Source organism: Chrysemys picta, chromosome 3 (assembly GCF_011386835.1).
Source record: "Chrysemys picta bellii isolate R12L10 chromosome 3, ASM1138683v2, whole genome shotgun sequence".
Taxonomy (NCBI): Eukaryota; Metazoa; Chordata; order Testudines; family Emydidae; genus Chrysemys; species Chrysemys picta.
The window spans coordinates 103,846,422-104,341,502 of NC_088793.1; the positions used below are offsets into that span (position 1 = coordinate 103,846,422).

Below are 495,081 nucleotides of genomic sequence, written 5' to 3' on the forward strand. Positions count from 1 at the left end.
ACTTTTCATTCTTTTTCAGAAGCTTTACAACTTCCCATCCCCTTCTCCTCTATGTACAGCTTCAAGGCTCTACCCTTGGCAGGCTTCCCCATATATCCTGGCCCTCCGTAACATCTTTATCACTAGTATCTATGGTGCACATCATTTGTGTGCAGATATTGCTCAATTCCATAACTCTTTCAGCATTTTCTATTACCCACTCGTGTCTGCCTTGATTGTCATCTCCTGAATGCAACCATAATTTCTTATTATTTAATCCTTCATAGAATTAAATCTTTCATGGCAAAAAAGAAAAATCTTCTCTTTTCCAGTCTCTGATTTCACTGTTCCCTGTGCTAACTCAGACTGCTTCTAAAGCCAGAAATCTAGGAGGCATCCTTGATCCTCCCACCTCTCTTTATCTTCTACATTCCATTTGTCTGTAAAACTCTCTCTAACCTCTTTTGGAAGACTATCTAAATTTGTCCTTGCCCCTTCTGAAATTCTTGGCCTTGCCATTACCACTTTCCTTCTTGACTAATATAGCTCCTTTTTTATGATTTTCCTAAATCTCCACTTTGTAAACATCAGAGAATCTAATAGGAGCAAGAGAATAGTGAGTGAAGTGAGAATAGTGTTGGACTTCTCACTGCAGGAAGTTGAATCTTATTACCATTGTCATCTGTCACTGTTTCCATGTCAATACAAAGCCGGGGGAAAACAAAAACAAAAACAGTGTGGGACAAAGATACAGCAACCAAACCACAAAGACAAAAGTATAGGATGCAAAAACATTGTGACCAAAACCCTATATATGCAAAAACAATGCAAGTGGAAAATTTAGTTTGCAAAAGCATCACCAACCATAGTATTGCAAAAGAGAAAATAGCAAAATTCATTGACTTATTACTGAGTTAATCTATTATATGTTATTTTACTAGTTTATCTACTAGAAGTTTCTATTGGCAACGTTTTTGCAAAGTATATATGATTTTTATGTGCTTTGTGTCTTTGCTATGTTTTGGTTCCTATACTCTTTTTTGGCAAATGTTTTTTTTTTCTCCTTGCTTTCTACTTAGTTCTTGTGACCCAAGAACTCCTTAATGCCAACTGGCAAGAGGGTTACAGGAATTTCCTTATTTTATGCACATTCTGGTTCAAAGAATGTCATGTGAGGTCTTAAATGAAAGCTGGAGTCACTCTGGTCATTAATGTTGTTGTGAAATGTATGTGCAGATACTATGTAAGGAGTTTTGAATATACACTGAAAATACATTCTCAGAGTCTATATCAAGGTCTGAGTCACTAGCAGAGGTGACAAAACAGGTTTTCTGTGAGACAAATGTTTATTCACCTATCTCTTGGTCAAGATGTAAATTAAGCATTATAAGCTTACACAATGGATGTTCTTTTGCATACAAGGTCAACAAAGAAGTGAAGTCAGCAGGAAAGCAGCACAGAGGAAAAACAGCCACAGGTGGTTATCCTGTCTCTGAGTAAAGACTATGAACTTTGGGGGTATAAGTAGAAGGCAAAGAAGACAGTCCCCTCATCCTGCACCTAGAAAATAGGGAGGTCATGTGTTTACATCCATGAAAACAGTATCTCAGCCAACATTGGTTGAAAAGCTGCAAAAGGTTTTGGATGAGCAACTTCTTTAGGCTAGAGGGTAACCTAATGTTTAGTCCAGGGATCGGTAACCTTTGGCATGCGGCTCCCCAGGGTAAGCACCCTGGTGGGCCGGGTGTGTTTGTTTACTTGCCGCATCCGCAGGTTCGGCCGATCGCGGCTCCCACTGGCTGCGGTTCGCCACTCCAGGCCAATGGGGGCTGCGAGAAGCCGCGACCAGCACATCCCTTGGCCCGCGCCGCTTCCCGCAGCCCCCATTGGCCTGGAACAGCGAACCACGGCCAACAGGAGGTGCGATTGGCCGAACCTGCGGACGCGGCAGGTAAACAAACCGGCCCGGCCCGCCAGGGTACTTACCCTGGCGAGCCGCATGCCAAAGGTTGACGATCCCTGGTTTAGTCTATAGAAATAATGTTATGATTTAGTTTTATATCTAACATTTGTTCCAATAGCCTCCCTCACTATCACTATCACTTGAACCTTAAATCTTTGATAATAAACTTATTCTTTTTTTCCACTATAAATATAGTGAAGGGCTGTGATATTCAGGAAAGTGCTGGTCCTGAGTTGAATCTTGCAAGCTGGTGAGTTCTCTGGTCCTTGGGGACAGCTGTCCTGGTATTTCTGTGAGTAGCCAGTGATATAGGCTGGATATCACAGGAGAACTCTCCAAAGGGATTCAAGAAGTGGGGTACACCTATTGTTAATTTGCAAGGCAAAGTAAGGGCTGGTTTAGCCCAGAGGAGAATGCTTGAGTATCTAAAAGGCTGGTGGTGTTAGGGAACTGACTCCAGCTAAGCACAAGCTAGACTTGCTCATGTTGAAGACAATGGATAACAGTCCTGGATACTCTGAGAACCATCACAGTTCTACCTGGTTTCAATAGCTTTCTGTCCCTCTCCATCTCCATTTCAAAATTGCCCTGTTGGTTTTAACTGTCTGTTCACTCACTCTAGTCTTCCAATCTTGGTCTCCTGTCCATCTCTCTCCTAGAACTTTCCACAGTTAGAGGAATTCTTTTGTATTGCCCCTTTCCTGAGTCTCTCTTCCACTTTCTGCTGAGTCACCTCCTCTGTATCTCTTTTAAAGCCTTTCTTTCCCTCTTTAGTCTACAGATGACTTTCTCTGTGGCACATGTGTGTACTACAGTTTGGCTACTGTAAGGTGTACCAAATAAGCCATTTGCCAGTATTTGAGTTGGCAAACAACACTCATCTACAAGGTGACTCATCTTTGATATTCCAGTATACTGATACATAGAGTCCCTTTGGCCACCTCTCACTTTCCCCAATTTTTTTAAGTCTGGATTCTCTTGCCAACTTGCTCTCACTTTCTCTTTTTCAGTCCATGTTGTCTTCCCTGCTAAATGATGTATTTGTGAATTTTTGGGTGATTCTAAAGAATATCTGAATCCTCACTCACATGTAACTCTTTGGAATTCCTGTTATAAATGATGGCTATGATATGACTTATTTTTCACTCTTCAGTGTACATTGCCATGAATGGTATCAGTGATTTTACATGGCTTTTGCCATTTGCTTGTATTGCTCGAACTTAGCTCTCTGTGACATGGAAGAGCCTGACTAGCATCTCCCAACCACTAATCAAGAGAGTTATAGAACAAAAAGACTATTGCTATATATATCACATCAGGCAACCACTTCTACTGTTGTCTGAAATCATATTCTCCTTGTTATCAAACACAAGACAAAATGATACTTGGGACCCAATTCTCCACTGCATTGCACCTTGTGTAGTCGAATGACACCAGTGTAAAATGCTATTGGATCAGAAGAGTAGCATTTGTACCCACTTTGCACAGGTGTAAATTACTATACAAGGTGCATTGTAGTGGAGAATCAAGCTCTTTAGTTTCCGGATAAATTAGATTATTCTAGATGTTTCCTCAAATTGTACCATGAAACAATTCTTCAGATTTTCTGTTTTCTTGGTTTTTCAGCATACATAAAAGTGTGCTTCCTCTGATAATCTTAGTCCAAGTTAAGATTGTTAATGTAAACTTCATACAGTAACAACAACAAACACTTAACTGTAGCCTCCAAAATTGAGGTCGAATAATGATCTTGTGTACAAGCATTGCTGATTTGGAAATTCCTTCCATAGCTTCCTACAACCCACCATGTTATAGGCAGAGAAGAATTCAGATTGACTTCTGCTGCTCCACAGTCAATTGGGGGACATGTCAGTTGATCTTCCTAAAATATCTACAAAAAGAACAGGAGTACTTGTGGCACCTTAGAGACTAACAAATTTATTTGAGCATAAGCTTTCATGGGCTACAGCCCACTGCATCAGAAATATCTAAAATATCTATTTAGCCCAGATGTTTTTCATTTAAAAAAAAAGTACAATAGAATCACTGAGTGACATAATAAAATATAATTGGACTAGTTGTAAAATTACATGCCTGCAGATACACACACACACACACACACACACACACACTAATAATAAAGGTTCCTAGGCAGTCTAAGTGCAGTAGTACCTTCAATGTAGATGAAAGCTATTCCATTTGTTTCTATCTGCTAGACTATGTTTGATCAGATTTGCCGACCAAAGCCTCTCAAAGGCATTCACTTCCATCTAGTAATGACTGCATTGCAGTTGTGAACTTCAAAACCCTGTTTGGAGAGGAAGAGAGATGGTCTGGTCTCCTTTTAGAGTCACCCTGTGAAGGAAGACTTGTGCCAAAAGCACTTTATGATATATGAGAATAAAGCAGTCAATCCACTAATCAGGGCAGACATTTCAGACAAGAAAATCACTATCACCTATAACTTTTAAAGATAGGATACTTCAATTTTATATATTATCAAGGGTCAGAGTTCTGATTTCTGTTTTTAAAAATACCAGTACGTATTTACAATGTCACCATGCCCCTTAGCCAGAAAGGAGGAAAAAGCTCTTTGCCACCATATACCTGTTGTTCTTAGGGTCCATCTGTAAGATGTTGTGCAGTCATCGCTGGAATCTATGGAAGCTGAGAATGCTCAATATTTATCTCTCTATGGGAAAATATCAGTCTCTTCTTTTGAATGGAAGCATTGCTGGACAATTCAAAAGGAAAGTTTAACTAACAAAGAATGGTAAAGATCTACTAGGAAAATATATTTTGTTATAGCATAAAACACTTTTACACTTCATCATGCTTCTTGGCTTACTGTTTTTAATGAGTATCTGTATATTTGAAGGTCATGTCTCTCACTTTACTCACACGGCCGGTCCATTGACATCTGTAAAGCTACTTGAATGACAGACATGGAAGATTTGGCCCTTTATGTCAGTTTGGTTACACTGGTAAGGTTCTCACATTTGACCCAGAATTTCATAGCATGTACAAACCCTGCCCTGGACCAGGGCTGGAAGGGTTCATGATCTGACCTGCAGTCATCTCTATGCAATGTCACCTGCCCAAAATGCTCCGTCTGGAAGGAATGAACAGGAGGGAAACAGCAAATATAAGGGAGGAAGTAGGCTTTAGTGGGCTGGCTGCTTTGGCAGAGAGAGGAACTTTAGTTTGTGTGCCTGAGCAGAGTTGCGCCTGAGGAGCAAAGAGAAGTGGAAAGGAACCATGGTTATTTGTCCATTTCGTAAGTAGGAAGATTGGTCAGGTTTCCTTGGGGCAAGGAAAAGCCTAGTGATTGACTGCATGTGGGTTTTTCCCCCTCTGCTGTGTACAAAATGTTTATAAAAACCCGAGGGATATGAAGGGCTTAAGAATGAACTAGAGAGGGAAGGATTTCTCCTCCGTGCCTCCTGCTGAAATATGTTTGTTTGTGGCTCCTATGATGGCTTGTTGCTCCCCTACAGATAGGGTGCAATGCAGCTTCTTAACTCTTGCCGCTTCAGTTAATGGATTTGTGCAAGGCTTTTCCTCCAGTTTTGGCTCGTGTGATTTTTATCCCCTGTGTTTTGATTTGAACTCCCTGTTCACATAAATTGCAAAGTTAAAATTACCTGAAGATACAGAGTCTTTGCCTCGGAGTCAGTTATACAAACAAAGCCAATGAGTTTCATGTGGCTTTTACCCCAACTGACCATTAAGAATCTTGCTTGAGTTCTGGGCTTGCAAGACTGTGTTTTCATTTACACTAAGGTTCCTTTACATCACTCTGGCAGTGTTAATTACATTTGTTCCCAACGCTGCCAGAGTGGTGTAAAGGAACCTTAGTGTAAATGAAAACACAGCCTTGTAAAGTTCAGAGTTTTAGGGTAGCTTTGTATAGCTCCACCCACAAACCAGTATTAATGGTGATCCTGTACAGGACTAAAGGGAATGCTGCATTATTAAAGGTGTTTTCCTTCAGGATAGAGTGTCTAAAGTCTCTGATGGCTGTGTTGTAGACGGATGTTAAAGGTCCAAAGGCACTCTTTGAAAGGAGTAGGCAATGGTCTGGGATATGGCTCTCAATTGTTCTCTCAGATTTTTTTCTCATGTCCAGAACTGTGCTGACCATGTTTAAAAATAGTCTGTTTTTCAAAAGGTTTATGTCCAGAAATGCATCTGTGTAGCTAACATGTGCACACACATGACCAGTTATTACATATGCAAATGCCTGCACAAATTGAGCATGAGTGCATATGTATATAGCATGTGCGTGAGCACTTATAACATTGAATGGATGTTAGATGACTTTTAGAAATCAAACATTTTAAGACTAGAACTTCTGAATCATCTCTGCCTGCAGTCACTTCACTATCGATTTCTAACTCACTACCATTTAGAACACTATAAAATGTATTTAAGTATGACAGGCTTTACAGAAATCAAAGTAGTAGTCTGTTTTTATTTAAAAATGTCACTTTACTGCTTTCTTCCTACATCATTAGAAATACCATATTGTGGAACAAACAAGCTCTTTTTCTTTCCTGGTTTAGGACACTTGATATAAGTTAAACTAACAAAATGCCAGACTTATTTATTTATTTACTTATTTATTTATGCACGCTGTGCATGGAACATGTATATTTTCAATTTAAGAATATCACTGTAATTTTTCTCCACCTTTCCAAATCGCAATTGGGATTGCGTCTCTGTTATCCTAGACTAGGGAGCACTGGTGCTGTGAATCAATCTGACTGTATCCTTCCTGTAAGTTACTCACTAGATTTGTCATATCAGCTGTGTCACTTTATTTCAGAGGTCACACGATTTTGGCTTGCACGAAACTGCTGAGGGTTTTTATTCTGAAATGAAATATCTATTTATACAAAAGAGAAAGCATTTGGCTTTAAATGACTAACATTTAAAAGCTGCAGTACCTCTTGAAGTAGATATTGAGTACAGTTTTGTATGAATGGGGATTATATAAATGGTGTGGTGAATTTTATTTTCACCTTGAAAGGAGAAAAACTTAATTTTTGATGCAAGAATCAAATTGTTGCACATTACAATAAATGTACTTTTTCGATATCCTCAGTGTTTAACCAGACATACAAAATAGATACTCTTGAATCAGAAAAGAGAATAACATGTTGCATGTACAACAGGGTTTGGATTTTTTTTTCCCTAATGTTATCTCAGACTTGTCAAATTAGACTTCCTCACTTGTCAAGTTTAAATTTTGAAAACAAAGTCATTTGTGACCTAGACACATACAAAAAAAATTTCTGAACTTCCTTTTAAATTTTGAAGACCACTTCCACCCTCTGCCCCCATGCTCAGATAACTATAATATGGCCAAACTAAATGTCCATGTTAAATATTAACAAAACCTTTTGGCCAAGAATCAATAGGAAGATTTCCTTCTCTATGGGACTCTTGGACACTTATAAGAACTTGAAAAGAGTCTGTTGCAAAGGTGTCCAGTTGCTTACAGTTCTCTCTCTATATATAATTCTACATGTTAAACAGTGAGCCAAACTAGAAAACTTCAATACTGTTTGCACTTTCAATGAGATTTACAAATACTAGTTCCCACCCCAGTTTAGTGCACTGGGAATTTGTCTAACTCACACGGCCTTCAAAGGTCAGATGAGCTGTCAATACTTTGACTACAGGGAACAAACCAAATATTGAGACCAAGACTCAAATAAAACAGAGGACTGCTGCTGGCACAAGGCTTGCACACTCTATAGTAACTGAAATCCTCCCCCCCTTTTTTTTTCCCTCTGCAGAAGTGAGTATTTTTATGCTCCGATCTCATGGTGAAACATATTGTATAAATACACACCCTCTGAAACACCCTGGTCCAATGAACCCACCCTGCAGTCACACTGAACTCTTGCTAAAATGTATGGGAAATGTAAAAGTGGGTAAGGAACAGCTGTAATATTTAGCTATATCCATACAGCCCAAATTCTTTTTTCAAATTGGGTGATGTCTAGATATTACAGTAACCGGAACATTATAAATGGATGGATGTGTTTGTAACTGGGCCTACCTATTAGGGATATGATACAACCCACATACAGGTAACATTTAACCCTCCACTCTGCCTCCTGGAGCTCCTTAGCATACAACCAGTGGGCCAGCTACTATATTTCTTTGTGAATGGTTAGTTTACTACTCATGCAACCAGCTCGCTCCATTGGCTGGTGCATAAGGAGTGAGGCTGAAGGAGTAAAGATGGAGCACAAGGACAGTGATTTTGGCTGGCTCTTACGGGGCGCACAGGAGGGTGGGATGAAGGCTCTTTACAATTTGCCTGCATACACTGCATGCCTATGTAAGGGCAATGCAGAATCTGGCCCATAACCATTATCCATCCTGCCTGAAGGCTGTCTTCTGTTATGTTGCCAGTCATCTTACTGACAACATAATGGATTTGCAAAAATGCGTAGCCTATTTAAAATGATAGTAAAGTTCTCACTGACTCTCATGGAAAAGAGTTAGGCCAAGGGTGAGTGCACAGCCAATGTGTGTAATTTCTCATTTAAAACATTAATAAAACAATAAAATTACTTCGTATGACCACTGTTTAGCAATAGTATAATTCTTGTTAACTAAACTGAAGAACGCTGGCTGTTCAGAACCACCTACGGAGATAGTAGGCATATGCTATGATTATCTCCTCTATGTTCAATTACTGATTACAGTTTGTCTGCAAAACTTTGTTTCTCAAGTTTGACGACAAGGACAAATTTTCAGCTGTTGTATTTTGTGAAAGCAGATATTTGCATATGGAAACTGAGTAGTTGGGTTAGTTGGGTACCCTGCTTCTCAATTTGTTCATAAGAAAAGTAATTGTGGCACAGATGAAAAATGGAAGGCCATGACTAAGACTGACTAAAAATATGGACCACCACAAAACGTAGGGCACGTCTATGCTGCAGGAGGGGGAATGCTTCCCAGTGTGGGTAGACAGACACATCCTAGCTCTGCTCTAGCTAGTGCACTAAAGATAGCATAGGCCAGGGATCGGCAAACTTTGGCATGCCGCCCACCAGGGTAAGCCCCCTGGCGGGCCGGACCGGTTTGTTTACTTGCCGCGTCCGCAGGTTCGGCTGATTGCAGCTCCCACTGGCCGCAGTTCGCCGCTCCAGGCCAATGGGGGCTGTGGGAAGCGGTGGCCAGCACATCCCTCGGCCCGTGCCGCTTCCCGCATCCCCCATTGGCCTGGAGCGGTCGAAAAAGGACCCTGGTGGCTCCGGTCAGCTGGTGACTGGGCCACTAAAAGTCTAGTCAGTGGGGCTAAGGCAGGCTCCCTGGCTCCGCGTGGCTCCTGGAAGTGGACGGCATGTCTGGCTCCTAGGCACAGGGGCATCCATGGGGGCTCTGCATGCTGCCCTCTCCCCGAGCACCAGCTCTTCAGCTCCCATTGGCTGGGAACCGTGGCCAATGGGTGCTGCAGGGGTGGCTCCATGGATGTGGGCAGCATGCAGAGTCCTCAGCCCCTCTGGCTAGGAGCCGGACGGGCCGGCTGCTTCTAGAAGCCATCTGAGGTAAGCACCACCCGGCCAGAGCCTGCACCCCAACCCTCTACCCCAGGTCGGAACCTCCTGCTGCACCCTAACTCCCTCCCAGAGCCTGCACCCCTCACCGCCTCCCACACTCCAACCCCCTGCCTCATTCCTGAGCCCCCTCCTGCACCTTGAACCCCTCATTTCTAGCCCACCCTGGAGCCCGCACTCCCAGCCAAGGGTCTCAGAGAAGGGGCACAGGGCAGGGCAAGCGTGTTTGGTTTTGTGCAATTAGAAAGTTGGCAATCCTAACCAGAAAGTCAGTCCTCATTCCAGACCCCAGAAAGATATAACTGTCTTTCTAGAATAAAAACAAAATAGATCTGCAGAACACTACTTTGCTTATGTTTCCTATATATATATATATATATATGAAATATTTGTGGAAGTTGACCAGACAAAATCTTTTGGCTTAATTTCTGTAACATGGATCCCAGCATTTAATCTGCTATACTTTCAGGATCTCTTGGTTCCATCAAACCACCTGAAAACCAATTATACATTCTCAAATAACTTCAAAAATAAAAGTTATCATCTTGTATCTAAGTCATTATAAGGCATTTATACTATAACATGTTTCATTAGACAGCAAATGCTGGTCATGAAGGTTTTATACTATAGCTTTGATTACTGAACCCATTAAATAGTATTGACTGAGCTCCTTTGGTACTAACTTTAAAATGCTGATTTATTGAAATCTGAAAAGGAAAGAAGCCTTGCAGATCACTGATGTCATCAGGATAGGCAAAATTAGACAAGTTGCACTGAGGCTGCATGATACGATGGATTTGGTTTCTGTCTCTGTTTATACAGAGACTTTTATGGGGAAAATATTGCATATTATCACAAATAGAAGATAGCCCTTGGGGAAACTATTCCCAAAGTCAGATAGAATGACTGTATTTGCTATCTTTAAGGTGAATTGTTTCAAGTTAATTATAGTTAATAAATGGGTATAATGGCAACATATGCTTTTAAATCACTAAGTACTTACTAATTCACTCATTACAGGGCAGAAAAGGTATAAATGCATATGAAGCAATCATTGTCAGTTTGCTGCATTTTAACTAATACATCTCAGGAAATCATGGACAGTTGGATGTTGCTTAACTTATTTCCTTTGGTAAATACAAGTCAAAATGCAAGCTGGGACTTAGACTGAATTCTGAAGGACTTAATGCAAACAAAGTTTTTAAGGACCCTTAGAGTCAGTGAAAGGGAGTGTAACCCATAGTAGGGGGGAAGATATAGATAGATAGCTATATTTAGACTGTTTACCAGTTTGCAACTCCGGATCGTGTCTTTTGCTTTGCAGGATTTTTCTCTCAATTTTAGAATATATTATTCCCCTAATCCTCTGAACCCCAAATAAAGTTGCACATTACTGATAAACCAGCCTCTGCAAGGTAGACTGTAATAGGCAAAGTTGTGTAACTGCTGTGTGCTGACAGGCTAACATTACCCAAAAGAGCTGAGACAGCGGAGTGCAGAAAGTTTCCAGGAGGAGTATTGCTCAAAGAATCTCTCACAAGTCAGTATGTTCCCTAGCACTAATAGGAAGTATGGGTTTTGTTTTCTCTTCTCCCCTCCCCCCGCCTACCTACTCATTACATGCCTTAGGGTAAGGGCTTCCACTCTGCAAGGCAGTGGTTTTCATCCAATTGTACTGGGCATTAGGAGATGTCACAGACTTGGTCAAGCTCCCTTTGCAGGACAATGACTGGGCTCCTGAGTTAGGCTCCTTCTTTCCCAGCCCACTTAGTCTGAGCAGCATCGAGGCTTTGGCTTCCCAGGGCACAGACTCGGTTGGGTAACCCTTGTAAGTGGGACCCCATGGCCCAGCTGCCCTGGGACCCAAACTACTGGTTAATTCTTTCGGGATGTCTGAGATTTACAACAAGAAACCTAGAGGCTTTACAAAGTAACTTCTTAAACACACGCACTTTATTCATAAAACTTGCAGATCTTGCAAAACAAAATGTTCATGCAAAACCTCTTCCTCAAGTGTTCTCACCACTCCAGGAGACCTTTGAGCTTTTAACCACTCCTTTCAGGGTCCCCACACCATCCTCTCCTCTTGCTCAACCTTCAGGTTTGCTCTCTCTGCCCCTGCAACAAGCTCTCCTTCTCTCATTCAGATCTGGCTGTCAGAAGGTTCCTGGTAGCTCACAAAATATATCTCTGTGTTTTCTGAACTTCCCAGAGTCTGAGGGTTTTAAGAGGTTAGTTCTATCACTTTCTGACAGCAGAAAGTCCACCTTTCTTTATTGAGATTCACCCATCTCATCGCAAACTTTCTGGTTTTGGACCAATTAATTGTGCATAATCCAGGGTTTGTTTACTTTGCAAACACTTGTCATTGTGTGTTTTGTACACCTTGTATGGACACTTTTTTGACATAATTATCTATAGTCTTGATACCCTTCATGTACAACTAATATGAAACAAATAAAATATCACAGTGCTAACCAAGGTATCGGTTTTGGCAAAACCAAGTTCCCATTCTGTTTTGGCTCTGTCTCCTCTACTTCCTGGACTTTCATCTATATATTTTTTCTATTTACTTGTGTATTTTAGTGCTGATGAAGTGTGGGGCTACTGTTTCTATCTGGAGCCAAGAAAGCATCTCTACCCAACTCGTATTGTGCAGGCCCTAGATTCAGATGGCATATGCTCAAGTGTTCAGAAGAATTTAAGAATAAAGTAGCTAAGCTGCTGACAAAACTATGCAATCTCATTAAAATCAGCTGCTATATTAGATGACTGGAAAGTAACAAATATTGTACCTATCCCCAATAAAAAAAAGGGGGGGGCGGAAGGTGCCAGAGCATGACTTTCTGGGAATGAAAGAACAGTAAGCCTTACTCCAGTAGCAGAGAAACTGGTTGAAATAACTAAATGTAAACTATAAAACAACTAAGTGGTTGTGACAGAGGAAGGGCAAACTCACGCAGCTTCTGTACAGGAAGAAGAACAGGAGTACTTGTGGCACCTTAGAGACTAACAAATTTATTAGAGCATAAACTTTCGTGGACTACAGCCCACTTCTTCGGATGCATATGCATCCGAAGAAGTGGGCTGTAGTCCACGAAAGCTTATGCTCTAATAAATTTGTTAGTCTCTAAGGTGCCACAAGTACTCCTGTTCTTCTTTTTGCGGATACAGACTAACACGGCTGTTACTCTGAAACTTGTACAGGAAGAGGATGCCTCTCCAAAGTACTTGCATTCTTCAGGCATGTCAACAGAATAGTTGGGTAAAGGAGACTCCATAACAACATCATCCAACTATTCAAAAACGGATACAGACCAATTGCAAGGGCCTGTTGAGCAGCCTATGGCTATGTCTCCAGGTCAACTGCAGTGTAATCAAAGGTATGATAGCAGCTCAGTTAGACATACCGCCTTACTGACTTCTTTACATTTCCCCAGCAGGCTAGTGAATTCCAGCTGGCAATCGTTGCATACAATGATATTCTGGACAAACAGCCATTTAAAAAAAAATCTAGCTCTGGGGCAGATTACATAATAAAACAATATTTAATTTTCTAGTTATTTCTTTCCTATATCTCTACCATGGCAACTATTTAAAATTAAGTGGCAATACTCAAAATACTCGTTTGACTTTTTTATACACACCTGGTTATTTTAGAAGTATCCTAGTTATCAAATGTAAAATAATTAAGTACATGTGCATATTTTAAACTGTATCTTAAATTAAAATTTAAAAAGTCAATGGCTGAAGAAACAAAATTAATACTACATAGTAAATATTTTTGTAATCTCTCCTTTCTGCGGTTGTCATGCTGACATGCAAAGAGGTGTGGAAATGCATAAACTAGATGTTATACTAAATGAAAAACCCTTTCCTCTTGTTTTAACTGGCAGCTTTTAACCAGCAATGAAAATTGTGTCCAAGGTTTGAGAGTTCTTTGTTATGTTGTTGGAAAAGTAAAGCATAACAACCACATTGGATTATTACTCCAGAATGCAATCCAAACAGAATACAATCCAAATAAACCATTTCTAGATTCCAGGTAATCTGTTCTCCTCTCATGCAACATCTTCCAACACTTCTTTCTTTCAGATCTATAAATTGTTCTACTATGTCCCTACTATGCCCAAGGGCATTCTTTTCTTGAGTGCCTCTTGCTCTTTGTCATTTTAAATAAACCCACATTGATTAAAAATATCAGTTGAGGCTAGCTTAGTGGATGCAAATTTGGATTTCAAGTTGAGCATCTGCCCCCCCAGAAGCCCTGTCCTGTGCTCATTCTTATTGACTATGTGACAGCTGGAATAGAAGCTGCAAGAAGACTCTCCATTTAAAAGCCCTTGCATGTGTAAAAAATGCTCAAAGAGGCATTTCATTAAGCATATAAACAGCAGCCATGTTAAACAAGGGCATATAGCTTAAAAGTTAATCATAGCATCTGTTGTGTGTGCATCCTGGTGTATTGTGAATATTTCACAAAGTTTGTGTCTTACAACTGAACTGCCTATAGTATGTGGTAGTCCTGGACAACAAACAAGCCAAATTTTCCAGCTGAAATATTCAGTGACTTTTTTGGACTGAAGTTAATTATAGTGATTGCTCCAAATCTAAAAATCATAAACCTCATTGCACATAAAAGAATGCAGCACTAGGACATTTGTAGTGGGAACTCGGTGAGGGTGGAGGAATGTTTAATATTTGGTGTACTAATTCTTAAAAATCACTACATATTTTTTAAAGTCAGTGCAATTTTTCTGTTGAGGGGCAGGAGGAGGGTGCACAAGGGAGTCCTCTTTATCTAAAGAACAGGAGTACTTGTGGCACCTTAGAGACTAACACATTTATTTGAGCATAAGCTTTCGTGGGCTACATCTTGATTATCACTTCAAAAGTTTTTTTTTTCTCCTGCTGATAGCTCATCTCAATTGATTGGCCTCTTACAGTTGGTATGGCTACTCCCACCTTTTCATGTTCTCTGTATGTATAAATAACTTCTTGCTGTATGTTCCAGTCTATGCATCCGATGAAGTAGGCTGTAGCCCAGGAAAGCTTATGCTCAAATAAATTTGTTAGTCTCTAAGGTGCCACAAGGACTCCTGTTCTTTTTGCGGACACAGACTAACATGGCTGCTACTCTGAAACCTCTCTTTATCTAAAAGAATCCAGACTGGTCAGCATCATGCAGATATCTACTTCCCTTAGGTGTCTTCAGGAACTTGCTAGGGTTGTGTGTGTGTGTGTGTGTGTGTGTGTGAGAGAGAGAGAGAGAGAGAGAGAGAGAGAGAGAGAGAGCAACATTAGGTTATGCTAGCTGATCTCAATATGCTGAACTGTTGTGGTGACTTTCTTCATGCACCAGGGTGTCCACTGGGCCACAGACATAACCACAAAGCCAATCCAATGACGCAAATCAGCAGCTGATATAAACAAGTTGACACAAACCAGAAACTAAGCTAGCAATAAACCTCAAGGGACTATAAGAAAAAATAAAGAAAGAAAGGAAAACATCTTATTTTATAACTGTAAAAATGCAATTGAAAGTCCGTGCATCCAATTTCATAAACAACTTAAACACATGCCCTGTAATATGTGTGTTTAAGAGTGAAATGGTCCTGTTTGTACAAAGGGTGTGTCCAAAGCCTAGCACGTGGGTTGACTTACTATTTAAAAGTACCTGAGGCTGTGGTAGGGGAGAATTGCTCCTTTGTTTATTGTTCTGTCTTTCATTTAGATAGGCCATGAAGATGCATGGCAGTAGGTATCCCCAGTGAACTAGAGGGGTAACTATCTCTCCATCTCTTTATTGTTAACCAAAGTCCATCCTTCTGTAAAGATGGGCTCACTTGCTTTTGTTACTGAATTACATCCCTCTGTATGTTCTCTTCTCTTCCAAACTCCATCCTTCTGTCAGGACATGTTACTTTATTGTTACGGTTCAGTCCTATACCTTTCTAAGCACAAGCACATTCTCTCCTAGGCCAGAGCCCCTGCCCTCCCCCTGCAAGTGAAGTAAACTAAAGCGAAGTTTTACCAGTATAGCTGCATCTGCACTATGGCTTTTGCTGGTACAGTTATCTTGGTCAGAGATCATACCCCTGACCAAAGTTTGTAGTGTAGATCTGGCCCTAGTTAATGAACCCTATCCTTCTGCTAGGATGAGTTAGTCCCTAATTGCTAGATCAGTTTCATTTTCTGCCTTGATACTATTGCTTTATTAATGAATCCTAACCAGTCACAATATTAGCTATACTTGTCTCATTACCATAAAACCACTACAGAAAATATAAATGGGAAACATTTTAAATTATTTTCCTCCTATGAGTCCTATAGATTCTAGTTCACTATGTCACACTTTGTCTTGTTTGTTTATTTGTTTGGCCCTACTCATTATGGATAGCAATGAAGAGTGCAAGCATTGCATTAGAACACTATTAGGATGCCAAATGATACTGCTATCATGGGAGCTTATACAAGGATTATAAAAAGTGGTCACAATCTTATTTTTGGTCAGTGCTTGATTTCATAATAAAGTGACAGCAGAAAAATACATTTAAAATCTGGATATGTACTTTGCAAAATGTAAATAATGTCAAAAGGTTGAACTATCAAACACGTGGGAAAGGGTTGAAAAACAAAAAGAACCAAGGATATCTGAGAGAGGAGAAAGAAAAGGAAAAAGTCTTGAACGGTGACAGGGAGGGAGTCTTAGAGCTTCTATTCTGATAGGCAGCCAGTATTTCCAGTGCCTCTTTGAACGTGACCAAATTATCTGAAACTTTTGGGTCTGGAAACTTGAGCTAGAGGTCTCATGAGAACAAGCTTTCTTGTAATTTTCTGTAATTCTTGTTTCTGTAATTCTTGTAATTCAAAGATTTTATGGGAACAGTCTTTTTTCCGTATTGACACATGCATCTGACCAGACCTAAAAAGTGGAGATATGGATGAAAATGAAAATCATTTGGTGAAACAAAACCACTAATGCAGTCTTTCAAACTTTATAAGGCTTGGTTCAAGTTTTGGATGAAAACTTCTTAGATTACAAACAAGTTTAGGTAAATGGCAAATCAAGTGCTCCTATAGGCCATCTTTCATAATACAAGAACACGGGCACTTTAAAATGGTATTTTAAGGTAGTAAACTTAAAACTAACAAAGGAAATGTTTCATAGTTAATAGTTTACGTGTGAAACTCACTGCCAGAAGATATCAGAGGCTAAGAGCTTAGGAGGATTCCCAAAAGGCCAGACACTTCTAGAGCATAGTTATACTAGATAGGACTTCTAGCAGTTTGAAATAGATGTAAATCCTCATACTAACTGTGTCACATTACCTCCCCCCCATATTTCTTCATAGAGATATGGTTATGATATGATTATGGCATAACTAAGATGTGTTTTATGCAAGATGGGCCATGTGAGATATCATTGGAAAGGTTATGATTTATTGAATATGATTATCCTATTTGTATGAATATCACTTGTGTATCTGAAGTTAGGAATATTGTCTATTCATCTATTACGAATGTGTTTACACCTGGGGAATGCCCACTAGACAGAATGCTATCAGTCTGGATGGCCAGTTGGGAAGGACCATTAGGGAAAACAATAGGTCTTTGAAGATGTTAATCTCCCACCGGGAAGGCTTCCTGGGGATGCTGCAAACAGACTCTGAATTATGGCTGCAGGGATATGTGACCAAGTCACCTGATACTGGACTCGATGATAATACTAGTATTTTTCCACTGACCGGAGGTGGGAATCACACTGGGAGACAAAGTATTCTTGCCATATGCAAAAGCTATTTAAGGCATGGGAATGACATCATTGAGGTTGGTTCTTCATTGACTCCCCGCCCAAGAAAGAGGAGGACTGCTGGAAACACCTGAGAACAAAAGGATTGGACTAGGGGAGAAGGGCTGAGCCCAGGCTGGAGGGTTGTCTGGCCTGTGAAAGAAATAGCTGGAGCACGGTTGCCAACTTTCATGCAGTAAATAAGCTCTCTGAGTTTTACAATAAGCCCAAAATCAAGCTAATTCCATTTCAAAACAAGCCAATCCCTAAAAACCCCACCACTCTATGTGACTAGATCCCCCCGGCGTGCAGTCTGGTGGGCCACTGTGCACCCCTGACTCTCTTTCCCCCCTTGCCCTGCTTGCCCACACTTGCCCTGCTTGCTGGGAGCTGATTTACCAAAAAAAAAAAAAAAAGCAACAAGCTACAAGCAAAAACTTTCCAACAAGCAACTCACAATCCAATTAAGCCAAAAATAAGCCCAATTTCGGGGTTTCCCCTCCCCCGGGTTTGGCATGTCTGATCTGGAGTTTTAAGCAGCAAGCAAGTGCAGCTTCCCTTCAAGACTCTCCGCAAATAGCCTAGAACATTTAGGGTGAGAATTTGCTGCTCATATCCAATTTCATTAGTATATTAAGCTTAGACTGTGTGTTTGTTTTATTTGCTAGGTAATCTGCTTTAATCTGTTTGCTATCCCTTATAATCACTTAAAATCTGTCTAATAAACTTATTTTTGTTTTGTCTAAAACCTGTGTGTGTGGAAATCATAACTTGGGGCAGAAAGCTGTGTATATTCCTCTCCATATTGAGGGTGGGGGCTAATTTCATGAGCTTATGCTGTACAGTTCTCTGTGCAGCGCAAGGCGGTATAATTTTGGGTTTACCCTCTCGAGGTGTGTGTGCACTGGAGTACTGGGCAATTCCTTAGCTGAGCCTTCCCAAGCAGAGCTGATATCAGCATCAGTGTGTGTATAGCTGCAGCTGGGTGGGTCCCTACCTGTATGTGTGCTGGTTAAGTGCAGTCTGAAGCCTGACAGAGGGCTTGGCTGGCTTGCCTCAGCAATACAGGGTAAAGGGAACCCAGGCTGGTTGGTCAGGCAGGCTCAGTAGTACCCCAGTTCCAAGTGGCACCCCAGGGTTGGGGGGAACCCATCACACTAACCTATAGATAAGGAGGCTAGGAAGAAATTTCCCTATGGCTAGTTTATTTTATAGTTGTTTATTACAACAACTCTTGCTCCTTCCTTGGAAAAATCTGGTACTGGCTATTTGTCAGACAGGATACTAGATGTAGCACTGGTCTGATCTGGTATGGCAAATTCTATGTTCCTATTCCAAAACTTGAGATTAGGGCTGGCCAAACTGGTATTTACAAGGGCCAGTTTGAACCTTAGCCCAATTCCAAACTAAAGATGACGGTCCCAAGGTTTGGGATAGTTTCAGTTAAGGAGCAACCCTTTTGTGATGTGTGAACATATAGAGTTACCATTCAGGTGGCCACTTGGGGGCACAAAGCCAGAAGCAGGGCTGGCTCCAGGGTTTTGGCCACCCCAAGCAGCCAAAAAAAAAAAAAAGCCGCAATCACGATCTGCGGCGGCAATTCGGCGGGAGGTCCTTTGCTCCCAGGGGGAGTGAGGGACCGTCCGCCGAATTGCCGCCGAATACCTGGACGTGACGCCCCTCTCCGGAGCGGCTGCCCCAAGCACCTGCTTGCCAGACTGGTGCCTGGAGCCAGCCCTGGCCAGAAGACAAGATAGTGAGAACAAGCAATAAAGGCAATCTTGCATTTACCCTGACCACTGTGTCCTGGGTCTCTTATCTCTACTTCCCCAACTAAGGTCTTGGTTCTTCCTCACAACCTTACACCCATCCCACACTGCTTTTATCTACTTCTCATACTGGCATGTCTACAACCAACCACTTCTGGGCTTCTCCACATGTCTAACACTATGCCATTCCTCCAGGGCTCTCCACTCCCTGTGTCATCTCTCTGTCCATGGCACCAGGTCCTCTTATTCCATTAAGTTATCTCTTAGATCTGCAACTCTCCTTTCTAAGAGCCAGTCTAGCAGCCTTTCTGCTATACTTGCTCTCCTTCATATTATACAACTTTAGCACCCCCTCCTGCTGTGCTGCCTATGAGGAACCTAGTTGACTAGTCTTATATCTAGATCATAGTGTGGCCATGCACCGCCTTGATTGCTCTGCTTACTGTATATTTTGAAGCCCTTTCCCCTAACCTTTGTCCCTCTAGCTTGTAAAATCGCTTCTCATCTGCCACCAGAAATGGATAATGACAATAGTAATATATGCAAAAGAGGACAGAGTTAAGGCTGCACACATAACCTTAGCTGTTTCCTGACATTGAGTGCTTTACTTTGCAAACTTAACATTTTGCATGTAATCTGTTTTTGGGAAACAATATACATATAGTGCTGAATATTTCAGAGCAATAAAGTGATATTGTTGTGGGCTTCACTTGGGGCCAGCAGGCCTAGAAGGCAGGGTGCACCTGAGTCTTGGGATGGGCTTTCCGGGCAACCTGAGGGCCTAGTAGTTGAATTTCAGTCCACCATCCCCAGCCAAAAGAGGGGGAAAAGGGTAGGGGGATCCAAGCCCTCCCTTTCCACTGGGTCCTGGCCCAGAGTCGAACGGGGAAGGAGAGTGTCACGGAGTATTGGGGGACTCAGGGCCCTGCACCCCCGGCTTCCTGCGATTCACTGCGACTCTCAGCCAGCCAGTAAAGCAGAAGGTTTATTTGGATGACAGGAATACAGTCCAAGACAGGTCTTGCAGGCACAGACAACAGGGACCCCCTCAGTTAGGTCCATCTTGGGGTCCCAGGGCATCCCAGCCCAGCCCCCCTTGGGAGGTCAGAGCCATCTCTCCTCCCAGCCATCTCTCCAGCCTGCTTCCAACCCTCTCCTTCAGCGACCCCTCCCACAGCCTTTGTTCAGTTTCCCGGGCTCAGGAGTCACCTGGCCTTCAACCCCTTCCTGGGTTCTCATGTTACACACTCAGGTATGCGCCCTCGGGCAGACTTCCATCCCCCAATGCAGACTATCCCAGCCACACTCCCCTGTCAGCATTCACAGACCACAGTGAGAACAGGCCCAGTTCGTCACATCTCCCCCCTTCGAGACCGAACTGAGCAGGGTCACTTTAGCCAGTGACCCGGATAAGTTCGAACCTACCCCCGTTCCCATGGATGCCCCCGCATCCCTCCCATTCCTTGGTGAGAATTACACCAGGCCCCTTCAGTTTCACGCCCCCCCTTAGGTCGGGGGTGCTTGATGGCACTCGCAGTTCGCATGTGGGAAGGTTTATGCGGCCTGTGCCCTTTCCCCACCCCCATACCTCTGGGGCTCCAACTGGGCTGTGGTCTTCTCCCAGCGCTCCAGTCTGGAGGTCTGTGCTTTGGTCTCTCTTGGTTTAGAGCCGCCCTTTTAACCTTGGCCACCCTCCGGAAAGGCTCCTCTATGCTGGGCAAGGGTCCTAAAGCTGTTTTCCCCTTGTCCCAGGCCTTCCTCCCCCTCTGACAGGGGTCACAGGATCCGCAGTACTGTCGGACAGTAACAAAGACCCCAGGCCAGTAAAAGCTCCGTAGCAGCCTCTGCTGGGTACGCCAGGTTCTCTGGTGCCCTGAGAGGGGAATGTCATGGGCCCGGCACAGCAGCTGGCGGCGATACTTCTGGGGTACCACCAGCTGCCTCCTGATCCCCCCTGACTCCATTTTCCCTGGGGGAGCCCATTCTTGGTACAGGAACCCCTTCTCCCACAGGAACCTTTTCCGGCCACCTCGTCCCATGGTCTGTACCGCATTGAGGTCGGCCAGGTCCCTTATCTTCCGCAAGGAGGGATCTCTCTGTAACTCGGACTGGAACTCAGCAGCTGGGACAGGGATGGCCACCTGCTCTTTCTCGCCCGCTGGGTCTGAAGCTGCAGCCTCCCTGAGCCGTGTCCCTGGGCGTTCCCTCCCCACCAGGTTAGGGTCCTGCGCCTCAGGCAAGGCACCCCCCCCAAGGCCAGGGCGCAGTGCCCCTCGCCGGCTCTGACTGCGGGTCACAACCAGTGCCCTTTGGGGGTTGCTTGGCCAGTTCTCCAGGTCCCCCCCCCATCAATACCTCAGTGGGCAAATACGGGTGTACCCCCACATCCTTGGGGCCCTCCTTGGCCCCCCACTTCAGGTGTACCCTTGCCACGGGCACTTTGACTGGTGTTCCGCCCACCCCCGTTAGGGTCAGGTAGGTGTTGGGCACCACCTGATCTGGGGCCACCACCTCGGGCCGGGCCAGCGTCACCTCTGCGCCCGTATCCCAGTATCCACTGACCTTCCTCCCATCCACCTCCAGGGGAACAAGGTACTCTCTCCGGAGGGACAGCCCTGCGCCTACCGTATAAACCAAAAACCCTGAATCTGGAGCATCCAGCCCCCTAGAGGAGCTGGCCTGGAGCTCTCCTCCCTCCTTAGCAGGTGGTACTCTGCCAGCCCCCCTTCCCTGGGAATGCTGCCTCTCGCCGGGCTGGGTCTCTACCCAGTCAACCCTCTGTGGGTTCGGTCCGCTCAGCCTGTCCCTGAGCCTGGGGCACTGGGCCCGTATGTGGCCTTTTTGGCCACAGTGGTAGCAGCCCATGTCCCATGGGTCCCTCCAGGTGGGTTGGATGGTCCTGATGCCGGATGTTCCCCTCTGATGGGGTTTTTCTGTATTTTCCCACGGGGAGGTCCCATGGTGACTCTCTCTCTGCGTTGTGGTGGGACTGTTCCTTTGGGACTCCTCCCTTCTATCTCCTGACCGGCTCTTTACGAACTCATCGGCCAGCCGGCCTGCATGTCGCGGGTTCTCTGGCTTTCTGTCCACCAACCACAGCCTCAGGTCGGATGGGCACCGCTCATACAGTTGCTCCAGTACCAGCAGTTTGACCAGGTCCTCCTTCGTCTGGGCCCCATCAGCCCACTTGCTGGCGTATCCTTCCATGCGGACGGCTAGTTGCAGATATGAGATCTCAGGGGTTTTATCCTGACTCCGGAACCTTTCCCGGTACATCTCAGGAGTCAGCCCAAACTCACGTAGCAGGGCCTTTTTGAATAGTTCGTAGTCCCCTTTCTCTGCCTCTTCCAGTTGGCGGTACAATGCCACGGCTTTGGGGTCCAGTAAGGGGGTAAGGACCCGGAGTCTGTCCGCGGGATCAACCCGGTGCAGCTCGCAGGCCGTCTCAAAGGCCTCCAGGAAGTCATCCATGTCCTCCCCCTCCTTGCGTGGGGCCAGGATGCACTTATCAAAGCTCCGTGCAGTCCTGGGTCCCCCCTCACTCACCGCAGCCGGGGGTTCGCTGCCCTTCAATCTCGCCAGTTCCAGGTCATGCTGACGCTGTCTCTCATTCTCCTCCCATTCATGCTGTCTCTGTCTCTCTTTCTCCTCCCGTTCATGCTGTCTCTGTTGTTCACGATCCTCCAGCTCTCTCAGTTTTAGCTCTTTCTCCCATTCCAGCCAATTCCGCTCCACGGATGCCGAACGTCGCCGGGAGGATCCTCTGCTGGCCGGCGAGCTTCGCCGGGAGGGTCCCCTGTTGGCCGGGAGGGTCACGGCGCCTTCGGTATTTGCTGGGCTCCTCCCCACCCTTCCCCTAGGCATAGGAAGGAGGGGTCTCGGGAAGCCCTCAGCAGCCGGCTGACCACTCCCAGCTGGGACAGACACTGGTGCCTGCGCTGCATTTGCCAGGCTGCTTCCCTGAGACACAGGGATCAGTTCATTCGCGCGATCTTCCGCCTCCAGCCGGGCAATGAGCTGTTCTTTGGTGAGCCTCCCAATGCACAGCCCCCTCTGCTTGCACAGCTCCACCAGGTCGCTCTTAAGCCGCTTGGCATACATCTTCCTGCTGGCCACTCACCGGCCTGTGTGTTCACAGCTCCCCACAGTTCCCAGGGGGCCCCCTAGTGTGCCAGCCCTTCTCGAGGTCACCACCTCTCTGCCAGGGTCGAGCTGCAGACTCCTCCGCCCCTGGGACCACTCGCTGCGATCCCCCCGGGGGACCCTGTTACTGCAAAAGTCCTTCTCGCTGGTCACACACTCCCAGGGGTAATAACCGTCTCTTTCTCACTCTTCAGCACGCCTGGTCCCCGTCAATCCCCCTTCGTTTTACTGCTCCCCAGTCACTTACTGCAGGAAGCGCCGTCCACGGGGTGCAGTAGATCCCGCCGCTGCCACCAGTTGTCACGGAGTATTGGGGGACTCAGGGCCCTGCACCCCCGGCTTCCTGCGATTCACTGCGACTCTCAGCCAGCCAGTAAAGCAGAAGGTTTATTTGGATGACAGGAATACAGTCCAAGACAGGTCTTGCAGGCACAGACAACAGAGACCCCCTCAGTTAGGTCCATCTTGGGGTCCCAGGGCATCCCAGCCCAGCCCCCCTTGGGAGGTCAGAGCCATCTCTCCTCCCAGCCATCTCTCCAGCCTGCTTCCAACCCTCTCCTTCAGCGACCCCTCCCACAGCCTTTGTTCAGTTTCCCGGGCTCAGGAGTCACCTGGCCTTCAACCCCTTCCTGGGTTCTCATGTTACACACTCAGGTATGCGCCCTCGGGCAGACTTCCATCCCCCAATGCAGACTATCCCAGCCACACTCCCCTGTCAGCATTCACAGACCACAGTGAGAACAGGCCCAGTTCGTCACAGAGAGTGTCAGGCCCCTCTAGCTGGAACAACAGACCAGCCTCCCCTGGGCCACTTCCTACCTCCTCTGTTCTTGGTTCAGTTTGGGACATGGTCCCAGTACTCTGTTTCCCTCTCAGTGGATAGTTGTTCATAGTCTCAATAATGCAGACAGTCATTTGGGGCATCCCAGTTTATTTGGGTTATATGTAAGTCCTCTGCTTCTGAGGGCCTGCAAGACCAATGTGACATGCTTTAGGTGTTGGCTTCAGGACTTGCTATAGATAACAATGTCACTGACATATGCAGCTGCATATTGATGGTGAGGCCAAAGCACCTTATCCACCAGCTTTTGAAGGTGGCTCCTGTGCCATTTAGGCCAAAGGGCCTGTTTCAGGTCCTGCCAGACTTGCCCTCACCAGAGTTTGGCAACAGCCATTAACTCTTACGGGCATTAGTAGTTTCTGTGGCTCCTTCTTGCAGACCCTGGAGTCGGGCCACCCATACTTGGTCATAAAGACAGTCCATCTACACTCTATATCTGGCCTAATTGTCCTCATCCTCAAAGGAAACCTGCACAATACTTTCAAAAGATGAGCCTGGGAGCTTAAATTCATAACTTTGCTAAGCACTAAAAATCATGGACTGAATAGAGACACTGGATTTATGTTTTATTACAACAATCTATAGCTCACTAAACATCTCTTGCCAGCTGCTCCTCCCTCCCCTTCACTTTCCTCCCTATGACTGGAGGCGCGTTAACAGACCACTTCACCTCAAATGGTCCCCTGAAATATGTTTTTACTTATGCTAAACTATCTGTTCCCCCTTGTATTCAGCTGTGACATCCCAGACCTGAAGAATTCTGTGTAAGCTCAAAAGCTTGGCCTGGTCTACACTATAGAGTTACGTCAACGTAAGGCAGCGTACATCAACCTAACTATGTAAGCATCTACACTACAATGTTCCTCCTGCTGATTTAACTCGCCCACTATGTCAGCCTAATAACTCCACCTCCACGAGAGGCATAGTGCTTAGGTCAATGTAGTTAGGTTGACACATTGTCTTTGTAGACACTGCATTGCTTACATCACTTGTTGCTGCTGCTGACAGCGAGAATCCCGCCGCCCGGGGCGGGGCTGACAGCTCAGGCTGTCAATGCCCCATAATGCCCCACTTAAGCTTGTGGAAATGCTCTTGGGGAGGATGCACAGCAGTGGCTGTAGGTCAACCTAACTTAAGTCAACTTAATTCTGTAGTGTAGACATGCCCCTTGTCTCTCACCAACAGAAGTTGGTCCAATAAAAGATTACGTCACCCATCTTGTCCCTCTGCTTGATTGTCATCATAGGTGGCACATGACTCTTGTGTTTGGGGAGGCTGGGTGCAAGCACTGGAAGCTCCTTAGAAGTGGGGGGGGCCACCGGCTCCCGGACTGTGGCCTCACTTGCACTTGGCGGCTTCCCTGGGGAAATGTTGAGCGGGAGCAGGGCCTTGGGCCGGACCTCGAGCAGGACCACAGTCTGGGCACCAATGTACCCCCTCTTCTCAGGAGCTTCCGGCGACGGCACTCCAAAGGTGGCGGGCTGGCGCACCTCCAGAGGATGGTGCCCCATATCCGGCATTTCATGCCCCATTTGGAGAGGCTTTTATACCGGCCGTCCATGATTGTCATTGTCCCCTTTTAAGCAGGTCCTCCATGTGGAGCATGTTCTGCAGCTGCTGAGGTAGGAGTTCTTTTCCCGGTATTGCTCCACAGCTCCCTTTGCTTTAGAGTGGGGTCTGTAAACCCCATCACAGATGGGGGAAGGGGAGAAGTACAAGATACACAAATTTTATCTTATGCATTTGGGAACGTAAATAGTTTTAAAATGAAAGCAGTCAAGATAAGGGGAATAATGTGCCTGATCTTGAGGGGTGCTGAGCAGCTCTCGTTGAGGAACGTAAGATGCAGATGTGGCTTAATTAAAAAATATAAGATATAGTGATATGTGAATTGGGATTTTTTAACCATGTAAGTAATAAAGCTTCAAAATGTATGAGAACTAGGTTATAATTCTATTCTGTGGTATTTAGTGACCGGGACTTCACTATGACTTGATATTATCCAAACCCCTGGTTGAAATTTCAGCCTTATGTCTAGTTTAGGGTACGCCGTTCCTTTATGTTGATACAAATCACAGATCACTGCAATGGATGAAAGCATTAGCGAGTTGTAGCTCCGGTAGTTAAGAGTCAGCTAATTATACAGGTAATTTTTATTCAGATTAAAATTATTTCTTCATCAAAGCCTTAGAACCTACACTTGAGCTAACTAAAACTTTCAATATTAATTTTGACTTGGTCCTCTGAATCCATAACAATAAGCTTCATATACATCAAAGCTAATATGCCTCTGTCAACTTTACCAGCCATTTGCTACCCTGAAGAATTCATCTGCACTTTCCTTTCACTGTAACTTTGCTGTTGGCATGCCCTCCTGGCAGGAGCAGCGCCAGGGTTTTTGCCACCCTAGGCGGAAGCGCTCCTCCTCTGAGCATTCGGCGGCAGGGGTCCTTCCGCTTTGCGTCTTCGGGGCACTTCGGCGGCAGGTCCCGGAGCGAGTGAAGACCTGGAGCGGAAGGACCCCCCGCCGCTGAATTTCCACCGAGGGCGGCAAAATGCCGCCCCCCAAATCCTGCCACCCTAGGCGACTGCCTAGGGTCGCCTAGTGGAAGCGCCGGCCCTGCCTCCTGGTCTAGCAGACCTAAAGGCCTAATCCACAGAAACTTGGAGAGTATGAAAGTGCCTGCATACATTCCTCTCTAAAAATATACAGATTAGTCTGGTTTACCTCTTTAATTTCATTTCATGAAGCTTTTTTAAATCTGTAGTTGAAACCCTTGTTCTTTCACACAGCTCTAAGTGACAAAAAGAGTGACTGAGAGAATCTGTCTCCATTGACAATGCATCTCTAACTCATGCTGCTGGATAAGGCAAACCTGCTAACCCAGCTAATGAAGTCTATGTGCAATCTAGATGCGGACTATTCTTTCCACATCACAATGCACACAGGACCATGAACGCAGGGATTCTAGAAAAAATCTTCCCCACACCTCCAGCTCAGTTCTCTCTGGCAACAGAACTGAAATTATAGTTTTCTTTATAATCCTTTTCTTTATAATCCTTATTACCTTTTGAAAATTTCTAGTTTAACAACTTCAGCAAGAAAATAGCTTAAATGACATTTCATTTCACAGGGATGTTTTTTAATGCATATTCATAAACAAAAAGTAGTGTCTCTTAAGCAAGGAGATCTAGGGCCTGATCCAGCTTCTGTTGTAGTCTATGGGAGCAGGATTCAGCCCTAGGTTATGTTAGCTAATCATAAGGGATTGATCACTTATTCTGCTTTCCATAACTTGGTTCCTCATCAAAACCCCACTGAACATAGTGGCTTTGGATCTAGGGTCCTTTATGCCCTCAGGCTTTCTCTGATACAACCTCTATGCCTGGGACTGCCTTCCTGATCCCATCCGTCACCTTTTCCCCCATTAAGCTTTTTTAGAAAACACTTCTTCAAGGAGTCTTGTATATGTACATATGACAGTAAAAGATGCAGTTGCTTGGGAGAGTATTACATGTGTATTGAGGATTACATAGGGTATCTTCAGAAAAAATATATATCCGTGGCTTTGTTTTAATTCTTCCCATACCAATCCCTCCTTGCGTTATCTTCTCTGGTTGTTCTTGACTTAATGTAAATGGTAAACTCCGGAGGTGTGGGGAAGGGGGGAGAGGATTCTGACCAAAATTTTCAAAAGTAGTGACGCCGGGTGTCTGAAGTTTTATGTGCCCAATTTGAGAGTCTCTAAAGGTGACTGATTTTTTTCAGAGTGCTGAGCACCTGCCCTATGAAAATCTGGCCCCTTTAAAGTATCTCAGATTGGGCACCCAAAATTGTTAGTCACTTCTGAAAATCTGCACCTTGAGCTTTGTTTTGTAAAGGGCCAGGTACATTTGTGGCCTTTTTATAAGAGTCACCAACCATTGTCATTCAGCATTTGTCAAGTGTGTCCTTGCTGCAGGGAGCTCTGTCAAGCAATAGTGCTTATGACCATAACTGAATCACGTTACATTTTTAATGATCAAGCTACTGAATTCCTGCAATGATTTTCATCTTCCCATTAGCAATGGGCAAACCTCAAAAGGTTCTGCCGTTCCGATGGGTTCCTATAATCATCCAAAACTGGGCTGGAGATCTTCTGAGAACAGAAACTCTCATGAGACTCCTGGTATTTCCTGTTGCTCATCAGGCCAGAAATACAGTACCAGAGGAACAGCCTTTCTCTTCGTACTGTATTATGATATTTCTGCTTATGGCTGAAACCAGGAAGTGCCACAGTGCATAAAAATGAAAACAAACAAACAAAGTTAATGGAACCTTTTCAAACCTCAGAAAAGGTTCATATTTGGTTTGAGTTGTGGGCGAAGGCTTGGGTCAAGTACCTCTTGATTTATTTAAACCACTTCACCCCTCCCTAGTCCTGTGGTGTATTTTTGTGCACAATTAAAGACTAACGTGCCATTTTTTGAAGTCAAGCCCATGTTTTTTATAAAGCTCTCCCTTATAAAACTCTGACATATACTTTGTTATATTGGTTCTCAACAAAATAATCATAATCCAACACCTCTTTGCAGGACTAAAAATACTTGCATCCCCTTGAAAGTGGTAAAAAAATGAAGTGTCCTGTAGATTAAATTGGGGCCTACGACTTTCTCTTGCAAACTATTTTAGTGATTTTTATTAAAAACCGTTTCCAACTCCATAAGCTGGGTAAATGTAAGGAATTTAATAGAACAAATGACAAAAGTCAAAGATCCCAATCTCAAGCCTACCAAAAAATACTTTTAGACATACAGTAGCACTATACATACGTGTGTGTGTGTATACATATAATACACGTTTATAAACTACATAGAAATGTATTTAAAAATGCCTACCAAAAAGTGCTTCTAGGGGTGTCTTTTTTTTTTTTTTTTAAGGGAGCAGAGTTTCTCTGGCTATTTATATCACAAGTATATTCCAGCTGTATCAGTCTGTTATTTCCACCTTGCTGCTCACGTGGTTTTGCTGTGGCGAATATGTGCGTAAATGAGGTTTCTCTTGTGGCTTTCCTGCAGATACTGGTAAGTTACAGATTATGCAAAGGTAGCAAGACAGTTTGCATTCCGGATGTAGAGAGAACTAGATGACCTCTGAAATGCACTGTTAAAATCTTTCTTTCCCTGTTGCAGAAGATCAGAATCATAGAGAAAACCTAGTGTGAGTTCCAAGAACCTTGCCCCCAAAGAATTTTGTCCATGAGTGTATGTTTTGCTACACAGTATAAAGCTTTCCTGTCAGAAAGATCATCAAACAGAGTAATAGCCGTAGCCTAATCTGCTGCTGCTAACTTGAAATTGCAAATTTAAAAGAAGCGCATTCAACCCTATCCCCAAATAAAACCTAAATGATATTTACCAGTCATGTCTCCGACTTCTAGCGTTCTTCACTAGTTTTGTGAGCTTGGATCCTTTCCCATTCTGAGTCTACTGCTGTTGGTGGGAAAGCTTTAATGTCTGTGTGAGAGTTACATTTGTCAGAAAGCAAAAGAAGGGGCCTACCATACCTAATAAGCCTGCTCCTGCTCAGACCATTGAAGTCACTGGCAACACTTGCTCTGGCCCAAGAAGACAAATGCAATGAGGAAAGGAAGTTTAGGGGAGAACCTTGATAAATCTAGTAAACAAAATATACTTTGGGGGTAAGATTCTGGCCTGCATTAAGGCAGATTTGTCCCACTCCCCTGGTGCAAAATTGCTCTTTTCTACAGTGTAGCATCTTCAGTGGTGTAAAGCCACTTTGATTAGCTTCTACTTGGTTTTCTTTGCAATCTGCTTCTGTTCTAACAACTTTTTTTTCTTTTAGGCCCCAATCTCACAAGGACTTATGAACGTGCTTATCTTTAAGCACACAACTAGTCCCATTCTAAGTCAACGGGGACTACTTACTTTGCTTAAAGTTGTGTGTGTGAATAAGTCTTTGCAGGATTGGGCCCTTAGATTGTATCAGTCATCTCCTCATCACCTAGGCCCAGATCCACAAAGGTATGTAGATGTTACAACTCTAAAAGTTAGGTGACTAGAAAAATCACAGGAACAATACCGCAATCCCCAAAGCCTGAGTTCGGTGCCTAGGCTCCCAATACAATGAATGGGGAGAAGTAGGCACCTTAGAATGTGATCTACAAAGCCAGGACACTGCATGGGAAGTCACCTAAGCTAGCCAATGCGAGATGCTGACAACAGGATGTGTACTGAGCCCTGCCCCCTCACCAAGATAGGCATCTCCCTATAGCAGGACTTAGGCGCTTATCTCTGCTAGCAATCCACAAACAGAAACCCCTCTCACAAAATCAGGTGGCTTATCTGCCTAAGCAGTTTCTTGTAGGAATGAGTTAGGCGCCTGCCTCTCACCACACAAAACCTCCAGAGGAGGTGGTGCTGGTGGTGGTGCTCACTTTATAACTTTTAGCGCAGAGGTTAAAGAATTCACCTGGGATGAGAGAGACCTGGGCTCCCACAATCTTCCTGTTGAAGCTGTTCCACTGTGGATAAATAGACAGGAGAGACTGAAGGACCACCACATCTGAATATCCCATAGCTCAGTAGATAGAGAGCTCTCCTGCAAGGTGGAAGATTCATGTTCAAATCCTTTTCTTCCCTTCCCTGCAGCTAAGGATGGAACCAAACCTGGGTCTATCATGTCCCATGCTCTAACCACTAGTCTACAAGTCATAAGGCAGGGTAGTGGCACTACCTCCTCCAGCCAGATTTTGATTGAGAACTGATCCAGTTGGCAGCCTCTGAGCACACTTACTGAATTGGGCCCGGCATGTAACTTAGGTGGACGAATGCCTATTGACCCTTTGTTTGTTAACTGCTCTGAGACTTAGGCATCCAGATGCCTAGAGTGAGGCAGCAGTGTTCATGTCTAGAGGCAGAATTAGGTGCTGAGTGAGTTTAGGCACCTACAAGATTCAGTGTAGGGTGACCAGATGTCCCGTTTTTAAGCCCTTCTGCAGGTGTCCTGACTTTTTCTTAAAAACAGGCAAATTGTCCCGTATTTTCTATCTTCTTCCCCCCTCCCCCCTCAATACTTGCAGGTCCTGCTGCTGGCTAGATCCCTCCTTGCCAGCCGCTCTCCCACCAGCGGTGAGTGTAGGGGTCCAGTGGCTGATGATAGTGGTGGATGTGCAAGGCTGGTGGCAGGGCAAAGCTGCAGCGTGTGGGGCTGGCTGCTCTCCCTGCTGGTCCATCAGCACAATCCCTGCTGCATGCTGGCTCTCAGCCAGCAGCTGGCACTGGGTGCACGCTGCAAAGCAGTGGTGGTTGGTGAGTGCAGTAGGCGTGAGGCGGTGCCAATTATGTGTTGCCTCTGCTGCCCACCCATCAGTCCTTTTATGTGCTCCCCCTCTTGCTGTCCTCTCCCTGCTTTGTCCCTTCACACCCCCCCCCAGCCCCGCTGCTCCTCCATAATCCCCCCCCGCCCCCAGCGGGGTGTGTTCTGCTCCCAGCGCTGTGCAGAGAACCAGCCCCTGGTCGGAGCACTCAGCTCACCAACAACCTGGCCAGCAGGCTCTTTCCTTCCCCCACTGCCTCTGGCTGGGCTGGCGCCCCAGGAAAGCCCAAGACCCTTTGTATCTGGAGTGGTGGGGGGACGGGGAAGGAAGCAATTTCCAGCCTGTTCATGCCTAGGGTGACCAGACAGCAAGTGTGAAAAATCGGGACAGGTGGTGTGTGTGTGTGTGTGGGGGGGTAATAGAAACCTATATAAGAAAAAGACCCAAAAATCGGGACTGTCCCTATAAAATCGGGACATCTGGTCACCCTATTTATGCCCCAACCCTGCAGGTTCCACAGCAGCCTCCCAGCCAGGGGCTTAGCACCCTCTTTGCCCCCCTCATCGCACTGGGTCATGCCCCCAGGTTGCACGGGGCTGCTCTGTCCCCTAGGCACCCTCCTCTGCTGAGCCACCTCTCTGGGTGAGTTTCTGGGTGGGTTCGCTGAAGCCCCTGCAGTCAGGTTCCCTGCACCCTGGTGTACAATGCATCCTTAGGGCTTAACCCCTCCCTGACCTCGCTGTAGCCAGGGGACAGGAGGTAGCTGGGTTATGTTCAGTGGCCAGCAGCAGCCTGGAGGTGTTAGCTGCCTTTGTGTGGGCAGGAAGGTACAAGCTGTTTCCAGCCACGGGGGAGCAGGGGCAGGAGCGGGGAAGAGATGAGCTCTGCAAAGACTTGGGCCAGGTCATCCTCCCACCCCTCCCCTTGAGGCTGGAAGCAGCTCCCATCCCTTCTCTCCTGCATAGTGCTGAAAAGCTGATGCTGGCAACATTCTGCTATGAACTCTGGCAGAAATCTGGGGCGGGGGGGTCTATGTGACTTTGCTTGCCTTCCCCAGGTGTTGCCTTGAGAAGATGCGGTGCTAGATACTAGGAGAGGCATCCTGTGGGCCCAGCCAGGCATAGAGGGCTGAGAGCACCAGGCAGGGAAGGTCGGGTCAGTCAATCACCCCCCTGTGTGAGAGAGGTGTACGGGTGTGTCACCTCTCCCCATGTGAACCCCAAAGCCTTAAGGATAAGAAGGTAAATAAAAAGAATCCAGCTATGCAGTATTTCTTTTTAATAGGGTCTCAGTCAACTTGATGTTAATTTGCACGTTTGTACTGCATAGTTCTGATTGATTGCAGTTGAACTCGCTTGAATATGAGTAATTTTACCAGGTGTCCCGTATTCAGCATGGGGGAATATGGTCATCCTAATTCAGTGGGAGTTTTGTGGATCACAGTGGAGCCAAAACTGGGACTAAGGTGCCTAAGTCTGAGATTTAGGTACATAAGTACCTTTGTGGAGCTGGGCCCTAGAGACTATGAATTAATTAAAAAAACTCTGTAAGATATATTGCTTGCATGTTATGTGAGCATATTTTAATGCACCAGCAGATTTAGGCAGATGCCTGAATACTTCATTTGATTCTTTGGTGAGGGCCCTGGTAATTTTCATAGGACATTTTTAGACTGTAGCTTTAAGGGAGTGAGAGGTTTCAGGACTGGAGTCCTGAACAAACATGAGAGGCTACCAGCCACAATCATCTGAAAAATATCAAATAATAAATGTTTATGTAATTGAAAAAAAATATTTTTAAAATAATTAAATTACAATTCACAATTAGACATCTCTTGTGAATCTTGCCACTCTGACATGGATAATTGCTGATTACCTGATAAGCAGCGGTAGATTTTTGGCTCTAACTTCAGTGACTCTACATTTGGCATCCCATGTAAATTGCATATTGGTGGAATGAGGTGACTTTCTATTACGGAAAAATCATTTCGAAATTGGGTGGTATCCAAATGGCTATCACTTTAGTCAGCATTTCCTAGGACGGATGGATAAAGTGCTAATCCATAACATTCATTTGTTTGCTGGGGCTCTGTGTGTGTGTGTGTGTGTGAGGTGGGGAAAATATACAATCATTCCCTTTAAAGCGGCAATAAGAAATTGATTAGTATAACTTGTTTTTCCATGTTGTGTCTCCATAGATGTTAAGAAAGATACTGTAGCTAGGCAGTGAAGTGCAATGGTGACTTTTTTAATAGTAGAGCAAAACATAGCTTCTTTTTACTGAACTTTTGAAATCCCCTTCACTGTATTTTAAGTTTGTCACAGACATTAAATAAAGTTAGTTTTCCAACTTTACATTTGGAAAACTTGGTCTTCTGTTACTGTTTGGGTTTTTTTGTTCTGTTTTGGTGTGTTTGTTTTGTTTTTAAGACCTATCTGTTAAAATCCTGTTAAAATGCTAAATCTTTCTCATTCCTTCCTGGTCATCATTTTCTGTCTCCAATAGCAGAGCAGCATATGTCCTAGTTATAAGGTATACTTTGCCTTTTTTAAGCTGAGAAAATCAATCTGTCCCAACAATTATCTGTGTTTTGTTGTATGCTGCCAGTTCAAATTCATCCAGATTGATACTAACGAAAAGTTATTACAGTCCACAGCTTCTATGCAAGGCAGGAAGGGGTTAATGAGCTACTGAAGTCCCAGTCAGCCCAAATCAAGAGGCCTGGAGTAGGAGGTAGGCTTTCCCGGGAGGGGCTTAAACGGAAGAACTGTTTAGTTGTGGGCAATGTCTGCTTGCTGACATAGGGCAAGACTGTAGCAGGGCTCCTGGAGGAAAGGGAAGAGGTTGTTTGTGTTGCTTCATGTCCGAGACCAATGCAGGTTCGAATGAGTATTTGAGTGAAGGAGGAAAATTGAAGCAAAGACAGATTGCAATTCAAAACAGGTGGTTGTTTATTAATGGGGAATGAATTACAACTTGCACTGGGGAGGAATACCTTTACCACTAGCAATACTATCAGAGCAAAAATATTCACACAACTCTAATTAAAAGAAAAACAAGTCATCAATCAAAAGTATCACCAGAACAGTAATATATGTAACTTGAAACAGTCTATTTACATCCAACAATGAAGAACCGAATGATCTATAATCAACTGCTCACTAAAAGCCAGAACAGACATACAAAACTGAGTAAACCGTACATACATTAATCGAATCCTATACCACAACAGCAATTAATACAACAATTCGTCCCCTATATACTATACACGAGATTTGGTAACAAGTAAGGGAGGAGAAAGAAGGAAGAGGCCAAGCAGGCAAAATGTTTACAAAAATTGAAATGTACATACCACACTCCAGGCGCAGCTGACCAGCAATACAGACACCAGGGGCATGATGGGATGTAATCCGAAACGACACGACATGAGCCGGCTAAATCCAGAGGAGACCCTGGCTGAAAGAGTGATCAGGCCTTTCAGCTAACACGCGGACACTCCCACAGATTTTGGCGCGGGACGTAGTTTTATTTGAAGACCCTTACTCGTGCCAGCATTCGATTGGTCCCCCGCTCCTACACCAACCGGGTTCCGAGCTGGTGCCCTCTACGTCAACAGATACTCCACCCGGCACACTAAGTTTATGCACACGACACGCCGGTATTGTAGCACATGGTACCAATGTGACCTAGAATTGACCAAGCAGAAGGTTCGAGAATAGGCACACGGCACCAATGTGTTGCACACGACACCAATGTGTTGTACACGACACCAATGTGACCTTTTGACCGACAATTGGCCATACAGACATCATGTCTGAGCATAGGGTTGCGACACTTCATACTTGTTTTGGACTTTGAGTGCCCTTGGAAGGGGTAGAACTGTAAGTAAGCCAGTTGGAGGGCTTATCCTCTGCTACCCAGAAGTCATTGGAGGCTGGGTGGAGCAGTGGAAGACCAGCTAGGAAACTGAGGCTGAGTAGCTGCTGCCCTGCACAACAGTGCAAGGAGGTGCTCCAGTAAGGATGTACTCCAATATTATGGCTCTTGGGGTACTTGGCTATAGCTCCCAGTGGGTAAGCAGCAAGCTGAAGGTAAGGGGCCTTTTCAGGAAAGATATGTGAGGGGTTCTGCTGAAGGCTAAGAACATAACAAAGGCTGTACCGGGTCAGACCAAAGGTCCATCTAGTCCAGTATCCTGTCTACCGACAGTGGCCAATGCCAGGTGCCCCAGAGGGAGTGAACCTAACAGGCAATGATCAAGTGATCTCTCTCCTGCCATCCATCTCCACCCTTTGACAGACAGAGGCTAGGGACACCATTCCTTACCCGTCCTGGCTAATAGCCATTAATGGACTTAACCACCATGAATTTATCCAGTTCTCTTTTAAACTCTGTTATAGTCCTAGCCTTCACAACCTTCTCAGGTAAGGAGTTCCACAAGTTGACTGTGCGCTGCGTGAAGAAGAACTTCCTTTTATTTGTTTTAAACCTGCTGCCTATTAATTTCATTTGATGACCCCTAGTTCTTGTATTATGGGAATAAGTAAATAACTTTTCCTTATCCACTTTCTCCACATCACTCATGATTTTATATACCTCTATCATATCCCCCCTTAGTCTCTTCTTTTCCAAGCTGAAGAGTCCTAGCTTCTTTAATCTCTCCTCATATGGGACCCGTTCCAAACCCTTAATCATTTTTGTTGCCCTTTTCTGAACCTTTTCTAGTGCCAGTATATCTTTTTTGAGATGAGGAGACCACATCTGTATGCAGTATTCGAGATGAGGGCGTACCATCGATTTATATAAGGGCAATAATATATTCTCAGTCTTATTCTCTATCCCCTTTTTAATGATTCCTAACATCCTGTTTGCTTTTTTGACCGCCTCTGCACACTGCGTGGACATTTTCAGAGAACTATCCACGATGACTCCAAGATCTTTTTCCTGACTTGTTGTAGCTAAATTAGCCCCCATCATATTGTATGTATAGTTGGGGTTATTTTTTCCAGTGTGCATTACTTTACATTTATCCACATTAAATTTCATTTGCCATTTTGTTGCCCAATCACTTAGTTTTGTGAGATCTTTTTGAAGTTCTGCACAGTCTGCTTTGGTCTTAACTATCTTTAGCAATTTAGTATCATCTGCAAACTTTGCCACCTCACTGTTTACCTCTTTCTCCAGATCATTGATGAATAAGTTGAATAGGATCGGTCCGAGGACTGACCCTTGGGGAACACCACTAGTTACCCCTCTCCATTCTGAGAATTTACCATTAATTCCTACCCTTTGTTCCCTGTTTTTTAACCAGTTCTCAATCCATGAAAGGACCTTCCCTTTTATCCCATGGCAGCTTAATTTACATAAGAGCCTTTGGTTAGGGACCTTGTCAAAGGCTTTCTGGAAATCTAAGTATACTATGTCCACTGGATCCCCCTTGTCCACATGTTTGTTGACCCCTTCAAAGAATTTTAATAGATTAGTAAGACACGATTTCCCTTTACAGAAACCATGTTGACTATTGCTCAACAGTTTATGTTTTTCTATGTGTCGGACAATTTTATTCTTAACTATTGTTTCGACTAATTTGCCCGGTACAGACGTTAGACTTACCGGTCTGTAATTGCCGGGATCACCTCTAGAGCCCTTTTTAAATATTGGCGTTACATTAGCTAACTTCCAGTCATTGGGTACAGAAGCTGATTTAAAGGACAGGTTACAAACCTTAGTTAACAGTTCCGCAACTTCACATTTGAGTTCTTTCAGAACTCTTAGGTGAATGCCATCTGGTCCCGGTGACTTGTTACTGTTAAGTTTATCAATTAATTCCAAAACCTCCTCTCGTGACACTTCAATCTGTGACAGTTCCTCAGATTTGTCACCTACAAAAGCCAGCTCACGTTTGGGAATCTCCCTAACATCCTCAGCCGTGAAGACTGAAGCAAAGAATCCATTTAGTTTCTCCGCAATGACTTTATCGTCTTTAAGCGCTCCTTTTGTATCTCGATCATCAAGGGGCCCCACTGGTTGTTTAGCAGGCTTCCTGCTTCTGATGTACTTAAAAATATTTTGTTATTACCTTTGGAGGGTTTGGAAGGCAGAATGTTTCCCACTCCACACACCCCATACTCTCCCTGCTGGAAGAAACTTCCTTCACCCAAAGGAAGAATTCCAAAAACACTATCCTTGTGGCATCTGAACTACTTTCCTGTATCTCACTGTCTTGTTGAATCTCCTACCTCCTTCAAAAATGTACAGTAACTCCTCACTTAACCTAGTTATGTTCCTGAAAAATGCAACTTTAAGTGAAACAATTTTCCAATAAGATTTAATGTAAATGCGGGGGGTTAGGTTCCAAGGAAATTTTTTGGGGGCAGACAAAAGGCATTATATACTATACAGTACTGTACTGTGGTGGGGAGGTGCCCCTGGCTTACCCCTGGGGCTCAGGGTTGGGGGTTCAGAGTCTGGGAGGGAGTTAGGGTGCAGGAGGGCACTTAGGGTGGGGTGCAGGGTCTGGGAGGGAGTTAGCCCCTAAAGCCCCAGTGTTCTGGGTGGCCCTGCCTGCTGGGGGGAGGGCAGCTTCCCTGCTCCCTCCCTTCCTCCCTCCCTCCCTCCCAGAAAGTCCTAAGCGCCGCCAAACAGCTGTTTGGTGGTGGGGGAAGCGCTGGGAGGGAGGGAGGAAAGGAGGGGGAGGAGGCGGAGAAGAGGAACTTCTGCAATGCTCCCTTGTAAAGTCCGCCAAACGACGTTATAAGGAAGCATTGGACAACTTTAAACGAGTATGTTCCCTAATGGAGCAGTGACGTAACTTTGAAACAATGATAAGCGGGAGGACGGTAAGTGAGGAGTTACTGTAGTTGAAAGCATATTTTTCACCTTCTGTTATACCTCTTAATTGCTCTCACCCTCTGTTGTTGTTGTGGTGTGTCAAGTGTCTTGAGATACACTACAGCCTTATGTTGCATAGACTGTGTGAAAAGATAGAAAGGACTGAGCAGAAAGTCGAAGGGCCATAAATTGGAGTCACACTTTTGAGAATGAAACTGCTGTTGAAATTTCTTGTCAGCATGTAGTTCTGATGACATCCCAATGAGTGAGTCTCTGCTCTCAGCCTGCTTGTAGACTAACAAGTGTGTTTTTAACAATGAATCAAAGTGTGGGGGGGGGGGGAAGAGAGAGAGAGAGAGAGAACATGGATAAAGTTCAGTGACAAAACATTACTGCAACAACATTAACCAAGAGTGACTATTTCACTGTAACAAATACCAGAACAGCATCCACAGCAATTAGAGAAAACTTCTGCTGGCTTATTTGTGTACCTTCCTATCTTCCTGCCTCATCAGTGCTTTACCTCTTTATATGTTTCATCTTTCTTTATCCTTCCTTCTATATCCTGAAGTGTGCTTCTGGTCTGAAAAGAAACTAAAAAAGTGGCTTCTTAATCAGCAGATCTTTGCCCTCTGTGTATTCAGAGTCATACATACTCATTTTAGTGACAAAAATGTGGTTATTATAACCAGTCTCTCAAATTCCTTTAATAGTATAGAACCAACACTGCTATAAGAGTGTGAACTGAATTCTATTCTGCTTGATTCAATATCAGCAGTGGATGCAGCTTTATCTGGTATGGCAAGGAATTCCTGGGAGTATAGAGTAGCTGTCCATGCAGGATGGCATCTCTAGGGCATTAAAATACTAGTCCTACAACATACAAAGGTTAGATTGTCATTAGTCCTGTGCAAGTGAGTCAGGGGGAAAGGTCATTAAAAAAACATCTTTCCTTCCTCCTTGCACTTCTAAGCAGGATCTAGTAGCTATTCTAGTCCTGGTGCTCAAAGGATTACTCTTGGCTAACACCAAAGAGGGAGAAGGTGATAAGGCCATGTTTATGATGTGCAGGTCTGCACCCGCCACAGGTTGTTCCACCATAGCTCTGGTGTAAATTGGGTGGCACTTCACTAAAACTGGTGGCGTTACACTGGCATGAACGAGTGAAGAATTAGGTCTATTGAGCCTATATATGAGATGCTGCTTCCTGAAGCACCTACTGACTTATTGGGCCTGTACATTATCCTGTACTGAAAGCTGTGACTTAAAGCCACAGGCTCAAGTCTCACCTGCATCTGAACTCAGTTTGCTGTAGGGGAGTGGAAGGCTCATCAGAGAGCCAATTACATCTGTCTGATTCTGCACCAACCCAGCCTCCAGAATTAGAGTAGCCCTTGAACTATTATAACTAATTCTTACTACTAGAATAAGGTCCCTAAGGAAGAAAACAAAATAATTAGTGAAAGTTTGCAGATGACCCAAAGATTGGGGGAGTGATAGACAAGACGAGCAGAAGTCACTGATACCAAGCGATTGGGACCACTTGGTAACCTGAGCACAAGCAAACACTATGTGTTTTAATAAGGGTGTCATGACCCACGGGTATTGCATTCGTAAGGAACTACATCTGTGTTTCCCCTGGATCTGCAAGAGTGGGGGGTTCTTCAGTTGTGCCATGACTCTACCCTGGCAGGCCATGTGGGGTGATATAAAACCCAATGATTAACATCCAGATTCATCTGGTGGCCCCATATGTGCCCCACAATAGAGACTTTTGTTGCTTCCTGCCAGGGGTGTGCCTGCACCAAGATCCCATGCCAGAAACCCTGTGATCTACTCCAACCTCTGGACACCCTATCTCAGCCTTGGGAGACCATTTCCTTGGCTTTTATGGTAAAACTACCAGAATCCAGTGGTTTCACAACCATCCTGACAGCGGTGGATTGCTTTTCAAAAATGACCCATTCCATTCCCTGCATGGATTTACCTTCCTCAGGAGAAACTGCCTGGCTCTGGATAAACAATATAGTCTGTCTTCATGGCCCCCAGGATCATGTCTGACCAGGAGCCCCAGTTCAGTGCCTGCTTCTGGCAAAAGGCCCTATGTCTATTACGGGTCTACGAGCACCTGTTCTGCCTACCATCCTCAGTCAAATGGCCAAATGGAAAGAATCAACCAGATCCTAGAGCAATACCTACAATGCTACACCGACTACCATCAGAATGACTGGTTTACACTATTACCATATACTGAATTCTGATATAATAATTCAGCCCACGCATGCACAGGCCAAATCTCCTTCTTTTTCAACTATGAGTACCACCTCTGATTTCACCCACAACTGCAGACATCCTCTCCCAACCCATCAGCCTTGGACCTAATACAAAACATCCATTACATCCAAAAAGAGGTGAAGGGACAGCTTGAGAAGATAAAGGAGGACTACAAAAATTATGCAGATGAGCATAGGCAACAAGACCCCACCTATTTTATAGGACAAAAAGTAAAGTTTTCTACAGAACATCTCCATATAGACAGACCTTGGAAACTAGACCACCAGTTCCTTGGCCTGCTCTGGATTTGGCAACAAATCAACTTTGTCCCTTTGAGCTCCAGCTCCCTTGGAGTCCACCCCATATTCCATGTCAGACTCCTAAAACTCTACACTGAGAACACATTTCCCAATACAGCCCAATCACCACCCCCACCAGGGTCAAGTAAAAGGTCAGGAGGAATACACTCTCTACAAAGTCCTTGATTGCAAAGTCAAGTGATGTAAATTTGGTACCTGACTGAGCCGTAAACTTCCCAGTCAGAGGAACACACTTCAGAGCTAGCTGAGAATGTTCACACTCCTGCCCTGGTGTGGGCCTTCTATAGGAGCCACCCTGGACCTATGTTGCCTAGAGGGTGCTCCTAGGGAAGGAGGTTATATCATGACCCATGGGCCTCAAACCCGGGTCTGCAGGAGCAGCCATGCACCAACTCTCCACTTGGCAGCCTGCTGACAACTGCTTACCCAGGATCCATGAATCCCAAACCCAGTTTGAGGCTCTGCCCTTGAGGTCCTATTGGAGGAGTCCCAGAGCAGCCGATTGGACCTCTGGCCCTATTTAAGCCAGGAACAGGAAGTTGTCTGAACAACTGGGCTGTGTACCTTGTGCTTCCTGCTTCTCCCGGTTGACTTCCTGGCATCCCAACCCGGCTTGACTCCTGCTGTCTGACTTGCGGTTCTGATCTCCAGTTTGTTTCCAGCTTCTGATTTCTTGACCCCCAGCTGACTCTTGACTCCTGTCTCATGACTGTGAACTCTAGCTTTGACCACTAGGTCTGGCTGCCAGGGACCCAGCCATGACAAAGGGCAAATGTTAAGTTATACATCGAGAAATAAAGAATGTTGGCCATACTTACAGGATGGGGGACTCTGAAAGACTTAAGGGTCATAAGGGAAAAAGGGCTGAACATGAGTGTCCAGCGTGGCATTGTGTCCAAAAGAGCTAATATGATCCTTGGATGTATAAATGAGGAAATATCCAGTAGGAATAAAGGTTGTTTCCTCTTTATTTGGCATTGGTGTGACCACTACTGGAATACTGTGTCCAGTTCTGATATCAACAGTTCACGAAGGATGTTAATAAACTGGACACGGTTCAGAGAAGAGGATTAGAAAATTTGCCTTTCTAGTGAAAGACTCAGAGCTTAATCTACTTACCTTACCAAAAAGAAGGTTAAGGAGTGTCTGAATGGTGAACAGAAATTTAATAATAAAGGGCTCTTCAATCTAGCAGACCAAGGTATAACAGGATCCAATGGCTAGAAGCTGAAGAGAGACACTTTCAGATTAGAAATAAGGTACAAAATTTTAACAAGGGTAATTAACCATTGGAACAATTTAACAAGGATTGTGATGGATTCTCCATCATCTGAAATCTTTAAATCTTGATTGATCTTTATCCAAAAGATATGCTTCAAACAAGAATAAATTCAGGGAAGTCCTATGGCCAGTGTTAAGCAGGAGCTCAGACTAGAAGATCTGACCTTCTTAATTTATGAATTTACAGTAGTGAAGAATGAGTGTGACATCTGTGTCCTGCCCTACCCCAGCCTACCCCCGACATTCGCTGGAGTGTGGTGGCTGGCACAAGAAGGTAGGTCTGCTGTCTCCACCAGCTTTATACCAGTTGGGAGTTCTCCTCTGTAAGAGGATCTCTCCACAGACCATTTGCAGCTTGTATGTATCTACTTTGCACTACAAATGAATGGATAACAATGCAGACTCTGAGTCACCATATTTCCCATAGGATTGTTAATGACTGCTTAACTTCAAAACGCTAGTCACAAAATATTAAAGCTCACTTAAACTTTATATTTTGAAAATGTTCAATGACAAGGGACATTTTTCTAATTAGTAAAACTTTCACCCACAATTTAACCCCTTTTCAACCATCTCTAAACATTACACATATAAAATATCCTTTTTGGGTAGATCTAAGCCACTGTAAAACTGCATAGTATGATGCAAAAAACATGTATCTGAGCAGAGCGATGCCTACTCATTACAGGAAAGCCTTATGGTTTACCTTCTCTCTGTAATGGAAATTTGTCTTAGAGCAGGCTTTCTTCCTGCTGCAAACTGAAATTCAGAAAAGGTAGTCTGTTTTAATGCAAGCAGAATTCTCATACACTCCACATTCTCTCTAATCCTGTAAAGCATAGTTGTATTTTGTTGGTGACATCCTTGGGAATGGGGGTGCAGGGAAATGGGGATTCCCCGTGATACAAAATATACCAGGAGCTGAAGAGAAAGAGCATCCAATTTTGTTTTGTCCTATCCCCGTACTTTCTTTCTATTCCTGGCTAGAACCTGGAAGTGCAGATGTGTGAGGAGATGAAAACAACTGAACAATCTTACTACACTTCCGTTTGGAATCTCTAAAAGGTTGGGCTCACTTTCAGTCCAGGCTGAAGGTTTAGGCCAGTTTTTATATGTACAAGTTCATTCCCCACTAATAAAAAGCTTTGCTCTGTGTGTGTGGATATATTTATAAATATTTTTGTGAAGTAGCATTTTTTACCCACAAAAGCTTATGCCCAAATAAATCTGTTAGTCTTTAAGGTGCCACCGGACTCCTCGTTGTTTTTGTGGCTACAGACTAACACGGCTACCCCTCTGATACAAGAATATAGGGTCAGCTTGACCCTGCATGCAGTAGAGCTCCCTTCAATGGAATTTGTGAGAGGAAATCTCTCTCAGGAGACTCCTGTGTAGATTTCACAATATTGTCCAAGTGGGGTGGTGGAAAAAGGGTGCAACACCTTATCCTCAAACCTGGCATTGAGCACAGGGAGTGGCTCTTTCAGCCTGCGAGGTCCCCCACCTCATCCCTGTGCAGCTCCCCCGACAAGCAGAGAGAGGTCTCTGTGTGGCAGGGGTGTGATGCTGAAGAGGTGACTGAAACCTCCTGTCATGCAGGATGGGGAGATCTATGCACAGAGGTCTCCCCCATTATGGCTATGAGCACCACACTTCCTCACACTATTCTTTTAGAAGTGGTCTAACTGTGAAGACTAAAATATAAGGGTGGGGTATGTGAGAGAGAAGTGAGGGAAACCTAGTGGAGTGAGTATGTTCAGTCTCCTGTGTGTGTGTGTGTGAGAGAGAGAAGTTACTGGTGAAGCTAAAGACACAGGATAAGAGTGATATTTTTAGCATTCCTAGAAGAGTTTTTTTCAGCAGGAGCATCAGTCTGCAGAGTACACAACTTTCCTGAGATCAGTTAACTGTACCCACACCCAGCTCATCCACCTCTGGAGATTGTAAGTGAATAGAAGGATTTCCTGGAATAAATTTACTGAATGAGCATTGACTAAAATGTTAATAAATGACTACAGGGCAGTTATTGAACATATATCAGCCATTAAAGTCCTCATCAGCCCTGTTCATTGTGCAGTAGGTCAATTATAAAGGTTAGTATACATTTGTGTTCTTTCTATGGAGGGGAGGGTACAGAGGTACAGTAAAGAGGAAGTTTCAGAGAGAGGTCTAGAGTTCAAACAACATATGCTAGATTAGGATGTTAGCTGCAGCTAGTATTCCATCACTACTGAAAGAAAAGTTTGTGGCTCTCCATATACCATAATATGAAAAACATAGAAGAGCAGAATGGGTCTAGTGGACAGAGCACTAGACTGGGACCCTCAGACCAAAGTTCTATTCCCAGCTCTCCCACCAGCCTGTTGGGTGACATTAAGCTCGGAGATAAAGCGACTTGCTGTTTTTTCCCCTCCATCCTTTGTTTTTCTTGTCTATCTAGACTATAAGATCTTTGGGGAGGAATTGTCACTTATTCTGTGTCAGTTAGCACCCAGCAGTGTGCTGTGCTAGTTCTGGTTGTAGTCTCTCAGCACTAGTGCAATAAACCCCCTAAATAATAATACACCGCAGCAGGGAGACTTGTTAACATTACTTCTTTTCCTTCAAAGAAAGGAGAGGCCCCAATAAACTCTACCTCCTATAGGGTAATATTTATTTTTAAAATGTGAACAAAATCCTATCTAAAAAAGTAATAACATTTGGGGAAGTGGTCACTTCAGTAATACATAATGATCTAACTAGTTTTATACCTGAATGTTGTTCCATGGCAAATATATTGCATTTGCTATATGTCATTGCAGCTTGGCTCATTTTTCCCCAGAATAACTTCACAAGATGCTAAAAAGGCTTTTGATCAGCCAGAGTGGATCTATCTACCTGAAACATTGCAGCAATACAAACAATTTGCATTGTGACATGGTTTATTAACAAAAATTACTTTTTCCTTAAGAAAAACTGTAGATGCTTTCAGAGGGCTCAGAAAATGCCTTAAAATACAAGTTCACTTTTAAACTTCAAACTATCATGGAATGCATCCTCTCTGAGAACAAGTACCATTGCTGTGTTTGGGGTGGGGGTGGGGAAATGATTTACAGAATACCTGAAGTATGGAATTGGTAAGAAACATATTAAAGTGCAATTGAATTGTCAGGGAAGACTACAAAACTCTTCTCTTGAATACTTACTTTTGTGTAGTATCTTTCTAATAGCAGATTTGAGGGTGCTTTTCAATTTTCCCCCCAAGTGAGTTAGGAATCTAAAGCCTAATCTACATGGGAATTTTTGGTATAACCTAAGGTGTGAATTTAAACTAATATAGTTATCAATCTCTCTGGTGGGGAAATTCCTATTCTGGTTTTTAACTTATTTCTCTTAGGAAGGGGGGAAAAAGCCACTCTTACACTGGAATAAGAGTGCTTATGCAGGGGGGGATTATATCCGTAATGATATCATTATACCTGGAAAACTTTTCCCATGTAAACAAGAGCCTCGTCTCATTGAAAGTCAATGAGACTTAGGGTAAAACTTTCAAAAGCACTGAAGTGATTTAGGAGCCTAAGTCTTAGTAGGTCACATTTACCCATATTCTGAATATATGGTACAAAAAAAGTTGTTTCCCATATATGTGGTGTGCACAATAATAGACTGCCCCAAGAAAGTAACAAAAGCAACCCAAAACCTACTGTTGTCAATAACTTAGCACTAAGGATAAGATACTCCTTTGTGCAGAGGGAAATCACAAGGCCCATACACTACTTAAGTAGGATTTAAGTTTGATGTCAAAAGTTATACTGGTATGATTTAGTAATTGCATAGAATGGTCCAAATTCTGCTTTGTTACACTTGCACTATCCCCACTGATTTCAGTGGAGTTGCATAATTCCTATTGATATCAATGGTTCAGGATGTCACACCATGAGTTAAATTCTTATCTATACATTTTGAAATTCTTATTGTCTCAGTGGTGGGCACTGGTACTACTATGTGGGGAGCATCACTTCTTCTCCCTGCATACCTCCAAAGCAAAATTTGGTCATTATGCCTCCTATCTGACATTAATAACCCAGGCATCTGGGGTTAAGTTTAGGTGGGACATAAGTCAATGGAAAGGGCCTTGCAAAACCTAGGGTCAATTCTGGTGAGGCAAAAAAATTTGTGACTAAAGATCTGAATGGCTCAGATTGGTGAATATCAAAAATATGTCTGACAAGATTGGGGAATGGTAGTACGGGCCAAAACACCATAATTGATCTACAATAGGATAAACAGATACCCACCCAGGATATACATTGCTTAGAGTCTTGGCTACTGGATATATACCTGGAGCAGTATTTGAGTACCTTTTTAATCCTGGTAGCCTCAATGCAGATTGGTGTTGCCATTCTGAATCCATCCTGAGTGTGGTGTGATGGTGTATATTAGTATGTCCAGCTCGGCTCCTTGAAATAATTGAAGCCAGCCTCCAAAAACATGCGATCAGTAGAATAGGAAGCTACCTTAAAGCACATCTAAGTGCAACTATCACTTAATGCATACATAATTAGAAATACTATAAATAAGATATAGGACTTACTTAGTCTCCCATAACTTCAGTTACAGCAGAAACCTTTACAGGTAGAATAAAATATTCCTGCACAACCCTATTATGGGAGGGGGGAATTTTAGATAGTAATTTACATAACGAGCATTTGAAAACCTTTGAAGAAGAAGTTCCAAGGAGCTGGCTCACTGGCCTTTGGAAATTTGAGGTTGGGTCCTGAACTTGTTTTTCACTCCCTGGCTAGCAGCACCTGCCATTTTTGATAGGATGTGGAAAGGAATGGGAGGTGCAGGCTTTAGAAGGCGAATAAAAGACTAGAAAAGAAGATAGGAAGAGAGACCTGGAGGTTACCTATTCTTTCTTCCCCTCCCCTCCAAAAAAACAACCAAACCACCACCCGCCCCCGCCAAACAAAGCCGTTCCCAAGGTCTGCAGGATTCATGATAAATCAGGATTCTTTAGAGTTTAATCCTTTCTGGATTTCAATAGTCCATTCCTAGCCACACAATAGTGATTTATATTTCCATGAAGAATAGTAAAAATGATCTGTTAAATGCATTACCTGCTTCTGGGAGAAACCCATCAGATAGACTTCTCTTCTGTTTCATTACACTAGGGTTTTGTCCACCCTCTTATTTTGTCTTCACTTCTTTAAGAATAGACATCATTCATATATGTAAAGCAGAATTAAAATTGTATTGCTAACTACTTTCACTTGCCTTAGCATAGTCACATACTAAGTCAGATTACCATCTTCAAACGGAGATGTTAAAACCTGACACTGTCTAATAACTTCCTTTCTGTCAAATATCATATTCCCAGTGATCACTAATTGAACATAGCATGGGTACAGCATCAAGCATCCGAATAACAGACGGGGTTGCAAACCAGCTGACTGAGTTACACAATAACACTATCACAGCTGTCCCCAGGCACACCAGCTTTGAAACAGCAAATATCAAATTTACAACTGTGGACTTGGATACATTTTTAAGCTCAGGGTGTGAAAGAAAGCACAGTTAATGAAAATGTTAGATGTATTTTAGAAAGGAAGCAGACTCTTCATAGTCATGATAGCAACTAACTTCCATTAAAACTCTGTTTAGCAATCCTATAACTTCGGCTTGGAAAAATGTGTTTATCCTGAAAACTACCAGACTTCTTCTGAAGGTAAAGAAGAATGTTTCTGCAAAGTCTGATGAAAATGTATCAAGGTCTTTGAGTTGGGTCACTATAAAAAAAATTACCTCCATTCTGACTTCTAACATTTCTTTGTGTGCTCCCCACCCACCTCAAAAAACCCTAAACACACAAAAATCCAACTTGTGTGAATTTCCCCTTGGTTCTAAGGATATGAGAGTGGATATCTCTTCTAAAGGAAGATATTTCTCAGCTCACCTGTGATGCAGCTGATTCTGTGCCCCAGGTGAAGAGAATGCATTACATCATATGACAGATGATCATGTGATTAAACCCAACCTCTGCCAGTGGAAAAACAGAAGTGTGTGGACAGCCAGAAGGGGACTGGATATGAGAGAGTCTCCTGCAGTAGTCCCTGAGGAAGGGAGGTGTAGCTGGGTAGAAAGTCCTGGCTCAGGCTAGAGGTTTTGTTTTGTCTTTTGGGAAGTGGCAAAGAAGGCAGGCCAGACTGTGTCTTCTCCAGTGACTCAGAACAGGAAGAGACTGTATCTCAGGAAGGAGGGTGTTTGTTTGAATTTTATGCTGATGAAAGCAGACCTCAAGAAGGACTATTATTGGAGTTGTGTAAGGGTGGTTTTTTTTTTTTTTAGTAATTGAGGAACCAAGAAGGGAAACTGAGGTAGGATACTTCTGATCCATTTTGGGGGACACAGGCGGTGGCCAACCCTGTTATAGTGTGGAATACTGAAGGTTGGAGGAGGTCAGTGATGGACATTCTCTGTAACCATGTGTCTGCCTTAATTGGCCTAACTGATAGAGAATTGGATCTTGTTTTCAGATAATAGTAAACTTATAAACACTTTTCTATTCTTGCACTTGAAAACTGACTGTTGCATGAGCCACTGTCCATAGCTAGCTAAGTTTCAAATATTGAGGAGGGTGATAGGGACTCAAATACTCACTCTGCAAACATTTTAGACAGGAAGAAGAACAGGAGTACTTGTGGCACCTTAGAGACTAACAAATTTATTAGAGCATAAGCTTTCGTGGACTACAGCCCACTTGATATGCATCCGAAGAAGTGGGCTGTAGTCCACGAAAGCTTATGCTCTAATAAATTTGTTAGTCTCTAAGGTGCCACAAGTACTCCTGTTCTTTTTGCGGATACAGACTAACACGGCTGCTACTCTGAAACCTGTCATTTTAGACAGGGACATTTTAATCTGTTAACCTCAAAGAGTACTGTTTTCCTTAAATGACATTTTTTAATTTTATCTTTTTCTCCCCCTTCCCCCAAAAGTGCAGTCCAATGAATGATGTCCAGGGTTTTTATTCCCCTCTTTCATTTTTTTCCTCTTGACACTCTAATTTTTCCACAGGCGAGAAAGCTTTGAAAAGTTACAAAGTAGCAAAAAGAGCAGGGGTGGGGTGGGGGAGAAAACATATTTATTCTGTTTATATTCATGAGAAAAAAGGGGGGAGAAGAAAAAACAGATATTCAAAATATGAAATTACAAAATTTTTGGATTTATTTTTATTTTCAATTAAGAGCTTTTTGTGAAAATTCTAAGTTTGAGACCAGCCATTTTTCAGTAGGAGGGGAAAAAACTTGAGGCAAAGGATTTTTGACTAGTTCTACAATGAAGCTTAACCCTGAAGCATTGAAAACATGAGTATTTTAAAGCTAAAAGGGAGATCAAAATCACTCTTACAATGAGACTGGTGTTGTAGCCTTCATGGAGGGGTGGTACCTCTCCATAATTATGTCTCACAAACCTAGATAACCTGGAGTATTACCCAGGGCTTACATTTCCAAAAACACATGCTTCTACTACCGTTGATAAAGCAAGAGTGCTATTAGCTGTCAACTACAAAAGAACCTGTATGTTTTAGAGCTGTAACCAACCTATAGTGAGTATCAGACTCAAACAGATACCTTACAGTGATCTATCCAGCTCCCATTGAAGTCAAAGCCAAAAATGTTGTCCATTGATATCAACAGTATCAGAATTGGGCCCAAAACTACTCACAAAGGAGAGGGGGAAATGTTGCATATCTGTTGTCTCTAAATATAGTCAGCACATGAGTTTTCAAGGAGATTTTTCTATAAGGAAAGTTACTAAACTGAGTTTCAGTGACTTACCAAAGGTTACGTAGGAAGTCTAGACTAGAGGAAGGAAAGAACCTGGGGCCTCTGAAACAACAGACCCACATCTCATCCAATAGACGTCTGTGCCTTCATGCAAATTGTTTCAAAATATCTGTGCTTAGGCCAATTATGTTGATTTCCTACCTCTGAAAGTGACTTTAAATCATTTAAAAGAAAAAGCATTATATATGTGCAATGCACGGTTTTCTCTCCTCCCCCATCCCATCTAAAAAAATCTCTTTTCAATAGCGGCCATTACCATAATACATAATAAGCACCTAACTAAGACTTCATTTCACTGATTTGCCTCAGCAGGAGAGTAGGATTAATGTTGCTTTAATGATTCAATGCCTTGCTTTTAAATGATGTGACAGATAAGTGCACTGTTATCATTTAGTAACCTCCACTGTTTTCTTTTAAATGAAGCTTTTTGGCTTTGGAATAATACTGTGAAGATAATGCTGGTTCCTTCTGGCCTTAAAGTCTATGAGATACTGTACTGAGCATGGTAAATTCATACAGATTTTTAACAAACAATACAAGTGTTTGTTACTGTAGTGGTGGGTATGAGGCTTTGCACATCTGGGGCAGAAAAGAGGAATAATGGTTGTTGGAACAGCTACACTGCCTGGATTCAAGGGTGGTAGTTACAATTTGCAGGAGGGTGGAAGGGGAATGTCTGATACGTACTTCAGCTACTGCCATTGCATCTTGCCATACTGGACACTAAATCCAGCTTCCAGTAATATAATGCAACGCTGTATCCCTTGAGTGAGGTGTCAGAGGAGTTTCTTTGCATGTCTGCTTCAGTTGTCTAATGCAAAAGGTTTTTAACATACATACAATCTGTTCCCCCCTCCCCAAGGTACTTTAAAATTACCACAAGATGTCAGTGTGTCAGAACATTGCTATGTTTGCACTGCAGATAATTGTTAGCTAATGATTCGTTTTACATTGTCAGAACTTCAGCAATGTAATATGGTTGATCTGCAAGGTTGAAGATCAGCAGTGATGCTATTGTGTAAAGGCACAATGCTACCGAAACAATGAGCTATACAAGGGAATACAAGAACCTGCAGTGATTAAAGACAGGACTGGCCCTTCAGAAAGGATTTTTAAAACTGATAGTTGCCCATTAAAGAACTCTGGACAGTTGCTCTAGTAACACCAAATTTTGTGATGCATGATGAAAATGATTAGAAGGTCAAATTTCCCATTCCTAATACAATAAATTAGGTTCCTACAGGACATGGACCCAATTCAGCTAAAATGCAGCTTCAAGTCAGTACATTTAAAAAAAAAAATCTTTGGCCAAATTCACCAGTAATGTAAGCTGCACATCTTGTGTAAATGAAGTTTGCAATGTTTTGGTATTCAGTGGGTGTGCTAAATGAACACACCTTAACTAGTGAGAGGGTAGAAGTAGGGGAAGTAACACAGGAGGGTACAAGATAAAACAAGTCTCTTTAATTTATGCCCCCATCATCTTCAATGCTTTCCGGGCCAAAGTGAGCCCTAGACTAAGGTGGTACTAATTCCAATGAGCCAAATTCATACCTAGTGTAACTTTGTTGAAATTGCTAAATCTTCTTGATCCTAATAAAATTCAGTTTTAGGCCTGGTTATGATAGTGGAGAGAGGTAGTACTTGCAAGCTATAAGAAGTAACCAGAAGATGTGGAACCATATCTGCTCCTCTGATGTAGTTTGCAACATGGGTGTCCTCTTGGATTCTCTCTTCTCTTTCAGTTGCCCAGATAGCAGTGATCAAGAATAGTGGTGGGGCTTTTTTGGGGGGTGGTGCAGGGGTGAGGGGGAAGAGGGGAATTGTTTTGTTTGTTTGTTTTTTAATTAATTGTTCATGGTTAGGAGGTTGCAATCCATTCTTTCACACTTGGGCCTGACTACAGCTATCCATGCTTGTACTGCTTTGAGATGGGACTGCTGCAACACTCTGTACACAGGGCTATGCCTGAAAATGAGTCAAACTTCAGCTGGTGCAGAATGTGGATGCTTGTTAAGTCAGACTTCTCACAGAGAGCATATTGTACCTGTGCTTCAGTCAGCGTTGTCTGCCAACGTTTTTCTATGCCATGTATAAGCTGTTGTGCCCTAAATGGCTTGGGTCCTGGCAATTTCAGAGTCCATCTCTTTTCCCTCTGATGCTGTAGTAAGTGTGATTAACTGAGGCATGTGAATTCCCATTTAAACAGGAGGGAGGCAAACAGCAGTGCATTTTCAATGTAAATGTCCATTACCTCTGCCTACTGTAGCTCTTTGCAGTGTACCTATCATTGTTGTATCTAAGGCCTGGTCCACACTAGGAAATTAGGTTGGTATAATTTCATCATTGAGGGGTATGAAAAATCCACACACCTGAGTGACTCAGTTAAACCAACCTAATCCCTGGTGTAGACAGCGCCAGGTCAATAGGAAACTTCTTCTGTTGATCTAGTGCTGTCTACGCTGGTGGCTAGGTTGGCATAACTACATCTCTCAGATGTGTGGATTTTTTCCCCACACCCCTGAGAGAGGTAGCTATGCCAATTTTCAGTATAGACTTTTCAGTATAGACCAGCCCTTAGTATCCATCCAACCCTGATTTGACAGAGCCTAGATCTATTAACTTCCAGGAGTAGCCACAAGGCTTATCTCTTTTCCCTGAGGGGTGGGTTTATGCAGAGTTCAGATCTTTTGGTGAATCTTGATTTGTTTGGTGTATGAGCTATTGTATTTTTATAAATGAAGTCACCTAGAGTACCAGATAAGGGCCTTTAATAAACAAATGCTAGGGATGAATGATCCCACTGACTGCAAAAGGAGTTGGACACATTTAGTCCAGAGATCAATTCCATCCCCGTGGAATATCAAGTTGGGGTAGGCTACCCCTGCTTTGGACCTCGCTGAATACTAAGGTCTTGATTCCCGTTTATACTGAGGTCTCCTGACACTGTTCGGCACATCAGTGTAAATGAGAGCTGGGCTCTAACTTAGTAAGTTGCACTTGTTCCTGACATGCAGCTTACATCTCCATTCCTAGAGTCACTGACCTGGAACCAGATTGTCTTGTGTTAGAGCAACAGTAACTGTGTTAGGCTACTGCAGAAATTGTTTTATTTTAATTGATTCTAAATGGATTTCATTATATTTGGATTTACTCTTCAATTAAAAGAAGAAAAATATCAAGGAGAAATACCCCATAATCAGAATGGCTCGTTCAGCCTCAAGCATTTGGCATTGCTTAGTGGTAATCTCAGTAACTGTTCACCTGCTTTACCACACACTAGTTTAAAACCTTCACTGCCTATTACATGCCCTCCCTGCTGGAAATTGTGTCATGATTATTATGTGATGCCAACCCCTAGAAACCAGCAGGAAAGGCAGGTTTGTTATATGCACATAGAATATCAGGGTTAGCAGGGACCTCAGGAGGTCATCTAGTCCAACCCCCTGCTCAAAGCAGGACCAATCCCCAACTAAATCATCCCAGCCAGGGCTTTGTCAAGCCTAACCTTAAAAACCTCTAAGGAAGGAGATTCCACCACCTCCCTAGGTAACCCATTCCAGTGCTTCACCACCCTCCTAGTGAAAAAGTTTTTCCTAATATCCAACCTAAACCTCCCCGCCCCCTCCCCCCACAACTTGAGACCATTACTCCTTGTTCTGTCATATAGCCATTAAATCTGAACAACCAAGCATCTGTTGGGCCTGTTACCAATTGATTAATCTGATCAGCAGCTGATGGGCTTCTATTTTAAGATCACTTTGTGTGGTGAACTTTTCAGAAAAGTCCTCCTGGTGTGGTTGTTTATCAGGAAAGTTGAATAAAGAGATTTGCAGGATAGTGATGAAACGAGCTGGGTAGTCATTTACAAGTGGCCCAGGGCAGCAGGATAATCAATTTTCTGAATCCTGAGCATCATCTGAGCATCACAAGCCTTTAGGGGCAATCCTGGGATTTCTTGAATGACTCTCTCTGTGGATGTATTTTTTTTCCCACTCCAGAAGGAAGAAACAAGGAAACAAAATAACTGATTTTTGCATTATAAGTCTGAGAGATAGCTTGCTACAAAGCCTAGAAACAGCAGAAGCTGACTGTGCAAAGGCTCCCCAAAACCCTTCACCCTTTCTGGCTCACAGTCCTCTGTCCAGAGTCTATATGGCCTTTGCCTAGTTGCTGTCGGGGCTAGGTATGGGTAAGGGAGCCCATATCCTCTCTCTATCATGAGGTCTAGGCCTGATGCTCTAAACCAGTGTTCCTTAATGTTTTCAGGTTGATGATCCCCTTCTTTTGAAGTCAACCATTTTTGATACTGCCAATGTTTTGTTTTATAGTAAATGTATCCTTCTAGATGATGTCATGGTATCATCCTCTTGCACTTAGGATACCCTCTGGGGCAGGGGACTCCAGGTATTAAGAAGAGATAGTTAATATTAATGGGGGACTTGATCATTAGATATCTAGATAGTTGGGATTGTGATGAACAAGAGAACTAGATGGTGAATTGCCTGCTGGGCACAAAGGTTTGGGAACCTTTCAAAACATCTAGATAGATTCATATGCAGTGCTGAGGAGAAGCTGGCACTTTTGATACATGTAGTTACCAGTGACATAAGCAAAGGTAGGAGACAGGTCCTGGAGGCCAAATTTAGGCTGCTAGGTAAGACATTAAAGTCCAGGACCTCCAAAGAAGCATTCTCGGAAATGCTTCCAGTTTCATGCTCAGGACCAGTTAGACAGGCAGAACTGCGGGTCCCAATCATGAATGAGACAATGGTTTTGGGGGGAGGGATTTAGGTTTATTAGGAACAGAGGAACCTTTTGGGAAAGGAGGAGTCTATACAGGAAGGATGGGCTTAACCTAAAGCAAAACAGAACCAGATTGTTGGCATGTACAATTTAAAAAAATCATGGAGTTTTTAAACTAAGGGCTGAGAGAAAGCTGACAGGTGCAGAGGAGCACATAGTTTGGACAGATGCATCCCTTTGGGGAGGATTTATTCAAGGGGATATCTATATCCTAGTAAAGAGGAGATGATAGAAGTTTATAAAGTACAGGTAGGAGCTGAAGAGAAACAGTCAAACAAAGAATCCCATTAAATTACATCACATGAAGGCAGACAACTAAATATTGACACATTTTATGAGTGCTTGTATACAAACGCTAGAAATCTAAATACGAAGATGCGTGAACTTCAGTGTGTGGTATTAAATGAGGATATTCCTATAACAAGGACTCCAAACTTGGTGGAATTATGATAATCAGTGGAACATGGTAATACCAAGATACAAAATATAGGAATGACAGAGGAGGTCGGGGAGTGGCACTATCGGACAGAAAGCAGAGTCAAATATAGTAAAAAATCTTAAATGAATCAAACTGTACCATAGAATGTGTATGGATAGAAATTCCATGCTTTAATAAGAATATATCAGTAAGAATATACTACCAATCACCTGACGAGGATGGTGACAGTAATTGTGAAACGTTTAAAGATTTGAGAGCTACAAAAATAGAAACCCCAATAATAATGTGAGATTTCAACTATCCCCATATTGATTGGGAACATGTCACCTCAGAATGGGAAGCAGAAAGAATTAGATATGTGCATGGAGGATAGTCCATCAATGGATCTTAGCCATGATGGCCAGGGATGCAACGCCATGCTCTGGGTGTCCCTAGGACTCTGACTGCCAGATGCTGGGAGTGGAAGTAAAGGGACAGCTTATTTGATAATTGCCCTGTTCTGTTCATTCCCGCTAAAGCATCTGGCACCTGCCACTGTTGGTAGACAGGATACTGGGCTAGATGGAGTACTGGTCTGACCCAGTATGGCTGTTCTTAAGTTCTTAATACTTGTCCTTGAATGGTAAGAGTGTGTGGGAAGTGAGATTTTTCTCTAACTTGAAATTGTATAAGATTTTTCAATACCTTATGAGTCTCCTGGTTGCCTTTCATCCCTCCAGGTTGATGTCCTATGAGTCTAAAATAGTGCTTCTCAGTTATAAAGCTTATGCCCCCTCTGCCCTCAGACATCCCACGTCACTCTTCCCTCAGGTCAAGTTCCTAGGCTTGCTTGTCTCTTGGACCTCCAACCCAGCCTTTCCCCAGGCTTCTTCAGCACAGTCCCCCTGGGCTACTCCCTTTGTTAGCTCCCTTATTAGTTGAGAAACTCTCATGGGTCTTGATCGGATTCCTAGCAGCTGCTGTTCTCTGTAGGGGGTCTCTTTCAATATGCAGTGAGAGCCATATCAGGGTGTGGCCTCTTTCCTAGTCCCTTCCAAAGCCACTCCAGGGCACTTTGCTTCTTGAGACCCAATGACACCACCATTTCATTTCAGGCCTGTCTAGTCTGAGGAAAGACTGATTTTTACACTTCCCTGGCAACTTTCCCAGCATGCCTTGCTGTACCTAGAGGTTCAATTATCCTTGGACTAAAAGTCCCAGGATTTTTTTCCCATTTGGGAGGAAACCAGGCACAGGTCAGGACTTGAAGTCCTTTTGAAAGCTCAGCTCACCCTGTAAAGTTTAGTCACTTGTGTTCAGCTCATTGTAATGGGACTCCAGTAGATTAAAAATGGTCTGAAATATTATCCTAACTCAGACGTCGGAGGCTAGTGGGAAAAAAGTTTAGTTTAATATTTCATTTTTGTGCACCTTTTCATTTGCTTTTTTGGCCAAAACTGAAATGCCACAAGAAAAATAAAATTCTTAATTCCTTACCTTGCAACTAACAAGAATTGCCAGAATCTAATGAAATAACATGTTCTTGCAGCCATTTCAGCTTAGTTACAGGACCAAAAAGATTTGCATCAGCTGCATAGCCTAACCTGGATTTTTCCTTTGGACCCATCAAATGCCATTGATTTAATCAGGAGTCACTGGTTGCCTTACAAGCCAAGTAGTGAAGATAGTGAATAACTCAACTGCACAAAGACTTGTTGTAGCTGCAACAACGGGATTCATGTCCTGATGTAAGATGAGTCTATCCTCACTCATACTAAAGTGCAGACTGTCAAAACACAGCCTGGAGCCAAAGCAACGTGTTTTGAAGAAAAATATGAATAATTTCATAAGGTGTTAGATGAGAGGCACTGATAAATTTATACAGTGTGTGTGTGGGCAGAATAACTATCTCAAGCTCCATTATTTCAAAAGTTATGGAATAAACTGACAATGGATGATGCTAAACTCCATCCAGAGCAATCTCAGCTTGTTTTAATAGTAACTAAAAGACTTAAAATGGAAAAAGCATAAACACTTAAAATCCCAATAAAACCTTAGCAAAACCCGTGTCTTAAACAAAAAGCTTAGTGGTATGGTGTGTTTATAAGACTTGTGAAGCAGGAGGCAGTGTGGTTTAGGAGACTAGGCATGGGACTGAAAAACAGGAGTTCCTGTTCTTCTAACCCAGCTTCTGCCACAATTCACCCTGGGTCTCATCCAACTCCTGTTGAAACCAGTGGAAATTTTCCTATAGACTTCAATAGGAGCCTGTTCTGACCCTTAGGAAAGTTACATGCAGCTGAACTTTTGAAAGTGGCCACTGATTTTTGGGTCCCATCTTTTTGGCCTAATTGTTTTTTTCCAGAGGCTCTGGCAGAGAATCATGCTGTAGATGCTTCTGGTCTGAAAAATTTAGATACCCCCCCAAATCGGTGGTAATTTCTGAAAATATTGGTCTTAACCTCACTGAGACAGATTCAGCCCTGCTCAGGTTAACTCTGTCACTGCTTACACTAGGAATAAATTTGGCTCTCTGTTTTCCTAGCTGTAAAATGGGAACATTTAAACTTGCAACTTATTTCATTGGGATTGGGTGAGCATTAATACTTGTATAGTGGTCTGAAAATGATATATTTGGGTAGATTTCAGATGATCTGAGCTATTTGGATGATAAATATGTGAAGATAATCCAGTGTCTGACTAGATGGGGGTCAGTAGAGATACTGGCAAGCTGTTGGAAAGGAAAGTTCAGAGAGTGGGTGTCATGTTGTCTAGAGTGGCTCATGACCATGAGTGTCAACCTCAGGGCAGGCTGTCAAGAAGCAGGGCAGAGAGCCCAAACTAGTTGTGTGTTCTATAATTAGATTTCATCAGTTCAGTAACAAGAATTCCTAAAGCACTATAACAGTCTGACCATGGAGTCTCAGATATTGGGCATTCCAGTCTATCTTGCCACCCAGGCAAGCTGGACTTTGATAGATGCATAGGTGCCAACTTCCACTGTTCCAAGTGGGTGCTCGACCCTGCACCCGCCCCTGCTCTGCCCTCGCCCTGCCCCATTCCATCCCTTCCCCAAAATCCCCGCCCCCATTCCACCTCCTTCCCCCACGTCTCTGCCTCCTCCCCTGAGCGCACCATGTCCCCGCTCCTCCCTCCCGGAAAATACTAAGCGCTGCCAAACAGCTGTTTGGCGGTGGGAAGCGCTGGAGGTAGGCAGAGGAGCGGGGACGCAGCGCGCTCAGGGGGGAGGAGGAGGTGGGGCGGGGGGGGGAGGAGAGCTTGGCTGCCGGTGGGTGCAGAGCACCCACTAATTTTTCCCTGTGGGTGCTCCAGCCCCGGAGCACCCACAGAGTTGGCGCCTATGGATAGATTTCAGAGTAGCAGCCGTGTTAGTCTGTATCCGCAAAAAGAACAGGAGTACTTGTGGCACCTTAGAGACCAACAAATTTATTAGCGCATAAGCTTTCGTGGACTACAGCCCACTACTGAAGTGGGCTGTAGTCCACGAAAGCTTATGCTCTAATAAATTTGTTAGTCTCTAAGGTGCCACAAGTACTCCTGTTCTTTTTATGGATAGATGGTTGCTATACACCAAAGATCACAAAATATTCAAATTGCTCCCAGTCCAAAGAGACCAGTCACTTACCCCAGGTCAACTGGTACCTTAAATCTCTCACCAAAGACAATGCTTGTAGCCAATCCTATATTAAACTAATTAAGGACTTATTAACTAAGAAAATAAACGAGTTATCATAAGGTTAATGCATGCAAACACATACACAAATGAGTTAGTCTATGGTTTTAAAAGGTGACAGAGTTATAGTAATCTGTCAGCTCTGAATGTCTTTTAAGGCCAACCCAGGTTGACCCTGGGGATCACTGTTTCTGTTTCATAGCTCCAGCCCTGTGAGAGTCCAAGCAGTAAGAAATGAAAAATTTTCTTGTCAGCTATTTTTATTTCCTTCTTCCAGAATTCAAGCTAATGGGATTTGCCCTTTTGCATGTTGCCTCATCATGGGTGTGAGGGGACAATTAACAAAGTCTTTGTGATGTGATGTCCCATAATGGCCCATTTAGTTTTGATAGGCCTTCTTGATGGGCTGGAGATGATCCCTCCTGACTGGGTTCACAGTTTCAGAGAAAACATTTTTTACAGTTATAAAGCAAAAACTTAACTATTACTTATATCTTTATTAGATGCTATAAGGTGAGATTAAAGTATGCAGCAACTTACAAGTATTTTATAAAGTCTAAACACATTGTTATAAATCCAATACCCATCTTAATCATGCTAACACACAGGTGAAACAAGAAGAACAGGTGTACTTGTGGCACCTTAGAGACTAACAAATTTATTAGAGCATTTATTAGTCTCTAAGGTGCCACAAGTACTCCTGTTCTTCTTTTTGCGGATACAGATTAACACGGCTGCTACTCTGAAACAGACTGGTTTCCAGCAATGAATTTCAGTGCTTGGCTGAGGCCTAAAACCTTGACAAGAGCTGGCACCTGCTCTGCCAGCATCACATGGGCATTTGAACAATTATCAGAGGAGTAGCCATGTAGTCTGTATCCACAAAAACAACGAGGCATCTGGTGGCACCTTAAAGACTAACAGATCCCAAATAAATCTGTTAGTCTCTAAGGTGCCATCAGACTCCTTGTTTTTATTTGAACAATTGAATCTTTGCTATTTTATTGCCAGCTGTTTAGAAAGACCTTTTAAGTAACTCATGCTTTGTTTATGCCACTCATGAATAATGTGGTCAGGGCAAAGTTATGGCAATAAAACATGTAATGCACAGCCCATAAAAATCTTCTCCACCCCAATACAGTTTTATAAGTTATATGCTTTGTTTGAACTGTCTGAATCTTAAAAAATGTCTCTTGACATAGTGTTTCATACTCCCAGGAAGGAAATGTTATTGTCTCATCAATAGGTAGAGTGAATAAAGACTGAGTTTAATATCTGAGAATCAGCATTTCATAATTGGCTATAAAGGTTTTCATTTCTAGGTCAGGATTCAAATTCAGCCAAGGGCAGTAGTGGCAAACATCCAATGACTTGTTCAGTGGTCAACATGAAATTAGTAAAGTGGTCACTGCCCAATAACTAGTGCCTGGGAGCAGGGTCATCCCTCGGAGGGTGCGGGGCCTGGGGCAGAAGTGATGAATCCGTCACTTCCGGGACTGATCGTGCTGGCCAATCGCGCCGGTCCACGGGGGACCCCAAAGCGCGGGGCCGGGAGCAGTTGCCCCAATTCGCCATACCCTAGGGACGGCTCTGCCTGGGAGTGAAATCCTGTCCCCAGTGATGTCAATGAGAGTTTTGCTACTGATTGAAATGGGGATGGGATTTCACCCCAGATGTTCACCTCACAAAAACAGAAATGACGCTCTTGAAGGCAGTTGTAATGCCCTGGAAATAGCCTTTTGATATTCCTCAGCATGACTTTAGAACAGCCGCCTGAGAGAAACTGTTTCAGAGGATCCATCTTGGGTTATACTAAGCCCGATACATGTTGAAACCAGACTTTTAGGAATTGAGTCAGTACAATGTGGCTGTTCATACATTGCAGCTGTGACAAAATATATAGCTCAATGAAAAGTCTCAGGTCTATGATTCAAACAAAGTCTTAGTAACCTGGGATACAACAGCATTACTGGCATAAGATGTCAAGGAATTACTTCTCATGGGCACTGAACTAACTCATCACCTTGTACAGTAAGTAGTCGATCTGAGGTTGGGGTTGAGACACATTTCAGGGGCCACTGCTCTGTTGTGTGTGTGATGGAGTGCCCGAGCGCAAGTTTAAAGCATGACTGCACTGGCTTGAGCTCAGGAAGTCATTTGTTCTGCAAATGAAGAGGGAGAGAATGGGGGAGACAAAGTGAAATGGAATGAGGGACGGATAAGAGTAAGGGAAAAACCCTAGAACTTCCTCCCACCACGTTGAAAGCAGCAGCCGGGCAAAAAGAGAGCATCAGAGCTGTGAATACAGCTTCTTCCTTAGAGATACCAAATCAAAATAGCTTCTGCTAACCCTCCTGGCCATACAGTGTAGTCTCAGTTAGTCATGAAAAGAACTGATACTGTATACAAACCCTGTGACAGTAGCAACTAATCCATCTAAAAACTCAAAATGCACCAGGAAAAAATAGCCTCAACATTTTCACAACTATCCAGTTAGTAGCAACAATTCCACACTGAACTTGACAATGGTGGTGACACCAGCCAGTTCTGTGCAAAACACTGCATTTTTAGTAAAGCATCATGAATTTGAATGGGGCTCCATTTTTAGCACTTTTATTTTTTGCTATGACTATCTTGTGCATCTCTGGTCTGAAACATTTGAAGTCTGGAGCTGGCAAGAAATGAAGAAGTAGCTCTAGGACTGCAAAGTTCAGAAACTAGGAGGAATTGGAGAATTGAAAGATTCTAAATAAAGACAGACTGTAAAGGGAATTGAAGAAATGTTTAAGAAGCTGAGTTCTCAAAAATAAAGAGAGAACCAAGACAGTGCAACCCTTAAGGCTTTATTATTTCCTCTACATCTACAGTCCTCTCTCATTAAGCACTTCTTGAAAACAGAGTTCTCTACATCAGTAGTTCTCAAACTTTTGTACTGGTGACCCCTTTCACATAGCAAGCCTCTGAGTGAGACCCCCCTTTTAAATTAAAAACACTTTTAAATATATTTAACACCATTATAAATGCTGGAGGCAAAGTGGTGTTTGGGATGGAGGCTGACAGCTTGTGACCCCCCCATGTAATAACCTTGCGACCCCCTGAGGGTCCCGACCTGCAGTTTGAGAACCCCTGCTCTACATTCTTAGACACTACCTTTTATATAAGCATATTTTCATACTATGGCATTCATTATTGTGGATCTATCTATCATAACATCCCTCTTGCCACATTTGAGATAGCAAAATTAAACATGAATACCATAACCTGCTTTACATATTTGGCCCTCTGTTATACTCCCTTAAAAATCTATTTCAATATATATATTAAATGGCAAAAAATAGTTAATGCAGAGTTAACGGTGCTTGATGTTATGTCATCCCCCTGCAGAATGCTGAGTTGAGGAAAACTCAAATGTCTGAAAACCAAGAAATGCAGTTAACCAAGAAATGCCCATGCAACCTTAACTCTTCCCTTTTCCAGCAATGCCCCAATATGTCTTGTTAACACACATACCTTTATTCTGCCAACCCCACAGCTGCTAAAATATACAAGCCCTTCACCTCTTTTTACAGCCCACTAACTCTCAGCCACAGGATTCCAGCTAAAAGAGCGAGAAGAAGGGGTAAAAAGTGTATTCCTTGATCTCCTGCAAACTTTTGCAACCTTGTGATCAGGGAATGGCCCCAAAGCTACATGTTAGCAATCCTGCACCACATTTCTTTTTCCTCAGCGGTCAAGGTACCTGCTCTGTCAGTTCCAAACCTCCACATTGTCTGTTGACACAGCACATTAATCTACCTCAAGATCAGGAAGTAGCCGCCTGTTTCCCCCACCCCTGCTTTCAAGGGCTAGTAAAATATAGATTTTTCTCACACAAACAATCCCAGGCTTGCCTACTACCTCTCCGCATTGCCCAACCCCTCTGCAGCCACAATTCCGTTCCCTCTCCTCTTGTCCTGCCCCACCACACACATCCCCAAGTCCCACAAAGCCCTTGTCTCCGGCTCCTCCTTCCCCGATACAACAAAAATGTTAATTAGACTGACTGCTGACTCTTGCTGTGTTCACAGTAAACATCCCCATAAAATAAAAACATTATATTATAGCAGAAAATGTAGAGAAACCAAAATGAAGTATTAAATCTTTATTGCACAGGTGTACAAAAGTTTGGACTAGAAACATCAGAGGTAGAGTATTCACTAGGGGCAATGGCATCAGCACATTCCCTCAACCTACCCAGGCAAGCCAAAGTGGTTGCACAGAAACCCTCTCATGGTTTTTTTTTCTCTTACTGGTGCATGTGCACCATAATCCTTCCAGACCGCACATCTATACAAGTGAAGAAGTGAACAAGTTCTTAAATACCATTGTGATGGGGTGTATTTGGTAGATCCCTGCTGGGAGCCCCACACTCCTACTACACCCCTCCCCACTTTTCCAATCTTGCCTACCGAGAGGGCTCTCTAGAGTGGCCATTTTGGAAACTATAGACCTTCTCCTCCAAGGGCTAGAGGGGCCAGCAACAGCCAATCATAACTCCGTTGGCCCATTTAAAAGGACCTGCAGGTCATTTCCTGGTTGGGGCTAGAAGGGGGAGAAAGAAGGCTCCTTTCTAGCTAAAGAAGCTTGAGGGCTAGTTAGAGTTTGTCTTCTGGCTACATTTTGCATAACTGGGTTTGCAGGAGAGAGAAGATGTAAGAACCTTAACCCTGAGGTAAGTGTGAAGTGAGGGGAGGGGAAGGGGATCACCAAAGAAGCAAACAATGAATTGAATCCAGCAGTATGTGGCTGCTGTTTGTAGGGTCCCTGGTTTGGATCCTGGAGTAATGGATGGGCCTGGGTTCCCCTAACAGCCATAGGTAAAGTAATATAAACCCCAAGAAGAGGATGGAGCTTATTTGGGAACCTGAGCAATGGGCTGAACTTAAAGGGCCCAGAGCTGGGGCTGAAAGTCCTAGCAAGGGTAAATAGACTGTTTATTTATTGGACTCTTTTAATATCCTGGAAGGGGTTCATTTTGACTTTGTGATTCGGCCACAGAGCCAACCCACTTAAGACCCACCAAGGTCAGGGGGCAGCCTACGGGGAGCACCAGCAGCAAGAAAAGGACTGTGTTACTGCACTGAACCACTTGGAGGTGCTCAAGAGGTGAGTGCCCTTTTACAACTGTGTACTAGAAGTGGGAGCTGAATGGCCCCTGGAACCAGGGCCAGCTCTAGGTTTTTTGCTGCCCCAAGCAAAAAAAATTTTGGCTGCCCCCCGTCCCAGCCCTGGGCTCCTCGCTGCATTCCCCGCCGCCCCAGCCCTGGGCTCTCCCCTACCACCTGCACCCCCTGCTGCTCCAGCCCTGGGCTCTCACCCCCCCACACACACACACCCTGCCGCCCCAGCCCTGGGCTCTCCCTGCCCCCCACCTGCACCCTCCTTCTGCCGCAGCCCTGGGTCACTGGTAACTCGCTCCCGGGGCAGGTCATTCAGCAGGAATTTTAGGTGTGCACAGAACACAGATAGGATTGGTTCCCCTATGGTTACAGAACTGCAGTAAAGTGGAACAATTTTCAGCTTGTGTGATTGGAGGATATCTGGATGCCTATTATAAGACTGTCCTACATAAATGAGGAAAAGTTGAGGTGCCTTTATTATTCTTTTGTTCCACTCTTTCTTTCTATGGGGAATTTGCCAATGCAATATCACTGTCTTCCTTTTAAGCAAACAAACAAAAAAGGCAATGGCTGTTGAAAATAGCAATTCCAGTCCTAATAACCACTGGGAAGCATTTCTTGCTCAATTTTATCCTACTTTTTCTACAGCAAGTTACAGTGGATCAGTATATTTGATTTGGGAGAAATGAAGTAACAGCTGCCCAAACTGAGCTTGAGCACTCCTGAATTTTGAGGTGTTCAAATCTGGAAGGCAGGTGCTGGGGGGGGTGGGGGGTGGGAGGGGCTGTGGCTCTGCTGCAGGGAAGCACGGCAGCATGTATGCAGCAGCGTGTCTGGTGCTGCGCGAAGCCAGACACGATGGTCTGAGTGGCACGGTAAGGGGGCTGGGGGGGTTGCAGAAGGGGTAGGGAGTTCTGTGGGGGCAGACAAGGGACAGGGAGCAGGGGGGGTTGGATGGGGTGGAGGTTTGGGGGGGCAGTCAGGGGCAGGGAGAAGGGGGGTTAGATGAGTCAGGGGTTCAGGGGGGCAGTCAGGGAACAGGCAGCAGTTGGATAGGCATGGGGGTCCCAGGGATTTGTCAGGGGACAGGTAGGGGGTGGGGTCCTAGGGGGGAATTTGGGGGGGTCTCATGAGGGGGCAGTTGGGGACAAGGAGAAGGGAGGCTTAGATAGGGGGTGGGGTCCCAGGAGGGGGCAATCGGGGACAAGGACCAGTGGGGCTTAGATAGGGGCAGGGGTGATCAGGGGACAGGGAGCAGGGGGGTTGGATGGGTTGGGGTTTCTGTGGGGGGCAGTTGGAGGGAGTGGATGGTGGCAGGATGGGGCTACCCTCCCTCCCCGTGGAGTGTCCTATTTTTTGAATGATAAAATATGGTATCCCTGCCCTTCCCAGTGCAGCTCTCCATTCACAGCAGGCTGCAGCATGAGGTCTCAGCTTCCTCCCTCCCTCCCCCTCTTTCCTGTTGGTAGTGGCCAAGGGAATGCTGGGAAATGTAGTTCTTTCCCTGCTCCAGGGCTGGCTCTATAGGCAGGGAGCTAACCAAGGAACTACAGCTCCGAGGGCCCCTGTTGGTTCTCAGCTCCCATGCTGGATCCCTGCCACCCCCGCAAATGGGCTGCCTCAAGCGCGTGCTTGCTTTGCTGGTGCCTATAGCCGCCCCTGCCTGGAACAAGAGGAAAAAGGGATGGACCCCAAAGGAAAAAGAGAGAGCTGGAACCAGAATATAAGGAGGCCTTTTTTTGTTGAGGCTGCCCTTCCTCCCTGGTGTGTACAGGGACAGACATGGAAACTGAATTTCATGTGCCCATTTCTGGGGAGGACTGGATCTGTGAAACAGATTTGGGTATTGCTTCAGCAGGTTGGTGAGAGTGGCAGGAGGTGCAGTTGGAACCACAACAGTGGCTAGCCAGGGTAGAAGTTTAGCAGCAGTACCTGTTATGGATCCTGTGGGAAAGAAGCAGCAATGGCTACAGGCATTAGGTAGACAAGAGGGATCCAGCATCCGGTGGCCCGGCCAAAGAGATGTTACAGTTATGGCCAGATGGGATATCTAAGAAGGGCTTGTCTTTGGGTGAACCAGGGTGGGGAGACTGAGTTGCTGGGGTGAACTGCGGGAAAAGCCATAAACTCTGGCAGTGGCTGAGAGATGGACAAGGCTTAATTTTTTTTATTGTGGAGAAGTGGTCCCCATAAGAAGATTTAGCCCTTTGAAGAGGTAGACTCACAGCAGGAAGAAATGCAGGAGCCCCAAGAATGGGAAAGAGAAGAGGATGTCTGATGGGGCAAATGCCTATGAGATGGGTGCACCGGAGCTGGCACTGGAGATAGTGAATGATATAACTGCTCAGCAAACCCACCTGGGGGAAGGTGAAGAAATTTGGAACAAACTAACTGTTGTCAGTAACACATCTCACTGAGTTGTCAATGCACATGGTCGTGCCCAATGCAGGCCAAGAGCTGACAATGAAGAGCCTGCAAGGGAAACCAGTCCTTAGAGAACAGGAGTTGTTGGTGGATGCCTTTGTGAAGTTTTGAGAAGAAAGACCACCACATTGACTGAGCGACCATCGGGAGGGGGCGTCATACAGGCAGAGAGTTGCTATGCCATGCCTGGCCACAAGGCGGTGCTTCTGCTGCAAAAGAACCCCTTGACAACCATTGATACTTTGGGTCCCCCAAAGACTTATTGGGTGCCATACACAACCTTGGGTAAAAGTTGAGTGATTGAGATCATTTTGACCCATATCACTGCATTAGATTGATCTCTAGCTCTGTGTGCAAAAAAAAAAAACAAAAAAAAAAAGGCTGATATGTCCTGAGGAAATAGTCTGAGCCTGATGGCATCTCTCAGGTGTAGTACTGAGAGTTCTTTAGCTTGTCAGTCTTAGTAGGCTTTGGCCTTTGTCTGTCTTCGTCTTTTTGTCTGTTGCTTCTACCATTGCCAGTTGTAGTAATGCTGGGGCTGTAGACACCAAAATATGCATATGTCTTGATATCAGGCATTGAAGTGGGCTGCTGTTAAGGCCTTCTGTGGAAGTGTTTATCCATTCATTAATGGCTTTCCATATATAGTATATTTCCTCTTGCTTCTTGCAGCTTTCTTTAATAGCTTTCGCAATTTTAACTGTTGAGTTTGCTTTGTCATTTGACTGGCAGTGGTATGATGAGGATGTGATGTGACTGAATTCCCATTCCTGGGTAAATTGACCGAACTCACTGAGAGTAAACTGGGGTCTGAAAGTGCACTGGTTGGGATACCATTCCTGTTGAAATGCTTCGTTGCTCTGTGATGTTTACTGTGTTAGTATTTGACAGTTCATTTAGTTTCCAGAAGTCTGAATAGAAGTCTACAGTAACAAAGTAGTCTTTGTGTGATTTGTGATGAAAAAGTCCAAGTTCTGTAGAGGACGCAGTGTAATTTCATCGTCTCTTTTTGCTGCTTGGCTTGCATTTCCCCACATGTACCACAACTGCTCACCAGGTCTCGGATATTCTTTGTCATGTTTGGCTAGTGTATATAGCATCTCTAGCTTTCTGGATACAGGCTTCCATTCCAGAATGGCTCTCATGTATTCTCGGGAGAGTTTCTGTTCTCAATTATCTGGGTATTCTGATTTGATTGCCTCAACTGTTGTATGTTCAACTCATCTGGTTAGTTCCAGTATTCTTGAGAGACAGGTGGAGTTTCTTCCCTTGTGTCTGTCCATCCTGACAGAATGATGGATGTGAGCACTTCATACATCTTTGTCTTATATAGTTTGCTCTCAGATTCCTTCCAGCTCCTGCCTTGAATCTGGCACATAACTGGCTCGGGTGATGCTTTCTATCAGACTGAGGATCTCACATTCTTGTTTAGTTGCCAGCTCTTCGTGCTGCAGGGCTGCTCTGGATAAAAAGTCAGCTATGTACACCTCATCCCCTTTCTTGTAGTATACTCATAAATTGAAACATTGCAATTTCAGTAGCGTGCTCTGAAGGTGTTTTGGGGCTGCTAGCACTGGCTTTTTAAAATGCTTTCCCAAGTAGAAACTGGTAAACCACTAATGGTTTCCTGTCCTTGAACATACTGGTTGAACTTTGCACATGAGAACACTATTACGAGACTTTCCTTTTCTACTTGGGCATATCTTTGTTCTGTTGGTGATAGTGACCTTGACATGAAAGCTACTGGCTGTCCCTTTTCTTGTAGGAGTGATGCCCTGAGCTTCCTCTCACTTTCATCACATTGTATGGTTGTCCCTTCGTTCACACTGTAGTATTTCAGAATGGGATAGTTGGTCAGCAGCTCCTTGATATGTGTGAGGACTGCATCACATTGAAGTAACCATGTCCTTAGTGCATCTTGGTTTGGTAGCTGCCTCAGGGGTTCACACACATCTGAGAGGCTTGTCATTCTTACAAATCCTATTGGCTTCTAAACTAATTTAATCTTTTAGACGTAGGCACCTACAGTATTGGCTGTACCTTTTTGGGGTCAGGTGTTATCAGTTGAGGTCAGCAAGTGTCTCATGTATAGTACTACACATAACTGCAATTTCTTGGTTTTATTCAATTATAGATTTATTCCTTGGCTTTTTCTAGCAGACAGATGAAGTTGTGTCTGTGTATCTAGATACCAGAATGTCATCAGCTAATTCTGATTCCTGTGAATACTGTTAATACCCATTGCTGAGAGGGCACTGATATTTTTCCATTGCAGGTTTGATTCCAACCAGCATTCTCAACCATCTAGAGGTCTACCTGCGGGTGTCAAAAATGTGGTGAGATAGCTGCCTTCCTTGACCAGTAGCCCTTGCAAATATTTGTCTTTTGGTATCCTATACCGAGAATATTTTTGATTTTGCAGAGTCAAGTAAAACTTCCTCAGTTGTAGGCATTTTGATGTGAGCTCTTTTTAGTGGTTTTGTTTAAATTGCTTGGTGCAAGTGCTGGAGGAACCAAGTAGGGGCAGAGCTCTTCTTGACCTGCTGCTCACAAACAGGGAAGAATTAATAGGGGAAGCAAAAGTGGATGGGAACCTGGGAGGCAGTGACCATGATGTTGCCAGCCTAGAGAAGGCCCAAGGGGGCAACAGGGTCCGTTGCCCGGTGTGCTTTGCACCAATGAAGACACCGAGGTGGAGAAACAAAGCAAATTTATTCGAGATCTCTGAATAGGCACTAGGAGACCAGCATGTCTCAAATCAAACGCAGAACATATAAACAAATTTCCCTTTTTATACTCCAAGCTGTTTCTGTGTAAGCCTTTGTCTATTTCACCCCTACCTCTCCCTTCCAAACAACAGTTACAGCAGGTACACATTGTGCATGTTAGAAACTTTCCCTTTGCCTGCTTATCTTTTGGCCTTGTAGATTCATGCGCATGCAGTCTTTCCCCCTCCTACTTTCCCCCGCATTTATCACTACAGCGTTTGTGAGCAAGCAAAACAGCAGCTGTCTGCTAGAAAAGCTGACCATTACATATTCTGTTTTTTAGGCTGTCAGCACTCTAAGCTGGGTAATGTTCACAAGATGGAGTCACTGTGGCTCACTTAGACCCAGAGCAGAAGAGCTTCATCGGCACTTCTGGCCTTCCATTCTCCTGAGTTACCTGGTAGCTATGTCTAGTGACACCAACAATGAGATGGTCGAGTTCAGGATCCTGACACAAGGAAGAAAGGAGAGCATCAGAATATGGACCCTGGACTTCAGAAAAGCAGATGTTTACTCCCTCAGGGAACTGATGGGCAGAATCCCCTGGGAGAATAACATGAGGGGGAAAGGAGTCCAGGAGAGCTGGCTGTATTTTAAAGAATCCTTATTGCGGTTGCAGGAACAAACCATCCCAAAGTGTAAAAAGAATAGTAAATATGGCAGGCGACCAGCTTGGCTTAAGAGTGAAATCCTTGCTGATCGTAAACACAAAAAAGAAGCCTACAAGAAGTGGAAGCAGGGGCAGCTCTAAGCACCAGCAAAGCAAGCATCTGCTTGGGGCAGCCCATTTGCAGAGGCAGCAGTGGGCAGGGATCCATCCTGGGAGCTGAGAACCAACAGAGGGCCCTGGGAGCTGTAGTTCCTTGGTTAGCTCCCTGCCTATAGAGCCAGCCCTGGAGCAGGGAAAGAACTACATTTCCCAACATTCCATTGGCCACAATTAACAGGAAAGGGAGGGGGAGGGAGTATGGTAGCTGAAATCTCATGCTGCAGCTTGTTGTGAAGGGACAGCTCATTGCTAGAACGGGGTGGCACTGTGAATGGGGAACAAGTGTGCCCAAGGAGTAAAAGGCTTTGGCCCAAATATCCCCTTCAGAAGACTTCCCCAGACTGGATTAGGGATACTGGTGTGACCTCACCTTGCAGCCCCCAAAGAAGGAATTGGGTGGACTAAATGGACAGTGCCCCTCTCTATCTGAAACCTAGCAAGGGAGGTATGTGGATCCCACTAGAATTTAAAGTGAAAAGTAAGGGAGGGGAGGCTCTGCTAGAGGACCTGGGCAGCTTTAGACACAGTATCAGGCACTTAGGAGGATTTCTACTTCTGAGCCATGGAAGCAGAAATTGACTTTTCCAGGTTTAGCTAATATTCAGAAAGGGAATCTAGCACCTGCCTTCCAGATTTGAACACCTCAAAATTCAGGAGTGCTCAAGCTCAATGTGGGCAGCTGTTACTTCATTTCTCCCAAATCAAATATACTGATCCACTGTAATTTGCTGTAGAAAAAGTAGGATAAAATTGAGCAAGAAATGCTTCCCAGTGGTTATTAGGACTGGAATTGCTATTTTCAACAGCCATTGCCTTGTTTGTTTGTTTGTTTTATTTGTTTGAAAGGAAGACAGTGATATCGCATCGGCAAATTCCCCATAGAAACAAAGAGTGGAACAAAAAAATAATAAAGGCACCTCAACTTTTCCTCATTGATGGAGGACAGGCTTATAATATGCATCCAGATATCCTCCAATCACACAAGCAGAAAATGGTTCCACTTTACTGCAGTTCTGTAACCATATGGGAACCAATCCTGTCTGTGTTCTGTGCACATCCAAAATTCCTGCTGAATGACCCACCCTGGGAGCAAGTTACCAGTGACCCAGGGCTGGGGCGGAAGGAGGGTGCAGGTGGAGTGGGTGGAGAGCCCAGGGCTGGGGCGGCAGGGGGTGCGGGTTGGGGAAGGCCAAGAGCTGGGGCGGCACAGGGAGCAGGTGGGGGGGGGAGAGCCCAGGCCTGGGGCAGCAGGAGGGTGCGGGGGGGACGGGGACGCAGGGCTCTGGGGTGGGGGCAGCCACACTTTTTTTTTTTGCTTGGGGCGGCAAAAAACCTAGAGCCGGCCCTGAGTGGAAGATTGGACAAATGAACAGGGAGGAGTATAAAAATATTATTCAGGCATGCAGGAGTGAAATCAGGAAGGCCAAATCACACTTTGTTTCTCAGATCTCATTGGCTCTCTGTATCAATTCACTTGGCCAATCAGGTCTTAGAGGGGCCATAGTTTGGAACCCTAACCCCATCCTTCTCCCTCACTGCATTCCCAGTCAGGCCTCTGTCCTCACACACATACAGTTGGGGAGAGAGGGGCTCTGACATGTCCAGAGGCTGTCTACTCCCCCTTTGTGTGGGCTGGGGCTGTCCCCCCACTCTGAGGATCCTTGGGATTTCTAGGAGCCCAGACTGCCCTCACATTCCCAGAGGAGGCGGTCTCTGGGGATGCTAGCAGCTGGGGTTGCCCCCCCTCCATTTGGAGGGGTCTCCAGACATGTTAGGGGCTGGGGCTGCAATCACACAATACAATAACAGTGAGCATTCGAGAAAATGGACTTTTTATTTTATTGTAACTAGTGGCTTTCTACATAAGTATGCTTTGAGTTTGAGTATGCACAGAATTATTGTTTAGTTTCATGATAATAAGTTCCAGGCTCTTTGCATGCTTATACCTATTTTTTTTTTAATAACAGTGTTCAATAAAAAATTTGTCCCTCATTTCAGGGGCTGGGGGTTGAGAGGTAAGCTCATCAAGCACTTTCTGAAAGTAAAGCACTCTAACAGAGTTCCTAGGTGTTCCTTAAACCTACTGTCATGCTGTAATGCATCCTATTGGGAAGCTATTGGAAAACTCTGAAACGGAACATTTAATAATATCATTGGTTGTATCAGGTCCTGATTAGGCTTCAGGGAATTGATGGTTGATCCCTTCTTGAGACTTAAACTGGAATAATTTGAACTATACTCATGTTATCAGGATGGCTATAATATCAGCACGGCTATAATATCAGCACAAAGACCCTATGTATTCCAATGTAAACTAATTCCGCATCAAATCTTGAATTGATATCTATATTTTCATCTCTTCTCCCAAACTTCTAGTTCCAAGAAACTTGATTAAATTCCAAGTTTCAGGTGTAGCATTTCTTGACGAAAATTGCTTTTTATTAACAAGGGTTATGTATGTGCTACTGTAAAATCCTAAACCTCAGAGCAATGGGCTAATAGTGGATGGCAGTAGGCTACTGAACATTTCCTGTGTTTTTTGTTTTGTTTTTTTAACACTAAATCGACCGGCTCTGTTATCCTTGCAGACTTTTTAGGACCATACACTATCAAATCATGGGATAAGCCCATGCTTAAATCCGCTGGATAGATGTTCCAAAATATGGTATTTGTTAAGGGATACTGCAGCATCTAGGGTATGAAAAAACCTCTCGTGACTTATGGTTTTACTATTATTTCAGTGCTGGTCACAACACAATGAAAAGGGAAAAGAATTCTTAAGAGTATAGGAGTACTTTGGATGCTGTCAGGTATAATATGGCAGCATCAAATTAATATGCGGTATTAGAAGGTCACATGATTCTGTTTCAGCTAACTAGAATGCCACAGCATTTAATACACTTACATGGATATTGTATAGGAAACTACAGCCAGGGTCGCCTTATTCTCCCACTGTAGGATATGGAACTGATGAAGTTATTCACCTGTACCCCAACTTTAGGAAGATCTCCTTATTCAAGTTAGCTTATGCTCAATAGGAACAGATTTCAGCATGTGCTGTCCTGAATCAGGGGTGCTATGTGATGGGATAATCCAATCCAAAGGCTCTTGCACATTCTGAAAGCAGGGACGCAGTTAAACTATTTACAAGGAAAGTCCCTATTCTTTTCTGTAGTGAAGATTATCAGGATTGTATTGTTGCCTCTGATCTCATTGATTAAACCCCAAGTTTTGCAAATGTGCAGCTTGGCAGTTTCATTAACAGCCTCGGTATGTGAAAGGTGTTTGCTTATTTTGCATATCCATTTTCCTGAAGATTGGTTCCATGCTTTCAATTTTTTTTTATATGTTTTGATAAGGAATGAGAACAAGAAGATGAAACCTCTCAAAGAGAGAGGTTGGCGTGCTGCTTAATGTTGTCATATGATGCAAATATATGGCTTCCTTTATCAGGACAGCTGTGTTTTTATACAAATAATCTTGAATGGGCTCTCCATTTTGGCTTGCAAAAAAGATTAGCCTGACGCTAGAATGTACTATCCTAAAAGGTCACCTTGACGCCCACTGTGAGTTCATTCGAAGGCATTCAGGATGTCAGCCCTCCAACATAGAGCTTCTCAGACCAAGACATATGTGCTTGTTTGTCACTCAGGAAAATAATACTGTTAATGAAAAAGGCACCTGCCTAAAAAAGAAGGTTATGGTCACTCACAAAGTAACTTTTGAAATAAAAATGTGTTGATTTGGAGGCAGGAGTGGACTGTTTTGTCTTACCATTCACATTTAGTATGGGAGATGGGGGCCAGTTAAACTATATTAAGTTAGGCCCCAGTCAAGGAAATCTTTGAAATAGCCCCACAGAAGTCAATGGGAATACTTTGAGGAGTAAGGCAGGGTTCGGCCCTTAATGATTCACAGCAGTTAAACATGCAACTGTCTGCAGTTTGTGTGAATTAAAGAAATAGCTGTCTTGTCTGGTTTATTAACTGGGAGGGGTCAATAATGACTGATTACTTACTCAGTGCCCAAGAGCTCATTGCAAGGAACTTTGGAGACTAGAGACACTCATATACTTCATTCCAAAGGCAGTTTTATGAAAAATTAAAGTGCAGGTTGTGATGCTTATTTTATACTTTCACATAGTAGCTTTGTGTTAATCATAGAATATGGTGGGTATGGGTGGAGAACTTTTTAGAAGGAGTTGGACAAGATGAGTTGGCATATTGCAAACCTACACCTTTTGCAAATTTAGTATGATTTTTTTGTCTCTGTTAACCAGCATGTGGAAATCTCCTATTGCCATGCAAATTCTGCAGGTGTTTGCAAGGCCCAGGCTCTGGAAACTAAGTCAGTTCAAGGTATTGATGAGTGGTTGCCATCTGCATGGAAAAGTCATGTACATAGTTTCCTATGGCCCTATGTTCACAGACTGTTGTACCCTACAGAATGGCTGTGCAATGTGCATGAAGATCAGACATTTTGGTGATGGGATTTTCAGAAGTACCTAAACAGGTCAATCATTTTTGGAACTTGGGCTTGGATGAAATCAGAAGGCTGCCTGAGGCTCTGGCTTGAATTCCACAGTGATTCAGAGTGCCAAAACATGAAGCGAGAAATGGATTTAATGAAGTGACATCATGCAGAGTGGAAAGCCTCACAGCAACTGATTCAAACTTTCCATTCAAGAGTTCAAGTTGGATACGGGTGAATTAGGCAAACATCAATCATGTCCCAGTTCAACTGAAATATTTTTTTGGTGGTTTGACTTGTTTTCTGACATTGTCCAAATGCGAACATAAAAAGAAATCTCTGTGGTAATAGGACACTAAAGCAGTAGCTCTGAACTCTTTTAGTCTAGTTTGGCTTTCTTCCTGTATGAACTGTATCTCTTCATCCATGTCTGAGACAAGAACCCACTTTCTTGTCATTCAGATCCCTTCTTAACAGTTACTATTTGAGCCCAAATTGTAGGAGCTGGATTTTATAATGTATTATGAGAATTAATGTATGATTTAATTTCATCTTGTCAGCCACCCTTTTTTGAATAGCAGAAAGGAATGACAGACCAAAACAATCTTTATGACTAATTATGGTCACCCTTTTGTTTTAGAATAAGTTATAAAGCTACTATGGTTTCCTATATGTATTACAAATTAGGAAGTAAGAGACAGGATTCTCTATTGTGTCTATGTTAAGTAGATTAGAGGAACATTGAAGGCCTGGGTCTCAATGTAAATTGTCTTGGTTATTGATTGTAAAATTTAGCAAGGTTTAATTTGCAATGCCCTGTTGCTCAATATAAAATACTACTGTTTGTATTTTCAGTCTGTTTGTGTGAATGAGGAATGCATGCATTAGAAAAAGATAAGGTGTGAAGGCCATTGTTATAGCCAGAGTCAAGGAAGAAGGAGTGAAGAAACTTAAAGGACATCAAAGAATCATCAACACGCATCCATAATGAAGGGCAGATTGACGACCCTGAGGTAAAGGCTGGCACCCCTAAAAACAATTGATTAAATCGGAACAAAGGACAGGATGACCCTCTTGGAGGTGTATTGAAATGTTTACACCAATTAAGAAGTAACCGGTCACAAAGTGACACAGCAGAATCCATAGGCTTCAACAAAGAAGAAAACCTATAAGAACAGGGTGCTTTGCCATAGGACTTTGGGTTCGTCTTGCCACAGTCCAGGAGCATCGGATCGCGACCGATAGAACCCTGCTCCCCTCTGCGACCAATCTGGCTGGCCACTAGATTGATCCAGACTCTGGACTGGTAACTACAAACATCACTGCAGGAGTGTGTGTGTGTTTGTGTGTGTGTGTCTAAAAAGCATATGCTAACTGTGGTATTCTCAATAAACACTATGTGTATTTACCTTCCTCTATAAAGATCCTGTTTGCTTTGTATGAGCATAACATAATACTACCCCACATTATGAAAGACTCTCATGCAACCTTATCTGCACTCATACTTATTTAGGTCATCTTGTTTTTTGTGGGATTTTTTTTTTTTTTTTTGCTATATCATTTGTAATCTTCTCAAGATCTTGTCTTCCTTTTGTGTCCAGGACTAAACACGCACAGAAAACTCTTCAAAAAACACTAAGAATGTATGGTTAAGGTACTCCAAAGTTCTGAAATGCCAAAGTTGAGGTTGTCCAGTCAATCAGTATTTCATACAATATTTTCCACAACCTTAAGTACACATGGAGTTCTGCTTAACAACAAGAAATGAAATCAATGAGGTGTAGGAGCTGTTGCAGAACCTTGCTGTATTAACTGTGCACTGTACAAGACTATAGGAAAGAAATTGTACAACATTATATAGTAGTCTTTAGTTAAACAATCAGAGTCTTTTACAAATATCATGATTTAGTCATGTAAGGGGACAGAGCTAATGCTGCACATGCAGCCTTAAATAGTAATTCCCTATTTTTCACACCTTTTGAAATCCAGAAGAGGGAGTGTTCTTCTATATCTACACTGCAATCCAGAGGTATGACTGCAACATGTGTAGACATACATACTCAGGCTTGGATATGTCTACATCTGCTGCAATCACACATCCCGATTGCAGTGTAGCTTTTGAAGCTTCACAGAATTTAACTTAGAGTCAAGGGCCCTTCAGTGAGGCAGTGGAGTTCTGCTTATACTGTATGTTGTACTAGGGATTGCTGTAAAACAGAAAGGATGTGGTCTGAATGAATCTGGGCTCCTGTGGAACCCTACCTCATTTACTAGTAAACTTCAATACATTTTTGACTATATCGCTAACATGCATGTGCACGTTTTCTTTTTTTAAAACATTACTCCATGTTTGTTTAAAAAATACTGCTATTCCTTTAATGCTTACTGTGCAAACTCAAAAAGTAGTTGGCAAAGGCTCATGACTTGGCCAAAATAAAAATCTATGTTCACAGGAACACTCCAAGGCATATCTCCACATTCTCTGCCAAATCTCATCTTTCCGCCTTCAGTTACTTTGGGCATAGAGCTGTTTTTTCGCTTAAGTGAAAGAATTATTTTATAATGTGAAATGTGTATCTATTCACTCTCCTCTGGCTAGAAAATAGCTGAACCATTTTCCATCAAGCTCAAGCCTTCCAAAAAAGTGCTCTACTTTAGGTAAAGAGCAAGTGTGGAGAACTTCAACTTGAGAGGTAAAAGTTTCAGAAAATTATGAGCAACTGGATACATAGGCTTAAAATGGAAATGCGTAGGTCTCCTTAACTGTGTGTCACTAGCACTTCAGCTATCTAAATTTTTTTTTCTATAGCACCTATTACCGCAGTATCTAAGCATTATGGTAATATGTAAAGTACACTGACTTGGTGGTATGAAAGTATACTCAATGTAGAGCAGTAATGTAGCAGTTTCTTGTTTTATAACTATTCCCTTTTATTTGCGGTGATGCCAACTATGTAATGGGTGTTTTTCAAACATTCACGATAGTCCTTAGGCTTAGACAGACAAATAAAGGATAGGGAAAGGAGACCAAAAAAAAACCAAAATGGGTTCGTTTTACACAAATGCATCAGATTCATCACAGTTAGCATATTCATTCCAGTCACCTTTAAATACTGGTTTATACTGGATGTGACATTGGATGGTGAATAAGGAGACAGTAGCTAACGTAATTACTCAAGAGGCTCTACTTTTTGACAGTTAAATGCTTGATCACATGGAGCTTGTGGAACGGGTAGTACAAGATTCAATTCCAGACTGTTTAATGGTTCTGTAATATGAACTGGGGGTAACTGTAGGATAATGAATGAAATGGAAAATGCTTTGCACACAGATTAACAGAATGGGGAGTCTAATTTAACTTAGTTTGTGAGTCCATGTATAAAAAATTCATATAAAATACCGTCAGTAAAGAGACAGGATTGTACTTCAATTGGCACACAGAACAAACATACCACATGGCAACTCTTCAGTATTCTGGACAAGTTCTCGCAAAACCAAATCTTCAGCATACTGATGAGGGAGAGTTAAGTCAACTAGCGAATATTCTTTGCAGATGCAATTCTATCAGGGTACAATATGTTGTTAATAAACAACAATACAAGCTGAGCTAGTTGCCCATGAAAATGGGCATAATCCTCACCAGCACAACTAAAATATTTAAGGGGGGGAACTGGAAATCTCAGGGGGCTGGTGATGATAGAATCTTTCAGCTTTAAGACACCTGTACAAACGTTGCCCAAAGTTGGTAATGCCTACTGTCCTCTTAATGGCTGTTCAGGAGCCTATGTGAAATGAATCAGTGATATCAGCCCAGTTCCTAGTAGACAGTTGGCTACATCGCAAAACCACCATCACAGCTAGAGCTGGTCAAATGCTGCAAAACCTTGAGCTCTCAACTCCCATTCTGTGGGACCACGTTAATACCTTTCATTCGCTCTCTGACTATTTGCATGGACAGTTTGTGTTCACAGTGTTTGGAGTATATCTGTTCTTCAGATAACTACCTGTGTTCAACTATGAACAAGGATACTGGTGCATCAACGAGAGCATTTAATACTCAATATTCACTCTTCAATATTCTACTTATGAAACCATCCATTTCACTAGGAAGTGGAAGGAATAACATGACATTAGTGACCAATTGCATAACATAAATAGTTGCATTAGACAGTTCACTAGCACCCTGGAGGTGGAAATATGACATTACAAATATGCGCAAATAACAAATAGAGTAATTGCAGAAACATAGGATAAGCTCATGAACAATTCTCACCCAAAAGATGTAATGGGATGACTTATGTAATGATGCATCTAGAAACAAAGAATGCAGGCCATACTTTACAAGATGGCAAACTCTATCTCGGAAATCAGTGACTCTGAAAAAGATTAAGGGGTCATAGTGGGCAATCAGCTGAACATGTGCTCCCAGTGTGATGCTGTAACCAAAAGAATTAATGTGATTCTTTCATAAACAGGGGAATCTTCAGTAGAAGACACGTTATTTTACCTCTATATTTGGCACTGGTGTGACTGCTGCTGGAATACTGTAGCCAGGTCTAGAGCCCACAGTTCAAGAAGGATGTTGATAAACTGGAGAGGATTCAGAGAAGAGCCATGAGAATGATTACATGATTAGAAAACATGCCTTATAGTGATAAGCTAAATAGATTGAGCTCCGTGAGTTGAACAAAGAGAAGTATAAGGGGTGACTTGATTACAGTCCGTAAGTATTTACATGGGGAACAAATATTAAATAATGGCTTTTCAATCTAGCAGAGAAAGGTATAACATGATCCAGTGGCTGGAAGTTGAAGCAAGGGTGGAAGCAAGGTGTAAATTTTTAATGGTGAGAGCAATTAAACACTGGAACAATTTGTCAAGGCTTGTGGTGGATTCGCCATCATTAACCATTTTTAAATTCAAAATTAGATCTTTTTCTAAAGCCACATTCTAGGAATTATTCTGGGGAAGTTCTATGGCCTGTGTTATAGAGGAGGTCAGACTAGATGATCACAATTGTCCCTTTTGGCCTTGGAATCAGGGCCGCTCCGAGGGGTCCCCACGTGAATATAGTATTCTATAGTATTGCAACTTTTTTTTATGGAAGGGGCCCCCAAAATTGCTTTGCCCCAGGCCCCCTGAATCCTCTGGGCAGCCCTGCTTGGAATCCATGAATCTAACCAGCTGCAGACAAAGTTGCCATTAATTGACATAGTTGTTACCAGTTTCCAAAAACTGAATTGGCACTGAGACTTAACTGGCTTTTCATTCCTAGAGTTAGTTCTGCAGGACTAGTATTTGAGGCATCTTGGTGCTCAACAGGGAGAGGCCTAACTACCTATATGGTTGATGGAAGACATTTGTCTCCAGGACTGTCACTCCAGTGCTTTCCAGGGTACTAAATTCATTTAGGTTCACTTTTCTTTTCCTTTAAATTGCCCTGAACAGTTTTTTGCCTTCGTAATCTTCTAGTACTTATCTTAGACTGATGGGTCTGTTCAGTTAATTATTGCTGTTGGGAATACATTTTCATATGGGAAATTGCCACCTTCCTTTTTAGAATCTCTATTCTCCATGATTAAGCTACCATAAACTTGATGTAATTAAAGGGAATGTGTATGGAGATAAATGCAGGGGTGAGGGGGAGGAGAGATGGTGTGGCAAAACTGGTAAAATGTGACAGGAGCTGTTTTAAAATAATAACTAAAAAACCTTGACCCTGAGACCAATATGTCAATTTTAGTTGGGTATCACTATTTATACAGGAGCTGAAAATTTGCTAGATCAGAAAACAAGCCCAATGGCCTGAACAGCACGCAGCCTAAATAGACAACATATCAGGGAGTGTGGGATGCAAGATTTATATTTTACCTTTTTTGCCCTTTCAAGAGTAAATGCCCTTCTTGTAAGATCTGCATTAGTCAAACATACGTTAGTGGGCTCAATAGAGGAGTAACTGGATGAAATTTTATGTACTATGTTATGCAGGAGGTCAGACTAGATCAGTGGCTCTCAACCTTTCCAGACAACTGTACCCCTTTCAGGAGTCTGATTTGTCCTGCATACCCCCAAGTTACACCTCACTTAAAACCTACTTGCTTACAAAATCAGACATAAAAATACAAGTGTCCCAGCACACTATTACTGAAAAATTGCTGACTTTCTCATTTTTACCATATAATTTACCAATAAATCAATTGGAATATAAATATTGTTCTTACATTTCAGTGTGATGTTTTTTCACTTGTGAGGCTTGTCTGAAGCCCAAGCTCCAGGCAGCGGGGCTGAAGCATGTAACTTAGTGTCATAGGGCCCCCTGTGGCATGGAGCCCCGGACAGTTGCCCTGCTTGCCACCAATAATGCCAGCCCTGCCCTTGCAATCTCCTTAAATCTGTCTCATGACGACCCCCCCCCCCAGATGCTGCAACTCCCAGGTTGAGAAATGCTGATCTAGATGAGTTGAGTACCCCCTGAAAGAACTCTGCATACCCCCAAGGAGTACATGTCTATGTTGAGAACCACTGAACTCGATGATCTAATAGTCCTTTTGGCCTTAAAAATCTATTAATCTTTCCTATTTTCTCTATTTATTTCATTAGCTGAAGCTAAAGTCATGTCTGTCTGTTTGCTTTTTGATTGCCAGTATGTTTGCAGTCTTACCTAGTGTTTATCCTTTTACCCTTTGTTATTTTTAATTTTATTGCTAGATATGCCCTGCTTTCACATCTTCCATTTCACCACTTCAGAAAGATGTGATGTTAGTGACTTAACTCAGACATTTCCATGAAGGTGTCGGTTACATTATTATTGCTGGAGATTTCAAAATAGCTTGCAGGTGTTAAGCGAGTTTGTCTATAGAAATATTCATGTCATGTTTTCTAAAAGTGAATGAGATGTACTTTATAAGAGTTTTTATTACATATACATCACTCTCTCTCTCTGCTCTTCTTGCATATGCAATGGCTTGTATCCACCTGACTTGTAACTGTGCAGTTTTTTCATTATAATTAAAATATATTGCAAACAAAGTGGAGCAGAGGGTTGGTTAAACAAAATCACACTGTAGCCATGAAAAGTTTGGTAGCCTCATTTTGGTAAGCTTGTGTTCTATTGTCCCTCTAAATATTGAATGCTGGGATAAGCATGTGTGTGTGCATATATAAAACCAGATATTTGTGTGTTTATGCACACATTCACACTGGTATGGAGTTTTAATATCTGCTTGTTAAAATTAATAATGGAAAAAGCTGAAAAATCAGGGTAATAGAGTTTTGTCAGACCCCAGAAATATTTCATACAGTTGAGTTTACAGTATATTTTTCTGAGCTGAAATGTCTTGCCAACAAACAGGCTACAATATACACTGATGGCTTGATGAGAAGGATCCATCCCATCCTATTTTATACACACTCTGGTACATTTAGCGAGGCTTATGTCCTTGTGTAGTATTGATGAAACAATACAGCAAAACCAAGTTTCTATATCAGCGAATCAGCTAAATTTACTGCCTCTCTAGATATTGAATATGTTGTGCACATGCATATCACAAAAATACTGACGATCAAGAGGGACGGGAAGCTCACAGTCTGGAACAAGCATGGCTTTGGCACAGCTGGTGTGCGTGCAACATGGATGAGTGGTTTTCTCAAGCCTATTTCCAGACTAATTAGTCCAGTTTCCAGTATTTGTGCATGAGGTCAACATACTAATTTTTCAAAATTGCCTCAGTTTGGGGGATGATGGGAGAAGGCACATGAAATTTTGATGGCCTGCCAGTTGGAAGCAATGTTTGAGGGTGCGTCAATTCCTTTACTGCTTGTCCACCAAACTTTCCAGCTAGCATATTCCTGGCTGTCCAAGATTCTAACGTTTCCTGTTCAGTAGCCGGATGGAGAGGAAGCTCCATGTGCTTCCTGGTTTTAGAGGTGGCACAGTGAGAAGGGCAGGGCAGCCAGTAAAAGCAAATGTTCAAAGCATAAGAGGATTTGGTGACCCTGCAGAAGTGGAACTCTGTGTCATCCTGCTTGAAAGCAATCACTGTTCCCCTATTTAATTAACTATATGACTTGATGATAAAGCTCTTCCACCCCCTTCCTCCCCCCACCCAAAAGCATTTAGAGGGTACAGACAGACTTTTTCGCTCAAAGTCTACCGTATGATTCATTTATGGACTTGGCTCAATCAAGATAGCTCCATTCACTTATCATCTCACTCAGACAACAAGGCATCTTGCTGGTTGTGGCTATTATTAGAGCTGGCCAAAACTTGGGTGTTTCGGTTTGCGAGAAGGATTGATAATTTGGAATTTGCTTTCATTCTGATTTGGAATGAAACCAATTTTACTGAAATTTCCCTGGAAACTTTGTTTTGGAAACACTGACAGGTGGTGTTCCTGAAACAAAAAATGTGGAATTGACTTTCTTGTCACTTTCACTGCTTCTATTCCCTGGATGGGAGCCCAGCTGTGGCCAGAGCCAGGGCAACCAGGGCTTTCAGGCTTGTGACCACCAACCAGTGTGCATGGGCTGGAGCCTGGGCTATCCGAGCCCTTGGCTCTCCACTTCCTCTCACGGATCTTGGTAGAGCTGCTGCAGACCAGGTACCTTAGCAGCCCTAAGGGTCCTGGCTCCAGTCATGGCTCCAGAACCTTCCAGGCCCAAGAGAGCTGATGCCAGGGGCTGCTGCAGTGCCATGGGCCCTGGAACACGGGCTCCCAGCAGGTTTCCAATGGAAACCCACCTGTAACTTGAACTAAAATGTTGTCAAATCTGTAATAGATTTGACTAAACATTTTGCTCTAGCGAATTAGCATTTTCTGATGAAACTAAGGTTTGTTAGAAAATTTACTACTAGTTCTAATAATAATAATAATTAATAAAAGTTATTTTAAAGCTCAAGAAAAGCTCCAGAGAGGATGATAGCCTCGAAGACTAAAGTTCTCCAGAATGATTCTCCTTCATGCCATGTGCTGTGCCTCTAGCACTGCTGAAATCTCACTTTCTGCCCTTAATGCTTTGGTTGCCATTTTATTTTCCAACTTCCTCTGCATCTAGCAGACCAGATCCCAGCTGAGGTAAATCAGTGTAGCTCCATTACTCGTTTGAGCTATTCTGACTTATACCAGCTGAGGGTCTTGCCCAGAGAGTCTAGGGATGTGGAATATCGTTTTTTAGTGACTTGAATATTCTAAGTACAACAGGTGGAACAGATGAGCCAGAAGAGCAAAAGCCAGACATGCCTTTAACTCAGATGCCCATCTATTCCTAGCTCTGCTATTGTCTTGCTGTGTGCCGTTGGGCAAGTTGAATACTCTCTCCGCTTCATTTTTTCCCCCTCATCTGTTAAATGGGATTATACTTGTATGGCTTAATTTATAAGCATTAGTTACATGTTTTAGGTTCTCTGGTATAAGGTGCTCTGTAAAATGCAAAGTATTTATCATATAAATCTGGAGTCAATTATTAGTTGTCTGCACTGATGAAAAATCTGTGGTAGCTTGATTTTTAACAGACTTTGGTTGGGCCAGCAGTTTCACTTCTTGAGTTTTCCCATTGACTTCAGCTTGTTCCCACTGACTGTTCAATTTATTGGCAACCTTATCACTTTTCATGGCAGCTGAGTGTATCACCATTATCTGTGGCTTCACTTTATCTGAAGCATGCATATGGGTTCTCATAGAAAAGGTCCCCAGATTTTTTTTTAACATGGGCAAAACACATTTTTCCTTAGCTTCATTCTTGGAAATGGTTTAACCATTTTCACTGTAACTTAAATAAATCAGCCTAAGGCAAACCCCCAGCATGGAAAACTTCAGCACAAAGCTATTAACAACTGAAGACATTTTTTCCAGATACACCTTAACATATTTGGGTGCATACAGCCAAAGAGAAATGTCTTTAGAGAAGTCCCCTACATCAGTGGTTCTCAACCAGGGGTACACATACCCCTGGGGGTACACAGTGGTCTTCCAGTGGTACATCAACTCATCTAGATAGTGGCCTAGTTTTACAACAGCTACATAAAAAGCACTAGTGAAGTCAGTACAAACTAAAATATCATACAGACAATGACTTGTTTATACTGCTCTATATACTATACACTGAAATGTAAGTACAACATTTATATTCCAATTGATTTATTGGTAAATTATATGGTAAAAATGAGAAAGTGAGCAATTTTTCAGTAATAGTGTGCTGTGACACTTGTATATTTATGTCTGATTTTGTAAGCAAGTAGTTTTTGCTGAGGTGAAACTTTGGGGTATGCAAGACAAATCAGACTTCTGAAGGGGTACAGTAGTCTGGAGAGGGTTGAGAGCCACTGCCTTACATGTTCAGGTGGCTTGCTGAATTGGGTGGGTGATGGGCAATAAAAAGGGTAGAGGGAGCAGCAAATCCCTTTTTCCCCTAAAATGTCTATACTTTTTGCTGAAGTCTACTATTAAGAGTGACTTTGGTGACAGATAGCTTGTGTATCACTGACCATGATCTTTGAAAGATTCATTTAAACAGTTTGGCAGTGTGAACAGTTGATCTAATGCTCTCTCGAGGGGGTTCAAGGGTTAAATTCAGCCAAGGTGTAAGTAGGCACAACTCCCCTGACTTCAGTGGAACTGTATCCATTTACATCAGGGCTGAGTTTAGACAATTTTTAACTTAATATTGCAGATGTTAAGCGCTAAAGTTCATGCAACTAAATGTCTGAGCTCACGTCTCTCAGTGCTTTGAACCCCTTTCAAGTGGCTCTCTCCAAAGCAAAAATTCTGAAAGCATCATTTTCATCCCAAAGTTAAAAAAGAAAAAAAAAAAGAAACCCCATTATTTCCTGGAACAGAAACATAACTGGTCAGACTCTGTACCGGGAACTGAGAGCAGAAACTGACCTATCCTTTATAATGCAATTATAACTCTTCTATTGTGCAAAAATGCTTATTTGTTTTTATTTGAAAAAGTCATGAACATGAGATTATATCCTTTGCTTTTGGGAGCCCAGCTTGGACTATTCCAATTAAACCAGAGTATCCAGATGTGAATGAACTGTTCATTCAGAGTTCAAGGATGTTCATATTGGCTCAGATCCTTCAAGACAGGGTTCATAGCAGATTTTTATTTTCTATCGATTTATTTATTGCATTAGTTAGCACAGTTGATATCTTGAAAGGGATACATTGATCACAAGACTCTCTCTACCCCTGCGGACTGGTTGGTTTATATGTGTCAAGAGTGAGTTACTTTTTTGAGAAGAAGTGGAACAGGAGATGTTGAATTTTGAACACTATTACATTTCACTGTTAAAACAAGAAACAGAAGCAGCTCCAGTCATGTGGCTTTTTAAATTCCTCATGACCATTGGTTCCTCCTCATCACACCCCTAATTCTCATTTTCTCTCTCTCTCTCCCCCTTCCCAGGTCTTAGACAGAAATTTGTTGTCACCCCTTCCTCCCCATCCCCCAGGTCCCGTGTTAGAGGTCTAAAGGGTGCTGGCCATCTGCAGAGAAGTGATTTGCACCCCAATGGAACTTGCCAGGTACTGCAAAAAAAATTCTACATTTTTTTTTTTTTTACATTTTAAAATTTAATTTGATTGAACAAAAAGCCCTTGTCTAAGGCTCCAGCTTCAATGGGTTTGGGATCAGGCTCCGTTTGACTATATTTGTGCCATTTGGTTGGTTTTTTTAGCTTTCTGTCAATATTCTATCACAGAGGTTCTCAAAACTTTCTCATAGCTTAAACCCCATCTCAGTATAGAGAGTACTCTCGTGGGCTGCCGTTCATGATCACTCTGACCACTGCACACAACTTACAATCAAATTCATACATCATCCCTCTGGCAACTGCAGCAATTGTTTACATGGAAGAGCATCAAATGTGTATTTAGTTGTTTTTTTAAAAATGTGACTTGCCAGATGGTAACAAGGAGGACAGTCAGCTCCGTGTAACTAGCCAATTCTCCATGGACCACTAGCAAGTGATCCGCAGACCACAGTTTGGGAACTGCAGTTCTAGTGAATAAGCTTTACTAGCATAGATGCTATGCTGATTTTAAGCCTCAGTGATCAAATAATCACCAAAACCAAATTTCAGATTGCATGAACAGTGAAAACTTTGATTTTATACACCAGATAAAATATGCATGCTATTGTTGGTTAGTTGCATAAATCAACCAGTCGTGGAGCAAAAAACAAAAGAAAAGAAAAAATACCACCCCAATGTGACTTAGGTCACTAACCAACACTGAACATTTTGAATTTCAAACATTAGACATTCACAATGAGCTGTTCACACACCATCTGCTGACCAAAGACTAGGCCCTGAACAAATTCTGATATTGAGAATTCCACAAATTGTCTGTGGACAATTTACACATAGGAAAGAGGGGACTTTGTCAAGTTATTCAATATGAATGATTTTCCCAGATCTAGTTCTTAGCCAAAAAAAAAAAAAAAAAAAAAAGGCATTTTAAAATGTTTTTGGGGGGGCATTCAAAATCCAGATCTGAATTTTTCAAAGAGGAACCTAGGAATCAGCATACAGGATCAAAACTGAAATCTATCTATTCCAGTATCTGGTCTGTTTCAGCAACCAGCACCAGCTGCTTCAAAAGCAGTAATGGAATAATCTGGCCACAGAGAATATTTCTTCCTAAATCATATTAGTTAGATATTGGCATATGCCTTGAAGCTTGAGGGTTTATATCCTTCCACAACCTCCTGTGGACTTTCTTTAAAAGTTTGCTTTGGATGTTCTTATTATCCATATAAATGTCCACACTTTTTTGAATCTCTGCTAGACTGCAGAATCTCTGGGACTTAAGATAAATGGTGATCTATGGTGAGGCTATGCATGCTTCCTATAAAACGGAAGCAAATGGTCTTCCCATGATGCCTGTAGATGGCAATGACATTGAATGGGAGAATAGTTTTATCTCTCTGGCTAGTTGGTTGACAGCAGGATGTTCTATAGCTGAAGAAGTCACATGTTGGATCCGTCTTGCATCATTGGCATTTCAGTGTCTTCATAGGCCTCTGTCTGTGCAGCAGGATGTCTGTGTGGCAACTAAGATATGAGTGCTCAAGGCAGCAGAGATGACAGCCACTAAAAACTGCACAGGGAAAGAAATGTAACAGTTTTCAGTATCAAAAATTGCAGCATCTTCTTAACATCATTGGTTTGATTTTTGTCACAAATGAGGCGACGCTTCAACAAGCCTAGCAAGTTGCGGTCTTGCACCAGTTGAGAACAAGATGACTGCAAAGGTGGGGTCATGTCCAACATACAGGTAGGTACACTTCTACAGACGGTTTATAGAACTGATGTTGAAGGAAGTAGAGCTCAAGGCCGACCATAAATGAGGTTGGCAGATGCAATTTTGAGGGATTTAAGAAACCTGAAATCCTCCCCATTCACTCTTGCCAAAGGAAAAAGGCTTGCAAGAGATCTTTCAAGATGAATGTACATTCTACTACGCACTGCCACAGCTACATTATAGCTATATGACTCTGCTGCCGCTCATAGAGTCCTGACTCTTGAGATATTGTGACAATCAGTCCCATATGTGAACTGTGTTTTTAACTCTCCCATTCATACTATCCCCCAACGCCAGCAGTTTGGAATCAAGGTGTGGGTGGAGCAGAGTCAGCTCTATCTGCTTGTCACAACAGAGGAATTTTTTTGTCCTGTAAACAGGGGAATTGCCAAACTCAACAGTGCAAAGGGGACTCACTGAATGTAAAGCAGGTTTAGGCCCAGAAGTATATAAGCGCAAGAACTGTTCTTTTTTAATGCAAGCATGCCTTGGAAGGCATTCCAGTATTAAGATTGGAGGCAGAAGAAAGGCCAAAGACAGATGGTGATGAGTACTGAATATGGCTGCCAGATGGAGAGCAAAATATTAAAACTGATTCTTTGTGATTTATTTTCTATTGCATTTCTGTAGTATATACGCATAATATACAGCATTTGTTATAGCATGTAGCTCAGAGTCAAAAGACCATTGCCTGACTTCGGTGTACAAATTCCCTTGACCTTTTTGAAAGGAGAATCTGCAATGTTTCCAAAGCATATTGTACATGTACAGTACTTCAGCCTCATATCCTAGGAACTTAGGTATTGTACCAAACCTTAAATGAAATCAGTGTATATGCTCCATAGAGTAAAGCTGACCAGTAGAACAATAAAATCTAGTTTGTGTCTTTTACACCAAAGCTCGTCACAAATGTTGGGTCTGATTCTTGCATGTTATATAGTCACCGCACAGTGGGCATCAATTGCTACCCAAAAGAATGGTAGTGTTTTACCGCTACTTAGCACTCTCTGGTGTAAATAACAGCACCAGGGGCATGGCGATGTAATGGGCTTAGTTCTTCATTCATAGTCTAGGCAGCTGCTGCTGGAATACTGTGTCCAGTTCTGCTGTCAACAGTTTGAGAAGAATGTTGATCTATTAGAGAGGGTTTAGAGCCACAAGAATGATGAAAGGATTAGAAAACATGCCTTACAGTGAGAGACTCAAGTTGCTCAATGTATTTAGCTTAACAAAGAGAAGGTTAAGGAGTAACTTGATCAGTTCATGAGTATCTACATGTGCAACAAATATTTGATAATGGGCCCTTCAATCTAGCAGACAAAGATATAACATCTGATGGCTGAAAGTTGAAGCGAGACAAATTCATATGGAAATAAGCTATAAATTTGAGGCTATTAATCACTGGAACAATTGTAATTATTGGGGCTACTCAGTGATGGAGTACACCAAACCCCTAGTGTGCAAGTAGTGTGCCAGGTGTATTGCGACTCAGAGACCAGAACTGTAGATGGTTCAGCAGCTAGGCCATGTAGGTTCTAGCCCTGGTTAGGGTGACCAGGTGTCCGGTGTTTGACTGGAACACCCGGTTGCAAAGTGACCCTGATGGCTCTGGTCAGCACCGGCGACCGGGCCGTTAAAAGTCTGGTCAGCGGTGCTGCGGAGCTAAGGCAGACTAGTCCCTACCTTGCAAGGGCAGAAACAGATCAAACTTCCTTACTGTGGTGTATTGAAAATTATAAAAATTACAACCTGACTGATACTGACCCTGCTTGCAGGTGAGGGGGCTCTGTAGGGAAGTCTGTGACCTAGGCCTAGCAGGTGCAGCGTCAGTTTGCAACCAGCCCTCTTACAGTAAAGTGGGGTGAGTTCTTCCTCTCTGTTTTAGGCAGCAGCCTGCTTTGTCCCTCTGTCTTTTTTTAGGTTCTTGTGGTGTTAAGGTTCCGGATTTTATGCTATAAAATAGTGCTGCGTTGCAACCTTCCAGCAAGAGTATTTTTCATTTATTTCTTTGTGTGTATGGTGTGAACATCACACTTACAGTCCCCTATCAGTGCATCTGAAACTTGATTTAGAGCAGAATTCTGCTACCCTTCCTTCAGCGAGTGCTATACTCTCCATATAGTCCTGTTGAAGACCGACTACTCACAGTGCCAGGAATTCATTATGAATAAGGCAGGCAGAGTCTGACCACAGAGGGACCACTTTTAAAGAGTGAGAACAAATTTCACTCTTCATTCAGTCCCTGGCATTTCTGCTGAGACACCCCACAAAAGTGCGATCTGAGGTGGCTGGTGTCTTGTGAGATAGAAATTGTTGACTGAGACAGCCAAACTCAATCAGCGTAGTTCTGGACTGAGCTCTTTGGGGGGCATGTTAAGGTTTTTTTTATTCACTGCACTAAATATTGTTTTCAAAAATAAGAATAGGAGAGTCCAGATGTAAAGGCAAATAAAAGAAGATGAATTGGAGAATGAAGGTTTTGGGCTAACAGGTAGGTATTTTAAATGTATAACTTTTAGAACCACTTAACATGACAGTGCCCCTTTAAGGAAGGCTTAATATAACTTGGCACACACAAATGAGTCTAGTCGGCCCTTGGTGTAAATACACGACTCTTACTAACATCAATGGGAATTACACATATACATCAAAGGGGGAGTAGACACCTAAGTTTAAATTTACTAGGAAAATATTGGTTTATATGGTACATGTCAAGTCTCTTTCCTGCCTTTTCTCTGAATAGGCAACATTTGTAGGCCCACGTCTCTCTGTGGTCAGCCACATTGGGCCCAAGGTTCACACAGCTCTAAGGATTGCATAATTTAACAAAGCTCCGTCCTCTGTGCCTTTACGCACACTGCTGGCACATGTGTGCAAATGACCTAGCATGCTGAACTAATGGGAGAGTGGCTTTCATTCTCATTTTATGAACCGCACCTCGATTGTTACTGGGTCTGTGTGCATATGGTGGTGGCAGGAGAGGGCTTCTCCCTCCTATCTTTCTGCTTCTGCACAGGGCCAGTCACAATTGGGCTTCACTAGTTTAGTGCAGGTGGGAGAAAGGAGGGGTGAAGGCAGCAACATTGTTCCCTCTTTTCCTTTTGCACCAGCCAGTAAAACTGAGCTGGTACATGGGGAATGCATACTCCCTTTCAAAGGGTGTGCTCCATGGGATCCCCCTTCAAGTTAGCCAGGATTCCTCCAGGGGCTTCCACTCACGCATAACTGCTAAATATCTATAGCTGTTTTCACATATATATATCTCCTTCCAGAAAAGTATCCTTGGCAGTGACCAGTGACTTTTGAGTTTAAAAATTGGCAGACTGGCTACTAATTCCAGCCTGATTTCCCCATTCTGCTTGGAAACTGATGACAGGATACAATAAGAACATAAGAATGGCCATACTGGGTCATACCAATGGTTCATCTAGCCTAGTATCTTGTCTTCCCACAATGGACAATGCCAGATGCTTCAGAGGGAATGAACAGAATGTGGCAATTATTGAGTAATCTGTCCCATCATAAAGTCCAAGCTTTTGGCAGTCGGAGGTTTAGGGACACCCGGAGCATGGTGTTGCGTCCATGACCATCTTGGCTAATAGCCATTGATGGACCTATCCTCTATGAACGTATCTTATTATCTTTTGAACACAGTTATACTTCTGGCCTTTACAACATCCCTGGCAACGAGTTTCACAGGTTGGTTGACTGCGTTGTGTGAAGAAATACTTCCTCACATTTGTTTTAAACCTGCTGCCTATTAATTTCATAGATTGATTTCTGCTTCTTGTGTTCTGTGAAGGGGTAAATAACACATCCTTATTCACTTTCTCCACACCAGTCATGATTTTATAGACCTCTATCATGTCACCCCTTAGTCATCTCTTTTCTAAGCTGAACAGTCCCAGTATTTAATCTTTCCTCATATGGAAGCTGTTCCACCCCCTAATAATTTTTGTTGCCCTTCTCCGTACTTTTTCCAATTCTAATATATCTTTTTTGAGATGAGATGACCAGAACTATATGCAGTATGGAAGATGTGGGTGTACCATGGATTTATATAGCGGCATCACAATATTTTCTGTCTTATTATCTATCCCTTTCCTAATGGTTCCCAACATTCTGATAGCTATTTTGACTGGCACTGCAGATTGAGCAGAGGTTTTCAGAGAACTATCAAACATGACCCCAAGATCTCTTTCTTGAGTGATAACAGCTAATTTAGACCCCATCATATTGTGTGTATAGTTGGGATTATGATTTCCATTGTCCATTACTTTGGACTTATCAAAACTGATTTTTATTTGCCATTTTGTTGCCCCAGTCACTTAGTTTGGTGAGATCCAAACAGTTTGGTGAGTTTGGTCAGCTTTGGACTCAACTATCTTGAACAATTTTGTATCACCTGCAAATTTTGCTACTCACTGTTTACCCCCTTTTCCAGATCATTTATGAATATGTTGAACGGCACTTGTCCCAGTATAGATTGTTGGAGGAATCTGCTATTTACCTCTCTCTACTGTGAAAGCTGACCATTTATTCCTACCCTTTGCTTCCTGTCTATTAACCAGTTATTGATCCATGAGAGGATCTTCCCTCTTATCCCATGACTGCTTACTTTGCTTAAGAGCCTTTGGTGTTGGACCTTGTCAAAAGGCTTTCTGAAAGCTCTAGCACACTAGATCAGCTAGATCACCCTTGTCCATGTGCTTATTGACATTCTCAAAGAATTCTAATGTATTGGTGAGGCATGATTCCCTTTACAAAAGCTGTGTTGACTCTTCTGCCACATATTGTGTTCATCTATATATCTGATAATTCTATAGTTTTACCCAATTTACCTAGTACTGAAGTTAGACTTACGGGACTGTAATTGCCAGGATCACCTCTGGAGCCTTTTTTTTAAAAATCGGCATTACATTAGCTATCCTCCAGTCATCTGGTACAGAGGCTGATTTAAACAGTAGGTTATTTACCATAGTTAGTATTTCTCCAATTTCATATTTGAGTTCCTTCAGAACTCTTGAGTGAACACCATCTGGTCCCGAGGACTTATTACTGTTTAATGTAATTTAACAATCCCTCTTATAAGTGTTTCATCATAGTTTTGAACAAACATATATAGGAATACAGAAAATACTTTGCATAATGACTCACCGCCACATCATCAGTGGTAAACTGAGAAACTTCAGCACTGCAATACAGACACCTACCACTTCTGTTAGCTGGGAACAGTAGTAAGATGTTATCTTCTAGTAGACAGTAGGAAGGTAGTGTGATTTAGTGGCCAGAGCACTGGCCTGGGACCCAGGAGACCTGGATTCTATCCTTGGCTCTGCCACTAACCTGCTGAATGACCTTTGGCAAGTCACTTTCCCTTTCCATGCCTCGTTCACTATCTGTAAAATGGGGATAATATTATTGACTTCCTTTGTAAATCACTTTGAGATCTATGGATGAAAAGTGCTATATAAGAACAAGGATGGTATTATTATTATTATTTATTTTATTTATTTTCTTTTCTTTACCATTAGTGGATTAGCCACTAGAGGGGATGTAATAGCATTTGCAGTTTCCACAGTGGGCAGAGTTTTCTATTTGCTTCAAGCTTTTGTTTCCACAAGTAAACCTTGTGGAAAGCTGCTGTGCAAAGAATGATTCTGTGCAAACCTGTTTAAACTGATTTGCATATGTAAATTGTAAGAGTCAAAAAGGTATTTTAAATGTATAGTTGTAATATAATTGCTCAGGCTATCTGAGTTGGGATTAAAGTGAGTAATTCAGAATGAATAACTTGTTTAAATTTTGCTTCTCTTTCAACTTGTGGAATAAGCAGATATATTTGTTTCTCAAAATTATTCTAATGTTTTGCAATGTATTTTAACTCCACAGATTGGTCAAAAACAGTTCTCTGCAAGTACTGAACAAGTATTCAGGATTTGTTATTTTAGTGTTGCTTCATTGCGATTGGTCAGATATATCATATGGAGTTGTTTCCATTCCAAAACTGAATGAGAGTAAAAGAAAATTCTGGCACAAAATATTCTTCTTGGAATGTAAAATTCATCAAAATCTATCAACTCTGGTGCCTTCAGGTTAGATATTTGCTTTGCATGGACTTCCATTCCGTCAAACATGATGACTTTGATGTTCATGGAAAGCAAGCACAAGAGGCATGAACATGAAGAAATTAATTGATTGAAAATTTCAACTGAACACTTGTAGAATTTCATAGTGTTCGTGCTGCACTAACTGGGCTGTATACTATGCTATCTTCTCTGCATTTTAGCAAAGATTTTGACTATAGCCTGTCCTCTGTATCAAAGTGTGTGCATCATTTGTTGGAATAGTAAATTTCTACCACATACACCTTCTTGGTCAACCTACTCTCACTCCCACATGCTGCCTCATTGGAGCTGCAATAGAAAACACTACTTTCCCCTCCTACATCCTGAGCTTGATAGATTTCCCACTGTTAAAGGTGTCTCTTATATGCGTTCTGCTGGCTACTTGTTAGCCCCAAACATTTTTCATCTTAACCCTTTGGAATATCAATTTATTCTTTAAGGTTTCCTGAAACTATTTTGCATGCAATGAGTCAAATTCTTTCACCATTTACACACATGCAATCCGTTACCAACCAAATGCAAGCGGAAGTTATTTGCAAACCCTATACACCTAGCATAGCCTGTACACAGGCAGAATGAGGGTAGGAGGAGTGAGGCACACAGGAATTGTTCCCTATTTCCTTGATGTAAGCGGGGGAATGGTCCCGCTATTGTGGGGAACTTTCCTGGCTTCTGCACTACCCCGGTGAAGTGGACTAGCGAAAGGATCTGAGTCCCCGCTCCCACTTCCTTTACCCAGAGGCCTCCCTGCCCTTGAGGGCTCCCCTTCCACTCTCTTGTCTGGCTAAGTCCTCGTAACCCCAACAAGGCTGGGCCCAGGATTCCTGGGGGGCTCGACCCCCAACCCTGCTGTGGTCACCTAGGACAGGGGCTAGGGTGTCCCCACTCCGGGGTACTCTCTTTGCACTGGGCACCTCCCTGACCCACTGATTATTCCATACAATTTAAAGCAAATACAAGTTGTTTAATTAACAATTAATTTTAAAAAAGAATAAGGAAAAAATGGGAAAGGTTAAAGGAAAACACATCACCCTGCTCTGTGGCAGGGAACATTACAAACAGTGTCTCTGGAACGTCAGGGCAGTTCAGTCTGTTCCTTGTAGGTCCCAGGCCTGCTTCTCAGGCCCTGTCTGTGCTGCAGGGACGCTGCGGGTTGGACACTTGCTCTGGTGGTGGCCACACGCTCTCAGGCTCTAGGTGGCAGGACCCTTCTTCCCAGCGTCGCCCCCGCCCGGTCGGGGTTATGATCCCCCTGCAAGTTTGGCCTGCAAGGCCTCTTGGCTGAGGCGTCTCCCTGTGCTGGGCCCACTGCCCAGGGTTCCCCTCACTCTCCCCAGCTGCTCACCACACTCGGACTGCACACGGCTCCGGACTGCCCCAGCCCCAGCTCCGGACTGCTCCAGCCCCGGCTCCAGCTCCACTCTGCCTCAGCACGGCTGCTGCTGCTGCTCTGCCTTCAGCTCCCTGGGCTGCTTGTCTGGCCTCTCTGGCTCTGGTTGCTGCAACTTTGCCCCCAGCACAGCTCTGCTCTGCAGGCTGCTTCTGTGACTCTGCTCCCAGCTCTGACCTGCTTCCTGGCTGCTTGTCTGGCCCCTCTGGCTCTGGTTGCTACAGCTCTGCTCTCTCTGGGCTGTGCTCTGGCTTTGGGGCTGCAGCTCTGCTCCCAGCAGCTCGGCTCGGGCCCCTGCTCTCTCCTTAGCTCGGCCCCACTCTGTCTGTCTCAGGCCATTCCAGTTCACACGGAGGACGGGACCCCCCCGGCCTCCTGACTCTCTGATTAGCCTGCCCGCCCTGTCAATCAGGCTGATCTGGAGCATTGGCCTCTCCCCATTGTTCCCGGGGACAGTCAGTCTCAGGCTCCTGATTTGCCATCGACCCTTCCCCTTTTAGTGCTGGGAGCTAGCAACCCAAACACCCCCACTGAATGTTAGTAAGGGGGCAACAGTCCCCTTACATTGAGGGAGTGAGGGGGGCATATGGGGAGTATGCTGCAGCATGTAGCAACCTACATGCTTTCTCTGCACAGCAGGGAGCTCCAGCAGGCATTCTGACAATGTGAGGCAGAACACCATCCCTCCAGAGCTTTCTGTGGGGTGGGGTGGCACAGCACCACCTCCAGGGCAAAGCTCTGCTTCTATGGCACTATTTAGCACTTATGTCTAGTGTACCTAAAACACAACTCAGTGATACATTGGGCAGGAGGGAGTTGCGTGGACTAAATTTTGACCTCGGTTACACTCATACAATTCCTGAGGTGTAACTGAGGAGAGCACAGATTTCCTAGGCCCCCCAGGAGTTACAGCCTGTGTTTAGTGCTCAGTCAAAGGAGGAATTTGCTGCACAATTAGCCTTATGTACTTGGGCAAAAGAGTAGTGTACATATATCTAATTTTCTGTGAGGAAAAGTTAATATTAGTATATTCAGTTGTGGAACAAAACTATTGTGCAGTGCTTAATTACAGGCCATACATGAAGGTAATTTAACAGACACTGGGGCTTTTGCTGACTAAACGTGGGGGGTGTGGCTTGATAGCTCCACCAGGATATAAGGATGGTGAAAGCCTCTCTGGAAAGAGGACGTTAGTACCTGGGATGGGGAGGTCTCTCTGGGGAAAACTATAATCACAGCCAAGTTTAGGGGAAGAGCTTCGACTGAGGTATGTTAGTTATTGTGTTTACTGCCACTATAGCCAAATAAGTTTAGGTTCTACACTGAGGGCACGATTCCCCACCCCAAAAAAATATTGGTGTTATGGAGTGGAGAATGTATGCTCTGGTCTATGTATGCTCTGTTTAGAGCATGGTGGGAACTCCACCAGCTCAAAATACTTGACCTTGAAGTCTAGGGGAATTCTGTGAGTGAAGGACTTGCAGTATCAGACTCTGGGTGTCATAGAAGCCCCATAATGGTTAACAATCACTCTTAAAACAAAGCTGCAAAATGTGAATGGATGCTTTCCCCTTCCTTTTTCTTTGAAATCCAATTCAGGTTATAAAAGGTATTGATTTAGGAAAGTATTTTATCAATATGCTTTCACTGATTCATATCATCGGATTGGACTGAACTGCATAGAACATTCCATACTTCCCCAAGGGCAGACAGCTGAATGAGCCAACAACATCAAAATCTTGTGGGCAACGTGAGTCAGGCTTGCAAATGCTGTTCAGACTTTATATGTTTAGTCAGTAAATGGTGTAAATCACGTATCAAAAAATAGCACATACATAAAGCTGTTCCTGTTATATTTTTATGTAGATGCTTGACCTCATGAACTTATTACGTATCCAAATTAAATTACCAAAAAAAAAAAAAAAAAATCAAGTTCTACTGTTAAAAGAATTCTAAAGTTGCAAAAATTAGAAAATTCCAGAAGGTTTCCTGTGCAATCTTAATTTGTTCCCTTTGTGAGTATGTATTATAATTGCATGGTCACATGGTTTTTTTTCCACAGGACCCCTGTCTCATTCAGCAAACAGTACACAGGTGCTCTCTGAATCGGTAGCTATTAATATAATTTTATCCTGCTCATTCAGTGTGTGACATCAGGCCTTATTTATTGCACACCATAAACACACCCTGCACTCAGTCAGAATTATTTTATGGGCTTCTCTATGGCATCCATCACTCTAGTATCAGAGTGCTTCACAAATGATCTTCACAACACCTGTATGAGGTAAGATGGTATTATCCCTATTTCACAGTTGGAGGAATTGAGTCCAAAATTGTCAAATCTGAATCCTTCCCACACTGTCAGATGTCTGTTAGGGCACAAACCATTCTCTGAAGTCCCTATCAATTCTGCGATGGATTTTGCATGTCCTTTATGTTAAATCTTCCCTTTTGAGTAATATTTGAAGTACAGCACACTTAGCTAGAATGAGACTCCAGTGAGTATGTGTAATAATAACTGGTACCTGTATTAGCCATCAAGGGCTGAAGGGTCCTGGATCCTGAATTACCCGCTCACCCTTAGAGTTGCTTCTTCCAGATCAGTGTACGACGCATGATTCCAATAACATTACACAGTGTAACGTGAGAGTGGTGAATCAGGCCCAAGGAGTCAGAGCAATTTTGAGCGTTAGGTTACTGGGACGTTTTTCTCTGTTTTAGACAACCCTGCTTAATTTTTCAATTCTGCAAGAATCCAGATGGAGCCATCGCCTGCATCAAGATGAACAAATAGGTCCTTGGCCTGCTAAAATTGATATGCCAGAAGCACGGCTCTCTTACTGCCTGAGTCCTGAAACGTTTTGAATTAAATAAATGCAATATTAAAAAAAGAAAAGAAAAAAGCAGCAAGCCTGGCACCGGAGCCAGGTTTAGTAAATTATTTCTATCTAAAAGGATTAGACGCACTTAAGTTCCACTCTGCATCTGTTTAAAAATGCACAACGCTTTGTTCATGGGGGAGCCATTTAGTGGACAATGAGATGTGGAACTGATAAAACACGTTCACAGTGAGGACGGGAGGTGGCAAAGGACAGAATAACATGCAGTAGGATGCACAGAATATTGTAAATTATACCGGGGAAGGCGCTAAATGGCAACAAATCAAACTTTTATGTGCAGCATGTTCCAAGAGGGATATAACTTATGAAGAAATAGATGAAACATGTAATAGAGTTGACATAATATGCAGAATAAATTTGCAGAATGGATATCCTATGCACTGGAATGAAGAAAGCATAACATAATGGGTGCCAAGCATAGTGAACAGAGTAAAATGCTTCATGAAATTGATATATAGCTCACTGAACTGATCAAAGCCAATGAGTGGATAAAGCAAACAGAGTTGAATGAAGCCTATAACAAGCATGTGAAACATACTGAACCAAAGGGACCACAGAAACAGACTAACTGCAGCGCATATACATTTTGCTTGGCTAAGTGTTCATTTCTTTTTCACAGTGTTTTGATTTCAGCAGGAAGTGATATGTTAGTTTTCAAACTTAGCTGTGCCTGTAGATCAGTTGGGTAATTTTTCATTTTCCTACATAGCGTTAAGATAACTTCAGCCACAGAAAAATTGTTCTGTTTGCCTAGATCACAATTATGAACATAGCATATAGGTTGCCTGTAAGAAACAACCTGGAGCCCTAAACAAGTCTGACAATGTAGGTCCCATATTATCATCTAAACTTTCCTGGAGGCAGAGAGCATAATCTCATTCCGATGCACAGGAATTTACAAGTATAACTTCCAATAAATGAAAACATGAATATAATTAATCCTTTTGCCATATGAATATGCAAGATGGGAAGCTATAACAGTAAAATGATATATAGCAGGTACACATTTAAGTTTATTTAATCACTAAATATTTTTGCAGCATTTCTTATGTATAGATTTGCATTTCAAATCAATATCCTCTAACTACTGTGTAGCTGCTGTAAATAAGATGTCAGTAGGTGGGGTGCAGACTGCTGATTTAGATTCTGAATTTGAAATAATTATTATATTTCTTCATGGGGGACAGGGAACAGATTCTGATACCTTTACTCACATTGAATATAATCTTTCTCCATGCGTTAGGATATCAGAATCCTGTCCTCTTTGAGAGCTCGTAAGTGTGCTAGGTGCCATACCACACACACACAGACAGGGCCCCCTACCTCCCAAAGCTTACATTTTAACCAGAACCCAGGAGAGGAGACTAGGGGGCAACACAATTCAAAAACAAAAACAACCACCTAACTTTTAATGAGTTAATCTTAACTTTTATTCACTGCATTTAACATTTCTATGACCTTCCATCATTGCTGCAAAGAAGTTCTTTCCCCCAGAAGCTTTCCTACAGTCTTCATCCCCATGCCCTGTATGGGATTTCTCCTTTCCTGCAGTAACTGCCGCTTGCTGATGTCAAAGTATGGGATCAGTGTCCTGGGGAAGTGAAAATATTGCCTATGCTCCTATCCTATTATTGCTGCTGCTGTTCTAAGCCATTTTCTTTTAGCCTATTTTCCTATAGGCCAGCCCACTGGAGCTGTTGAAGGGGGCACCTGCCCCACAATACCCTGCCATGAGGAAGTGTCAAAGGAATGATGCCCCACGGTTCAGATGTCTTGAAAGTGGCCCTGAATGGCCTTCTTTCTGTCCACCTAGCTGCTGCTGCTGATTAATCTGCAGGAAGCGTTCTCCTCCTTCCATCCCCTCAGTGTCAGTCTCTTTGATGATGTGTTGAAACTATTACATTTGTAACAAGGGTGCCTGACTCTAGGACTGGCCAGAAAACAAGAATTCCATTTCATGAAACATTTCTAGGTTTCCACACTTGTTTCCATTTTGCATCGGAATGAAAGCAAGAGCTTTCAATTTTTTATGTGAAAATAGGATAGGCAATAGATCAGCGGTTTGGGTACTCACCTGGGAGACCCAGGTTCCAATCCCTTTCTGTTTGATTCAGAGCAGGGACTGCAACGTGGGTCTCTCACAACTCAGTGGGAATGCCCTAACCATGCGGCTATTGATTATTCTGAGGACTCTCTCACACCCCACTCCAGTCTCTCTGGTTTTGACCAGAAATTCCATCTTGAACTTGAGAAACCTTCCTGACTGAATTTGTTGTCAAAATTGATACATTTTTGTGAAAAGCTTGAATTTCAATTAATCTGAATTTTCTGGCCAAAAAAGTTTCATTGAAAAATTCCCAACCAACTCTGCATGAGACACAAGAATGCTGTTAAGACACTTCTCTTTATTTCCTGGTCCCAGTCGTGATATGGTTCAGCATTACAAAAGGATATACCCCTAGCACCGGGTGGGAGTCCATGTCTATTGACTCCAGTGGCTACTGATGCATCATTCAGTATCCATCTAGTGTTTAATGTGCCTAGTTCTTTCCTGGAACCTGTGAACAAAGCATACCAACTTGCAACTGTTGCTAAAGAGTCTGTGATGCAGTGAACAGAAAATGGCATGGGAAGCTAGGTTCTATTTCCAGATTTGTCACTGACATATTATGTGACCTTGGCAAGTCAGTTCATTGTTCTGTGTCTCGGTTTCCCCATCTGTAAAGTGGGGATAATAACTACTTACTTTTGTCATGAGCTTTGAGATATATGTTTTAAAAGAGCTAAATATGCAAATGTAGCTGTTCAAGTCAGACTCAATATTATAATTCAAGTGATGTTTAGGATCTGGTTCTTAGGACATTCACTTGAATTATTAAACCCTCTGAACATTCTTCCCCAGTAAAATGTTATGCTGCATAATATTTGGAAAAAGCATATTAAGATTACATTGCATTTTCTCTGCTTTGTAATCATTTCTGCACCTTAATTTACTGTCCGTACAGCATATCCCATTTGATTTGAAGACTGAATTTTCATCTCATACACTATGTTTAGACTGGCATACATTTACTTGAAGAAAAAGCATTTAAAACACAAAAGGAAAGCTCTTGCCAGGTTTAGTTGCTTGTTCATGCCTCTGTGTACAACTTAACAAGGCTCAGTGATGCAGGACTTCTAGAAACTGGCAAAACAGAGAAGATTTTCCTGAGGACATCATGCCAGGCCATGGATTCCTGAAGCAGATCTAGAAGTTGCTAAAGAAAGTGGTTCAGAGTTCTGCTTAAATCTGTAAGTGAAAAGTCAATGCTGGAAGCAGAGAACTATTTCAGATCAGTGAGAAGCAACTATTTGGTGCAATACTTGAGGTGTAGGTTAAAGATTGGAGCGAGTTGACTGAATAAATAGGAAGGTCTCCTGCCCCAGTGATACTTTAAAATTTTAGGTCATAGGAGACCCAAGTCTAGTATCTCTGTCTGGATGCAAGATTCTAACAAAGTGCTAAAAGTTTAAAACCTTGAACCATGCCTAGGTGACAGGATCTTATCTTAAGAAGACATGTTTATTTTAACATTTCTATAATATTATCAATGGAATATGATATTAGAGGTGACACTTTGAATTTTTTACTTTTCAGTACCCTCTTGGCACAAAAATGCTTCAGGATGGTTATTTATGGATCACATCTTAACACAATGGATGGAATAATCCACCTGCATATTTATGCAATTTTTTGATCTAGAGGGGAATATCAGATTTTCAGGATATGTTGCAAAGCCTGTTTTCCCAGGCTTTCTCAGAGCAGTTCACTAATTGGGATCAAGGCAGATTATTTGTTTTGTGATGGACTAGGAGACTTTTTGATATTAACAGAGCTGTTGCTCTAAGAAGTACATGTAGCTCCAACAGTGTGCAAAGCGCTGTACGTACATGAAGAAAGACAAAATCTTTGCCTTGATGAATTTATAGTCAAAGGCCTTGTATTGATTCTGCTATGAGTCCTGCATGAGCACAGGAGCCTATATACCTGACACCCAAACAACCAGGTTGGAGGGGGAAGGAATACATTAGTCGCACTTTATAAATGTTTTTACAAAGTTGAAAGTCCATACCACTAGAGAGAGTAAGCTGTACAACAGGGAATCTAATGCAACTAGTGAAACCTTCAAACCAGTAGAATCTTTTCAAGTGCATTCAACAATACACATCCAAGAACTTTGTCCCTGGTTTTAGTAGATGCTTTTATGTTTTGAATTTGGATTTTGTAAGCAACCAGTTTGGCCCTTTTTAAAAAAAAAATTTTTTTTTTAAGCTTTTGTTTTGCCTCTTTGATTGTCACTTTATTTGTGGTCCTTGCCTGTTTTTTATTTTAACGTTTTTGTATTTTAACCCTTGCCCAGCATCTCTCTCTTTCTCCCCCCCCCCCCCCGGCTTTATTTTCAATGGTATCCTTTGTTCTAGAGTGTTTTTAACCCTTTCCTATTTTTCTGTCTTTGTTATGGCTTGCACGTTAGAAGTCATTGCTGTGTGAACACCCAGACCCTTACTAAGAAGATTGTCTGGCTTAAAGCTCTCTTTCTCCTTTTTCTGGTGGTTAAACCTCTGGGGTATGTATTGCAAAGCAGATGAACAAAAGGAGGGCTGATGCTTAGGCTTAATTTTTGAGGCCATATGATCCCAAAGAAGGAGCTTTGGGTTAAGGGTGTTTCCCAGATGTAAAAGCTCAGTGTCTGGGGCAGGAAGAGGGGAACTGTGTATTAATCAGTTAGAATGGAAAGTGAGAACAAGAGGGACAGGGACAAAGAGAGCTGCTTCTTGGTGGAAGAATAGCTGAAGTCTCTTTAGCTGAAGTTTTTTTTTAGCTGACAAAGGAGTTATCTATGTGCAGTTTGTGACTACATGTGCTCCAGGAAACTGGACTTCTGTTCATTTTGTAAGTAAACAAATCATACTAAGAAAATACCTGACTCTACATCACCGATTTCTCCTCCAAGTGGAAAATTGGCCTGCAATACCTTGAAATCTGCAAACTTGTCACACTGTTATTGCTAGTTTTCCTGGCTTTTTATTGAGCCCCTAGCTACTACTCACTTCCCCACCCTATTACAGCAATACCCTCTCCTTTGACACCCCCTTAGCCTGCATTTTAACTCCTTCCCTTGAACCACAAAAAGATACATCCTCTCCTTTCTACCCACCCATGTAGCCCTTGATCATGTGGTAATTAGTCCCATTGTGGGGAGGAGGAAAAGAGAGAAAAATAGATATCTTAACCTCTGGACGTGGTATATGGCAAAAGGCAGAGGTTAGTTTCTGAGCTAGCTCAGGGGTGTACATATTTCAGGGGCATGGTAGATACAACAAACTACAATTAATGGGTGAAATCCTGGCCCCATTGAAGTCAGTGCCAAAACTCCCATTGACTTCAAGGGGAGCAGGACTTCACCAAATATCTTTGAAGAATTAAAGTGAATTTGGAGGAAAAAAATTTAAGCATTTGTAGTTAAATAAAAGATTGATCTCAGAATAAGTCAAAGGTAAGATTTCATTTGTTACAAATTTTCTTCTTGGTGACACAGGCCATTGTTTGTTTCCATGGTGGAAATAGAAGAGGACATACATTAGGACAGGGGTGTCAAACTCAATTGCACAGGGGGCCAAAACTCAAAACTCGCGGGCCGAACAGTATAACCATTTATTTAACAGACTAAATATTTATGTTTTTTAACCATTAATATGAACCAAAATACAGGATATCATTCCAAAATAAATACATTTCAACTTAAAATATTTTGCTCTTCATAAAAAAATATCCTGTCAATACAATACATTCAAAATCTGTACATGCTGGAATATTAAAAAATCTGAAAATATAAATAAAAATTTGAATTTAAAGCAAAAGTATAATCATAACAAATCATAACATTCCATTTTCTTGTCCTATTTAGTCAGAGCCTGATACTTGGAGTCTTTTCTTTGCAACAAGTTCGTTTATGTTTGGGGTTAGGTTCTGTGTTGTGAAGATTCTCAGGATCGATTGCAGGTGTTCATCAGTGAGGCGACTCCTGTGTGACGTTTTGTTAATTTTCATCACAGAGAACAGCTGCTCGCACAGATATGTGCTGCCAAACATGGACAGGATTCGAGCCGCATGTTGGCGGAGCTGCGGCATCGCTTCAGGAATGAAGCGAGTGAACTGTGCTGGCCCCGCAGTGTCGTACTTTGCCTTCAGTGTCCCGTTACATTGCAGTTCTATCAGCTCCATCTGCATTTCTACAGGTGCGGTTTCCACATCGACTGCAAATGGGTTGCGAAGCAGCTCGAAGTTACTTTTCTGTGCCTCAAAGTCACTGAAGCGCCGTGCGAACTCAGTGCGCAGCGCGCTGAGTTTTTCAGCAAAGGTGGCATTTGGGAAAACTGTGGCACTTTCTTGGTTCCGTATTACTTGGCAACAGGGAAAGTGAGACAAGTTGCATTGGTGCATTTGTGTCTCCCATAAGCGCAGCTTCACTTGAAATGCCTTCACTGCATCATGCATATCGGTTATTATGTGCTCCCGTCCCTGGAGTTGAAGGTTTAAAGCGCTAAGATGCGACGTTATGTCAGCCAGGAACGCCAACTCACATTTCCACTTTTCATCCCGCAGAACTGTGCAGTCTTTCCCCTTACTGTCCATGAACTGGCAGATTTCCTCTCGCAGCTCAAAGTGTCTTTTGAGAACTTTTCCCCGACTTAGCCACCGGACCTCCGTATGATATGGCATATCGCCAAACTCGCTATCTATTTCCCGCAGAAAAGACTGGAATTGGCGGTGATTTAAACCGTGGGCTCTGATAAAGTTGACGGTTTGTGTTACAGTGTTCATCACATGATCCATTTTTAGGACTTTAGCACTCAGCGATTCCTGGTGTATGATGCAGTGATACACTGTCAACTCACCGGCACAGTTCTCCTCCCGCATCTTTGAGCGCATCCTTCCCACCAGTCCATTTTTTTCACCACACATAGCAGGTGCGCCATCTGTTGTAAGTCCAACGAGTTTTTCCCACGGCAGTTTCATGTCGGTTACACTTTGAAATACATTTCCAAAGATGTCTTCTCCTTTCGTTGTCCCGTGCATCGATTTAATGTCCAGTATTTCCTCTGTTACGCACAAATTGGAATCCACACCACGGATAAATATCGCCAGCTGTGCAGTGTCAGTCGCGTCAGTAGTTTCATCCACGGCAAGGGAGTATGCAACAAAATCTTTTGCTCTTTCAGTCAACTGTGTTTTCAAATCAGTCGCCATCTCACAAACCCGATTAGCAACAGTGTTTCTGCTGAGGCTTACATTTGCAAACGCTCGCGTTTTATCTGGACAAAGGACATCGCACACTTTCATCATACAATTCTTTACGAATTCCCCCTCGGTAAACGGCCGTCCTGATTTGGCGATCTCTTCGGCCACAATGAAACTTGCTTTCACAGCAGCTTCACTTTGTGATTTTGCTTTGGTGAAAAACGTCTGCTGGGATGTCAAATTCTTCTTCAACTCCTCTACCTTTTGTAGCTTCTGTCCTGCGCTCAGGTTTTTGAATTTGTTCTCATGTTTCGTCTCGTAGTGCCGTCTTAGGTTATACTCCTTCATTACAGCGATATTACTCCCGCAAAGGAGACACACTGGTTTACCTGCAATTTCAGTAAACATATACTCATTCTCCCACCGGCTTTGAAAGCCTCGGTTTTCAGAATCAATTTTTCTCTTGGCCATTGTTGGGGTCTAGCTTTGATTTGATATTAGCGTTGTATACATCAACAGACCGCGAACTTGAACCGCGGCTTGCCGTTGGCGGCAATTGCACTGCATCATGGGATTTGTAGTGTGTGTTATTGGGGCGTCATATCACAGGGCCATTAAAAACAGATATATAAAACGATTTCGCGGGCCGGATATAATTGTATGGCGGGCCGGATGTGGCCCGCGGGCCTTGAGTTTGACACATGTGCATTAGGAACTAATTCTGTTCACACTGAAGTCATTGATAAAATCCTCATTGACTTCATAGGTGTGGGACTTGGCAACTAAGTCTCCATCCAGCCCTCAGTGGAGGGAATGTGAATCTATCCATTGACTTCAGTGGACATTGGATGGGATCCTTACAGAAAGGTGGTATTGATCAGTGTGCTATTGCAAACTTTTCCCTAAATGTCTTGAAATTCTGGGGATGGGGTGTGCATGTAACTGGGAGCATTGTGTCCAGTGCTCTCTGGGCAGAACAAATCCCTTCTTTTCAGCTTCATTACTGAAAATAATTCTATTTCTTGGCATGTGCACTTTGGCGAACCACTTCTTTTATTTGGTGGAAAATGAACTTTTTGGAAAATCTAGCCATAAAGTTCTAACTTGGATTGTGTTCAAGATTAGAGTTAGTGAGGTTCTCAGGAAACCCAGGTGTTTCAGGAGAGCTTGCAAAGATCTGTACCTGTAAGTCAACCTGTTATAAGAACAAATAAAACATTTAATGCATATGGCATCTTGTGCTCAAAGTCCTCTAGAACCCTAGAGGTATGTCTATATTGCAAACCTGGGTCTGTGGGATCCAAGCTTGTGGACTTAGTGTTTCCAAGCCCACACTTGAACATCCACACTGCATTGTAAACCTGGGCTTACAGGAGCTTGACCTGTGTCTCTCAGCAGTGCTAACATGTATACTGTTCTATGCAGACCTTCTGACTTGGCTCTGCAGCTTGAGCTGCATCCACATTGCCAAATAACAAGGCTTAGACTTAAGTCACAGCAGGACTTGGCCTCTGACCCACCCTCCTGGCTGGGTCCCAGCACCTGCTGCCTAAGAGCTTGCTGACCTGAGTCAGACTGATTTGTGTGTAGGGGTAGAGAGACTTAGGCTCAAACCTGAGTCAGATCCCAGGCTTAGTGTGCAGTGTAGACATACTCTGACATACTTTAACTGAAAACAGATTTTTAAAATGCCAAAGGCAATGTGGTCTGATAAATAAACACCAAAGCAGGCCCAGAGTCAAAAAATAAATATAATATCAAATATACATAAATTACATCCCTCATTCACCCTACTCAACCTAACCTCAAGCACAAAAAATGAAATACCCATAACAATAAAACAAACAAAAAAAGAAAACAAAAATGTCTTGTGTTCCATTTGGAATGATCCCACAGATGTGCTCTGACATACATCAAGAGGGAGAATATTCCAGAATCATGAATTCTATACCTCTGAGATTATGCCACAGAATAAGCAGCAGTTCCAGCGCTGCCACTCTTAATCATCACGACGACACATAGGGCAACAGATGGTCTTTTATATAGACTGTTCCTGTATTATTTAAGGATTTATAAATGAGGTGGGAAGACCTTGAAGGGCTCTTCATTAAAAGTCAGCCAGTGTAGTTTGTATTAAGCAGTGCAGGCATCACCCACTTTCATGGTTGAAGGCTGTGAGCAGTAGTTCTACAGTAGCTAATATTAAAGTTTAAAAATCATAACATGCGAAATAACTCTGCCTTCTCCAATGTATAATTACTGGAATTGATCCCCCTAGATCAGTGGTTCTCAAACTGGGGTATGCATGCTTTCATCAGGGGGTACAGGAGAAGAATCTTGTAATGGCAGGCAATGTATTTTATTTAGTAAGACTTGGCAATCTAATCAACATTTAATCTCCTTTCAGTTAAAACTGCAGCTGCACTGGTGTACGTTTCCTTTCTGCTGTGCGACTCAGAATCAGAGGTTTTCAAACTGTGGGGTCCGCCACCCTAAAAAGTTTGAAAACCACTGCCCTTGATGATATACTGCATAAGAATACTGGATCAGTTCCTCAGCTGTGGTAAGTTGGCATCGCTCTATTGAATTCATCCATGGAGGATCTGGCTCACTGTTTTCTTTCAATCAAATCAAGCGTTAATTTTGAACCAAACAATTCCTAATAAACGTTCATGGTCCAGTAGCATGTAAGAATAAAAGCATCTAAACCTCCCAGGCAGGAGCAGTTTGAATAGAAATTGTTCAGTGGAGCATAGTGTCATTGGACATCTTGCAGCAAATCCTAATCAATCAATGCCAGTTACTTTAATGCCAATAAATAAATCAGTCATCCATTCCATAAATCCTATTGTCACTCATTTAGAGTCTCATTCAAAGCAACTGAGGTCAGTAGGAGTATGACTTTTATAGGTTCTGGATCAGGCCTGTAAGCTGGGGGGGAAAGGTAGTAGCTTCTACCCTAATGAAATAGAAAACTAGAACAATCAGACAAAAACAACCAAACAAAAACCAAACCACCAAGCTTCAACTTCATGAGAGATATTCTTTTTCCACCATGCAATTGTTCAAACGGTAGGGTATGAGGGCTAGATATATGGACTGAGGAAACAGATGATTTTAAATTTTAATCATAGCTCTGACATTGTCATTCTTTGTGCCCTGGACAAGACACCTAATTTTCCTGCATCGGTGTCTCTTTCTGTAAATGAGGATGGTAATATTTCCCAAGTGTCTTCTGATGATTAATTAGTTAATGTTTGTAAAGTGCTTTGAAGAGGAAAGTTTATTATTTTATGTTTGAATGACATTGCTGTCCTCAACCAGCACCCAGCTAGTTTTGCTTGACCCTGTAATGAAATCATAATTCTCTGTTTTATGGTACTACCTTTTGCTGCCATGGCAAAAACTGTGATGTCACAAACTTAGCATGTGGTGGTGAAGCACTGGAATGGGTTACCTAGGGAGGTGGTGGAATCTCCTTCTTTAGAAGTTTTTAAGGCCCGGCTTGACAAAGCCCTGGCTGGGATGATTTAGTTGGGGTTGGTCCTGCTTTGAGCAGGGGATTGGGCTAGATGACCTCCTGACGTCTCTTCCAACCCTAATCTTCAATGATTCTATGATTACAAAAATGGATTAGAGAGAAACAGAAATATTTTTGATCTGCTAGCAAAAGGGGAAAGGGAAATAGTGAAAAACTCAAGCAATGTAAATGGAATATAAGTTTGAAGTGTGATATATCTTAAGATGGTTTGCTTTGGGACAAATTGAGTGTGAGGGGTGCTAAATTAACATCCACTTGAATGATGAATCCTTAGAATGGGTTTAGGGTTTCGAGACTATCATGAAACTATCCAGATGGATATTGGTTCCTCTATTGCAGTGGGATACCTCAGAGAAGATTCAGATAAATACCAGAATTTGGGAATGTTTATCTGAACTGAATTGGTGAAACTTTTAAAGGTACACTCAGACGTAGCACAAAACGAACTGGAGAGTCAGATGACCACCACGATGGACAGCGTCTCAACTGAACTGGCACTGTAACCTCTCCCCCACTTGACTTCCCTTCTGTTACAGTTTGTGATTTGTAGGAGCAGTATCTTTATCTGTCAGAAGGTTTATTATTTTTAATCTCTTTTTTCATGTGTCAGAAATGTTTGAAGGATCAGACCGGTTGATTTGAACTGGTAATGCATTTTTTAATCACAATTATTCACTTCTGTTCATTTTAGAAAGATTGTGATTTGGGATGGCGGGACGGTGGGCGATTACGTTGGAAACAGTGCCTGAAGAACGAACACATGAAAGAGGAACTTTTGGCTAGGGGGAAGGACTACACATACAGAGGAGACAAATGGACATATATGTGACTGTTCTGAGTCAAATTCCAGTAACACGAAGACTCTTCCTTCTGGCTGCTATTGATGTTTCTTCTCTAATTCCAAAAAGTGAGTTTCAGCTGGAGTACAAAAAGGATAAGAAACTCCATCTGGAGATGAAAGTGAAAGGGTTATGTAGTTTGGCACGCAGTGAAAGGCATGTGTGTGTGTTGAGTAGTGTGTGTGTGTGTGTGTGTGTGTGTGTGTTTCCTTCACCACATTGTGAAAGTAGAGGGTACTGCCTACGCTCCCCTCCCAACTGCTTGACCCTGGGGTGACTGCCTCACATTCCGCAGCTGAGTGATGTGTCTGTTTCCTTGAAGTGAACAAGATGAAAGCAGCAGCACCAGCCTCTTGCTTTTGCCTGAGGCCTTTGCTTCTGAAGGAACCCACAGCACTGTTTCACTTTGAAACGTCCTCTGCGTTTGAGTAGGTTGGCCTGGAGAAAAACTTCCACTTCTCATTGCCTTTTAGTGGAGTAGGGACAGAAGAACATGAATCTTTCAGTTTGCATATTCATTTGTTTTCATGGTTCAGTTTGTGATTAACCATGGTTTTCAGGGGGTAACATTTAATACACACACACACACACACACACACACACACACACTAAATGTTACCCCCTGAAAACCATGGTTAATCACAAACTGAACCATGAAAACAAATGAGGACAGCTTTCTGAAATACCTTATCTCAGTTCCACTGCCAAACACAAAAAGGCACTTCTCCCTTTAACACCAGCAGTTCAGTGGCTATGGGACAGGATGGGGACTCAGAAGTTTTATTTGAATCTTTGTGCTACTAAATTGCTGTGTGACCTTGGACAAGTCTCTTCAGTTCCCTTTTTCACTTCCCACACTTGGCCTGTCTTGTCTATTACACTGTAGGCTCCTTGGTACTGTCTCTTACTACATGTTTGCACAATGTCTAGCACAATTGCGGTTGGGACCTCTGGGCATTACCATAATGTAATAATAATAGCAGTACTCTGAAGAGATTTACAATTTGTGCATATTAAGATATTACAACTCTGAGCTGTTGTGGTCTCCCTCTCCCTCCTCACTAAAGCTCATCTTTCCTTCTATATCTAGTACAACACGTACATGCAATTCGGGGTGGAAGAAAAACAGTATTTTTCTTAAATCAAGAGCTTTCCTTTAGGATTTTTTTTTATTATTATTTTGTCTCCTGAGAAAGTAAAAAAGAAGAAGGAAAAAAAAAGACCAAAGTAAAGTTTCATTTAGTCCCCAGTTCACTTCTCAGCTCATTCTAAAGTATATTCTGTCTTCTTCAGAACCCAGCTGGAAATCTTTTATTCATTACAAAGGTCCAAGTCTGAGTCAAAATGGTTTCAGTGGTTTTTGTTCTTTGCTGGTGCTGTCTGGGAGCAATTTTCTCAAGCTTTATAATTTATTTGTCATCTCTTGCTTCAAAATCTTGATATGCACAGGGAGAGAAGGGTGATCTTTGCTTTTAAACTGAAAACAAATAAAAGACGCCTTGGAATCTGAAAACAAAACGTGACTCTTCTGGTTTCTAAAGTGTTGTACTTGAATTTTAAAGAACGTTTTAATGTTGAGACATGAGCAAAGGAGTAACCACTGAAGCTGTGTCTTGCAGGAAACAGAAGAGGTGATAATGGGAGCCTCCAGGGACTCTGCCATGCGTTAGTTGATCAAATAAAGACAGAAAAAAGTTATATATTAGGATTTATCATAATATTTAGGGAAAATGCACCTGTCCTAGGTGCCTTTGCCAAAATTTTAAAAACACAATCAATTAAAAGTGAAGCCAGTTCCCATAGTCCCAAACTAATAGTTCAAACTCCATATCCCCGAGTCAATAGACTCCACAATAAAAATCAAACTGTATTCTTTCCATCTACACAAATGTCATTTCCTATTGTCCTTTCCTCCCCCAAAATCTGGGTAAATAGATGAACTTTGCAGCATGTTCTAAAGGTCATCAAATTCAGGCTATTTCAGACCAAGTGAGGGAAGTAGGTTCCAAAGTTGAGGGCCTCTCACAGACAAAACCCTCCATTAGCACGACTTGTTCTCTCTCTCTCTCTCTCTCTCTCTCTCTCCCCTACAGTGCGTGGCTCCAGCTCACATGATTCTGCTGACCAGAGCTGTCACAGCATGAGGTAGGGAAAGAGGTGGTCTCTCAAGTCATTCATGGCTTTCTATGTAAAAATACACACTTGAAACTACACCTGAAAACAAACAGGCAGTCAGTGAAGATCCTGGACTACTATGCTTCTACCAAAATCCACTGTTCCAGCAATTGTGTCCCACATTCTGCATCAGCTTCAGTTTCTTGGCTGTCTTAAGGTGTAGCTTCATAGGGTATGTCTATACTGCAATTAGACACCCACGGCTAGCCCACACCAGCTGACTCGGGTTCGTAGGGCTCGGGCGAAGGGACTGTTTAACTGCGGTGTAGACGTTTGGGCTTGGGCTATAGCCCAAGCTCTGGGACCCTCCCATTTTTCAGGGTCCTAGACCCCAGGCTCCGGCCCAACATCTGCACCACAATTAAACAACCCCTTAGCCTGAGCCCCACAAGCCCAAGTCAGCTGGCACAGGCCAGCTCTGGGTTTTTAATTGCAGTGTACACATACCCATAAAGCACAGAAACCATCTAATCTTGAGATGGAAAAGGCATGGATCACAGCAACCTGGTCTGCATCCAAAAGAATCAGATGTAATCTGCAAGACAGACAAAGATGAGGAAAAAACTTTCCTCGACACTGCTGCTGTGTGATCATTTAACTGCAGCCGGGAATCCAACAAACACCTCAAAGTGCAAACTCAATTAACTAGCAACCGACTAGGGTGACTAGACAGCAAGTGTGAAAAATTGGGACAGGGGGTGGTGGGTAATAGGAGCCAATATAAGAAAAAGCCCCAAAAATCATGACTGTCCCTATAAAATCGGGACATCTGGTCACCCTACAACCGACAAACACCTGCAATAAGAGGAGCAGATATAATCCTTGCCATATCTTCTGGTTGCTTCCCACAACCTACCAATGTCACATCAATCTTACCTGGACTGAACTTCCAGCCAGCTAGCTAACATCCAAGCCCCTAGTCTTTAAAGGCAGAAACTATCAAAAGAGGTCCCTCTTGCTAACACAGTAGGTGCACCCAATCCTTAAAAATCAGGAGCTAATGGTTGGTCCATGACATTGGCCTAAATTTCCCACTGCATAGCATTCAGTTCCAGCCCATATACTTGATCAAGAGTGCTACCAACTCTGTGAGTTAAGCACTTTATGATCAGGAATTCTGGAGGCTATAGCCTGGAGGAACTGGTGGAGAAAGTAGTCCTGGACTCATACAGCTGATCACATGAACAAGACAGGAAGTAACTGGCAAGGCCTATTGCTCCATCTGGCAGATGGGGCTCTACTGACTGCTACTGCTTGTGGGGCTTTTCCTGGAAGTAATCTGACCCTATGACACCTTCCCATTCCCCAAACCAAACAGATGTGCCTGTCTAATCTTTTTATGCCCTGCTGCTATCCAGTGAGAATGCTGCTGCAAAGATCGTTTTCTGACCCTATCACTTTGACTATGTCACCCCTCTCTTTATGACCCTTCACTGGTTTCTCTATCATATCAAACATAAGCTATTTGTCTTCACTTTCAAGGCCTTTATGACCTATTCACACGCTACCTATCGTCTCTTAGGATCGTAAACTCGATACCCGCCTCCGATCGGCCCATGCCACCAGCCTCCATTACCCACATGTCAAATTCTCAAACAAGGACCTTTGTGCTTTCTGCCATGATGCCCCTCACAGTTGGGATGAGCTCCCTATAACATCTGCAAAGTTACCCCATTATCCTCCTTCAAACCCTCCTCAAAAGTCTCCTTTGCTGGGACACCTACAAAAAGCCTGACAACTGTTTAGGTTGTTGGTGTGTTGAGACCACAGCCTATCATTTTGACAAATATTGTCTCATTGTTTCCTTGTAACCCCCCCCCCCCCCCCACACACACACACACCTCTCTCTCTGCACTTGCTGTCTCTTGTCTTATACTTAGATTGTAAGCTCTTTGGGGTAGGTACTGTCTTTTTGTTCTGTTGGATCCTGGTCTGTGACTGAGGCCTGGTCTACACTACGAGTTTAGGTCGAATTTAGCAGCGTTAAATCGAATTAAGCCTGGACACGTTCACACGGCTAAGTCCCTTTTTTCGACTTAAAGGGCCCTTTAAATCACTTTCTTTACTCCACCTTCGACGAGGGGATTAGCGATAAAATCGGCCTTAGCGGGTCGGAATTGTGGTAGTGTGAATGGAATTCGACGTTATTGGCCTCCGGGAGCCATCCCACAGTGCTTCATTGTGACCGCTCTGGACAGCACTCTCAACTCAGATGCACTGACCAGGTAGACAAGAAAAGCCCCGCGAACGTTTGAATTTCATTTCCTGTTTGCCCAGCGTGGAGAGCACAGGTGACCACGCAGCGCTCATCAGCACAGGTAACCGTGATGGAGTCCCAGGATCGCAAAAGAGCTCCAGCATGGACAGAACGGGAGGTATGGGATCTGCTCGCCTTATGGGGAGATGAATCAGTGCTAGCTGAACTCCGTAGCAGTAAATGAAATGGCAAAATATTAGAAAAGGTCTCAAAGGCCATGAAGGACAGGGGCCATAACAGGGACGCACAGCAGTGCCACGTGAAAATTAAGGAGCTAAGGCAAGCCTACCACAAAGCCAGAGAGGCAAACAGAAGGTCCGGGGCAGAGCCGCAAACATGCCGCTTCTACGCGGAGCTGCATGCCATGCTAGGGGGTGCAGCCACCACTACCCCAACCGTGTGCTTTGACTCCTTCAGTGGAGAAACACACAGGGAAGAGGGTTTGGGGTATGAGGAAGATGAGAATGAAGATAATGTAGATAGCTCACAGCAGCAAGGAAGCGGAGAAACCGGTTTCCCCAACAGCCAGGATATGTTTATCACCCTGGACCTGGAACCAGTAACCCCCGAATTCACCCAAGGCGTGCTCCCAGACCCTCAGGGCACACAGGGGACCTCTGGTGAGTGTACCTTTGTAAATATTACACATGGTTTAAAAGCAAGCTTGTTTAATGATTAATGATTAATTTGCCCTGGCAATCGCAGCCAGTACAGCTACTGGAAAAGTCTGTTAACGTGTATGGGGATGGAGCAGAAATCCTCCAGAGACATCTCCAGAAAGCTCTCCTACATGTACTCCCAAAGCCTTTGCAAAAGGTTTCTGGGGAGGGCTGCCTTATCCTGTCCGCCATGGTAGGACACTTTACCACGCCAGGCCAGTAGCACATAGTCTGGAATCATTGCATAACAAAGCATGGCAGCGTATGGTCCCGGTGTTTGCTGGCATGCAGACAACATCCATTCCTTATCGCTCTTTGTTATCCTCAGGAGAGTGATATCATTCACGGTCACCTGGTTGAAATGGGGTGATTTTATTAAGGGGACATTCAGAGGTGCCCGTTCCTGCTCTGCTGAACAGAAATGTTCCCCGCTGTTAGCCACGCGGTGAGGGGGGAGGGGTGAAGTGATTATCCCCGAGAATTGGGTGTGGGGTGGGAGGGGGGTTAGTTGGGTTTGTGCTGGATGTTAATCCGGAAACTGCAGTCCCTCCTTTTACATTGCAAACCCATTTTAAATGGCCAACCCAACGGGTGCTCGGTATGGGAGATGAGGGCGCTACTGTTTGAAACCATTCCCACATGTTAAGAAGGTTAAAAAAGCCAAAAGACTGTGGCTTACCATGGCTGCTGCAAGCCGAAATCTGTTGCCTGGCACTGCATGAGTGATCTCTCACACCAAACCGGCAGGCCCTCAATATAAGAGGAAAAATGCGGCCTTGTAACGAAAGCACATGTGCTCTGTAATGTGAACAGCAAAATTTAACATGAAAGAGTGTACCCATTGTTCTCTAAAATGTGTCTTTTTTAACCACCTCTCCCTTCTCCTCCACCAGCTGCAAATGTTTCTCCTTCACAGAGGCTAGTGAACATTAGAAAGAGAAAACAGAGGACGCAGGACGATATGTTCACGGAGCTCCAGATGTCCTCCCACGCTGATAGAGCACAGCAGAATGCGTGGAGGCAGTCAATGTCAGACATGAGAAAAGCACAGTATGAACGAGAGGAGAGGTGGCGGGCTGAATCGCGGGATGAACAGAGCAAGTTGCGGGCTGAAGATGATAGGTGGCGTCAGCTTGCAGACAGAAAGCAAGAGTCGATGCTCCGTCTGCTGGAGCATCAAACTGATATGCTCCAGCGTATGGTTGAGCTGCAGGAAAGGCAGCAGGAGCAGAGACCGCCGCTACAGCCCCTGTGTAACCAACAGCCCTCCTCCCCAAGTTCCATAGCCTCCTCACCCAGACGCCCAAGAACACGGTGGGGGGGCCTCCGGCCACCCAGTCACTCCACCCCAGATGATTGCCCAAGCATCAGAAGGCTGGCCTTCAATAAGAGTTAAAGTTTTAAAATGCAGTGTGTCCTTTTCCTTCCCTCCTCCCCCACCCATCCCAGGCTACCTTGGCAATTATCCCCCTACTTGTGTGAGGAATTAATAAAGAATGCATGAATGTGAAATAACAATGACTTTATTGCCTCTGCAAGCGGTGCTCGAAGTGGGGAGGGGAGGGTGGGGTGGTTGGCTTACAGGGAAGTAGAGTGAACCGGGTGGGGGGGGCGGAGGGTTCATCAAGGAGAAACAAACAGAAGTTTCACACCGTAGCCTGGCCAGTCACAAAACTCGTTTTCAAAGCTTCTCTGATGTGCACCGCGCCCTGCTGTGCTCCTCTAACCGCCCTGGGGTCTGGCTGCGCGTAATCAGCGGCCAGGCGATTTGCCTCAACCTCCCACCCTGCCATAAATGTCTCCCCCTTACTCTCACAGATATAGTGGAGCGCACAGCAAGCAGCAATAACAATGGGGATATTCTTTTCGCTGAGGTCTGAGCGAGTCAGTAAGCTGCGCCAGCACGCTTTTAAACGTCCAAATGCACATTCCACCACCATTCGGCAATTGCTCAGCCTGTAGTTGAACAGGTCCTGACTCCTGTCCAGGCTGCCTGTGTACGGCTTCATGAGCCATGGCATTAAGGGGTTGGCTGGGTCCCCAAGGATCACGATAGGCATTTCAACATCCCCAATGGTTACTTTCTGGTCCGGGAAGAAAGTCCCTTCCTCCAGCTTTCGAAACAGAGCAGAGTGCCTGAAGATGCGAGCATCATGTACCTTTCCTGGCCATCCCACGTCGATGTTGGTGAAACGTCCCTTGTGATCCACCAGGGCTTGCAGCAGCATTGAAAAGTACCCCTTGCAGTTTATGTACTCGGTGGCTTGGTGCTCCGGTGCCAAGATAGGGATATGGGTTCCATCTATGGCCCCACCACAGTTTGGGAATCCCATTTCAGCAAAACCATCCACTATTGCCTGCACGTTGCCCAGAGTCACTACCCTTGATATCACCAGGTCTTTCATTGCCCTGGCAACTTGGATCACAGCAGCCCCCACAGTAGATTTGCCCACTCCAAATTGATTCCCGACTGACCGGTAGCTGTCTGGCGTTGCAAGCTTCCACAGGGCTATCGCCACTCACTTCTCAACTGTGAGGGCTGCTCTCATCCTGGTATTCTGGCACTTCAGGGCAAGGGAAAGCAAGTCACAAAGTTCCATGAAAGTGCCCTTACGCATGCGAAAGTTTCGCAGCCACTGGGAATCGTCCCACACCTGCAGCACGATGTGGTCCCACCAGTCTGTGCTTGTTTCCCGTGCCCAGAATCGGCGTTCCACGGCATGAACCTGTCCCAGTAACACCATGATTTCCACATTGCTGGGGCCTGTGCCTTGTGAGAGGTCTATGTCCATGTCAATTTCCTCATCACTCTCTTCGCTGCGCTGCAATCGCCTCCTCGTCTGGTCCGGGTTTCGCCTTGGCATGTCCTGGCTCTGCATATACTCCAGGACAATGCGCGTGGTGTTCATAGTGCTCATAATTGCCGCGGTGATCTGAGCGGGCTCCATGATCCCAGTGCTAGCTATGGCGCCTGGTCTGAAAAAAGGCGCGAAACTAGTATCTGACAGACCAGGGGAAGGAGGGAGGGCGGGAGGGAGGGAGGGCCGAGTGACGACATGGCGTACAGGTACAGGGAATTAAAATCAAGAAAGGTGGCTGTGCATCAGGGAGAAACACAAACAACTGTCACACAGAATGGTCCCCCCCAAAGATTAAACTGAAAACCCTGGGTTTAGCAGGCCGTTGATTTCACGGAGGGAGGGGAAGCAAATGAATACAGAACAAATCTATTTTTTACATCTTAAGCTGGCAGCCGACGGTGCAGCATGACTGATAGCCTCTGCAGTACGATGACGATGGATACCAGTCGTAATATACCATCTTCTACCAAAAGGCAAGGGGCTGCTGCTGTGTAGCAATGCAGCCCCACATCTGCCAGCCCCACGTCTGCCAGCACCCAGATCGCCCTCGGCCTCTTCTGGGTGCTTAGCAGACAATACTGGGCGATTGGCAGAAAATAGCATACTACGACTGATAGCCATCATCATCGAGACAGTAGCATGTCTGCCCAGGTGCCCATGATTGACAGCCACTGCAGTACGACGACGGTTACCAGTTGTAATATACCATCTTCTACCAAAAGGCAAGGGGCTGGTGCAATGCAGCCCTATGGCTGCCAGCCCCACGGCTACCAGTCATGCTACACCGTCTACCACCAAAAGGCAGTTAGCTGCTGCTGCTGTGTAGCAATGCAGTACCACGTCTGCCGGCACCCAGATGACATATGGTGACGGTGAGCTGAGCTGAGCGGGCTCCATGCTTGTCGTGGTATGTTGTCTGCACAGGTAACCCAGGTAAAAAGGCGCGAATCTATTGTCTGCTGGTGCTCTGACGGAGGGGGAGGGGCCTGACGACATGTACCCAGAACCCCCCGCGACACTGTTTTGCATCATTCAGGCACTGGGATTTCAACCCAGAATTCCAATGGGCGGCAGAGACTGCGGGAACTGTGGGATAGCTACCCATAGTGCAATGCTCCGGAAGTCGACGCTAGCCTTGGTACTGTGGACGCGGTCCGCCGACTAGAGCACTTAGAGCATTTTATGTGGGGACACACACAATCGGCTGTATACAACCAATTTCTATAAAACCGGCTTCTATAAATTCGACCTAATTTCGTAGTGTAGACATACCCTTAGTGATATTGTAGGGAAGCTGGGGAGCAGACTGTTCTGAAAGCCTTTTTACGGTGCTTTGGTCAAGTGCACTGTTCAAAACCTATATGCTCTAAGGCTGCACCAGGCCAGAGTCATCCCAGAATGCAATGCTCTTTCCCCCCCTCTCCACAGGAACTCCCTAGATTTGAAGTATGTGACCAACCTAGCAGAGATTTTGAGAATTAATGGGACCCCAGGAATGATAACACAGGAAAGCCTGCAGGGGAAATGGAGAAGGGGTAGCTAACTGGAACTTTTAATTACATTATAAACAGTTTCAGTTCATCTTAGCGGAGATTATTTTTGGTTCTTAATTTTCCACACTGATTCAGTAATGTGTGTAATGTTATACATCATGCCAGAGTTTCCCCTCCAAAGCTCGAAATATTATTGGGCTAAATGTATCCACGGTATGTGACTTTAGCCCTGTTATTATGGCAACAGCTCTTCATCTAAAATGTTGTTTTTACTATCTCCTTATTTCAGTAGCTACCCTGCTTTCTCTAAGAGGAACCACTGAAATCATTTGTGCTTTCATATTAGCACCTTTTCTGCAACAAATTTTATTCCTGATGTAAGAGGAGAAATATAAATAACTTGTTCTCAGAAGAGTATGCATTTTGTATGTGCTACTGTACCTTACTTTTCCTGGTCCCTGTGATATTTGTATAACAATGGTTGTTTCTAGTATAGTTCATAATGTGCCTTATAATCAAATGATGACAATAGCTGCAGATAATGATAGATTCCCAACTGAACTTGATCATATATAGTTTCATTCTGAGATCATGCTTTCTCATACAGCCACAAACTGGGATCATTTTCAGTTTAGAGAGTCTTAGAAATCCAGATTTGCCTGTGACCATTCTATGTGAATAATAGGGTGACTGTAATATGTAAATAGTGTTTGATACCGCATGACCAGATGCAGTATAACCACAGTCGCGCACACCCCTCACCCTCAATAACTTGATTTATGTCACTGGCAGCAGAAAATTATGCATTTTGGAAGAGCTCATAAGAATATAAGAATGGCCATACTGGTCAATTCTAGCAATGGTCTGTCTAGCTAAGTATCCTGTCTTCCCACAGTGACTAGTGCCAGATTTTTCACTCCTAGCTTTTGGCAGTTAGAGGTTTAGGGACACCCAGAGCATGGGGTTGCATCCATGACCATCTTGGCTAATAGCCATTGATGGACTGATCCTCCATGAACTTATCTAATTCTTTTTTAACACAGTTATACTTTTGGCCTTCACAACATCCTCTGGAACAAGTTCCACAGGTTGACTGTGCATTGTGTGAAGAAGTACTTCCTTATGTTTGTTTTAAACCTGCTGCCTATTAATTTCATTGGGTGACTCCTCATTCTTATGTTCTGTGAAGGGGTAAATAACACTTCCTTATTCATTTTCGCCATACCGTTCATGATTTTATAGACCGCTATCATATCACCCCTTAGTCATCTCTTTTCTAAGATGAACAGTCCCAGTCTTTTTAATCTCTTCTCATATAGAGCCTTTTAAATACCTGTAATCATTTCATGGTCATTCTCTGCACTTTTTCCAATTCTGATATATCTTTTTTGAGAACTGCACACAATATTCAAGATGTGGGCGTGCATGGATTTATATACTGGCATTATGATATTTTCTGTGTTATTATCTATCCCTGTCCTAATGGTTCCTTACATTCGGTTAGCTTTTTTGACTGCCGCTACACATTGAACAGATGTTTTCAGAGAACTGTCCACAATGACTCCAAGATCTCTTTCTTGAGTGGTAGCAGCTAATTTAGACACTGTCATTTTGTTGGTATAGTGGAGGAGAGAGCAGTTCACTAGGGGCTCGAAGGGTGGTTTCCTTAAGCTGTTTAAAAAAAGACTGCGGTCCCAAAGCAGTGTAGGTTTTCTGACATGAAGAAAGAGGTTGGCCAAGCCCTTGATGAACTTGGATGTTGCTGGTGGTGCAAATATGGAAACGGCATCCACAGGTGAGTGAAAAGCTATAACAAATTGGAAGGTGATGAAACTCAGTGATAAACCTGAAGTTTTTAAGCTCAAGATGTAGTTGAGTATGTGAGTGAGACAGAACTCGACGGAGACAATCCTCTTTGGATGCATCTGGAATGGAATTGACTCAATTTTTGCATATAAGTCTTTCTTGTCAGTAGTTTCCCACTCTTCAGTAGTATGCTGTGTACTCTGGATGACCAATTCATCTCTAGGCCCAAGCCATCCAGGAGCCAGACCTTGAGATGTAGGGTGAGGTTGGGGTGCTTTAGTTTCCCTGATTTTTGTGTCTGCTGATCTGGTGTCAGAGGCTGGTGAAGAGGTGGCTGTAGGGATAGATGAATCAGGTCTGGGAACCATATCTCCCTTGGCCAAACTGGTGTTATGAGAATGATTTTGGCTTTCTCTTGTTTTACTCTGTTCAGGCATTTGAGAAGTAGCAGTGTCAGTGGGAAAGCATAGGGCAGTGCTCGTCACCAAGGGATCATGGGAACATCATCTGTGACTTCCCCTTAAGCAAAATTTTGCAGTATTTTGTGTTGGATGGGATTGGGGAAAAGTCTACCTCTGGGAAGTCCCAGGTGAGGAAAATTTCCCATAGGATTAGGTTGCTATGTTCCCATTCATAGTCACCAGTGTGTCATCTATGGTGTTGTGCAAACCGGATAGGTATGTTGCTGAGATCTGTGTGGTGAGCAATGCACCAGTTCCAAAGCTTTATTGCCTCTGCGCCCTAGGACAGGGATTTTGAGGTTTATATAGTATATGGTTACTCAGTTGTCCCTCAAGAGCCTGACTGATTGTCCCTCTATAAAGGGCAGAAAATGGTTGCATGCACAGGAACACTCAGAGTTTGAGTATGTTGATATGGAGGTTGATTTCCAGGAAGTCCATCTGCCTTGTGCAGTAAGGCCCTAAAAGTGTGCTCTCCAACCCAGCAATGAGGAGTCTGTGGTAACAGTCCTTGGGGGGGAAGGATGTGAGAATGGGGCCCCTATACAGACCTTGCAGGGATCCTTCCACCAACTGAGGGAATCAAGAACCTTCTGCAGAATGGATACCCTCTTTGTCAAGCTGTAGTTGTTGGGTGTGTAGACCATCCTGAGCCAGGCTTGGAGACACCTTGAATGCAGTCTGAAATGGGATGTAAGGAATGTGCAGGCTTCCATGTGGCCTAGCAGGTGCAGGAAGGCCTGTGCCATGGTTCAAGGCACCTCTGAAAGGAGAGAAGAGGTAGGTCATAGTGTTGAATCTTTTCCACAGGCAAGAAGGGTTGGGTAACTGTGTAATCCAGGGTGACCCCTATGAAATCAGTGCATTGGACAGGTGCCAAATTGACTTTTCTATGCTGAGTCTCAGTCCCAGGGAGCAGAAGAGGGCCAGGCCCTTGCAGGTCACAGACTGCATCTCAGGAAGGGACTGGTCCTTGAGGAGTCAGTCATCAAAATAACAAAAGACCATTATCCCCAATTGTGGTAGCTGGACTGCAACAACCAAAAGTACTTTGATAAAGACTCCCAGAGTGGTTGAGAGTTCAAAGGGGAGCACTCAGTTTTGGTAGTAATTGTTGCTAACCATGAATCATAGAAAGCATCTGTCAGGATTCCCTCCCACTCTGAAGTCTGGGGTACAGATGTGGGGACCCGCATGAAAGACCCCCTAAGCTTATATTTCACCAGTTTAGGTTAAAAACTTCCCCAAGGCACACATTCTTTTCCTTGTTCTTGGATGGTATTGCTGCCACCACCGAGTGATTTAAACAAACATTCAGGGAGGGGCCACTTGGACCCCTATCCCCCCCAAAATATTCCCCTAAGCCCCTTCACCCCCTTTCCTGGGGAGGCTTGAGAATAATATACCAACCAAATAGGTTAACAAGGTGAGCACAGACCAGACCCGTGGGTTTTTAGGACACTAAAAACCAATCAAGTTCTTAAAAGAAGAATTTTATTAAAAAAAAAAAGTAAAAGAATTACACCTGCAAAATCAGGATGGAAGATAACTTTACAGGGTAAATAAAAAGATTTAAAACCCAGAGGATTCCCCTCTGATTCTGCTTCCCAGTTACAAAACAGGAATAAAATTATCTCTTAGCATAGGGAAAATTCACAAGCTGAAACAAAAGATAATCTAACTCATTTCCTTGCTACAACTTACAATTTCTGTAATTTTAGATATATCATTTCAGGATCTTTTTAGGAGATGTTTTTTCCTGCCTCTGTCCCAAGAGCCAACACACACACAAGAGAACAAACAAAGCCTCCCCCCACCCCCAGATTTGAAAGTATCTTCTTTCCCCATTGGTCCTTCTGGTCAGGTGCCAACAAGGTTAATTGAACTGATTAACCCCTTACAGGTAAGTGATTCTGTACCTCTGGCCAGGAGGGATTTATGTTACTGCATACATAAAGGTTGTTACCCTTCCCTTTATATTTATGACAGCATTAGTGAGTGGGATGCATAGCCGAGGGCCACAAACCCATCCCCTGGAGCTAGAGATGATATTATTGCTGCTAAAGTTACCATCCAGAAGCTCTGTGTCCAGATGAAGGTGTTCACACTTCTGAGACCTAAGATTGGTCTCCATCCTCCTTTCTTCTTGGATACCTGAAAGTAACTGGAGTGAAAGGAGGGTGAACTGATTCAGTCACCTCCAGAAGCAGAAGAGTCCCGAAAAGGGGATTGAGGGGGGTAGAAGAGGGGCAGGGGAATGGAGCTGAAGCAAATGGTGTAACCTGATGCAATGACTTCTAGCATCCATCCGTTCAATGTGATTTGCTCTCATGATGGTCTGAAAAGGGAAAGATAATCCTCATAGGATGTGAAGGGAAAGAGTGGTGCAGCTGTCAGTTCAGGGAGAGTGAATCGTGGCTCTTGATCAAAGGATCAAGGAGGAAGCTGATGGCTGCTCGGTAGTAGTGGATGAGGAATTTTTCCTCTGGTACCTAGGCATCTTCCATAGTGGTTCTGCAGTTCTCTGATATATATGGCATTGTGCTGGAGGAGATCTCTGGACTGGCTGTGATTTGCTAAATTTCCTTTTGGTTGCAGGAATATAAATGCCCAAGGAACAAAGATCTACTCTCAAATCCTTTAATGAATGGCAGGACTGTCCATGGCATTGCTGAAGACCTTGGGGCCTTTGAAAGGGAGATTGTCAGCTCTGTTATGGACCTCTCTGGGAAGCCTGGAAGATTGTAGCCATGAAGCACAGCACATTACTATGATGGTTTCAATAGCGCGAGAAGCCATGTCAGCTGCATCCAACAAGGCCTGCAAGGAGGCTTTGGCAACTATCTGGCCTTTGGAGATGAGGGCTTGGAATTGATCTTTCTGATCTTGTGGCAGATAATCAATAAAATGAGAGAATTTGCTATAGTTCATAGAGTTATATTTAGCCATTAGACATGGTAATTACCTATGGTAAGCTGAAGTGCAGCTGTTGAGTAGCTTTTGCAATCAAGGAATTCCAGAAATTTGAACTCCTTGTGATGTGGTCTTGGAGCGATGTTGTCTGTACCTTTCATTTATTGTATCCACCACAAGAGAATTTGATGTGGGATGGTAGAAGAGATACTCTAAGACCTTTGGATGGACCTAATACTTTTTGGATGCCCTTCTGCAGGTGGGAGGGAGAGTGGCAGGTTCCTGCCATATCATTTTTGATTGGTGTTAGTAATGCGTCATTTATTGACAAGGAGAGCCACCAAGCTGTGTTGCAGTTCTTGCATTTCCTCCAAGGGTATTTGTAAGGACCTCACTATCCTCTTCAGAAAGTGCTGGAAGACCTTGACGTCATTTGTGTAGGACGGGGAGAGGAAGAGGACTTATTAGTTGTTGGCACCCCTTCCTTAACTCCCAGGTTCCTTAAAGTGGGACCTCCTTTGGGAGGGTGTCCTATAGTATGGGTCTCTGTATGGGGCCCCAGGATTCCAGAAGGCCCACTGTGATGGAGCATAGAGTGATGGTGCTGGACCCCCCCAGGGTGCTCCTGCCAAGGTGGTTGGCGGATCATCACTGACAGGTTCCTGGGAGTTCCTCTTCCAAGTAGATTACAGAGAAGGGAGGTCTAAATGGGAGGATCATGGAACCTTGGATGGAGACTCCAGAATCCAGGGAAGTATCGTACCCTGTTTCTAGTGGAGGGGCCAGCCATTTGGGCACCAATGGTAATATCAGAAATGGTGGAAATGTGTGCACTGAAGGGTGTGATGGCATTGCCTCAACTAGGTGCTATCAGATGATCTCTTTTGGCACCTACCAGGAGACGGGAGTCAGGTTCCTCAAGGACTAGGAGATTCTATGAGAGCAGTAATTGCTCAGTACTGATGAGATAACCAGCTGCAATATAGTTATCAGTACCAGGAACAGTGTAGCTGGGTAATCTGCATGTCCCTAATGTGCCTGGCCTGCTAGTGGGGCTGGTACCAGAGGAGCCAGAACCAGTGCTTGTTTCTTCAAGGACTCTTTGTATCTAGCAGGCTCTGTATCTAATGGGTACTGATGCCAGTGCCAAATGGGCTTCTCGGTGTGGGAGGAACCAGAAGCCTTTTCTGAAGATATGTGAGATTCTGGGGGGCTTGGAGCCTGAGGGGACCTGCACTGGGACACAAGGTCTCCTTACTAACTGACCTTTGGGGTGACTTCCCCTTCCTCTTCGACTCCCTATCAGGGGACTTGTGCCTTCTCTTTTTAAAGTGCTTCAGGGATTTTGAAGCTGTCCCCTGGGACTTGCTCGCTGGAGCTGTGGGAGTCAACAGGACACTCAGATCTTCCAGAGCCAATATACGGTGGGAGGAGTTGGGTCCCGAATTGGTAGCAGGCCTCAAGGAATGCTTAGAGTAAATTAAGCCTGTCTCCCCTTAGCTTCCTAGATCTGTTGTTGAAGCCAGTGCAGACCTTACACCCTAAGGCAGCTGGAGTGTCCATCAGTGTAGGCAGGGGGATGGAGGGAGGGTGAAAGAAACTTTTGCAGGTCTGGCAAGTCTTAAACCTTGCGGTTCTGGGTATATTCTGAGCAGAAAAAAAGGCTCCAAACAAAGGAACTGAGCCCCAGCAGGGGAGCCCCTAGCCAGTGAGGGTGGGGAATGGGGTGGTCCCTCTCAAAATGCATGGAAGTGCAAGAAAAACAATAACAAAGCTGAAGTAAAATAAAAAGAAAGAGAAAGAACGAAAGAAAGAAAGAAAGAAGGGAAAGGCAAAGGATTAGCAAAGCTAACCAACAGACACCACAATGTTCCATCTCAGGCTGCAGGCAGTTGAGAAGGAACTGGAGCGGTGGTAGGTCTGCCCTTCCCTATATGCCCTTGGATCGGAGCACAAGGAAGTGCAGGGTGCAAGCATGGACCCATCAACACTGCTACCTAAAATTTCCCATCAAAGGTGCATGGGCATGCATGCACCCTTGAAATGGAGCGCCACAGGGACAACTTAAAATTCTGAATTTTCGCCATCTCTAACTTTCCATATCTTTGTTTTATACTTTTAATCAAGATTCACAGATTTTTTTAAGACCAAAAGGGATTATTAGACTATCTAATCTGACCTGCTGTATAACCCAAGCTCTAGAATTTCATCCCATTACTCTGCTACTGTGCCCAATAACTTGTTTGACTAAAGCATATCTTCCAGCGAGGCATCCAGTCTTGATTTGAAGAGTTCCAGATATGGAGAATCCACCACTTCCCTTGGTAATTTGTTCCAAGATTGTTTAGTGGTTGTGATGCACTGTGACATATATATTGTTAACATGACATAGAAGCCTTTTACAAGATGCACCCGAGAGCCTTCTCTTTTAGTATATAGTTCTTGTACCTGCATTTATTTACACCTCCTTGTCCTGTGATTCCATTCAACCTAATAGGTACAACAGGTTTGGGTTGGGTCGCTATTGAATTAGAGATCTTTTGGAACATCTGGGTACGATGAGAAGTGGTGTTGATGATTTAGTAGGTAATATACTTTCCTCTGACTCAACACTGTACATAATGTTGTGGAACTGGTCGTGGATACTATGCTTCTGGTGCTGCTGTCCTTTGGATGAGAAGTAAAACCAGGGTCCCTATCTCATGTGATCATTAAAACAAGTGGTCTAACCCCTGTGTCTTGGCCAAATTCCAACACAAATAGCTACATTCCGCTCACTTAACTCCCTCCTAGATTTTCTGATTGATACAGTATACTTACTACCATCCCCAAACCATTGTGTAGCATGTGATAGCTTACTTCGGTGGTGAATGCAGAGCTCCCTATGTATTGTGGATTATCTTTGTAAGGTGCTGCCGAGTTAAAGGTGCTGTATAAATATAAGATCATTATTTGCAATGCCTCTGGCTAGATATTAGTGGGAACTTGTGTGTGTTTACAATAGCTGACAAGTTTCCCATTTATTTTCAAAGAATTCCTTTTTCTATTTCTTCCTTCCATTGTTCTTCAATTTCTCTCTTTAATATTTTTCTCTTCCTAGTTTTCATTCATTTCTTCCCTCGGTCACATTCAAACTTATCCTGACTACCCTCCTATACTCTGTGTTCTCTCACTCTCTCTGTCTCTCCCTGGCTATTGCTTTTAGTGGATTTGGTAATGGTGAACAAGGGGGAAATCTCTATATAGTTAACTGTAAAATCTGAAAACTGTCCTGTTCCTGATCTTCTGATGTGTGTGAAATTTGGAGTCTGCAGAGGCTGTGGATCTTGGTTTGTAGATTCCAAAAAACTGTGAGGTGAAAATTTAAAATAGGATTCATTTTTTCCTCTGATGCAGTTAGCAAATTTTTGAACCCCTCCCCCCAGACGAAAATGTATTAGTCCTTGAAAGAGTTAATATGGTAACTATTGAGACTAAATACAATCATTAAAGTGTGAAATAGTGATGTATATGTCATAGGGCAGGTGAAAAATATGATGTCTCTAGTAAAGCTGGCAGGAACTCCATTTTTTCATTTTGTGGGGAATTCCACAAGTTTGAATTTCTTTCGAGCAGAAAGAAAACGGACCGAAAACAAACAAGCAAAAACAATTCTAAAATTCCTGCAAAAAGTAATTCTGGAAAAAAAGGGTTTCAGGTAGCTTGAAACATTTTGTTCAGACTTTGACTTTATTTTATATAAATACAAAATTCTTTAAATTAAAACAAAAAAGTAATTTTGAAATTGAAAATCAAAATGTCCCATTCTGAAAAGGTTGAAATATTGTGTTCCAGCCTTATTGAAATGATATTTTAAAATTTTCTTTCAAAACTAACTTTAGTTGAAAGATCACGTTTCTGCCAAACGTTTTGCTTTTGACACATCAGCATTTTCTGGCAGAAAGGCCTTCTGTCAAAACATTTCCAACCAGTTCTAGACTCTAGCAGCTTATGTTTGAATCAAGGCCTGTAAAAACACTACATTTTGAGAGGGTTTTAACTTCTAGTTCAGTTGCACCTAAGACATGAAGGGCAAACTCCAATGACAGATACACAACAAATTAATTAAATAAGCCACGTCAACTAGCCCTGACCCAAGCATAACAATAATGTTTTGAACCCCCCCAATCTTTTGGTGGCTAAGGGCGGGAGCAGTTTGGAGGTTAGGACTGTCAGCATGACAGGAAACATTTTTGTTGTGCTGTTTGTATTGAATGACACTTCGTACTGCATAAACCTCACTCTGAAATGACATGGCGGCATGCATCTGCCAAAAAACACATGGCAGGAACCAGTTCCTTCTCCAGATGCTTTCCTGAAGACGCAATGACATTTTTTTGGTTAGACACCTTGAAGTATCCAAGCTTCCAAGCTACAGTTAAGCACACTTAAGACCAGCGCTAGTGGTAGTAGCTAATCATGGCTGGATTCTTGCAAATGGTTCAAAGCAGAGTTTCTTGCCAACATTACCTTTATGCCCCATGCATAAACATTCAAAGGAAATGACATTTTGAATACATTGGGATGGCCATTACTGCAGAAAAGATATATATATATACACACACACACATATACTAAGCTTTTCCACACAATAGCTTTTCCATTCAAAGAAGGTACTGCAGAACCCATTAACTAAAAGTGTTCAGCATCCAGAACTGTTTTCTTAGTTTTGAATTTACTTACATGTCATGTTTTTTGAATATGTTTGATTTAAACATATCAAGACTCTGTGTCTGAAGGGATTTTATTTTGAAAGAAGACTTTTGCCTGATGCTGCTTATCTTCTCATTCAGTTGCTTTATTGTCCAGGTATTTAAATCAGTCTATGCTGATTGCCCTAGTCTGCGTCCAACTCTCATACCTCTTCTTTGCTGTTTAGCTATGTGGTAATGTCTAGTGGCAGAGAGTAATGTACTTGGATCCGCTTTTATATTTAGGAAAGGGGAGCAATTACTGCTTTAAATCTAATTGATACAGCTGAGAATCCTATTGCAGCAAGACTATAGCAGTCAGTGTTTGCATGAGAAAATAGTTAACAAGAATAAAGTTTTCAGAAGCACCTAAGTCCCATTTTCAAAAGCGACTTAAGCACTTAGGAGCTTAATTCTCATTGAAAGTCGGTGGGACTTAGGCTAAGTCACTTGGGTGCGTTTGAAATTTTTACCCCAAATCCTTACCTGCTCAGAGAAGTCTCTTCTGTCAGCAGTCAGGCTTTTTGAGTTCAGTCCATGAAATTTGGAAGCTGATTAGGCTGCTAACTTTTCAAATAGATTAAGCAGCCCTACTCCCTGCCTGCCCGCCAAATTTACTAATAGCTAGTTCAGAGCATTCTCTTTGTTGTTGAAGACATGAGAGAAATCCATTAATTCAATGTTGAGGTCATCACGACTTTTTTTTTGAACAGTTGCAATGATCATCAACATGAATCAATTAAATTACAGTGTCTTTTCTTCTCATAGGTGTTGATCAAGCAAAGCACTTAGGCATGCACATAGCTTTAAGCATATGAGTATTCTTATTGGAACCCAAATGTTTTGCTGGATTGAGGCCATAGATGTGGGCCTCCATCCTACTCCCATTGAATTCAATGGTAAAACTCCCACTGTGCTCAGTAGCACAGGATCAAGCCTATCTCCCTCGCATTCATTGCTGCAGTAACCTGTGAAAATGTTGCATGTGATAGTTAGGACCTGTTCGAGGTGAGCCTCAAATATCAACTGAATGAAGACTAAATATTGACGGGAATGTTTAGGTCTACTGTAAAATTTGGACCGAGTAATTCCTAGTGATGGGAGAACCTTAGAAGGTCCTGAAGCTCAGTCTCAGTAAGCATCTAAAACTTTGGCTACTCACTTGAAATACCTGGGTGGGTTTAGAGCCTGCAAAATTGGCCTGAAAAATCTTAGAAGAGTCTGTATTCTGGTGTGTCTGCTTCCAGTCCTGGCTGGAACCAGGAAGTTCAGAAGTTAGTAAAAAATGAAAAGACACAATTAAATAGTTAATCAACCTTTCCCCGACCCCAACCAAAAAGAGGAATGTACATTTGGCATCCAGCTTGAATTCTGTGCTAAATTCTGTAGTACAGTAGTTGGAATTTTATTCTATTCCTACCATTTTAGCCATCTATGAATACTAAGGCACTGGACAGCCTAGAAAGCCTGAAGATAGATATTATTTACACTCATCTACTTGTCTAAGTCACCTTGAGAATTTAAAACCTAGGGAATTACAAGTCTATCTTCCTGCCAAATATCCTATCGGGTCTTAGGAAAGTCACTTCACATGTCTGTGCCTATGTTTCTTCTTCCACCCCATGTCTGGCATGTCTGTTTAGACTAAGCTCTTTGGGGCTGCCTCTTTTACAGGGTCTAGCACAATGGCACTTCTGTCTTGATTGAGGCTTCTAAGCACAAATGTAATACAACTGATTAAAATAAGAACATTCTGAGGCAACCCATTTTGTAACTGCAGCATTGTGCCACAATACTGATGACTTGCATTTCTTCTCTTTACAAAATTTGGATTTGGGGGGCAGAAGTGAGATATGTTTGTGTTGATGGTGGGAAACAAGGAGGAGGAGGAAGAGTATGACCAGATAGCTATTGTCACTACAAATTGTAACATCAATCTCCTGTCTTGGGAACTTACTATCTCCTGTTCTAGGCAGATCCCAGCTCGTGTGTCTCTACTTTGGAGAGGTAAAGAAGCTGAGCTATTGTTGCCTATCATGTAACATTGAGCATATGGCTGCATATATTTGTTGACTAATAACTAGAAGTAAAGGGACATTACTAGCTACATTACTATTAGACAGAGGGGGTTTGGGGATTTCCTCCAATACTCCCCACTCCCATTGTCCATCCATTGTATTGTAGTTTAAATAAATTACCAAAATAATTGAAACCAGTGTGATTATATTCTGTTATTTTAACAAATAAAACATGCAGATTTTTAAAATATTGTGGGCAGAATTTTTAATTTTTTGGCACAGAATTTCCCCAGGAATACGAGATATAGTGTTGGCAGTAGCTGTGCAAACTTTCCTAGTCCACCAGTGTCTTAACCATTTCTGGAGAAATCTTCTCTAAGAAGGAGAGACTAGTTCAGTTTCCATGCTCATTCAGTCTTTAGCTTCTCTGCTGAGATTGCCAAATAGAGGTGCTAATTGTGAATGTGTTTGGGTTTTTTATTAATTATGCGAATACCTGTGCACTAGGAAGTGAATTTACATAATCTTCACAACTCTCCATCTTTTTCAAGGCACAGCTTTTTCAGTGCCTCACTGAAATCTGTATGAGGACTAGGAACAGCTAGCTAAAGTTGAACTGAGGTAAGACTAAGATAATACTTTAGGAAGAGGAAAGCACTTTGAAAAAATTGCTTCCTCTAGAGGAAACCCCACTATCCAGAACATCTGCCCTCAGACTGGTAAATCAGTCTGTTGCCCTGGAAACCCTTTTACCTCCTCAATGCTATTGGTTACCCACATAGCCATGACAACAAAACAACTCTCACTTCTCTAGGCAATTGGACAGAAAAGTTGTGCCCTATCTATCAAACATAGAACTTGTCACAGTGATCTGTGCATTTGCCCCATCCATGGCTTGCTTATCACAAGTCATTTCACATAGAAATAAAGACACAGTCTGTAAAGTGCTCTCTAAAATGGAGAAATCAGTCGTCTTAGCAACACAGACTGGTTTGGGCACATCACTGGTGCTCTGCGCTCTGTGCTGGCTTCCCACTGAATATAAGGCATCCCAGTGCAAGATATTTGGTTTGGTATTTAAAACCTTCCAGGGGTTTGGCCCTAGCTCTCTAAAAGGAAGCCTCTACCTTTGCAACAATGACCTCACATTACTGGTACATCCCACTGGAACAATAAAACCGTTAACCCAAAGGGGATGCTTTGGAGTAAAAAAAAAAAAAAAAAAAAAAGAACTTTCACAGTTACTTCACCTAAACTAAGGGCTTGTCTATGTGGCACCAGCAAACCACACCAGGCGAAGGGGTTTGTTAAGCACCATAACATGCTGTGCTATAAGTCTCACATGTAGACCCTGCTGGCACAATCTAAAACAGTGGTGGGTAACCTGCGGCCCGCAGGCCACACGCGGCCCTTCAGGGTAATCCATTAGTGCTCCCATTGGTCAGGACCAGCGAACCGCAGCCACTGGGAGCTGTGGGCAGCCATGCCTGCAGATGGTCAATTTAAATGAACTGTCTCACAGCCCACCAGCGGATTACCCTGACGGGCCGTGTGCGGCCCACAGGCCACAGGTTGCCCACCACTGCTCTAAAAGGTACCTGCTTCACGTTAACATAGTTCAGTTTCAAACAAAATTATGTTAACGCGAAGTAGGAACTTTTTAGAACATGATAGCAGGGTCTACATGGGGCAGTTATAGTGCATCACTTTCATATGCTTTACAAATCACACCCCGCTGGCATGCTCTGCCACGCTGTATAGACAAACCCTAAGGGACTCCGGACTGACCTACCCTGGAAACTTACATTGGCATAGCTACATTGCTCAAAGGTGTGAAAAATCCACATCCATGAGAGATGTAGCCATACCAACCTAACTCACTTTGTAGACAGCGCTAGGTGGATAGAATTCTTGCGTCGAACTAGCTGCTGCCACTTAGGGAGATGGATTACCTAGAGTGATGGGAGAACTCCTCCTGTCCATGTAGTAAGAATCCGCACTGAAGCACTACAGCTATGCCACTGTAGCATTTTAAGTGTAGATTTCATCCTTACATCTCTTGGGAGTGAGGCTATCACAGAACCACTTTCAGAACTAAATGCAAAACTAATTTCTTCAACTTCATTTTCCCTCAATAATTTTTCCACGTACACTTCAGGTGTGTTGACATTGTAATCAGAAGTGTGATTGCAGCTCGGGTAGGCACACCTGCACTAGTTTTAATCTAGCTATCATGGCTAAAAATAGCAGTAAAGAGTGGTGCATGGACCCTGGCATAGGCAATTGATGTATATACTGAGGGTTCCTGGCATGCTTGTAACAACCTATGCCACTGCATCTTCACTGCTATCTTTAGCTGTGTTAGAAAAGAAACAAGAGATTGAAAAATAGACATAAATCAGTACTTTGGTGGTGCTTATGTACTAGGAATGATGGCCACATACATACCTTGACCTGGATAGAATGATTTTTGGTCACTATAGATTTGGGCTGGATTTCAATTGGTTTTAGAGGTGAAATTGCCCCTATTATGTGTTGTTAATTTTTTAAAATGAACTTTCTGAAGAATAGCAACAGGAAATTCACGATGATTTTTCAGAATTAAGAAGTGAAAAAAGGTGTAGGGGCAGTGAGACATCTAGACTTTTAAAGATCTGATGATTTCAGTTTTGTTCAAAATGCCTGGACATAAAAGTAGGTTTCACAGTAACACTGACGACAACGTTAGAAAAGTTGACAGGTAGCAGCACCTACCTTTGATTCTTTGGAAAGAATGCCATTGTTTCTCAAATACACACACACACACACACACACACACACTTTTCACTTAATTTAGAATTAAGGTTGTTCCACTGCATTTTCTATCAATACCATCACTAATCCTTCCAGGAAATTACTAATTAAGGCTACATCCCAGGCCTCAACACTGAAATGTTACACCAAATGCACTCTCAAAACCTTCTTGATTCCTCTGCACTGTGCTGAGAGCCAAGAGAGGGAATGCAAGGACAATCAGTCTCTCAGGTTGAGTGGCTTTGAGTTGTAAGCCCCGGGATCTTGTCTTTGATTCCAAAATGGGCTTGTGGGAAAAGTGATACAGCAATGAGATCACTGTGTACTTCTAGATGGTTTCCTGTTTCCTATGTATTTAAATACACAGGGAATAATCCCTCTTTTGAAATGAGGCCCTCTATGTGAAGATGGGCAGAGGTTCAACTGAAAGGGAAGAAAAATATGTTTGCATAACACCAGATGCAGAAAGCATAAATCCAGCCTGAACAAGTGGGGAAAAGCTTTGCGGCTGGCTCACTGGAATGCTAATCAACCTGGGAGGACGGATAGGTGCATGTCAAACAGACCCACTCAAATCATGAGACTCCTGCAGAAAAATAAAAGTCAGGAGAGTTTAGTTTTGTTCTGTGGTTTGAAATTATAGGAACAAACCTTAAAGGCACTTGAGTGAAGCCTTTCAAACAGACAAGTTACACTGGCCAATTCAGTTGGTAACGCTAGGCTACACACATCTCTGAGTCTGAGGTCTCTGAATATGTTCTGTTTGTACTTTCTGTACTCTGACTCCTCAGTAGCAAAACATAGGCTAGTTCTATCACTACTTTATTAGTGTTTCTGCTCTAGAGCAGAGCAAAACCACCAGCCCCAGAAAAAAATCCATTGAATTATATTTCCCCATTGCACCCACTGAGATTCGAGGGAATTGCTGAGCATTGTGCTGTCTCCTGGACATGGGAAAGAAGAACCTATTCAGTGTGTAACAAGCCCCAGCTAGGAAGAACTTACTGGTGTCACTTCAATGCTTTGCGACATAAAACTCAGACTAACAAAAAGCAGCTAATAGTGAGCTACAACTTTGGTTGCTGATGAACGTTGAATAACTGGAGTACATGCAGCTTATGATTATTAGCAAAAAAAAGTGCTTCCTAGATGTAGCTCATGCCTAATTTTAGTGGTGGTCTGATGGTACTGGAGATGATGTATACGCCTAAAGTCAGGTGTAGCTACACAATAAGCTGTCCTTGTCAGGGGTAGAATACTTGCTACCCTGACCATTGCAATTCAACATTGTTTTTGCCAGTATGGCTTTTTGGCGTTAATCTGAAAATAAATCTTCCATCTTCCTTAGTTGGTGGGAATATCTCTCTGTTCTGCTTAGAATAAGTAAGCCCTCAAATCATTTTTCTTCTTAATTCCTTAGGAAGCATTCAATATGGCTAGGGCCCTACCAAATTCACCGTCCGTTTTGGTCAATTTCACAATCATAGGATTTTAAAAATCATAAATTTCATGATTTCAGCTAGTTAAACCTGAAATGTCACAGTGTTGTAATTGTAGGGGTTCTGACCCAAAAAGGCGGGCAGGTTGCAAGGTTATTGTAGGGGGGGAGGGGTTGCAGCACTGCTACCCTTACTTCTGCGCTGCTGCTGGTGGCAGTGCTGCCTTCAGTGCTGGGCAGCCAGAGAGTGGCAGCTGCTGGCCAGGAGCCCATCTCTGAAGGCAGAGCCAGCAGAAGCATAGAAGTAAGGATGGTATGGTATGGTATTGCCACCCTTACTTCTGCGCTGCTGCCTGCAGAGTTGCGACATTCTCTGGCCACCCATGCAGCGCAGAAGTAAGGGAGGCATGGTATAGTATTACCACCATTACTTCTGTGCTGCTGCCTTCAATACTGGGTGCCTGACCAGTTGCCACTGCTTTCCAGCCACCCAGCTCTGAAGGCAGTGCAGAAGTAAGGGTGGCAATACAGCGACGTTCCTGCAAATCCCTTTTGGGTCAGGATCCCCAGTTTGAGAAACTCTGATCTTCCCTGTGAAATCTGTATAGTATAGGATAAAAGTACACAAAAGACCAGATTTCATGGTCTGTGATGTGTTTTTCATGGCCGTGAATTTAGTAGGGCTCTAAATATGGGGAAGGAAGTTTCCAGTTCTATCATGGGTAGTTGGGTTAAATCATGTAACAAGGAAACATGCAAGGTAGAAATGGTTTATTTCCCTACTTCACACACTTTCCGCAACTCACATTGTGAAGGCTCACTCTACTGAGACAAAATCACTTCCTGGCTTCCACTGCCTGGATTGAGAATGAGTTAACCTTCACCAAGAAGATCTGTAAGTTAAAAACATGGAGAAATCTTCTCAAAGCATGGCAAGATGGATGTGCCAGTTTCCTTTGCTGCTATGGTGGGTAGGCATTGAGTGCAGTGGTGAATTAGAGAGACCTTGCTCGCTTTGTGCATTATTGATTTGTACATGATGCTGCTTCCAGCCCATCCTCCATTCATCTTCAATATTGTAAAATGCCTAAGGGATGAGACAAGTCCTCCTGTGGTACAGGTAAATGATTTTCAGAGTCTGTGTCTCTAGCATATGCAGAGTCATACATGGTGGTAGAGGGTACCCACATCATTATGATTGCAGGAAAAGGATGAGAATATATTGCATTGAGAAAAATAGTGTGTGTCTGTCTGTAATTAAAAACAGCAGTGTGAAAGCATATGCACAAAGGGGCAGAGGCAAGTTTGTAGCTTCACCTTAGCACTGTTGTTCCCTGACGTTTGTGTGCTTAACCATTCAGGCTTAGCATTTTCTTAATTCAGTGTTACTGCTTTTTGATGGAATATATATTTGTGTTGAAGAGAGATGAGTGTCATATATCTCTGTACTAGATATGGACTGGCTACAGAGCTTGCTTATATACACCCAATGTATTCATCATAAGATCCTTTAATGCTCTGCCAGATGGCAGAACAGTATAATACAGTTTAGCATTTCCATTACATCTCCCCTGTTTTACATTCCTACCATTTACAAAATGTACACTATCATGCTATCTTTAAAGTTCAGTCCAGATCAGTTTGTTAAGTGCCTCTGAATCATGCTGGTTTTCTAATTACACTATCTGAATGTGTAACAACTTGGTCATTTTGGACCTCCATTAGTTGCAACGATTGGCTGTGATTGGTTTGGAATCCTTGAGTCTTCTTCTTGTGCTGCATCTGCCATCTGTAGAGTTTGCTCTATCGATTGCTCTTTCTGAGGAACAAACTATAGATGGTGATGGTTGTTGTGTTGAATTCTCTACTGTCAGTCTCGATCACATATGATCTGGGCACTGAATTCTTTCTTTTATGACTGATGGAGTTGTCCATCCTTTTTCTCCATCCAATTTGACAGAAACCAGGTCATCAAGTTCTAGACTTGACATTTTTCCCTGATTCTTGAATTCTCTGGTGAAAACATGCTCTTTCGTAAACCACATTTCTCTGGGGTATAAAGTATGCATCAAACAGAGCCAGAACTTTTTCATAGTCATCTTTGTGACTCTCTTCAGGAAATTCAAAGGATTTAAAGATATACTCTGCATTCTTCCCCATAGCATAAATTTAAGAAGATACCTGTATAGCTCCAGTTTCTTTGTGGAGTTTGTTTACAAGGCAAAATCTTGCAAAATATCATTTCTGTCTGTCCATTGTGAAGGTTTGTCAAAGCTGAAATTCTCTGAGGCATTGAAGAGTGGCATATTGATGAGATCCTGCAACCTTTGTTGCTTTGTATCTTCTGTCTGAAACCTTTCTTGCCATTTTCCTTCTGTTTCTGTTCTTAGCTTACTCCTGACACCATGTCACATACTTCAGTACCAGATATGGACTGGCTCCAGAGCTTGCTTATACACACCAGATGTGTTCATCATAAGATCCTTTAATGCCCTGCCAGACCGGGCTGCGATTTGTTTAAATACAGTATTTTATATGTAGCGCCAGCTAGTGACTGAACAGTATAATAAAGTTTAGCATTTTGTTACAATGATCAGACACCTGCTTTCAGACATCAATCAATTGCATGTAGGCTGCATCAGAGTCAGAACTTCCCAATTTTATGCTTCAAGAACACTAGCCACTACTCACTGAGCTAACTTCCATGCCTTCATAAGTAGGGCTGACGTATTCCCTCCAGCTAGGGTTGGCAATTTGGGTTGGATGTATTCCTGGAGGTTTCATCGCATGACATAATCTTTAATTAAAGATTAATCTTTAATTCATGAAGACTCCAGGACAATCCTGGAGGATTGGCAACGCTACCTCCAGCAGGGGGCAGCAGAGTGGTACACACATGCAAGCGCACAAATACATACACTCTAAAGATCTTAGGATGCAGTGTAAGCAGTCATTGGGGGAAAAAATAGCTGAAACAAACTAGGCTAATAAACAAAAAATGGGGTTTCCATGCCCTTGAGGCCAAACGAGGACCTCTGTGGTTCTAAATCCAAAGGTACATGTTGATTGATTAGCAATGATTTGTGATGAGTAAACATCCCTGTTTTTAATCTTGGATTGGCAGAATATGAGTTTAAACAAGAGTACCCTTGTCATGGTGCCTAGTGAGAGGTATTGGTGCTAGTAAAGAGGTCACTTGTTTGGAGGCAAAGACCAAATGGGGATGGGTGGGGAGGATCAGGAAGACAGAATTGGTGGAAAACCATTTGATTTACAGTTCAACATCATTCTCATTTTGATCAAAAGAATAAGAGTTAGTAAGATTTTGGCTTACATTACTGTTCTTATTAATATTGTCCATACATAAGCCTACAAGAATCATGTTTCTTGGTAATTAGGACAAGATGATATGGCGCATTGCAGGATCTCTGCCCTCTTATACCCCTGGCCATGCTCCCAGCATTGCAAGAACCTAGGACAGGTTGTAAATCATATAATTTTGGGTCTGCGGTTTAGTGATTCTGATGAATGAACAATACGTATTTCCCTCTATTGACAGCTGCTGATTGGCTCATTTTTCCTCACCAAGTAATGCCTGTGGTTTTTGGTGCAGGATATCTTAAATTCAGAATCTGATGCTGTGTAATGTGTCCTGCTGGCCAGCAGCCATAGTATCTGAATATGCAGAGCCATATGCCACTACAAAGTGAAACTGGTGGCCTGACCTTCTGGACTCCTTGGGCTGCTCCTAGAAATCTGTCAAGTGACATTGGCCATATCCCTGGAGCTACCATCACATCTAGCAAAAGAATGACAAGATGTTCATTGCAAGGGGCAGCCTGGAGCCCTGGGGAGCAGGGCGAGAGGGGGAAGCAGCTTCAAAGTCAAGGGGGACAACAACTAATATGAACACTTGATGGGAATGTTTGGCAGGACTAGAAATCTGACTAGAAATTCTTTCCCAGCCCATTTTGTGAATTATGGATGCATAATTTACCAAGTATCCATTGAACATGACTCTTAAAAAAGGGCACTGCTCATCTTAAATATTATTTGCTGACTAACTTCATCTGACTCATACAGCATGTGCAGTAAAATCTTCCCGATAATATAATCGAGAGAGAGAAGATGGAGGAGGAGTGACCCAAGACTAAGAATTTTTAGGCTAAAGTAAAAGGATAGATTTCCATGATATTGAACTGTGCTCTTTTTCCTAAGGTCAGGGTTGAGGCAGAGTGTTAAAGCAATATGGGGAAAGTTTGAACTGCCACTGCCATCCTTTGCCTATTCAGTGTAAAAATAAAGGATTTTAGTGTCTAGTGTTCTCAGCCTGGTACCTTTGAGAAACATAGTGTGCCAGATCTTCAGCAGGTATAATTCTGCTTAGCTCCATTGAGTTAATTAAACCTGCTGACCACCTGCCTCCAAATTAGCACCACTTCTTTGTTTGTTTTGTTTTTTAGTGTTAGACAAATTCAGATGCTCTTCTCAGATAAAAATTCAAAGTATTTTTAGGTAGAAACCACTCATATGGCTGCTGACATTTCATGGGAAACTGAAAAACAGTCTCCAAATGGGTTTTAATTTATTTTCTGTGCTACTCTTCCACCTTTTCCTATCTGTAAGAAAGTTTGCGTGCCAACACAATCTTTTCCAATCCCCGAACTCACGCACCCAATCCTCAATTTCTCTAGTCCCTTTATTTATTTCCAGTATGGCATTTTGTGTGCTGCATCAGATTTAAGAGTGAAACCAGGTGCAGGTTTGTCCTGGAATGACACCACTCTGAGGAGGAATTCCTAAGCATGGCACGATGTCACCTTTCAATGTACTGTAACCCCTAGAATTCCCACAAGGCAGGATTAAACTGTAGGAACCTGATTTTTCATTGTTTTATACTTCATGTTGGCATTGGTACCACCACAAAGTGATTTGGTAGCATTTTATATCCTCTTTGTATTTCTTTTGCACAGGTGTAAATGACTAATTGGGGTGTAAGGCAGTGGAGAATTAGGTAATAGACTGAATTAAACTGTAGATGTAAATGCAAAGTCTCAACTATGTATAAACCAAATTCTGGGCTTAACTCATGAAATGCTTTTATGAAGATTAGCAATATTACTGGTAACCAAAGAATCAAGTTCCAACTCCCAACTATTTACTTTATATAAACATCCTGACTGCAAATTAACCGCAAAAATGTTGGATCAAATCACGTTCTTAGTCTCAGTTGACAGTGGGTATTTGGTCAAAAGAAGCACGTTGTTCTTTACCTGTACATTTCAAAGCTCTCGATGAGATTGTTTGTTTTGCTTGCCCTATGTTTTCAGCCATTCGTGAACATCAACACTTGATGTAGAGTGCTTCCTCTGGAGGTAGTTCTGGAGCTATAGATTGAGCCTCATACTAAGTAAATAGAAGCCACTCAACTTTCGGCATTATAAATAACATTAGGAATGTCAAGACAACCTTGGGGTATGAGCCAAGTCTTTGTACAGCTGCTGCAACCTTGCGTGTCAGCAGTTTAACCATTATCAGTATTTGGTTTGTGTACAAAGTAAAATTTTGCTACTACTTTCATGGGTTTTCTTAGATTTTATTTGATCTCTTAGCTTTGTGCTCTATAGTATTTATATAATAAGAAAACAAATATTTAAGAGAGATTTTCAGGCTACATGACGCCTACTGGGAAATCCACTCCTCTCTGCCTGCTCTGTTGATGGTCAACACTGGTGTGATAAAGGATTATACTGATTTGCTATAATGTGGGGGGTAAGCATCTGTGACCACATTGTAACTTGGTGTGAGTTGGATCCTCTGTGGTAACTGTAAGTGTGGAGTTTGCCTTCTACAGCAGTTTTTCACACACTTGGACATCGCCACTCAGGTCACAGGCAAAAAAGGTTTTATTGAACTCAATTGCAAATCTCCTAGGCCCCAATTTAGTAGTGTACTTAAGCACATGCCTAATTTTAAACACATGAATAGCTGCACTGGAGACAGTGAGACTGCATGTACACTTAAAATGAGGCACATGCTTAAGTTCCTTGTTGAATCAGGGCTCTGTTGAATTCAGTGGGAGCTCAAGCAGGAGCAGGTTCAAACACCACCATGGATCAGAGAAGAGCTAACTCAAATGTTCATCCAAAGACTGAACTGCCTTGAATTCAACCTTTCTTTTGTGATTCAATAAGGCTTTGTTCACTCTATGCATTTTGACATAGCGTTCAGCTTTGGGGCCTCCGTACTTCCTCAGAAGCCAGGCCAGATGCAGCAAAATGTTGACTCATCTCACAGCATTTTCTACTCTAATAGGCCCAACCATTTCAAGCAGTAGAAATCTTACAAGAAAGCCTGGTGAGATTTCCAGCTGAATTTTGTACACATTAGGTGTGGATAGATCAGACAAGCATATAGGCTTTTGGAAACTGATCTGAACCAAATCTCTGAACTTTTTGAAACCCATCCATTATTTATTACTCTGGGAAAACACATAACTTCATTTTATTCTTACCCTTCTGACATATTATGGTTACATTCAGATACTGGGCATAGTCATTTTTATCTTGTCTGCCTAATTGTAGATTTCAGAGTAGCAGCTGTGTTAGTCTGTATCTGCAAAAAGAACAGGAGTACTTGTGGCACCTTAGAGACTAACACATTTATTTGAGCATAAGCTTTTGTGGGTACAGCCCACTTCTTCAGATGCATAGAATGGAACATATATTGAGGAGATATATATACACATACAGAGACCACGAAAAGGTGGGAGTTCTCTTACTTAATTGGCTTCTCAGAGTTGGTAAGACAACTCCCACCTTTTCATGCTCTCTGTATGTGTATATGTATCTCCTCAATATATGTTCCATTCTATGCATCCGAAGAAGTGGGCTGTAGCCCACGAAAGCTTATGCTCTAATAAATTTGTTAGTCTCTAAGGTGCCACAAGTACTCCTGTTCTTTTTGCCTAATTGTGTGTGTCTGTTTATGTATGGTTCTTACATAGATTCTACCACTTGTGTCTATGATGTAGGCACATAAGCTACCTAGGTAACAGGTAACACATACAACTAGCAATTTCCTCTGCATCAACAAAAATGAAAAGTTCAAAACAAAATCCGCAGATCAATTTGTTTTCTCCCTTCAAAAACTTGTTTTCTGCCAAAGGAGAGATTTTTCCAGATAACTTAACTAGAAAACCCACTTCAGATATTAATGAACTTTAGTGGGAACTTCGATCATATCATATTTGGTCAAAATGTCCACATGTAGGTGCCTAAAGTTAGGCTTTTAAATCACTTAAAATACACATCCACATTTTCAAAATTGCTGAGCCATCTCAGCTCCCTCTGAAGTAAATGGGAGCTGTGGATACTCAGACTTTTGAACCTCAGGCCACATATTTAGGTACCTATATAAGGATTTAGGAACATAACTTCAGGAACCCATTCAAAAAAAAAATCTTGGCCCTGATGACCGCTGACCCACTGATTAATAAAAAAAGAAGGCAAATAGGAGCCCAGTTTCTAAACCATGTGGCAGATGAGGAAAGGGTTTGGATTCAGCTGGTGTATGGTGGAGCACATAGGGTAAACTGGCGCCTTTTTCATCTTGCTGCCTTATTCTCCAGAATCAAATTTAAAATCTATTTTTTCTTTTATAAACATTAAAGTCTCCTGCTGCAACTGTTATGGAAATACACTTGACTGACACTTTTGAGCCAGTGATTCCTGCCTGCATTTGCAGAGTCTGAAACAGCAGCTGAAATTCTGGCCCCCTTGAAGTCAATGAGAAGTTTGCCATTGATATCAAGGAGGTCAGGATTTCACCCAGTGACTGAAAACTGTGCCCTGTCCTTTCCATCTCTCATTCAAATATCCAATGATAACAGTGTTGGCAAGTAAAGTGTTATCTATTTCACTGCTCATCCATGCACGGGGGAAAGGAGAGAAAAGATCATATTATGAACATCTGTACAATCTGCTCTGAGTGGGGCTGGGTGAAATTTTTCAGATTAAACTTCTTTCACCAAAGAACGCAGGTTTGAATCTACTGAAACATTTTGCAAATTTGTGTTGAATTCACCAAATTCCTTTGGTCAGGGGAAAGAAAATTCCAAAAAACCCTGAAACTTTATTTTGACTTTTTTTCAATTTGAAACTCCTTTTTGTTTCAAATTTTACTTGATTTTATTTTTAAAATGAAACAAAATGTTTCACGTCAACCCCAAATTAATTTTGTTTTCAGTTTGCCAAATTTTTTTTTTTTTTTAAATTCTGGTTATCCCCAAACAATATATGTGTATTTTAATCTTTCAGTTCAGACAGTGAACCAAAAAATCAGTTGTTCACACAGCTCTGACTCTGAGCAACAGCTCATTTTTGCACAACCAGAGATGGGAGAGAAACACTGCTTTTGGGAGAGAAACACTGCTTTTCCCCGTGCCCTAGTCAAAAAGGAACCAAACCCAAAGAGCCGGGCAGAGAATGGTGAGTCATCTGAGCCCCTCTACCAAGGAAGAGGCAAGCCCAAAAAGCCCAGTGGGTAGAGCTGGTCAAAAATGGATTTTCTGGGGGGCGGGGGGAGAGAATTGAGATATCAAAAAAAAAAATTCTCCTAAATCTAGAAAAGCTAAACTTTTTCATGAAATGAAAACTCCCCAAACATTTTTGTTTCAAGTCAATGGAAACATTTCATTTCAATTTTGATCCCCTTTAAAATATATATATATATACTTAAAATAAAGTAATTTTTTAAATGAAAAAGCATTATGCGATGAAAAATCAAAATGTTGTTCTGAAAATGGCAAAACAGGACATTTCAACATTTTCTAAATGGTTCTCCATTTTTTTTCCAAAATGAGATTTAACCAATTCATTACAACTTCACAAAAAAAAATCTGGTTTTGTTGAAATGGCATTTTCAGATGGAAACTGTTTGGGTGAAAATTATCCAACCAGCTCTATCAGGGCATACGAAGCCCAGGAGCAGGACCTCCGCAGCACCCATGGATGTATGTGGTCCCAATAAGGTAAAGATGAACCCAAGGAGCTGAGAGCACATATGTGATCATATTTTGAGTATTGTCAGAACTGAGCAATGTCTCGTGGGTGGAGTTTATTTAGTAGGTGGATCTTGGAAGAGTAACACCCTCTTTTTATTTTTTTCCCCAATGTAAGTATAACCCCTACAGAGAGACCTTCGAGATGTAAGAGCAGGTTACTGAAATATGTGCAGGTGCAAGGTGGGAATCTCAAAAGTTTTAGAAACAGGCATGTTGGGAGAAAGCCACATTTTTCTTATTTTCTTTGAAATGTACATTTTTCTAATGATCCAGAAGTTTCTCGGTACTCATTCTCTCTCTCTCTCTCTCTCTCTCTCTCTCTTCTTTGATATTTCAAAACAGGCGCCCAATTCTTGCATGAGAATATCAAGGGGATAGAGATAGAGCTGATGATAAACCAAGAATGTATTCATTCTGCAACTTGTTTCAGTAAAACAGCAGCATCTCAGGTAGTGCTGAGCATATCGTATCTGTTAATCATCAGGATGAGTTAGATCAGAGTGTTAATGTTTCTTGACTACTCTTTCGTCTCTTCTATATCAACGAAGAGATGCAATGACAATCATATAAGTACTTTATGCAGGCCTATGATGGAGTGTTTATCCCACACCAGCCTTGAAAGGGTTAATAAGGCTGAGAAGGGGGCCCATTAACTTGATGGGAGGGGAATTACAGTGGATAAGCAACCCCTGATTGGGAGTAGAGCTCAGCTAAGAAAGAACAAGTGGGTCTATGATAAAGCCAGGAAGTTGGCAGCAGAAGGGTGCTGCAGTATGGACGTCTGTGGTCACTTTCTAGTCTTAGCAGGGGCAAAGGAAAAACCCAAGCAGAATATAGAAGCCCTGGGGTCCTGGCTATGAGGAAGGGCATACCCAGAGGAGAGTGGAGAAAGACCCTGACAGAGTCAAAGTAGGAGCGGCCTAGGAAACAGTAGCAAAGTTTGGGACAGCGCAGACCTTGGCTGCTGGTTGTAGTATCCCTGGGCTGGAACCTGGGGTAGGGCGTGGGCCCCAGTTCGCCTATCAGCCACTGTGGGAGTGGCACAGACAAGCAGTGGAGAAGAAGATTGCCTAGAACAGTTGTCCAGTGGGACTTTGGTACTCTGGAAGGGGAGGACTATAGTGACTTGGCCAGAGGGTGAAGTCATGAAGAGAGAGCACCCCGAGTTGCAGAGAGAGGGAGAGAAATGGCAAGGTCCATGAACGAACAACAGAAGGGGGTGTTGGATGTGAGTGGAGCTAATCCCCAGATCAGCCAGGAGGAGGTGCCTGTAGTGACAAGGCCATACACTTTTTTCCCCATTACTCTAAGTGATCTCCTGTTAACTAGTGACTTGATATGAGATAATTTAACAAGCAAGGAAGTATCTCTTTCTTTTATTTTTTGCAGTGAATCAATACAAATATACCAGGTTTTATTATCTTTTAAGATCTCTGGTGCATTGCATGTTTGGTCACCGCAAGTTTGATTAGATTAATTAAAATAGTTGTGTTTTGTTTATGATCAGGGCCCCGTGAATTTTGCAACACCATGTAGCACAATTTGCCATGGAATTCATTCCTACCCACAGCATAGTTGCTCCAGAATCTCTGTCATCATTTTTAAAAGTTGTATATAAATATGTCTAGTGCCCGTAGTTCTGCAGGAAACACTGAAAATGTGATCCAAGTTCAAACAAGGCAATGATGCCCGCTGGTCTGGAAACTGCTTGAAACAGTAGCTGCGAGAGGCTTGAATTGCCCCATTTGTCTCAACCAGTTCTGTGGAATTTGGCATTTTTCCAAGATGCCCCAGCATTCAGCATTATTGTTGTGGAATTCACCATTGTGAGGCAGCCAGGCATTTGCATCTTGTTTTCTGTCTTCATGGTCTGCTAGGCCCTGCCTGCAGTTGCTTCTTATTCTCTAGCTTTCTCCACCAGGTGGATTTAAATGGATTACAGTGGATGCTGAACTGGTCCTTGATGTTAGGCAGGTATGAGGTGCCAGAAGTATAGGGAGGTGAGCTATGATAACTGCAACACTGTACATAAACTGAGGCTCAGGAAGCAGAGGACATGAGTCACTGGGGCTGACTACAATTTCCCCCACGTTCCCAGGACATAGGGCTGGTCTATACTGGGGGGCGGGTGTCGATGTAAGATACGCAACTTCAGATACGGGAATAGCGTAGCTGAAGTCGACGTATCTTATTTTGACTTACCTCCCGTCCTCATGGCGTGGGATCAATGGCCGTGGCTCCCCCGTCAACTCCGCTTCCGCCTCTCACCCTGGTGGAGTGCTGGAGTCGACGGGAGTGTGTTCGGGGATCGATATACCGCGTCTAGATGAGACGCGATATATCAATCCCCGATAGATCGATCACTACACGCCGATCCGGCGGGTAGTCTGGACGTACCCTTATAGGGGGAAGGAAGTTCTGAAGGGGCCATCAGAACAACATCACAGGGTTCAAGTGCTGGGGAATAGAACTTGCTGCCTAAGATAGTATCCCTGAATATAACCACTATCAAAAATAATCCGGCAAATTTACACCAATGATGTGTGTGGAATGAGGGGATAGGAATGAAGGATTATTTCATGAGAGAATAAATCAATGTTTCAGCAGAATGTAGGGGTTGCTGACATGAAATTTGATCCTATTGTGCATGGAGCCCCATCTATAATGCATCTAGGGTTTTCCAGTGAATTACAGATACTTTCTCCCTAGACCAGGAGTGGACAAACTTTTTGGCCCAAGGACCACATCAGGGTTGTGAAACTGTATGGAGGGCTGGGTAGGGAAGGCTGAACAGCCTGGCCCCTGCCCCCTATCTGCCCCCTCCCACTTCCCACACCCTGACTGCCCCCCTCTGAACCCCCGACCCATCCAACCCCCCTGCTCCTTGTCCCCTGACCGCCCCCTCCCAGGACCCCATGCTCACCCCCATCCAACCCCCCCTGCTCCCTGTCCCGACTGCCCAGACCCCTATTCACACCCCCATCCCCTGACAGGCCCCCCGGGACTCCCACGCCTATCCAACCCCCCCTGTTCCCCGTCCACTAACCGCCCCCCTGAGCCTCTGCCCCATCCAACTGCCCCCTGCTCCCTGTCCCCTGACTGGCCCTCTGGGACCCCCTGCCCCTTATCCAACCCTCCTGCTCCCCGCCCTCTTACCGTGCCACTCAGAGCAGCAGGAGCTCGCAGCCACACTGCCGTGCTGCCCGGCAGGAGAGACGGGCCAGAGCGCTGGCAGTACAGCGAGCTGAGGCTGCGGGGGACGGAAGGGGAGACAGCAGAGGAGGGGCCAAAAGCTAGCCTCCCCAGCCGGGAGCTCAAGGGCCAGGTAGGACGGTCCCGCGGGCCGGATGTGGCCCCCGGGCCGTAGTTTGCCCACCACTGCCCTAGACACTATAATCCACTACTGAGCTTTGGTAATTTCTTCCGAATTACTCCAGTTTTAGAGACTCCCCTCAAACTCAACATGACTGAAGTGTCTCAGTCCAGATACAGCCTAATGTGAGACTGTGAGAGATAATCCAACAAACTCTTCTGTAAAGTTATAATAGAGATGAGCAGGCAAATGAAAATTTGAGCCATGATCAAGCTGAGTGATTGGTTCTGTTCTGGAGAATAAGGAAGAGCCAAGCCAAGGAGTATTCTGGCATTCTTTGCAGAATGCACAGCAACGTTATTTACCACAATATTTTTTGGTCCTATGTGTTGTCTAATAACTCTGCTTGTGGCTTGTCTTTCAGAGCTAAGCTAGACCATTGGTTTAGCTCTACCTTTGATTTTTCTGGTTGACATAGGTCTGTTTAAAGAGTAAAAAATGCAGCTCCTATTCCATTTAACAAGGTATGCTTTCTACATCGATAGCTCAGCCTAGGGCCAAATGTTGAGTTCCATTCTGTAGCCTTTTTATTATAGTGGTGGCTGCTAGTGGCCTTTACAGTTGAGTTTGTAAAACAGCCGCCATTATAATACTCTGTTCTAACACTCAGAACTTTCCAAAACATTCACTCCTGAGACTGAAATTTTCCATGCTTGATCTCTGCCTAAAGGTGAATTTTTGTGGAAAGCCTGAAGAGAATATATTCAGCTAGCTGTTTTGGAGTTATACGAATATGAGAAGAACCACATTATTTTTCCCATAGGAGGAAAACGGTTCTTGCTCTCTCCCTCCCCCTTGGGAATAACTTGAAAATGACTGAACTTTTAAACTTTTACTCATGCATAGTCTCAATGAGTAGTATGTACTTTGAAAGGGGGGTGTGGAGTTGAGGCTGCGAAATTGGAAAGCTATGAACATTTGAAAACATGCCATAGTGCATAAGCATAGAAAAGAGCCTTAGCTTGTCAACAGTGATCTTAAGCATGGATGAAGCACGTAGGCATGTGCAAGTAGTTAAGCGGATAAGTGTAGCCATCTGAAGTTGTCTAAATATGCAAGAGCTTTAGTAAAATCTGCCTCACTTCCTCAGCCTTTTTTCTGTCCCACAGAGTCTTTGTGTCTTAGAAGAACGAGGACAGGGCCAGGAGCAGGGAACTCCTGGCTTCTACTGTCTCTTCTGCCACTGATTGGCTTTGACAATGCTTTGCACCAAGGTTTTGCACCTGGTCCCCAAAACACATCTGGCTGCACTGCTTACTACTCTGAGTAGTCTCACTGGAAACCTGGAATCCTGCATCCTGTGCATTAACCCTGGATGATTTGTGAGTTTCACTTTCCCCATCTGTAAAAAGGGGACAATGACATTTAAGTACTTCCTATGGTGGTTATTAGGCCCAGCTAAATAACATCTGGAAAGAGCTATGTCATTGCCTGATCCCGAACTGGGGGGAGGGGGGGAACTACCTACCAAGGATAGCACTACAGCCAAAAGTACATATACTCATGTGCAGAGTGGGAAAGAAACTAGCTTTCTATGGACACTTGTGCTAGTAAAACACAACCATACAAATGTGTGAGACAAGCCTATACAAAAGGGGGGCAACAACGGTTGAAGCAAACACATGGAATTTTTTAAGCTGCTACTCCTGGAATTTTTTTTAAATTATTCATGCCCGACTAGGACAGAGTGCCCCCCGTGCAAGACATTTAGGGTACATCACACAGTGAGCGGCAGCCCACAGCAGCAAGTCTCCTAGCCTGGAGTCAACAGTCCACAGACTTGGGCTCACGCTATGGTGCTTGCAGCGCAGATGTTGCAGCTTCAGCTGGAGCTCTTGCTCTACAACCCACCCTCCTCCCTAAGTGTCAGAGCCAGAGCTCCTGCACAAGCCACAATGTCTACACAGCTATTTTTAGTGCCATAGCGCAAGCCGGAGTCTGTCGACCCAGGCTCTGAGAATCGTTGCCTCTTGCTGTGTCGATGTACTCTTAGGCCCCGATTCTCAGTCCACAATGGCTCCTTTATGCTTCCTCTGGCACCATATAGCACCAGTAAACTAGATGGAACTGGCCTCTGAAGAATGATCCCAACATAGTGGGCTTCTCTGGGCAGTGCAGGGCTTTCACAGTCACCGGGAAGAGGTGTGCTGAGGAAGGAGTACACTGCACTCTGGCTATCCTGGGCTGCTCTAGAAACCTATGGGGGGTGCGGGAGAGTCATTATAAGCAACCATAAATTAAAAGTAGCCTCCAGAATCCAAGGGGGGATGCAAGGTGGTATAAAGCCTCCTTTGTCCCCATCCTGAGCTACACTGAGCTTAGCTGCTCAGTGCAGCTCGGAATTGGGGCCTTACCTTTCTGAGCATGTCTCCTCCTCTATGATAATAGTACGTGGTCTCCAAAGGCCTTATTAAGTCATGAAAAACTGGCACTCAGTAAGTGGAATGCAGGCTTGGGGAGGTGTGAAGGTACTGCACTGTAGCACGAAAACTGTGGATTGTAGCCTTGCTTATCTTAGTGAGGGAGGGAGGAAGGTCATAAGCAGTCAGGTATCCATTCTATGTCAAGAGGATATTTATTTAAAGACCTCTAACATAATGTTTTGACTCTCCTTAAAAAGTCCAGACCACACAAATTCAGATAGTCATTCCTTCCAAAGGCCCAGTTTGGTTTGAGAGCTGCGGTCTTGCCTGAACTACCTTGCTTAGGCCAGGGATCTGGTTCTCTGCAGCCTAATGGCTTGTGAAGTCAACTTTTTGCTAACCAGTCTTTTCCCCACTCTTCACCTTTTCATGCTGTATCTTTCCCGCTCCTCCATTTTTTCCATACATGACTTTGATTTGGTCACCTTCCCCTCCAGCAAGAACGGAGGGGTCACCAATACCATCCGCCCATACAAAGCCACAAATGACACACAAGTGAACAAACCGATAAAGTATGATTCTGCAGGGTCTCCATTCACCTAAATGGGAAGCTCCAATGCTACATTTGTCATTATGTGGGGCTGTTTGAGGCTATAACCCAGCAGTACTCCCATGCCCAGTCACATGATTCAAAGATGGCAACTACTAGCAAATACTGCTTGGCTTCTGTAGGAGCCAGATGAAACCTACGTTAATAAAATTCTAGTACCCCAAGGTAAGAGTGCTCAGCTCTCTCTTTTTAATATAGCAGTGATGCAAGAACTCAGTAATGAGAATCTGCTTGGACTACAATCCTGAATGGCAGATTGCTCTGTCGCACCAGGAAAGAAAATTCCCCTCACCATATACAGGCAAACTCACTATCATGCCACTGACGCTGTGTCCCTGTTTTCAGAGGTGCTGGGCATCCACATTTACAGTGAAAGTTAATAGGAACCGCAAAGCAGACACTACAGGCCAGAATCTCTGTGGCTGTAAATTGGCATAGCTTCACTGCCTTGAACAGAGCTCTGCTGATGTACTCCTGCTGTGAATCTGGTCCTACAGGTGAACACATGTATTGGGTAAGCTGTGGTGGAGGAAACTTGGACAAGGTGAAGTGGGAAGGAGGGGGTCAGCAATAGCTGACAGGACATCAACATGTGTAGATTCCAAAAATGGCAATACTCTGTGTAATCTGTTGCCAAAACTGAAGGAGATGTTACTTTTCTCTCCTTGGGTGTGTGGTTTCAGACAATGGGGGATCTAATATGGTATATGCAGATCATAGATGTCACTGGAAAACTGAGAGAGAGGTGGGTAAGTAGCATCCCTGAGGGCATTGTGGTCTAGTGGATTACTCATGGGACAAACTGGGCCTAGCTAGCCACTCAGTGAGCTACTTTAACCTCCTGATGATCTGTTTGGCCATCTGTTAAATGGGGATACTAATTAATTATTCACGGGCTGTTCAAAAAAAATGAGTTAGTTTGTACGGCGCATTGAAAATATAAATCAGAACACACTAAGTATTATGAGGTGTCACCTGCAGCTTCATTCAACAGAGAGCAGCATTCCACAGGGAGAACAAACATCTCTCCCTGCATTCTCAGTGCTGCCTTCCACAGAGTCGGATGGCTTGGGAGATCCTCTTGCCGAGAAATAGGAGAGACAGTGAAAGGGGGATAGTTCTGTATCTTCTGTGAGCAGAGGACTAAGCAAAAAATGAAATGAAACAAGAGAAAGGGCCATATGGTAGTCAGGGAGCACTTTGGCTCAATTGTCTAGAAATCAGGCCTGACAAATATAACCTCTTTGCTGTCATTGGTTCAACTCTGGGCAGGGTTCACAAATTCCTTTATTTCGAAGGTAGATAGAGGAAACTCAGTTTCATGCAGTTTGTGTAGATTTTTCAGACAAGCCTAAAAAAACTGAATTTCTGTCTGTAGGGTTTTTTCCTAGAATTTCTTCTAAAAATGGCATGTTGGTATTTGGGTTTTGTTAGTTAGTTTTTGTTTGTTTGTTTTGGTTCTTACTGAGATTTAAAAATTCAAGGCTGAAGACTGGGACAGATTTGTTCCTCTGCAGGTGCCAGCCCACGGATAGAGGGGAAACAATTCTTGCCTCCATTTTCCTGGTGCTAGTTCAGCACGGGCTATAGCAGTCTTCAGGATTCCTCTAAGTTGGACTCCTATTGCATTGGCCTCTGTGGGTATGTCTCAATGGCACTGTCGGTCTTTACAGAGCATGGTGTATGTGCCAATGAGTTCTTTGATGGCTGCTGAGTCCGATGCATGAATGCCAGTTCTGTCCACAGGTAGAGAACCCCCACGCACTAGCAATGCTCCGAATGCGAGCACCCGATTCTTTCCTCCTCTGATGCCCGTCATCACAAAGCTTAATCCAGTCCGCCTTCCAATGTCTCGCTCCATCTACAAGCTGACTCTGCCAACCACAGCGGCATTTTGCACTCGTTTTCCAATCATCCACAGAGATTCCAAAGGATACTAAGTCATCTTTACAAGCACCCCGAAATCTGCGCAGCAGTCTGCCTCCCTTTCTAGACCCTTTGCGAGCTTCAGAGCACAGTACACTCTTTGGGATCCTGTAATCTGGCATTTGCTTGACATGTCCAAGTTACCCGAGTCTTTTCTTACTAATCAACGTCCCCATGAATGACATATCAGCACGATTTAATACTTTCACATTTGTCTTGCCATCTTATTAAAGAATTTTATGCAAGCATTTGCTATGAAAGCTATTTAGTCTTTTGGTATGTTTGGCATAAGTTGTCCATGTTTCTGAGCCATATAAAAGAGTGGATAAAACGTATGTCTCATAAATATGGATTTTCATTTTAGTTGACAATTTGTTATTGTTCTACGCTCTAGACCAAAGTTCCTGGATGCTTTACTGATTCTACTAGCAAGCTCAGCATCCAGATCTACATTACTGGTAACAGTTAGAGCCAAGGTAGCAAAATTGGTCAACAACATCCAGAAGAACCCCATCTAAGGTGATATCTGGAACTGGTTCTGAAGAGCCTTGGTGCACGATAACAGTCTTCTTCAAAAATTTTGCATGAAGCAGAGAACTTGGTAATAAGATATATATATAAAATCATGAGTGATGTGGAGAAAGTGAATAAGGAAAAGTTATTTACTTGTTCCCATAATAAAAGAACTAGGGGCCACCGGCAGCAGGTTTAAAACAAATAAAAGGAAGTTCTTCACACAGCGCACAGTCAACTCCTTGCCTGTGGAACTCCTTGCCTGGGGAGGTTGTGAAGGCTAGGACTATAACAGGGTTTAAAAGAGAACTAGATAAATTCATGGAGGTTAAGTCCATTAATGGCTATTAGCCAGGACGGGTAAGGAATGGTGTCCCTAGCCTCTGTTTGTCAGAGGGTGGAGATGGATGGCAGGAGAGAGATCACTTGATCATTAACTGTTAGGTTCACGCCCTCTGGGACACCTGGCATTGGTCACTGTCGGTAGACAGGATACTGGGCTGGATGGATACTTTAGTCTGACCCACTACGGCCATTCTTATGTTCTTATGTTCTAAGATGTTGCAGGGCATCAACACTGTGAGCCACAGGTGCTGCATCATCTGCAAACAACGGGTCCCTTAGGATGATCTCCTTCACCTTCATCTTAGCTCTGAACCTTGCAATGTCAAACAAACCTCCATCATGTGTAGTGCTAAGATAGACACCTTCTTCAACATCACGGAACACATGTTGAAGCAAGAATGAGAAATAAATATTAAACAAAGTAGGAGCCAGCACGCAACCCTGCTTCACTCCATTGTTGATGTTAAATGAGTCGGACTCTTCGTTTTCATACACTACAGTTGCCGTCATGCCATTATGTAAGGATTTCACAAGGTTTAGCAATATAGGTGGACATCCAAGCTTCTTCAGAATTGTGTAAAGCCCTGATCAACTAACCATGTCAAAGCATTTTTGTTAAATCTATGAAAGCCATGTACAGTGCAATATGCTTCTCTATGCACTTTTCCTGCAGTTGTCTTACAGAGAAGACCATGTCTATGGTGGACCTTCCTGAGTGGAACCCACACTGGATAGATTCAGGATAGATTCTTTCAGCTAAAGTTTGAAGTCTATGTAAAAAAATATGTCTTAAGATTTTTCCCGCGATATTAAGAAGAGATATACATCTGCGATTATTACCATCACTCAGTCTCCTTTGTTTTTATAGAGTTGGATGAAACGAGCATCCTTAAAATCTTGTGGAACAGTTTCTTCCATCCAAAAGAGTAGCAATACCTTGTGCAATCTTTGCAGCAAGTCTTTGTTTGCACATTTGTAGATTTCAGCAGGTGAACAGTCAGATCCTAAAGCTTTGTTGTTGGGAATCTTTTTGATGCTTTGTTCAAGGTCCTGTAGTGTAGGTTTGGCATCCAGAGAAGTTATAACTCCAAACCCAGGCAATTCGTCTAACACATGGTCTACTACAGGCTCCCTTGAATATATCATTCCATAGGGCTCAATCCACCTTTCCAGTTGCTTCCCTTTATCAGTTATCATATTGCCAGCTAAATCTTTCAGCAGAGCTGTCTTATTCTTTATCAGCCCAATGGCCTTTCTAATGCCCTCATACAACCGTATACTGTCACCTGCATCAGCCTCCTGTTGGATGCTGTCACAGAGACCCAGCCAAAATTCTTTAGCATACCTCCTGGAAGCTATTTGAACAACCTTATGAGCTCTTCTTAAGCTGTTGACTGAATCAGCAGTAGGCATAAACTTGTAGGTGATCAGAGCAGCTCTTTTCCTCTCAATGAGTGACAACAGTATCAGCAAATGGTCTATGAACCAGTCAATATTTTCTTAGTACTGTTTTGAAAACTCTTGACTGCCACATTGTACATACTTGTCTTCAGGATTTCCCATGCATCTGAAGCAGTTTCATTCGTTCTGGCTGTCTTTGCTGCTACTTCATAAAAAAGCAGTTTCTTGACAGGATCATTGATTTGGCACAAGTCAATATGAGGTTGTACTGCAGCTTTAAATTTCACTTTGCAGCAGACAAGAGAGTGGTCTGTGTCACAGTCAGTGCTTGGGAAGGATCGTGTATGCAAGATATCTTTCAAATATGTAAGTCTTGTGAGTCTTGTCCTGGGCGTGACTTTAAACTGCATCCTCCATCGCCTTGGGATACTTCTTGGTTGAAGAAAGGCTAAGGGAATCTCACCCCGATAGAAAAGGCATTAACGCTGAAGTGATAGGCAGTTAGCAGCTCTATTTAGGTTGCTGTCTGGTAGAAGCTACAACCTCTGTCACTCAATGTCCAGACTAGGGTGACCAGAGGGCAAGTATGAAAAACGGGATGGAGGTGGGGGGTAATAGGTGCCTATATAAGAAAAAGCCTCCCAAATCGGGACTGTCCTTATAAAATCCGGATATCTGGTCACCCTAGTCCAGACCACTCTCTGACTCAGTGGTCTAAAGGTGCGGACGACAGGTCTATGGCAGCCTCCACTCCTCCATAACTTTACCTAGGAGTATGTGCTGAAGGTCTTGGAAAAATGATCACAGGGGTCTGAAAGATGCATAAGGGAACTGGGGCAGCTACCAAGATTTCCGGGCAGCCCTGTTTAGGGATGGCCTGCTTACCTCATGTGAGGGTGGCTCTAGAAAAGGTGGATCAAACAAGCCCTGCCCCACTGTTTACATTTGGCTCAACAATTTTTACAAACAGAATTGCTTGCTGGAATATTTGGACTTTGACCCCTGAATATGACTTTGATCTGAATTTAGATTTGAGGGAAAACAGCTGCTGAGTAATGAACTTGCATATTTCAGGACTGATATTGCAGCTCTTTCAGAAACTCGATTCTCAGAAACAGGTTTCATAAGGGAGAAGTACTACACCATCTGCTGAAGGAGTAAGGAAAGAGTTTGATGTAGATTTTGCTATCAGAAATGAACTTGTGTCATTGTGTGATGCTTCAATTGCAGTGTTCATATATATCATGACACTTTGAGTTAGTCTACAGAAGGGATTCATTAATCTCATCAGTGTCTATGCTCCAACTCCGCAGGCTAGTGATGAGGAGAAAGAGCTTTTACCAATAGCTGGAAGAATTCACTGGCAGGATTCCATGGAAGGAACCAAGCCTAGTGCTTGGAAACTTCAATAGAGTTGGATCCAATGCTGAGAACTGGCCTGGGATTCTGGGTAGGCATGGCATTGGATATATGAATGACAATGACCAGAGAGCTCTCAATCTCTGTGCCAGTCAAGGCTTATTAGTGACTAACACCTTCTTTGCTGGGTAACATCAGAAAATGATCGTGGAAACACCCAAGGTCCAAGCACTGGCATCAGCTGGACTTGGGTACATCTATACTGCAATTAAACCGCTCCTTAGCCTGAGCCCTGTGAGTCGCCAGCCGTGGGTCTTTAATTGCAGTGTAGATATACCCTCTGGGGCTTTGCAGGGACACAGACTTGCTGGGGCAGAGGTCTATACATCCCAGTCACACCGCCTCACACTCATTCTATCCTCTGGTTTCCTCCACCTTAGAAGTGCCCTGTGTCTAGAGCTGCCCTGTAAGAAGTGGAGAAGTAGTGGATCCAGCTGTGCACCTGGTATAGGAGCCTTCTGTTCAGGGGGATACTCATGTCTGCCCTATGGCTCCTTTGCACCAGCCTAGCTGGAAGAAAGGGCCTGCAGCGCAATGATAATGTAGGCCCCAGTGAACTGCCCTTCTCCTTATTGTGAATAAGGTTGTAAAGGAAATGCCTGTTTATATCATGATTTGTCAATTAATTAAGTAGGCCCATACTTTAATACATAAGCACAAGAAGGCAGAGTTAGGTTTGAGCTTTCAGCCTTAACTCTGCCTTTCTTGTTCTGACTAATTGGTTTCTCAGCCTTAAAATTGCAGACTAGCTTTCTGTTCAGGACACACAACAATCCAAGGCTATATCTTTACTGTACAGTTAAGGTAAGTGATTAGCACCCCAGTCGGAGCAACCGCATTAGCTTAGGTCAGGTGTGAATGTCCCCATTGCAAAACCCTACCCACAATACTGAGTCCTCACTGTTTCTGCACTCACCCATATATGTCTGGGGCATGTCCTATGGTATTATGTGCTAATATTTGCTGGGATTCTTTCCCAGGCAGCTGTGTCAATTTGAGTGGAATTGTGGGAAGGACATTGGAGGACTATTACCACTCGAGTGATTTTTTTTTTTTTTTTGCCTGCATCCTCATTGCAAACTGGGTGGGTTCTATTTAGTTAAATTTCTAACATCTACCCACAACTGAGTAAGCTAGCTTAAAGCACCTCCAAACCCTGCTCACAGGTTGCTTGGGAGGGTTATGCTAAAACCTGGGTAAGAGCTTGGGTTAACTATGCAATAAAGACATACCCCAAGAGCTGAACTGGTTGCAGCACAGAGTAATGGAAATAATTTTCCTTTTTACAGTCCACATCACATAAAAATTGCCTTCTTTTTTCTGAGTGGGTTGGAATCACGTATGCACTTTATTTAATAAAATTCACCTTGCTATTCTCTCCCACCCCCGCTCCCTTGAACTACACAGGAAAATTGTAACAATACTTTGCCCACAGAGGAAAGGAAGGTAAGTTTTTCCATGTAGCAAATATTAGCCATTTCACCTGCAATAACTCCTTGTGAGTACAATGGTACAGTTTTATTTAGAGTGCATCGCCTCCATTTCACTATGTGACCTACACCAAGCAGACACCAGTAATCTTTGCAGCATAATGGAAGGAGATGGGGAAGTTGGTCATGCAGCAGCAGCTGCTTGTTTTCAGCAGCATCACTGGAGAGTTTCTCACATTCTCCTTCTCCGCCTCTTCCCAAATGTTCAGCCTGCTGTGTGCAAGCTGGGTGTTTACAGTTCAGGGCTATGGAGGAGGAGGAAATATTTTGCCTATTGTTCAGTGACGTCAATGGCTTAGCGCCCAGTCACTTGAGGGACTGGGGTGCTTAGTAAATGTCAGCACAATGCTGCTAGTGCATGTGCCTTATGAATCTGCTTTCAATGCATTTAAGGTCTCCCCTGCAGGTTAGATCCAATTGGCATGACAGGCTGGGACAAAGGGGCATGCATAGCTGAAGAACAATACCAGTGAGAGTGATTATGCCTCTGTTTGCATGGGGAATGGGTTACATATGGATTTGTATTAGGTATTAAAGCCATCTCTTCTCTCTCTAATTTTATTATGATACAAATAAAGCTCTGAAAAGAAATTGACAGTGTCTGGGAATTTCACAATAAATCAACAGCAATGAGTCATCATGAGATACTACCCGTACATAAATGTTTCCCAGCTCTGCTCTGCTGTTACCAGGTATTGCTCACGGACCTGGAAACTGACTTGTTTCTCTGTGTAGTTTTTTGTCAAAATCAAAGTTAGTTCTTGAATGGGAGAGGGGAGTTAGATTTGTGAGGGCACAAAAGAAATTGTTACTGTCGTTGGTGTTTCTGACTGGGGTATCAGGAGGCTAAAATTTGAAAGCCAAGCTCTAACCATTTGTTTTGTATCAAAGACAGGCATTTTTGCAAAACTGGCTACCTGAATTGTGAGTGAAGAACTTGTAGCTACACTTTTTATGCACACAAACAGGAAACTTCACTTGCAGACAAGCAGTTAGGAGAAGAGTTACATCCACAGAGAACAGGTATGTCCATTTGCTTAAAAAAAAAAAAAAGTGTGCACACAGGTTATGATGTGAAATTCAGGCACTCAGTTTTGTGAAGCACTTTGAGCTCCACAGATGAAAAGCACTATATAGGAAATGCGCATCATTATATTCTCCTGATGTGCCAAACCATGTCCCATTCCACAAAAAATACAGCTTCAGTTACACAAAGTGGTGTGTGCAAGTTTAAAATTTGTTTTTCTATGGGAGTAACCCCCATATTTGCTTGCTTGGATTACCAACATAGATGATTTACCACCATCATAACCACTTTGGCCTTCTGTGATTGTTTGTATTCTGACTGGCAGTCCATTTCATGTTTGTTTTCCTCTTATGCATACTGTGGATGAAAGCAGTGGGCAGCTAAAAAATATGGCCAAATCATTCCAGAATGCAGATCAGAATCTGACATCAAGTGATCAAATACAATTTTTTTTTTTAATTTCCTTTGAAGGTGCAGTCAAAATGTTAAGACCTGGCAAGATTTCCAAGTATTCCAGAGCATCTATTTAAAATGAGGATTGGTTCCATCTTTCTGGAATACTCAGCAAGGAAAGACTGTTGTAGTTTCATTACTAATATCCTAGTTGCTGTGTATGGTGTCTTTAAGGGAATATGCTGTGAGAGGCAGATTTGTCACCATCTGTAGCCCTTTTAAGGTGAAATCTGTCATGTTGGGTGGGTGGATTAACCCTTGTTGGGAGAGTCCAGTACATCTTCAGCAAAGAATTGCCAGTTTATGTATAAATGTTTTATCAATTTCTGTACTAAATGCAACAGGCTAGATACTACTTTTGTCTGTTAATAACTTATAGAACTCAGTTCCTCAGGTAAAAAGTCCTTTTTTGTAATACCGACTTTATCCAAATCATCCTTTCAAAACTGAAGTGCCTGCTTGGAATTTTTTCATACAGTGGTCCTGATTCATAGCTAGTTCTCAGTTTTGGAAAGAATTAGTACATTAAATGGCTTTTCCAGTTTCTATTTGCCTGACTTGACCTGCTCGGCCCTGATTGGCTGCTTCCCACACAGCCGCTCTAGACAGCTTGGAGGACCTCTCTACTGCCCTTTTCTGGGGTGGGGTGTGGCACTACCACAAGGTCTCCAGCAAGCAGCCTCAGGGCCTAGTTCACCCCATCACACTAAAGTAGTGAGGTTATTCATTTACTGTGTGAACAGAAAGGGGTGACACAAGTTATTTGCTGTTAATCAGAGGTAATATTCCGATTCAAGTTACTAACTTTCCTGCTCCTCATGTGTAGCATGACCTCTGGGCTAGTGGCATGTGGTGTGAGAAACTGACTAGTGTGTATACGGTCAAAATATTTAAAAATCAGGATTCACAATAGAATAACAAAAATACATGAAGCAGTCTGGAGGTCTTGGATGTATGGATCACAATGCCCACTGTCTGGGAAGATAGGGTGGAATTTCCTAGAAAGTTACAGGTGTGGGAACCTTTTTATTGCCAGTGATTCTGCCTGATTGTCTAGGCTTAGAAATGAGGTGAACAGGAACTGCGGCTTTACTCTGAACGCAGGGACTAACAGAGTCCTGGCTAATCTTTTCAAAACACTTCCAAATAGCATTGCCTAGGTCTTGCCTAGGTCCAGTTTCAGGCAGCTGTTCTTCATCTAGAGGTGGATCATAGGCATTTTGAGATCCTTGTGATACCATGTTATTGTAACCAGGAACCACAATTTGAGAATCTCTTATCTACAGTGTCTAGGGTAAAATTATACCACCCTGGGCTGCCTTGTTAGCTTTACAGGAAAAAGAACTTCTCAGTCCTCACAAACATTTATTTTAACCCTGAGAGACTAACTTCCCAGATAGATTTCAGGGACAGTTCCCTGGCTGGTGTGAAGCAGTGTAGTTCCATTGACTTCAGTGGAGCAACATCAATTCACACTGGCTTAGGATCTAGACCTTGTTTTTTGATATCATAAGTGTATAAAACATAACAATACTGTACCTAACACTGTGCATACCTCTAGTACCTTGAATATGAGGCTGTCAAAGGCTTTACAAACATGTAGTTAGTAGAGCTGGGAAATACTGGTGCATAGGTGCTGGCTTTTATTTTTCCCCAAGGGTGCTCCACCCCTTTTCTGCCCTGAGGCCCTGCCCCCACTCAGCCTCTTCCTCTGAGGCCCTGCTGTTGCTCTGCCTCTTCTCACCTCCACTCTGCCCCCTCCCCTGATGCCCCTGCCCACCCATCCACTGCTTGCTGCTCTCTGCCCCCCACCAGCACCTTTCCCTGCCCAACAGCTGATCAGTGGCACCACCAAACAGCTGTGGCTGATGGGTGTTGAACACCCAATATATTTTTCCGTGGGTGCTTGAGCCCCGGAGCACCCATGGAGTCGGCCCCTATAGCTAGGTGTCGAAATATCCTGCTCTTACCACTGCTCCACTCTGTCTACTAACCCACAGACAGATATCTTCCTGCCTTTCACTTTCTAAGGGGACTTTGAATAAAGCCTTTATTTCCTCTACTTGGCTATCCGATGTGATCAAGAAAAAAAATGTAAGACATTAGTCTGATATGAAATGTAAGAGAGAAAGAAAACCTATCACCACCCATAGGAAACAATGAATTTTTGTCTAGCCAAGAGATAAAGTGAATCCTTTCTTCACATAATATAACCAGGCCCTTGGCAGAGCCAGTTTCCCCAATATATGATACAGATACAGGGATGTGTTGTGAAGTCTGTCATGATGATCATGACACACTCCACAAAAAGCTCAATGCATGAATTTGCTGACGAAAATTCTGCTACAGTTCTTTGGAAAAAGAAATTGTATCATGTCACTTGCTGCCTGAACAGAGAGGAGGATGTAGGATAAAGATAGAGAATTAAAATAAGGAAGAGAGAGAACCAACTTTTTTTTCCTTTCTCTCCTCTTTCTTTTCCTTCTCTGTATTCATTGTTGCTTCTCTTGCCTTTGCTTCTTGTCTTTATTTCTCTTCCCCACCATTTTTATTTTTAGCAACTTTCTTTGGTTTGTTCCACTCTTCCTGTCTCTCGGGATCTCCCTTCTCCACAGTTGGCTGCTCCTGTATCTATTCTGCCTCCCCAACTTCAAGCTGCTGAGTCAGCATCCCTGGAGGAAGTTCTTCCTTGTACTGACAGACAAGAGACTCTGCTGCCCATGGTACCAAGTTGAGCAGTACATCGAGGTACAGGCTGGCTGGGAAAAAACAGAAGAGCCAAATTCTTTTTTTTTTTTTAACGTCAAGAACGCCAATTAAATATGCAGTTACTGGCAAATACAGACCCTACTGCCAGAACACATACCATTCAGAAACAGTTAAGTCAGTATATTTTAAGATACCATATGCTGGAGTGATCAGTCAGTTTCCAGTAGCTAATTAGAGAATATACGTGGTAACACTTATGATATATGATAATGAGAAATGTGCAAATTTGGATGGCAAAGAATGTCTATATTGGCCATTTTAGCAGATTCCTCACGGGAAAAGACTGATAGCATGACATCTTTAACAATAACGTTTTCCCTGAGCTCCATCACACCAACTGCAATGACAGACCCCAGGGTGAAATTTGCAAAGGGGAAAAGCAGAAGAGCATTCTCAGTGGAAATCTCTTGGCTGTGGATATTTCTATCACCTGAAATCAGACTGCACTCTAGCCGTGCCATTTTTACAGCACAATGCAAGACCCATATTTCTGCCAAAGCCTTCCCTCGGGAGAATGGTGGTAGAAGAATAAGCAGGCAACCTTTCTCATGAAAATGGTAAATAAAACTAAAATACCATTAAGCATCTAAAATGAAGGAGGAGATTACAATCTTTGTAGGCGGAAAATAGCCATGTTTCATTCCATATATGGTGCCTAAATAACTATTGTGGAGGGCACATTACAATGTAGAGATAAGTTTGTAGTAGCAACTCTGATCTTGAGGAAGTCCCAAAGTACTCGAGATTATTTCTCAACCACCACTGATGAGAGGAAACACTGCAGCCGTTCTGGATCAGAAACAGTGCACAGGTGCTTTTAGAAGGGAAGTGAAGGAGTGACTTGCATAGAGAAGTTAGGTAGCCAAGTTAATGTAATTACCCAAATTAGAATTTGTCTAGGAAAATATACTGGGGGAAAACGTACTGTTAGATTTTTGTTAATGATCAAGAGCGATCAAGACTTCAGTGTTACATCTCACCTGAAAGTCAACACCACCACTGCACGGTGTCCCTAATTACATACCGGCCTGTTCCTCTCCTCCCACCTCACCATTTTTCCATGTTTCTGAAAAATATCCAACCCAGTCTGCATGTTGGTTGGATCAAATTTCTGCATCAACCTCTCTGTATTAGGGCCTAAGCTCCATTTAGAAACAGCCTTAATATGGATTAAGGAGAGAGAGAGATGCTGTAAAGTGACAATTACTGCAATAGTTATTGTTTGTGAAATCCCAAACTGTTCCATATAATGTACATACTCTTCTGTAAAAATAAATAAGATTAAAATGTGGATCTTCTCCAGTGTTCTGTGTATTTAAATGTTTGTGTTGCTATTATTGTTAGTAGTAAAGATTTATATTATGGTCGTGTTCAAATGCTACAATTGGGATTGGGGTCCCATTGTGCTAGACACTTCATAAATAGAGAGAAGACACAATGTCTGCCCTGAAGAAGTTACAGACTAAAGAATTCTAAGTGCAGCAGGATTCCGTGGCATATGCCTCCTCTGTTCTACTGAATCTAAATGCTTTAACAGTGAGTGGAGGAGGCATACTTTAATTGCAACAGGATTCACATGCTACCATTGTCTAGATCAGCTGACTTTTCTCACAGACACACATTGCCTATTCTCAAACTGAATTGTGTTTTCACTCAATCATAGGGACAGGTGGGGATATCTTGCCACTAGTAATCAAGTCAGCCCACAATCAGGAGTTTTTGCTGGCTGCAGGTGCTCCTCTTTGAGAGGCAATTGTGATAATTTGTGATGCACAACCATTTAAATGCCATTTCAAATTCCTCTCTTGCACATACAGTGCACTATTGTAATGTGATAGCCAAAAGCTCTGGGAATTGGGGAAGAGATACTTGGTTCTTTTTAAAGCTTCTCTTTACACAGCCTTTAGCAAGTCATTCAGATGTCCTGCACCTTCCTGTGTGATCTCATTCTCATAATCTAAGAAGGGCTGGCCCTTAAGGTCCCACTCACATGACCTATTACTGTGTGTGTAGCCATACTGCAACATGGCTGTTTTCCCACATGGTTCCTATGCATTTTCACTATGTTACAATATTTCTGGCAAATCGGGCTGTAGTGTATGATTGTCAGGCTGTAACAGAGGCTTAGCATGGTTGTTTTGCTGAGTTGAAAGGGCTGATTAACTGTGTCCATGTGACCAGGATGCCAGGCCTCTTGCCTCCTATACTGTCACATTTTCCCAGCACTCTCTTCCTTTTCCAGTTTTCCCACAAGGCAGCACTGCCTACATAACCAGAAAAGGACAAGCTGGGCTAAGTTGCCTGTTGCTTCCTTTTGGTAGCGGTAGCAAGCACTCAGTGTTCACTTTGGCTAGAGGAATGAACTCTTGTGCTATGGTAGCTACCAGCTGATGCCGCTTGTCCAGAATAGAGAACCTGTGAATGAGCACTTGGCCCAGGTTTCCCCTGCTGCTCTTGGTTGGAGAGCCAGGAGAAGCAGGATGAAGCAGGGAAGAGATGAAGCTGCAGAGACCTTCAGTGAGTAGAGGAGCATCAGTGGATCGAGAGAGACTGAAAAAATCACTGCCCTCTCAACTCACTCCTGCTGCCACTCTGAAGGTGGGCAGGGAGGGTGACGCTGGTGGCAAGGCACCCAACACAATGCCTCCATCTGTGGGTGGTGCTGTCACCTAGAGACATGTTAAATGGGAGACTGGGATAGTGAGCAAAGAGGAACTGAAGGAAGGAAAGGGAGCAGCAAGCATAGGGAGGGGAAGCCATCCGAGAGCAAGGATGGCCTGGTGTGGCTGCTCGTTAATAATTTATGAATACTGTATGTTGACCTGGTTATTGGAATGTTTACTGTATGAATATATTGGCTTGGTTTAATAGCAGGCTGTAAAGAAAACAAATAGGAAGGAAGAATAGCTCAAGATAAGCCACCCCTCTGCAAACACTTCAGGGTTATCACAGGACAGGGGCAAAGACGCAGGGATCATTTCTGGGTCCGGTTCTGTTCAATATCTTCATCAAGGATTTAGATAATGGCATAGAGAGTACACTTACAGAGTTTTCAGACTATATCGAGCTGGGAGGGGTTACAAGTGCTTTGGAGGATAGGATTAAAATTCAAAATGATCTGGACAAACTGGAGAAATGGTCTGAAGTAAATAGGATGAAATTCAATAAGGACAAATGAAAAGTACTCGATTTAGGAAGGAACAATCAGTTGCACACATACAAAATGGTAAATGACTGCCTAGGAAGGAGAACTGCAGAAAAGGATTGGGAGGGGGGGGGTCATAGTGGATCACAAGCTAAATATGAGTCAACAGTGTTGCAAAAAAAATGCAAACATCATTCTGGGATGTATTAGCAGAAGTGTTGTAAGTAATACACGAGACGTACTCTGTGCTGATTAGGCTTCAATTGGAGTAGTGTATCCAGTTCTGGGCACCAAATTTCAGGAAAGATGTGGACAAATTGGAGAAAGTCCAGAGAAGAGCAACAAAAATGATTAAAGATCTAGAAAACATGACCTATGAAAGAAGATTGAAAAAATTGGGTTTGTTTAGTCTGGAGAAGAGAAGATAGAGAGGGGACATGATAGCAATTTTCAAGTAGATAAAAGGTTGTTATAAGGGGAGGGGAGTTCTCCTTAACCTCTGAGGATAGGACAAGCAATGGGCTTAAATTGCAGCAAGGGCAGTTTAGGTTGGACATTAAAGAAAATTTCATAACTGTCAGGGTAGTTAAGCACTGGAATAAATTGCCCAGGGAGGTTGTGGAATCTCCATCACTGGAGGTTTTTAAGAGTAGGTTAGACAAACATCTGTCAGGAATGGTCTAGATAATACTTGATCCTGCCATGAGTGCAGGGGACTGGACTAGATGACCTGTCTTGAGGTTCCTTCCAGTGCTATGATTCTATGATTGGCTCTGAGAAGTCTGGCTTGACCACCAGCTGAGTCTACTGAACTGGTTTTGACAAGCAGGGTCAAAGCCTAGGAACTGACAAGAACAGAGGAACTCTGGCTAGATAAAAAGATTCCTTATTTCCAAAGAGGAAGTAGTTGTTGGGGAGCTGTTCAGGGTGAGCAGACTGATGCTCAGGACATGCCAAGTGTCTGAAGAAGTTAGGCTTGGCTTACCATCATCTGATGTAGCGTAGGCATTAGGTAAGACCAATGTGCGTAGGCTTTGTTTCTGTTAAAATTAAATAATACTTGGTTTTATGAAGGGTGTCTCATCACTTTATTCACCACTGGTGAATAGACCCCTAAAAGGAAGAACTGCAGGTGCTGAATCCATTTAGAATTGCACAGTTTATATTCAAGATATTGTAGCACAAGGCCCAGCCTAGGAATGTGAGAATCAAGTGATTCCATCACAGGAGAGGTAAAGGTACGAGGCCTGACACCTGAGGGGGGCACATTCAGCGCAACCAGAGAGGTGCAGTTAGCCAGGTAAGCATAACATTCTGTGTGAGCATGTTATAAAGGGACATTTTCGCAGCCGACATATTTCAAAGGTTAACTTTTACTTGGAGGATCATCCAAATATCTAGGGTTACCATACGTCCAGATTTTCCCGGACATGTCCGGCTTTTTGGTCCTCAAATCCCTGTCTGGGAGGAAAATCCAAAAAGCCGGACATGTCTGGGAAAATAGGGAGGGGTTGTGGGGCTTGGGTCCGGGCTGGATCCGCTGGGGCCGGAGCCGGAGCCACTGGGGCTAGGGTGCTTGGCCGCCGGCCGGTGCCACTCGGCCAGGGCTGGGGCCGGAGCTGCTCGGCCGGAACCGGGGCCTGAGCTGAGCTGGGCTGGAGCCGCTGGGACCAGGGCTGGGGGTGCTCAGCCGCCGGCCGGCATCGCTTGGCCGGGGCCGGTGCCCTGGGGCCCGAGCCGAAGTCGCTAGGGCCGGGGCTGGGACCACTCGGCCGGGGCCGGCGCACTCAGCCGGAACCAGGGCCGACGCCCCAGGGCCCGAGCCGAGCCGGGCCGGAGATGTTGGGGCCAGAGCCCCTTGGCCGGGGCCAAAGGCCGGAGGGAACTGCTCGGCCGGGGGGGCCGGACTGGGCCGCGCCTCTTCATGCCCCCCCCCGCCACCGCCCCAGCTTACCTGCTGCCTGCCTACCTGTTTCAGGCTTCCCGCGAACATTTGATTCGCGGGAAGCAGGGGAGGGGGAGGAGCAGGGGGCAGAGCACTCAGGGGAGAGGGCAGAGTTGGAGTGGGGACTTTGGAGAAGGGGCGGAGGTTGGGGCGGGGCCGGGGAAGGGACGGGGCCTGGGCCCTGTGGAGTGTCCTCCTTTTGTTTTATTAAAATATGGTAACCCTAAAATATCACTATGTCCCTGAGCAGCATCCTGAAGTACCTAGCAGATCACCATGTCTGAGAATATGCATAATACCCAGTGCAGTTGATTAATTTTGAGTTTGATGTGAACAGTCCTGGCAGCCTGAGGAAAACTTTGGGTATTAAGCATTTCCTTAACTAAAATTTTCCACATAGTTTCAACTGGATAAGTTATTCTTCTCTTCCAGTCCTTCTGTCCTATAGCTGTTGGGCAGACTTGCTGGCACCATTAACTGATGTCTGGCTCTAATCCTGCAGGTGGTTACATTTCCAAAGCAAGTGAAGTATTCATCGCGTGTAGGCCATAAAGTGATTGTAGATCTTTCTCTTTGACAGCTGGCATATTACTGGTATATAAAATCAGTGTCCTCCTCATGAACCTTTCTTAACACATCTCAAAGGAAGAGTCTGAGGAAATCATGGATGGGGCTGTACATAAACAGGCTTGTTTTGTTGCTATGACCAGCAAGGCCAGTGGTGATGATGGGCTTTTGGTGATGGGGGTGGGGGAATAAAATGGAGGTGTTTATAGATCTGCAATGGCTTTCCAAACCAGCCTAACCTGACCTGTTTATTCAATCTTCTAAGATTTCTTCATCTGATCACTGTTGAACGAACTGGAAAATGTTTAGCACTCCATATAGTATGAGCCAATATAAATTAGTTAGTGCATAAAACCAGGCAGGCTGTGCTCTCCTTCCCTACAACCCACCACTAACTACTTCATTTTTTCAATAGTTCTGGCGCCAGAATACTTTCTGTGGTCATAAGACTGGTTTGGGTTCAGTCCCCCCTCAGTACTAAGTTTATCCTTTCTAATAATGAACTCAACTACCTTGTACAGATCCTTAACCATTTTTCTAATGCTCCAGGAGTTTAAAAAAGAGACAGAAGTCCAACTTGTTTAGATCCACACACTCAATACACATATTCTGGGCTGTATAAGTAGGGGCATTGCCAGCAGATCGAGGGACGTGATCGTTCCCCTCTATTCGACATTGGTGAGGCCTCATCTGGAGTACTGTGTCCAGTTTTGGGCCCCACACTACAAGAAGGATGTGGAAAAATTGGAAAGAGTCCAGCGGAGGGCAACAAAAATGATTAGGGGGCTGGAGCACATGAGTTATGAGGAGAGGCTGAGGGAACTGGGATTGTTTAGTCTGCAGAAGAGAAGAATGAGGGGGGATTTGATAGCTGCTTTCAACTACCTGAAAGGGGGTTCCAAAGAGGATGGAGCTCGGCTGTTCTCAGTGGTACCTGATGACAGAACAAGGAGTAATGGTCTCAAGTTGCAGTTGGGGAGGTTTAGGTTGGATATTAGGAAAAACTTTTTCACTAGGAGGGTGGTGAAGCACTGGAATGGGTTACCTAGGGAGGTGGTGGAATCTCCTTCCTTAGAGGTTTTTAAGGTCAGGCTTGACAAAGCCCTGGCTGGGGTGATTTAGTTGGGAATTGGTTTTGCTCTGAGCAGGGGGTTGGACTAGATGACCTCCTGAGGTCCCTTCCAACCCTGATATTCTGTGATTCTAGAGTCTTAAAGCTGTTTTACTGCATAATTCAGCACATCAAAATACATAATAAATAGCACATTTTATCTCTGAAGCAGACGACTTCTCAAAAATTGTAGACCAGTGTAATCTGAACCTCACAGCATCCCTTTTAAAACGAGAGAGAACACATGTTTAGGTATAAAAAAATACAGTTTTAGACCTTTGTGAAAACAAAGAATGTCTGAACAAATCGTTTTAATTAAGGGACTCTGTCACCTTAAACTGACAACAAGAGCCACTGCTGGCTTGAGACATGCTTAGTTAGGCCTCTAAGGGTAGGTCTACAACAAAGCTAGAAGCATGCCTCCCAGCCCAGGTAGACTAAAGACACTAAAGACAGCAGTGTGGACGTGGTGATATGGGCTAGTTGTTTGAGTAAAAATACTCTTGACCCCTGCCGCCAGTGCTGCAACATCCCCCTTGCTATTTTTAGCGTGAGTTTGCAAGCACTTTGGAGGACAGGATAAGAATTCAAAACAACCTTGACAAATTGGAGAATTGGTCTGAATTCAACAAGATGAAATTCAGTAAAGACAAGTGCCAAGAACTTCACTTAGGACAGAAAAATCAAATGCACAGCTACAAAATGGGAGATAATGACTAGATGGCAGTACTGCTGAAAAGAATCTGGGGCTTACAGCAGATCACAAATGGAATGAGTCAACAGTGTGGTGCAGCTGTGAAAAAGGCTAATATTCTGGGGTGTATTAACAGGAGTGGCATATGTAAGACATGGGAGGTAATTCTCCCACTCTACTCGGCTCTGGTGAGATCTCAGCTGGAGTGCTGTGTCCAGTTTTGGGTACCACACTTGAGGAAAGCTGTGTACAATTTGGAGAGAGTCCAGAGGAGAGCAACAAAAATGATAAAAAATTTAGAAAACCTGACCTACGAGGAAAGGTTAAAAAGACTGGGCATGTTCAGTCTTGAGAATAGAAGACTGAGGTGGTGGATCCGATAAGTCTTCAAATATGTTAAGAGCTGTTGTAAAGGTGATGGTGATCAATTGTTCTCCATGTCCACTGAAGGCAGGACAAGAAATAATGGGCCAAATCTGCAGTAAAGGAGATGTAGATTAGATATTAGATATAACCGAAGGTTTCCAAGGGTGGTTGTGGAATCCCCATCATTGGAGATTTTTAAGAACAGATTGGATAGACACCTATGAGGAATGGTCTACATTTATTAGGTCCTGCCACAGCCCAAAGAGCTGAACTTGACATCTTGAGGTCCCTCTAGCCCTACATTTCTATGATTCTGTGATAAGGTAAGGTGTCACTAGAGAGAAAGAGGTTAATAGGTTAGTATCTGGTCTTTATGCTACCATGTAAGAAAATGTAGCTTGCAGAATTTTAGCTCTCTCTTTCTCTCTCTACTTACAATATTTCTGGAAATTGATATAAGGTGTTATGTTTTGGTCAGTATGTGTTTCTATTAGGCATTTTTCTTCGTCGCACATGGCAAGAGCTCTCTTTCGCCACACTTTTTTTCCCTTCTAGATGAATTTTGGTCAGAAACAGCACAGTTTATTTCTGAAAATTTGGGACAGGTCTGAATATTTAATCTGTATTTGGATTTGTTAAGTTTGTTTTCTATGACTAGAGCAGTCATTCCATGTGGAAATACCAGCAGGAGACAACATTACTGAGAATTTTGGTATTTCCCTCTGATTCCACTTGCTACCATGAGGGGACCTCACCAGAATAAGAAATGGACAGCACAAGAATTGCTAGCATCATATATTGGTGAAAAAAATCAAACTGAAAATGCACTTTCTTGCTTTGCCCGGTTTGGCCAATGTACATGGCAGAGGGGCATTGCTGGCATATGATGGCATATATCACATTGGTAGATGTGCAGGTGAATGAGCACTACAAACAGACTAGCTTGCAAATTTAACTCTCTTTTCTTGTTTGCTGGTCATTTGCAAACTAATCCTGATTTTTTTCCATGTATTTGTTACTTATAAGTGTTCACAAAATAAGTTTATGCAAGTGTCAGCCTGTGGATTGCTTGCTACCTGCTCATTTATTTGAGGTGTGTGATTGAACACTAAGTCACATGTATTGTTTTTGTTCCGTGAGTAGATGACTGAAGCTTTTAAAATGAGGAATGATGAATAGCAAATAATCTCCTCTCCCCGTCCCCAATCAATAATGAATTTGTGGCATAATGTTTTGGAATAATAGGGATTCCCAAACACGTTCATGAATAAGGCAGTGATTATCTGAATAATACGCCCCCACAAATAACTGCATAAAGAATTTTCTGGGTGAAATATGGCTGCAGTGAAGTCAATGGCGAAACCCCCATTGCCTTCAGTGGGGTCAGAATTTCACCCATACGGTCTAATCACAAAAATAGTCACTAATCACTTTTGGTATTAAGCCAGATATATTGACATGATACCTAAAATTGACAAGGGGTTTTATGGCCTCACTGTATGGTGCTATGATGGTGCACACCATAATGATTTTGAGAATAATCGAGTAAAACCCCAAATACTTACTCTGCCAAAAACTCCCAATGTAATCAATGGGAGTCTTGACTGAGCAATGATTTGTAGGATTTGTAGCCTGAGACTCCGTGGACCTGTGGCTTTACAGGCTTGCTTGACCTTTTAATCACAAAATAAAAACCTTGAGGAAAAGGAAGTTCTTACCTGTGATTATTTCTTTAAAATCCCAGCAAAGGCTCCTGAGGAATGCTCAGTTGTTTTGTGACATGCTACTGGGCATATAGGATTAATACAACTAAAGAGCATTAGTTATCAGATCCAGAAAAGCTCCCATCTCTTACACATTTTAAAAGCTTCCCAGTAGAGCTATAAACCCAAAGTGAAAACCTGTCTTTTATATTAACACAAGACAAACTAGCAAGGCATTGCCTACCCCTAAAGTGAAATCAAACTGAAGGGATTTCCTATCAGCAGCCCAGACCAACCTCTCCTGCATGGGGGAAAAAAGTGGAGGAAGCTGAATAGGGAGAGGGGAAAGGTCAGCAGGGCTTTGGGGGGCTGTGGTCGTGTCCCTCCTACCCATGCTGGTTGTTGTGTATGTGTGTGTGTGTCTGTGTGTGTGGGAGGTATTACCTCTCTTTCTGCAGAGACAGGAATCTTTGCACAGAGACAGGTGTGATCTGCTAGTGCCCCTTCTTCCTGGCAGCGTGACTCAGTCAAGAGCCGTGTTGTCATTGGCTGTGTCCCCTATCTCCTCAGTAGTAGAGACAGAGGGGTCCCAGAGATTTGATCTGTAATACCGCCTGTGACAGGATCTCCCCGGAGGACCATGGGACTCTCTCCAGTCTCTCACAATGCCTTGCTAGTGACCAGTAGCACACCCCTCCAGGCGCTGTTAGCACTCAGCACAACTGCATGTGGAGCTCCACACCCAGCTAGATTGCATGAATGCTCCCAGAGCCATTCATGAATCACACAGAGAAAGGCACCAGAGCCAATTCCCCCCAGCTCCCAGCACTGTACCTCAGGAATATACCATCTTGCGTGGCTCAAGACGAGCAATGCAGATTTATTAATTGGTTCACCAATGGAAAGTGCGTGATGAGCACAAAATTATGGTTCAGAGGAAATCCTTTAGAAGTTTGTCAGTAGCCAAATGGAGGGCAGATTTTCTGCAGGCAGCAGATATGGAATGCAGACTCCATGCCATTAAAGAAAAATATGTGGCAGATAACACTGTATGAACAAATATCCAAACCACCTTCTTAAGAGGACTTCACTGACTTTCCTATCTGGTTATTGGAACAACTGACACAAATCTGATCCTAAGAGACTCATTTCTAGTATTGTTTCCAGTGCCTTTGCTCATTACATGGTGGGACACTTGCAACGTGTGGACCATAGTCTGTTTTTTAGTTAGGCGAGTGTAAACCCAGAGTACTTTTAGAGTTACTTTGGATTTACATTGGTCTGAGACTCAGACCTGGGATGACTAGTGTGTTTGCACCTAGCACAACTAGTGGGGCGGGAGGGAGGGAGCCTAATATTACTTAGAGTCATAAGCCTGTGACACTTTTTCTTGCAATAATGAATGCTTTAGGGTGTTTGCCAAGTGAGTAACACCAAGTTTAAAAATAATCCCAAATTAACCTATCACTGATGAAAAAGTTTATAAACATCTTTAACTCTTTGGGCTTTGAGATCAATAGCCATACAACAGTGCTTCCCTGTGCCTGGGGGTTAATAGGCATAAACTGACAGTGCATCACAATGCTCACTTTCTATGGGACAGAGAAAAAATACTGTTGTTACATAGTCTCAATATTTATTTTGATGGAGACAAAGCAAAGTATAGTTTCAGGATAAACTGTGGGTTATAGCTGGAAAGGCAAGAGACATTAACAGATAAATAAGACAGTTTTTTAATGTTCAGCCCATGAATGGTCTGAAACAAACAGCACACTTGGAATAAGTGTTAGAGACTTTCCTTAAATCTCCTAATATTACGAGTCAACATATTAGTAATTATGGATCTTCTTGCTGCAGTAAACCAAAATAGATGGAAATACTTAAATTTTAAAAAGTAATTTTTTAAAAGAAGTTAGGAACAGAAAATAAGGCTGGAGATCACATTTCAACATAAGGCCTCATTCAGTGGATGGAAAAAATACAGGAGAACTTAGTTACTGGCTTAAAGTCAGTGAGACATGAGTGAACTGAGACTTAACTGAAATTAAAACCCATTTAGCTAACTTCAGGCAGATATATCTCTGCTCTGCATTCTGTCTGTCTGAGACCGCCAGTGACTGTAACACTGGTGGGTGAACCTTCTTCATTTTGGGGAAAATGTGTCAGTAGCAAATCATTTTAAGGTGAGGATGTAGACAAAAATATTAGTTTTGAGGGCTATAGCCCTCTTCCCCTCATTCAGTCACCCATTCGTGTAACACAAGTTAAGTGTTGAGACATTTTTGTGAATAAATGTGGCAAATACAATGGTCTGTTTGTGAAGTCACATTACTTTAATGATCATTGGTGATCATTGGTGATGGTCCAGGCCATCCCCCTGCTATTATGGGATAGTCTCTTATCTAGTGCTTTGTCCAATCTGCTCCTGAATGTCTCAAGTGACATCATACAACACTGGTGCAGAGACTATTCCAAAATAAAACAGGTTTTACCACAAAGAAATTTCTCAAGATATTCAACCTACATTTACCACATCTTAAAATTTAATTGTAATTCTTTCATATGTCTAAACAAGTCCTCTCCCTTCTGGTGTTTAACCTTCAACTGCTTGTATCCAGTTATACCGACAAAGAATTGGTACTTCGCCAAATTATTTATACTGTGTCAAATTCTATTATCTCTTTGATTTTTGTATGGCACCTATCCCCATAATATGTTAAGTAAGTTAGATCTGCAAAGCACTGTCCATAATGGGCTTCATAGTACATTGTGCTCTTTGCCTTTCCTAAATTCTAGGAAGCTCTTCATAAATTCTAGGAAGGTCACAGCAGCATAAATCCACAGTAACTCCATTGACTTCATGTGGAATCTTGTTAATCTGCTGTTGTGCCAGAATTTAACTTGAAGTGTGGAGCTGATTGGAAGGGATACAGAAAATGAAGGAAAACGTCAGATTCTGCACAGCTGTCTCTTTCATCCTGTTGTACGAGCTGTGAGATTTCCATTCTCTTTGGCATCTGAGTTCTTCCCCTTTGTGTAAAATCTGGATAATTTTTTTTCCCGAAGGGTGGAGAAGGGATGTACACATATGTTGTTGTGTTTGGAAATTCACTGGGTGACTCTAGTAGGATGTTCATACCGGAGAAAAGTTGAAAGAAGAGAAGTTTGCTACTAAAACCAAAACATGCAATCATTTTGGACAGTAATCTGTGTTCCCAAGCATCCAGTATCTCAATGCCAGAGGCAAGAAACTCCCTGGTATCTAGCAATGAGTTTCAGCTGGCCTGACTAGTGTACCCCAACATGTTGGTGTCATGATGTGTTTCTAAAAGGTATCATGTAATATATCACTGGAAAACTAATGATACAGTGGTGACTAATATCATAATGAAATGTATGTATCAATGCTACATGTGGCATTATGGATGTTCTCTGCTATTATGTTTAAAGTCCATATTTGAACAAAGTAGAAAACAGGTCTGCCCAGGTCTTGAATACAAATGAAGCAGAATCGACCAGTGGCAATGGGATTGCAATTTACAAATGTGGTAAACAGAAGCATTAAAGCTCACACAATAGTTGGGGAGTCAGAATGTCCAAAGCACCAAATACTGTATTTGCTTGTCTGACTAGCCTCAGTGTCAGGCAGAGAGAATTGCAAGGTAAACAAAGCCATCCTGACAGCAACTGGGGAAAGGTGACCACTTAACAATTGCCACAGGGAATGGAGATGGTCCCCCCAGGAAGCCTGCCTGACTCTTGGAGCAAGGTCCGTGAACTTGGAAAGATCCGCTTTTCAAAGACTTACTGGGCTATAAAGGAGGGGCAGAGAACCACCTACATTATCCATCACTTCAGGGGTCTAAACAGCCCGGGCTTTTCAGACTGCAGAAAGAAGGGTCCTTCAACCCAGGGGCACTGGAATGGGGGGGAGAGGGGCCAGGGGCCTATGGCCCCAATACTTTTTATCAGCCGTAAGGGCAAGCAACTGGGAATCGGGATGGAGAGGAGCAAGCAGGGGGTGAGTCTTGGGGGGGACACTCAGCAGACTGAATACTTGTCTGTTGGCTGGGCTGTAAGCCGCAGCAACAGAGCATTTAAGGCACCTAGGATTGTAGGGCAGGCAGACACACAACCCTTTACTGGTCTGGATTGCACCTCAAAATGCAATTTGCTTTTCTCTCTCTCTCTTGCATCCCAAAGCTAATTGATATTGGTGGGATTATTCTGGATTTGCACTAGAGTAACTGAGCACCCAGTTTGGCCCATTCAAAGAACTCAATGCAATCTTTCTTCATAATGTAATCCCTGTAGCTCATTCATATTTTTTGTTGTTCTTTAAATCCTCTTTCATTTATCTATGCTGTTCTGGTATTGAAGTGCCCAGAACTGAACTCAAGCTAAAGTCAATGGGATCACACATTCCTAACTAACACATGAGTAATCCAATCAATCAGTGGGATCACTCTAAAGTTAGGCATGTGTTTAAGTAGGTTGCTGAATCGGGATCTTAACTAAATTACTTGATTTTTCAGAGGTGTTGAGCATCTGCAAATCTCACTGAAATTAATAGAAGCGGTGGGTGCTCAGAACCTCTAAAAATTGGGCTACTTACTTAGGAACCTAAATGTAGATTTAGGTTCAGTCAGTAGTAGTCAAGAATTTGACCCCACTATTTTAGGTGTGGTCAGACCACATAAAATCTAGCCAATACATTTATAATGTGCCCATCTTCAAGTTATCTAGGTGCTAATCTAGATAATCCACTTCATCACTGAGAACAACATAGAAGCCCAAAATCACATTGGCTTTTTTCACTGCCATACTGCATTTCTAATTTGCTGTTCACTTTCAGGCTTCTCCCTTCCTATCTGTGCATCAAGTTGTTTTCCCTTCTCCCGCTCTTCCCACAAATGATGAGCTCACTTTATTTCATGCCTGTATTTCTATTCTCTCTGTGTTCCTTTATATTATTTCTCAGTTTTGATGATGTTCGCAACACCTCTCTGTTTAGTACCATCTGCGAATTCCATGAATAGCTTTTTTGCCTCTCTCCCACCAATCAGAATTGCTTTTCACTTTTTAAAGTGCTCTGTGCCTTATTAGTTAAATATTAAATCTACTTGTGTTCCACCAATTATCTATCATTAAATAAATCTTCTCTACCGACTTAACCCTGTAGGGTCACCTTGCTAATAGGCGAAAACCCTTTGCTTTCAGAGGGACCCCAATGAGTAACACTAGCTGGATTTCATCCATACAGATGAAGTTGACCCTGACGTGAATCATTACCATGACAACAAATAGTGATATCACACACGCCAAGTATGATTTCACTGTAGAATAAACAGAAAGACAAGCTGGACTGTGAGATGGGAGAGCGCTTATTTGAACACACAGTTCTGAAATAATACCATAGGGAACACAGAAAGTGACCAGCCAAAATATATAGTTAATAGCACTCTTCTCTTCTTTCAAGTTTGCTCTAGTACAAAAGTGTCAGTTAATCAGATGGTCACCCAGTGAATTTTTTAAATAATCCAACATGCGTATCCTTTCTCCACCCTTAAAAAAAAAAGATCCACCTCTTACACTCATGGAGAATTCAAGGGCAAAGAGAATTGAAACCTCACAGCTTGTTGAATAGGATGAAGGTGACAGCTGTGTAGATTTCTGATGTTTCACTTCATTTCTGTATCCAGCTCCCAGTCCAGCCCCCAGGATCAGGCATTCATTTAATCCAGTGTTGGGCCAGAGTTTACCAAGATTCCACGTTTGGCAACAGAACTGTATATAAACCTTTCACCTCCAAACATTTCACTAGTGGGACTTTATTCATAAGCCCAGTGTTTATAGTGTATAAACCAGTTTTGTAGTCATCTCTGCTACTCCATGTTCATTGCTAATTAATAATGTTACACTTTGTATGTTGTGTTAGTTGTTTGTTTTTCTCTCTTTTACAAAAAGTAGCCCAGCAGCATCACAGTACATGTATAACCTCTTGCCATTTCCATTGCAAAATGACATTTGTGTTGGTTTTTCATCCTATCCTTTTAACAATTGTTTGTGAAGTTTTGTAAAATGTGTCATGATAGTTTGCAAATACAATGAAGATATAAGTTTGGGGTGTTTGGCCACCCAATTCAGAAAGACCAAAGTGATACACTAGATAATAAGTCAAACTCAGGATATCTGAAAATCAGTGAAGTTCAGGAACCAGGTGGGATGCAAAGGTGTGTACAGGATGAAAAGAGGGCAGCGGTTTCAAGCATAGGGTGTGGCATGAAATCAAATGTAAAATTGAATGTGGAAAATTCTATACTTTTCCACATTTGCTCTTCTCCAGCCATGATAAATTGCTGCTGCAAACATGATGAGCTTCAGTTCCTTTCTCAAATATTTCACTTCATGTCATCCCTTCATTCCTGTTTCTTATAGTCTTCCCTTCATTGTGTGTTCTTCTTCCAGCTAGTGCTTATGATCTCTCCTCAAAGCAAGCAGGAGCTTCCAGGCTTGAGTGCCAGAAAAATTTCCAAAAGAGCTCTTGGGTGCTTAGCACCAATAAAATTGTCAGTCAGCATAGTGTAACTTCAATAAAAGAATAAAGAAGCCAGAGTTTGACCAGGGTTTTCCATAGATCTAGTTAAACTTTGGAGACAATAGACAACAGGCAATGAACACTGTGTAAAGTGTCACTGGATTATAAAGAAAATGGTATTTTAAAATGAATCACAATTAGTCAAAAGTTTTATTACGTTCTCAGAATATTATTACTCAATAACTCTGGCTTCCCTAGCACTCAACTTTGCTTGCCCCTAAACTATCTATAGGGATGCTGCAAAGCTATGTTATCTTGCCCACTTCTTTTTATGTCCAGTCCCATTTTATATCTTTTCAGTGGCTTCCATCCACATTCCACATCAAATTCAAATTCCTGTCCTTCCTTTAAAGACCCTGCATGATTTAGCTCAGCCACTCTCTGTGCTCAGCTGTTTTTCATTCCATGTCCTGCCCCAGTTCACTCTACCCAATCCAGGCTACTAACTGCATCATTCATCTTCTTTCTCCACTCTTTTATCTCCTGGCGGCCTCCTGTTTAGTTCCCTACACCTGGGATCCCTTTCCTGACCCTTGTCTATTATGCTTCTACCTTCTCCTCCATTGTGTCCCCTTTTAAAACATACTTCTCCCAGGACACCAATAAGCTTAATCTCTTCCTCAGAGTAACTGTGTGCAAGGGTAGAAGAGTGTAAACCTCACACCTCTTTCCCCACATGTAACTCTCCAGATGTAAGTACCTCTAGCCTAAACAACCATTCCCCTTCCATCCCCTTTATCATATATTTATTGATAATTGTTCATGTCTAGAAGTGTTGTGGGCTCTGTAAAGAAACATGTGGAAAGACTAGATCCCTGTCTTGAAGAGTTTGCAGTCTAATTTTAGATGTGATGCAATAAGAGGGAGACAGTAGTGGGGGAGAAGAGGTGGGAAGGACACAAGCTGCAGTAATAAGATCAAGCACAGACTTAGTCTGAAATAATCACTTAGCATTTTTTTAACTTAACTGCCCCCTCATTTGTCACCAACCCTAATTACCTGCTGTCTGAGGAACACAAAATGTTGCAGATTTTTTTTTTTTGAAAAATCTTCTAGATTTCATAAAGCTTTTTATCCTGTCCAACTTTCCTTGTTGCATTATCTTAGATCAGTGGTTTTCTGCTGGGGTCTGCTGACTATGTCTAAGATTTCCAAAGGGGTCCTCACCTCCATTTGACATTTTTAGGAGTCTACAAATGGAAAAAGGTTGAAAACCACTGGCTTAGATCCCATTCTGCGAGCTGCTTCATGCAGGTAGACCACTCTGCCTGTGCAGAGCCCCTTTGAATTCCTGAGCTGATTGTGTGAATGGGGCTTTGACTGTAATCTTTTTTTCTTTGTAAAGTTCCATACCCATAATGGCACTGTAACAGTAACCAGTCATCTGAAGACACATACAATAAATAGCAACCCTCTCCTCTCCATATTCTTCTGCTCTATCCAATTTGAACTGAAGTAAAAAAAAGTTTATAAGTATATATTCCAAGAAAATTGATAAACTAGCACCCCTGATCCCTAAGAGTGGCACAATCTGTTTGTTCCTCTCTCTTAAGTTCCTCTCCTCTGTGGCCTGCATTCAGGCCAGTGGGTCCTTGGTTCATTGTGCTCGATTTCTTTGTCTGTCCTTAGCGTACTGGTTTTCCTGAAAAGTTACTGGGTTCTCAATACAGACTACTTCTGAGTAGCTGGGTGAATAAATTAATATGCAGCCCCTATGAGGTCCAGAAGCGTTTCAGTTCTTACAGTCAGAATTAATGGAGGAGGGGGTAGGGAGGTGACAATTAGCAGGCTTTTTAGAGTTACTTTTCTGGAGAGCATGATGATGAGAGACTAGAGAAAGAAGAGAGAAGGGTAGGGAGGGAAAGAGTACCCTCATCCTGGCCTGACAGAGGGGAACTAGGGCCTCCTACATCATCCACCATTTATATAAATCAGAACCAGAGTACTTGGTGATGGGGTGGAGACTTTTAACTCCCTCCCCCTTAATCTGGTCCTGGGTCCACATGGTTTAGGGAGTAGAGGGAGAGGAACTAGCATGTGCTTCCCACAACAGCGGGACCCTACCAACACCAAAACTGTTTACATGAAGGATATTCCAGCAAGTTAGACATTATCCTTTCAGCCTGAGCATTTTGGCTTTGAGTTACTTTTATCAGAATCCAGATGATTCCTGACTCTGGACCCCTGAGAACTTGATCCTTCATATACAAGGGCTGCACTTAGTTTTACAATATATGTTGGGCTAAGTGTCCATGTAGCTGAAGGTAGGATTAAAGCATAAAATCATACTGTGCTGTAGAAATTAGAGCTAAGAAAGATCTAGTAAAGCAATTCTGTCTCTTCTCTTGTCAAGGCAGGATTGTGTTTTACAGTATAGTCAAGTGCTTTGTCTGGTTTCATTTTAAATCATTACAGTTACTAAATTGCAGCATTAATGAATAAAGTTAACCAGGGTTAATACAGGAAGAGGAAGAAGAAATTTCTGATTGCTTATGGGAAGTGACGGAGGTAACCAGACAAGACCAGATATTATCTTGTGCTTAAATAACTTGTGCAAGGTGCTCAGACATTACAATGGTGAGCTCAGTATGAAAACATACAGTTCCATCACTGAGTACTCCCTCTTCCAACATTAATCTCCACTGCTTTGAAATATTCTTTTTCACCCCTTTTATATGTTTATGAGCTACAGAAGATCACTGATCAATAGATCACACAATACCTCTTGTGAATATACACACCCAGATTCACAACAGGTATGAACAGGCAGGTCACTATTGCTCAATGGAGCTGCACCATTTCTATCAGCTGAGGATTGGGCCCAAATTATATTTCATAATATGCCCTGGAGAGCAATAGAAATTCTTAAATCATATGGCTGCCAGGAGCTTCTGAAAGAGTATAGTATACAGGAAAGTTATCTAGCTTGATAGGATACTAGGTTTAAAACATTTCTGGCAGTAGTTTTTTTGTTTTTTTGTTTTTAATACCACTGTACAAACAACACAAAACAACCTCCCCCCACTATAAACTTAAGTAGGGCTGTAATTATCTTTTGAAAATCAACTCAGTTCTTTTCTACTAAATTTCTATAAGTCAAAAGCTGTGGCTTATCTCAAAAAGAAAAAAAGACCTCATGTTACCATCCCCATAGATATGTGGGCCAGAGTTCCCACTGTTGATTATATGTCTGTAACAGCACATTAGGCAGCTTTCCAATCAGATGTCTCTGTCATATCCAAAACACACATTATCTAAAAACATGCAGCTCTGTATTAAAGGATGTAAAAACTGACCATATTGTAGTTAATGCTCTCCAGGAGTTGCTGCAAAATAGTTTGGCCCAGCCCTTAAGCTGCTTATCCCAGGTTTTTACTGCATCAGAAAATGGAGCCAACATATTATGTGCTATGAAAGATGGTAGCAAAATACATATGTTTCATCTGAAATGTGCTGCACCCCTTAGTCATTATGAGCTTCCCTACAAGATTACTACAATATGCTGAAAATATAAGAGTGCTTTCAAGGACTTAGTGGATTGGTTAAAGGGGTGGAGTGAAGTAGGAAACCCTCATCAAAATGGTCCTCTAATGCAAGGCTTTCAGCTCATTGAAATGCTTTTCCTTGCTCAAACCACAACACGAAAAGCAGAAACTCCCCAGGACAATTGAGAGAGAAACCAGTAAGACAGGCTAGATCGTGTTTTGGAAAGTGGGCTTCCAGTTCACTTATCATCCTTTACCCAGAGGAGAACAGAGGGCTAAGCTGCCTCTTTTAATATCACCATAGGTTACAACAGTGGCAAACACAAATGTAAAATAAATGTTAAGACTCGTGTGGGATAGCGTATCACTGATGTGGACAGCTAATCTCTCTGTACATTCCAGAATAAGGTTTAATACCCTACATTGCCTTATACCGTGTGGTATTCAAAGCGACATGCACACCCAGTATACAGCCACAGGATGTAGCAGACACTATCAGTAGCCAATGGTGGTGGTGCAGCCAAAGGAGGCTTATGCCAGGCTTGAGCCGAGTGCCTGGCTCTCATTCGGCTCTGTGTCTATGAAGCAGGCAGAGCCAAGCCAGTGAGACTATTCTTTCTGGCATTACGTCCTGGCAGCTGGAGCAGCTCTATCTATCACGTTATGTATTTTCTGTTTCATCTGTGTGTATTTGGTTCCAGTGGCTGGGTTTGTGTTTTGGGCCCGTACAGCACAGCCAAGCCAGACCCTTCGCTTGGCTCTGACTTGGATTTATTTTGGCTACCTCAGATCACCATTGCCCTGCTCAGGCAGCTGACTAGTATTATCTCAGGGAATGATGATTTCTAAAATAACAGTCTGTACCAATTCCTGGGAGAGGGGGAAAAACCATCCAAACCATTTCAGATTACCGTGGAAGGGGGCAGCTCTGATGACAGCAAGAATAGCATGAAAAACCATCCTGTGAAACATTTTGAGAAGCGCTATTTTTTTCCCTATAAAGCAATCAGAATTTCCATTGAGGGTCCTTCCCACCCAGCCTTGCAATAGATGTGTGCGCTAATAGGTTTACTGTTTTTTTCTTAACCACACATGACTTGTGGTTCCTAGTGCCTGTGAAATTTAAGCCAATGGAAGAGAAAACCCCCCCCATGTGATTTAACTGCATTGCCATTGCTTAGAAAACATGGAATACACAGAAAGTAATAGTTTCTGCAAAAATGCAAACCCAGGCAGAAACAGCCAGGGAGCCTGAAGGCTTGTATAGTTCTGTAATGTGTTATGGTCAACAGTGCGCTATTTGACTGTTAAGACCATAAAGGAATAAAATATGAACATTTATGTGGTTAGAATCATTTTCATCCTGTATGTAGTCTGAACGGTGGGTTAGATTCTAAAATTCCTGGCTCAGTTTTTATTCAGTCCTTTCTCAGGCAAAATTCCCACAAAAGCCAGTAAAGAAATAATGATGCAGAAATGTACACACCCAAAAGAATAGGTGTGGTGGATGAGTAGCCACCATGCACCACAAATAAGTTTTATTGAAATAATCACCCGTGGATGAGCAGATGATGACGGAACCTCAGCTAGAGCAGTCCAACCAGAGCACGTGTTCACTCAAGTTACCCAGGATGAGAAATGTTGCCAGGTTATATTGCCATTGGATATTGGTGCACAAGTCAATGAAGTATGCACAAAAGCACTTGGATAGTTGCCAGTGCTCGGAAATTGTTCTGTTGTGGAAGTGAGCCACTGAATGGGCAAGGTATGTACAGTGTAATCTGTAAGAACAATGGATACAAAGTGGTTACAGTTTTATACTCTGAACATGTGCACCACCAGTGCTTGGTCCCAGATTATGCCTGGGTCTTAACTGGGCAACCTGGTAATGCCATTGAGAATCATCACCATTCCAGTGCCACTAACAACTGCTAATTCAGAGGATTGGGTAAAATAATATACACAGATATATTTCATGGATTAGGGCGGCCCCCAAGGGAATACAAGATTAAAGGGATACCACTATCAGATTCTGTAATGCATACATATTATGAAAAGTTAGTTGCATTAAAGAGTATTTGAGGATGGAAAACGTAGGGGTAATTTTCAAGGTAGATAATCCTAGAGAGAGGATGAATTCCATGTTGGTAATGGAGAAGCCACACACAGGAAAGCTGTCATTTTGCTTAGAACCCTGGGACCTGAAGAAGGCAATCAAGCAAGAACATTACTAGATGCCTGTTTTTGATGAGATTACAAGTAAATTGGCTGCTGGATGAACTAACTGTCCTGGATGCCAACACTGGGTACTGGAAGACACTAAATTGAGCAAAAGAAAATTCAATACTAACCATATTTAATACCCTTCCCAGGAGAAAGATTCAGCTGCTTGTCGTTCTGTATTCTTTCAGCCTAGAGAAAGGGCATGGCTATGCTTCACTTCAGCGGTAACAGATGATATGTTGCTGTTTGGAGGGACCGTGGAAGAACACGATGCCAGTCTGTGCCGTACTTCAGAGATCTACGGAGCAAGAGATTAAGTTAAATCTATTGTGATCACATTCTTTCAATTAAGGCTACCGAGCCTGATTCTGCAAAAGAGGCAGCAAACTCCAAGTTGAGGCCACTGTAGAATCAGGTGGTGCTAGAAGAGATATTGGGGATGGTGATTTAACTGGCCAGCTTTATACCGTGCCTTACAGAAGACTTGGTATCACTTTTAAACCAAGACTTAGTTTCAAGGAGAAGCCCATAATGATTCTGCCTTCACCATAATGAAGCAGTCAATGATCACTGTGGCCATTGTGGCATACTATGATATCAAAGAAGAAGGTAACAGTTCAAGGGGATGTGCCCAATAGAGTCGGGACTCTCAATCTGCAGATCATAACCATTGCACTCCCCCATATTGTTATGGGGGGGAGGAGGTAGGGTGGTCTCGTGGCTAGACGAGAGGAGAGTTCTGAGGGATGTGGATGTCCTGGTATGGAAAAGGTTGAGAAGGACTCTAAGGGTATGTCTACACTGGGTGTGGAAGGTGTAAATTCCCACTTGAGGTTACATACCCGCATTAGTGCTAATCAAGCCATGGGAGTGGCAGGAAGGGCTAGCCAACCGGAGTATGTACCTAAGTCTCAGCTGGCATCATACTAGGGCAGTGGTTCTCAAACTTTTGTACTGGTGACCCCTTTCACATAGCAAGCCTCTGAGTGCGACCCCCCCTTATAAATTAAAAACACTTTTTAATATATTTAACCCCATTATAAATGCTGGAGGCAAAGCAGGGTTTGGGGTGGAGGCTGACAGCTTGCGACCCCCCCATATAATAACCTCCTGACCCACTGAGGGTCCCGACCCACAGTTTGAGAACCCCTGTACTAGGGGCCGTTAGCCCCTCCTGCCACTCCCACTGCCCTAGCTACCCTTTTTTATTTTAAGCACACTATCTCGACCAGAGCCCAGGGATGCCGCCTCAAGATGGAATTTACACCTTCCAGATCTAGTGTAGACATACCCTGAGAGGGGACTCAGCGCTGTGCTATTGCAAGAAGGGAAGTCAGTGCTCTAGGCATCCAAGTCTTTCTCTCCCTTACAGAAATCAACTATGCATACATTTACAAAATAAGAGGTATGTGCTATTTGTGAATGCTCCATCAATATGTGCAGGGGAGGAAAGTTACTGTTGAGTCTGGCCCTGCTCCTTCTTGGGCACTCATGGGACGGTGTGGGGAAACTTGCATTAACATCATCACCAGCCCCAGCCTTAGAAAGGTTAATATTATTCCTGCAGAAGTACACAATTGGGCTGAACTTATAAAAGGACATACCAGTGACACATACCTTAAGCATATTGTTCCTTGCAGAGTGACAATGTAGAGGGCTCACTTAAAATACATTCATTTAGTTATAGCTATTGACTTGTGTTAGAGAAGAACAAAGGATTTCAGTAAAGTAAGATGATGAGAGTGAGTAGCCACTGGAGCAAATTGGCAAGTGTAGCAGAAGAAGAAGTGAGGTTTTTTACCCAGGAAAGCTTATGCCCAAATAAAACTGTTAGTCTTTAAGATGCCACCGAACCCCTCGTTGTTTTTAAGGGTAGCAGAGGATTCTCCATACCTGATGTCTCAAGTCAAGATGGGACTGTGCTCAATAGAGGGGTAACTGGGTGAAATTTTATGGCCTGATCCAGAGGATGTCAGACAGATGATCTAATGTTCCCTTCTAGCCTTTAAATCTATGATCTATAATCAGTTACCCACATTGTGGTAAACGATTATTGTTGCTTAACTAAGAGAAAAATGTTTGTGTCAGCCACACATGAATGGGTTCTGGGTGTTCTGTGAGGAGCAGTTAAAGATGACCTGAATTTTTGAAAGACATGTGGTTCCACAACCACTGAGATCTAAAATGATAAAGATCATATGAGGCGCATGGGAGCAGAGAAATACAAGCACAGGGCCAAAGATGTGCTGGTTTATCCTCTTATGAATTGCTCAAATTGAAGAAGCTGTGGAATGTCCAATTTGCCTTCAGCATTGCATGTCAGACTCTAAGGAACCCATATTTCTCCTTGACGTGCCACCTAGCCCATGGCAAAAGGGGGCATCAGACCTTTCCCCACTAGATTGCAAATACTGTGTGCTTGTAATAGACTCTAGGGGCTAGATTCTCTCCTGCATCAAAGATTCACTTGACTCAGAAGAGTATTAATTGTGGGAGGAAACAAAGATAGGATTTGTCAGGGACCCAATTATGACTCTTCAATTCTCTGGCCTAGCTGCATCAGCTGTAGTCCTGGCATGAGTTAGAGCAACCTCATAGCTGCTCTAACTTACTCCAACAGCATATAGTCCCATATGATTACCCTGCAACATCCTGTTCATCCACCATCATGCCCCATGCAGTAGGATAAGGAGTTGGAACAATCAGTGCAGGAATTCTTAGTTGGTCAGATATGGCCAAAATCTGGTTACATGTGCTGCCTGAATACAGCAAAGGAACTGGATTGGATCTGAGAGTGACTCATCACCTTTTTCATTTAAACTGAACACACCCGGTCCCGCAGTGACTAGTAAGCCTCATTGCCTGGCTCTGAATTTGGTCCAATAAAAGATATTACTTCACCCACTTGTCTCAACGAATTCCTGAGAAGGTGGTATTGGGCATGGTACTTAGTCCACTTTCACAATAATTTCAATACCTTGTACATAGCTATGACAGTCACACAATATCTGGCCTCCACTATGGCAGTCAAATGGACAAACAGAAGAAAAGCGCAGCATTGTGTCCTGAACTTTGGAAAGCTGAGTCCTGCCTCTTCAGAAAAATGAAACGAATCATGCCCCTTTTCAGCCCTATTGCGTGTTGCTAAAAGCCAGGGCAAAATGAGCAGTTTCTCAGTGAAAATTGTGTAAATCTTCATATTATACTTCCTCTCCTTTCTTACATGCTTTGATGAGCTGCAAAATAGTTAGCAGTGTAGATACTTAAAGTACCATTTGTATATGAGTTAATACATTGCAATGAATAGGGCAGTTCATGCCACAGAGCATTTTTCATGCTCTCTGTAAACTCAAGACACTGCTGCATTGGTTATAGTTGGGTCACATTTTAAATATTTCCTTTCCAATCATAACAACTAAGGACTTACGTTTCTAAAAAATTAAACAAAACTGTAGAGAACAATTGAGAGACTGGGCTGTGCCATTGCTCTATCTCCCCCACCAGGTAGTCCTTCATACACCTCACGCTTTGGAAAACACAGGTTGTGAAAAGTCTACCAGTGAAAAACAAAACAAAAAGACAAGCAGAATGGAGGAGACCCATTCTTGTTATAGGAATATACCTACTGATGCCATGGGAACATCAGCACACATGCTGACCAGTCATGATTTGCATTTGATTTTTGCCTTTCTCACTTAAAGCCAAAAGACCTTCAGTCTAGCTACAACTCAGGAAAAGCTGAAGAGTATCAGATCTGCCAGTTCAAGATATCACAACAGAAGCACTAAGGCCTTCCCTCTCTGTCAGGAAGCAGAGACAGTGTACATGCAGAATTCTGATGCTCCATCAAATGACACATAACAAGATTCTATCTGATAGAGACAGACAATGGAGGAATGTTCAGATGTAATGCTCCAATCACTGTAAATTAATCTTACTCCCGCTAGTTCTGATTTTTACTTATGAAGTTCAATTCCCAAACCAAAAGACAGGGGTTTTACACCTCACAACAAGGACTTTACAGCATCTTTGACGACACATGAATTAACAGCGAAGCCAAAACATACAGTCCTTATGGTACTCATGCTGGCTAGTTTGTAAAACTATCTACGAAATTGATCTATACACATTTATTATGAAGTTCATATTTAAGGAATGTAGTTTGTAGTTAAATAGCAATGTGCTGAAATATTTGGTTAAAATAAATCTCAAGTTTATGTTAATAAGTAAGATTGGTAGATTCTTTCCCTTTAAGAATGCGGTGTCTCTAAACAAAATGTCTCTAAACATTCTGTTTAACTATTTGCATAGGCAGTCAAATCTTGGAGAAATGCTCATTGTTAATTGTGGAGCAAATCTTTTTATATGATATGGATTTAGACAGCAAAGACTATTTACAGCCTTAATATCTGACTGGAATAAAAACATAACACAGTGTGACCCTAAGAGCACTCCAATGTCAATTGACACAGTATTGTGATATTTACCCAAAGGTGGCACATAATGTATCAATAGAAAACTCATAACTCACTGATCATTAATATTATTGGGTAACATATATGGAAAATTACAAACGTGCTGAAATTATAGACTTAAAATGTGTGCTAGGCAGGACATAAGGTATGCCAACAAGACAAAGAAATGTGGTTCTGCCTACTTGAAAGGGGAAGTGTATCCAAGGTAAATCAAGAGACATTAGAAGTGTATTTACATAAAAGGTAAACAAAGCTAACAAAGGGAAAAGGTAACCACTCAGCTATCACCAGCATGGGAGAAAACAGCATAGAGGGCCGTATCTGAGAATACATTTCAAAGGTATAGGGTTCTATAAAGAGAGAGGAAGTTCACCCCTAAGTTATCCTTCAACTGAAGGAACAAAGGAACCTAGCGCTTTGAGATCTGTGAAGGGTCCTGGCCAGACAATCAGGTCAGCCATTGCTGAAAAAGAGACTTGGTGAGAAACACCTCTTTGAGCAAAAAAGAGTCTGGTTTGTTAAATCAGGTTTTAGGGTTAGAAGCTTATTTTTACTTTTGTTTGCTTGTAACCCATCCTATCTTTATTCTTTATACTTGGTATCACTTAATCTATGACGTCTTGTTTAATGAACTTGTTTTACTTTTACTGTAAACCAGTTCAGTGCACTGTGTTTCCTGATCTATCGATTATGTATCAATTATATTGATTACTTAAGAATCCCCATGTATGTCAATTAGTTACCATGGCATTCTTGTGGTCACACATCTGGTGATGTTCCTAACTTTAAAATATCTAAAGCTGATATCAACTAGCATCTTGTGGTTACCAGTCAGCAGTTTAGTCATTACAGCATTCTATCCTGTGATATCGTACGATCTAGAGTTACTCCTGGTTAACTGCTTTGGCCTGGATTACTTTAACTAGGCTATTATCTTACAGGCTTGGAGGTTGATAGGCTCATTGCATTACTGCTTTAATGTATACCTGTGCCTTACCTAGAAAATATCTATACCTATATACTACAACTGATTGAAGGGAAGGGTGTGTTAGCTCCAGTTAAGCTAACATGCTGCAGTGTATTGTCTTTTTAAAAGTGCAATGAATTTAATTCCTGTGAGTATTCTGGGAGAGGGCTGGACACTACAGGGCAGACATTTGCAGGGAAATTTGAGCCTGGGGCCACCTAGCAAGGAGTGACCAAGGCTGAGGGAAGCCAGGGTGAGGTCTGTATGCTGTAAGCTGGCTGATGGTATCAGGGCCTGAACAAGGCTGCACAGCACAGAGACACTCAGGATTACAAAGCAGGTGGTGACAACCCCTTACTGGTCTATGTAGGTTGACCAGATAGTGAATGTGAAAAATCGGGACAGGGGGTGGGGAGTAATAGGAGCCTATATAAGAAAAAGACCCAAATATCGGGACTGTCCCTATAAACTCAGGACATCTGGTAACCCTAAGTCTAGGTTAACCCTAAAGCATCACACACCGCTTGTTACACTTAATATTCAAATGACAAATTTAAGTGAAAATAACATGATTTTCTAAAAATTAAATATACAACTCCTAACCCATGAAATATATGCATCTTTATGTGATCTTTGAGACAGGGAAGTTACTTCGCCTGGAGCTATTTTAGGCATTTGTGGAACTATTATATAGGCATCGTACTTAAATAAATTCTGTGGGTTCTAGTTGCTCTCACTCCAGCATGCACACACACATGATCACTATTGGCTATGTAGGAAATAAAATCCATTTATTCATGTCTTAATATTGGTGACATCATAGCAGAATTTTCAGAAGCCTTCTGAATCCATCGCTAACTTTGATCACTCAGCAGCTGACCTCCCACTGATCTGCCGCACACCATCTATCCATCTCCTCACTGGCTGTCTTCTACTATGATGACCCACCATCATTCCTTCCATGATAACTTTCTCAGTGTTATTTCCATCTCTATGCATGATGTGACTGAAATACGTACATTTGTTGATTTCAGACAACATTAAGACAGGGTTTGCTTCTCTCCAACAATACAACTAACATAAGCATTCGTCTTATTTTCTGTTCAGAAGATACACAGGAGTCTTTGCAATCACCACATCTCAAAGGCTTCAATTTTGTTCTTGTCAGCATCATTAATTTCCCACTATTCACACTCATAAGTTGCTATGGGAAAAAAAATAAGCTTTTTCACCAGTTGAACCCTTAAGTTGGAGTTAAAAACAGGTGCAAAAAATGCTAGGGTGGAGGCATCCTTCTACTAATAAAAATTGGAAAAGTAAACAAAACCAAAAAGGTTGATATGTACACTACACCAGTGGTTTCTTTCAGCTTCAGGAAGCTAACACTTAGCTGAAAAGATTATCTGGTAGTTTTCTCGGCTCCAACATTTTAATGTTGATGGACTTGCTAGCTGGCTAGCGGTTACTCGCTTGTAGATTCTTGAGTCTTGCATGTTCTGTGTTGCTGGACTCCTACCCCTCTATAGCCAGCCAGAAGGGTGGAATAAGCATTAGCCTCCTTGTCAGGCCTGGTGGCATAGCATGGTCAGAGGCTAGTAGCCAACAGTTGCAGCAGCAGCTGCCATTACAGGGAACCAAGCCAAACAAACCAATACAGAGAAAAGTCTTCTTCCTTTCCTTCAGTTTTTGAAGATGGCGGTCTGGCTGGTCCCTCCCTCTTGGAACTTCGTCTCAAGAGCTTCTTGGCTAATCAGAATGTGGCACTCCCCTTCTGATGTCACTTGAATCACCCAGTTGAGTATCATTTGGTCATCTTCATGAAAGCAAAGTCTCCCTATTTCAGTAATTTCAGGCTCAGAAAGTCCATAGATCCAAAAATATATCCAGCCAGTCAGCAGGTACATGGGTGTTTGAGACATTTAAAGTGGTAGGCCAGTCAACAGGCATTATCTCAACCATCATAAAGTCCCAACTCAAAAATAATTTTGAAAATGCAAGACTAGCAAAATGTTGGACCTGAAATCATAGGCAAACACCAATCATACATTCACTCAACCAGGCACAGAAGGACACTTCCTTATTCTTCATATCTTCCTATTGCACAGACATATGTTTATACCTTCCCCTTTATATTTGTGGCTCCCCTTTGAACAACATTTTTAATGTTCAAGTTTTATATGCCGGCAGATATGTCTCACACGCATAATCAAATGTCAGCTTGACTGTCAAAGAGAGCCTATTCCAGTGACACCAGTAAGGGATATACTTCTCTTGTTTGGCCTGGTCTACACTAGGGGTGGGGATCGATCTAAGATACGCAACTTCAGCTACGAGAATAGCGTAGCTGAAGTCAACGTATCTTAGATCAATTTACCTCACGTCCTCACAAAGCGGGATTGACGGCCGCGGCTCCCCCGTCGACTCCACTTCCGCCTCTTGCTCTGGTGGAGTTCCAGAGTCGACAGAGAGCACGTTCGGGGATCGATTTATTGCATCTAGACGAGATGTGATAAATTGATCCCCATTAGATCGATTACTACCCGCCGATCCGGCGGATAGTGAAGACGTACCCTTGGCCAACTTTTGGTCACTTTTTTTGTTTTTTAAAAAACTCTGGAACATGCTCAGACACCATGATTAATTACTATCACTGCTAATAATTTGTACCTTATTTCTAGTCTGAATTTGTCTAGTTTGAACTTTCAATAATTAAATCTTGCAATGCTTTTTTCTGGCATTTTCAGGCATTATTATCAGAAATCTCTTCCTTGTGATCAAGTTACTTTGTAACTTTCTCTTGGATAAACTAGATTGAGCTTCTTAAATCTCTCACTACAAAGCAGGTTTTCCAGACCTCAAATAATTCTTGTAGCTCTCTTTTGAACCCTTTCCAATTTTGCAACAATTTGCTTCAGGTAAGTAGCTCATAAAAACAAAACAGCCCCACCGCATTTCAGACATATAATGAGTCCAAATACCTGAATACTGTAGACTAGTTTGAGTGACAATGATGAAAAGTTAATGTTCCATTTAAATAATGACAAATAATTCACTAAGTTATGGGCTCAACTCCTGGTCTCATTGCTAAAAATAGAAGTTTTGCCTTTCACAACAACAAGACCGGCTTTTGTCCCCTAGGCTACAATTCAGCAAAGTACTTAGGGCAATGTTTAAGTATGTGTTAAAATGTTGGGTTTTTTCTGCAACTGGACTTTAATCCGTTTCTTGAATGATTAGTATGTTTTCTTTGGTTCCTCATTGCTTGCATATATTTGCTCTCTTTTTGTTACTTCTGTCTTTTAAACATATACTGTTTGGTTTCTGTTTACTTGCCTAGTAGCATGGCCTACTGGATAGAACATTGGACTTGGACTCAGGAGACCTGGATTCCATTCTCTGCTCTGCTCCTGGCATGCTGGGTGAGCTTGTGCAAGTCACTTCACTTCTCTGTGCCTCACTTCTCTGTGCCCCACTTCCCCCATCTGTAAAATGGGATAATGATACCCACTTCCTTTGTAAAGTACTTTGAGATCTACTGATGAAAAGAGCTGTATAAATAAAGGACCACTGAATTCAGCATACCATAGATGGCTTCAAAGCCATCTATAAGTTCCTAGCTAGGCAATTGCAGCATAAAGAGTCCTTTTTTTCTTGTAACTATTTTTTTTTCATATGCTATTTGTGGTTCATTAAGAGTCTTGTAGATTCAATAGAAATGGATTAACTAGTTACTTTTCCCTGTGTAGCTCAGTCCAGTTCAACCTATGATAATGCTAATATGCATATGAGGATGTACAACCTGACAGTGTTGCAGACCGACCAAATTGCCTGGGCCTTTAAAGGAGGCGGAATTTCCCTCAATTGCTGGGAATGATGGGAACAGAGACAGGAGGAAGGACAGGGCTTGCAGGTGCATGAAAGGAGCAATGTTTAGAGCAACTAATTCAAAGGAAGGACTCCTCTGGTGCTGTGAGGATATATCCATAACGGCAGCTCTAAATAAAAGACACTTTCTTGTAGCAAGCACACCAGACTGGGCTGTGGAGATCCAGGAGCAATTGCTGTATTTGGGCAGCCAACCCATTATTGGCTATAAATGGAAGGATCTGTTGGCTTTGTACTGAATTAAGTTTCGTTTGAGGTTTACTGAACTTTCAGCTCAGTCATGCCTGTTAGGCACTGGCCAGTATGGCCCTGCCCCACCCCAGTGAATATTGTGTGAGGAGCAACCTAGTATGCACAGGGAGCGAGAGCGCTGCTACACCCACCCCTTGAGAGTGTACGTTTTGTGCTCCCTGCCATGGCCTCCCTTCCTGTCTACCCCTTCTTGCAGGGCCGGCTCCAGGGTTTTGGCTGCCCCAAGCAGCCAAAAAAAAAAAAAAAAAAAGCTGCGATCGCGATCTGCGGCAGCAATTCGGCAGGAGGTCCTTCGCTCCGAGCCAAATTGCCACCGAATACCTGGACCTGCCACCCCTCTCCGGAGTGGCTGCCCCAAGCACCTGCTTGCCAGACTGGTGCCTGGAGCCGGCCCTGCCTTCTTGCCAACTTTGATATGGCTAGCACCCTTCCAGATGCCCACAGAAAGCAGTCCTTATGCTTCATTATGCTGTTATGGCTGACTCCTGCATATGGTTTGCTGGAGACATGGGGAAGGCTCCTTGTGCTGTTTATTGCTTGTGCATGTGTACAGAAGAGGGACCCAGTCTGGCCATATATGATTATCAGAGATATCTAGCCAGGGGCCTGAGTGGAGAGCAAACAAGAAGAAAGCCTCATGACAACCCCAAACTGTGGCATTACCCAGAGCTTTTGTTTGCATTCCTGATGTGTGGCATATGCTTGTGTTGAGAAAGGAACCTCAAACTGGGTTTGGGTGCAAAATGCAGGAATTATATTGAAAATGGGTCAGTGTTTAGTTACTTTGAAATATATCCTCCTTATTGAGTCATATGCTAATAAATGGAATCCAAGGTCATGGTGTTCATAATACGTACACCTCAAAGGTTAGACGGTGTTTCTTTGAGAAAAATAATTGGGTCTAATCAGATTGTGTTGGAGAATCGAGACAGGAACGAAGGTTGGTTGGCTGTATTCTTCCTCCTGGTCTTTCTGGAGACTGTTAGCTATAGAGTCACTGCAAATGCAAAAGTAAATAAATTGACAAGTGAAAAGTGAGCTGCTCACAGGCAGATCCATGCATGAGTTGGGTGGGCACAAACTTAGTACCACATAACTACTCACACAGCTGATTCAAAACCAGTCTCTCAACACATTACAATAAATAAGAGGCACAACAGCCCCTGCCAGGAGTTCTGAAAACAAACTGTATTTCCACATGAAAAAAAGATAGAGTGCCTTCCCGACATCAGTTTTTCTTGCCTTATAAACCATGCTTGCAATCTACATCTTGCAGTTTCCCCTGGCAACCCTCTAATATCACAGAATAGAATGTGATATGCTCCTTTACACTGTACCATTTTTCTCTTGCTCGGCAGACTTTAATGAGGCCCATCAAATTTTCACAAGTGTCCTATTTACTGTATAGAGATTACGTCAAAAGGAACGATGTTGGCTAGCTTTTAAAGCCAGATGATTGGCAAATGATAGTGAAAGTCAATTGCTGTTCAGATTGCAAAGTGGTGGCATGCGTTGCAGCCTTGCCTAATTAGCCTTGCTGATCAGATGTTTCCTGTTGTGGAAAACAAATACTAACAGATTACTGCCTCTTTGTGTTTGAAAAGAACCAGTATATAGTGGAACCATTTGGATGAGAGCATCAGAGGTATACTGTTAGAGTGGAGAATTTCTGCAGGCATGTTATAGCATCGAATTGTTTTCACTGCATAAACCTGTAAAGGAAAAACAGAAGTAGGATGTGCAAAACATTTGAACAGACGTCTGTGAAACTACAAGGCAGCTTATGAAGTTTTCAGTGTTTTGAATATTCAGCACTAATCCACTCCACAGTACTAAATATTTTTCAATTGAAGTGAATGTCAAGCAATTTGAGAACTGAATTTGGACATTGCTTGTCTGGTAAGGCTTTTTTCCAGGAATGGTCAATTGGTGAGTTATAGGAGGTAAGAATATGTAATAAGAACTGCAATAAGCACTCATATGCAGTACAGCAGAGTACAATTTACAATTAATTTGTGGGGGGGGAGGGAGAAGGGATCGACTCTGCCACAGAAAAATCCACAGGAATGTACCCTTGTGGGAGGAGAGCTCCATAGGCCAAATCCTGGTCCTACTGAAGTCAGTAGGAGTTTAGTCATTTATTTCAGTAGGGCCAGCCTTTGGTTCTGTGAATTTTCTCTTATGGTCCAAGAACCAATAATTCTCACACAATCCGTGCATATGCCAGGGGATCTACAGCAGGCCAGGACCATCCAGGCCTCCTTATGCCTCACTTCAGTGCTGAGAGGCCTGCTGACTCTACCTCTGCCTCCTAGCAAAGACATGACGTCTTTTTCCACTGGCAACTGCCCAAGATGACTCCAAATGGGGGAATGTATTTGGCAGCATAGAGCAGGGGGCCATGGAAAGGCAATGCAGGAGAAAACTGGGTGAGGTGAAAGACAAAGGGTTGGGATGGGAGACGGCTGGGACTACACACACACACACACACACAATTTCGCTGATGATTTGTGTGTGTATTTTCACTGAAAAATCAAAATATATTGGTTTTGAAATAAATAAAATTTCACAGAAGTTCACATTTCGGTGAGAAGCCATTTTCCATTTCTGATGAGGTCTGGGCAGGAAGTGAGGTAGCTCAAATAAAATGTATAGTTCCTTAAGAAATTCTATGGATTTGTTGACTACTATTCCGATTGTTGTACACAACTAGACAAATTGCCATTTATAATGAACTGAGCATCTTCTAAAATCAGGAGACTAAATTCTGCTCTCCATTACATCGTCACTTTGAACTTACTGTAGATTGAAAAACCAAGGAAAAAATGTAAGCAAAGCTGGAGAAATGAAATAAATAATATTAAATACCACGTGCTGCAATCTTTTAGCACTTTCCATCACAAGCCATCCAGACACCTCACAACTTTTAATGAATTAAGCATTCCAACACCCTTGTGAGGTAAGTAAACAAATGAGGAAGCTGAATCATGGGGAGGTTAAATGACTTGGCCAAGTCCTTGCATCCAGCCAGCGGTTGAGCCAGGAATAGACCCCAGAATTTTCCAACTTCCATTCCCCTGCTCTGGCCATTCAGCCACGCTTCTTCCAGCTTTAAAGAGAATTTAGCCAAATGTTTATAGATTAGTTTAGCTGTTTATTTTTGAAGTGTTATGTCTCATGTGGGAAGACATATTTGATTAAAATTGTTTTGGTAGTTCCTGCTTGCTGCTCCTGCCAGCCAGTTTCAAAGAAAACTGTAAGCTGAAAGGAACTGGGAACAAATGCAAGAAGACATGGCCATTTAACTTTCGGTTTGACTGCTAATGATTTAAAATATACTCTTTACTTTTTTTTCTTTGCTTTTTGTGGTTTTTAAACCAGTCTCCCAGGTCATTCCTGCCACCAAACAAGCACAAACGTCTTTCACTAAAATTATTCTGCTGCCCTTCTGGGGAGAGCAAAAGGCAAGAGATCTCCATTTATTCTGCCACTAAGATGGTACAGTCATAAATAGAACCTATTTCTGGAGCTATTTGTGAATAGCCATTTCTCTTAGGGTGACCAGACAGCAAATGTGAAAAATCAGGATGGGGTGGCGGGTAATAGGAGCCTATATAAGAAAAAGACCCCAAAATCGGGACTGTCCCTATAAAATGGGGACATCTGGTCACCCTAATTTCTTTGCTTGTCCATCACTTGTGCTCACATGTTGTCTGTTTGGGATTTGGGGACGAATAGTAATAACCAGGACAGATTTTTGTCTTTATTGGATTAGTTGATTTTCTCTTCTCTCTTCCTCCTCTTTCTGCTTTTCTAGACTCTTTAATATAGTTCCATCCTTAATATGATATTGGTCTATGTGTCTGATGTAATTTCTCCATGCCCAATTCTCTATGCAATACATAATGTATTTATTTGTTATGAAAATACAACAGAATTTTACTAGGCAAATGAATCTTTCTGAATCGTATTGTGCATTAGAATTATGCTCATTCAGCCAGATTCTAGCCCTACTGAAGTCAGGAAGTTCTACTGGGAACTTGCCTAATGGCACCAGGGTTTGGCCATTTGTTTCTCCATTCCCCTATCGCCTGCTTTCTGTTCCTTCTTGATTTCAGTCTCCTTTTCTTCCCCTTGCTCTCCCTCACTTTGTCTCCCCTGCCCGTTTCTCTCCGTCTTTCACTCCCTTCACCTGAGAGGAGAATGACAGTCTCCTATTCTCTCCTGCAGGTGACGTTCATTTGTAGAACCTTTAACTCTTGATTTTTACAATGAATGAGTGCCACCAGTGATTATCATCAATCTGTTTTTTTTCCAGAGCAATACCCACTTAGATGAGTGCCAGGCTTCTACAACATAGTAGACTAGCAAAAATGGAAGTACTTCCTCTGTCCACAGCAGTACTTTCTATGAGTCTCTCTAATAAACAAATCACTTTTTAAAAAAAAATTTCCTAAAGGTTTTGAATGAAGTTACAATTGACCTGATCGAAATGACTCAGCTGAAGCACTCAGATTCAAGAAATGAGGTGTGCCTCTCAGTGTAAAAGTGATGTGTAAAGTGCTAGCTAGGTTGATGCATGGGGATTGCTCTTTACATTACTGTCATTTTACAGCTTGAATGCTGCCTAATGCATTAAATATGTGCAGCAAAAAGGTTAATCAAGTACTGATCATGCATGTTTATTTCATTTTCATATGTAACAACGAGTAAGCTATGGATGATTGCTTATCCTTTTAATAAAGACATGACAAGAGAAATGGAATAGGGGTTTGTTGTTGTTGTTGTTATTATTTATTTGTATTGTGATAGCACCTAGGAGCCCAAGTCATGAACTAGAGTCCGGACCCCATTGTGCTGAGTGCCAGACACACATGGAATGAGAAAATGGGCTTCCCAAAAGAGCTTTGTGATGGGGTGTATAAAACCCACACTGCTTAGCCACAGGTGAATAGGAGCCTCAGCCCAGTTAGGCCACTGGGTGGCACCTGGAGGGGTGTTAGGCATAAATGGTGATCAAATCCAGCTGGAGAGGAGCTGGGTCTTCATAGAGGGAGGAGGATAAGGGATTGGGAAAAGGTAGGTAGGAGATAAAGGTGAGAGATAAGTGGGAGAGAAAACTCTCCTGAGTTAAAGAGTGGGAGAAGCCTGGAAGGCTTTAATTTAAGCTTGAAGCCAGAACTAGAGGGTCTGAATCATGAGGAAGCCTGGGCTTTGAAATAAGAGTGAGAAAGAACTTTGCAGGCATGAGGCTGAGCTGAGCCCCCCAGCAAGAAGCCCAGAAGGAGGGTGTGGGATCTGGAAAGGAAGCCTGGGAAGCTGAGGGTGTCAGGGAAGGCTATTGGAGGCGGGGAAATCCTTGGATATAGACAGTTAAAAGGCCAAGGCTACAGGAGATGGTGATTTTCACTGCAGTGGGTTTAATATGGAGCTGAGACTTAGGGAGTACCAAGATAGTGGGAGATGAGAGGTTCTCACTGTGGAGATCCCGAGACAGGGTTCTGTAAACTACTGAGAGTTGAGTGGGACTAAAGTACTTGAAATTTTGTTGAGTGGTCCACACTAAAGAGCCTGGGTGAGGACCACCTGTAGGTCTTAGTAACCCCCTGGAGGAGGGGTAAAGAGATGAGCTTTGGGTATTGTTTTATGTGAATTAGTGAGTGGAATACCCTGAAAGGGGTGTGATGCTAAAATGTGACCTGTCCGAGTCACTAGAAAAGAGATCACCACAGGGCCAGGGTAGCTATCAGCAGGGAGCGCTAGACAGCGAAAGAACTGCTATGCCACATCTAGTCACGATTAGCAGGTGACCAACAGTGAGTTCACTCTTCTGCAAGCTTATCAGCTAAGTTTGTTGACAGGGCAATGACTGTTGTTGTTTCCTAAGCCTCTGGTACATATTTTGGGGGTTAAAATTTTCCAAATGTTTACAGTAGTTTGTAGGCAGAGGTAAATAAAGAATAGTGGTTTGATGCTTTTTACAATGGTAGTAATCACAGGTGGAATAAGTATGTGCCTATTAAATGCCTGGCATAAATCATGATTCCCAGGGGGCCAGGAAGTATTGTGGAGACTCAGGGAAGCCACTGAGAAAGCTAGAAATATTCCTTCTTGAGTGAGGTATTCAGTCTTTGAAAGAACCAGTAGTCGTAAGTGTGAAACTGTGACATTTTGAACACAGGTCACAGTTTTGGCAGGGAGTTCTTTTCTTGGATAGGTCAGACACTTTTCTCCATTGGCACAGAAAAGCAGGATAGCAATATGGGTAGGAAAGCTAAACAATAGCTAGAATAATATGTGATTTTGGGAATACCAGGGACAGCACTTGAGCCACTGGGAATGTAACATTTTTGGAGAGTGATGAAGATAGAATAGCACTAACAGAATCACCAGGGCCCCAGGCTCCTGCTTATCTAAATTGAGGTTAGTTCAGTGACTGCACAACAATGCTGGTTTCCTTCCAAATGTGTAATTGGAATAAGGGTTTAGATTTGATTCTGGACCATTGTTTGGTTCACAAAGCCCAGCATTTGTGGGGGCTTTAATGTCAGTGAGAAAACTAGAATCATTAAATTATCATTAATGAACATTGATGTTCTGAGCTAGAAAGTCCCACACTGGGATTTGGTCTTGTCACTAGAACAGACCTATTCCACATTCTATTTGGAAGAAGGATGATCTTGTTAAGGCACTGGACTAGGATTCAGGAGATCTGGGCTTAGTTTCCAACTCTATTATGCATTTCTTGTGTGCCAACTGGCTAAGTCACTTTCTTCTACCCTTTGTTGGTTGCATCTACTTAGACTCTGCCCTGCAAAAACTATAATCTATTTCCTGCTATGTCTATGTACAGTATCTAGCACAATAAGACTCTGATATTGGTTGAGGCTTCTAGATGCCACTAGATGAAACAAGCTTCTTGGTCTTTGTTGTCTGACTAGGTGGAAGAGGAAGATTTGAAAGCACTTTTTTTGGAGGGGGAGGAAGGGGGGACCCTTGGATATGAGCCTTGTGTCCTGGCTACAATTTCCTCATAATTCAGAACAGTATTTAATACCCTCATATCAATGTTCAGTCATTGCCATATCTGTCTGCACATAGTGTTACCAATATTTAACTGGGTACTAGATAAGGTGTTTTGGAGAACCTTTGATAGGAAAAGACCAGTTCTCAAACAAATTCTATTAACAGAGCATTTTCTAACAAGCTCAACAGAAAAATTAATGTAGGTCTCTTAGCACCTAAGATTTAGTCTTACAATCTTTTGCTCCTCCTCTTGATTCTTTTGTGTTTTTTCTTTCTAGTTAGAGGATCAGATGTAATAGGGTATATCTCCTCAGCAAAAAGGCCCACAGAAGCGAGTCTCAGAGCCAAGGTTAACTGCCTTGGGTTCACAGGGCTTGCACTGAGAGCTAAAAATAGCAGTGTAGGCAATTGGGCTTGGGCTCTGAGACCCTCCCCACTCATCAGATTTCAGAGCCTGGGCTCCAGCTGAACCCAAATGTCTACATTGCTATTTTTAGCCCCGCAGTGGGAACCTTGCAAGCCTGAGTCAGTTGACCCAGGCTCTGAGACTCTCTTCTGTGGGCTTTTTTTTCTGTGTAGAAATACATGGTGACCCGTGTTGTATTGTCTAGAACTAAAAAGTTCAGGTGAGTTAAGCAAGAATTCTTTCTGGATTCAGGGTGGATTATAGAACTTGGAAAAGGTTCTCTTTCTAGAGATGAGTAGCATTGAGCAGTCTCAGTTAGTTCAGAGTTATTATTCAGATAAATATTTAATAGCCACAACTCTGTTTCAAAGATCATCAATACAAGCCCCTGAGTTTGAGTCAAAAATGTTCTGAGAAAGGGCTTTCTCGTGAGACTTCCAGTACTACCTGCCTTTAGTTACCTTTCTTATGATATTTTAGTCCCACTTTTACTTTTAGTCCCAGACCGAAAAGGGCAAAAATGACAAAATAATAAAAAGCTAAATGTTTTTGAATCTTTGGTTTGAGTTTTGGGTAAAACTTCAGTGTTGGGGGCTGGTTTCCTATTTTGGCTTCAACCTGATAAATTTATCCCTGTCTTCTTTAATGCCAGTGATTCTCCCAGCTCTGCTTTTCCAGAACAATAGCTGAGTTATCACCCTATTTTACATCCCACAGAATATTTATCTGGTACTTACAAGTGAGTCTAACCAAGTCAGGAGTAAACAGAGGGTGTGGGTATAAAGACACATTCTTATGCAGAGTGCTTACAATATCAGGGCTTTAGTCATTCTTTAATTTTTTAAAAAAGGAAATTAGTTTTGAGCTTAATTTTAACTAGCCATATACTAAAAATGTTATTTTAAAAAGCTACCCCACTCTCCTTTGAACTTGAACTTCCAGAGATTAGCTGGTTCAGGTAACTAGAAATGGGGTATGGAGCCTTCCACTTTTACATCACCAATTACAATCACTTTAAAAGTGTAAAACCATGTATTTTGACCTCTCATGAAGAGAAGGCTATAACTTTTGGTGTCACTATCATTCTGTGGGTGATTTGACCATCCAATGATCAAATAGCAGCAAGTTCAGAATTTCCACGTCTGGTCAATCCATTTATACTTCAGAACTCTGATCGGGTTCTCTCTCTCTCCATGAGACAGTAATGCTGACTGCCACTTTCACAAGGGATGGTTTTTCCAATCTCTCTTGATTCTCATTGTGTAGCTGAGTTAATCTCTGAACATCGTGGCGCTCATCCCCTTCTATCTGTCAGCACAGGCCATGTGTTTGCCCTTAATCGGAATCACATTTAGTCTGATTATGTATCTCAGTGGTGGAACAGTTAGTCTTTAGGATTATAGGTCAGAAACATCAGAAGGATTTAAATTTGTGTAAATATATATATTTAGAAATGCACTGAATTTGCTTGGTGGATCCCCACTCCCAATTGGCTTTCCTTTTTGTCAGTTTTGCTATTATTTCAATTTGGTTTGTTTCACTCTACAAAGTGATGTTAGTGTTAGAAACTTATTGGTTTCTTAGGTAAACAGTAACTGCCTTTTAATTCAAGCTATGGGGTTTGTATAAGTAATTTGACTTCAGTCCCTAGCATTAGGTACAGTGTAATTACTTTTATTTTAGTTAATCAACCATTGCAGTGCTACAGATATGGACCACTCTGCCTGATTAGGATATGAAGCCCTGACAATGATATGAGCTTGGAATTATTTTAAATTTCGTTTAGTTGTCTTTTTTTTATGTGTATTTGTCAACAGGTAGGAGAAGGATCCATTCTCCCCTACTGTGCCTTGTTCCCTATACACACACCTTGGGCAATGCCCAGTGACAATGGGTCTGTGCTTGGGGAGCATAGGACTACTCCAGTCATGTGCCTTCTAGGGTGGAATTCAGCCCAAAGAGAGCAGGGAAGGGAGAAGGCATGGAAAGATGCAACGTAAACTATGCACAAGGAATTGCGGGGACGGACGGACGAGAGACTGTGTTCTGAAGAGCTGTGCAGCTCAGTGCTGCCCCTGGCTTTAATTTACTGTTGTTTTAGTTAAGAAATGCATTTAGTGTTGGTCAGTTAAGATAAGGGGATTATTTATTAACTATGATTTTTGTTGTTTATAATTAATGTGTCAATTTGGGAGCCCATTTGTATCCTTGGGCATAGGCACTGATTCCATGGGTGCTCCGGAGCTTTTCCCCCCGGCTCCCAGTGCTTGCGCCATGAAACAGCTGATTTGCACGGCAAGCGCTGGGAGGAGGGGGAATACCATGCGCTCGGGGAAGAGGCAGGACCGGGGTGGGGACTTTGGGGAAGGGGTTGGAATGGGGGCAGGGCAGGGGCAGGGAAAGGGTGGAATTGGGGCAGGGAGCAGGGGGGATGCGAGCACCCACCAGTGCCGAGGAAAGTTGGCGCCTATGTCCTTGGGTCACATGCAAAACTCACTGACATCAACCGGAACAGCATACATGGATCAAAAATGCACAACACAGACCTTAGCATTATCAAGTGTGTTCAGCTTCATAGTCTATCTGTTATAACATATCGGATAATACTGTACGTAGGTTACTTTACTTGCTTTCCAACAGTCCTGCCAGAATTATCAGTTGGCCATTGGTAACAACACTTCTATATTAAACATTCCAAAGGCCCAAGTCCTAAGATTTATAGCTTCCTATATGGAAAATCTGACTTTTTTCCTATCACCTTTTAAACTTATGCATGCAATCCTGACCCATATTTCTGCACAAATAAGATGGTTAGGCATGAAATAAACATTCAGTTACAGATTAGCTTATTTGTACATGAAAATGAACATTTTGTACACTGCGACAAAGTCCTGTGGCACTTATAGACTAACAGACATTGGAACACAAGCTTTCGTGGGTGAATACTCACTTCGTCAGATGCCATGGCTTATGCTCCAATACGTCTGTTAGTTTATAAGGCGCCACAGGACTCTGTCGCTTTTTACAGATCCAGACTAACATGGCTACCCCTCTGATACTTTGTACACTCAATTTTGTATGAGTATGCACAATTTTAGAGCTAGTTTCAAAATTTGTTCTATACTTTTTTAAAGTAAGGGTTTTAAAGCTTGTTACACAAGTTATAACCTGGTCATACATGGCAGTCCCTCCGTGTTTACCTCTGAAGGAGGCCACACCTCCTCGCAGTTCGGTCTGCTAGAATACTCCCAAAGAAAAGGCGGGAATTAGTGGTAGTCAGTGGGCCCTGGCCATCAAGCAGGATGGGGCATCAAACAGTCAGGGCTTTGGCCTGCAGTCAGGCAGAGCTGTAGCAGTTTATTTGCCCAGCCATCAAGCAGGTTTGGGTGCTCACCCCTGCTGGAGCCCCCTAGGTGCGAGCTCCCAAACACAGTCTAGGGGGCTCCAGCAGGGGTGAGCACCCAAACACATTCTGTCATCCTGGCTCTGGAGGGAGACAGGCAAACTTCCTTGGCCTAAGGAAGGGGAGTACTGCCAGGGCCGGCTCTGGCTTTTTGGCTGCCCCAAGCAACCAAAAAAAAAACCAAAAACCTGCGGCGCGGCCGGAGCGTGGGTGCAGGGGGACCAGCTGGGGGAGGGAGCGGGTGGGAGAGAGAGAGAAGGGGGTGGCCAGGGCTACAGCAGGGGCGCTGCCATGCGGCCCCTCCCACTGCGCTGCCTCCTGCCGCGAGGACTCCGCTCTGGTCGGCGGGGAGGGAAGGAAGAGGACTGCCCTGCAGGGCGCTCTGGTTCTCCGTGCCGCCACCCCCTACAGGGCGGCCGGAGCGGAACAAAAAAAAAAAAAAAGGCGGCCGTGCCGCCCTAGGATTGGGCAGAATGCCGCCTCCAACAATCTGCCGCCCCAAGCACCATCTTGCTCAGCTGGTGCCTGGAGCCGGCCCTGAGTACTGCCACCCCAGGGGTGGATTGGCAGGGGTAGAGGGACACGGGCATGCCCAACTCCACTGCATCCCAGCCAAAGGGAATCCACCCTGTCTGTGTTTCCAGTGGTACCACAGCCAGATGGTAGTCTGGTAGGGTGACCAGACAGCAACTGTGAAAAATTGGGATGGGGGTGGGGGGTAATAAGAGCCTGTATAAGAAAAAGACTCAAAAATCAGGACATCTGGTCACCCTATATTCTGGTTCCCCTGGGCTCCTTCCTATTCTCCCCCTCGGGTGTACATGCATCCAGGGGTCATTTTCAGTCTCTCCAGGACACACCACCAAGGGTAATGGTAGCAGCTCCTCAGTGCTGGGAATGGCAGGGCTCCCTGGAAGCTCAGGCAGGTCCTGTGGGTAGCTGCAGTTCTCCTCAGCATCCTGCTCTAGCAGCAGAGAAGAAGCATCTGTCTCCCTCAGCAGCTCCTCCTCAACTGACTTGCTGGACTGGCCTTTTATATTTCCCCTTCCTTTCCTGGCCCTCTGCTTCCAGCAGGAAGGGCATGGCCCTCCTGGTTCCACCCAGCAGGGGGATCAGTGTTCCCTCTGTATCTGCCTCCGAAGGAGGCCATGCCCCTTCACTACAGTTTCCAAGCCACGCTAAAAATATTTCACAGATATGACAAAAATTCTTTCACATAGAGTCTGTGATTAGGTTCTAAAGGGCTTTTCAGGCCTCATGAGTGCACCCTCATGGCCATGGCATTCCTCACAACAGTTTTTCCAGTCGGAAGTCCTACTGATCTGGTGGAGGCACAGGGACAGATGGACACCAGTGGTGGTCTGAGGAACCAGCGGGGCTAATTCCAGTAAAAATGGGATTCAATTTCTAAATCTTGATTTCTGGTCAGGTCTAGTGAGTCATTGGGAGTGGAGCTACTGCCCATTCAAAAGTTCCTTCTTCGGTTGTGTGAAGCTGAGAGAAATTAGCTGAGTTCCTTGTTGAATTGTAATTAATGTAAGCAGGTGGGAACTATATCTCCTAGTCAGGAGCTTGTAAAATGGGTTGGCATCTTCTCATGAGATGAGGAAAAACCTGCAAAGAGGAAAACCCTCAACAGCTTAAAAGGCAACACTGGCCTTCCCAAATGGTGAGGGATTCGAGGGCAATACGTGCCCCCTGTGTTGCCCTGTTGCAACAGCCAGCCAATGAGGCTCTCGTTAGGTAATCCTGGCCCCTGCAACAGGCTCTTGGGTAGGCTGGCGGGGCAATTAATAACAATTGATATGTCTGCCGCCACACATTCCACTTGGGGTAGTGTAGGCTCTAACAGGGTTTTAGTTCTAAACAAGCTGTTAAGCTCCTGAAGGCCTTGGAGTAATGCAGGCTCTGATAAGGCCTTGGTTAAGTGGCTGTTAAGCCCTGAAACTGCAATGCTTGGGATTTGTGGATTGAAAAGGGGGAAGGCAGATGACAGAGGGAGCACAGATGAACTACCTCCTTTTCATTGCTGCCAGGGCAGGTTCCTCAAAAAGTTATCCTGTTATGAAACTAAAAAAAAGTTGCGGACACTTGGCCAAAAATGTCTTTATCATCCTCATTGGCCTCTGCAATCCACAAAGGGAACTTGCTGTGTACTTGGTTTGTTGCTGTCAAGCCTAATTCCCCACTCTGGCACTTCGAGTGCAGAAGGTGGGGGCCCGCACGGATTTTTAAAAATACTGGCTACTCCAGGCTTGTATTAAACTCCCAATGTTACAGCTTTTCTCTGACCTTGGATTGGTAGATGCTGACACCAGCCAAGTGCAGAAACCCTTTGAGAGCCCAGGAAGGTGCACTTGGGAATTCCTTCCTGTGGGGTACCCTCAAGCCCTTTCACCCCCCCCCCCCCCCGGAGAAGAGCTGAGAAAGTAAAAAAAAGGAAATCAGCTGTTGCCACCAGCTAATTAAACAACATATGCACAAACCTCTTAAGACACAAAAATCCAATTCTGTTCTTAAAAAAGGTACATTTTATTTTTTTTAAAAGGAAGAAAATACATCTGGGAACTCGGGCTATTGCTAGATTTAAAAAAAATTACAAGGATTAAGCATCAAGAATAGCTTTCTTGAGGTCCAGCTTAAAGGTTACAAGCAAAACAAAAGCACTTGGGGTTAGCACAGAGGAATCCACAAGGCATAAAGAAATAAAAGGAATAAACCTAATTGTGTCTTCCTAGACATTTCCTGATCTACTTGCATATCTGGGGTTTTAAATTAATAGTTTCTAGGTATGATACTGATGATTTTTCATACCTGGCCCAAGCTTCTTACAGCATAGCTCTGCCTTGTCCACCTCTCCCCGGGAAAACAACCACAGATAGACAAACGGGGAATCATTTTTCAATTTTAAAAAGTTCTAGCCTTCCAATTGGCTCTTTTGGCCAGGTGCCCACTCCTTTCCTTTTACCTATACATAGCAGTGAGACTTTAGAGAACAATTACTAAGAGGGATTGTATAGCTACTGACTGGCTGGGAGTTCATAAAAGCAGGGACGGCTCCAGGCACCAGCGCTCCAAGTGCGTACCTGGGGTGGCAAGCCACGGGGGGGCGGTCCGCCGGTCCCTGTGAGGGCGGCAGTCAGGCTGCCTTTGGTGGCTTCTGCAGGAGGTCCGCCGGTCCCGCAGATTCAGCAGCAATTTGGTGGTGGCTACTCCAAAGCCGCGGGACCAGCGGACCTCCCGCAGGCATACCGCTGAAGGCAGCCTGATTGCCATGCTTGGGGCGGCAAAAAAGCTAGAGCCGCCCCTGCATAAAAGGGAGCCCCCCCCTTCATTTATAGGCAAAGTAATCCTATATTTTCTGGAGTTTGAACTTAGTTTTTTTTTATGACCACACAAAGTTTGAGCATGACCAAGATAGCTCTAGTATCTGTTATCATTTAATACATAAACTCTATAAGGTGAAATCTTGGTACTATTTAAGCTATTGGAAAACACCCATTAACTTCAGTGTGGCAGTATTTCACCCATTATATCTATAGTATATTGTTGCCAGAGTGTTGATCTTAAGGTAATTGATGGGCCTGTTTCAGTTTTCAGTATGTTTATTCTATTATAGAGTTTTGTTCTGGCTTTCATCACAGTAGTATCCGAGTGGCTTCATAACAGTTTCAGATACTTATTTTCTAAAATCCAACAAATGAGGGCTCCAGGGAAAAAGGCATTTATGTCCTCTTTGAATTCCAGTGAAATTAGAAATGCGTAAAATGGGGGGTAGCTTTGGTTTTACAAAACTTAACTGGCTAGGTTTTTTAAACCAGAGGTTGGTTCGATCTGGATTCCTTATCCAAAATCTCTGCCCCTCACCCATCCATGAACTTAAGGAAGTCTAGGTTAATATAGACTGTTTAGGCTTCTGTGACTGGGTGAAGACTCAAATAGTTTTCATAGCACCATAAAACATCACCATAACTTTCTTTGAAAGTAACCAACCGATTTTATAAATTTTTTAATCCTGAGTATTATTTCATGCATATGTGATGGAAAAGAGCTGAGTGATGCATTCTGTGTGAGGTACTACCGAAACAGAATTTTATGAACCTGACAGTGTCCCCTTCAGTGGACAGAAATTAGATTTTTTTTGGCCTAATTTTGGGGGCTGCATAGCACTGAGATGGTGGTTTTGATCAAGCTGGAAGACATGCTGTCTGCAGAATTCCAGATCCACTCTAACATTGCCGTTTGAAAGAGACAAACGTTGAGGTTTGAGATCTGTTAGGAATGTATCATTCTTTCAAGTTTGTCTATGATGGAGAGAGTTTGTCCCCGTTTCTTGGATCAGGAGGGTTTTTCTCTTTTCGAGGACATTGGCACTGCTGCTTTGGTACTTTCTTAGGGAGCCATTTTTAGCTAATGAATCAAAGTACTGAACTTGCTTGAAGAATTGGAGGATCTGGACACCTGTGAGTAGCTGAAACAGAGAGTTGTGGTGGCCTGACCATAGTACTGGCTGTTGATACTTATCTCTTCTTTCACCTTTTCCCTTGATGCTCATGGTAAGCATTTAAAGCATTTAGAAGGGTGGTGAGTGTTGAATCTTGGTACACCAGGACCCTAATAGTTTGTGGAACCAGTGCAGTTCTTCTGGGCTAGGCTGTGCAGAATGTTAGAACCTACATGGCATAAGGACCACTTTAATGATGCAGAGCTGTCCTCTGTGGGGACTCTTTTCTCCCCACCAAACAGGTGGTTTTGGGCTGTAGAACATGGCTGGTAAATCTGAAACTAAACAATCTACTGGCCAGATCCTCATGTGTATGGTGGGAGACTGGAAGTAGTAGCTGCTGGGAGAAAGCAACACAAAAATTAATTTTCATTTGCATGGCTTAATGATTTTTTTGCCTTTGAAGAAATATGCCGAACCAAATCACCCTACTACTCTTGAATCCAACAGGAGGAAAGGGAGGGTTATGATAGAGAGGGACAAATTATTTTGTAGCAGATAAGTGCAGAAATTGGTCCTCATTGATAGGAAAGGAAATATAGAAGACTTGTAGAACTTTAGCGAAACTTTTGTACAACATTGCCCTCAGTTTCCATTCAAGGCAAGGCCATTTTGGTAAAAATAAAACAAAATTCTGCAATGGTCCCAAGGTAGCTTCTCTGAAAATTACTGAAAAATTCATAAATAATCACAAATAGGAAAATAGACCAAACTGTGCAAAATTTCACATTTTATAATCTTTTCCCCCCCATTGGTTGCCCCTAAGATTTTGTTAAACAGTAGTCAAATTTGAATCAGCTCTTCCTGCAGTCAAAAAGGTAGTAACAGTGTTGATGTAATATACTCAGACTTATGTACAGCATTTGACTTGGTGCCATATGACCTTTTGATTAAAAAACTAGAAAGATAACATGGCACACAAGAAATAGATTGAAAGCTGGTTAATTGATAGATGTCAAAATGTAATTGAAAATGGGGAATCCTCATAGAATAGTTGTTTCTAGTGATGTCCCCCAGGGATAAATTCATGGCCGTATGCTAATTAAAATTTTAATGACTTAGAAGAAAACATAAAATCATCACTGAAAGTTTGTAGATGACACAAAAATGGGGGACAAGTAAATAATGAAAAGGTCGAGTCACTGATACTGAGCGATTTGGATCAGCTAGGTGCAAGAAAACAATACACGTTTAAATATAGCTAAATGTAAATGTAAATGTATGCATCTAGGAAGATATAATGTAGGCCATACTTACTTGATGGAGGACTTACTCTGAAAAGGATTTGGGGGGTCATGGTGGATAATCAGCTGAACGTGAGCTCCCCATTTGACACTGTGGCCAAAGGGGCTAATGCGATCCTTGGATGCATAAACAGAGGAATCTCAAGTAGGAGAGGTCATTTTACCTCTGTATTTGACAAGGGTGTGACCAGTGCTGGAATACTGTGTGCAGTTCTGGTGTCCACAGTTCAAAAAGAAGGTTGATAAATTGGGGGAGGATTCAGAGAAGAGCCATGAGAATGATTAAAGGATTAGAAAACATGCCTTGTAGCAATCGACTCAAGGAGCTCAAACTATTTAGCTTACCACAGAGAAGGGGAAGGGGTGGCTTGATTACAGTCTATACGTATCTACATGAAGAACAAATATTTGACAATGGGCTCTTCAATGTAGCAGAGAAAGGTATAATATGCTCCAATGACTGAAGTTGAAGCTAAACATGGAAATAAGGTGCACTCTTTTTAACTGTGAGAGTAATTAACCATAGGAACAACTTACCAAAGGTTGTGGTGGATTCTCAGTCACTGACAATTTTTAACTCAAAAATGGATATTTTTCTAATGATCTGCTCTAGGAATTATTTTGGGGAAGTTCTATGGCCTGTGTTCTACAGGAGGTCAGACTAGATGATCACAATGGTCCCTTCTAGCCTTGGAATCTATGAATAACTCATAAGACTGTATCCAAAAAACCGTTACAAAGACTGCAAAAAGAAAGTGAGAAAACAAGGGAGGAAAATATTTTAGTTTATTTATGTTGAAAATGAAAAACATTTTCATAGAAGGTTTTCTTTTCAACCCAGTAATGGCATATGCCTCTTACGATAATATTGTATACAACTTCTCAAGTATTTTTCCAAAACATTTACATGTGGGTTGGTTTGTGCAAAACAATATTTTGAATCATACAGCTCTATACCTCAGACATTAAAAAAGAAGGCTGTTGGATGGAGAATGTTGGTGTCTTTATGCTTCCTACCTTTCCTTATTGGATAGGAGACTCTTGGCTGAACAATCAAGTTAATACTTTTCCTGCAGTGGCATCTGACTTCTTGTATGATTCCACATGTGTTATGTTGAAAGCTGCTTTGAAGTTTGTCCTGCAGGATCATGTCTGTTTTGTTCTTCTGTTGTTACAACTTTCTTCTGGCACAGAGGAACTTTTTTTTTTAACTGACCTAAACTCCAGGAGCCAGTTAAAAGAATCCATTGATTGAAAATGAGCAGACAAACAAAATATGACCAGTGCAAATTAGGGATGCATGAACTTGGAGACATATCAAAGGTTGTGAAACAAGTGGAAGTATTTTAAAAAGTAAGCAAAGGAGATGTTCTTGGAATTCTGAAAAACAATTTTTTTAACTTGAGAACTTTCTTTGAAAATTGTCTTCTTTTTACAGGAAAGTTGCTTCCCCAAGGGACAATTCAAAGAAAGGAACAGATCAGAGTTAAGCAAAAAAATTCTCACCACCAGCCAAACCAAATGAAAGTTTTTCATTTTGCAGGTAGGCCAAACACAGCAGCAGCTCCAGGAACCAGCGCAGCAAGCGCGTGCCTGGGGCGACAAGCCGCGGGGGGTGGCCTGCCGGTCCCTGCGAGGGCAGCAATCAGGCAGCCTTCGGCAGCTTGCCTGCGGGAGGTCCGCCGGTCCCGTGGATTTGGCAGCAATTTGGCAGCGGGTACGCCGAAGCCGCGGGACCGGCGGACCTCCTGCAGGCAGGCCGAAGGCAGCCTGCCTGCTGTGCTTGGGGCGGCAAAAAAGCTAGAGCTGCCCCTGGCCAAACAGCAGACCTTTCACTTTTTGCCTTGAATTTTCGTGGGGTGAAGCAAAAGGCCACCTTTGGTAGCAGCTAAATGTTTTTGCGTGCAGTACGCTCATGAAGCAAAAATGACTCATTTCACAAAGCTCACTCTTTAAAAAAATGCCTTTGAATTGTGTGCTGGCTTGTTGAGACTGTCCGCAACAGTGCAGACTACTCAACACTGCTTTGCCAATGTATCTCCATCCTGGCCATCGGAGATTTGCCTCTACCTGCGTTAGGGGAGATCAGGCTCCATCCCCACCAGATCTGGGAAGCCTGACATTAAGACTGCAGATCAGTGACAATTGTGACTTTTTTGTGTGTTCCCCCTGGAATTGAACAGTGACCCCCTCCCATTCACCCCACAGAGGCAATTGGACAAGGATTCTTCAAAAAAAAAAAAGCATATATATAAAATAATTTTTCTATGTACAAATCAAATTGCTTTACAGATCTGGGCAATACCATTATCCCTATTTCATAGTGGGGAAAAACTAAGAAAGAGAGATGTTAGATGACTTGCCCTTTCAGTTACTCATAATTTTCTCAAACTAATACCATAAGATTTTAAATGTCCCAGTTCTGGTCTCTACTCAATCATTAATTTCGCTGGTAATTTGGAGCAACATCAGAGGAGTAGAGTAGCAGCTGTGTTAGTTTGTATCCGCAAAAAGAACAGGAGTACTTGTGGGACACCTTTAAATGGTGAGAAGCTTAAAAAAAAAAATTAAAATTATCCCAAGTGCCAGCACTTCAGGGAGAAACCTCCTTCTTGTCTCCCTTCAGCATGGTCATAGCACTTCAGAAGGGACTTTAAAAGTTCATCTTTACTTTAAAAAGTTGAATTGGGAGATCCTTCAATGCTCCCAAACTAGTTGAAGTAAAAATACAGTGTGTTGGTAATTCAGTGGACAGAGGGCATGATTTTGTCCCCCTCTATGTGCTGTGAGTTCTCTGCTCCTCTTTACTGGCCCTACTTGAGCTGTGGACTTAGCACCAACTCTCTAGTGCCTATGGCAAGTCCTCCTCATGACAAAGGGGGTCTGCAAATCAGTTCCGTGCCACTGAAAAGACCTGAGGCATTAGTACATCTCAGACTCTCCTATTTGCCTGTGGCACACAGCAGTTTAGTCTCTGGAGGGCTGTAATACTCAAGTCTAACCCAGGTTATTGCGCTCAGTGCAAGGGTAATTGGGTGGGATTTAGTGGCTTGTGATGTCGGTTAGACTAAACGACTTGCAAACAGTAGTGGGTATGTCCCCCCATAACCTACTGCACCCCAGACTGGCTATGATCAAAGGGAACCCCCACCTCAATTTATTATTATTGTGCATAATTTGCTCTCAGCTAGGTATAACAGAAAAAGGAGTAATGGTCTCAAGTTGCAGTTGGGGAGGTTTAGGTCGGATATTAGGAAAAACCTTTTCATTAGGAGGGTGGTGAAGCACTGGAATGGGTTACCTAGGGAGGTGGTAGAATCTCCTTCCTTAGAGGTTTTTAAGGTCAGGCTTGACAAAGCCCTGGCTGGGATGATTTAGTTGGGGATTGGTCCTGCTTTGAGCAGGGGGTTGGACTAGATGACCTCCTGAGGTCCCTTCCAACCCTGATATTCTATGATTCTATGATAACTTCTTGATGTTCTGTGCAGTATTTCACTAACTTCCCTCCCCAGCCCATAGTTCTAGTTTTAGAGTTGCTTGTTACCTACACAAGCAACAGGATTTCCCCCCTTGCCCCTCAATTCCTCCCCTCCACAGCTGGCTCTGCACAAAAGACACACAGAACCTCTGTTCCCTAAAACAGCTCCCCTCCTCAGATTGTCTCTGCTCAGAAGAAAGATGCATCCCAATCCTCCTAAATTGGCTGTGCTGAAGTAAGACAACACTCAGACCCTCAGTATCAGTGCTCTGAAATCAGGGGGGGGGAATTAAAATAAATTAAAAAAAATTTATTGATTGTGGAAATTAAACTCCAGAGTCGCTAAGAGAAAGCACCTACTGGCTGCTGGTGTTGGAGACTGTGTCATCCTGGGGAGCTTGTTGCGGTAGTATTTTACACAGGGTGTAGCATCTGTTGTTCCCCAAAATGAAAATCTATAAAAGAAAAATCAAAAGTCTATTGCTCATGAAGAACTTCTGAAGCAAGACTTTACTAGTGAGAAGGGAAGGGCAGGACTGATTCCCATAAAATAAGCAATATAAAAGAATGCATGTTCTAGCTGCAGAAGGGCTCAAGGTGAAACCCTTATCCAAAGGAATTATATGCTATAATCTCAGTCACCTAATGGGAGCAAGCCTGGCAAAGAATTCAAAATATTATGCAGGAAAGAATAACATGTCCTGTGAAAAACTCCTGACTAGAAACAAACCCACAAAGCCTGTGTTCAATTGATAGCTACAGCTTTACACTTGACAGATTCGGTTAGCTCCTGTGATGTTCTCCTTTCTAATGTAACAATATTGTTGGTGAGAAGACGCACACAGGAATATTGTTTCAATCATTCATTCAAAGAAAGGGTTTGTTAGCCTTAAATCCTGAATTACAATGAACAATCTAAGCAATTGTGCCTTGTGAATGTAGTGCCATAGGCTTTCAGTGAAGCCACTCCTGATTTAAATCAGCATGAGGGCATAACAACCTGTTGTATGGAGGAGCTAGATCAGTGGTTCTCAAACTTTTGTATTGGTGACCCCTTTCACATAGCAAGCTTCTGAATGCGACCCCCCTTATAAATTAAAAACACATCTTTATATATTTAACACCATTATAAATGCTGGAGGCAAAGCGGGGTTTGGGGTGGAGGCTGACAGCTGACCCTCCATGTAATAACCTCGCGACCCCCTGAGGGGTCCCGGCCCCCGTTTGAGAACCTTGAGCTAGATAGTTCACAGGATTATTAGTGGGCTACAGAGCTTTCCATCTCTACTTACTGCACTGAATTCAGTCCACCTGTGGAGTGAGTAAGAACTGTAACCATCAGTAATGTGCGGATGGGCATTAATCCCCTTCCACTTGAAATGTCTAGGTCACCAAAAAAAGATCAGACCCTCACAAACACAAAGGACAGTCTAATTAACATTTTTAGCAGAGGGACAAAAAATGTTTAGAGGTTGAACTATCTTCTCATTTCTTTAGGGCAGGGACCGCATGTCTTCCTTTGATTGTGTGTAATGCTTAGTGCAGTGGGACTCCTGATTTTGACTGGGGACCTCTGAGTGCTACTGTCATATTAATAGCATGTTTGAAAGCCATCAGTGGGATGCTGTAAAGAAGCTTGTGCTACTGATACCCCTGCTATGCCTGTTCTGTGGATCATTGATTGATTCATTCTCCAGGGCTATCAGTCCAACATCTTTCACCAGCACTACATTTACTTTAGAACTCAATGTAAAAACAAGCGTGCTTGGAGTGTGTGTGAGGGGGTGGGGGATTGGTGGGTTAATATGGCTATGCCATACACAGAAAAGCAAGCTTTCCTATTTGAAAAAATAAGCAAAAATAAAAAGATGAAAATGACTAAATTTTTGTTTTGAATGGGTTCTGTTTCTAATGCTGTGTTGCCCCTGTTAATTGGTCTTGATGACTGTTATCTGCCCTTGCCTTCTGCCTGAGTTGCACAATTCACATTTTGATTTATTATCTGGTCACAGAGGCTGCAGTAATAGGGAGCAGGGCTTCAGCGCAGCCCTCTGCTTTATAGCACTGGCCTTTGGTATGAAATAAAATAAGATGCCATGTAATGAATGTTCTGAAGCAGTGTTGTAATGTGGCTTAATGTGGCTGTGAATAGATGTGTTGGTGTACAGCCGCCCTCATATGAGAGAGCTGGCTGGGCTCTAATTTACTGGTAGAGCAGACGGTTGCCTAGAGCAGCAATACTTTATGATTATGATTCTGTTCTCTCTCTCTCTCTCTCCAGTTTTACACTGGTTTAATGCCATTGATTTTAGTGAAGTTCCACTCCCGATTTAAATCAGTGTGAGGGCAGAATTGGGCCCAATGCTCCATCTGAGACCCTGGTAGGACCATCTTCCACTGTGAAATGTCTTAAGTTCATTTAAGGGCACATAAATATATACATATGTACATTGCTCTTTCCCTGTTTTGCTTGGATATTTTGGATCTTTCTGGTACATCTGACTGCAAGTAATTTCCAAGTGAGACCCAGAACTGATAAAGTGTGGCTCTGGTGACTTTTGAGTGGGGTAGCCTGCCTAAATCACTGCCACATTCTTCCCATAGTAGTCCTTTAAAATTAATAGCACATGCAGAGGAAAAACTAAACCCTTTGACGTCACTCTTGAAATGAGGAAACATAAACAGAAAAGGCTCCACTCCAGTGAGCTGACAGTGCTGAAGCCGATTGGTCTGCTTTTCCTTGCTTGTGGCAGTTGACAGCACCTCCCAGCCGTGCACGGCCTTCTGCTTGCTAACACAGTCAGTCAGACTGCAGCAAGCTCAGCTCTATCCCAGCACTTGCCTGGGAGAAAAGTGCCCTCTCTAGTAGAGAGTCGCTGATCCTTTTGGCTTGTTGGGTTTATTTGGGTTTTCCCCCCCACCTTTAGTTGCTGTTGTTACTTAATTATATCCCTAATCCTGGATGCAGTTGCTGGATTCTTCAGTACAAGTCTTCATGAACAAGCTGCACCGCTTAGAGATTTCACGGCATTCAAAGGTCACAGAACTGCCACTATGGTTAAATGTCTTGTTTAATGGTTGAGGTATGTACAGCAAATCTAAAAGAGGCAGCATGATTTTTTTTATTATTATTTTTTTTAAGGAGGAACTATAATTGCAAAGTGGGGGAGGGAGATAATACTTTTATTTAGAGAAAATGATTTTTTTTATTAGTGATTGTTACTACAGCAACCGGCTTTTGAATTTCCTCCCTTTTTCTTCAAACCAGCGGGACGTTTTAACTTGTGTTAATTTAACCCTTTGAGGGCAAGAGAAAATGAAAGAGAGGTTCTGTCATTGTGGCACTTTATGACCCTCACTGAGGAAAGTGAGATTGTTTTTCCTGTCTGCTGTCCTCAGTCCTACATTTCAATGGCATGAGCAAGACCTTGCAGTTGGTTCACTTTAGTTGGATGAGGGGGCTGAAAAGGAGGACTCAGTCTGTCCCTTGAGGGTGTTTTTGAGTTGGCTTGAGACGAGAGTGGGGGGGGTTGGGGACAAATAAATGGAGCAGTGAAATATATATTCTTTGGGAGTACATGTTCCACTTCATTTTATTTCTACATGCTTAGGATGCTTTACTTGCTCTGGGTTTAAAAGTCACAAGTGGAAATGAAGCTCCTGCTTTAACTTATATGCAGAAATGGGGGCAGGGGAAATTGCTTGTGTTCTGTCATCGCCACTTTTCAGATCGCTGTTGCCAGCTAGCTAGAGAAGTGGAAATTTAATTAGAAACTGAACTAACGCAACCTGATGGCTATTTAATGACTTATAGGTTCAATTAATCTTTGGGCAGCCTGTGGTCAAACTTGAATGACTATTGCAGCATTACAGTGAACGGTATGTGCTGCAGGAAACGAGAGCAACAGCTAACATAAAACTAACATTGTTTTCAGGAGTGTGATTCTAGCATGCAAGAGGAGGAGTCACTTAACCAAGGAGCTCTTGTGTGTTTAAAAAAAAAAAAAATCCTGTCCAAACAGTCAATCTCTGTTGCTAGTTAAATTAAAATGCAGAGTAAATCTATATTCTTTTGTCAGGTCATTGGTAGTAATCTTCAGGTTTTCTCAAGTTATGGAATGGAAGATCATATCAGCCTCTTTGACAATGTTACTGTGTATACAAAAGCTTTTTCTTAATTTCACTAAAAGTACATCTTTTACAATCCGGTCATATAACCAGAAACATCAGTTGAGAACTAGTAGCTCATATAGTGCACTTCAAAGGACTAAGAAAAAAATTAACTGTGCTAGTCTCAAATGCACCAGCTTAAGGACTGCAAAAATATTAGCTCTGAAATGCAGAGGATGTGCTATGTGCTGTGAATGGACAATTGCTATTCTGCAGTGCCTAGTGGGAAAACAAGGACTTTGTGTATTGCAAATGCATAACTGCAGCTCCTCCATTTCCTTTGCTGTATCTTCACTGATGGCTGCAGGAACAAAGAAGGCTGTCATTAATAAACTCTTTAATGCCACATCTCTTTTGAGATGCTGAAGCATCCTTTTTTCCATATCAACCAGCCACCAAAAGTCAAGTGTTACTAGATGAACTGTTACTCTTCCACCACCCCAAAGCTTCAGAAAGCCAAAGCACTATTTCTCCAGGCTAATATTGGGGGAGAGGGAGGCTAGCAAAGTGTAAAATGTGTAGTATAGAATTAAACTGGTTGGTTGAGAGAGAGAGGGTGTGTGGGTGGAAGGGGAGAGTCTGAGAATTCTATAAGAAATAGAAAAGTCTCACCTGTCTAAACTACATGAAGAACCCTGGGTCCCCAGGAAGCCATATGCAATGCATCAGTTTGTAATAATTTTATAAATAGGGTAAATTACTTGCTGCTTTTTATAAGACTTTTCCAGCAGGTCTTAATTTTAGTTTATGAAGAAGTGTTAACTACCACCGCATTTTGTGGCACTGTACACGCAGTAGGGCTAATGACAAAGCAGGTAAAGTGCATTTCACGCAAACAGATGAGTCTGTCACTGAATCTTGTCAATCAAGGCCTAGTTTGGTTAAGGTGCTTCCTCTGAGCATTCTGAATATAGCAGCAAAAACAAGATGAAGACTCAAAACTAAACTTTCGCGTGACGTATAAAGCTGGCTGCCACGTGCAGGCACGTTGCCCAGTGAACAAGTTCCAAGAAGAGAGTGAGCGCTAAAAAGTTTTAAGTCACGGGAAAGGCAATTAATTATTATGAGGTTGATTGAATAGGTTGGGCGAGATTAGCACTGGTGTGACTGCAGTGATTTCAGTAGAGTTGGGGCTGAGTACACCAGGACTGAATTTGATCCAATGTGTCAAAGATCAGTGCTACAATGTGAAATTTTGAATCCTGTAAACCTGGCATATAAAATATACTGCATGATGGCAGCTGCTTCCTCCCCTAACACCCCCCAAACTTAGATGCCTTTCCCTTGTGAAGCACAGCCCTTGATTTGCCCTTACCATAGCTTTGGCTAGGTTATTGAAGCAGACTGACTTTCCAGTATTGTCATCTCAGTTATGAAATATAAAGGAGACATTTAATAGTGTGTGGTTCCCTTTCTCCACCCCTAGGTTCTTCTACTAATGTTTAAAAAATACTGTAAGAATAAACAATCTGAAAATTTCCTTTCCTGATATTTGAGTATAGTTATACTGTCATTTCGACTCTAACTTGGAAAACTCTTTCTGGACTTATAATTTCCTATACAGCTAGAATTGTAGAACAGATGTACCAGTTATTAACCACATCATTACTGTCAATGGGTCAAAACCTGAGACCTGTTTATAAGACTCATAAGATTGCCTTGTAAATGGGCTATGCACCTGGCCAGTAGATCCTGAGCATGGTTGTGCTCAGGGAAAAATGAGGGCTTGATGCTGAGCCACTTGGGGTTGATAGTCAGGGACCTCATGTCAATGAGGCCTCTGAGTAACTCACTGTGTATCCTGGTTCCTCTTTCTTCCCTTGTTGTTTCCATGGAAGTTTCTGCAGCCCTCCATATGATTGCCATATGAGATGGGGGAGTTGGGGTCCTTAATGTGTTTTAGAACAAAATGAGTTATTTTATGTGGGCATGATAAGATCTTTCTTTCCACTTTCCAATCCCTGGGGGGTGGAGTGAGGGATCACTGTCCCCCACTCCCCAAGGCCCAGAGGGGTCTACCATAGTAGACTATGGTCAAGCCAACTAGCTTCAGCCAACTCTCTGCTAGAGAACAGAACAGTAACCAAATCCTAGTGAGCCTAATCCTACCTATCACACCAGGAGACATACTAGAAAACTTTAGGTTCATAAGGGCAATGATAAGCAACAAGGCTCATCCGTCTAGTGCTAAAGCTTTTGTTTTCCCTTTTTAATTCAGAGGTGACAAAGAATTTGATATGAAATATTTTAACCTATCAAAGGAGTGGCAGTTCTCCTCTGAGCATGCAAAAAGTGGATTCTGAAATACTATGTGTGTAGTTTTACTCTGCAAACTGTGCTTATAGGCTATCACTTCATTCTCCAGATTGGTGTCATAGGATCATAGAACCGTGTGATTCTGAAGGGACCACAAGCGTCATCTAGTCTAATGCCCTGCCAAGATGCAGGATTCATTGTGTCTAAACCATCCAAGACAGATGGCTATCCAGCCTCCTTTTGAAAACATCCAGTGAAGGAGCTTTCATGACCTCCCTAAGCAGTTTGTACTCCTATGAGGGAGTAAATGTTGAGCGTTATGCTCAGGGAATTAGATTAATTTGGTTCAGGGGTTGAATTTGGTCCACACTGTTGAAAATATGTCTGTTAGCATAATAATACTTAGCTCAAATAACATGACTTTATTTGATAGTTAATAGTGTAGAATCATCATGAGGACAAGCAATGTTACAGATTTGTCAACCCTATGCAAGCTTAAAGCTTCAGCATTCTGTAAAATTGCTTCTTAGCTTTAGAAATTTTATTCAGCTGATTCAAAGAAAAGTAAATTGGTAATTTAGCTAGGATGTGATATTAATGATACTGAGCAGGGATGCAGTGCTTTTTTATCCATAGATATTTCAAAGTGTTTCATGGAGTTGAGTAAGCATTTTACCCCCCATTTTATACATGGTGGAACTGAGAAATTGAGGCTCAGATTTTCAAAAGTGGCCTCAAACTTTTAGTGCCTGGTTGTTTGTATGTTTTTTTCTGTGCCTACCTTGAGATACTTTGTATCTAAGCATCTAAGGATGGACAGCCAAAAACTGAGGCATCAAAAGCTAGAGGCCATTTTTATAAGTTTGGCACTGAATATTTTGCCCCTTGTTCCACAGTGCATCAGTGGGAGATTAAAAAATAAAATTCAGGTCTCCTGACACAGTGCCCTAATTTATTATATGATATTTATGAACTTTTGATTCTATCTGAATTGTAAACAAGGCCAGTTTCCTTTGAACTGTTTTGTTCGGAAGTCCTTTTTTTATGTCATGCTGTAAATTGTTTGGAACATTGTTCAGTTTTATTTTGTCTTACGCTTTGTATTCCAGTAGCACCCAAAAGCCCAAATCAAAAAACATATTAAACTCCCCAAACCTATATTTTGTCTATCTCTTTCATGAAACTGGGATTCAGCACGTGGATTGCTGGGGTTCAGAGTTCAGGGCCCGCAAGTGAGCAGCTGTTCTGTATCCTGAACAACGTATAGCTCATATACTGACATTGTGAAGTAAACACGCAGAGCCAAATACAGACCTAGTGTAAGGGAGTGAATTCCATTGAAGTCAGGCTCATGTTGCAAAATAGTAGCTTGAAAAAACAGTGACAGTCCTCAAAACCCAGTGACCAAATGATCTGGTGGTGCTATTTCATGTACTATATAACATGAGAGATGCTGTCCTTAGACACTGAGGTTGAGAAACCCCTATGAACAGAATATTTTTTCTCAGGATATGAATAATCTGTTCATGTCATGTTTTATTACATAGTCTTGAACTGATTATAATAAACTCGTCAAAGGAGTCAGCGCTCTGAGTCAGGTCTTATTCCATCCTTCCTCCCAGTGGGAGTTTTGCCCGAGTAAGGGTTGATGAGGATGCAGGGCTTAGCTTGTTTACGTACAAAACAAGAGTGTACTTAGCACTACTGCAATATGGCATTCTGAACAGATAGGCTTGCAGGTGGGTGACATCCACTCAGATTAGACAACCAGGTTGCCTGGGCAGATAAACAAAGTGGATAGTCTCTCCTAATTAAGGGGGTGCTGGGGGCTCTGTTGCTTGCACAGAGGTAAGTAAATTCACATTTCATGTACAGAAGAATCGTCTATTTCTTATCTGGCAAAAACTAGCAGATTATTTTCCCTTTCTTTAAGTAGGTTCTTATGTTAGGAATAGGAAACCAATATTTAAAAGGAGAGAGCTAAGGTGCTATTGTCTATTTATTAGTAGATTTATATTAGTCACAAAAATATTCCTGGACATATAATATCCAAAATAACTTGGGCTGTCAATTAATTGCAGTTAACTCATGCAATTAACTCAAAAAATTAATTGTGATTAATCACAGTTTTAATCGCACTGTTAAACAATAGAATACCAATTGAAATTTATTAAATATTTTGGGATTTTTTTCTACATTTTCATATATATTGTATTCTGTGTTGTAATTGAAATCAAAGTGTATATTATTTTTATTACAAATATTTGCACTGTAAAAATGATAAACAAAAGAAATAGTATTTTTCAATTTGCCTCATACAAGTACTGTAGGGCAAGCTTTGGCATGAAAGTGTAACTTACAAATGTATATATTTTTTTTGGTTACATAACTGCACTCAAAAACAAAGCAGTGTAAAACTTCAGAGCCTACAAGTCCATTCAGTCCTACTTCTTGTTCAGCCAATCGCTAAGACAATAAGTTTGTTTACATTTACAGGAGGTAATGCCCACTTCTTTTTTACAATGTCACCAGAAAATGAGTACAGGCGTTCGCATGGGACTTTTGCAGCCTGCATTGCAAGGTATTTACATACCAGATATGTTAAACATTCGTATGCCCCTTCATGCTTTGGCCACCATTCCAGAGGACATGCTTCCATGCTGATGACGCTCATTTAAAAAAAATGCGTTAATTAAATTTGTGACTGAACTCCTTGGGGGAGAATTGTATGTCGCCTGCTCTGTTTTACCCGCATTCTGCCATATATTTCATGTTATAGCAGTCTCAGATGATGACTCAGCACATCATTCATTTTAAGAACACTTTCACTGCAGATTTGACAAAACTCAGAGAAGTTGCCAATGTGAGATTTCTAAAGATAGCTACAGCACTCGCCCCAAGGTTTAAGAATCTGAAGTGTCTTCCAAAATCTGAGAGGGACAAGGTGTGGAACATGCTTTCAGAAGTCTTAAAAGAGCAATACTCTGATGCAGAAACTACGTAACCCGAACCACCAAAAAGAAAATCAACCTTCTGCTGGTGGCATCTGACTCAGATTATGAAAATGAACATGCATTGGTCCGCACTGCTTTGGATCGTTATCAAGCAGAATCTGTCATCATCACGGACGCATGTCCTCTGGAATGGTGGATGAAGCATGAAGGGACATATGAATCTTTAGCGCATGTGGCTTACAAATATCTTGCAACGTCGGCTGCAACAGTGCCATGCGAACACCTGTTCTCACTTTCAGGTGACATTGTAAATGAGAAGCAGACAACATTATCTCCTGCAAAATGTAAACAAACTTGTTTGTCTGTGCAAATGGCTGAACAAGAAGTAGGACTGAGTGGACTTGCAGGCTCTAAAGTTTCACATTGTTTCATTTTTGAATGTGGTTATTTTTTTGTACATAATTCTACATTTGTAAGTTCAACTTTCATGATAAGAGATTGCACTACAGTACTTGTGTTAGGTGAATTGTAAAATACTTTTTCTTTTGTTTTTTACAGTGCAAATATTTGTAATCAAAAATAAAGTGAGCACTGTACACTTTGTATTCTGTGTTGTAATTGAAATCAATATATTTGAAAATGTAGAAAACATCTGAATATATTTAAATAAATGGTATTCTATTATTGTTTAACAGTGTGATTAATTGTGATTAATTTTTTAATGGCTTAACAGCCCTATTAATAACCAATTAATCAAACCTCACTCTGGTGTCTGTTAACCGTATTAGGTGAGACCAAGCAGAGAGTCTCCAGTAAAACTCAATGGGTCAAAGCCAGTCCTTGAAGTCTCCATAGTGGTGTTCCTCTTGGAAGCATAAACACACTTTGAGGGAGGAGCCTCCCGCGGGGCATCTGTTAAGCATTTATACATCTGTCCAAGTTCTTGCCACTGCTCAGGGCTGAGTCTGTGATTCCACCTGCCCCTAGATTTCAGGGAGGAGATATTGCTGATAGCCATTGCCTTCCTAAGGGGGGAGTGTAAGGCAGATTCCCTCTGGCTGAATGGCCAGCATCCCAGAGTACCTCATAGGAATGTACTCCTTTAAAGTATAATAAAGATGCTTTGGCTGCAGGACAGTTTGGGGACAACACTGGACTGCCGTATAATCACCATTGTTCCTTATACCCCAACCCCAGGAATCACTCCCTTTTCTAAAAGAGGGGGGCTCTACTCTAGTATTTGTTACTTTCTTCATTCCACACCCCCCCGCATGCAGCACATGTATAGGGGTTATTGAAAATGTAGGGTTTTCATTTTTTTAAATTTTCAAATAAGAGATGGCAAGGGCTTCATTAGTCTCTGCGGGCCTAACCCATTGAAAGAGGGATGGGATCCCAGAAGGTTGTTTCTTTGATGCTGTTGGAAGCATATTTGCATGAGATCCCTACCCTCCCAAACACCTTGCTCCCATGCAGAGGGTTTAGGTCTCCTGGCTTCATCCCAGAGCTAGATCCCAGGGAACAGGGTCCCCTCTCTATTTTCCACAGAGGAAGAGCTTCAGGATCTAGCAGAGAATCAGGAAGGAGCCACAGGTGCCTCTGCATCTAGGACCCCGGCCACTGCCATTGAATATCGGCACCATCTGATTGTCTGTTTTATGTTTTTCTTTTAATCTCCATAGTACAAAGCCAGCTCTTGCACTCCACTCTAAATCTATGAGCTGGCCAGGCTGGAATGAAAGCATATTTAGTATGGGGGCAGCTCTGGGAGATGGGGGATTCTAAGGGTCCTGGACTGGTAGGGAGATGAGAAAGGGATCCATACCATCACCTTGGAGAGCAGAGCCAGTGCTAAGCTTAAGCAGACTAAGCAATTGTTAGGGTCCTGAGCAACTCAAGGGGGTTCTTATTTGCTTATTATAAGAACTTGCCTGTTTTAGTTCTTAGGGGAGCAAAAATATTCCTGCATAGGGCCCCCAATGAGCTAACACTGGCTCTCTTGGAGAGGGCCTATGTCTGCTCTGTGTTCCGTGAGTCACCTGGCCTGCTCTTGGGTTTGTGATAATTGGTAAATAATAGGTGTTGAAAAGAGACTCTCATGCCCCATCCTGCTTCATACCATGGCTCAAGCCTTGACTCAGTATAATTCATTCATAGTCATTTCTGTTTCACTCATTGCTATAATATCAGAGCTTCTATTAATAGTAGTGGTCAAGTGGTGACAGAACCTCTACCATACATTTAAATAATCTGATAGCTTCTAGTTCTTGCTATATGGTAATCTGATGTCTATATGAAAGCCAATGAAACTTCCCCTCAAACAGTGACTGAAGCGGATTGAATAAGGTGAGAGAGCTGGCAAGGCATCAGCCAAAGAGAAGTGGGGAGCTATGGTGAGGGAGCATTGTTTACCCAAGCCATGGAGGGGGAGCGGTGATTAAAATTTTTCTCATCCCTCATTATCTTCGTCTGAGTAATCATAGTGCTTTTAAAATGGTCATTTAAAACTGGATTAGACAAAGTAGATGAAAATATACTGTAGTTGTGTACTGAAAGAGGGACTTAATGTCTTTTTCCATTGCTGAATTCTAAGATTCCATGATTTAAAAAAAAAAATTCTAACTGTCCATAATAAATGCTTGGAAACATGAAACTGAAATGTATTTCTTTAACAAACATTTTCCTTGTGTGCACAGTTGCTTTGTTACTATAGAGCTGCTGATCTGTTTTGTAAAGAAGAGACCTGAAGCATTTAAAAGAATAATTAAACATTAAGAATCACATTGGTCCAGATTCTCCGAAGGTGTAAATGAGTATGGTTCTGTGACATTTTTGGGTGCAACCCAGACCAGTAAGGGGTTGGGTCACAACCTGCCCTGCAACTCTGGGTACCTTGAATGCTCTGCTGCTGTGACTCACAGCCCTGACACAAACAGCCAGCTGACAAGCATGCAGGTCACATGCTGGCTTCCACCGTCCAGCTACTTTTTACAGGGTGACCCTAATACCCTCCAGTCCCAATTTTTCCCCAGACTGTCTCCCTGCAATGACCAGGCCTCTCACTGAGCACTTACAGAAGTCACTAAGTTTGTTGCTCCTTTAAAGAGACATTACACTGCACTCATTAATAGAACTAGGCTTTGACAAACACTCTTATTTCAATCCGTGCATTGAACTGGTTTATAGTAAAAGTAAAACCAGTTTATTTAACAAAAGGACATAGGAGTAAGTGATACCAAGTATAAGGAATAAAGATAGAAAAGGTTACAAGCAAACAAAAGTAAAAATACACTTCTAAGACTAAAACTTAATTTCAGCCAGGTACAATCTTTGCCTATGCAGATTTCTCATCTAAACACAGTTTCCAGAGACTTCAAGTTAGCAGGCTGATAATAGCCCACCTTAACTAATTACCCTCGTTATAGTCAGTATGGCAACACCTATTTTTTCATTTCCTCTGTGTATATATATCTTCCTACTATATTTTCCACTGCATGCATCCGATGAAATGGGTTTTAGCCCAGGAAAGCTTATGCTCAAATAAACTTTTTAGTCTCTAAGGTGCCACAAGTACTTCTCGTTCTTCTTGCTGATACAGACTAACACAGCTACCACTCTGAAACCTGTAACCTTTAACAGTGTCTGTTTCATACAATGTTTTCAACAACTTCATCAGTGTTGCTGTACCATCTGGCTTCTTGATGGCTCCACGGAATCTGTGGCACACTCCTATCTCTTCCCCCACTCTATAAACATCCCCTTCACTCCCCCGCAAAGAAAACGGTTGTCACCAGAATATGTTATTTCATATGGTATTTATTGTGAAGCTGTGATTTTCAGTAATATAGCCCCAGATGTGCTAGCTTCTGCAAAAACGTTCTGTGCACTTTTGGTAAAGGTAGGGTGACCAGATGTCCCGATTTTATAGGGACAGTCCCGATTTTTGGGTCTTTTTCTTATATAGGCTCCTATTACCCCCCACCCCTGTCCCGATTTTTCACATTTGCTGTCTGGTCACCCTAGGTAAAGGAAGCTGATTCTTTTCCATAATGTTAACAGTTCTACCCATGTAGCTGTTTTATGTTTAAAAAGCTAATGGATGAAAGGAAAATGGTCACCTTGTTTAGGCCCTGTAATAAATGAAAGGGGGGGGAGCCCCCGTTTATGAACACCCAGCCAGCCAGTTAGCTCCCTTGGTGTCTGTTCTCTGCTGGGCTACCCCTCTCCCCCGCTTCATTTATTACAGGCCCAAAAATGTTCTGGACCCTAAAGGAGAATCCTGTTAATAGAATATGACTATAGCATTCTATCTCAGATATCTACCTTCTTTAATGGGAAAATACAGGAAATCCAGTGCATCAGACAATTACACATAAAGGTGTGACATAGTGTATATATATAGTACATTACGTGTTAACTGTATATTGCTCAGGATTTAATCTATATATTAATATCAGAGCTGATAGCACTGCCTATAGTTTAGGCATTTCCTAACTTTCGACTGATTGACTTAGCAGCCTTAACGTTCTTTTAACATTTTCTTGGATGTAATATGTAGCATATATATACACACACACACAGACATGGTACATTATTGCATGTTGCATTTGACTTACTGTACGTCCTTTTAAAGAACGTATATTTTGAAGTTTTCATAGGTTAACAGTTATCAGTCTAAACCTTTTAAAGGTGTGATACTAATCTATTAACTGTGAAATTAGGACAGTCAACCAGATTTTGCTATCATTTACACTAGTGTAATCTAGAGTAAATCCACTGAAGATTTTAAATCAAGTTATTCTGGATTTTTATTGATGTGATTCACAAGAGAATCTGGCCCATTGTATAGCTTAGCTCCATCTTTTTTTGTTTTTAAACTTTCATGGACAGATTTTTTAAAAAGCTCAGCAGCACCTTACAGCTCCCTGGTAGGCACCTGAATTCGTGACCAGGCTTTCAAAAGAGATGAACTGTACTGTAGGCACTTGTATGGAGAGACTGATTTTCAAAACGGCTCAGCCCCCAACAGATCTCATTGTGCTCATGGGAGCTGCTGGGTGCAGAACACTTTTGACAATCTGGCCACTTCATCTGTGTGCCTAAAGAGGGAGCTGAGCTCTTTTGAAAATCTGGCCCCAATTGTGAATGCTGAAAATCTGGCCTTGAAAGTTTCATTTGAAAATTTAGTATAGATCTTTGCTTCTGCAGAGCCTGAACTGGAGGATTATGTAGGTTTCATTGGTCTCTTATGCCACTATACACTGTGGTTTAGAAGAGAGCTCCCAACTCCTCTCTTACTGAACAGTACTTTGTTTTTTTTCTTGAAAATAAATGAAAATATAAATAAAGGTCAACGTTTTATTTTTAATAACTTACAGTTCTACAATGGATTTCTTTTTTTACGCATATATATTCCTTTTGAGAAATTCTGACTCTAGCTTGCTTTACCAGCTTGTTTCTTTGAGTTCAGATTTCTTTGCAGTGGTTGCAGTTTTGTCATCTCTGAGAGAAACCACTGTTTTAAAAAAGGCTTTACCACCAACCAAAGGTGGACTCTTTCTCCTCTCACCCTTTCCCCCAAAACCTAGCCTTTAAAGGCTTGTCCACACCAGGAAATAGGCAGGATAGGGGAGCTCTTCCTTTTTTAAAGCATGATAGTTAGGATATTTTAAAATTCTAGCATAGATGGGGCAAGTTGTAGTTTTAACACATCAGCTGGTCGAGGTGAGCTCTAGTGAGGAACCTATAATTCACCTTGACCAGTTAGTGTGCTAAAACTACAACTTGCCTTGTCTATACTGGGATTTTAAAATATACTATCACTTGTTATCTAACATATATTTTTAAAGAAAATCTTTTCTCATAATAATAATAATAATTAGCAAAGCTATCAAATTTCCTAACACAGTGGAGCATAAATGATCAATTTAGTGTCACTCCTCTGTGAGCATTATGATTACATTGTGATAAATGATGAAAAATAATTCACAACAAAACAAAACAAGCCAACCCAAAATAACAACTTATTGTACTTTTAACATATAAGAAACAGCTAGCAGAGAAACCAATGAAAAACCCCAAATTACTACCTCACTATTCTGTAATTGTCATCTCTTGATAGTGCTTTGACAATTGACTCTCTTCACCTCAGGCTCTGTGGGAAACCTTCAGAAGTGTTTGAGCTACTGAAATCTTGCAGACATCTTTTAAACGATTGTATTTAAACATGAATTTCTCCTTTCTGACTCTACCTTTCCCCTGCCCACCTTTTTTTTCTGGCTAGAACACTTGTCTAAAAATTACCTTTTCACCACACTGATTTATAGGTTTTGGCATGGGAGCTAATGCTGTTTCTCATAGCAGTAGACAGAAAATTAGTTGCAATGTGATGTTAACAACTTTCTTCATTACCTAAATTGTTTTACACTTTATTAAGTTCAAAACAAGCAGGTCTAATGCCTTTGAACAAAACATGCAGCTCTTGTTTGTGTTGCACACATACCAAGTGGCAGTTAATTTCAAAAACACCATTATGACCAAGGCTCTGTGGCAAACTGGACCTGACTTCTGTGGAGAAGTTTCTGATTCTGTGTTACTCTGATAGAGCAGACTGAAAATTCTGTGACAGCTTCATTGAAATTTTTTAAATGGAGGCTCTTAATAAATCAAATGTGACTGTCACAATCAGCACAGTCTTTCTTGTGGTGTTTATTTTGACATTAAAAATCAATATATTTTATGCTGTCCCCCTGCCCCCAGTGTGCCCCAGATTTTTGTACTGACAACAAGTGACTGGATTGTTGACATTGATGAAGGAAGCTGGCACTTTTGATAGTTGGGTAGGAGATAGTTTGGGTTTTTGACAACAGAGGAGTTCTGGGAAACAGTTTGAGAATGTGGCAGGATCCCATTCACTAGTTGTTTCTGCTAAAATCATCAGCAGTGATATAGTTAACAATATTGCCATTTAAAATGTCTCCATTAGGTTTCAGAGTAAACAACTCAGTGAGTGTGCAAGTGGCTTGTTAGAGTGGAGCTCTTCCTCATTTTTCTGCTTCTTCTTATAAATTCCTCCCAATTACCCATTAGCCCTTCTGGATTAGAAACTGGAGTTTTATCCTATTAGAAAGTCAGTCATTTAAAAGGGGCACAACATTTATTTCTAGCCCAGCTAGATATATGAAGTCATAGCTCTTTAATATTGTGACATTAATAACTATGATTAAGGAATTATAGGACATTTTTGGAGCTTTCTAAAATGTAAGAGTTATTTCCTTTGTCTCAGAATCCTGGGCAGTGGAAATCATTGTTCTAAGGGAGTCTGGCTTCAAAGGTGGAGGGATATGAAAAAGATGTTTAGAATTTAAAAATAAGAACACTTTCCAAAACAGTCTTTCTGTAAAATATATGTCACATGAATAGACTTTAGGGTAGTGTAATATGGTTTTATTAGTACTTGTGAAAGATGGCCTGCATAATGCAGCCGTGACCTTTTAAAACCCTTACACACTTTTTAAAAATCCAAACCATCATAGTTTTTAATCCACAATCATGTGTTTTATGTGTATATACACACAATACAATATACAGTATGTATTTCTATACAACAGTTCTCTACAGAGGAGCAGCCATCTCTGGTATGGAACACAGCAGCTACTTAACAACATACACCACCACCACACAATTCAGATCAGGAAGTGACTACTGTGTCCAGAAGAATATTTTAAAAGGCTATAAAATATCTAGTTGGTCTGAAATTCAGTCAATGGGGAGAAGGTCAGGGCTGCCCAGAGGATTCAGGGGACCTGGGGAAAGCAATTTCGGGGGCCCCTTCCATACAAAAAAGTTGCAATACTATAGAATACTATATTCTCGTGGGGGCCTGGGGAAAATTGCCCCAGTTGTCTCCACCTCTGGGCAGCCCTGGAGAAGGTTGATTTAAAAACAAACAAACTTAACAATAATTATTTTTTGGTGATAGGTGTATAGAAATAGAAATGTCTGGCTCCCAGTGTTGAATTGTACTACTTCAGCTCCTATTTTTCTTCATATGATATTTTGAAGGCTTTTGGTTCTTTCAAGGACGAAGACCAACATTTTCAAAAGGGTCCACTCATTTTGGGTTCCTCTGTTTTTTGGAGCTCAATCTGAGACAATTTAGGCTTGACTTTTCAGAGTACCAGCATCTCCCACTGTTTTCCACTGGAGTTGTGGGATACTCACAATTTTTTGAAAATCAGATCTTGAATGTATGGCCAACAAAGAACAGAGGCACCCAAAATTCTTGACTTTTTTTTTTAAATTGCCTTAAATTGTTGTTGTTCTTTAATAGAAAAAGACAAATTGTTACATTTTATATGATAACAAAATCTAGTAGCTATTTCCCACTGCACTAGGAGATGTAGTCTTCTGCCAATCTTCTGCTCAGCTTTGGAAGGACTGGCAGAAACATCAAGAGGTAACCACTCTGCATGCACCATTGTTATGTACCATAAAACCGTCTGCTAAAGGCCAGGATCCTATTAATTTTTCTCAGGTTATCAGGCTCATCTCAAAACCATGTTTTCTCTCCTCCTCTTCAGGCTGCCAGATTGTGTTCAGAGAAGCTGCTGGGCTTTTCTAACAACTGCCAGTTTTTCGTATTGGCTTTGTTTGTTTGTTTCTTCCTCCTCCAAATCAGAATGCCTACATAAAATATAAGTTGGTATACTTCATAGTTAAGCCTCAGACTTCCGAGCAGCTGTCCTAGACAGCACATGCATATATGACTCACTGCAAAAGCCAACTGCTCTTTTGCCAGCCTGACACAGTACTAGCTGTACTACAGGAGATTAATGATAGACACCAGTATTGATCAAAAATGTGATCAACTGACTTGCAAGGTATTTACCCTAGAAACTGACAATGTGAATTCTAAAAGATGTGGGGAGAAAACAAAATTTAAGAAGAATGGACTGGAACAACATTAAGGGCCTATTTTAATGGCTAACACATACATGAGACAATAAATTGCTGCATAATAATAATCAGCATTTTGCACTTGATGTACTCAGAGTACTTTACAAACATATTGAATCACACTTTAGAGATGGGGAAATAAGTACAAAAAGGGTAAGTAGCTTCCCCAAGGTATCAGTGCCAGGGCTGGGATCCAGAACCATGTCTCAGTCCATTGGACCAGTCTGCCCCCTGAAGATGGTGAAAAATTGAGTAAAGAGTCAGGAGCTTCAGGCTTCTGGAGAGAGATAGAGGGGACAGAGCCAACTCTGATACTTTCTTTGACAAGCGTATACCAGAACTATTGACACTAAATGGGAACGATTAACACAGTTTATGTGGAGAGCACAATGGCAAGTAGAAACCATAATGAAAGGCATTTAAAGGGAACTATACTGTAAGAATTTCTGTCATCAGAGATAAAGAAAAAATTGTACTGGTAACTAATTAGGAAAAATGGAGACGTATTCTTCAAAGGAAAAAAAATATAATCTTCTAAACCTGGGACACTTCAACTACACCAGTCTTCCTAATCATTTAAAAGAGCATTACAGGAGGCAGCTTTACTATCCTCAGACACAGAATAGGTCAGACATGAGAAGAAAGTTTGTTTGCTCTGGCATCATGAATCAGCAAGAACATTTTTGGAGGGGTTTGACAACCCAATGGAAGAGCAAGAAGTGCAAGCAGAGGTGGTCTCAGAGATTTTGGGAACGAAATCAGACTCAGGCTCATATCAAGTGAAACTATAAATGGGGGCGGGGGGAATTGTATTGAGTTAAAAGATTGTTTGAGGCTATTGCTCCATTGACTTCATAGCAGGGGTTGTGAGCGGGGCCGGCTCTAGGTTTTTTGCCGCCCCAAGCAATCAAAACAAAACAAAACAAAACAAAAAACCCACCGAGAGCGCAACTGCCAAAGCAAAAAAAAAAAAAAAAAACCACCGAGAGCGCCTGGAATGTTGCCCCTGAAATTGTTCCGCCCCAGGCACGTGCTTGGTTTGCTGGTGCCTAGAGCCGGTCCTGGTTGTGAGAGCTTTAAACTACTGTAACCTCCCTCAGGGGATTTTTTTCCACCACTCAAGGCCCTGTGCTGTGATATGTGTTGTCAGAAGCAAGGACTGAATCAAGCCCTGAACCAACATTACCTATAAAAATGATTTTACGTAATATATGTATATGAGAGAGAGAGAGAGAGGTGATATCGAATTTGTGTCAAATTACTGAAGATCTAAACATGCTTAATTAGCAATTCAAACTATCACAAGTACATCAAACTTGTCCTCTGCTCTCTACATTGTGCTCTCTATATTGTGTCAGGTGCAATGTCTCAAGTAGCTCAATGGCCTGGGAGCAGCATATCTAAAAGACCATCTAAAACTTTCAGATTAAGACTGTGACTGACAACTTCTCTACTTACACACAATGCAACTCTCTACAGTAAGAGTAAAGCTCATCTGTGTAGGAGACAGAGCTTTCTCTGGAGCCAGTCCCAGACTGTGGCATGAACTCCCGCAGGAACTAGGGATGTTTACACACCTCACCAGCTTCTGCTGTAGGTGCAGGATGCACTTCTTCAACGCTACTTTCTCTAATATAAACCCATAGGAGAGTATACATTTAAAATTAAAATATCAAAAAAACAAAACGCTACACTGCACACTCAATTCTCCCCGCCGGTGAATAAAAGAAAAAACGAACCCCACACAACAGATGTTACAGCCATGTTGTTTGGTGCGCTACTGGAAGCATCTCAGATACCATGGCAGTGAGGGTGGTGGAATAGAATAAATGGAGGCAGGTGGCAACTGAAACTGAACTGGTAAAACTGGGTCCTCAAAATGTGCCCAGAGTCAGTTTAGAGAAGTGAGTAAAGACCATATTATATCTATCTCAAATCAGTATAGGTGAGGTCTACCCATAGAAGCCCCAACTACACTTCAGTGTCTGGATCATTGACATATATTCCAGTTTTGTGAATTATTGATGCAACTTTTCTTGCTACATGAAATAAAAAATCACTGTAATGAGAAGTACAAATAATCTATTGTGCTGTAGCAGTAATACTTCCATACATTTTCACCAAATATTTCCTGTGGATAATAGATGTTATAAATACTTTGCACAATAGATATAGAAATTTAGCTACATACTTACTTATGTGTCCAGAACCTTATACATAGGAACAGTTCAATGATGAGCAAGTTCAGATGTCTCTGTAGTCCTCGAAGATAACAACTTATAAGAAATCAATAACTGTGACTGAGTACAAAAAGATCATCCATGTAGCTAGCATCTCTGTAACTTCTATGGATGATAAAATTCTGGGAACTAACTCATTTCACTACTGAATTTCCAATTTCAAGAACCAAGCTATCCTACAGATTGACTTTTTGGGGGGCCTATCTTTTTCTTGCTCTCTTCTACTGGTATCTTGCGTTTTGATATGCCCCCACAGATCAGTCTAGCATAGCAGTCATGCAACGTTTAAAACATAGTCCGCTCCCCTTGCAAGAGCAAGTCTTGGCAAAAGTATGCCACCTTCAGGAATTAAGCATCACTGAGACAGTTCAGGCCTCTGTCTAGAGCATCAACATCATAATGATGCTGAAGTAATCAGGGGAAATTTTAAGTATGCATTTGTCTATCAGCAGCTGAAGCGTTTGTACCAAATAAATAGCTTGTATCTACTGCTAGAGAATTTCCTTTGCAATTGTCAGGGTAGGTGGAAGCTGGATCTCACCTAGGAATACAAATACCCCTAACTAAACCTAGCTGCAGTCTTCCTACATTCATGCTAAATCTTCAGATGGCGGCTTTCACTTTAAGTGTTTGCCCTTTTGCCTCATCTCTGCTCCGAGTTATTTTCAGCAAGTTCTATTCACTGTGTTGGCTAGCATCCCAGGAAAGTTGGTCTGTCTCAGTGACATTTGGTCCATGGAAATGTCAGAGTAAGTAATGAGAAATGATTGCTTCAGGTCTTATATCACATTCGGCAGCACCAAACTACCTTGAAAGTATCCAAATATCAAGGTGGGGTCAGCAAAATCAAATTTGTGGGCTTAGACTAGAGGGTCTGCTTTGGATCTCCAGCCCCTGCAATGTCCATCCCATCCTTCATTTTCCTCACATCTCAATTCATCCTGACACCTCATGGGCATATGAAATACTACCTTTGTGTTATACCAGCATATGCCACCATTACTTGCATGCTGAGGGCACTCTTGAAGAAAGATGCAGCTTCAAATTGGATACCTCAATGCCAAGAAGTGATCCACTCCCTCATATTGGTTCTTGCATGCGTGCTGGTCTACATTTTCCATGTTCTCCCCATCCTGAGTGTTTTGATGAACCTGTAATCACCCTGGAAGATATTCTCTATGTCTATACTGGCTGCGGAAAAAACAGTAGCCTTTGCATAATGAGGTTTGACATCCTTGGAGCAGAAGTATTTTGTCAGGAAGCAAGAGGCATCTATTCACACATCTGTGGGCTGCTGAAACATGTCTGCCACTATGCTAACTTATTTACTTTCCACACTTTTATACTGGTAGCTAAGCTCTAATCACAGCCATCTGAGCCACTATCAGTTTCATATAGTGTTTACACTGTGTAGAATAACAGAGTGTCTGCCCTCTGATCCAAACAAACTTGCTGATAGATTTTTCTAATGGTTATCTTCTAGGGACCCTTGCAGTTGAATATTTCCAAAGACCTATATCAGGCATCCTTTATGATTCCTGGGAACCCATGTCTTTACTGTCTATGTCATTGGTCCTCCTTTTATACCAGGTTGTACCATTATTGGGAAGGGCCCTTTTTTTAACTTCACTGACTGAGTTTTGCCAAACTACAGAGCTTGGGGTTGGGTCTGTATTAGTAAATTAGAGTGGACAGTTGCAGCCCTTGTCTGCTGCGTATTTGGAAGATTAGCATTTGCTAAAAATGAGGAAGCAGGAAGGAGCTAATAAATCAAGTACCAGTGGCAACTATTGAAAAAGTTAAAAAGTGAAGATGTGAGGCCAGATTTTGATCTCATGTAATCTTGGTGTAAACATGGAAGAATTTGGCTAGTTAATCTCAGTGTCTGTCTAATTAACCATAATACCACACACTACTCTGTACTTGGTTCAACACAGTCTTCCTCCTCTTTGTTTTAAATTAAAAAGTTTTCTTACTTAATTTTAATAGATGGATATACAGGAATAGATTATGAAAATGTGTACCAACTACAGAATGGAAAACATGACTGATCAGAATTTTTTTTAAAGCAACCTGTTTGAGCCTCCAAAGACATTGTAGTATCTCTCTATCATGTCTCCAGAAACCAGATCTGTCCCCTAAAGAAGGGAGCTTTACAAGGTTTTTAAAAACATCTGGAAAAAGAGGAGTGATTTACTGCAAAGTGGTAAAAATACTATAATTTTGAAGAATCACATTCATGTCAAGACTCCATGATTAGGTGGCCTAGCCATTCATAACGTCTCAAAAAATCTTTTTATTAACTTTCTAAAAGGGTTTATTACCTACTGTAGAGAAGTAATTTAGAATACAAATGGGAATTATTCATGTGAATGAAATCAGCAGAATCCTTGTAATAGCTAGTATCACTAGACAGCAATTCAATAATACAATAAAAAAATCACTGCTGTATTACAGCACTTTCCAGTGCAGCTTTTAGGAAGCTGAAAGGTAACGACTTTCAAGTTTAATGAACAGAATATGAAAATTTTAGCAAATCAACTGCTTTCCCATTGTCTTGGTGCATTTGGATTTTACTTATACATTATGATCATGTCAGATTAGCATCTCCCACTTTAAATTAGTGAATTTTCTTTCTGCTAATTCAATACAAATGTCAGGTGGGCAAATGTCACCTTTGTAAGCAGCTTGCTAACAGAGTGTGACTGTTTTTTAATCCCATGCTGCTTCTCTCTGTGGTATTTGAGTTCTGTTTAGAGCACTTTGATCTGCCCTTCCTTCATGATCTTGTAACGTCAGGAAAATGTGTCCATCCTTCTGTGAATTAACTATTAGAATTAATTCTGTGGTCCTGTGGCTGAAGCATGGTCCTAACAACTCACACTGAAGGATATAAATTCTGAGTATTATTATTTCTCAGGTATTAAAATACATTCTTGATTTGTATTGGTTTAGGGGCTGGGTGGGTAGTACATTTGCAATATGTGCAGAAGGTAAGAGTACTAAATCATATTTAAGGGTGTAAGTTGGTTTTCTATAAGGTCAAGAAGAAATTCCCCAGCACTGGCACTAACACCCCCATGTATGGCACAAATAGGTAAGTACATACGTGGGGGCTTTTCACCTGCATGTGAATCATCCAGTATTATCCATTGTAGGCACTAAGACTTGATGGATCTCTAATTTGGTTTGGCTTTTCTTGTAAGCTAAAGTTTCTTCTTTTTAACACTGCTTACATCAATCTATTCCTGGGGCAATATTTGTCAAATAAACCAGTTCTACTCCTATTTTATTTGGTAAAAATCAAATGGCATAAGTCATGTAGTCAGCTAGTTTGTAGACCAATGGTCTGATCTGTTGTGACAAATAATATTTTCCTATGGTATACTGAACGATCTTTGTAATCAACTCGAAACTGTTTTAGGGTTTCATAACAAGTGCTAGCTTTCCTTAATAAAACAAAATTAAAAGTGGTCCTGTATAAAAGACAAGGAACATTTCATGCAGCTAAAAATAATTGTTTATTTTCCTGTGGTCTTACTCTTCTTATAACTACACCTCTACCCTGATATAACACGAACCGATATAACACGAATTTGGATATAACACAGTAAAGCAGCGCTCCAGGGGGGTGGGGCTGTGTGCTCCAGCGGATCAAAGCAAGTTCGATATAATGCGTTTCACCTATAACGCAGTAAGATTTTTTGGCTCCCGAGGACAGCATTATATCGGGGTATATATTTATATAGTTGTGGTGTATATATATAGGTATATTTATCTAGTTGTGTTTCCACCGCACCTACCTGTCCCACCCTGGCGCAGGGCCCATTATGCTAGGTGCTGTACAAACATAGAGGAAGATATGGTTCCTGGTCATTCAGTTTGAAACAACAAGTTAGTGTGGCAAACAAAAGTGTGTGTGTGTGTGTGTGTGCGCACGCGCACACACGAAGGGAGACAAGGGTGATGAAAACAAGATCACAGGGTCAAGATCACACTGGTTAGCCATTGCACAAGTTGGTGGTTCCACATTATCTTAAGTTAAGCATAATCAGTTAATTTGGAAAGAACTTATTTAATTACACAGTGTCACGCAGCCTACCCATGAGTGGTTTAAAAATGTTCCTTGTGCTCACTTCAAAGAAAAAAGAAGGCTGAAAAACATCACTTCTTTTTGAGGCGATGACATTCTGCCCTGTCCCTCCATTAAGAGTAGCTCTTTGCAGCACTCACTCACACTCTGTGGTAGGTTGTGTGGTGAAGCCATCTTTGAGTCTTCCTTTGGTTTAATTTCATACAGTGTGCACAGACCTTTTTAATGGGGAATTTGTTAAGGCTAATTCTTAATGACAACAGTTTCACTGAGAACATTAAAGACTAGTAGTTTATTTGCAATCCAAACTCTGAATTGTAGTTACTGTACATGTAGTGTTGGTGGACTACCAAGCCTTGCAGAAAGGATATGGCTGCCAGCAGGCATCAGTTTTAACAGTAAGAGCCAATAGCATCATGTAGGGAGGGAATATGAAGAATTTTTCCTTATTAAAATCTTTGCTATAGGAGAGAATGACCAAATTGATTACTGACCAATGGTGCCACGTAGATGCAGAAATTCATAGCCCTGGTGCTCAGGAAAGCAAGGCAGATCATTTAAGGCTTGCTCACGTTGTTTAAAGATATGTGGTGTGTAATTGCCTTTGCTAGTTGGATCAAATTCTGCACCAGTGGAAAAGGCTTGTTATGTGTCTTATCTACTAATTTTGTTAGGGCCGAAGGGAACTAGCACATTAAATGCTACAATTCTGGAGCATGAAATGTTGCAAACCTAGCAGTGTAGAACAAGGCCGCCCAGGTGGGGGGGCAAGTGGGGCAATTTGCCCCATGAGAATATAGTATTCTATAGTATTGCAACTTTTTTGTTTGGAAGGGGCCCCCGAAATTGCTTTGCCCCAGGCCCCCTGACTCCTCTGGGCTGCCCTGGTGTAGAAGCTCCTTTCATTATAAAGTTCTAAACCTTTCTATTTACGGTAAATTTTAGACCTGGATATTGTGTGTGTGTGTACACGTACGTACACATGCATGTGCCCAAAGGTTGCTAGCTTGTCCGTCTTCCAAAGACAGTGAAATCCACAGGGAGGCCCCACAGTGAGCTACATATCATTTACTTTTATTACTTTAATTTTTGGAACATGTATGCTGCCTTCATTTGCTGGATCTAGTCACATCAGAGCATATCTTTGAACCTTTTGATTAATAGCCTGTATTAGAGGCAAGGAGTTGTATAAAAGAGAGATGGAGGGACATCAACTGCGTGGGCTCTGCTCTAATGCCATTGTGCTGCAATTTGTTTTTATAACTAATAACTTTTAATTCAGAGAGTCCCAGCCCAGAAGACCTCCAGGAGCCTTAACCAAAACAAACTAAAAACAAGGTTTACCATAAATGAGGCAAAAGGCCCAAATAAATCTCAGTTTGTGAAGGAAGCCTGGAAAAAGCCAATATCCCATTTCCTCTCAGTAAATAAAATGGGAAGCTCATTTGTTTGCTATAATGTTCTAATTTTCTATCAACATTCTACATGAATGATATGAACATGAGGATCAGCTAAAAGAAACTAGCTTGAGACATGTCAAGTTGTGGGGCACTAACACATGACTTTCCTATTTATAAGCGGGGAGGGAAGAGACATTTCAGCCATAAAGACTTGCCATGTGTTTCTGTGAATGTTAAGAACTCAATACTTTGCAACACATGCTGGGTCCAAGGTTACTGGGAGTCTTTAATTTAGAGAATTTTTCACTTGACCAGCACCCAGGGTGAAACCCTGGACCCACTGAAGTCAATTGGCAAAACTCCCATTGACTTCAGTAGAGCCGGGATTTTATCCTAAAGCTCAGGAGCTAGTGAAATTGTTGAACACAGCCAATTTCGCTGGTGGTCTACACTGGACTACAAGTGTCCTGGCGAAGCATGCACTGGCTGTCATGTGAAACCTTTCATGAAAAAGTCTCAATCTGCAAAAAGGAAGGGACCTTTAAAGGAGATTATTGTGCACATCCCGGCATACTTCGTAACATGCAGTTCTATTTGGTACATATTGAAATGTGGGGCTCCATAATGATTTTCTCAATGTCTCCATTTGTCTAGTTCAAAATTAAAAAGATTTTCTAACTGACAGCTCTGCAATAAGTATATAGCTTTTCTCCTCTCCAGGCTAAGGACTAGGTTGACAACCCTTACTCACCTTGGTGAGCACTACTCACCTGAGTAGATGCAATGACTTCAGTAAGACTACTCAGGTAGGAACCTCTCACCATTGTGAATAAGCAGTTCAACAATCTGGGTCTGTATTGGGCACAATATTCCAAAAAACCTTGCACCAATGATCAGGATGTCTCATTTTGGCCTATTCTATTATGGTAGACTCTATATTGGTAGTACAGTAAGCTAAAAATACAACTTCATGGAAGCATCTCAGAGAAACCACATATCCATGTCATAAATTGACTGCTTAACTCACATCCACTTCATAGTTCTCATGGAAGGATGTGACCACTGGGCTTTGAATTACATTTGTCACTTCTTTGCCACCTGCTGGCAGTGGGCAATTTACTAAAAATAGAAAAAATATTGTTATTTGTGACACTGGCAGTAGATGGAACCAGTGTGAGACTTTCCTTTCTTTTTGTAGTACTTGTTTAGCCATTAGAGGAAAAAAAACAGACTTAATATTTTAATTGACAGTATATTTTTTTCCTACTGAATTTTTAATCCACCACAGATACACTTTGGGAGCTAATAACACAATGTGTGTTTACAATCAAAGTTGCGTTACAGAGCACTGTTACATGACTCATGCTATTCTATTCAGCTTTGTATATTGCACACGTCACTATTGTATCTAGTACTACAGTTTGGGAGCTGGTGCCAATTTATTTTTTGTTATATCTGTCAACATGACAATTTATCAGTAAAGCTCAGTATTTCTGCAATTATGGACACTCCCACAATACATGTACAACAGTGCCCATGTATTTGATAGCTGGTGTGTTACTGGGATTAGTCTAATTTGGTGTTACATACATTTGGTGCATGATTTTCTAATACATCTGGGATATATCTTGCATTTATAGGAAGATTTCTAGACTAGAACCCTGCTCCACACTATATGGGTACTAGAGCAGTTCTAACAAAAGGTCTCAAGAATTTTTCACGGAGGGCAAAAAAATATATTTTTCACTAGCTTTGTTCTCTGAAAAAGTTGAACTGTTTTGGCTGAAATTTTCCAAAAACATTCAACCTGAGCAGACCCCTGGCATGGAAAACGACAACCCAAATTTCATACTAGACCTATAATAACAATTCCAGATTCTTCTGTTCATGTTGTGGGTTCACCCATTGCTGCTGCCCTGGCTGCTGCTAGAAGGGGAAATTCCGTTTTTTGCATTCCACGCCAGTGCCATTAGGAAAACATTGAGAAAGACACATGCAATGCGCACATATCAGATGTACTTTTCCCTTTAATCTGTGGGGAAAAGTAAGAGTCTAAGAACTCACTGTGAAGTATGGAGTCTACACTTTAAAGCAGTAACGTTGAGAGGAGCCAAAAGTTGCACAGACACATTACAGATTTGGGCCCCATTTGTGCAGAGAGAACCACACAAGCAGACACTCACATCTGGATGGAACCATGTTGAAATCACTGGGGGTCTATATGTTTTCATTGTAGAATCATGGCCTTATTGTATAGACCAGGATGGTTAAACACTGGAATAAATTGCCTAGGGAGGTTGTGGAATCTCCATCGCTGGAGATATTTAAGAGTAGGTTAGATAAATGTCTATCAGGGATGGTCTAGACAATATTTGGTCCTGCCATGAGGGCAGGGGACTGGACTCGATGACCTCTCGAGGTCCCTTCCAGTCCTAGAATCTATGAATCTATGAAAAACCAGTGGCACGCACTAATTGGAGCAGGAATTTGATAACACAATTGGTACTCTGTATATGTGTGTGCATGAGAGAGAGAGAGAACGAGCCGTAGCCATACATTAGTCTATTGGCATAAACAAATTGTGTATTAGAGAGCGGTGAAATGTTTGGAGATGGAGTTTTGTCAAGAATCCAAAAGTCTGGGTCCTTATTTGCACTTCCCACTTCTATCTGGAGCTCCTGGGATCTGAAAAATTAGTCTAGAAATTTCTCAGCGGCATAGAATTTTAATGATATTTATAGTGCTTCCTGTTTTGTCATAGAATCATAGAAATGTAGGGCTGGAAGGGACCTCAAGAAGTTAGTCCAGCCCCCTGCACTATGGCAGAACTAAATCAACCTAGACCATCCCTTACAGGTATTTGTCCAACCTTTTTTTAAAAACCGCCAGTGTTGGAGATTCCACAGCCTCCCTTGGAAGCCTGTTCCAGAACTTAACTACACTTAGGGCTTGTCTTCACTACCCGCCTGGATCAGTGGGTAGAAATTGATCTCTCGGGGATCGATTTATCACGTCTCATCAGGACGCGATAATCGATCCCCGAATCGATATGCGTACTCCACCAGCCCAGGTAGGAGTAAGCACCGTCGACGGGGGAGCCGCGGCGGTCGATTTGCCGCCATCCTCACAGCGGGGTAAGTCGGATCAGATACGTCGAATTCAGCTACGCTATTCCCGTAGCTGAATTTGTGTATCTGAAATCGATCACACACACACCCCCGTAATGTAGACATAGCCTTAGAGTTAGAAAGTTTTTCCTAATATCTCAGCTAAATCTCCTTTGCTATAGATTGAGCCCATTCCTTCTTGTCCTCCCTTTTGTGGACATGGAGAAAATTGATCACTGTCCTCTTTGTAACAGCCCTTAGCATATTTGAAGATTTTTATCAGATCCTCCCTCAGTCTTCATTAGTCAAGTCTAAACATGCCAGGTTTTTTTAACATCTCCTCACAGGTTAGGTTTTCTAAACCTTTTATCATTTCATAGATTCATAGATTCTAGGACTGGAAGGGACCTCGAGAGGTCATCGAGTCCAGTCCCCTGCCCGCATGGCAGGACCAAATACTGTCTAGACCATCCCTGATGGACATTTATCTAACCTACTCTTAAATATCTCCAGAGACGGAGATTCCACAACCTCCCTAGGCAATTTGTTCCAATGTTTAACCACCCTGACAGTTAGGAACTTTTTCCTAATGTCCAACCTAGACCTCCCTTGCTGCAGTTTAAACCCATTGTTTCTGGTTCTATCCTTAGAGGCTAAGGTGAACAAGTTCTCTCCCTCCTCCTTATGACACCCTTTTAGATACCTGAAAACTGCTATCATGTCCCCTCTCAGTCTTCTCTTTTCCAAACTAAACAAACCCAATTCTTTCAGCCTTCCTTCATAGGTCATGTTCTCAAGACCTTTAATCATTCTTGTTGCTCTTCTTTGGACCCTTTCCAATTTCTCCACATCTTTTTTAAAATGCGGCGCCCAGAACTGGACACAATACTCCAGCTGAGGCCTAACTAGAGCAGAGTAGAGCGGAAGAATGACTTCTCGTGTCTTGCTCACAACACACCTGTTAATACATCCCAGAATCATGTTTGCTTTTTTTGCAACAGCATCACACTGTTGACTCATATTTAGCTTGTGGTCCACTATAACCCCTAGATCCCTTTCTGCTGTACTCCTTCCTAGACAGTCTTTTCCCATTCTGTATGTGTGAAATTGATTTTTCCTTCCTAAGTGGAGCACTTTGCATTTGTCTTTGTTAAACTTCATCCTGTTTAACTCAGACCATTTCTCCAATTTGTCCAGATCATTTTGAATTATGACCCTGTCCTCCAAAGCAGTTGCAATCCCTCCCAGTTTGGTATCATCCGCAAACTTCATAAGCGTACTTTCTATGCCAATATCTAAGTCGTTGATGAAGATATTGAACAGAGCCGGTCCCAAAACAGACCCCTGCAGTACCCCACTCGTTACGCCTTTCCAGCAGGATTGGGAACCATTAATAACAACTCTTTGAGTACGGTTATCCAGCCAGTTATGCACCCACCTTATAGTAGCCCCATCTAAATTGTATTTGCCTAGTTTATCGATAAGAATATCATGCGAGACCGTATCAAATGCCTTACTAAAGTCTAGGTATACCACATCCATTTGTGATACTGTCCTCTAGACTCTCTCCACTTTGTCCACATCTTTCCTCAAGTGTGTGCCCAGAACTGGGCACAGTACTCCAGCTGAGATCTCACCAGAGCCGAGTAGAGTGGGAGAATTACCTCCCATGTCTTACTTATGGCACTCCTGTTAATACACCCCAGAATATTAGACTTTTTCACAGCAGCATCACATTGTATTCAGTTTGTGATCCACTATAAACTCCAGATCCTTTTCTGCAGTACTACTGCCTAGCCAGATATTTTCCATTTTGTAGTTGTGTGTTTGATTTTCACTTTGAGCTTGTCTTTATTGAATTTCATCTTGATTAATTCAGACTAATTCTCCAATTTGTCAGTCATTTTGAATTCTAATCCTGTCCTCCAAAGGGCTTGCAACCTCTCCCAGCTTGGTGTCATCTGCAGATTTTATACACATACTCTCCACTCCATTATCCAGGTATCAGAGGAGTAGCCGTGTTAGTCTGAATCTGTAAAAAGCAACAGAGGGTCCTGTGGCACCTTTAAGACTAACAGAAGTATTGGAGGAAGTGGGCATTCACCCACGAAAGCTTATGCTCCAATACTTCTGTTAGTCATAAAGGTGCCACAGAACCCTCTGTTGCTTTTTCCATTATCCAAGTCATTACTGAAAATAGTGAGAAGATATCTGGACACTTCCCCATCCAAATCAGCCCAAACACTGCAAAGGCACGCAAAAAGGAAATATAGTTAGAGAACAAGAGTTAGCCAAGCTTTTTAAATTTCAGAAATGGTTCTTGTCTGATTCAATGTGAGTTTAGGGAGATGTTATTTTATTTGAAATGATTCATCCATCCCTGGTGTCTAAATATGTAATGATTCCAAAGAATGGTTTGACTGTTGGTTGTGTGTAGGTATGGTACTCATTACTGGTAGTGTGCTAACACATCCAATGCACGATCATTTGTCTCATGGGATACCGGGATTTTGTTTTGGCTAGAAAACATAAGATTGTTCCCTTGGAATGTGAAAGGCTTTTGCTGTTGCAGAGGGGGGAAAGTGAACACAACCTGCAATATTTGTTAGCAGACTCTGCTCCTAACATTTTGTATAAACAGCTTCAGTGATAGGAGAATATTCGCCAAAGAGAGTTCTTAGTGTGAAATTTCTGAATAAATAATGAAACTCCATAGAATGTTTGAGCGGCAGGCAATGCTCCTGGGGGCACCAGAGAAAACATTTAATTCTTAGACTGTTCTGATTTTACATATGCTGTGCGGCAGCCTCTAAACAATGTCCATTGTGGATTCAGACTGTGGATGGCTTTATGAACTCAGCCAGTTCAAAGTGGCAGATCTGATATTGTTGCTAATGATTTGCAGTATTCTGGTGAATGTAAATGATTCATGGGCAGTGCTACTTGTCCCGCTGTAGATAAAACAGACAGAATGAAATGTACGCAGCTTCAAAGATGCATCTCAGCTCGGCTGACAGCCCACCATGTCAATCAATGTGACTGGCACTTTTAAATATACATTATAGGTACTTTGCTCTTGTCTGCCCAAGGAAATAGTGCCATCTTCAGTGTGTGTGACAGACTGAAGAGACAGGGCTCTTGAAGACAGGAATGCAAAGTTAGCTAGTGCAGCTTCACTACCTAGCTAAATGAGAGCTGGAAACTTGCTAATAAGGTATATCTAGGTCTGTGGTAATTTTTGTTTGTCTGGGAAGAGAAATACCAAAGGAGATGCTAGATATGTAGAATGGGCTGCAAGGAAATATGAAATTAATTCTGCCACATACAATAAGTCTATCATTCACTTTTGAAACCATCCAGAGAATTAGAACAAAATTCTTCTGCAAAAGGATCAGTATCTCATTTCACTACAGTCAGGAGCATATTTTATTGGAACAAGTGTAGGAGGGTTGTTGTTTTTTGGTTTGTTTGTTTTTAATAACTTTTAGCAGCTACTGGAATTGAGGCAATTCTGTTCCCTTACCCCACTCACAGCCCCATTGAAACAGAACTGTCATTTGCTGTGTGACTGTTTCCATCAAGCTAGGACATCCTCACTCCCTCGCATTAGCCTATTTTGTTTGCCTGTAGCCGATACCCTTTCTTTATAATGTATTGGGGGGTAGCCGTGTTAGTCTGTATCCACAAAAACAACAAGGAGTCCAGTGGCACCTTAAAGACTTACAGGTACTCACCACTTTTGGCCAAAAGCCTGGAGAGCTTGACAAGTACCTCTCAGAACTGTATGCTGCTCCTCTCCACACAAGGCCAACAGCTGTGAGTGGTGCTACCACTCTGCTCCCCTCCCCATTACTAGTCATGAGCCAGTAGCATTATTTCAGGAAAGGAGCCTGACCCTGCTCCTTAGACAAGATTGCATCCGAGACACCACTGCATCAACTCAAATAGGCTCTCTGTTAAAAAGAATTCTAGTTGTGGCGCAATCTTTTCTTACTTCAATACTCTTCCAGTATCCTCCCCTGAAGAGTATGTTGGCATGAAGGCCAGAAAGATCCTCTTTGCTGGTTTCATCCTTGCAGCTCACTGTGGTTTACAGATGGCCCGTGACTAATGAAGCAGGAGGGAATACAACTAATGCGCCAGAGGCAGAAGTCTTGAGCCAAATCTGATGGGATGCAGAATTTTTGCACTCATATTTGGCACTGAAACTGCACTTGGTTGCATTGATAGACATCTCCTCTTAGCAATATGTGAAGATCAGGTTTCTGTTCTGATACTGTTAGATTTGTCAGCATTCTTTGATAACTTTTGATCATGAGGTGTTGCTGAAATATCTGTTGAGGTGCGAGGCTTCCGAGATAGGGGAAAATCAGATTTTTTGATAAATCAGACACTTAGGTTAAAGGGGAGTTTGATTTTCTGTGGGCATTTACATTTAATTTTGTAACTTGGATCAATGTCTTAATTTTTTGTATAAATCTAAATAAATATAATTTAATCAGTTTTAAGGTTGGTCCAAATTTGGAACGGTTTTCTGTTGAGCATTGAAATACTAATAAAACTAAGCAGAAATTTAGAGATTTAAAGGATTAGCATGAGTTAGGTTGGTGTGAAGAAGAGCTGATCAAAGTATATGAAACAACAGATGATGAGACTTTATCAGTATAGAATTTTCAGATATGAATTATGATTTACTTCCATCTAAATTTGTTACATTTCCTGCCTACAGAATGCAAATATGAAACAGTTATAATTTGCTGTTAAAAGTTCTTTCAATGTTAGTGTTTAAAGCATAAACTTTCTCTTTGGAATCCCTGGAAACCACTCATTTTTCCTCTGCAGTGGTTGAGCTGTGGCAAACATTGTTCTGAAATTGTAGACTTTAACAATCGCTATTGATTTCTTCACCAGGGACCAGTAGTCCATCCCATACAGAATACATTTTCACAGGTTATGCACTCATTTTAATAGGTTATGCAAGGAGGTATTGATTAAAATTGGTATTCTGAACTATTTTCCTACATTTTCAGATGTAGGATCAGATCAAGAATGCTAAATCACAGATGATCGTTTACAATATAAAAAAAATCATCATTTCAGTGAACTGTTGTAATTTGAGAGCGATGTATTTACACAGTGCAGGGATTTCCTGTGTGGATTTCTTGGGGCTACAAAAGATTCACTTGAATTGTGGAGGCTGGCTGGCCAGCAAAATTTGTTGCCTTTTCAGGGTGAAGAACAGCAGAGGGGCTGTAATTAGCACTTGCAGTCTCACGAGAAAGGCAAAATGCTTTTAGAATGATTCCCAGCATACATCATGTGTCTCATGTTGTGCTGGTTAACTTCTGATGTTTCTTATTTAGTCTTTTTTAATCCAGTTCTGGTGGATACTCATTTCATTGCTTTGCAATCTGAAAGTGCCAAAGATTACCTTTTAATAGAATTCAAACATTAGTGGTTTAACAAAACATTTGTCTAGGTTAGATATAGTTCTCTTAAAGTACATAAATTCCTGAGATTGGAATGAAGTATTCTGAATGTGCATGAACATTTCCTATTTCTTTGATTCCTCATTAAAGCTCTCTTGCTGAGTGACATTTCACATGTTTTCTTGAAAAAGAAAAAATGTAATCACAGTTTGCATCTTAGCATTAAGTATTAGAACCACCCCCTGCAATTCTGTTACGGAGTCTGAGTAGCCACCCAGGAAAATAAGGTGGTACCGTGTGGCTACTTGACATGGCTCTCTAGCTACAGCCTGGACCAGTCATCCTTTTTGACTAGTTGGATCCAAACTTCTCCTTGCAATAAAGGAGGATGAGAGAAAGGAATTTCATATATAGCAAGCGGTTATACAGAGGCACACAGGCAGCAGTTCTCAATTAAACCTTCTGTACTATAGGAAAAGATATTGATTAGGGAATGGAAAGCAGGAGATCTGTGAATAAAGTGGGGAGGGGAAAACCTTTCATAATGCAAAGGAATAAAGGAAGCTGGAAATGATTGGTACCTAAAGACTGATAATTTTAAATTACTTTTACCCTCAAGAAATTAACATTGTTCTTCTCTCCAGTACCAAGTTAGTTGCTGTATTATTAAAACGGCAAACTCTTAAAAACTGAACTTCTCTTTTACATACTCTGCATTTACAACTTAGGTGAAAACTGGAACAAAGCCAAGTCCAAATTTACACGGGGCTGGGCAAGCGACAGCAACTCCATTTCACTTTAGTTTCTTATTTAGGTTACATTGCAGGTGTACCTAGATACCCCAAGCAGTATTTGGCTCCCACTCTGCTAGGTGCTGGACAAACAGTAAAAAAATACAAAAGAAAAGAAAGAATGTACAGTATAATTGACACCAGGTCGTCATTTAGTCCAAAATATTCTTTGTAATCACTGTGGCTGGCATGTATTAGATAACCATAAAATGCCCACTTGTGTGTCTCTAATAACATCATTAACTTCGATTTAATACAAAAAGAAATGTTATAGGAGTCTCACAAGTTTGACACTTGGTGCTTGCTAGCAACTGCCAGCTAGGGCTGGTCAGAAATTTCCAGTCAACTCATTTCAATGGAAAATTATTTTTGTTGGATTTTTTTTTTTACATAACTATTTTAATGGAAAGTGTGTTTTCCTCTAAAAATCTGATTTTTCATCAAAAAATTGACTACCAAAACATTTGAGCAGAATTTTTTTTGTTTTTAAACAAATAGCCCACATTTTCTGCTGAAAAATAAACCCATTTTCCAACCAGCTCTGCTTTCAGCTCCGCCGCTTTGAAGCGGCTCACAACACTGCTCTGAGCTATTTGTCCAGATACAAAACTCGAGTAAAATTGTCACCGTTACTTGAAATCAGATTATTCTAGCCAATAGGAGCACTTATTATGCTGTTAAATTTAGACCTGGTGTAAATGGGTGCAACTCCAAGGAACTTATGAACGATCTCAATATGGCTGGTAGAGTCCACCGTTGCCTATGTCCATATACTCCAATAACTAAATAACTCTTTCACTGCAGGATTTAAAAACATTGTGATAAGGGCATATCAGAGAACTACGCTAGAAATAAAGTATAACTATTATTTCCAAATGAGAAAAAGGAGAACACACACAAGTCCGCTATAAAGGGATATTACTAGGGCTGGTCAAAGTTTTTTCAGTAAAGTTTTTCATCAAAAAAATGGGGTTTTGGCAAATGAATTTTATTTTTTTACAAAAATGTGACAATTTTTCTTTTGAAACTTGAAGTGGGAATAATTTGACTTACTTAAAAAAATTATTTCTCCCCCCACCTCTTTTTTCCCTTCTGGAAATGGGTAGATTTTTTTTTTTTTAAAGTTAGGTTTTTTTCTGCACTCTCTCTGACTAAAACAACTGTCTTATTTATTTTTCCCCCTCTGCAAAATGTTGGGGAAAAGTGTTTTAAAAATGAGTGAAAGTAACACTTTCTTGAAACTATTTTTTTTAACTGAAAAAGGGTAAAGTATATACAGTATTTTAAAAAGTGAAGATTGTGCCAAAATGCCAAAAACATGTTTTTCAAAATGAAATTCATTTTGAACTTCTTGGAAAAGAAAGTGAAAAATTTTGAATGAGATGAAACCTGTTTGTTTTCTCTATCATTTTTATGTGGGGAACAAAACCTCAACACTTCGACAACCACTAGAAGTTACTAAGATAGGCCAAAAATCAGGCTGTGTAAAAACTGTTTTTGTTATACAGATATTACCTTGAAATATTTGCATTACATTTTCTAAAATCATTTCATTTAAAAAAAATTCACTTTGTTGCAGTGTTTGAAATGCAAACAACATTGTGCTACTGCAGCAGAACTAGAAAGTAAAATTGACCCAAAATAGAAACGTAAAACTAACTAGTTTACAGATGTTTCACTGTCTGAGAGTGGTGCACAAAGTTAATTGTTTTAACAATAAATTATATTTGTAAAATGCATTTGGTTTTAATAATCAGAATTATTGAAGTAATAACATAAAATTTTACTTGATTTTTTTTTAATCTTGATTATGTTCCTTTAAGAGAGTTCCTAGTTTATTTATTTACTTATTATGTTTGCCTTCTGATACACTGTAGATGTGCAAAATGTCAGCGTACCTTCACTGACTACAGTAGTGCAAGCTGCTCAGGGCAGTTCTATGGAAATGTGGCACGTATGTGTAAGAGCATGGAATATAGGGATGGGGAATAGGCAAGTATGTAATGTTATGCAAATGTGGTCATGAAAATTTGCCCTCTTTTTTTACAGAATGGCTTGATTGTGTGATCAGCAGATGCAATGTGTATCCGTCATTTTCCGGTGTGATGTTAACTAGGGTCATTTTGCTGTTTTCCAGATTTACAATGGAATAGAAGAATCCTGCTGTTTTGCATGAGTGCTCCAATTGTTTCATTTCTCTTCCTGCCCCTGCCACATTATATTTTACAAGAGAAGAAATACAGTCCCCTAATGGTGATTTGTAGAATCTATTTTATATCATTATTGGCTCAGAAATTCCTTGTTTTGCCTAGCTAGGATTTAAGCCGTAGTGATAGCACAACATGTGTTCCCAGATTCATATATACTTACAGTGAGTAGTAAAGCCTAGACAAGACTACTTGGGTCATTCACCCTTTAGTAGGCCAACCATGTGTCATTCCTTAATTGTTAACTAATTTGTCCTTAGATATCTACAGTGATGGTGCTGTCAATCAGCATCATCTGTTCCATTGCACAGTTCTTTTGACTGCAAATAACTTTTTCCCCACTGTCTGTCTTACTTTTCTTAACTTAGCTTTTGTGAACAAGGGTTTCTTGCTCTCAGCCTGTTTCTCCTGCTATTGGGTATTCAGCGCAGATGCAGCTTCTCATAGTGTTTCACTTGCAGTGATGCCATTACATAAAATAAATGTTTGTTGGGGAGTGAGGATAGAAAAAGCACCATTTTATGCCTCTTACGAGTAGTTATACCTAATAACATAAGGTAAGTATCTTCAAGTAACCTTTCACAAAGTGTACTGTGTGCAGATGCAGGCAGATCTTTTAATACTACCTCCCTGTGAGAAATGTTCCATGCAAACTTGCTTCCACCCAACCCATCTATTGTTGGCTCTCTCATTTTACTGAAAAAAATACTGACATCAGCAATGCTGAGATTACACAAATTCTTGTTAGTGCCAGCTCTATTTTAGAATACTTCATAGGGAAGTGAGGGAAACCCCATCGCTGGAGACATTTAAAGCTGGACTGTACAATTCACTGGAATGTATATTTTAGTGAATAGTCCAGCATTAATGGGAAGATGAACTTAGTGACATAACAGGTCCTTTCCATCTCTCCATTTTAGACAATTTATTGTTCTACTAATTTTATTGCGTGCCTCAAGTCTGATCTTTGCCCTATATTTGGACTTGGGCATGTTGAGAGGTCTAAGAAATCTTAGATTTTAAGAAAAAAGTCATTCATTTTTGTGAAGGTTTCATGCTTATTTAACATGTTCTGCGCAGATAATATCCTCTTTGCAGGCATCATTACAAGCTCTGATCTATTCTGAATGTGCATGAGTTAATCAGAGGATATGCATCAATATTTTCTTTTTTCAAAGAGGTTACACTTTACTGTAAACAATCAGTTCCCATGTATAAAATGTGAGTACTGTACACTTGCCACACCCCCACTGTGTTGTTTGTTTAAGGTGGAAACAGGAGATCACTGGCATACTAGTGTGTCCTGTTTCTGTTATAGCAAGAAGAAAATAGTCTAGTACTATATTTCAAGGTTTGTTGCCAAGGAAAATGAATATATCAGATTTGAAATCTTATACTGTAATAAATTCTACTTGACACTGGATAGTCTATGCTGAAACTACATTACTTTTATGTATTGGCCTAGTATGTTTAAATATGGAGTTTTTTATTGGCAGATTTTACATTTTCTTTTGCAAACACTTAAGACGGATGCATTTTATGGCTGAAAGAGCAATGTCTGTCAGTTCTCAACACACCAAAGATTAGATCTCTGTCAGACTCCAATAATAAAACATTGGAACTATAGAAAACTCAAAGGTCAACTGGATATGGGAGTAATTCTTATAGAGCAAGTTTGGTAACAGTGTTTGTTGTAAGGGTGTCAGAAATAGCTTCCTAGCAGAATTCTTCTGCCAACATTCTGAGGATAAAATCTCCTCCTCTAGAAAACCTTCCTGCCTGTGTTACATTTCAGCTATGGAAGATTCTCATGCCAGCTTAAACTGACAATTTTGCTTGGGGGTGGGGGGGGAGGGAGTGAGACTAAAAGCTTTGTTTGTGCCTTCACTTAGAAAGAAACTACCAAACTCTTTCTCAGTCTCATTAGTCCTTCTAGATTCTGTTATATTCATTAGGGAAATAATAGGGGAGATATACTGCAGGTGGGTCCCAAACAAAATCCCAGGTTTGAAATTTAGAGCTTGACCCTTTCTGTAATGGGCCAGATATGAACACCCCATCATTTGATAACTTTTACACTAGAGACTGGATTTCAAACAAACAACCATGTTCAGTAGAGTTGGAATCCACGATCTTAGGTAGATGTATTATAGAGGAAAGAAGTCTGGATCCAGATCCAATGTTCGGATTTGGAGCATTGGCTCCAGCACTAGAAATAAGAGATCAGTACATGGCTGCAACCACAAACCAAAGTGTAACAGAAAAAAACAGCTCAGTATTCGATTATCATCCAAGAATGATCTTAGGACTCTGAGTAGCCTAGGAAGTGAATCTGGGATTCCTTAAAATTTCTGCTGTTTGGGAAGTATGTGGGGGGAGAATTTGGATTCCCTTCATAGAGAACTCTGCTGAATAGTCCAAGGAATGCCAAAGGTATCCAGGGAATGCCAAGGGCAAGTAGTAGCTTAGAGAGTAGGACATTCTGGGGTGTGATACAGACCAGTGAGAGTCTGGGTCACCACTTGCCCTGCGATCTGGGATGCCTCACAGCATTTTGTTGCTGTAGGTCCCAACCTGGGTTCCTCACAAACAGCCTGCAGGCCACAGCCTGAGTGACTGTATATAGCCACAGCCATGGCTCAGCAGCTCTGACCCCAGCAGCCTGTCAAACACCAGCCACACCCTGGCTTCCAGCAGCCTTGGTTATTATTTGGAGGGTGGCCCTACCACACTCGCTGTCCTGGAGACATGTTCTGCACTGTCCAGCCCTCTCCTGGGCAGTTTAAGTATATAGGTCCTTTGCCTCTCTAAAGGGATCAACATGCAACAATGGAGATGGAGATACCTAAACAATTCACAATACTGGATTAATTGTAAGAAAAGAATAAAATAAGTTTATTTAACTATAAAGAGAGATTTTAAATGAATACAAGTATTGAGACATCAAAGTCAGAAATGGTTACAAGAAAAATAAAGATACAAATACTTTCTAAACTTCACCTTGAAGCACAGGTTTAAGTCCCTTATCTCTTTTTTAAGTAACAATGCTGACCAAACTCTCAGGCCAGGCTCTGCTCCCAACAGCTGTCCTTTTGTCATCTTAAATGAAGAGAGATGGATAGAGAGATAATTTGGGGTGGCTTTGCCCCTCACTTTTATAGTCCAGTTCCCCTTTGAGATCCATTTTCATGAAGGTCACCCCTCAAAGCAAAGTTCATTCTCATAGTAGAGAAGGAGACATGGTTCTTATAGAATAGAAGTCCCATGCTGTTTCTTCTCACCCCTATTTGCATGTTTTCCTTGGCTCCTGTCTTCCCCTCTCTTGCTGTATGAGGATCTGTTTACAGTTATATGTAAATTGAGGTAAACACACATTCCTTTGTTTAAGACCTGCTTAACCAGTTTTGCCTAATCAGGGCTACATGGGTTTGAGCACATGCCACCAATATCATAGAATCATAGGACTGGAAGGGACCTTGAGAGGTCATCTAGTCCAGTCCCCTACAGGGAGATCTCACTTAAGGGGAATTCATAACTTCACACATAATGTTGCTATGTACACTTCACCATGATGTTATTGACCAAAGAGTTATTAGTTTTCAAATGATGTCTCATAAGGCATATTTTGTACAAAGATTATTACAGTAGTGTGTAGGGTGTTAATATAGGGGGTGTGCCAAAATACATACATGTGATACAGAGGATCTAGTAATTCCTTTCATATCATATGATGCATATTGTCTTTCTAGTTGGGTCCAGTATGGCATGCAGTTCCTCTGTGCAATATTTCATTGGTTTGTAGTAACTGGAATCCCTTGCTCTTAGTCAAACTAATAATATACTTTGCACTTATACATCGTATCATTCATCTAAGGATCTCAGTGTTTCCATATAATTAAGTCTCACTGTGAGGAAGAGAGGTTTATTGTCCTGTAAGAGGGTCCAGACTCACTGCTGCAGCACCTCCTGCTGGTCATCCAGGGAATTAGGCACTCCAGAGGCTGGAGAGCCCTCTGCAGGCCAGTGATCCACCTGTCTTCTTCTGGGCTCCTGTGTCCCTCCCAGGACCCTGGTGCCCCTTGCTCTGGGTGCTGCCCCCTGGCAGTACTCACACACTAGGTCTCCCCTCCCAGGGGAACCCCCACCCACTAGCCCCATCTTGCCTCAGCACTAGGTCACTACCAGTCACCAACTAGCCCCCCACTCCCTGGGGCAGACTGCAGTATAGGCCACTCATCACTGGCAAGGAGGGTTTGGACCTGCTGCCTTGGCTTGACCTAGCCCTGGGTTGCCCTCTGCAACCCCCAGTACCCCTTGGCCTTCCACTAGGCCAAAGCCTGGGGCTTTCCAGGCTGGAGCTCTCCAGCCTATGCCCAGCCCTGGTCCACTCAGATAGCCTGTCTCTAACTTGCTGCAGCCAGGCCCTTCTCTCTCTGAAGGCAGAGAGAGACTGCTGTGCTTCTGGCTGCCCTGGCCTTTATAGGGCCAGCTGAGTCTGTTTGGGGCATGGCCCCAGCTGCAGCCACCTCCCCCAATCAGCTCAGCCTAAAAGCTGCTTTCTCCAGCCACAGCCCCCTCTGGACTGGAGCAGGGTTACCACCCCACTACAGTCCCCATTTGACAACTGGGTAATATCAGACACAGAGGAGTGAAGTGATTTGCCCACAGTCACAAAATCAGTACAGAGCCGGAAGTAAAACCCCACAGCCCTGACTCCAAGAGAAGCCTCCTGCCCTCATCGTTATAGTCATCATCATCATCCTGTTCTCATCACGCCTCTGGTGTTTAGGGCAGCGACAAAGCTCCTCCACTCCTGTATGTTTCTGGCAAGGCTTTCAATACAGCACCGCCTTAACTCTTATATAGTTAATTTCATACTATGGCCTTATTGCAACTCTGCTTCATGTTGTGATTGCCTTTCTGAATAAAGTAGTGATATATATCTCTGTTTTGATATTTTTCTTGCTCACTGAATTTTGTATCCTGTATATATAATAGATTTTTTAAAAAATAGTTAGAAGAACATTAAAGATACAAAGTCAACAAATCAAAAATTAGGAAATAACAGAATTGGATTGCCTGTGAAAGTTTAATCTGCCTCCTAGTGCTTGTGCATTATGCTAGTCTTTAATTACATGATCACATGGTATGTTATGAACATTTTTAGTGTAGTTTTTTTAATGTATTTTTATTTTTAAAAAAGCCAGCTAAAAAAACCAAACTTCATTGTATGGAATCATATTGACACCCACATGGGTCATCAGCAGTTAGAACCTTTGGATTCAAAGCACAGACCTCTGCCATTTGATCTAATAGGGTAACTGATAGCAGTAGTAGGCTGTTATCCTCTATACATAGTAGCCACTAGAAGGGCATGAGACACACTTTGCCAGTGGGTTTCGCAGCTATTTGATGACAACAGAGGAATAGTAAGACCTGGGGATCCTGGGTTCTGTTCAGGGCTTTGGAAGGGAGTGTGCTTTAGTGATTAGAGACCTGCCTGTCCCCATCTCACTTTGCTCCTATTGCCCTCAGGTCTGCACACCCTAAGGGTACATCTCACTACACACCACTTTTGGTTATGTGTAGCTACATGCCTCAGTGAAAAGCAAGCCGCAAAGTTTGGGAGTGGGGGAGGCATCAGGGAAGGGCTGAACCTTTTCTCATTTGCTCCCCAGTTCAGAGCCTTTCCTTGCTGGGGGGGAAAGGCTCCAGCAGCGAGGAGGCAGCTTGACATTAAATGGCTAAAGAGAGCAGTGTAGACAGGAAGGCATGGCTGGGGCAAGTAGAGAGCTATGTAGGATTTGTACTTGGGTACATACCCAGGCCCTTCAGGCATGTCTGTACTCTATTTGCCTCAGCCATTTAAGTCTTTCCCTATGGCAGAGAAGGGTTCTAGCAAAGAGGAGCAGCCGAAGTCATTTCCTCCTGTGCTGTGGGGAGGGGTGTCAGGAGACTGGGTTGTAAGCGGTCCAACCTAATGGTCAGAGACAGAGTCTGGCCTAGTGGTCAGAGACAGGGCCAGAAGCAGGAACCAAGGGTTGGAACCGGATTGTCAGAAGTCAGGAGCAAGGCTGGGACAGGATGAGAACAAGGCTGGGTGCAGGGCAAGAGCTGAACTGGAGCTGTGGAGGAGCAGAGCAGGATCAGGGCTTGGTGAGAGACGAGCCCAGGGTCAGGCAGACTCCAGGGGTGTGGGCATTGAAGAACCAGCCTGCTAGCTTCCTCAACCAATCAGGCAGGGTGGTCCATCAGGCAGCCCAGCTGGCTCATTGGGGTGTCAGGAATACTGAGCAGGCACAGTGCAGGGCCTTACAGCAAACAGGGACTACCCTAGAACCCAGGACCGATGAGTGGGGGGGAAGCCGGTACAAATTACCGGGGTCCGGAAGGGGGCCCGGGAGCCCGGCTTCTCCTCCCCCCTCCCCCTCCCCATCGGCCCTGTTTAGCCGGTCCACCCTTGCTGGGGGGCCCAAAACATTTTTTTCACTGGGGCCCGAACCCGCTCTTGGCGGCCCTGCTAGTACCTACTCTACAAGCTGCCAAAAGGAGACTGAGGTGTAGACATAGCCTAAATCTGCGCTGTCCGTAGGTACTGCAGCATCCCCTGACTGGGAGTGGTTTCCATAATATAAGGGGTTTACAGTTTGGTTCAATGGCTCTCAGCACCCCCACTATACACATTGTTTCAGCACCTCTGGTGCTGTCCGTCCCAGCCTTCCTCTGGCCTCACATCCCCCTTCTTAACTCTTCTACATTGAAGCAAATTAAGCTACTCCTTTCCCCTTTCCCAGTGAAATACACTCATATCTACTTGTATTGTCACCATAGAAGAGATTAGAAGAAAACCTTATGCTGTAGGCAGTTGAGGTTCCTTTGTGACAACTTGCCTCCTATGGAATGAATAGTTTAGTCTTAGATTCTAAGGCCAGAAGGGACCATTGTGATCATCTAGTCCAACCTCCTGTGCAACACAGGCCATGGAACTTCCCCCAAATAATTCCTAGAGCAGATCTTTTAGAAAAATATCCAATCCTGATTTAAAAATGGCCAGTGATGGCAAATCAAATTGTTCCAGTGGTTAATTACCCCAACTGTTAAACATGTATACTTTATTTCCAGTCTGAATTTATCTGTCTTCAATTTCCAGCCCTTGAAATGTGTTATACCAGGGGTTCTCAAACTGGGGGTCAGGACCCCTCAGGGGGTCGCCAGGTTATTATATGGGGGGTCGTGAGCTGTCAACCTGCACTCCAAACCCGCTTTGCCTCCAGCATTTATAATTGTGTTAAATATATAAAAAAGTGTTTTTAATTTATAAGGGGGGTCGCACTCAGAGACTTACTATGTGAAAGGGGTCACCGGTAAAAAAGTTTGAGAGCCACTGTGTTATACCTTTATCTACTAGATGGAAGAGCCCATTGTTAAATTTTTGTTCCCCATATAGGTACTTATAGGCTCCCTTCTTTCTCTTTGTTACCTAACTAGATTGAGCTCCTTGAGTCTATCACTGTAAAGGCTTATTTTCAAGTCCTTTAAAAAATGCTCACCTGCTCAAGAATGCAGTATGTCCTTGAAATGAGCGTCCCTCTCATTGTTTCCTCTTAAGGAAACCATCCACAATGGCCTGAATGCATCCCAGAAAGCCGCAATAAGAGCCTTTCAGCAGCAAGTGCCTGATGGCATGACGTCGCTGTGGGATTTCTATTGAACTTTATGTTCTGATAAACAATGCTGTGGTGCCAGTGACCACAAGACAGAGGTTTTCAAAAATAAAACATTATTATAAGTGGCCAGTGTGACTACTTTATCTATTATTAAGCTCTATTGTAAGAGTGGCTGAGTGGATCACAGGAAGAGCATGGGAGTGGTTGGGGAATCGTAAAGAAAAGCTCAGAGGAACTGTCTTAAATAAATTGAGTTCAGAGCAGGAAGCAGTGGCTCTAGCTACATCTTGCTTCTCATCAAACTTGAATAATAAAAAAAAACCCTACAATCCTATGACTCATTTAAAAATAAGTTACTTTCAGCTAGCTCCTGCTTGTCTACGGTGTCAGTCTTTAGCCAAGGCATGAGCACCGCAGAATGACGCCATGTTCTGGAACACAGCTGGGTAAAGTGGTCTTGTTTTTATTTTCTTTAGACCAACAAATCACTTCAGTTGCTTATAATGCGATGCCATGGGACAACAGTAGGGCCATAACCAGGGTGGGGCAAGCTGGGCAGCCGCCCAGGGTGCAAAGCTGCAGGGGCAGAAAATGGGGCGGCATGTGGGGGGTGGGACAGTCATGTGGGGTCATGTGTCCTTTCCCCTCTACCCATCCCCCTGATTTCTGCCTTCCATTTAGGACAGAGCTTTTCAAACTGCCCCACAGTTTGAAAACTGTCATCTCCTGCCAGAAGCCGGCAGATTGGGAGCTAAGGCACTGGCTAGCTGCCTAGCAACCTTCCCTGCCCTACTCCCCAAGCCAGGCTGCCACCTCTACATGAGATGCTCCCCAAAGCGCTTGCTTGCCGTTGCCCTGGTGCTTCTGTTTCTGAAGTTTTTTTGTTCAAGAATAGTTACTTTTAAATCTGTTATAGAATGTCCAGGGAGATTGAAGTGTTTTGTTACCATACAAAAGCCAGTAGGTGAACACTTCAATCTCCCTGGTCATTCTATAACAGATTTAAAAGTAACTATTCTTGAACAAAAAAACTCAGAAACAGACTTCAAAGAGAAACAGCAGAACTAAAATTAATTTGCAAATTTAACACCATTAATTTGGGCTTGAATAGGGACTGAGAATGGCTGGCTCACTACAAAAGCAGCTTTTCCTCTCCTGGAATTGACACCTCCTCATCTATTATTGGGAGTGGACTACATCCACCCTGATTGAATTGGCCCTGTCAACACTGGTTCTCCACTTGTGAGGTACTCCCTTCTCCTCATGTGTCATTATATAATGCCTGCATCTGTAACTTTCACTTCATGCATCTGAAGAAGTGAGGTTTCTGTTAGTCTTTAAGGTGCCATTGGACTCCTTGTTGTTTTTGTGGATACAGACTAACACGGCTACCTCCTGATACTTGACAGTTAAATTGCACACTGAGAATTAAACAACAGCAAAGGGAAAGAGCAAATAAGGAGGCATATAAAAAACAAGTGTTTTTCGCTCAGTTTTGGAGAAATGAGTCAATGAAGCAGAAGGTTACTGGAAGACAGAATGGTGCAGTAATACTATTGTAATGAACTGGCAAGTATGTTTGTTTACCACTGCTCTCCACCTGATACAACCAGAATGGCTGAATTTTGTCATAGGCTCAAAACAGAGAGGAAGGATGGCCCAACGATTGGAGTGCCAGCCTGCAACTGGGGAGACCTGAATTCAATTCTCTGCTCTTTCAAAGTTTCCTGTGTTTCCTTGGGCAAGTACCTCTGTGCTTCAGTTCCCAGCCTGTAGAATGGGGTGATAATTCTGTACCTCACAGTAGTGTTGTGAGTGTAAATATATTACAAAACAAGTGTGAGGTGCTCAGATACCACAATGATGGGGGCTGCATATGTATCTTATCTAGAAGGCTCCTAGCACAGATTCTCCTTTAGTAAGAGGAGCTTTAGCTTTCAGAACAGGATTGGAATTCTATCCCACTGGTACTGTGAAGTGCATTATTGTCATTGCATGCAACAACGTGACAAGTGTGACGTCCTCTGTGTCTGTTTGCTGCAATAGGCTTTGCAAAAATTGATGCTTTATTGCAGAAGGTCTATATATCATAGGTTAGGAAAATGCATGTGAAACAATGCTTTGGCAAGAACATTTTATTGAAGAAAGTGTCACAAGTCCTTAGAGCATCTTTTCAAAGAACAACAGAAATAGGCTTAATGGTCACCACTGTTGTCAGTTATTTATTTTTGTAAAAATATGGTCCCAAAGAAATTCTGCTGCTTACAGGAACTGCATGTCCATGAGTTGCAAAAGTGTAATCACACATGATTAATAAGCAAGTGTGTAGGGTCTTTAAATACCCATGACCCTTGCCTACTGTCCCTAAACTACCTATCAGTTTGCCACACTGAATCATCACCTGAAGCATTTCCCACAAACGGTTCAGCAACAGAGCTGCTAACTGGCTGTCTTTATGCACATATTATTCATGAGAACTGCTAATTCCCCAAACATTTCAGTGAAGTTGGTGAAGAGCATGGTGAAAAGACATACACTCCAATATTCCCAAATCTTTGAAGGTCTAAGCGCAACCATTGTTACTTAGTTGAGGAAGAAAAGACGTGAGGCTAAATACTTGAATGGGTACTGAGACTGAGTGAGAGCCACATACGAACAGTAAAAAGAAGAACAGGAGTACTTGTGGCACCTTAGAGACTAACAAATTTATTAGAGCATAAGCTTTCGTGGACCACAGCCCACTTCTATATATAGTCTATATGCAGCCGAAGAAGTGGGCTGTGGTCCACGAAAGCTTATGCTCTAATAAATTTGTTAGTCTCTAAGGTGCCACAAGTACTCCTGTTCTTCTTTTTGCGGATACAGGCTAACACGGCTGCTACTCTGATACGAACTGTAGGATCTAGCAGTTGGATAATGAAAACTCAGCTCAAAGTTATGCAGTGAATAGCCAGCACAAATCCTTTGTGTGTGTGTGTGTGGTAAAAATCTTTTTTTTTTAAGATAAATATTTAAAATAGCTTTTCCCCCCTCCAGAAGGTGTTTATTTCGTTTTCTCCACAACACACCATATATTTTACATTCCCTGGGTGATGCACTGTTTACATTGTAATGCTTTTTGCTCTGCTGGCGCACAAACCATTTGTTTCTTTCCACATCACCTGGGAATGGTGCAAAGAAACAAATGGTTTGATTTCTTTCTGGAAAGTATTCTTTAAAAATAACTATACTTTAAGAGTTTTTTTTTTTTAAATTAGCTCCTTTTGCCAGGTGAATGATTTGGTCAGTTCAGGGCCAAAGTTTGCAATCTAAACCCTCGTGGACAGAATTTCACATGAAAAGAGCATTATTTTCTATTACTCCTAGGTATCATCAGAACAGGTAACACCAGGCAATAAAGGTCTGGCAAGTTTCATGGTTTGAGAACGCTAAAGAGGGCCATCCAAGCCAAAAACACCCTCCATCCCCAATCACTTAGTGAAAATAAAAAACACTTTTGACACAACTTGGATCAAGTAAAGTAAGGTATGTTTATTTTTGACCTTCTGTGGTGTGCATACGAATCCATTAAGATGTGAATTACTAAGCAGCCAGCTTTGCATGGGAACACTAGCTTCCATTTCCCCATTTGAACCTTCCCAGAAGAAATCATTATTACAGGAAAATATTTCTAAATATTTCAATATGCTAGAAAGAAAGCTCCAATTATTTTGTCAGATAGATATCTACAGGGATGTGCACTGAATAATTATATTAGTCAAGATCAAGAATTTCAAAATGGGTGCCTCACGGTGGGCTACTAAGTCTATATTTGGGCACCTAAATAAGTGACCTGATTTTCAAAATTTACTGAACACTATATCAGTGCTGATAGTTACAAACATAGCTATCAATATGTGACTGAATGGGCTCAGTTGGGGGGAGGGTATAAAAGATTATCCCTGTGCCCTGGTTCCAGCCATGTCCACAGCATTCACATCACACGCCCTGTCAGTACCCGGCCCAAGCCGGGGAAGCTAATGATCCAAGCAGCAGATCAAATTCGGTGATGAATCCTGGTCTTGCACGTGCTCTAAGATGATACATCCCACTCCCCAGCATGCATCTCTACTTCCCTATACACTGAGATTTTAAATATTTATATTAGAGCTGGCCGAAAAATTTCCAACAGAATGTGTTTGTGTTGAAAAATGCTATTTTGTTTAAATCAAAACTTTCTGAGGGAATGTCTCCATTTTGACAAAATTTTGTGTTGAAAAAGCAAATCAAAATGAAGCAATTCAGTAAGATAAAAAAAATTCCATTCAGAATGTTTTGATTTTTTTCTCTCATTTCAAAATTTTGTTTCAAATTTTATTTTTAAATTATAAATAATGTAATATAACATTTTAAAAGGCAAAATCAGAACAAAACATTTTGATTGTATATAACTATACTACTACTATATATAACTAACTATACTATAACTATTACTACTTATTTAAAAGTCTAGGAAATTCCCACACAAGAAACTTCATTAGCTTAGAGTTAAGGGACTTGATTCTCTTCTGCTATAAATCAGGTTTATATAAGTGCAACTCCATTAAAGTCATAAAACTAGTACGGTATAAAGTAGTAATCAATTGTGCCCAAGTTTGATAGATTGTACATCCTACCATAACAAAGACTAAAAAAACCTGTTTATTTTCTTGTTTAACTCATTCAACACCCCATTTACACGCCATCTACCAGTTCCTCTTTTCAAGGTTAACTACTTTCCTTCCCCCATCCCACATATCTATACCCTTGTTATGAACAATCAATGGGCACCCTGGAATTCTGACCATAGATAGAAAACACAAATATACATTGTTCAAATCTTTCTCTGTGTGTAACTCCTATATAAGAATTACTGCAAGATTTAGAATAATAATTAACAAAGATCACCCAGGCACATAACTTTTTCTAAACATTACAGAAAAACTTCTTGCTACCACTATTTGCAGTGTGACCCAATCTTTCACTTTAATGTACAATATGAAACTATGTACAGAACTACATAATGTCTAGTTTTTGAATGCCACACCAACCTTATATTATCAAAAACTATTAACTCTAACTAGTAAACATGCTCCCCGTTCAAGGGTCCCTGAAGGGTGTTCAGGAAAATGGTGGGATATGGACAATGGAGCAGAGGTAATTAAACTGAAAAAGGAGAACTGATACAGGGAAATGTACATAATTGCTTATTTTCTTGCATTTTAGAGTTTGCACTGGTGGGCTGTGCAATCTAACAGCCTTTAACTCTAAGTTAACCAAGTGTTATATACATATACCGAGTCTGTGTCCATGTCTAAAATCAAAGTCAAATTCAGCCCTGGTGCAACGCTGTTGATTTCAGAGGAATTACACCCAGGATGAATCTGGCCTCTCTTTCTTGCAGTGTTTCTATAATCTGCAATTGGAGCAATCCTAAACTCTCCAGGTAATCCTACATCCTTCTCGTTTGCAGCATTTGACAATGCAGGGAGGTTTCCCGATCAGCCCATAATATATCATGCAGTATAATTTTGCACTTAATTCCCTCTCAGAACTTGGCTGTAAACTACCTCTCTCTCTGACCTACCAGTTCAAACCACTTCAGGCTGCTTGGATCTGTGCCAATGAACATGGTACAAAGACTTCATATAATAGGATTCAACCATCTCCTAGAGAATCGTCTTGCCATGCTTACTGGTTTCAGAGTATATAAATCCTGTTTTATTAGCATGTATAACAAGAAATTACACAGCCCAATGGTGTGACTCGAGTATTAATGAATCTGTTTTTTTCTCCCTTACTGGATCATATGTATTTAAACAGGATTTTGTCCCATGTCCTGTTTCTAGAGCAGTAAAGGAGGTGGAGCCCCTTAGCTGCTGGAGATTTCAGCCTCCCCCTAGCCTCACTGATTCTGAAGTTGGAACAAATGTGTATGCAAAGGAAAGGTATGCAGAGAGTAATTGTACAGCTTCTATACACTTAGGAGCCAAGGAACTACAAGTGAGCTGTCTGCATTACTTTTCCCAAGCCACTCTCCAAGGATCCTGCCCTTGTATCTCCCTTGAACATTGACTGTGGAGGGAGGGAGGCTGGGATGGAGTCCTAAACTGGAAGAGATATTTCAGTTAGTTTTTGGAGGGCATGGTTAAGGTTACTGGACGGGAAGAGGGGTAGTCCTTCCTGCTTCCCACCCCTGCTACTCCCATGGGAGGAACATGGTGTTCTTTGCCTCATAGGCATCGATTCCTCTCCTTAGCCTCTCTTAGGGTTGTCGGACAGAAGTATTTGGTCAGCGGACTATAATGCTTCCTGAAGGCTTTACACAGCTGTCTATCAATCATGTACTATTAAACCATTACCATGCATTTTTATACTAAAGGTGACTGCCTTTTATACTAGAGTTGGATAAAGGGAATACTTGCACACCTGTGTAAATACCATTCTAATGCTTATCAGGCGAGACTGCTTTAACTAAGGTTTAAATAATTTCCCATTATAAACAATGTTTCACAAAACTTACATTTCCAAACAGTCTTCTTTGGGGCTGAAGTTGTTCACAGTTAATCTCTTCCTGAAGGTGAAAATTCAATCCCCTGTTTTTTAGTAGAAACCTACTAGCCAAACACCATGACTTATATGCAGTAGAAAACATTAACTTGTAAGTGGTGATCATAAAGCAGATGGGCTAAGTGCGCTTTAAGTGGTTCTGGATGCAGTGTGCATTCAAAAGACAGCAATTTGAATGCATCATGAATAGCTAGACAACTGAGCAGATCTAAACATGTAGAGACACTTAAATCCTCCTCCTGAACCTCCTCCCAGAGACCACATGAAGCACCAACACAGAGTTGATAACAGGACCTGTCCATTCTATTCACACCTCTGCCTTTGTCTGGCCTTAATATTTTGCACTTGCTATATAGTGTCTTACAAACATTATTAAGTTGGACTTCATAACACTCCTTTGAAGTAAATAAATAATTCCTACCCCTCCCCTTTTACAAATGTGGGAAATGAGGCTCAGAGACATTAATTGGCTGGCTAAACTCAAAGACAGTTTCAGATTTGAGATTAAAACCTAGTTGTCCTGATTGTGAAACAAGTTCTGTACTGTGTGGGCGCAGGTGCCCTCATTCACATATATCCTTTAAAGTCTGCAAAACATTTTGGTATCTTTTAGGATGACTTGCTGTATTGAAGTGTATGATAATATGGTAGCCCTTTCTAGCTTGGAAGAAAGTCAAAGTAACTGAGAATGCAAGTGTCCTGGAAACATAGCCCATTGGTATGGAATGATCTATGTGGGGTATTCCTTCCTGGGTACACGGACTATTTCTTTTCTGTTTGGGAAGGAAGTTTTTGTTGTGTTTTATGAGATAAAGTTTTTCAGACAGTTTCCAAAAGTTCCAGTGCTTTGGCTGGGAAGGTTATGCGGCTCTTTGTTTGTTTTCTCTGTGGGGGGTGAGGTAGGACGGTTAGCTTCATTTTGCTGAGTGACAGCTTTTTGTTCTCCTCTGAATTTCTTTGAAAGGCAGGCCCCTAAGGTGTCAGACTTGAGACACAGATTGCTGCAGTTCGAGGCAGTTGTTTGACAACATTCCAAAGACGGATGCGAGCAGCCTTGACCATGTACCCTGGCGACTACAATTCTGTGCCTGGTCCTGCCATGGATGGTTGAGAACTTTTTAATAATTAATCTTCATTATGAAAGGAGCCTTGAGTTTTCTCTGTGTTTAGTGTCTTTGGCACAAATTGCTGGCAGCCTTGGATTCCAAATGACATACAGCATGTTATCCAGGCTCTCGTGCTTGTAAGGGTTTTTTCCCTAAAGTAGTCTTTGCTCACCATTGTCTTCCCCTTTAAATATGCTAGAGATATACGTCATATAGTAGGGTCATAGGTGGGGACACTTACGTCTTCTGTAGGTAAATTCCTGGACACTTGCAGAGAATGTCGATAGCTAGACAAGGTTGTGGTATTTTGTATTTATCTTGTATGAAGCACTCAGGAACAAGTTTTAACATTTTTTATGTATTGTTTCAATTATTATTTAAAACCAATCAAAAAGTAGAAACAAAACAGCAAGCTTCTGATTTTATATATCAAAAGACAGGAAATTCTCCATCCTTTACTTCTCTTTGAGATTATAGCCCGTTACTGTTTTGAAATTCCCTGCACTAGCTGAGCACAATGGTTGAAGGAGAAGCAGAAGGACATTTAATTCTGGCTCTGTTTGAAAGTCAGCCCTTTAACACGTCAGAGTCCTATGATGGTGGCATTAATGGGCTTGCAAAGACACCACAGGATTAAACAAGTCTTCTGACGATGGTTTGGACTATCCAGGATCCATTATTTCAACCAGAAAATAAACAGTCTGTAGTCAGCTCCAAGGTTTCCTGATTCCCTCATGGTCTGCAGACAGAAACAAAGTTGTGGGCCAGACATTGTGGGATTGAAGCATGGGGAGAGGAAGTGGCCTCAAAAGGATCTTTCTCTTATGAAGTAGGCCACAAAGTGAAACTGTTGGAAAACCACTGTCTCATGATGATAACATGTAAGCTAGCACATGCCATATTTACAGGTGCAAGAAATATGTATGGTGAATGTTTACCTGCATGAGCTGGATGCAAAGGGTCTCTGTGGTGGCTGAAGGCCCTCAAGTCCCCACCAGACCACAGTTTGGGCTGCTAACAGAGTCCTTCCCCTGCTTCTAGTAGACAAGGGATTCTCCAAACAAACCAAATGAAAAAGGTCCCTTTCCCTCTTCCTTGCCTGGGAGAGGGAGAATCTGAGTAAAAGAAAAAGACAAAGCTAGTCAGTCCCTTAAACAGTCTTGTGGTCACCCCTTTGGGGGTTCAGCTTATCTGCAGGCTTGGTGTCCTTGATCAAGCTTAGGGTCTGCCTCAAGCCCCTCCTTTTGATAACCCCCACTTTATAACTGATCCATACAGTGTTGTGTCAGGGGCAGTAGGGTCTACAGCTGTCTTTCTCTGTGCTGATCTATCCTAGTAGCCAGGCACAGCAGTCTTCCCCTAGTCACCATCCATTCCAGCAGCAGCCTTTCTGTTTTTAAGCTTCCTCCCTCCAGGCAGAGCAAGCCTTACAGGTGTGTCTGGTTAGTGCTGGCTGAGCCCATAAAAGCTCATTAGCCTCCTCTCCAGTAGAGTGTGGGTGTGCCCCCTCACAGGCTAGTAAGGGATAGCGTGGTATTTCAAGAACCACCCCACCCAAATGTCTGAATGTGTGTCTATTGTAGGGGGGTTTGGAAGGGTAGGTTGGGGACATATAATATTAATGAATGGAGACCTGGGTTTTAACTACATTTGGCAGAAACTATATGAAATCCTATTTTCCCCTATCTGTGGTTGCTTCTGTAAATGCCTGAGATCCAAGCTACCCAGAGAGGCAAGTTCCTATGGTGCAGGAGTTAGATTCTGAGCAAGCTGTTTTCTCATGTAGTGAATTTAATACTGCAGTTGATGTTTCCTAATATACTAAAAAAAAAAAAAAAAAAAAAAGGAGGCCCCAATGGGTTGTGAAATACCACATAAAACACTAAAAAACACATTATAAACCCAAACCATAACCTTGTTATCCTGTCACTGGATTGCATTACATCCAGATGGGAAGGATAGTCTTACTTAGAGGTTTCTTAACTTTTAGTGGTTTTTGTTCGGCCATTGATTTTTAAACGTAGAGTCCTTTTTTTTTTTTTTTTTTTTGGATGTCTCACTCTAAAGTGGACTTACGTATCAGGGAATACATTTATATGCAACATTTTAAAGGAGTCTTCAAAAAGAGGTTTTGAAGTGTAGTTCCCATTAGCTTCAAATCAGACATGTGACTATATTAGAGGAAGAACGGGCCATGTACTGTGCAAGATTGGACACAGGAAAACCTGTAGCATACTCATGAGCGGGTTGCATATGCATATATGAAGGCAGATCTGGGCCCTTAGGTTAGGATTTTCAACAGTCCTTAAGTGCCTGAGGAGCACAAGTTTTTCAGTGGGACCTTTATCATGATCTCTTGTTAAACATAGTGTGTGACCTCTTAAAAATGCATCACCTACTCAAAATTTGTGTCTGGCTTGGGTTTTGTGTAGTTTACATTGTAAACTCCTTTGGGCAGAGAACCATACTGCCCTCAACGGGCTTGATCTTGGGTATCCTCTAGTCTCATTGCTTTTAATGAGAGTTGAGGGCGCTCAGCAGCTTTCAGGATGAGCGCCTATATTTGCTCAGCAAGGAGCACATTGTGAGTACCAAGGTAAATAAATAAGTCATGCTAATAATAAAGTATAGTTAAGGATAAGATTTTGTCATAGAGGTCACAGAACTCATGGATTCTGTGACTTTCAGAGACCTGCGTGACATTTTCTGCTTCAGCCGCAAGCCCTGGGGTGGCAGAGCCGGAGCTGTCAGCCGATGAAGGCCCTAGAGTCCCTCTAAGTTGCTGCAGACAATGAAGGCCCCGGAGCTGCCCTGAGCTGCCGCAGAGCTCGGGCTTCAGTCGTCCACCCATCAGCTCCCCGCCCCCCATTATTTTTAGTAAAAGTCACAGAAGGGTTGCAGGCATCCATGAATTTTTGTTTATTGCGCGTGACCTGTCTGTGACGTTTACTAAAAATAACTGCGACAAAATCTTAGCCTTAGGTATAGTAGACAGTGCACAGGACTGGAGGTGAGGACTCAGGGGTTTTATTGCCAGTTCTGCAACTGAGTTGTGTGATCTTGTGCAGATTCATGTAAACTGTCTGGGCCTCCATTTTCCCTCTTCTAGTGTGCAATAATAATTCTTATTGTATTTCTAAAGGTATTGTTGGATCATATTTGTAAAAATCTTTAAAATAGATAAATCAAAAGGTGCTAACAGCAAATTATTATTACTGACACACTCAGCCTCTTCAACAACACAAGCAGATTGACTTGGGAGTCGCCTTGTAACATTGTTTTTATTAGCTGTCCTTTTACAACATTAAAGTTCTGTTCTAGGTACCTCAATCAGTAAGTTAGCATAGCAATGCATGTATTGGCAAATGAGCAATGTCATAGCATGAAGGATAAAAATGTGTTGAATGTAGAGTTGGGCCTGAGCCACAAAAGCTTAGATCCAGATCTAACTTTCAGAGCTATTTATGTAACAGGTTATGATTTACATTCCTTCCAGTTGGAACTAAGCTCATTTTCATTGAAAAATTTTGTTGAATACAATTTTCAGCTAGACTATGAATTAGAAACATGTAACAAGTGAATGAGCCCCTTCTGGACTGTATAATTGAAGATATACTCTTCCCATTCTGTAAAGCTCAACTCATTTGATTTTGGAATTTGGTCATTTTCACATCTTATAAGTTTTGGCTGAGAAAAAGTTTAGTGGATTGGCAGGAAAGTTGTTTAGGCAAAGTTTTAAATTATTGTTGTAAAGCTCTTAATTGTGCATACTCCACACATGCAAAAAATATGGAAATACAAGACAATATGTCCATCTTACCACCTGGCTCATGTGTATCTTAAGGTGTGGGATAGAAAGCCAACAGCTTTTAAAGTGGGATTCATCTGTGAAAAGTAACTATAAAATTTGCAGTTTGTCATTATTTAATGAATGGATTAAAAAAGAACTGCTGGAGCTGCGTTCAGTTCCTGACATGTAACTTAACAGTGGTTCTGCTCTTCTCTCCTGGTCACTGCAATACAAACAATCTATATCCGAACACTTTAGACCCCCCCCCCCAATCCTGCTCCTGGAGAAGCAGACTTAAATAGGTAGGAGCAGAAGTAGTCTCATTACTCTGCTACAGGTTCTGAACCACTATGTACATGTTTTTATATAACACAATTAATTAACCAAATAAAAGATTAGTAATTGAGGAATTGGCCATTCTTATTTTCCCTATTGTTTTTTAGTTCTTTAAACAGATGAGGAAATCTTAGGAAGTCATTCAAACCTTTTCCTTTTTGAGTTTAAAGCCTAATCATGTGTAATACTAACTTATAGCATTACAGATGCTATAAGAAAGTGCAAGAAAGTGCACTTAGTACTCTTCCCAGTGGCCTGAAAGCCCTAAGAACTAGGTCATAGCTAAAGCAAAAACTTAGGGGGGGTTTCCCCTTATAAAAATGTAATGAATGTCGTGCTGTTAAAAGGGGCCACACTGATATGATATGTCATCAGAAGCAGTAGTACAAATCTTCCCATGCTACCATACCAATATGACCTAACTTGTTCTGGATGGACTATTTCTAGAGATGAGAGAGCTGTCAGTTTCCTTCCTCAGTCCTATTGAGGTTGCTAGCAAGGCTGACAATTAGTGCCAACTGCAGTGATGGGTTTTGTGTTGTGCACATCTATCCACTGGATTGAGACCACCAAACTCAGTTTTACATTGGCTACCAAACATCTAACTGATGCTAATTATTCTTAGTTGTTATCAACCTGGGCAAGATTCAAACCATTGTCTGAGAGGTCATATGCCCCATAGTTTCATGCCTGAGCCATCCAGTTCCTCCCTCCAGCTCACCCCAAACACTCTTTAAAGCTTTGTTGCTTTCCTCTGCTGTAGCAGTGAGTGGTCACATTTGAAATGCCAAATTTCCATTAGAGTGTCAATACTTTGTAGGCAAAATTACATTACATTGAATATGGAATACCCCTGGAATGTGTGTTGGTCCCACAAACTATTAAAGTTTATCTGTATAGAGACAGAGCTTTTTCAGGGGCAGGTCCAAGACTGTGGAATGAGCTCCCACAGGAACTAAGGTCCAGCAGAAACCTCATAATCTCATGCTCCAAATGCAAGATGCACTTCTTCAGCCTTACCTTCTCCAATATAAACACATAGCAGAGTGTACATTTGACCAACCGAACAAACAAACCAACCCCAAAATAAAACCCAATCAAAACAAATACAACATTGCACACACAATTCTCCCCTTGAGAAAGGATAAGAGAGAGAATGAATCATACATGATAGTTGTTAGTCATGTTATTTAATGCTCTACTGGAAGACTTTCAGAAACTAAACTGATGAGTGTGGTATAAGAACCTGGAAAGAACAGAATAGAATACCAAGGATATTAGGGAGTACAAAACTGGTTAATATGAAAAATCTAAGACATTGTCTGGTTTTGTACAGGCTGGCATGGGGGTGTATGAAAGAAATTGCATCATAAAAATGTTGAACATGTTGACTTTGGCAACTATGAATGAAAGGTATGAGCAGCAAAGGGCCAAAAGGCAATTTAAGATTATTCCCATGACAACAACAACTGTTTAACATTTTTATTTTCTATAAATGAGGTACAGTTCTGATATTTGTTTCCTGGAATGACAATAACAAGTTGAACAGGGAGTAGCTGGGATCGTTGCCTCTTTTGGAAAATACTTTACTTGGTCTTTACAATGCCGTATATGAGACATATCTCTTCAAGGGGATTTGTCCTGAAGACAGATCCAGCCCAAGAGAGGGAACTATATCCATTTAAGTCTTTCAGTGACCTCCATTTTCATCCTCAAGAATATCATGTGTGTTCCTTTGACCTGGTAATGCTGGAAGCACAGTGTTTCCTTTTTTATATATTTAACACCTATTATTGCAAGGGACCTTGGTTTGGTGGAGAAAGACTCTCTGAAATGAACATATTTTCTGCTTGTCACAAAAATTTACCTCTCTGGAATGCTGTAAGTGAATGTATCTAAGCAGCTATTGAAAGTATGAGTTATGTGATCCTCTTTTATTCTCTTGCAAGAAATACAAGTCTTGTTATTCAGAGCTAAAATGCCTAGCCACTGCTTTGTGGTGAAAACTTCCTTAGGAGGGTGTGTATTGGCATGGGGAGGAGTGCACTAGTTTAATACAGTAGACTTTACCTCTTGACAGGTTCAAACGCTTATCTGGGTTTCAAGGGGAAAGGAGTTTCCTGATTTTCTTATAGACCTGTGTGTATCTCTGTCCACCTCACAACACTGAGGGCTGTGGATGCTGTGAAATTGTGACATGTGAAGTGGTCACTTAAATTTCCAAGACATCATCTGTGTGCAGAGTCAGGAGCCATTTTGTTCCCATGGAGCCTTTACTTTTGTTCATTCTTGTTGTTTGCCTTAATCGAAAAAAAGCCATGAAGTGATATGCTTGCTCTTTGTGTATGGAATCACAGCAGTCATCACTTAGGAAGGCCATATGCCACCATGAGAACAGGAACAGGAAGCTGCTTGAAAAAATTCATTCTCTGAGTCAACTAGAAATGAATTTCACCCAGAGTGTTTCACCACAGAGAAGAGAATCATTTGCACCAGCTTTCTTCTGCCATTTTCCTATTACAATGTCCACCTCAGAGCTGGGCACAATTGATCTCGACTAAACTCCAGAATAGCAGAGGTGATTTTAGGTCAGTATGGAGAAGAGCTAGCAAGAGAAGCTTTGTGCAATGATTGCCAATGATATGCCTGTTTCAAACCAGCACTTTCACACATGCAAAAATATTGCTAAAAGGAAAAGAAAACAAAGACTCCAGAAGAGATTCTGTACTCTGGGAATTAATTTCAGTGTGAAAAAATTCACATTTCTAGCACTGCATCGATAAGCAGTAACCTTGGAAACCACAACTAGCACAGCAAAAGACATGAACTTCTATTTTAAATATTTATGTAGTGCCAAGCGCTATGGCATCTGGTCCTTGTGGTAAATAACAAAACATCAGCCATGTTTGTGGGTCAAAGGGGTAAGAAATTCTGAAGACGTTTCAGGGTTGCCCTGCACAACTTTACTCTTCCATGCAGAGAAAGTTATTTTCATAGACCCTATTGTCCTTGTGATCTGCATGTAAAGCTGATGTCAGTGGGACTTACATGCACTGACTGGGGTAGGATGTAACGATAATAGTTGGAATAGTTTTGATAGTTGGAATACACTCAACTGTTTGACATCACATCTGGTGAAAAAGCAGCTCTTTTTCCTGTAAAACAGTGCTTGCTGTTTTGTGGGTTCAGCAGCTTTGCTTGTAGGAACTAGTTATGTGCATGTTACACTGACGTTTTGGAAGTTATTTTCGCTTGCACTGAGGTTACTTAGTTCCATGGCTTGAGTTACATTTAAAAAAAAAACCTGTACAAATATCAATTGACATTTAATTAATAGTTTTGTGTACAGGAGCATCTCTGTGTCAAGGTGCTAGAAGTCCATTATAAATCCTCCTTTGTACTGTGTAAACACCCACTTGCTGGATAGGTGCCCACAAAAAACTTTGAATCATCATGTTTGTACAGAAGATTTGTAGATACTGTGGACGCCACTGTATACAGTATGTTGAGCTTTTGCTGGTTATGGGCCCTAGCACAGTAGCTTTAAAATTAGAGCATAAAGCAAATGACTCAAAGATGTCTGAGAGGTACAACCAGAATCACATCCATGGGAAAAAAATACAAGGGAGCATGGACTTAAGTGAGATTATCATGTTAATGAGGCATTTAGTTATGTAGTGTTGTTTTAGTCCTTTTCTGCTACTAGATAGGAATCGCTTGATGGCCATGAAGCAGTGCTTTCATTAATGCTGGATCAGGTTTCCCTGCATTCTGTCTTCTGCTCTTCATTTGTAAAAATGTGCTTCCTATATGCTGCACTCCATGCCTGTGCTCTTCAATAGGTGCAACAGAGCAAAATTAATATAATGCTACAGGTTACCCCATAGTGCCTTGTTCCTGCATTTTGAAAATACCACCCAAAGTGTCTTATGTCAGTGTTGCAGCTTCAGAACTGCTTGTTCGAGTCACTAGTGGGTGGAATACAAGTATCGATCACACAGTATTGATCTGACATAGTTCAGAGCTAGCTGCTTCTCTGTCACTTTGTCTGGTCTTGTATGTTCATCTTTCCTGGCGTGGAATCCCATGATACTCCCATACGGAGACTGGGCCCCTTGTGTACCAACTGTGGTTACTCAGTAGGCCCGTCTAGGTTTGGGTCCTGCAAGTCTTCCTTTTGGAAGCTGTGACCCAGAACAGCCCTTTCAAAACAAACTATTGTTTAATCATAACAGCTGGAACAAAGCATAACCCAGAGTAGAGGGTTTTTAAACTCAAAAGGTCTACATGCATATCTATCTTACCTATAGTTCTAGGTAGACCTATCTTATCCCAGACACCTCAGCTTCTGGAATCTGGACGTCAGACTGCTCCCCGGCAATCTCCTGCTTCAGCTTCCCCTTAACCGTCTGCCCTCCTCAAGAGAGTGTTTTTATCTTTTAAACTTTATGAGGCTTTGATCTCCCTCCTTATTCAAAGGGCTGAGACATTTCTTGAGAAACCTGTTTAGCAAATGCGGGCGGCGAGAGGAGCACATCACAGCAAAGGGCTCCAGCCTTGTCCATCGAGTATTTCCAATGTGTGTCCATCAAGTGTTTCCATATCAGGTCATTGTCTCCCTTCCAGCATACATGCAGCTAACCCCTTCATGAATTAACCCCTTGTATTCATACAGTAAACACCACAATAACAATCAGATACACTGATGGGACAAGTCATAGTATAAAATATTGGAGGCTGCTCTCACATGCATCCCAATATGTATCTGACATTAAATAAGTATTGTGACAAAATCAGACCTGACAGTTCTGAAAGGGTGGTTAAAGCTCTTTTCCCTATGAACTGTGAAAAAAGGTTACCACAAGTTAATTATGGACACCCATTATGTGACCTTTAAAAACCTCTTCCAGTGGGAGAGAAGGGATAGAAAGCAGGCTGCAGAAGGGTTGTGTACAGTAAAGGGAAAAGGCTTCTCCTAGGTAAAGAGCTATTTTCTCTATGAGGGAAATCTTGTGTTTATTTTGGTTTGGGGAGCAGCACCATTCTTCGCAGTGTATTTGGGCCCAGAGTGTGTTAGAGAGGACGGCAGGTGATTTATAGGCAGCATAAGAAAAGACAATAGTGCACTGGGAGTTAGAAAATGTATTTTTTTCTTTGTTTAAAGAAACCTCTTGAGCCAACCCTAGGCCTACCCTGTAAATATTGTAAGTAAACAAGTGTAAGAATTAAAACTCCAGATAAGGCCTGATTTACTCCAGACCTCCCTAATGCCAGAGGGGAAAAAATTGAGCCTTGACATAAGAGGTGTGTTGTCACAGTATATTTGAGTAGATCGTGCAGACCACTTTCCAAAGGTTTGCTAATATTGATGGGCTCTAGTCTGATCAAGTTGAACTGAAGATTTATATTTCAAAGTATTTCTCTATATTTTCCCCAATATTTAGTTCTTTTCAATAGAAAATGAGAGTTGTGATTAGCCACTTTCCTCAAAATATACCTAAAAGGGACAGATGTACTTGTAGGACTTAGAAGGAGGGAAAGTAGCCATGTGATTCTCCAGGCTAGTGTTTAAATCCAAGTAGCCTTTAAAAAGTTATAAACAAATAGTAGAGAAAAGGTGTTTGCAATTTTTCCCCACTGTTTTCTATTTTTCCATCTACTAGAAATTAATTTTTGTGGAGGAAGGATACATTGCATAAAACACAGAAATTTTACATTTTTTTAAATTTAAAGTTGAAACATACTTTAATATCAGTGCACCACTGCTGGGGTGTGCACTTCTAGGCGGTATGGTTCACACAGTTGCCATTAGCGTGTCCCCTTGTGTCAGGGCAAGATGTTGCAGGAATCTGTGACTCTAGTGCTGCCTGGAGGTCATCTGTCTCTGTATGCAGTTCAGCCCTCCCTCTGAGAAGCATCTAAACCCAACCCCTTTCAGGGGAACAAAAACTCAAACTAGTAATCAGAGCCTCTCAACAAATCTACTCTCTCTGCGCTCCATTTTAAGTCTCCTCCTTCAGCTACTACAGAGCTTCTCCCCCTGCTCCAGCGTTGAGCATGCGCGGCCCAGAAAGAGTCTCTCTAGCACTCAGATTCCCTCACAGAAGTCCCTCTATTCCCTGTGGTTCCGCCTCTTGCTGGGGCTCAGATATTCATTAAGTTATCACCTGATACCTCCCAGTCACGCCCCTCTGGTTGAAAAGTAACTAGTTAACTACATCTATTGCACCGGTGCCATAATTGACAATTAATCCCTTTCCAGCCTGTGTTGGGGTTTCATGCCAGCACACTAGGCTATTGGTGTGCTTCTTGGAAGACTGCAGGCAATCACGACATACCTAAAAGGTGTGCCCTAATAGCCTGCTAATGTACAGCCCACTGTGACTGATTACTTTATTAAAAATAAAAATGGCTGAGACTTTTGTAGTCCAAGTTTCACCTCACAGCGCCTGACCTATAAACATCTAAAAATAGGCAATTTATACTGAAATGCTGACAGATCCTCAATGGTGTCAATCCTGCTGGCACCTGTATAATGAAGTCATACACACTCTTAAGCTAATATTTTTTCCTTGACTGAAGAAGAAAACAAAGCTGTTAAGCTGCTATGTCCATTTTCCAACAACATTAATCCATTTCAAACAACTCCTAACCATAGTAAATCACAGGTTTGTGAGGGAATGAACTGCCTTAAGGTTCACCTCAGGATAGTTAGCCCACAGAGTAGTTGCTGACTTCTGGCAACAATGGTTTCTTGGGAATTTTTGGTCAATTTAGTGTAATTACTCATTTGGTCGTGTCTCCTATTTTGACTGGCTGAGGGTCTGCAGCACGGTAAATACCAGAACCAACTGCAGAGCCAGGTTTTTGCTGGAGATTGACAGAATGCTGAACTGTTGTTAGACTAATGCATTTAACGGCCTGGATCAGAGTGAAACCTGCCCTTTCACAAGGGAAGCTTGGAAAAGGAAACATAATCTCAAACAAAATTTGCCCAGGCACAGCCCTGCTGCTCTATAGCAACTGAGCTCCAGAAGATGCTATATCTTTAAAGAATTAGATGCTAATGTGCCACCTGATGTTTGATTGAATAACTATGCATCATGCTGATGTCAAATAGGGAAAATAGAAAGCCCATACACTAAAATTTGGTATGATTGTAATTTTCTTGATTCTGCAATATTTGCCTTAGTAATAGCAAATAGTACACTTGGGGGCTTTGCTGATCGGGATGGTTTGCTGAATCTGGTCCTCAATTTCCAGTAATGTCTAAGATTTGACCTATGACCTTTGTCATGAGGCATTAGTGATTCCCATGTGCGTAATGTGTAGGGCTGTAGGTTTGTCTTTGTGGCGAAAATATCATGGATACCATGACTTGTCTGTTTGTCTGTGACTTCTCTGTCTGTGACTTCTGTATGGGAAGGCTGTAGGTGGCTTGCCTACGTAGGTGGTGCAGAGGCATGGCCTGGGAGGTGTCAGAAAGTGAGGTCACCCCACAAGAGTGTTTCCTGGTGTGACATTGCACTCCATATGTTTTATGGAAATATGCTTATGAGTGTAAATATGATGTAACTGGAATATGCTTTATGGAAAAGGTCTCTTGTAAGGTATCATAACAAAGGTTACAACCTACTGAATATATTCCTCCTATTTGTATGTATGTATCATTCTTTGTATCTGAAGCTAGAAATATAAAGTATAACTCTGGGGTCCTATTGTAATTATGCAAAGTGTGGGCCATTGATGGTGGATTAGAATCTTGATGGCTCCCATTGACTAGGACAGTTGGTTGTAAATGGCTCTGTTTACTTGCAAGCCTTCCTGTGTTTGTGTAAGCCAGCCCAGGCCGAATGGAGTTTGGGGGTCTCACAGGACATGTGACCATGTCACATGATGCTGAAATCCATCTTAAATCTGGTACTTTTCCATTTAGAAGGAGGGGTGGGGACCCAGAGAGACAAAAGGTTCCCGCCTTGGGCCAAAGCTATAAAAGGCGGTGGAACAGAACAAAGGGGGCAGCCAGTCATGAGAAATCCCTTGGTTACCACCTGAGCTGGAACTAACAAGGACTGTACCAGGGGAAAGGATTGGGCCCAGATTAGGGAGGAGTCTAGTCTGTGAAAGAAGCTTATTGGAACATCTCTGAGGGTGAGATTTTACCTGTAAACAGTTTCTTAATGTATTAGGCTTAGACTTGCGTGGTTTTGCTTTATTTTGCTTGGTAACTTACTTTGTTCTGTCTGTTATTACTTGAAACCACTTAAATCCTACTTTTTACACTTAATAAAATCACTTTTGTTTATTAATAAACCCAGAGTAAGTGATTAATACCTGGGGGAGCAAACAGCTGTGCATATCTCTCTATCAGTATTATAGAAGGCAGACAATTTATGAGTTTACCCTGTATAAACTTTATACAGAGTAAAACGGATTTATTTGGGGTTTGGATCCCATTGGGAGCTGGGTGTCTTGGTGCTGGAGAGAGGTGACCTGCTGAGCAGTTTTGGGTTAAAGTCTGCAGCTTTGGGGGCATGGATCAGACCTGGGTCTGTGTTGCAGCAGGCTAGCATGTCTGGCTCAACAAGGCAGGATTCTGGAGTCCTAAACTGGCAGGGAAGATGGGCTCAGAGGTAATTCCAGCATGTCAGGTGACAGTCCCAAGGGAGTCTCTGACCGAACCCGTCACACCTGTTTCCTGGGGGCTGGGCCTTGTTCCCTTCTCTGGGCATTGCAATCTGAAGCTGAAAGGTGTCAAATTCAAAACTGATAAAAGGAAATACTTTGTCACACAATGCATAATTAGACTGCATGATTCACTGCCACTGGATGTCATTGAGGCTAAGAATTTAGCAAAATTCAGAAAGGGTTTGTTGATATTTATATAGATAAGAACAGAAAGAGTTAAAATAATCACTGCTTGTTGTATTAAAAGGGATATAAAACCTTGTGCTTCAGGCCTTAAACCAATCTCTTATTTGTTAGGGATTAGGATTAGATTTTCACAGGGGGAAGATTACCCTATAACTTCTGGGTTTCTTGCATCATCCTCAGAACCATCTGGCCACTGGCAGAAACAGAATACAGGCCTAGCTGGACCAAAGGGTTGACAAGTACTGCAATTCCTATGTTCCTATATTTTCTCAGCATTGACGTTGACTCACGTCTTGCTTGCTTTTTTGCTCATCATTTAAACCTAAGAATATCATGCAACCTCCTATTTCCAGTTTTAGGAACATAACTGAAGAGAGCCCATGCCAGAGGACCACTAACTCTGATCCTTACTGAAATTGCTATAACGTTTATGTTAATATATTTATACAAAATACCAGCTGTTTTTAAAGCAAATGAAAAGTTCCAACCTCCTTTTATGCAAGTAGCTGTTTTACCACATTGACAGAGCCTCACAGATGGCTGAATTGCAAGTGCCTATATAAGTGTTTATATATAAATAAAGTAGAGCATTTCTATAATGGAGAGGATTAGGGTTGTACATTTTAAAAGAGGGAAATCTTTGGTTTTCCCCTTTTTTTATTGCTTGCAAAATGCCAGGAAAGTTTAAATGAGAAACAACCACTGTAAAAGAGAAAAAGAAATAAAAGAAGCATTTATTGCTACAGAGAAGGTCCCATTCCCCCCATAGTTTTCCATAGGAGCACAGAAGCTTTCTGTCTACTTTGGCATCAAAATGCATTAAATTCTGCATTTTTATCCATAAATCTGTCAGAATGAGAAAGCATATGCAGTACGGTGAAATGGGGAAATGAATAAAAAAGTTAAGCTTTTTAACCAAATAATGTTGTTCTGCATTATCCATTTCCCTCTGCTCTTGCAAGGAGCAGAATGTATTACCTCAGTAAAGTGTCAAGAAAAATCAAATGAATTCTTGGAAAATATTGAGTAAGCTTAGCTTACAGAAGATACACCTCCTAAATATATATATATTGTGCTTATGTCAATATGTATGGAACATAACAGTAGTGTCTGAAAGGCTTTGAAAAGAAATAAACAAAAATTCTCAAAGACAATACAATTTTCACTGGGTTATGGCTTGATCTTCAACTTGTGTAAATTGATGTAATTCCATCTTTAATGGAACTACACCAGTTTACAGCAGCCAAGGATATTGTCCAGTACTTTACGAGTCCCCATGTGGTTGCCTGACTGAGGTGCTGTCCAAAACTCATCCCTTTCCTGTGATTTGCATATAGTCTTTTTGTGAAATCCTGGCTGCAGTGTAGTTAATGGCAATACTCTCAGGCTATGTCTACACTACGGTCTAAGTCAGTATAATTTATGTTGCTCAGGGGTATGAATAAACCACCCCTCTGAGCGACATAAGTGCTCATGTGCACAACACGATGTCGGCGGGAGAGCTTCTCCAGCTGACAGCTTCTGCTGATTGCGGAGGTGATTTTACTATGCCAAGGAGAGAGCTCTCCTCTGTCTTCACCAGATGCGTTGCAGCAATGCAGCTGCACAGCTCCAGCGCTGTACGTGTAGACATGCCCTCACTGAGTTAAATGGGGTCAAGATTTCACCCTCTGTCTCCAGAAACATAACTTAAATAACAATGTCCCAAGGGGGTCAGTGCAGGTCAGGAAATTGTGTCAAAATGTTTTTGGATGGAAAATATCAGTTTCCCCCCAAAATCAAAATTTTCAATTTTGCTGACTTTTTTTCAATTTTCCATAAGGAAATTCAAAACAAAATACTTCATTTCAGGTCAAGTTCACCCAAATGACATTTTAGGTTGTTGAACTGAATCCAAATGTTTAATTTTGGCTCAGTTCAACATTAATTTGTGTCCACTTGCGCTACTGTGGTGCCTCATGAGCATTGTAGTGGGGTGCCACATGCCCCTATTCCCCTCTAGATGAACGGCTGTGGTGCAACATAAGTCACATGACCATAGTGCATCATCATGGGAGTTGTAGTCTGGCTGTGCAGCCCAATCCATGGATGGAAATTCCAATTTTTGATCAGTTCTACTTGAGTAGGTCAGTACTTTTAAACAGTTCATCATAGACCATTGTCCAAACTTTCTCCCAGACTGGCTTATTTTCAAGGCTTCTCCTGCATGACATCCTGTCTATTCTCCTACTTCTCTGCTTGAATTAGTTCAAATAAGACTCACCCAGTCTGTTAGAGTGAGTCAGCAGAATAACTATACATTTCCATACAAAATCCTATTGTGGGACACCCTGTAACAATAGTATTGTATATTGTGTATACTAGTAGTCTTTCCCAACCCCAAAGCAAACTCCATCTAATTATGATATTACTTATGTTGAGAAAGTTTTGAGGAGAGAGATTTTTATTTAATCCTCTCACTATGTTTTTAATTGCTGCTTATGCTTTTAACTTCAGTAATGAACCTAAAAAAAATGATGTGCAGAGCAAATCTGAATAAATATATATGATCTATTTCATGCATAACAGACAAGGTGAACTACAAGTCAACACGAAAGGATTTCAGAGAGAAAGTTTCTCATTCCATTGAAGATACAGAACATGCTACTTTTTCACTAGCAGTAGAAAAAAAGAAGTATATCCATTAGGTTAGTAAACAACTTTTGGTAACCCCATGGCAAAAATAGATGAGAAAATAATTAATTACTTTTGGCAGTTTTCCCAAGGGATATGAGACATGTAGTACTAATGTCCCTTATTGGTTGGAAGAGAGAGTTTGATTTATAATGATTATCGAATGATGTGAGGAAGTTCAAGCTAGAAAGGTTAACCCAAGGTAAAATGCTAATGAATTTAGCAACATTATTGCCTCAGCAACTTAAAATTTTGTAAATAAAGGATTTAGTTGACTTTTTCAAACAAAATTGGCCTCTGGATTTGTCTACATGGGAAAATTGACCAGAATAACTAATGCGGAATAAACTATTCCAGAATAGTGTTCCATGTCGACAGTAGACACTCTCTTTTAAAATAAAATAATCTTTATTTGGGAATAACGAGTGCACTTTCAAAGTAGAGTAATTATTTTGGAATATAATCACATTTGTTCCAGAACAGAATATACACACAAGGAGCTATTCCAGAATAACCATTACAGAAGAGGTTATTCCAGGATAGCTATTCTAATCACTTTCCCCATGTAGCCAAGCCCTAAATCAGCCCTGTTGTGATTCCATTGACTATGGTAAAGCAGGTACAGCTCTACATTAGGCCTAATTTGGACATGTCTTCCTGTAGGTCATAAGTGGAAAAAGTAAATGAGATATGGGAGATGACAGGAGCTTGAATATTTTAGGGGATGTGGATATGTTCCTGTGACAGGGTGGCCTAGGCCTTGAGCCTCCCCTGCTGGAGGCCTTGTGGCCCTGCCACACCCCGCCCCAGAAAAGGGCATTAGAGAGGTCCTCCAAGCTACCCAGAGCTGCTGTATGGGAAGCAGCCAATCAGGACCCAGCAAGCTAGTATAAGAAGAGCTGCAGGATCATAGTTGGATCAGTTCCTTGCTAGAGCTGGAGGAGAGTGGATAGTGCTCTGGGCTGGGATTCCACCAGTACAAGGCCCTGAGTTAAGGGTGAAGAATGTGCTGGAACCATGGGGAAGTGGCCCAGGGAATCGTAGCAGCAACATAATGTATTTAAAGGGATGTGATGGATGACTGCTATCTATAGGGTCCCTAGGATGGGATCTGAAGTAGAGCATGAGCCCAGGTCCCTCCTCCCCACCAGCCACTGGGAAAGTGGCCTGTACTTTTTACCCCAGAAGGGGAGCTGAACTTCTTTAGAGGCCTAGCTGAAGAGCTGGGGCCAGAAAGGCTCAGAGATGTGAAATATTCAGGGAGGGAGCCCTGGAGGTTGTGGCCCTACATCAGTCAGGGCTAATTTGAGGGAACCCAGAAGAGGCTGAGAGACAATTTGGACCTGGGTACTGTGATAGGCCATGCTGAACTGATTGACGAATGAGCCCCAGGATAGGGCTGCAGATTGAAAGACTTTACAGAGGGTGCTGAAATAGGCCCCCTGTTGGATTTATACCCCAGAAGGGGTTTGCTTTGCTTTATCACATAGACAGACTATAGGTGACTTGGCCGGAGGGCTGAGTCACCAAAGACCCATCACAAACTGAGAGAGAGAGAGAGCAGGCACAAGCACTGAGACAGGGGATGCTCGCAAGAGGTGAGTGCACCCCATTACAGTTCCATTTAGCTCTGCTGCACCTTGTTAAATTACCTGCATACAGTGATGCTGCAACTAGGGCCACTGGGGGTGCAGTAGCATCCCCTGGCTTGAAGTGGTTTCCATCATATACCGTTTACAGTTTTGTTCAATGGCTTTCAGTACCCCACTATAAAAATTATTCCAATGCCACTGCCTGCAGGGCAGCCGAGTGTGGGTTCGGGCCCCGGTGAAAAATTTTTTTCGGGACCCCCAGTAAGGGCAGTGCAGCTAAACAGGGCCGACGAGAGGGTAAGCGAAGCCAGGGAAGCCTGGCCCTGGGCCCCCTTCCGGACCGCCGGGCCCTGATAATTTGTACCGGCTTTCCCCCCCCCGCCCCCCCTCTATCCCCCCCATCGGCCCTGCCTGCCTGCATATGAATGAACATTCTGATCCTGGAGTGAAAAGAAGGAATTGGAAGATTATTTTTTTCCATAAAGACCAGAAAGAAAATTTCTGAGTCTGCTGTGGATGAGCTGGTGGGGGAGCTTTCTGATATTTTACTCTGAAATACTGGTGCTGTCTTTTGAAATCTTTCGGGAAAACAGGGCTGGCTGCTAGGGAGGGTTAATATAGGGCATTAGATTGCTCTCTTTAGATGCACTGATATATGAAGTGATATGGGAGTGGGGCTTTTGTTTGCTTGTTTGTTTTTTTATTTATTTTGGTGTGGGGGAAGTGAAGGATAGTGTAAAAACGGCAGGTCCCAAATGTTTAGTCTAATTATGATGCTGTTGTTCTGTATCATCTTAAGCCTTGTTTACTTTTTACCTGATGTTTTGGATTCTTGCTATAACTGTCACTGACTATGAAACAATAAAATGTACTTTAAAGAGAAGGTACTAATCACTTCACTTTACATAAGGCTACATCTACACTACAGGGGGGAGTCGATTTAAGATACGCAAATTCAGCTACGTGAATAGCGTAGCTGAATTCGACGTATCGCAGCCGACTTACCCCGCTGTGAGGACGGCGGCAAAATCGACCTCTGCGGCTTCCTGTCGACGGCGCTTACTCCCACCTCCGCTGGTGGAGTAAGAGCGTCGATTCGGGGATCGATTGTCGCGTCCCGATGGGATGCGATAAATCGATCCCCGAGAGGTCGATTTCTACCCGCCAATTCAGGTGGGTAGTGTAGACCTAGCCTAAGAGAAAATGGTACAGGTACTGAAAAGGTTAAAGGAAATTAAACTGAAAAGAAAGCAGAAGGAGGAGATACTTTGAGAGGCTGGCCAAAACTGCTCAGTAATGTGGACTTTTGCTTTTCTATATACTCTGTGCTCTGCTCCCAGGAGCACTGACACTACAGAGTATTAAATATTTAGAATAACAAAATATGGTGAATGGGGTTACATTGTGCACTATTGCCTCTATGGTATTTGACACTGACTTATGGTTTAATTCTTAATTTTGCTCATAGTTAAGACTATGGCCACAGACTTGGAGTTGAGTGACATGGAATGAGACCTATTTATTTATAAGGGCCCAGTCCAATCACCATTGACATTGAAGGGCCCAGTCCAATCACCATTGATTTGAATCAAACCCATAAGATGCACCATGTATTCGCAGCACTATAAACTTTTACCAGTTTAAATTTAAAATGACATGGTTATCCATGCAAGGGACCAGAGAGCATATTGCAATTGTCTCTGAACAAGACCAGGCATTCCTGATTCTGACACTCATTTCCTCTATGACCTTTTGTAAATTGCACACATCTTATAATTTGGTTTTCTGATATGAAAAATAGGGGTAATAATCCTCCTTTTAGCAGAGTTGTTATGAGGATTAATTATTTTTTTAACTCTCTTTATTATTGATACATTGTTATAAACTTTGTAAGGCATATTATAGTTAATATATAACTATTAGGGCAAGGGAGGACAAACTATGTAAGAAAATGTACTTTGCTTTAAATCACTACTTGAAAATTTAGAGAGTCAAGGTGGATGAAGTAATATCTTTTATTGGACCAACTTCTGGTGGTGAGAGAGACAAGCTTTTGAGCTACAGTGCTCTTCTTCACATCTGGGAAAGGTATTCAGGACAGATCTACAATTAAAACGCTGCAGCTGCACTGCTGTAGTGCTCAGTGAAGACCCTACTATGCAGAGCTTCTCCGGTCAGAATAGTTAATCCACCTCCACGAGAGGTATACTTGCTTGGGGTGTGGATTTTTCACACCCCTGAGCAACACACCCCCCCTCGGGGGGAGGGATAGCTCAGTGGTTTGAGCATTGGCCTGTTAAACCCAGGGTTGTGAGTTCAATCCTTGAGGGGGCCACTTGGGGATCTGGGGCAAAATCAGTACTTGGTCCTGCTAGTGAAGGCAGGGGGCTGGACTCAATGACCTTCAAGGTCCCTTCCAGTTCTAGGAGATGGGATATCTCCATTATAATAAAAACATAGTTATGCTGATGTACATTGATAGTGTAGGCATAAGTAGTTGGCACATATCCTAACAGACCCTTCAAGGTAAAGTGGCCCATTAACAGCCCTGTAGTCATAGGACAAAAATTCATCTCTTTTCACATTATCTTCTGTAAATTATGCTCTCATGAATATGAAAACCAATTTCCTCCTAAATAAGAGTGAGTGAAATATGAAAGTCTGAACAGAATCCTTAAAAATATAAACCATATTACATGCAACATGTGATATGAAAACTATGTATCTATGTAGATTATTCACTAATAATAAAATTCACATACATAGTTCTATAATTTACTTGCGCTTTACAAACATATTCTTTACCCATAGATGTTACAGTCTTAGAGATATAAAAGTATTCTTGGTTTCTCAGAACATAAACAAATTAATGTATGGTAACAAACTATTTATTATAGATGTTCCTTTGTTTAGAGCTTATGTTCAACACAACTAAAAAAACTACTGTATTTTTTGCTAGCAGGTTCAGAGCCTGTGGTCTCTTTAGAAACTGTTTCTACCTCTTGTTTAAAATTATCCATCTTATGTTCGATCCCCCAGTGTATTCCTTTTAAAGAGGCTTTGACAAGGTCTGACAAATTCTTTTATAGATAGAGTTCCCCTGTCCATTAATCAATTTTAAGTACACTATACAATGGGTTAAAATCGGAGATGCAGGAAAACATCAATATTTATCCAAGGCAGTTGAAGTTTCCTCACCTGACTCATGCCTTCCCAAGAAATGAGGTTCTAAGTCATTTTCTCTTATCTCTTTGTGCACATCAGGGAAGGCATTGCTTTTTGACACTGTTTTTTTGCGCCATCCCATAGCCATATCCTTCTGGCTTAGTGACAGTGTTAGTGGGTGGGAGTGGACCTGCAAAGTCTTATACTTTGTGCATTTTAGGTTGAGACTCCAGGCAGGAGCTCCATGAGTGCCATTTCACCAAGTGTCCCATCTATATTTCATACCACAACTTGAAATTAAAATACCTTGAACTAACTAAGAAGTCACAGATTCATTTTCTACCCAGTTCCACTCTCGGTCCTCCCTGCAAATAGGCAGTTAATACTGTGCTCACAGCAAGAGAATGAGGTGTATGAATTACCCATCCTTATTCCATATAAGCAGATTGTTGTTTTCTCATCCTAAAATTTGGGCTACCAGAAAGCCTTCTGACCATGCCATCTGCCCTTGAATTATGGATCTCTGTATCTTACCAGTGCAGAGGGGAAGAAAGGCAGCAGAGAACACAGATATACAAGTTTTAGAAACACTGCCACAGGGTCTCACATTAAATATGTCCCTCTTTTTCTTTCAGAGGTGTGGAGAAATCTCATTTGATAGTCCTGATCAGAATGCCAAATGTGTTTGCATGCTAGGTAAGAGTCCTTCCTCTTTTGATATGAGCTTTGGTGTATGGAAGTATATGCTGTTTCATTTGGTGCTTCTTTTCTAAATTAGGCTGAACTCAGCCTATAAAGTATAATTAGCTGGGGCAAAACTGGTATGAATTACAACAGGATGCTCTTGTATACCAAATTCATTATAATCAGCTGGTTTACACATGTTTCTTCTGTTTCATTTGTATTGTATTGTTGACTAAGTGATTTCTGACAACTGGTTATGAAAATTATTTGCAGATCCTTTCAAATTCCTGTTTTACTGGAGGGACATTTTTGACTGGTTTGTAACTAAGCAGGCTAGAGTACTTCTGTGAAAAATGTTAACACACTTTGGGCTAAACTGTGCTTTGTTATACTGCCATAAATCCAGAGTAACTCCTTTGAAGTCAATGGAATTATTCTGGATTTATATTGGTTTAACTGAGAGCAGAAGCTGGATCTTCAATTTAATAAACCACATATCAGAGGAGACATAATTAAGCTCATTGTAATATTGACTGAAAAGCCCTTGCTTATCAAAGCATCCTCAGGATTTCCAAATCTGCCAGAAGTGTATAGAATACACAGTTCATGTTATAATTTTGATGCATGGCATTGACATTCAAACGTTAATATTATAGGGTCAGATTCTAATACCCTTATGATGAGTAGAAAACCTTTCTCCTGTAGTAGTACCATTGACTTACTCATCATAAGAGTACTAACATCTGACCTATAATTATGTGCTCATATTTCAAGAAAACTTGAATAGTTTGTTGGAGGGGAGGAAAATGTTATTTCAAGAGTTTCTCTTAATTTTTCCTTTTAAAAAAAATCTAAAATAGGTGGGAGTTGATTTTAAACCTCCTGAGAACTTTCACTACTGTAGCAACCATTCCAGTATGGCAGCAAATGTTCCACAATATAGACAGGAGGAAATAATTTATTTTACATGTAGCCTGTATAGTCTCAATTGTGAACTTTTTACTTACTAAAAAAGAGTATAATTCTAGTGGTGCCCATCAAGACAACTGAAATTATGGCTGTGTAGATTCATGAATTATAAGGCCAGAAGGGACCACTCTGATCATCTATCTGCTCTCCTGCATAACAGAGCATAGAACTTTCCCAAAATAATGCCTGTTTGACTAGAACATAACTGCATTTCAGTTATGAACTATGATATATATGATATATAACACAAGTTCAGAATTCCTCCTGTAAAAATGAAACCTGTTGTACAAGGTCTGAACCTATAATCAAATTTGCTTTTTAACAGCATTGATTGAAAATGTGTAGTATAAAGTGGCACTTCTATATGTTTAGAATTTTTTTATAAAATGCATTCATACATTTAAAAATTATACAGTGCATACACAAGTACCTAAATATGGGACCAGATGTTTAGCTGAAATTATGTTGATTTACTGAGGATCTTGCCTATTATTTGTAAAATGCTGAAATTGCAAAACTATATTCTCTGGAAACAAAACAGGAATATACTGCTATGTGTCATTCTGTAGTTGTTCGTTATATTAGCTTTTTTGATTTGCAATGCTATATCTGAAAAATAAATAGCATTATTATTACAAGGGAAAATCATACAATAATATTTACATAAGGGGAAAAAATACCTAAAAACAGTCTTTCCTCAGAGAAAATATGAAATAAATGGGTCATTTCCTTGAGTAAGGACTTCAGGATTGAGCTCTAAATTCTTATGACTATCTTGCCAGGGCTGAAATAAAGTGAGCCTTACCCTCCTATTCCTTTAACACGATGGGAAACAAATGAAGAGCATGCACACGAAGCAGTTTTTAAAGGAAAACTGCAATACAGCATGAAAGCTATTCTAATTGTTACATCTAGTTACAAATATGGAAGCATAAATCATGATCGCGGATTTTTTAAAGGCCCTTAAATTTTATAAAAAGAAGAATGAATAATACACTTCCATTTTTTGGTAGTAGGATAATATAGGTTAGTTCACAGGGAATGCAGCTACAGTTTGAAAGCATTTAGGAGAAGGAGGCTGGAAGAGTTTGGAGTTAAGTCTATTTGCTACACAAGTGTTTTAACTAACATACTTGTGATATCTTTTTAGAAATATTTTGGAAGTCTCCTGCTTTCCCATACAACTGAAGGGCAGCTACCTTCCCTGTGACCTAATTGACACCATCAGACTGTGTCTACTGGTATAAAGTACAGTATCAGTAAAAATGCCATCTCCATTCAGTTATTGTATAAAAATGGGAAGTGTGGGATATTTTTTTTTAATTAGTTCTGAACATTCTGCTAAGACCTGGATAAAGAGAAAATATGTGTGCGCATATGCACAAGAGAGAAAGAAAGAGCAAGTTCATACTAGTGCTGTCTGGTAGATGCAATCAAAATCGTGCTTTTGGAGTAGATGGATACAGGTCCTAACTGATTATCTAACTCTGTGAAGTCCTGAGTAATCATAGTGTGCAGTACTGTGGCAACCATGAAGTCCTAGGTAGCCATGGAGGGTTTTGTTTGTTTTTTGTTTTTAAAACACAGTAAAGCCAAATCTTGCAAAGACTTATGCACACTGTGTATAGTTGGACTGCTCATGGGGCATAAAGTTAAGTTCATGTGTAAGCCTTTGCAAGATCAGAGTCTAAATGGACTATACGGTTAGCTATTCAAGGCCTTATCCCATATTCCTTCTGCACGCCCATTGGCTTCAGTGGGAATTTTGGGTACACAAGAAATACAGGATCAGGCCCCTAAGGCTTTAAAGAAAAATACCAATAAGGCCTGTAGGATGCTCTGCAACTTTTGACCAGTGTAGAAGTATTTGATTAGCTGCATGTTTCTACTTTCCACCCCACTTCAAAGCAAAGTGGACATATTTGCTTAACTATTTTTAATGTTTGTTTTTCCTTTAAGGATGGAAAAATTATTTACATGGACCCAAAGGAATCAAACATCTCAATAATTCATAAATTTTAAAGGGGGGAAAATCCGTGTGTGTGTGTGATGCTTATGTAAGTAAAAGCCTATCATATGCAGCTCTGCCAATACCCCAGTCTTGGCTTGTGAAACACTTTCTATTTCAATAATGGGCTGAAACTGCCAACTGTGTTCAAACGTGTGGTGGCTTTTCTGCTGTGGGCAAAGAGCCACTGAGGACATAGCGGAATCCATGAAATTCATTTCATATAGGGCCAAATACTGATTTTTTGAACGTGGGTATCCACAGGTAATAAATAGGAGAAGCATGCCACTGAAACAACACCCTTCCTTTGAGGAGCCAGGCACCCCTCTGTGGTGGAATGAAGGGAGGGAGTGTGTGGCCCTAAAGCAACAATTTTATGTTTAGTAGTTTGCTAGGGAAAGTTTTCTTCCTTTTGGGGCTGCTCTTTTCTTGGATGAATTCTAAGTGGCTATTTGTGAGGAAACTGCTGTTATTACAAGTAAGTATTCCTCAGACTATGTCTGCAAGGACCAAGTCTACAGAAAATGAGGAAAAACTCATTATTCCAGCTTGGGCTGAATTTATAACACTGGGGGGAAAAAGCACATAAGCACTTTTCATGGGCTAGCCATTAGGCTTGTGTTTGACTCTAACTTTAACTCCAGCACCAGACTATTTTAGCAAGAGGAATTCACCTCTTCTGGAAAAATCTCTAGCTGACCTTCCCCAGCCTGTAAGTGACAGACAGTTAACAAGCAGAAGGCAGAATAAAGTCTGCCCAGTGCTTCAGTAATAGGACACAGCTCCTGGCAGCAGCAACTGTCAACACTAGCAACTTATGTTAGAAAAATCTGCCCTCAGTTATGCCCCTGTTAACCGACTAATATCAACAGGGTTACATAGATATAATGGATGGAATAATTTAGCCCTGCTTACATTATGGTGGAAGTTCCTGGAGAACAGGAACAGGGGCAAATTGCTCCCTCCTTCTAAAGCTGAAGAAATATTTCAGTGTGAAAAAAGCAGGTTAAAATTTATTTGTACACTGAGGATTCACTTAAAAAAAACGCAAAACACATCAATAAACAAACCATATCTTGCTGGTATATTATCACCTTTTTAGCAAAAATGTCAGTGTCGGCATTTGAAAAATAGATAAGACTAGAGTAGAATTCCCATACACCTGCAGACACACTGTGTCCCAGCAACCTCTCAGAGTTACAGATCTGCATACGCAACACAACCCAGCAAGCCCAAGAGTATTTCTTTTTGAACAGGTGTATTAAAATAAAATTCAATTGAATTAAAGTGGAAAATAGATATTATTCTTGAAAATGTCATGTCTACCTGTCTTTGGTATTTATATTACCCTTATTACCATAGTATCTAGTGATTCACAAACTTTACTGATGCCCTTTCCAGGACATACGGTCCTTGTCCCAATCCTCCTTACCACAATAAGAAGGTTAAAGTCATTTCATAACAAAGACTCAACTAAAGACAAAATACAAAAAAGATCTTCAAAAGGCAAGTTTTTCTGTTTTTTAAAAAGTACAGATTTCTGCATATTCCTTTCCTTTCTGACCTTTTCCATAGCCTGCTTAGGTATTTCAGTCCTTTTAGTGTCAGACATGTGCAAAAGGAATTAGCCACTGATACCATAATTGAAAATAGCAGCAGACTCTCTATAGTGAGGGTTAAATTTCCTCCATCGGTATTCATATTTGAACTAAAAGCCATAAATCTGTATGTGCAATTCCCGTTGATGGCAGTCGCTGGTGCGAATGGAGAGCAGTATCTTCGTGTAAAGGGTATGAGAGGCCAATAGTCCTAATTCCTGTACATAATATACAGTCTAGCAGTATATTGACACTTAAGTCTGCATGGCTCGCCAAATCACAATATACCACATTTTTCATGGTGGAGCTCCCTGTTCACTTGATAACAGTTCCAATTTAGCTAGAACAGTACAGATTTTCCACATTGTGTCATAAATCCTGTTTAGTTGCCTGTAGGCTCTGAGGACTCTTGCCTGTCTAAGGTACTTATATGGCCCCCATTACTGTAGTAACTGGACCCCTTAATTTTTAAGCACTTATCCTAAGAACACCCCTGTGAAGTAGGGAAGTGCTGTTGTCCCCACCTTACAGATAGGGAACTGAGCCACAGTGGGTGGCATTCACAAGGAGAACTCAAATCCCCCTGTTAGCTGCCATCTAAACCTATAGGCATCTAAGGGTACGTCTACACTGCCCGCCGGATCGGCAGGTAGCGATCTATCGGGGATCGATTTATCGTGTGTAGTGTAGACGTGATAAATCGATCCCTGATCACTCTCCCGTTGACTGCTGAACTCCAGCAGTACGAGGCGTGGAAGCAAAGTCGACGGGGGAGCCACGACCGTCGATCCTGCGCCGCGAGGACGTGAAGTAATTTTAATTCGATCTAAGATATGTCGACTTCAGTTATGCTATTCTCGTAGCTGAAGTTGCGTATCTTAGATTGATTTCCCTCCTCCCCCCCCCCCCCCCCAGTGTAGACCAGGCCTAAGTTTCCACTCTTAAAGTCCCCTGGCCTCCTAAATTTCTGCCAGTGGGCATGTGCACAGCCACATCAGTCCTGACACCACTGAGCAGCTCGATGCCTTACTCACACTTAAGTCCCAGCAGGATTCACAAAATAGATGTTCCCCTGCCTATCTTAACTGTGAGGCCTGAACCAGTAGTTGCACTCAGAGGCCACTTTAGAGCACATCTACTGCATCAGTGCCTGGGCAAACCACAGTGGGATGAGGAGGTTGGGGTAGTACCTACTTTTCCCACTGCTGTAACTAGTGGTTAGCACACTAACCCAGAATGTTTAAGACCTAAGTTCAAATCCCCCCTATGCCTAATGTGGAGCAGGGGTTTGAATCCTGGTCTCTCACCTTCCATGTGGGCTATAGGGTATCCTGGAGTGGGTATCTCTCCTGATGAAGCTGTTCCACATTGTATAAAACACTTACATGGTCTTTGGGTGAGAAAAAGATTTACTCTATAGCCCAGCAGTAAGGGCACTCACCCAGGAGGTGAGAGACCCAACTTTAAGACCTTGCTCCATTGACTATTAAGAAGCCTTGCCCCCACAATACCCCTTAGCCTAGTGGTTAAGATACTTACCAACAGTTTGGAGGCATGGGTTTAAATCCTTTCTTGAGATCAGGCAGTATGAGGATTTGAACTTGGGTCTCTCACATCCTGCATGAGTGCTCTGACCACTGGGCTATAGAGTATAAGAGAGTTGCCATCGTCGTGGTTTCTCTTGAAAAAGGACTGACCTGGCTTAGGTTCCTAACTCCAGGTAAGAGTTGACAGCTGTGAATCCCATGTAGAGCAAGGTACTTAACTCCCTTTGTGGGGCAGGGATTTGACCACACCCTTCTCTTCAGCATTTCCTACTAGTGAGCTTAGGCAACTACCTGCTAAGTGTTCTGGCTGCAATTAATCCCCTTTTTAGGTGCCAGATTCTGCCTGTGCATTGTACAAGGAGCCTGGGCACCTAACTCGGGGTTGTGAATGTCACTTGGTGGCAGGGCACCTAAAAATTAGGCACTGCAATGCTCAGTTTAAATCCCACTTGTGAATCCTACCGGAAGAGACAGGCTCAGACTTTTAAAGGTATTTAAACTCCAGTGGGAGTTATATACCAAAATATCTTTGAAAATCTGGCCCTGAGTGACTTGCCCAAAGTCAAACAAGACATTTGTGGCAGAGCAGGGGATTGAATTGTTTTCTTGAGTCTCAGGGTAGTGCCCTAACCATTGGACCATCCTTCCTTTCGTAGGGGTCATCTCACACTGCTGTCCAGGCCACTTCTCAGCACTACCTTGCAGTTCTCATAGACTCCCTGCTCTGTATGTCTTAATGCAGCATATAGAGAACAGTAGGGGAAACAAACTATTGATCCACACCGTAAGTATCAGACCACTTCAAATGGGGAGGGGTCTCAAGGAGGAAAGAGCAGAGATTACATGGCGGAGAGGTTGTAGGGAGAAGCAGGGGAAGGAAAAAGAGTGCACATGTTGGGGTGAAAAAAAGGGGTGGATAAGGGGATTTTGCAGGCCCGAGGTGGAACTTCAGGGATGGAAAAAGGAGAAGAGTGGAAAAGTCAGGGAGACAGAAAATGAGTATCATTAGACTGGCGGAGGGAGAGATGAGGGGATTCAGGGGCTGGAGGTTGGAGAAGTGGTGATTTTCCGGACTTTGGGATGGAGAGGAAAAGGGGTCAAATGCAGTTTGAAATCCTCACAGAGGAGCCTGTCATTTACCCCCAATAGATACTGCAGAGACAGTAGGCCCCTGAAAAAACTAATGGGGTTAGCAACCAGCCAGACCTCCCTACAAGAAGATGACAGGCAGGGAGCTAGAGTCTATTGACAGAAGGGAGTGGATGGGGACTACTAAATGGTTGCTGTGATGGTGGGCAAACCTGTTGCTGTGGCTACCAGCACAACCACATTTCTCTGCAAGATTGCTCTCAGAATCAGGCTCAAGTAAGATGGGGGGGGGGCAGTTACAGTATTGAACTCACCAACACACATGGTGAGTAATACCAACAATTTCATTGTAATATTTTATAACATTCATTTAATTTTCCAAGTATATTTTAAAACAAGGTGGTTATTTTTAACCCTTTTTTAAAAAAAATTTGGTGTGTGGTTTTAAGGTCTAATCCAAAGCCCAGTGAGAGTGTTTCAATTTACTTCAGTGGCTTTAGATGAGGCCCATAACACTCAGGAGAGTTGCCACATTACCAGCCCTAAACACTGATCTCCTCTGTCCATAAGGAGCCTGGCTTGTTCAGTTGGTAGAGCATCAGACTTTTAATCTGAGGGTCCCTGGTCAGGTGATGAACTATTCAACAATATCTTGATTTAGTTGGGGATTGGTCCTGCTTTGAGCAACAGGTTGGACTAGATGACCTCCTGAGGTTCCTTCCATCCCTGATATTCTATGAGACACAGCATGGCAAGAGCAATACATACTTCCCCCATGCTAATCCCATGTATCTCTACCCTGAACTGGAAGGACCAAATGTAGGGGTGAAAAGGTGAGTTCATTTTTTCAGTCTTTTCCAATCATTGGTCTATTTGCTTAAGCGACTGATAAGGTTGACAACAGTGGTTTAGGCCTGTTCCAAAACCCTTTGAAGTCAGTGGTAGTTTTTCCATTGGCTTCAATAGGTATTGGATCAGGACCTGTGTAATGTGAATACCAGTCCACAGAAAATGTACTGAGAACCCCAAAATCATTTCACATAGGCTTACAAACAGCCATTGGCTAACTCACAAGTATATATTAAATTATAATATTATTGATTTCAAAATAGTGTGTGTGAGAAAAAACAGTGGAGAGGAAATTATTTATGCCAAATATGTCAGTGTACAGAATGGATAGGTAATGATGGAATCTGGAAGTGCGCACAAATAAAATTGATTAATGTAAAATATACTATAAAATAATAAAGGTAACTCAATTTTTAAAAAGCTCATAAAAGCTAGTTTTAAATTTGTTTCTTGCTTTGAGTTAATTAGGTTTTGAGTCAAGAGGTCTCTTGAATAAGGACTGCTGGATTGGACAAGAGGTTTTCTTGAATAAGCACTGCTATATATCTAACTGTAATAAGTAAAAAACAGTTCTTAAAAGTTCAGACTTACAGCTCAAAAATAAAAAATCTTTTAGGAAAATTATAAAGGATCTGAAACTTACAAAAATCTATCCAAGAAATCCCATCCTCTAAATTTCTTTGTCTAATACTTGACATATGGTTTGTAACTTAAATAAATTCTTTATACAATACAATGTACAGCATGCAACTCCCTGTACTCTGATTGGCTAATAGCCGTCAGCCAATCAGAACACAGGACTTTTCTTAACTATGGTGATTATACAAATCTTGCACTCTGGCTATAGTGAACTCCACGTACAGAGTTGCTTAACAAATATAGCCACCTTTGCTTCTGACCCCTCCTCACTCCATATTTAATATCTGTGGTTAGGTGGAATGACAGTTTAAATAAACTTTGCATGTAAGAGGAAAATATGCCTTCCTTAAAGAACAAGGGGATCTACTGAGAGGGCTGAACTTAAATGAGGTAATGGGGAAGGGGATGGTCAAATATTAAAGCAATCATGTTTGTTTTGGACATATGAATCAGGCCAGATCCTCACCTGGCATAAACTGTCATAGCTTCACTGATTTTAGTGGAACCAATATACACCAGCTGAGAATCTGGCCTCAGGAGTTTTAAGGGCAGTATTCAAAGTAGAGGGACTTATAGAAGCCAAATGAAATGTAAGGTTACCAGAAAGAGAACACATTTTTCTGTAACAACTTGAGGGTGCACATTGTTCAGTGGATAATAACCATATCCTGGATCCGTATGTACTTATAACTTACAGTCAGGAAGCACCGTTGGATCACCATTAAATTTAATTATTTTGTTTAATAGTTATTTTTGTTACACACATCTAGGAAATTAGTATCCAGCATTAAGGCCTGATCCTGCACCTCTGAAGCCATTGTGTAAGTTTTGTTATCCTCTTCAGTGATGGCAGAATCAAGCCCTTAGACTGAAAAGCCTTACTGTCACTGCTATAAATACCTTTGCATTCCTCTACTCAGCTGCTGTTTTTTAAATTCCAGTATAATTATTCGTCCTATAGCATCAATGTATTGGGAGCCCCTTTTTCTTATTACTAATGGCAGTGGAACACCCCTACCATACAGGTGGTGCTACGTCAGGGCACTTGCCCTTTCTTCACTTATACCAGTAAGTCTTACGTTACCCAAAAGACCTGAACATTTGAAACAAAATCAGGCCCAACAATGTAATTCAGATATACCATTTTTCAGACATAAAATAATTGTTGTTATTCTAAAATACTATCTGATATTATGCAATTCAGTGTGTGAACAGTTTTGGAGATAATGAGGATCCCTAGGAATAAATAATTAATGCTCAAAACACTCTTGTTTACTTTCATACTAAATAATTATCCTCTTGACACTGTGGGGAGTTCCCACAAGACTTCTTTCAGCACAGAATCACTGTTACAGTGCATGATACAATGAATGTTTCAGTAACTTTCAAAGAATGCATAGGCTATAAAGTCATTGATCTCTTTGTTGAAGCAATATTGTTGGCCTAAGGGCATACTGCACTCCATGCCTGAGCTATATACACAAATATTATAAAGCCAGCTTTAGGCTGATCCATCAACATACCCTCCTCTTCTTCGCTCACAGTTTTCTGTGGGCCTGACGTCCCAAAATAGAGCAACATTCGACAAGAAGGGTCTCAAAGTCTTATACTAAGATTTTGCACTTCACTGTAAATTATGCATTTTATAGACTGTACTCTTCCCGGCAAAGGTGATGTGAAAGGAGGAAGAGAGACACTAGAAATTCTCTTTCAGTTCCATAACACTGAGGTTTGGAACTATGGACTCCTTCCTCTGCTTTCAAGGAACTCAAAGGAGCAATGGGAGGCTAGTTTTCTGTACCCGCCCCCTTCTGACACATTAGGGTCTGGGTGTTTTGCAGCATTGCTTTGTTAGTTTCATGATATTGGAATTCATCTGGAGTATTCACACTCAGGGTATCAATATATAATCTAGTACCAATGTTTTCTCCAAATGGTATCCAGGGTTGGGTGCAGAGATGCTGGACAGTGAAGCTATATCCACCTACATTTGCAGTGAACTTGGCCCAATGTGTCTTTTTTTGGCATCCTTTCGGATAAAAGGTGCTATATAAAACATTAATATTTGTAATTAACATGTTAATCCTGATGAATTGAACCATATATAGGATGACCATATGTCCCATTTTGGCCGGGACAGTCCCTTTTTTAAGCCCTGTCCTGACTTTTTTGGCGAAACTGGGCATTTGTCCCATTTGATCTTACCAACTGATGATCGGTTGGTAAGAGCAGATGGGACAAATGCCCAGTTTAACAAAAAAAAGTGGGATGCGACCCCTAGCGGGGCACAAAGGAACATGGGGGAGGAGGGTCTTGGGTGAGTGGCATGGGCTAGGCCAGCCCCGCACTGGCAGTGTGGGGATGATCCGAGCAGCTCGAGCTGGCCCCACGCAGGCCCAGAGGGGTGAGCAGTGTGGGCTGGCCCCATGCAGGTGGGGGGTGAGTGGATCAGGCCAGCCCCACCTGGAGGGAGTATTCGGTCCAGGGGCTGACGCCACCCTGTGTGGGGAGGTAGAGGCGCCTCGGGCTAGCCCCAGGCAGTGTCCAGTTTTCCCTGTTAGGAAATATGGTCACCCTAACCATATAAGAGTACAGCATATCCTCATTTTTTACACACTTAAATCCTGGTACATAGAGATAAGAATATATTTCATGGAAAGAAGACCTCACCTTGTTCATTAACCCATTCAGTGCCTTCATACAATCATTTGCGTTAAGGATGATAAGAAATCATAAATTTTGAATGTTTTGGTATCTGGGATAAATTCAAATCCTCATCATTATTTCAATGCAGATTTTAGTGCTCAATCTATTTTATTTTAACTATTTTTTAAACTGGTATTGGATGATAATGGCATTTACATTGAAATAACTTCCTTGGAACTACAGTATTGTGATCTCAATGGTGCTTAATCCATGACTATTATTTGCATGACAGAGCATTACAGCTCTATCTTTTCTGTCATTTTTTATGCTGTCTGGGACCTCTAATCCATGGATCTTTGATATGATAGACCATTAAGGTCTATAATGTCAATTCATACTTAAGGATCTATGCAATATAAACATGACAGATTTCCTCTGTAACTCTTATAGTTGATTGTGACAATGGGATTTTATGTATTTAAACAACAAACCACTTTTAATTGATTAAAGAGATTTAGGTTAGAGATTAGGAAATACTTTCTAACTATAAGGATAGTTACGTTCTGGAATGGGCTTTCAAGAGAGGTTGTGAAATCCCCATCATTGGATGTTTTAAGAACAGGTTGAACAAACACCTGTCAGGGATGCTCTAGGTTTTCTTTGTCCTGCCTCAGCACCTGCAGCTGGACTTGATGACATCTCGAGGTCCCTTCCAGCCTTACATTTCTATGATGCTATTATCTGTTAGTACAGACCACATGCAGATAATAGGCTTCAATCTGAATGGGAATTTAGACCGGGGACATGTTCAGTAGTAACTCTTTAATTGTGAATATTTCAGCCTTTATCATTTCTGTTACATTTGGGGAAAAGCGCAAAACACTTTTTCATAGGTCTTCCCCAAAATGCTAAGGTTGGCGTATATATTTATATAGATATATGCATATTTTGGCATTCTGTATTTTAGACATTTCACCCATTCAAAGTCTTCTAAAAGATCAGCATAAGAGGAAAGCAGGAGATTTTTTGCCTTATCTGATATACGGGTCCAAATAGTCAGAATAAAGAAGTTGTTGTCTTTGGACACATTCTGCCAGGCTATAATATCTAATATAACATTTGATGAATGCTTATTTAAATTAGTAATTAGCAGAGATCAGTACAGTAAATAGAATCCCGTAGGGGAGAGGGAGGGTTTTAAAATGCAAATAGAGGTATCAGAGTTTTTAGTTCATTTTTTTCTTTTTTTAGTGTTTCCTTTGTCTAGAGACGATTAAACACATCCTGTTGGAGAAGCTGTTTGATGTTTATCTTCTCTCTGTGGGTTTGGACACAAGCCTCATGTTACTAAAGACAAAAGAGGTCCTGTTTTGATTGGCATAATGGTGGGATGTGTACTCTGTTAAACCCCTTGACAAAGAACGTTCTATTGAGTTCCCATGCCCACCAGTTTGTCACTTTTAGTTTCAATGCCATGCTCAGAGTGTAGGCAGCTTGGAATCACGGGGTATCCCAATACGGTATTGGACCAGCATATTGTTTATAAAGGGCAAGATTGTTTCCTGCATCAGAACTCACTGCAAGAGAGAAATGGGTGTGTCAGGGAGGCTAGAGCACAAGTAATGGGGAACACACACGAAGACTGCACATTCAATGCAACGCAGAGATCTCTATGGTGATTCTTTGCAACTGACTGACTAGAGGGGGGTATATGCTGATAACATAGTGAGTAAGTCCATGAACTGTGCAGATCCACATCACCATAGTCATATAAGAGGTAAGCAGGAGGACACTTCTGCTACTCTCCCATGCCAAACAGTAGGTGCACATTGCTTGAACCTTGATTTGAGTCTAGGGATGCAGAACCCACCCACACATTCCCTCTTAATTTCCATGAGCATTGTCCCTGGAGCTTTGTTTTCAGGATCAGGATTGAATCATTTATTATTTGCAGTGGTTTAATTGTGAAATTCCGAGGCAGGGGAGGTAACATGGGGAAGCCACACAAAGGTGTGGAAACTGCAGACAGACATCAACAGTGTCTTATTATATTTTACAAATGATAATGCAGACCACAAAAAATATGTACAGAAAGGAAAAATTCATTCCTTGACTGGGAACATTATGAATGTTCAGAGCCAAGGACCAGATAGTTTAGAGGAAGAGAAATTCCATTGCTTCTGCCTACCAATAAATCATGGCTACTACAAATAGCTACCCAGTAATCTGCAGGAAATTGCACAGACTATAAAGTTATTAGGTATCACCAAGCAATTACCTACGAAACAAAGACTAATTGTTAGATGTGAGCTCACATCACAAACTATGAATTTTGAACCTATCCTCACAACAAAGTTTGGAAGTGTTTGAATTTGGGGGGTTTGTTTAGCCCATGGTACCATAAAGAGAAGGAGCAGTTCCAAAAATGTAGATCAGTTTTCCTTCAGATTCTGTGGGTCTTTGGTTGTGAGGTTTGGGTAGATGGAAGGCTTGGTCCAGAGGCTTGATCACTAGCCTACAAATTGGGAGACCTGGATTTGATTCCTTGCTTCCCCCACCAGATTCCTCTGTGACTGTGGACAAATTGTTTTGTCTGTTTGCACTTCAGCTCCCCAGCTGTAAAGTGGAGCTAATAGCCCTTCCCTCTCTCATAGTGTTGTGGGGATAAACACATTAAAGATTGTAAGATGCTCAGATACTACAGTGATGGAGGCCATATAAGAACCTAAGAGAAAGACTTCTCTTCCATCTCTATTAACTGCAGGACACTTCTGCTGTGTAGAAAGGTTTTATCACATTGCCAGAAGGGCCTTGCAAAACAGGTGTTTTTGTGTGAAGTGTTGAGGGATTTTGGTGTTGTAAAAGAGTACAGAGGAGATACAAATTAGTGTGCCTGCCTTCCAGTTGCTACTGCCTGGAGAAGTGGCATAAGCTCTTATTGGAGAAGAAAGCAGAAAAGCAAGAGCTGTTCTTGAAAGTTTGAAGTTAGTTTGAGCTCCCAAGGCAGCAAGCACTTCAATATATGGCCAAATCCAATCTTCAAATAGTAAATACCGCCACCCCCCCTTTTGTGTGTGCATGTGAGAAAGTATCTCTACATCGTGTGTAGTTAACCACAGCAATTTTCTGTACAGGGAGTGGTACTGATAAAAAAATATCTCATACTGATACACATCTAATTGTAGAAGAAGGGGAAAAAAGTGAATTCAGGCTAGGGTTGGGCATGAGGTTCTATGGGACAGTAGAAATTTTAGTTATCTGATGGAGTGGACACCTTTTGGAGTTATGATGAGCTGGAGATCAGCAACACCCTCCTGTGATAGATGACACAAAACTGAATAAAATCCAATTCAATCCATCAGAAGAACAACACATATTTAATAAGGTACTATTTGCTTCCTTTGACCCACCAACCACTCACAAGGTGAGAGCAGCAAATGTTTCATAGATTCATAGAGTTTAAGGCAAAAAGGGGCAATCTACTCTGATCTCTTGTATATCACAGGCCATTAAATTTCACAGTTACCTCTGTATTGAGCACAATAACTTGAGTTTGGCTAAAGCATTTTTTTCAGAAAGACATCCTATCATGATGTATAGACATCAAGAGATGGAGAATCCACCCCTTTCCTTGGTAATTTGTTCCAATGGTTAATCACCCTCATTGTTCAATTTTTTTGCCTAATGTCTCATTTGAATTTGTCTGGCTTGATTTCCCCCCATCCATTGTTTCTTGTTATGCCTTTTTCTGCTAAACTAAAAAGCCCTTTAGTACCTGGTATTTTTTCCCTGTGAAGGTACATATACAATGTAATCAAGTCACCTCTCAATCTTTTTTCTTGTAAACTAAACAGATTGAGCTTCTTCAGTCTCTTGCTGTAAGGCATTTTCTCCAGCCCTTGAATCATTTTTGTGGTGCTCTTCTGTATCCTTTTGTTTTTCAATATCCTTTTTTAAAATGGACACCAGAATTGTACGCAGATTTCTAGTATCTTCTCAAGTGCCATATACTGAGGTAAAATCACCTCATTACTCCCCTGCTTATACATCAAAGGATCACATTAGCCCTTTTTGTCACAGCATCATACTGGGAGTTCATGTTTAATTGTCTGTCCACTATGACCCCGTCACGGATACACTGGATCTGCTCTATGCCCCAGCTTTTAAACAGTCATAGGGAGATAATCCTTCAGTATGTCAGAATCCCAAGGAGTCCCACTTTTCCACAAGAGAAGGCCCCATGGCCTCAACACTTCTAAGACTAAGCCTCCAGTTCCAGCACTCCTGTTTCACTCTGTGAGGTGCACCCAGCAACCCAACTTAGCTACACCCCTGCTCATAAACTCTTCTTCTCTTCAGGGATCAGTGCATCCAGCAAGTATCTCCCTTATCAGTCCTTGAAGCATGGTCATGCAGAAGGTAAGTCTCCTGCTTGGAACCCTGCAGGAGTGGGCTTGAGACACACGGTGCCTGACACCCACCACCCCCTCTCCCTGGGTGCTGTGGGGCCAGGCTTCTCAGGATGATTCCTGTGGAAGCCCGTACTTTTGCAGGGGTATACACATGATGAGCTGGCTCCCAAGAGTGTTCTTGGGCCTATAACCCTCCCAATTGATCAGATAGTACAGGGTCCTTCTATGCATTTGGGAGATGGCATATGCCAGCTTGGGAACTGATTGTCAAGGAAAGGTTTCAGGAGGGAGATCTGGGTGGATCTTCCAGGACTGAGGGAGCTATCATTCAAATGCAACCGAACTGATCTGCTGAGTAATAGTGAAATTCCTCTGAAATGTTACAATACAGAAACTAAATTCAGACATTAACATGCAAAATAAATGGATTTTCATTCTGTTTTAAGTGCAAATCTCAGCATAGCCTTTACCGTGGAGCTTCGAGAGGGCCTCCACAATCATCTCTCCTGGCAAAGGAGGTGGTAGAGAAATTACAAAATGGTGGCCCCATCCTATGAGCTGCTTTACTATTCAACTGCCTCCACACTACTCCCACCCAGTCAGCAGATTTGGGATCCTCTCCTGTCCCAGGGGTAGTGGATGGATCCTGGCCCACTCCAGTTTGAATCAGGGAGATTCCCAGGATGCATTTTTTATAGGCACTGTTTGCTGCCTGGATGCATGGCATCAACACCTACAAGTTATCAGGGCAGTAGCCCCAGTTCTGTTTTGTATCCAGAAATGAAGGCAGATTCTGGAAAAAGATACATAATGTTTAAACCCCAAGGATGAAATCCTGGCCCTTATGGAGTTAATGGCAAAATTCCCATTGTCTACAGGGCCAGGATTTTATCCCAAGCATGCATTTTCAATATTATAGTAAGATATGTAGTTTTTCATTTAATCCAAATGAACTAATAGTATTCAATAGGTGTGCTGAGAGGTAAAAAAAAAAAATGCCTACTTTGTATTTTTGCATGTACAGCACATGGTTAATCTAATATTGTAGTTTCCGTGGAGCTTATGAAAAGTACTTAGAAATGCTGGTATCAAATTCACTTCATTAATAGATATGTTAAAAAGAAGAGAGGTCTGATGGCCTGGGATTGATTTGTTGTTTTGAGAACAGAGCGTGTTTGTTTTGTTTCTATCGTCAAAATTGTACAACATTATTGTAACAAAACATATTACTATGGGAACAGAAATGGAGATTTTAGGTGTAAGTAACTTTTGCAGTGCATGTAAGTTTTAGCAATGGCATTCGGTTAAAAAAAATCTTGTCTGCTTTTCACCCTTATCCTCCATAAGAACAAAACCCAGATTTGACTGTTGCTATCATTGTGTGTAAAATCCCATATGAAATTATTACTGACACTTTTTAAAAAGTAGCATATAAATCTTCCCACCCCCACTATATCCCAAGTTTTTGCAAAGGAGGAAATTTGACCTTGTAGTTAAGCCACATTCTGTTCTAAGTCATGCCATAGACCTGTGTTATCTTGCTCTCTGGACTTCATTTATGATTTCAGGAAAGAAGTCACATAAACCCACGGGACAGGGTATCACAGACCAAAATGTGGTGCTTCATCCTGGGGTAATCCCAATAAATCCCAATATACTAGTACTTATATAGCATTTTTCATCCTTAGCTCTCGCAGGATTTTACAAAGTGGGTAAGTATCATTATCCTGACATGGGGAATCATAGTAAATAGTGTGTCCACTCATACCCAAAATACAGTCACACATGCACACAAGTGCCATCAATCTGGCATTTATCTAACTTCCTGCATTTCTGTCTAAATCCACATTTGCATTAAAGGAAGGTTTGTTGATGTATTAAAACTCTTAAGAGCTGTGTAGAATAAAGTGGACATTCTAAACACACAGAGAGAAGATTAAAAATGAACCAACACTTCTTTTCTAGATTTAAATACTCACCCTGAATGTCAATTTCAGTCATAGGTAGCTGGGAAGTGAAAATCTGTGTGCTCTATGACTCACAAGGAAGTATTAACTTTTGAAGATTTGGCAAGAATGTTGTTGCTCTTGATGTAATTCCTTGTGTAGGCCACACAGCAAACTCCATATTTAAATTCATGTTGAAGAAACTATTTCTAAGTGCAAAAAAACAAAACACACACACAAACTACGCCACCAATAACAAAACACCCTTTTATTTTAAACTTCTTTCCCCCCTCCCAGACACTCACAAATCTTTCAAAAGCAGCGCCTTTGTAATAAAGAGCTAATCAAAGTTCATTGGCATCTAATCCGGTTTCAGAATCTACTCTGGCTCATTAATCATCCGAAGAGCCCTGTGGATCAAGAGATAGGTCACTGTGTTTGTAAGCACAGCCTGAAATGTTACCCCCATCTGTGCTGACTCCTCTGCCAAGATTCTCTAGTGACTTTTTCCCCCCCTTTGATTTCCAGAGCGTCAAGTACAGAGTCTCCAGTCAGTACCGGCTATAGAATAAAACCATTATTATGCTGGCATTATTTCATATTTGAAAAGCTCCAGTAGAGTTGCCAACTCTTAACACTTCCAACCATTCTGGACTTGCAGTTAAAGAGACCACATGGCTGTTCTAGAGAAAGAGGGAAAAGAAGTAGAAGAAGGAGGTGGGGGGACTTGGAGGAAACCAGAAATGGGGAAATAATTAGTCCAGTGTTCAGTTAGCACATGCTGCAGTATCAGTGGCAGGCACTGTCAGAGCTCTGGTGGAGAGACAAAGAGAAAATGAGTGAGAGATGCTCAGCTGTTGAAGCCTTGCCTCTATCAGGGAGTGGTATGGTGGCTGTGGCTCCATTGGTTTAATTGGGGTAATAAAGAAAAGTAGCACGTATGACCACTTACGAGATGCAGGGCGCTTACTGTCATGGCACATTTCCCCCAGAGGATTTTTTAGACAAGCACACTATTCAATTATCCATTTTATTATTTTAGGAACCAGAAGAATCCATGCTCATCAGATTTTAATTGTTAACATATTTTCATTTTCTTTCAAAAAAAAAAAAGGAATTGCGGCAGCATAAATCAACATGTCTAATCTCATTTACTGTTGATTGTATGAAAACAAACTCCAATGCCTTTGAAGTCTGTGTATTGTTTATTAGGTGGGAGGAAATCATCATATAATAATTCTCAGAACAGTTTGGAGAGAGAATGTTGCTGTTGTTGGAAATTTTTATTTTAATTCAATCCAATTTCTTTGGGATCTGTGTTTGGTCTAAGCCATCTTAACTACCACAGTTGCTTCAAATTGTTCAGCTCATTGAAACAAAACAAGAGGTCTCCTGATAATTGGTGACTGAATAAACAGAGAGGAAACCAAAGGCAGATGTGAGTTGGAAAGATTCTTGGCACACTGTAGAGGGATGGGAAAGGCTGGGGGGTTGTTTTTGAAACAGAAACACCACACATCTTTCCCCCCTCTTAATATTTCCTAGTTGTGGTTTTTTTATTTTATTGTTGTTTATTTTTTAATTTAAGTGAATTTCCAATAATAAATTTAGAAAAGTGTTGGACTGACAGCTCTGGAGACCCAAGTCCTCCATCCACAGAACAGTCACAGGATAGGCATTAGCAACGCAACCGTCTATGCTGTGTGGCCATTGTGCTTCTTCCTGGACATAAAAAGATTCCCCTCTAGGAATAATTAAGCAGCTCAATCTCTGTGCCCATCTGCTTTTTGGTCTTCCTTCTGAAGCTGTCCACAAGAGTGACAAGTTGTGCTGGGGGCTATGTGGTGTGGATGCTTGACTAGTGCAGTAAGAACAACTCTTAGATTACAGATTCATCTCACATAGGCCTTTTAATTTCATTCACTACCATCCAGGGCCAGAGATGAAGAGCAGCAAACCTCTGTGGGAGAAAGGCTCTGCATCCCATTGAGACATCCAACCCCCCTGATTAAACTTTGTTGCGTGGAAAGGAACTGAAGGATTAGTCTCCTCTGCACACCCAACCCTTATTATTGTTATGGAATGATAGATAGGAACATACAGTGCGCACTCACTCTGTAGGGAGGGTATCTTCAATAGGTTATTTTAAAAGGACTCGGTTGGAGAAAAACGTCCTTCAGGGATTATATGAATTCTTGAGGCACTCATATTGCAGTTGTAGAAAACAATAAAGTATTTAAGTGGCTTTTTAGCTGTGAATGGGGCTAAGTCAGACAATGGGCCAAAAATATAAAATACTCAATCCATTTGAATAGTATTTTGGATAAAGACTCAAGGGCAATAGCTTCTTGTTTTGAGCTATAATTGTTACTAGGTAACCAAGTAGAGTCAGTTTAAGCCCAGACCCAACCTGGGAAAAGAGTGTAGAGCTGCCCTACTCCAGCAGGAGGCACAAGGAAGGCACAATGTCTCTAGAGCTGCTGTGGCGCACATCTGCAGACATGCCCCCTCCCGGCAAGGAGTTCTGGAGGGAGTGGGGGCCATAGCTACACTCTATCGCCACCCCTCTGTATTAGCTGTGACACTCTCATTAAGTTTCCCAGGCCTGAGGAAGAGCTCTATGTAAGCTCAAAAGATTGTCTCACTTACCAGCAGAAGCTGGATTGGACCAATAAAAAAATATTCTCTCACCTATCTTGTCTCTTTAATATCCTGTGATCGACACAGCTACAACACTGCATGAAACAAATAATAGCCATTTTATAATTACTTTAATTTTTTTAAAGGTGTATTCTTGGGATAAACTCTATTTCAGACAATATTAATCCTTACCTGTGCTTTTTATGATGCCTTAGATTATCAAAATGAAAAGAATTTTGAAAAAGTGAATTTACTTGATATTCCTTTTCCTGCTAGATTACTATCTGCATTTCTCTCAGTGTGTGCAATGCACGCAGTGAATTTCTCTTTTGTTTATAGTCAGTTTCTGTTCAGTTTTGCCTTTAAGTTCTCATGCATTAGCAAAATACTGCAGTGTTAGAAATCTGGGTTTAAAGATCTGTAGGGGAATGTTTATTTGTTAAAATAACATGTTTCTATTGGATTTTTTTAAAGGAAACATTTCTATTGACTTTGGGTTTTGCAGAAGTTTGCTTTTACAAAACTTAAATATTGTGCCAAATTTGATCTGACAGTGTTCCTTTTAACCCCTGTTACTCTGCAATTTTCTACACTGACCCACAGGTGAATGCTTGTGGGAATGTGTATATTTCTGTTCATACCCCCCAGATGGCTACAAATGAACAGGATCAATTATGATTCATTTGGAGGGAAGTTTTAATATATGCCTGTCTGGTTTTTGTAACTGGTGAGCATTAGAGCTTGTTGAGGGAAGTGGGGGAGGTGAAATTTCCTTCATAAAAGGTTGACCACAAAAATTGTTTTCATCAAAATTTTGTATTCAAATAATTTTTCAGGGAAAAAAACAAAAAATGAAAACTTTTGGCTCAAACCTAGAAATTGCTGCCTGAAAATGTTTTGGCTGGAAACCAAAAGTTTCAATCTGGAAATTCTGCTGACGTGCCTCATGAGATGTGTAGTTCTGGTTCTGCCTGTCCTCATTCTGCTCTGTGGGCTGGACTCCTTGGATGGACTCCATCTCCCATGATGTACCACGATCTCCCCTCTTGCTGAGCCACTGCAATGCATCATGGGAGTTCCTGGCCTACGCGCATCCTGAGAGATGTAACTCAGTTGGCGAACTTAGCCTAGAAAATGGGGTCATGAGGTAGCCAAACTAAAACTCCCATGAAATACCATGGCAGCATTTTTTAATCAAATTTTTCAGTGTTCAGATGATTTTTTTTTTCATTTTTGAGTGTTTGTGGTCTTTGGGCAAAATCTAAATTTTCTGCAGAAAACAGCTCTTTTTTGTTTTTAAAAAAAGAATGTTTAGTTGAAAACCCAATTTTCCATCATAAAACAGATTAGAGGGGAAATTTTTGACCAGCCCTAGTGAGTAAGACATTTACCCAGAGTGCCACAATACTCCCTTGTGCTGTGATCCTATTAGATCTTATAGGTGAAGTAGGACAGAGCTTTCACAAGGATGTAAGACCTCTATGTAGGTGGTATTAAAGGAGCGCTGTAGATGCTTCAATAAGTGGCTCTCGTTTCCCGGACTCAATACTAAACTAATACTGTAGCATGGTATGAGGGAGCAATATGCTGTCAGAGGAGCCAGGTGTCATACAAGACATCAAACTCCTTGTGCTCATGGATGATTCTGTGGAACATCTTCTGGAAGAACAGTTAGTACCATACTGCAACAAAGGCTTCTGTTTTTCAGTTCTGGAAGGGAAAACATTGAACTTTGATCCACCTGTCATGATGGCGACTGTGTGGCCAAATGCTAGCACATCCACCTGTCAGTCACACCGCTATCACAGTCAGGGATTTGATGCTGTGTGGGTACTTATTTAGCTTTCTATTCACCCTTAGCTAGTCTAGATTATAAGGGAAGGTTCCTTTGTTTTGATAAAACAGCCTCTGGTCTGCATTTCGCTCTGCCTTTGTAACGGCTGTCCTACGGTGTATGGCACACTGTGTATGTAATGGAAGTCTCTGTGAAAAGAGGTTTAAAATCTCCCAAAAAGGAAATGTCATAGTCATGTCAGTTGAAATTGTCTCTGGCTGCCTGAGAAGTGTAACAGCCAATATTATGGAACAACTAAAAAGTGCATCTACTAAAGAAACAAACATCATTAGAATATGTAATTATCTGTCTCTGTTTTCTTTAGTCACTATGTACTGATGCAGTCAGTGTAATTCCACTGAGGTTTTGAAGGCACTTGGGCTATATTTCAGCCTATTAAAAAAAAAAAGTATGCACAAACTAATAACAAACAATCTTTGTTCAGTGGAGATCCCTCTAATTCCTGCATTACATTCAGTTCAGACAGTTGAGCAACTGCCAGGAAAAGGCAAAGAAGCCAATTATATCACAGTGTTTTACCCAAAGCCTGTTTAAAACTGAAAATAGCTGGCTTTGAAGATAGTTTAAAAAAAACCCAAAGTGTAAAATTAAAGTAAACAAAAAAATTTACAGCACCATGTATCTTCACTTGAAATTCCATATTATTCAAAGAGCATTTCCACACTGCATTTCTTGCTTCCTCTGCCAGAAGGGTGTGTGTGGGGGGAATTGGGACCGTCCGTTCTCAACTTCTGTAGTGATCTCTGAGTAGGAGTAACCTGGAGTCTGGACGGGAGTGCCAACCAGCTATTTTAAAAGGAGGACTGTTGGGATGAAATGAGGCCTAGTAGAAGGCGAGGTAGGAGTAAGAAGGGCAGGGGAATACAGGACTTCGTGAAGGGGTGTAGGCTGTCTTTGGTCATTTCATTGCCTAACTGGTGGGTAGGCAGATGGAGATCTGCTCTCAGCATAGACCGAGTTCTAATCCTGCCTTTTTTATTATTATTCTTATTGGTGTGTTTCAGGACCTTAGTCTGTGTCTTGGTTTCCCCATCTGGGAAACAGAGATAACCCAGAGTGCTGGAATGATTGATTAATGTTTGTGTGCAATGTTTTGAAAAGTATAAAGAATTGTGTACAGGCTAAATACATACGAGGCAGTCCATTTGCAAGGGCCCTGATGTGTGGGTGTGGGGAGGCTTCAATGAATGAGAGAAGAGGGATCTAAAAAGTGTTTAAAAATTTTTAAGAGTAAAAATCAAAATAAAACATTAAATGACCCCATCAAATACTGTGTTGTATCCTGGAGGAGAATCCTCTTGGTATGTGTTTTGCTGTTCACATGAGTGGTCGGCAGCAGTGAGATCTCACTGGCACCAGGACGTTCTATGCCATGAACACAGACTCAATAAAGAAGAGGATTATATATCTCATCTATAATATCAATGCATAGCAATGGTATAGTGCTTATAATCATCAAAGCACTTTATAATCATTAATTAAAGTTTAGTAATCAGTAGCCCCAAAACTTCTCTTTGCTTTGGCAAAAGGCTAAGAAAATCATTGTTCTTTCTAACAGGAGTTGTATTTTAAGAAATAACCCAAAACTTAAACCAGATTTAGATATAATTTTAAATGCAAATCACCAAATAACTACTCCTGTTTTATAAATAAATATATAATAAATTAATTAAATACCTACTTCTGTTTGGGGAATGCTCCAGAATCACTACCTTTTGTGATGAGATCATGCCTTTTTTTTTTAACATTTCTGCCTGATAAATTAACAAACTCCATTCTGACTGTAGCAAAGTATATATTTTAACTAAGTTTAATTAGTATTACTTTCTAATCTATTATTAAAGAGCATTTTTATGGTAAAACATGATTCCATTACAGTTTTCTCTTTCTTGTCCATGGGACTCAGGGCTAACTAACTAATGCGAAGGAGTTATTGATTCCAACGTGTACAACACAGGATCCATTTCGATGTGCCGGGTTTTTATCTTAGCACCTTGTAATTATTGGGCTGAACAGCAGTCTGGAACAAAATCAGTAACTTACTCTTTGAGCTTCTGTTTCCAATATATAGCATTGATGATTTCATCTATCTACATTTGCTGCTTTAGTTAATGACTTCTTGCAGAAGAAACTTCCTCTCACCATCCTGCTCTGTTATCAGACATTCTAAACTCAGTAGGAAGTGGAATGAATGGAGTTGGCCTGTTCCTCCCAAGAGTTCCCTCTAGTACAGTATATTGAAACAGTCCCTACAGCCTGTCTGTCAGGTCTGCTCTGGTGTTTTGGAAGACAGCGTGCTCTGAATGAGTATGTAACAATAGCAGGCTGAATTTTCAACAGCCAGCACTGATAACTCTGATAGTCATCTTGAGGTAAGAAGTGATGCATATCAGAGGTTCCCGCCTCAGACGCCAACGTTGTTCATCACACAACTGGATGTTGTTGGAGAAAATCATAATCATGCAGATTTAAAGGCATAATGTCATCTAGTTGATAGCACATGGTCAGCAATAAGCATTTTCTACAGAATCTGGCTTAACTTTTTCCTACCACCCATTCTGTTAATCATTCACGATGTCCTATTACATTTTTTTAAGACACGAAGCCTACTCAGCTTTTAATTTTACAAATCTGTGATCACTTAACGGCTATGCTGCAGATCTTGGATGCTTAGAACTTCATGGCAATGGTGGAGATAAAATTCAAATCCTCCTACTCTAACAGCATAAGACTCTTACCATTTGAGCGAAGGGGAAATCCCTGAGAGCAGTGTAGATCCAATGGCATGGAGTTGTGCAGTTCTAACTCTGCCCAGTAGAGGGCAGCGGTAGCCAGTGCCATCCTTTACACTATTTATCGTTTACTTCAGCTCTGATACTCAATCACTGGCAATTCTTTTAACTTGAGGGCAGGAGCGTAATTCTGTATGATATAAAATCTTTGTCCTGAATGGACTGAGCTCTGGCCTGTAGTTCAACAGAAGTTGAAGTAGGCTGAAGGAAAAGGGGAAATAATCCATATATAATATTTTCTCTGTCAGTGACCAGGATATGGGTGGTCATGCCCAGTGGCTAGAGCAGGAGTCAAGCCTCATGGTTAGGGTAGAAGTCAGTAGCCAGGAGGTGGCAGTGTTCTTTGAAAGCTGCCTTGATAGGCATTGCTCATTGTCCCAAAGTATTGTCATTTTTTTTTCTACCAGTCATTTTCTAAGAATAGAAGGCATAGGTTGAGTTGGATGCAGGGGTCCACATGTTGAGAAAATAATGCACCTATAGAAAATTTGAGGTGTCAGCCTCAATCGTAAATGGCTTAATGGGATCTGGGTGAATCAGGGTGGGTGCTGAGGTGAATCCTCTCAAGTGAACATCCCTGGTGCAGAGGAACTGGGCTGCTGATGGAGGTGCTGCTTTCAGAGCTGGGCAGCTGGAGAACACAGGTAACACAGGTGTGAGGGTCAGATGGTATGGGGGAGGTTATCACTTTGAGGGGGGGCAGGGCTGGCCTTACGGGTGGGTGACTGCCCAGGGCCCCATGGTCAGGGGGCGCTGTGGTCCTCCCCCACACACATACAGCCAGCCCAAGGCCCCTTTAGCCCTCAAGTGCTGGGCCCAGAGCCCGAGGTGGCAGAGCTGGAGTGAGGGCGCGAGAACCTTTATAGAAGTGGAGGGCAGTGGTGCCAGAACCGGGGAAGCTGGGAGCCATGCCCCCCCACTTTTTAACATGGGCATAGTTTGGGGGTGCTGCCCCTCCAAACTGCAAGCCTTGGGTAGGCACAGAGTAGTGCTGGCAGGGGCTGCGCTTCACAGCGTGGGACCTGATAACAGTAATAAGCTCTCCTGCCACGAAGTGCAGCCCCTGCGGAGCCACTGCACGCCTCCCCACGGCTTGCAGTTTGGGGGGGCAACACCGACTCCTTCCCCCCCCATCCGCCCCGCCCAAACTACGCTCATACCGTGCGTTGGGCTCCTCCTATTAGTCTGGGCCAGGTTGGGGAGGGATGGGACTTTCTCTTCTCCTGCAGGGGCTGCTCCCTTGGCCGGATCAGACCCACCTCTGGCAACCTCCCCCAGCTGCAGGAAAGTCCATGACTACTCCCTGAATGGTGATGCCTCCCCCTGTGGCTGGGGAGCAATGGGGACAGAGCAGGGTGGGGGTGTACAGGTCTGTAGGGCTCCCACTATCTGTCACAGAGATATTGGCCTTTGTGGGATTTGTGCTCACTGTAGCAACTCTACTTTTCTGATTGTTTGTTTGTGGTTGGGACTGCTCAAACTGTCAGTGAGTGGGACGTGGGCAGTCGGGTTTAGTGGTCAGAGCAGGAGGCAGTAGCCAGGAATCAGAGCCAAGGGTCAGAGCCAGAGTCAGAAATCAGAACTGAGGGTCAGGACCAGGTTTCCTGGAGTGAGGCAAGGCAGGAGCAGGCCTGGGTCCAAGGTGAGACCAAGGCTGGGAACAGACATGCACAGGAGCTATTGCAGCCATGGGCGAATGCTTTGAGCAGCCAGTAAACTGCTGCTACCCATGGGCTTAAGAGTCGGTCTGGTGGTTTCCAACCAATCAAGCAGTGTAGCCAATCAGGCAGCCTATTACAGGCCAGCTATACAGTTCACATTAGGTTGCTTGGAGATTGGATCTACTGCAGGCCTTCATTCCTGACACATTCAGCACCTTACCCATTACACTACTACTCATCATGCTTTAGAGCATTAGCAAGTCAGTGACTGGTGATGTCAGATTAGGATAGAGGGTGGGATTTTCAAAAGCACCTAAGAAATGTAAGTGCTCCTCTACCACTTTGGGTGAAATTTTCCAAAATAACGGAAAAAGAACAGGAGTACTTGTGGCACCTTAGAGACTAACAAATTTATTAGAGCATAAGCTTTCGTGGACTACAGCCCACTTCTTCGGATGCGCATCCGAAGAAGTGGAATGTAGTCCACGAAAGCTTATGCTCTAATAAATTTGTTAGTCTCTAAGGTGCCACAAGTACTCCTGTTCTTTCTGCGGATACAGACTAACACGGCTGCTACTCTGTAACCTGTCAAAATAACGGAGTTTGTGAAGCACCAAAATCTGGGACCTAAATTGATAGGGCGTCTCCCAATTTGGGAATGTAGAATCCTCTTTCAAGAGTCTGCCACCCAGTGTGTGTGTGTGTGTGCACACGCGCGCCTCAGTGTTGAGTAAACTGGTCAACACTCAGGTCCTCCTTCCTGAAATCAGGCATGGGGAGCTGAGCAGAGATCTCTCATCTCAAACACTCAGTGGCATTTTAGAACCTTTGTGAGAGATCACAAGCAGACATTTCCAACTCTCTGTTCACCCTCAAACAAGCAGGGGTGTGGAGAAGGAGCTACCTAGATACCCTACCACAGTGTGGGTAGCTCTGGGAAACCCACAGGAGTCAATCACAGGAAGTAGATATTCAGGAAAGTGTGTCTGGTGTGTGGGGTTAAGGAAGAAAGTTTGTCATTGTGGAGGGGAAAATAAGGTTATTTTAACACCTCTGAAATTTTGATGGAGCTGGGCCCCATTTAGTTTAATCTATCCCTGTTAACTGGACTCGAAAAAAGTTTTTGTTCACACACATTAATAAGTATTGCACAAATAGAAGTTTCATAGAGGCTTTCCAGGCATTAGCTTCAGTCAGTTACAGGAGACTCCACAAAGTGGATCATTTGTCTATTCTTCTATGGCAATGCATTTAGATAGGTAGGTAGCCCACCATCTTACTATTTCCATCTATATCATCACAACTCCAGGAAAAAAACAATGCCATGCCCAAGTCTATTTCAGGCCTATGCCTCAGAGCACAATTTATTATTCAAATACAAAAACTCTTGAGTAAACAAAACAAAGTGATTCCCCTGACTAAAGCAGGCTGCAGTGCCCAGAGGCCTTTCCCCTGGTCTCTCTCTGCCCCAGAAAAAGGATACTTGACATCCCTTCCTTCAGTCCACTGCTGAGTTATGTGACAGACAGGCGGACCTGATTCATAGATTCTAGGACTGGAAGGGACTTTGAGAGGTCATCGAGTCCAGTCCCTTGCCCTCATAGCAGGACCAAATACTGTCTAGACCATCCCTGATAGACATTTATCTAACCTACTCTTAAATATCTCCAGAGATGGAGATTCCACAACCTCCCTAGGCAATTTATTCCAGTGTTTAACCACCCTGACAGTTAGGAACTTTTTCCTAATGTCCAACCTAAACCTCCCTTGCTGCAGTTTAAGCCCGTTGCTTCTTGTTCTATCCTTAGAGGCTAAGGTGAACAAGTTTTCTCCCTCCTCCTTATACATCCTTTTAGATACCTGAAAACTGCTATCATGTCCCCTCTCAGTCTTCTCTTTTCCAAACTAAACAAACCCAATTCTTTCAGCCATAGGTCTTGTTCTCAAGACCTTTAAACATTCTTGTTGCTCTTCTCTGAACCCTCTCCAATTTCTCCACATCTTTCTTGAAATGCGGTGCCCAGAACTGGACACAATACTCCAGCTGAGGCCTAACCAGCACAGAGTAGAGTGGAAGAATGACATCTCGTGTCTTGCTCACAACACACCTGTTAATGCATCCCAGAATCATGTTTGCTTTTTTTGCAACAGCATCACTGTTAACTCATATTTAGCTTGTGGTCCACTATAACCCCTAGATCCCTTTCTGCCGTAATCCTTCCCAGACAGTCTCTTCCCATTCTGTATGTGTGAAACTGATTGTTCCTTCCTAAGTGGAGCACTTTGCATTTGTCTTTGTTAAATTTCATCCTGTTTACCTCAGACCATTTCTCCAATTTGTCCAGATCATTTTGAATTATGACCCTATCCTCCAAAGCAGTTGCAATCCTTCCCAGTTTGGTATCATCTGCAAATGTAATAAGTGTACTTTCTATGCCAATATCTAAGTCGTTGATGAAGATATTGAACAGAGCCGGTCCCAAAACAGACCCCTGCAGAACCCCACTTGTTGTACCTTTCCAGCAGGATTGGGAGCCATTAATAACTACTCTCTGAGTACGGTTATCCAGCCAGTGAAGCACCCACCTTATAGTAGCCCCATCTAAGTTGTATTTGCCTAGTTTATTGATAAGAATATCATCCTTACTAAAGTCTAGGTATACTACATCCACTGTTTCTTCCTTATCCACCTTAACCTTTTCCTGGGTGTTTTACCCTGTCAGATATATAAAAACTTTTTATTTTGTGATTATTATTATACACAAACTTTCCATACAAGTCTTAACAAATCTTATTCATAACCCGCATTTGTTACCTTTAAGAGATCCAGATGAGTTTAGTCAACCTCTTACCAGTATCTGTGCCATTATTTTATTCAAAGTCCAAAAATGCTAACCATACATTATAAAATCTACTTCATCATTAGTGGCTACACAAACAGATGAGGCTTTGGCCTTCCTCCCGATATTTTCCTATTGTCCCAAAGTGATTGAGACCCTTTCCCCATTTTTCGATAAAGGCAGTCTTATCTTCTAGATCCATCAAAAATAATTTGTTATACCGTGCAGAGATCAGGCCCTTTCGGGTGACCTTTCCTGTAATTCGTGTTTGTTTCTTTATTAAAGGTGTCCTGAAACTTGGCCTTTGTACTTGGGATTTGATGTAATACTTTACTTGCATGTAAACCAGAATTGCTATATTAATATTTCCCATTAATTCTTTGATGTTATTAATATCCATAATTGTATCATCACAGAATAGCTGGCTGATGGTTGCGCCCCCTTTTCCCTCTCATGCACTATATATTAGATTAGAAAACCCTAGTAGAAATTTTGGATTATTTCTGATGTCTGTAAAGAGGAAGGGGAAGGGGCTACCTCTGATCTGTATCAAATTCCAGATCTGAGATGTCATTTTTGACACATGGTTGTGTCCCTTTTGTGTTAGTGTTAGATTAAAAAAAATCCATGCACTAAATATATGTTTAAAATCCTGTTGTTTGTTTCCACGCAGTGTTTACCATTTTTTTAATAGCCCAGTGCTTAGGGCACTATTCTAGGATTTAGAAAGCACAGGTTCAATTCCGTGCTCTGCCACCGACTTTCTGTGTGAACTTGAGTAAGTTATTTAGCCTCTCTGTGCTTCAGTTCAACATCTCTAAAATGGGGATAATAATTCTCCACAATCTCAGAGTATCATGAAGATAAATACATTAAAGTCTGTGTGAAGTGCTTTGAGATTTACTGAGGAAAAGTGCCATATAAGGGCTAGATGAGTATTATTATTGTAACACCTAGGAATATTGGTTATGGACCAGGACCTCATTGTGCTGCGCACTGTACAAACGCATGCCAGGGGTTCAGTAAAGATGGCAAACAACAAGGGGGGCAGACAGGGCCGGCTCTGGCTTTTTTGCCACCGTAGGCAAAAAAGCCACCCGCCGCGCCCCCCCCCCCAGCGCGGCAGGGGAGGGCGCCGAGCAATCCCCCACCGGCCGGAGCGCCGGGGGGAGGGCGGAGAGCCTGCCGCGGCTCTGCTCTCCCCAGCGGCCAGAGCGCCGGGAGCAGGGCGGAGAGCCCCCGGTGGCAGGAGCGCTGCGGGGAGGGTGGCAAGCCCAGTAGTGGCCCCGCTCTCGGGCTGGAGCGCCCCGCCACGCCGCCCCACTCCAGGCGCCGCCCCAAGCACATGCTTGGTGGGCTGGTGCCTGGAGCCGGCCCTGGGGGCAGAGGACAACATGGTCTGGGTCCTCTTTCTATTCTAATTTCTTTGGAGTGTACCCCATTAACTTTTATCCTAGAGAGGGAATACTATAATATATATCCAACTCTTTATATTGCCTCCAAAACCCATCTCCATGCCACTATACCTTATCAAATCCCTTCTCAATGCCTAAGGATAACAGTAGGTCTTGATTTATTTGTATTGTGCATATTATGAATTATTTTTATGTTCATCTAATGTTATCAGTTGTCCATTTTATATCTGAAACCTGTTTGATCTATGTGTATTAACCAAAGAAAGCCTGCTTTTATTCTTCTGGCCACAGTTTTTGAAAATATTTTCATATCTATATTAAGAAGCAAGATTGACCTGCATGAGCCACACACCAGCTTGTGTGTTGGTGGCTGTGGTATTACTACTATATCTGCCTTTTTTGTTTGTTTTGGAAACCTCCCTGCTCTCTAAAAATCATTTAATGGAGTGTTAGTTTACCTGAAGATATATCTGATGTCATCATCGATACTGAGAACCCATTTGCTTCTAGGGATTCTCTTGTTGGCATTAATTTAATCATGTCTATGACCTCCCCCTTCCTCTATATGTATTTTTAAGTCTATCAACTCATCCTGGACATGTTAACCTCATTAATATAGTCCATTATTTTCTTCATTAGCTTGTTATAAATTGGAGGCGTAAATATTTGTATAATACCTCTTGAGTTCCTCAACAATCTCTCTGATCTTAAATTTTAGGGGTGTTTTCCCCTCCATATTTATTGCCTGCATATAACCTTTTTTTCCTTCTCTTTTTTTAATTTATTGGTAAGAGGTTTATTAGCCTTAACCTCTCTTCCTCCCCAAAAATATCATAAGACTGCTTTTGACTTGTTATGCAGACTGAGGACACTCAATTTTGTTACTAGATTTTTCTCACCCAGAGGGTGCTCTGTGTGCCCTGGAATCCACCGCCTTTCATAAGCTTTTCAAAGCTGTCTCCGGTGATGGCTATTTATACTTAGGTGTTAGTTCTGTGAATTAGAGCTGAGTTGGTCCTCTATCTTCTTTATTTCTCCTCCCATGCACTTTTGCAGAAAGCAAGATAAAGCCACCATTTTGTTTGTTTCTTAGCCATGCCTACATTTTAAAGAATTGGCTTCGGGGTAGGAAATGCTGTGGTCGGAAAATCTTGCACATTCCTATAGTAGTTATTGCAGTAAATTCTAGATAATTCTTCAAGGTACCAGGAAGTTTAGAGCCCCTACCATCTTGTAATTGGAATCTAAATGCAGAAGCCATTTATTTATAAAGATAAAGCAGATTGCAGTTCTTAGCAAAGTTGTCTGACAGGAGAAGATAGGGGGATGAAAGCATAAATTGCAACATAAGGTGCATATAAAAGAACTTGAAAGAGAGGGTTTGCCTTACTGGATCAGATCATTGGTTCATCAGATCAGGTTGCCTGCCTTTGGCAGTAGCCAATGCTAAATGTTCCTGATGAAGGTAATTTCTTCTCCCCCACAATACACACAGCCAGTTATAGAATGCTCCAGAGAAGAGAAAAAAATTCTCCGTAATCTCTGTGGGAGACCAGTCTAAGCCCGAAAGCATGGGTTTGTTTACTCTTCTTTCAGCATGAGTAACGACAAATGCCACTCATGGCCATAAAACTATCCATCTATTTTATTAAATAAATAAATAAATGTTCATTTGAATCTAATGCTGGATTGACAGCTCTGGAAATTGAAGTTTTCTGTCCACTATAAAGGCAAATCATAGGCAGGAGTAGAAATACAGTACAGCCTTCCTCATACTGCCTCAGCTGAGTGCCACACAGGGAATGCCAGGAAGGGTGCGAGCTGCTACCAGTAGGGCCATTCTGTGATGTGGACACCTGATCGCTAAGAACGCAGCCGTGGTTTACTGTGGATAAAATATACACAACAACATCTTATTCAACGTTTTGCTTAGTAGCTTACAGCTGTCACAGGATGCTTCATCTCAGAGGGCACAAATCTACAGATACACCAACCTGTGTGGTTTAGCTTTGAACTATGACTGGATGAGAAAATTGAAGGCCAAAAATTATGTAACATTCAACTACTACTGGCTGAGCAAAAATCTCCCCTTTCCTGCCCTCTGTTACACAGGCGTTACCAGGATAATTTTCTTGGTGAGTCTCAGTGACAAAAGGGATTTTGGGAAAAGAAAATAAACACAGATGAAAGACAGGGCCACCCCGGGGGGGAGCAAGTGGTGCAATTTCCCCCAGGCCTGGGGCCCCGCGAGCCCTGCCCCGGTGGCAGTCCGAGTCTTCGGCAGCATTTCGGCAGCTGGGGGCCCTTCGGTCACTCCGGGTCTTCGGTGGCATTTCGGCGGCAGGTCCTTCAGTGCTGCTGAAGCGCCACAGCTCCCCCGCTTTGCCCCAGGCCTCCTGAATCCTCTGGGCGGCTCTGATGAAAGATGGATTTGTTTTAGAGTGTAATAGAAGAGTTGGCCAGAGGAGTCAAGCACAATGTGACTGTGACATTCCCCAGGGTACAATCTGGACTGTTGAACTGCTGTGTCCCCTTAATTCTCTAGCCTGGGATACCTCTGACACTGCTTTGCTGTCTGAACATCCACCCCTGACTTGTTCACACAGCCTTCAGCATGTAAATTTGCTCATGTATTTAGCTGGGAGTGCTCTGAGCAGTCACTCATGAATTACATACAGGGTGACACCCGCAAATTCCTGGTCCCAGCCTTGTCTCCTAGACATGAGCATCTAGACTGCTCAGTACCCTTCTGAACAGTACAAGATCATAGAAAGTCCATCATTTCATCAAAGGAAAATGATGCACCAGCCTTGCTATCCCAATTAGAGATGCCTACACACCTCAGTCCAAACACGCTAATTAAGATAAAACAATAAGATGGGTTTATTAACTACAGAAAGATAGATTTTAAGTGATTACAAGCGATGAGGCATAAAAGGATTAGTTACAAAAAGAAAAACACAAGCTAGTATTTAACTAGCTAAAGGAACTTAAAAGCAAAAGCTTTTATCTCACCATATGCTACTGCAGTCTATACTAGCTGAAAAGCCTTCCAGCTAGGACCACCCCTTCCTGAGTTCAATGGTGGTTTCTTTGTTTTTTGAGCATTGTAGAGCAGAGATGGGGGGGAGAGAGAGATGAATTGGAGGCCACTGTCTCTCATTCTTGTACCACTCTCCCATCTTCGAGGATTACTCCCAGTTGGGGTGCATGGACTCCCATGGCCGTGAGGTTTGAGCAGTCCCCATGATGAAATGTAAATTTCTTGTTTACTCTTTTTCCCATGCTGCAGAATGGCTGCTTAAGCAAGTGATAGCTCAGGGTGTTGGCTGTCCTTTGTTCCTGAGAAACTGGTTTGGGCCTGCTTTTCCTAAACTTGGAGCATGTTACAGTATGTTATACAGTAGGAACTTATAACTTTACATTCCATGTTGGTAAACATATTTTACTATGACAATAACGTTCAGCAGGTTGAGTTTTCAAATGATACCTCACAAGGCATACTTTGTACAAAATTTATCATAGTCTTGTAAAAGTGGCGACCATAATAGTATACACACACAGTGACACAGTTGCCATGCCATTTATTCCTTTTTACAGAGACCTCCTTTGCACATGAGCAGTACACAGCAGGGCTGTGATGTCTGTCTGGAGGAGATTTTTGTACAACTTTTTTCCTGTTTTGGCAGTATGATACATAAACTAACTCTTCCCTTTCTGCTGCACTGCACCAAAGATGAAACATTAGGGCCTGAGATGTTAAGGATATGAAAGATGCAGCAGAGGTAAGGCACCCATTAGATATTGAAGCGGTTAATTCTTTCAGTAAATGAAGTGTTTGTAAAAGAAATTCGAGACTTGAGGAGGAGGTATGTGTGTGAATAGGAAGTGGAGTCGTCGTAAACCAAGGCTTTCTTTCCTTTATTACCAGTTAGATATCAGTAGTTTACCAGACTCATGGAACAGAAACTCTACTTGTTACTGTGGATGCATGTGAATTCTGAGGACAATACATGCTTATATCTTTCCAGATAAAATATTCCCATGTCTGTAGAAAAGTTTTTTGATTTTTAACCCTTTTGTTTTAAAAAGAAGAAAAATAATCCTGGCACAAAGCTGTGAGCTCATTTAAGTTCAAAAACTTTGCTTCCCTGTTTCACTTTATTGTTATGAGAAGAGAGAGACTAGAAGCCGCTGTATGTAACAACAGACACTGACCTTCTGCTTCCCAAATGATTTTTTAAAATGCAATACTTCTTCCCTTCTGTTTCATGCAGTGTCCACAGTATTTCCTCCAAAATAGTTTTTTTTTTTTTTTGCTTTCTCAGTTATAAAATCCTTGAAAGTTGCTCTAACTCAGACTGAAAACTATTTGTTTGAGACTCAAACTCACCTGACAATCTCAATCCTAGGTCAGCAGGTGGAGTTTTGAAAGTAATGGGTCATAGAATTGTCTATTCATCTGTCAGCGTGAAAAGATTTTCACAGAATGAGGGTGTCATTCAGGTGTTATATAATTTGGAGCATTGCCATCTGGCAACTCAGCTGTAACATCCTATCAGTTCAATCTTTGAAGTTCAGTCCTCTCAGTTCAATCTTCCTAGCAGAGCATCTGAGGTCTTTTCACATCACATGAGTGTGGTACATCTTACTTGTCACCACAGTTTTGTCTCATCTGTTTTGGTTGCTCATCACTTTCCTTCTTCACTAAAAGATGCTTCAAAATCTGGGCTAAAATAGGCTTTTTTCCTCAAGGAAGATTGCTGGTGACTTATACATGAAACCAGTGAATGGGGAGAGGGAAACAAGTTTTTGAAAGGCTGTTATATTAAGCTGAAAATCATTCTAGTGCACAAAGCGACTAGGTTGCTTCATTAATGTTTTGTTATGAGTTTTGCAAGCAGAACTCATGGCACTGCAGTGATTTGAGACAAGAACTGATATAATCGTATGGAAGAACTAAAGACTCTCTGTATTCTGAGGCCTTGACTGTAACCTCCTATTGGGGTTGCAGGCAGGAGACCCATAGTGAGGGACAGACAAGAAAAGAAAGGGAAGGAGAAAGAGGCAGAGGCTTTTGAGAGCAGGAAGAAGTCATAGTCAGGGGTAGGGTAGTTGGAGGACAGTGGACAGTTGCGGGGGGGACCCAACTCCACGCAAAATGGAATGGCTGGGACCAAAGTGGAATGGCTGGGACACTGCATGACACTGAGAACAGTAAGTTCTCATTGTTCATGGACAGCACATGGTCGAGCAAGGGGGGCTACCTGACTTAGGCTGATGGTCTCTTAGGGTATGACTACACAGGAAGCACTGCAGCAGTGAGTCTCAAAGCCCAGGTCTACAGACTTGGGCTCATGCTGCAGTGTTGAAAACAGCTGTGTAGACATTTGGGCACAGACTCTGAAGCCCACCCCCTCTCCTAGATTTCACAGCCCGAGCCCAAACATCTACACAGCTATGTCTAGCACCATAGTGCAAGCCCAAGTGTGTCAACCTGGCTCTGAGACTCACTGCCACAGGCTCCTGCTTGCTGTGTAGATATACCCATTGTGGTTGGGGAAGAAATACTGACAGGGACTTGAATGGATCATGTGTACTTGTGGGATCTGGTGCCTCATGGCATTTTTCACTCATCCTCTGAAAATCTTTAGGATTAGCTCTGCCGATGGGCCACAATAACGGTGATGAAAGCAACAGCTAAAGAGCATTGAATGATTAGGGAATTTTTGAAACACCACATTATAACTACTTCCTCCCAACGTTCAAGTTATAGAAGGAGATTCAGTTCTGGGGGGGAAGGAAGGAATGCTTATCCAGAGCATTGCCCCACAATTTCAGCCTGAATTCTGAAAGTCTTGGCTTTTATGTATATATAATATGTATGTGAGCATTAAATACACTTAAATGGAGGTCTGTAATGTAATAATGTAATGCATATTAAGCAGCAATAAGTGGGTGGAACACGACTGTATTATATAACAGGAGTTATGTATAGTACAGCAGAGACAAAGAACAAAACTTATATAAATCTTGCTAAAATGAATGTACCCAACCAAATGTGAAAAAAAAAATCCATGACATGGTGTGAATGATCCCAGCTAAGAAACATGAATCTCTTTTACTTAGCTCTTAGATCTTTTTCCACAAAAGTTAAAACCTCAGGCTGTGATTATGGGTGACCAGCAGGAGACATCTTAAAGGGAACATTCTCTATTTTCAGAACACCCTTCATTTTCAGCTGTTCATCGCATCCTGAAAATAAGATCCCTCTAAATTGTCTCACGTTGGGTTCCCAAAAGCGGAGGCAGCCAAAATCAGCAGTCATTTTTGAAAATTTAGGCTTGTGTTCTAACATCTATTGATTCACAGAAGGAGGAGGACTTAATATCCATATTTTAAAAACGGTATATTTTGATTTTTTCTTATGTAAACAACCAGTTTTTAAAAATGGGAATAAATGTCTGCTGCAGGGTGGAAAAAGACACATTGGAAAGTACTCTATGGGAAAACGCATAGACTTTATAGTTACATGCTTAGGACAACTCTTTGGGACTGTATTAACTGCAACTGTCCAAGCAAGCCAACTGCTCTTGCTCTGAAATGGGAAGAAAGCCCTATCTTTTGTCTTTTCCTCACCCCGTACTGGACACACACATATCTGGAATGAATTAGTAAAATGACTGCATTTGTGTCCTGTTTTATTTTTTTTTCAGTTTCTCAGCTCAGTTCACGTGAAAAAATGTTTTCGTCGTAATTGCTCCCAGAAGTACTATACATCTTATCATATAGCAAACCACATAACCTGGGCAGCATCAATGTGAACAGCACCTGTTTTGTAGCCTGCGGGACAGAAAATGATTTGCTTGCAGATCATTTCAATGCCAAGTACCTGTTGCAAATAATGAGAGGAAAGATAAAGCAGTTTCTGGTGTAGTATATCCATTTATTTTCTTGCAAGGTGGCACATGTGTGTCATCTTGATACCATGCCCCAGTCTCCAAGCAGCCCCAGAACCTTGGAATCTGTGAAGCAGATACTGAACTGCTCAGAAATGCACGACTTTTGTCTTCTGCAATAGCAGGTCCACCACTAACAGCAGGGTTAAAGTTAAAGATGAAGACAACATACCCTGTGTTAAATGAAGGGAAAGGATTTCTTAAATGAAATAGGTGAGAGGAAAAACTGACGCCCTGACCGCTTGTGATCATTAAAGAGCCCACAACACTTTTGTTAAGGATTGGGTTCTTAGCGCCAGTGTCCTGGCCAAATTTTAGTTTGGGCCACTACATTCAGTCTACTATAAATTTTCCTTTGGTATTTAATTGCGTATGCTGCTGCTATATACACATCTTGCCCAAACCATACTGTAGTCATGCTGCATGCTTTTAAATGGCTACGTTCCATCTCAGTGCTGGTCACTTTTCAGTAATGGGTGACGGGCATGGTTCCTGTATACCAGATGTAAAAATCTGTGAAGAACTTTGTCAGAATAAAAGGAACTACATATGTGCATGCAAGATATTATTTATTATTGTTAAATAAAAGGAGCCAAATCCAGGGGCATACTTAGTGCCTGTTGAAAACTTGCAACTTCCACTGACTTCCGTGGCATTTACAGGGACTCAGTACCTGTCTGGATTTGGCTCACAGAGAGGACTATTTGATTCCTGCAGACTTGAGGTAGCTTGAGGTCACCAAGCTTTGATGGAGGTAATGCATGGCTGCCAATGATAGTTAACTTGTCTTGCAACCAGTGAAAAATGTGAAGTGATTGAATGTATTTTCCCTCCTGCCCTCCTGAAAAACTTCATATATTTTAAACATTTGTGATTTATTTGTACTATCCTGCCAATGACACCCGAGCCATTTGAGGCAAGAGAGTAGTTCTAAATCATAATAGCCAGGGATAATCACTGGGTCCATCCTTTTGAAAATACAGACTAAAGCATCTATCTAAGATAGTTGGGTGGCTTCCATTACTATACTATCTGGGCACCACACAATCTTCAGTGCATCTATCCTCCCAACACCCTTGTGAGATAGGGAAGTGCTTTTATCCTCATTTTACCTAGGGGGAACTGAGACAGAAAGAATCTAAGTGATTTGCTTAAGGTCACACACAAAGTATGAGGTGGAGAAGGGAACTGCACTCTGGTCTCTGTCTAATGCCAGAACTACGAGACCATTCTTCCTCTCTGAGGCAGTTAGTAATCTTGATCATCAAACTTCATTCCTACTCAGTCATTGGCCTCCCTGCTTAGTCTGCCAGCAAGCACTCTAATTGTTATGATGGTGTTCCTGTTGTGGACCCCGGTTCATGTGGAACAGGACTGAGACCACCAACTCTAGTCACATAAGCTACCAAGTAGCCATCATTTATATGGTAGTGACCTTGGGTGACTATCACTGGGGCTTGGATTACTTTACTACTAATAATCCATAATAATAATTTGTATTATAATACATTTGCTTTGATCAAACTTCATAGGCTTTTCCAAATCAAACAAACCAAGTCCTGCCAGCATCAACACCACATAAAAAATAATAGGAATTATATGTAAAAACAAAGCACTACTTTTCAGCACATTCGGGGTCATCCTGTGCTAAAGACTCCATAGCAGTAAGAGCCTAATCTAATGCATAATTCACTGTCCTTTGTAATATCTCTATGAGAATCATAAAGGAGAGGAGAGGGAAATGAACACAATGAATAAAGTGAACACCCATCCTGGAAAGCATGGATATTATGAGAGGTGGTAAAACACATACGACTTTGAAATTTACTAAGTTCTATGCGTTAGAACAGCTACTACAAAAGATTATTTTGCAGAGGTTTAATGTTTGACTTAAAGTATCACATACATACTTTTAGTATTGTTGATGCATTAAATTTGGGGATGGGCAAACCTCAGAAGCTTTGGTGATTCAGTTCCATTCACGTAAGCATCTAGAATTCTGAATGCTTATTTCAATTTATCCAACACCTTTGGCTTGGAAATCAGACTGGAAACCTCAGGCCAGAATCTTTCTCATGAGATTTCCTGGCTTCTGCCTAACTGGAAATAGCACAATGGCAGCTTTTTCCTCAGTATTTTGGTCCTTCCACTTCTGGTCCCAGTAGAAACTGAGGAGCACAGCAGTCTACAGTTTATTTATTATAAAAAGTAGTGGAACATTTTTGAACATCAAAATAAATAAATAATTTAGTTAAGTTTGAATTTTGGCCAACAATATGATCAGTTCCACCTAGGCAGTGGCTGAACAGTTTACTGCTGCTTAGTGCAAGTTTGTCTGTGCAAAACATGCTTATGTTGTTACCACCTAGTTTTCCCTCCCATGCCTCCCTTTTTGTTTTACACCCATCTAGTGAATCTTCTATTTAAAATGGAAAACGTTTTGCTGCAGGAACTATCTGCACAATAGCTAGTACAATCCAGGTCTGACCTAGCTGAGATCTTCAAGCACTACTCTAATAATAATAATTTTATCCAAATTGATTTGCCCCTCCCTAATTGAAATATATTTGCATTTGTCAGACAATTTTTTTTGAAAATAGGCAAGTAAGAAAACTGCATTGTGTTTGGTGCTGCGTACAAAACGGTAACCTTAATGTGATGTGTATGCTGAATAAAATCTTTATTTGTCTATAAGGCTTCAAAATCTCAGGTACAAAATTAGTCACTCTTTTTCAGCTTATGAAGAAACAATGTGACAGAGTCTTCTCTAGACCCATGTCAAATTGCAATTTTTGTTAGCCACCACTGCTAAGTTATGCTAAAGTAAACTATGTATGTGGCATAATTAAATACAGGTCTTGACGTTCAATTAATACCTGTCTAGTAAGTGGCTGACTCTTTTATTATCTCTTTTATTTAAAAAAAAAAGTAACTGTGGCAAATACTAGTGATCACTGACTGTATTTAGTGCTCTTTCATCTTTCAATCTCTCTCTTTGGTCTCTCTAATTTACTATTGGCTGAAGAAGGAACTCCCTGTCAGTTCCTCTTACCACAGTCCATCACATTCCTTTGGTCTTCTGCCTCAGTAAAGAGGAATTAATTGCAGAGCTACTAAGGCTGTCTCTCACTAGGGTTGGTGGAAAGTTATTTGAGACCGTTATGGGAATTGCCCTACTGCTCTCTGATCTATGCCATGTACAACACACATGCAAGCACACAAACTTACAATCTATGCATGCATATATGTAAGCACATGCACACACCCAGATTGCCCAGTGGTGGTTTCTGCTGCTTCATAATGTCAAAAGCAAAATGTTTGAAAAATGTAAATGTTAGACCTGGTTAAAAAACATTTAGATAGAAAAAAATTCCATCAGTTTTGTCAAAATTGAAACATTTTGATGAAGTTTTTGATGGGAAAAAGTCTAAATGAATCATGTTGACTTTTTCACTTTGTTTCACTAATGTTGAAACATTTCATTTCAATGGGGTAAAACATTTCATTTTGACTTTACCATTTCAATTTGTTTCTACTTTTATTTTATATTAAGCTATTAATCAATACTTAAGGTGCCACAAGTACTCCTGTTCTTCTTTTTGCGGATACAGACTAACACAGCTGCTACTCTGAAACCTGTCATTATATTTAATATTATTCAAACTATATTTAATATTTTATATTATATTATAAATTATAACATTGTAACATTAGACATGTTTACCTTAGCCAAATAAACATTGTGACAATATCAAAATGAATTGATTCAACACTATTGAGACAAAATGATTCAATCATTCTGAATATAAAATGTTTAGAATTTTCATTCTATGGAAATTTTGGCTTTTTGTTCTATTCTGAACACAAACAATTTTTGAAATATTGGCATTTCCAGGGGAATAGAAATTATGGGGTTTGTTTGTTTTTACCTGCTCTAGTTAATATTTTTCTTATGTCAGCAACTATATTTATGTCAGCCGTTGAACTTAGGAATTATGTTTATTAAAAGAGACTAGTCAATTCACAATAGAGAAGTGGAACTCACAGGCAGTCATAGATTGGCATACATTACTGTTTAAGCTGTAACTAGAAAAGCAAAACGTATATTCATGCCAAAATGAGACTAACCAGTAAGTACACACCCAGGGTCACATTCTGTCCTCTGAGACATTCATGCAGCTCCCACTGGAGTTACACATGCACAGCTGCAGGTTCAATTAAAAACCTGGGATGTCGTTTTTTAAAAAATGAACTGATGTAAAGACAAATGTCAGCAAAGGGGGTGCAATTAATTTTCCAATTCATTGGCATAGGAAGCTAGTAGCATAGCAGGGTGAAGCTCTTCTAATATTTGATGTTTTCTCACTAGTCACACAATCTGGTAAAAGTTATATCACTCCTTGCATGCTAACCCTACTAAATTGTTTCCTGTGCCAATGTTCCAATTGAATTTGGCAATATTTGGAAGATTTCTTTCTCATTCTGAAAAAACAAAGTTAACTGTGGTTGAAACCAGTCTCATCTGGTATTACTTGACAACTGATATGCTTTTTTAAAATGACAAAAAAAATCTGTGTTAAAATAATATCATGACAATGGGTTTAACTGAAGCCTGTATAGAGAGATCTATTAGAGTTCAGAATCAGTTCCCAATAGAAGTTGTGGAAACTCCATCACTTGAGTCATTTGAATTTGCACTGGAGAATACACATAGGAATATTCTATAAGAAACAAACTAGCATTGGCAAGAGGATGGGATAGAGGACCTTCTTCTCTCTCTGATTTCTGTGATTCTAGAAAACAGTAATGTGCACTTCTATAGCACCTTCCATTGGCAGATCTCAACACACTAGACAAATATTAATGAATTAGTCTTCACAACACAGTGCCATGCACATGGTGAATATTAAAGTTTCATGAGATTTTTGTCCCCTGAAGTTCCATCCTTTGAGCACTGAAGTTTCCTTGCCTTGCCCCTTGGCAAGCAAGAATGACCTCCATTTCCCTGAGCATGATCAGTGCTTGTTAGGCATCAAAAGTGGTGTCCTCTTGGTCAGTACCTATCTACACAGAGGCAGCACAATGCGCTATCATGCTGGGAATCTGAATTGGGTTCCTGAGCTGAGTCCTTCACTACTTAGCTATGGCTGGCAGAGGCTAGGAGTGATTTTCCCCTGACCACTTAGCCCTCAGGAAGGGAGTGCCTCTTATTGCTAACAAGCAACCCCCTCTGGCTGATCATCAGCCTAGCAAAGATGAATAGGGGAAGAATCATATCTTAGCCAACCTTAACTGAAATGGCAAATTGAATTTTTATAAAGACAGTAAAAAGAGGATCCTAGAGGACAAACCCCTAAAAGGCTTTGCAGCCTCTGGTGCATCCACATGACAAGCAGGTATCCTCTCACACTATGTTTTGACACCATTCCCCTGCCCATTGTATTATGCAGAGGTCATGTCTGTGCCTCTGATGATAAATGACAATATATAAGGTAGTCACTGAGTATTAAGACTTGGCCAAGTCAAAAGAAGAAGAATCCTGATGTCTGGGTTTGAAATCATTCTTACTTATGAAATCATTCACCTCTGCTTCCCACATCCAAGGTAAGATAAAGTCTTGTGAGGCAGAACAATTTATTTGTGAAGTTACTAGAGGGTCTTTATATGTCGAAGGAGTTACCCAAAGGTCTTAAAACTGTGGAATGTCATAAATACTGATGTGTTGTAATAAGTTTAGTAAATTATAATGCAAGCCACAGAAAAATGTATAGAGAGGAAAATATATTCCCTGGGACTGTGGAGTTATTGAACAGATAATTTAAGGGGGCAGAGAAACTTCCCTGGATTTTCCTTTTAAAAGCTTCTGAGGTCCTGGGACAACTTGGATACTGATGGAGGAAGGCACTTTTTGAATGTCTTGTGTGTAGGTTGGGAAGGATTAGATTTGTACTGGTAAATGTCCATAAATGCTTTAAAATAATCAATATTACCCATCAAAATTATTTTAAAAATTTGAATTCTGCCAAGCCTAGCTCTGTGTAAACAACATGCATATTTTGCCTTGTGGATACGGTAAGGAAAGAAATGTCTGTGTACATCCAGTACAGTATTTACAAACCCCAATAACAAAAATAATTAAAGCTGTGTGGGGGGAGGGATGGCTTAGCAGTTTGAGCAGTGGCCTCTGAAACCCAGGGTTGTGAGTTCAGTCCTTGAGGGGGCCATTTTAGGATCTGGGGCAAAAATCAGTACTTGGTCCTGTTAGTGAAGGCAGGGGCCTGGACTCAATGACCTTTTGGGGCCCTTCCAGCTCTATGAGATAGGTATATCTCCATATATTATTATAATTTACACTGCAAGCTAGGGGTACAATTCCCATGTTGCATAGACATACTTCTGCTAGCTGTCATCTGAGCTAGCATGCTAAAAATAGTATTATAGCTGCAGTAGTATGAACGGGGCAGTGACAGCACATGCTAGCAGCCCTGAGTTCATACCCACAGGGTTCGGGTGGGTTTGTACTCAGGGTGGCTAGCACTGTGCTGCCTCTGGTACTGCAGCTACTCTACTATTTTTAGCATGCTAGCTCATATGAGAGCTAGCATGAGTGTGTCTACACAAGCTGGGCATCACACCCATACCTCATAGGATAGACATAGCCTTTATGATATGTCTTTTAGTAAAGCTTTTGATATTGCTATTTGTTCAGTTGGGGAAGATTTAAATATTATGTGTATTTTATAACAGAAATATATTTTTATCATGCACTCTGCAGTGTTCTGAACGATGATGTGTAATTGTGTGGAGTGAACCATTGAGAATTGAGAACTTGGAAAACATATTTATTGTTTTACATATTGTCAGGGTGTCTTGGAAAGCACACCACAGCTGGAACTCAATTACTGAGAGCAGTCTGTCCAAATAACTCTGAGAGAAACATTTTTCCAGAAGCCCTCTTTCCATCTGCAAACGTAGAGGATGCCATTAACCAGTTGTAGATCAGTGTTCGTCAAGTACCTTTCTATACTGTCCCTGAGCTTTTTCTTAGCATTTCTCTCTGTAGCATTGCCATCAGTACTACTCCCCCAGTGCTAGCAAAGGTGGGAGCTCTACTATAGACAAGGCACTAGCATCTGCTTGCATTATCACTGCATTGTTTACAGTTGCTTTCAGCAGGGTAACTTGCCTACACCAGTGTTGTCATTGTTGCTAACACCAGAAGAACTGCACCGGAACCAAAGCAATGGTGAGAAATGCTAAGAAAATGCTCATTGTAGATACAGCCCAGTTCTTCCGTCCTGAGAATCTAGCTCAGGGTGAGTTTAGTTTAACCACAAGTATGTTTGTGCATCGTTGTTAGCACTTTCCCACGGTTTCCTAGATGCAGCTCTGGTCCATCCCAGCAGCAAATTATGCATATTACTGTCATGCACAGAGGAAACTGGGGTAAGCAGCCATATGTGCCTTGTGTGAGACAGCAAACAACCTCTGTTATGGGACCTCTCACTGACATGGTGACATTACAGTATCAGTGAGCATATGTGCAGATGGAATGGAGACACATCAAGTGTGGTTGTAGACTGAAAATGACTAATATTGGTACTACAAAGTACCATAGATAATTATATTGTTCATTTTCATTGTGTTCAGTGTACAAATCTAACTGCCAACCATGGAAACTCAATCTGGGATCTGAAATTAAAGCTGGGTTCTCCCTGCTTTTTACTTCAACACCAATACTAAAGATTCAGAAATCAGAATCTGTCTGACAATTTTACCGATGATGCAAGAGGCAGAATAGAATCCAGTTCAGTCTACTATAGCTGTATTGGCTCCTGCATTGCAAACAGAAATTCATTTTTTTCTCTTTGGGAGAAAACTGTCCTTGTGCAGAGGGCCAGCATGAGGCCTGTCTGTCACTAAAGACCCATCTAAACTCTCAAATTTGGCATAAATGGGCTCTGTATGGGGTTGAATTTCACCCTAAATTGGTAAAGTCAGCAAATATAAATTCAAGACAGTGAGCAGATACTCTGCAGATTTAGGAAGTGCCGCATTCTAAATATTTAAAAACTTATGGAAAATGTTTAGCTGTAATGTCAAAGAAAGGCATTTCATTTTAAACAATGCTTCTATTCAAGGGACAGGATTATTTTGTCTTGTTTTCAATGGTGAAAAGAAAGATTAAGTAATCAGCTCTTTGTAACATCTGAAGTTATCTCATTTCCAAGTGAATGAGCTTCCCTACAGTTATTACAGTATTCATGCCCCATTTACTGTTGCTGTACTTTGCTTTCTAGGAAAGAATGTTAAGCCAGAGATCACCTAATCTGCCAACATTCTAGATACACACTGTTTATCGTCCTGAAGGAAATAAGTAAAAGATCTTTCTGAGTTTACAGCCAATCTCCACACTGTCTTCTACAGAAGATATGTAATCCTAAGGGCATCTTCGGCCCATTTTTTTGTCAACGGCATTACTTAGACTTACTACTGCCAATGGCAGGAGTGACACCAAATATGTTCTAGTCACCCAAAGTTCTAGAAGATGATATAAACAATTTTAGATTCTTCCCATTATTTTTCTAGTTTTAAAAATGTGGAAAAGATAAATTAACATTTGCAGACTCCTTTCCATGTGCCAGGAGTGCCAGGGATGGAGCTAGCACCAGACACTTGCTCTAGGCAAATCAGCCACTACCACCTACTGATCAGGGTAAGTAGCAGCTGAAACAGGAAACACATTTGGAGTGCAGCAAATCATGTCTGTCAGTTTTGCCTCCATAATTGTTAGACATTTCGGCCCTCATTCAGCAAGGTATTTAACCACATGCCTAATTTTAAGCACATTAGTAATCATATTCACTTCAATGAGATTATTCATATGCTTATATAACCAGGATGGGGGATGCTGAGGCAAAATGCTGTATAACTATACATTATCTGGCTATACTGAAAAAAAGACAGGGGACACTGGATATCGTTTAACCAGGATGCAACTTTATTATTAGATGTCTGGGATTACCTGGCAGATAAAAGGTGTACAGAACAGGTAACTCCATGATCATTTCAATATCTAGCCAGGGGCTTCTGCCAGCCCCTCCTTTTTCCATCCTAGTCCCCAGCCAACCAATTGCTGGAACCTTATCATCCCTCTCCTCAAATGAGGGTGTCGGAGAAAAATATAAAGTATCTGACTTTGCTGCGCCCAACCAAAAGAGTGAGAACTTTGTTTTTCTCCGACAAGGGTTAAGGTGAGCTATAAAGGAAGGGGATTGGCTCCCTGACATGCCAGTCATAGGAGCCCTAGACTCCCTCCCCACCCCGTTTTACTCATTTAATAAACACCTCCTTTAATTCCATTACCAAGCCATTTATCCGGTAACTGTCTCCCTTTCCTACGGCATACCTGCACTGGACATCCGCCCCATACTGGCATAATGAGTTGAGACATCATTGCTTAACTTGCTTCCCTACCCATCATAACACAACCCCTCCTGAACCTGCTGTGGGGAAGGCAAAACATTCCCACTCCAACTTGGCCAATCTGGTGGTGAGGGAAAAATTCCTTCCCAGCTCCCCTAGAAAAGAGCAGCTAGCGCAATGCCCACAGATGGTCCCAATCAAACCTGTCACTTCCAAGAGGTGGGAAGATAGGTGCTGCCCCATCTGGTCTGGGGAAAAGGTGTTGGGCTTGCCCTTGGAATTGCTCTTTATTAATTCCCCAGCCCTTCCGGTCCCTGAAAGAGGGTCATCATCGCCATGCAGCATCTGTGTCTCTCTCTCACCCCTACCCTTACAGCAATATACTCAGGGGTGAAAGTAAAATTGAGCTCTTACCATCTTACTAGCTGGTATGGGGCCAGTTCTGCCCACTCCCCTCCCCCCCCCGAAGGGGCGGGGCTGGGGTCAGCGGTATGGGCCGGTACTGGTGGCTACTTTTTACCAGCACACCGTACCGGCCCGTACCACCTTACTTTCACCCTGGATAGACTCCTTCCTCCAGCAAGCCAGACAATGCCCCCACTCCCCCTGCTTAAGGTGCAGTGCAATCACTCCCCTTCTTCCTGCGCCTCAGCTTAACTCTTTGCTAAAGCGCAGGTCGGGTTCTGGCTCTTCAGAAAGCCTTGCACAGAGTTAAACCTCGGGGTTCTGGTTTGTAGAACCCTGAAAAATAGATGTTAATAGTCCCCAGTCCACAGGGCCGGCTTTAGCCACTGCGGGGCCCAATTCAAAGGAGCTGCCGCCGAAGTCCCGCCGCTGTCTTCGGCGGCAGCTCAATCACTGCCGCGGAGGAAGGACCCTCCACCGAAATGCCGCCGAAGACAGCGGCAACGATTGAGCTGCCGACAATGACAGTGCCAGGACTTCGGCGGCAGCTCAATTTGCTGCCAGTGCCTTCGGCGGCACTTCGGTGGAGGGTCCTTCCTCCGTGGCAGCGATTGAGCTGCCACCAAAGACAGCGGCGAGACTTCGGCAGCAGCTCCTTTGGAACGTTGCAGGGCCCTCTTAGGGGCACGGGTCCCGATTCCGGGGAATCAGTTGGATCACCCTAAAGCCAGCCCTGCCAGTCCATTTCAAAGAAACTATTGTGCACTTTCTTAGTAAAACAAACATTTAATTCACACAAAACACATTACGAATAGTATAAAATAATGTAAATAGTATTTGGAATACTCTGTATAACTTTAAAAAAAAAGCTATTAGACATTAGAACTACCGGTGTTCCTTATACAGACTTCCCCCTTTTGTTTTTATTAAAAACATTCAAATCTAAGGTTTCAATATAACATTTTCTATATGTTAGCACACACATCAGAACACACTCCCTTCTGATCTTCTCTCAGAAATGATTTCTTAGTCTTTATAGTGTGGCCACAGGGTGCGTCACCCGGGCTGCTTAGAGCTTGAGAAGAATGGCAGCATCTAAATTTTTTTCCACATGCTTCGGAACCTGGTCAGCAAACAAACAGTCCGGGGCTCCACAGCCAGGAGCATTCCAGCCCTCGGATTAACAGCTTGCTCATCCTCTCAGTTGCTGGTGAAACAGAAATCTGCAGCTTGTATCCAAAGTGGCACAGTGATTGGGATCAGCATATAAAGTATCAGCTTCCTGGATCTCTGTAAGTATGTCTACACTGCAATAAAAGATCTGTGGCACAGCCATGGCTGGCCTGGGTCAGCTAATTCAGGCTTGCAGGGCTTGGGCTGTGGGGCTAAAAAATGCAGCGTAAACGTTCAGGATGGGCCTCAAAGTCTGAACATCTACACTGCTATTTTTATCCCCGCAGCCTGAACCCCCTCGAGCCGGAGGCTCGACCAAGGCTCTGAGACTCAGCTCCATGGCTTTTTTATTGCAGAGTAGACTTACCCTATAAGCTCTCACTTTATAGGCACCATCTTCTCGCCTTCAGCCCAGCTAAGTCAGGCAAGAATTCACAAACCTCCATATCCCTAAATGCTACCCCATTCTTTCTCTGTAGCTGAGGCAGAATCTCCATTTACAGCAATTAACTGGTAGCTAAATGTAATTTCCACAGACTCTGTAGCCACTAGAAGTGACAAATGCTCCTCCCAGGTTTCCTTCTAGGTCCATAAAACACACTGCAGTGGGCCAAACACTATCCTAGTGGGATGCTTCCATAGTAAATAAAGCTACAATAGCACTGACCTCTGTCCAGCGTGGCACAGGGATCGGGACCCAGCGCTCGCAACAGACACATCTCTTACTACTGCGTTACTCATTGAGGGGGGACAAACAATAACAGAAAATGTGGAAATTGCAAAAGTTCTAAATGACATTTTTATTTCTGTTTTCACCAAAAAGGTTAATAGCAATAGGATGTCTAACAGAGTGAACGCCAGTGAAAGTGAGGTAGGATCAGAGAATAAAATAGGGAAAGAACAAGTTAAAAATGACTTAAACAAGTTAAATGTCTTCAAGTTACCAGGGCCTGACAAAATACATCCTAGAATACTCAAGGAGCTGAATGAAGAGATATCTGAGCCACTAGCAATTAACTTGGAAAAGTCATGGAAAATGGGAGAGATTCCAGAGGACGGGAAAAGGGCAAATATAGTGCCAATCTATAAAAGAAAAAGAAGGTCAACCCGGTGAATTATAGATCAGTCAGCTTAACTTCAGTGCCTGGAAAAATAATGGTGCAAATAATTAAGCAATCAATTTGCAAACACCTAGAAGCTAATAAGGTGATAAGTAACAGTCAGCATGGATTTGTCAAGAACAAACTGTGTCAAACCAACCTAATAGCTTTTGTGACAGGGTCAGGCCAGATGGCGACAAGAGAGTGGTCGAAGGTAGATACATTAGTTCCAGGTTAAGCAGGTCCCTTTTCCCTGAGTAAGATAACAGGAACTATTCCAGAACACTCAGGAACTTTCTAGGACTAATTAAAGCAGACAGGCTAATTAGGACACCTGTAGCATTTTGGGAAGCTGCGAGAATTAATTAAGGCTAATCAGGACACATGGTTTAAAAAGGCTCTCACTCCAGTTAGTGAGGTGTGCATAAGGAGCTGGGAGTGAGAGGATGTGCTGCTGAAGGACTGAGGAGTACAAGCATTAACAGACATCAGGAGGAAGGTCCTCTGGTGAGGACAAAGAAGGTGTCGGGAGGAGGCCGTGGGGAAGTAGGCCAGGGAATTGTAGCTGTTGCACAGCTGTTCCAGAAGGCACTCTAGACAGCTGCAGTCCACAGGGCCCTGGGCTGGAACCCGGGGTAGAGGGCGGGCCCAGGTTCCCCCCAAACCTCCCAACCCCTGATCCAACATTGGAGATTCCACCCAAGGAGAAGGTCTCTGGGCTGTTCCCTGACCCACATGGTGGATCAGCAGAAACTGCAGGGATTGTTCGTACTCTTTTTTTCCACCATACTGGCCAGTGATGAGGCTATCTGAGTGAGCAGCAGATTTCAGCCAGGAAAGTTGCCAAACTGAGGGCTACTGTGAATCTCTGAGGCGAGCAAAATCCACCAATAAGTGCAGGACCCACCAAGGTAGAGGAGGAACTTCATCACACTTTCTTTGATGGGTAACAAGCCTTAAGGATGGGGGGAAGTGGTAGACAGGGTATATCTTGAGTTTACTAAGGCTTTTTGATAGTGTCACACATGACCTTCTCATAAACAAACTAGGGAATTCCAGCCAAAATGAAGCTACTATAAGGTGAGTGCATAACTGGTTGGAAAACTGTTCCTAGAGAGTAGTTATCAGTGCTTCACAGTCAAGCTGGAAGGGCATATCAAGTGGGGTCATATAGGGATCGGTTCTGGGTCCGCTTCTGTTCAGTATCTTCATCACTGATTTAGATAATGGCATAGAGAGTACACTTATAAAGTTTGCAGATGATACCAAGCTGGGAGGGGTTGCAAGTGCTTTGGAGAATAGGATTAAAATTCAAAATGATCTGGACAAGCTGGAGAAATGGTCTGAAGTAAATAGGATGAAATTCAATGAGGACAAATGAAAAGTACTCCACTTAGGAAGGAACAATCAGTTACACACATACAAAATGGGAAATGACTGCCTAGAAAGGAGTACTGCAGAAAGGGATCTGTGGGTCATAGTGGATCACAAGCTAAATATGAGTCAATAGTGTTTCAAAAAAAGCAAACATCATTCTGGGATGTATTCCACTCTACTGTGCGCTGATTAGGCCTCAACTGGAGTATTCTGTCCAGTTCTGGGTGCCTCATTTCAGGAAAGATGTGGACAAACTGGAGAAAGTCCAGAGAAGAGCAACAAAAATGATTAAAGGTCTAGAAAACATGACCTATAAGGGAAGATTGAAAAAATTGGGTTTGTTTAGTCTGGAGAAGAGAAGATTGAGAGGGGACATGACAACGGTTTTCAAGTACATGAAAGGTTGTTACAAGGAGGCAGGAGAAAAATTGTTCTCATTAACCTCTGAGGGTAGAATAGGGCTTAAATTGCAGCAAGGGCGATTTAGGTTGGACATTAAGAAAAACATCCTAATTGTCAGGGTGGTTAAACATTGGAATAACTTACCTAGGAAGGTTGTGGAATCTCCGCCATTGGAGGTTTTTAAGAGCAGATTTGACAAACACCTGTCAGGAATGGTCTAGATAATGCTTAGTCCTGTCTTGAGTGCAGGGGACTGGGCTAGAAGACCTCCAAAGGTCCCTTCCACTCCTAAGATTCTATGACTCTATAATTAGCTACTGAGTCCAAAGGGCTGTTTTAACTCCTGTATCTGTACCCTTCACCTCTCTCCCCCCCCCCCCCTTGCTTTCTGATTGGCTCAGCAGTCAGAAGCTAACTAGGCTATGACTTGCCATGTGGGTTGCCCACAATGAAAACTTACTGTACAGCCTCAGAACAGTTACTGAACAAGTTCTAGAAGTTTCTGATTCTGCGTTACCCTGCCCTGCTCTCTACATGTGTGCAAAGTCACAGAGTATCCAACTATGTCATACCCAGGGTACAATCTAGACTCGTAAGTAGCTGTGTCACCCCTGCCCTCTAACCTGGGGGTGCCCTTTACATTGCTTTGCTGTTGTTGCTTCCACTCCTGGACTGTCACAATCAGCCTCTTGCATGTAAATCCCAATTATGTCTGTGTGCACTTGCAACCTGCCACTCACATCCAGGCTTTTACCAGCCTGAATTATATTGCAGGGTGATCTCAGCACACTCCCAATCCCAGATTTTTCTCCAGAAATGTATGTCTTGTACTGTCCAGCACTCTCCTGGACAATAAAAGCACATATCATTTCTGTCATTTTACTAATAGAAATTATATATACAAATCCTGTTATCCTAAATAGAGTTTCCCAAACACTTCCATTCAAACACACTGGTTTAGATAAAACAATAAAACAAGTTTCTTAACTACAAAGAGAGATTTTAGGTGAATAAAAGTAATGAGGCATAAAAGTCAGAAATGATTACAAGAAAAATAAAGATAAACCACAACTAGTGCCTAATTTAACAATCTATGTTAAATTCAGTGCAAAGCTTTTCTCAGCACATGTTCTCAGTAGTTTTACTGGCTAAATTTCTTAGGCCAGGACCCCTTCTTCTGTGTAATGGTTGCTTCCTTTGTTCCTTCTGGTGCCATGAATTGATGGACAGAGCCAGAGCAAGGAGGAGGGGTGTCTTGTAAAAGATTATGACAGTAGTGTGCAAGGGGTGAATACAGGGGTACGGTATGTCACCAGCTTAGATCTATGTCTCATTCCCATTGCTTCTCATCTCTTTCCCTGGCGAAATAAGTCAAATACTGCAGTGTAAGCTTGTGGTTTACACTTAAAATTAAGTGTGTGTTTATGTGCCTTGATGAATTCGGAGTTGAGGGAGCTCTGCCTTTCAGCTGTTTTCTCTCTCGCTCTCTGTTACACACCCACTAAAGGGCAATGCACACTGTAAGACACTGCAGGTATGGGGGTTCAAACCATACTTTAGTATGGGTAGTCATGTTCTGCCTACCTGAATTCTCCCTGTGTTTTCAGTTAGATACAGTGTACTTCACTTCCTACCCTAAACCACAGAGCTTTATAAAACATTTGCTGCAGATCTGCTCCAGCAATGACTGATTGCAACATTTCATTGGGATAAGGAAGTGTTTCTCTGGAGTCTTTCAAGATAAATGACACTAGGTAAATCTCTTACATTATTTTTATTTTGTACTAAGTTCACAGTCTTTAGTATTATATGTAGGGAATCAAGGACCCTGAAGGAAGTAAGGAGCCAATCTAATGGAGTCCCTACTGGGTAATGAGTATACACTGTGTGATTGAATTACATATACTGAAGGCAGCTCCTTCTCATCTCTTCTTCAGCAAAAATCAGCATATGTGAAGGTGTGTAGTAGCAGATTGCTTCTGCATGGGTCTTTTTTTTAAACCTAAGACTTTCTTACCTGTTGTCCCTGCCATTTCCTTTCCATGTGCATATAGTTTCCCCACCTACTGTGGGAGAATCTAAGCACCAAAGTCACGGTGCTGAACTTTTCTTAATTTTCCAAAGCAGGCAATGGAAAAATTACATAACCTCACTGTTTCCAATTTGTTCTGAAGTTCTGTTTATTCCTTTACCACAGGCATTTTTGTTTTGCTAGTAGTACAAATTGTTAATCATCAATTGTGCAATCTCTGGGGGTAGTGAAGCAAGAGACTCAGCTCCTCACCCTCTTGAACTCAAATAATCTTCTCGCCTCCATTCCAAAAAACCTTCTCCCCAGGAACATAGTCCAGTGCCCATTGAAGTCAGTAGAAAGGTCCCCGTTCATGTGGAGTTGCACCCTGGACCCAGAGAATAATCTGTCTCCTCTGGCTAGATTTTGGACATCCCGCAGTATAGTGCTCACCTTAGATGAGTCCCTCTATTAAGTGGTGCTGCACCCAGAAAAAGGTAACAACAGACAGTGAATCCCATTATTCTTAATAGAGGTTCATCTCACTAGTCTTGACTGCGGCAGTTACAAGATGTTGCACCAGCTGAACATGCATTCAAAGACTGCTTAAAGCATAACCCTGTGCCCCAGATATGGATAGATGGTTGTTTCTGGAGGTCCTCTGTCCAAGTACTGACCAAACCTAACTCTATTTAGATTGTGAAATCTGGCTCAGTTGCAGCACAAGGTGAGGTGGCTGAATTTGGGTATATACATAATGCACGTTGGGAAGAAAATGTATTTAAAAACTGATTTGTTTGCCTCTGTTTCCCTTGTGGATATGTGTGTGTCTGTGTGTATATATCGATCTACAGATAGATAGATAGATGTATTAGGGCTGTCAATTAATTGCAGTTAACTCGGCGATTGACTCAAAACAAATTAATTACAATTAATTGCAGTTTTGATTGCAGTTAGGACTAATTGTTGCTACCTTTTCTTGAATATTCTGTTCTTTCACAACATCCAAGAAATGCTCTACATGTATTTCAGCGTAATATCTCTCTTCAGTATGCATTACTGTTAAAGCAGATGACTGCAGTGTCCATGCAGCATCAATCAGGTGTGCAGTGACTCCAAGATTGCTGTCATTGCTCAAGGATGTCCAGTGATCACTAGTCAAAGCAACAGCTAGCGCATTTTTTTTCAGAAGCTCCAACTTTGTAGTCGTCTTGTTGTGATATAGGTCATGTATTTGTGATGCAATGGTTCCTCGGGAGGGCAAGATGTATGACTAATTGGAAGATGCACTTTGAATAACATCTCTCAGCCCTCCGTTTACAATGTTGAGTTCTGTGCAGTCCATAGCTATCCACTTTGCAATAGCACTGGTTAAGCTGTTGCGTTTTGTTTGATCCATGGGCTTGTAGCGATCATGAAACTCTGTAAACATACTCTGTCACGGCTGGTGCGATTCATTTGCTGTTGATGGGTTATCTGTACCACAAGAACTGGAGGTGAAAGCATGTTTAGCATGTAGGTGGTACTGCAGACTTAAAGTACTTCAATGGTATGGAACTTGGCCTTGCAATCGCTATATATAACTGTCTTTTTATCTAGTATGATCAAAACTGTGATTAATCTTGACTAACTTTTTTTTAATAGCTTGACAGCCCTACTTATCAAGCTCAGTCTTGAAACAAGTTAGGTTTTTTGGGTTTTTTGCCCCCACTACTCCCATTGGAAGGCTGTTCCAGAACCTCACTTTTCTGATGGTTAGAAACTTTCATCTAACTTCAAGCCTAAACTTGTTGATGGCCAGTTTATATCCATTTGTTCTTGTACTACCACTGGCCCTTAACTTAAATAGCAGCTCTCTCTCCCTGATGTTTATCCCTCTACTGTATTTATAGAGAGCAATCATACTTCCCCTAAGCCTTCGTTTTGTTAGGCTAAACAAGCCAAGATCCTGAAGTCTCCCTTTTAAGGCAGTTTCTCCATTACTCTGATCATCCTAGCAGCCCTTCTCTGAACCTGTTCCAGTTTGAAATCATCTTTGTTAAACACGGAGGACCAGAATTGCACCTAGTATTACAGATGAGGTCTCAGCTGTGTCTTGTACAATAGTAATAACACTTCCCTATCTCTACTGAAATACCTCGCCTGATGCATCCTAGGATTGAATTAGCCTTTCTCACAGCTGCATCACATTGGCAGCTCATAGTCATCAACACCCAGGTCTTAATCCTCCTCTGTCACTTCCGACTGATATGTCACCATGACCTTTCACTTTGCACTAAGACTGTCAATTATGGATTAATTCACAGCACGATTAACACATTAATTTTTAACACATTAATCCCACTCCAGAGGCAGCAGGGAGGCTGAAGCCCTGAGCCCCAGAGCTCCGAGGGCGGCAGGGGAGCTGAAGCCTGGAGACCTGAGGGGGGCTGAAGCCTGGAGCCCCACACCCTAAGGGTGGGCTGAAGCCTGGAGACCCGAGGGAGGCTGAAGCCTGGAGCCCCACACCCTAAGGGTGGGATGAAGCTTGGAGACCTCAGGGGGGCTGAAAGCTGGAGCCCCACACTTTTGAGGAGGGCTGAAGGCTGGAGACCTGAGGGGGGGCTGAAGCCTGGAGCTCCGGAGGCAGTGGGGAAGCTGAAGGCCAGAGTCCCATGGGGGGGCTGAAGTCTGGAACACCCCGCCCCAAGGGGGGGCTGAAGTCCCAAACCCTATGGGGCTGAAGGTAGGGTATCAGTTTTTTCTAGTGGGAGGGGGGTCCCAATTTTTTTAAGTCCAAAATGGGGTCACCAGCACAAAGTTTGAGAAACACTGCTCTAAAGTCTGATGTTGGGTTTTATTTTTGAGTGCAGTTATATAAAAATAAATCTACATTTGTAAGTTGCACTTTCACAAAAAAGGAGTTGCACAATAGTAGTTGTATGAGGTGAACTGAAATATTTTCTTTTATTTATCGTTACGGTGCAAATATTTGTAATAAAAATAATATAAAGTGAGCACTGTACACTTGGTATTGTGTTGTAATTGTAATCAATATATTTGAAAATGTAGAAAACATCCAAAATACTTAAATAAATGGCATTCTATTGTTTAACAGTGCAATTAAAACTGCAGTTAATCACAATTTTTTTTAATCATTTGACAGCCCTAATATTTATATACATTAAATCTTATTGAATTATTTTTAAGTATTTTAGGAGCTCATATATATAATTTTCTCTATCTGGTTTTATTCTTGCTTACATTTATAATTAGGAAAGGGGGATTTCTTTAAGTGTGTCTGAAGTCAAGATTTCATTTTAATAGCTGAAGTTTTCTTTCCTATAACTTCCTCTGGAGCTTCCAAGATAGCCTGGTTTAATTCATAGAGAGACAAGATGGGTGAGGTAATAGCTTTCATTGGACCAACTTCTGTTGAAGAGCCAAGCTTTCACATTTACACAGAGCTCTTCTTCAGGTCTTCAGCTCTGTACGAGCTCAAATGCTGATCTCTCTCACCAACAGAAGTTGGCTCGATAAAAAATATTCCCTCACCCACCTTATCTCTCTGATATCCTGGGACCAACACAGCTACAACACTGCAAACAACAATGGTTTAATTCATGTCAGTGGCATGGAGCACAAAATCATAACTGTTGAGAGTAGGCACAACCTCCAGATTCCAGTTTGGCCTCACTTGGAAAACTGAGTTCAGTTCTGAGCCCCAAGTGACAGGTATGGCAATTTCCTGCAACATCATGGTCAAACCTCACTGAATTAAGTTAAATTGTATTGAATTAAGTTTAAGAATCTTAGGAACTCATTGTATTAAAAATGCAAATGTTTAAGTGTTATTGTGGGATTAAGTATCAGAGGAGTAGCCGTGTTAGTCTGGATCTGTAAAAGCAGCAAAGAGTCCTGTGGCACCTTATAGACTAACAGACGTATAGGAGCATGAGCTCTCATGGGTGAATACCTACTTCTTCGGATACAATCCCAATTGTGGGATTGTATATAACTAGAAGACTTGCCCTAATGTGAACCTTGAAGTGCTATGATTTTCAAAGGACTTTTTTTAAACAATGGGCTAAGACAAGAATGTTCAGTTAGTTGAACAAGTTTTCTAGGAAATATTTGGGAGGAGGAGAATGCAAATGCCCACCTCAACAACTGGTCTTTTGAAGCTTCAGCCTGGGGAGAGGATTTTTGTCTACAAATTGCCTTTTCCCAGGATCAAAAGGTCCAAAGGACTAACTCACACATTCATGAGTGTTCTTGTTCTGAACCTAAGGAGTTATTAATTTGTAGCCGTAGGGGGTTGTGAGATTTGAAGGTCTGTTCACCTGCCAGAGCTCTTGTTGGAGTTGGGCTGATCTCTGGTGAGCTTACTAGTAGAGCCGCTGAGGAAGGGAAGGGAAGCAAAGCAAGCCTGCTGAGGCAGTCTGCATTGCTGGGGAATTCAGTGTAGACAGGGAATTATGCAGCCTGAAAATACCCGGGTCCAGGAGGGAGAGAGATGTGGGTCTCTGCCCAAGAGAGGTGATGGCTGAGGACCCAGGAGCCTAGAGTGGGTGCCCATGCTGGACCATGAGAGGGAAATACAAGTGCAGTTGCCACAAATGGTGACATCCCACATCTCAGGGAAAAATTGGACAGACAAATTGGATGGGGAAAGCAATAAAAACAACAGAATGTTGGGAAAAAATGGGATGCTATAAGGTAAAGTTAACAGAGATGGGCATGTTCAGTCTAGAACAGACACATAATAGCTGTCCACAAATAAGTGGCACCTCAGTCTCTCCTATTCCATGTCTGTAGCACACAATAGTTTAGTCTCCTGAGGACTGAACTGCTTTAGTCTAACTCAAGTTATTGGGCTTAATATAGGTATCTGGATGAAATTTAATGGCCTGTGAAATACAGATCAGACTAGATAATCCAATGGTCCGTTCTGACTTTAAACTCTGTGAACCTATAAGTAAAGAGGTGTTTATAAATAAACAAGAAATAACAATACAGAGGACTGGGAGCAATTATTCTTATTAGTCAGTAAGGAAGATAAGAAGTAATGTAAGTTAAATACTAGGAAAAGCAGCTAAGTTGTTAAGTCAATGGAACAAACTGTCAAGGGTGATTGTGGAACCTCACCTTCAAGCCTGTGCGCAAGTCTGCCTGCCTACCTTTCTTCTTTGATCCTCCACACATCATCTATATGTCACTCTTCTCTCCTATGTGCATCCTTCACCCGCTCCCGTTTTTGGTTTCTTTTCTTGTCTTTTCAAGCCACTGCATACACTCGGAACTTTCTCTCATCACATATGCTAAGTGCCTTCCTCCACCTGCAGATCCCTCCTCTTCCCTTAACACCAAGTTCCATGTAGCTTTCTACAGTCAGTGCCACACACACATGCTGTCTCCACTCATTCTTGATGTTCAACAATTATCCCATTTATGGCACCTTCATGAATTAAGGACCCTCAAGGCAGAGACCAGGGCAAGATTTTCAAAAGTGACTAGTGATTTGGAGTGACTCCATTTTGGGGGCCCAACTTGAGATACTTTCATGGGGCCTGATTTTCAGAGGATGGGCACTAAGTAATTTCTAAAAATCAGGCTCCTTTTAAGGTGTCAAGCTGGACCTCCAAAAATTGGGGCACCTGAAATCACTAGTCACTTTTGAAAACCTTGGCTGTTTTTTTAACATGTTTAAAATATCATGTAAAAAGATAATAAAAATCATTAGCTGTGTCAAGACATCTGTTTGGGAATGTTTAATAATAACTAAATCTGCCAAAGTGTAGTGACATGGATTGGATCAGTGGGCCTCTACCTTTCCAGACTACTGTACCCGTTTCAGAAGTCTGATTTTTCTTGTGTACCCCCAAGTTTCACCTCAATTAAAAACTACTTGCTTACAAAATCAGACATAAAAATACAAAAGCACAAGATTACTGAAATATTGCTCACATTCTCATTTTTACCATATAATTATAAAATAAATAAATTGCAATATAAATACTATACTTACTTTTCAGTGTATAGCATATAGAGCAGTATAAACAAGTTGTTGTCTATATGGCATTTTAGTTTGTACTGACTTCGCTAGTGCTGTTTATATAGCCTGTTGTAAAACTAGGCAAATATCTAGATGAGTTGAAGTACCCCCAGAAGACCTCTGTGTGCCCCAGGAGTACACATACCAGGAGAACCATTGGATTAGATGACCCACTGGAGGTCACTTCCAATCCTAATCAGTCTGGGTTTTGTTTTTGTTTACATGTATACACCAAGGAAGGAGTCCCCCTTTCCAAGCAACAATCGCTGGAAAGAAAGAACAGGAATAAGGTTATTGGACTTCTCCTTTTGCTCTGTTGACACAAATGGCCAAAGACAGCTGAACGTTAAGGAAGCCTTCAGTCAAGCTGCAGATTAGAGGTTCCACTATCGCTTACAGTACTGGGGAGCAGGAGGAGGTCATTTCTGGGGAACGAGGCTTGCGGGGGAGGGGAATCAAGAATCATTATTCAACATTACTTTACAGCTTTTGTGTGCCTGGACTGATTTGTTGTGGGAGAGCTGTTGGAGACAGTAGATTTGGCACTGGCCATGGCAGCTGAGAGCCAAGAAAGAAGTTCTATGCCAGCTTAAACCCTGGCTTCATTCTCTCTCTCTCTCTCCCCTCCCCCCCCCCCACATCCCTCCCCTTCCCCGCCTCTCCCACCCTACCCCACTTTGAAGGAGAGAAGAGAAAGAAGGGGAGAGAGAAACCTGCAATGAAAACCAGAGCACTGGGTTAATGAAGCCCATGCAGGCTGCAATAGACTGGAAAGCTACACACGAGGCACTTTCTCTACCATCTGGCATGCAGTTCTGCTGCTGCCCTTACTACATAGCTTAAAAGGAATAAGCAAACAAGTAAAACTTTTTAAGAGATACCAATTGCGAAACACAAGCCATGAATCTGTCAGCTTATTCTCTTCCCTTTTACCCCACCTCCCTCTTCTTTTCCTCAAGCCTTTTTCAATTCTCATGCCTATCTGTGAAAATGTACACTGCCTTGTCAGGCTTTCAGAACTGACTCATTTCACCTCTTTGCTGCTAAAGAGGAGTTGGGGCCAAAGCTATTATATTTATATTGTAATTGCTTAACCTTCTTTTACTCAGAGCCATAAAGTAGTACATTTAGTAGCAACAGCAAATGACCCATCTTTAGTCTGTGGTTTGTTTAAAATCTGGCCCGCACTGATATGGAAGCAGGGAAGTTTTAGGTTAGGTGAGCTGAGCTCGTTCAGTGATTTTTTTTTTTTTTTTTTTTACAAAAATTCAGTAACAAATAGTTGGGCACGTTTCTCTGTGTTTTGCATTCATTGTGCATTGTGATGCTCATTTTTCCAGAGTGGGGTGAAAAATACTGTCTTGGGGTCAGCCCCCCCCAACTTGTGAAAATCATCACATCTCAATTGAAATCAATGGATCTATGACAATTGACACTAGTTGAAGATGTGACCCCCTGACATAAAACCTCTCAAACTAGTGCTGAAGGAAATTTTGTGATGGTTCACAGGTTTGGAAGAACATTATCTCATTATAAACATTCCCCTTCAGCAGCTCTGATCAAGTTGGCCCCTTTCTTATGATGCAGAAGCCAAAAGAAATGTCAGCCAGCCACAACCAAAATCTTTTGTCAAATTAATTTTGAGGCACCTGTTCAGTGAAAACCTACACCTATCATTCTGTAAAATGTATGTTCTCAAGGTGCAGTTCAGAAACAGGATACAATAAGTTTCCCATGAAACACACTTGTGTTCCAGGAAATTTCTAAATGAAAAGTAATTTCAAATAGAAACATTTCCTTTCATAACTAACAAAATGAAACATTTAAATTTATTTTTTTTACAATGTGTTTAGGGTTTTTTGACCAAAACAAATCAGCAAAATTGACACAAATTCACAAAGTGTTTGTGTCACCAAATCTGCATTTTTTTTGCCAAAAAGAGTTTCAGTCAAAGATTTTTGCCAGCTCTTATCAGGACAACCGGGGAGATGCAGCTTGTCCAGTAGCTTTGTCAGTGTTAGCTATTGAACCACTGATTTTGACCTGACTTGCCAGTATTAATTCCCAGCTATCTTAATTCAGGCAGAGCAAAAACCTTCAAAAAGTGCATTCTTTTTATGAGTCCAAATGGTGACCCTCAAACTGACCAGTGGCACCTAGAAAGAACTACATTCTGTCATGAGCGGCAGATTTTACATGCCCTAGTTTCCCTAGGAGAAGTATGTCTTGTGTGTGTTAGAGCTATTATATATACGGTACTTTTAAAATAAAATAGTTGGCATGACAAGAGGTCAGATTTTCAACCTGGTTTTCACTAGGCCTCCTCTGTCCCCCCCACCCCCATCTGAAAAATTGCAGGTGCAAATAACTACAAAAACAGTGAAGGTCATTTGAATTCTATCTACTTGATTTCATTCACAAATTAGGTACACAACTGCCCAAATAACCCTACCTGCAATGCAGACACAAATTTGCAACCCCTAATTTTGAGGATGCAAAAAGCAAGACCAGCTTTTGAAAAACTAGAAGAAAGGTATTAGTAACAAAGAGCTGAAAGAAAGCAGTGGTAGGCAGACCACAGAAAGTTTGGTGGCTCAGTTTGGATGTGTGGTTTGTTTAAGCATCTAAATGTTCACATGCTTATCTAAAGCTATCCAGACTTCTTTGGTCTACAGATATTGGGCTGGACATCTGAGAACCAGCTTTCTTGATTTCTGGCACTTTCTGTTTCCCACCAAGCTGGAAATATCACAAGGACAGTCTTTCTTTCACAGTATTTTGGCACTTCTGCTTCTTGTTCCAGCTAGGACCAGGAAGTGAAAAGGTGAACAAAAAAGAAAAATAATTGGGAAAAAGTTAACTGAACATTTTTGTATCTCAGAATTTAAAAAAAAAAATCAGCCTGGGTTTAATTTGCAAATTAGGCAACAGTCTGGGTCATTTCTTACTTTAGTTAAACCAGTTCACCCCTCCTTAACAGAAACATTGTTCCTTTAAGAAGCTTCAATGACTTGCTCCAATAATAGAAAAACAACATGAAACAATCAAAATAAAGCTATTGAAATTATATCGGACAAAATAATAACACTCGTCCTTGTCATGGAAGTGTAGCCCTGTGTTCTATGAATGTGTCAGTGCTTGTGGTGTATTACATCTATTTGTTTTCTTTGTCCTTAACCCCTTTGTTCCACGGGTCAGGATATCCTGATGCTAAGCACGCCTGCAAAATAACATTACAACAACAATAGTATAACACTTAGGGAGCACTTCACTTTTTTCAAACCAGGGGTACCTGAAAGCACTGACTAGTTAGATCAAATTCAACAAACATGCTTATAATACAGCACCACGACCCACATTAAAAATAACCATATTTTTGAAGAACATTGCTGTCTTAGTCTGAAGTGGGAACAGTAAGGTAAACATGGCAAAGGATGCTAGAACAGTGGAAATATCATGCTGCTCCTGTTGATGTTGGCATAACAAGGAAAAACTTGTGCATTCTGTTTTTTATACTTAAGGATGTTAACTTTCAATCCATTCACTTGAATCTTCCCCCCTCCTTCCCCTCCCCCCCCCAAAAAAGAAGGAAGAACCTGTTTGTTTGCCAGTTTATTTTTCCATCTGGAAAAGAAACAGGACACTGAATGTAACCAGGAAAGAGTAAGTCTATTATCTATGGATAAGAGGAAAAATTAAAATGCATGTTAAAATTCCTGTTTAGTGAACTTTCTGTGGTTTTATTCAAAATAAAAAGTAGATGGTACAGTAAGCTGCCCCCACACCATCAGTTCCTTCCTGCACCCCTAAACAAGCACCAAGGCTGAATGATAACCCAGCACAAAAAGGAATATAGATTAAGAATGCAGACTGTGTCAGAACAATGAAAATGCCAGACAAAATAAAGGGTCCTGGTACTTGGGGGTGTGAAGCAAAAGGGAGAAGAAGGGATTGTTCTAACATCTGTCTAACAAACAATGCTCAGACATGTTTAAAAATGTCCCAGTAACACCATTTGCTAGTGAAAGTGCCACTGCTACAATACCCGACCTCATTTCTGTGTGTGACAGAGCTGTTCAGAGCAGACACCAGGCATCTTTTGTTTTGTCTTTAAAGGTTGGCGATAATAATTGTCTTCTGCGTACAATCAGTGAGTGATCACTAGCCACCAGTTAATGTCCTCACATGAACTTATTCCTTCAGTCAGGTGGAGCCTTGCACCTAGCAGCCAAAATAATAAGGCCACAGTGGGACCTCCCATGGAAAAGTGGAATGTCAACAACTTAATTTCCATGCCAGTCAAGCCCTGACATTTCTTTCTTTCTTTTGTTTTTATGATTATTTTTCTTCAAAAATGAAATTTAAAACCAGAGCTGTTTGTTAAGATTACACAACAGCACCAGACTTGTGAATGCAGATCTTACCGCTTTCCTGATTCACTTCTTTCACAGTTAGCTTTGGAATGTGAATCAATGTTATTTCCCTTGCAGCTGAAGGGCAGCTAAGGTTACAAAGGGATTTGACTAATAGGCCAAAACTCCCTTTGGGTTTGCTGAGAACCAAATGACAGAAAAGAGGAAGAAGACGGAGGTGGGTGGGCAGGAAGCCTGTTTAATTCCATTACCGTGTAGATAAATTCAAACAGCCTTCTTAATATCTTCATCATAATGCAGTCATTAGTGGAAGGGAGTGATGGCCTTCTGCCAGTCTAGCCAGCGAAAGGCAGCTGTGAACTGGTTCTGCTGGGCTGCTCAAGCTTCTCTCTGTTTACTGAGGGCTGCTTTAGACTGCACGGCATGATTTGGTGAAGCTCTTTTTAATAAACCAGCAGCTGTTTACCTGATAGCTCCCGATAACAAACCTGTAGATGAAAATGTTCCTTCGCTGCAAATTCCAGCATCTTGCAGTAGGGTGACAATTCCTGAAAACAAACAAACAAACAAAAGAATAAGAAGAGAAAAAGGGAGGAAAAGAAAATACCTCACTGGCTTCTCTCCCCCACACATTCTTTTTTTTTTTTTTTTTGGCTGATGTTCCAGCTGTAGCCTGGGATTAATTAAGTGTTGTAACTTGGAGCCTGAGACAGAGGGTGAGTGAAAAAAAATGCATCTATCTCTTAATCTCTGAGGAGGAAGAAGTACAGTAACTGCTTCAGCTCACTTACCAGTGGGAACCCTTGGAAAGCACATCTCTCCACGGTGTTTGTCAAGAGGCAGTGAGGCTGCAGAAGCCTTTTCCTTAGTTGCGGGGGCCCATTTTTATTGTTTTCATTTGTGTCTGGCTAAGAAGTGTGTCCCTAGTCCAATAGCAGGAGCAGCCCTTTCTGGAGAGCACAGGACAGGATGCCTGTGCTAGACAGGTTTATTAATTCAACAGAGCTGGGCAGGCTGTGGAGGACAGGGGAAGAGCCGATGCCCTTTCCCATGGGCAGCCTGCCCAGCTGTCAGCCGGGGACCCTAGCCTGCGAGTTGCCTGAGATGATCAGGATGGTAAAGCTCATTTGGAAATCCAAAAGTGAACTGCGAGGGACCAAGCAAAGAGGGATTTTGGAAAATGAAGATGCTCTGGGCAGTTTATCAGGTACATTTAATATGTTCTATAAAAGGTGTAGTCTCATCTAATCGTGCAAGCTGCTGGTTTCATAAAGTGGGACTCAAGCACTTAAACTGTGTGTGTGCATGTGTACAGGGGAAGGCAGTGGCTGAGAGGAGAAGTGTGGAGCTTTGGGACTTAGGGGTTGTGACTGACATACTAATGTATTGAAATCCTGTACAGCAGTCTGCACCCACTCGCTCAGGGGAGTACCTGTTTCATGACAGGCAAGTGAAATAACAGGGTTATTTTCATTATCCACCGTGATGGTAAACAGCAGGCGAGTAGGATTTGTGCCTGGCTGATCCATTTGTATGACAGCTTTGCAAGGCTGCTCTAAATATATACTTGTGTTTAACACAGGTTTTGAGCACAGCCACCTTATTGAAAAATGTAACACTGCCAGCACTAATTCTAAAATCCCAGTTTATGATTGTTTGTAGAGGGTCTAGGAACCAGGTCCACTTTTTGAGAATGCCACAGTATTTCTTTTGTGTGGTCACAAAAATTAAAATCCAGCAAGGAAGGCTGTGGTGAGGGTTTTGATCTGTGCCTCAGGAGAGCTGGGTCCCATGGCCAGCTCTGCCACAGACTGCCTGGATGATCTTGGACATGTCAGTGGGGGCCAGATTTTTAAAGGTATTTAGGCACCTGTAGATTCAGGTAGGCACCTAATGGAATTTTCAAAAGCACAGAGGTGCCCAACCCTCATTGAAATCAGTTCAGCGAGGTTTTTAAGCAGGTGCACAATGTTAAGCACATGAATTGCCTTACTTACTTCAAAGTCAAGGGGAAGACTCGCATTGGCTTCAGTAGACTTCAGATGAGGCCCTCTGTGCCTTGGTTTCTCATCTGCAAAATGGGATTAATAACACTTCCTTTCTCCCGTCTTGTGTTACAATCTATTTAAATTATGAGCTCTTTGGGGTAGGGACATGTAAATATAGTGCCTAGGACAATAATGGCACCCTGGTTGCAATCAGAAGCCTGTAGGTGCTACCATAATGCAAATAATAAGCATAAATATTAGCACTTTGTGTGAAACCCTCCTGTATGTGGAGTAAGTATGCTGTGAATATTCTGGAATCCATTATAAAGAGTTTATCACACAATATGGATTACTTGAGTAGTAGGGGGCAGGGTATGTGACATGCTAATGAGCTGGGGAATGACTGGGAAAGGCAGATGTAGCCAATCATCTGTGTCTCATCCTTAACTATTCCTGTTAAAAAAACTGTATCATAAAAAAGTGCTTACCTCATTTTTATTTTGGAAGTGGCGAGGGAGAGGAAAGTCTGTCAACTCCAGAGAAAATGTAAAACCTTCCACCTCCCCTGAGTGGGAACCACCAGTGACCGGTAAATTAGAAGAAGCCTTTCTACAAAGGTTGTCCTGGGTAAAGGAAGAGGCTTGACCGCTGTATTAAGTGTGTAATAAATGAGATGGGAATGCAAAGGAGCAAACTGATGGGATTGTGAGGTTTGTGTGGCAAGTGGGAACTGAATGCTCAGAAGGATGGATTTTGGTCAAAGAGAAATGAACCGATGATTCATCCACCACATTTTTCATGTGAGTAGTGCTGGAAATATTCAAAAAAGCCACCTAGGGAGAAAGTATAATCACATCATGTTCAGTGCAGCACCATTTATTTAATGAGCAAGGTTCACCTCCAGACTTCTGGAGGCATCTGTGAGTGTACATTTAAGAGCAGGTGGAGAATAGTGGGTTGGAGGGGGAACAGTAAGAGAAATGTAACAAAATGTTAAAAAAAAAAAAGAAGAAGAAGAATAGATTATAATCTTCATGGACCCTGATTCTTCCACCAGCAGGATGTGAGTAATCCCCATTGACTCAAATAGATATTACTAATATCCTGTGAAATCTGGCCTTATGGTGCCAATTCTACTGTGTTACCCCAGTGTAAATCCAGTCTAATTCCTGAGCTCAGTTGATTTACACCACTGAGAGAACAATATGACTCCATAACTTTCAACAGTTTACAAATCAATCCCCTATGTGATGAAGTTGACTTGGGAGGTTGGTTCTCCCCCCCCCTCCCCCCCACGGCAATTGTCATTGTGGTTTCCCATTTTGTTCAACAGCGGGTTCCTCCTATATGTGGGGAAGCCAGTAAAAATCTGTCCAGTCAGAGAGGATCTAAACACTAACTCAGAAAGCATCTGCTTCTCTTCCCTTCTCTGCTTCCCCATCCTTCCCCACAGTCATTTGGAATCATCAGTGGTATGAAGCACTAGCACAACTTAGTCTTGAAAAAGCTACCAGTGCCAGAACGGATGGTGAGGCACCATGGTCCATGCATGGCTTGCTTTTTGCCTCACATAGAGAGCCATTATTTCTGGGGGTTGTGTGATGGCTCGTTAGACGCAGCAAGATGTGTTAGCTGTTGGATACTCAGCTTCATAGCACTTGCCAACGTAAGGGTGTTTTCATTTAAATTCTGACTTGTCCTCATGGTAACTCATCCTACATTATATCATGTTATCTGAGGTTATATTTTCTTACCATAGCTTATGAGGGGAACTAAGGGAAACTGAACAAAAATAAGAGAAAACGTTGGGATGTTTTGGAGAGAAAGGGAAGTTGTCAGGATTTCTGCTGTATTTTAAAGATTGTATTGTGGAGGTTCCTCACTTAACGTGGGCTGAACACAACCTCCCACAACTAAGCCTGAGTGATCAGACTAGACTCCTAGACCTTAAATCCTGGGCCCCCTAACAAGAGACACTCCTCTGAGACCTACAGCTCTTGGGGCCCTCCATAGCAATCAAGGAATATGCAGGATCTGGATCCTCTTCCCCTCTTCCCCCCCCCCCCCCCCCCCAATTACAGTGTTTGCTACACATTACATAATTGTATGGGAAGATTAATCGGCAAAATCTCTGAGATTTTCCTTCACAAATTTAGAAAATCAGATCATTAGCATCCTCTTGCCAGCTTTAAGAAGCACTGCTATGATATCTGCTATGTCTGCAGACCTTGCTTTCCCTCCCTGCCCCTTGCCAGTTGTTGCTTAGTAACTTTTTCATCCAAATCCCTGTCCACACTAGCACAAACCTAAACCCCGTATGATTTTTGGAGATGAGTGTCTCACTAACTGTGGCAAAAGCAGGTTAGCACATCTACATTATTATCTCTCTACCAATATGCTAAACAAAATGAAGAACTAGAGATGGTGGAATAATGAAATGCAATTAATTTGAGGATGGGGAGGAGGGGAAATGGTAGAATTAATCATTATGCAAAATGTTTGCAGCGGATCAAATAATAAGAATATTTATTTGCAAATAATTTTTGGAAGAAAAATGTCAGAATGTGATGGGTTCATTATTTGGACTGAATAACTCAAGCAGCTCTAACTGGCACCATGATTGAGACAGACCCTTCCCTACCCAGCACAGTTTGAACATAGTTTAAATTTTTTTAGTCTATAGAAGAAGGCTGCATTACCCAGTTTTGAACTGTTCTCATTTTCTCCCACCCTTGCTTAATGTTCTGCGTAACTATCCTTTCTTCTCTTGGGTTTTTCTCTCTCTCTCTGGGCTTGTTTATATGGTTGAGTAATGAGCACTTTGGGGGTGTGGTTTCTAAAGTACACTAATGTGTTGCACATTAATTGGCCTGTGGAGATCCAGTTTGTGTGCACTAAAGGTTCCCTAGTGCGGTTTAACATAGTTTCAAACAACACTGTGTTAAAGCACATTAGGAAATATTCAGTGTGCACCAACCTGGTCTACACAGACCACATTAACATGCTGCACTTCAATTGATTTATAAATCACACCCCTGTACAGCACATTACCCCACTCTGTAGACAAGCTCTATCACTCACACTGACACACTCACACACACATGACATCTCCTGAGAAGAGACTGCTACAATACTTAAATTCTTCAGGGCCTTCCAAACACCAGTGTTTGTGCATTTCTGAAATGACTTTAGAACAGGGGTGGGCAAACTTTTTGGGTTGAGGGCCACATCTGGGTGGGGAAATTACATGCAGGGCTGGGGCAGGGGGTTGGGGTGCAGGAGGAGTGCGCGGTGCAGGCAGGGGGCTTAAGGCAGGGAGTTGGGGGGTGGGGTGTAGGAGGGGTTTGGGCTCCGGGGTGGCAGTGGCATGCACAGGGGCCAGGGCAGGCCCCGCGCCGCTCCAAGAAATGCTGCGGTGCCTGGGGGAGGGGGGGCGGAGGGCCACATGCACTGCCCTTGCCGTGCTTCCAGGTACCTTCCCCGAAGCTCCCATTGGCCCTAGTTCCCCGTTCCCGGCCAATGGGAGCTGCTGGGGGTGGTGCCTGGAGACGAGGACCCAGGGACCGCTGCTGAGAGTGGCGCAGGGCCCGTGGCACCACGGGGGGCAATCCCGCAGGCCAGATCCAAAGCCCTAAGGGGCCGGATCCGGCCCGCGGGCTGTAGTTTGCCCACCCCTGCTTTAGAAAGTTTTCCCACCTCCCTTCCTATTTCTCCTTCTCACTGCAACTGTCCGCTCAGAAATATAGGTCCTGAGTCACACATGCATAATGCTTATCATTAACAGAGGAGTCTGCCTCATTTAGAGAGGGAGTACAGTAACTAGAGACACCCACAATGCCTGCTTCCGGTCCATGCTGAATCTTGCAACTAAGGTAATTTCCACTTCTCATTAGTTTGCCCATGACTCCTCCCTCTTTGAATCCACTGTCTCCTCTTCCTCCTGCACTGAATCACTTTCAGATTTCATGTAATTGCCTTTAGGGCCCCAAATAACTCTTCCCCTGCTTATCCGACCTTTTCTCTTATCACATTCCTCCCACCCCCAACTGTCTCTGCTCTGCCAATGATGCCAGCCTCAGCAAACCACTTGCCCACTTTCCCCACAGATGTGTCAGTTCTTCCTTCTACGCTCACCTCTCTGCATGGAAGGTCCTTCCTGAGCTAGTCCACAAAGCCACTAGCCCCTCCTCTTTTAAATCCCGCTTGGTGACCAACTTCTTCCTTGAAGCCAAAGAAACATGTTAACTAGCATTCTGTTTATTACTTTTGTCCATTTATTTCATCAGAACCAAACACTTTTGTCCCACCATGCTGTGCAATATTGCCCTGTCCATCCTTCCAGCCTCACCATGTTGTTACATTTTGGACATGATTAAACAAGGAAGTATTTGTAATCTCACAAGGTCAGGGATCTCGATACACCCTTCGAGTGCCATTACAATCATTAGTCATTGAGAGGGGATCCTCCCTACACTTTGGGGGCGTGGCTATGCTAATTTTGCAATTTGAACCAGTCAGCTGCTGAGCACCCCTATTGAAGTCCACAGGAATTGAGGGGGCTCAGCACCTTACTAGATCAGACCCTTTAATCCCCCCTTACACGTACCTACAACACTGTAGAGCGTTCCAGTGTTTTGTCTCAGCATTTGTCAAGTTCCTTACACTTTTCCTTGGACTGAAAACAGCTTTATTTGTGCAACACTGAGATATGCACCACAAGCAGGAAGGCTGTTTACTACATCTATTTCTGAACCAAACAGGGAACGTTGAAACTTGCCCAATGTGTTCCATTTATTGGGGAGAAAGAAAATGAGTTTGCTTGAATCAAGGCTAGCTAAGGGCATTTTACTCAAGTTCTGGCCATGGAAGTGCATTCAGTTAATATGATCATTTACTGTGATGGAATTACCAACTCTTTGGAGGCATGGAATATTTCTTTCTACATACTTGTGAAGTTAGAGCACTGTATAAAAGTTTATTAAAAACAATGAGGAAGGTTTACATGCAATGTGCTTTTTTACAGTATATAGATGATTTAAAGCTACAGGCCAAATCCAAAAGCCTCTATTCACTTCTTACTCAGTCCTCAGATTCAGTCCTTACTTAGGCAAAACTTCTGTTGATTTTGAAGAGAGATTAGGAAAGTAAGAACTAGAACTGAGCAAATAGTGGAGGAAAATTATATGCAAATATTTTCACAAATTCTGAATGGCTTTTCAGTTTAGTCATGCTGGCACCCGATTTTTGTTTGCATTCCCATGAACATTTGTGCAAACTGAATTTTGTTTGCTGGAGTGTTTGGAAAAGCTCTTTGGGCAGCTGTTTAACAGTGCACACGCACAATAGAGGAAAGGAAGAGAAGATGAATATAGTATACAGTTGAAACTCCAGGATGTATTTAGATAGACAGAATGTAATTATCCAAGCTGGATTTTGGACAAGGCCTGGGAGTTAATACCAAAGTGACAGTGAATTTAATATGTCAATTCAGATCACCTGTTTAAAGAATAATATGCATCCGAAGAAGTGGGCTGTAGTCCACGAAAGCTTATGCTCTAATAAATTTGTTAGCCTCTAAGGTGCCACAAGTACTCCTGTTCTTTTTGCGGATACAGACTAACACGGCTGCTGCTCTGAAACCTGTTTAAAGAATTAAACATTAATAGGCTGGATCCTTGTATGATGTAACTTTGTGGAGCTCCATTGTCTGCCTATGCTGGAAGAAGCACAGGAGACACTGGATGTGGTTTAATTAGGCCACAACTTTATTCTTAAATGTCTGGGAGTACCCAGCAGATAAAATTGTATAGTGCAGGTAATTCCATAATCATTTCAATATATACCTGGGTCCGACAAAACACTCTTTTACCCATCCTGGTTCCCAGCCAACCCACTGCTGGGACCTCACCATCTTCCACTTGAATGAGGGTTAAGGGGGGACTGTAAAGGGGAGGGGGCGCTGGTTCCCTGCCGTACCAGTTGTAGGAGCCCTGAGACCCCTTGTTTTTGCTCCTTTAGAGAATACCTCCTTTAAACCTTTACCAATCCATTTTATCTGATCACTGTACCCCTTCCCTATGGGGTACCTGCACCGGACATCTGCTCCATGTTTGCATAACGAGTTGTGACATCATAGCTAACGCCTGGTTCATGTTCTCCCCAGCAAAGCCTGCCTGAACTGCTATGGGGAAGCTGGGATAAAAAACAACAACCTTTCACCTTGGCCAATCTGGCAGTGAGGGAAAAATTCCTTCTCAGCCCCCTGAGAAAGGAGCAACTAGCACAGTGCCCACAGCAGACCCTGACAAAACCCGGTATTTCACCACTTCCATGGGTGGTAGGGTGGGTGCTGCTCTGCCTGGTCCAAGTAAAAGAGAGCTTTTCCTGCTCTGGAACGGACCTATATAGTCCCCCCTCTCTTCTGGTCACCTGGATGGGTATGCCTAGGGTGACCAGACAGCAAATGTGAAAAATCGGGATGGTGGGGGAGGGGGGGTAATAGGAGCCTATATAAGAAAAAGACCCCAAAATCGGGACATCTGGTAACCCTAGGTATGCCACTGACCTGGTCCACAGCTGCAACAGAAAGTCACTCTGACTCTCTAGCTCTTAAAGAGGCAGATGCCTTTTCCAACAAGCCAGACAATGGCCCCTGCTCCTTAATGTGTGGTGAGCTATGTAGCTATGCTGATCTGACCCATTGTTTCTTATTCGTTTTCAAAGGGAAAAGCTACTTCATTTCATTATAAGCCAGCTGTTCTTCCTAGCTTTGTTTCCAAACTGCTGACAAAGTTGGATTGTTTATACCCAAAATTTACCCCTTTTCCTTCACCTTTCCTTAAAATTTTAATTTATTTACCGATACGAATTCTGTGAAGATTTAGGTTACCAGCAGGATGAGTGATTGCTGTGCTATAGATGTGTCCATTCTCTGAGCCATCATTTATTTGGTGGGAGAGCTACAAAAGCGAAGCGTATTGCTTGGGATGGACTTGTTGATGTGCCATTTCGCTTCTTGATTTTTCATTTGTAAGTGCGGCATACAGAGTGCATTGCAACATGTGCTTTAAAAGGTATGTGGCAAAAGTGCCGAACATAAGCTCCTGGTTTAAGAGCCGGCAAAACATGCTTTTGAAGCTTCCTGCACGAGGGGCTATACGCTGCAGAATCTGCTGTTGCTGACATTTTGGAAAGTGTGTACTTTACTTTCAAGATGCCACAAGGAAATTATATCCCTGAATATTAACTTTTCCTCTTTAGTGTAGTTCATTCCCCTCACTCTTTCCATCTCCTGAAGTCTTTCAAACTAGGTCACCCATGATAACCACATCAGCGCACCCAAACTATTGACTTTGTACAAGATGACACAACAGTTCAGAGAATAAGTTTAAGGAGGAATTTTTATGTATGGGTAAACAGGCTCAAATAAGAACGTCTCATGCTTTCATCCCTAATTCAAATCTCTTTGGGATTTTTGAAAAACTTCCGTTGACTTCAAGTTCATTTGCTTTCATTATTTACTATATTCATGCACCTAGGCATTTCCTGGTTCTGGCCAGAACCAGAAGTGAAAGCATCATAATATGGGAGCAACTTTGTTCCTGCAGTCTGGCCAGAAAGCCACAAATCTCTAAAACCCAACAAGAAAGTCTCTTGTGAGCTTTCCAGCCTAAGGCCCCACTTCAGCAAAGCCTTTACGCATGTGTTTAACTTTAAGCACGTGAGTGATCCCATCTCCTTTCAGCAAAGAATTCAAGCCTGCTTAGGTTAACCTAAGGTTAAGCACATGTTTAAATACTTTGCTGAATCCAGGCCTCAATTTTCAGACACAATATGTTTGGGTAACTCATCTCAGCTTTTAAGATATCCTCGTCACTGTCCCCATCACATACCAGCTTGCAAAGCACATTTCCATCTACCCCTGCTATTGTTACAAGTACTCCATAAGATTACTGTATTTAAAAGAGAACCAAGGAGGGAAATCTCTCTCTCCGTTTACCTCCTGGTTGTGACACCACCTTGTGTTGAGACACTTCCACTGTTTTGTAGATGGCCAATTGCACTTTATGGCATTTTGTGAAAACATGAGACAGAACTCCCCTGGCCCTATCCTGTCCTGGACACAAATGCATGCTGTACTACAGGATGTTTGCCAGTAACAGCAGCAACAAGGTGTGTGAACAGAGGGAAAAGGGAGGGAGGACAAGGGCATGTTTAGTGGTGTTGCTGCTGGGCCTGGCCAAAAGATACTTCTAGGCATCGGCAAAGGAGCAGAAGAACCCTTAGCAATTTCTAAAGATTATTTTAGTGTAATTTCGGGCCATGCCATTTAAAGAGTGTTCTGTCAGAAAATGAAATTTTTGAAATTAGTTATTTAAGCTCCGTTGTACAGAAACAATTCACAAAACAGGACATTACAAGCCTGATCCAAATCCCCCTGAAGTCCGTGATAGTCTTACCATTAACTTCAATGGGCTTTGGTTCAGGCCCAAAGTGCTCATTTGTGCTGTTGCCACCCACTCTGCAGCGCTGTGCCTATGAAGCCATTCCTCCTGTCCTGGGGAGCTTCTGAAGAGGCTGGCATGATGCCTCCCAGAGACCTCAGACATGCAGAGCTTTGGACCTTTCCCTTAGGAGGGTGCAGAATGTTTCTTTCTCTGCTCCTAAGAGTGAGAGAGCAGTCTCTGAATTCTGCAGTCTCTGCTGTCAAGCTGTCCCTGGCCCTTGCATGGGGCGGGGCACATGTCGTGGTGAGGGAAGACTTGTATCCCAGCTGCCCTTTGCTCGCATCTGTGTGAGAGCTGGAAACAAACAGGTACAGTTCAAAATAGAGAGAGGTGGTCTGGAGAACTCTGCCAGTATGCTGTGAACATGGAATGTATACCTTCATTCTGAGCTGATTAAGTGTTCTTTAGAGACTTTGGATGCCTTTGTGAGTCTGGCTAGCTCAGGGAGCTGAGAAACAAAATATGCCAAATAACTCAGATTGAGAAGATACTTCACAGTGTTATTTGACCCTTACTCTTGTGTGAACCTTTCTAGTCTGCAGGAACTTATTGTATATGACTCAAAAAAGCTCAAAAGTTGTTGGTTTTTTTTCACTCAAAAAGGCATATGTTACAGACAGGAGCACCGCCAGCTTTTTCGCCACCCTAGGCGGAGGAAGGTCCCGCCCTGAAATGCTGCCCCTCCACAGAGGCGGCAGAAGGTCCCGCAGAAATACCGCCGCGGTCGCTGCCCCCCCAAATCGCAGTGCCTTGGGCGACTGCCTAGGTCACCTAATGGGTTGCGCTGGCCCTGGTTACAGAGATATACCAGATAGGAAGTGTTCTGTAGTAGCTAGGATAAATACCTGAAAACCTCAGGTATTTAGTGGAGTAGAGGGCATTACTTGGAGCCCTTTGAATTTTTGACAGGGAAAAAAAGGCCTGAAGTGTCAAATCATTTAGTCCATCTGGAATATATATGGACCAAATTCTGCAATCCCTAATCAATAATAACTCCCACTGACTTCAATGGTGTGTTTGTTCAATTAACAACTGCAGAATTTGGCCCTTTGGGGGTTGTTTGGACCTTCATGTTTTGGAGATTCAGTGCAGAGAAGCCCCCAGGTGCTTATCCAAACAGCTTGTGTGTTCACAACTTTGCTTATCCAAACCTTTCCCAAATAGCCTGTGTGTTCAAAACTTAAGCTGGAAATCTTATAATTATAGGTTTTCGTGTAACATTTTTTGTATTTCCTGCTTTCAGTCAGGCTAGAAATACTGCAGGAACAGTGTTATAATTTCACAATATTCCATTTCTGGTCCCAGATGGGACGGAGACTTGAAAAGGGGATAAGAGAGTTAAGCGAACATTTATTAACTTCAGAAAAGGCTCAGATCTGATCCAATTGGAGGCGTGAATGGAGGTTTGGATCAGAGATTTCCCCCCCCCCCCCCCCCAAACTGCTTCACTCAGCTTTCCTTACAAAATTGTTCAGGATAAAATTAAAGCTCATTGACAGTGACTCAAGTGTATCAAGCCAGGGAAGGAGGGAATTGCGAGAGAGATTGCCAGGTTTTATGTACTCTACTGCTTGACTGTTTTGCTCCATTCTTTCTCTTCTTTCTACAGGCAGTGGGGAAACGTATGTTACTTACTGTTCTCACTTGGGGACTAATGCTGCCCTTGAATAAAGCAACTAGGATGGTCAGATGCAATAATGTCAGTAACTAGGGAGCCTTCCAAAAGTGCCAGTTTAGTTTCATGTGGGAGAGGCATGCTGCATTTGTAATTAGTGTGCTGGTAAACTATGGAAGAAAAGACTGTGGGGAGAGGGAAGAAGTCAGTAAGTGGGGAGACTATCACAAAGGTAGTCTCAAGCCCAATATGACTACAGGTCCTGGGCTACCTGTTGAGACCGTGTCAGGCTCTAGCTCCTGCTTTAGGAGCACCCAAAAGAAGGTGTAGCACAGACACCCAGGCTCTGGGAGAGTGCAGGCCAGCAGTAGGAGATGGATAAATTAGACATTGGAGCACACGGCAGCACCAGAAGCAACTGTATCTGGTCTAAAAGAAACCCAACTTCTCTGAGAAATGGCCAGCCAGCTCCAAAGAGGACCCAAACGCCCCTGAGTGCAGGACAGTTAGACAATAAGAGGATCCTGGGGAGCAGAGGAGAAGGAAAGGGAGACTTAGGATGGAAAATAGGTGAAAAATCCGTAATGCGCTTTGACATATTGCTGTTGACAAGCTAGCATGCTGTAGATTCACACCCTGGCTTGCCACACGCAAACTTGCTATGTAGACAAGCCATCAGGGAAAAGAGCAAAGAAGAGGATTCAGGCGGGGGGGGGGGGAATAAGAAATAGGAAGGTCAGCAGTGGAGGGAAGAGAAAGAGTGACTTAAGAGCAGGAAAGAGAAATATGGTACTAGGCAGGTAATATGAGAGAGAGTAACTCAGGAGGAAAGAGAAGAAAATGAACTTGTGGCAGATCAAAGGAGAGAGAGATGGGGAAGTCTGGGAGAGAAAGGAAAGAAATAGATTGGAGGAAACTGGGATGGAAAGAGTGGGGGACTTGAAAGAATTAGAAGGGAAGAAGAGGTAGGAAAGTGTGTGTGGAGTTCCCAGGGAAAGTGATGTGGAAAGATAGGGGGAGGAGAAACTGGGGAAGAGGAGAGAGAACCACAGACAGAATGCATAGGGAAGTAGAAGAATTCTGGTGCTTTGGGGAGGGAGCCCAATGACCTGAAAAGCTTGGGGAGCTGGTTTTAAGTTGGGTGAGAATCAGGAGCTGTCCGGGCCTTAACTGTGTTTCAGGCAGGGGATGCTTGGAATAAAATGTGAGTGTGTTTGGCTTTTGGTGAGTTTCTTTTTTGCCATGTTGATACATGGTTTTAAATTGAAGATAGTCTCTTATCCACCCTACCTTGACAAAAAAGGGTTGTTCCAGTCTCTGGTGGCAAGCCCTCACTGGTCTGCCTTTAATCCTATCAGCATGGAGCATGGGAAAATGTTGCTTCTGTGTTGTCATCCCAGGACCTGTAAATCAAGGCTGGGGCCCTGAAGAGGAGGTGACAGAGGGGAAAGAAGCAGAAAGTATAGTAGCAAAGAAGAGAGGGGAGTGGTAAGGAGACCAGCAAAGACAACGAGGAGGAGAAGGAGAGTTTCTTTGGCATTGTGCATTCTGCTTACATGCCACATCGTTCAGTTTCTTACGTTGCTCTCATTCCCCCTTGCTTGCCAATGTCAGAATGAGGCAGCAGTAACTGTGCTCGTACATTTACATTGTTGCGACCTTTCCCACTCCACTCATGTCTAATAACTTTGGCCATTTATTGGGAACCGAAATTACAGCCTTGAGTCAAGGGCATGGTGACACAGATAGGCAGAGCACCATGCAATTGTGAATTGGCAGGCCATCACGCTATAAAACTTGAAAGATTCCCTCCAAAGGGTTTCACTTGACTGCTGTTCTTTCCAGTTTTGTGCCTTACTGCCAAGTAGGGAGGAAAGGGAACTAGTTAGTCTGGGTGTCTGGGGGGGAACCACAGGTTGGGTGTGCTTTCAATAAGCAATCAAAATAACATGTGGAAAATCCGGGTGTCATAATTGTGTGTTCTACAGTAGCATCTAAAGGTCCCAGCCAAGATCAGGGCCTCCATTTTCAAACACAAAACTGGAGAGAGTCTCTGCCTTGAAGCATTTACTAATTTAAGACAAGATACAACCAATGGGAGAAAAAATCATGGGATAGGGGGATTAGTGACGGGAGCACGCAGTCACATAGACAAGTGTTTACAATTAGCAGGCTTCAAGTAGAGATTTTTTTAAAAAAATAGATAAATAGGAATATCAATGATACCAGTAATCCCTGTTGTCTGTCAGCCTATCCAATGTCAGTCGGCAATTTACTCTACGTTCGTGGTAGATGTGAGTCTTGAGAAGGAATTTGACAGGTAGACTTTATGAATTAGTTCCAAGGCATTCCATGAATAAGGGGTGGAACAGAAGAAAGTCTGAAGTTGCTTGTGGAAGGTGTGATCCTTTAGATTATCTAAACCCCACCTATGCTAGAATTTTTGTCATTTAATTTTTCTTGTCCATTTTCTCCTAATTCTTATTTGTAATAAGGAGGATAGTTCTCCGGTTAAAGCATGGGATTGGGAGGTTTAAGATCAAGGTTCTCTACCAAGCTGTGTCATAGAACAGTGCCCTGACCTTGGGCAATTCATTTAGACCCTGATTTAGCAAGGTCCATGGCTAACTTTAAGCAGATGAGTCTCTAATTGATTTCAGTCTAGCTACTCATGTGCTTAAAGTCAGGTATGTGCTTAAGTACCTTGCTGAATTGGCTGAGTCTTAATCTTGCAGTGTCAGTTTTCTGATCATAAAATGGGAATTAAAATACTTATCCATCGTTGTGAACTGCTTTGAGATCTTCTGATAAAATGTGCATAGTTATGAAGCATTATTTTTTTTAATTATTTGAAATAATCAACTGAGTGGAATGTAAAGTTATGACTAGTAATTAGACTTTGTACACTCCCCTAAACTTTCTGAGTAGAAGTTGAATGAGTTACTTGTTGTTTTTTACAAAGTGCATTACTCGTAGGTACATGCCCGGTGACTGGCAAAGCAGCAGGTTAAAAGCTGAATAGGTTTTGCTTATTATGTGTGGCAATTGTGATAACAAAAATGCAAACTTTTAATTTCCTAATTAAATGTTCATGCCCATTAACTGAGGCTGTGACACAGACCTCATGAGACAGTTACAACATTTCTGACATTCTCTGTAGCCAAAAATGTGCTGATGTTTGGCTTTGCTTAGAGCAGAGGGCTGGGAGATCATGTGCTTCAGGTTGGGGCTAAATACTGTAACACTGAAAAATAAAATAAAGCACACCTTACTTAGTTATCCTGCCATACATACAGAAAATTGTTTGCATATGACCTCATTAACAACACGAGTTAAGGACAACATCGCAAATAAATGAGCTACTTCTGAATCCAGATCCAGACTTTCTGAAACTAAAGATTCTGCTGGTCAAATGCCCTGTCTCAACTCATCTTCTCCTCACAAGTTCCCACATTCTTCATGACTTCAATTTCCATGCTGATGATCCATTTGACACCGTCCCACACCTGTATATTTCCTCACCATCCCTCTTCACTTGACCTGCAGCCCTGGTTCAACTCTCCCACTTACCAAAAGTGCCATACACTTGACTTAGTCTTTACCATGCACTGCTCTCTCTCTGATCTCTGTTGCTGTGTTATCCCTCTCTGACCATCACCTGGTCTCTTTCAGCATCACCCATCAGCCTCCACACACCTAATGCCCTGTTTCAGAGTAGCAGCCGTGTTAGTCTGTATCCGCAAAATGAAGAACAGGAGTACTTGTGGCACCTTAGAGACTAACAAATTTATTAGAGCATAAGCTTTCGTGGACTACAGCCCACTTCTTCGGATGCATATATCTAATATATGCATATACACCTAATGCCCTGTCGCTTAATCTTTCCATGGCTTCTAGATATCAGCATTGATGACTTCTCATCTGCTCTTAGCCCACTCCGACTCCTCCCTGCCCTCTCTTCCCCTTCTTCCATTGATATGTTGTTGATTCTCTCTATGCATCACTCTCCTCCGCCCTTGACTCTTTTTCCCCTCTCTCCCACAGCAAGGTCTTCTCTGACAACTCCCAGCCCTGACTCACCCCCAACATCCACTTCCTCTGTTCCTGCTCTCACACTGTGGAGCATCTCTGGAAATCCATTACTTTTTCCATTAAAAATTCATTCTGTCCTCTTTCAGTTCTGCCGTCTTCTGAGCTAGACAACTCTCATTCTTCAACTTAATTGAATCCCACACCTGCAATCCCCGCTGATTTTTTTTTTGCCACTTTTGACTCACTCCTCAAATCTTCCTCTACTCCTGCCTCCACTTCTCTCTCTGCCCAAGAATGCACCAATTACTTCCAGGTTAATTAAATACAAGGTGACCTTTCCTCTCCCCTTGGCTTACCATCCCTTCTCCTCCTGCAAATCTCTCCTCCTCCTTTCTAGTCACAGGTACAGACGTTTTTCAATTGCTGCCCTCCTCTCCCCCTCCACCTTCTTTAGTGACCCCATTGGAGGTCCATCACCTGATCTCCCTCTCCCACATTCTCATTCCCTCCCTTTCTCTTCTCCTTAGCCTCTCACTATGTTCTGCCTCTTCCCTAGCAGTGCAAGCATGTTTTGGTCTCTCCCATCTTAAAAAGCCCTCTCTTGACCTCTCCAACTACTGCCCTATCTGCCGTCTCCTTTTCATCTCTAAACTCTTGATCATGCATACACTGACTGGAGGTCTTCTCCTCTAACTCCATCCTAGACCCACTCCAATCCATCTTTTGCCCCTTGCACTCCACTTAAACCACTCTCTAATGGTTTAAGTCTCTAATGACCTCTTCCTAACCACAGCTCAGGACCAGTACTCCATCTTCATCCTCCTTGACCTTTCGGCCACCTTGACACCATCAACTGTGCTCTTCTTCTTGGAGTCTTGTCTTCCTTGGGCTTCTGTGACTCTGTCCTCTCCTAGTTCTTCTCTTACCACCCTAATCATTCCTTCAGCATGTCCTTTGGAGGATATTCCTTATCTGCCCTCCAACTTTCTATGGGGATTCTATAGGGCTCTGTCCTGGGTCCCCTTCTCTTTTCATTTCTACACTTCATCTCTAGGTAATCTCATCTTCAAACATAAATTCAACTACCATCTCTGTGCTGACAATTCACAGATCTACCTCTCTACTCCAGACCTATCTGCTTCCGTCCGAACTACAATATTGGCCTGTCTCTCCGATATCATCTCATCAATGTCTACCCATCAATTCAAGTTCAACATGGCTAAAACAGAGCTCCTAATCTGCTCCCTCTCCCACAAAACCCCCTGCCCACTGCCTCCTTTCTCGATCACTGCGGACACCACCAACATTCTGCCTGTCGCTCAGGCCATAACCTGGGTGCCATCTTTGTCTCAGACTTCTCTCCAGGTCCTCATGTCCAGGCTATGTCTGAGTCTCGCAGATTTTTACTGCAGAACATTTTTAAGATATGGCCTTTCCTATCAATCCATGCAGCTAAAACACTCATCCAGGCTTTCATCATCTCGATTACTGCAACATCCTTCTATCTGGCTCAACATGTCCACCCCTGGGCTGCTCAGAATTCTCCTGCAAAGATCATTTTCCTAGCCTGCCACTTTGATCACATCACCCCTCTCTTTGTATCCCTCCACAGGCTCCCCCTTTTCTATTGCATGAAACACATAAGCTACTTGTCTTCTCTTTCAAGGCCCTTCACAGACAATCCTCAACCTGCTTATCATCTCTCTTTCATTATCAAGGTGTTGATTCATGCCTCCGTTCGGCCCATGATGCCAGCCTCTATCACCTGCTTGTTAAATTTTCAAACAAGAACCATTGTGCTTTTTCCTATGCTGCCCCTCATACTTGGGAGGAGCTCCTCATAAACATCTGCAAAGCAACCTCATTGTCCTTAAAACTCTCCTTTCCCAAAATGCCTAAAAACATTTGACAATGGCGAGGCAGCTGATGTGTTGAGACCACTGCTTATCAAGCTGACCACTTTTGTTTCATTGTACTCCTCCACCTCTGTGTCTGTACCCATCTGTTGTCTCTTGTCTTATACTGAGAGCTGGTCTATACTAACAAGGTAAGTGGATCTAAGTTACTCTAGTTCAGTTATGTAAGATATGTAACTTAAGTCGACATAGCTTAGATAATTTACAGTGGTGTCTACACCACGCTATGTCGATGGGAGACACTCTCCTGTCTACTTACCTTCTGCCTCTCAGGGAGGTGGAGTACTGAAATTGACAGGAGAGCGCTCTCCTATCGACTTATCCGTGTCTTCATCAGACACACTAAATCTATGCCCGCTGCATCAATCGCTGCAGCCCAGTTTAGCTAGTAGTGAACACAAGCCCTTAGATTATAAGCTCCTTGGGATAAGGACCTCTTTTTTATTCTATGTTTCTACACTGCCTAGCACAGTGGGGTTCTTGCCCATGATTAGGGCTCCCAGGAGCTACAGTAATATAAATAATTAATAACAGTAATAGTAGTAACTATCTGTACCAATGGTAAATGGCAGCCTATTGATAGGTAAGTCTTGCAGTGGACTTCTGTACAGGCTATGATCAACGTTGATAAATAGACTAATATAACAAGAAAATAAACAGCTTTATGTTTTGGAACATAAAACACACCCTGCATGAGACTCTTGTTTGTCCAATAGGCTCTGTACCCAATTTCACTGCCTGAGAGAGTTCATAGGACACTCTGTGGTAAAGAAACTAAATTCCTTGGCTTTCCTGGGAGCGCTGGTATGAACCTTGTTTGATCTGCCAACTGATGCTACAACACTAGAGTGGATCTAACTAGCTGGACACAATGAGTGTGCATCTTGCACATTACTGGAGCCAATGCTTAAGCCAGCATCCTCCTGGCCTATAGGCAACAGGCCCCCCCAGGTGACCCAAAAGGGAGTCTTCCTCTGGCAGAGCTAGTGGGAGCAGTTTCCCAGCTCTTTGAATGTGTTACAACCTCCTCTACCCTAATACAACTGCTGAAAAGCCATGTCAAACTTCCCATGGAAACAATTTTTCAGAACAAGGCCCTCAGCCTCTTCTGAGTAAGCAGAGAGGGAAAATTCTTTGTATGTGCCCTAAGCTTCTTTTACTTAGTCTGTGTCTAATAAGGATGAAAAACAACACAGGAGTGTTTGAGCCACACACACAGAGGCAGAAGTTGAAGGAACAGAGATCAACTAATAGGAAGCAGTAAGAAAGTAAAAAGACAGAAGTACAAGAAAATCTGAATGCCAGACAGATGTGTTTGCAAAGAAAAAACTGTGTAGAGGAGAAATCAAAACGAATCCATGGGAAATTATAGCAACAATGGAAAGACAGCTTCAAATTAGTTAAAGATGGCCAACAGCAAGTTACCCAAACAGAAGAGAGAAGAGGAGCCAGGGAACGTAAACAAGACTGAAATGACAAAGGGAAGGATTTTTAATCACTATTATTTATGTAGTGCCATAGGTGTGTACAGGACTTTGCAGGCAAATCTCATTAACATGCTGGGCTTGAGTCCAATAAAAATCAGGAGGAATTCTACTGAAGCCAGTCGAATTACACCATAATTGCTCATAGGTACTGGAAGTAGGAGTGCTGGGGGTCCTGCTGCACCCCCTGGCTTACAATGGGGTTTCCATTATGTACAGGGTTTACAGTTTGGTTAAACGGCTCTCAGCACCCCCAACTATACCAATTGTTCCAGCACGCCGGAGGTTCTCAATCTCAGAGTTGCAGTGGCCTTCTTTTCTTTATGGCTAGATGGAAGGAGGCAGTCTCAAAGCTTTTTTTTTTTTCCCCCCTGTATTTGGGTCACTGTATGGAAAAAATTGCTAACCACTGAGTTAGGCCAATGTAAAACTAATGAGTGAGGAGAATCAGGGCCAACGTCCCTGCCCTCAGGAATATAAAACAAAAGTAAGATCAAGAGACTGGAGGGTGATGGGTATGCAGAAGACATCAGTATACAAAAGAATGGGGTTTCTGGCCTTTAGGGAGCAGGCTTTTTTTTTTTTAATCAAGAATGTGAGGTAAAAGCTGTTTTCTTTGCAGATTTCATGTTTGATAATAATGAAGGGTGGAAAGCAGCCAAGGCAGAAGTTACACTGGAATCGGGGGGAGATATCACTTTCTTTGGTTACAGATGTTTCTATAAACTGAGAAATTATGAGCAAAGGTTCCCACTAGGTTCCATTTAGAAATCAGACCAGTGACATCTTCCTGCACTCGTGTTAATTCAGTGTAGAGTGCCACACCTGGAAACATGGCCAGCTGAGAAAGGCAAAAAGTAATGCTGGCTGAGCCACAGTCTGTGATTATCCTAAATCATCAATGGCAGTTTCTAAAAGCGTAACCTACTAGCTCTCGCCAAAAGGCCTTACTTTCAACGGGCAGCCTCCATTTCTGGAAAACATATCCAGGAACGGCGAGGCGGGAGGAGGAAACCTGTGCAGTGTGCTTTCTTTGCTGGTTTGTTAAAGAAGACGGGGGGGATGAGGGGCGGGGGAAACTATCCCTCATCCATTTGCTTATTAGCTAGTGCCAGTCTGAATGAATTTCCAAAAGCAGGGGTGAAAGAAATTCAAAGACTTTTTCAATGCAATTTAGGGACTGATACAGGAGGTAGTTGGCTAGGGTTTAAAGCTGCTAGACAATGATGTGCAGCAGATCAGAAACGAGCTTGTAGAGTCAGCCATCGACATATAATAAACCACTTTAAGGTAGCATGAATTATGCATGAGCCACTCTGTGAAGATGTTTGGAGCTCACAGTGTTGACGTGTCACAGGTGATCTGTGCATCGGATCAGCGGTGGTCCGCTACAGCCTTCTCGCTGTGTGGTACAGTGTTTGGTTTCCTGGGCTGGGGGAAGATGCACAGATTGAAAGCAGACCTATGCTCCTGGCTCAAGCTCCTGAATAGATCTAATATAATTATACAGACTTAGTCAGGTCAGCGAAGATGGAATCAAAAGGCACATTCTTACTTTCTCTGCAGATGTAGACCTTCTCTGTGTGCAGCAGAATTCAGCCAGCTTTAGGCAGCAGAGATTTGTGCTACAGTGGCACCTTTCCAAGAGCCAACAGGAATTTGAAATGGAGCCCAGGCCTAAATACACTTTATTTAGACTCCGAGTGGCAGCTTCTCCCACTGCGTTATAATTCGACAGGAAAGAGGGTAAAATCTTATCTGTCAATTTCTAATTTAAAACTGTGTAGATTTAGAGAGCATTCTGATTGGTTGGAATGTAATCTGAAGGCATACAGCCAGATTCTGCTGTCAGTTATGATAGTGGAAATCCAGAGTCACTGACCTCAGTGGAGAGACTCCCAGTGTACGCTGGTGTAAGTGAGAGCAGAATTTGCCAAGTAGTCTCTTATGACCCATCCCACTCAGCTGACACAACTAATATTGTAGAATGCCAGCCTCTCTTTCTGGCAGCACAAATACGTATCTTCCCCTACCCTAAAAAGACTGTTTTGTAATGGAAGTTAAGTGGCAGCTTGGAAGGATCTATAAGACATTGAAAATAATGGTGAGTTAGCAGCACTAGCCTATAGTACAGCCAAGACAAGAAACTGTGTGAGGCCCCATAGCCATTTACTGAGTCAGCAACCCACAGACCTGCCCAATCTCCCACTCTGCTAATTGAACCAGAAGGGAAAAAACTCACCATCTAACCCAAATTTGGCAGCATGGGGCCCTACAAATCATAAAGCCAACCTTGTGGTTCAGAGGCGCTCAGCTGTAGCAATGACTCCTCCTCCAGAATTTCTTCATTACTCTTTTATAGCAGCAAACCAAAGAGGTGGTTTTATTTTCTGTGTTAGTTTTAATTCCCTTTTGCAAATATTACAGCAAAGCCAAGAATGAAATGACAATGTTACCAGAAAAGATTAAGACTATTTACCTCACACACACACACACACACACACACACCCCCCTAATCATGTTGCTGAAGAAACAATACTTAACTTATGGTTGTTCCCTGTTTTGAGGTAGTTTCAATATCCTGCTCTACATAAACTCTGACGCTAATGTGTTTCTGTGACCTCTGAGATTCTTGACCTAGAATATGAGTATTACTAAACTGAAAAAGAACACCGCCAAGTTGTTGTTGTTATTATTATGGTGAAGAAATGTATCCTCCCCTTCTCATTCCTAAACTCTTCTTGATTAGTATAAATCTCTGTGCTGACTGGCTCCTGCCCTCAAAACTCCTATCCATATACCCACTCACATGACTGATTCAACTAATCAGGTACTAATTAAGAGCAAATCTGGATTATTGATCTACAGTTCAGCAATGCAGAGTTAAGAGAAGGAAGCTACGCTAACACTGAAGAACTGGGTTCAGAAAAAATAAGCAGCCTGGAGTCCCTGGTCCCTTCATCAATTCTCTGACACAAATCAGAGCCTCTGAAGTTCGGATTAGGTAAAGTCACCTTCCACCCTTTTGTCACTCTACTCTTGCCAGCAAGGTGGTGTCTTCTTCCCTTTTCAACACCCTTCAGTAAATCCAACTCTGTTCCACTTCCTGTTAGCAAGATTGAGAGGGAGAGAAGTGGGTCAGACAGATTAAATGAGCCAGCAAGGCCTAATGGAGTGTCATGGGGAGCTGAGGAACTATTAGAGATTAGTGGGGGGAAAGGAAGAAAGACCTAAGGAGGTTTAAAATATATCAGAGAGAGAATAGGACCCTCAGAAAGTTTGAGCCTCCAGGTCAGATTATACGGCCATGCCTGCAACCTCAAAGGACCCCAGTAACTGGCTTCGCAGAGATCTCCCTATTTGTTGAGTCAACTTTGCCGAGCCCTCTAAGGGCAGGTCTTCACTATGGGGGGGGGGCGATTTAAGATACGTCGAATTTGCGTATCGCAGCCGACTTACCCTGCTGTAGGGACGGCGGCAAAATCGACCTCTGTGGCTTCCCGTCGACGGCGCTTACGCCTACCTCCGCTGGTGGAGTAAGAGCGTCGATTCGGGGATCGATTGTCGCGTCCCGACGAGACGCGATAAATCGATCCCCGAGAGGTTGATTTCTACCCGCCGATTCAGGCGGGTAGTGTAGACCTAGCCTTAAGGGTCACTCTTTTTTTACTGGAAACAGGAGTGCCCTAGTAGGAAAAGGGTTCACACTCTGAAGGTCCAGCAAGCATTTTCCTGATGCCCTTGTCTGAGTCAAGAACTTATTCTGCAATGAAATGTATTTCTCTAACTACTGGCTGGAGACAGTGACTAGAGTTAGCTATGATGTCATTAGCAATAAAGTAAAAATAATAGATGGTGTTGTTGTTTTTTTTCTTTGGAGGGAGGATCTTTTTTTAGGAGTATGAAATATAAAAGTAAATATATGTACTACTACTACTGCCATGTCATAATACAACATTATATAATAGTTGAAATATTTCATTTTAAACTTCAGTAAGGGCAGCTGCTATTTAGTACTGACTGAAACATCATACAGTATCTTCTTTTTTAGATTAAAGCACGTCCTATTTGTAATGTAAAGAAACAGTTTGGCTCTACTACTACTTACATGTTATGAAAGAGTGTAAAAATAATAAAATATAACAATTTTAAAAATACCTAATGAAATAAAGTTCAAAACAAAATTTCAGAATTCCCCAAAACTAAGGTTTTGCTAAATGAAAATGTTTTCACTTTGAAAATATTTCCCCTCAACACACACAGGAAGGTGTGTCAAAATCAATATGTTTTATTGAATGTTTCAATTTAGACAAAACAGCATTTTTTGTTGAAAAAAAGGAAAAGTTTTGACAAAAATATTCCAACTACTTCTATCTACCAATAATCTCACCATTGTCATTTGTGTACATAGACATGGTTATTTCAAATGTTTTTAGACCTCCAGAAACATTTTTTGCCCTTTTAATGAGTTGTTTGAGATGGGAGGGTTGGCAAATAGTATGGCTAAAGTTTAGGAGTGTCATTTTAAAATTATTATTTATGACTTATTTGTATTTTAGTAGCACCTAGGAAACCCAGTCATGGACCAAGATCATGACTATGCTAGGTGCTGTACAAACGGAACAAAAATATGGTCCCTGTCCCAATGAGTTTTCTGTATAAATCCAAATAAATAAATAAATGTAGTCAGTGACATATTTTGGAATGGTTTTCTAGTCAGTGAGACTATTTCTGGTAGTAAGCACTTCACTCACCATTAAGTGTATATATAAGATTTAGTCTTAAGAAAAGACTAAAAGAAACAAGACCTATTCAGCTGCCATATGTATGTGTAAGAGAACGTAACCCAACATCTAATAGAAGTAAAAAAAATTTTAACTGTTGGAGGAATTATTTCTATGAGCATTTCCCAGTAAAATTGAAGTGACTTAATTCCCAAACTTTCTTTCAAGACAGGCATTTTTTCAGGCTGCTGGAAGTCAGCCACCAACCGTCTGTAACACATTAGGCACTGTTTTCCAAAACACCTTGTGGATCGCTAATTGGGGTTTGCATAATACCACAAAATTGCAAACATTCCTTTGAAATAAGCAGGAATGTAAATTGCCCTTCAGGAGTAAAAGAAAAGGGAAGATCTTTTTTAAAAAAAATCTGGTAACAATCATCTTTTAATTAGATGAGTAAAAAATGTTACTTGTTTTTTTTCCCTGAAGAAATGGGAATCTGTTGGAGAAACTTGCTAAGAACTTTGAGAAGAACAACGGTTCTAGTGGATCTTGTATATACAGTACTAACTTTTCACTCCACGACGTAAACAGTTACAAAATGCCTTTGAAATGCAGACTTTGTGAGGTTCTCAAGGTTATATATTTTGCCACAGTGCACAAAAATAAATTGTGTGTGGGAGCTGAGAGATATCTATTCCAATGCAAGCGTGCAGTCAGAGAATCAGTGCTGGCTGGAAAAGTTATGAAATGGAAAGTCTGAGGACTAAATTCTTCTGCCCTGGTGTGAATTTGAATTATCCTATACTCAATAGAATTGGATCAAATTTTACACCAGTGTAACGGAGAACAGAAATTGGCCTGACTGACTGGCAAGAGGGCGAAGAACGTGCTTGGTGAAAATCCAACCTCAGCAGCTAGATACCACAATAAGTTAATTTATGTCTCAAGTCTGTCACTTCTGTTGACCTAGCAACAGACTGTGTCTGGGCCTGCATCAGTTTGCAAGGAGGAGAAGTTGAAAGACGCCTCCCCTACCCTGTATCCTTCTGCACAGGCAGCCACAACCCCAGCATGATGAGCAAAGATTGCACACATCTAGGATTACTGCTAATACCTGCTATGCTGCACACCAGGCGAGAGAGCCGAGCTGGTACAGTGGGAAAGAAGGGAGCGGGGGAAGTGCATGCTGTACCCTAGCGTGCATTCCCCCGCAGCATGCTGAGGGCATTCTCTCTGCAGGGACTCCTGCTGTGCTCTTTTTGTGCTGTTTCTCTCTCTCCTGCCTCGCCCCCACCTCCTACCCAAACATGCACTTTAGCTCTTGAATTTTTGTTAATGGTTTTGATGGGCTGAGTCTCTTCCTCAGTGAATATTTGTCAATTGTCTCAAAAACAGCACAAGTCAGCATGATTTGGCACAGATGACAGTTCCTGCCGAGGATGAGTCTAAAGCCCCAACCCTAAAATAGGGTTACCATATTTTGAGCCTCCAAAAGGAGGACACTCCACGGGGCCCCAGCCCCGCCCATGCCCCCCCCCCGTCCCAACTCCGCCCCTTCCCCAAAGTCCCCGCCCCAACTCCGCCCCCTCCCCTGCTTCCCGCGAACATTTGATTCGCGGGAAGCCTGAAGCAGGTAAGGGGGGTGTGGGGGGAGGAGGCGCGGCCCAGTCTGGCCCCCCTGGCGTCTCCAGCCTGGGTTGGCTCGGGCCCTGGGGTGCCGGCCCCGGGCCCGGCCCCCGGCCGAGCACCCCCGGCCCGCCCAGCACTGCCGGCCCCCGGGCACCCGGCCGAGCACCCCCGACCCGCTCAGCACCCCCTAGCCCTCCCGCCGCTCGGCACCGCCGGCACCCCCGGCGCTCGGCCTCCCCAGCCCCCGGTGCTCGGCACCGCCGGCCCCCGGCGCTCGGCACTGCCGGCCCCCGGCCCAGCACCGCCGGCCCCACATGTCCCAATTTTCCCAGACATGTCCAGCTTTTTGGGATTTTCCCCCAGACGGGGATTTGGAGCCCAAAAAGCCGGACATGTCCGGGAAAATCCAGACGTATGGTAACCCTACCTAAAAGAGCAGTGGAGCTGCAGAACAGGATAGAGCTAAACTTGAACCATCCCTGCCATTGCATTGCCCCCAAAAAAGCCACCTCCTCTCTCTGTTGGAGCTCTGATTTGGGGCATTGCCAAACAAGCCAGATGCCTAAAATGTTAAAAACAACATTTTCAACCATTTATTCAGGGCTATTCTTCACCTTCTTCTCTTCAGCCTGGTAGGACCTACAGTCCCCGGCACCTCTAATCTATTTCATTCCTGAGTAGGATGGTTATTCATAGCTCACATCAATAATGTCTCTTGTTGACTGCATGGGATTCAATTAACTCTAAATTTCAGAAAGGAAGTAAAGAGTGCAAATTGTGAAGTCTCATCAGACCCTACATAATGTATAAAGCCTGGAAGTGGTCAGATTTGGGAGACACAATCTGTTTGACCTCATTATATGATTCTCTATACAGTGAAACGCTTCAAACAAAAAGCTCTCTAAAGAACAGATATGCTGGGTACCAACCTATTTGTTTAGAAGTCTGAAATTCATTCACTATCAAGAGTGGCCTTTCACCCAAGCAGAAACTCAGTGTGGTGAATGCTGCTTTGGTTGGGAGAATCAGTCGTTTTATATATGTGTGTGCCATGATTTCCAGTGTTTTTGTTATATCTAATAACAGGCTATTCTTGACACAAATAAGGAATCCCATAAGTGAAAAGTTCACATCAGTCACACGAATCATTTGTACAGAAATGGGGAAAGAAAATTGCCTTGTGCTTCTTATCTGACACAAAGATGAGGGTGGTAGGGGCAGATTAGCAAGGTTATGTTCAGCAATGCATGTATCTGAAATAAACAACTTTTGACAAGAAGATTACAAAAAATGAAAGCTTCAAGAGAATGAGAAAATCTGATGCTATTTGTAATCACAAATCTAGTATACTTATCCAGCATCTCCCGTCTGCTTCAACAGAGGCAGAGTGTAGGCTCTGAGAGCTTTTAATCATCCATTCTTTGTTCTTTTGAAGAACTTTACCATCCACACAGCAAACCCGCATTCGATCTAGCCTGAAAGACAGAGGGAAAAGAGCAGTGATGATTAATCTGATTAAGAACCTGAGTTATTAGCTGGGAACAGTCCTTCTGATTATCGTCCCTCTCACTGCATACCACCATTTCTATTGCAGTCCTTCCACTGGGACTTACCATTTGTACGCCAGAATAGGAAGGCATTACTAAATAAACAGCACAAAATAGCAGCAAGGTGTCCAGCACCTTGTACACACACACCAAGGGCAGATGATGAACAGAAGAGAGACTGGAGGCTGTGATGGTTCTGGGGTTACCAAGAACCTTGAGTAACCTTGTTCCTCCTGCCTCCAGCATGAGGGAGTGTTACTTGTGCCTAGTTGGGTGTCAGCTCCCTAACACCACCAGTCTTCTAGCCACTCAAGCACACCCCTCTAGGGTATACCTGCCCTTACTTTGCCTTGCAGGTTTACAATAGGTGCGCCCCAGTCCCCGAGTCTCTTTGAAGCAGTCCCCTGTGATACCCAGCCCCTGTCACTGGCTACTCACAGAATTACCAGGTCTGCTGTCCCCAAAGGAACAGAGTACACACCAACTTGCAAGATTCAGCTCAGGACCAGCACTTTGCTTAATATCACAGCCCTTCACTATATATATAGTGAAAACAAGAATAAGTTTATTGTTAAAGATTCAAGGTTCAAATGATAGTGAGGAAGGATGTTGGAAACAAATAGTTACATATAAAACTAAATCATAACAAGCTTTTCTAGAGACTAAACTAACAAACTAATCTGTCTAAAGACGTTTTTTGTCACCCAGAATCAACATTTTAAACCAATGCTGCTTGTGATCCTGTTTCCATGAATGCCCATGTGCTATCCATTTACTTCTATGTTATGTCAAGATAAGGGGTGTCTTCTTTGCCTTCCAGATATACCCCCAAAGTTCACTGCGCTTGCTCACAGTCAGGACAACCACCTGTGGCTTGTTTTTCCTGGGTGCTGCTTCCCTGTTGACTTCAGATCTCTTTGTTAAACTTTGACTTTGTATGGAAATGGGCATCCATTGCATTAGCTTACAGCACTTAATTTACCTCCCGCTAGAGGGGGAGGGATGAATAAACATCTCTTGTCTGACAGAAAACCTGTTTATTTTTTTACCTCTGCTGGTGACTTATATCTTGATATAGACTCTAAGAACACATTTTCAGTGTATGCCCATAACTCCTACCATAGTATCTGGACATATCTGATAATGATATCAATAACTAGTATGACACCAGCTTTCATTTGAAACATCACATGACCTTCGTTGGTGAACCAGAATGTACATAGGGGAATCCGACTCTTCCTGTACCCTTCTGTTACTCCTTGTCAGTTGGCACTGGGAGGTTCTTGGGTCACAAAGTCAAGTAATTAAAGAACGTTCAATTGGCAGGAGATAAAAGAGCTTTCCTTTCAATCACACATTAGGGTATATCCACAGCTAGAGCCCTTTCCTTTCAACTGTAACTAGACTTCTTGCCATTTAGCCTCAAAGGTTTAGAAGAATGTCATAGGCACTTGTGGCTACATTTTGATTTCCAGCACTGTTATGTTTCCACTCACAAAAAGCAAATGACGTATTTTAGATGAAGGTAAATAACAAGAAAGAACAAAAATAAAGTCTCTGGGAGGGAGAGAACACAGCATATTAATCTCTACAGGCCACAGCCATGCTGAGAATAAAATGGCTGCTGTTTCCACAGAGAGGCGGAAGTCTTAGAAACATAAAGATGCAATTCACAAAAAGCAAAGGCATAACAATTTCAAGCTATCTTCATCACAACTCCTACTGATCAGCCTTTGAAATAAATCTTGCCTCTTTCTTTAATCAATTGTACTGATCTTTGATTCCAGGGGAGAAGGGAGCAATCACAGTATAAAAATATCCATGAGTTGAAATAATGTCGTGAATTCACTTAAGTACATTTCAAGGAATATTTTTTTGCAGAAACTATCAATATCATTGAAGGCACAATCTAATGCAAAATAAAGATGCTAGTGATAACAGGTGATAAGAGTAGTACAGTGATGATATTTTAGAACTGTGCTATTTTGGCAACTAACCTTGTTCAGGGTTTCAAAATGTCTGGGTGAGTTCAGATCCAGGAATTTGATTTAGCCCATTTTAATGATAGGAGGTCATTTGCAAAATTCAGATCTAAATGCACGTTTGCATTTCAAGCACTCCCACAGTCTAGAAGTGTTCAGAGATAGTGTTTTAGTTCTAACCCATCTCTAGAAAAATCATGTCTTCATTTTTTTTAAAATCACATATATGAACAGTATACTTTTTAGTAAGGGATGGTTGGGGATTCCAGAGAAATCTGCTGCTTGCTGGGACTAGACTTCATAAAGGAAAATCTGAGTTTTAGATATAAAGAATTAAAATTACAAATAGGTGAACTGGTTTAAATAAAATTAAGAACAAGCCCAAGCCTTAGACCAATATACCAGACTGAACTCAAGGTTATTTTTTGTTTTGTTTTTGAGGTTTGAAAAAAAGTTAACTATTAACATTTCCTCGCAACTCCTGGTTTTGACCAAGTCTCCTGTGCATTTGTTGGGTTGAAATTTAACCCCTGTGCAGAATGACTGCACAAAATCCCATGCACAAGAACTAATTCAACACTATCTTGAGTTCTTAAGTAGGTCTTAAGTGGTATGTAGCCTATCCTTTGTGTGGTCCCTTTCTACAAGAGTGAATTTCAATCAAAATGAATGGTCGCCTTAAGTCTGCCTTAAATATTATAGAATGACAGCAATGACTTTAAGCCTGTGGACTCTGTAGAAAAGTGTCTTAATAAAAAAGTAGTTTTCTTTCTGACCTAAAGATAGTGAGTTTGTTTAATTATGTGAGAATCTATTTAAGTTCCAGACTTAAGAGCCAGGAGCAAAAGAACTAAAATGTCACAAGACAGCCCATTCTCACAGGATTCCTGATCCAGCCAGCAGTGGATTAATTCTTCCTCTTGCCCTTCACGGAGACTCAACTTTTGCCTTCCCTTTAGCCTACTCCAGGGCAGGAAATTAAAAACAAAAGGAAAACCATACTTCCACCTATGAAAGCAAGGTTCTGGCACTACATGAACCAAACAAGCAGAACTTCAAATATATATGAAAATTCATTGAAGGGCAACTGATTACAGATCTCTCTAGTTAGCCATTGCAAAACACATCAACTCAAAACAAAAATGGAAAAACATCTAAAACATCAGCCATGGTCTTTTTCTCTCTCTTGCTGCTGCTGATTGCTGCTTGTTTATCATTGAAATGAGCCTTGGCTGTCACTGGACTGACCCAGAAACTGGAAGGACTAGAAATCTCACATAGAATCGTAGGACTGGTCATCTAATCCAGTCCCCTGCACTCATGGCAGGACTGAGTATTATCTAGACCATCTCTGACAGATGTTTGTCTAACCTGCTCTTAAAAGCCTCCAATGGCATAACCTCCCTAGGCAATTTATTCCAATGCTTAACTACCCTGACAGGAAGTTTTTTCTAATGTCCAACCTAACCACCCTTGCTGCAATTTAAGCCCATTGCTTCTTGTCCTATCCTCAGAAGTTAAGGAGAACAATTTTTCTCCCTCCTCCTTGTAACAACCTTTTGTGTAATTGAAAACTGTTGTCATGTCCCCCCTCAGTCTTCTCTTTTCCAGACCAAACAAACCCAATTTTTTCAATCTTCCCTCAGAGGTCATGTTTTCTAGATCTTTAATCATTATTGTTGCTCTCCTCTGGACTTTCTCCAATTTTTCCTGAAATGTGGCATCCAAAACTCAACACAATAGACCAGTTGAGGCCTTATCAGCGTGGAGTAGAGCGGAAGAATTACTTCTTGTGTCTTGCTTACAACACTCATGCTAATACATCCCAGCATGATGTTTGCTTTTTTTGCAACAGTGTTACACCGTTGACTCATATTTAGCTTGTGATCCCTTATGACCACCAGATCCCTCTCTGCAGTACTCCTTCCTAGGCAGTCATTGTCCATTTTGTATGTGTGCAACTGATTGTTCCTTCCTAAATGGAGTATTTTGCATTTATCCTTATTGAATTTCATCCTATTTACTTCAGACCATTTCTCCAGTTTGTCCAGATCATTTTGGATTTTAATCCTATCCTCCAAAGCACTTGCAACCCCTCCCGCTTGGTATTGTCTGCAAACTTTATAAATGTACTCTCTATGCCATTATCTAAATCACTGATGAAGATATTGAGCAGAAGCGGGCACAGAACTGATCCCTATGGGACCCTTCCAGCTTAACTGTTTACCACTGATAACTACTTTCTGGGAACAGTTTTCCAACCAGTTATGCAACCACCTTGTAGTAGCTCCATCTAGGTTGTATTTCCCTAGTTTGTTTATGAGAAAGTCCTGTGAGACAGTATCAAAAGCCTTACTAAAGTCAAGATATACTACATCTACAATTTCCCCCCCATCCACAAGACTTGTTACCCTGTGAAAGAAAGCTATTAGGTTGGTTGACACAATTTGTTCTTGACAAATCCATGCTGTTACTTACCACCTTATTATCTTCTAGGTGTTTGCAAACTGGTTGCTTAATTATTTGCTCCATTATCTTTCCAGGTACTGATGTTAAGTTGCCTGGTCTGTAATTCCCCACATTGTCCTTATTCCCCTTTTATAGATTGGCCCTATACTTGCCCTTTTCCAGTATTCTGCAATCTCTCTCGTTGTCCATGATTTTTCGAAGATAATCGCTAGTGGCTCAGATATGTTCTCATTCAGCTCTTTGAGTATTTTAGGATGTATTTCATCAGGCCTTGGTGACTTTAAACATCTATCTCGTTTTCACTGGCATTCACTACGTTAGACATCCTTTCGCTACTAAACTTTTTGGTGAAAATTGAAACAAAAAAGTCATTTAGCATTTCTGCCATTTCCACAATTTCTGTTATTGTTTTCCACCTCCAACCCCCCCATTGAGTAATGGGCTTACCCTGTCCTTGGTCTTCCTCTTGCTTCTAATGTATTTGTAGAATGTTTTCTTGTTACCTTTTATGTCTCTAGCTAATTTAATCTTGTTTTGTGCCTTGGCCTTTCTAATTTTATCCATACATGCTTGTGTTATTTGTTTATATTTATCCTTTATAATTTGACCTAGTTTCCAGTTTTCGTTGGCGTCTTTTTTTGAGTTTCAGATCATTGAGGATCTCCTGGTTAAGCCAGGGTGGTTTCTTGCATACTTCCTGTCTTTCCTATACAGTGGGATAGTTTGATCTTGTGCCCTTAATAATGTGTCCTTGAAAAACTAACAACTCTTTTGAACTGTTTTTCCCCTTAAGAGCCCATGAGAAGTAAGTCTATCTCCCTGAGTTTGCTAAAGTCTGCCTTCTTGAAATCCATTATCTTTACTATGCTCTTCTCTCTCCTATCATTCCTTAGAATCATGAACTCAATCATTTCCACCCAAGCTGCCTTCCACTTTTGAATTCTCAAGCAGCTCCTCCCTATTTGTCAAAATCAAATCTAGAACAGCATCTCCCCAGTAGCTTTCTCCACCTTCTGAAATAAAAAATTGTCTCCAATAAATTCCAAGAACTTGTTGGATAATCTGTGTCCCGCTGTATTATTTTCCCAACAGAAGTCTGGATTTTTGAAGCCCCCATCACCACCAAGTCCTCTGCTTGAGACTGATTTCACACCACCGTGATTTGGCTGAGTTTGGAGAAGCATTCAAACTTTCTGAAATTCATCTATCAGTTTTCACTCATTCATATATTTTAAGGATACAAGGGATCATAATGATCATCTAGTCTGACCTCCTATATAACATAGGCCATAAAATTTCACAAAGTGAAATTCCTCTTCACTTTTTGGTTTCACATATGTGTGATAGTCTGGCATTCCGTAGTCTCTCATAATTTGGGCTAAATATAGCTACTGATTTACAGTAAAACTACAGGTTAGTAAATATGCAGATACTGACATCAGACAACGTAACTCAGTGAATTAGACCACAGTATTGTATGGTTCCTGTGGTTACAACCAATTTCCTAGTTTTTACTTCACAAAGTGTAGTTGTGTGGTGTTAGTATTTGTTTGGTTGCTATGACTTTAGTTTAATTACTGAAGTTTATACATAGTTTTGCAATGAAAAAACACTTTTATAATATTATGGTTTTCCTGAGTTAAGAATGGAAGAGTCCAGATATACGCAGTGTGGTGGCATGGAACAAGCAGTCAGAGAACTCTGGCTCTTGGATACCATGTAAAAAATAAATTTCTGTTAAAATTTAAATAGTTTAGCTACTCCAGACATTTATTATCAGTTTTAGGGCCAAATCCTAATTAGTCAAAAATTCCATTGACCTCAATGGGAAAGACTGAGCAAGGACTTCAGGATTTAGCCCTTAAAGATTAAGGTAATGGTGATGTTTAAAGGGATGTCATACCATTGGATTCTTATGGTATATTTTGCAGTTGTTTGTAAATTTGTTATGTAAGTTGGTTGAGGGACATATTACTTGAATAAAATATGAAATATATTCAAATGCTCTTCCCTTCGATTTTGAAATACAAGAATAGGGAAAATACACTAGAAAACATCAGAGGAGACTTCTCACTGATTTCTGTTATTCCTGTCTATTTCTTAATCCCTTATGCAACAGCTATTGACAGTCATCCCTCAGTAAATGTCACACCATGATTTTGGACTTCTCCCGGAGTCTGGATAAAGCATGTCCTCCTTCCATGATAAAGCACTGAGAAACATTACATCAGCTACAGATTTTACAAAGACAGTTTGAGAAGAACTACAACATAAAACATTTCCATACCTCCACTTTTCTCTCTGACTGCTTCCCTTGCACAGAACAGTATTAGAACACTTTCCCCCGCACATTGGTTGTTAGGGGACACAGTGAATGCAGTGCGATTGACGCAGTTTGAAGCCTCCATACCAACTGTCATTTTAATTTCACTTGTGCTATCTTTACTATTTAAAAAAAAACTTTTTAAAAGCTAGGTGATTTAGTGGTTGCAGAAGGTACTGGAGAGTCATAGCCTTGAGAGTGAAGTCCACTTTTAGCCACAGAATAGGTACAGCGGGGCCAGTGGCATCGCAGTTATCCTCATACTGTCCAACAGTGTACCTCCACCTGATCTAAAGGCGCAGTCCCTAGAAAAGAAAGAGTTGTTCATTCTCCAGGCTCATTCAGACCTCGAACTCCCTGCCAACAAGGTTGCCAAGAAATGTCAATGGTAGTGGAGTTTGTTTGTTTTTTATTTGTTGTGTTGTGACCAGTTAGCCACTGGGAATTAGACTCAAACCAGCAAATTTATTCTTAACTACTTTTTTAGGCAAAACAGATTAGCACTAGAGTGATAATTGCTGGGACTTGTAGTTTGACTTTTGAATAATCCATCTTGCTTGCAAACATAATTGGCTTGGGCAAAGGCTAGAGATCTCAGTGCTTTGTTGGTTCTTTTGTCCTTTCAATAATGAGTCCCTGAATAAACTTTAGTAAGTGTAAATTAAGAACCCATCTATACAAAAAGCCTGGCCATAATCTAAAACTGTTTATATGAAGCAGCCTTAAAAACAGTGGCCTGATTGCACTGCAGTGGCTAGTATGATCTCTTTACCTGAAACTCTTTTAAAGATTAGCCAATTTCCCAATGGAAGCAGGGCCAAAAAGTGCTCTTATTCTGTGATGGTTCTAGAATTTTGGACAGCAGTGAACCTTTCTGATTGGAAGTCAGTGCTGATCTCTCCTGTACTTATTAATAATATTCAATAAATGCACAGCTCTGTTTTTTACCCTTTATAGATTCTGTTTCATGGTAGGATATGAACATTCCAGGAAGTGCATTTCTAGGAAATCAGTGCATGTTATAAGTGGCTGAAATCACTTGAGCCTCTTTCATTACTGTACACAGTGGAGGATTAGCCACTGGTCAATGGGGCCCATGCCCAGTGGCCCCCGGAAAAATGGACGCCCCCGTTCCCCGACCCGCTCTGCCCGGCTGGAGCACCGGGTGGGCAGGGGAAGTCCCCACGCCCCGACCCTGTTCCCTGGCAGGAGCGTCGGCGGGAACTGCATGTGGAAGGGGTGATGAGGGGCTCCCACTTGCTCTCGCCTAGGGCCCCACAAACCCCTAATCCACCTCTGACTGTACACTGATCACCCAGAGATGCATTGCCTAATTTGTCTTGACACTTAAGTAAGTGGGCATTCCTTGCTTTCAGGTCTTGTTATAAGGGTTGTAACAAATGTATGTGCTATAAGCAGCCAACACCATTACTGCATAAATCGCACATACCTCTGAGAAGCTGGGACTAGAATCCTGAGTACTGTAGTTTCCAAAACATAACCTTCTGCTCCTTAAGCTAAAAGAGAGTTCCTTTAACTAGCAATGTATTCGGTACAATATCATCTTTTTGGGCCAGCCACGAAAGGGCAGCATCACATACACAAAACTAGTCCCATGCTGCTATGCCAACTCACTGTTTCAGGGGGTAGATTAATTTGCTCCTCTGACAGAAGGCCTGGTGAGGGAGGCAATTTGCAATTCCAACCTATTTCCTCCTCTGGGCTTGGGCCTGGAAGTTGGAGGCAGCTCGTGGCCCTTTCCACTTTTGGCAGCTTGAGGCCCTGCAAACTTTAAGGCTGGCAATCTAGAGAGAAGAACAGGAGTACTTGTGGCACCTTAGAGACTAACAAATTTATTAGAGCATAAGCTTTCGTGGACTACATATATGCATCCGAAGAAGTGGGCTGTAGTCCACGAAAGCTTATGCTCTAATAAATTTGTTAGTCTCTAAGGTGCCACAAGTACTCCTGTTCTTCTTTTTGCGGATACAGACTAACACGGCTGTTACTCTGAAATCTAGAGAGGTGCATTGGATGAAAATAAAGGTGAATGCTTTAAAAAGAGGCACAGAAACTGCATGAATAAAGCATTGCATTACTAATTTTCTACATGGAGTGCCCTCCTGCCCCACCGTGTCCTCTGCCATTATCAAAACAAAGAATGGACTTCTTTGCTCTTCACAATCTTTTTTTCTTAGCACGAAGGCAAAGACAAAACTCAAAAGCCAACGTCTTCAAAGCTAGGTCTGATTAATATCAATTCTGTAGTGATGAGATGCTTTCAAATTACTGACTCCTGTCCTTTGTATTTTTCTCTCCTCAGCAATCTCTCTAGCAAGAACACCCTTACAGTAGATGCTGCTTTAAACTGGAATTGTTCAAAATATTAAAAGAAAAAGGGAGGAGGGATAGGGAAATTATCCTGACATTCAGTGACAGCTGTAATGTCATGTAAATTATTACTAATGGAGAACATTTATGAAGTGTTCGCCACAGCCCCTGTAACAGAGTTTCACACAAAGGAGGGAGGATGTTGGACCTACTGTATAGCTGTGCAACAGTGATTACATCTCATCTTTTGTACATAACAAATGAGATGTTTTAAAGATGTCACATTAGCTGTGACACATTCAAGAACATCATGTTCCCGGCAAAGGTGTGATTTTTGGTTTTGTTTTTCTTTTGGGTCTTTTTTTTTCTCTTTTATAACAATGATCTGCACTGCAGCTTTTATAACGCAGCTACGTGTGTGTGTGTGTGTGTGTGTGTGAGGATTTTCAGTCACATTGCCTTCTAAACTGGAAACCTGCTATCTGGGTCTGTTGCAATTTTAAGAGGCCATGTTGGGCCCATACTGTACATGTTGCTTTCTGCTTGTCTTCTTTTCGTAGTCCTGTAAGAATAGCCCAAATGCAAATGTTTTTGTCATTGTGATCACTATTATCTTCTCTTTCTGTTACATAATGCAATATACCAGTTCCTGGAGGAACACCCACTGTAAAGAAGAGACAGTGGAAGCGCCTATAATACATAATACTTTCCAGTTCTGAAACAAAATTCATACAAAGATCTTAAAGCTTTTTACACCAATCCAAGGTATCAGTGCCATAGTTGCCAACTTTCATGCGGTAAATAAGCACCCTGATTTTCACAATAAGCCAAAAATCAAGCTAATCCCATTTCAAAACAAGCCAATCCCTAAGAACCTCAACACTCTATGTGACTAGATCCCCCTGGCGTGCAGTTTGGGACTGTAGTGGGCCTGCTCTGCACCCCTGACTCTCTCCCCCCTCCTTGCCCCTGCTTGCCCCCCTTGCCGGGAGCCAGTCCAAAAAAAAGAAGCAACAAGCTACAACAAGCAACTCGCAAGCCAATTAAGCCAAAAACAAGCCCAATTTCTACATTTTTTTTCATGGGTTTGGCATGTATGATCAGTGCCCATAATTGAGAGATGGGGAAACAAACAAGTCACTTAAATATTCTCTTGTTTTCAAATTTTCCTAACCCGCAATAGAACCCTCATCTGAGTGTCAGTTTTGTGCATTAACCACTTGCCAGTTCTTCCTCTAGAGTGGTTCTCAAACTTTTTTACTGGTGACCCCTTTCACCTAGCAAGCCTCTGAGTGCGACCCCCCCTTATAAATTAAAAACATGTTTTTATATATTTAACACCATTCTAAATGCTGGAGGCAAAGCAAGGTTTGGGGTGGAGGCTGATAACTCATGACCCCCGATTTAATAATCTCGCGACCCCCTGAGGGGTCCCGACCCCCAGTTTGAGAACCCCTGTGCTAGACCATAGTGAAATACAATGGAGAGCCACTGAGCTATGTTGCGGTATAATCCAGTGGTCTAAGTATACATTGAGGTCTAATCCCATTCTCACATTGACGCCCCTAAAACAAGTCCTCTTTACTTTCTTGCATCCGTTTCCCCATTTGTAAAATAGGTATAATTATTTTACAATTACATGGGGATATTGTGAGAAATAGTGAAGAGCAGATTGTGCTCATCATTCTATGCAGTGAGCAGATAGATAGAGGATCTGATAAATAGAGAAATGTGTTGGAGAGAGATGGACTCAACATAAGCAGAGGAAAAACAGGGTATAAGGTATTTGGTTTCAATAATGTGAACACTGAAGAATTATCCTTGAAACTTGACTGGCAGACAATACTGAAAAGTCAAAGTATCTGGGTTCCAGAATTTGCGGAAATGGAGGATGAAATTAGAGCTAGGATCGTAAATGTCTGGCAGAAATGCACAGAGATAAGTGGTGTAGTATGTGACAGGAACACACCAATAAGATTAAAAGGGAAAGCCTGTAAAACAGTGGTCCATCTAGTTTTAATGTATGGCTCTGAGTATTGGGCAAGAAAGAGGAAACAAGAGCAAATGATCTTTTCCCAGACATGTAAATGTTGAGATCAATGAGTGGCGTAAGCAAGAAAGACCACATAAGGAATGTGTATAGTAAAGACATGCTCAGTGTAACATAAATGAAAAAATGAGGGAATGCAGACTCAGATGTGTTGGTCATTTAAAGGGCAATCCTGACAACTTTCTGGGTAAGAGAATCCAACAGATGAAGACTGAAGGAAAAAAGACAGAGAGGCTGACCTAAGAAGAAGTGGGATGTCCTAAAGAAAGACATGTTAGCATTTGGTATGACAGAGGATATGGCATGGAACAGAACACTTTCCAGGGAGAGGACTCATAGGCCATGTCTACACTACCCTTTATGTCGGCAAAACTTATGTCGCTCTGGAGTTGAAAAAAAACACACATCCCAAGCGACATAAGTTTCGCCGACATAAGCGCTCATGTACATAGCACTATGGCAGCAGGTGACGCTCTCCCGCCGACACAGCTATCACCACTCAGTTAGGTGGTTTCATTATGTCAACAGGAGAGCTCTCTCCCGTTGGCATAGAGCAAGGACACGAGCGATCTTGCTGCTGTAAGATTGCTAGTATAGACATGGGCATAGAGTGGACCCCATTTGATGAGATTAACATCAGAAGGAAGATTGTGTTCAGCCCTTCCCTGAGTTAACTGGGAGAGAGTGACATTTCATTCCAGTTCCTGCCCCATATGCAACTGTGAAGGTTCCAGCCACAATCTAGCCTATTCTATTTGAAAAGGGCTTTGAAGGAGAGCAACACTATTTAAAATAGCTGGTTGACATTACTTATTTATTATTAAATACATATATTATTAATGTTTACTAGTATTAAGCTTTATATATTAAAACAAGATTTTCATTTTTGTTCAAATTTCACATGAAAATTTTCAGTTTTTGGCAAAATATGTTTCAATTGTTTTTGTTTAGTTTTGATCCTACACAATCCCACTCAGTGAAATCAGTAGAACTACTACTCACTGTAGTAAAGCTGAGCACATGTAGAAGTCTTAGCAGGATTGTATCTTATGTATTTTCACTTTCTCAAAAAAAAATCCATCTTTTTCCAGTGAATAAAGAGAGAGAGTTTTAATTCACTTTTCCTTACTTAAATTTCAAACCATTTTGTCAACATTTTTCATTTTAGAATCTCACTGAAAAACAAAAAGTTTGACAAAAAGCAATTTTTCCACAGGAAAATTCAGTGTCATCAAATCCACATTTTTCATGAAAAAACTCTTACTCATTTTTCATGAAAAAACTCAGAAAACATTTTGACCAGCTTATTGCTTAGAAAATATCAACTAATAATCTAGGGTATTTTAGACCTTTAGATTGCTTTGAAAATCTCACCCTGCTACTATTTAGTAAGGTTAATTTATCTCATCAAGTGCTGAGTTTTCTTTTCCTTTTGGCATTCTTCAGAACACTCTTCATTCTGATGAGTGCTGAGGAAATCTAGTGATGAGTGAACCTCAAGTGGTTTGGTGACTGGGATTTGGATAAACATCACAAGGGTTCAGATGATTATCTGAAGCTGGCCCAAACTTGGCAAATCTCCTAGGTCTGAAAAACTGAGGTGGAAATCTTGCAAGTACAAGCTTTTCTTTTTTCATCCCTACCTCCCCCGCATACTGAGGTTCAGTTCAAGCTACTTGGTGGGGGAAATGAGTTAGCAGTTTGGAATAATTAAATGTGTATATAATTTTTTTTAACATTAGCTCCGTTGAGTTGGAGCTACATGGATTTACATCAGCAGGAGATCTGGCCCATAGATATTAATTGAATTTAAAAAAAACCTATGAAGCAAGAAAGATTATTTTTTGTCATCATCCTATCTGAACACTTTAAATTCTTATATAAAGTCTTAAGCCCCTGCACACATTATGTGCTCAGCAGCCCACTGCATGCTAATCATTTCAAAACCCATGGAGAAGTACTCGGAGGGACAAAGTATGGCATAGTGCCATACAGTGGTACCTTACCTGAAAGATGCCATAGACACAAAAGGCACTGAAAGAACCTGGGATTTATTTTTCAAGCATGATTACTAGCACAAATCTGCCAAGCAAAGTTACTCCAGTAACAAAGTATGATTCAGGGTCAGGTAATTTGAATGGGGGAGGTGAAGAAAGAGCCTTTCCTACAAGATTTGGATTTTTTCTGCAACAGTGTATAGTGGATCTTGGCTGTTGTGCTGATCAGAGAAACTGTTTCTCAAGACTTTGTCTCTTTGGTAACATTTCAGTTACTTTTTGACATGGGAAGCATGTGGGAGACAAGATGTACATCTCATATCGTAGGTTAGGACTTGTTTGTGTCCAGCAGCGTAATGAGGTGCATACAGCAGGACTGTGGGAAAGACACTACAAAATCAAAATATACATAAAATGAGGACAATTACAGAGCAACAGGGGCTGGGATCTGGAACACAACCAGCCACCTACCTGCGGTTTGTTTAAGGCCTAGAACATCATGCAGCCAGGAAAAAATGTTTATTGACTCAGAGAACGTAGCCAAATTTCAGTGTGAAACATGTTCCAGTAACTACTAAAGACAGAACCTGCAAAGCAGTCTGGACAGATAAGCATATAAGATTTAGAGAAGTATCCAGACTCTTGAGATGAACTTTTTTAATCTAGTGGTTCAGCAAACTGGAAAACAGGTTCTCTCGTGAGATTTCTGGCCCATCCTATCTCTAATATAGCTGGACATATAATGAGTGGCTTTGCTCAGGGAATTTCATTTCTGGGCCCTGACCGCACCAGGAAGCGCCAAGAGATGTTAAAAAATGAGCAACAGAGGAAGTGAAAAGGTGCCTGGATTTTCTCAGACCTCAAAAAGGCAAATTTTAGATCAATTCGTAATGTATCTTCGACTGGCTCCCTGATAAATGTTGTGTTCTGTCAAAATGTCCTTGCTGCCTGGCATGACTGCCATATGTTGTTTGCAGTGTTGTTGTAGCTGAGGATATTAGAGAGACAAGGTGGGTCTTTTGTTGAACCAAATTCTGTTGGTGAAAGAGATCAGATTTTGAGCTTACAAAGAGCTCTTCTTGAGGTCTAGGAAAGATACTCAGAGTTAGGGTTACCATCCGTCCGGGTTTCCCCAGACATGTCCGGCTTTTTCAGTGTTAAATGGCCGTCTGGGGAGGATTTCTAATCAAGTAGAAATGTCCGGGATTTCCCCCTTCCCCTCATGTGGAGTGCGGCACGGCTGATTGGACACCTGGCCTGATTGAAAGCCGCTCGCAGCCACTAGGGCCTCTAGCAGCCAGAGTCCCTCCCCCTCCCCCGCTCCCTCCTCCTCCACAGAGCAGCGCGGCTGTGTTTGATTCCACGTGGAGCCTGCATTTCTCCCTCTGCCGGGTGAGCGGGGGGAGCAGGTCAGGCGGCGGGGGAGGGGGTGTGTGTGTAGAGGCTGCAGGGGCAGGGGGCGCAGAGGCTGCAGGGCAAGTGGGGAGCAGGGGGCACAGAGGCTGCAGGGGCGGGGGGGTGCAGAGGCTGCAGGGCGAGTGGGGAGCAGGGGGCACAGAGGCTGCAGGGGCGGGGGGTGCAGAGGCTGCAGGGCGAGTGGGGAGCAGGGGGCACAGAGGCTGCAGGGGCGGGGGGGTGCAGAGGCTGCAGGGTGAGTGGGGAGCAGGTGGCACAGAGGCTGCAGGGGCGGGGGGGTGCAGAGGCTGCAGGGCCAGTGGAGAGCAGGGGGCACAGAGGCTGCAGGGGCGGGGGGGTGCAGAGGCTGCAGGGCGAGTGGGGAGCAGGGGGGCACAGAGGCTGCAGGGGCAGGGGGTGCAGGGGGCACAGAGGCTGCAGGGGCGGGGGGTGCAGAGGCTGCAGGGCGAGTGGGGAGCAGGGGGCACAGAGGCTGCAGGGGCGGGGGGGTGCAGAGGCTGCAGGGTGAGTGGGGAGCAGGGGGCACAAAGGCTGCAGGGGCAGGGGGGGTGCAGAGGCTGCAGGGGGAGGAGGAGCAGGGCAGGCAAGGGCATAGGGGCTGCGGGGCGAGTGGGGAGCGGGGAAGCACTTAGCAACCCCCAACCAAGATCAGAGCGGGAGGGAGGAGGGGGAATGTGGGGTGCTCAGAGGAGGGGGCAGAGTTGGGGCAGGGACTTTGGGGAAGGGGTTGGAATGGGGGCGGAGAAGGGGTGGGGTTGGGGCGGGGTGGGGGTGGGGAAGGGGCGGAGTCGGGGCGGGGCCGGGGGTGGGACCGGGGCCCCGTGGAGTGTCCTCTTTTTTAAATGTTTGAATATGGTAACCCTACTCAGAGTGTCTCAGCTAAATACAAAGTGAAACAGGCTGTTTAGCATAAGTAGTTAACACACATTATAAGGGACCGTTTAAGGTGAGTGAAGTCAGTCATAGGACAAAAAAAGGGGGGTTAGTGAGTTACAGATTTGTTGTAATAAGCCATAAATCCAGTGTTTGCATGAAGTCCATGATTTTTAGAGTCTAGCAAAGTTATGAATTTAAGTTCCCAGTCTCATCCTTTGAAAGTGTTGTGCAGGTGTCCTTTGAGGATGAGGACTGAGAGGTCAGATATGGAGTGATCCACGGGTTATGGAGTTTTTGTCTTTTATCATTTTTTCTGTGTGAGTTCATTTGAGAGTGTAGTGATTGTCTTGTTTTACCCATATAGTTGTTTACGGGGGCATTTAGTGCACTGCATGAGGTACACCAGATAAATCTTGAAAAGTGTGTTGTGGCGGGTATTGATCATCATAGTAGTGGAGATTATATCTGTAGGTTTTGCATCTTTTGTTCTGGCAGGGTCTAGTGCCGATTGAGTTGGTGTGTCCTGATCGGGAGCGGGGGAGGGGCTTTCTTCTGATGATGAGGTTGGGGGTTGTTTGAAGGCCGGAAGAGGGAGTTCAGGAAAGACTTCTTTCATGATATGGTCCCCATCAAGTATGGGTTGTAAATATTTGATGATACCCCACATGGGTTCCAGTGTGAGGTGGTAGGTGACAATCTTCAGTAAAAAGAACATCACAAAACGAATTCACTGGCACTTTCTGCTCCCATGATTGATGATTAAGTAGCACTTCCTCCTAATCAGGAACTAAATATGCTCTATGCTTATTAGTTATCATACACATATACTTTCGCAGTGAGTGTGTCTATATCTGCTATCAATTCCATACTGTCCTTTAACCTTGTAATGATAACATTGAGCTCCAAGAAATAGTGAAGGGGAATGATGAATAGCAGAAAGGGAAAACGATATAAAAAAATTGAGAAAAAATGGATGTTAGTAAGCTTGTGCTGTTGTACCTAGGCCCACTAAATTGTCTCCTGTGTTTAATTATTTGATTTATGGGAAGTTTTCACAGATATCTTGATGAATTGACTAAGTTTCATTAAATCAATATATTGCTCCTTATAAGGTGCTATCTCCCACATACAAAGAAACCCATCTTTAATTGTGGGTGGCTATAGAGTTCACCACCAGCACAGCAATATATTCTCCATGCATAGCATTGCTAAAGCAAGCCAATTCTTGGCTGAGTGTGACAGATTGTTTAAATCCTTAAAATCATGTAACAGTGTTCAGCTGTCAAATGTATGTGTTATTCTTCCCACTAGCCTTTAAAATTACTTCTAGAATTAAAGTATAGAATGAATTAGTAACACTGGGCCAAATTCTCTTTTGGTGTAAACAGGCTTGGCTCCAATAAAGCTGCACCAGATTACACCAGTAGAGTGTATGACCATGTATTTCAGGACATTAGAACATAGAGAGGAGCAAATATCAGAAATGACTATAATTTATGTCTGAAGATCAAACTCAAGAAAAACAAAACTACAGAAAACATCTAGAAAATTGACAGTAAAAGACTAATAGACACGACATTACAGCAGCAATTTCAAATTGAACTGAAGATTTTTTTGTCTGCTCAAAGCGATGTCTGATGGTGTGGGAAGGATTCAGATTGAGTTCTGAAATAATAGTAATTTGACTGGATATGTCTACTGAAAAGTAGTTTGTTCTTACTGGAATAAAAAAGGAATCGGTGGGTGGATCTTTTGGTTCTTTGCTAAAATATTTTTAAGGATCTTGGGGGTGGGGACCTTGTTTATTTTGTATTTCTGCAAAATAAATCAGACAAACACCCATAGAAAAGTTATTAGTTACTTTATTTCAGAGTCAGATTGAAGGGGCAGTATGGAGATTATTAGTATCCACATTTGAATATTCTCCTCTACAACAGAACTCTAAAGATTTGGAGAAGTCATTTCAAATAGCTCAGGTCATACAGTGTAAACAAACAGTACTAATTAGTATGGAGGGTATCAGATTAAGGAAACCAGATAGATATTTTGGTTTGTTTGCAACAGATCTGGATTTTTTTAGACAGCAACAACTTTGTTCCATGCAATGTTCAGAAAGTCCAGTTGGTGAGAAGCACTTCTACTCCTTGCATAAATTGTGAATAATTTTGGAAATAAAACAAAGTTTTGTTCAAATCAGCATCCCTAAACCTCTAGCTTGCTAATATGTGATATCCTATAAATAATTGTGAACCAAAGCTTGCCAAAATAGAAAAAATGACTTCAGTGGAGTCATCAATTTATGTTAATAGCGAATGTGATCCACTATCTTTTTTCCTCCTAAATTTGAAGCACCCCAACTTAACCCCAGATGAGGAAGGATGGAAAGAAGGAGTGCATCTGTGACTTCTGTAGCAGATTTCCTCCTTTCAAGTTGCTGCATGACATCTGAGGTCTATGTAAAAGAAAAGAATCTGGATTTCACTAACCTTATTTTGCAAGGAGCGAGAATATAAAAGAGAGAGAATATAAAATTATGCTAAAGTAACAGATGCCAAGTATAAGTTAAGTATAATGGAAGTGCCATTCAAGTGACCTGACTTCAGTCCCTGTGCTGGGAGGCGTTCCTTGTGTCAAACTGAAACAACTCCTTTGTTCGAGAGAGGAGTGGCCCTGACAGACCAAAGAGAGAACCATCCAGACCTCCCCAGCCAAGGGAGATTGCTGATAAGCCTTGGAAGGAGAGAGGACAGGAAGTTTTTGATGAGAGTATGGAAATCCTCCATTGAGGATATTATGCATTAAAGTAGAATTTTAATTGATATTTTCCCCATGTGCTTGAGATAACATCAACATTTGAATTTCAATTACATGGTGCGCTATGTTCTGGTATTTTGCTACACTTGTCCTCAAAGATTTCAACGTGAGCAGGATCATGACTATGCACAATAGAGATTGTCTCAGTTATGAGGTAATGTGCATCTTTGATTAGAATCTGGGTCCAAAATGTCAGTCTCTTTCAAAACTGAAGATGATTTTCCATGGGGTTCCACAGTGGTATGAGAAAGTTAAAATACTGATGGAGTAAAAGGGAGGATGACTTGGTTCTCAGAAATCTCCTGGATTTCCACCCACTTTTAGAACCAAATTCAAATTAAACTTTTTTTGAGATTCTGAAGTGTTTGGATAAGTTATTCCCTGTCTCAGTTAGAACTGGCCAAATAGCATGAAAGAGAGGCTGATCACACAAGATTTCCAGGCCAGTTTTTCAGAATCAGGAAGTTTTGGATAGGTTTTAGAAAAGCAACCTAACTTATAGCTGTCTGAACCTTCTTTAAGCTGAGGATTCTAAACTCAAAATTAGAGCTAGTCAGGAATTTTTTGGATTAAATATTTTCTCATCAGAAAAGAAACTTGTCGCTTTTTGACAAATTTCTTGACTTGAAACGTTTTTGAAAAAAGTTTCAAAATTATCAAATTTCTAGTTTTCTAGTGCAAAGTCACTTTTCATTTCAAAAGTTAAGTTAATAATAGATTTCATTTTTTTTTAAATGATCAAAATGGAAATAAAATATTTCTATTGACCGAATGGAAAACTCCTTTGGATTTTCAGTTAATGAACATTTTTGAGATTTTTAACCTTTTGTCCTGATTCGGGCTGGGAAAACTTTTCTAAATCTTGCAAATTTTCACAGACCAGGAAAACCATTCCCCACCCAACTCTATTCAGACCCTCTTCAGTTTCACACATCTCTATTTAAGAATTATAAATGCAAGTAGGTTGACCTAACCAAAGTTCATCCCAGACTACCATATGTAAGTATTTGGAGTCCCACCATTACAGCTCATTTTTAGCATGCTCATAGAAATAGATATATTAGAGGAGGGTTAAGGAAGTCTAGAAAAACAGCAACTGCTGTTGTTGATTATTACTTTAAGCTTTACCGAGGATTTATTCTAGCTCACTTGTCTTTTTTCTTCAAGACAATAACCCCACAGCTTTTCCTTATTATGACTTGCAATTCTCAAAGAAAAAAAGTTTAAAAAAAAATTTCTCTGCTTGGTATGGATTGCACAAGGGTATGATGACTCAGGAAATGCTTTTTTTATGTGCTGTCTTCACACATACATGCAGAAAGGCCTGTCCTGGAGCTATTCTCTTTTGGAATTTACAGAGGTTTGTGAAAAACAAAGATTGAAATCCAGTCTTGCTCTTTTTGCTTCAAAATATTATTTGAAGAGGAAGCTGGGGAGTTGGATCACACAGATAAGGGTCTATTTAATGAATATCTAAATCAGAGCTCTTTGGCTGCTGTAGGGAGCTATAATAAAGGTAAATTGTAGAGGCAAAACAAAATTTAAAAATGTCCTTTATTGTTCCTCTAGGATGTCTAAAAATGCAAGTTTCAGGGTGGAGTTTTTTGTTTGTTTGTTTTTTCCCTGCTCCTCCCTTCCCCCCCTATTTTTAATGCTTGTTTGTTATATTAGAAATATCAGATGCTAACTTGCCTCTTTTTCCTAGAAGACTTTAGCAATTGCTGGAGGTCTGGGAACATCAGCCCCCAGTTACAGAGGGAGGTGAAGTTCAGGCTTCAACTGCCAATGATAACTGTGCTTTCCCTTTAAAGCTTTCTTGCTCTGCTCCTCAGGGCTAGGGGGTGTTTGTCTCTCTCTCTCTCTCTCTCTCCAATAGCATTCTTGACAACGACACAGCATATGAGTATTGACAAAGTTAATACCAGAAATGGGCCTAAATTGCAGAATTCTGATCTGGGTTTGAACTCCCAGTCAGTGGGGTTTGGTTCTAGAGTGCTAGTTCACATCTATCTGCAATTGTTAGGTCAAATATCACAGTAGCAATGTGTTTTGTTTCATACTACTGTCCATTTACAGTTCTGTAGCAAGCGGACACCCATTATTTCTGCACGCTTTCTCTCTCTCATACGTCTTAGTGCTCCAAAGGCACCAACCCTCCTTCCTCTATTCCAAGGAACCTCTGACTCTGTCCTTCTCCAGCTTCTCTCGTCCTACTCCTGCCTTTCTCTCCTTTAAGCACTTCTCTCTGCTTCTGTCAATGTCAACCTTCTTTTGTTCCATAGTGCACAGGGCGCTTTCTGATATTGTCGCCCACATTACATTCTCTAGAGGCAGCACTCAGTATATGTATGGTACCTGGGGGAAAGACACTTTCTAGCAAGTTCATTGTGATTACAGCTGTGTGAATGATGAATTTTTTGGTTTCTTGACCATATCAGGGTAAAAAAAGCTTTTTTGGTTGAACAGAAAATGAATTTTTTCAAAATTTTCAGCAAATTGTAAGGTTGAAAAACATTTCATTTTGTGTCAAACAAAATTTCCCTTTCATTCAACTCAAAATGAAACATTTTGTCTTCATTTTGAGTAGTTTAGTGTTTTTTCATTGTTTAAAAATATATGTGAAGGAAGTTCCAAAACAAAGTCATTTTGAACCAAAAAATCAAAACGTTACATTTCGAAAATATCAGAACAAAATACTTCGTATTTTTTCTTTATGGTTCTTCCCCTACCCCTCCAGCCAAAAGAATTCTGCAAAACAAAGAAAAATTCACAAAAATGTCAACAAATCTGCATTTTTCTCTGGAAAAACGTTTCAGCTGAAAAAATTCACATAGCGCTAATTGTGATACCACAGTAATTTACAGTAGAGCAGCTGAGCAGATGAAATCAATGAGAGTTGTGGGTGTTGAGCACACTGGGGGAAAAATAAGGCTACTTTAGTTTAGGTGCCTAAGGATTATGAGACCTAACTTTAGGCCCCTGGGTTGAATTTTTGGCTATTATTTATGTAGTTCCCTAGGCATGCATGACACTTAACAGACATGTAAACATGAGCATATCCTGCCCAGAGGAGTTTGCAATCTGAAGGCCAGGCTGCCCCTGGTTCTCGTGCAAGGTTATGGGGTTGATGAGACAGGACAAGGAGCCTTTGCCCTCCCCCAGCTCATCCCTTTGTGTACCTCATGCCAGGGATAAGAATAATCACAGCCCCTGTTCTCAGGGGGTCACAGAGGTTATTCCCTTCATGTACACTAGGGGCTGAATATTCACCCACAGAGGAGGGAACAGAAGAGCAGCTTGCTCACTTCCCTTGGGATGCTATGGCCCCACACTTTCTCCCTATTCATAACTGTGTTGATGGTGCAAACAAGATCTAAATTAGACGTACCATGATAAAGGATGATAGTAAAGAAAGTGTGGCGAGAAGGACATGGGTTTCAACTGGGAGAGATCGTGACCTATGCTTAACACTTCGTGCACACCTTGTTCGTTCCTTTGCTTTTAAATATCAATTTTGAGCAGTTTCTGGAATATGAGGCTGAGAAAGAAATTGATATTCAGGAGAACAAGCCAATCAGAGACCGCCTGGCAGCCGCTTAAGCACTTGATGGACTCACTGTTGCCAAGACATCTGCTTGGGAAGTCTGTCCAGAAGGCAGCTGTTCCTGCTGCTACTTGGTATATGAGTGTTCTGAATGCCATCTCAGCCGAAAGGAAATGCAGGACAAAGTTCTAGGGAAATGGGACTCTTTGCCAACTGCAAGTACCTCATTATATTTGTTTATCAACATTATTCTAATTAGTGAAATGTGTAACTAATGATTTCCCTTTGAGTCAGCTCATGTTCATCTCTCAAGTATGAGCAAATCATAAAAAGAGAAGCTAAGCTATAATTTCGCTGCACTTTGAGACAGCAAATATTTCCAGAGTATCAGTCATGAGTATATCTAGTAACATATCTAGCAACGGCTATTGTGGCACAGGCAATAGGGCTGGACTAACTCTTTGGATAAAACTAGACACAATAAGAACTTTCACTCATGCTGGCAAAAGAACCTTTTTCTGATACTCTAAACACGTTTGGACATAGGAATTGCCCGGCCTCGGTCAAGACAAGCGATCGATCTAGTCTAGTGTCCTCTGTACAACCGTGGCCAGTACCAGCTGCTTCAGAAACTCTACACAAGACCTTTACGGAATAGCCTGGCCACAAAGAAAGTTTCTTCCTTACCTTCATTAGCGAAAGCGTGGTTAATGTTAGAGCTGGTCAGAATATTTGGAACGTAACATTTTTTTTTTTTGGTCAAAAAAAGGTCTTGTTAAAAAAATATGAAAAACTGCTGACTTGTTCTAAATATTATTCACAAAAATCTGAGACATCTCATCAAAATGTTTATTGAAAATGTCACTGAAATGGTTATAGAGATTTTTCATTTACCCCAAAATCCAGTTTTCAGTAAACAAATAAAATTCAGTAACTTTCAATGTATTTTTAATATTTTTGATCAGCTCTAGCTACTATAGATATCTATCTAAGTGTGTAGATTTAGCTTATATATAAAGGAGGTAAGTCGACATGCTTTGATTTTGTCTGTGAGAAACAGAAGGACCAAAACGCTGTGAAAGAGGTAGCAATGGCTTAGCCAAAACCAGGAAATATGGAAGTGTCACAAAAGAACATCATTTCATCATCAAGTAGAGCTACAAATAACTGTCGGAAGCCTATCCAAATTTGCATTTCCTTAGCAAGAATATCAGCATTAGGGACTGAGATTGTTATAACAGGAGGTGGAGCATTTGCCAGGTTCTACCAAGTTAGCTCTCCTCCTTTTGAATCCCTTGCCTATGGATTCTACATGTTACTTGAGAAAAGTGGTAAAGAAGAAAAGCACTTTTCAAGCTGTTGAGCATTTAAACGCTGCTTCCACCTCCTGCTTTTTTTCATTCATGAAGCACCATAAAAGAATGTGCTTCAGGTCCCTAGTGCCAGGAATCTCTGCTCTGGAGGCCAATCTTTTACGTGTGTGTTCTATACAGTGCCAAGAAAAAGAGCAGTGGGAGTTGAAGAAACATGATTATATTTTTATGGAGATTTTATCATTTTAATTAAAACAAAATCCCCAGTACCATAGACAACGGACATTTATATGTCCATAATGAACAACCAGATTTTCTTTTAAGTGGACATAAAGATAGCTAAATACATATTGCTAAATCTGACACCATATACAGTAGATGGTAATTTGGTGGGGGGGTGAGGGAATCTATATTTAAGGCCAAATTTTCAGAGGGTCTCCCTCAAATGTACCCACAGTACTTGGAATTGTATCCATTTGATCATGGAAGTACCAATATATCTAGGCACAAATCAAGTAGTTTTGCTCTTAACTTCCCACTTTTACTTTTAAATTAATTAATTTTGCCTACAGTTCCCTGCTTTGCAATGGATTTTTGCATATGTAAACAGATGTTCTCGAAAATATTACAGAGTATTAGTAAAAAAGGTCCTTTGAAAAATTGGTCCTTGTTCTTCTTTAGTGATCAATTTTGTGGTGGGGTTTTCTGTGTGGGTTTTTGTGTTGTATGGGTTTTTTTGCTCTTATTCTTCTTTTACGGTCTTTTTTTTTTTTAATTTTGCTGTAACTATGATGCTGTAAATGATAAAGCTTTACGCTTAAAAGGCCCAATCCTGCTAAATCCTAGCAGTAAATAGGAAATAATTAGAGCTGTGCAAGAACACGAATTTCTGTTTTGCAAGACATTTGTGATGGAAACATTTGTTTTCTTTCCAAATCTGAACAAAAATAAAGAATTTTGTCATGGGGGGGGGGGGGGAATTCTTTTGCATCAACTAATTTTTTTTTCAATTTTGACTTATTTTATTTCATATCTATTATAATTGAATATCCACAAATATCAAAACAAAAAGTATTTTGGAATAAAAAATTGAAATGTTCCAATCCAATAATGGCAAAAACAGAATGCTTTGACATCATCAAAATGCTTTTTTGATTTCCCCCCCCCCCATGAAATTTCATCAAAATTGACATGTTCCAACAGAAAGTTTCAATTTTGACAAAATGGCATTTTCCAATGGAAAACTAGTCTCTCCGAAAATTTTCAGCCAGATCTAGAATGATGCATTCTTAAAAACATTTAGGGTTAAGATTACCCACTTAATAACAGATGATTTTGGAAACTATTCTCTGGGTTCATTGTTCAGTAATTACTGAGTTGTGACAGTTTTTTTGTATGTTCCATAAAGAAACTGAAACAGATTCAGTCAAGAAAGGGGAAAGTTCCCAAACCATGTCCCTAAGAGACAACTTCCAAATAGAAAAGAGAATTTATTACAGCAAATGATGAGCAAATAAGGTCCGGATAAAATAAGAAACCTCTCAATCTCAAACCTGTCAAGTGTCACTCATCTGGAATGAGTCACACATTTGCCTCAGTTCTCATTTGTATTAGCTGAAGTGGCACTCATAAGCAGAGCTGCAGGCAATAAGCTTTCCAGTTCAGCTCCTCCAAGCTATTAGAAACAACTCATGGGGACTTCTGAGCAAGCAGCCAATATTTCCTCCTCCTCCCCTTCACTTTCCCCATCAGAGGAGTGAGACTCCAACAGGTGCCTTCCAACAGGTGTAGTGGGGCAAACAACATAACTAGTTTTAAGATGGCTCTTGCTAAGTCTGTGAACAGGGTTGCCTGTGACAGCAGGGGACTGGACTTGTTAACCCAAAAGGTTCTTTCCAGTCCTGTGTTCCCAGTGCTGGTTCCTTTTACACACTGTGACTCCTAGCACAGCAGTGGGGAGGAATCTGTGGCCAGCACTACTGGTCCTGAACAACACTGTATTCCACTCCCAGGAAATGTCATCCCCAGGAGGCAGCCATGGTGTGTGTGAGAGAGGACCAGTAGGTTACAAAGAAATTCAGGGAAAGGACTGAAGGAATACAAGTGGGGAAGGAGAGACTGAGATTGAGCCAAGAGCCAGTGGAATTGGGGAGAGGAAAGGCAAAGAGTGAGACAATAGGGAAGATGGGGGAAAAGAAAGGGAAAGGGAGAAAAGGAAACACCGTTGAGACAAAGAGGGAAAGGATGCTCTTGTGGCTAATGTACAAAACTGGGAGTCAGGTCTCCTGACTTCCATTCCCATCTCTGTCCCTGACACACCGTGCAACCTTGGGAAAGTCCCATCACTCACCTGTGCTTCCATTCCCTATCCATAAATTGGGGTGAATACTCACCCACCTTGTGGGCATATGAAAGCACTTGTAGAGCTCTGGCTAGAAGCCTTAGCATTATTAGATAAGGGGGAGAAAAGCTGAGTCAGAAAAAGCTTCACACGTTCACAGCCACAGAAATCTCACTCAAGGAGCTATTTAGAATTTGGCAACTCTGCAACCTTGGTACAAAACTCAAGCGCCCAAACCAAGAAGGTCTTTACTCATCTTTACTCAGTCCTTCCTCAGGCAAAACTCCCATTGTGTAAAAGATGTTAAAAAGACCTGAGGATTTGGTGCAAACGAAATGTTATTGATGCAGGGAGGACTGTTCACAAACTCTTGACTACTATGTTTATTACTTATGATTTTGTGCACCTCTGTTCCTTGTCGTTCCAGCCGGTGGGGGAAGAACTGGGAATCCCACACACAGAGCTCAGGGAAAAGTGGGAAATTATCTCCATGAATGCGCCTACATCTCCAAAAGCAAATTTGGTTTGGTAGTGTGTTCAAACTCTGCAAATATCAGAGCACTTGAGCTTTACTGGCATGAAAAGCAAATATTATTAGTATTTGTATTAGGTTAATGATAGAAAAGCCAACCAAGATTATGGCCTTATAGTGCTAGGTGCTGTACAAACACATAGTCCCTGTACCAAAGAGTTTACAGTCTAAATAGATAAGACAGACAAAGAATGGAAGTGTGGTTACCCTTTTTTACAGATAGTCCACAGGTCCCACAGGAAGCCAGGAATTGAACTCACATTTCTTGAGTCCCATCCAGTGCCTTCACTCCAAGACCATCCTTCCTGTTAAAAAAAAAAATCCTGAATGATCAAAAACAGTTCTCAAAAGCATATTTCAATGTGTATATTCAACTGTAAAATTCTCAACTCAGTGAAATGAACTGTCTAATCAGAAAACAGAAACAGTGCCCACACGTATATTATCCACAGAACAAATCACATATTCTTAAACCAAACTGTTCAAGAAGGAACTGCAGGCCAAGAATTATTCACTGAAGAAATCTGTTAATAATTTCAGATAACTGAATATTGCAAACAGGTGGTAAGTTGGGAAGCGCAAATTTGGTTGAAAAATGATCTTAGGAATTGTTCTCTGACCTCCACTCTAAAGGAAATCTATACTCTGAGACTTTCCAACCCTGATTGGCAGATTCCAGGGTCCCCGTTCTTTTCTCAATTACAGTAGTAACTCTGTTGAATTCAATGTTGTTACACCAGGGTAAATCCCATGTGAGAGTAGAATCAGGCCCTAGAGTTTTGGGTGGTTTACATAAAGGTTCAGATGCTCAGATTCTAAATTGAACTGAAGCTCTACAGGTTGACCCATTTAGTAGAATGAGTGACAATTGCCAGTTAAGATAAGACGTTATAGTTCTGATCATTTTGAGTCCTAATATAAATATGGGTGATGGTTTTAACCACTAGAACAATTTGCCAATGGTCATGGTAGATTCTCCATCACTGACTATTTTTAAATCAAGATTGGATGTTTCTCTAAAAGAAATGCTCTAGGAATCATTTTGGGGAAGTTCCATTCTCTGTGTTATACAAGAGGTCAGACTAGAATTCAGCGTTTCTCAAAGTGGGGGTCCCATCCCAAAAGGGGGTAACAAGACTATTGTGAAAGGGGCAGCATGAGAGTGGCAGCTGCTTGCTGGCGCCCAGCTCTGAAGACAGCACCGACACCAGCAGCAGCACAGAAGTAAGAGTGGCATAGCATGGGGGTGTCATCACTTTTTGAGGCGGGTTGTCACAGCCTGAAATATTTTCAAAGGAGTTCCCAGCAAAAAAAGTATGAGAACCCCTGGACTAGATGATCACAGTGGTCCCATATGATCTTGGAATCTATGACTCTTTTAGACACTTTTAAGAGAAGCTGTGAAGCCAAATGCACTGAGAATAAGGTCAGAATCCAGAACTCCTAAATTCTACTCCCTGGTTCTGCTACTGATACACCATGTGGTCTTGGACAAATCACATACTTCCCCATATGCAAAATGGGGGTTCCACAGGCCTGGTATAGCTCTCCCTTGTTGGATGTTCATCGGGCTGCTGTATTTGGACCCACATGCTGGATCAATGTGCTTTTAAGCTCCTCTGGGTCTGAGTGGGTTCCAGACACTGTCTCTTTCTTTGGATTCAGGCATACTTCCTGAGCATAGACTGTCATCTGGTACAACTCCTAGGGAATGGGACCCTGCAGCTCAGCTGCCCTAAATCCCATAAAGCTCCTAAGTAGGTTAAGCACATCCTCCCTAGAGCTCCAAGATTATGGGTACTCTGGTTTATAGTTTAACCGTTCAGAGATGCATGATAGCTGAAACAAGTAAGACACAGACCTTGCAGAGGGATTGCCAAACCCATCACTCTTTAGACAGTGCAAGAGATATACAGCTCCATGCAAAATATGTAATGTCTGTATGTAATTCCCTCTCTCAGTTTCACCACCACTCGAGTATTCTTTTGGGATTTGGTCAGTGTTCTGTCAGGATTCCAGGTCCCTTCTCCAGGACCTCACTCCTCCAGCTCATGTGTCTCTTCCAGCTCATGGAGTCTCTTCTCACTCCTGCCCCAAACTTCCTTTTTTTTAAACCCTCCTCATCTCTGTGGTTTTTTAAAAGCCACCACAAACAACCTGTTTTTTTTGTGCCATTGTCTACACCTCTGCAGAGAACTGACTTTACCTTCGTTGCAGCCAGGGGTGAAAGTAACTTAAAGGACTCACCAGTATGCCGGAGTCCTGAGCAGGGGGCGTGGCCTCAACCGGAAGAGGCGGGGCCTTTAAATACCCAGGCCATTTAAATCAAAATTTAAAGGCCCCGGGTCTCCGGCTGCAGTAGCCGGTGACTGGGAACCCCGGGCCCTTTAAATCACCCCCAGAGCTACTAGCTGCAGAGGCGGCTGGGAGCCCTGAGGCTCAGGGGTGATTTAAAGGGCCCGGGGCTCCAGCTGCCACTACGGCAGAGGCGCCCCGGCGGCTCCTGGCTGCCGCTGCTACCCCGGGGCTCAGGCGGAGATTTAAAGGGCCCGGGGCTTCACTGAATTAGTGGCGGCTGGGAGCCTTGGCCCTTTAAATCACCACCAGAGGCCTGAGGTTGCTACCCCAGGGCTCCAGCAGCGGGGCTCGGGCGGTGATTTAAATGGTCCGGGGCTCCCCACAGCGGCCGGAGCCCTGGGCCCTTTAAATCGCTGCCAAAGCCCCGCTGATGGAGCCCCCAGGATAACGGCAGAGGCCCGGAGCTCCGGCGGTGATTTAAAGGGCCCAGGGCTCCGCTGTAGTAGCAGCGGCTAGGAGCCCCGGGCTCTTTAAATCACAGCCAGAGCCCTGCCATTGCTACCCCATTGCTCTGGCAGCAGGGCTCGGGTGGCAATTTAAAGGGCCCAGGGCTCCCTGCAGCAGCCGGAGCCGTGGGCCCTTTAAATCGTAGGCCTGGGGAAGCCGGTCTGGTCCGGTACGCTGTACCGTACTGGCTTACTTTCACCTCTGGTTGCAGCCACTCCATTGTTCTGTGGTTTTCAAACTTCATTGCACCAGGATCCCCTTCTGACAACAAAAATTACTACATGGCCCCGGGCAGAAGGGTGCAGGAGCCCAAGCCTCACAGCCCTGGTCAAGGGGAGGGGAAGCAAAGGCCTGCTGCCCCAGGCTCAAGCATTTGGACTTCAGCTTCAGCCCCAGGCAGTGGGGCTCAGGCTTCGGCTTCAGCCCCGGGCCCCAGCGAGTGTAACACTGGCCCTGGCGACCTAATTAAAATGGGGTCGTGAGCCACTTTGGGGTCACAACCCACAGTCGAGAACCACTGTGGGGTAAGGCTTATTCAGTTGCTGCTGATCCTTAATGATGACTAGGGTTACCATACCTAATAAATAAAAAAAGAGGACCCTCCATGGGGTCCTGGCCCCGCCCATTTCCCACCCCAACCCCTCCCCTTCCCCGCCCCAACCCCGCCCTAACTCCGCCCCCTCCTCCCTCCCACTCCCAGCCACACGGAAAGGGCTGCCCGAGCGCTACCGGCTTCATGGTTTGCCGGGCAGCCCCCAGACCCTGCGCCCCCGGCCGGCGCTTCCCCAGCGCAGCTGGAGCCCGGGAGCGGAAGCGCCCAGCCGGGGGCGCAGGGTCTGGAGGCTGCCCGGCAAACCGTGAAGCCGGTAGCGCTTGGGCTTCGGGCAGCCCCCTTGCCTCCGGACCCTGCGCCCCCAGCCGGGCACTTCCCCTCCCGGGCTCCGGCGGCGCAGGGTCCGGAGGCATGGGGGCTGCCTGAAGCCGGTAGCGCTCAGGCAGCTCGGCTCTTAAACAGAGCCGAAGAGTCAGGGGAGGAGCAGAGCCGCCATTTTCCCGGACATGTTCGGCTTTTTGGCAATTCCCCCCGGACGGGGGTTTGAGTGCTGAAAAGCCGGACATGTCCGGGAAAAAGAGGACGTATGGTAACCCTAATGATGACCCCATTCAGAAGCAGACACTTAGGCACCAGTCCCCCACTCCTTAACACAAGTATGATGTAATAATACAGGAAAGACCACCATAAGGATATAAAGATATAGAGTTCATAATATCAAACAGAATTCAAAAATTGTACATAGGTCTGCCAAATCATCACAAGGACAATTATATTTAACCACCTAAACTGAATGGTTTTGGGAACTGTTTGTGCGTCACTTTGAAAAATGTACAGTGCTATGTAAGTGCTATGTGTTTTTATTAACGATGCACATTATTTGTTTCATCAGTGGGCTTTATAAAGGTAAGTGAGTAGATGTCAAGAAGAAGCATTTAACTAATTAATAATGGGCTTCTCTTAATGGTGCAATTTAGAATTGTTTTGCGATGGCAGGAAGACATTATCTGCAAAGTTACCATGGTAACACAACCCACTACACATTGCTAAGAGCACAGTGTAACTATTCTTATTACTATTATTACAGCTTTTGACATTTAGACTTTTTTTAGGCCTGAACATTTTTGCTAGATTTAAATTCGAGTGTGAGAAAGTTTTGCATCCTCCCATCAGGCTCCACTGGATTACAACAGCAGTGACGCTAGTGATACCACATTACTCTGGTGGCAGAATGCCTATCTTCTAAGGCTAAATAACTTCTACATTTTTAGGAACACAAGAATTACCATACTGAGCCAGGTTACCTAGTTTAGTATCCTGCCTCCAAGTGGTCAGGGTTGGTACTTTGAGGCAGGCATAAAACCCACAGAATGCATGTGATTGCATATTACTTCCCCCCGGTTGTAAGTTCCTAGCTCTTGTTGTTGCAATGAAAACCTTCAGAACGTGAACAGAATGTAAACCACTGCAAAGGTGTGTGAGGTCTGCAGAGTTCTAGAGCCTCTTTTACTGTGCATAACTTTGCTGCATGGCAGCAGAATGATAAGGCTCAGGCCAGTCATGCTGTTGCTGTTCAGAACTCTGAAAGCAGCAGTGAAATATGCAAGATCGTGTCAATTTCACAATGCTGCTGGTTGGGCAGACTCTGAGACACAGCAGAGGCGCTAGAACTGGAATTATAAAATACCAAGGACCACCCAAAAGAGAGGCAGAAGTAAGGGTAGAGTAATAGACACACACACACACCCCCTCTCCACTCATACGATATGTAAGATTTTCTGCAGGGGGGAAGGGGAAGAGACAGACAAGCTCCTTGCAGCAGCTGGAGAAAGGTGAAGCTTCAAATTTCCCAGACAGAGGATGATATAAAAGGTGGAGATTCTAAGCCGGGTGTAGGGGAAGTAGCGTAGTACACCTCCCACCACTATCCCTCTTCTTACCGGCTAAGGAAGCTGAGGAAGGGAGAGCACTGAAGTTCTCACCAGAGCATTGCCTCTGGACCTCATTGTCGCTCCTCTTCCTCCCAATCGTTCATATTCATCTCTAGCTAGTGGGCCTACTTAGCTCTCCGGCTAGCAAGTCCCTGGTAAATTTTTCAAGCCCTGGTTGTGCCATAACGGAAGCAGGTTATTTGGTGGAGTTGCATCTGCTACTTCCTTTAGAGACAAAGATTCCCAAGGATGATTTCTTGTCTGCTGTTTGCTAACATTGGTAATAATATTTTTATACAAGCCCCTGTGTTGTCCTTGGAACTATTTTCCCAAGGCTCTTCTGCTGCTTTTGTTCAATATTTTTCTGTTAGACTCCTGGGATGCCAATGATTGAGGTTTCCAGCTCTTTCATTGTACCCACAAACTATTGACTGAAACATGTTGATGGCTCTTGCTGACAGTCGCCTAAGTCAGAACCCTCCATTTCTCCATATGAAAAAGGGGCCTGGACAAGCCTTACAGCTCAGTTACCCCTGTTGTCATTCACTCCTTTCCTCTCTCCATGCTTTTGTATATTATAGTCATGCATACATGAGTTTATATTCTCTCAGAGAAAGTGCTCACCATTTACCATACAACAGTATCTAGACTACCTTAGATTTCCAGCTTAAAGTATAGAGCAAAACGGGTGCTTAAACAGCACGGTGTGGTAAATGTTGACTTTAACACTATGAGTTGAGTGAGAATAATAGAAACATATACTGTATGAACATACATCATGTACATTCTGTGTGTGTGTATATAGTGACCATCCTCAGGGACAACAGCAGTAAAATGTTTCTTACAAAAGAAAATAGTTGCCAGTACTGTGATACACTCCAGCCTCAAGTAGCTGAATAAGCTGGTGAACAATTTCTAGCCCATTATTCAGGTTTGGGACAGCTGTGGGAATTTTCAGGGTAAAGCATCAGTATATGAGATGGGACTATGTTTTGGGTAACTGGGGTTCAGATAACTGAGTTTGTACTGAGAAGCAGAGCTAGTTGAACATTTTTCTTCAAACTTTGTTTTTTTACAAAAAGGAGCTTTTTCTTAACACTGAATTTTCCCCAGGAAGGTTCAGTTTTTAAATTTGAAAGTCCAAAAAGCCAAAAACGGAATATTTTTTGTTAAAAAGACAAAGACTGAAAATTGGTTATCGTTACTGCTAATGGCCCTGGAGACAGACTTTTTTTTTTTTTTTTTTTTTATAAACACTATCCTCTTGGAGACAGCATGGTCCACTGGACAGCCCACTGAAATGGGATCTGGTTTCCGAGCTCTGTATAAGCGAGCGCAGACTCACCCGGCGGCACCTCCTGCTGGTCATCTCCGGGAATTAGCTCTCCAGCCGTTGGAGTGCCCTCTGCAGGCCGGTGTCCCGCTAGTGCTTGGCCCCCATGTCCTCCCAGACCCAGTGCCCTGTTGTCTGGGGTGCTGCCCCCTGGCAGTAACCCCTCACAGATCTGGGTCTCCCCCTCCCAGGGGAACCCCCACCCACTATCCCCACTTCGTCTCAGTCTTGGCTACTGCCCAGTCTCTATCTAGCCCCCATTCCCTAGGGCAGACTGCAGTATAAACCACTCACCACAGGCAAAGGGGTTTGGACCTGCTGCCTCTGGCTACCCGTAGGCTGCCCCCTGCAAACCAGTACCTAATAGGCCTTACCAGGCCTGCAGCCTGGGGCTCTCCTAGGCCACAGCTCCCCATCTCCCTTGGCCTCAAGCACCCACAGAAAAAAAATAGGGGGTGCTCAGCACCCACCAGCCACAGCTGTTTGGCAGCTGGCAGGAGGCGCTCGGGGGAGCACGGAGAACAGAGTGCAGCGGGAGGTAGGGCCTCGGGGGAGTGGGCAGAGCAGGGGCGGGAAGAGGCAGAGCGAGGGTGGGGCCTTGGAGGAAGGGGTGGAGTGAGGGTGGAGCACCCCCGGGGAAAAATAAAAGTCAGCGCCTGTGATACAAACCCCAGCAAAGAAGTAACACACCTAAAAATAACAGTATAACAAAGGTGAATTTTGTGGGCAGCAGTAAAATAGGATCTGGGGAAGGAAAGAGTTAGTGTTAACTAATATGTACTCAATAATAATTCAATCAATTTCCCACCACTCACAACCCTGCCAAGGCTCCAGCTCCCTCCCAGGCAGCTGATCCACTAGAAATGAACCTGGAGACAAATGTTGTAGTGCTGTGAACATTGGCTGCCTTAAACAAAAAGGGTCCCTTTACAGTGTCTTTGCTCCTGGGTGGGCTTTTCATGGAAGCTGCCATGCTACAGTAATGGGCTGCAGTACAAAACCTGAAGTTTTAGTAAAGTAGTATTTTAAAAAGTGGAGGTCCTTAGATGACCATTGTAGAAATGCTGCATCGGGTGCACACTTTTAGCATTCTGTGAATTGTCGTCTGTGAAGTATCACATGGAGCCGTGTATTAAATAGACTAAATAATGCAGTGGCACATCCCAGCTGCTGTTGCACGGAGCAGCCTTCTCATTGTGTGATAGCTACAATCTGTTCTCCGGCCTTGCTAACACGAGTTGCCTACGTGGGGAAATTCAGTCCCGCAGCATTTCAAACAGCGGCTTTTGGAAAAGGAATGTTTCTCCTGCTTATTTACTGCATTCGCAACAGCAGCAGCTCAGTAACGGCTGCTTAATTCTTCTCTTGTCCCGTCTCCCCACTTTGAAAGGACCTTGACACCATGATTGCAGCCAGATTCTGGTTCTTGTCATGCAGCTGATGTTTCAGCAGCAGCTGTAAGTTGTCAGCACTGCCAACATCTCCACCCTTACTGGCAGTATTGTAATAAGCCACACACTCCTGTTACCTAGCACAGGCTGGGTTTTTATTATTAATTAATTAATTATTATTATTAAAAAGAGACAATGTAAGATGCCAAGCGGGCAGAAGATTCATTCAGGAAATGTCTCCCCTGGAGAGCCCAAAGCTGCCTCCAGACTTTGGGTCTGACAAAGATGCAGCTTTTTCTGTGTTTGTAACATTGAACATTCCAGTGTGCTATCTTATGTTTTCAGCCTGAAAAAATAAAAGAGAAACAACCCTTTTTATTTCCCCTCATCTTGTTTGTTTCACTTTGAAACACAATGAAGATGGAACAGTGATCTGACTCTCAGCTGTCAAAATTTCCTGTCCTGTTTTCACAGAATCCTTCCTTTCGCTACAAAAAGGTGATTTGAAATGAAACACAACTAATTGTATTAACTGAAGAACAACTGCTTAGCTTTATTTTAAGCCTGAAGGCAAATAGCTGGAAGCTTACACAAGAGAGCTAGCAAATGTATTTTGCAGCATCACTGCTCTTCCTGTGCGTGGAAATCAAGTCTGCTAGCACTCCTGATTAGAGAACTGTAGGGGCCTAGGCAGCAATATGAAATTTGTACACACAGACCACTCCATTCCCCTCCAACTGCTGTATGCTCAAAATCTCCAGCAGGTAGACACATCACTACACACAATTTGATCACTAACTCAGCAGGTGCTGTTAGATGTAGAGGTGCAGTGAATTGGTGATAGGCCTGACAAAGATTTAAAAACAAACCACCACCACCACAACCTGGCAGTTTGCAATAAACAATGCTTACCCCCAGGGAATTAAACATTTTGGCTGGGATGTATGTCTGCTGCCTACACCTGGCTTATTGATAGACTTCTCGCCATTCCTCAGCACTTCCACTGAATGCACTTCTACTTAATTAACAGGTATCAACAAGACCATAAGTGTTTTCACAATCAGAGATTTTTTTTAAATGTTATGTGTTGGTACAGTTACATTAGGAGCAGGTAGACCAATTCTTTTTAGAGTTACCTGATAGCCCTCAGTAGTCTTCACAGAAAAATAAAAACTCAGAGGGAGACTGCTCTGAATTTAGTTATGTCCTCAACACGACTGCCTATTCCGGGACAGATGTGGCCACTCCTACGCAACCTTAACAGTACTTTACTTTTCAAGTAGTCTAATTAATTTCAGTGGTGCAGCTTGAGGCAATAATAAGGTACTTGTCAATGTGAGTAAAGCAGTCTTGCCTAGTCTCACTATCTTATTCCAAACCTGGTGGTATTTAGTTTTTTTCTTAAAGCCTCAGTTCCTGGAGTCATGCTATTTTTTTGAGAATAGCAGCTTACTTTTTTTAATGAACATTTCTAACTTTCTTTGTTGCAGAGAAAAGCTTGAAAACATCACCTGAGTGCACCCTAAAGGCTCAAAAACACAAAGGGAAAGGAAAAGAATCATTTTTTTAATATCATGATTTTTAAACCAGTTTCATTAGATTTGGGGGCTGATTAATGATTTTTGAACATAGGGGGTTGGTAATACTGGTAAAGGGGGCAGGATCTGTCTCCCTATGTCTGTGTGGTTCAGATTGTAACGTCTTTAAGGCAGGACACTCTCTGCTGTGCGTCATGTACAACACGGAGCACCCTGTCAGCAGTGAAATAACAATTTTAAGCCTTATTGGTATAGCTGGGATCAGAAACTAGATTTCTGCAATGCTCCTGAAGTGATATGAGTCTATTCACTGGATGAGCAGCTGTTCAATAGGATGGCTACATCATTTTTGCTATATTCCGATCATATCAGAGGATTGAGCTGTACTGCAGTACCTAGTTCTACGGGGAAGCCATGTGAAATGGTATTTGAAGCATGGCTTTCCGGGCAGAGGATTGTGATGCTATCAATTTGGTTGGTTAATATTACACAAGAAGAAAGGGTGAACACCCCTTCTAACATCTGTGGGGGGTTGTGTTTTGCAGGAGATGCACGGGTGAGAGGTCAGACTGGGGTTCTCTCTGAACGCCGTGGTTCCTACCCGTTCATAGACTTCCGTCTTCTCAACAGTAAGTGCAATCCCTCCCCCAACTAAATTCCTACTAGGAATGGATTTGTAAAGGAAATTTAAAAACCAAAATGGTTATTAAAAGTCTATGACCCCAGAATCATTGTGCCACATTTCAATGACCTGCTTACCTCTTTCACTCAACGGGGAATGTGCCATAATACTGTTGTTCCCACCCAGTGTTTGAGCATGAAATGTTTTGACTAAATGACCACTGTCCATACTGCTTACAGTTGGTCAGATAAATACCTACGTCAGTAGTGGTGTGATAGCTGCCATCATGGCCAACCCCAGGGATTGAACTGGGGACTTCCACAGTTAAAAGCACCTAAAGATCCAGACTCACCATCTGAAAGCTTTAACCGCCTCTCATCCTCTGTGGTTTGGGCACAGAGGGGGAAACATAACATACACTGAGCAGTGGATTACAGTGACATTAATTTTGCCAACAGTCAGAGCCCAATGCAAAACCCAATGGAGTCTACCCCTTGACTTGGATTTTGCATCAGGCCTATAGTGAGCAGCATCTGTCAAAAAAAAACAGCTATAACCTCATTTTTATTAAAGTTATTAATCTAGCATTGTTGTGAATAATGAAGGATACAGCTAAAAAAAAAGTCCCAGTTCTTTTTCACCTGACCTCTCTCCATTTATCCAAACTATGAGAGGGATTTTTCTGTCTTCTCTCCTTTAGAGAGATTCCTGGGAAATGCCCAGTTATTGTGCCCCAGTTACCCAGTGTGCAAAGATGATTAAAGATAAAAATGTCACTCACAATTCTTTGGTCTTTGTATTCAAACAGAATACAACACAACTCTGACATTCAGACACAAGTAGGGCTTGGCATAAATTTCATGTATAGCACAGGTCATTTGAATTTTACCTTTGAAACAACACTTACTAACAGCCTTCATCAGAATAGACTGGATCTCCAACAGTTGCTTAGTGATTAAAGTTTTAATCCTCTGGTGATTATGTTTTTCATTAAAAAGCACTTATCAAAACTAAACATTAAACTTTGTTTGCTTAACTGCTTTCCAGAACTCTGAGGATCTGGGGAATGGGAGGGCTGAAAATAGGTGGGACTGGAGCAAGTGCAGGAAGAGAAGAAGGGAACTAGAAAGAGGGGAAAAACTCAGAGCTCTGATGTGCTGACACTTATGGAAGCTGGCAATGCTGCTACAGTCTGGTAAAGATTTTAGTTTTGGAATCATCATTATCTATTTTCTGCTTCCTCCACTGTTGGCCCAGACCAACTGCTGCCAAATCTTGTACACTAGAGGTAGTGCTGAAATCAGAAGTCCATCAGAATGTTGGGTATGATGCTGAGTTAAGGAGACATAGGTGATGAGACAAATCCAGAAAGTTGCCCAGACCAACCAGAGGATATCAGACCTGCTGAGACCCTTGCAATATCATTAAAGATATGGGCTCTGTAGCGGAAGAGAACTTGAATCAGGTCTGGGTAGTAGCAAAGTATTGGGAAAGAACAGACAGAGTTAGAAATCCAGCAGTAGGAATGAGTTAGAAACTTAGCTGTACTCACAAGGCAAAGAAGAGCAAAGAATAGGGGTACAAAAGGGCACTTGGGAGGGAGGGAGAGGTACTTACATTTTTTTGAAAAGTATGTTCAAGAGCTCAAAACTTACTTCTCAAAATTCTAAACTGAAACTTTTTTAATCAAACCCAGTTCACCTCTCCTTGGTTATAAATCGATTGACATGAACACCAGCTGCTGAGCAAATGCCATTGTCCCAGCTTTCATTCATGCAGTGACAGAAGTGAATAAATGTTCACATTTGACTCTGCCGGAAGTATTTCATTTTTGTTTTCAATTTTATTTATTTAGTAGACCCATTAAACTCTCCTTCCTCACCCCCCCCCCAACAAAAAAAAAGTAACCTTTTCAAATTGTATTTGTGAACTTTTCTGTTGATGGTAGGTTTTCTGGGGGAAGTGGGAGGTTTCCTTCCACGGAATCCTGCCGATTCATTCTTCCAATTCAGGAAGGCACCAATTCAGGAAGGCACCAATGGAGGGGGTCACCACAGACAGCAGTACTGTTGTGATGGCTCAAGGAGTAAGGAACTCAGCTTGACCTTTCTAACACATGTGGCTACCCTACGTAATTTAAAAGAGGTGTCTTTCTGTATGTTGCATCTTCAAATTCAAAGGAGCTGCACTGCTAGTTTATACAGCAGCCGTCATTTTTGTTTCATTTCAGATGCTGAATGTTACAGAGTAAGTCAATGTGTCCTCTCTCAGGGGGACTTTAAGACTTGTTCTTTCTTTGTTGTTTCTCTTTAATCTAAAATTAACTATTTAGGGTATGTCTACACTACAAAGGTGTGGGCTTAACTCAGATTAGCTAACTGCATTAGCTGGCTTGGGTTAAAATAGCAGTGAAGACATGGCAACTCGGTTTTTAACTCAGGTTTGCAGCTTGAGTTCATCGCCATGCTCCCATATGGACCCTAACTTGAGCTGCTATGGGCCTGAATTGCCATGTCTTCACTGCTATTTTAACCTGAGTTAGCTAATGCAGGTTAGTTAACCTGAGTTAAGCACACACCTTTTTTTTTTTTTGTAGTGTAGATATATTTTAGACTGAAAAAAACTCTGTTTGACCTCTGTGAATGGGGAATGGTAGCAGTCTTGAAAATATGGAGGGAACCAAAATCAGATTTTTGTGTTTTCATTGTTGTATTCTAAGAGACTGATGAGAATTTGTTAATGTTTAAATCCAAAATAAGGTGAAATCTCAACACTAGACCACTACGGTTGCAAATGAAGAGAGCACTGGGCCTGTCTCGCTCACTGTGCACATGTCTGTGCCTGGGATGTACACAAGCTTTTATTTTGGCCTCACCCATGCTCACTAAATGGGGCCTGTCTATTTAACATATTCTATAAGTACAGCGGGAACATTGATTAAAAGAACTTCCTCTTAAAAGGGAACAAGCAGCGTAAACAGAATAATCTTGTGATACAACTATATAAAGTGCCAGGACTAATACTACTAAAATTATTTGGCACCATGAAATGTTTGCTTATGTAGCTATAACTAAGTGAGAGATTAAGGCAGAACAGACTTTACTAGAAATATATTCAATATCCATAAAGACACATCACAATCATTTCTCCATGATCTAACTCCTACAAATTCAGATAAACAGAACTTAAACTCAAGCTACACAGCACCATCTAGCAACTCCAAATAATATTACACCCCCCCATCTCACAAAAGAAGAGAGAGAAAAATTAAAGTTTATTATTAAAGAAAGACATGTACCTTCTTAAAACAAATATTTCAGGACACTGCTATTTAACATAAAACAATATTACTCAAATATAGTCTTTATAGGTTATAGATTAGTTTATAGATTAGTCACTTGGGTGGATTTTCTTTCCAACATGGCCAGCATGGGTTAGCATGAAGCTTGTCTATATCTTTTGGCTTCTTTGGATTCTGGCACCAAATTTAATGTGTGGTTAAAAGGTGTAGTAAAGTCCTTCTGGAGAAGGAAATTGCATTGATTCTGAAAACAGATCTTACAGGGTAGGACTCAAAACCAACTGGATTACAATTAGCTTCCTGCTGTTTGAGCTAATGTCTATGATGATGTCTGAACATTCCTCCAGTGTCCAGCTATATCAGAGAGAAGTTTGGTGTGTGTAACTTGGCTTTGACAGGGCCAGATTGCCAAGCACCATCAGGATTGTCCAGGCACATTTTCTCTCTCACGCCCAGCTGGCGGAGAGGTAAGGCTTTAGTGTTCCTGTGACTGGAGTCCCAGGAGAGCCAACTGAGGTCACTCAACTAGAGTGAACTGCAAAGAATGGGGCAGACACTCCCCAACGCTGGTGGATATTCCAATACTTAGATTTACTAAGCCAGCACAAAACATACTCTATAATACCACACTGGTTACCCAGAAGCCAACAACACAGTTCCTTTAAAATAACCCAGCCTCAGGCTTCCACCCAGACATCCAAGTCAAATATGATGAGGATCACTGAAAATCTTATTCATCATATAAAAAAGTTCTACCAATCCCAAAGGATCGGACACATTACCTCCCAGGTTAATGATATTCCAGATCTTACCCAAATACCCGCTTACAGCCAATTCTTATTAACTAAACTAAAATTTATTAAAAAAGAAAAGATAGAGAGCATTGGTTAAAAGATCAGTACACATACGGACATGAGTACAGTCTTGAGATTCAGATTCATAGCAGAGATGGTGAGCTTTGTAGTTGCAAAGAGTTCTTTCAGAAATAGTTCATAGGTTATAGTCCAATGTTTATATTTCAGGGTGGTCCAGTCAGAACTGGGATCTCAGTCCTTATGGCTTAAATTTCCCCTGCATGAAACCTCAGGCAGATCTGAGATAAAAAAAGGATCAGGACCTAAGGGTCTTTTATACAGTTTTCTAGCAGCTACTTGACCATACAGTCCTGGGTGAACAATAAGCTTTTGATAGGTTTCAGAGTAGCAGCCGTGTTAGTCTGTATCCGCAAAAAGAAGAACAGGAGGACTTGTGGCACCTTAGAGACTAACAAATTTATTAGAGCATAAGCTTTCGTGGACTACAGCCCACTTCTAAGAAGTGGGCTGTAGTCCACGAAAGCTTATGCTCTAATAAATTTGTTAGTCTCTAAGGTGCCACAAGTCCTCCTGTTCTTCTAATAAGCTTTTGATGTAATCTTCTGTTTACTAAACCTCACCAATAATTAACTACATGAATTAACATAAGATAATTTATCCATTAAGCAGTTTATCACAGACTTTAAAGAGACACATAGACAATGACATTATTGCACCCAAGATTCATCTAAATGTTAATATTCCCTTTTGATCTCTGAATCAACATCTATGGTGACAGAGAGGAACTGTCTGTTTACATGGCCAACATTTAACCAGCTATAATTAAACACATACAATTAGTATCACCTTTAATTCTTTTTGCATTTCAAAGTTCTAGCCAATCTAGCATCAAATGGCCCTAATTATCATTTGCATACTTTCTAACATGTCTTTAAAGGTTGGCTTTGGGTTAGTTAGCCTGCAAGCTGTTTAACCCTTTCTGGCCATGCATTACACTTTGTATAAGATTCGTTGCAATTATATAACAGTGGTAGCAATAGCGATTTGCAGGTTATATTTTAATTAGACAATGCCACAGTTCCTCTTGTAATTTCTGCCCTCACAAATGTGTATAGCCTTATGTTTTCTTGAACTGTAGCTGGGCCGGTGACCTTTAGCTTTAAAAGTTGATTTGTGGAGGACAAAATTTAACCGAAATGATGACCTAGTAGTTGATCAGGTGATCCCATGCCATCATCTAGTGTGTTCCTGTGCTCTAGCATAGCAATATATATGTCCTTGTCTTAAACTACTGGGTCCCAACAACTTGCAAGGGCTTATGGCACCACCTGAAGCTATATGCATTAGTTTAGGCAACAAAGATTTTCGACCCAAGACTTTCATGAGGCATTGAGTAGCAACTTTCTCTCATATCATCACTGTTGGGGGTGAGGAGGGTCTGGTGGCTTTGCAGTCCCCACATTCATTTCAGGGTTCCTATGAGGCAAAGCAGGCCATCCACTTTCCCATCCTGCAGTAGTGAGACAGGAAGGCTGCTTGCTCCTGCTGGCTAACTGGACTAAGGGATGCTCCAGAACACCTTGCATCTGGGCAACCTGAATATTATTCTGGGGGCCTGTGATCAAAACCCAGATATTTGGTTTGCTAAAGTCATGTAAACTGAAGGCAGTGAGTTCTGCACAGCTCTGTTTAAGGGAGGTTCATAAGAGAATTGGGGAAGGAGTTTCCCCTTGAAATAAATTACGATCAAGGCATACCCTAAAATGGGAATGGTGAGTGTGAGAGAGAATGTCAGGGCTGTTTTCTTGTTTCATGCTAGATGAGTAAGTGACCTAAAAAAGGCAGGGGTTGAAAGTAAAAGTTTAGAAACGTAACTTTCCCAAAAACTCCACGGAAGTAAAAGAATAGACAGGAGTACTGTTGAAATACTGTAGAACAGCAAAATCAAATGTGTAAATGGGCTAGAGTTAGGTCCCAACCAAAACCCCACAGATTTTAAGAAAGTTTCTCTCTGAACTTTGCAGATCAAGCCCATATCTGAAACTAACTCAGGCTAATTTTATGAAGGTAGTCAGGGGCCATTTTGCTTTTTACAAGCTACTGTATTACCTCCAAGCAGCCACAGAAGAGTAGATAAGCTGAATATTGTGTCTTGTAAGCATTCGGAGCTTTACGCACTTCCGCAGTGAAAATTAACATAATCTGATTTTCCTTTTAGAGGAGCCTAGTTTGGGTTTCAGAAATAAAGGACTTTAGTAATAAGGCAGCAATTATTTAATTTTCTGATTGATTAAATTGCTCAGTAAGTCACTGAACCAGATCCTTCCAGTGACTCTCATGTGGTGATTAAAGTAGGTTTTCATTATCCCATGATGTGCTGTGTCGGTGCCTGATATGGTACATTTCTTGATGGCATTAATTAAAAACAAGAGGAAATTCCTGGCATCACTGATATAGCCAGATTAGAAAGAAAGCATCTGCAAGGTTTAAACAGCACTTGTTCAGAGGTGCTTCAGATATGAGAGCGCCTGCTTTGTGCTGTGCGTTCACCAACCTGAGATCTTGATATTAATGTGCAAACAAAGGAAGTTTAATTTAACTTACCTTAATCAGTGAACAGAACTAACTTGGATCACCTATTATCTTCAAAAGATACTCAGGGCTGTTGGGTTCTTTCTCTGGCTCGGATGCTGATGTGCTGCGTGACATTAGGCATCTAATAACCTTTCTGTAGCTCAGGTTTGCCCATATGTAAAATGATGCCTAAGAGGCATTTGATGAGGTTTACTTTACCTACCTTGCAGTCAATATTTAAGGCTTAATGAATATTTCCAAAGTACTTTTAGATTTACTTTTAGATTCTCGGATGAAAGGTGATCTAGAAATGCAAAGTATCAGGTTTGGTAAACTAAGATATGGATTCCTATGGACAAAGTCTGGATCTAGATCTGACACACACAATGTTTGGGGATGTTTGGATCTGTGATTTTAGTTTGTCCCACAATAAAAAGAAGTTGCAAAATTCAGATACAGCCCCAGGTTTGGATTTTGAACAATTCCAAGGCTTTTGGTTAGGGCCCATCTCCAGATAAAATAAAATCCAACCACAACCTTCACCCAAACCTCTACGTGATCTGAACCCAAAATTTTTGAGGTTTAAAAAAGTTTGGTTAACTTTTTATTTTATTGTCTTTGGCTGGGACAAGAAATGGAAGTGCTGAAATACCATAAGAGAGGCCTGGGTCATGGTATTTCTGTCCCAGATGAAACTAGGAAGTGCTAAAAGTCTTGTGAGGAAGTTTCAAGGACTTATTGGACTACCCAGATTAAAGAGGTTCAGTTAAGCATCCAAATCTTTGAATGCTTATTAAAACTAAAGGGCCAAACTTTTGAGGTTTACCGCATCACTACAAAATACTTGCCTTCTGCCCCAGCACAGAGATACCTCCTGGAAAGGAAAGGACACTTAGCTTCCTAAATTGGTTTGGCCCCTCTCTGCTGTGGATGGCAAGAATAACCCCAAAACCTAAAATTCACCTATGGACTTGCTATGAGCCTCCTATTCATGAAAGGGGAATTAGGATTCTGTAATATTGTCTCAGCACAGACAGTTCTGTTTTCTACTAAAGCTCCACTCTACGCACAGAGTTCTCCCTCTCTATCTCACTGCACATCTGTGTGTTTCTCTCTCCACTCTCTTTAAAGGAACAGACAAGTTTTAAAAACAATCCTATTAAAAATGTTCTTCCCTACATTAGTAATGACAAGGTGGATTGAAAAGTAAATTCCGCTTACTGTCATTTATACTGTTTGTTTAGTTTTTGCACTTCCTTAAGCTTAGAAAATGAAAGCCAGAAAGTGTTTATATATTTTCATGCACTGGTAAAAAGCTACAATTTGTTTTATGAACATTGCAGGGGAATGTTTAAAACTAAACACAGACTGTTTTCGCTGCAATTTTTAAAAAATTCCATGCAAATGTTTATACCACTATATAGGGTTGTAATTATTTTTTTTTAACATAAATCCTGGGCTTAAGTCACCGGATAGTGTCCTTTTAATACAGGAGTTTCCAAATGATGAATTGTTTGTTTTGTCACCTGACCTTCTGTTACTTGATAAAGAAGGGAAAGGGTATTTTGATGATAACATTGAGGACACTTTCCGAATTACTTAAAGAACAGGGAGAAGGGATCATTAAGATGATAAATGAAAGCTGCGTTTGCTGTTATTACAGGGTATGTGGATTTTTCCTCAAAGGGGGAAGGGGAAAACCATTTCCTGTCACACAAGTTGTAATCAACTGTAGACCATATTAACTTGCAGCTTTAAAATAAAGATCCTGAGTATCCTACCCTACAGACAAGACTGAAGCAGTGAAGTGAAGATTTCATATGAAAAAAATACAACACTTGTTGAAAATGCATGTTACAGCACGCATAACACCCTCTCCAAATAACATATAGGCAACTGAATCAAAGACCTCACACCTACTGTTTGCCTGAAGATGGCTTTAATAACTAACCAAGTCAAGTTCCCCATTACGGCTGAGAAGTATTAAGAGAAACAAACCTAGTTTTGCCTTAAATTTGGATTTAATCTACTCCCTCTTCTCCTTGGATTTCTGTGACTTCATAACTTTCTTTGCTTCAACATGCATTTGCAACACACTCTTCTGAAGGATTTGGGATTCTTTTCAAACCTCCATAGCTATTTTTCAGTTCTGTGGTCCCATTTCACATATACCAGAGAAAATATATTTTGGGGTGGGGAAGTCCAGTATAGCTAGTGTTTTTCAGTAGTGTCAAGGATTGTATGGGAACTTTATGAGTTGGAAGTTGAGCTGTTTCAAGCCACATGTGAGGTTTTATCTGGAAGAAGATACCACTTGGCACAATAAGGGGACAGCATTCCAAAACTTGTCACAAAAACATTGGCAGAGTAGCAATTAAAATAGCCAGACAAGGAGATGAGCATCTCCTTTGCAGGTAGGACCCTACATTCACAAGCAGTTGCTTTGTGTGCTTGTGATTAAAAAAATATGAGCTAAACTCTGCATCCAACCAATAAAGGTGCAGTCCCCTAATTTTTCAAAGACTGACATCATGGGCATCTTGTCCTGTATGGCCCAAAAGGAAAATATTTCAGATTTTCTAAAATTCAGCAAATCTGCTCATCAGCTACCTCTTTCTGACAGGTTCAGAGCCCTGATTTCTTCATGTCCTCCTCTAGATTGTAGGAGTTATGCTCATCGAATCAAAGAACAGAAAAAAACCCATGTGACTTACATGTCAACCACAACTAATAAGCACACCCCTCAAACTTTGAGCTTAGATCAGGGTGAGCAAACTTTTTGGCCCGAGGGCCACATCTGGGAATAGAAATTGTATGGCAGGCCATGAATGCTCAGAAAATTGGGGTTGGGGTGCAGGAGGGGCTGTGGGCTCTGGTTGGGGGTGTGGGCTCCAGGATGGGACCAGAAATGAGGAGTTCAGGATGTAGGAGGGAGCTCTGGGGTGCGGGGGGTGGTGAGGGCTCTGGCTAGGGGTGCGGGCTCTGGGGTGGGGCTGGGGATGAGGGGTTTGGGGTGCAGGAGGGTGCTCCGGGCTGGGATCGAGGGGTTTGGAGGGCAGGAGAGGGATCCGGGCAGGGGGTTGGGGCACCGGGAGAGGCTCAGCGGTGCAGGCTCTGGGTGGCGCTTACCTCAACTGGCTCCTGGAAGTAGTAGCATGTCCCTTCTCCAGCTCCTACACGGAGACATGGCCAGGCGATTCTGCCCAGTGCCCCGTCCACAGGCACCACCCCAGCAGCTCCCATTGGAGCGCCGGAGGGGGCCATAGGAGCACGTAGGAGCCATAGCGGGGCCATGTCGTGGCTTCCAGGAGCTGCGTGGAGCGGCCCTTGACCCTGCTTCCTGGCTGGAGTGCTGGAGCAGGGCAAACCCCAGACCCCACTCACCAGCGGGAGCTTGAGGGCCAGCTTAAAATGGCTGGTGGGCCAGATCCAGCCTGCAGGCCGTAGTTTGCCCACCTCTGGCATGGACAGTGATCTGTTCACAATCAATCGAGAGAAAAAAAACAAAAACATTTATTCAAATTTACTCAACAAGTGAGTTTCAGGACATTGTGACCTGTGCATGAACATTCAACAAGCCAAAGATATGGCCAAATGCATTGTCTAAATTATTTGCTGGTAATTATTTCATCAGTTGTAACTCAGCTATGGTGATATAATATTTTGAATGTTGTTATTATTTAACATATTGGCGTAGTCACAACCAGGTAGGCCCCATTTTGCTAGGCAAACTACAAAACATGTCACAAATGAGAGTCTCTGCCCCAAAGACTGTTATGCTATTCCACAGTTTTAGAGAATCTCCAGAAAGACAGTACATAGTTAACATGTCAAGCATTTCAAAAAGGATCTGGGGATGTGCTCCCCCAGAAGACTTTTGTAATTGTTAATGAAAAATGTTTTGGTATAGTATATAGTTGAAAGCAAAAAATTTATTACTGGATTCTGAATTAAATACAAAAGGCAGGAAAGTCTCATGTGGATTTCCAAAGATTCTGAAATCTACAAGATACCAATACAGCACTTATTTAATGTGTTGTGTTGCAGTGTGTAATGTTCTCCTGTCTAATATTTAATTTTTATGTTCATAGTATATTCATGGCAGGTAATATCAGCAATTTTCTTAACTTACAAAATATCACTCTGATCAAAATGGTAAAAGTGTTATCAGCACCAGGGCACAAGGTTTCAACCACATTTAGAATGAAACCAGCACAAGATTTCAACCAAATTTAGAATTAAAATCAATCTGATTATTTTTAAAGCAAATCTCAATTATGTGTTTTCCAAAATAGCAACAGACAGACCTTAAAAAGGTCAGAGGTCCAACTGGGATGTTTATCTAAATATTCTGAGGTCTGCCAAGCTGGAGTGGAAACTTTGCAGTAACAAGTTGTCTTAAAATGTTTTCTGAAGCTTCCTGCTTTCTGTCACGCCAGAAATTCCAGGAGAGCAGTCTTTCTTCAGAACTTTGATAATTCTACTCTGATCTTGAACCAGGAAGTGCAGAAGTGCAAGAAAAAGACAGACAATGCAGAGAGAAAATGAACACTTTTTCAAAAGTTTGCAATAGGTTTAAAATCAAGTTTTGGATTAGTTTTTATTTTAACTGAGCCTGTTCACTTATCCTTAAAAAACTACAGCTGTCTTTTAGTTAGTGTGAAAAAATCCATGATATGCCATTGGACACAGGGTAATAAGAATACACAGTAATTTATCTACTGTTAGCACTTTCAGGTATGCTCCTGTTTATACTATAGGAGAACTTTGGAAGGTGAGAATTTTGGCACAGTACACTAAACAAAGACAAGACTATATTAAGGGGGATGTAAATCTAAGCTAAAAGTCTGGTATGAATTGACAGAGGCTTTATCTATGTTGGAGAAATTAACTGGAGTAAATACTGATTGTTCCCGCTTAGCCAATTCAACGCACCTTGCGTCCACGCACAAAAGCACTTCAATCAATTGTCACAGAGGCCACCATTCAGGATGTTACTTCCAGAATCTGTAGAGATAAAGTGTCTCCTTAGCTCACCAGCTATCACCTCTCTCCCTCCTGCCATACCTCCAGAAATGCCTCCTGCAGCCATTTTCTCCACTCCACCAACAACTCCTCTTTCCCTGCTTTTGCAGGCCCTGATTTGCATAGCAGAGGATAAGCATAACATGTCCACATGGCCAAGGGCGTGCTGCAAGAAAACAGGGATAAAAGCTGTATATGAGTCAAAGGTGTGTTTAACAGACCTGATTTATAGATGTTAGGCACCTTCCTAGAGCGTCCTTGAGGAAAATGAATGGAACATTGTTTCTGAGTCAATTAGTTATTTGAAAATTAACCAACCCACTTTCCCTCCAGGAAAGGGGGGCAAATAATGTCTCCTCATTATACACTCAAGTGCTGTGCAAGCCAGAAAGAAGATATCACCGAAGAAAACTCACAGAGCTGGTTTGAATGCATAAACAAAATCTCTTCATTTAAAAAAATGGTACTAATACTGTAGAAAAGTCAATGTCTTGGGTGGAGGTTAAATTGTCTCTGTGTAATGTTGATTTACACAATCATTTGTTGTTGTTAACTTGCACTGCCTTTTCCCTTTGTTCATATCATCTCCATATTGCCTTATACGCTTAGTACACATGCCCATATGCTACCTCAGCAATACAAACAGAGAAAGATGGTAGGTAGGGACTCGGGGAGCTACCAATTCAGGAAATCTCATTTAATTGAAATAACAGTGTGTGGAGGGAGTGATAGGCCATGTACAGGGAGAGCTGATGTGTGTTACTCCCTTCTCTTCTGTGCTGCCGGTGGCACTTTGTTTTGAGAGAGAAGGATACATGGCTGATTAACCTCTTGAGGGGCACAGGCAGTATTCAAGTGTCAACCAGTATCCTACAGTCACGTATTGGCTTTGTATGTACTGTATTTATGTATGATGTTGCCCTCTAACAGCTGCCAAACAGAATGGATAAAAGACTTACTAGCACTGCCAACTAACGGAAGTATAAGTAGCCTGTGTTTTTGAAGCTGAAGAACCAGGGCAAATATATCAGCTTCACAGGGAGCGAATGTGTGTGTTTACACAATAATTGTGCTCCATCTGCAGCAAAAGGATTCCTCACCTAATGTGCCGGGCAAAACTTCAATACAATGGGGATGTGCACCCCTTATAGTCATACATGTGCTGCTTTTGTGGATAAGCACAAAAATATCCATAAGGTGCTAGAATTATTAAATAATTAAATTATTAATTATAAATAGCATAACAAAATCCCAGATGACGTTTTATGAGTATAAAAAGATATCCCTGCCCATATTTCAGTTTCATTTAAAAAGTGCACATACATGCCAAATCCCCTCCTACATGTCCCTTTGCAGCCACATAATGTCAGTATTTTTTTTTCAAATCAGCTGCTCATTCTACAAACTAATGTCCATAGTCCTATGGTTGCAGAGTAAAGAAACATGCGTAGATACCTTATGAACTGAGTTCTTTGTGTATCATAACTCATTTTATTCTAAGTACAAACATCAGAGGGGTAGCCGTGTTAGTCTGGATCTGTAAAAAGCAACAGAGAGTCCTGTGGCACCTTTAAGACTAACAGATGTATTGGAGCATAAGTTTTCGTGGGTGAATACCCATTTCGTCAGACGCATGTACAAACAGGTATCAATAGTACAAACGGTTATCAATAGCCCGTTGTGTTTCAAAATCCTTATGTGATCTATTCCAAGGCCTTGCACCCAAATGAAAACAAAAAAAATGTATATTCAGTATCACCTTCATTAACTAATGTAAAACCATCATCCTTAACTCAGTCTGGTTATTGAGGCACATAAGACAGGTCATAGTTATTTGCACTACTGGTGAGTTGAAGACAAAATATTAGCCTTAAATCTGAATTCCTTCACTTTTTCTGTTTTAAAATCAAGCTCTTCGTGTTGTTTAAGCATCATTTTGTCCCTCAGTTTCATTAGATTTCTTTTTTGGCTTAGAAGTGAAGAGGGGAGAAAGAGAAAATGCCACTGACAGTACAGATAAACCAAGGAGCCCAAAATGTAACCCCTTGACGAGAATGTTCAAATCTTGGATACTCAGATCATGCTTATATGTGAGCATCCAAATGTAGGTCTTGGACTTCATGTTAAAGAACCCACTTTTGAAAATTCAGCTCATAGCATGCATTAAGAATATTATAGATTCTCTCTTATGAGAACGAAAATACGTTCAGATGGGATTTATGGGTTATTGTGGATAAATTTTCCCAAAATTCACTGTGATAGAATATAGTCCTGGAGCAGAAAGGCATGCTCTGTCTAAGGGATGCAAACTGCCCACAGTGTTCTCTTGAAACTCCTATTGAAAGCCATGAATGTTCTATACATGCCACAATATGGCTCACAAGTGACAATGAATTTGAATGAAATTGTCATGGGGATTAAGAAACCATTTCATGATTCACACTGCTCCAGTCTAGTGTGTTTTGGGTACTATAAGTACCTATGTTGTAGACATAGCCTCAGTTTCTGCTACTGCTAATCCAAGGGATAATGTATTCCCTCAAATCAAATCCATTGCTGCTGTAATACCGCAACACTCACACTCTCCATAGCTATTTCTCTCCACTGGAATTCCAGGACTGAAAAGACGTAGGGGCTTGTTTTCACTATGGAGCTAAATTGGTGCTGCTGCAATCGATGCAGTGGCATCGATTTAGAGGGTCTAGTGAAGATACTCTCCATCGATGAGAGAGCACTCTCCCATCGATTTGTGTACTCCACCTCAACGAGAGGCAGAAGCAATGTTGGCAGGAGAGCGTCTTCCGGCAACATAGCATGGTATGGACCCCGCAGTAAGTAGATCTAAGCTATGTTGATTTGAGTTACGCTACTAACATAACTCAAATTGCATAGCTTAGATCAACCAGCAGCGGTAGGGTAGACCAGGCCACAAAGTTGACTTCTGAAGCAAAAGTAAAAGGAAGGAAGGAAGGAAGGAAGGAAGGTGACAATTTCACAATCACTTGCATTCAGTGTAAAGGCCAGATGGAGATCTGGTTAGGAGGAGTTCTGGCAACTGCTAGCTTTAATGGACAAAGCAGAATGTTTCCATGCCTGTAAAATTTAAACATGTGAGCTGAGATTGTGACAGTAACATAATCTAGGCAAAGAAGGGAATAGGAAAATTGGAGGTGGAGCGGAAAAGAGACTGATGAAGGATTAACTTTGGAATTAAGCCTAAAAGACTTTTGGTCTCCAGGAACTGAGCTGGATTCCAGCAACTTATCAAAAATCACGATATAAAAGAAAGAAATTCACAACTAGTCTTCGGGCTCCTCCCACACACTGTTCTCTCCCAATAACTGGTGTGGCTTTTGATAGCCATTCCCCCAATAGGCAGGGTTTAAAAAAAGAAAGACAAGAAAAGTGAAATGACTCTAATTTTTAAAAGGGTGATAGAATTTGGGCAGATACCAGTGAATCAACTCAGAAGCTTTAGCTATCATGCTGCTACAATAATGCTGTTCCTTTTTTGGTCTTTCGACAACACGAGGCTTCCAGTTGTCCTTCAAGCTACAGCCACTTTGCAATTACACATTATTAAAGGTCTTTGGGATATTTGGAACAATCTCCTGTACAATGGAATGGTATGACTTAGGGATTCAATAACTCATACTCAGTGTCCTCAGCAAAATATATATTATCTTTGTTTGCTCATTTTGTGCCCTTCAGTAGCCCTGAGGTTTGGTGACTATTGGATCACATGAGGAGGAAATTCCACCCAGAAAACACTCAAAACTGTAAATTTTTAACAACATTCCTGACCTTTAAGCCAACACAAACCTGTGAAATTTGTCTGTTCCTTTGCAGCGCCAATACAGACTTTATAAGGTTCTAAAATTAGTATCTAAAGACCACTCTAAAAAGTGCCAGAAAAGTGTTTTAGATACATATTTTTAATATTCATAAGCATGGAAAAGGTCAAATTTGAATTTCACAGAAGAACCAATGCTCAGCACAAATAGCAAAAAATGGAAACAGATGCCCTCACCACATGCATGTTTTGTAAAATCTTCTCTGCATAACAAATTCAGTGATGTACAATGCAGTTGCTCATCTCAAATAATGATAGGCTTGCCCTGAAAAGAACTCTCAATTTCCAGCCAATCCCTTGTAAACAACTTTAATTTCTCTAATAGTAAACTTAGCTGTTACTCCTAACAATAATAGAGTAAAATAAATGCCAAACTAACTTCTCTTCCTTATGAAAACAATTTAATTTTCCTTGTCAAATTCATCCATATATGAAATTCCTTGTCAAATTCATCCACATATGAAATTCTAGGGAAGCAAAATCATTCTGGAATTCAGTAAAGAGAGCATATGGCTACTGTACAACTTGAATAAGGTATATTCCCTTTTATATGTTCCCTGGCATCAGTTAAATTTTTTTTTTCTAAATTTAACTTCTTAGCATCACTGCACATGGATTGGTTATGGGGAAACACCAAACAATATGACAGAGGAGGCAGCCAATTTTACCTTTTTTTTCCAAAATGGGTCATGCACTAGATTTTATGCACTGAAAATGCATCCTTAAGTGGGTTTAGGTCGCTAATGAAGTTTTGCTTCTTCTGGTAATTTATCATTATAGTGATCTCCAGCAGATTGTATTGCAAAGGCTGCACACACAAAAATCACCATCACAACTTGGAAACTCATTAAGAAGCAGTGCTGAACTTTTATAAGCGCCAGCGTCCGGGTGCATATAACGAAGAGCATGCAATCTTGTTACAGGCCATGAGAACTGAATTCTACTGATGATTCACTATGGACACTCCAAGGCCACTCATCTTACCATGGGGATGACATGGAGTCTAATGGTTCTGGTTCACATACTATTTACCATCTGAGAGCACTATACACATTCATTCACTGCCCACATGGGAAAGAGAAGAATTTAATTTTTTAAAAACCACACACAACATCACATAAAAGGAAGATGTCATTAAAGAGGACAGTGTCATTGTAACAGTGTTGGTCGCAGGATATGAGAGAGACAAGGTGGGTGAGTTAATATCTTTTATTGGACCAATTTCTGTTGATGAAAAAGACAAGCTCTTGAGCTCCACAGAGCTCTTCATTAGCTCAAAACCCTGGCTCTTTCACCAATAGAAGTTGGTCCAATAAAAGATATTATCTCACCCATTTTGTCTCTCTCATTGAAGAGGACAGTGTCAGTCAGTATTAGACTGATCCAACATTAGATCCCAAATTGGGTGCACAAAGTTTCCCAGCAAATGTGGGAATGTGGGGGAAAGAGAACTACAAACAGATGCTACAGCCAAAAAAGTTCATTCAGAAACTTAATATCTAGATCTTTTAACTTCTGAGTTCAACATGTACTGGCTTCAGTTCTGTTTGGAAAGAGATCGAGTAGACCAGAGTGCCTGATTGTCACATTTCCACATTCAGAATGCAAAGTGTATTTTCATTGTAATCCAAAGGGATTTAGAAGCATGAATGATTAACAAAAGCTGGGAGTTTCATTCTGTCTGATTTCCTGAAGTTTACCTTGCAGCATCAAAAAAGTTGGTCACTTTTTTGTTGATTGTGTGCCTTATCTGTTTTGGAACTATCCATCTATCTAAAGAGCATGGCACTAACAGTGCTGGTACAAATTACTCCAGGAAAATACAACTCGTATCGTGAAAAGATTTAACCTACCCAAAGATGACAATTCTACATCAAATTCTACATCAAACCCTGGACCTAACCCAGCTTTTTGTGGGTCTTTCAGTGTATAATAATATTGTCCCAATATAACTGTTAAGTAATATGAGCAAAGAATACTTGGAACTGGAATAACCAACTATTTTATCTCTTGGATGTGTACAGCCTTTTACTAGCAAACAGGAATCCCAAAGTGACTCCTGGACCTGTCACTTGTTGTACATCAGTGAAGTATATCAGCAGGTGGAAAAAAAGTCCTTATTTTAAAAGAGCTTGTTGTTATATTTATGTATTCATTGTGTATTTGTATTATCATCACACCTGGGAGCCCCAGTCACGGACTAGGACCCGCTGTGCTAGGCTCTATACAAACACAGAACAAAAAGTCAGTCCCTGCCCTGAAGAGCTTACAGTCTAAATCCCCTCTGACCTAAATTGGTAAAACAAAGTGCATGTCAGCCTCTCCATTAAACACCATAAGGCAACATTCAGAAAATTGAAACCTCAGAAGATCTTTACTGAGGATTATTACAACTTCAGCACAGCAAATCCCTCTCCTATGTACTTAGTTTTGACTTATTCACCTTCCAAAAGAGCAGCGAAAGTCAAATTTAAGTATTTCTCTTAATCCTTACACAAGTTTTGCTAATAGAACACATTACTATTCACATGGGGTATTTATGTGGGTCCCATTACTGTAGTCTCTGAGCACCTCATACTCTTTAATGTGCTTATTCTCACAACACCCCTGTGGCGTAGGGAACTGAGGCACGGAGAGACTAAGTGACTTGCCCAAGGTCATACAGGAAGCCTATGATAGAGCATGGACTTGAACGCAGGTCTTCTAAGCTAGTATCTTAACCACTGCACCATAATTCATCTCTGTAATACAACTATGCACCATTACTTCTAAAGCTAATGTATAACTTGTGCACGCACACTTCTAAGACAGAGATTTTATTCCTGAATCCGAACAGCAAAGAATGCGGCATTAAGAGTATTGTGGTTTCTTGCGAGTTTGAGAGAAGACATACAAAATTATGAAATGTTCAATGTTTTCTTTTTAAAGAATGGAGAAAGTTGTCCTTGAGCTCCAGCATGATGGTTTTTGTACTAATTACTTTTCACAGATACAACACACTCAGGGGAAATTGGCACCAAGAAAAAGGTGAAAAGACTGTTAAGCTTTCAGAGATATTTCCATGCATCCAGGCTGTTGCGTGGAATTGTACCACAAGCCTCTCTGTACTTACTGGATGAAGACTACCTTGGACAAGCAAGGGTAAGAGACTTCTCCAAATCCCCAATCCTTGGAAATATCTTGCTGAAGAATGTCATTTTATAACTTGCTTTTCTGAAAAACAAATGGGTGGATGAACTGGCTAAAATTACCCACTCTAATTTCACCCCCCAACAAATGTACTAGACTTTGCCATGGGTTTTATGCTCATAGCATTAAGGAACGAGCATCAGAGTGACAAGGAAATGTCTAGACCTGATGCCCAAGTTCAAACTCAGCCAGCCCAAATTACAATCTGGAATTATTAAGTGAGGAACATACATTTGTATGCCTGAAGGATCCCTAAGTGAGTTACAAATGTAAGCTGATATAAAACTATACATAGGATTAATTTCATCCACCAAGAAAATGCTGCCACCTCTGCAGCAGTTATTTAACAGTCCATAGTAACACTACACAACAGTTTAGGCTAGAAAGTGAAGAATGCTAATTGAAAAGAGAAGTCATAGTAGGCAAAATATAATTACCTGATTCTTCAACCCTTACTCACTCTGAGTAGCATTTACCCACATGATTAGTACTGTTGATGTCATTAGGATTACTCACATGAGTAAGCATTGCTCAGTGCAAGAAAGGGTCACAAATCGTGGCCCCCACTTGGGAATCTGGACTGTGTCAGGTGCTGGGGGAATAGTATGACAATGTAGAATTTGCCATATTAGGTCATGCAGCTGATCCAGGTTCAAAATCCTGAATGCACCTAGTCAATTGTAGAATGCTGTACATGGGGGGTGGTACTGTTGGACTCCTCTCTGAGCATACAGCATGAGATTATAGGTTATTCCTGTGTTTGCTTGTCTGGATAGTACAGCTACATTTTTAAGAGGGCACATCTCTTCACAGGAACTAAGACAAAATGCAGGAATCAAGCCCTCAGGAGAACTCACATTGTAAGAGTCATTTTGAAAAATTCAGAGCTAATTTGAGGCAATAAGGGAAGGCTGCAAAAAGTTGCACAGCGATGGACCGTTTGGCAAATTGTTTTCTTTGATTTTTCACATGTTCTTCTTGCTTCAGTTGGAAAATATTTTCGGCAGGGTTTCATTTACTGTACTTCTGTCAAGTAAAACGTCAAGAGGATTTCTCACCCAGTGGAATAAAACTTGGCTCTTGAAGGCAGACATTGCTATTTTGATCCAATTTCAAATGCATCTGTATAGCTCTCATGAGGAAAATTTTGAAGCTGCAGCAACTACACCTATGATTACTTAATGTACAGTAATAATTATTTAAATCTGCTTCACAGTCTGACATAACAGTCATTTTGCTTTTCATGTTTGCATTTTCAGCACATGCTATCCAAAGTGGGAATGTGGGATTTTGACATTTTCTTGTTTGACCGTTTGACAAATGGTAAGTCATAAAAAAGTAACAACAAAAAACCCCAAATCTTTTTTGTCATATGATCCCCCTCAGACAGTTATTCTAGGAATTCCTAATTATTTTGCTAGACTTTTCCTGTTCAGACATTTAAATGGGAATTGTAGGGTGCTCGGCTCCTTACAAGATCACACCATTAAACATTTACAGAACATTCACAATTGTTTGTTATATTTAAATGTATCCCATATCTATAAATTTAATTTCTTTATATTTGTCAGGGCCACTTTTATTTATGTATTGTAAATTGATAATTACTTATATTTAAATGGCACGTTCCACTGGGAAAAATCCACAAGTGCTTTAAAAAATGTGTTCATTTCAGATCAATAATATGCACTGGCCCTATACCACCCACCTACACTGCGATGATCCTCCCATGATCAGCTACACAGACTTCAGGGCCAGACTCCATCAGCCATGATTTTTTATTAATATAAAATGGTTTTGGTCTGAATTATGCTTTACTTATATTATTTGTCAGGATAGGATATTAATTCTCCTCTCATTCAATAATGCCATAATTATGAATTGCCACGTGTGTATTCAAGTCTATATTTGATTCTGCACACACAAATCTAGACAATGAAGTAGCACGGATCAGTTAAGAGTAGAGGAAGGATTCAGAGCCAGGGGCGGGGAGTGGGGTCATGACCACCCTATCCCTTCTACACTGCTAAATGGGAGGGGCTTCCCTATTAGATCCCAAGTAGATTGGCAGTAGAGGCAGAGCTGAAGTATGGAAAAGGTTGGGATTCACTGGTTTAGAGGATTACTTATTAGCCCTCTGATTGGCAGTAGAAATTATGAGGAAAGGTGTGTAAATGACAAAGAAAGCAAAAATGTAATCCTGCTGACTTGCTGAAATTACATTGAATATACTGCATTATCTTTCTGTGCTACCATCTTATAGCACTATAGCTGAAGAATCAAGGAAATGCCTTTCTATCCTTTTACCTAAAATCTGTTTCCTCTTCAGACATTCATTATCCTTCAATCCTGAATCACCCTTTCCTTATATCATTGTACTTTTGTATAATTTAAATTTTCTTTCAGTTCCATGAACACTGCCAATGGATTATTATAGAATTACACATACTCTTCCTAAATAGCTTGTCAATATGAATACCAATGTAGGACTCAATTTTACCATTATTACCTGTACTGAACTCTTACTGAAGTTAGTGTGAATTTATGGGGGGATTGAGTCTTTGCTAAGCTGAAACTCATTTTCTGCTGCATATGACTGCATTGTTACTGTCAGATTCAATTACAGCCATGTGCTGAACTGGATGCATGGATTATTCATATGGGTGTGCATTCATTTAGGAAATAAAAAAGTTCAACTAATTACAAACTGTTGAATTACTGTTGACAGTAATTTGTTTGGCTCTTAATACCAGTTAGCTTTGGCCATGTACTGAAGTAATTGAGATGAACTGACACTATAATTGAGGCTTCTGATTTTAGGTTTTAACTGATAAATACTAATAAAACACGTGCAATTTTTAAAAAAATGAAATTTATGTTTATCAAATAAGCACTGGAAAAACACCAGAAATGGTTACTAAGTAATCATATTGATTTCACTCCTTTTCCAGTGCAGTTTGTTTATATAGGCTCCTTGGCTTGTGTCTAAGGGCTTGTCTACACAGAACAGTAAAGTGGATTTAGGAATGTTATTTCTAAAGCACACTAACATGTTGTGCATTAATTGGTCTGTGTGAACCCTGCTGATGTGCACTAAAGGTTTCCCGGTGTGCTTTAATGTAGTGCTGTTTGAAACAGTGCTACATGGATATACAAAGAGAAAGCCCCGAAAAATCCTGATTTTTGGATATTTATATAGAACTCAAAAGTAGCTAAAATAAATGCTGAAAAATGAAATTAATAAACCCTGAGAAATAGAAGCCCTAAATATAGTTCACGGGGGACATTGTGCTAAATTCAAGTGCTAAAACCATCAACTTCATCTTCTGCATAGACTCCTGAAGTGGCCCTTGTTTGTGAAGTTCACAGCTGTGCTTGTACTGAAAGGTTTCCTTCCTAGTAGGTCTCTTCTGGGCATTGCTTTGTGAATTCAGTACATGTATAATGCAGAAATGGGAAAATGATTTCCAGTACAATATAAACTGCACACAAGAAAGAATATCTCAAAGGTGAATTCCACTGACATTGTCCATACAGGACAGAGTTCTGATCCTGCAAATACATTGTGATGAATACTTTACTCCCATGCGCAAAATTACTTATGTGCATAAATGAGGGTTGCCAACCCTCCAGCATTGCCCTGGAGTCTCCAAGAATTAAAGATTAATCTTTAATTAAAGATTATGTCATGTGATGAAACCTCCAGGAATATGTCCAACCAAAATTGACAACCCTAGCATAAGTGTTGGAAGGAGCAGCTCTCAAGAGATTGAATCAGTTCAGACCATTAGAAAATAAGCAAGATCTTGTTTGTACACAGTTGTCACTGCATTATTTATCCACTGTTAAAAGAAGTTAACAAGTGTTCTATATTTTCAGGAAATAGCCTGGTAACATTGCTGTGCCACCTCTTCAATGTGCATGGGCTTATTCACCATTTCCAGTTAGACATGGTTACATTACATAGGTTTTTAGGTAAGTCCTTTCTTCAACTCTATCATCAAAGGCATTTTACAGCTTAGTGTCTTGCTTCAATTATATTTTATAATATTGCTGACATTTGCAAGAATATATATATATATATATATATATCAATGGCAGCAATATATTAAATACACTAACTTACTTTACAAGCAATAAAGACTCAGACCAGCTGAAGTCAATGGTGAGACTTCAGTGAACTTTGGATTGGTCTTTAAACCAATCTTTCATCAGCTCAGATAAAGCTGAACTGCTGATTTTTTTTAAAAATCAACCACCTTATACTGAGCCACACACAGACTGGGTAGGCCCACACAGACAGAACCCCCCACACACTGTAGAACCAATCCAAAATACATCTCAGTGGAAATGGAACTGTAGTGCAGTGTTGTTGTTTTAGTGATTTATAGAGCAGCTAAGAGCCTATTTACAAAATTTAACAAATTATATCAAGCTGTCTACACTGGATAGCACTGATGAAAGCCACTGCTGCTGCCGCCACTGCCAACAGAAATATTAGCCCCCATGTTGTCAGGGTACCAAAGAAAGAAAGAAAGCCAAAGACAAGTAAGTCCATGCATCCTGTCCTGTCAGAGAGTTTCAGAGGTAGTGTCCTGCCAGTGAGAAAGCACAGCTGCCACTCCTGGAAAGTGCAAACTCTGCAACAGTCAGGAGGGTACCCCAAACACCAGAGTACTTCAACGTATTTTAACTGCCATGACTGACTGTACAGGGTAAGAAGCAGCCGCTCAGATCACTCAATCCGAAATTATACAAGGCTAAAAGAATTATCAACACCTTCAAATGATGTATATATTTGATATATAGACATACAGTGCCAGCTATAAAAAAAACCCTACTGAAATAGTATATACACATATACACACCAGTAATTGTCTCTAGCAACTTGTATAAAAGACCAAAACCAACAATTACAACAAAAGCCCTGTGCCAGAAGGAATTATCCGTGAGTGATTTTCTCTTTTGTGTCACATGCACATACTCAATTCTTTGCCTCACATGAGGTGTCTCTGTCCCAATCAGTACAATATGCATTCCATCCTTCTGGCAATTAATAGTTAGGGAAGTCTCATGCTAGAGATTTCCTTGTCTCCCCTGATACATTTTAGAGACCCAGGTTGCCAGGAAAGCCATTCAATAGCATTGAGTCAATGCCACTGGAATTTTGCTTCTGATCCCTCTCCCCGCTTAATAGGACATTGTCTTCAGAAAGAAGGGTGATTTGGACAATGTTATAATACATACTTTGCATATACAATGTCAATGTCATTTTGCCCTAGGAGGCACAGTGGATTGGCTGTTGTTGATATGTGCTACCACATGGCACAACCAAATTTCAGGAGCAAACCTCAGTGATTTCTTGTGCCAACAGGAGCTGAGAGAAGGCTGTAAAGTCGGATCTCAATCTTCCAGGTGGAAAATTAACAATTCCAGCACTAGAAACTAAAACAAGAGCGACTGGGATTTTAAAATGCAAGGATAGAGATGACTAAAAATATTCCAGGAATTTCCACTTGGATTACCAAAATACTGTATTTCTGAGGCCCTGCCTAAAGAACATGAGCACACCTTTGTCCATGGATAATCAATCAAGAAACAACCCCCTCCCCCCCGCTCCACCCAACTAACCCCACCTCCCGCCTCTGCTGTGAAATAGGTACTGCCTTAATGACATATTACTCACCTACGACAGCGGCCTAAAATAATTACACTCTAGTGTGTAAAAAGCAACAGAGGATCCTGTGGCACCTTTAAGACTAACAGAAGTATTGGGAGCATAAGCTTTGGTGGGTAAGAACCTCACTTCTTCAGATGCAATATGCTCCCAATACTTCTGTTAGTCTTAAAGGTGCCACAGGACCCTCTGTTGCTTTTTACAGATTCAGACTAACACGGCTACCCCTCTGATACTTTACTCTAGTGTGTATAATTTTGCCTCCCTTGCTCCCACCCTTATTTTACTTCTAAATGAGAGCCTTCACTAAGGCAAGGAAAGCTTGATTTATGAACTAGGCCCGGAATCCTCTAGGGCCTCACAAATCCTTTCAAGAAATTTTTTTCCTCCAAAGCCATCTTAGTAAGAGTGCCAAGCCATGCAAGACGTAGACATTTGAAGAAAATCCCCAGGCCCCTGAGCATAACCCCAACTCTGGTTTTAACCCCAGTTTCCAAGAATGATCATGGTGTTGGGACAGATCTTTTCCCTGTTTTGCTTTCTAGTTATGGTTCAAGAAGATTATCACAGCCAAAACCCATACCACAATGCTGTCCACGCTGCTGACGTCACTCAAGCTATGCACTGCTACCTAAAGGAGCCGAAGGTAATAGCAAATGAAAACAATAGGACTTTGCACTGACAGAGCTTGTCAAATAAGAGTTTCAAATCATTGTACCAAGATAGATAAAATAGCTATTTTGGAGATGGGGAAAATAGTTAAGTCACTTAAACTCACCATGACTCAAGCTTACACAGCTACTCAGTAGCAAAATCAGAAACAGAGTCCAGTGGCCTGATTCTGATCTCAGTTGAATTGGTGTAAACAAAGGGCAATTCTGTTGAAGTCAACGGAGTGTTACCCAGGTATAAGTGAAAGTGGAATTAGGCCCTATGTTAGGGTTACCATATTCAAACATTTAAAAAAGAGGACACTCTACGAGGTCCCAGTCCCGCCCCCGGTCCCGCCCCAACTCCGCCCCTTCCCCGCCCCTGGCCCTGCCCCCGGCCCCACCCCAACCCCACCCCTTCCCTGCCCCCATTCCAACCCCTTCCCCAAAGTCCCTACCCCAACTCTGCCCCCTCCTCTGAGCACCCCACATTCCCCCTCCTCCCTCCCGCTCTGATCTTGGTTGGGGGTTGCTAAGTGCTTCCCTGCTCCCCGCTCACCCTGCAGCCCCTGCACCCCCCCACCCCTGCAGCCTCTGCGCCCCCCGCCTGCCCTGCCCCTGCACCCCCCTGCCCCTGCAGCCTCTATGCCCCTGCCTGCCCTGCTCCTCCTCGCCCTGCAGCCTCTGCACCCCACCGCCTGCCCTGCCCCTGCGCCCCCCTGCCCCTGCCTGCCCTGCTCCTCCTCGCCCTGCAGCCTCTGCACGCCCCTGCCCCTGCAGCCTCTGTGCCCCCTGCTCCCCACTCGCCCTGCAGCCTCTGCGTCCCCGTCTGCCCTGCTCCTCCTCGCCCTGCAGCCCCCCGCCTGCCCTGCTCCCCCGCTTCCCCGACAGCCTCTGCCTGGCGGGGGCTTCGGATGCTCAGCGGCGACCGGGGCAGCGCGGGTCCCTGCAGCCCCGGCACACGCCGCATTCCCTGCCCCGCGCTGCAGCCTCCTTCCTGCCGCGCAGGGTGACGGGGCCGCAGGAAGGGTCCCCCAGTGGCCGGGGAGTCCCCGCCCGCGAGGGAAGCCCGAGCCTCTGGCTGGGCCTGGCCTCCCCATGGTCCTGCGGGCTCGGCTGGAGCGCGCGGTCTGCCCGGCCTCCGGGGGCAGCAGCGGCCCCTTCACCGCCTTCTGCGGCTGCGCCCCCCCCCCCCCCCTTCTCCCGCCTGAGCTCGCTACAATGTTGCCAGGCGGCTGGGTTGCGCTTTGGACCCGACGGGTTGTGCTGGGGCTTGGCGGACCCTGGCTTATGCTGCCTCCCTATTTCCCCGGACATGTCCGGCTTTTTGGCAGTTCCCCCCGGACGGGGATTTGAGTACCAAAAAGCCGGATATGTCCGGGGAAATCCGGACGTATGGTAACCCTACCCTATGTTTCATGAGTCACAGTCCTCTAGACTAACCACAAGACCATGCTGTCTCTAAATGCACAGGATAGCTGACATCTGGAGTCTGCAGGGCACATTTGTTTCTCATTGCAGGGCACCTTATTCAAATCAGAACTAATAGTCATATTAGTAATAAATAACTGGCTCTCAGCAACAGAAAGGCTTGGGGGCCGGTTCCAAATCATAACGAGAATGATCTTCCACTCTGTTTCTAAATGACATGAAAGGTATTTCAGAAAGGATTGTGGCCAACATTTTCAAATGTGAGTGTGTGAAGTTAGACAGCTAAATCAGGTCTATTATTTAGGTGTCTGAATCTGGATTGAGATGCCTAACATTAAGCAGACAACTTTGAAAACGTTGGCCTTTGGACACGGATACACTGTTAATACAGTGTGCTTTACTAATAGTGTAATGTACCACTAACATTTCAAGTAGTTCCTGATGGCAGAGTTGATCTTATATGATAGGTTAGACTGGTAGTTTTATACGTTGTTTCTAAACTGGATCTTTGAGACTAAATAACAGTATTTTTGTAGCAGCTACCCTGTTTTTTTTAGCCTGTTAATTGCTCATGCTAACATAAAAACTATTATAATAATGAGTCAGCATATAGCCAGTGGTGCAAGTAGATTTTAACTCTTACCAGTACAGTGACTCATGGGAGGGACACGAAGGGGGGCACCAGCTAAAGGGGGAGCACGTGACCTCCCCATCTGACTCCTCTCCACCCCGCTCCCAACCCAGGGCCCCCGTGCTCTCCCCATCCCACGAGGGGGCTCTGTCCTCCCACTGCGCTGGCTCCCCCTGGCATTCAGCTGCTCTTCCTGGCAACCAGGCCCCGGAGCCACTCCCGGATGCTGCCTGGTGCAGCACAACAGTTGGCTGGGAGGTGCCTGGCTCTCCCAGGCAGCCACTGCACTGCACCAGGCAGAGTGGCTGGAAAAGGAGACGCTCTGGCCTTCTCTCTCCGCCCGGGCTGGAGGGGGCACTTGAGCCTGGGGAGGGGCACTTGACCCTCCCACCAGTCCAGTGGTTTTCAAACTGGGGGTCGGGACCTTTCCAGGGGTCGCAAGGTTATTACGTGGGGGGGTCGCGAACTGTCAGCCTCCACCCCAAACCCCACTTTGCCTCCAGCATTTATAATGGTGTTAAATATATTTAAAAGTGTTTTTAATTTATAAGGGGGGGGGGTCACACTCAGAGGCTAGCTATGTGAAAAGGGTCACCAGTACAGAAGTTTGAGAACCACTGCACCAGTCGCTGGCCGACCCCAACCCCCCCTCACAAAAAATGGTCTGTGACTAGAGCCCTGCGCGGATACAAATGTATATCCATGGTTGGGGATAGAAATCGGTATCCGCTGAACCACAGGCCTCTCCCAGGAACTGCAGCAGTGAACGGAGAAGAACATGGGCCCACCAGGCACCCTCATGCCAGCAGCTCCTCCAGCACAGCTGTACTGTCTCCAGCCCCGCCCACTGCCCTGTCCTCTGACGGGGCTGTACAGACCCCAGACAGGAGACACAGCTGCATGGAAGGGCTGGGGGCAGTAAACAGCCAGGCCCAGGGAGCTGCTGGTGTGGGGCTGCCCGGCGGCCCCATGTTCTGCTCCTTTCGCCGCTGCCATTCCCAGGAGAGCCCTGCGGTGTTCAGCGGATACCGAATGTGTCTTTCCAGTACGGCATATCTGCAATAAATATCTTAATGGTATAGCGTACCTGATCGTACCAGCTTACTTGAACCACTGCATTATAGCCTGATAGTTTTGATAGATACAAACTGTGCAATGAACTCAAAAGTGCCATACCTGTGGATCGCTGTGTATAAATAATTATCTCAGATGATAGCATTGTAAATTGAACTATAAAACCAAATAACTATATGATGTAGCAGTTGCTTTGATTTTCTTGGTAAAAGAATTGTTTGCCTGTTTGTGTTAATGTTGTGGTCAATTTTGTGTGGTCCAGCTTGCCAACTTCCTCACCCCTCTGGACATTATGCTTGGACTGCTAGCTGCTGCAGCTCACGATGTAGACCATCCAGGGGTCAACCAACCATTTTTGATCAAAACCAACCACCACCTTGCCAGCTTATACCAGGTGAGACTGTGCTTGCAGGGTTGGGGAGGGTTAAGATGGGCTTAGGGCATTGCTGCAATGCATTTTCAGGTTGAGGCTATGGTTTCAAATCTAGCTGAGTCACAGTTGTTACGAGTTTGGCAATTTCAACATAGATCCTCAGTACACATTTGTTTGCATTGCAAAACTACCGCTGCAACTGAGCAATAGGGTGCAAATCTGTTCAGGACAGTATTGGCGCTGAAAAGGCAGCAAGGCTGGGAATATTTCTGGAGTGGGTGGGCTGGGGTAAGATTGTGTAGATTTGTGGCTTACAATCAACAGTCTTCTCAAAATTCCTTCCCAACCCCACATATGGTGATCAGTTAGACCCTGAGCATGTGAGCAAGAACCAGCCAGCCAGGTACCTGAGAGAGAGAGAGAGAGAGAGAGAGAACGCTCAGTGCCACCTCAGAGCCCTGGCCCACCCCTTCCAATGTCCCATCTCTAGCCATGGCCATCTCTTCAGAGGAAGGAGACCAAAACCAAATAAACCCAGAATACAGAGGCGGGGGGGGGGGGAGGAGCGGGGCGAGAGAGAATCCCTCCTGACCCTTGCAGGAGATCAGGTGAAGCCCTGAAGCGTGAGATTTTAGTAACATAAAATATAAACCAGAAGGGACCCCCAGGGCTGCTGAGCACTGCCCCCCAACACCACAGGCAACTTTGTCATACAGTGCTACTCATAAATGTGTCCAGCTCTCTCTTAAAACTAATTAAGTTGTAACTCTATATTATTTATGTGCATATATATCTATGTATATAATATATCCATATATACAATATGTAATATATCCATATTATTAATGCACATATAAATCCATGTATGTTTATATGTCAGCTTTGGCTACTGTACTTAACTTCTTAGAAGCAGCAAGCCTGTGTACCCTGTAGTCAGCTGCAGCAGCATGTGGCATTGGAAAATCCTGACTCCCAACAGGCATAAGTGGAGTTAGGGTCAGGGAACTGGCTTTGGGGCTTTTCACGTCCAAGAAATACAAAAATGTGTGCACTGACCATGATCCCTGGCGCTCAAAACTCAGACAGTGAACTTGGACCTGTCAAAAAAAAAAATCTGGTGTATTAGTGATTGATAGAATTCTTTAAACCTTATACATTTTAGAACAATGAGGAGAGGGGTTGCTAAAGGCCATGTGCCTTTCTGAATACACTAAGCACGATGCAGCACAGTCCTGATTTAATAATTTGCTGAGTACTTAAAGACAGCGAAAGATTCTCTCTTCCTCCCCACCCCCATACCTCTCATCTGCCCCTCCCCCACCCCCACAGACACTTGTGGTTTTACAGATAAGATGGTGATTGTGTAACAGTTCAACTGTCCTTCTACCCTGAGATAAAGGAACAGACAGGGCCATGTGAGCCAAGGCCAGGACAGAGCAATGCTCACATAGCTATGACTTTGTGACAGGCTTAACTTGCTGAATCAGTTTATGACAAGTTATACCCAAACAGCAACCACAGCTAGGTTCTGCCTACATTATTTTGCTCCAGTCTCCTCTAAATGTCAGAACAATTGGATTGGAGGGGGGAGGAGGGGAGCCAAATGGCTGTGGAAGACAGGGTTAGGATCTGTCAAAAGAGAAATGGGGGAAAGCCATCTCAGACAAACCCTGAGTTCTGACAACAGAAAATAGAATCATAGAATATTAGGGTTGGAAGAGACCTCAGGAGGTCATCTAGTCCAATCCCCTGCTCATAGCAGGACCAATTCCCAACTAAATCATCCAAGCCAGGGCTTTGTCAAGCCTGACCTTAAAAACCTCTAAGGATGGATATTCCACCACCTCCCTAGGTAACTTTTTTCTTTCAACAGTCTACTTAATGTGCAGTCGTCCTCACTTCCTGTTAGGTTTTGATTTACCTCTGCACTACTGGGTTCCAGCCAGAAATAGGAGCCTTCTCACAGGGAAGCCCATTCTCATGTCATTCATAGCCCAGCTTTGTGGTTGTGAGAGATGTGGGTAACTCAGAGAAGCACCCAGATTTGGGGGATTTATTTACATCACTGAATCTTCTGAGGTTTGATCATCAGAAACATCACTGGTATTCTCATGACAGCCACCACCCTATTTGAGAACATTCTCTTCCACTTCTTTTGTGACTGTCTAAGGAACAATATAATTTTGGCCCCCAGTAATCTCATTATGATGGGCTACCCAGTATGGGAACTGTAACAATCCGTACCATGGGTTTTAGGTCCTAAACATAATGAAAGCTTCCTACAGCCAGCCATAAATATATCTGTCACGTAGAGGGTCAAATAAAGAGTTAAGCTTCCTCTAGATCATGAGTTAATTGTTAAGAAACACATCAGTTTGCAACACTAACCCACCACCTCCTAGTCCTCTCCCTGTTTGGTTTATATCCCCACAGGCTAAGGCAATCTGATACCTGTTAGCAATTAACCTTAATAAGTCAGCAGAGGGGTCCTTGGTGGAAAGCTGACAATTCTAATTGCTAGCAGCAGCTGTATGGTTTCTAGCTGCTTGCACTTAATGCTAGAGATGTATGGCTTCATGCTCAGCTGTCACTTGTTAACCTGATCTTTCTTTAGTTGTCCAGAGTGAACTTAAAATATGGGGGAGGAAAGGGGTGAAGAGAGAGACTGAGAGCTTTCATGCAATCTTGCTGTATAATGTTGGACCATGATGGGCAGTGGGTGAAGCTTCCCCTAGGGGAGGCTAACTCCCTGCCTGGCTTCTTCCACCGGTGGCCCCTCCCCCACTATGCCCCAGGGCCCACCCCTCCCTGGGTTGGCTCCCTCCCCACTTGGACCACCTGCCACCACTCTCACCGTGTCCCTCCTCTCCCGTCCCCTCCCCCACAAGGCCCCCCTGCTCACTGCGTCCCTCCTCTCCTCCACCCCCTTACCCTGTGAGGTCCCCTCCACCCCCGCCCCCCCCCCCAGTCTTTCCTCTCCTCCACCCCTCTCCCCCACAAGGGGGGGGGGTAAGGAGGGAGGTGGCAAGCAGCAGTCAGGGGGAGGTCTCATGGGGAGAGGGATGGAGGAGAAGAGGGATGCGGTGAGCAGCAGGGACCTGTGGAGAAGGGGGGTGGAGTGGACGACAGGAGGGACTCACCAGGCAGCAGCAGGTGGCAGTGGGGGGCCTCTGGGAAGGGGCAGAGCAGGGAGAAGAAGAGGGGTCCAGCATTGCCCAGACATACAGTAGCCTCCCCTGGCCTATTATACCTGCTGCCCATGCATGAGTATTTACAGAACTGAAAATACTCAAACTTTTTATTCTTCTAGTAGGAACTAAGTAATTATCATCATATCTTGCACTTCTATAGCAGCTTTCCTCAGAGAAATTCAGAGTACTTTCCGACATTAACTAATCAAATCCCATCTCTTTCCCTGAATATATAGAAGCATCTCACAGCTTTAGTAAAACAAAAAAACAAAAAAGAGCAGTGATACAAAGAATGAATTAGAACAGTAAATTCAGAAAATGTGAAAGAAATAAGAAAGAAAAATAGATAATGTGAGCATCTAGCTGGACCTGTTTTCCCATTTATTTCCCTCTCTCCTCTCAGATCTGCAGTAACATGATCTACCCAACTTTCTTCTTTCCACTTTAGTTACTAGGTACTAATAAATGGTGTGTCAAAGAAACAGTATGATAGAACTTGTAGAATGCAATAAGCATTTGTCATGGATGTCTCCTCAGCAACAGGACTTCTTGATAATAAGATAGTTCTGAGAAGAATTGTTATAGTTTATACTGTCACCATCCACCATCTTATGATAGGTCTGTATCTGTTGAGGGCAGATTGGAGGCATCTTGATGTCACTTTCATTATTTTAAAATTTATATTATGGCAGTGCCTAGTCAGGACTCCATGTGGTAGGCACTGTCTCTTAGTATGTGTTTGGACAGTGCTTGCCTCAAAGAGCTAACACACTATTTGTTGTATGATTCTGCAGGTACATCAGACTTTGGTCACTTATTCCTGTTTTTATATTTCCTCCTAACTAAAAATCATAGGTAACAAGGACAGATTAAAAGAAAATATGAATTATAGGAGGAACTGGTAGCAATATTGATAATTAAAGGTTGCCTGAAACTTTCCATTATAAGACCCTGTTTTCAATAGCTTATAACTTTGGTTGGACTGAAATTTTCCATGTCAGGTGTCTGTCTCAGACTAATTTTTTTTTAATTCTTATTTTTTATTTAAAGTTTCAGCTAAAACAGTTCAGCCATTTCTGAGAATGAGAGTGAAGAAAAATACATTGCTTTGCCCTTATTAAAAAAAAAACCTACCAACCATTTAATAGAGAAGTTCTAGCGCCTTTACGCTTTGCAGCAATGACTTGAAATTTCGCAGGGTGTTGCTGGGGGCATCAGCTCCTCATCTTTAAATTGCAGATTATATCACCCTCTCATTTCACAGGAGTGTTGTGAAGATAAATTCATTAATATTTATGAAGCATTTGTATACTTGAGTGATGAGCACCATAGAATAGCCCATGAGGAAATTAATAATTCTGCCTTCAGAGCAGGGTGTGAATAGTGTGCAATAAATAAGGCCTATGGCCACACATTGAACAATAAGTAAGCACCATCTGTTCTGCACTGAAAATTGGTAAGTGATCATGCCATTAAAGACTGTATCATAATGCATAAGCGCAAGAGGGTACAATTAAGGTTTCATAAGCTTTGTGGTCCCGTTTCCTCCTCCTCCCTCACCACACACTCTCTCATGATCCGTCCTCCATGCAGTCCCTCATGGTCCCACCACCTCGTCCATGCAATCGCTTGTGGTCCTTCCTCCTTATCTGCACAATCCCTCATGAGGTGGTTTCCTCCTCCTTCATGCAATCCTTCATGGACCCTCCTGTGCTGCCCGATCCCTCATGGTCCCTCCTCCTCCTTCATGCAATCTCTCATGGGCCCACCTTGTCCTCTTCTGCACCATCCCTCAAGGTCCCATCTCCTTCTCCTCCCCATGTGATCCTTTGTGGTCCGACCTCATCCTCTTCTGTACAACCCCTTGTGATCCTTCCTCTTCCATGTGATTCCTCGTGGTCCCTCCTCCACTACCTCACAATCCCTCACGGTCTTTCGTTCGCCACACAGGCCTTCATCCTCTCATCTCTTTCTCCTCCACACAATCCTTTGTGCTCCCGCCTCCTCTATTTGCATGTGATCCCTTGTCTCCTTCCACCATGCAATCCCTTGTGGTCCCATCTCTTCCTCTTCCACATGATCCCTGTGGTCCCACTCTCCTCCATGCACTCTCTTGTGGTCCATCCTTCTTCTACCTATGTGATTCCTCATGGTTCTTCCTCCCTGCAGTCCTTTGTGGTACCTACCTTTAGTCTTCTCCCTTGTCACTTTTCTTTTTGTGATGCCTCTTATCTCTCCCATACCTGCCCCTACAGAAACCAGAGCAGTTCCTTAATGAACTGACACCAGCCCTTCCCAAGCTCACACCTGACAGCAAGTGGGCAGGAGCTGCTGACGTCACAGCATTGTTGCATTATCTCATAGAATTAGGGTAGCTTCTCATGCATCCCCAGAATACCAGACAGTCCAGTACTTCCAAAAATGGCAGGTACCTGCCCCAGCCTGCATGACCCTGCCCTCGCGGGCGTGACCTTGAACGCACGGAGGATGCTATTTTTAAGAGCTTGCCACCCCACCAGTGTGACCTCATGAGTAAGGCTATGATTTAGTCATGGGTATTTTTAGTAAATGTCATGGGCAATAAATAAAAATTTGCAGCCTGTGACCTGTCCATGACTTATACTATAAATACCCCGAATAAATCTTGGGGGCAGGGGACCTCCCGCGGGAGCCACTGCTTGGTGGGGCCAGGGGCCCCAGCTGCCGGGGGCCACCGAACAGCAGCTGCTCCGGCCACCCCCAGGAGTGCTACTGGGGGGGAGAGGAGGGGGACCATAGGGCTGCTGCTCGGGGGGGGGCGCCAGCGCAGCCCAGCTGCCAGGGGCTGCCCCAGAACCGCTGCCGGGGGCCACCAACTAGCAGTTGCTCCGGCTGCCCCGGGGACCACTGCTGGGGAGGGGACCAGGAGCAGCTGCTCAGGAGGGGCGGGGAGCTGCTGCTTGGGTGTGGGGTGGGGCCTACATGGCACCAGCTGCCAGGGACCACCCCAGGACCACTGTCGGGGGCTACCGAGCATCGGCTACTCCAGACACCCCCGGGACCGCTACTGGGGGCTGCCCTGGGTCCGCTGCCGGGGGTTGCCAAGCTGCAGCTGCTCCAGCTGCCCCCGGGACTGCTGCTGGATGGCGGGGGTAGGGGCCACTGCTTAGGAGAGGGCCGGGGGCTGCTGCTTGAGGGTGGTGGCGGGGCTGCTGTTTGGGGGGGCAGGGCTAGCGCAGCACCAGCTGCTGGGGACCACCCCGGGACTGCTGTGAGTGACTGCTCTGGCTGCCCCCAGGACCGCTGCTTGGGGCGGGGGGATTGGGGGGATGAGGCCACTGCTTGTGAGAGGGCCAGTGCAGCACCAGATGCCGGGGGCCACCCCCTGGGACCGCTGGCAGGGGCCATCGAGCAGCAGCTACTCGCCCCCGGGACAGCTGTTACAGGGGGGTAGGGCTGCTGCTCGGTGGGGCCGGGGGGGGGCGCTACTTTGGGTGGGGGTAATGGGCAGCTGCTTAAGGGAGGGCCGGGGGGGGGCTACTGTTTGGGGGGGCAGTGACCACCGCAACAGCCACTGCTCGGGAGGTCCCCGGGGCCAGCTACCCAGGCTGCCCGACTAGAGGCTTGTGTGGCTGGCCCCAGGGCCACTCCAGCAGCAGCCAGTGCGGCTGGCTGCAGAGCCGCTCCAGCAGCGGCTAGTGTGGCTGTCCCCGGAGCCAACTGCTTGGGCAGCCTTGGGCTCAGCCACTCTGGCCACTGCAGTAGTCACGGAGGTCACGGAAAGTCACAGAATCCGTGATTTCCACAACCTCCATGACAGACATGGAACTCTACTCATGAACCATGTATGCAAGGTCACACCAGCTGGGGTGGAGCAGCACATTCTTCAAAATGGCAAACCATTTAAAAACAGGCCTGTCTGGCCTAAAACCAGACAAACAGCCTGCCTGCATGGGAAGAAATGTGTCAGGCACCAGGACGGGCCCAGCTAGTCTTGAATGCAGATTGTATTCCCATAGCACCCCTGCATCACTCAGTGCATAGGATTCAGTAATTGTTCAATATTTCTTTTTATCTTCATCATTTGTCTACCACAAACAGAAATTGAACCAACTACAAAGGGTGGCCCCAGGCCTTACTTACTGCTCACCACCCAAAGCCTGCACTGAATGCAGAAATTGGGTGGCACTGTGTAATGTAGAGATGCTTTCCCTTTTCCTCTCTGCTGGGAGAGGAGAGAAAACATATCCCTCTCTACCAGAGCCACAATGTTTCGTGGTTATTATCTAACTGCAAGCCTCAGCCCCACCACTTTGTTTGGGCACCAGTTGCAACGTTCCCTGCTACACAGTATGCAGAGTATATAGGTGTCTCATTAGACACTGTTAGAGTGTGTTGTGTTAGGAATATTATGGGATTAGGATCTTTGCATCTTCATATTATAAATCCAGGATACATTGGGCATCTTGGCTGCAAGTCACCTTGGAGGACTTGTGTAAAGACCCTCCCCATATCACTCATGTTCCAAAGAGGTTTGTGGAATGCAAGCTACACGGGGAGGTATTTACACCCTGTGTGCTGCAGAGAGCAGCAATGCACGGGCCAGGGGATCCAAAATGACTCTATTGTCCCCCACACACACACACACACAAGCCATGGGGAGGTACAGGAGATGCTCTTCCAGCTCACAGGATGCAGTAATAACTGCTGGGAGTGGCACTGCAGCCCTGCACCCTGCCTCTGAACTTGGGGCTGGATTTTGCTCTTCCCCTCCATAGTACCTCTACCTTTGTGTGCTTGAAATGAATTTCACACACTAAGAGCCACACACATCAGTAAATTAGATTGGTGCACATAGAACCTTGATGGAGTGGCAGAAGGAGAAGACTGCAACAGGGAGCCTGCTTGGTGGGGAGATGAAGCTGATATGATGGGGAGACTGGGACTGGCTGTGCAGGAAAACCAGGTATGGGAAGTCAATGAGGAATGTGGAGAAGGGACTGAGAGTCATTTGGATGGAGGTGAAGATTGAGATCCGACTAAGACTTTTGGCTGTAGGTCTTTTGTCTGCCTCCTTTGTTGCAGAAGTTGGAAGGTGTGTAATGAATGAGGCAGGGGACTGCAGGAAGAGAAAGGCTGGTCTCATGCTTAAAGCAGTTAAATGCTGCCCTGGGGAACTGGATTAGATCCCTGCCTCTGTCACAGAGTTCCTGTGTGGTGGTGGGCAAATCACCTAACCAAACTTTGCACAGGTGGTCACTAATTATGTGTTCCTCATTTTCTGGGTACCCAACTTCAAACCCTGGGGTATGTTTTACAGAAATACTGAGCACTCACAAGAACTGTAAAGGGCTATATAATCCCAAGTACAGAGCAAAATCAGGTTCTAGACTTCTCAAATTGGGTACTCAAAATGAATGAATATTTCTAACTTTAATCTCTCTGTACTACAGTTCCCCATCTGTAAAATGGGGCTAATACCACCTCCTTTTCTGGCAGGAGTATTATGGAAAGAAAGAAAGAAAGAAAAATATTTTTGAAGCACTCAGATACTATAGTGAGGAGCACCAGAGAAAAGTTCATGACTAAATTAATAATTCTGTCTTCAGAGCAGGATTTGAGTACTGTACAGTAATTAAGGTCTAGAGTCACGCATTGAACAATGAGGATAAAACAAAACACTGAATGGCTGTTCATTCATTGAAACTGTCCCTTATGTGTGTAATTTATTTATATCCACTGACAGCAAAGTCAAAGGAATGAGATAAAGATGTGTAAATAAGCATCCCCAGGAGCACTGCATAAGAAATGAAGACCAGGAGCTTAAATACCAGAAACTTGAAAAAACAAATTTGCCCTGAAATTACCTCCTCGTTTCTTCCATGCTTGCATATGTGTCTTGTCCATCCCGGTGTGATCCTTCTCACACATCTTTGTTTTATGCTTCGGGACATGTTCCCTCCCAATGCTTTCTGTAGGAGACCTGCATGCTAGAATACCAGGCTTCCTTCCAGGAAGTGCGTGCTCTTAGAATTTCAGGTCTCTAAACACATTCCCATAACCACCTCTCTGGAGCTATAAACAAATAGTTTCTCTCAGTTATGCTTCATCTCCATCTGACTCCTTAGTTCTCACCGTCAGCTTAAAAACGCACCCCAAAAGATGTCTGAATTCTCTCTTACCTAAACGACCCCAAGGGCATTGTGTTAATTCCACCATAGCCTTCCATGACTGACTGAGTCACTAGCCGGAGATCCCAGGAATTACCGATCTGGTGCTCTCCAGGAAAGCTGACTGAAAGTCTAAGGATAAAGTAATATATTTAATATAGAGCAGCCATCCAGAGATCCCAGCCAATAGGACCAGAAGCAGACAAAACAGGAACCTTTGGACACTCCATCTGAAACTGCAGAATGGTCTCTGACTTTCTTTGCCCTGCGCTGATTGACTGTTCATGAGGAGGAGCCAGGAGGGTTGGAGCAATCTCTTCACTTCAGCTTCACTCCATACCTGCCCCTTCTATGCTCTCCTCCCCCGCCCCATCCCTCCCACACTTTTCCCTTTTCTTTCTATTTAGCTGATCCCCTAACTAAACCCTCCCAAAAAACAAAAACAAACAAAATCATGGCACTAACATGATCTTTGTTGCCATCACATTGGTCACACTGGTTGTTTGTTTTCACCATTCCCCCATCCTGTGTCTGTCTTGTCTATTTAGACAACATTGTCTCATTGTTTCCCTGTACTCTCCAGCTGGTCTGTCTGTACCCACCCATCTGTTGGGCTCTGGTCTTAGACTTAGACTGTACACTGTTTGAGGCAGGGAATACCTTTTTTGTTCTGTGTTTGTACAGCACCTATGAGGTTCTGGCCCATGACTAGGGCTCCTAGGCATTATAGTAATACAAATAAATAATAATAGTAATAGACAATGTTACCAGACCGTGTCAAAATCAGCCTGGCTTCTGTAAGGGAAATGAGTGCCTCTAAAAAGTAAAAGGTAATAGATGAAGGTGACCCAGTGGGCATCATTTAGATAGATTTTCTAAAAGCTTCTAAGAAGGTATATTCTTGGAGACTCTGCGGGAAAACAACTAAGCATGGAGGAAAGTCTTATCAGGGCAGATTCCAAACTGGTTAAGCAATAGCAAAGTAATAATGGTGACTGACTGTTCCCCTGAATGGAGACAGATTAATTGTGGAGAGGTCCAGAAGTCATTACCGGCGTTATTAACAAACAAATGTTACCGCGGACTAAATCCTCCAGTCTACGGCTTTGTCTGCACTACACAGCTTTTAGTACGGCCATGTTGCTAAAAGTCGGGCAGTGTAAATGCTGTTTGTTGGCACTTTTGCCAGCAAAATACTTCCACCCCATACAAGCGGGGTTCGCGTTGTCGACAGGAGAGCGCTCCTGCCAACAACGAGCCGTTTACACTGCCACTTGCTGTGGCAAAACTTTTGCCTTTCGGGGGGAGGCATTTTTAAGCACCTGTGAACAATAAAAGTTTTGTCTTTCCATTGGCAGTGTAGACAAAGCCTAAGTGAGAGCCACAAAAGGCCCCAATCAGAGCAAATTCAATGTGATTCTGTTGCACTGAGGTAAAGGGCATGGCACAGAGAGCCACACAGGAGGCAATGGCATCCACAGTGGCCCTGCAGAAGGGACTTTAAGAGACAGTAAATCCCATCCTGGCCAATGAAGATCTGGTCTTAGTAGAATTCCTTTGTCACCTCTTAGCTGGATTACAGCAACACAATATACCTGGGCATGAAGCCTTCAGCTCTTAGGAAACTCCAACTAGTACAAAACACTGCAGCGCATCTGCTCAGCCACACAGGCTCCCATCACATCTGTCCTCTGCCTTTCTCATAGAATTTCATAGGTGAAAATTCCTGCTTAGACTCAATTATTTTGAGTAGTCAAAGCTATAGGACTATAAGAGACAGTCCTGATGTATTTAAATACATTAGGTAATTGGGCAGCAAGAGAATGGATAACATTTAATTTGGCTAAATAAACAGTAATATACAGTGTCAAAAGTAATCTGAAATTTGCATTAAAAGCCATACTCCCCAAATCCATGAGCTCCTCAGAGGAAAAAGACTAGGAAGTCATTCTAGATATCTCAAGGTCTTCTAACTTCTTTGTGAAAGTCCATTGTATGCCCCTTGGTTGTTCTGTGGTCTCTCTCATTACCCCATCTACTACCAGTAAAAGGATCATGGGTTACACAAGGGATCCTTGTCTGACACCAGTATTAACCTCAGACGGCGTAGTCAGTTTGCTGTTATGTATTATTTTGCATGTCGTATTTTCATAGAAGCTCTGAATGATGCAAACTGTATTAATCAGGGCAATTAAACTTCAAGATATGTGGCACAAGCTGGTTGGGAGGAGGGGCTACAGCTATGGTAAGCCCAGCAAGTGGAATGCAAAGCCCTGTAGGCTCTCACTTTTGCCTCTTTCCTTTCAACTGCTCCAACTCCACATGTGAGTGGAACCTCAATATGAAATTGACTGGCTCTTTTGACAGTTTCATTTTGAGTCTCAGCCTCACCTGGGAACAGAGAAAAGTGATGCTGACAAGGTATCTTGCCAATTTCACGTTGAGGTTCCATTTGCAAAGGAACTGCTATCCTGTATCAGACCTAGGGGCCTCATATCTTGTCTCCCACGGTAGCCGGTACCCAATATTTTAGAAGAAGGTGCAATAAGGTGTAATAGGCAATAACTTGTCCACAAGGAAAGCTATTTTCCTAACCCTCAGTAATTAAAAACTAGTTCATGTCCTGAAATATGAGGCCGTATATCTCTTCCAAAACTTTTCTGGGTTTGTTTTAATCTTACCTTTAGCATCTCTGGATCTGTATGCTATCCATGGATATTTTCCCATTCTTTTTTTAAATCTGCTCAGCTTTTGGCCTGACTGATATCTTGTGTCAATGAGTTCCACAGCCTAATTTGTGTTGCAAAAGAAAGTATTTCCTTTGATCAGTTCTAAATTTTGTTGCTTTTTCGTTTAATTGAACATGTGGGGAGGAAAAGATGTGAGGATGGTCTGAGCAGAACAAGTTACTAGGAAAAAGAGCAAATTCTAAGCAGAGCAGGCTAATAGGTGCAGCATAGCATGATGGGCATAGAGAGGCAAAGATGTAAAAGAAGGAAGGAAATAGGAAAGGGAGGCATATTCTGGAATGAAAAAGAGAGAGAAACAAGAGAGCAGGGGAGAAAGAGAAGAGAAAAGATGGAAACTGAACAAAAAAAGGAACAAAAATAGTAGAAGGGACAGATACATCACTTATGATGTTACTAAAACACTGTGAAAAATGAATTTGTTTAACGGCTCATCTGTACTATTTGTTTCTTTGCAACTATTTAATAAACAAATGGTGTTGTGAATTTTTTAAAGTTCCCTTAGTGCATGCCAAGGTCTCAAAAATAATAGTGTGTTTGAGGTACTCAGCAGTAGGAAGACCTCTGAATCCTGGCATGACCTGATTGCCTGATGTTTGGCATACCTATAGCATTTAAGTTAGCTAGGCACTTCATGGGATTTGGGGTCTTTGGCTGCAGTATCAGGTGTTGTCCACTGGTAGCAGCAGGAAACGTGATTAGATGGATCACTTATAAGGTCTGGCAAATCTTACGCATTTCTGTTAAATGTGGGAAATCTATCTATGTCTTTTTATTTCCTTACCTCCTTCCTCCTCAGAATGTCTCTGTGTTAGAAAATCATCACTGGAGATCAACAATAGGCATGCTTCGAGAATCAAGGCTCCTTGCCCATCTACCAAAGGAAATGACGTAAGTGCCACCCATGTGAAACATGCTGATAAATTCCATGGAGAACAAACCAATGGCCTATTTCATTGCTTGATTAAAAACCATAAGCAGAGAGGCCAAAGGCTGATTGTAGGCTGAGCTAGTGTCTCACCTGCTCCTGAAGGTGATGTAAAGCACATTGGCCTGGTAGCGTGGGATGCACCTGGGCTGGGGCTTCATAGGAATATTACCTAAAAGTTTGTCACTGTTGCTAATACTTGCTCAGCTGCACCAATATTAGCATTGTTAGCAGTCTCAATGCTGAGAAGGCACCGATGGCCACCCATTGTGGGTTTTTTTTTTTACACCATATCAATTAAACCTGCTCAGCATTAGTGTTAACAATGGTGGGAAATAGAAGACACCACTAGTGTAGATATGCCCTAGGTGTCTCCCACACCCTACCAGAAGAATGTGCTTCAAATCTGACTGTCTCTGAGCAGAGGGAGATAGCAAAGTCAGCAGAAAGAACAGAGACTGAATGTAGGCGGAGCTGACTGTAGTGTGTTGGTTTTTGCTGCAGTTGTTTGTGTGTACGTGTGCACAGTATTGATCCTTGGGAAATGTATAGAAACACATTTTTCACACGAACCACCAAGCAGCTCTCCAGTGTTACGTTTTAATCACTGGTGACTTGGGAAGAATACAAACAGATTATATAGAAAGGACAGGCTTTCTATCCCATTAGTAATTTCCTAAATCATCCAATCCCCTTCTTCTCAGTCCTTCTTTAAAGAAATAATGTACAATGCCTTGGCGTTTGTGTGGCTGCCAATCTAAAACCCTATGACATTAATTCTTCTAGATGCCTTTCGTGTTCACCCAATAACACATCCTGCTGTTTAGTTTGCATTCTTCACAATACTTTATGGAAGCTCCCTGGGCAATTTACACCAACATGATTATTCTGCCACACTGCCTATTCCTCATGCATCCCATTGCCAGCTAAACTGCTGGTCTCCTGCAAGCTATCCCAATGGAGAACAATGAAGTGGAGTCCATCTGCTAGCTGGAGTCATCACAAAATACTTAGAAGGAGGCAGACTATGAAGTGGTTTAAAACCATTGATGTTCAACAATCCCATATTCAAAAGGGCTCATTTTTCTTGCCTACAGCCAGGATATCGAACAGCAGCTGGGCTCCCTCATCTTGGCAACAGACATCAATAGACAGAATGAGTTTTTGACCCGGTTGAAAGCTCACCTCGAAAATAAGGATCTGAGATTGGAGGATGCACCAGACAGACATTTTATGCTGCAGGTACTTTTTTTTTCCCTTAAAGGAACAGTGTATGTATGTTAGCTCAGCCTCAGGGTACCCTTTACCCGCCGTCTTAATTGCTTTGCTGCTGTCACCTAACATGTTTCAAAGCAAGCAAAAACATACCTCCAGTACTTCCCAATATACCAAGTGTTACATTATAATCCGAATATAGCAGATGCAGCAAAGGATCAACTATTATTCACCTCTTGAGTTGCAGGCCACTTTGTCTCTTGCCATGTCTCTCTCCCCTTGACTATTTCCCCTGTCATCAGGGCCGGCGCAACCCATTAGGCGACCTAGGTGGTCGCCTACGGCGCTAACATTTGGGGGGCGGCGACCGCGGCAGCCGGATCTTCAGCCGCCGCGGTCGTCGGTGGTATTTTGGGGGCTGGACCTTCCGCTGCCTCTGTCAGGAGTGGCATTTCAGGTGCGGGACCTCTGTTGGGGGTGGCATTTTGGGGGCGGGACCTTCCGCCGCCTAGGGCGGCAAAAAAGCTGGCGGCGCTCCTGCCCGTCAGGGCAACTGCTACTTCAGCAGAAGGTAGGAAGCTCAGTCTCTTACTCCAGCCACTGACAATGCTTTTTCACAGAGGAGTTGGTAGTAGGTGCCTGAGCAGTGGTCACTTCGTTGATGCTCCTAATCTCCATCTGCATGGAGGAAACCACTGCCGTGGCAGTTCTTCCACAGATAATGAAAGAACCAAATCTAATTTAAAATCAAATGGACTCAAATTGCTTCTTCCAGCTATACTGCAGTAGTTAATGGTATCTTCAGAACAAATTTCCACCCATTACATCACCTTCACTATTAACCTAAAGGTAGCTGTATGCTGCATTTTTTCTGTAGAAATAGCACCACACGAAGCTGCGTGCTCTTAAATAGCTCCTAAATAGCTTTTATCATACAAAACACCTCAAGTAATTATCATCCGTTAAAAACAAACTCTAATCGCTGCCAGCTTAAAATGCTTTGCTGAGGTACTGCTGGGGTCGGGTGAGGGAAGGAATGGTATTCAGGTAACTACTCCTTCAGAAAAGTAATATATGAACTAGTTTGCCTATCTTGCCTCCTTGAACAAAATGTCTTAGGCCTGGTTTCTTCATGGACCACTACATTTAGGCAATGGGTTTGTAATCATGCTTCACGACAGATCAGGCAAATTGATGGTGCAAAATGCAGCATTGGTTCCAGTGGAGAAAACATGAAAAACAACTGTTCTTTCCTGTGAAAATTCATACTTGTGAATTGGGGGAGGGTGCTACCACTTCCTCAAGGTCTCTTGGATTAAACTGACTGCCTCAATATTACTTATAAAACATACTTTAGTAGTTTACTTCTTTATACCCATTTTACAGATGAGGAAACTGGGGCTCAGAGAACATAAGTGATTTTCTTATGGTCACAAAGCTAGTTAGTGTCCAGCCAGAATTAGAATGCAGGTCTCTTGCTTTCTAGTCCCATGTCTAAATGACTAGAGTCCACGGTGCCTACCAAATAAGTTGCACCCTTTCTCCACCTCCATTTATTTTCTAGAAAGGAGGTAATGACCTTTACCATAGGTGAAATCTGCAATCCCTATGTCTTTGGCATCTGCACCAGCATTTTGCCCTATCTGTCATGAAGTCTAATAATAAACCCATCAACTAGACATACTTTGTCCAGGAAGAAAGCACACAGAAGACATTTTGTTTCAAGGAGGCAAGACTGGCAGATTATTGCATATCTTACTCTTCTGAAGAAGCAGCAGCAGCTACTTGATTATAATTCCTTCCCTTGCCAATCCTACCCCAGCTCTACCTCAGCAAAGCATTTTCAACTGTTAGCAAGGTAAAAACAAGTCAGGGCAAACCACAAGGTCCTTTGCTTAGCTCAGTAAACAAAAACACAGCTGACCCTCTGAGCTGACTCTATACACATATTAAACCCAAGCATAATCAAAGTGATATGTAAGGTCACTCACTGACACCATAAAGAAGTGATGCCCAAATAGTTTCACACTGGCTTGGCTCTTCATTTCCTTGTCCTCATTGATGGATGCCAAGGCAGGCAGTCAGCAGGAGTCAGCCTGAAGCTTTTGTTGGCTTGCCCACCACCAGTCATATCCAAGAGGCTGTGCACACTTGGAATGTGGTGCTTCTCTCGTTCTCGCTACTATAAAATGGGGCTCTGAATGAAGGTTTTGTTACAGGCTTGAATAAGTGCTGTTTCCTGAAGCGGCACATTTGGGCAGGGCTCAGTTTCTATAATGTATTCTTGAATCCATCTTGGCAGCACGCTTGCAGGACCCAGCAGTTTCACGGCACCTCAGAGTGCAATAAATTCACTGCTGAACGATCGCTAGCTAATCATTTCTTCTCCCCACCACCACTCTCCTCCTTTACTTTCAGATCGCGCTGAAGTGTGCTGACATTTGCAATCCTTGCCGGCTCTGGCAGATGAGCAAGCAGTGGAGTGAAAGGGTCTGTGAGGAATTCTACCGGCAAGGTCAGCCCTCTGACATACTGAATTCTCCTTTCTCTTTGTTCTTTAAGGCACTTAATGTGATAAGAGAGAAATTGGCTAATCTCAAGTGGCGTTTGCTCTGCAATCAACTGCCCAATTCTCCTCTGAAATCTCCAAAAAAATATGATGACGAGCAGAAATGTGGCCTTATTTTGCACGTGGTTGGTAGTGAGGGGCAAGAGGAGGAAATGAAATAGAAGAGAAGCGGGTATTTCTTTGATCTGATTGCCCCTGTAAGACGGTGTCAGTGAGGGTGGTTCTGCTGTGCCTTGAACCTTTAATTAACTGTACAAAATCTCTGGTCATTGTTATCCGCTCTGAGCTGAAACTCCCATGGGTATGTACTGCTCAGAAATTACACAGCCATCACTTGTTTTCCTTTGCTTTCCAAAATATAACTACAGTTCCTACCGTTAGAGTGTTACATTTGCTTTTTCCTTCTCCTCTACTTACAGTTGCAGGAAACTAGACACAGTCTGAACATGCTCACCACTAAGCCAAGTTCTAATGAAATCTAGGGGGCCTAACTGTAAACATTTTCTAACCCCTACTAAGAGCAAAGCTAAACATGGTTTTTAACATGGTAACGACATACCATTTGGCTCCATCTGCACAGGCCAGGCCAGATTGTACTACAACACAGTGAGGATGTAGTGGAATTTAATCACTGTTAAATCCTTTTTTAGTAGTATTAACAGAGCCTAAAGGAAGGGGTAAAGATGGTAGAAGAGCAAGCGTAGTGCTCTGGCGTACTGAATTTATTGACATTTCATGTCCACACTACAAATTTAAACCAGAACTGAGCATGGTTGTCAGCAATAGCTGGCCTTTATAGGCAGTTTCACACCAGAGTAGTCACATGGTGGTAAAAACACCCAAGCCAATCCACACTAGTGCTTATACCACTGCTAGCATTTCAAACTCTCATATACTTCATCCTGGGTTTTCTTAGCTGTGTTGTCCCAGAGAGTACAGCTGTCTCGGCAGGTCATGGGTTGAGATACATTCCACTCTGATTTCGATGAACCAGAGGATCATCCTGCTTACAGTTATTTCCTGTGACATCTTAAATTGTTGGTTTTATTTGTTTAGGCGTGTATAACAGGCCCTGCCTCAGATTTCTAACTGCAGATTTCTATGTGGAACCATTGTATGATCATGTTGAGACTTGCAGTCTCTCTTTAAAACGGTGAGGTCCATCAGGGCATCAAATGGAGATGAAATGTAAGGGTTAATTCTCCTAGGATTTGCTGTTCCATCCATATTATAAGGAATAAAATATCATATTCAATATTGCCAAGTGGCAAAAATGTTGTTCTCCTTTCTTTTTGGTAGGTGATCTGGAACAAAAATTTGAATTGGAAATAAGCCCTCTTTGTAATCAGCAGAAGGACTCCATACCTAGTATACAAATTGGTGAGCTTCACTTTCATTCTTTTGTCTCTTTCTCCTCCCCCCCCCTCCACCCTGAAGGTGCAACACAAGCTAAGCAGAAGATAGCTGTGTAGTTTTATACCAAAAACTTCAATAACCCCAGGAGTAACATTGGATGAAAATAAAACCCATTTGCCAAGCAGGCCAGATAAACCAAGAGCAAGGCTGAGTGCAGCCGTAATATAAACAAGCAAAGGAGTGACACAGCGGCGAGGATGAATGGTCCTCAAAGAGAAGTTCAGACAGCTGCAGCATGATCCCACTTAGTGAAATATGCCACTTGTTTGCTGTGATAGTCCTGAGTGAAGTAAAGCGGATCCATCCAAAGTGACACAGGCTTTCCCTCCGCCACAAGAACTGAATTTGCTGCCTCCACAGCCTTCCCATCCCAGAAATGGGCTGAAGGTTAAGCTCAGGCTCCAGTGCACTCTTTGTAGACCACCCAAACAGCCCAATGGTTTATTTTTACTCAGTGTTTTCAAAATGCACTTTGTTTCAGACAATGTGCATGACTGAGCAGTTGTGTAACCTTTCAGATACTGTGCCAAACATTCACCATTGAAGAATTGTGTTCTTTACATTTTGTTTGCTCCTTCTCCCCTACTCCAAGCCATGAAACACATGAGCTGGAAACAAGTTGAAAAACATGATAGTAAATAACTGATGGTTTTGAATCTCCCTTTGTAATTGCTTTGAGTTGGGCAATTCTGATTCACTCCACCACTGAGATCAAGTTCATCTTAGCTGATATGAAACATTGCTTTGAAATAATCTTTTCCTACAGAGCAGCAGCATTAGTAACAGATTTCACAAAGAGTGAAATTGAAACAGACCTTTCTAGATTGTGAGATTCACATAGGGAATACAAATAATTATGTTAGCAGTGGCTAAATAAGGCAATACTAGAAAAACCAAGGGACATTCAGCTCTTCACATTGTTGGGTTCAGACCATACCCCTAATAGCACCATTGGTTCCAGCAGGCACTGACACACAGCAATGATGTTAATTGTACCAGCCCTTTCCCAATGTACATATCAGGAGTTATTACCTTCATGAGATTGGGATTATATATCAGTGGCAACATTCAGGCAAATAGGTTTGCTTGTCCAAAACATTGCTTCACTTTTTCCTTACGGTGGTTCTCTCTTACCATATGTGTGAGACGCAAACCTCTGAGAAAGCCACCAGATGCCAGGAAGCAAGGAACCAGGAGTCAGAAAACCCAGGTTCTAATTCTAGATTTGACACTCTCCTTTTCTGACCTTTGACCTTCTTGGGCCTCAGTTTCCCTACTTGTAAGGCAAGGATAACCATAACTATTCATATGTGTGTGTTATGAGGAGTAATAAATGTCTGAAGCTGTTTTGGGCCAGATGCTAACTACCTTTATTTTTCTTATTTCAGTGAAAATTAGAGCCTTTTTTTAAGAGGCTCCGATTTCTTCTCAGATTAAGTTTGTGAAGATAAATGAGGGAAGTAACACAGTATTGGCAGAAATATATAAGCAAGGAACTCAAAAGTATACGTACGGACATAGTTTACTGAATTATATATAAATTAATATTCCAGAATGCCACTTACTGTGAAAATGAGTAAATATAATAAAAAACAAAAAAGATATATTGATATATTTTTAAAATACAGCAAAACATCTCTGATCAGCACTACTTCACACAATATGGTTGTTTCACCTTGTTTCTCAGCTAAGATTGAACAGGAAAGTGCTATAGCGTGGTCTCATTAGAATATTAAGACTTGATTGGTGATATGTGTAATACTTCTGAATTGTAGTAAATGTTCCATTTTGTAAAAGTAAACTAAATATGTCTGATGAACAGAGCACATTTTATGATGCATTATGCTTGCATTGTGTTGGTTCATTTATTTACAAAATTCTTTTAATCTGCCATGGGTCTCCCAGTCAGCAGTGCAAATTTATAAACATCTCCTATGCTGCATTATTACACAACCAGTGCAATCAATAGCTTCAGGAGAAACTGAAAGCAGAACTTTAGTTTAACAGCCTGCTTTTGAGATCAAACTGCAGTCATGGCCTTCATTTGTTTTCTCTTCCATCAAAAGTGATTTTGGTCATATAAAAAAGTATTAAATCCTCCTCAGTTAGAGATGTAATTAAAATATTCACTGTGCCTGTGCACACTTTTGCTACCATAGCTGCTGCAGGGTGAAAAGTGATGTGGATGATAAAATCCCTCCCTCTATCCACAGGTTCGAAAAATGATACAGTACCTTCCCAACATTCAGAGATACTAGATCATTTCCATGTTATAGACCAACATACAGCTCTAACCCACTATCCTGGCATGCACACTGCCATACACAAAAGGGCCATTCTGTGACCTTTTAATCCAGTTTATGTTACAAGAACCCACAGCCTCTGACTAAACAGAACCAAAACCCAAAACATTAATTGTGCTGCTGCAGCTCTTTCCAAATAAGAGCATAAGTTCATTTTTGACTCAGGGATTTGCACTTGGACTAAGCTTTGTAAATAACTCCATTAATGTACAGCTCAGAAGTAGACCATAAGAGTCATGATTCACATGGTATATACAAAAAGAACAGGAGTACTTGTGGCACCTTAGAGACTAACAAATTTATTAGAGCATAAGCTTTCGTGGACTACAGCCCACTTCTTCGGATGCATAAGAAGTGGGCTGTAGTCCACAAAAGCTTATGCTCTAATAAATTTGTTAGTCTCTAAGGTGCCACAAGTACTCCTGTTCTTTTTGCGGATACAGACTAACACGGCTGCTACTCTGAAACATGGTATATACAAACACACATACAGTGAAACCTGTCTTGAGCAACCATTCAAGGGAAGGATAAAAATCAGCTGCTTAAAAAAAGTCTAATATAGGTAGAGTAGAATTGTACACAGTAAGTCAGAGAATATTTTAGAGAGATTTCAGGACAGGAGGTTGCCTGAAAAGGGTGCTGTCTTATACAGGTTTCAATTATTATACAGACAGAGCCAACCAATCTGACTTTGCAATGGTCCTAGAGGATACATATTCCATAACCATCAGTTTAAGGGTGTGAGTTAGAGGCTTATTTGTTACTTGTCTCTGGGGTTCTGTGACTTTGTTCACTGCACTTTAACCATTCAAACTGCAGGGAAAGGCATTTGGTGAATGATACTGCTCCTTACATGTCTTGTCTTGTGTTTCCCCAGGTTTCATGACCTACATCGTAGAGCCGCTCTTTGAGGAATGGGCCAGGTTTACAGGAGACACTCCCCTATCTGAAAATATGCTAAGCCATCTCAGGAGGAACAAGGCCAAGTGGAGGAGTTTGCTCCACAAGCAACACAGCAGTAGCCGGAGCAATGACCACTCAGGTCAAGTGACTGAAAATGAAGAGCAGACTTTAAATGAAGGCGACATCCCATAGTGCCAGTTTTGACTCTTCCTTATAGTACTGCTGCATCGTCTTTGTTAGTCACAACAGTAAGCCAAATTGTCAGGAACTGCGAGGCGGTCATCAACAATGTGGAAAGGGAAGAAAAAGGGAAGCAGAAGTTATAAGGGTCCTCATGAATAAACCCACCCTACTTCTGAGTTTCAAATCTGAGCTCCTTTGAATTCACTCCCTCCTCTTCCTTATCCTTCTACGTATATCTGAAGCCATTCATCACTTCTGATCATTAACTGCTTGAATAAGGAACTCCGTTCAGTAGTGATGAAGCTGGGCCAGTAAATGGCTACCAACTAACAGGGAGGATTAGAGAGAAAGCATGGGAGACGCCAACATATTTCATTCACCCTGGCTCATATTGTGATAGGTAGCTGTATATAGGCCCAGAGCGCCATACACAGTTTTAAGTCTGGCAGCTGGACTGCGCATTAAACCACCAGCATCTTCAGAACTCAGAGGACATTGGCTGAGTGAAAGTGCACAGAGGAGAGAATCTCATTATTTTAATAATTAAAATAATTAAAAAACCTTTTTAACTTTTGTATTCTGTGCACTAGACAACAGATCAAGAAACCTTGGACTGAGGTAACTCTATGTACATACAACTCAAGTGAGACAAGGCTCATTTGGTTAATCATTTTTATGCCACTTTAGATAAGAGACGGATATCTTCTCACTGTAGGGAACAACAGTCCCTAGCAAATGAAAGGGAAGGTGTTGTACAGTCTAAACCTTTGCAACATTATCAGATCTATCTTTTTGATGACTCTGTTTCAATGACATGTTTATATCCATGTGTACATTTTCTGTAAATACAAAGCGCTACTGATTCCCATGCCAAAATACTGAAGTATTATGGGATTGCTACCTGTATAAACAATGGCACTGTGAACAGAATACTGTTAGTTTTAATACAAGAGAAAGCATTTGTAAATATGGTAAAGAGTTTATTAATACACTATTGTTTGCAGATAAAGGCCTTAACTTTTAGCATCCTTCACTGCTAGCTGTTCAAATCATAGCATCTGAACTATCTTTTCATTTTCAGCCTTCCAGCAGAGGTCATAAAAGAATGAAATCTGTCAGGGCATTTTCTGGAAACTTCACATGCATTCCATATGAATTCATATTGTTTAATCTATGGCATAGTGCACATTCAGTCTAATCAGCTGCTTCACAAAGCCTGAAGATATTTTTTTTTAAACCACAGCAATATTACACAATCTATTTTACAGTTCAAACTGGTAAACATATAGTCATGAGTTTTAATTTTTATTAAGTAGCAAAGTAGTCTACAATGCCAGACACACCCAAGTGAGGGTTGGATGCTGGTTTTGATCCTGGCATTCTGGCAGTTCTAGATTCCATTTGCTTTCTCAAATGATGCAGAACTGTAATGTCACTTTTTAGTTATTTATTTTTTAGTCTTTAGATAAGTTTTTAGGTATTTTCCCCCATCTTAATAAAAATACTTTACCCAGATTTTATCATTTTTAAATCTCACTTAATGAGTGAAAATACGTTGTAGCCAATCTAGTAAGTTCCTGCTTAACTATTACTGGAAGTAGTTATGTGGGAGCTTCCCCTTCTCGCTTCCAATATTTTGAAAGATATGCATTGTAGCCTACCCCATAAACATCCTCTGTTGGGACATTCATTGGAACCTCTTCCTTAAGTTCCTCCAGTCAGATGAGACTTCGACCTGGGGCACTAACTCGTGTTAGTCAGGTGTTTGTTTTTAGTGTGTTACTCTAATAGCAAGTGCAATGCTGTTACATAACTTTTCTACTCAAAATTGTGTCAATCTTATTTAAAGAGTTTTCTGTTAGAAAGATGTCCTCCATTTCAGGCTCCATAGTAGTACAATTGTATTGTGTGACATGATTGCCTTGGAGAGAGAGCAACATAGGCCAATACAGTTTATAGAGAACGTTTGAAAATGATGTGTTTACTCTTGGTGTAAAAGTGCAAGGTAATAAGGGATATTTTAATTATAAAAAGGCTAAATGATGTTGTTAGAGGTAAAATTTTCATACTCATAAGAGATCCAATCAGGGCATAATCTAAGTTTTAGTAAAGAAGGTTATGCATCTAATGAGTAATATATGTGTAGAATCATTTGGTGGAGAAGGGGACTGAAGCACATAGTGAAGTATAAAGGTGAAATTTAGATAACACTGGAAAGATGAAGCATGTTGGGCCAGATAGCTTGGTCCTCACCTATCATTTTATATTGTGTGGCAGCAGATAATGGACAATGAGAACATTTTTTTTCCTCAAGCCTTCCAAGCAGGACACACATCACATTGCAGTTTGCTATTTGATCTTACTAACAGTGCCTGCAATTCAGGGAGGGAGGAACCACTGCTTAAGTAGTGGAACAAGAGTATGTTCCCTTCCTTCCAAAACACAATTGTTGCCTTTTCCGTGACCGAAGTGAATGCCCCTTCTATTGTTTGTTAGCCTGTACTGCTGCATTCTTTTAGGACCTATTTTTCCTCCTGATACTCCATAGGTTTAGAATAAGTCAGGACGTGGTACTTACAACACAGAGCCCTTGAAGGATAAACAGCACTTTAGAAGATAAAAAACCTACCTAAGTCCCTCCAGAAGTGGGAAAGAGAATGCCCCTTCCCTTTTGTTTTTAATTATAAATGTAAACCTCTCTCCAGTTAGTTTGGAAGATTTTTTTTTAAAGCTGTTCTATAGCTTTGAATGAAACAAGTCTATTCAATATTGTATGTTGCCAGCTGTTTCTGTTGCTACATGCTAGTAGAGATAGTCAGATCATTGTGGCATTTCATACTTTAATTTGCTGTTCTGAGGAGTCTGTAGAAAATAGATCCTGGGGCAGATTTTTGCACAGTCAGAGGCCTGCTATGATGTCCACAGTACAATCTGGACTTTTGTTATTAGCACCTAAAATCTGTTATTCATGTCAACCCTTATAAAGTTAAAGTTCCTAACTACTCTAAACTGAAAGAGCTGCTCTTAAAAATAGATGAGGACTTCTTTTCATGAAACTGAAATGCACACACCTGCAAAGTTGCAAACAATAACCTTTACTAGTGAAACAATACTTGAAAGAAATTCAGGCTGGCTTCAGCATCTACCTAAATGACATGTAAATCAAAGGAATTATACTAGCCATGGTCTATCTAAGCCAGTTTGCCTCAGGGGCTCCAGACCAGTTCAGATCAAAAGAGGGCTGTGAAGTGAGCCCTGGGAGCAGGTGCCTGCCAACCAGACAGTTTGGGGCTCTGCGCTGAAAAGCAGGGATTCTTGGTGAGTTCCACCATTTATTTTCCCCATGGAAGACGTCTGACTGCACTTGATGCACTCAGTTCAACACCACCAGCAACTAAATATACACTGTTGATTCATGTGTTATATATTGTCTTGTTTGGAGCACAGAAATACTTGTAAAACCCCAGGCTGGGAATGGGGCAATAGAATGGAAAGGGGTAGGGAAAAATTAAACATTTGCACAGAAGAGGAGGATATGGACTTTTGTCCCGTTAGCTGCATTTGACACTTTATAGAAGACCTATGTACATGAATTCTTACTTCTTCTAAGAGGGTCTGTTGGGGCTGCACAGCTCAAGTTCAAGAGTTTTCTAGTTGGGTTCGCTTTTTAGAAGTACATACTGAAAAGAGCTCTCAAGCATACTGCTACACAAAAATATACATCACTTATCTTGGTTAAAACCCACATTTATTTTCTTAAAGGAACGATTATGTACTGCCATAGATGTGAATGCTGTAATTAAAAATTAATTAAAGCAAGGAAAATAGTTTAATTAGACTATTAGCCTTGATTCATAAAACATATAAGCACGCTTTTTGCTATATCAGAGCTTTAAATAGCAGCAGCGGATCAACATTTAGACCACTAATGAAAGAAAAAGGAAAGAAATACAGAAGTAAACATGAGAGAGAGAGACAGACATTGTGGCAGGTCACTGTTTTAGCCCAAGACAATCTTCATATTTTAAACAAAACAAATGCAAGAAAAGTAGACAAGTTACAGTAGCAGCCAAAGGACTCATTAGCAAAACACAAGAATGTAGGCCACTACGCACAACATGGTTGAAGAAAGAGTATAGATTTAGAATCCACGTCACCAGAGTTGGTGACTGGACAAAAATTATATGAGCTGGCTTTCCATCTGACTTACTGTGGATGGTGGAGAACCTCAAGGCTTCAGATAAAACATGATTTAGATGAAGGAGACAGCCTACAATGAGCACTGAAAAGGCTATAGCATAAGGTTCCCAAGCCGCGAAACACAGCAAGATTGGTCAGCATTCTCATGCAGCACAACAAAAGAAGTGACAGAATATGAGCTAAACAAGCTAGGATTGCACTGCACATCTTTCTTCAGACAACAACTACCCAAAACAATTACCAAGCAAGGTTCAAACCAACCAAAAAGGGGCCTATTTGATTTAATACAGCAAGTAGAATAGATGTCCTACTGGCTCTTTTCTTTCTATGATTGTTTTAACTTGTGCAGTTCATTAAGTCTATATTGTAAGATTGTATGAAAGAAATTCCATTTACACCACTAGCAGCACACTAAATGAAATGGACCATCTGTCACATTGCATCGCAGACACTTCACTAGCCCTTGTGTTAGTAGCCTCCACAGTCTAAGTCAGCCAAAACCAAGAAAAAAAGCCCAACAGCTCTCATGGGAGCAGCGCTCCCACAGTCATGGCTGAACATCACACATGCTGTAGCAGTGATGACTTTCATCAGGCCAGTCAGTCAGCATACCAACCACAATTTATTCCCTGCTGATAGCCAGTCTGTGTCACTGAACTGAGCTGGATATAAGATGGTCCCTTTGACCTGACTTGTGTCACAGAAGATCAGTACTTGTAATTCATTGGTAATTATGCATAAAGGTTAGTCTTATGTTAATTTTGTTTTTACAGTAGAAGATTAAATCTGAAATAACCAAAGCATGCAAATACAAAAAACAAAAAACAAAAAAAAAAGGCAAGCTGTACTGCAAGAATATGTACGTTTTACTTTCCCTTTGGTGCAAACAATCATTTATTGCTATAATCCATCCTATATTTTAGGTACACAAACTTTTACATGCAGAGCATAAAAAGTTTGACATGGATGTACAGTATATTCTGTTAATCTTTGAACACAAAATTGTATAGAAATGTCATGTTTATTGTAAAATATATTACATAGCCATACACATACCTAAGACAACTATATGAACTAAATCCTGGTGCCAGCGAAATCAGCTTCCATTGACTTCAATTGGACTAGGATTCTGCTCATATGTGTGTGTGTACGTCATGTAAAACAAGCTGAAAGGAAGTAACAGATTGTGTGAAAATTCTGTGACTGCTATGCAGTGATGCCAAGAATTAAACGAGAGACTTAACTGTATCTTTTTTCTTTTGTTTTACATACTGCTGTAAGTATTCATCATGTCAAAGGATGACAATAAAAAGAATCACAGAATGACACGTAGCTGAAGTTTATTGGTAGAAGAAACAGTTATTTGTGAAACATTTGCTTAATACTTGCTAAAATTTTCTGACTTGACAAGGCAGTCAGAATTCTTCCCCCTTCACCCCACCCCACCCACCAAGCTACCAATTTACCTGTAATTGTTTATGGGAAACACAGTGGCCCAAATTCATCACTAAAGTGTCTCCTTGTATTTAACTGTAGATGCACCAGGGAAAAATTTAGTCAATTGTTTCTGTGTCTTTGTCCTAAAGATGTAATATGCAGATTTTCAAACAGGGCTAAATGTCCAGAGTTATAACAGCTAGTAATAAAATGAGAGCTTTGGAAGGGAGAAAAAAACCTCATACTTCAGGGCTTAAGCCAAACTCTAACCATTACAGTCTAAAATGAGACTTTTATTTGAGGGGGCAGATTATGTCACATCTACCTACTGTGGAGTTTCTTGCACCTTCCTCTGAAGCAACTGAGGCTACACACGGTCAAATAGAGGATACTGGCCTATATGGACTACTGGTCTGATCCAGTAGGTAATTCTTATCTTCCCATTGCAAGGAAATGTGTCACTAACATGTATGGATAGTTCCTGAAGCAGAGGCTTTTGACGTTTCACAGATTCTTAAAATACATCAGTAAACGTTCACTGGTGCTTTCAGTTTGTACCCGTAAAACTAGCTAATAACTGCATGTGTGCAAATAAAATACAGATTGCGGGAGGACAAGTAGGTCTGAACTTAAGTCTTAGTCCCCTTTCTACAATAGGCCCAGTTTGATATCTGGAAGCAAGCTTTACGGCTTAGGACAAATCATAATTTATTTCTGATAACCCAAGGCCAAATATCAGTCAAGCTGCCAGATCATGAGTACTACATGCTAGAGTAGTTCTGGGACCAGATTCAGTAAAAGGTACAAAAAGACACCAAACCAGGCTCTTTCAGGTCTTTCACGTTGACTATATATTTGATTAAGTTCAGTCTTTATAGAAAAATGAATATTGGGAATACAACATGAAAAAAAAACCTGAAAATGACACCAAGGATTATTTTGCTGAAATTTGCTTTTTGGGGGTGGGTGGATAGGAGTGTTTGTTTTAAGAGAGCAAAACCACTGACAAAAGACTAAGGAGATTTCCACTGCCCCTGGAAGTTACCTATGCTAACTTGTAATGTGCTTTAATGGTCAAAGGCCTTTTAACAAACAAAATTATTCAACTATGTTAAAAATATCTCCAGTACTTCAACTCAAGAGCTTGGGAAGGAACTGAGGTGAAGAAAGGGAACAAGAATTGTGGCAGCCGGAAGTCTAAGGAGTTAAAGCAAAAATACAGTTCTGTATAATCAGCTGGCTGTTTCAGTTCCTAGTATTTACATAATGATCTGTAAGTTTAAACAAAACATAAGCTCAGGAATGCAGTATTTCATCCCTCACTCCATAAAGTAGCAATAAACTTCCTTCTTCCATTTCACTGATGTATTAAACATATTCCTTTGTACTTAATACCTACACTAACATGCCCTTCTAACAATAGAAACAGTGCATAACTCTCATAATAAAAGCAAGCAAAGTAATATAGAATACACTCCTGTAACATTCAGTCATGCTTTAAACAACATACCACTGAGGGAGAAGAGATAAACACCTTAAGAACCACTCTCAACAACTGAAGACACAGACTTGAACTCTCATCACATATTATTGCCCTGTGTCCATACGCCCTTTTCAGCAGACCCATCCCTACAAGCCAGATACATAATGTAGAATTGCATAACTGTTGTATTTATCTCAATATGACTTTGGAAAAATCAGTCCTTTTACTGAGCACATCTCTCATTAAAAATCCTGTCTTGTCATCACAACACTGAGACTGCCCCAGTGGGTCGGGGTCCATCTTTTTGACTCCCACCTCTCCTCCAGCATTAATAAGGTGGCAATTCTGCTAACAGGCTGTGTATGCAATGGCTAATGTTGAGCAGAATACATAGTTGTCTTTTCCCAATATAGATACAAGGACAACTGAGTTACTAAACCCATGCTGGTGGTCCCTGTAACATCAGATACCCTGATCAGTAATAACTGGATACCTCAGGGTCCAATGAAATAAAAGTGTTGAAAGTGTGCAAAAATATATTAACATGGCAAATAAATCTGAACAACAATCTAGTGACCCAAATACAAGTGCATCCTGGCAGCTGTGAAGCTATAAACATCAAACAAAAATGACAAATTATATAATGTTAATACACTTTAAAAGACAGTTGCTTACCTGTTCTGTAACTGTCTGGTCATTCAGTGACAGACCTGCGGGTGGCTATATTACAACAGAAAAACTTCAAAAACAGACTCCAACGAGAAACTGCTGAGCTAGAATTGATATGCAAACTAGACACAATCAACTCCGGTTTGAATAAAGACTGGGAATGGCTGAGCCATTACAAACATTGAATCTATCTCCCCTTGTAAGTATTCTCACACTTGTTATCTAACTGTCTGTACTGAGCTAGCTTGATTATCACTTCAAAAGTTTGTTTTCTCTTAATTAATTGGCCTCTCAGAGGTGGTAAGACAACTCCCACCTGTTTATGCTCTCTGTCTGTGTGTATATATATCTCCTCAATATATGTTCCATTCTATATGCATCCGAAGAAGTGGGCTGTAGTCCACGAAAGCTTATGCTCTAATAAATTTGTTAGTCTCTAAGGTGCCACAAGTCCTCCTGTTCTTCTTTTTGTTCTGTAACTGTTGTTCTTTGAAATGTGGGTGCAGAGGTGTATTCCACTCAAGTATGCATATGCTCAGTGCACTGAAGCAGTACCTGCAGGGATGGTGCTTGTGCCTTGTGGCTCTTAGCCCTCCCTTGACTATTTAAGGGCAGCACCACCCTGCCACCCCTCAATTCATTCGGTATGAAGATCAAGAGTAGATACCAATGCAGAGGGGATGGAGGGTGGGTCATAGATACACATCTGCACCCACATCTCAAACAACAGTTACAATACAGGTCAGTAACCATCTTTTCTTGTTCAAATGGTTGCAGAAGTGTATTCCACTCAGGTGACTCACAAGCACTACTTGTAAGAGGTGGGGCTCAGAGTCTACTACACTAGACACAGTAGTAACTGCATAGTGCTTGGTAAAAGAATGTATAGAAGACTAGGTAGCAGCCCCACAAAATGTCCAATATGGAAACATTACTGAGGAATGCTATCAGTGTCACTTGGGCCTGCGTTGAATGAGCCCACCATCTCTGTAGAGGCATGGGCTGAGCTATGTTATTTGCTGATATAATAAAAAGATATCCACCCAGGAAATCATTTGTGCAAAGACCCTTCTGACCCTTCATTCGATTTTCATAGGAGACATCAGACGAGGTGATGCACAAAAAGCCATAGTCCTCTCTAGGTAAATTGCAAGCACCATCTCACATTAAATGTGTGAAGTCACTGTTCATACAGATTGGAGTGTGGTTTAGAAAAGAAAACAGGTGAGTAAATCATTTGATTAAAATGAAACTGTGACAAAAATAAATAAATAAATAAATAAATTGGATATGGCCATAGAGCCACTTTGTCTTTGAAAAACTGCATGAATGGAGGCTCTGCTGTTAAGGCCTGCAGCTCGCCTACTTTCCTTGCAGATGTGTTAGCAACAAAGACAGCTGTCTTCTAGCACAGAAGGGACAGAGAGAAGGTTTCCATGGTCTCAAATGAAGGTCCCATAAGGGCACCTAAGACAGTGTTAAGGTCCCACAGGGGAACTGGCTCTTTCACAGGTGGGTGGAGATGAAATGAATACTCTTTTAGAAAGCTAACTATCATGGAGTTCAAGAAAACTGACTTCCCTTGGATGAGCAGATGAAACACTCAGCTGCTAAATGAACTCTCAGTGAACTGAGTGATAGACCAGAATACAACATATAACAGGCACTCCAAAATGTCTTGAATACAGGCCAGCATTGGCTGAATTCCTCAAGCTAGCGACCACACTGAAAAAATTGCTTCCACTTGGCAAAAAAAGTTGCATTAGTAGAGGGCTTCCTACTATTAAGCAACACTTGAACAGCTTCCGAACATGGTTCCTCTTCCTCATCTAGCCATGCAGCATCCATGTCACAAGATGCAGAGTGCTGAATGCTGGATGCAAAACTCGACTCTGGTGTTGAGTCAGTAGATCGGGATAAAGAGGAAGAGATATGGGAGGTTAATCCGACAGACTGAGTAGGTTAGAGAACCAACATTGTCTCAGCCAAGCTGGTGTGATGAGAATCAGCCTGGCATGATCCAATTTCCACTTCAGAATGACTTGTGGGATGATTGGGTTCAGGAGAGGGCACACAGAAGAGCTGATCTCCAGTTGAGGTGGAAGGTGTTGATTAAGGAGCCTGAGAGCTGCTCATGAGCAAAACTGATGGCACATCTTGTTTCTTGTTTCAAACAGGTTGATAGTCAGAATGCCCCATTTTGCGAAGATGGGACTCAGCACTCTGGACTTCAAAGACCATTTGTGATACTGGGAGATATTCCTGCTGAAGTGATCTGCCAAGTGATTCTGAACCCCAGTTAAGTGAACAGCTGTAGGAATGATACTGTCCTGGATGCAGAACTGCCAGAGATTTATTGCCTCCTGACAAAGCTAGTTGGAGTGTGGGCGCCTCCCTTCTTGTTCACATAATACGTCACGGTGGTAATTTCAGTGAGCATATGAACCGTTGTACCCCTTATGTGATCCCAAAAGATCATAGGCAGACATCGTAAATGTCTCAAAACTCTAGGACATTAACATGGAAGGAATCTTCCTGTTCTGATCACAAGCCTTGAATTTTCAACATTCAGGAGGCTTTGGTGATTACAGTCCTGGTCAGTGGAGGATGAGCAAAGGAAACAACCTGGCATACATTGCTCTGAACTGTCCACCACTATAGGGAGTCCATGTTCACTAGAGGCACTCGGACAAGCCTGTTCAATGATTGACAACTCAGCCGACAGACCAATTTCAACCATACTTGAAGAGGGTGAAGGTGCAGTCTTGCATGCTGGACTACATAAGTGCATGCAGCACATAACTTAGTTATTTTAGGCATACCTGGCCCGTAGTTGAAGGTTCAGCTTGTAATGTCAGATACAGGAGACAAATTGCTTGAAATCATTCATTTGACAGAAAGGCTCTTGAACTTGTAGAATCTAGTAGGGCCCCAATGAACTCTGTTTTTTTGAGTTGGTATTAATGTTAGCTTCCCGCCTTTGTTAAAGATGAGATCCAGATGACTGAAGTGGGAATTGAACATGAAACAGAACTTGTTCCCTGGACTTGCCTCTCACTAACCAATCATCCAGGTACTGGAAGACATGATGTGTCAGAATACACCCCTATATTCACACCCTACACACTATTGTAATAACTTTATACAAAATATGCCTTGTAAGGTATCGTTTGAAAACTAAGAACTTGTTGGTCAATAACATCATGGTGAAATGTATGTAACAATATTATATGTAAAGTTAGGAATATAAGCTGAAGTCATGACTGAAGTGGGTTTACTGTTTTATATTGCCAAGGACAATTGAGTCACTAAACCCATCCTGGTGCCTATAACATCAGATACCGTGATCAGTAACGCATTTCTCAGGAAAATGCATTTCAAAGTGTGACTGAACTATAAAAGTGAGGGGCAAAATACCCCACGTTCTCTTCTTAATGATCTCTCTTTTCCACCTAAGATCACCAAAAGAAACAGCCTATGGACTTTGCGAACAGATCCTGACCTGAAATTTGGTCAACAATACTGGGAACCTGTGGTAAGAACTTCACCTTAAACCAGGTCTAGTTTTTTAAGTGTTTTATCTTTATTTTTCTTGTAACTATTTCTGACTTTAATTACTCATTTTTTGTATTCACTTAAAACCTCTCTTTTTGTAGCTAAATAAACTAATCCAGTGCTGTGAACCATGTTGGTAATTCCATTTGAAGTGGCAAATTGTTGTATAGTGACCCTCTTAGAGGAGCAATGGAAGAGGAGGCATTACCATCTCATCAGATGATGAGGATGAGCTGGTAGTCTGGGGTGCAGCTTCTTTGTCTATCCGAGCCTCCTGTTCCTCAAACGTTTCTGCCTATTGAGTAACGTGGGGAGGAGGAGAAGCTAGGGTCGATCATCCCCATGGAGAATGGTGATAAGCTGCCAAGGGATCCCAACGTCATCATTAAAGACTATATGGGGAGGGTTAGCATCCAAGGTTTTTCCCATCAAGCATGATGTGCTCCCCAAAAGTCTTCCATGTCTCTTCAGGAAAAAGAGCTCTGGTATGAGAACCCTGGATAGAAAAATCATTGAGACTAACAAGAGAGGTCCCCATCATTACCTTCTTCCTCTAATGGAAGAGCTCCAACCAAAAAAGTTGGTGAATCAGGTGGTACCGTAGACATATAGGGATCCAGAGACCAAGTTCTCAGTACCAAGAAGTGCTCGGTGCCTGCAAGCAGTGGTGATCATATAGAATCTCATGTACCTGATGTATTTGTTGAAGCTGCGGAGACAGAGGATAGGTCTCACCCCTCCTTTGGACTTGGGGACCAGGAAATACTGGGAATAAAATCCTTTTCCCAGATGCTACTGGGGAACCTCCTCTATAGCTCCTGAAGCTCACAAAGTCTGAACTGCTGAAGGAACAGTGGCTTGTGAGAGGGGTCCCTGAAGTGGGATAGGGTAGGGAGTGGAGAGGAGGGATGCACAGGAATTGAAGCACTATGAGATCGGGTTATGCCATTAGGACCCATTTATCTGTGTTTTCTGTATCCCAAACATCATAAAAGCAAGACAGCCTGTCTCCAAACTGAGGAGATGGGGGCACGGAGGTCACAAGGACTGGAAAGTCAAAATCGCTGCTTGTTTGTTGGTGGTGATGGAGGATCTGGTTTGGATCCAGAAGCTTCCTATTGGTCTCAAAGATTTGCGAGAGCGGTGTTTCAAAAGCTAGGGGGAAAATGAAGATGTCCCTGAACAAGATCTTGACAAGACCTGAAGTCATCTGATGGAAGCGGAGGAGCCATCCCTGACAGAACAAACAATCAGTCTCATCTGAATCCCAATATGGAGATGGAATCGGTGCAGAGGATGAACAAGTAGTCGATGCCTTCGGTACCAGAAGCGCCATCACACTTCCAATCGGTACCGGAGCAAAATGACAATGCCAGAGCCACGGTCAGTACCAAACCTGATGAAGGAGTTTGTAGTAATTTATGTTTGTTGATGCAGAAGACAGAATCTGCACCAACGAGTAACTTGGTACTTCAAAGGATATTGGCCGCAACTCTCTGAGTCCCAGATGGTGCAGAATACAGTGCTGAGGAACAAGACAGCTCTGCAACCAGACCAGATGGCAGTGGCACCAAGGGCACAATAGGAACGCCCCTGAGTTCTGAGTACCCCTGAACTACTGGGGAATCAGGGACAGACAGGCAGTTCAGGTCTGATGCCAGCACAATGTCAGAGAGGAGTCTATCCAAGTTCTGGAATGATCTGTTTGTCTTATGGGACCTCTTCTTTGGAGGACCAGAGGAAGAAGAATGATCCCTCTTCCTCTTAGGGGAAGCATCAGACCTTGAGGATGAAAAAACATCATGTGCTGGCTCTGAAGGAGACTGTGGGACTGATTGATTCATGGACGTCCCTGGTGCCAAAGAGTGCCTCGTGGCCTGCTTCAAAAGATGCTGCTTTAAATGCAAGTCCCTCACCACCTGCATTTTTTTTTTAAGAATGTGGCAGATGGAGTACCTTTCTTTAATGAGCCCTTCTCCCATGCACAACACCACGATGTGGATGTCACTACTGGGGATAGGTACCCCACATGATGGACAATGCTTAAACCCCGGTGAGGGCATCGGGGTAACTATCTAAGCTAGCTAACCATTACAAACTAACCTAAGGGTACTAATTAGACTATACTAACTAATTAACAACTATACACAATAAAATCTCAGAAGACTGATATAGAAGTGTGAGGTAAATCACCATACAGAATGCTCTGACTCTAACCACAGGCAGTGAGAAGGAACTGAGTGGGGGTTGGGCGGCATGGCTATTAAATAGCCAGGAGAGGAGCTAGGTCACAGGTTGTGAGCACTTCCCTTATGGGCACTGCTAGGCAAAGCTCTCCAGCTTCCGTGTGCTGGGCGATGCACATCTGAGGGGAATACAGATCTGTAACCACTCTAAGAAGAACAGCGGGTGTTTACAGTTAACAGATTTTCTTTACTTTAGTCCGAGTAACTGAGTAACCTACACCCTTCAGTACTGAACTCCCACAACCATGATTCCCCTGTGCTCACTGTCACACTGGCTTTACTTCTCAGCCCAAGAGTGGGCTTCTAATAGCTTCATGTTTATACCTTCCCAGCATAAATAACAGAGACATTGCCCCTCCCATTCACTTCCTTTCAATCCGTTACACATAGACATCCGCTCACCACAGGGAAGACTCACAACTCAAAAGACATTTTCTTTTACAAACTGCTCTTACAGCAGCAACAGCCCTAACAATTACACTTTTCTAAAAGTAACTATTTAACGGCTTATGGTTTAAATCCCAAATGTTTCAATTTTTTAAACATTTAAAGTTTAAAACAGTTAATATTTTTCAAAAATTCACTCACTGAAATATTCATGCAGTCCTGACTCTCCCTGTAGTCATTCTGTCATTGCCACTCTCTCTCCCCACTCGGGATCGAACAAATTGGAATCTAGCCCCCTCCCCCCCCAATACTGATAGCATCAATGGAGTTACATCCATATTACAGGAAAGCAGACCAGAATCAGATCCTTTATTTTCCAAACATATGCTACCATCCCACTAGTGGTGCTAAAATATAGCTGCCCGTGTCTCCTGAGTAGTGTGACTCCAGATGATGCTCTTAAGGGAGACACACCCTGAGGTTGCAATACTCATATACTTATGCATACACTTAAAATTAAGCAAACACATTTGCAGGCTCAAGGCCTTAAATTGTAATGCATTCAGAATGTTATAGGCTTTGTAGGCATGTCCAGAAGGAAAAAAAGCACACAGCATAGAAACATGAAAAAACCAATCTATTATTTGTATTGTGGTAGTTATATTATTTTTATATTATTTGCATCAGGGGAGGGATAGCTCAGTGGTTTGAGCATTGGCCTACTAAACTCAGGGTTGTGAGTTCAATTCTTGAGGGGGCCACTTAGGAATCTGGGGCAAAAATCAATACTTGGTCCTGCTAGTGAAGGCAGGGGGCTGGACTCGATGACCTTTCAGGGTCCCTTCCAGTTCTATGAGACAGGTATATCTCCATCATTTAAAAAAAAAAAAAAAAGTGCTTTGGTACTCCAGTCGCAGACCAGGACCCCACAGTAGAAGCTGTACAAACAGAAAAAGATGCTCTCTACCCAACACAGATTACTGTCTAATAATCTAATAAAGCTTTCAAATGGCATGAATATCTTATCACAGATGAGGATGAAGAAAAATTCAGAGGGATCCTGAAAAAATCAACAAGCATTGAAGATGCCACTGCTGATGCATATCATCATATAAGTAAATATTTTAATTTCTTTAGCTTCTTGGAAGAGTTAACATTATAATAATATCATCTTAAAAACAAAATATATATCTTACTCTTTTTCTTTTGGCAATTGTTCATTTCTTCACCATCCCAAGATTAACTACAGTCTTTTCTACTTCCTGATTGGAACACCAGCATCCTTAATGATAATTTAAAAAGTAGTTCACATCTCTTGAGCTACTTGCCAGCACAGAGTTTTTCCAATAACTGTGTTACACTGCTGTCAGGGTCAATCTATGTAATAATATAGAAGTTATATTTGGGCTAGTTTAGTACATCTACAGATTTAAATTTTACTCTAAGACTCTTGGTGACATGGAGCTCACTTAAAGCTCTGGCACTGTCAGCTTAGAAGAGTTTGAACCCATTCAACAGCATTTGTTCCTTGGTCCACAGAAGAAATATTTCCAGGCCATATATAAGTCATTAATGTCAACATGTCCAACCCTTGGTAAAGGTAAACCATAGGGTAAAATAAATTTGAAAATGAATGATTAGACTGATTTCAAAATTGTACAGAAAATAAAAATTTAAATGGTAGAAAAAAAGTGGAGTTGGGGTGTGACGCAGATGGGAAAACAGCAGTGGGAGAATTGGTGGAGAGCAATTGAATGGATGGGACATTTTTACATTTTTCACAGACTCAAAATTTAAGGCCAGAAGGGACAATTAGATGATTTAGTCCCACTTCTTGTATATCACAGGTCCTTATATTTAACCCAGTTACCCCTGTATTGAGTCCAATAACTAAAACATGTCTTCAAGAAAGGCATCCAATCTTGATCTGAAGATATCAAGAGATGGAGAATCCACCATTTCCCTTGGTGGTTTGTTCCAATGGGTAATCACCTTCTCTGTTAAAATATTGTGCCTTATTTCTAATTTGAATTTATCTGGCTTCAACTTCCAGCCATTTGTTTTTGTTATGCCCTTCTCCGCTAGATTAAAGAGCCATTTAAGTACCTGGTATTTTCTCCCTGTTAAGGTACTTAGACCCAGTAACCAAATCACCTCTCAAAAACTTCTTTTTGATAAGCTAAACAGATTTAGCTCCTTTAAGTCTCACACTGTAAGGCACTTTCTCCAGCCCTTGAAACCTCTTTAATGGCTCTTTTCTGCACTGCCTAATTTTTCAGTATCCTTTTTAAAATGTGGTCATCTGTCTCACCAAAGCTGTATACAGAAGTAAAATGACCTTCCTACTCATTATTCCCCTGGTTATACATCCAAAGATTGCACTAGCCCTTTTTGCCACAGCATCGCACTGGGAGCTTGTGTTCCATTGCTTGTCCACTATGACTCCTAAATGCTTTTCAGAGTCACTGCTTCCCAGGACTTAGTCCCCCATTCTGTAGCTGTGGCCTGCATTCCTTGTTCCCAGAGGTATAAATGAAGGTTACTTAGCTATAACCAAGGTTCTTTGGTAACCAACACATATTCACACTCATGGGATGCTCCAACTGGTGCAACCTGAATTGGTAGAATTCTAGCTAATTGGAGCACTCATGCGCCTCCCTCACCCTTCCCTTCAGTGAACATCAAATGTTCCACAGTGAAAGTATAAAAAAGGGCATGGCACTCCAGCCACCTCAGTTCCTTCCCTCACAATCCCAAGCCCTTGGTAAGTAGGACTCTGAGATAGTGGAGAAAGGTAGTTGGGGAGTGCAAATGTGCAGAATCCATCTAATTAAAATAGAGGTTACTTATTGTAACAGGAAGTTCTTCAAAGTGCGTGGTCCTTATCTATATTCCACACATGGGTACACGTGTGCTATGCACCCAAGACCAGAGATTCTTCCAGGCAGCATTTGTTGGCTCGCACACGTGCTGTAGGTCTCCTCGTGCTTCCGACTGAGGATATTAGAGACAGCGAGAGCTGATGCCTCTCCAGTTCCTTCTCTTACTGCAATCCAACAGGATCCAAAGCAGTAGGAATGGAGGGCGGGCCTTGTAATACAGATAGCAACAACACATCTCAAAGAACTTCCAGTTACAGTAAGTAAGTTCCATTTCTTCTTTGAGTGATAGTCCCTATGAGTATTTCACACATGGAGGATTGGCAAGCAGTGCTCAGACTGGAGGTGGGTGAGAGGAAGCCAGTAGCAAAGATGCTTCCAGTACTGCAGATCCCACTGTTGCATCCATAGCTGAGGCATGAACTAAAGCGTAGAGCAGCAGTTCTCAGCCTGCGACCCAATTAGTGCTCAGCTGTGGAGTAAAGGCCGATCTGCATCCCCAGGGTCCGCAGGGTTCCCAGCTGCCCCGCTGCCCAGTGCGGAGGGGTCTGGTTGGGCTGCCCCACTGCCCAGAGCGGCAGGGGTATGGTTGCTGGCCAGCCCCGCATGGCATGAGTGCAGGGTTGGTGCTGCCAGTGGACCCCACAGGGTAGGAGGTCTATGGTTCCCAGCCAGCCCCATGGGGTCGGGGCCCAGGGCAGCCACCCAGCCCCACAAGCTCTGGGGTCTGGGTCCAGGGCAGTGCCGGCCCTGCAAGCTCTGGGGTCCAGGAGCCGCGTGGCGAAGTCCGGGGCACCCACCCAGCCCCACATGGCAAGGCTCAGGGCTGCCCTGCCACCTGGCCCCCATGGCCCACAATGTGTAATAAGTTGAGAACCACTGGCAAAGAGTAGTAAACTTGTGGATAGAACTCCAAGTGGCCACCATGCAAATGTCTTGTAGCAGGATGTTATAGAGGGTGCTGCAGAGGTGGCCTGTGCTCTCATGGAGTGAGCTGTGACACTGCCAGGGTAGGGATTTTTGCTATCCTGTAGCACTCTAGGATGCACCCCGAAATGCACTTAGAAATCTTCTGGGAGGATATGGCTTGCCCACACAGTGTCTCTGCTATGGCAATAAAAGGTCTCAGTGATTGTCTAATGGGTTTGGTTCTTTGCAGGTAGAACGCCAGGGCATGCCGGCCATTAAGGGAGTAAAGTCTCTTGTCTTCAGCAGAAGCATGAGGTTTCATGAAAAATACAAGTAAGTGAATACTCTGAGTGATGTCGAATTCAGGAACAACCTTGGGGAGAAACTTAAGGTATAGGCAAAGGGAAACCTTTTCTCTGTGAAAAACTGAGGAGCAACCATGATATCACCAAGCTGTCTGACTCTCCTGGATGAAGTAATAGTCACTAAAAATGCCATCTTCATGTACAGGTGGGTCATAAATCATGTCGCAATCGGTGCACAGGGCAGACTGGTGAGTGGTGACAGGATGAGATGTAAGTTACAATAAGGTATAGGTTTGTTCACTAGTGGGAAGGTCTACCCCTTTCATAAACTGTACTGTAGTTGGATGAGCGAAGAAAGAACATTCACCTGCTGGAGGGAGGAAGGCACTGATCGCTGCGAGGCGGACTCACAAAGAACTAATGGAGAGACCTGAGGTCTTCAAGGACAGGAGATAATCTAAAACAATCAGAATGCTTGCAATGGGGGAGGGAGGGTAGGAGAGGAACTATATGGAGTATCCCAGATGGATAATCTCCAAGACACAACTATCTATTGTGATCATCCACCAGTTGTGTGAAACAGCCCCCAAAAATGATGGGGGAAGAGGTGGGTAGTATCAGTAGTAGTAGGCAGGTCTTGACCAGTACGCCAATAGTGGCCCTTAGCAGGTGGATGGGAATGAACAGAGACTGTGGAGATAGAAGGGGCTAAGAAGTGAAACCTTTGAATCCTCTGGCATTTTCACAGATGCTCAGCTGGACACTAGTAATAGGTGCATGAGGAGGGGGTGGCCTTGGTCTATAATATTGCATCTGTTGTTTCCTCTTGGGAGCTGGAGATTCAATTCATCAAAGGGAATGTTCTGGATGGTGTTCTAGACCTCCCTAGGAAACCCAGATGATTGCGGCCAAGAATCCCTCCTCATGACTAAGGCAGCAGCCAGACTTCTGGAAGGTGTATCCATTGCATCCACTGTGGCCTGGTGAATTGTTTTGCCACTTTTCCTCATCTATAAAGGACTGAAATTAGGCTCTATCCTCTGTGGGAAGCTTATCTCTGAAGGTGGGAAGCTTGCAAGCCTTGAATAGTTATTCAAGTCGTATTTCACTAGTAGAGTCTGGTAGTTAGAGACACAAAATTACAGGCCTCCAGAGGAAAAGATCTGTCTCTCCAGGAGGTCCAGCCTCTTAGATTCCTTGTCTGTTTGGGTGGTCCTTTGATAGTATAAGCGAGCCTTTTCTGTAGCTGCCTCTACCACCAGTGAGTTGGGAGCAGGGTGGAAGAACAAAAATGCAGCTCCCTTAGTGGGAACAAAAAAATCTCCTCTCAGCTTTCTTTGGAGTAAGGGCACCGGATGCTGAAATGTGCCTAACCACTCTGGCCAGTTCTAGGATGTCCTCATTCACTGGGAGGGCCACCTTACTCGGTCCTTGAGGCTGCAAGATATCCAGGAGCTGGTGTTGGAGGAAGTCCAGGACGCTCAACGGGATCTGGAGGTCATTGGCAACATCTTTGCAGTAGCTCCCATTGGCCAGGAATGGCGAACCACAGTCACTGAGAGCTGCAGGCAGACATGCCTGTGGACAGTCAATGTAAACAAACTGTCTCGCGGCCCGCCAGTTGATTACCCTGATGGGCCGCGTGCAACTTGCGGGCCACAGGTTGCCCACCACAGCACTATGGTCATCCAGTGGAGACAGAGAGGAAGGAGTGCCCACTTCATCTGGGGATGATGAAGAGACACCGGTCAGAACCATTGGTACCTGCGGATGCAGGTTAACCTCTTCCTGTGGTTGGCAGGAGGGAGAGGAGCAATACAATTCTTGAGACAAGACCCTATGCCTGCCATAAGGATCCCACAGACCCCAATAAGGTCAGAAGAAGGGGATGATCAGTTGCAGAGGACCCCCAGGAAATTGGTTCCTACAGTCCCTGGGGAGGTTGTACCTGGAGGAATAGCGAACATGACTCCATAAATGTCTGTCAGGGCTCGACTGTCTCCATTGAGATGCCAAAGCTGCTAACCCATCCGACTCATCTGACCCTGAAAATTGCTCCACTTTTAGCAGCAGGACCATAAGTACTGAAGCACTCCTGCCAGACAATTGAAGGTGAGACAGCTCCTGCGACACCAATGTAGACTCTTCCTCTGGTGTAATAATATCCCTCAAGAGGGACAGGCCAGAGAGAAGTGGAGACTATGGATAAGGGAGGAATATATCCTCCAGTGTTATGTAAGTCTCTATACGTGCCAATATCAGAGGGGTTCCAGCAGTCAAGTCTGATGGACCCAGTGCATCCACAGATGGTCTTCGGGGAAAAAATGCCAGTACCGACAATAAGTCCAGACCAGCACTCGCACAAGGAATTGGCAAATGTCAGTCCTCATGCTTCAGTACCCGGGTGACTGATGGAACCAGTGGATCTTTCTCTTTATGTGCTTTGGCCTCCGATCTGGGGGAGTTTAGTGGAGTCAGTTCTTTAGGTTCCATGCAAAAAGTCTCACCCAACCTGGACAGGCTCAGGGAGGGAGTGCATCTCTTATACACCATCCTCAATGGGGATCTGTCCTTATGCCCATGGGAGTGCCCTCTATTCTCATGGGAAGCCCTAAAAGAAGAGTCTTTGGGCTTAGGTACTGGAAGCTCTGCTCCTAGGCACATGCTTGGAGGGGCACTGCTCGTTAGTTGAGACCGACACACAGGTCTGGACCGGAAAGGTGCCTCAAAGACTTGTCCATCAGGTGCTTTCTCAGGCAGAGCTCACGGGCTTCTTGAGTTCTGGGTGAGAATGAGTGACAAATACTGCACTTTGCAGAAATATGTGCCATACCCAGACAATAGAGGCAGCCCTGACGTTCGTCCCTGATGTAGAAGGAGAGAGGGCAAGAGATGCAATTCTTGAAACCCGGGACTCTAGGCATAGTCCCCGACCCAGGGAGGGATTCCCCAACCGGACACACATACACTGTAGTAACTATACTATGAACTTTAACTAACTAGCAAGCTAAGAAAAATAAACTATTTACAAATAGGAGTTTAGTAAAGAGTTGCTTTACTTTTAAGATACTACAAATATTCTAATATATAATTAACTGGTGCTGCCTATGGATCTATACCATACATAGAAATCCAAAAGAAAAACCTTTTTCCATTTATGTCTATAGCATTTCTATGTGGACTCTTTTCTGGAATGTAACAGTATATACCTTCCGCACCTCTAATGAAGACCTTTTTTCTAGCTATCCCAAAGTTCTATACCCCAGGCTGTTTGTTGCAACAAATTCGGTACCAGTGAGAGGCTCCATTAGTCCTCTTGACAGGTGAATTAAATCTGGGCCATGCTGGCACTATTAAAATCACACTGGCCTTGTCTTGTTTATCGCTCTCTGAATGAGGAGAAATGCATAGATTAAGCCCTGACCCAAGTGTACTAGAAAGGCCTCTGATATTGATTCCTTGTCTTTGCCTGCTCTCGAGCAAAATTTCTGGCACTTCCTGTTGCTTCTGGATGCAAACACATATATTATCAGATTCCCCCCATAAACTGAAGAGGTCTGTTATTACAAAGACCACACGTGCATCTGACACACTCTCATGATCTGCAAGGGTGTTTTGTTCCCGCATTACAAAAATTGCTATTCGGTGAACATTGTGTTCTATACTCCACTTCCAAAGCCTCTTTGCCTGCATGCATAACTTTATGGAATGAGTCCCCGACTTGTTAAAATAGCAGTGGCATATTGTCTGTAACTACTTGAACTACCTTGTGTTTGACCTGAGGAACTTTAGAGTTATTATGACTGCTCTCAGCTCTAATATAGTAGGTTTTTTTTTTTAAATGAACAATGAGCTTTGACTAACAAATCATTGTTCAGATGAGCTCCCAATCCCAGCAGAGACGCATCAGCTGTAAGGATTACTGATGGCAGATGGGGACTGAAAAGTGTATCTTTCATTACATTTTGAATGTTTGTTCACCTCACTAGTGCAGTAGTCCCCAAACTTTTCAGGGTCGCAACCCCCAATATTCCTCTCCACACACACACCCAGAGCCGGGGGGAATGTAGACAGAAGTAAGGGGGCCAAGGCTGAGTGTGGGGGCGGGACCACGACAGGGGCCAGCAGCCAGACCCATGGCCAAGTGCTGCACCAAGGCTGGGGACGGGGCTAGGTGTGGGGATGGGGACCAGGGCCAGGGATGGGGGCGGGGATGGAGCAGAGCTGAGGGAGGGGGGGGCAGGGCTGGGTAGCGCTCCCTCTCCACCCCCCATGGGGGCAAGACCAGGCCCATCGCACCCTCCCCCAAATGTTCCTCCATGCCCACTATGGGGGCACGCCCCACAGTTCAGGGACCTCAGTACTAGTGACATTAACACCTGCTGTGCCATTACTATTTTGCGATGCATGCTGTCTGAGACTGTTTTGTAATTTATCACTAACCAGTGCTGAAGATCTCTCATGTATAGAGGAGCTTATGGTGTCACTATGATGCTTGATGCTAAACAGCTGTAGCAACCAGCGAAAAAAAGAGAAATGGTTGTTGCAGTAATTGGAGAAGGAGATACACATACATTTTTATTTTCATCTCTCTCTCCTCTGGGAGAAAGGGTCTTGCCAAAGTTAAATTTAGTATGGTCCTTATCAAGATGACTCTCAGAGCTGGGTTTAGGGATGACTTCTCCCAATTTATTTGTAAACCCAAACTGGCAAAGGGGGACATATTTGTCTTACATATAATAGGATGTTCTCCCTGGACAATACTTTCATTAAGTAGTCACCCAGGTACGGGTACACATATATCACTTGCTTTCTTAGGTATGCTGCCACTATAGACCGATACTTTGTAAGCATCCTGGCTGCTGTGGACAACTCAAAAACAAGAACATTGTACCGAAAATGGTCCTCTCCTACCATGAAATGCAGGTATTTCTGATAACATGGTCTTATTGAAATATGCATCTTTTAAATCGAGAGCTACAAACCAATCCTGAAGGAAAAGAGAAGGGATTATACAAGTTACAGATAACATGCAGAAACAAAATTTCTGTCAGTGTGTTTAATTTCCTTAAATCCAAAACAGGGCAAAGCCCCCCTCCCCCAATCTCGTTTTGAAATTAGAAAATAACACCAGTAAAAACCCCTCCCCTCTCTGATATCATGGTACCACCACTATTGCTCCTAACTGTAGTAGAGATTGAACCTCTTTCCTTAACAATTTGAGTTTCCTTAACAAGTTGACTTTGATCCATGACCAGAGATGAAACATGTAGAATTTTGTAACTGCATGCAATAGCTTCCAGGATCCACCTGTCTGATGTTATTAACTCCCATTGGTGATAAAAGTGGGACAAAAGGTCTCCAAAGTGTGGATAAACAATGTCCAAGTGGACTGGTTTGAAGGTCCTGTCCTTTTATCAAATCCGAGATCTTGCAAAAGTCACAGAAAGAAGTGGACCCTTTCCCTCTATTATTATGAGAGTTGCATGATCTCTTCCTCTGTGGTTGCTGATGTTGGGTGTTATAATTTGTAGTCTGATAATGATAGGTCCTTCTCTGATAATCGAAAGGAAGCGATGAAGACAAAGAAGGTGGGTATTGCCTTTGGTATCCATACAGTGGAGCTGAATATGATGTCATCAATATATTAGAACAACCTAAATCTCTAGCTGTACAGCTTATATTTTTCATTTTTTTCTAGCACCTCATCAGTCTGTACACTAAACAGACCTTCTCCTTCAAAAGATTTTCAATCCTCATCTGTGTCTCCTGAGGCAGTCACCCTGATTTTAACCACCTGTCTTCTTAATGCAACACCCAAAGCTATTACCCTTGCTGAAGTACATAAAGAGTCAAATGCCAATGTCAACTGTTGCTTAGCAACATTCTGTCCCTCTATCAAAATAGCATTTGTTAACCTTCTATGCTGCAGATCTGGAAGAGCATTAAGGAACGAGGACATTTACCCCAAAGATAATATTGATACCTAGCCATGACAGCTCCATAATTAGACATGTGCATGGTTAATGTAGCTGAAGAAAATACGTTTTTCTTCCAAATACATCCAATCTTTTCCACTTTTTATCCAATGGAATTGGATTTGGGCATTTTTCAATCTTTGAAGTGCATCTCAACCACCAATGAACTAGGAGATGGGTAGATACGAAACATAGCAAGTCCTTCCAGAGGGAATTGATATAATTTATCTGCTGCTTGTTTGTTTGTTTTTTCTTAATAGAGCCTGAGCAGATGAGGGAGTATTCCAGGCTGCTTTTGCTGGCTGAAACAACCCCTCCAACAAAGGAAGCATCACTTTTTGCCTAGTAGCTGTCCCCAAAATGTCAAAAACAGGATGGGACAACCCCCCTCCCCAACAAAAACTAAGAGAATATCTATTGTCTTTGTCATTTGCAACACTAATGCAGGACATGCTACAGCGACAGTATGAAATATCCACCATGTTTTCATCTGGAGAAGGCATACCCCCAGAATCTAGATAGGACTCTCTCAGCTCCAATAATTGCTCCTCGGACAATAGCTCTCTTAGTTCCATAGCTGACTTATCCAGAAGTAGTTGCATTGTTGGATCCATATTCTTTGGATCTGACAATTGTATGTCCTCTTGGTACTGAACTGGTGAAAGTATATGCTCATACATAGCCCCCTCTTGATAAAATGCAGAAGATAGCCAGTGGGACCGTCTAACCCAAGGGGGTACTTGCCAGTCAGGCCAAAAACCCATTGACAGATCAATTGAAAATACCTTTGTGCATAATCAATCCAGCAGGTCTGAATGAGACTATCCACAATATTCTTTCACTGGATCTGGTCTTCAATCTAGATCTCTTTTCTGAGACAATAAGGGGGTTTGTGAAAAGGGAAGGAGAGGAAGGGATCTTAGGTGGAGGAAGTAATCGAGAGATCCTGATTTCTTCTAGCTCCCTGGTGATTCTTGGGGAAGCAGTTAGTCTGATCAGTTGTCACAAAACATCTAATACCTGCTCAGAAGAAATTTCTGGCTCAGCTATTAAAGGAACTGGAGATTAATCTGAACAATGAACTGTTGCCTTAACTGTTATCTGTTGCAGGGTCATGCTGGTACCAATTATTGACTCTATCAGTTTCCATGCGCAGTTCCTGAGCTCCCACTTTTAGTCCTGGCTCATCCAGAGCCAGCCCTATCAGATCCTAAGAGGAACATCCCCTGATCCCACCTTGAGAACTTGTAACCAAACTACACTCTTGATAGAGTGTCCATCTAGGTGAGTCTCTTGTGCCTGGACTGGCTCTTTGCCAACACCGACAAGGGCTGGACATTCATGTTCGGCACCATAGCTGAGTCCTTTTGAATCAGATTGGCTCTGGAAACAGAGGCCAACACCACTACGGATTTCTTCTCCTTTGGATCCTTATTTTCTCAAAACCAGTAGCACAGGGCAGCAAAGAGGAACTCTCCTTCCCGGCTGAATCACTCAGAGCCAAAGCAGACCTCCAAGAACCAGATGCATGCTGTGGCATTCCCAATAGTTTCACTGTCAGTGCCTCCCTGCAGTAAAATCGCCTGGAGTCTATTTTTATCTTTTCTTCTTTGCTTGTGTGGTAAAAGTTGATCAAATAGAAAATTTAGAGGGAGAACATCCCTCTCCTAAACATACAAGGCATATGGCCTGTGCATCTATGACAAGCTATACCAACCCCACACTGGTGAGGCAAGGGTTAAGAAGTTGTTCTGGACACAGGAAGCCACACCATCTCGCCCTTGCTGGGCATGCTCCCAGTGGAGGGAGAGTTCAAAAGGAAGCAACTCAGCTCAGTCTGGCCTGACCAAGCAGGAGAGCAATTGGGTGCTGCAGCCTCCCTACAGAGAAGCTGCTGGGGCTAGGCCTCACAGGCAAGCCATTGCAGGCCTTTCAACCACGGGGGGAAAGGACGACAAGTCACTGCAGAGAGGGGAAGATGCTCCAGGAGTGACCTGAGAGGACTCCAAGGGGAACTCCAAGACAAACTTGGGTGCAGATGGAGGAACAGAAGGAGGTAAGAAGTGACCCAGGGAACAGGCATACTGGCACCTGTCCCTAGGCCACATATCTGGACCATTATATTGAAGGGTTCTGGGTTGGAATGAGATGGAACAGGGTGGGCCTGGGGTCCCCTACCTTGAGTCACTAACCCTCTGCTGTTGGGCGACATGGCCACTGATTCTAGCCACTGGGCAATGCGGCCACTGACTCTTGCCACTGGGTGGCATAGATGTTGAATCCCACTGCTAGGCAAGGCGGCCACTGACTCTCGCTACTGGGTGGCACAGTTTGGAGTATAGCCACTATACTTGTACTGCCAGCCTTGGACTCAAGGGCCCCATTTGACAGCACCTGACACCAGGAACACTGCCAGTCACAGGATACATCTCTTAAATCCAGGCTTCTTAGCTTTGGGTTCTGACATCCTAACCAATTATCTATTATTCCTGGCGTAATTCTGCAGAATTCATGTCCCTCTCACATTTCTTTGCTTCCCTGCAGAAAAATGACTCTCTGATGGGGAAGCAAAGGGAAGCAGCAAGAGTGGTCATGCAACCCCTCCAGAGCAGCGTGGGCTCATCGATTGGGCACCCACAGCAGCCAGCAGAGAGATAAACCACTGTGGAGGGGGAAGGGCAGGGCTGGGGATGCCCCAACTGGTGGCTTCTACCCTGCGCCAGGCTCAGCTGCTAGTCCTGGCTCAGCTGGGCTGGGGGTGAAGGAGGAACGTACTTCCTCTTCCCTTGCACAGAGCAGCTGGGTCCAGGTCAGACCCACTCCCAGAAATCTCCCCTAGCTGCGCACTCCCTCCATCCACCACTTCCTGCCCCCATGGGGGAGGGGCCACTGTATGGGGAGCTGCTCCCCTGTCCTCCCACCTCCTGTACATCTGGACCCGCCCAGACCCCCCCACACACACTGAGCCTCAACCCTCATGCACCCAGAACCCTCCCACCAAGCTCCCTCCTGGTGGCAGCCCTGCACACTAATAAAAAGTAGGAGAACCTTAATCCCAAGATACGTCTGACTAGTGTACCATATATAGCTTTTCCATTCTTTTATTTGTAATCTCAATCTAACCCAGTGCCAACAATCTGATCTCGTAGTAGAAAAAAGATTACAAAGCAATTATAGCATAATCATTTTGCATAAATCAGCTTCATTATGCCATCTAAACAGGCCATGTACACTTGAAACCTTCAAGTCTACAACACTATTGTGAAAGGGGAAATGAGTCTCTGAAATCCACTCCTACTGGTTTACAAAAAAAAATTCCATAGAAGTATAAAAAGCTAGATGTTACTATAACTCACGCACACGCAGACAGTATAGATAAAAGAACAAGCGTAGTGAAAATATAAAAGCAGATGCAGAAAGTCTATAAATTAACATGTTGTGGTGTGCAAGGATGGGGATCAAATATTAGAAGAGCAATCCTTGTTGTTGAAGCCCCCCAACTTTAGGTTCATATGACTAGAAATCTAACCTCTGTATTAGCTATTTTGATCAGTACTAAACATTGACTTTCAGGTGCCTTTCCTTTGGGTGATACTGTAGAGACACCTCCTACCTCAAAAAAACAACAAACAAAACACCTCGCTTGATCCCTTATCCAGAGAGATGTCCTGGAAAGCAATAGGCTCCAGGAAAAAGTACAATAAAAAAAAATGAACTGGCTCATCACATTGTTTTGCACCTTGCCAAATAAAATAGGATGTGGCTTGCGACAAAAGGAGTGAACCCAATAGAAAAGGTTAAACAAGACTAGGATGACCAAACACACGTAATGATGTGCACATACAACATAACATATTGCTCCCAGGAACAAAGAAAAGGCACATAACCAAGTATCAGTGTTGTTGTAGATATGATCACTCTATGATGCATCTAGGGGTACTTTGGAAGCCCACCTAGCCATGAAAGCTAGACAAATACTTACACCACACTACGACAGACACCAGGATTCAGATGCAGCAACAAGAACTGGGGCACAATGAAGCTGGGATGAAGTGACAGGAGCCAGTCTCACTTCTCTTCGTCCTCCACTTTGTACTGCAGCTGGTGCCCAAGATGGCTACTTCTTCACTACAGCAGGTGGCTACAGTTATGAGGAACCACACAGGCACACCTTTACTTAATCAAAACTGGAAGCTGCTCTGAATGAGCTGTCTTTCCTCACCCTTACTCTAGACCACACCTTACAAGTGCAGCGAAATGCAGTGAAATCTCACCTTCCTGGAAGTACACAGAGGATGAAGAGCCTGCCAGTTAATGAAACAGATATGCCTGCAGCCCCACTCAGCAGGGAAAAATTTTCAGTCTGGTCTCCTGCAGTGAACCCGTGGATTGTTTGCTGCTCAGCAGCCTTACAGTGGTGCCTATAACTCCAATGTTGAATATGGCCAGAGAGATATGGTCCCTTATACATTCCTCTTCAGTGGTGTGCTCAAAACACAGCTGCCTTGTTCATGCATGAGAACTAGAAAACAAATCTGACTAGAAACTAACGTGAAATTGACCAGTCCAGTTTCATTATCCCTGCAGAAGAAAATGCAAAATACTAAGAGACAGCACAAATGGCAAAAAGTTAGATTTAAAGTTTACCATTGTAATAATCCAAGATGATAGCACAGGTAAGGGACACTTCTTTATTCAACATGCATGCAGCCAAATATTACCCTCAGTTAGCCTCCAGTAACTCCACTGAAGTCAATGGGGAAGCAGGGACATTATTGAGGGCAGAATTGTGTGTGATTTTTGTCTAGATAGTATTTCTTTTTAAAGCAAACATGTTAGCAGATTCTTCTTGATATTATTTTCTGAAACGTTCCTAAAATCTCTGAAGACTAGATTGGCAAGTTGTTTTAGAGGGGGGCTGGGGAACACATCCACACAAAAGGTCTACATATATCTGAACAGTAAATCCCTCTATAGTGTAAATGGAGGAACTAAACATTAACCTGAAGTAGTTTACTTCACCAAGATACTGATCTATCAATGCCTCACAGGACTCCCTATATGTAGTCTTCTCACAAATTGAATACTGAAGCACAGCAAACAGCTAGTGAACAAAAGAGAAGACAAAAGAGGATGATACATTAAAAGTAAAAGACTGTGTAGAGAGGGATTAAATAAGTATGTATTATAACAAGAAATGAATTTTTGGCATGCAGTGCTTGCCTTTTTCTGGTTTACAATTCTGTTCGTTTTATCCTAACATTTTTTATGAGTGGAAAGTAAAGTTTTTAAAAAGCTCATACTTAGTGTACATTGAAGGAGGTTTGGAAA

General features: G+C 42.4%; 2 protein-coding genes and 1 long non-coding RNA gene across 9 annotated transcripts; 2 read left to right on the forward strand and 1 right to left on the reverse strand.

Annotated features, from left to right (window-relative positions):
* The first annotated feature begins 1,970 nt into the window (after window positions 1–1,970).
* LOC135982365 (uncharacterized) lies at window positions 1,971–111,352 on the forward strand. Of its 3 annotated transcripts, none has more exons than XR_010599686.1 (4): window positions 1,971–5,219; window positions 85,842–85,960; window positions 107,847–108,002; window positions 109,672–111,352. It is a non-coding gene; the product is annotated as an uncharacterized LOC135982365 (long non-coding RNA). The 3 variants fall into 3 exon arrangements; XR_010599685.1 differs by lacking the exon at window positions 1,971–5,219 and adding an exon at window positions 63,349–63,553; XR_010599687.1 differs by lacking the exon at window positions 1,971–5,219 and adding an exon at window positions 63,870–63,987.
* Window positions 103,958–106,044, reverse strand: LOC135982364 (general transcription factor II-I repeat domain-containing protein 2A-like). Its single transcript, XM_065588701.1, has one exon. It carries the CDS (start codon window positions 105,908–105,910, stop codon window positions 104,102–104,104), a length of 1,809 nt encoding a protein of 602 aa, XP_065444773.1. The 5' UTR covers window positions 105,911–106,044; the 3' UTR covers window positions 103,958–104,101.
* A 105,001-nt stretch (window positions 111,353–216,353) lies between the features above and the next one.
* PDE7B (phosphodiesterase 7B) lies at window positions 216,354–469,642 on the forward strand. Of its 5 annotated transcripts, XM_005280320.5 has the most exons (13): window positions 216,354–216,736; window positions 287,685–287,745; window positions 415,429–415,512; window positions 434,063–434,214; window positions 435,522–435,585; window positions 438,142–438,237; window positions 440,485–440,585; window positions 443,988–444,119; window positions 456,985–457,076; window positions 458,211–458,355; window positions 460,747–460,843; window positions 462,197–462,277; window positions 465,494–469,642. In XM_005280320.5, the coding sequence occupies exons 1-13, from the start codon at window positions 216,716–216,718 to the stop codon at window positions 465,709–465,711; spliced, it is 1,344 nt and encodes a 447-aa protein (XP_005280377.1). In that variant the 5' UTR covers window positions 216,354–216,715; the 3' UTR covers window positions 465,712–469,642. The 5 variants fall into 5 exon arrangements, with proteins under 5 accessions (XP_005280377.1, XP_065444774.1, XP_042704121.1 ...); XM_065588702.1 differs by lacking the exon at window positions 438,142–438,237 and having other exon boundaries at window positions 465,494–466,730; XM_042848187.2 differs by lacking the exon at window positions 415,429–415,512 and having other exon boundaries at window positions 465,494–466,730.
* Window positions 469,643–495,081: the final 25,439 nt, after the last annotated feature.

Excerpts from the sequence above, each read along its gene's own strand:
- LOC135982364 (XM_065588701.1), bottom strand. The coding sequence starts at position 105,910 with ATGGCCAAGAGAAAAATTGATTCTGAAAACCGAGGCTTTCAAAGCCGG.
- PDE7B (XM_005280319.5), top strand. The coding sequence starts at position 352,869 with ATGCCTGTGCTAGACAGGTTTATTAATTCAACAGAGCTGGGCAGGCTG. Across the intron at positions 435,586-438,141 it reads GTTTGACCGTTTGACAAATG|GAAATAGCCTGGTAACATTG; the intron begins GTAAGTCATAAA and ends CTATATTTTCAG. Across the intron at positions 438,238-440,484 it reads TACATTACATAGGTTTTTAG|TTATGGTTCAAGAAGATTAT; the intron begins GTAAGTCCTTTC and ends TTTGCTTTCTAG.